The following is a 576,716-nucleotide window of genomic DNA, read 5'->3' on the forward strand; positions in this document are numbered from 1 at the left end:
TTACATGCCGAGGTGAAATGACATGGGAGTATTTGGTCGTGGCAAATACATGTACTTTTGTGGTTTGACTATGGTACACATATTCATGATTAAAAATCATTGTGAATGAATTGCAGTGGGCTATTATTTTAACTGTGGCAGGAAACATTTACTGGAATCAATTCAGTGATGGAGACAAATACTCAAGCTCCCATCTCTTTTGGTTTGCATTTCTGAGCGGTGCAGTTGATGTATTTGTGGAAGTGAAGAATGGCATTAGCTTTGAGTTGGATCTTTATAGTGTTGGGGAATGTGAAAGGGCTGCTTGGAAATGTGTGTGTGTTTTTTGTTGTCCCATTAGAAAATAAACTTTTTATTAAAAAGAAAAGGGTCCAAACTACATGGAGTCAGGTTTTACATTCTATCAGGTACTGTCTTTTAATGAAGTTCAAACTAGTTTAAAACATCGTAAACAACTGAGTTTATAACCTTAAATTATTCAATAAACCACAATAAACTTTATAAAATATGTATTAAATAGAATCTTTTATCATTATCAAAATGCAAATGGGGGTAATTTTACATGTCCCTAATGCCAGCAGGGAATATGTACCAGAAATTCGGGTGCATGTGATTTTCCGACAGTGCAGGCAGTGTGTGTGGGCACAAATTTCCCAATTTGCACTTGCAACGGATAAGGCCGGCTGGACTGGTAAAATTGCCCCAGTATAAAAAACGTAATACTTCCAAAACAAAATAATGTTCAGCACAGCTCCACAAGGGGGTCACTGCCTTGTGTGTGTGTGGACACAGCAGTAGCGGCATCTTTCTCGCTGTCACGTCACTCTGCCTTCACGCTCCTCCTTGCCTTCTGGACGATCAGAGTGAACCAGTAAACTTGAGGAGCCATCAGCATGGCGTTGCCCAAGGTGCAGTGGAGGGGGATGTGGAAGGGGACCCGGTGGGCCGGGATGCCATGCTGCTTGCCATAGGCCCAGTACATGTAGGGGAACACGAGGATGCGGCAGAAGAAGAATGTCACCAAAATGATGACACCGTTGACCTTGTACAGCAACGTGTTCTGCTTCCTGAACTGTTTACAAAGATAAAAACAAGATAGGTTATTATAGGTTTTTGTGCCTTGCAATAATAACACGTTGCATAATTTTTATTCCTTCTCTCATTGGTACTAACCTGGCTAAGTAATTTGGCAAGCGAGACAAATGGTGTGCTCAGCTCGGCCAAGAACAGACATCCCAGGAAGAAATCCCCGAGGCCCTTTCTGTAGTACTGCAAATGAAAACAAAAGTTCTGGTGTTAAAACCTGGTAAGCGGATCGGCATTGCAGTTTGTTGCACAAAAAGATTGTAACCTTCAGCGGAATTGGCTGGTGCAGTGGGTTAATAAGACTTTTGAGTTTCTGACTTGTGTTCGAGTCCGCCCGAAAATGGTGGAGCAAAGCGTCTTGACCCTTTATGGGCCTTGAGCAAAATCAACAAGTCAGCCAGCACTCTTGTCCCACCCAAACCATTAACTTCCACTAACTTGTCTTTTATTCTCCCGTGCTGACTGATCTTTTGTATTTATCCGTCTTTTATTTCAGATTTCCAGCATTGGCATTTTTTTTTCTATAAGTTAGTTCCAATGCAATTTCTAGAGAGTACAGGGTCTGCAGGAGAAACACGCCCACAATCCGATCGTCACTGGCCGTCTCGCTCAGGCCATGGCATTTGAGAAGTGGAAAGTTCGTGTTATAGGAGGATTGTGTGCTTTAAGGTTGGGTGTGAAGACACTTAGATATGAAAAAGTAAAGGCAGCTTTCTAGCTGGCTCGAGTGTATTCTATACTGGCACCGAGTACAGTAGTTGGAAAGTGCTCCATTTTGCAATGCCTTGGGCAGAATTTTGCCCTACGTGTGCGGGGCTTGGTGGGGCGGGCAGGAAGCTGACCGCCGCTCGGGCCCGGAGGCCAATTTCACGCTGGTGGACCAATGAAGGCTCGCCCAGCGTGAAACCGGAGCGGCAGTGCTGAGCGCTGCCTCTGCAGGGCAAGGAGGGTGAACTGGGCGAGCGTGACCATCGCGCGCAATGCACACGAGTACGCGCCACATAATCTCCCCTGAGGCAGAGAGCTGCCTCAGGGAGATGAGGGTATGTGAAAAAATATCATTAAAAAAATAAAAATGCAATGAAACACGTCCCACACGTCATTAATGAAAAAAATAACGTTTTTATTTGATTTTTATTTGCTTTTTGGAAACCTCATCCCGCCCGTGGAGGAGGTTTCAAAAAAAAGTGCAAAGGCCGCTTGGCCTTTTCGCCTGCCCCGCCCACCGTTAGGTTAGGCGGGCAGCGAAAAATTTATTTTAATTAACTTTTTAATGGACTTTTAATTGTTAGCGGGCGTGCTGCTGATTCTGGCACGCGCCCACTGACTGAAATATCTCGCCAGTGCGCGACGTCATCTGGTGTTAATTTGCGCTCGATCGAGTCGGGTGCCCGCCCGCCAAGCTAAAAACATGCCTTATATTTATATAGCGTCATTAACACAATGAAACATCCTAAGGCTCTTCTCAGGAGCGTTATAAAACAAGGGGCTGAATCCTACCTATGTCGGACGGGCTGGACGGGGGAGCAGGCGTGCAGCCGGTCGCCGCATGCGCGCGAAAGAGCGCAGCCATCCCCCTGAGGCACGGAGGCTGCCTCAGGGAGATTAAGTAGAAAATAAAAGTTTTTAAATAATAAAAGTAAAAAATTTATTTAAACACGTCCCCCTCATGTGACAGTGTCACATGAGCTGGGACCTGTTTGCGAAGTCAAGAAAATGTATTCGTTTATTTTACACAAGCTTCAGGAAACCTCATCCCGCCCGTGGATGAGATTTCCTGAAAAACGCGAAGGCCGCTTGGGCTCTTCGCCTGCCCCCCCACCCCCGCCAACCTTAAGGCTGGATGGGCAGCGTGGTTAACTACTTTAATTGCTTTTTCAATGGCCTTAATAGGCCCCGTTGACAGTTCGGTGGGCATGCAGCCACCTCTGCGTTCACCCAACGAACAAAATATCGAAATGACACGCGGTGAGGTCAGGACACACGCCTGATGTCATCGCGCCTCATTCTAAGGGCCAGCGTGTTGGGCCCGCCCCCGCATGCTGACAGCAATATTCTGCCCAAGGCATGACACCGAGCCACATAAGGTGATATTGGGTCAGATGACCAAAAGCTTGGTCAAGAAGGTAGGTTTCAATGAGGGTCTTAACGGAGGAAAGCGAGGTAGAGAGGCAGAGGGGTATAGGGTGGGTATTTCAGAGCCTGAAGGCTAGGCAGCTGAAGGTGCAGCCACCAATGGTGGAGCGATCAAAATTGGGGATGGACTAGAGGCCAGAATTAGAGGCGTGCAGATATCTCAGAGGACTGTGGGGCCGGAGGAGATCACAGAGATGGGTGGGCACAATGCCATGGAGGGGTTTGAAAAAAAGGATGAGAATTTTAAAATCAAGAAGTTGCTTGATTGGGAGCCAGTGTAGATCAGTGAGTACAGGGGTGTTAGGCAACAGGACTTTCCAGCACTTGTATTCTTTTAAAATCTATTACTGTATGCCCTTAAATCTATTTTAGTGCAATGCTTTCATGAATTTTGTAAGATTAATGTGTAATCAACCATGCAATATTTGGCTCAACCAATATATACGCACATCCAGAAGGCATATTATAAAACCCTCTTTTCTTGGTAAAACCAAGGCCACACAATGTAGCCTTGTGAAACACCACATGTCCAAATCTTAGTTGCAAAAGCTAATACCATAGTAAATACAACACAGGAGGAACTGAAGGTGACATCACACAACATGAGCTACCTCAGGGGAGACCAACGGCAATGTAAACTGGCAGTCTGTATTAGTGGTAACATGTAACCGAGTGATTACACGAGGTTTTACAGCTTTAGTTGTACTCTTTAAGTCCAATATAACATCGAAATGTACTCAAAATGCCATCATTCTCTGGTGGTGAGGTTCTGCCATGTTATGCTAGAGTCTGAATGTTTAATGTATTTGTATGGAATTCCTCTCTGCTATTTGAAGGGGGTGCTTTGAACGGGCGGTGCAAAACTTGGGGAGGTGGGGTGAAGGCCAAGGACAGAGGACTGCGACTTCCTGTCCAGAGTCTGTGACCTGTGTGGGAGAGAGGCAAACTGCTCTTGGCTCTCTGGCAATACTGTCTTGTAGTCATTGGCTATGATTTCGCTGAACGTGGGATGGTTTTCACTTGAATTCCGCACACACCAGAGTCATCCCATTCTATCACAGCTAAATTCAGCAACGAGGTGTGTGGGTGTGAACCTTCATCCCATTTCTACATCGCTGCTCTGTTTTGAAATTTTTTTTTTACTGTGTATGATTTTGGTAATCTTGAGTAATTTAGTGAAGATTTTCAGGGCACTGTAAACTTAAAAAATAGGGCAGGGGGAGCAGAGTTCCACATCTTTCAATGAGTCAAGTACCTCAGTGACTGAACAAATCTGAGGTATCCACCTCCAAATTTATACAGATAAAATGATTAACCTGCCTGTTCTAGTATTCCAGAGAACTGCCAAAGAAAACATACAAGGAAGCTTGTTCTCAAACCATGGTAATTACTTGATTATAACAAGAATGTTGGCTGGAGGAAGGCCAAAGAAGAAAGCTGATTTTGGATTAGGCAAGATCTGTTGTGACATAACAACCGCTCCAAAGTAATTCATTGGCCAGGATTTTTCAGTTGGCGCGCAGGGGTGGGCCCAACACGCTGGCACGTAAAATGGCGTGTGATAATGTCGGGCATGCGTCCCGATGTCATCGGGATGTTTTGTTCGGTGGGCGCTCGCCGGAATCAGCTGCATGCCCGCCAATAATTGAAAGGCCTATTAAGGCCATTAACTCGGTAACTAATTTCACGTTCGCACTGCCCGTCCAATCTTACGGTTGGCGGGCAGGCTAAAAGGCCAAGCGGCCTTTACGTTTTTTAGGAAACCTCATCCACGAGCGGGATGAGGTTTCCTAAAGCTTTCACAAATAAAAGGGTTTTCAGAAAATTGAAAACATGTCCCGTCTAAATTGACGCAGTCACACGAGGGGACACGTTTCAATAAATTTTTATTACATTTATTTATATTTTTCAAAAGCACTTCAATCTCCCTGAAGCAGCTCCGTGCCTCGGGGAGATTGAAGTGCTCTTTCGCGCGCATGCTGGCCCCGACTCTCCCTCCTTCCCCCGCCCTCACAGGTAGCGCTGAGCGGCTCCACGACCGTTCCCACCGAGCCCCCCCAACGTGGGAAAAATTCTGGCCATTGTGTGTGAGGTGCTTTGGGAGAGATTTAATAAGATGCCATTTAAATGTTTCTAGCGCCCAGTGGCTCAGTTGGTTGACCACACCGATTGGACACTGACTGGACTGACTGGAGTTGTACTCTCTAGGCCAGGGGCTCCCATGGCCCCAGGATGAGATTTTGGTGGGGGGTGGGGAGGGGGGAAGCGAGCTCCGAAGCAGCAGTGGTGGCCGTGGAGCTCAGACTGAGTTATGACAGCTGCGAGGCCCCTTCAAATGTTCGTGCTTTTTAATCTGTCGGTGAGCACGGTTTAATTGTATGTTCTCTGAGGCTTGATCGCTGCTAATAAACACAACCTGTAGAAAGGTGGTCCTTTGCTTTTTTCAGGGCAAACCTAGCAATTTTAAATACCTCCCTCCCCAACTCCCACTAACCCCAACCAGCTCAACAACTCTCAAACCACCACCTCCCTCCCCAACCGCCCCCCACCATCCCAATTTTCACTGGGGTCACACAAGATGTTTCACTGGGGTCACATTGGGGCTTATGCTCTGTCCTTAGTCTGTCAGCTGTGGCTTAGTTGGCGGCACTCTCCTCTCTGAATCACAAGATTCCGGGTTCAAGTCCCACTCAAGGGCTTGAGTGCAAAAATCAAGGCCGACACTCTGGTGCTGTACTGAGGGAGCGCTGCACTGTTGGCGGTACTGTCTTTTGGATGAGATGGCTTGCCTGCTCGGGTGGATGTAAAAGTTCCCATGGCACTATTTCCCAGAAGAGCAGGGGAGTTATCCCTGGTGTCGTGGCCAATATTTATCCCTCAGTCAACATGACAAAAAACAGATTATCTGCTGTTTGTGGAAGTTTTTCTGTGTGCAAACTGGCTCCCTACATACAACAGTGACTACACTTCAAAAAGCACTTGATTGGCTGTAAAGCACTTTGAGATGTCTGGTGGTAGTGAAAAGCGCTATATAAATGCAAGTCTTTCCTTCATTTGTGCTTACCCAGCCAATCTCAGCGAGGGTGGTTGTCGGGGCTTTGGATTTGGCCTCAGTTGTCACTGACCTAGGAATGGGGTTGGGGGAGAGGTCAGCCACTCCTGACTGCCGCTGGGTGAAAGCTCAAAGAGGATTGGGCTAAACTGTGATACCTGCCATGCTTAATCTGCCTGTTGACTGTATCTGGGTCAACTGATGAAATTAGGTGAGTTACTAGTGCAAAGGCTCAACTGGGGAAAGACCACAGTCTAAGGTCCTCCCACCACAACTTACCAAGGAGCTGGAACCAGTGTAAAACCCATCAGGCTGTATGCACCAGAGGATGTTTGACATGAAATGGAAATATATATTGCAAATGTAGCATGTAATTGTAAGTGCAGTGATGCACTTCAGAGGCACATACTATGCTGAAAGAAATTGAATTGTTTTGCACTTTAATGTGCTATTACAAATTTTATGAGAAAAGTATATTGAAAAAATATGGAGGGTGCCTGAGGAAATGGGTGCTGGCAAAGTACCATAAGTGTTAACAGGAGCAAAGAACTTTGCAAAGTGAAATAATGAAGCATAAATCTCTTGATGTCAACAAGAGCTGAGCTGGGAGGTATTTAACTGATCGACTGCATGGAGAGTGGGAGAGAAACTAAATGAAGAACTATTGTGTAACTATGGTAGTGTGTACTATGAATCCTCTTGCCAGCATTTCTGTTTAGGCAAGCTGGTGAACACAACATGTCACCCTCCTCACTCTCCACGCTCAAAATAATGTCCCAACCTTAACAAATTGCAAAACAACATTGCGCTTTCACAACGGGGATATTCATCTTGCATAACCCGGCTTTGTCAGTTTGTTTTTTAAAATGCGTGTGTTTGGCTGAGCGAAGAGATTTTCACAGGGAGAAGAAAGGCCTGGTTGGACTCGCTGATTAACTGGGCATCCGTTTTGCAGGCTGTATTTTCTATGTAAACGTCAGCTATGCCAGGTGGCGGTTTATGGCACAAGTTAAAATACTGACTCCATCTGCTTAGCTTAATTATTGTTTCCTTCGCTTCCGCCGACATCCTCCATTTTCCACTTCACCTTATTTCGAAATCATGTCTTCCTCTCCCACCCTGCCACTTTTTTTCACTGTGGGTGAGTTTGACTAACCTTTGCTCAAACATCGTGTCCCAGTGCTATCCCATATCCCCTCCCTTCCCAATGCATTGATGTCCTTTGTCTAGTACTCAAAAGTGAGGTAGGGTAAGTACGATGAACAAAAGTGAGACGCAGTGCTCTGACTGTGATCTTGCCAATGTTTTTTGCAGAGCATTAGTATTACCCACTTGGACTTGTGCTGAAATGTGATGACACTATCAACACCTGGTCCAAACCTCCTCTCTGCACCAGCTTATTTAACGGTGCATCTATTCGTTTATTGTGTACAAAATTTTTAACATGGATGATGTCGATTACCTTACATTTCACAGCATTAATACCACTTGTCATCCATCTAAATCTTCCTAAATGTTTTTCGACGTCTGCCACAAAACTTTATTCTCAATCATAAATCATCGGTTTACAATTCCTTCTTGAGATGGTAAATATGTTGGACAGGAGACAGGAATGATTCTAAATGATTTTTAGGTAGAACTCTGCAACCTCAGTTCAAATGAAGGGTCCCATCTCAATCCTAGTCCCTGTTTCTCTTTCAAATTCTGACTGGGCATTTCCAGTGATTTCTGGCTTCATCTCTTGACTTCCAGCACTCATTATATTTTTTTCCTTCCTAGGAATGATTCCGATTAGACAAAAGCTACTTTTTTTCTCATATCTAGTCAATCAGGAATGCATAACCCAACTTCTTCTCCAATCCAATTTGACTAAAAGTGTCCTGAGGAAAACCTGTTAATCATCAGTTACAGATACTGTCCAAAGAAGAGTCACATTGGATTCGAACCTTTAACTCTGTTTCTCTCTTCACAGGTGCCGCCAGACCTACTGAGTTTTCCAGCACTTTCTGTTTTTATTAAGGAATCATTATTGTCTTTTTCCCTTTGCGGTTTTGATGTGATGCATGTCTGAAAAGGTTAATCAAAGCACTGTATCATGGTTAAGTGGATGGAATCCACAAATTAAATGTCAGCAAGTCTGTGAAGCAACTTGCAAAGAGGAGACCCTGACTGCCCTGACACATTTATAATCCCAGACATACCAGCCTGAGAAAAATACTACACCTCTGTAGAAATCATCTAAATTTCAATGATACAAAAGGTAGCCAGTTTGGGTGGAGATTGAAGAACTGCTCCAGATCAAAGAAATTTTCAGTTTGCCGTGCAGAAGTGGCAAAATACCTAATCTGCCAGGAAATGACTAGGTTAAGTATGTATATTTATTTTAAAAAAACATACATGACTATAGTAATTATGGTTTTATTTAGTGGGTAATGTACCTTTAAAAATAATACTTGTTAGGCAAGATCACATGATCTGTAGTAACCAATAGGAGAGTAGTGCGGGCTACCTCAGCAGTCAGTGTAGAGATAGAGTTGGGGTTGAAAGCACACATGTAGTTGCCGCTGAGTATATTGTAAATAAACTTAACGTTTCCACCCCAAGAAGTGTCTGCAGGTCAACCCTATCATTAATAGTACAACTCGACTACCCTATAACAAACTGGCGGTGAGGATAAAACAGGGTTGAACAGAAGGAATCAAGTTAAAAAGAAATCGGCACTGTACCTCGCCCAGTGAATGTAGTAGCATTCTCTGTTAGAATTGAAGAAGTTATCCCCTCTCAAAATGCCACAATTTGGGAAAATTGATCCTTTTGAGCCAGCCACAGACGATTGGTCTCAATATATAGAATGCCTCACATTCTTTTTTCAAGTGAATGAGATTCCTGGGGAAGAGAAGAGGCGAGTGATCCTCTTGAGTACTTGTGGGAGCAAAACCTACAGTTTGATTTGAAGTTTGATGGCACCCAGTGCTCCAGATTTGAAACATTTCGATGAATTGATGGACCTCATGAAGGGTCATTTTCAACCAAAGCCCTCAGTCACGATGCAGAAGTTCAGGTTTAATTCATAAAATAAAGCCCCAGGTGAGACAATTGCATGCTACTTGGCAAATTTGAAGTAGCTAACGGAACATTGTGAGTTTGATACAACTCTGAACGACATGCTCAGAGATCGTTTAGTATGTGGTGTGAATGAGGACACTATTTAGAAAAGATTATTGTCCGAAGTGAACCTGGATTTCAAGAAAGCGCTAGAGATAGCACTGGCCATGGAGAGCGCAGTAAGAGATTCAAAAGCAAAAGAGGGTGTGCAAAATGGTGCTGTCCTCTACGTCGGGTGGGAAATCTCAGCCGAAAGAGGCGTGAAAAAGCAAGCCTGCCGAGAAGTGGGAAACAGCCCCCACTAGCCGAAGAATAAAGAAAAATAACTGAGCAGCGAAATCAAAGAATAACTTTAATAAAGGTGGAAACCATCAGTATTTTACCGATTGACAGTCTAAAAAAGTCGAATGCTACTATTGTCATAGAAATGGACATATAATGAGGCAGTGCAAGGAAAGATTCAAGCAGGCTTGTAAACAAAAGAAAAAGCCCAATGAAATCTACAATGTAGAAGAGCCGGAAACAACAAATTCAGACATTTACACGTCGTTTAATCCAAAAGTTGGAATGACAGAACCAATATTTATCACAGTGAAAGTAAATGGCAAACCTGTTAGAATGGAAGTGGACACAGGACCTTCCACATACAGTAATTGGGGAACATCCCTTCAGATATCTGAATGTCTGAACATCAATTAATTTTAGAAGAAACAGCCACCAAGCTAAAAACATATACAGGTGAAGACATTCAAGTAAAAGGCATAAGCAGAGAACTGTCCATTAGGGAAGCCAATCGGCAAAGCTACGAGTGTTAGTATTGAGAGGCAGAGGACCAAGCCTTCTGGGGCGAAATTGGCAAAGGGAGATCAACCTGATTGGCCACTGGGATTCCAAAAGGATGCTGGAAGCATTTCTGTTTTGAAAAAGGAGTGTGTAAGGACTCAACAACCTGAAGAAATGCAGACTCTCTTAAGCCAAAACCTGGAAGAACAGCAGAAGGAACTCGAAGAGACCCTGCTTGATGACAGAGTTCGAGACAAGGTGAGCAACCTTTGAGGGGAAAAAGAAAACCTGTTGAAAGACCTTCACACACTACAAGATTCCCTCAGGTCAAAGTTTGTACCTCTGGAAGAGTATAAAGAGAAACAGAAAGAATTCAGCATCTCTCTGAACAAACTGAAGAATGAGTTGGCAGAGAAGGCACAACAATGCCCAGTTTTCCAGGAGGCAGCAAACAAATACAAAAAAGAGATGGAAGAGCTGAAGAATCAGCTAAATGAAGCCAAAAAAGGCTTTGGAAACAAAAATCACAGAATTTTCCAAGAAGCAGACAGATAATGAAATATTGGGAGATTCAGCCACTGAGCTCAGATAAGTTGAGCTTGCATCTGGGAGAAGTCTGGCCAATAGTGAAGTCAAAAAGAAGGCTGAGATTAAAGTCTACGCTGGAGAGAAGATACAGAAATACTAATAGGGCCTTAACTCTGGCAGCATACGAATACACTTTCGTACATAGGCCTGGTAATCAAATCGCAAATGCCAATGTCCTTAGTCATTTGCCTTTACAAGAAAATGATGAGCACATCCCAGTTCCACAGGAACTTGTTCTCCTGTTAAATTTCTTAGAGTCCTCGCTGGTATGTGCTTGAAAGATCAGAGACTGGACAAGTTGGGACCCAGTCCTATCTCAAGTACGAGAACAAGTGTTACATGGTTGGTCACAGGAGCCCGTATCTGATGAAATGAAACCATACTTCAACAGAAGACATGAAATATCCAGCCAGGATGGTATCTTATTGTGGGGAGCACGAGTGATAGTTCCTGAAAAGGGAAGGGAGCCACTTTTAATTGAACTACACAGTGCCCATCCAGGAACTGCCCGAATGAAGACCATTGCACGCAGCTACCTATGGTGGCCTGGGATGGATGGCGAAATACAGAGTTTAGCAAAGCACTGTGTGCAATGTCAGTAACTGCAAAGGTTGCCAGTGACAGCTCTGTTACACCCATGGGAGTGGCCATATAAACCCTGGGTGCGGCCACACATTTACTACATTGGACCTTTCCTGGGGACAATGCTCATTGTCGATTCCCGTTCAAAATGGTTGGATATATATGAGGTGAAGTCACCAACGTCGGCTGCTACAATTGAAAAACTACGTCAGAGTTTTGCCATTCATGGACTACCAGAAGTAGTCGTTTCCGATAACGGCACGGTATTTATGAGCACTGAGTTTCAACGGTTTATCAGCCTCAACGGTATCACTCGTGTGAAAACTGCACCTTACCACCCTTCCTTAAACAGACTGGCCAAGAGGGCGGTTCAAACGTTCAAGGCAGGCATGAGAAAACTAACTGGTGATTCCTTAGCAACCAAGCTAGCATGCTTTCTTTTTCATTTACAGGACCACCCCTCACACAACAACAGGTGTCACACCTGCGGAGTTATTGTTGAAACGCCGTCTCAGGACGAGATTGAGCTTAATGATGCCGAATTTAGAGGGGAAAGTGGAAAGGAGTCAGGGAAGCCAGAAAACTAGACACGACTGGCATAGTCACGAGAGGAAATTTACCATGGGAGAGCCGGTATACGTGAAGAACTTTGGAGGAGGACCAAAGTGGTTACCGGGTGGAATAAGTGGAGTGACTGGACCCCTATCTTACCACGTGGAGGTGGAAGGCCGGATCATCCATAAACATGTGGACCATTTAAGGAAAAGAGAGACAATTCACCAAGATTTGATTCCACCAGTGATCATGACCAGGTCTGCGTTTCCTGTTGAGGATACTCAACCCAAGACTGACATGTCTGATGTTCCTGTAAGAGTTTAGGATACAGAACTGCAAGTGCCCACCGAAGCAGCTGATGATCAGGCAACTCCGGAAAAGGAGGTTCCTGACAAATAATCTGAAGTTGTAGAGCTGAGACGTTCCACATGTACCAGGAAACCACCTGAAAGACTGAACTTGTAAATTCCTTACCGAGTGTAAATATTATGTTGGCTTGAAAAATATGTACTTGTAAATACAATAAGTACAGCTGAGTTAAAGGGGGAGGAATGTAGTAATTATGGTTTTATTTAGTGTGCAATGTACCTTTAAGAATAATACTTGCTAGGCAAGATCACATGATCTGTAGTAACCAATAGGAGAGTAGGACAGGCTACCTCAGCAGTCAGTGTAGAGATAGAGTTGAAAGCATACGTGTAGTTGCTGCTGAGTATATTGTAAATAAACTTAATGTTTCCACCCAAGAAGTGTCTGCAGATCAACTCTATCATTAATAGTACAATTTGGTCACCCTACAACAGTGAGTATTCAAAATAGAGAATGAGTTGGAAGGCTTTGTATTGCAGGAGTTTTATCACCCCTTCAAACCCACCCCACCCTTCAGGCATGAGTGCCAGGAAATTACTGTACGCTAGAAAAAATGGCCTTTATCCAGGCCAGCCATGTGTTTGGTAAATTGTCAATGTTTTAAAGCTGCTCGTGTCTGCTTGCCCCTGTTGCATGTTGAAAATCAGTGGATAAATTCCCAGCTCATTCAGCCAAGTCTCCCGATGCTCAGTGCAAACTGCCAGCTGACTTCTACATACTGTAAAGGAAGGATTGGAGGCAAATCCTATCTGTGGGTCGCTGGTGACGATGGAGCTGGCCATTTCCTGCTCTTATTTCTACAGACCATCAAGATGGAAGCCTTGGTTTTCCAGTTCAGAGATTATTGGAAGGACCCCTATTTCCATAAATTTGCATATAAACTCATTATGATGCAGTTAAGTAAATGATGAGCATGGTTATTGTTTACTGTTTGAGGTAAGATCAGTTGGAGCCCCAGAATCAGTGCAGCAAAGTATATGTGCCTTTCAGTTGCTCAGCTGTAGCATATTTCCTTCAGAAGTCCTCTAAATGATTGGCTATAGTGAAGCACCTTGGGACGCTTTACTACACTTAAGGTGCTATCTAGATGCAAATTGTTGTTCTAGTGTCCCTAGACGCAGGACTAGGGAGAGAAATCTTCGACCCCAGTGCTTCCTTCAGTTTCTGGGCCCCTTATCCCACCCTCCCCATCACATCCTTCCAGTGCCCACTGCCCAGAATTGGGAACCATAGACACAGTGAGGTCGAAATATTTTATCCAGGTTTAGCTTTTCTATTCTTGTAAATTATTATAAACTTCCTGGCTTTTGTACCCAGTGCCTCGATTTATAAAGCCCTTTGAAAGCTTAGGTTTCGATACGATATGCTTTACAACCATGGCTTTGTCAGACAATTATACACAACTAAGTCATACATATTATGCAACCAGCTCCACTTCTTCCAACCTGGCCCTATGCAATATCCGGACAGCAACATCCAAAAGACCTGAACCACAAGCACTGCAAACAACAATCCCATGTACAAATGAAAATATCTTGAACCAATAATGACATAACCTATTGCCACACAACTCTTAGTTTCGCTTCCAAGTTTAAAACTGGCAAAACCTTTCAGTCAATTAGCACCAACCAATAACAATATTTCTATCCATACAAGTGGGCTTTGTTAACAAAAAAGTTACAGCTTGCATTGAGTGATAAATGTTTTTTTCATTTTAAATTGAAACTAACCACGCTTACAAGTGCCCAACATGGAGCGTATAGTAGGAGAGCAAAGTACTGCAGATGCTGGAAATCTGAAATATAAACTAAAAATGCTGGAAATACTCAGCAGGCCAGGCAGCATCTGGAGAGAGAAAGAGGGAGTCAACACTTCAGATCTACGATCTGCACTGGTTCTGAAGGGTCACTCCCTCTGTTTCTCTCTGCATAGACACTGCCAGGCAGGTCGACCATTTCCAACACTTCCCATTTCTATTGGAGCAAAAGTAACTCCTTTTCCCAGCCCTCGAAAAAGCAATCGGACTTCTTGTGAGTCTCTCATTCCCCCTTCAGCAAGAAACCAAGCAGCAGCTGCCTGGGATCTGGTTTGGCACAACATTAGAGATGAATTTCAAAAAAACGTTAAGGTATGAAGAAAACATAAAACAACAAAGTCAAAGCAATGAATTCATCATTTTAAAAATGAGTAATTAATAAAAAAAAATCATGAAAAAGTGCCAAGCAGCAGAGCTAACTAATAAAACCTTTTTGGTCTTTTTGTTAAAGAAGCAGAGCTAGGGAAGGACAGACTAGGCCCAAAGTCCTGGTCACCAGGGAAGGGACTGGGGTCGAGCTAAGGAGTCGGATTTAACTAACACCGACCTTGTATTCGCCTCTGGTGCCTCACACTCCTAGCTGGCCTCAGTGGAATTCATACGAAAGTGGGGGTTGGAAGCGGGTTGCTTTTTCAGCCTGGGTTTTCCTCCTCGCCAGGCCTGGTTTGTGGATAGGTTTGGGGGAGGGTGGATGGGTTGGAAAAGGGTGCGTGCGAATGTGTCCCCGAACCAAGCAGCCTCCGTGTGTTTGTGTGTGCTTGTGTCCGGTTCACTCCCAACTTCAGGGTGTTCTCTCTCTCACACGCACTCGCTCTCTCACACACGTTCTCTCTCTCTCTCTCTCTCACACACATTCATTCATTCTCTCACGCACTGACTCACTTTTTGCAGCATCAGTGAGAAACTTCCAAGTCTCTCTTCCGAACTCTGCTTCCTCCGTCTTTCACCATATCCTGGTGAACCTACAATGGCCCTTTTCCATTGCTTTGATATCCTTTCCATTTGAGGGTGCTCAAATGCTTCCCCCCACCCCCACCTCTCTCTTGCTCGCTTAAGCACTCCCTCTCTCTTGTGCTTTCCTTGGTTCAGTTCCTTGCAGCCCATTCTCCTGCTGGGGCAGCTGCTCGTGTCAAGGCCCCTGACTGCTTTTCTCTGACCCACATCATCTTCTGGTGCGGTGGGTAACGGTGACTTGGAGCCGATTTTGGATTGGAGAAGGCACCCATGGGGCAAAGAAATTTTTAAAGCCTTTGTTGCTGCCGACCGAGGGGGCTGAATATAAGAGGAGCCAGCTCACTCCCCCCTCACCCGGTCGTAACACCTGAAATATGACAGACACAACTTCATTGTTATATAATGAAATGGGCTGATGAAACCTCACCACCACAATAGGGAAGCAGATGAGTAACAGCACAAGATGATGCAGCACAATCAAAGCGTTTTTCTTCAGGAAGTCGGTCACAATGTTGACCGGCGCACTGTTCTGCCCACGGTCGCGTTTCACCTTTTCCTTGTACCAGTGATATAGGTACATGGCATAAATATCATAAACCATGTAAGGTGCCGCAAACACCACATAAGCTGTAGAAATCCAATGCCTAGGAGTAAAGAGCAAATAAACAATAAATAGTATTAAAAAGAATGTTGACTGAAGGAATCTAATTGTTACGCAAGATGGGCTCAATATTTACTGTATCGTCTATAATTCTCAGATTGAAATGAGGCTGAAGTTGAAGCTGTTTGTCCGTTATACACCTGTGAAACCAGTAGAATTGTAGAACGGTTACAGCACAGGAGGAGGCCATTCAGCCCATTGTGTCTGCGGCGGCTCTCTGCAAGAGCAACTCAGTTAGTCCCAATCCCCCACCCTTTCCCGACAGCCCTGAACATGTTCGCTTTTCCGGTGCTTATCCAATTCCCTTTTGAAAGCCATCAATGTATCTGCCTCCACTACACTCTCAGACAGTGCATTCCAGGTCTTAACCACTTGCTGGTTAAAACGTTTTTCCTTGTGCCATCTTTGCTTCTTTTGCCGTCCACTTTAAATCGGTGCCCTCTGGTTCTCAACTCTTGGGCCCATGGGAACAGTTTTTCCCTATCCACTCTGTCTAGATTGCTCATGGTTTTGAACACCTCTATCAAATCGCCTTTCAACCTTCTCTTTGCTAAGGAGACCAACTCCAGCTTCACCAATCTATCCACGTAACTGAAGTCCTTCATCCCTGGAACCATTCTCATGAATCTCTTCTGCATCCTCTCGAAAGCCTCCACATCTTTTCTAAAGCCCAGAGATGGACACAATACTGCAGCTGAGGACAAACCAGTGCTTTGTAAAGGTTCATCATAACACCCCTGCTTTTGTACTCTATTCCTCTATTTATAAAGGCCAGGAACCCATATGCCTTTTGATAGTGAGTATATCTATATAGAATATTTTTTTCACAATACCCTGGCTCACCATTCTGCTGTCAATTGCTTATTGTTAAAACAAGTAAAGCTTTTAGTTAAATCCATTCCAATAGCTTATTTAGCGATTGGGCAATTGCGTTAACACCAGGATAGTGAAGGTGTGTCATGGGGGTGTTTTACCACACCAGCCAGTCAGTGTTTTAAATACAGAGCTTTGTTCTTAGTTGCATGAAGAATATGAATACATATTTACAGGCACATGCATTGCTGCTCCTCTAATGGTTTGATATGTGAATGCTTAGACTATGACTAGATCATAGATTATTGTGGGATTTTCCAGTCCCACCCACCACGGGACCGGAAATTCCTACCTGAGCTAACAAGCTGGTCCGTCAAATTCTCCGTCCTATCTGCAACGATTCCCGTGGTAGGCAGGACTGGAAAATTCCACCCTATGGCTCTGAGTTGCGCTTAAGAGAAAGATTCCAGTTTCATTCCCCTAGTTGTGCTGAGCTAGTCATCTCAGTTCTGATACAGGTGTAGACAATGCAATTGACCTTAGGGACTCTGGTCTTGGAAGGTGAAAATAGTTATCAATTTTCGGAGTTTCTGCCTCTGATCATGTGTGTGTGTGGTGTGCGTGTGCATGCGTGTATATATGCATATCTGTGTGTGCATGCATGTGTCTGTGTGGGGAGACCAGCGCAGGCTCCGTTGCAATGCTGGTTTCATTCATAGTATAATAGTCACCATGAGGGCTGCTGGAATGTGTGGAATCTTCCTTAGGTATAATCAGTGTAGTAGAAAGGTCTGGTATATAAACGGTTAATGTGGGACTGAGCAGGGTTAATGTGGGACTGAGTACAGTGATGTAAGAAGGCACATGACCCACACCCAGGGTCGGTCTGGAGATGGACACAGTTGGGTTAAGACCTAGAATGGAGATAACTCCATACCTGTACCTTCCACTGTAAATAACGAGATGTGAAAGGGTTATAAAGCCTCCAGGCCACCTGAATCTATAACCTTAAGAACCTGAAGGGGGGAAGATGGGGTAGTGAGAATGTGGTTAACTTAATACTGTAACAGCAATAATGTTAGAATCACATTAAAGTTGTAACAATAAGGTTAATGCACAAGACTTTTAAAACAATGTAAGACTTGGAACTAAACTAAAGTAACTCTATATCCATGTGATAAAGACTTGTGAGGAGGTGTAGTAGAAGGGTCTGCTATATAAAGGGTTAGTGTGGGTCTGAGTACAATACTGCTCACACAGTGAAGTAAGAAGGCACATAACCCAGAGCCAGGGTCAGTCTGGAGATGGACACAGTTGGGTTAAGACCTAGAACGGAGACAGCTCCATACCTATACCCTCTATTGTAAGTATGTACACAGTTATGCGTTGTTAATAAAGACTTGCTGTTAACATGCTCCAGACTACGAAACCTACTTCAAGGAGCCTGAAGCAGGATTCTTCAATCAGTGTTTTCAAGAGGCATAAAGTCCCAGAGGTGGAGAAACAGAATCCATGCATTTCAAGATTACTGTCCTTACTTACATAGTCCATCTAATAGAGACCTTTAAAATTATGAAAGACTTTGAGAAAGTAGACTTAGTGTTTCCACTGGTGGAAAGGAGCTAGACTAGAGGTCATCAATAGAAGAGAGTCATGAAGAAATCAGATAGGGAGTTCAGAAGAAATTTCTTCACCCAGAGTGTGGTTAGAACGTGGAACTGGTTACCACAGGAAGTCCAGATGCATTTAAAGGAGAATCTAGATAGGCTATAAGGAAGAAAGCAGTACAGGTTTATGCTAATCGAGTTAGGGAAGAGCTTCAATGTAACATAAATGCCAGAATAGGCTGGTTGGGTCTATTTCTGCACTCTATACTTTATATAATAGACCATATCATGCTGTTGCGGCAGTTAAGCATGTCTAATGTTTAAGCTCACATAACAGCTGTACAAAATGCAACAAAAGCTTCCTACCTGTCTTTCATCACATGCTTGCAGGAGGAAGTGATGATGTAACCAACGAACACTGCCATCATGGCTTGCACGGAGGAAATGAATCTGGGATTTTAAAAAAAGGAGTAATGGAAATCATTATTTAACCCAAAGGAAATTGAAACGAAAGGTATCTTTGAATTCTTTTGAATTCTAACTATGGTCAGGCATAGCCATTTGTTTACTTACTTTGCAGCAGTCACTGCCACACTATTGTAGGCAAGACCCAAACAAAAAACTGCTTCTTGTCACCCAAGTCGTGAGATCTTTTCCCATTTTAGCTGGCACAGTTAGCATTTGCCTAAAGAACGGGTGATGGGGTGAGAGTGAAATAAAAGTATCCAAGGTGCATTATTACCTGGCTCAGCAAAGTTGCAAATTGGATGATAAAAGAATGTCTGTTGAGGTCCCAAACCACTTGACGTCCAACAGATTCAGCAGCTCCTGATGATTTGTTGGCTCTACTTTTGTAGCCTGTTGGACTGGTCCAGTCTTGATGTATGAATGTGGAACGTAGGACTTAGGAGCAGGAGTAGGCCATTCGGCCCTTCGAGTCTGCTCCGCCATTTGATAAGATCATGGCTGATCTGATTGCCCACTTCAGAGTTAGTTCACACCTTGACACCCAAATTAGACTCCACATTTTTTATGTTGGCATGGAAGCCAGATAGATAGCACAACCGTACCAAACTTGTCATCTAAATATGTCCTCAATGTTCATGCTCAAGATGGTGCTTCATTACAACTGGGCTTTTTAATTTAGTGGTGTATTTCTAATGGGGCACCATGATTTTTCACCCTGATTATTCTACTGAAGATACCTTCGCTGATGTTAATGGAGGCCTGGTAAATCCACAAGCGTTAAGGAAAATATCATTGCACCCCACAGGTTTGCAAGGGTGTTTCATATGAGTGAAGGAATAGCTCGCTGGTGGCAGAAAGACAACACTAATCTGTTTACTCTGTAGAAGAGGTCACTCCCTGGCACTGTAGATGAGCAGAAGTCAAGCATTATTTTATGTATTGCGAAATCTGAGCAAAAGTTTAATGCTTGTGTGCTTCTCACCAGCAAACATGAAAAGAACACAAATCAGGCAACAGTGATTTGTGAATCAAATCAGCATTGAGCTATAAGGCTCCCCCTTCCACAGATTACAGTTTAGCACACCAAGCCTCTGTAATGAGGAGTTGGATAGATCATTTCTCTTCTGTGCTGTTACGCAACATGACCTGAAGCGTGGCGCTCGTGCAAGATGGTGTTTGGGACTGTGATCGCAGAATGGCAATGCATATTACTTCAAGCAGTAAATCTCCAATTTCAGCCAAGAGGTTGTGGAAGGGTCACAACGACTGTTGACTTGTATGTCCTTAAGTCCCTCTTTGCTCCTGATTATGGTACAAGAGGCCTTTCTCTAGCCTGCTCCTGGTCAGTGAAGGGGAAGGTTTAAGGAGAAAAACAGCGGGAATAAAATTTTAAAGTATATATATTTTTCTTTACCCCCTTCCCTAAATTCATAAAGTCAAGCTCCAAAAATTCCTGTGTAATTGGAAATCCCACAGATGCACCCTGGAAAGACTAAGCTATTTTCTTTCCTTATCAGTGACAAACAGACTAACTTCTACCCAACCTCTGTGCTGACTGAGCCAAAGTGGGATCAGTGCATAAATAATAGCCTCTCTTCAGCTATAAAGAAACATGGGGCAGGTTCTTCCCCCCGTTGGGGGAGTTGTGCAGGAGTGGGCGGGTTCCCGATTGGGGGCGCACTGCCATTTTATGTGGGCGGGCCAATTAAGGCCCGCCCAGCATGACGTCCGCTCCCTGCGCAGGCGGGGGTGGGGGGGATATTCCCTGAGCATGCACATGGAGGAGCGCACAGATCTCCCTGAGGAAAAGTGCTGCCTCAGGGAGATCGGCTCAAATGCGAAAACCAGTTTAAAGAATAGAAAAATTTTTACTGCCCTGTCCCCTCATGTGACACTGTCACATGAGACATGTCCATAAATTTTATTTTAAAATATTCTGAAATTTTTAAATCCCTCATGAAACCTCATCCCGCCGGTGGATGAGGTTTCATGTTTTTTCAGAAGTCCGCCAGGGTCGGACGGGCAGGTCCATTGATTAGTTCAATTACTTAATTAATGGCCTTAAGTGGCCGTTGACAGGTCGGCGGGCGCGCAGTTGGGTCGGCTGCATGCCTGCCGACCTGAAAGTCTAAATGACGCGGGGTGACATCGGGACGCCCGCCTGAAGTCACCCCGCGTCATTTTATGCGTCGGCAAGCGGGCCCTGCGCTCTGCTCGTCGACCGGAAGATGCAGCCCACGATTTTAGAAAGTGAACACAATTGGACTGCTGAATAAACCGATAAAATGATGTTAAATCAGTAGACTGCGCTCACTCTTTTTTGAAGAATTGTGATAAACGTTTCCATGGGGTGGGATGAAGAGCATGAAAGACAGCATTGCGAGAGTTCTAGGGACACGGGAGCTGACTATGGTTGCCAACGGTGATTAAATGTATTCTTGGAGGTTTCATCACATGACTTTCCCCCACACTCCCACTACCCCTCCCCCCTCCCCCAACACTTCCTTGTGATGTACGGCCTTCCTACACCAATTGGAAAGCAAGAAGACTCATTCCCCAAATGGATGATGCCTGACTGTCAGCCAAGCAGCCTCTTTTTTCCCCATTTTCAATATCTTTATATCTGGTAAAGAGAAAAGTTCAAAGAAAATTTAAAAAATTTTTTAATGTCCTGCTGATGTTTATCCAGAGTTTGCACACACTAGTGTCCTGGAGATTGATCTTCAACTCCTGCAGACTCTAGGCCAATCCTGAAGGGCTGGCAACCCTAGAGTTGCCCCATTGGCCGTGTGCAGTGTGTAATGGAGGGAAATCGATTGTCGGTCAACATGGAAGAAGACTAATAACCTCTTTCTTCAAACAAAGACTGATAATCGCCAACATAAGTCAGACAGCAAATCTGTCCTCTTGCTCGAGACAAGTTCATTTAGATGATGTCATCAACATTTTCTCCCAAAGTATTTGATTTTGACTAGCTGGCCAACAGAAAGGTTTACAAATCTGACCCTTTACTGCTTTGCCCTTTCCATCTTTGCAGAACATTTCGGAATACGGTACAGCCCAACTTGGAGCTTGTGGCTTCTTCAGAGTAAGGAAACTTAAACAAGTACCACTTGCATTCTAGAAATAGATGCGCAGTGTCAATTTTACAGAGGATTCTACTAAGCCGTTTTTTAATAGTCATTCAAAAATGTTTCACCATGATGTCCCTGTTTCTATGAATAATACTCTTGATGCTGGAGTGAAACTTTGGGGCTATGCCCCCAACTTCTCACACCTGTTGCATCTTTTGCTGCTGCTGAATAACGGTAATGCGTCTGTCTCTGGGTGTATTGTACAGGTTGTCTTTCAAGGTAACGGCCTCAAGCCTGGTTACCCGAAACAGCCAAACTAGCACGAAAGATCAGAGGTTGCATCAAGCGTGAATCAGGTTTTCGCTGTTTTTAACGCGAGTTTAAAAAAAAAAATCCCACTGAAAGCGGGTGCCTGCAAAACTGGCCATACCCCCAGATCGAAATAACAAGCTCAGTGAGTTTTCGCCTGTTTGCTCTTCAAACTAAGCTCCTTTTTTTCCATTACTGACACTAATAGGCTCGTTTTAAAAATGGAACAAATATACGCATTTGGTAGTACTTGAGTATACACAAGTTCTGTACTACCAAACGCCTATTTGTATACCTGAGACAGGGGTACAGCAAAGACCAAATTCAGGATATCAACAACATAGTTCGATAAACTGTTGTTCCCCCGTTACTGTTAGTCATTTCTTGCGAGCTGTCCCGATGAGTGCGAGATGAAAAACTTTGATAGCATGTCTCTTTTTTCAGCCATTAAAACAATACACTAAGAAACTGACTAGTATACATGGATGAAACTGCTAAGCTCTTGTTACAAATGCTTAATTTTTGTGATAAATCCACTTTCAGCTGTATCAGTAGAACTGCACCTGGTTACCAGTGTAATAAAATATATCAAGGAATGCTTTTTTAATGCAGACGGGGTAAAAATTATTTTCTATTCTGCTGTCTGGCTCTGCCAATGATTACGCCAATGAGTCTGGGTGGAAACTTGCACCGGAGCTTCACTTCGGAAAACCAGCGCCATTTCGAGTGCCCAGATTGGCAATTGCGCCCAAAGTGGAAATTCTGCCTCACGGTTTCTACTTTTTGAACATATGATGCGCCACAACTTGGGCAACCAGTTGATAAAAACAAAAAACTGCGGATGCTGGAAATCCAAAACAAAAACAGAAATACCTGGAAAAACTCAGCAGGTCTGGCAGCATCGGCGGAGAAGAAAAGAGTTGACGTTTCGAGTCCTCATGACCCTTCAACAGAACTGTTCTTCTCCGCCGATGCTGCCAGACCTGCTGAGTTTTTCCAGGTAATTCTGTTTTTGTTTTGGGCAACCAGTTCCCTGATCCGTGAGTGTTGCTCTGTCATTGGCCAGTAGGAAACACGTGAACCCTACTGATGGTTCCCAGCTTTCTTGTGACGCCACTCAATGCCCGTCCAATCTGGCACAGTTGGAAATGAAAATTTAGTGTGTGGGACGACCCGCAGCAAAGCAAGTTGGATCAACAATGTTTCGGCACTGTGGATTAACATTGCATCCTTGGAATACTTACTCAGTCACAATACAAAGATGGGAAAACAGCACAGCATCGTATTTGAAGTTTCCCCTCAACTCCATTCAAGGCAAGAGGCAAAGGGAGAACATGGAATTCGAGCCTCCTGGCTCAAAGGTGTCATTCATTCCCCTCACCTTGCTGCCTGGAGGGAAGGAAGGATTCCAAAGAGGGACAGAAAATAACATACATATGTGGAAGATGATATTAAAAGAAAATGATATGATCACCATTTGTGGTGGAGCTCCAACCTTTGAATGGTGATGTTCTTCGTAAAAAAAAAAAATCCCACAGAACACCAGAAAGGTATCAACACATTCTATTCCTCACCCAAAGAGCGGTAAAAATGTGGAACTTGATACAGGGAATGGTTAAAGCAAATAGTATGGATGCATTTAAGGGTAAATTAAATAAACATCTGAGGGAGAAGGGAATAGATGGTTATGATGGTAGATTTAGATGGGAGGAAGCTCATAAGCACCAGCATGGACTGGTTGGGCCAAATAGCCTGTTTCTGTGCCAGATATCCTACGCATTGGTTAAAGACATAAATTTCTTGCAATTGTTTTCCAAAATGCTTTCTTTGTCAGACACATGAGGCAAGAATGACTCTGCTTAACATGATATTTTAGTATCTATTTCAAAACTAACATGCTGCAAAAAGCAATTGTCAGCCTCTTTTTAAAATATTTATTGGGGTATGCCTGAAATGACACCGTTTGTGATAGAATCACACACAGAATCAACCCGTCACAGCAAATATTCAAGCTCAACTATCAGCCCAGGGATTAGAATTTTTTTAAAAATTCATTCGTTCACAGGATGTAGGCATCGCTGGTAAGACCAGCATTTACCACCCATCCCCAGCCACCCTTGTTCAGAGGGCATTTAAGAGTCAACCACATTGCTGTGGGTCTGGAGTCACATGTAGGCCAGACCAGGTATGGACGGCAGATTTCCTTCCCTAAAGGACATTAGCAAACCAGATGGGTCTTTGCCACAATCAACAATGGTTTTGTGGTCATCATCAGACTTTTAATTCCAGATTTTTATTGAGCTGAAGTTTCACCATCTGCTGTGGTGGGATTCAAACCCAGGTCAGCAGATCATTACCCTGGGTCTCTGAAATATTAGTTCTGTGACAATACCACCATGCCACCGCCTCCAGATGTGTTGCCAAGCATTCTCCCTCCGTTTGTGACCTTGACCCCCATGGGACAGTGACTGGGGTGATTAGCTCATTGCGACCTCTGTCACTTTGGCCGATCTGAGAAAGGCAGGAAAACAAATCAAAGAACAAGTGAAGAAGGCACTCAGTAGAGCGCATACCTCTACCAAGCTGTGTTACCTCAACATTATTACAATTACGCAGCTCGACTTCCTTGAGGCTTTTCCCTGCCTGGTTGATGCTCTGTAACTACAAAGCTGAGAAGAAAAATCTTTCCAGCTCACTGAGGAGGCTCCAGCTCCAACAACCTGCTGTGAAAACTCTGCTCCCATTTTGACAGCTGTGACAAATTCCACCACAGCAGCTGAGACAATCCACTACATTCTAAAACAATTGACCCGTAGCATTTGAGAAGAAAAAGTCCCAATGTTAATAGATGCTTAAAAAAATTTCTGGATCTGAATCTGCATCTTCACCAAAAGCCAATTAGTTCTTCCTTGGGACATACCCTATCTGGGTACCAGGTTTTGTTGAAATCTGTTCATTAGCTTTTGAGATATATTGTTTACAAACAGACTAACAACCCTTCAGTGGTGAAGGTAAAATTAATTAAAATGTGCTTGGAGAAACTGGGATGCAGATCCTCAGGTTTAAAAGAAAGCATACAACTCTTTGAGGTGTGAAAAATTCAGAACTTGTTATCCAATTTTCTCCTCCCCATTCTGCAGGTAATGACTCTTGCTGGCGTGCGATTCTACCACTGTCACTATCTCACTGATTTCAATACTTAGAACTGGACATCTCGAAGTGGTCAGTCTCTGGTGGGCATGGAGGTGGGGCAGGAAAGTGGAGTTAAAGCCATAATTTTATTGAATGGTGGAGCATGCAGGCTCAAGGCCTACTCCTGCTCTTATTACCCGTTCAGCTACTATAATTTTGCTGCAAGTGCAACAGGGTTGCCATTGCTGCACCGAAACAAAATTTACACCGCATGGCACAACGTCCACTTCCGCTAAATTTGAGCCGCTCTGAGGAAATTTCCCCTCCTTGTCTCTCTCGTCCTTTAACAGTCTATGTTCATCTTCCACTCTCTGATTCTTAAAAGACAGTGGAACCAAACCCAACAGAGTTGCATGCACTTTTAGTACAGGGGCATTTCCAGTGGTCATAAAAACAGTGCCTTTGCTCATTGTCCTTTTAAACTCCAAAATTGATATATTTTTAATCTCAAGGATTTGCATTTCTGTATTCCCCCTGCTCCCACCCCCCTCCCTAACCCCCTCCTCTGCACATGCTTAGGACACTGCACCGTGCTTTATAGCCAATTTGAACAGTATAGGCAAATGTGTGAGCCAATTTGGACATAGCAAGGGCCCATGGGTAGCAACAAAATAGCTGACCAGTTCTACTGCTTTTAATGGTGTTGGTCGATGAACATAACATTGACCAGGGCACCAGGCAATCACTCTATAGTTGCTCAAATGGCGCCATAGATTTCTTACGCTCCTCTAAGCAGGGAGACGAGCCTCAGTTTAACATTTCATCCAAAAAAATAGCCTCTCTGACAATGCAGCACCCGCGCAGTCGGCCGAAATGTCAGCCTCGATTAGGAGCTCAGGTCACGGAGTGGGGCTGGAATCCATTTCCTTATGATACAACGACAAGGGGACGTGCACTGAGCCACTGGCAGCACTTAGCTCGTGGAAAACCCAAGCGGAAATTGCCTCTGCCCATGCTCACTCAGCAAACCAACATTATGATCGCCCCTCTGAAACCCGAGCAGCCATTCATTCTCCTCCTCTCATCTCCCATCCAATCCAGCTCCTTTGCTGTTGATGGAACTGCACTCTCCAACTCTTGACACTCTTGCCACTGCTCTTCCCAGCTCCAGTCTCCACCCTGCCTTCTCTATGTATGGTTCTGGGAGCTGATATTTTTATGTCTCAAGTTGGGAGGGAGCCAGGATTTGCTGAATAAGGTATATATGGGAAAAAGGCTACATGCCTGCAAAAATCATGGAGGAAACTCCAGCAAAAGAGGTTTAACTTTGCAACAGTGGAGGAAGGTCCCAACTGCAGGTTGGGAAAGGCTGGGACTGCAAGGAGCTGTCACCTGAGCCACGGTGTGAAGTGGGCGAATAAATCAATGAACAAGCAGACCAGACAGACAGACAGACAGACAAATGCAAAGTTTTACCTGACGCTGACGGCGACGGTGTCTCCGTCTGTTAAGGTCGGGAAGTTGGTCTGCAAGAACCTCCGGGTGAGGATGAATAATCCTGGGAAGAAGAGGCAGCCCAGCGCCAGGAGATAGCACATCGCGGACCCCAGAGGCTGGGCACCTCTCCCTCCCTCTCTGTGTGTGACTCTCAGCCCCACATAACCACACTCAACCTGACATTCAAATGAGATCCACCCCTCCTGCTGGCACCGCCGCCAGTTACGAAGCTCTTTCGCAAACTGAGACGTGGGAGAGAGAGAGAAAGAGAAAGAGAGGGGGAGAGAGAGAGGGAGGGAGAGAGGGGGAGAGAGAGAGGGAGGGAGAGAGGGGGAGAGAGAGAGAGAGGGAGAGAGAGAGAAAGAGGGAGGAAGAGAAAGAGAGGGGGAGAGAGAGAGAGAAAGAGAGAGGGAGGGAGAGAGAGAGGGAGAGAGAGAGAAAGAGGGAGGGAGAGAGGGGGAGGGAGAGAGGGGGAGAGAGAGAGAGGGAGAGAGAGAGAAAGAGGGAGGAAGAGAAAGAGGGAGAGAGAGAAAGAGAGAGAGGGAGGGAGAGAGAGAGGGAGAGAGAGAGAAAGAGGGAGGGAGAGAAAGAGAAAGAGGGGGAGAGAGAGAAAGAGGGAGAGAGAGAGAGAAAGAGAGAGAAAGAGGGAGGGAGAGGAAGGGAGGGAGAGAAAGAGGGAGGGAGAGGGAGGGAGAGAGAGAAAGAGGGAGAGAGAGAGGGAGGGAGAGAAAGAGGGAGGGAGGGAGAGAGAAAAGTTTGAGTTTAGACCTAATAATCAGGTCAAACCTGCGCCACCTAAGGGCACAGTGTATTTTTTTTAAAACCCAAGTCTGTAATAATAGCAATGCCACATAGCACAGCCTCAGGCTGCTAACCAGCTTATATTTCACCTCCCTTCTATTTTTACTTAGTTCTGTATGAAGAGTCATACAGACTCGAAACTTTAACTGTGTCTCTCCCTCTCTCTCCCCACAGATGCTGCCAGACCTGCTGAGTTTTTCCAGCTATTTTTGTTTTTGCTCAGGCTGCAAACATGCACTAACAGGCAGTGCTCAGGTTAATTTAATGCCGGAATGCGACTGACTCATTTAATGTTTCGTCTTTAATTCCAGGTCCCCATTCAAGAATTTCTGAATCCCATTCAATGGAATTATACTGGGAGAGTGGTCATCAAACCAGCTATTCCTCCTACATGACCTGTCTTCGTTCTTTGAACTGAAACTTCCCTCTTAACAACCCCCACCCCTTTCCAATTTGTCCTTCACTTTGCCCTAATATTTCATTTAGTTGTGTTTAGCTGCCTTGCCCTGGAAACACAACACCCACCCGGGAGTGTCTGCTCTTATATTCATGTACAATCAGTGCTCCTTAATAATGTTTATTCCAAGTGCTTAGATTTGAAAGTCAAACATGTTGCTTGGTGTAGGCACAGGGCACACTCCAGTTCACCAACCCCCCCACCGCCAATCACACACACACACAATTAAAGGGTCAATTGAATAAATAATAAAGATGATAAGGAATAAAAACCGAAAAGGCTGGAAATACTCAGCAGGTCAGACAGCATCAGTGATATGACATATGATTAGGATATGGATGATATATTGAATTACATTTTCACAATTTTTCCAATGGACTATAGATGAATGTCAGTTATAATAATTGGCTAATTAATCCATATCATGTATAGAGATTAGTAAAAACAAATAGTTATGGATAAGCTGAAAGCTCCTTGTCTAAATAAGGTATCTCATAGATAGGGGTCATGGAGAAACTAAACACTTTTCCTTGTCTGTCAGGGCATAAATACCAAAGCTGATGATTATTTCATGACCATATTCACACAATGTAGACAACCCTGTGCGATGTATGATCAGATGCTGCAAATGTTATGCTCAGTCCTGTACATACAGTACCTTAGTGTTGCAGGAAAATGTTACAATATCTGTTTAGCCAACTGTCACCCCACAGGTGCAAAATCTCCGTGGAGCAACCATCCTCACCAAGCACTGAAACATTTCGCAAAGCAAGGCTCACAAAAACTCAACAAACGTTTCCGTTTCTGAATCCCCCTTGATTCTCTTGATACATTAATGGTGCTTCCCCTCCACAGGAACAGCCATCCCAATCCCCTGTGCCTGTGCTGTTCCCATCTCCCGGCCTTTTTCCTTTACCTGCCATCGAATTACACACTGCACCTAATATACATGTCCGTAAACAATTCCCTTGTTCTATTCAAAACATGCCACCACCACAATGGAAATAGCCAACAGGGGAAGCCGTTGTTGGCACCTATAACACTGCACCCAGTGACCAGAAGAATTCTTAATCCCTGAGCGAGTACTTTCTCAATCTCCTTTTCGAAGATCACACAAAGAAGGAAGCTTTTGCATCTCAGTGCTCATGGGGAACTTTTAAAACAAAATTATTTTTATCAGCACTTCACGTGTTATTTTGAATATTAATTCCAAGGATATTCCTCTATTTCAAAACATCCGTGTAACCTGTGAGCTGGTGAATTAGGTAGGCTCTATCTCATAAAATTGTCAAAGGATTAAAGGAGGAAATGAGTCTTGCTTTGACTGTTATTTTTAAGAGGTTTTTTTTGGAGTCGTACCTGAAGCAAATGCAGTCCCTGGATTTTAAAACAACACAATCTTGGTAATGACAATTTAATTAACCTAATGTCTATATTGGAAAATGTCCTTAAAGAATGTGATTAATGGACATCTGAAGAGCACAGGTATGTAGGGCACAAGCTTTGAGAAATAACTATGACAACTTGCCGGAATTATTTTAAAAGGTAATTGGATTAGTGAAGAATGGTGATCCGATAGATACAGCTTACTCGCCTAATTGGATGGGCACTCAAGGGAAATGAACTTGCAGGGCTATGGGGATAGAACGGGGGAATGAGACTGACTGGATTGCTCTACAGAGAGCCAGCATGGACTCAATGGGCTGAAAGGCCTCTTTCCATGCCATAATGATTCTTTTTAACAAAGTTTTTCACATGAGGCTGGATTAAACTTTCAGCAAGCCATGTAAATGTATTGAGACAAAAGCAAAAATAGCTGGAAAAACTCAGCAGGCCTGACAACATCTGCGGAGAGGAATACCTGAGTTTTGCCAGCTATTTTTGTTTTTGTTTCAGATTTCCAGCATCCGCAGTATTTTGATTTTATCTAAATGAATTGAGAGTTGGTTTCAGCCACAGAAGAGGAAGGATGAGACAATGAAGAACAATGCTCTACCAAGGAACTATAGCCGGCAGTATTTCACCAGAAACAGTGGAAACTGGGATACTAGTTATTATATTTGTAAATGGTACGGAACAGGATGTGCATAATACAGAATAGACATGTGCTTTTACAGCCATAACTTCATAATTGCAGTTCTCTATTTTAACTTGCGGTCTACTCTGTCACAATAAATCAAGTGGATGATATTTAGTACCGAGGCAGGCATTGTATGGGGAGATATCTGATATTCACAATCCTTGTGCAGACGCCCCCTGTGTTAGCCATGGCTCAGCTGGTATCACTTTTGTCCCTGAGTCACTGGGTTCAAGTCCCACTCCAGTTCTTGAACACGAAAGTTAAAGCTGACATTCCAGTGCCAGTACTGAGGGAGGTGCTGTGTTTCAGATGAGATATTAAACCAAGGCCCTATCAGTATGCTTGGACGAATGCGAAAGATCCCGTGGTGTTATTTTGAAGTACAGCAGGAGAGTAATCCCTGGTGTCCTGGCCAATATTTATCCCTCAATGAACATCGCACAAAAAAAAATCCAGATTATCTGCTCATTATCGCATTGCTGTTTGCGTGAGCTTGCTTGGCTCCCGCATTTCCTACATTACAACTGTGACCACACTTCAAAAGTACTTCATTGGCTGTAATGCGTTTTGGGACATCTGGTGTTTGTGAAATATTGTTATGTAAATGCAAGTCTTTTTTTCATTAAATAGACTTGTAGTGTTGTGGTCAGATAAACTGCGATGTTAAGTGGTGATGCCATTTCTTGACTGAAAATTTCCACCGTCTAAATTAAATGTGGCTGCTGTAAGTCATGTAAGGTTTCATGTTTCCCCACGAAGCCAAACTCCGCTGTTGCCAACTGTGTCTGACTTCCCTCCAATGTATCTCCATCTTCACCTCTGTCACACGGTACATGAATCTGAAGGGCTGCTTTGTGCCTGGAACGGAGGCCATTATCACGACTGCTTCTCTCTTCTCGCCCTAGTCTGCTCACCCATTCTTGCATTCGCCCAATGCACTAGCTACAGGTCATCCATTGTATCACAGAGAGAGAGGAATGTACAAAATGGGGGAGGTTCAAAATGGAACAAGAATAACATTAAGCAAAGGGGGAGGTTCTTTTTCAGAGTGAGACATGGGAAGCGGAATTTTTGCAGGTTTGACATGTCAATGCTCAGTGTGTGGAAATGCACTGAAACAACAACAACTTGCACCTTTAAAGTAATAAAACTTTCTAAGGCACTTCACAAGAGCATTATAAAGCAGAATTTTACACTGAACCACGTAAGGCATTGATAGGGAAGGTGATCAACAGCTTGGTCAAAGAGGTAGGTTTTAAGGAGTGTTTTAAAGGTGGGTAGGGAGGCGGAGGGGTTTAGGGAGGAAATTCCAGAGTTTAGGACCCAGGAAAAGGAAAGCAAGGGCACCATTGGAGGATTTAAAATCGAGGATGCTGAAGTGTCCAGAATTAGGTGAGTGCGGAGATCTCGTAAGGTTATGGGGCAGGAGGACATGGGGAGGGGTGAGGCCATGGAGGAATTTGCAAACAAGAATGAGAATTTTAAAATTGAGGCATTGCTTGATTGGGAGTGAATGTAGGTTAGAAAACATAGGGTCATAGATGAATGGGACATGGTGCAAGGAATCTTCCTCTCTTTAATTTCAAGTTTTATTATTAAAGTAGCTTTGATTACTTTTGCAAATACTATGGTCACTTGAATATCTCTGTTTTTCTGAAGGAAAATCCTGATAGTTTGTCCGTTGATGAGTCAACTCCTCTTTTATTTATGCTTTAAAAAGAGAAACACTGAAACTATCAGATCAGATACGGAGGTGCTGGTTTCAATTTTCACACTTCTTTCCCCTGTTATTTCTCTTTCTGGGGTGAAATTGGTCTTCAGCAAGAGTGCAAAATAGATTATAATGAACTGGATGTAATGTTAAATTGTCTGCCTATTTGCTAGTGCCCCTTTTGGTGCTTTTGATGAAGACCAATTTGACCTACCACATCCCTCACCACCCCCCCATACCAAATCCAACCAGTGTGGTGAGCAGGTTCTAGAGCTGCTTCTAGGTTTCAGTCAATTTCAGTCAGCCATTGAGTCTCATAAAGAAATACCAGGACAAGGGACCAAAAGCTTGGTCAAAGAGGTAACTTTTGAAGAGTGACCTAAAGGAGGAGAGCCAGGAATAGGAGCAGCAAAATTTGGCGAGGTAATTCCAGGGTTTACAGCACAGGCAGCTTAAGGCATGGCCGCTAATGGTGGAGTGACCAAAATCGAGGATGTGCAGGAAGCCAGAATTGGAGGAGCACCAAGATTCTGGAGGGTTTTAAGGCTGGAAGAGGTTGACAAGACAGGGAGGGTCAAGGGCGAGACTGTACGTACCCTAGCTCTAGACAGCAGCCAGTGGAAACAGTCTCTCGGTATCTATCTTGTCAAGCCCCCTCAGAATCTTATATGTTTCAATGAGATCAACACTCATTCTTCCAAACTCCAGAGTGTATGAGTCCATTCCACTCAATTTAGGCCCGTCCTCATCTCCTGTTATAATACTGAGAATATTTTGTTTTGGCTTGTTTGCCACATCCTTCCTTCTCGGTTCCTCTTTGTCCCTCGATCTATTTGAAACATTTCAGCATCTTCTGTGTGCATTTCAATGATCATCTCCCCCTTTCTCCTTGTAGTGTTTTCTCTTTATTGCATTTTTAATTTGATTGTTAGTCAGGTTCAGGTTATGCAAGTTTTGGTTGCAGTTTCCTGATATACAAGAGTAGAGGGTGGTTAATTCTGAGGCTGAGCGAGTATATGTAAGAGGTGTAACTGAGGATGATGCTCAGATATACAAAGTTGTGGTGTGCCTGCCTATAATGCTCCCTGCGAACAGCAACAGTCACTGCAAGGCTCTCTAAGAACATTAGAACAAGTTATGTAACTGAGTTTAACGCTCGGATATCCCCATCCTCACAATGTTCAGAAACACTTCAGGAAGATGCTTGGCTTTTAGAGACTAGGAGAAGCTAAAAGTGAAAACATGCAAGCTGTTAATTGACTCATTTAAAATTAGAAACAGGAATTCTCACCATCAACATCCCATTGTTTAAAAATCAAAACGTTCCGATTTAACCTCTGACTTATTATCTTGCGTTGACTTCTGGATGTGCAGCAAAACCTGCTTTTGTTTTGAGTGCTGGTTTCATCATTGGGATAAAACTGGGAGGAGTTACTAAAGCTGGAGGCAATGAGGGAGTGGAAGAAACACCAATAACGCAGAGTGACTCAGCAATGCTGTCATTCCACTTACACAGGTTGTTTCATCTCTGGGGCACCATAACCTGCCAGTCAGGTTTTCCCTATGATACCTAAGATACCATCGAAGAATGTCAACATCTCATTTATTAAAAATTTGCAGCTTTGCCAATATTGTGTAAGTTTTAGAATGGTCTGCTTTCGGGGATAGCTGACTATGGGCGGAACCATCCGGTCCTTTGGCGGCGGGCGTGTTTGGTGGCGTGAGCAGACAATATGGCGAGAAAGCCAAGAACCGGTTTCACGACGGCGTGAAACGGGTTTGCAATCGCCCGCTCCGCCCCTCAATGGCAGGCCGCGTTTCCCACCGGCCAATATCAGGAGCTTAATTTTAATGCATTTGCATCTCATTATTGTGCCCTCAATGCCATAATCACCCCCAACGCCATCCCCAACGTCAAATTTACCGCCCACGTCGGGGTGACTTCAGAACGGCGTGATTCACCACTGCCTTTAAAAGGCGAGCGCCTGGCAAGCTGAACTTTGAGGGGGAACTCGGAGATGAGTAAATACAACCTTGCGCAGCGCATGTGAACATTGCCCAGAGGACATCAAGGAAGAGGCACCCACGCGTTAGCAGGGGGGTGGCGGGGGTGCACAGGCAAGTCGCTTTTCCCCGCCTGGCTTTTAGTGCAGTTGCAGGGGGCAAGTGCTCCAGAGCGGGTGAGACAGGAGTCGGGGGGATGGGGGCAAGGCAGCATAGACTGGAGGAAGTACTCAAGCACGTGCTGGGAGGGAGGTGGGGAGGGGGCAGGGGGTGGGGGGGAGGGGTATGGGGGCAGGGGGGAGGGGTAGGGGGTGGGGGGGAGGGGTGGGGGGAGGGGTAGGGGGTGGGGGGGAGGGGTGGGGGCGCAGTGGGGAGGGATAAGGGGGCGGGTGGGGGAGAGGTAGTGGGGGGTCACTGAGGGAAGTGGCCACACAATTGGAAAAAACGTGTAAAAAGTGAGCATCCTTCCCCATTCTTCTGCAGCTGAGACCATTCAGCTGCAGCTCCATTGACCTGTTTGGAGTCGGGCCTCTGAAGCTTATCTGCCCACTCAAGCAATGCAAAAGCATGAAAGTGCCACCAAAATGCTCCAGAACTTCTCACCCCTTGGGCGCAGACTGAAAATTAATGGTCGTTTTAGCAGCAGAGCAATTGGCCGACTGGGCAAGTTGTAGAATCCCCTTGTGAAAGGGCCATGGTGCAGTCACTGGTGGAGATGCTCACAGCCCCTTGTAATGTCTTTATTCAGGTTTGGACCAGTATCCCTCATGGTTCAAGCTAACAGCGCAGCCTTGCAGTGCAGGTTAGGAGAATGCCTGTGTCTGAGCTGAGAGCACAGCATGCAGTCCAGTGGGCAAAGCTGCCGCCAATTAGTCAAGTGGAGTGGGGCGGAGGTGGGTGGGGTTTCGGACAGCCAATGAGCACACTATACACTGGCCATCCAAGTGGTGGCCAGCACTGTCCTGCATGAAGGGACCTTCAGACCCAACCAAGGGAGGTTCTTAGGACACATATGTTAACTCACGCGTCTCTCTCTTTGATCCTGCAGGAGGAGAACATCAGGATCATGGAGCCTGGTGATTTAGCGATATGCCTCATAGCTTACAGGGAGCAGAGAAGAAAAGAAGAGGAAGAGTGCGGCGGAGGAGCCTGGCTTGGCAAAGGGAGGGGCATCTCCCTCAAGATGAAGGGGCGGCAGGGCCTGCTGCACACACAGCTGTAGATCCACAGAGAGTCATCGCTCGTAGGCAGCTCGCTAGACCCAGGGTCTATAGACGGCACTGGTCATTTCTTCAGATGACTGAGAACCAGTGTCACTGAAGACTGCTCATGTCCAGGGAACTGGTCGGTCACATATGACACCTGCAGCAGGATTTGGCACCACGGGGACATGGAGGGCATCCACTGCCAGTGACTGTGAAAGTGACTACGGTGCTCAATTTATACGCCAGTGGCTTCTTCCAGGGCTCCACGGGTGACCTGTGCAGGATTTCGCAAGCCCGACACCACACAAGTGTATCCAAGTTGTTCCAAACGCCATCTTCGCGAAGGCACAGAATTTTATGCATTTTGCCTGGAATCAGGCAGGCTAGGGAGCAAGAGCGCTGGGATTTGCACAGATCTCAGGTTTTCCACAGGTGCAGTGTGTCATCAGCTACACTCACATGGCGCTTAGATCTCCTTGACAACAAGCAGTCAACTACATCAACCACGAGGGCTTCCACTCGCCGAATGTTCAGCTGGTCTGCGACCACCACAAATGCATCCTCCAGGTCTACGATTCCCAGGGAGTGTCCACAACTCCTACATCCACGACTCCTGCAGGTCTCAGAACCCTGGCATTTCCCAGGGTCCTCTGTGCAGAATTGGCTCCTTGGGGACAAGAGCTACCCACAGAGGATGTGGCTGATGATGCTCGTGCGGTGGCCTCAGACTGCAGCACAGTGTCCATATGACGAGGCTCAAGCCGTGACCCAGACTTTGGTAGAGCAAACGATTGGCATATTGGGAATGAGGTTCCGGTGCCTCGGCAGGTCTGGTGGAGCACTGTGATACAGTCTTCGGAAGGTGTTGCGCATCACCGTATCTTGCTGTGTGCTACACAATCTGGCTGCTACGGGGTGGGGGAGGTGATCTGGCTGAGGAGGAAATGGAGGAGCTGCATGTCTCCTCTGATGAAGAGGACATTGAAGGGGATAACGGTGATGAGGTCCTCGAAGGCGAGGATGCCGGCGATGAGGCCATCGCACTGGCCAGATGAGGCAGGCTCGCTCGGGAGGCCCTCATAGCTGCAAGATTCGTGGAGGCTGATGACGAGATGCAGTGGGGACAGTCCATCGATCTTCACATAGCCTCTGTGAATGTCTGTCCCCTGTCTGGCTGAGGGCAGCTCGCTTGCACTCTGTGATCAGGGTCATATCATGGAGATACTGCCATGAAACTTTAAATGCACCTGATACTTTGTCAGCCTTCAGCACTTGTCCCCTTCAGGAGCACAGTGTCATCTGGCACAGATGCTGAAGAGATAGGGAGCAACCCCACCTCAAAAGTGCTGAGAGCACACAGAGAGAATGAAGGAACTCTGTGGTGCCTGCCCAGGACATTCTGACAGCAATGACAAACACCATCGAGGTGCAGGCGTCACTAATGTGTGCAGTGAGTTTGAGACCAGACCATTATTTTGGTCTGAAGGTTACATACTGCACAGGGAAGAGGCCTTTATCTTGTGCAGGGACCAAGGTTTCACATCTGAGTGACACAAACACTGCTCATCATAATAAGGAGCCATAGACAATGAGACATTCTTGGTAGTTAGTTTATTTACAATAGTGAACATTATGTACAAGTGATTAGCACCCGTGCCCAGGCTGTGCAACTACATCTTCTTAACCTCCCTAACCCTGCCGCTACATCTTGGTGCCCCCCCGACATCCACAGTGGAGGTGGAGGCAGCCTGCTGACTGCTACGCCCTGTTGTCTGTGATGACTTTGGCAGGCGTCCTCTGGAGGGCTGAGACCTGGTGGGCTCCGGCCTACTTTGGGTGTCCTGCTGTGGGCCATGTGCATCCTCCTTGGCCTGTGGAACTGGAGCTACGGGGGGTCACAGGAAGAGGGGATTTGGATTGGCCGGACATTCTCAGAGTCACCTGGGTGGATGGTCCCGGGGTGTCGAGCTGCTGGTCCTCCTCCCTATGGGTGCCTGAGGGTCCCTGGTTGACTCCTTGAGGAGAAGGGGAAGCTGGAGTGAGATCAAGCTGCCCCACATCCCTCTCGCATTGACACAGTTGGAGGCCAACCTTGACATCAGCAATGGAGTTCAGGCCGCGCAGCAGTGCAGGACCAATGACCTTGTCCAAGGTCTTTCTGGTGGACACCATCCTGCCAGTGTTGACCTCGGTGCATCTGCATGCCAGCGCTACCACCTCGGACTGAAGGCAGCCGGACTCCTCCATCACCCCTTGCAATCTGAGGAATGCACCAGACTTCCCTTCCCGATGTTCCCGTGATTGACTTTGTAGCTCCACCAACTGATTGAGGACTGAGTCCAGAGGCTCATCATTTGGCTCGGACTCAGCAGATTCCTTGCCTCCAGCAGTCCCCTGAGTGTCGGCAACCAAGGATGTCCCTGCCTCCACCTGCTGAACAGATTGTGTGCAGTTCTCACCAGATTGTGATCCCGAGGCTGCTCTAAATCTAAACCCCACCAAGGTGTGTGCCGCTGTGCTGGCGGAGAGTGGGTCAGTGCCGCGACTGGTCTTCAATCGTGCTGCCCTCAGGCTCCTTATCCGAGAAGCTCTTGGCGCTGGGGTCGGGGTCAAGGTTGCCTGAGGGAGACATGTCAGATGTGCCTAGGAGAGAAAGTGGAGATTACTAGTACTTGGCAGCCACATTAAACACAACAGTGGACTCAGAGTAGCATTGAGAGAGGAATGATGTGGTACAGGATCCTCACGTGGGTGTTCACCATCAACCTCACCACTGCTACAGGAGTGGTCCATGTCCTCTCTCCGGCCAGCACCAATGCGCAACACTGGAACGGAGTGAGGGCCTTGATGTCCGGCACTCAACCCCCAGTCTGGGACCAAATGTGCATGATCTTGTCCTGCATAAGGACAGATGGAGAGAGTGTGAGCAAGGTACATGCCAGGCCAAATGAGAAGGATGCCAGGCGTGCGTGTGTGCTGAGTGGAGCCATGGATGGGACAAAGAGGCGATCTCAAGAGGAGATAAGGCCAGATGGAGATGTGAGGGTGTGTGTGCGAGAGTGAGTGGTGATGTCCCTTGAGATGCCAATAAATGTGAGTGGGTGAGTTGAGATTGATGAGATGGTTGACTTACCCTGGCAGCACAGATGAGTCATTCATCCTATTTCTGTACTGGATGACTGACCTCTTGTGTGCAGTGCTGGCGCTGACCACCTCTGCCACCACCCCCCAAGCTGGAAGGGGTGAGACTGATGTGCCTCCTGCAGCCAGAGTGGGGGTAGAGGAGATCGTGACCGGCTTCCACGGTGTTCAGAAGGCGTCCCAGGGATGTGTCACTGAATCGGCGGGTTGGGGCGTGGGGGCTGCACTTTTCCTGATTTTTGGGGCCGCGTCTTCACCAGAGCAGTGCCGGGCTGCAAGCATTGAGAACCGTGCGCATGGCTGCTGTTTAAATATGGTGCGAGGAAGCGGCGAGGTAATGGCGTGGCGGGAAAATCGGAGGCCGCCCCCCCCCCCCCCAGCGATCTGGCGTGTTTCGCGTGATTGCATAATTAATGAGGCTGGAAGGGGACGATACACATTGCGAAAATCCACCAATGTGGCCGGCAGGTAAAACGTCTTTTTTCACGCCTGCTACTGCACCAAGTGCAATTCTGGGCCCATTCCGCCCTATGTCAGGGTAGGTGTGGAATACTCAACATGTTCTGTGGCTCCCAGACAGAACTGATTCATCCCTGTAGTTGATTCACCTGTAGGCAGTTCCCTACCAAGGGGAAAAAAAAAGCTTGTTTTGAGAGACTTCGTTTAGTATCAAGGTGGTAGCACTACCTGAGCAAATTAGCATTTGGTCACCTCATCCAGGTACCAGAAATTGTGACCATTACCCACAAAAACCTCGATTTTAAAATTCTTCTCTTCATGTTCATAGCCCTTCATAGCCCTCGCCCCTCGGTATCTCATTAACCTCTTCCAGCTTTACAACCCTCCAGAAACCCTGTGCTCCTCCAATTCTGGCTTCCCTCGATTTTAGTCACTCCACCATTAGCGGCCAGGCCTTCAGCTGCTGCTCTCTAAACCCTGGAATTACCTCACCAAATCTGGCTGCTCCTATCCCTGACTCTCTTCCTTTAAGTCACTCTTCAAAATTTACCTCTTTGACCAAGCTTTTGGTCACTTGTGTCTTTATGTGACTCACTGTTAAATTTTGTTTGATAGTGCTTCTATGAAGTGCCTTGGGATGCTTTACAATGTTAAAGGAGCTATAAAGTTGTTGCTGCCGTCTGCCTACATTTAACCCATGGCCTTTGCAATTGCCCCAGTGTGGATGGTGGGGTTCCCAGGGGAGGGTGTTGGGTCAGGAGGGTTTTTTTTGTATTTTCATGGGATGTGGGCGTCACTGGCAAGGCCAAAATTTGTTGCCCAACCCTAACTGACCTTGAACTGAGTGGCCCGTTTCAGAGGGCAGTTCGGAGTCAACCACGTTTCTGTGGGTCTGAAATGGTCACATGTAGGCCAGACTGAAGTATGGATGGCAGATTTCCTTCCCTAAAGGACATTAGTGAAACAGATGGGTTTTCACAACAATTGGCAATATCATCGTCAGGTCCCCCACCATCGATATCCTGGGAGGGTCACTGACGTTGACCAGAATCTGAACTGGGCCAGCCATAATGTGGCTAGAAGAGCAGGTCAGAGGCTGGGAATTCTGCAGCGAGTAACTGTTCTCCTGACTTCCCAAAACCTGTCCACCATCTACAAGGAACAAGTCAGGAGTGTAATGGAATAGTCTCCACTTGCCTGGATGAGCGCAGTTCCAACAATACTCAAGAAGCTCGACACAATCCAGGACAAAGCAGCCCACTTGATTGGCACCCCATCCACCCCCTTAAACATTCACTCCCTTCACCACTGGTGCATGGTGACAGCAGTGTGTACCATCTACAAAATGCACTGCAGCAATTCCTTCAATAGCACCTTCCAAACCCACAGCCACTACAAGGGCAAAAACAAGGGCAACAGATGCATTGGAACACCACCACCTGTAACTTCCCTTCTCAAGTCACATACCATTGTGACTTGGATCTATATTGCCATTCCTTCATCGTACCTGGGTCAAGTCACCAAAACTGACTCTTAACTTCCCTGTGAAATAACCTATCAAGGCAGCTCATGAGCAACTTCTCAAGGGCAATTAGGGATGGGCAGTAAAATGTCTGCCTGGCCACCCATCCTGTGAATGAATAAATAATAAAAAAAATACATTTTGAACAACCATTAACTTTCTATCATTAACATTTAGTTTCATTGACTGATACATGATTTTAACTCAGTGTCTCCTCACTTCCCCCACCACCTCCATCACTGATGACAGCAGGTAGATATTACCCTCTAGCTCCCACGCCCAAAGATAACCACAGCAAATAGAGGTTGATGCTAAAGTCTTTTCGCCATCAGTTTCCAGTTGTTTCCAGTTGAAACAAAGAAAGGTTACAGCTTTTCAAAAATGTTTGTGGTGAGAAAAGTTTGTGCCGTTGTTAATTAAAACAAGCATTAAGCACACACGCTTGTACGTCCTGGTGAATTGTTGTACTGCCTAATGCACGTTAATGGCATACAGCAAAGCCTCTGGACTTCTGGTGACTCAGCGATACTGGAATGAAGTAACTTTTCTTTCAAATGATTAAAAACAAGTCGGTGACAGGGCCAAGTCCAGAATGTGGGTGAGCAGCAAGACTGAAAGGAGAAAAAAAGATGAGGGCCTGAATTTTTAGAATGGTGGGGTCCCGTTTCCCGGCATCCAAAGAGTCAGCAGGGGGTCACATCCCCACCGACTCCGACTCTGACCACCCCGCAGCCAATTGACGCCCCAACGAGTGTCAGTTGGCTGCAGGCGGGAATTCTGCCCCTCACTCGGGAGGGCATCCCACCTTAGAGAGCAGCTGGCCAATCTGCAGTGGACAGAAAAGGGAGTTGGAAGACGTTGGAGATGAAGTCCGGGAACCAGAGGACCGGGTAAGTTCAGGGTCCCAGGGCGGGGAGGGAAGGGAAGGCCGGGTGGGGTGGGGGAGACGACACAAGGGGAGCAATCAGTGTCTCGGAGGAGAGGCCGGGGGGGAGGGAGATTTGGAGCCACCAGACCTTAAGGCGGGAGGGCTCCCGATTACAGAAAGGGGCTTCTGATGGAAACTAACCCCCACCCCCCCAACTTTCCTGCCCAGGATGTAATTTTGATGTGTTTCGGGCTTTTCCACAGAGGTTCAATCTTCCCACCAGCCTAAAAATTGAGGCTGGGTGGGAAACGGCCATTAACAGGCCACTTTTACGAGCCTCAGTTGGAACAAGGGTGGGCTTTCCATCTGAGGCCTTGCCCACCCTGGCGTAAAATCGCTGTGTGGTCAGAGTGCGTGGGAACCCTGAGGGAATACCGTCCCTGCAATTTCATGCTCCCACCCCCACCTGAAAACTCACCGGTGGGGGGAGTGCAAAATTCTGGGTAAGGTAACTCAAGGGGCAATGGTGAAATGTCCTTTAAAGGCCTCAAAATATGCTCCAGTTATGAAACATCTACAAGAATAATTTTGAAATCTGAACGTCAATTGTTTCGAAGTGAGCTAGAAAGAACATTGAGATCTTGCTTTTAATTTCAGCCCTTCCTAGTGGTGAGAAGAATTCAGAAGAAAAACAATTGGTTTCCCAGCTGGTGCGAAATAATGACTAAACCATCCTGGGTTAGCTGGTAGACGGCTGTAACACTACCAAACATCACTTGCTTTGCCAAAGACAATTCTGATCCACCAAATAATTCATTTTGTAATTGGATCCACACACTTGGAAAATCCAACCTCAGGAAGCTGTTTTCATGAATAAAGCACACTTATTTCCTAAAGGTTACTCCAGTTCACAGAATTACATCGAACAGTATAGAACAAAAACAGGCCATTCGGCCCATTGGGTCTGCGCTGCATTTTATGCTTCACGCGAGCCACTGTGCCATCTCACTTGATCGCATTCTATCAACATGTCCTTGTATTCCTTTTTCCCTCAGTTTTTGACCTGCCTGTGACTTTGCATCTATTCGGAAATGGCTAAGCATTAAATGATGCTTCTCCCTCTGCTGTGGCCTGTTCCTTTGATATGTAGGTCAGGATTTTCGGTTGGGACCGCAAACTCCCGCCCAAGGTCAACGGACCTTGGGCTGGTCCGTCAAATTTTCTGTCGCACCCGTGGCAATTCCCGCCGTGGGCAGAACCGGAAAATCCCGGCCTTAGTATTCCAATTGAAAATGGTGCTGCATTGACAGAGGTCAAAAATGATTGACAACTGGTCTGGACTGGAGGAATTTTAGTTATGAGGAAAGATTGGATAAGTTAGGTTTAGTTAAAATTATGAGGGGTCTAGAAAGAGTGGATAGGGAGGCCCTATTCCCCTTGGTTGAGGGGTCCATGATCAGGCGGCATAGATTTAGGGGAAGAGGTAGGGGGTTTAGGTGGGGGACATGAGGAGAAATTTTTTCACCCAGAGGGTAGTGGGGATCTGGAACTCACTGTCCAACAGGTTGTAGTGCCAGAAATTCTCATAACATTTAAAAAGTACTTGAAATGCCGTACGGACCAGGAGCTGGAAAAGTGGGATTAGGCCAAATGGCCACTTGTTGGTGGGCGGATATGATGGGCTGAATGGCCTCTCCCATGGGGTAAATTTCTATGATTCTGTACTGTAACTGAAACCAAATTGATCAAGTGACGAGATCTGCAGTGTTACCAACTGATTTGGAACGTGGTAAATTCCCTTTCTGGAAAATGTGATAAGAAAATGCATTCAGCAAATTAAAAATGTCTGCCTGACCCCCTTGTGGAAGTTATTGGTGGAAACCAAAGATGACATAAACACCAAAAAAAATTGGCAAAAGGATGTAAATGAACCATTTTAAGTATCACACAAAATATGTAATTGGCAGAGGGAAGAATTGGCAGCTGCGGAGATTCTGAAATAGTGACTACAGAAATTGCTGCAGACTTCAATGACCTGAGCTCCCAACCAGGGAGGATGACATGGAGCAGAGGCTTGGGAGGGGGTTGAGGGAGCAGGGATTTATGGAAATCTGGTATTAAAAATATCCACGTCCTGTGTTACAAGCATAAAAGGGGGGTGTTTGTTATTTTAAACCGTTCCAATTTGGGTCAAATACAGTTTCCTTTCTACTGTAGTTGAATGCCATCACCCTGTCCCTGACCTCAAATTCATAAAGCCTCCTCTTGGCATCAAAATACTTATTACATTTCTGTTTTGAAACACCCAACTTTCGTGCCACAAATTGATTCACCTGAGCTGTTTGTTTCATCACCTGTCCCAGCCACTTAGAACTGCACTGGTTGCCTTGTGACAGGACCAGTTGCTGTCAGCGTTTAGTGACCTGGAGCTCTCACAGCATCACAGAATTTTAATGGCACAGAAGGAGGCCATTCGGCCCATCGTGTCTGCACCGGTTCTCCAAATGAGCATTATGACCTGGTGCCATTGCCCTGCCTTTTCTCTGTAACCCTGCATGTTGTTTCTCTTCAAATAATCATCTAATGCCCCCTTGAATGTCTCGATTGAACCTGCCTCCACCACACTTCCAGGCAGTGCATTCCAGACCCGAACCTCTCTTGTGAAAAAGTTTTTTCTCTCGTCACTTTTGCTTCTTTTGCAAATCACTTTAAATCTGTGCCCTCTCGTTCTTGATCCTTTTACAAGAGGGAACAGCTTCTCCCTATCTAATCTGTCCAGCCCCCTCATGATTTTGAACATCTCTATCAGACCTCCTCTTAGCCTTCTTCTCTCCAAGGAGAACAGTCCCAACCTCTCCAATCTATCTTCGGAATTGAAGTTTCTCATCCCTAGATCCATTCTTGTAGACCTCTTCTGCATTCTCTCCAAATTGTTCATATCCTTCCTATAATGTGGTGTCTAGAACTGTATACAATACTCCAGCTGAGGTCTAATGAATGTCTTATATAAATTCAGCATAACCTCCTTGCTCTTGTACTCTATGCCCCTATTAATAAAGCCCAAGATACTATATGCTTTATTATCTCTCCACCTGTCCTGCCACCTTCAATGATTTATGCACATATACACTCAGATCTTTCTGCTCCTGTACCCCCTTCAAAATTTTACCCCTTATTTTATGTTGTCTGTCCATGTTCTTCCTACCAAAATGCATCACCTCACACTTCTCCGCATTGAACGTCATCTGCCACCTATCTGCCCACTCCACCAACTTGTCTATGTCCTTTTGAAGTTCTACACTGTCCTCCTCGCAGTTTACAACACTCCCAAGCTTCGTATCATCCACAAACATTGAAATTGATTTCCCCTTTAGAAATGCACACTGGCTCTTCCTTATCAACCGATATTTTTCCATGTGACTACTAATTCTATCCCGAATAATTGTTTCTAGAATCTTGCTCACCACTGAAGTTAAACTGGACTGGTCTATAATTGCTGGGCTTATCCTTACAATCTTTTTTGAACAAGGTTGTAATGTTTGCACTTCTCTGGTCCTCTGGCACCTCCCTTGAATTTAGGGAAGACTGAAAAGTTATGGCCAGTGCCCCTGCAATTTCTATGCTCACTTCCTTCAATATGCTTGGATGTATCTCGTCCGTTCCTGGTGCCTTGTCAGCATTAAGTACGGACAGTCTATTCAACACTTCCTCCTTATTAATTTTGGATGCTTATAGTGACAGAGTTTCCTCATCTGTCACCATGGCCTGGGTAGCATCTACTTCCTTGGTAAAGACAGATGCAAAGTATTCATTTACTACCTCAGCCATGGCACCTTCATCCATGTATAAAGTCCCTAATCGGCCCTACTCCTCCTTTTACCACCCTTTTACTATTTATATGCCTACAGAAGACTTTGGGATTCCCCTTTATGTTGGCTGCCAGTCTTTTCTCATAATCCCTCTTTGCTTCTCTAATACGCTTTTTCACCTCCCCTCTGAACCTTCTGTATTCCTCTTGGTTCTCAATTGTATTTTCTACCTGGCACCTGTTATAAGCACACTTTTTTTCTTTATCTTCATTTCTATCTCCTTTATCATTCAGGGAGCTCTGGATTTGTTTGCTCTACCTTTGTCTTGAATATACTTTGACTGTGCCCGAACCAATTCTTTTTTGAAGGTAGCCCATTGTTCAGCTACAGTTTTTCCCGCCAATCTTGCATTCCAGTCTTTCTTGCCCAGCTCCATTCTCGCCGCATCGAAGTCGGCTCTTGTCCACTTAATTATCCTTCCTCTGGGTTGCCTATCGTCCTTTTCTATCATCATCCTAAAATGTACAATACAACGATCACTGTCTCTTAAATGTTCCCCCACTGACACTTGATCTACTTGGCCCACCTCATTTCCAAGAACCAGGTCCAACAGTGTGTCTTTTCTTGTCGGATTGGACACATACTGCTGTAGAAAATTTTTCTGAACACAATCTAGGATTTTTTTACCCCCTCCACCCTTTGCACTATCTCAGTCTACATTCAGGTAATTGAAGTCCCCCATTATAACTATTCTATAATGCTTGCATCTCTCTGCAGATTTGTTCTTTTACGTTCTTCTCACTAGTTGGCGACCTATAGACTACACTGAGCAATGTAATTGCACCCTTTTTGTTCCGTAGTTCTAGCCAAATTGATTCTGTCCTTGAACCCTCTGGGACATCCTCTTTCTCCAGTACTGCAATGCTCTCCTTAACCAATACCCCTCCTCTCCTCTTTTCCTTCCTTTCCTATCTTTTCTGAACACTTTGTACCCGGGAATATTTGACACCCAGTTCTGCCCTTTCTTGAGCCAGGTCTCTGTTATCGCCATAACATCATATTTCCGCATGGCAATCTGCGCCCGTAACTCCCCAATCTTATTTACTATACTCCGTGCATTCACATAGATGCATAGTAACCCTGATTTAGAATTTGTTACTTTCTCCCTCACTCCGACTTCACCTATTAACTTATTATTCTCTATAATAGTGCTGGCTGTCCCTCCCAGTATTTTGTGCACCCTGGTATTCCTCGCTAATATTTTCTCTTGGTTCCCACATCCCTGCCGAGTTAGTTTAAAGCCCTCCCAACAGCGCTAGCAAAACGCCCCTCAAGGAACTCAGTCCCAGCTCTATTCAGGTGCAACCTATCTGACTTGTACAGGTGCCATCTCCCCAAGGGCCAGTCCCAGTGTCCCAGGAATCTAAAGCCCTCCCTCCTGCACCATCTTTCCAGCCATGCATTCATATGCCTTATCCCCCTATTTCTGTACTGCCTAGCACGTGGCACTGGGAGTAATCCAGGGATTACTACATTTGAGGTCCTGCTTGCTAATCTTCTACCTAGCTCCCTAAATTCTGATTGCAGAACACACCTACCTAAGTCACTGGTACCAATGTGGACCACAACCTCTGGCTGATCGCCCTCCCCAGAAGAATGTACTGCAGCTGCCCTGTGCCATCCTGACCCTTGAACCAGGGAGGCAACATAACATTCTCATGAGTCTTCCAGACATTGAATGATAAGGAGAGACTCCTGTAGTTCTGTGCGTAGTTGATTGTATAGCCGTGAGACACAATGGTAACATGTTAGCCCATTGAGTGGGGTGATCTGTATATAACTTTTTGAACATTGTTTTTAAAGTTCTAATTTCTCTTTTTATTACTCCAGGAGACAATGGGTGGTGACTGATGTGAAATTTGAACGTTGTTCCCAATAATTTTTTCATTTGAGTGAAAATTGGTTTTGAAACTATCAACAACTTGAGTTCAATCAAATAAAGGTGATAAATCACTTTACTTTTTCATGATGTATTTGAGATTTCAGCTGTGAAGATCTACAAAGGGAACAGTTTCATCTTATAAGATAATTTGTCACAAGATAATTTGTCACAGTTTCATAAACCATCCAATAACAGGCTTGATTCCATTCCCTAATGGATTGACAAATATAATCAGAAAGTAGGGTTCCTTTGTGCCGATGAAGTGTTGTGTTACAGTTTAAATGATCAGCAGATTAAAATGTGTACATTTTCACTTGAGCATGTTTAATTGTTGGCACTAGTACAGCACAATTTAATTGATGTATTTGTGTTGGCTAGTGGGTAGAAGGTGTCAATGTAGTTACTGAGTTATTAATCTACAGTATCATTTCGGCTCTGCTTTGAATGTGTGAACATGCAAAATTGACAGGGCACTCTACTCTACGATAGCAGGTGCATTGTGACTAAAGTTCCTTCTTCTGCCCCACCCCACCCCCAGCCCCTGGTAGGGGAGGCAAAACCAGTTTAGGAGAGCACGTGGACCAATTGTTAACCATAAAGACCTGTTCTATTCAGCGCAGCTATAGCTCAGTTGGTAGCAACTGAATCACAAGATTCTGGGCCCAAGCCCCACTCCAGGCCTTGAGGGCCAAAATCGAGGCTGATACTCCAGTGCAGTACTGAAGGAGTGCTGCACTGACTGAGGCACCGGGAGATGAGACATTAAACCAAGGCCCCATCCATCTGTTTGTGTAGATGTAAAAGGACCCATGGGACTATTCTGAAGAAGAGCAGGGGTTTTATCCCCCGTGCCCTGGCCAATATTTATCCCTCAATCAACAGGACAAAAAAAAACAAATTATCTGGTCATTATCACATTGATGTTTTTGGGAGCTTGCTGTACACAAATTGGCTCCCGCATTTCCTACATTACAACAGTGACTTTTAACACTTTAAAAGTATGTCACTGCTTGTAAAGCACTTTGAGATGCCCGGTGGTCATGGAAGACATGATATAAATATAGTTACCTTCATTTTTTTCATCTCTGCCTCTGTCACAGGTTCAGCTCCATCTCAAAGGCATTCAGAGAGTCAGCACCCACAGCACCAGCCAGCTATTCCTGAGGCTCACTACTCCCCAGGGAAAGAAAAAAAACAAACTGCCTAACATCCAGTCTATTCCTGCTCTTATATAGTGTAAACTCATATCTCCTGGTCTCCCCAATCTGTTACACTTGAATAATCTAGCAATAAGCTTGTTAAATATTTTACAGATCTCTATCAGGTCACCTCTACGCCTGTGCTGCTTTAAAACAGATAGACTGAAATGTTTGAGCCTAGCGATTGATTAGCTGTTCTTTCAGCTAGGAATCATTCTTGACCCTGATCTGTCAGCTGATCGCAGCATGGGCAGTGACCTCTGCTCAAGTGTGCTTGCAGGGACATTGATTGAGAATGGGAACTGACTTATCCGCAAAGGTCTTCTATAACCAAATGGGTGTCTGATAGCCATTGTTAGTCAAGCTTACACATGAATAATGGCTACTTGCTGCCATTTAACAGCCAACGTCAGTAATTTCTTTTGAAAGTGCCACCCGTAAATCAAAACATCAAGGGTTTATATTGTAGGCACAGCCAGGGCCAGGATTGGAAGCAGACAGGCACTAAATATACCCCTGCCAGCCTGCATGCCGCTTCCTCAGCTTCATCCCGCCCCCAGGCCAACTTCCTGGAGGTGAGATGGGGAGGCTGTCAGGGTTACCTACCAATCTGGATTATTAAGGGACACTTAAGGCTCATTGAAGCTTTCTGGAGGTGGCATGGGCCAGCTTAACTGCCTGGAAGGTGGCCTAGAAGCCCTCTCTGCCTGCTTGGGTGCAGCAAGAGCCACAGGCCTGTAGACGTCTTCCAGCCTTAAGAGCCCACTGCTGTCTGTGTGGGAAATGGCGGCGTGGTGGTAATGTTGCTGGACTAATAATCCAGAGGCACAGGGTAATGCTGTGGGGACGTGGATTCAAATCCCCCAATGGTAGTTGGTGGAGTTTAAGTTCAATTAATAATTAATTGAAAGCTAGTCTCAGTAATGGTGACCATGAAGTGATCAGATTGTTGTAAAAACCTATCTGGTTCACTAATGCTCTTTAGGGAAGGAAATCTGCCATTCTTACCTGGTCTGGCCTACATGTGGCACCTGATCCACAGCAAAGTGGTTGACTCTTAACTACCCTCCGAACAAGCCACTCAGTTCAAGGGCATTTAGGGATGGACAACAAATGCTGCTCTGCTACTGATACTCACTTATCATTGCAAGATAAATTTTAAAAAGAGACAGTGAGCTCACACTCTGGCTATTTATTGGTGGCTCTGGGAAAAATCACATTGAGTGTCTGTTTCCCACACAGTGTGAGATTCAGAAACATACAGGGAAAATCCTGCCCCAAGATTTGCCCCATTAACCTCTTCTCCAAATAGTTTCGCCATAAATGGCACCTGTTGAGAAACCATTACAAATTACTGAACTAGATTTTTAGAGTTAAGCCTGAAATCTAACAAGATGTTTCAAATTTATTGTTAGGAAATAGAGATAGTTTAAGTAAGTTATATTGGTATTTGTGGTGTTAGGAATGAATTTCAGCTTTAATGTTTAAGTGCGATTTGTATTTCTGTATCTGCATGTTACGAAAGATCAAATAGAGTTTTAATTTCACTTTAGAAAGGTTGCTTGCATTTCTAATGAGTTTTATGACCCCTAAAGAGAAAGTAAACATACAAGGATAGAAGGATTGGACTGTTGCCTAGCAACAGGGGCACTGAGAGGCAGGTCCCCTCCACAGACACACACACAGAAGAAGGGAAACAGCAGTTTGTTTTGGAAGCTGCTTGAGTTCAGTTGGTTTGATGGCAGCTGTGAAGCAGAAGCAACCTAAAAGGCGATGGATAGCAAATCCCAAGTTAAGAAAGACCCCCCAAACCCAGGGGAGTGGAAAAAGAGAAAGTCCAAAGATGACCTTCTAGTCAAAGGAAGGAGAGGAACCTGGAAAACGTCCTGTTAAGTGAAGTTAAGAGTGAGGGGTGGAGAGAAAGGCTCCAAGCTTCGGATTTAAAGAGAAAAAAGCTGCAGAAAGCAGATTTAAAGCGAGAACAGCTTGCAAGAGGCAAGAAGGTCCAAAGAGACAACTGCAAGTCTATGGGCATGTGAAGCAGTGGTGTACTATTGATGGCTGAGTCAGATAGTGTGTGTAAGACAGCTTGCATGCATGTGGTGGTCCATGGAAGAGGATCATCAGAAGGAGAGTTTGAAATCCTGGACATGAACCCTTGCAGAAGGCACCTGAGAGAAAGCATCAGTTTGGGAGAAGATTCTAAGGCGAGGTCTTGCAGAGTGGAGATTGGAAACCCTCATGTGAAGGATGAAATTCAGTGAGATTGGTTGATTCACGGACAAGCATCTGGGGGAAGTTGAGGAGAGATCCATAGCATCTGGTTGAGGTGGCATCTGTCACTTGAGGTCAGAGTGTGGTGTGTCTGACCACAGGGTGCCATAGCTTTACATGGACTGCATACTTACAGTGTGTATTAGAGTATAAGATAGCTTTTGTAACTTGTGTCATCCTTACAAATCTGTATACATCTGTAAAGGTATAATTGTGGGTGAAGGAGTATTTTAATATAGTTCATCTTTTCTTGTTGAATAAACGTTATATTCTTTTGGTAAAAGCTCATCAGCTGACCCCTGTGCCTCTGTTCAGTAACTACTCTTCACGTATCTAAACAAATGAATAAAAGTTAGGATCTATCAAGCTGGGTTCCACTCTGGGATCAGGCTTGTCCAGGGGTAACCTCAGCTGGGATCATAACAAAGTGGGGGCTCTTGTGGGATTTTACGCGGACAGCGGGTGATTGGATGGGGAATAATAATTGGTCTGGGTCTGGCAATACTTGACATTGGTGGGGCTTGTGAATCCTTTTAACAAGTACATGGAGGTAAAGAGGTACTGGACATAGGAATTGGAGTTGTTGTGAGGTATATTATAACAGGTTGGAATTCAAAATGGTGTTGGAGGTTGCTAAGATTTTTTTACAGGTGGAAAATGTAACTCTGACTGGTTTACAGAAATTAACCAAGCTGATGGAATTGGCGGATAAGTTGGAGTTAGAATTCCCGAACGGGCGAGGAAAGCAGACATAGTTGAATAATAGCACAGCATTTAAAACTGGAAGGGATAACAGAGAGACCACGTTTTCCAGGGAGTGAGTCACAGCTGGAGGTCATGAGACCTCAGTTACAAATGAAGAAGCTTGAACCTGAACAAGCAAAGGAACTGAGAAAACTTGAATTGGGCATTTCAAAGGGAGCAAGCAGGAAGGCTGGAGAAAGAAAGGAAGCTGGAACTGGAATTTCAGGCAAGAGAGAAGGATAAATAAAGAGAGGCAAGGGAAAGAGAGAAAGAATGAAAAAGGGAATACCAGCTTGGAAGGCTAGAAGTTAAAAAAGAGATCTCAGATTCTGAGGAAAGTTCTGATGAGGAAAAAACCTTCAACCTAAAACCTAGTGGTGAGATGTTTAAGTTTGTGCAAGCTCTCCCAAAGTTTGAGGAAAGAGTTGTCGAAGCATTCTTTATTTTATTCGAAAAAAGGTAGCAAGCAAATGAAGTGGCAAAAAGCTGCAGAAAGCAGATTTAAAGCGAGAACAGCTTACAATAGGCAAGAAGGTCCAAAGAGACAACTGAAAGTCTGTAACTCATTGCTATGGGCATGTGAAGCAGTGGTGCACTGTTGATAGCTGAGTGAGAGAGACAGAGTGTGTGGAAGACAGCTTGAATGCATGTGGTGGCCCAGGAAAAGGAACATCAGAAGGAGAGTTTGAAACCCTGGAGGTGAACCCTTGCAGAAGATGTCTGAGAGAAAGTGTCAGTTTGGGAGAAGATGCCAAGGCGAGGCCTTGGAGAGTGGAGATTGGAAACCCTCGTGTGAAGGACGGAATTCAGTGAGACTGGTTGGTTCATGGTGTGACAAGTGTGTTGCGGGGGGGCGGGGGGTGGGGTGGCGTGGGGGAGTTTAGGAGAGATCCATAGCATCTGGTTGAGGTGGCATCTGTCACTTGGGGTTAAGGTGTGGTGTGTCTGGCCACAGGGTGCCATAGATTTACATGGACTGTGTACTTACTGTGTGCATTAGAGTATAAGGTAGCTTTTATAACATGTGTCATCCTTACAAATCTCAATACATCTGTAAAGGTATAGCTGAAGGAGTATTTTAATATAGTTCATCCTTTCTTGTTAAATAAATGTTTTATTCTTTTGTTAAAAGTTTATCAGCTGACCCCTGTGACTCTATTCAGTAGCTACTCTTCATGTATCTAAACAAATGAATAAAAGTTAGGATCTATCAAGCTGGGTTCCAGGGGTAACCCCTGGGGTCCAGGGGTAAACCTCAGCTGGGATCATAACAATTGTCATTATTATTATTTCAATTGAAGAGGATAGGTGTGCATGTAAACAAATATAATTTAAATAGATGCAAACGCATACTCTTGTTATGATCTCTGTGGAGACTGATAAACTTTAAAGAGTAATTCGAACTTCCAATAGCTGAAAGAACAACAAGTCAAGATTTCATGTTTTTAAACTTTTATTGTATCAATGACTAAAAAACACCTGACGAAACACTATTTTCTTTTGTAGGCAATTTATACTTAAACTATAGGAATAATGGTTCCTTTTTTACTTATCTCACATTGTATTCTCCACAGAATTACAGTTTTTATCGTAAACAGTTCACAGTTGCTCCCAGCTACAAATGGATTGCTTCCTTTTTACTTTCCCAGGTAACCTCTTATGTTGGAGCCATCTTCCACTGTGAGGTTGCACTGTAGACTTCTTCCTCTAGTGTCAAACTAGGTAAATCTTCCAGTCGCCTTTAACTCCTCACGAACTCGGTCTTCATTCTGAGCACGAGCTCCCACCCGCGTTCAGCATGGTGAACAATAGTTTTCCCTGATTAGGGTGCCGGCCTGGCGAGTTCCTTTTCTTGTTCTCTACTTCTCAGTTAGCTACAGAGCACACATGACAAAACTATGACTGTGATATTCTTGGGTTTAAAAGGGAAGCCTGTAACCTGATTTTAAAATGGCTTCCTCTACCCTCTTCCCCATGGCAATGGGAATCACATTAGCTTTGTATCTAAGTAGAAATGTTAATTAGCTATCCTTGATACCAACAACCTTTCATCTTAAAAGTAAAAGAATAGTTTACAGCACAACTGTTTACAACTTAATATAGATACCACACTTCTGGGACTTCAGGAGATGCAGGGTTTACTCATTGTAGACTTAGAAACTGCTGTCATTGTCCCCAAGGCTAAGTACCTTGCACGTCCCTCTCAGGAAAACAACCTGAGTCTTCCTCAGATCTACCGTCAGGCAGACTTCATCACAGGTCACATGGCCCCTTTCATTTAAAGCTACAGTCTCAAAATATAGTATTCTTTTCAACCAAAGATACAATCCTAAAGCATAATAATCTTATAAACGTTACATTTGGAACACTTATCACAGACAGTATGTACCTGCTCTCTTATTGGCCATAATCAATATGATTTGTATGGAAATTTTCTTACCTTTGGAGTGTGTATTCCAATTAATAATTCAGCAGCAGGTTTTTGTGAGTTTAATACGATGACGGTTATTTATTTTCACACACACTTACCCAGAATAAATACAATGTCACATACTCGGTCACACGCACATACACACACACACACACAAACATTGAATACACATAAAGATAGCGCTCTTTATCAGGTTATGGTTAATTCAGTAATGAAAGCAGAAAAACGCAGCAGGTCTGGCAGCATCTGTGGAGACAGAAACAGAGTTAATGGCTTGAATTTTGTGTTCTGAGGTCAGGAGTGTGCTAGACCAGAACACTTGTAAAACCGCACGAAAAGACATCAGGCGTGCATCCTGTCAAGATGATATAATAATGTCTATAATGTTATTGGACATTATTTTAAAATAGAGTTTAGTGGTGTCTGTGTCTATGTGTGTGTATGTGTGTGTGTGTCTCTTCATTGGATTAAAGCCAGCTGGTCTAGAGGCTTTTATGTATAGAAGAGAAGTAGGTTTGAAATGGTAATTGAGTAAACATGGGGGCAATTAGCATCTTTCCTTCAAACAAACTAGTGTAGCTTGGATTCAAAGAAAGGGAATGAAATATTACACCTAACCAGGTGAAGCTCAGGAGCTGTGTTTGTTTATTTTCCCCAAGGATTACTAATTAAGTAGGTATTATGAAAGGGTCTTATTATTAGAAGAGGTAAAGTTCAAAAGAGATAGTAATACAATGAAAATTTGCATTCAAAGAGTAAAATATGCATAAAGGAAGAGGAGGCTGTTGGTAAAAAGGAGAGGGATTCTAAGATCTAAAGCCTCCAGCCTTTAAGCCTCAAGCCGCTGTCTGCAACGACGCAGAGCTGAAAGAAACTCATTTTGAATGCGACTGTCCAGAGTGAATTTTGCCAACGGTCTGTTTAAATCTATTTGTTTTACTGTTGCCTTAATGGAGGTGTAACTAGGAGTCAGATTAATTAGGGGATTTTTGTAGTTATTACAGTAGTAATTTTGTAGATGTATGTATGTGCTTACAATCTTTTTTGAATGAATAAATGTTTAATTTAGTTTTACAAAAAAACTCTTGAGACTCAGTGGTCTTATTACAATTGAATTCAAAGCTTGCATCTTGAAACATAAAAATTGCAAAATGGGCTATAATAGTTGTTTCAAGTTTCCCTCTAGGATTTGAACAATTCAGCATTTACCATCAACTGTGTCATAATAGTCCCGATGGCATCACACACACGTGCAGTATTGAGGTTGGTAGGCACGTGTGGGAGTCGGAGCAGCACCTGCTGACAATTAAAGGGCCAGTTAAGGGCATTAAGAAGTCTATTGACCGTGATTTTATGCTGCCCGTGCGATTTTTAGCTCGTCGCACGGGCAAAACAGGTGGGCGGAATTCACATTTTTTATCATTTCCTCATCACAGATGGGATAAAAGGCCCCTGAAGCAGCAGCACTTTCTCTGTCATTGCCAGTCCTTTGCTATGTGAGCACAGCGTTGTCCCAGAGTTTCTTGGCATCTCGTTTGATTGTCAAGCCTGCATTTCAGCATCTCAGGTCTTCATCTTCCCCGAAAAGTTCCTCTGAGTATTGCAGCTCAGTGCCCCTTCATTTTCAAGGCACTGGTCCTCTGCATCCCATCTAATGGGGATAGTGTGTTCTGCTGGTGGAACCTCCTCTGAAGAGGAAGAGAGGGGCAGGAGGGAGAGGAGGCCAGGTGAGCATGGGCAGTATCCCAGGGACAGACCTTTAAGAGGAGAGGCACGGGCTCAGTTGGTGCAGGGCCCACAGGAAGGCCAAGGCGGGAGGGCATGCCAAAGACACCACTATCACAGTGTCTAGAGTGTTCAGGCAGCGCTCCAACTACCTCCAGATGTCCGAGGTCCAGTGCCGCAGGAGGCTCCGCCTCTCCAGGGGCACAGTAACAGCAATATGTCACATGATAGGTCTGGAAATCACCTCCAAGAATGTGGGCGGACACCCCATGCTCGTGGCTTTGAAGGTCACAGTGGCCCTCAACTTCTCTGCCTGTGGTTCTTTTCAGGGCTCAGTGGGGGCTCTGCGCGGCGTTTCCCAATCACCTATGTACGGTTGTCTCAAGCTCGTGACTGATGCTATCTTTAGACACGTCTGCACGTTCATCCATTTCCGGACAGATGAGGTGAGCCAGACGGAGACAGCACGAGGCTTCACTGTGATGTCTGGGCCCCCGTCCAGGGGGTAATCAATTGCACTCATGTGGTCATCAAGGTGCCAGCAGGTGAGCCGGGAGCTTTCAACAACAGAAAGAGGTTCCACTCAATGAATGTTCAGATCGTCTGTGACCACAGGACACAGATTCTCTGAGTTTGTGCCCGTTGCCCTGGGAGCTCACACGATGTTTACATCTTGCGGCACTCACAGGTACCAAGGCTGCTCGTGGCTCCTGCACAAGTGGATGGATGGCTCCTCATTGACAAGGGCTATTCCTTGAAGAAGCGACTGATGGCCCCACTCTGTCACCCAAGACCTGATGCCGAGGAGAGATACAACAGGAGCCATGTCCCCCACAAGGGCGGTGATGGAAAGAGCCATCGGGCTGCTGAAGATGTGCTTCAGATGCCTGGACCGATCATGGGGAGCATTGCAGTATCCTCCAGAGTGTGTCTCCCTCAAAGTCTTCACATGCTGCTCCCTGCACAACCTGGCCCTGGCAATGGGGAACCCACTCAAGGCTGAGGAAAGCGAGGCAGCTCCACAGGCCATGGACGATGTTTCAAGTGATGGATCAGAGGAAGAGCCTGGGGAGCGGCAGGGTGAGGGCCTCGAGGCAGAGGACAGGAACCCTCATGGAGGCAGGGACACCAGGGATGCTTTGATCAGCGAACCTTCTGCTAGGCATCCAAGACATCGATGCCTTGTCAAGCCACTGGCACTGTCTCCTTTGCTAACAATCGATAAATGTGAACCCAGCCCAGTGTGTCAGCACCAGACAACGCCAGACTTTTACAAACCTGTGCTGTATCCGCACCTATTCAAACCATCCAGCCAACTCAGCCCATTTAAGTCAAATAAATGTTTATGGTACTTCACATGAACAAACAAAGTGTCCATCCCTAACACAAAGATCAAAATAATTAACACAAAAACTGTAGCTCGTGACACGCCCCTGCATTGCTCAAGGTGCCTTCAACTTGCATCTTGTGGCAGCACCACCCCACCCCCTAACCCCCCATCCCCTAACCCCCCACCCCCTACCCCCACCACCCCCCACACTGACAGTGGCTGTGGAGGCAGCCTGCTGACGCAGCTGTCCTGGTGGCCCTGGTGACCTTGGCAGTCGTCCTCTGGCTGCCAGAGCCTGGGGTGCATTCAGCCCCGTGGTTGGGCACTCCTCAAGTCATCACAGCATCATCAGATGCAGCAGCCACTGGAGGAGAGACGGAAGAGCTGGTGCCCTCGTCCAGAGCCCCCTGAGAGAAGCCCATAGAAACGACAGGCAGCTCGTCTGCTCACCATTGATGGATGGGGACCTGGCAGGGAGACTAGGTGCCTCATCCACCTCTCACACTGGCAGCGACCCCTGTGCGAGGGCTTACAGGTGCGAGAGCAGCCCCAGGAACACCTGAATCTGCTCCTGAAGCTGCCTCGCCATGAGAGTCGCCACTCTGTCAATGGAGGAGGCTGTGCGCTCGGTCTTAAGGGTCAACACAGAACTCATGCTGCACATGGACACCTCCATGACGGAGACCATGGCACGCAGACCCTCATGGATCCCCGCCAGTTCTCCCTGTGCATCCCACTGGACATCCAGCGTCTGCCCCTTGATGGACGACTCCAGAGGGTCGTCATCTGCCTCGGATACCGCATGGTTCTGGTCTCCAGGTGTGCTCCCACTGTTGGCTCCCTGGGACCTTTCTGCCTCTGCCAGTTCCTCATGCCAGTTCGATGTGCCCTCACCGCTGTGCATTACCCGTGGAGCTGAATATCTAATGCTCAGACATGTGAGTATCTGCGCTGGTGCCTGGTTCAGAGAGACAGTGTGATGCTGGTGCGGGTGAGCTGTTTTCCTTGGAGCTCAATGGGGGGTCCTTGGGGTCGCTAGCGGCTCCTGCGGATGGTGTATCTGAGGGAGGAAGGCAAAACATCAGTACATTCAATCATCAAAGTCACTCTGCACGCTGGGCGGGCTGAGGAGACAGTGGGGACTTGCTGCATGGTGCCATCTGCATTGGAGCTTCAATGGGCTCTCTGGCTACGACAGTTCAGTTTCTGATGAGAGGAGCCCGATATGTTTCCAGTACCCACTCCACACACATCTGTCACCTGCACTCTTATCTTCACCCGAGACCCTGCCTCACTGCGACTAGAGGAGCGAGATGGCCGGTGACATTCCAGCTCCATCGCTTTCGTGCTTTCGTGAGGATGCACAGATTTGGCTCCTCCATCCATTCTGCGGTGCTCCGCGGCGTTATAACTGCTCTTCTCCTGACAGCGAAAAATAGCCTCATTATTGCCCCGTCTCCCTGAAGGTCCTTTCCTGGTTCCCACCTGTCCCCCCCACCCAGGCATTAGACAGGCTGTGTCACTGTGGCACATCTCACCCTGCAATGCACTGAGGCCAGTCGTGCTGACATCCCAGTCTTGGCAGGGCAGGTTTCAGTGCCAGTCGATCTACGCACCCTTAGACCCCTGAATGTTCCGAGAAACGGGCACATGACTAAAGTTCTCCGCACAGGTCCAAGCCATTTCTGCACTTACCCTTGCTGACTGCAGCAGATCATTGAACCTTTTGCTGCACTGAATCCACATGTGGCGCATCACGTCGTGCCCTCTGACCTGGGCGGTGACCTCTGTCCAAGCCTTCTTGGTCAGGTGGGGGGGCGACCTTCTCTTGCTGTCCCTGGACATTAAGATATGCCGCCTGGCACTGACCTCCTCGACCAGCTCTCCCAGGCACTCATCTGAGAAACGGGGAGCAGAGTGTCCGCCCAACTTGCCCTCCCACCTTCCATGACCACCAGGTGCTGAGGCCATGACTGCACACCAGGACAGTGGACAGCTCCCTCAGCCTCTCCCACGACTGCTGGCAGCCTTCAGGGAGAGGCCGCTTCCCTTTTTCAACACACCCTGGATCCTCATTGGACCCTGCGCCCAATGTGTCCGTGCCCCCACGCACGGAAAACGCACCCACGGTTGTGTTTCATGCTGGGGGGGGGCGTGGCCTTAATTGGCCACCCAGCGTAAGGCCGCGTACACAGCGCGAATTCGGCCGGGAGCAGGTTTTACATCCACTTCCGGCCGCTCCGACCTCAGGTGTCCACCCCGAGGGTAGAATTCAGGTCAATGTTTCGAGTCCAATATGACTCTTCTTCGGAACTGATGCCTGTAATCCTGGGGTGCATTCGAATGAGGAAGGACGGAATTTCATTTGGAATCACGCGGGGGAGGTCGGAGCCACAGACGGTCACTGAGGAAGGAGATGCAGCTGTGAGGGTGAAGGTAAGCAACCTGGGTGGAATCGTCCCACATATGCACCAAGTGCGATGGCGGGCATGAAAAGACATTTTACCCGCCAGCCGCAATGGCGGGTTTTCACATCGTATTGTCCCATTCCCGGCACATCCCACGGTCATTAATAACGCATTCCCAGGAAATGCGCCAGATCGCTGGCGAGGCGGTCTCCAACTCCTCCATCTCGCCGTCACCTCAGGCCTTCAGTAATCCGAGTGCCATACTTAAAGTGTGCCCCTGGCACAGGGCTAGCTCTCTCTCTCTAAGGGATCTGCTGCAAAGTCATGGCTGCCAAAGGGAGGAAACATGCTGGCCCCAAATTTAGCGACGCCTCCCTCGGGCACCTACTGGACACAGTGGAGGCCCACCATGAAGTTCTCTACCCTTGCTCTGGGCAAAGACCAGCAAGCAAGGTCACCAATCCAGCATGGGAGGCTGTGGTAGCGGTGATCAGTGTCAATGCCCTGCAAAAGTGCCGAAAGAAGATGAATGATCTCCTCTGTTATGCCAGGGTAAGTCACTCTCCTCATCACTCTCAACTCACACACTCACAACCCCATCACACATCCACAGGGATCTCACTCACTGTCACTTCAAGGGACATCACCATTCACTCTCTCACACACACCTTTATCTGGCCTGCAGATTGTGTCCTCATCCCATCCATGGCACCACTCACCACCCGCACATGCCAGGCATCCTTCCCGCCCAGCCTGGCAGGCGTCCTGCTCACACTCTCTCCATCTGTCTTCATGCAAGACAAGCTGGCACACAACGAGAGGGAGAGGTCGCAGACTGGTGGAGGAATGTCCGACATCAAGGTCCTCATAGACTTTGAAAATAGAGTCATCCAGCTGGCTGGCAACAATCTGGACTGTTCCTGTGCTGATGGTGAGGTCGGCGGTGTTCAACCAAGTGAGGATCCAGCATTGCAACATCCATCAGACAACCATGCTGTGAATCACTTCCCCTGTTCCACAGTCCCCTACCACGCACTAATAATGTCTCCTTGCTTTCACAGGCACATATAGATGCAGCAAGTAATTAAGAAAGCAAATGGAATTTTGGCCCAGGGGTTGGAGTTTAAAAATAGGGAAGTCTTGTTACAACTGTACAGGGTATTGGTGAGGCTGCATCTGGAGTACTGTGTACAGTTTTGGTCCCCGTATTTGAGAAAGGATATAATGACATTGGAGGCAGTTCAAAAGAGGTTCACTAGGTTGAATCCTGGGATTAAGGGGTTGACTTATCAAGAACGGCTAAACAGGTTAGGCCTTTATTCATTAGAGTTCAAAAGAATGAGGAGCAATCTTATTGAAATGTACAAGATTCTGAGGGGGCTTGACAGGGTAGATGTTGAGAAGATGTTTCCACTAGTGGGGGAATCTCAAACTAGGGGACATAGTTACAGAATAAGGGGACACTCATTTAAAACTGAGATGCGAATTAATTTCTTCTCTCAGAGGGGCGAGAATGTCTGGAATTCTCTACCCCAGAGAGTTGTGGAGGCTAGATCACTGAAAGTATTTAAAGAGGAGGTAGATAGATTTTTGAAATGTTGGGGAGCTGAGGGCTATGAGGAGAGATGATGAAATTGAAATTGAGGCCTTAGGCAGATCAGCCATGATCTTATTGAATGCCGGGACAAGCTTGAGGGGCCGAATGGCCTGCACCTGTCCCTATTTCTTATGTTCTTATCTAGGAAGCAGCCAGGCGGGTCCATGAGCCATGTCCTCAACTCAAGCCCCAAAGACACCTCGGAAGAAGATTTTGAAGACCCATCACAGCGCTCACCCACACCCTCCACCAGCTCAGAGACACACATCTCGGTGGGACCTAGTTCCAGAGTAGCCTCGGGGTCACAATCTGGCGAGCACATCGCACTGGTCCACAGTAGGCAGAGGCAGGGACTTCTCAGGTTTCTGGCACTCGGAGGACTGCAGGAGGCCAGAAATCTGCTGAGTCCGAGTCAGATGAGGAGCCTCTGGACTTGGTCATACCTCAGTTGCTGGAGCTGCAAAGGCAAGCTCAGGAACATCAAGAAGGAATGTCCGTCGCACCCCTCAGATTGCAAGGCATGATGGAGGAGTCCATCTGCCTTCTGAGGTGATAGCACAGGCATGCCAATGCATCGAGGTCAACACTGGTAGAATGGCAGCTGCCATGGAGACCTTGGTCCAGGACATTGGTCCCGCACTGCTGCATGGTCTGAAATTCATCGCTGACGCCATAGTTGACCTCCAACAGTGTCAATGCGAGAGGGATGCAGGGCAGCTCGATCTCACTCCAGCTTCCCCTTCTCTTCATGGAGTCAGACAGTGGCCCTCGGGCACCCATAGGGAGGAGGATCAGTAGGTGCACACCCTGGGGCCAACCACCCAGGTGACTCCGGGAGTGCTCAACCCATCCGAATCTCCTCTTCCAGTGACCACAGCAGCTCCAGCTCCACAGGCTGAGGAGGGTGCTATTGCCAGACAGCAGGACCCCGAAAGCAGACCGGGGCCCTCCAGGTCTCGCCTGTCCACAGCACGCCTACCAAGGTCATCACTGACAAGACGTAGCAGTCAGCAGGCTGCCTCCACCTCTGCTTTGGATGTCTGGTAGCACCAAGACGTAGCGGCAGGGTTAAGAAGGTTAAAAAGATGTAAACTCTGTTGGAGTCAACCAATTAAACTAAATTAACAAAATGAGGGAAAAAATAAACACAGCCCCTAAATTAGGGAACTGCAAAACCAAAGACAAAAAGATGTAGTTGCACAGCCTGGCCATGGGTGTTAATCACTTGTACATAATGTTCACTATTGTAAGTAAACTCCTAAGCAAGTCTCATTGCCTATGGATCCTTGTTATGATGAGCAGTCCCTGAAGCTAGTTTTGATCATATGACCATTGAGTTAACACTTCTCAAGCCCACCAAGTCTAATTTGGATGGGGGAGGCCATTGTGATAAAATGGGAAGATTGAGTTTCGATCTTCCGTTTTCTCCAGTATGAAACATGGAGACGGACAGTCTGCAACTCCATAGTCCTTAGATGTTGGCCCATCCTTAAGCAATGAGATGTGTGAATTCCACAAATGGCTATGAGGTACACTCATCTATGTCCATATTTAATCAGGTATTCGCCGGAGACTTGATACTGTCTGTAGTCCAAATGCCAAAAGTCACATGATTTATGGCAGCCATCTTAACAGCTTGTCCAATTTTTAAAAGCATTGACTGAAGGTTCATAATGCGTGACACACTGTACAAATGCAATCATTTTACATTTAGTAAAGGGATGAACCATAGCTTGTACTGAATGATGTTTTAAATTCTAAAGAGAAAGAAAGGCAGATTTGCATGTCTATCATGCTTTTCATGACCACCAGACACCTCAAAGCCAATTAAGTACTTTTGATGTATATTCACTGTTGTAATATAGGAAATGCGGCAGCCAATATGAGCACAGCAAACTCCCCAAAACAGCAATGGGCTAATGACCGGATAATCTGTTTTGTTTTTGTGATGTTTATTAAGGGGTAAATATTGGCCAGGACACCAGGGATAACCCCTCTGCTCTTCTTCAAAGTAGCACCATAGGACCTTTCACGCCCACCTGAGCAGGCAGATGGAGCCTCCACTTAGCTTTTCATCCGAAAGACAGCACCTCCAACACCACAGCACTCCCTCAGTACTCCACTGGAGTGTCAGCCTTGATTTTTGTGCTTCAAACCCTGGAGTGGGGCTTGAAGCAAAAGTGCTATCGGCTGAGCCACAACAGACACTGATAAATATTTGCCTATTAGGGTAGAATCTGATTATCGTGCAAAACTCTGGTCATGCACCCTGTGCAGCCACCCAGTTACAGCTTGTGCTGACCCTTAATGAAAGGGTAGTAAATGACTGTCTCATAGATTGCTGGAACTGGCATCAGGCAGCAGACGTCAACGTCCAAGGTGCAGTGGTTGTGATATGGCAGAAGGCAAATGACCTCTGGTACAATGGGCCTACTGCACAGGTGGTGCCAACAGGCTTCCACCTCCTTGCACAGTAACTGATCCTATGGTACAGGATGCTGACTCATGCATTTGAAATACTCTTATTCCTTTTGTGTCTAGTCTCCTTTTGTCCTGATAAACACTGACTCTGTAACAGTGAACACTGAAATAGTGACATTAACCCAACTGCACCTGAAAAACAAATTGTCAAGAGGTATTCATGGTGTTCCAGACAGAATTCCAAATAAATATTTACTTATTGTCTGTATGTCATTACTAATTACATACACAGAAATTATTTTTGAAACATTTGAAATGGCAACTATATGCGGTTATTAAAATATACCCAACAGTGTTTATAGCATGTTATTAAACAGCTCCAATCAGATGTTTAATTATCTTTCAAAGCTATCTTTTCCCCAAAACATTCTATTGCAATAATAATCTTTATTTCCTTTTCCATTTCACTGCCCTAATGTCAGATAGCTCGGTTTCTGGATTTTTCTCTCCCCACCCCTCCAAAAATGAGTTTTCAACGTGTTTAACAAGGACTTGATAGCCCTTAAGTGTTTTTCCTTAAAGGTATTTTAATTTGGGAACCGGTGCAGAATGGGAGATAACATGGAAGAAAAGTCCATTACCGCTTCCTACTGGTCTTGTTCAACTCTTCACTCGCATCTACCTTTTTGTGATGCATGGGATACAAAGCACAAAAATAGGTCATTCTGCCCAACCAGTTCCTGTCAGTGTTTTTGCTCCACTCAAGCCTCATCCCAGTACAGAAACTGGCTATTTGTCCCAAGTGGTCTTCATTGGAGTACATACTCTACATAAGCCTCCTCCCACTCTATTTAGGTCATAGGATTACACAGGATACGTGGCACAGAAACAGGCCATTCAGCCCAACAGATTCATGCCGGCATTTATGCTCCACTCGAGACTTCTCCCATCTTTCCTCATCTGGATCTACCATTGTAACTATCTATTCCCTTCTCCCTCAAATGCTTGTCTAGTTCCCCCTTAAATGCATCTATACTATTGGCTTCAATCACTCCCTTGATAGCGAGTTCCATATTCTCACCATTGTTTGACTAACAAAGTGTTCTCTGAATTCCCTATTGGATTTCTTGGTGACCATCTTACATCGATGGCCTCTAGTTGGGTTCTTCCCCACAAGAGGAAACGTTTTCACTATATCCACTCTATCAAAACCTTTCCGAATTTTTAAGACCTCTATGAAGCCACCTCTCAGCCTTCCCTTTTCAAGTTAAATGGGACCCAGTATGTCAAATCCTTTCCTGACACCTTTGCATTTCTGATGTCATCCTTGCGAATCTTCTCTGCACCGTCTCCTGCGTTAAAGGTAGCACACACGGAAAAAAAAAATCCTCTTTATTTATTATTGTCCTGCAATAATAGCTTTGGTTCCTCATCAAATTGAAAAAAAAAACCCTTTCTCCTTTACAGCTTAGGTCAGATTTGAGCCAAGGTCAAAAGTACCTCAATCACCCAACCCTGAAGGGCAGTTGCGGTCTCAATGTCCTATTCACGATGACAAACCACAATCCTCTGACCTTTCCCCCACTTCATTCATACCACAAAGTGTGAAGAGTTTGTGGAGCTATTTTGCCACCGAGATTGAGAATATCCACTTGAGCGCTTTGACCTCTCTGTCCCATTCAGGCCTCCTGAATGGTCCTCCTTTTGCACAAACACTTGCCAGGATCAGCCCCTCCTCAAAAATTCCCGTTTCCATTCCCCACCCCCCCCAACCTTCTCTCTAACCGCCACCCTGTCTCTATCCCTCATTTCCCCTCGCAGGTCCTCGAGTGATTCGTTGACACCCATTTCCAACTCTCCCTTCTTGTTTGAATAGCTTTAGTCCCAATTTCCAGCCTGTTCCCAACCTCTTGACTTTTTGGGAAAATGTGTTAGGGTAGAAAGGGCGAATTTAAAATTTTAAAGGTGAATTAATTTCAATTTGGTTTTGTTAGCACAAAGAGAAGTGGCTCTTTGCTAAGATAACATTTTGATTAACACCTGAAAACTACAGGGCAGACTTTGTGTGTGCCTGTAAGCACATATAGGCAGAATCTTATTATTCTGGGGAAGAAAATCAGATGGAGCTGCAAAGTAACATTGGTTTTGTGGCCTTGTGTCATACCACACTGTTAGTATTCTCAAACTGGTTTCTATTATTTAACATTGCTCCAAACATTGCAGTTCCTGAAGTACACAACAGGAAATATCAAGGACCAAATAAGTGCCAGGGATTAAGATGACTCCTGTTGTACAATTCCGCCACCTGCTGGTGTGTTGTATCTCATGCATGTTTCCTTGCGTAGGTTTGAGTAAGTGTGATGATAACGGTTACACATTTGAAATGTTAGCCTGTGTTTTTTGCTCTTTACAGGTTCTGGCCGATCTGCAGTGTATTTCCAGTATTTTCTCTTTTTATTTCAGACTTTCCAGCATTTAGGTTTTTATTTAGGACAAATCCAACCCGGCCAATTACTGCCCCATCAGACTACTCTCAATCATCAGTAAAGTGATGGAAGGGGTCATCAACAGTGCTATCAAGTGGCACTTGCTTAGCAATAACCTTCTCACTGATGCCCAGTTTGGGTTCCGCCAAGGCCACTCAGCTCCTGACCTCGTTACAGCCTTGGTTCAAACATGGCAAAACAGCTGAACTCTCAAGGTGAGGTGAGAGTGACTGTCCTTGACATCAAAGCAGCGTTTGACTGAGTGTAGCATCAAGGAGCCCGAGCAAAACTGTAGTCAATGGGAATCAGGGGGAAAACTCTCCGCTGGTTGGAGTCATACCTAGCACAAAGGAAGATGGTTGTGGTTGTTGGAGGTCACTCATCTCAGCTCCAGGATATAAATGCAGGAGTTCCTCAGGGCAGCGTCCTAAGCCCAACCATCTTCAGCTGCTTCATCAATGATCTTCCTTCCATCATAAGGTCAGAAGTGGGGATCTTCGCTGATGATTGCACAATGTTCAGCACCATTCGCGACTCCTCAGATACTGAAGTAGTCCATGTCCAAATGCAGCAAAACCTGAATAATTTCCAAGCTTGGGCTGCCAAGTGGCAATTAACATTCGTGCCACACAAATGCCAGGCAATGACCATCTCCAACAAGAGAGAATTCAACCATTGCCCCTTGATGTTCAATGGCATTACCATCACTGAATCCCCCACTATCAACATCCTGGGGGTTACCATTGACCAGAAACTGAACTGGACTAGCCATATAAATACTGTGGCTACAAGAGCAGGCCAAAGGCTAGGAATCACGCGATGAGTAACTCATGTCCTGACTCCCCAAAGCCTATCCACCATCTACAAGGCACAAGTCAGGAGTGTGATGGAATACTCTCCACTTGCCTGGATGAGTGCAGCTCCCACAACACTCAAGAAGCTTGACACCGTCCAGGACAAAACAGCCGCTTGATTGGCGCCACATCCACAAACATTAACTCCCTCCACCACCGAGGCACAGTGGCAGCAGTGTGTACCATCTACAAGATGCACTTCAGGGATTCACCAAGGCTCCTTTGCAAGCACCTTCCAATCCCACAACCATTACCATCTAGAAGGACAAGGGCAGCAGATACATGGGAACACCACCACCTGGAAGTTCCCCTCCAAGTCACTCACCATCCTGACTTGGAACTATATTGCCGTTCCTTCACTGTTGTTGGGTCAAAAGCCTAAAACTCCCTCCATAATAGCACTGTGGGTGTACCTACACCACATGGACTGCAGCTGTTCAAGAAGGCAGCTCACCACCACCTTCCCAAGGGAAACCAGGGATGGGCAATAAATGCTGGCCAGGCCAGCGAAGCCCACATCCCGTGAATTAATAAAAAAATGAAGTGTCAGCTGTGGCTCAGTTGGTTGCATCTTTGCCTTGGAATTAAAAGATTGTGGGTTCAAGTTCCGCCTCAGAGGCTTGAGCATAAAAATCTAGACTGATATGCCAGTGCAGTACTGAGGGAGTATGGCACTGTTGGAGGTCCCTTAAGTGAGATGTTAAATTGTGGCCCCTGTCTGCTCTCTCAAGCAGATACAAAAGATCCCATGGTGTTATTTTGAAGAAGAGCAGGGGAACTATTCCAGGTGCCCTGGCCAACATTTATCCCTCAATCAACATGATTAAAATGGATCATCTGGTCACTATCACAATGCTGCTTGTGGGAGACTGCTGTGTGCAAATTGGCTGCCATGTCCTATATTACAACAACTACAGTTTAGAAGTGCTTCATTGGTTATAAAGCATTTTGGGATGTCCTGAGGTCATGAAAGGTTCTACTCACATGCAAGTCCATTTTTATTTTTTTTAAAGAGTCAACAATATGTGGATAAAGTGGCAGCAAAATCCCCGGAATTATTCAGGAATCTAGTAACAGGAGTAGTCCATTCACCCCCTTGATCCTGTTCTAAAATTCAATTAGATCGTGGTTGATCTGCATTTTAACCCCATCTACCCGCCTTGGTTCTGTAACCCTTAATACCCTCACCGAACAGTTCTGACATTTTCGATGGATTTAGCCTCAACAGCTTTCAAAGGGTGGGGGTGGGCAGGGATGGTGGGAGGAGGATAGTGTTCCAGATTCCTAAATCCTTTGCTTGAAGAATTGGAAACAATTTAGGATATGATTTAGGCCGCGATGGAGTGAATGTAAGGTTTGACTGGATAAATGAACCAAGGCGGGTCAAATGCACTTTCTCATCTGTAATTAGCTAGCGATCTGCTGATGTGCGTTTTCAGCCTTGTTCGGTTCCTCTTTTGGCTTTTCCCATGTTACGTGGGGTCGTAATGCTGATTGGTCGTCATTTTTTTGGGCTTGGCAGGTGGGTTTTTTTTTACATCGGATGCCCTTCCTGCCGCTAACCCTCCCCATGTATCCAGACTGGACACAGGCACCGATAAACTCAGGATCAAAGCAAAATACTGCGGATGCTGGAAATCTGAAACAAAAACAAAAATAGCTGGAAAAACTCAGCAGGTCTGACAGCATCGGCGGAGAGGGATACAAGTCAACGTTTCGAGTCTGATAAACTCAGGCTTGCCTGCACTTGCCTGCTGTGCACTTTCAGCATTGCCTCTACATTGAGATTTACAGGTTTTTTCTATCTCCACAATATAAATATTAACATGTTAGATTACAAGTGGAGTAAAAATGTATTTATGAATATAATGTTTTAATATATAGTCACTTGTAACAACTGCTGCTAATAAAAGCTTATTCATATCCATTTTCTAAACTTGGGAAACCACACCTTTCTTAATGGCCAAAACCATTTGTTGCAACATTTAATATTACTTTGGTTAAACATAAGTTGGATTTCAAAAAAAAAAGTTCTATTAGGGATAACACGAACAATTATTAACGAACTATTATCCATGGCACAAACTTTTTAAGGCAAGTTTGGAAACCCCATTGAAGTGGGAGCAAAAGCAGCTTGGCCCCGGATCACGTGACGACAGAGGCCGGCTTCAGTCGCCGCCCGCTCCCTCCCGTGTCACGTGCCGCCCCGGGGCCCGTGTCCTCCCGCATCCCAGCGTGCATCTCGCGGGCGATGGCCGCCGCCATGGAGGAGGAAGAGCTGGAGTTTGTGGATGAGTTGGAGGGTGTGTTGTACCTGAGCCCGGAGGTGCAGCTGGCGATAGACCAGGTATAGAGCAGGCGATGGAGACGGGCTGAAGCTTTTATTTATCCTGGAGACCATGAATTCCGGGGGGGTGGGGGGGGGGGGAGAGGTCATAGGTTATGTTTATTGACAGCCCAGTGACAGCTGCCTGTCGGCGCCCTGCAGTCTCCCTGGCAACTCTCACCCACCCACCCCCCCTGCTCGGCCACAGTGGCTCTCAAGTCATTTGTCCCATTCTGCTGGACTGCTTTAATTTGACATAATTACCCACACTTGCTGAACTGGGACAGATGCAGTTGTCCCCAGTGGAGGTGGGTTCGGAGTGGCACAAACTGTGAACCCGTTGATTTAAAAAGGCAGTTATTTTATTCAGCTGTCGGTGTGTGTGTGTGTAACTCCCAAACTGAAGCCTGCAGGTATCCGGCCCAGGGAGTGATTCCTTGCTCGACGAATCTGTGACAAAATGAGACCAGCCCAACAGCGAGGAGGTAGATATTTTGGGTACTTGCATCATAATAGGACGCCTTAAAGCTTCAAATTTTTAAAAAATATATAAATTCTTCTGTGGGACAGAATCGGGCAAAATTGGTACTTGTGATGAGGCAGTCTTAATTACCCAAAGATGCTGAGCGATGCTGGATTGCAGTTCCAAGGGTGTGAGCCTTACTTTAGCATCTTGTCGAAATGGCATAAGGTTGGACTTTTTGGCAGCATGTTTTCTGTTGGAGGATCACATAGCTGAGCATGACCCTTACCTATGCATAGATTTCCTGGTGATATTTTTTCTTCTCCCAAAACAAGGAATGTGAATCAATTGCCATACCCTTTTTGTAGCTGAGACCAGCAAGCACACTGGAGACTAGGAATTCAGCCTGGACTGTAGTTTCACCGACCAGGCTGGAAGGAATTTTTAAATTGTGCTCACAAAGCGAGAAAGGTGATTGTCGTTATTGAGGGCCAATCACCTCAGCCCCAGGACGTCACTGCAGGAGTTCCTCAGGGCAGTGTCCTAGGTCCAACCATCTTCACCTGTTTCATCAATGATCTCCCCTCGATCATAAGGTCAGAAATGGGGATGGTTGCTGATGATTTCAAGTGTTTAGTAGACTCCTCAGATACTGAAGCAGCTCATGCCTACATGCAGCAAGGCCTGAGCAACGTTCAGGCTTGAGCTAATAAGTGGCAAGTAACATTTGTAGCATACAAGTGCCAGGCAAAGACTACCTCCAACAAGAAAGAAGCTAACCACCTCCCCTTGACATTCAACAGCATTACCTTTGCTGAATCCCCTACCATCAACATCCTGGGTGTTACCATTGAGCAGAAACTTTGCAGAACCAGCCATATAAAGGCTGTGGCTACAAGAGCGAGGTACAGGCTGGAAATTCTGCAGCAAGTAACTTGCCTTCTGACTCCCCAAAACCTTTCCACCATCTACAAGGCATAAGTTAGGAGTGTGATGAAATACTCTTCACTTGCTTGGGTGGTTGTAGCTTCAATATGCTTAAGAAGCTCGATACTGTTAAGCACAAAGCAGCACACCTGATTGGCATCTGCTACTTTAAACATTCACTCCCTTCAGGACCAGTGTACTGTGTCTGCAGCATTAACCCCCAGTAAGGTGCAACGCAGCAGCTCACCAAGGCTTCTTTGACAGCACCTTTCAAACCTACCACCTTTACTGCCTAGATGGGCAAGGGCAGCAGGCACATAGAAACACCGGAACTTGCAGTCTCCTCTCCTAAGTCACACGTATTGGAAATACAACACTGTTCCTTCATTGTTGGTGGGTCAAAGCCCTGAACCTCTCTGCCTAACTGCACTGTGGGTGTATTAACGCCATAAAGACTGCAGCAATTCGAGAAGATGGCTCACCACCACCACATCGAGCAATTAGGATTGACAATAAATGCTGTCCTTATCAGCGATGCCCACATCCCATGAATGAATAAATTAAAATAACAAAGTGGCACAATTTCCCAACATGCTGGAAAATTTTTATAATTAATTTGATTCCAGCATTTACCAGACTTGTGTGCAAATTGATTTCCCTTCCTGTTCTTACCAAACATCTACCTAAAGCAATTCCACACTTGGAGTAATATTAACACAAAAAAGCAGAATATTATTATTCCAAAAATGAAAACTTAAAAATGAGTTCACTGGACAATATTGCTGATAAATATCATCTGAAATTTGTACAAAAGGTCGCCATTGTTGATTGGCTTCACTGCAGTCACAAATCGTTCAAAGGGGAATTTCTTTATTTTAAATATTTTCAGAATTCTCCCAATTACAGGCAGGTTCAGTAAATTACTTGTGGATAATGACAAGTTATATGTGAAAGGTGGAATTTGAGGAGCTGGATAAAATCAAAGGAAAGTAAGATGAATAGGATTGTGTTTAATATTGATATATGGAAAGTATTGGATGTTGGTGGGAAAAGCACTGAAAATGATTAATAAATTATTTGGCTTTCATTGGTTTAATTAAGTAGACAAGAGGAAGATTCAGCTGTGCTGTTGGCAGTGTCCTCATATTAAAAAGTGACTCTGATCAAATAAGATTTTGGGATGGGTATGTGGCTCTAGCAGGAAAGGAGATAGCCTCAGCACTTGGCTGAGACCACATCGGGATCATTGTGCCCAGTTTATTGGAAAAGATTCCAAACAAGGCATCAGGATGGTTCTGAATCTTGAATCATGGAGCTGTATTGAGATAACAAAGGACTTTGTCCCAGAAGCCATTGTCTTTAGGGGGAAACCCACTTGCAAGGGCTGAGGAGCAGAATTAGTTTTTAAAATCAAGAAGTCAACAGGTAGAATCTGGAGAATCTGTTTGTCAGGCACAATGTTTCTTTCCAGGTTTAATAATTTTTGTGGGATTGGACAGTGTTGGTTTTTAACCTTTAGAGATCTTGGATCATACCCAATACAGCTTGAAGGACTTTTCTTTCTCGGTAAAAGGTCCAATAGGATGGCCAACATCCATCCTATTCCTGCAATGTGTGAATCAATAGTTGAAACCTTTCCATGGTTTATTTGGAAAGAAGCTGCAGACAATTGATGTGGGAATTGGCGACCCTCAGCTGATGAAGTCAGAGCTGCTCTTCTCAAATTGGGATTAACTGGCATTGTGAAGGATACTTCATCCACCCCCAGCAGGAGTTGAAACCTTCAGGAGAGGAAGAGAGAAGTGGCAAAATAAAAACAAGAACTTGCATATAAACTGAGAAGCATAAGAGATTTAAATGATTTTCCCCAGCTTCACATATGAAAAGTTGCTAGAAGTAAATCAGAACTGCAAAAAATTCTTTCCTCAAGGTTGTGCAGAGTCAGATGGGGGCCTTAATGTTGTTGAATGATAATTATTAAATGAAGAACTTGACCAGTCATTTTCACTGAATCACACAGGTGTTCCCCAGCCAGGACCCCTTGGACAGGGCTGATTTCAATGCGGTGGAATACATCAACACGCTGTTCCCAACAGAACAGGTAAGCGAGCTGAAGGGATAGCTGGATTTTTTTCAATGATGTGTGGTTTTTCCATATGATCTGCCAGATAGTGACTCTGTTGTTCTGGTCACCTGAAGGCTCAGGACTGTCTATTTGAACCAACAGAAGGTACTCGATGAAAAGACAGTTGTCTGGGATTAGGCAGGAAAGCAGAGTGTATTCCTTTGCATGGCATCTCTCTTTTATATTATTCTATTGAAAAAGTTCGTTCTTTGCATTTATTCTGTGTTGAGAGCCCCTCAGTGAGTCTCCTGGAGAGTACAAAAAATTTAATTTGTTATTCACTCATTGCTGGTTGCGTGGCATTGTTGTCTACAAAATGGCTGTTGAATTTGTCTGTATAACAGTGACTGGGCTCAGAGTAATTCATTTTACATAAGTGCTTTCGAACATTCCTGAGAGGAGATTTAATGAGTTACAGCAAGTCTGCAGCCCAAAACATAAGAACATAAGAAATAGAAACAGCAGTAGACCATTCAGCCCCTCGAGCCTGCTCTGCCATTCAATAAGATTATGGCTGTAAGTGCTAAAGTGCTATGTGAATGCCATTTATTTGTACTGAATTTTGAACTACAGACAGCTCTGGGTTCAGTGTAGCTGATGAGGAAAGATGCTGTCATAAAGCTTTCTGCCACTTATATTGGCTTATTGTCAGTTTGAGACAGGATATCTACAGTCATCAAAAAGCTGCAAATAAGGGGATTAAAGCCAAGCTTTTTCTCAAGGGAAGGAGAGTTGATTTAAAGAGAAGCAAAATCTAGAGGGAGTCCTTCTCACTCAAAACACTCTTGTTTCATATATATCTATAAAGTATATTCAGTAAGCTAATCCTTGATCTTCTGGCAAATCATTGCTGGTGTATACTTGATCCTTGGGTTGCTTCGGTAACATCACTTTAAAGGGAGGTGTCATAGAGCAGCTGCATTTAAAACAATGGGTACCACAACTTTAGATTGTATTTGGCTGATAGCATACTTTCCTGGAATCAATTGTTTCTGGTTTGGGCCTGTGCAGTCAGGGACCTCAGTGCAGTCAGTGGAGCCTCTCTGCAATTCCCCCCACTCCCCTCCATTAGTTATGCCTGGAGTAGACAAACAGCAAGGCAGCCCAACCTAAGAGGTTTCCATTGGAGGTGAAGCGCCAAGATGAATTTTTTCACATGTACTAAATGTAAGAGTATTGATCCCTTTTGAGTGACTGGGTACAGAGCAGGTTTGGAAATGAACTTGGGAGCAGGCCTTCTACCCTCCCATTAGATAGGGAATATACAAGGCATGTAGGGAAACTATCTAGAATGAGATAAGTGAAGGAAAGAAATCTTCCCAAAAAAAATCCCATTATTGGAATATTTCAGACTGTGCTTTAAAAATAAATAGGACTAAAGGAATCGACCAAATGCTTCAAAAAGATCCTCCTTTATCGGGTTTTCCGAGTCTTTGGCACCAGTTCAGCCTTGCACAAATTAATCATCCTCAGGATGACAGTCGGAAAGTGTGCCAGCTTCTTACAACAATTTCCCAGTGCTTTGGGTGATTTGTTAAACATGGTGCTGACATGTACACAAATGCTGCATTTGACAGAAATAATTCAAATATATCTGATTTACTGGCTGTTCTGATTGAAGCTGTGTTTTCTATGTGGTACCACTGGATACAGTAGCATAGTAGTTACGTTACTGGGCTAATAATCCAGAGCTCAAATCCCACCATGACAGTGAGGAAATTTAAGTTCAGTTAAGTGTGGAATTCAGTAAGTCTGGAAGAAAAAGCTAGTATCACTAGTGGTGACCATGAAACTACAAGATTGTTGTAAAAACTCAACTAGTTTACTAATGTCCTTTTGGGGAAGGCAACCTGCTGTCCTTACTTGGTCTGGTGTATATGTGCCTCTAGACCCACGGCAATGTGGTTGACTTAGTTGTTCTCTAAAATGGCCTAGCAAGCTATGCAGTTGTATCAAAACCACTATGATGGACTACAGTGATTCAAGATACCTTCTCAAGGGCATTTAGTGGTGGACAAATAAATTCTAGCCCACGTCCTGCGAATTAATAAAAAAACTAGTGCAGGATATATCAAGTGCCAATGCCTAATCTAACACTGAAGTGAAGGGAGTCTCACTAATTTTCACTTTAGGTTGTCAGGTTGGACACTGATTTTGGATTCATGCTGTTTTTAGAGTATAACTGCAGTGTTGTTGTGACACAGAATAACTTTGTACTGCAGTGTGACTGCCTCCTAGTTACTTAAGCAGAGAGCTCAACAGGTATACAATCTGATCAGTTCTGTTTCCTTATTATTGTGTCTGCTCCATGCCAGGGCCAATTCTCTTAGGAGAGACTGTTCAATGTACAGGTTTTTGTTCTAGGAGAAGTAACCGACCTTTCTGACTTTTGACATAGTGGACCACCCATTCTCCCCCAATACCACTCCATTGTCATCCAGTGGTGTGGTGCTGCACTCGCCTTGCTCCATTCTTATTTATCTATTGTAGTTATTGTATCACTTGCAGTGGCTTCACTTCCTGCTCTTGCACTGTTATCTTCGGTGTCCCCCAAGGATCTGTCCCTGGCCGCCTCCTGTTTTCCATCTACGTGCTGCACCTTGGTGACATCATCCGAAAGCACAGCATTATTTTTCACATGTATGCTGATAACACCCAGCTCAACCTCACCACCTCTCTTGATTCCTCCACTGTTGCTGAATTTTCGAAATGTTTATCTGACATCCAGGAGAAATTGAACAAATATTTCCTCCAACTAAACATTGGGAGGACCAAAACCACAAAATCCATTTCCTAGTGACAACTCCATCCCTGTTTCTGGCAACTGTCTGAGACTAAACCAGTCTGTTTGCAGCCTTGCTTTCATATTTGACTCTGAGATGAGCTTCTGACCACATATTGGTGCCATCACTAAGACCGCCTATTGCCACTTCCATAACATTGCCCGACACTGTCCCTGTCTCAACTCATCTGCTGTTGAAGCCCTCATTCATGCCTTTGTCACCTCTAGACTTGGCTACTCTAATGCATTCCCAGCAGGCCTGCCACATCCTACCCTCCATAAACTTGAGGTCATCCAAACCTCTGGTGCCTGTATCCTTACGCACACCAAGTATTGTTCATCTATTGCCCCTGTGCTCACTGACCTACATTGGCTTATCGATTTAAAAATTCCCATCCTTATTTTCAAATCCCTCCATGGCCTCTTCCCTCCCTATCTGTAACCTTCTCTAACCCCATTACCCCTTGAGTTATCATCACTCATCTAATTCTGGCCTCTTGTGCATCCCTGATTTTAAATGGCCTTGCCTTCTGTTGCCTTGGCCTTAAGTTCTGGAATTCCTCTCCCTACACCTCACTGCCTCTCTACCTCGCTTTCCTTCTCCTTTAAGACACTCCTTAAAACCTACCTCTTGGCCCAAGTTTTTGGCCTTCTGCCCTAATATCACCTTATGTGTCACTATTTGCTTATAACGCTTCTGTGAAGCACCTTGGGACATTTTATTATGTTAAAGGTGATATATAAATAACAGATTGTTATTAATCTTGTCTATATTGGGATGCCAGTTGTGTGACTATAAGTTAATAGTTTAATTGCATTAAAAGTCTTCTGTTGGCCATTCTTCTAAACAAATTGCTCAATATATATTATCTGGAATAACCTCGATGTTTATGGATAATAGAACTGTAAATTAAGGTTGTGAAGAATTCATGTTTGCTTGAAGGATTAACTGTGCATATTTTGTGTTCCACTAGGAGTCACTGCTTTACTGAATTTAAAGCTGCTCTTTACTCAGTTTAGCTTATCACAAACTGTTCTCATTCTGGCTTTTCTTTCTCTCCTAAGTCTTTAGCTAACATTGATGAAGTTGTAAACAAGATTAGACTAAAGATAAGGTGAGTGAAATAAACTGTTAACTCTCTTTACTGTCTGTAAGGATTCCACAGAGTCCCATTTGACAGTGTCTCATTTAAATGTACATACGAGTGAAGATTGTCCTTGTGCACCACCCATCCATTTGAGTATCTCCTTTGCTGTTCATTTTCTTAGTTACGCCCCCATGAAGCGCCTTAGGACATTTTTCTACATTAAAAATGTTGTATTATGAGTGCAAATTGTTAGGTAACTAGCTATAATAGGTTATGTATGCATAACACTACCTTCATAATGCATGTAACTGTGAGGCAGCAATCTTGAGAGGAGATAGTTGTGTAGTGGTAATGTCACTGGACTAGAAATCCATAGGGCCAGGCTAATATTAATGGGCATTGGATTCAAATCCTACCACGGCAGCTGGTGGAATTAGAATTCAATTAATAAATCTGGAGTTACAAACCTAGTCTCAGGAATAGTGACCATGAAATTATCATGATTGTCATTATGACATGATTGTCATAAAAACCGATTGGTTTATTATTGCCCTTTAGGGAAGGAAGTCTTCCATCCTCACCCAGTGTGATCTAGATGTGACTCCAGATGTGGTTGCCTCTTAACTGCCCTCTGAAATGGCCTAGCAAGCCACTCAGTTCAAGGGCAATTAGGGACGGGCAACAAATGCTGACCCTGCCAGCCACACCCGCATTCCATGAAAGAAATAAAAAAAAGGGAGTGAGATTAATTAAGTAGTTCTTTCAAAGAGCTGACACAGGTGCAATAGGCTGAATGGCCTCCTGTGTTATAAAATGCTATGATTAACTATACCTTCCAACTTAATATCATTTGATATTAATGATAAAATGAGACATGCCAAAGCTTTTCATCTTGCACTCATCAAGACAATTCACAAGAATACCAATTGCAAAGGGAACAGCAATTTATACTGCATGGTATTCTTGAGGATCTGTCCTGATGAGTGCATAACGAAAAGCTTCAAAGGCACGTCTCTTTTTTCAGCAATTCTCAAGTTCTGCACTATCATTTGATATCTTGGGTACGTTTCTCTATGTTCCCAATTCCTGGTCATTTACAGATGAGGTGGACAATTGGGGCCCAGCACTGATTCTTGGGGCCACCATTTGCAGCTTCCCACCAGTGCAAGCACTTCTGTTTATCCTGACTCTCTGCCCATACTTCCCAATCAATTTCCTATCCAGGTGAATAGGTTGCTTCTAATTCTGTGTCATAATTTTAATTAACAATTTCTTTTGCAGGACCCTCATGAAATAGCTTCTGAAAATCTATGTATATGGCATTCATTTGTTTTCCTTTGTTGAGAACCTCTGCAATCTGTGGAAGAGCTTTTGTTAGGCTTGTTAGTCATGAGTTACCAAAACTATGCTAGCTCTTTTACCAACATTTACTTAGTTTGCCCTTTTCTGCTGTTCAATATCAGCAGCTCCATTTACATAGCAACAGTAGCGCAGTAAAATACCCAGGGCATAAAAAAATGGACATAGAACCAAAAAATGGGATTTTATGAGGGAAGACTAAAAGCTTGGCGGAAGAACTGAGTTTTAAAGAAGGCATCAAAGGAGAGGGAGGTAGTGAGACAGGAAAACTTAGGGAAAAAATTCCAGCTGGAACTTAACTTCTAGCACGTGTAAGTGAGCCACACTGCTGGAGCAGCTAAAGCTATGGCCGATGATAAGACGAAGAGAGGGAGTAATACACAAAAACATGGGGTTGGGAATGATGATTTTGGGTTGGGAGTGTGTGGGTTTGAAGCCATGTAAAGATAAAGGCAAGAATTTTAAATCCTGGGGCACCAGGAACCAATGCAGAGCAAATGGATGAACAAGAGACTTAGTGTGGGATAGATGAGAATAGCCCATGCCAGCCTACAGCAGTACCAGGAAAACATCCAGTTTTGGGAATAAGCACAGGTAATGATTATGGCATTAAATACCAAAAGGAGAAATCCCTGCCATCTTTCCTTGTCATTCAGTGCACAACCATTCCTGAGTTTCTTATCTTCAATGTCTTGGAGACTACTGTTGACTAGAAGTAAACCTGGACTAACTATGTCAGCACCGTGGCTAAAAGAAAATGGCAAAGGCTGAGTGTGCTAACTGCTTCACTTCCTGACCATTTAAATGGAGTTGGAATATTCACCACTTGATGACTGTAGCCACAATAACATGCAAGAAGCTTGACACCAAGTAATTTGGTGGCCCTATCATTGGACTCAATATCCATCCCCTCTACCACCGTTGCACTGTGGCTGCACTATGTACAATTTACAGGGTGCACTGCAGCAACTTATCAAAGTTACTTCAACAGCATTTTCTCATCCACTTTTACAAAAGAGAAGGACAAACAAGGCAATATTGTTGGAATATCATCACCCAAAAGTTCCTCTTCAAGTCACAAACCATCCTGATTTGGACATATATTGTCATTCCTTCAGTGTTCCTTGGCCAGTATCCTGGAATATCCTACTTTACACCATTGTGGCATCATAAGAACTGCATCAACTCCAATCCATTTGTTTATCTATTACAATTTTTTCTGATCATGCAACACCCCTTTACTGTTTGCTGTCCTTCCTTCACTTTTAAAATTCTCATCCTTGTTTTCACGTCCCTCCATAACCTCCCCATCTCTGTAATCTCTCCACCCTGTAAACTTAGTTATCTGTGCTCCTGCAATTCTGACCTCTTGAACATCCCAGATTTTATTTGTTTCACCTTTGATGGCTGTGCCTTCAGCCGCAGAAGCCTTAATCTCTGGAACTCCTTCCCTAAACCTCCCTGCCTCTCTACCATTTTTCCCCCTTTAAGACACTCCTTAAAACTTTGTTCTTTGACCAAGCATTGGGTTATCTGCCCTAATATCACATTACGTGGCTCAGCATTGAATTAAGCCCTTTGGGATGTTTTGCTATCTTAAAGGCACTCTATAAATGCAAGATATTTATTATATGCAAGACTTTTGTTTCATCTTCCTCCGTAAACTCCAATGTAACCAAAACTTTTCTGGTTATTGTTTTTGACTCTAGCTAATCTTTCTGCATTTTTTCTATTAATTGACGGCATTAATTTACACGAGTAAATCGAAATTTGGATGGGAAATGATTAGTGCTTGAATGAAGTGCTGCAGGAGCAGCCCAGTAGGGTGCATCACTTGCACACTAATCTTTTGGTATGCTTTTGTTGCCACAGATGGCTGCAATGTTCACAGTGCATGTTGTGCAGGGAATTGTAAATGTGCTCAAACAGCTAGTGATATGTGTGTGTGTCGTACATTAATTTTGCAGCTCTTGTGATTACCCTGCAGCAATTTGCAATTGTGCAAATAGTTGTTTCGGGATCTTGCTGTGCACAAAGCAGCCTACAACTTTTAAAAAATTCTCTCATGGGATATGGATGTTGTTGGCAAAGCCAGCAATTGTTGCCCATCCCTAAGTGCCCTTGAATTGAGTGGCTTGCTTGGCTGTTTCAGAATGGTTAAGAGTCAACCACATTGCTATGGATCTGGAGTCAACATGTAAGGATGGCAGATTTACTTCCCCAAAGAGGCATTAGTGAACCATATCGATTTTTACAACACTCGATGATAGTTTCACAGTCACCGTTATTGAGACAAGCTTTTACAGATTTTTATTCTTCATTGAATTGGCAAGGCTGCCGTGGGATTTGAATCCATATCTCCAGAACATTAGCCTGGGCCTCTGGATTACTAGTCCGGGTGACATTACCACTACGTCACTGCCTTCCCTTATGAGGCTTACTTTTAAGTACTTTGTGTGGAACTGTTTAAGATATTTGAGGGTCTTCATAAGGTACTAAATTAATGCAGGTATTTCTTTTACAAAAATGTCCTGGTTGTCGCACAAAAGATACAATATCTACAGGCGAAGTATTCCATTACCATATTAACACATAAGAATGTAGGAACAGGAGAGGCAATTTAGCCCCATGAGCCTGTTCCACCATTTCAAGAGTTTATGGCTGACCAGTGAACTAACTCCATAACCTTTGTCCAGATTCCTAAACCTTTTGATAACAAAAATCTATCAGCCTCAGATTTAAAATTAATAATTGATCTAGCATCAGTTGTTGTTTGCGGAAGGGAAGCTCCAAACTCCTGACACACTTTGTGTGTAGAAGTGTTTCCTAACTTCACTCTTGAAAGGCCTGGTTCTGCTTTTTATACTATGCTTCCTCATAGACTCCCCAACCAGCAGAAGTAAGTATATAGAGTAGGGTAAAGTGTATAGTTCCCCTTTAATATTTTGAAAACTTTGATCAACTCACCCTTCTAAATTCCAGAGAATGCAACCGTAGTTTGTGTGACCTCTCTTTGTAACTTAACCCAGAGAGTCCAGGTATCTTTCTGGTGAATCTATGCTGCACTTCTTCCAAGGCCAATATATTCTTCCTAAGATTTATTGCCCAGAACTGCTCATAATACTCCAGGGTTGGTCTAACCAGAGCTTTGCAGAGTTGTAGCACAACTTCCAACCACTTGTATCTCAGTCCTCCTAGATACAAAGACCAACATTTCAATAAATTTATTATTTCCTGTACCTGTCCATGACATTTTTATGATCTATGCATCTGGACCCCATGTCTGTTTGGATCTCCATTGGTTTTAGCTTTTTACCATTTCGAAAGCAATCTATTCTATCCTATTAGGCACAAAATGGACAACCTCACAATTGCCGACATTAACATGCATTTGTCACTAATTTGAGCATTCACTTAATCTATTAATATTTCTTTGGAATGTTATGCTTGCAGTCACACTGCTTACAATGACCTCTATCTTTGTGATATCTGCCAACTTGGATTTGTGACTTTCTATTGCATCATCTAAGTTAATAAATATGGTGACTAGCTGAGACCCCAACACAGATCCTTGTGGGACACCACTAGTCACATCCTACCTATTAGAATACCTGCTTATTATCTCTACTTTCTGTTTCCTGTTCCTCAGTAAATTTCCTAACTAGGTCATTAATTTGCCATCAATTCCATGAACTTCAGATTTAGCTAATAGCCTCTTATGAGGAACTTTATCAAATGCTATCTGGAAATCTGTATAAATAACATCCATAGACATTCCCTGTCCACCATTTTAGTCATCTTCAAAAAATTCAGTCAGATTTGTCAGGCAAGACCTACCCATTAGAAATTGACGCTGGCATTCTGTGATCAGCTGAAAATTTTTACACCATCCACACACACTATCGTAAAAAATAGACTCTAGTAATTTTGCGACAAATTCTCCACCCCCCCAGCCCCCCCTTTCTTAAATAATGGAGTGACGTGTGATTTTCCAATCGAAAGGACCAATTCCTGAATTGAGGGAAATTTGGAAGATTACAGTCAGGTCATCTCCAATGTTTTCACCTATTTCCTTTAAAAGTCTTGGATGGAAACGGAAGTCGCCACTCTTTTGTTCCATTATTGTCTTCATTACTGTTGTTTTTACACTCAAAGCCAAGCCTAGTTATTAAACTGCAATTAATATGACCCTTTTGAAAGACAAGTTTCAGAATAATGTAAGGATATATAATAGATTTTTGACAGTCTGCATTCCAAGATTCTGCTTTTTTATTATTTAGCATCATTTTCCCAGATCATTCAATGGTGTGTCAGTCTCCCTTTGTTTGTTCAGTGTGTTTAGTGGTCTTTTCTAGAACTGGGAACAGTTGTATGATGCTGTCAGATTAGGGCAAAAAAGTACTTTACTTTCAGTAACAAAGAAATGATAGTCAAAATCTGAGCTTTACTATGATTTCTGTTGAAAGAAGAAAAATCTATTTTTATTGCTTGAAAATCATTAAGAAATTCAACAAGGAGTTTGTGCAATTATGATTGTAATTTTTCACCTGAATTGCACATTTGCATGTAATGTACATTTAATCATATCTGTAGAAGCGTTTTCTGTATAAAGTTTACTTGCTTATAACACACTTTTAAAAAAAAAAATAAGCTTTTTCAGTGTGAAATGTTGCCTAGTACATCTGAAAATCAACTCAAGATTTGTTTTCACAACTGATGCATCAAACCCATTTGGCGCATGTTGCGTGTTGAAAATTTTGGCAGTCAAATAAATAGCTGAAAAAAATCCGATTCAGCCACAACTTAAAGCCATCACAAGAATATTAACTTGGTGGTGAAATGGTGGACATGTTTGTGTCTCCTTGATTAGGCATTGTGGCCAGGTCAAAGTTACTCTTTCAAGAATAACAAATAGTTTGTGGAATATACAGTGTCTTGGTTACTTGGGATGACAAAAGAAGATTTGCAAGGCGTAGACTTCAGATAATGAATTAGTGCATTTTGGAATTCTGTTTGTGCTCAGGTCCTGCAGACATTTATCTATCAGTCAGCGTTGCTTGTGTTGGCATTGCCTCAGCACTCGGAGGTGCTGACAGATTTACTTTCCATTTTACAAAGGATCTGTGCCTGCCTTTTGAAAGCATTAGCTACATACTTTCTTGTGTTTGACAGCTCCAAACGGAGGCACTTTTCTATTCTGTGTCTAGGCTCCTAACACAGGGAAGTATTTTGACAGTTTTCCATCAGAAGACTTTTTGACAAAGAGCATAATTTTTTTTGTGTGTAAGAGAGATGCAGCGACTCTGGTATTTACAACGTGGGCGTCCACAACAGCAAAAATACACACATTACATTTAAAAAGAAATGCCTGGCTGGAAGTGAAGCATTTGTATTGGGTTCTTACCATCCCCTCCCATTCACCTGACCATACTTAAATACTTAAAAAGAAGTGTTTTAGGCAAAATGCAGCTCTCCTGGTAATTGCATTTGTTGATCATGTATCTGAAGAGCACCTTCCTGACTCTAATTTTCCAAAAGAAATCATTCTATAAGACCGTAAGATGTAGGAGCAGAAGTAGGCCATTCGGCCCATCAAGTCTGCTCTGCCTTTCAATGAGATCATGGCTAATCTGATAATCCTCAACTCCACTTTCCTGCATTTTCCCCATAATCCTGATTCTCTTACTGTTTAAAAATCTGTCTATTTCAGCCTTGAATATACTTAACGACCCAGCCTCTACAGCCTTCCACAGATTCACTACCCTCTGAGAGAAGAAATTCCTCCTCATCTGTCTTAAATGGGCGACCCCTTACTCTGAGATTATGCTCTCTGGTCCTAGACTCTCCCACAAAGGGAAACAACCTCTCAGCACCTATCCTGTCAAGCCCCCAAGAATCTTATATGTTTCAATAAGGTCACCTCTCATTCTTCTAAACTCCAATGAGTACAGGCCTAAACTACTCAACCTCTCCTCATAAGAAAATCCTGACACATCTGGGATCAACCTAGTGAACCTTCTTTGGACTGCCTCCAATGCCTGTATATCTTTCCTTAGTTAAGGGGACCAAATCTGTTCACAGTATTCTAGGGTGTGGTCTAACTAGTGCCTAGTATAGTTTTAGCACGACTTCAGTATTTTTATACTCCATTCCATTTGAAATAAAGGCCAACATTCCATTTTCCTTCCCTATTACCTGCAGAACGTGTATGCAAGCTTTTTATGAGGACCCCCAAATCCCTCTGCTGCAGCTTTCTTCAGTCTTTCTCCATTTAAGTAATATTCAGCTCCTCTGTTCTTCCTGCCAAAGTGCATAACCTCACATTTTCCCACATTATATACCATCTGCCAAGTTTTTGCCCACTCACTTAACCTCTCTATATCCCTTTGTAGACTCTGTCATCCTCCCCACTTGCCTTCCCACTTATTTTTGTGTCATCTGTAAACTTGGCGATAGTACATTCACTTTCCTCATCCAAGTCTTTAATATGTATTGTAAATAATTGAGGCCCTAGCACTGATCCCTGTGGTATTCCACTAGTTACATGTTGCCATACTAAAAATGACCCCCTTATCCCAACTTTCTGTCTTCTATTAGTTAGCCAATCCTCTATTCATGCTAATATACTATCCCCAACACCATGGGCTCTTATCTTATTAAGTAGCCTTATGTGTGGTACCTTATCGAACGCCTTTTGGAAATCCAAATATATTACATCTACTGGTCCCCCTTTATCTATCCTGCTTGTTACCTCCTCAAAGAATTCTAATAAATTTGTCAGGTGTGAGTTCCTCTTCATGCAGCCATGCTGACTCTGCTTGATTATGTGATGTATTTATAAATGCCCTGCTATTACATCCTTTGTAACAGACTCTTAACATTTTCCCAATGACAGACGTTAAGCTAACTGGCCTATAGTTAGCTGTTTTCCGTCTCCCTTCTTTTTTGAATAAGGGTGTTACATTTACAGTTTTCCAATCCTCTGGGACTTTTCCAGAATCCAAGGATTCTTGGAAGACTTCTACCAGTGCATCCACTATCTCTGCAGCTACTTCCTTTAATATCCTTGGATGCAACCCATCAGGTCCAGGGGACTTATCGGCCTTCAGCCCCATTAGTTTCCCCAGTACTTTTTCTCTTGTGATATTAATTGTAGTTATTTCCTCCCCCCACTTCTGCCCCTTGATTATGTAGTATTTTTGGAATGCTATAAATGTCTTCTACCGTGAAGACTGATGCAAAGTATTTATTCAACTCCTCTGCCATTTCCTGGTTCCCCATTATTATTTCCCCAGCCTCATTCTGTAAGGAACCGTTGTTCACTTTGGCCTCTCTCTTCCTTTTTATATATGTAAAGAAGCTCTTACTGTATGTTTTATATTACTTGCTAGTTTACCCTCAAAGTTTATTTTCTCTCTCTTTATATTTTTTTGGTCATCTTTTGTTGGTTTTTAAAACTTTCCTAATCCCCTGGTTTACCACTCATCTTTGCCACATTGTATGTTTTTTCTTTCAATTTGATACTATCCTTAACTTCCTTGGTTAACCATTGTTGGTTTATCCCCTTCCTACAATCCTTCCTCCTTACTGGGATATATCTTTGTTGTGAGTCATGAACTATTTTCTTAAACGTCTGCCATTGTTCATCAGCCATCTTTTCTGCTAAACTCCTTTCCCAGTCACTCCAACCAACCCTGCCCTCATTCCTTTGTAATTACCCTTATTTAAGTTTAGCACAGTTGTTTCCGACCTAAGTTTCTCATTCTCAAACTGAATGCTAAATTCTACCATATTATGGTCACTGTTTCCTGGGGGATCTTTTACTCTGAGATCATTTATTAAACCAGATCCAAAGTAGCCTGATCCCTGGTTGGATCCACCACATATTGTTCTAGGAAACTGTCGCGAATACACTCTATGGATTCTTGCTCATGGCTATCTCTGCCAATTTGATTTTCCCAATCTACATGACGATTAAAGTCACCCATGATTAATCTACTGCCTTTTTGACATGCCCTCATTATCTCCTGATTTATTCTCTGTCCTACAGTATAGCTACTGTTAGGGGGCTTGTAGACCACTTCCAATGGTGTCTTCTTACCCTTGCTATTTCTTACCTCCACCCATATGGATTCTACATCTTCCAATCCAAGATAATTTCTTGCTGTCATACTTATTCCCTCTCGTACTAACAAAGCTACCCCACCACCCTTTCCTTCATGTCTGTCCTTTTGAAAAGTCACATACCCCTGAATATTTAGTTCTCAGCTTTGATCTCCTTGTAACCATGTCTCCATAATGGCTACATGATCATATCCATTTACCTCTATTTATGCCGTTAATTCATTTATTTTGTTCTGAATACTATATGCATTGCAGTTTAGAGCCATTAATATTGCCTTTTTACCATTATTTTCCACCTTTGACCCTATTTACTGCTTTTTTAAAATGTTTGTGCACTCTGTCCCTTCCTGTCACACTCTGGGTATCATTACCTAAATAGCTTCCCTGTAATGCTGCCATATCCTTTTGCTTTGTAAGCCTGCATATCCTCTCTCCAGAATCCTACCCCCACCCCTTTATTTAGTTTAAAGCTCTCTCTACAGCCCTAGTTATTCAATTCATCAGGACACTGGTCCCAGCATGGTTCAAGTGAAGTCCATCCCACCGGAACAGCTCTCTTCTATCCCAGTACTGGTGCCAATGCCCCATGAATTGAAACCCATTCCTCCCACACCAATCTCTGAGCCACGCATTTAACTGCTTGACTTATTTACCCTCTACCAGTTTGCCCATGGCTCAGGTAGTAATCCCAAGATTATTACCTTGGAGGTTCTGCTTTTTAAGTTAGCTCCTAACTGTTCAAATTCTTTCAGCAGAGCTTCCTTTCTAGTCCCATCAGTGTCATTGGTACCAGTGTGGATGATGACAACTGGATCTCTCCCCCTTCACTCCAAGTTCCTTTCCAGCTTGAGGAGATGTCCTTAACCCTGGCACCAGGCTGGCTACACAGGATTCACAATCACAGCTGCAGAGAACGGTATCTATCCCTTTAATTCTACTGCCCCCTACCACTACTACATTCCTATTTCCCCACCCACTTGAATGGCTCCCTCTACCAAGGTGCCATGGTCAGTTCACTCATCCTCCCTGCAGTGCCCGCTCTCGACCACACAGTTTGCAAGAACCTCGTAACTGTTGGAAAATTGCAGGGGCCGAGGCTCCTTGAATGCCTCACCTGCAGCCACACCCTCCTGTCCCTGATCACTGCCCAGATTTGAATTACCTAATCTGAGGGATATGGCTGCCTCCTGGGGCAAAGTGTCCAGGTAACTTTCCCCCTCCCTAATGTGGCACAATGTCTGCAGCCTGGACTCCAGCTCCTCAACTTAGATCCAAAGTTTCTTGAGCTGCAAACACTTAACACAGCTGTGTTCGCTCTGGATCACCGTGGTACCCAGCAGCTCCCACATGCTGCATTAGCAACATATCACCCGTCCTGACATCAGGACTCTTTACACTTGAAGAAGCCCATGCTTTTTGCACTTTATTGTAATTAATTTTTTTTTACACCAGTATCGACCTTATACTTAACAAGCTATTTTTGAGAAAAAAAACTACTAAAGACCTAAACACAAACTAAAGACCTTACTTTTACTTTAAAGACTAGAAATACTCATCAATCCTACTCACCAGTCAGCTGCTTTCCCTGCACTCACATCACATTGTGGCTCATGATGTCACTGCAGGTAGGACCCTCGACCCGCGCCTTTTATCCTCTCCTGCGCACCTTTCGCTCAGAATATACCACCTTGAGCCCAACAACTGCACGCATTCAGTTCCAGGTTAAACTAGGTTAAACTTCTATGCATCTGAAACTCCATTGTCTAGCTACTGACCCCATCCCTCTCCCTGACAACAGTCTCCTCTACATGGGGAAGACTAAACGCAGACTGGGTGACCGCTTTGCAGAACACCTTCACTCAGTCCGCAAGCATGACCCAGACCTCCTTGTCGCTTGCCTTTACAATGCACCATCCTGCTCTCATGCCCACATGTCTGTCCTTGGCCTGCTGCAATGTTCCACTGAAGCCCAATGCAAGCTAGAGGAACAGCACCTCATCTTCCGACAAGGCACTTTACAGCCTTCCGGACCTAACATTGATTTCAATAACTTCAGACCATGAACTCTCTCCTGCATCTCTACTCCCTTTTTAATCCAATTTTAAAAAATTTTAATTATAATTTTTATTCTGATTCCTTTTCATTTTTATTGTTTATTTTTATTTATTTGTTCATTTTTTTATCCTTTTCTCCCCAATTCCCCCCCACCCCCCTCACCCCAACAGGGCCATCTTTCACTTGTTTCTATGTTGTGCTTTCACAGAGAGCTCATCCTTGTTCTGCTAGTAACACATTCTGCCACTATTAGCACCTTCTTTAGTTCGTACCACCACCATTAACAGTCCCTTTGTCTTGTGCCCATGACATCTAGGTCAATCTCTCCTTAGCTCCCACCTATCCCTGACCTTCTACCTTGCTTCACCTGCTCCACTCCCTCTTAAACAGTATAAAACCCATCACATTCCTACTTTTCTTTAGCTCTGAAGAATCATATGGACTCAAAATGTTAGCCCTGTTTTTCTGTCCACAGATGCTGCTAGACCTGCTGAGTTTTTCCAGCATTTTTTGTTTTTTATTACCTGAGGTTAAGTCAGTCTGTTTGCAGCCTTGATGTCACATTTGACGCTGAGGTGAGCTTCTGACCTCATAGCTGCACCATTATTAAGACTGCCTACTTTCACCTCCATAACTTTGCCCCAGTCTCAGCTCATCTGCTGCTGAAACGCATATTCATGCCTTTGTTACCTCTAGACTTGACTGTTTCAGTGCGCTGTTGGCTGGTCTCCCACATTCTACCCCGTGTAAACTAGGAGACGTTATCCAAAACTCTGCTGTCTATGTCTTAACTCGTACTAAGTCCAGTTTTCTTATCACCCCTTGGCACCTGGTCAAGCAGTATCTTGATTTTAAAATTCTCATCCTTATTTTCAATCCCTCCATGGCGTTGCTCCTCTCTTTCTCTGAAATCTTCTCCAGCCCCATAACCAACCGAGATATCTGTGCTCCTCTAATTTTGCCCTCTTGAACATCCCTGATTTGCTCCACCATCGTTGGCTGCACCTTCAATTGCATAGGGATTAAACTCTGGAATACCCTCCCTGCACCTTTCCACCTCTCTACCTCACTTTCCTCTTATAAGATACGCCTTTAAACCTACCTCTTTGATTAAGCTTTGGTTATTTGACCTAATATATCATTATGTGACTTGTTGTCATATCTTGTTTGATAATGTTCCTGTAAAGTGCCTTGGGACCTAAACACTCACGTCTAAGTCATTAATATATATCAAGAAAAGCAGTGGTTCCTAATTGGATCCTTGGGGAATCCTACAGTATACTTCCTCCACTCCAAAAAAACAACCATTCATCGATTCTCTCTGCTTCTTTTCACTCAGCGAGTGTCATATCCATGTTGCCACTGTCCCTTTTATTCCACGGGCTTCAACTTTGCTGACAAGCATATTATGTGGCACTTTATCATGTCAGGTCTCAGTGGATGGCAAATGCTGAGCTGCTCAAATCCCAGAGGAAAACTTGAAACAGCTGCCACAGTTGTTTTTGCAATGTGTATTTTTATTTCGAGATGCGTGCCTTGAATTCAGTAGTAATAAGACCACTGAGTCTTAGAGGTTTTTTTTTTACAAAACTAAAACATTTACTAATAGAAGAAAGGATTTTAAGCACATACATAGGTCTACAAATTACTACTATGATAACTCTTAGCTCCCCTAATTAATAATCTAGCTCCCAGTTATACCTCTGTTAAAGCAACAGTAAAACAACATAGATTTCAACAGACCCAGGCAAAGCACACAATACCCTGGACAGTGATATTTAAAATGAATTCTCTTAGCTTCGGTCCCTGGAGACAACAGCTTGGTACATAGAGGCTGGAGGCTTTTCACACTTGTTGGACCTGAGACACAAGGTGGAAGGCATTCTCTCTCACTCTCTCTCGCTTTCACTGTCTCACACTCTCACTCTCTCTGCAAAAGTTCACCTCCTGCTCCCCCTCTAAGCGATAAAGATGTTGTGGTCCTGAAATGTCAATAAAATGGATTGCAAGGCCGACCGTCCGTGACTGCTGCCCACCAACCCTTGCCACTTCTCCAGTCCAAAACGAACACATTCCACATAGCCCAAGCTTGCAACGTTTTTAGATGGATTACAGACTTTCAATTCTTAAAGGCATGACTTCTGTCTACACAAAGCCTGTTTTATCTTGTTGTATTTGAGGAAGTGTTTATCCTTGTGCATTTTTGCTCATGAAGGATTATTTATTGGATTTCTCTTTTTGGTCACAGTGCATAGTGTTAAAATTAAATATTGCTAGCTAATTCATCAAAATGCAGTGAATACACATTATGGTCTGATAAATGATAGGCTTTGTTAATTCACAATTAGATTCTCCCCTTGGAATAGAAAAGATGATTAAGAACGTCTGTTGAATGCAGATTTATTAGTGCTATCGTGTCCTGCAGCATCCCTGATAGCTGGATAAATATGGATGTCCTGAAATTATACAATTTGAGCTTCAAAGTGTGTTAGTGATTGCTGTATGTACAAGAGATAAGCTTGGAACTTGGAAGCCCATGAATAGCTGATTGCCTAAATGTAGTTACGAGAAATACAATTTTTGTTCCAAGATATTTCAAAAGAATTCACAGTCATCCTTTGAGTTGCATGGCAACCAGATTGTCTGGAGCTGTTGGTGATACAAGGCTAATCAGGCTCTGTAATAGCACATATCCATGTAAGGAGTAAGGAACAATGCTTCTAGAGTAGTTTAAATTCTAGGTCATAGTTTGATTGTGTTTATTCTGGCACATGCTGAAGTTATGGAGATCTTGTGGCAGCACGTCCAGTATCTACTAAATCCAGATTACAGTGACAAGGTTGGCTGCTTCTCACTACGTTCACCAAGGTAATAGTCAATGATGATGAACCCTTGGAAAATATTTAAAGTGAAATCCTAAAAATATTATGACCTGAGGCCCAAAATTTGATGAGTATATTTTGCTGAGACAACTATCCATGGAATATTTTCTATGGTGGTTTTATGTTCTTGGGTTTCTTAGAGCAGCATGTTTTAGCACCAACCAGAGAGCAGGCTATACTAGGTCTGGTAATTGTTTTTTTCATTCATTCACGGGGTCTGGGCTTTGTTGGCTGGGCTAGTATTTATTGCCTATCCCTGGTTGCCCTTGAGAAGGTGGTGGTGAGCTGCCGCCTTGAACTGCTGCAGTCCATATGGTGTAGGTACACCCACAGTGCCGTTAGGAAGGGAGTTCCAGGATTTTGACCCAGTGACAGTGAAGGTGTATATATCTTCAAGTCAAGATGGTGAGTGGCTTGGAGGGGAACTTCCAGATGGTGGTGTTCCCATCCATCTGCTGCCCTTGTCCTTCTAGATGGTAGTGGTCATGGGTTTGGAAGGTGCTGTCTAAGGAGCCTTGGTGAATTCCTGCACTGCATATTGTAGATGGTACACACTACTGCTACTGTGCATTGGTGGTAGAGGGAGTGAATGTTTGTGGATGTAGTGCCAATCAAGCGGGCTGGATGGGAAAATGTGCAATAAGACAGGATTAATTAATGACCTCCTATTGAAGGCACCCCTAGGTAGCAGTGATCATAATGCGATTGAATTTCACATTCAGTTTGAGGGAGTGAGAAGTGGATTTAAGACTAGTGTTTTACACTTAAATAAAGGCAATTACAAGGGCATGAAGACAGAGCTGGCTAAAGTGAACTGGGAAATTAGGTTAAGGGATAGGTCAGTAGAGATGTAGTGGTAGACATTTAAGGAGATATTACAGAACATTCAGCAAAGATACATTCCAGTTGGAAAGAAAGACTCTAGGAGAAGGACACAGCATCCGTGGCTAACTAAAGAAGTTAAAGGTAGTATCTAATTGAAAGAAAAAGTATATAATTCCGCAAAGATGAACAGCAGATCAGAAGATTTGACAGAATATAAAAAACAGAAAAGAATAACTAAAAGATGAATAAGGAGGGAGAAATTGGAGTACGAGAGAAAGCTAGCTAGAAATATAAAATCAGATAGTAAGAGCTTCTATGGTATTTAAAAAAGATGAGTAAGTAAAGTGAGTGTTGGTCCTTTCAGAGAGTGAGAATGGGGAATTAATAATGGAAAATAAGGAAATGGATGAACTAAACAGATATTTTGCATCTGTCTTCACTGTAGAGGATGCAAATAACACCCTAGAAATAATTGTGAATCAGGAGGTGAAAGGGGGGGAGGAACTTAACATAATTACAATCACCAGGGAAAGGGTACTGAGAAAATTATTAGAACTAAAAGCTGACAAGTCCCCAGGTCCTGATGGACCTCATCCTAGGGTCTTGAAAGAAGTGGCTGCTGAGATAGTAGATGCATTGGTTTTAATTTTTCATAATTCCCTAGATTCTGGAAAGGTCCCATCAGATTGGAAAATAGTGAATGTGACTCCTCTATTCAAGAAAGGAAGAAGACAGAAAGCAGGAAACTAGAGGCCTGTTAGCTTAACATTTGGCGTAGGGAAATTGCTGGAATCTATTATTAAAGAGGCTATAGCAGGGCACTTAGAAAATCTCAATACAGTCAAGCAGAGTCAGTATAGTTTTGTAAAATGGAAACCATGTTTGACGAATTTATTGGAGCTCTTTGAGGCAGGAACAAGAATCTTGGATAAAGGAGAACCTGTGGATGTGCTGCACTTGGATTTCCAGAAGGCATTTGACAAGGTGCCACATCAAAGGATACTACACAAAATAAGAGCTCATGGTTCAGGGGTAACATTTAAGCACAGAGAGAGGATTGGTTAGCTAACAGAAAGCAGAGAGTGGGGATTATTTGGGTTATTTTCAGGTTGGCAAAATGTGACGAATGGATTGTGTTATGACATGGCAGGTGATGTGTGCCAGGCAGACCAAATCCACAAAGGAAATTTGGCCACGCTATCACAACGGTTTTGCAATTTGTAGTTATTACAAGAAGATTTGTGCATTGAATTTAGATAGCACCTTTAGAAATTTTAAAAACTAAATTAAAATATTTTATAACAAAAGATTTCAAGCACATACATAAGATTACAGTTACTTAATACTATAACAAATCCCAAAGTTCCTAATTAAACTAACTCCCAACTACACACCCCCTTGAAGGGGTCCAAATAGATTTTAAATTTAAATAATCAAGCCAGCAAGTTTACCACAGCACCCACTCACAGTGGAATTCCAAAGGTTTTCCTCCATCTTTGGCTACTGGACATGGCAGACTTCTGCAAAACTGGCTGGAGGCTTCCCCAAAGCTGTTTTACACGGCCCTTTTGGACCTTACATGGCCCCGCAACATAACCTTCCATCTTACTTATATATATGTTTTTCTCTCTCTAACCTGTAAATTCTATTGTTCTGTATGTCTTTGGACATTTACTTTCCCATAATATAAAAATCCTTCATGTTGCAAATATGGTCAGCACCTTTGGGAAAAATAAACATACTGCTTGACCTTGCTTATCTTGTTAGTTATAAACATCCTATCATCCTTTTGAAATCTAAACAACTCCTTCACATGTCTAAAAATGCAAATTTCCTTCACACCCTACATGTTAAGCCCTCATCCATGTCTACTATTTGGCATTTCAGATGCCTTTTCCCCTAACTACTTTTGATAATTTCAAGCTTCCAGTCAATCTGACTTTAATTCAATTAAATCACACAGTCAGAACCATCTCAACTCACACCCATAAACCTACTTTACAATAAACCACAGCAATGTAATGAAAAAATATGTTAGTTTCATGACAGTTGCCACAGGGATCAGTGCAGGGGCCTCAACTATTTACAATTTATATCAATGACTTAAATGAATGTATGGTTGCTAAATTTGCTGATGACACAAAAGATAGGTAGGAAAGTAAGATGTGAAGAGGACATAAGGAGTCTGCAAAGGGACATGGAAAAGTTAAGTGAGTGGGCAAAAATTTGGCAAATGGAGTATAATGTGGGGATATGTGAACTTGTCCACTTTGGCAGGAAGAATAAAAAAGCAGCATATTATTTAGATGGGGAGAGATTGCAGAACTCCGAGGTACAGAGGGATCTGCATGTCCTGGTACACGAATCAGGAAAAGTTAGCATGCAGGTACAGCAAGAGATTAGGAAGGCAAATGGAATGTTGTTGTTATTGCAAGTAGAATGGGATATAAAAGGACGGATGTTTTGCTATAGTTGTACAGGGCTTTGGTGAGACACATCTAGAGCACTATGTACAGTTTTAGTCTCCTTATTTAAGAAAGGATGTAAATGTGTTGGAAGCAGTTCAGAGAAGGCTCACTCGACTGATGGATGCGGGGATTATCTTATGAGAAAAGATTGGATGGGCTGGGCCTATATACACTGGAGTTTAGAAGAATGAGAGGTGATCTTATTGAAACATATAAGATCCTGAGGGGACTTGACAGGGTGGATGCTGAAAAGTTGTTTCCCCTTGTGGGACAGACTAGAACTGGGGGGCACATCTTAAAAAAAGGGGTCTCCCATTTAAGACAGAGATGAGAATTTTTTTCTGAGGGTCAGAAATATTTGGAGCTCTCTTTCCCATAGAGTGGTCAATGAATCTTTTTAAGGCAGAGGTAGATAGATTCTTGAGTAACAAGGGAGTCAAAAGTTATTGGGTGTAGTTGGAATGTGGAGTTGAGGCCACAATCAGATCAGCCATGGTCTTATCGAATTGCAAAGCAGGCTCGAGTTGCTGAATGGCTACTCCTGCTTCTAATTCATATGTTTGAGTTTTCATGCTCTCCCTGGATTTCAGTGCCTTTGATTTGCATTTACAGGACTCTACAATCAGAGCGTCCTTAGTGCTCCTTTTTAGCTGGTGAAATGTCTGATGTGTCGAAAATAATTCCAGTGATTCTCTTTGACAATTAGTGTACTGGCAATGTTGTTGCACTAAAATTATTCTTCTATCCCTCACTGAAAATGCTGATCTTTGGTATATATGAGGAAAAAGAAAATCACAGCCAACGCATACAGATCTCTAGATTGTTGATGGATTTTGCATGTGCTGTTATCTTATGTTATTTTTGTATTATTGTAACTTCCCTTGAATGAAATATGTGTCTCTCCTGTCTCTTCACATGAACTAAACCATCAGTCAGTACCATTTGATTCTGCACACCTGTGGTTGAAACTGAGCTTGTATTAATATGCAAACATTTTGGAGGCTGATAAAGGTCTGAGCTATGATTTACACTTGTGACCCTTATTGACCTGTTGGATATTAATTACTTTTTAGAAAATATTCCAATCACAATTTTTCCCATAACTTATGCAACTTGTATCTTTTTCTGACTTTACCATTCTACAAGGTTAGACGAAAGAATATTTTCCTGCATGAAGGAACTCTAATTCCTCCCCAGGCCACATGTATGTTAAGAGCTTAACCTGCTCTGACCCTCTAACAGTGTTGCTGCAAGATGCATAACTGTGTACTTAGGAGTGGCAGATCCTACACTTTAATTCTCTCCTGTACAGCTGAGATCAGCAGTCAGCTGAGTGAGGATATTGCAACTATTCACTGAGTTTTCAAGCACCCCCACCATAATATATACATGTGATTAACGTTAGGAGTACAATATTTTTGTGTTTCCACTTCAAGGAAGTACCAAACTAGGGGTATAAAGATTAAACAGTTACTAATAAATCCAGTAAGCAATTCAGGAGACACTTCTTCGCCCAGAACGTGGTTCAAATGTAGAGCTTGCTTCCATATGGACTGGTTGAGGTGATTAGCATAGATGCATTTATGGGGGTGCTTAGTAGATCGAGAGTAGACCGATGGGGCAGTAATTAGTCAGGTTGGATTTGTACTGCATTCTGTGTACAGGACATACCTGGGCAATTTTCCACATTGCTGCATAGAGCCAGTGTTGTAGCTGTACTGGAACAGCTTGGCTAAGGGTGCGGCAAGTTCTGGAGCACAAGTCTTCAGTACTATTGCTGAAATATTGCTAGGGCCCATAGCTTTTGCACTATCCAGAGCCTTCAGCCTTTTCTTGATGTCACATGGAGTGAGTCGAATTGGCTGGAGACTGGCATCTTGATATCTGATAAGCCATCACAACATGGGGGAGTTGTGCTACTTTGAGGTGGTGGAAGTGGGGGAAGAAGAAAGGATAGTGAATAGAAGAACCCCTTAAATAATAAAAAGTCTAAATAAAGTGGAAAGCAGAGATACAGATGCAGATAACTTAGATCTTTAAATGTGGCAATCTAGGTAGAAACTCTTTCGAGTTATCAACAGTCACAGATTGCAACTCTTTCGAGTACAATCACAGTTCTTGGTTTCTGGGAGTGGGACATGAACCCACAACCCTCTGATTCAAAGGCGAGGGTGCTATGAACTAAGCCACAGCTGACACCTCCCATTATCAACAGTCACAGATTGCAACTCGTTCGAGTACAATCACAGTTCTTGGTTTCTGGGAGTGGTACATGAACCCACAACCCTCTGATTCAAAGGCGAGGGTGCTATGAACTGAGCCACAGCTGACACCTCCGCAATCTAGGTAGAATATTCACTGTATGTTGCAAACACTCAATTGATGTCGAATTTGTAAAAAAAAAGACTGATTTGGCCAAGTTGGATGAATACAGTCCTGGGCACCCCCATTAAATGTAAGATATTTCAGAAATTAAAATGCAGTGAAGTTTCAGTAGAATGATGCAGAGATTGAGAGAGCAAAATTGGGAGTTTTTTTAAACCTCCATCGGAATAAATAAGGTTGCAGGAGAATTTAATAGAAGAAGGGTTGTGGGAGGGTGAATAGTGAAAAATTATTTTCACAAGTGAGTGAATCAGTAACAAGGAGACAAACCCGGGATTATAATTAGACGGATGAAGGGTGTTTGTTTACATGGAGGTTATTAGAATGTGAAAGGCTTTACTGTAATTAGTTATTGAGGCAGAATCTATTTTAGCTTTTAAAAGGACTTTGGATAACCACTTGAAAAGAGAGAATATAAAAAGAAGTGGGGGCAGAATAAGGAGAATGGGTTTGAATAGATCACTTTTGGGCTGAAATGTTGGCACTAGCACGATGGGTCAGGTGACATCATTCTATGCTGTGATTCATAGGACTTTAGGTGTGATCTCCCTTACTATGTCGTGCTACTGAAAACTGTAGTGATGGTACTTGTGTAATTTGAATTGATAAAATTAGCACTTTTACAGTGGGAGTTTCTGTACGGTTGAAATTAATTGGATATTATCGGAGTGTTATTTAATTTATCAATATTGTAATTGGGGCTTCTTCCTGCCCCCTAACTTCCTCCGCCCACGCCGCTCATGCACCACATGTAGAATTCCAAAATATCCTATGAAAGAAGCTGATACTTGGATATCTCAACAACAAGAAACCTCTCTAATCAGAGGAACAGGGCCAAAAGGGATGTGAGTCAAAGGAAGTGGATACTGGTTTCTGTAAATGATACAAAAGATTCAAAGTTTCAGAAATTGCCTTCAGCGTCACTGTTATCATTGTCAAATGAGGCTTCCCCAAAGACTCATCCAATAGCCAGCTGTTTTTGGTTTCCATTTAGTCCAGTATACATTTTTAAAGTTAATTTTAGTTGTCAATTGCTTTCCTTTTGCTGTGAAACCACTTTTTGGATAAATCCTCAATTTTTTGCTCTTGGAATTTTACCTTTATTTCATGAACTTGGATTAACTTTGTATCTTTAAAAATTTGTTCTGAGGTACCTGTCTATATATTCAAGTGAAAACAGCAGAGTATTGAACTGTAATCATAACTAATTTGTTTGAATTGTGAGGAATTTAAGCTCAAGACACATGAGTTAAAAACAAAGCCCTATAGGATTGTTGCTTTTTGCTATCAAGCCACCATAAATTCTATTGCTTTATCTTCTAGCTTCACAAGGGAGGATGTAGCCTTTTCACCGGTATCCTGTTTCCACCTACACACTCAGTTGACTGTACAGTATTGCGTTCCACTGCTGCAGAATATCTTTAGGATACAAGTGCTTCCTTCTTTCAATAGTTTTCTAACATAAATCATTTAGAAATAGCACCAAACTGGACATATAAATGTTATGTTTTGGGGGTGTGTGTTACTATGCAGTTTTTTGACCTCTTGCCCCAATCCATTTCATGCTGGTGGGATACAAGTCTCTTTCTGCTGGCTGCATGGATCTTACACTGTAAAGAGATTGGCCCATTTCAGCCAAGATCCCAACAGGTAAAATACGTGTTCCATTACCCACAATTCAGCACCAGTTGGTAGTCTTACTCAGTGAGGCTACAAGATGGCTGGAATGGGAAACAGAAATGCTGCAACATAGGGCAGCTATTCTGAAATTGAGGGCTAAAAATATTAATGAAGTAGAAGGAAGGGCAATTTAAATGTGGTGCTGCATCTCACCTCTAATTAATGGCAACACTGGATGTTAAAGTAAGAAAGGATTCCATTCCCTTGCACTGCTATCACCCAAAATTCCCTCATGTGTGTGTATATAATACTTTAACTCTGTTTTGGAGAGTGCCTTCTCATAAGCTCCTTCCTTATGATAAGCAATCTTAATTGAGTTGAAATAAAAAATTAAATAGTTTTTGCTCTGCAGTATTTAACCGCTGCAGATGAGATATTTACAGTTCTTTCAGTGTGAATGACATTGAATGGGGCTCACCCTTAAACAAAATAACTTGCATTTACATTGTGCCTTTCATGACCTCAATATGTCCCAGAATGCTTTGCAGCCAGTCAGTGTTGAGTTAAGGCTGTTATCAAAGAATCCTTGAACCTGTCATAGTTGAATTTTTGTACGTAATTATAGACACACTGCTTTCTTGTAGGTTACAATCAGTTAAGAGTCAACCTAGATTTGTGAATGAAGTGGTCACTTTCTCTTGTCCTGTTTTGCTTTTGAAAGTTATTTTTCTAACCTCATGCCTCCCTTTTATGCTTCCTTAAGTGATTTTAGCTGAACCATCCTGTACATTATGAATTTGAATTTGCTTAAAGTTATTAATCTCTCTCCATAAACTGAACCATATTTTTTATTAGCGATATAAAACCAGCAGTCTGAGATTCCAAAACTCAAGGTGAACGGAAAATGGAAATTTTTAAATGCCATTGAAGCGGATTGTAACTAACAAAAATGGCACCACTTGATGGTAGATATCTGAAGGGTGATCCACGTCTGTATCCAGTTGCATTGATTAGGTTTATTATCAAAAATGCAAATGATTATTCTTAATTATCTATTCTGAAACTGCCATTTTTCAGGATTTTTTATGCAAGCTTGCAGTACTTTGCCAGCAAATTGCATTGTACACAGTAAGTGTAGAATCTTTTGGGTGTGTTGCATTATGTGAAATCACTTGCCTGCATTGTGTAGATGTTTTTACATCTTGTATTTTACTTTGACAGGCGTTTGGATGATGACATTCGAACCGTAGTGAGAGGACAGACCAATGTGGGACAGGATGGCCGACAGGTATAAAACCATGTTTCTCGATTGGTGCTTTTTTATAGTCTTTGTAATGCTTGAAATTCCCTATTTTGTCATGCGTAAGTCAATAGCTAAAAAAACTGACTTGATGTAAGGTAGAATCAGTTGTTGCTTATGGATAGTTTGGTTATTTATTTGTCTTGTTTGTGTCATACTGGATTCAACCATGAGCAACCTTTTTGGAGGTTTTTTGAAAAAGACTTGGTAATGGACGGTAGTTCCTCAGGTCACACACAGGAACAGAACGCAAGCAGTGTCTTGCTGGAACACAGCAGAGGTGATGATGATGAGAAGGTAACAAAAAAGGCAGAGAAGGTGCACCTTAAGAGGTCGTGAAGACATTTTTAGAAGGAAGCTGGATGAATGCATCAGAGGGGCCCAAACATAATCAAAGTGTAACTGAAACATCTCTTGGAAGGGTCATGGGTGAGTCCTCCTGAGGTAGTTGGCACAAATTCTTGAGTTCTGAACCAGAATTTATCTATTTGTATTTGTTTGTTGGCTCCTCTATTACTTGCTATCTCTCCACCATTTCTTCTATCTCTTCTGTCTCTTACATGTCCTCCTTCTTCACTTGTTTCTCTTGTCCTTCTCTTTTATCATGCTTTCTCTCAATTATCGCTTTCTCTCATTTCCTTGTCATTCATCCTTCCTCTTTCTTCACCTTGTCCACCTTTTTTTTTCATTTTTCACATCTCGGTGGGATGGCAAACACTTAGGATGGATTTGGAAGCGCTCAAACGGAACATGCAATTTTGTAGGCAGGACCAGGAATCATTTGCACACTCCAGGCAGGTAGGTTAACGCATAGGCCAGGGAGTCAGGCAAGCTGGCACGGAGGCTTTGTTCAGACAAGCAAGTGAGCAAACCAATCAACAAGTATTAGTGTGGCTGAGTAAGCTAGCAGGCTGACAACCACTCAAGTTAAGTGAGTAAGTAAATAAGTGGTCTAACAGGCACTTGAGGTGTGCAAGTGGGAGACTTTCACAATGCATCTTGCACAATCCAGAGTGCTTCGCAGGCAACTTCCATCCACCTACATCTGTTTGCAATTCCAACCCTGACCAGATCTAATTTGTTCCCGCTCAAGCTCTCTTGACCTGTGGTTTTCACATTGGTTGGTAGAACTCACCCCTTCCACTGTTCTCGGTAAGTAAACAGGTGGACCAAGAAGAATTTGTGAACCACTCTGGTGTGTTGGGGTGCGAGTGGTTCCGGGGGAATCAGGATTGGGCCACTGAAGGAACCAAGGGAAATGGGTCGGATGGAACTGCTGTAGCGTGCGTGGGTTCAGTCATTGGAACTAAACAGAATTGGTGGATGGAGCCAAAAGAGCTAATGTGAACAGCAGCCTATTGGTATAAATCAAGGCATTGGAGCTGAAATGATTAGTAATGTCCAACTGGTAATTGAGCATAATATAAACAGAGTTAATTGGAATTTTATGTCCCTGTTGCGGTGTGGGAGGGGGATAAAATGCGGTGAGCCGTTTAAAACTCCATTGGCTTAGGCATGGACGGAGGATCCCGCTGGCAAGAGGGGCTGTAAAATTCCGCCCCATGTTTTAAGTCCTATATAACTCTCCACATGCACTGAATTGAGTATCTTGCTCCTGACAAAAGAGGAGGCCTCTTCAAGGGGTAACACAGAAGAAGAGTAAGCGTTTTATTCAAATATTTGCTTAAAGGCTAATTTTTACCTGGAGATAAATTGAAGATGCAGGTCACACCAACTTTACAACATTTTTAAAGTAGTCGCTCCTACTATTTGCCAGTTCAGGATCAATCGCTTATAAAAAAAAGAAATGAACAATTTGCTTGTACAGTTTTCTGCTGTTAATGTGATTGATACAAGCTGGTTGAATCCAATGGGTTTTTATTGGCTCACATAAAGGCAGTTGGATAATGGCTAAATCTCTATTTCAGCTAGGCAGTCACTTGTAGCCCACAGTCACGAGGCACGTTTGAAAGAAATGACACTGAGTATGTACTAGATGCAAGGCTTTTTAAAGATACTGATCAGCAAGGTCTCCTTCTAGAAGTTGCTTTCTGAGGCTGAAGAACCCTTGTCATCCGTAGAACATTAGCGATTAGCCTTCTCTGTCTTGTTGGATACACCACCTAAGTGATTTTAAGGCTGTAATTTAATCAAAGTGTTCTAATCTCTTCCAAACCTTTGAGACCAGTGCAGATCCCCCATCCATATGGAGATGCTCATATTCTATAAGAATGCCAGTGCAAAAAACAGATACAGAAAGGTTTTCCCATTTGGGGACCTGTTATTAAAACAGGGAGCTTCCGGTAGTTTGAAATTCTTTGTGCAAATGTGCAAGCTTGCATTTGTGAAAATGAAATACAGAACTCTGCAGGCTCTTTTCCCCTTGCTGGTCTGGTTCCAGGACAGCGGTACTAGCACTGTCTCCTGACAGTGCGCTCTGTTTTTTCTCCACCTGATGCAAGACACCATTCGGGAACACTGAGCTCCCTTTGCACATGCAGGCAATCTCATACTGTATTTATTAGAGAACGCTCTTTCAACCTAAGCGTTTTGATTGGCCTGCTTTGATACCACATACGCCATAATGGTGGTGCATTTAACTGGAGCCCTGTGTTTAGTGGAACTGGTGAATTTGGCAGGACCTTGAGATCCCTCCTGTGTTGCTGCCAAAAGGAGGCTATTTGGATTATTTATTTCCCTTGATTGTAGCTGGCAGTGGGAGAACCATGCCTTTGCCTCACCAGTAGCCAGAACCTAAATGAGAGAAAGAACGCGAGATTAAGTGATAGAGAGCAGGTTATAAATATTTATGGCCTATTTATTTATTTATATGAATAAAATATATAATGCAAGTAACAACGTGCCAAGAAAAGTGTGGAAATAGTTTAATTGTTTCCATGTTTTGTGTGCTTTCGAAGAACAATGTATAATATTGTAACATGTGATATAATACCACTGCTATCTGTGCTGAATTAGTTGATGTTAGCGACAGCAATATGATGGCCTAGATGTACCCAAGCTAAAAGGAGGAAAATTCGTCTGGGATCCCAGTCCTGATTTTATAGTATCGTGTTCTGCTCTTACTGTTGAATAACCCAGCATATGACTGCAGGAGAAGCCAGAGGAATAGTGTGAAATAGTTCTTTAAAAGCTTATGTTCTACAATTGTTGCTGCTTCATAATACAATGCACGCATGCATGTTTCGCAAAATGCTTCAGTGCTGTATCTGGATATTTGGCTTCATATTGGGTTTTATTGGGCACTTGCCTTTTCAGCTGATGTCTGTGGGTATAAGGAATCCTTATATATGTAAAAAGGCGAAACTTGTAGATGACAATCTTAAAGAGACTTATCCAATGCTAACCTTATTGCTGAGGATTCCAGGTAAGGCGTAAAAGGCCTGCTAATTTTCTTAGTGCTTGTCACTCATGATGCTGTTCTACTACTGTTGATGCTTTGGTTTGAGGAATGAAACTCCTGGCAGTTGAGGGCGTGAGAGAAGAATTTGATTTTGCATATATGGCTGTGAAACTTTGATTTGAAGGAGCTCGTATGAATGGTAAATTGTGTGCTGAATGGACTATGTTATGAAATTTGCTTAGACGTGTGCATACAGACGAGTACCATAGAACCAAAGAAAGGTTACGTGTAGAAAGAGGCTATTCAGCCCATTGTGTCTGTGCTGGCCAAAAAAGAGAAAAAGAAACCAGCTGCTCATTTTAATCCCACTTTCCAGCACCTGGTCCAGCTTTGCAGGTTACAGCATCAGATGCAGATCCAGATATCTTTTAAATGAGTTGAGTGTTTCAGCCTCAACCACCAACTTAGGCAGTGAATTCCAGAAGCCCACCACCTTCTGGGTGAAAAAGCTTTTTCTCATGTCCCCTCTAATCCTTCTACCAATCACCTTAAATCTATGCCTCCTGGAATTGGCCCCTAAGCTGGGGGAAACCAGTCTTTCCTGTCTACCCTATCTAGGCCCCTCATAATTTTGTACACCTCAATTAGGTCACCCCTTAACCACCTCTGTTCTAAGGAAAAGAACCCTAGCCAATCCAATCCCTCCTCACAGCTGCAATTTTCAAGCCCTGGCAACATTCTTGTAAATCTCCAGAGCAATTATTCCTTCCTGAAATCTGGTGACCAGAACTGTACATAAAATTCCAGCTGTGGCCAAACCAGCATTTTATACAGTTACATCATTACATCCCTGCTTTTGTATTCAATACCTCACCCAATAAAGGAAAGCATTCTATATGCTTCCTTGACCACCTTGTCCACTTGTCTTGCCACCTTCAAAGGCCTGTGGACGTGCACTCCAAGGTCTCTCATTTCCTCAACCCCTCTCAACTTCCTGTTTATTGAGTATTCCCTTGTTTTGTTTGTCCTCCCCAAATTCATTATCTCAAACTTTTCCGGTTTGAATTCCATTTGCCACTTCTCTGTCCACTCAACCAAATCATTGGTATTTTTCTGGAGTTGACAACTATGCTCTTCACTATCAACTACATGGTCAATTTTTGTGTCATCTGCAAATTTCCCAATCATGCCTCCCACATTTAAGTCTAAATCATTAATATATCCAACAAACAACAAAAGCCCCAACACTGAGCCCTGTGGAACACCAGTGGAAACCTTTCTCCATTCGCAAATACACCCATCGACCATTACCCTTTGTTTCTCGTCACTGAGCCAATTTTAGATCCAACTTGCCACCTTCCCCTGTATCCCACGAGATCTCACCTTCCTGACCAGTCTGCCATGTGGTACCTTGTCAAATGGTTTACTGAAATCCATGTAGACAACATCCACTGCACTTCCTCAGAAAATTCTATTAAGTTAGTAAGACATGATCTTCCTCTCACAAAACCATGTCAGGTCAACGTTGGAAGTGCAATTTGGAATTAGCCTCAAAAATCAAGTTTAAGTGTAACAGTATAATTTGGGTCTAAGGAGCTTTTGCATAATGGATGTCAATGGTCTCACATAGCATTGAACAGTATAAATGGCATCCTGTCCTTCTGATCCTTTAAAGTGCTTATTAATTAGTTGCTAGATGGAGGAAGGTGAAAATTTGTCATTGGGATAAGGGAATAAGATTATCGTGGTCATTTTTAATTTCTGAAGCTGTTCTTTAATTGCTTGATCATGTAGCACTGACTGTCATGGAGGATTCTGTAGCCTGGAGTGCCATGATTTAAAGGACCACAAAAGGATTGCATCAGTTTGTAACTGGAGATGCACAACGATGAAATGATCATGTGGGACTTGAAAGAAGTTCTCTCCCACAAACCTGTATCACATTAATTCATGTGTCAGCAGCTATCACATCTATCAAAGAACAAACTTTCCCAATGGCTGATGCAGTGGCCCTCGTACAACTCCGCAAGCTCCCTGAGAGGGCATTAGTGATCTTGCCTTATTCAAATTTAAATAAAATAACAGGCAGAAGCTGCAGCGCTTCTGTGGATGGGTGTGGTTGTAGTCAGTACAAAGCTGATTGAGACTTCTTTCTGAGCCTGATAACTGTACCATCTCTGGAAGTAGTGTAAATCCCGCAGGAAATGGGACCAAGAAAAAACAAACGAGAAGCGGATCAGTTTACTGGACTGTCTTCACACGTGTTACTGCTTCCAGATGTGGGTTTCACTCAGAACAGAGCTTCCATTGTTGAATTAACTGTGAGGTGACAACGTTCTATTTGGTTTTGGAGTGATGAATAAATGGTTCTTCTACAAGTCTTGATGTCAGGAACAGATATTTTTTTTGCTCCCACTGGTATTTGCGCGAGTTTCATGTTCTCATCCATAATAATTCACAAAAAGTCACCCTAACATTATAAAAGCTAAAGTTCAATTTGCACTGATGGCAAAACTATATTTTCGTTGCTTTTTTAAAAAAAAAACAAATGCCATTACATCTAAATTGACTTTGATTAGCCTACATTTATTATTCACTCCTTGATGCCTTTGATTGTTATAATAGTTGAGTGGGATGGTTGGTTGCCTCAAGAGGGCATTAAGAATCAATCACGCAGGCAGGTTCCCTTTCTGAAAGGATATAGTAAACCAGTTTGATTGCTGCAACAATTCATGGTTATCTTCTTGCTGGTCCTAGTCCACAATTAACAATTCAGTTTTGCAACTTGCCATGAACCTACCAATCTCTGCGATCCTAGCCTATTTTGATAACCAGTACACCACTGTACTTGTTATTTACATGAGCACATGGATGCTGTTTTCTCTTGGTTTGCATTGTTAACCAAGTTTTTGTTGTTTGTATTTAGAAAACTGTGTTATTCCCTTCCCATTTTATATTTTTGACCAGGCTTTTGATCATCTGACCCCTGACCAGGCTTATGATCATCTGTCTTAATATCTCATTTGGTGGCCCAGTGCCAGATTTTGTTTGATAACACTCGTGTGAAGCTTGGGATGTTTTACTATGTTAAAGGTTCTATGTAAATGCAAGTTGGTTGAAGCTTCAGCCACTTTATTCTTTCATGGGACATGGGCGTCGCCAGCTAAGCCAGTATTTTTATTGCCCATCTCTAATTGCCCTTGGGAAGGTGGTGGTGAACTGCCTTTTTGAATGCCTGCTGTCTATATGGTGTAGGTACACCCACAATGCTGTTAAGGAGGGTGTTCCAAGATTTTGACCCAGCCACAGTGAAGGAGCAGCGATATAGTCCCAAGTCAGGATGGTGTGTGGCTTGGAGAGGAACTTGTAGGCGGTGGTGTTCCCATACATCTGTTGCCCTTGTCCTTCTAGGTGGTAGAGGTCGCGGGTTTGGAACATGCTGTCGAAGGAAAAGTATCAAATTGAAAGAAAAGACTTACAATGCTGCAAAGATTAGTGGTAGGCCAGATGATTGAGAAAATTTTCAGAAACCAACAATGGACAAAAAAATAGAGGAAGAAATCAGAGTATGGGGGAAAACTAGCAAGAAATATAAAAGCACACATTAAAAGCTTCAATTATATAAAGGGGAAAAGAGTAGCTTCAGAGAGTGTTGGTGTCTTAGATGAGACCGAGGAATTAATCATGGGAAACAAGGAAATGGCAGAGACTTTGAATAAGTATTTTATATCTGTCTTCATAGTGGAAGACACACAAAGCATCCCAAGAATAATAGAAAAGCAGGGTGCAAAAGAGAGAGAGAAACTTGAAACAATCATGGTCACTAGAGAAAAAGTCCTAGGAAAACTGATGCGAGTAAAAGCTGAATGATGGCCTGCATCCAAGGGACCTTGAAGTAGCTGCAGAGATGAAGGATGCATTGGTTGTAATCTTCCAAATTCCTTACTTTCTGGAAAGGTCCCAGCTGATTGGAAAAGCACAAATTTAACTTTTCAAGAAAGTAGGGACAGAAAGCAGGAAACTACAGGCTAGTTAGTCGACCATCTCTCATTTGAAAAATGGTGGAATCCATTATTAAGGAGATAGTGGGAGGACATTTAGAAAACCATAATACAATCCGACAGAGCCAACATGACTTTGTGAAAGGGAAATCATGTTTGACAAGTTTATTAGAGTTCTTTGAGGAAAAAAGGGGTGGATAAAGGGGTACCAGTAGATGTAGTGTATTTGAATTTCCGAAAAGCATTTGATAAGGTGCCACATAAAAGATTACTGCACAAGATAAGAGCTCATGGTATTGGGGGTGATATATTAGCATGGTTAAGAGCATTGGTGAACAAACAGGAAACGGAGAGTTGGGATAACTGGATCATTTTCAGGTTGACTGAAAATGCTCTCAGTACCTTTGTCCTCCTCACTAATCTCCACATCTCCAGGTGGGCCTTCAAGTGGGCTAGGTGGGGCTGGCAACTGGAGCACAGCAGTAGTCTATTCCAGCAACCTCTGTGCCACCAGTGCATATGTCCTGTAAGGGAGTGCAGCCCCTCATGTATTCCTTGGATGTCAGTGCTCATGTTCTGAGCAGACTGTTCCTGGCCACTGATTGAACCTTGTGCCCTTTGCAGGCAGTTACGCTGCTCTTGCATCCACTCCGAGTGCTGCTGCATGTGTCTCTCCATGAGATTGGCTGTTCTTTCATGTTGGATCTCATGCACATGAGCCCCCGAGATAAGGTGGAGCTCATCACCGCCATGGACTCCTCCACTCTCAGTTTCTGTGTGTGCTTGCATTGCTTCAGGGAACTCTGCCAGATGTCCATACATCTGCTGCTGATGGTCCAAATACATTGCTCCAAAAGGTGACTCCTGAGGCCCTACCTCCTTGCCCACTGGAATATCATCATGACTTTTCTCCCTCCTCCAAGGGGGAACTGTCCACAAATATCCCTGACTCAGACACCTCCTCCTGCACTCTGGTTTTGTGCCCTTCACCTGCTGCCACTGACCCTATATGCACACAACAACCCTCTGATGTGCTAGTATCTGTGATGGCACAGATTGGGCTAGTCAGAAGTGTTGCTGCTTCCTCAGACAACTCTTTCTCATCCTGATGTCTGAGCGGTGAGGTGGCCCAGGGGGAGCAGTGTGAGCAAGTGGCGCTGGGCCCTTTGTGAGACACAAAAGTATGTAATGAGATGTAGCCCATCACATTGTGAGAGCACGCTGTGATACACATCATCGCCTTCAGCCCTAATCGTGCTACCCTTTTCATGCAACCCAATATTAGCACTCCTTCTGATGCCAACTTCACCTTCTGCTCAGTTAACTAACATTACCAACATGTTCTAAAACGTCTCTAGCACCTGCTACGGGTTATTCTCCATCCCCGACAACCAGCTGGACAGACACCCTGGCTACCTCCATGGCTGTCTCCTGCATGTTCCTTATCACCCATAGCCTCGCAGCCCCACCCTCAGCCTGGGACATCTTCCTGGCATTATGGGCCCTTTTATCCTGCAGATAAAAAAGAGTAGTGTTAGCTGAATATATAGTGCTGCCAGAGACATATGTCTTGAATGTGGCAGTGCATCACAGTGGACATTCACATCTCCACTGAGTGCACCTGCAGGAGTGGCTTGGACATGCCTCTCTTATAGCAGGCAGGCTGTATGTGCCAGGTCTTCCACCCTAAGTACAACATTCAGATGTGAACCATCAGTTAGACCTCTCTGTGCTTGTGCCGAACAACTCACATTGTCAGAGTGCAGCAGGTCATGGAACCGCTTCCTAAATTGAACCCATGACCTTCCATGGTCCCCTGCGCTCAGTGGAGGCCATGCCCTCTTGGTTGCTGTGGATGGGTTCTGGCAACCAATGGGCAGAATATGGAGTACTGTATCTGGACCTCCTCCACCAGGACCTGGAGGTTCTGGTCGCTGAAGCATGGCACGGCCCTTTCTGCTCCTTTCCTACTTTCCCTTTTGTGAAACATTCTGGCATGAGAAATGGACAAAGAAAAGGCACGTAAGGCTTCCAGATTCGAATGGGGTCTCTCACATGTCTGCTTACATACACCATCCACATTCTTTATCTCATCAGTGCCTAATGTTGAGAGGATAGAGTGGGAAGGTGGGGGGGTGGGATGTGGTGGGGTGGCGGCAATGGGCCTGGATGAATGCGGCCTTTTGTTCCTGTCGCTTCCAGATGGCATGCAGTGCTCCCGAGCACTAACTGGCCTGCTGGCCCGCTCCTTCTGGGTCACACTGTTGTGCCATGACAGTGTGCAGCTATGAGGGTCCTGGTCAAGGCTCAATTGCATGACCGCACCCTGAAAGATGGGTAGAAAGAGGGTATGTGGAAGGGCAAAGAATTGTGGCAAATGTGGTGCCAATCTTCTGAGGCATTGTACTAACCTGAGTCAGTACAGAATATTGTGAGCAGTTGACAGTGCCAAGATGCTGCCAACTCTATAATTGTGTCTTGTGAAGCTTTACCAGCCTTAACTTGGTAGAGTGTGCTCCTTCATTATGATGTGAATAGGCAGCAACAGTGACTATATTTTCCTAAGGTAAGCCAATGATGGGTCATCTCTTCCAGTGTCAGCAACTAGTTGGGCAACCATTACGATTAGGACTGACTGTTGACTGACATCCCCTCAAAATGACAGCAGCACCTCCATCCACTTCCTACCTCACAGCAGGAACTCCTTACCAGCCCACCTTTTAAACCCCGACTGAGTTGCGTAACCTATGCTGGGCCCGCCTTCGCATCTCCACAACTCCTAGGATTTGTGGGCTCCCTCCATCACCCCCAACCCCGGAGTGAAAATCGGACCATTTGGGAAAGATTCTCCCAACTTGTGTTTGTGGAGTTTGGAATTTTCCTTAATCTGCACACCCGACTCGGGAGTGAAATTACGGCACAAAGAGTCTGCAGAGGTTCTACAGCTAGGTTAAATGAGTAAGCAAAAATTTGGCTGATGGAGTATAATGTGGAAAAATGTGATATTGTCCACTTTGGCTGGAAAAATGGAAACAGAATAGAAAAGCAGAATATTATTTAAATGGAGAGAAACTGCAGGATGCTGTGGTACAGAGTGATCTTAGTGCCCTTGTACGTGAATCACAAAAAGTTAGCATGCAGGTGCAGCAAGTAATTAGGAAGGCAAATTAAATATTGGCGTTTATTGCAAGGGAGATGGAGTATAAAAGTAGGGAAGTCTTGCTAGAGTATTGGTGAGACCTACAAATTTGGTCTCTTTACTTAAGGATGGATAGACTTGCATTGGAAACAGTTCAGAGAAGGTTCGCTAGGCTGATTTCTGGGATGAAGGAGTTGTTTTGTGAGAAAAGGTTGAGCAAATTGGGCCTATACTCATTGGAACATTAGAAGCATGAAAAGTGAGTTTATTAAAACATATAAGATTTTGAGGGGGCTTGACAAGGTAGATGCTAAGAGGATGTTGCCCCTCGTGGGAATCTAGAACTAGGAGGCACCGTTTAAAAATAAGGTGTCCACCATTTAAGACGGAGATGAAGAGGAATTTCTTCTCCTAGAGGGTTGTTATAAAGAACAGTAGAGGCTGGGCAATTTGAATATATTCAAGGCTGAGTTAGAGTTTTGATCTACAAGGGAGTCAAGGGGGTCAGGCAGGAAAGTGGAGTCAAGGCCACAATCAGATCAACCATAACCTTTTGAATGGTGGAGCAGGCTCGATGGTCTGATTGCCATACTCCTGCTACTATTTCTTCTGATCTTACTCAAAACCACCCTCTGTTTCATCATGCTTTTGTTCAACTTAACCTTTCTTTCTCCTCCCTGTAAAGCATGCAGAGGTGCTTCTCGGTACGTGAGGATCTCTTTTGTTTTACGGGATGTGGGCGTTGCTGGCTAAGCCAGCATTTATTGCCTATCCCTAATTGCCCTTGGGCAGCTCACCGCCCCCCTTCTCGAGGGCAATTAGGGCTGGGCAATAAATGCTGGCCTCGCCAGCGATGCCCACATCCTGTAAATAAATTTTAAAAAATGTTTGGGGTTATTTTACACACCAAGGAAGACCGAAAGGTTTCTCAAACTAACATATATGAATGATTCTGCCATGAACAGTATATGCCCAATAAAGAGAAAGCATTTTTTGAAAAAAATCAACAGCGGTAGAGGCTCTCACCAGGTAGGACTGGTATTTTTAATGTGATGGAACTCCAGTCGACTGTTGCTACATCACTGCAGTACTATTCAAGAAAGGAAGGAGAGAGAAAACAGGGAACTACAGGTCAGTTAGCCTGACACCAGTGGTCAGGAATCTATTATTAAAGAAGTCTAAACAATGCACTTAGAAAATCATAGTATGGTCAAACACAAGCAACAAGGTTTTACAAAGGCAAATTATGTTGCCCAAATTTATTGGCGTTTCTTGAGGACGTAAGTAATAGGGTAGATGAAGGGGTGGCAGTAGATGTAATATACCTGGATATTTACGAGGCTTTTTGATAAGAAAAGTTAAGCAAAAGGTTAATATGCAAGTTCATGGAGTTGGGAGTAATCTATTAGTATGGATGAAGGATTGATTAAAGGACACAGGAAGCAGAGAGTAGGGATAAATGGGGCATTCTCAAGTTGGCAGGCTGTAACTCGTGGAGTGCGGCAAGGATCAATACTGGGGCCTCAGCTATTTACAATCTATATTAATGACTTTGACAAAGAGACAGAGAGTATTGTATCTAAGCTCGCTGATGAGACAAAGCTAGGTTTGAAGAGGACACAAAGAAAGAGATATAGACAGGGAGGTGAGTGGACAACAAGTTTAACCAGCAAGTTAACCAGGAGTCCAAATGAAGGGAAAAATTGGCTGCATTGTAGAATTGATTACCAAGTTGACAAAAGATGCATATTCTGTGGCACCTCTGATGACCCAGTGAGGAATGTGATGTGATATTAAACTAGGAAAGTCCTGAGTTCAATCCATGCTCTTTGCTGAGTTAGTTGGGAGGCAGCACAGTTGTACTTGGTAAGTCTGGGGTAGAGAAGAGGTAATAATGAGAAACAATTTCCACTCCTTACCACTGTTCAGTGACCCTCACTGGGTCATAGGATAAGAATAGGATGTCTCAGCTTTATGATAGCCCCTCTCCACAGTTAGACAGTCTGCTGATACTGCCTGCCTAGGCTTGTATATCAAGAGTAGTCACTTGAGCAAGTGACTGAATGATGGCTGACACCCATTTGCCTGCATGTTCAGGAGAAATGACGTCACGATCTATATATTATTGCAGAGATGTTCTTTGTCTAAGTGCTGTCAGTTTTCTCTGGAAGGATAAAATATAGCTCACTCCCCAAAGGAAAATCCTGGTCTTTCGGAATGTAGCCGGAATACCGATTTATTTTCAGTCAGATATCTAATTCCACTACTTATGAATGAGTTAAATTCAAGAACTACCATCCCGTTCTGAGGATGTGTGCTTGTTAAATGAATGATGTCTGTCTTTGTGACTACCCTAATATTATAAAAAGCCTTTCTTGTTGTTAAGATAATAAAGTGCCATTTGGTGGAATGTGAAAACTCCTATTGACATACAACATTGTGGCCAAGTGTGATGACTGAGGAGAAGAACGTTAATGACACAATGTAATGTCACTTGCGCTGTGGAGTGGCACCAAAGCATCCCTGAGTGTAGAAATGTTATGTAGAAAATGAGCTTTGTGTAAATGCAAGGCAAAACTAATAGTAGTTGCTATGGATGTGTGGGGGGAATTATTGGAACCACTTTCTAGAAGTAAAGATGGCCATGAAAATCTAAAGGAAGTTCTAAGAATTTAAAAGATCATTGTGATAGATTGAAGCAGGGCTTGTGTGCAGCAACTCTAAACTTATAATTTCTGTATATAAAGAGCATTTCGATTCTCTCTCAATGGTGGCCATTGTAGCTTAAGGGTCACAGAAGTTTTTTTGTGAAAACAATGCCAAGGAGTGTTATTGTAACCTGGAAAGCATTATGTTTTCTTCTGGATATGCATGGATTGTAGACAGTAAAGAAATAATCGTTTCTTTTTCCAAAACACTGCTCTTTTTTTAAAAAAAGAGAAAGCTATGAGGTTTTTCAGTCATCTGAAGATCAGATTTTAAACAGCCTGCTGAGTTGTAATTTGATCTTAAAATATTTATCTCATTGACTTCAGCAGCAATCTTTGAAAAAATGTGTGTTCCTATGGTAGAGGTTCAATGAACTGATTAAAAAAAAACCTGGATCAACCTGATTACTGCCAGTCTCTGTGGGGAGGGGCAGTGTTAATTTTGATGGTAACTTTGACATCAAGAGACACACACACACACACACACACACACCATGATTCTGTCTGTACCTACATATGAGCACTGGCCAAAATATAGCTTGTCGGCACAATCGCAAAATGTATGGTTTGCCTGGTGTGCCCAGGTTATAAGATGACCAGTTGCACCGCACAAAGCTAAATATGGGAGAACGGCATAGTTAATTCTCCCACAATCTGGGCTGTCATATAAAAGCAACCTTGAGGACACAAATACAAAAATTGACCAATGTCAAACATAATGAGATTAGAGGGAATTTCTCATTCTTTCCCTCTGCCTCTCCCAAATTGTTCTAAATAAGGCAAGTAATATTGTATTGAAAAATAGCTTGCAAAGTAAACTACATAAATTCATAGTAATAAACAGAATGGAGGATAAGTAAAGATGAAGGTATATGAACAAGCAGAGAAATACAATGGTTCCTGAGCTGCTGGGACCACAGAAATATTATACCAAATGTGGTATCTGGGTGTGTTGAATGCATAATATAGGATGTAAGATAAGATAGTTGTCCTTGTGTTATAATTAACTGTTTTTGGAGAAGATGGGTGAAACTTCGCTCAGATTTAAATTTGGTAAGGTTCATGAGGGAAGATTTATATGGACTGTTGAAGGAATGGTCTTGAGCTAAAAATGGTCATAACTTGTCACTTGATTTCCTATGTTTGATGCAACACACCTTTATTGCTGGTGATTTCTTTGTTTCTTTCTGATGCCCTACAGTTGAATGGAGTATATAAATGAGGGGTAATATTCTACAAGGAAATATCCACAGCACTGGCATTCTGCTACAGTAGGCTGACAGGAAATAACTGGAGCCTTTATAGTTTCACAAAGGAGTGAGCTGAGGCTGTGAGGAGCCAGTGGCTTCATCAGGCAACAGCTTCATTGGCAGTGCAAAGAGGCAGACTGAAGAGTGGGAATAGAACTGAAGTGGAACCAATCTTGGTTTCATTCCAGCAAATAATGAGCAGGAGATTGGAAGGATCACAAACTGGAGCAATTCAACACATAGCTGGCAGCAATTGTATTTTGGCAGTTAAAACATGTGCAGATCAGATCTGCATTGAGCTGTTCACTGTAATGATGTCCATCAGCAACAGAAATGACACGATTCATTGTCAGCGTGAGGCTCAAATTGTGATTAAAACAAGATATAAAATATTATATGTTTAACCTGCAGATTTGCAAATGCATGGTTGTTGGAAAAGTTAAAATTCATAATTGCTTCAAAATTCCTCCATATTTCAATGCAAAATCACCTAAGGTCCATTTTTTTTTTTGCTGTCAAAATTTCCAACCACAAGAAGTTTAGGCTGAATGTTTTCTTTTTTTTAAAAGACTCCCTCTCACCTGTTGTGGCTGCTGCACGTTTTGTTTTCAGATGATTTTGCTAAAGTCATATTACTTGCTTTTCATTTAAGATATCGTAGAGGCCAGATTAAATTATATTTTTATTTAATTTAATTGAAGCAATATTTTTTTGACTGAAAGTGTGAGAGAAGCATTCCGGGAATGCATGTTTTGAACCAAAAATTCTAAACTGAGTGCGTTGCAACCGTGACCTATTAGTGACACGTCTTTTGAAGTTGGATTCGGAAACCATCAAGAGTAATGTCCACCTTTTCAGTTTGGTCTATTGTAGATTATGTTTTTGCTGTGAATAAGAACCAGATGGTGGTGGTTGACATATCGAGTGTTTGTCACTAATACCATTACTTTTGGAATGGATATGTGGAAATTATAGGTTAAAGGTGAAGAGGAGTTCAACTGTTGCCCCAGAAACTCTTGAACCAGACATTTCATCTCTTGTGAGGACAAATTAACATTGAAGTGATTATTAGGAAATTAAAATGCGACATTTGAAACTTTTGTGTATTTTTAAACCCTTTAAAGCAAATCAACTATTTTGGTGTAGAGGGCTGGTAAATCCTTCTTGTATTAGTTCTGTCAAGAGAAGGGTGTGTTAGTCACCATGTGCAGCATGTCTCAGTCAATCTGTGATAAATTAGTCTGAGTTGCTGCAAGAGAGTATAGCTACAAATCCCTGCATACAGAAGAGCATTGTGGCAAATCCCTGTGGGAAATGCAAATCATTGTAGAGTTCAATGGGGCCAATCTTCCCAGGGAAATCCAATAGACTGGTGAGCAGGGATAATCCTCCCTTGAAGTCGATATCTCCATCCTCAAGCTTTCTGGGCCGAGGTGACCATGTACTCCAGCGTTCATCAAACGCATACAATGCCTCTATTGGTGAAGTTGCAAAACTGTAAGTTAGAAATCTTAAAATGAATGGTATGCTCTGCCTTCTTGATGTCAGCTATTGTAGGGTGTTGGTTACAGTTTGGTAGGTCTGTAGAAGTCTTCATAGTCATACATAGATTAACTGTAAGTCTTTATTGACTCATAACTACTTACAAATATATAGTCAAGGGTACAAGCTAGGAGCTTGTACTCCATACTTGCTGGTACACATGTCTCTGTCCAACACTAGACTGACCCTGGGTGCAGGTCATGTGCTCTCTTAAGTCATTGTGTGTGCGTATTGTATTCAGTCCCACATTAGCCCTATATGTGCCAGACCCTTATGCTATATCTCCCCCCAAGTGTTTATCCAATGTATTTAAAGTGATTATAGTTTACCTTTTGTCTTATATTGTTACTACTGTCATACATTTACATTGTCATTACTACATTATCACTACTCCATCTTCCCCCTTCAAGCCCTTGAATTCAAAGGTTCAGGTGGTCTGGAGGCCTTGTAACCCTTCCATATCTTGTTCGCACTACTATCGGAGAAGTGGTCAGCTTTGTCGCTGCTGGTTCTTCCTGTAGGTTTGGAGATTGTTCTGGCATCTGGGTATGTTTTCATCCTTTTCTTCCATTCTTTTGGTCGGTTCAACTGTTGTGCTGATCGGTGGTTGCTACCCAAACTCGTTTCTTGCAGGGTAGATGAACATTGTGCTCGTCTCCTTGTCGTTTCTTTCACTTCTTCGGTTGTCACGTGGGTTGTGGCAATGTCGTCTGTGGCGGAGTATGAGCATTCCTGTGACTAGAATGAGGTTTAGTGGTACCCTCACCTCTGCATTTCACTGTCGGCAATAGATGGCTGCTACCAGGTTCCAGCACCTTTTGTGGATTTGGCAAGCTGGCTGGGATTTGCAGCGTTTGTTCAGTGGTTGCAGTGTTGACCCGTTGAACCATCATCTGAGCCAGAGGTTGAGGCGTATTGGACTGCTGGTCGCTCTCTTTTACATCCTTCACTGGATGGTCTGACCATTGAAGATTTTCCGGCAGCTGTAACGAGGATGGACAAACCTGCTCCACAAAGAGAGAAGGCTGTTCAGAGCTGAAGCCCCAGTTATGTTACTTTTTTTTTTGTTTGAGTATGTGGGAACTTGCAGCTCTGTATGATTAATGACAGTGGTTGTCTAGACATTTACTATTTTGAGGAGATCCAGGGCTACGCAGGAATCTCTGCTCAAGAGAGAGAAAAGCGGGTTATTGATGATGAACATCAGCTCAAAGATTTGTTTCCCACCATACCTTAGTGGTTCCAGAATCTTGCCTATAACTGGAAGTTGGATTCCTTTGGGCCCGCAAAGTGGTGTATCTGTTATTCAAAGCCAGTGGTCTTTTAGTCATGGTTCTTTGTCCAACAGGGCTGTTACGCAGGCTTCAGTGTCTAATTTAACATTTGTTAAATGGCCATTGACTGAAATGTCCACATTCCAAAATGAGAAATCAAGACCTTTGGCTTCACCCGAGAAGCATGGCTGTATTTCTTCCAGGCTTGCAGTCTTGACTCAGTGGATAATCTTTGGGCTTTCTGTGCATTTCAGAGTTTTTGCCTTGCACAGTTTGCTGTAGTGTCCAATCCTGTTGCACTGAAAGCATTGGGCTGAAATTGCAGGACATTGATCTCGCCCATTGGGGGTGCTTTGTTCCGCAGCGTTGGCATTGTTGCTTTGCTGGTTGGTTCAGGTATTGCTTTTCTTGGCCTGGAGTGTCCCTGTGTCTGTTGTTGCTTAGCTAGCTGTATTATGGATTGGCCTCTGCACCACAGTTTATTTTCTCCCCTTAAAATTGTTCTCTGCTGCTCACAGACTTCTGACTGCCTAACTATCTGGATTGCCTTTTTCAGGGTTAGCGCTTCCTTTGCTTACATGAGATCAGAGAGTGCATCATCTGCTATTCCTACCACTGATATGTATTTGCAACCTTCTGCCATCCTGTACAGATCATTGATGAATGAATTGATGGGCTCTCCAGGTGTTGGACTCACTTGTTAAATTTAGCTCATTCGAGTATTTTTTGCTTCTTAGATTAAAATAATCATTGAAAGATTTTAGTACTACTTCAAATTTAGTAGATGATTCATTGATTCCCTGTCTTATGATAATATCATCCACAATCAGGCCTACGAGTAAAGCAGTGTGTTAACCTGCTCTGCTTCTGACTTTTTGTCTGAACCTGAAGTGATGCTGTATCTTAGGAAACTTTTCCTCCGAAGTCCCCAATTGTGTGACTGATCTGGGCCTTGGATTAGTTTGAATTGATTTGGAAGTGTGGAATTCTTATCCATGGCTACATTTTTAAGTGTAGGTTCTGCTTTAAGAGCTTTCTGAATTTCAAAATGGTGTCCCCGTTCGCCTGGAGACAGAGGGATTTCCCAAGCTTGCTGGTTTTGGCAGGCTCTGCAAGTTCCACAAGCTGCCACCATGTTGTAGGATATTGGTTACAGTTTGGTAGCTTTGAAGAAGTCTTTGTAGTCATACATAGATTAACTGTAAGTCTTTATTGACTCTTAGAACTATTTACAAATATACAGTAAAGGGTAAAAGCTGGGAGCTGTCTCCATGCTTGCTGGTACGCATGGCTCTGCCCAACGCTAGACTGACCCTGGCTGCAGGTCATCACTGTGTAGGCAGTACTGTATTCAGTCCCACATTAACCCTATATGTGGCAGATCCTTATACTACATCAACAAATATATGACTGACAAACTTCAGTAAGAAAAAGAAAGGCTTTCATTTATGTAGTGCCTTTCACAAACTCAGTATGTCTAGAAGTGCTTTACAACCAACAGAGTACTTTTGAGGTGTAGTTATTGTGGGAAACACGGAAGCCAAATTGGCAATCAAGTTCCCACAAACAGCATGATGTTAATGATTCCATAAGCTGTTTTAGTGGCGGATGAATAATAAGTGACAAAATAGGTGATAGTTATTCGCTGATTCTTTCCTCAGGGCAATGCCTTGATCAATCAGAATCAAGCTGTCTGGTTTAAATTTGAAACAATGATTGGCAGTTAACTGTCAGTCATCATCAACTGTGCATTCTCCATGGCAACACCTCTACTAATCAGTCCACTTGTCAACCATTCAGTTTTCTCTTCTCATACAGTATAATTTGTTGTTCCCTTTACATTTGCTATTCTTGTGAATTGCCCTGGTGAGTGCAAATGAAAAGCTTGACCAAAAAAATGTATTTTTTCAGCAATACTTAGTGGTGTTGGTTGAAGGTTAAATAATAGTCAGGGCCCCTGAGAGAACTCTCTTTGAAAGAGTGCTGTGGGATTTTGCATGTGCATCTGAGTGGGTAGACGGGCCCTAGTTTTAGCATTTCATCCAAAGAACGCCTTTAATATGTTGGATGTCAGCCTTGATTTGATGTTCAAGTCTCTAAAATGGCACTTGAACTCTCAACCCTTGTGATTCAAAGGCAAGAGTGCACTCCAATGAGCCATAGCTGACACTTCATAGCCAAGCTTCACTTGTCACTATCCTATGTCTGCATACTTGCGCTTATAGTTATACCTAGTGGATAGTGATCGTGAAACAGGATTTTTGCACTCATCCCGTACCTATGCCCAGTTCCTGGGAGCAATTGTACTGTAATGCCAGCTGACCTCAGCTAACTGGGCATGTACTGACATTTTAACATGAGACTTCTTGTATCGTATGGCACAGTTCTGCATTGGGCAGTAAATTTACAAATCAAACAATCAGGTAATATAATTAAAGGTTTGATATATTGTGATCTTGGCCAAATGATTGAATTAAGTATTCAACATGAGGAATATCCAGTGTCCTGAAGCATGTACAAGAGCATGTCTGTAGTGTTTTGTCCAAAGACCACCTACTGCCTGTAACCCTAGCATTTAGTTTGAGCTTTCTCATGAAAGACAGATGCTAATTTTAAATGTTGTATACAAGGATTAAAACTTCATGAAACCTTTCAGTTGTAAGGTTGTGATAAACCACCTAACTGGAAAACAATATGTTTTTAAAGTATCTAATTTGGAAATAAGAAAACTGCTGAGTTAAATTACCAGTTTGCACAATAGTATAACAGGAGTAAAATAATGGCAAGCTACTTAAATAAAGTTAATGCTGACAAGATGGATGCAACTCTTTCAACACATCTCTTAACACCCTGTTACTTGTCGCTAGTGATTCTTGTAAACGCCAGAGCCCCACAGAAGCGTCTGGTTAACATGGAGCATTTTTAGAAACAGTGTAATTAAATTGACCATTGTTGAAATATTCTCTAATTTTTAAAATGCTTCATTCTAAAATGCAGTTGCTATGTGAAAGTATTAATCTGCCCAAGTGTTGTATTACCACAGTGCCTGGTGTTTTGCTCAGGGGTACTTAAGGAAAATTTGAGGAGAATAGCTGTAGTTGTATCTGCTGACTGACAAAGGTGTCCAACGTAGGGAGACCACAGAGGACGAGGGAGGGTGAAAAAGTACTCCTTTTATACAAGACATTTATAATACAGTGGTGTGAATATTTTGTGGTACGAAAATGTAGTCCATCTGAATTATTTGTAATGCACTAGAATTTTGATTACAAATTGAAATTAGAAAATATAATTTGGATTTCCAGTCTCTGAGCTTTCTACATAAATCTTAATTTTGAAAAATGAAGATAGCCAATTTTCTCCAACATCCTCCCCATCAAGAAGAGAATTGTACTGATTTTTGCAGGGTAACCTGGTATGACTGCAGGAAACTCCATTCTCCTTGTGATTGATGTAAAGGTCCTGTTCACATCAGGCCTGGAAGTTACAAGATCTACCTACAGGATAGATGTCATTGTGATCACATCATACCAACTTACTGATGGCTCTTATTGCCTGTAAAAGCCAGGACACCGAGTAGTAAAGCAAGTTAAAACACTGATTTCATTGCTGGCAGTAGAATTTAATTCAGCTAAATTGACAGGGTGAAAGTCTCCTTTTTCTGCAAGATGCATCATGATATGACTTTAGTTGAGCTTAATGGGTACATGTGCACAGCCCAAAACTGCTAATAATTCTGCACAGTTTGGCAACAGATTAACAGTCTCATTCAGAGAAACCGCAGATGACTAGAAATATAAGTGGCGCAGTATGATATCCTTTTCTGAATTTAGGTTTCGGCTATGTGATGGAATTATGGAGCACTTTACCCTGCATCCGACATATGCTATACCTCAACATGAATGTATGTTGGGCACACGTGGTACGTAATATCCGCCTTGAGCACAAAAAAAAATCACAAAGATATATTAAAAATAGCACTGAACAGTTCAGAGCAGAGATTGGTCCGACTGGTTCATCGTTGGGTACCACGGTTGTAGAAGTGGCTTCCTACAGTCAGAAGTCAATGGTGCATCTTAACGTCGGAAAATCAGTATTGGTTTGCATCTAAATCTAAGGAACCCTGGAATCAAAGTTCACTGAGTCTCCGCAGTACATACAGTTTTTACTTATCAAGAAGCTGTGTGCCTTCTTCATAAATTTCACAATTAACTAAAGCCAAATGTGTTCTGGTAGCTTGTTGTATCTGAACTTCAAAAAACTTGATCTGTGTAGTTTTTTTAAAAAGTAAAGGTTTGTATTTCTTCCTATTATCTCGAAGAACAAATATACAAATTTGACTTTATTTTCAACTAAGGTACAAGTAGCCAATGCAAACGAAATTGTGATGTGTCTTCTGAATCTGATACTCTTGACGGCTGCACGTTGGCTTTTATTTTCAGTGCAGGTTCCAATTCATAAATTAGGATAACAGGGAGTGGGTCTGTTTTTGTAGTACAAGGTTACTGAAATTTCCTTTGATTTATATTTCTTTGAAATCTCACGCAGTTTGTGAGGAGGCTGCCTGTTGGAGTCAATTATGTTAGCTTCATTGATTTTTTTCTTTTTGGAAAGAGGGAGGAGCAGCAGAGGAAGGGATGGAAAGAGAGAAGTAGGGCTGAGTGGCTTTCAGGTCAGTTGCTTCAAGGCTGGCAACTTGCTCTTTGCTCACTGGTGACACCTTATCCCTTACCAAAGCCTTGCTGCCTGGCTACACTTTATACTTCCTGCCCATCTAAATCATCACAGTGACAGTGTAGGAAATGGCAAGAGCAGTAAAGCGGAGACATTTGTTGGGGAGTGGGGTTGAAATCGGATTTTGGTTGGAAGAAATGTTCCATATTTAGACTTGCAAAAAAAAAAATTCTTTGTCTCTAGCTATCATTCTTTTCCTGGAAAATGTGGTGTTTATAATGGCTGGCTCTTTGAAGTGCCCAGCCATTTAAAATTGGAAGTAGATTCCAAACAACATAGTGAAGAGTATGTGGCATGCAGGAACGCAAGAAATTTAATGCTTTTGGAAACCAGAAGGTCAAGAGGTTTGTACCGAGGGATCTAATATTACAGGGAGTAAGAGCAAATATATCTCGTCTTGTGAATAATTCCAGAAAAAAAAAATGGTTGTCTGCGTGTTTCTTAATACCCAGATGCACATTAAGAACAGAAGGGATTGCTTTATTTTTGTGCTGCAGTCAGAAGTGGGAGCGTGATAGTCAGACATTCTTAGGTGTTGGTTATGGCTTGTGGCTGTCTCGCTCCTTTACCTTGAGAATGTGGAAAAATCCCACTCAGTGGAATGCATTTCCTGTGCACACTGAGCAAGGCTGGGTCACTGGCTCTGTAGTGTTCACTAAGTATTTTTCCACACAGTGGAAGGAGCATTCCTTCCCCAACTGCAATTAAAGATCAAGGTTGTTATTTTTTGACCATCTTGGTGTCAAAGAAGTTTTTTTCCTTAAACTTAGTTTTTTTGACGTGTGAAAGTTTGTGCAGATAACTTTTGAGTTAAAGCAACATACTGTAAGTGCGTTATTGAAAAAAAAATGCATTATTTGTTTTAATGGGGCAAGGTGTAAGATGGGCAACCAATCCACCCTGTCAGTTTCTCTCCAGGTGGGTTAGGTAAAAATGACCCTTCCTGAGACTACAGCGGATGCAGTTCTCAGTAGGTAGAAGTACACTTTTAAAAAAAAACTTTCCCCAATGGCTCAAAAAGCTCCTCAAATGAATAAGCTAGTCATGCATATCAAGATGTCCCCTGGTTTGACTTGCAATCTGTGCCAAGTTAGCTCTGCAGCAGGATGGTGCTGGAGATGTTAGACCTGAATGTCCCTGGGTTAAGGAGGGGAAAACTGGTTAATGTTCCTCCTCCTCCTCGCGGTTAGCCAACAATCCCTTCTGGATAGGTGCCCGTCAAACAAGTGTAGGATTTTGGGTTTAGCCATGATCCCCCCCCCCGCCTATTCATGAATGAAGAGCCTGCTAATGCTTACTGTTGGGATTCCCAGATGAACTGCAAGATGCCCAGCACCAGTCGAACCGCTCTCCTGCAATGAATGGACTCCTTTAGAAAGGAAGGGAAAAAAATCGGTGAGGAGAAAAATAATAAGCAGGAAATAGTCAGATATATTGGCAGTTTGTGTGTCGTGTCCCATTTTAGCAAAACACCTGGAGTTCCTTGAACATAAGCTGTTCTTCAGTGACGAGGAAATGATCAACAATCACAAGATCAGAACAGCTACATTTTCTTATGAGAGATTAAATAGTTGTGCAGTACAATAAATAAAGTGCACCATATATAATACGTTTTAATGAATACTATTAAGGTAACAGAGCTGCTTCATGGAGAGGAGGAGAGAGGGCGGTCGTAACACTGGAGATCGTGTATAGTACCTTGGATCTACAGCAGTCTAACCTATTGGAATATTTAAAGTTTGCTTTTAAAATGTTTTAAAATAAATAATAAGGAATGCAGTTAGTCACATCTAAGTTCCCAATTAGCAACAATGTGGTTAGTAGCTCATTGACCACCATTGTCCTAGGTTGTATTTGGTGGTGGGCGTAAGGAGTAATTTGTTGACAGTCAAAGGCTGCTATTGTAGTTGGCAGGTTGCTTCTTTTCAAACCAAAAGCTACACACATCATGTATCATGTGATTAATGTGGTTAACTTTTAAAATCTTTAAATATAAGAGTAACTAAAATTGATAGAAATGTAATTGTTTTATATTGGAGGTATACCAACACACTGTAGCAGTCCACAAGTAAATGTCCAGTTTTAAGTGATTTGAAGTGAGGGAGCGGATCCAAGATATTGAGGGGCTGAGTTATCAGTACAAGTGTTAGCAGAATTTGTCCAGTGGAATCAGAGGGCTGAGGAGGAGAGTTGACCATAAGCCTGCAGAGGTTCAACCTTGGTAACAGCTGTAAGACAGTAAGGAATGGACAGGATTGAAAGCTGGAGCTTGAAGATCCAGCCCAGCTCAATGCGGTGAATGGAGGTATCGGAGTTCTGAAGGCCAAGGGGAGCAGAGGCAGTAACCATGGGAAGCAAGTGTGTCCCATCAAAGCAAAGAGCATTCGGCAGCATCCAGAGCAGGATTGGAGCTAGGCCAGGACAGAGTGGAAAGTCTCATGTGGAGGAACAGAAACAAAGCCTGGCTGAGTCAGAAGGTCATGGACTCAGCGTGTTATCTCATCTGGCACTTCAGTGTGTTCCTAAGATGATGCAGCACTATAGATGGGGCTACGTTTTAGATGAAACATTAAGCCTAGGCCCTGTTTGCCTACTCAGGTAAATGTAAGTAGGTGTGGGAGAGCAGCTTGAGGAAAGTAACCATGATTGTTTCAGCAAAAATGGGAAATCTACTCCAATGGAATTGTTTGTTATTAGTTGGGCTTGCTTTCCTCTGATAGCCTAGAGTGATTATACTGATTGTCTAATTGACCAAGATGACAGTTCCCCTCTCCATGTCATGGTGTGGGTTTCCATGATACTGAAATATGGTGTTTTCACTAGTGTTACACTCTAACAGGATAATCAACAAACAGAAACTGAGGAAGTAGAGCGCATATAACAATCAAATAAACACACGTGCGCTTTGCTTTCTCTCTCCACATTAACAGGCAAATGTACAAAAAGGTCCTCAATTGTTCCTGTGTAGAAACAGAGCATGGGAATGTGTGTATTGAGATAAAAGTCCAACAATGGTGTCCATCACTCATTTTATAATTTAATAGTCAGGAATGCAGTTAGTCACATCTAAGTTCCCAATTAGCAACATGCGGTTGCTCACTGACCACCATTGTCCTAGGTTGTAATTGGTGGTGGGTGTAAGGAGTGATTTGTTGACAATCAAAGGCTGCTATTGTAGTTGGCAGGTTGCTTCTTTTCAAACCAAAAGCTACACACATCATGTAGCATGTGATTAATGTGGTTAACTTTTAAAATCTTTAAGTATAAGAGTAACTAAAATTGATAGAAATGTAATTGCATAAACTATAGCATATAACAACGTAACCTTTTTTCCTGTCATAACTATGCATCTTGTATTCTGTTTAGTTGGTTGCTTTGATGTGGATTCTTGTTAAGTACTCCTTCGCACTGCTGTCCTTACTCAGCATTCTTTCTGCACCTGTGGAGGCTGCTAACTCGCTCCGGGGGATGAGCAGTTTTTTGTCTGTGCCTCTGCAATGTGTGTCTCGTTTCTTGTTGCTGTGGGCTGGGTCTGTGAGAATTGGTTCAGTTTTCAAGCTTCTTTTCTCATTTATTTGCTGATCAGTCCACGCCATTTTTCCAGATTTCAAACATGCCTGCAGGATTTTAGATCACTTTTCCTGTAATGTCGCTTGCTAGCTATCCTTGCTTTTCTAATCCAAATTTATCACTTTCACCGGCACAAACTTAACTGCTGCCTGGGATCAAAACCTTCATTTGTCCACCTGGCAACAGGCAAAAACCTCTTGGTACAAATTGACACATTTTTGCATGGCTGTGGCACAGTGTATGTTATTCAACTTGCTATGTAACACAGAGGCAATGATGAAGACTGCTGCACATAAAATCTGTTGGCACTTAAGAATGCAAGGATTCCTTTGGCTGTGAAATTGCGCGCATTGTTTTTGGATTCCAACCAAGGTTACCCTATGATGGTGGTCCGAATATAACTGGAAATGGTTGTGGGGGGAATTAGAGATTCATGGTTGAATACTGCATCTATCTATTTATAATATATTACATTTCTTACATCTGCATCCACTTTCTGTGTACAACACTTATTTCCTCTTGTCACGTTTGTCTCACTTTTTGGTGTCAACTTCCTCCGTTATAAATTTCGATGCATACCTTTTTAATAAAACTATGTAAACTTTTCGTGCTGGAATTCTGCCCCCAACCCCAACCCCCACCACCCACCCACCTACCCCCAGCTCCAAACTTGATAGAGTTGTCATACCTGAGTTTTGCATCTCCAAGCTCCCCAGCTTGTACTGCAGAGGAAGTTCTATGTTCTGGTCAACTCTGGCCACTTCCCAAATGGCTATAACTTTTGCTATTTAATGATAAATTATATCAAGTTGAAATATTACGTAAAAGTAAGGACATAATGGTTGGTTTTAAAATGTAGACTGGATTATGTCAATGTGCCTTGGTCCAATTAAACCACAGCCTCTGACTCTGCTTGACCTGAAGATTGCATTTGGTTTTGACTTCCTGTGTGCAACACTATGGAAGGTGAACTAGACATATTAAAAAGAAATTGTCCCCATGTGCCTTTTGAGAGATTTGATTGCCCTTTGTTGGCCAATCACTGTATTAGTGTTGGTCTTTTCTGATATTTCAGTAATAACAGTTGAGTTCTTAGTTTCTCCTGTTTGCTCTCAACAGTTTGACTTTTGTGATTCAGACTATTCTCATATTTGGTTCTTACTTCCTCTATATTTTCGCTGACCCTGGTACATAGGGAAATTTGAGTGTGGCCAATGAACAGAAAACCTTCTTTAGTTGCAGATTCTAGTTTTATCCCGTGCTTTCAATTGATTCTCCTCTTTCCCTTAAGATGAAGCTAGAATAACACTATATTAGACTTTGACTTTTGCTTTAACCACTATATACATTTTTTGAGTAATAAAAGATTAGGAGAACGTTAACATTAACAGTACGTATCGTAATATAGTAGTAAGCTTAGCTGGTTGATATCTAGCAAAATTAGCAAATAGTTTGCCACTCAGTGCTAAAGTATGATATAGGCACTTTCCTTACATAATGTACAGAAGTTATCTGGTCTAACTATTTTTCTTCAAAGGCTACGACCATCCTCCAATTTGAATGAGCCAGCCTACAAAATACTTCTAGAAAATAACAGAAAAACAAAGTTATATAACCATTGAATGCCAAAAGAAGCTGTCAATCAAACCTAATTTGAACCAACCCCAAAAAGTGCTTCATTTCTGTCACCATAATCACATGATAATTCTTGAATCATGTGAAAGGTTAACAGGCATTCTGACCTGCTGTCGGTTTAGACTTGCAAAATATACCATTTATTCTCCAATGCTTAATTAAAAAAAAAATAACTTAGCCCATTCAGTGACCTAGGTGACCTTGGCTACACCTACCAGATCTTACTGCTGCTTTGGATAATGAAGTTGTTCCAGCTCCCAAGGTGTCCCTTTTTGAGCGGTGTCATCTTTGGAAGACATTAGGAAGAATATCCAAGGTGGTATTGGTGTAGTTAGATGATGTGGACCAGTTGGCCTATTCCTGCCCTCTACGTTCTAAGTAACTCTATAGATGAATTTGCAAAGTCTAATTGATGCATACATTGAATGAATGTCTATTTATCATCTGGCCATGTGAAGGTGCAGTTAATGTAGTTTCTTTTATCTGGCTGGGATTCAAAAGGGCAGATCTTCAACTAGCCCCTGACAAAAGCTAAAATAAGTATATTATTTTTTTCATGAACTGCTTTGTTAGAAATATGCCATTTTGAAAGTTCATTTTTGAAATATTTGGGATCATACATGTTCTTTTGAAATATCATTATCCAAAGTAGCAGGTGTCACAATATAGGCTTTTTACATGAAATCTTGTTTTGGTCCATAAACATCAAAACTTTGAATGGATGCCTCACTAATCACTATCAACACAGTGAGACTTTGTTTACATTTAGTTTCTTATCAGCAAGTTAACTTAATCCTGCATGAAAGTTTTGTGAATATGGATTCAGATCACAAGCTTGCCATTTTCTCTGGAATCCTTCAATAAACAACACATGTCTAATACTAGTGATTTAGCATTCGAGACACAACAGCACTACTTGTTGTTTGAGTGACAGCCATCTGGGTTTGAGGCCTTGTGAATGTGCTGAATTCCACAGCCAGCTGGCCTTAGCTGTTGACATTCCTGGTCACTGTTCAAAATGTGCATTTTGGGTATACTTGAGATCCTATAATAATTAACTTTCTGTTTCATAGGAAGGGAGTTAATTTTGTCAATATGTTTCCATGGACAAGTCCATTCAGCCACGAAGAGTGGAATATAATGTTGTGCCCTTAAAATATTTAGTAATATATAGTAACTGGATCCTCTCATAAAGTTTGTGTGTTTTTGTTTGGGGGGGGGTGGTAAGTACCTTTTTTAGAAGTTTTAAAACTCCTCCCCACTGACTATGGTAGTGGATATGTTTTGTGTTTTTGCAGTAAAGAGTAGCATTGTAAGATATTTCTGATTCATTTTGAATTGGGTTCCATGAATAAGCAACAGAAAAAAGGAAGAGAATTTTTTTCCAAACCTGGAAGCCACTGGAAGTCTGAATTCTGAAGTAGCGGCTGCCCGTGTTTAGACTGGAGAGGAACAGCATCCGTTTTTCACCGATCACCGTTTCAGCTTCGGTTATTTTGAAAAGGACTCTGCTCAGTGATCTTTCTGGACTCAGACACTATCGGAAGCCGGACTGTCAGTAATTAGACCACTGCAGCTAAATGTAAATAACATCAAATAAAAATTATTTCAGCTAATTAATAACAGAAATTTGAAACCGAGCCAAGGGATTTTTTTTTTTATTTGCTGCAGATTCGGTTTCAGCCAAGCAAGAGGATATTGGAAATTCAGGCAATTGCTTTTAACCCCTTGGGTGCTGAATTTCATTACCAAAACTATATTTTGAAATTGTTTTGGTTTGTACTAATGTGCCAAACTTAACAGAAACATTTCAATTCTGTTTTTCTTTCAATTCAGAAACCTACAGATATACGCCTATTTACATACATATTTATTGTGTTTGTGTCGAGTATTTGCCCAAGTCAGAGGGTCCCTGCCAGCCAGGTTTACCTCACAAACTCCACTTGAGCAGTGTTCTTGGAGACCTTACCAGTCTGGTAGGATTTGTCTGTAGAGCCCAGTCATGTAGGGTCTCAAGTGAGCATACCAGTCATTACAATTGTCATTGCATGTGTGTTTTCATCCATTGGATGCTGATCTAGCAGAACTGAACAAGGTAAATAGCTGTGGATTTTCTCCTGTAAATTCTCCACTAGCAGTTGCCTGAGTGCAAGACAAGTAGCTGTTATAGTTTCTCAGTATGGTGACCATGCCTCTTGAATTTTCTCAAAGCGTCTTCCCAATAGGATTTCCAATATTAGTGGTGCTCTGGTGGACTGGTAGTAAGCAGAGGCACTTTACTTTGTGAAGGGAAGGTTGAAGTCCTCCCTGGGTGCTTGCTTTCCTTATACGTTTCCCTGCAAGGAATCGCCTTACTTTGCTTGGCACATGTCCACTGTGATTGGATTGAGATTACATGTTTCCATTTCTTCTCTTCGCTCCTTCTGCTGCAGTTCCTAGATTAAGCAGCCTGAAACCACAAAGCTTTGTTTTTTAAGAAACAGTTTTGGTTACCAAATTGAAGCCCTAATTTCATAGTCACTGCCGGAACTTTGAAAGCTTGAACATCCATATCTACCACTAGCAGTGTTAGAGGCAAGCACCATAGCCTTTTCTGAACAAGAAAATTATTTGGTTATTTGTAACTTGGTAACATTGAGAATTTGTTTAGCAAGGAATATTGCCAGTATTGTATGCTTAAGTGCACCAATTCTCCATTCTGAGACATAATTCCAACAAGTACTTTCTTCGTATCTATAAAACACCATTATCAGATCAACTTTGTACAGGATAAGAAGGAAAAATATTGTTCAGAGATTTTTTGAAGCACTGTTTTTGTAGTAGAAAACCTGCTTTATTGTACAATACATAATATTATGATGCCTTTCAATTTTAAGTAAGTTTTGCCTTGCAAAAAATTACCTTTTGCATCACTGACTCTATTGTAATAGTCACTTGAGTTACTGTAAACTATAGTCTCTGATCTATCTGTTTGAAATGTCATTCTCTTTGTAGTCAATACCTTTTTTAAAGTTTATCATGGACAGTTGAGTTTCAAACACCACATTATTAGCAGACATCAACTTTGATAGGTACGGGTTGAAGCTGCAATATATAACGTATGAACACATAAATTAGGGGTAGGCCTCTCGGCCCCTTGAGCCTGCTCTGCCATTCAATAAGATCATGGCTGATCTGGTTGTAACCTCAACTCCACATTCCTGCCTACCCCCGATAACCTTTCACCCCCTTGCTTACCAAGAATTTATCTCCCTCAGCTTTAAAAATATTCAAAGATTCTTCTCACACCACCTTTTGAGGAAGGGAGCTCCAAAGACTGCAAAGATTGAGGATCCCTGAAGTGCTTTCTTCAAAACGTGATGGTCCATGAAATTTTAAGGAAGTGAACAACTACGTTCCCTGTTAACAACGCTCAGTCTTTACTGGATGAGGATAATGCAGGATGCTGATTGGTTAGAATGTACTACTGGGTGCACAATTGCCAGGAACAGATAGTTGGTTCTAATAATTTTGAAAAAGGAAACTTTCATTATTTGGTCTTGAATTTGGAACAATAACACCAGTGGATTCTTGATGCGGACTCAACATCTCAAATGTTTAGATCTTTTGCTATTTTCTATTATTATTTTACTGACCAAGCTCTGTTTAAGTGCATGATGAATGATTGTTAAAGCAGAGTTGGAGGAAATGCCATTGGCTCTTTTCACTTCTGGCTTGCCCCCATCTCTGTTCAATAACTGTGTCCTCAACTTTTACCATTCTTCTTGTACAGGCTTTGGAAGAAGCACAAAAAGCCATTCAGCAGCTATTTGCCAAGATTAAAGACATTAAGGACAAAGCAGAGAAATCAGAACAGATGGTATGTCTGGTGCCGAAGAGATTGTTTTGTTGTTTTAAGAATGAAATGCTCCATTAGTAGAACTAGAGTCGAATGTGAGAAACATATTTTAAGAACAGGGGAATTCAAAAAGAAGGTAATGGTGTATTTTTAAGATGGCCATCAGAAAAATCGGTTTGGAGAGGGCTTTTTTTTAAGGTGTGGAAAGAAGTCACAAGGCAAAGAGGCTTGGGAAGGGAGTTCCCGAAGATGGGGTCAAGATGGCAGAATTTGAGGAATGCCACAAGAGGGAATGCGCAGCAGCCCAAAGTCAGAGCACCATAAGATGTGAGGCGGAGGAGGTTGCAAACGTAGTAGGTGGGTTTGGGTGGCACATAAAGCAGTGGAAGGACTTGTATATGAGGTTAAAGATTTAGAATTTGGCACAATTGGAGCCAGTATAGGCCAGCATGACCAGAGCTGATGAGTAAGTGAGAAATAGTGCGGGGCAGGATTTAGGCAGAAGGGCTTTGGACATATTAGACTTGGTATACTGAAGAGTTCAGGAGGATGGTGAGAAGAGTATTGAAGAAACTGAGCTTTTGATGTAAAGATAGCTCTTGAAAAGAGTACTTAATACAGCTTATTTTAAATATATAAATGAATATCGCACCACCAATCTGCATTTGTATTTTTGTTATGAACTTTGTAATGTTAAGAATTTTGATTGCAATTGATAATGTTGCACAGCCTTAATGTGATTTGGCCCATATTGGCTCAAAATAAATGGTGCACTTTTAGAAAACAGTTTGGCTGGAGATGACCTTTTGAAACTCTCTTCTTTAGGTCAAGGAAATCACACGTGATATTAAACAACTTGATCATGCAAAACGCCACCTCACTACCTCCATCACCACACTCAATCACCTGCATATGCTCGCAGGCGGCGTCGACTCATTGGAGTAAGTAGTCATCAAAAGCAGAGCTGTGTTATGGTTTGGGGTGCAGAGGTGTTTTAAGTGTGCTGTCATGTCAGCAGGTATAAGACAAATAATTGATTCTGAAAATGGGACTGATTTACTCAGGTTGTCATCTTGGAAACAGATAAAACGCAGTTAACTAATACTGGTTGTAAATCAGCTTAAGAAAATAGGGGGAAAATTGAGCTAATGGAAACTAGATTCCATTTTACTTCAGTAAACAAGACTATAGCATGTGAAGCCATTGCCTGTGTGAGGAAGTTGTGTGGGTCTTCTACATATGTATATGTGTAATAATTAATGATTTTTTCAAATATTCCTAGAGAGTATATCATAAAGAATGTAGAATACATTTTCTGCCCCCTCCCCTTTCCCAAAGATGTTGATTCCTGTTAGGTTATTGTTCCATTGGATTTTGCAGTCCTCCTCTACATGATTCATGTAGAAGCTGAAGGGTGGTAAGATGTTCAGCCTTATAGGTCCAATAGTGAAGCCCAACTCTATCCCAGGGGACATCCATATGTTGCACTTTTTCTCAGCCAGAGTTCTGGATTATCATGTCCTTTTCTTGCTAAGGGCACTGAGGCCAATTTGCAGTTCCCCAAATTTTTCCCTGGCTACAGTCATGTGGAATCATGTGGTTTGTATAGTCTAGTACTACATCGGGCATTGCCTTCACTTAGTAGAGCGATGGATGGAGCAGAATGTAACTCCTTAATGGGCAGCTTTACCTTGACAGGGCTTTATATGAATATCTGCATGATCACTGTACTCCAAGTGTTAATATTGCCATTTTGCACCTTAAATAGGAACACTTTGCTCAAATTATACTAGAGCACAAATATTTAGAGGTATATAAATTCTTAATTGAATAACATCATAGATGCTTGTTAGTAAGCTTCTTCATAATGGGTTACAAGATAGGGAATAGATAATTAAATAAAAGTCTTGTATTTATATAGCACTCTTCACAGCCATTGGGTGCCTCAAAGTGTTTTACAACCAATGAAGTACTTTTTTGAAGTATAGTAATTGTCGTTAATGTAGGAAACGCGGCAGCTAATTTGCGCTCAGCAAACTCCCACAAACAGTTGTTATAACCACCGCCAATATTAATTGTTACACAAACCAAATCCCAGAGGGAAACTTGGCTTATGGACCTTACCCTTTTTTTTGTATTCTGAAAATGAGAAGACGTACTGATCTCGGCAGTAAGAAGTCCAGTAACACTTTTGGGATTTAAAAAATTAAACGTAAAAGTTTTATTAACAAGAATAAAAGAAATCTTAAGCACACAAGATTACGGTTACATAGTTAAAATTAGTCTTACAACACATTCCCAAAAAGACCCTCTACTTGGTCAGATCCACAAGTAAACACCTTCCAGGCAAGATTCCCTTATAGATGTTTAACTATAAAAAAAATCCAATAATATTACCCAAGGCAAACTGCTGTAGCTTTAATAAAGGCATACCACATGACCTGTAACTCTTCCACTCTGTTGTGGGAAACCAAACTTCAGAATAAAACTGCTTTTTGCAGCCCAAGACTTTTCTGGCTTGACTGGATGGTTGATTCAAACTACATCCTCTCCCAGCCACAGCTCCAGCTATAGCTCCAGCTGTTGCATCTCACAGTTCCTGCTCAACAGCCCAACACTAAAATACCTTTTCTTCCCTTTCATCTCAGGTTCCATTGTTCTCACACCTCTTTGAAACTCAAACCCTTCCAGATATAAGATCTTTCATGTCTCTATCTTGTCTTTGCTTTCAGGTCAATAAAATATAATATCCCCACTACTGTATACCTATGGAACTCCTGCAAGGTGCAAACATGTTCCTTGGTACCTCTGACTTCCTTTGATATTCAAACAAGCTCTCAACTTATCTAAAAATGCAAATGTTAGATCTAACCTTTTACTTGTTCATCAGATCTAACATCTCTATCCTTTTCATGTTTTGCGCCCCCCCCCAACCTCCCGACAACCTGTCTCCTATTAATCTCTGCCCAGATTAATTAAATCTCTATCTCACACACACATACACAGACACATATATACACACACACACACACACACTCCCCAAAAATATAAGGAAAAATCAATTTCTTATCCAATAATGTGATAATGACCAGATAAACCTTTTTGTGTTGTTGATTGAGGGATAAATATTGACCAGGACACCGGGGATAATTCCCCTGCTCTTTGTAATCGTGCCAAGGGATATTTTACATCCACCCAAGCAGGCAAATGGGGCCATGGTTTAATATCTCATCCGAAAGGCAGCAGCTTTGACAGTGCAATATTCCCTCAGTACTGCATTCAGTGCAGTACTCCCTAAGTACTGCATTAGAGTGTCGACCTTGATTTTTGTGCTTGAGCCCTGGGGTGGGACTTGAAATCAGAATCTTGTAATTCAGTGCACTACCAATTGAGCCACGACTGGCATGTTGAATTAGCTTTAAGCAATGCTGCACTTTGTTGAAATAACTGCATAATGAAATAATTGCATAATGCAAATCTATTAATCCATTGTTCTTTTGGAAATGCAGCATGATTTGTGTAAGGAAAACATTTTGTTAGAAGCAAAGGAACTGAAGTAGGCCCTTTAGACCCTCGAGCCTGTTCCGCTATTCAGTGAGATTCTGGTTGATCTTTGACGTAACTTCATAAACCTGCCTTTGTCCCATATCCCTTAATACATTTGGTTAACAAAAATCTGTTTTAAAATTAACAATTTATCTAGCATCTAGGATACTTTCATTTTTGTTATAGCAAAATATCCTGACAACAGACTAAAAAGAAACCAGTATATATATATTGTGGTGCATGGGTGCATTGCGATATTGTGAAATCCTAATCACTAACACTGTATTCTCAGATTGTTATGATAGAATATCATTGGAATCTAATGTTTGGGTCACATTTATGGTATTCATAAATTGGGAAGAAAGTAGAGTTATTGGCTTTGAATGTATATTTTATTTCTGCAGGGCTATGACTCGCCGCAGACAGTATGGAGAAGTGGCTAACCTCATGCAAGGAGTCGTGAACGTGTTGGAACATTTTCAAAAGTATATGGGTATTCCACAGATCCGCCAGCTCTCTGAAAGGTAAAGCATCAAAGTTTCTGTTCAACTTGCGGTCACTTCTAAATTGGTTTCCTTGTAGAAGCAACGCAGATCTGGATCTGTTTAAAAAGATGAGCAACCTTTTTTTGTCCGAATTCACATGCAATCTTTTTGGTTTTTATGCACGTGCAATTTGTCTAACCCCTGTTGGTGTATTTCTGTTAAGATGGTTCGTTGAAATTGGCAACATCTTTGTATCCCCTTACTCCTGTTCCAAATGGGAGTGAGCAAACTTACCTCAACACCTCACCTCTCAACTGTTTGCGGGTTGGTTTCGAGGGATAGTTGTCATTCAGCCTTGCTTGTCTATGTAGCTTTGCATGGAATTGACAGAACTCTTGCAGATACATGGTACAAGCTCAATAATAGAGAAGACAATGGCCTAGCTCTTCATGCCCTTGTTCTGTTGATGAATGGAGAAAGCACTGCAAATTTCAGAAGATGAGTGGAATGACTTTTAAAATATTTATTCTTGGAATATGAGTGTCACTAGCAAGGCCAGCATTTACTACCAATCCCTAGTTGCCCTTGAGCAGCTGGTGGTGTTGAACTGTCTTCTTGAACTACTACAGTCCAAGTGGTGAAGGGGCTGCCACAGTGCTGTTAGGTAAAGAGTTCCAGGATTTTGACGCATCAGCAATGAAGGAACTGCGATATATGTCCGAGATGAGTTGGTGTGGAACTTGAATGATGATATTCCTATTCACCTGTTTCCCTTGTCATTCTAGGTGGTAGAGGTCATTGGTTTGGGAAATGCTGTTGGAGAAAACTAGGCAAGTTGCTGCAGTGCATCCTGAGGACAGCATGCACTGCAGCCTTGGTATGTTTTAAGTTAGTGGATAGGGGTGCTGATCAAGTGGACTGCATAGTCCTGCATAGTATTGAGCTTTCTGAATGAAGTTCATGGAAAATGCTGAGAGGTAAAAACAAGGCACAGAATAATGAAAAAGTAAAAGTTGGCAGTGAGGACGTAGTAGTCACCGACTTTACCTACCTGGGCAGTAATGTGAACAGCCAACTGAATAATAGCAAAGACATTTGACACAGAATTGGAATGGCCTAGCAAGCAATGACTACATTAACTAATATTTGAAAAGATAAATCTGTCAGGGAAATTATTATTCTTAAGCTTCTTAAAGCATCGCTGTTTCTTATTGCCACTTGTGGTGCAGAATGTTGGACCAGGAAGGAGATAGACAGCGAAAAGATCAGTTCTTTTGAACTTTAGTGTTTCCGAAGGGTGCTCACAGTGAAATAGACCGATAGATGTACAAACGAGTGGACTCTAGAACAGATGAGAGTTGACAACACAGACAGATTGTTATCAGTGGTGGACAGACGGAAGGTAAAATACTTTGTGTATGTGGCATAAAGCAATGGTATGGAAAAGGTGATGCTGGAATGAATGGTAAAGAGACAATGTAGTGTAGGCAGGCAGAAGACCAGATGGAGTGATAACATCATGGAACCAAGAGGCTTGAGTTTCACAAGGACTCTGAGAGCGATTCAAGATTGATGCAGCTGGAGGAGGAGGGTGCATGTTGCTACAGCAATGCTGCCTCGAGTTAACTGCACCACCCCACATGTAAAATGATTGTTCCATGTATGTCCCACAATGATAGAATTTAATTGATGATTTTGGTTTTCAAAGTGTCACCAGTTCAACTCCCCCTTACAACCCAGGAGCTATCCAGGATATTCTTTCTTGAATTAATTTGGCCTAGATGCACTTTTACTTGAGTCTAATGTTGCATGTATGCAGTTTAACATGGTAGCTAATCATCAGTTTAGCAGTTTTAAAATAGGTTTCAAACCATGGTCCCGTGAATGTCTTTTGAGTCCACAATCCAACAAGTTCGTAGCATCAGGCATAATAGGCAAAGGAGGCAGGACAAGAATTAGGAGCAGGAGTAGGCCATTCGGCCCCTTGAGCCTGCTCCACCATTTGGTAAGATCATGGCTGAACTGATTGTGCCTCAACTCCACTTTCCTGTGTGCCACTCCGATAACCTTTGACTTCCTTTTCAATCAAAATTCTATCTAACTCAACCTTGAATATATTCAGACTCCATTCCTCTCTGGGGAAGAGAATTCCACAGACTAACGACCCTCTGAGGGGAAAAAAACATTTTCCTCATCTTACTTTTAAATAGGAGACCCCTAATTTTTAAACTGTGTTCCTTAGTTCTAGACATCCCCACAAGGGGAAACATCCTCTCAGCGTCCACCCTGTTAAGTGCCCTTAGGATCTTTATATGTTTTAATAAGATTACCTCTCATTCTTCTAAACTTTCGCAGCTATAGGCCCAGCCTGCTCAACCTTCCTCTGTGAATGGTGGGAGTAAGATACTTCTACATGGGGAAGGAGAGTAAACCTGGACAACTCGTTTGTAGTTTCCAGTGACTGGATGCACAACAGTGTTGAGAGGCCAGGCAACAAGTTGCCTCCCACTCTCTTGGCAAAGAAATGCTGCAAGGAATTTAAAAGCAGAAAAGAAAAGGCTATTGATGATGATTAACCTAGGATGAGTTTGAAACCTACTCCCTTGTCTAGTTCCAAGATAAATAATATAAAATCTTTGGTTTTACGTATATTTGTTGTCACAAAAAAGGATCTGAAATAATACTCATGAATCTTTTGAAATTTGTTCTATTTTTGTGCTATCAGTACATGGCTTCCCACATGCTGTTTGAATTCTGATATTTTCCCCATCTGGCTCAGATGCTTCAATATGTGCCTAGTGATAACAGCGAACCTTAAACGCCAGGGCTGTTGTAGAAGATAAGGATTTTTTTTCCCTTTAATGTTAGGTTCAGAATAGAGTGATGTTCGTTTTGAACATTTACTGGAAGAAGAATGAAAGGAGATTAATATATTTAGCACTTTATCACATCTCTCAGGAAGTTTCTTCACGTACAGTGAATTATTGTAAAGTGCAGCCCAGGTTGTTTTGTAGGCAAGCATGACAGTCGTCTTGTGCACAGCAATGTCCTACAACGGCAGTGAGATGTTTTCTTTGCCTGTGCCTGTTGAGGGGGACAAATGTTGGCTGAAGAGATCATTAGAACTAGCTGCCTTTCTTCAAATGGAATCTTTAATGTCCACCTGAGTGGACAGATGGGGCTTTGGTTTCACATCTATTTCAGAGGATAGCCCCTCCAGTGATGCAGCACTGTATGTATGTTCATATGTTCCATACTCGTACACTGAAATATCAACTTAGATTATGTGCTTAAATTCTGGTGGAGCCCCTAACCTACTGACTTAAAGCTGAGAGTGCTATTAACTGAGCCAAGCTAATAGAGGTTAAGGCAAATTACCTATTTGAAGACAACCTGTTCAGATGGAGATTAAATTTTTAATTTATTGAAAGTATTCTGTATATCATGTTGGCATACTACTTTGAAATTGAGATGTTGAATTTTTTTTATTGTATTGACTAAAGAGCAAGGGAGTAAAACACACATGATCAACCCTCAAATATTACAAGAGGCCTTGGGGACCTAATTGAGAGAGAAAAGGTGACAAAAAAAATAAAATAAATGATCAGAATATGGAGTCAAACATATTTAAGTGTGGATAATGAGGACCAGCACTTGACACTCCAGCACATTAATAAAGCAATGCAGCATTGTTGAAAGTGCTGTCTTTCAGATGAGACACTAAATCAAGGCCCTGTCTGCCTGTTGAGGTGGATGTTTAAAAGTCCCTTAACACTGTTGAAGAATAACATCGGGTTCTATGAGCGTGCTGGTCAACATTTTGTCCTCAGCCAACAACACTAACCTTCATCACTTCATTGCTGTTTACTGTGTGCAAGGCTGCCACAATATTTATCAATATTAACAGTTACTGCAAAATGTGTAGTGGTTTGAGATGTTTCTCTCAGACGTGATAAAGTGCTATATATAAATGTACTTACTCCATTGCTTTGTGACTTGAAAATGTTTTAACAACTTCACTACTTCACTAGTCCCAGATGCCAGTGCCCAACTGCCATTGGTAAATGGTTCACTTTTGCTCCTGCTCCACCTTTTTCCAGGTTCTTGGCAATTCTCTGGTAATGTAGTTCTCCCTCTCCTGTCTCTCCCCATGTGTGTTGCCTCATCTGCTGTTCAAGAAGATTCTTTAATTATTTTATGGATCTGGATATTGTCAAGGTTTGAGCTTCAAAGGAATCCTCTGTAATAGTCATGTAAAAACTCACAACAAGAGTGAGGCAATGGCACTTTACAGAGATCAAGGGCTGGAATGTTTGTTTTGGTAACCACTGCAATGGTGATGGGGTGTCATTTCTCTTTTTTTTTAAAAAAGTCACTTGGATTTCAATTTTACCACAGATATGTTAAATATTTTTGAACTTCTTACTGTAGATCTTTGTCTGAACAGCTGACCTTTTCAGTAGACCTCTGTTTCTGCAGTTATGTTGGTCAAATGTTTCACCTTTCATACAGCTATAATGTTTAACTCTGCGCAGGTAAACGGATTGCCTCCATGTGATAAATACACTTGGGTTGTAAAACTCTTCATGTAGAATGTATTTTGGATTTCATGATTCCTTCTGCACAGAGGAAATACTCCACTTGTTCCTCACTAGCCCTTTATTCGTGCTCCCCACTTCCTCAAACTCGCCCCTTCTTCACTTTCTTGCTCTTTTCCCTCCTGGTACCACCTCCTGCTGTACTTTGTCCTCTGTTTTCTAATATATCTAGAACTTGGGATGACTCTGGCTCTGTCCTGGATTCACTCAGTGAATTTTACAGACTGCCCATGTTTGTGGATCTAACCCACTGCACGACTTAAGCTGGCATCGTTTTTACTGTCTTAATTTCGATGCATGAAAATGCGGAGTACTGTGTTTTGAAAATGCCAGTATGAGCAGGGTGTAAATCTTGTTTTTCGTTTTCAAATCTCTCCATGGCCTCACCTCGCCTTAGCGATTGCCCTTGTGCCTTGCGTCTCCTTACAGACCCTCACTCAAAGTTTGGACTTCTTACTGCCACTGCTTCACTGTTGGTGGCTGCTTGTTCAGCCCATACACTTTGCTGTCTGGAATTCACTGCTGGGTTTTTGCCTGCCCTATGGACAAAAAACCTTCTCAAAACAGTAGTTTCTGTTCTCCACTCCATTTTTTCACCTTTCCCCATATGTATTGCCCACCCTGTGCTGCTTCAGTTTGTTGTAAAGTGCTGTGTGTTGTTGCAGTAAATGAAGCGCCGCTCTGCAGTGAGGCTTAATTGGGAACCCGGAGAACTATTTCAAACTGGGTAACTCGGTAGCTAGGTGCAGGGAGGAACCCAGTTTGATTTGTTCTGTTCTTAAACAGCCAGATTATCCTTGACGTTGTCAGAGCTTGTCTAATGTTTCTCGCCAGTTGACTAATTCTGGATCCCATCGTCTGTTTTCACAACACAGCCACCTTAAGACGCTTTTCTCTGTCTGTTGCCAGTCTCCTGTTAAAGGGCTTATGAAAAAGAGATGCTTGTTTTCTATTCACCCACCTTCTATTCTTGGAACTCATGAGAAGAGAATGCCAGTGCTGCTGAGAATACCACAGGTCTGCTGTCTGTGGGGCTTTATGACTGTAATTTTACAATTCAGGCTTTTCTCCCTGCCTGCCACCCCAGTACAAAAAAGTTGAAAGAATTTGAGCTGACCCCCTGTCAGTCCCTTTCCCACTGCAAACTACCACGTCCATTGATGTGGTTTAGTGCAGACAATTCTCAGATGTGGCTGGCAGATTTGAGTGTTGGAGAGGGCGGAAAGCAAACATCTGTGCTACAATGTCGATGTTTGCAAACCTTAACTCTTAGAGTGCTGGCAAATTCACCAGAACTCAACTTTTCCTTGGTCTTGCACTTAGGGCACAGAAGGAAGCCATTCAGCCCATTGAGTCTGTGCTGGCCTTTAACACCTGGTATAAACATTTCAAGTACACTGTCAGGGATTTGTTGCACTTTTTATTAAAAAAGTAAAACATAATTTGTATTAGGAAAACTACAGCATTTTAATCTGGCATGCTTTGGTTAAGAAAGATACGGAGCACAGAATTTCCTGGTTAAAGCAGCACAAGAACTGCTTGGATCCACATATAGTGCATTCGACATCTTCAGAATGTTTCCAATTTCTTTACTAGCCAATGCATTCATTGTATTATTTTATGGATGTAGGAAAATGTGGCAGCCAATGGGTCCACAGTAATGTCGCACAAACAGCAAATGTGATAAATCACCAGATAACTTGAAAGCTCAAAGGTAGACAGAGAAGTGGAGGGATTTAGTGCAACAGCTCTGAAGAATGGGGCTGAGGGAGCTGAAAACTGCACCATCAGTGGGATAAATGGAGGAGGGATTTGTATAAAAGTTGCAGTGTGCGTGTTAAGGGGGAACTTGAAGGCAAAATAAGAATTTTAAATTCAACATGTTGAGGGATATGAAACTAACGTTAAGTGACCACAGGAGAATTGGGTGAGTGACACACTATAGAGACAAGTTAGATAAAAGCAACATACTGTGGATGCTGGAAATAAAAACAGAAAATGCTGGAAAAACTCAGCAGGTCTGACAGGATCTGTGGAGAGAGAAACAGAGTTAACGTTTCGAGTCCATATGGCTCTTCAGAGTTGAGGAGAAGTAGAAATGTGATGAAATTTATACTGTTTAAGGGGGTGGAGCGGGTGAAGCTGGATAGAAGGTCAGCGATAGGTGGGGGTTAAGGAGAGATTGACAAAGGAATCATGGATGCAAGATAAAGGGAGTGTTAATGGTAGTGGTAAGGGCTAAAGAAGATGCTGATGGAGGCATAAAGGTAAAAAAGCAGAATGTGTGAATAGCAGAACAAGGTCAGCACTCCGTGAAAGAACAACATGGAACAAGTTACAGATGGCCCGTTTAGGGGTAGGATGGGGGTTGAGGAGAAAAGGGTGGAAAAATGGAATAAAAATGGGAATAAAACAATGAATAAATGAATAAAAATAAGTAAGTAAAAAATAAAAATAGATTAGAAGAGGGATTATAAAAAGCGGTGAAGACAGAGGAGAGAGTTCATGGTCTGAAGTTGTTGAACAAGTTTATAGGGAGCAGCACAAGTGGAGAAGTCAATTCTTTTTATTACTTCTCATGCCATGGGTATTGCTGGCAAGGTGAACATTTCTTTGCCATTGCTTAGTTGCTTTGAGAAGGAGATGATGGGCCTGTCTTGAACTTTGAAGGTTGTTTAATACAAACCGAGTGGCTTGCAGTTCAAATGCGGCGGCGAGAGTTTGAAAGAGGCATGAGATGGAGAGATCCGACGAGAGTTCAAAAGCAGCACGAAAAGGGAGAGATCCAGCAAGAGTTCAAAAGCAGCGTGAGAGGGAGAGACCCAGCAAGAGTTCAAAAGCAGCGTGAGAGGGAGAGATCCAGCAAGAGTTCAAAAGCAGCGTGAGAGGGAGAGACCCAGCAAGAGTTCAAAAACAGCGTGGGAGGGAGAGACCCAGCAAGAGTTCAAAAGCAGCGTGAGAGGGAGAGACCCAGTGAGAGCTCAGAAGCAGCGCTAGGAGAGACCCGGTTAGGCCAGCCTGTGGACTGACCGTGTACTGAAAAAAAAATCGAAGTGGGAAATCACAGGGAAAAAGGTAATTGATTGATATAAGTTAATTAAGAAAAATGATTAATTAAGTAATACATAATAAAGGTGGCAGGGCAGGTGATGTGCTGCAACTGCAGAACGTAGGAGCTTCTGGACACCAGTGTGTTCCAGGGTAAACACATCTGCAGTAAGTATGCTGCTGGAGGAACTTTGACTCGGAGTCATTGAGCTGGAGGCCGAGCTGTGGACACTGCAATGCATCGGGTGGAGGGAAAGTTACCTGCACATTTTATTCCAGGAGGCAATCACATCCCTTAGGATAGAGTCTTCTGATTTGGTCAATGGTCAGGGGCAGGGGGGTGGGACTGTGAGTGAGGCAGATATGTGGGACTGTGAGTGAGGCAGATATGTGGATCGAGAAGGTAGAATTGGAGGAGTCTCAGCCCTTGCAGTTGTGTAGCAGGTTCGAGGTGCTTGCAGCCTGTATGGATGAAAGCGGGGCCTGCAGGATGGATGAGCGAACTGACCACGGCACTGTGGTACAGGAATCCATTCAAGTGAGGTGAGTTAATAGGAATGTTGTGGTAGTAGATGACAGTATAGCCAGGGGGATAAAACACAGTTCTGTGTAGCCAGGACTGAGAATCCAGAAGGCTGTGCTGCCTGCCTGGTGCCAGGATTTGGGACATCTACTCAGGGCTGGAGAAGAACTTGCAGTGGGAGAGGGAGGATGCAGTGGGAAGGAAGGAACCAGTGGTCATTGTCCACATTGGTACCAATGACAGGTAGTACTAGAAGAGAGGTTCTGCTTAGAATAGTGTCAGCAGCTAGGGGCTAAATTAAAAAGCAGAACCTCAAAGGTAATAATCTCTGGATTATTACCTGAGCCGCAAGCAAATTGGCATAGGGTAGATAACAAAACCTGAATTGAGAGTGCAAATAGAAATAAATATGTATGATCTGGTAGCCATTACAGAGACCTGGCTGCAAAGTGACAATAGCTGGGACCTGAATATTTAAAGGTACATGACATTTGGAAAGACAGGAAGCTAAGAAAAGGTGGAGGGATGGCTCTGTTAATTAAGGGCAGAATTTTACCCTCGGATGGCGGGTGGGCCCCACCGGCTCGGCTCAAACAACCGACCCCCGCGACCAAAATGGGGCCCACCGCCATTTTGAGTGGGCGGGCCAATTAAGGCCTGCCCGACAGGAAGCACTATGCGCTTCCTGTGCAGGGGGTGGAGGGAATCCCCAACTGTCAAAGTGCGCTCTTTCATGCGTGTGCGCGAATTAGCGCACTGCTCCCTGAGACAAAGTCCTGTCTGAGGGAGATTAGTGACAGGTAAGAAAAGTCAAAAAATAGAAAAATTAAAAAATTATTAACATGTCCCCCTCATGTGACAATGTCACACGAGATGGGACATGTTAATAAAAGTGACAAACTTTATTAGACTTTTTAAAAACGGACATGAAACCTCATCCTACCAGTGGATGAGGTTTCATGTTTTATCAGAAGCCCGCTGGGGCTCCTGGCCTGTCTGCCAGCCTTAAGGTTGGAAACTCTTTCGAGTTATCAACAGTCACAGATTGCAACCCTTTCGAGTACAATCACAGTTCTTGGTTTCTGGGAGTGGGACATGAACCCACAACCCTCTGATTCAAAGGCGAGGGTGCTATGGACTGAGCCACAGCTGACACCTCACGCCAGCCTTAAGGTTGGACAGGAAGGTCTTTAATTATCTTAATTAGCCTGTCAATGGCCTTAATTGGCCATTGATAGGTCGGTGGGCGGACAGCTGATTTCGCTGTCTGCCTGCCTTCTTAAAAATTTAAAGGGACCGGGATGACGTCGGGGGTTCCTCCCGACATCATCCTGCGTCATTTTCCCCTCGGCGAGCGGGCCCCGTCCCCAAATCGCCGACGGGAAAATTCAGGCCTAAGGATGGCATTAGCACATTAGAGAAGGATGACCTTAATTCTCAAGATCAAGATGTAGAATCAATTTGGGTAGAGCTAGGAAAAAATAAAGGTAGGAAGTCAGTTGTGGGAGCAGTTTATAGGTCACCTAACAGTAACAACACTGTAGATTGGGGTATACAGGAAGAAATAACAGGGGCTGGTGACAAAGGTATGGTGATAATCATGGATGATTTTAATCTACAAATAGATTATATGAATCAGATTGGAAGGATAGCCAGGCCGATGAGTTCATAGTGTCTTCTGGAGGGTTTCTTAGCACAACACATTCTAGAGCCAACCAGAGAGCAGGCTTTTCCACGTCTGTTAATATGTAACAAGACAGGATTAATTTGTGACCTCAAAGTAAAGGATCGCCTAAGTAGCAATGATCATAACATGATTGAATTTTGCATTCAGTTTGCGGGAGGGAAGAGTGGGTCCAAGATTGGTGTTTTAAACTTAAATATGAGTTATTATGAGGGTATGAAGACAGCTGGCTAAAGTGAACTGGGAAATTGGGTTAAGAGTTGCAATGGCAGACATTTAAGGAGATATTTCATGACACTCCGTAAAGATACATTCCAGTGAGAAAGAAAGACTCTAGGTGAAGGACATACCGGTCGCGGTTAACTAAGGAAGCTAAAGATGGTATCAAGTTGAAAGAAAAAGCATGGGAAGATGAGTGGCAGGTCAGAAGATTGGGCAGAATATGAAAAACAGCGAAGAATGGCTAAAAGAATACTAAGGAAGGAGAAATTAGAGTACGAGAGAAAGCTAGCTAGAAATATAAAAACAGATAGTAAGAGTTTCCACAGGTATTTAGAAAGGAAAAACCCAAGTAAAATGAGTGTTGGTCCTCTAGAGAGTGAGTTGGGTAAATTAATAATAGAAGATAAGGAAATAGTGGATGAATTCAACAGATATTTTGCATTTGTCTTCACTGTAGAGGATACAAATAACATCATAGAAATAATTATGGATCAGGAAGTGAAAGGGAGGGAGGAACTTTAAACAATTACAATCACCAGGGAAAGGGCACTACGAAAATTATTAGAACTAAAAGCTGCCAAGTCCCCAGGTCCGGATGAACTTCATTTTAGGGTTTTAAAGGAACTGGCTGCTGAGATAGTAGATGCATTGGTTTTAATTTTCCAAAGTTTCCTACATTCTGGAAATGTCCCATCAGATTGGAAAATAGTGAATGTAACTCCTCTATTCAAGAAAGGAAGGAGACAGAAAGCAGGAAACTACAGACCAGTTAGCTTAACAACAGTAATAGGGAAAATGATGGAATCTTATTATTAAGGAGGTGAAAGCAGGGATTTAAACGCTCTCAATACAATCAGGCAGAGTCAACATGGTTTTGTGAAAGGAAAATCATGTTTGACTAAATTATTAGAGTTCTTTTGAGGAAGTAATTAGCAATGTGGATAAAGGGGAACCTGTGGATGTGCTGTACGTGCTTGGGTTTCTTGAAGTCATTTGACAAGGTACCACATCAAAGGCTACTTCACAAAGTAAGAGCTCATAGTGTAGGCGGTAACATGTTGGCATGGATAGAGGATTGACTAGCTAACAAGAAACAGAGTAGGCATAACATTTTCAGGTTGGCAAGATGTTGCCACAGTGATCAGTGCTGGGGCCTCAACTACTTACAATCTATATCAATGTTTAGGATGAAGGGGTTGAAGTATAATTGCTAAATTTGCTGTTGACACAAAGATAGGTAGGGAAGTAAGTTGTGAAGAGGACCTAATGGGTCTGCAAAGGGACATAGATTAAGTGAGCAGGCAAAAATTTGCCAGATGGAGAATAATGTGGGAAAATGTGAACTTGTCCACTTTGGCAGGGAGAATAGAAAAGCAGCATATTATTTAATGGAGAGAGATTAAAGGACTCTGAGGTACGGTGGGATCTGGATATCCTGGTACATGATTCACAAAAAATTAATACGCGGATGCAGCAAGTGATCAGGAAGGCAAATGGAATGTTGTTATTTATTGCAATGGGAATGGAATATAAAAGTAGGGATGTTTTGCTACAGTTGTACAGGGCATTGGTGTGTACTATGTACAGTTTTGGTCTCCTTATTTAAGAAAGGACATAATTGCGTTAGAAGCAGTTCAGAGAAGGTTCACTGGACTGATCCCTAGGATAAGGAAAGGTTGGACCGTTTGGGTCTATATCCATTGGAGTTTGGAAGAATGAGAGGTGATCTTATTGGAACATATAAGACCCTAAGGAGACTTGACAGAGTGGATACTGAAAGGATGTTTCCTCTCGTGTTAGAGACCAGAACTTGGGAACATGGTTTAAAAATAAGTAGTTTAAGACTGAGATGAGGAGAAATTTTTTCTCTGATGGCCGTGAGTCTGTGGCGCTCTCTTCTCCAGAGTTTGGTAGAGGCTAGGTCATTGAGTTTTTTTGAATCAGAGGTAGATAGATTCTTGACTAACGAGGGAATCAAAGGGTATCAGAGGTAGCCAGGTTAGTGGCATTGAGGCCTTAATCAGATCAGCCATGATCTTATTGAATGGCAGAGCAAGCTCGAGGGGCCGAATGGTCTCCATATGTATGTCCATATGCTCGTACTTCAAATGGCAACTCAGAATCAACCACGCTGGTGTGGGACTGAAATCACATTTAGGTCACACTGGGTAAGAACAGCAGGGTTCTTTCTCTAAAGCACCGTGGTGCCCCAGCTGGGTTTTTACATCAATCCAATAGATTCATGGGCGCTTTTACTGATGTCAACTTTTTCTTAACAGATTTTAAAAACTGAATTCCAATTCTCAAACTGCTGTGGTTGGAATTTAATTTGTGTTCTCTAAGTTATTGATTAGTCCAGGCCTTTGTCCACTAAGATATCCACTAAGCTACTGACCCCACAAGTGATAAAAGCATAACAAGATAAAAATAGAGACCGTAGATCAGACATTATTGTAATAACTCGTTTTTCTGGTAAGAGAGGAAACATTGAATATTATAAAACACAGGACATTATTAGGAATAATGCTTGGGAATGACTAAAGGGTATAATTTCATGATAAACTAAAATAGTGCATTATAAGTGTTTTGTGAATCTTCTCTCAGCAATAATCATTGAACTACAGTATACGAGTTAAAGCAATTAGATTTTGTGTCCTTGATGCGACAGATCATATACACAGAACTCCACTTTAGCCACAGGCAATATTCCTCAAGGAAGTCATTTTTCTCCTATTACTTATCATCATCAATTATTTTAAAAGTGTGTTGCTTTGTTTTACCCATTGAGATCAATGCCATGCCATGCTGTAAATAGTGAGGCTTGTTGGTGCGGCCTGGTATGTGCATATCATTGTGGATATCAATGTTGTGGGTTTGAAAATGCATTGGAATGAAACTGAATAGAAACCATTCTTTTTACAGGGTTGTTACGATCCCCATAGAGACTGATAACTTCTTAGAAAGAAATCCCCACAACTCTAATGGAAAGAAAACAGCTGGACAAGATTTCACTTTTTAGAATTTTTACTGTAACAAACGAACTAAAGTCAACATAATTTAAGTATTAATTAACAGGTGAAGGATATTTCAAATAAAAAGGTAAATTTCATTTTACGTAATCGATGCAGCAAAGATTAGTTGGCTCAGTTGACTAGATAGCTGGAATGTGAGCAGAATAATGCTAACAGCATGGGTTCAATCCTTGTACCAGCTGTAGTAGTTCATGGAAGTCTACCTCGTGGCTAAATGCTAATTACCTTGTCACAAAGATATGCCTCGTGGTTACAAGCACTCACATTACTTCTGGCACAGATGTGGGACGCTGTGCAATCTGTCTTTCCAATGTGGCCTCCGCGATGTAGGGTCTCTGACTTCCCACTCAATCAATTCGACCTTTGGGTTGCATTATCAGCAGCCATATTCCATCTGACATGCTCGGATTCAATGAACACTGACAAAGATGCACAGATCCTTCCTCGTTCAGGTCACAGATGTCTTGATGACGCAGAACTCCCAGAGACTACCTTCTCTGATCCGTTTAAATGATCCGGTGGGCTCTGGCAACACTAAAACAACAGCAATGGGTCTGCCCCAATCCGCAATCCCATGCTCTTCCTGTCTTCAGCTCTCTGCTCTTTCCAATGGAATAACACACACACTAACACAGTCTCTGCTGTATTCTCAGAGACCTGCTTCAACACCAGGATTTGTTTGAAGCCTGCCAAACAGAAAGCTGTTGAGAACCTTGTTTCCTTTTACACAAATTCTCTGTGTTCTGAAATGCCAAACAAAAAACACTGGCTGACCCAAAAGCACTGTAATTGGCTTTCTATTTACCCTTGCTTCTTAACTGCTCATCCTCATGGCAACCTCAAGTCACATGGGCATTTCTTGGAACCTCATGATGTCATTATCTGGAAACCAATTAACCCTCTTTCAGAACACTCTCCAGTCAAGTTTGGTTGTAAAGAGACATCACACAAAAGAAAATGCAAGCTTTTCCTATCACATGGGCCATCCAAAAGATCATTGAACCTTTATTCCTATTCAGGTATACTTTTTCAGGAACAAATGAAATGACTATTACTTCCAGAACCAAGACCCCACACTGAGCACTTACAATTACGTGTTTAAACACCAAGGCCTTAAATTTTTGTATGGCAGGGTCTCCCTTCCTGCTATCCAAAGAGTTGGTGGGGAACACATCCCTGCTGACTTCGAGTGCCCCACGGCTATTTCACGCTCGAATGAGTGTTTAGTGGTTGCAGGCGGGACTTCCGCCTCTCACTTGGGAGGAAACCCACCTTAGGGAGCTGCCAGCCAATCAACAAGAGCTGCAGTGGACTGAAAAGGAAGTGCACAAACATGCCTGAGCCTAAGTGCTGGAGCCAGAGGACAAGGTAAGTTTAAGGGGCCCCTGGGTGGGGAGGGTAGGGAAGGCCTGCGGGGCACAATGGGGGCAATTGGGGTGTCAGTGGGAAAGGCTGGGGGGAGGTGGGAATGTCCAGCAGCCACTGGATCTTAAGGGTGGGGGGGGCTTCTGATGGCTTCTCCCCCTTCCTGCCTGAGATCAGGCCCATTCTTTTTAGGGCTTCCCCCACACAGGTAAATCCTCCTGCCAGCCTCAAAATTGAGGTTGGGTGGGAAAAGGCCCTTAAATGGCCAGTAATTGGCCACATAAGGGCCTTCACTGGAGCAAGGGCAGGCTTCCTGCCCACGGCCTTGCCCGCCCCAGTGTAAAATCGCTACATGGTCAGAGCAGGCGGGAACTCGGAGGGAATCCTTTTCCTTCAGTTTCACGTTCCCTCTGCCTGAAAACCTGTTGGCAGGGGAATGTGAAATTCTGACCCATAAACTGAAGCTAATGTGCTTCATGTAGATAATTTGAGACCACTGCTGATGCCAATGTTAAATTAACTTCTCAGGGCTGCACAGGAGTGGCTCAGGATGTTTTTCACTGGTTCTGCCTGTGGAGTAGAACCTGAATTCTTCTGTGACCTGACAGCCTGATGTTTTATAAATACAAACTCTATATGGAGCATTGCGCATCATCAGAATGTCCCAAAGTGCTTCACAGGCAGTGAATTATTTTTTTGAAGTCCTGATACTGTTCTTACATGAACTTTACAGCTTCTTTCTGCTAACCTGCACTTTCTGTAATTTATTCTTGTGTGATGACCACTGGCAACCGGCATGGTGGTCAGTTGACCCATTCCTTGTTTTCTGCCAATGTTGTTTTACAACTGTATCTTGGGGTGGGGTGTCTTCACCCTGTAAATTTTTTTAACTTCCTTGTTCTCACATGGCAACTCCCTCATGTACCAATCGGCACCTTTCAAAATGGTCCCAATCAAAATTGGCTTGATGACCCAGTGACATTTCAAATAGCACAGAGCACTGATGGACTGGTGCTGAACAGCAGGGCTGCTTAGATGGCACCTTTTAAGATGTACGGAACTTTTTTTTATTCATTCATGGGATGTGAGCATCATTATTGCCCATCTCTAATTGCCTTCAAGAAGATGACGCTGAGAACCCTCCTTGAACAGCTGCAGCCCATGTGGTTTAGGTATACCCGCTGTGCTGTTAGAGAGGGAGTTCCAGGATTTAGACTCTTGACAATGAAGGAGCACATATAAAATAGCAGGGAAATCATTTCCAAACTTTTAAAAATGAGTAAATTATTTAGCTGTTTCAGGCAGTGTTGTTACCCTAATAATTAACACGTTACAAATTGAAGCTTTTATGAATGGGGCTCAAAATAGATTCAAGAAACTTCTTATTTATAAGTTTCTTGAATCTACTATGAGCCCCATTCATAAAAGCTTCAATGGCAGAGGCAAAGCAAAATTACCAAATGAATTAGACACCACACTAGAACTAAAACAGTGCACAGCTCAGTTTCTTAAGTACAGGTGGGGATGGTAGATGTCTTTTTATGAAGAGAACAATGCTTTTCTCTTTTTTTTTAATGAGGGCCATTTTACATTCCTAAATCAAAAGTATGTCGCTGTATTCTTGCTTGGCATGCCATGTTGTTGTTACAGTCCTAAGCCTGTGTTAGGTGGAACATTCTGTACTTATTCAGGTTTGGACCCCTATCTACATTCCATGGTTAATGAGGTTTCATGTGGTGTCTAACCCATCCTGTGCTGTTCGAGAGAAACCTTCAGTGCCTTCCAAAATGCATGTGTAAAATTGGCCATGCTGCTATGTAACCTCAAGTTCTCCCATTATAATTCTGATTATAGATTGTCTGCAGGGCCAAATGTATGTGGCATTTTTCTCAGCCTGTATGTCAAAAATCAGTTTTATTTGCTGCTGTCATACACCTTGGCCTGAATTTGTAGCTCGGCGGGTGGGCACGATCGGCCGGGAAACGGACCGCCGACCGCAAACGGCCCCCCGATCGTGATTTCACACTGGTTGACCAATTAACGGCCAGCCAGCGTGAAGCGTGTGCTGAAAAGCTCAGCACTGCCAGGTTGTGGGCAGGAGGAGGGTGGGCGATGACATCAGCGTGGGCGAGCGCTGAGCGAAAGCTCCCTGAAGGCAAGAGAGCTGCCTCAGGGAGCTGCAGATTCAAAAGTGTTCCAATGAAGTTTCAGAAAGCAGGAAAAAAAAAATGTCTAAGCATCACAATCAAGCACCTGAAAATATAGATGATAAAAATGCTGCCCACAGAGTTTTATTTTTATTTTATTTCATTATGGAAGCCTCTTGAATGAGGTTTCATGACAAACGTAAAGGCCGACTGGCCGATTTGCCTGTCCGCCAACCACAAGATTGGACGGATGACGAAATATAGCAGACAATTGCGCCGATAATGGGCTTAATTACCCTGTTAATTGTCGGTGGGTACGCTTCTGACTTTTGCGCGTACCCGCCAAGTGAAATATCGAGCAAGTGCGCGATGACGTCGGGACACTCGCCCGACATCATCTCGTGTGATTTCACACCCAATTTGGTCGGGCACACGCCCGCCCGATCAACGTAAAATTCAGCCCCTAGATTAACTTTTGAAGGAGCAGATGAAAGAAAGGGCTTACTTTAACTTTACAAGACCTCATGATGTTCCAAAGCATCTTGCAACTAGTGAAGTACTTTTCAAGTGTAGCCAAAAGTGCAGTGTAGGAGAAAGAGCAACCAATTTGTGCACACAAGGTCCCACAAACAGTAATAATGTGGTTATGAACGGTTACAATGTTTTAGTGATGTCTGTTGAGGAATAAGCATTGTCAGAACACTGTGGAGAACTCCTCTGCTCTTTAAATAGTGAGAAGGGATCTTTCATGCCCACCTAAGAGGGCAGACCTTGGTTTAATGTCTCAATGGAAAGATGGCACTTCCAACAGCGCAGCCCTCCCTCAAGTAATGCACTGGACTGTTAGCCTAGATTTTGTACTCAGGTCTCTGGAGTAGGAGTAAAGCCCACAACCATCTCACTCAAAGGTAAGAGTGCTATCAAATGCATCACAGCTAGCACCATAAGCAGAGTAACCTTCGTTAAAAAGTTTTATATGTGTTACTCAGCTTTCATATCCTCAGGACACCTCAGAAATGCTTAACACCAAGGAGTTACTTTTGTGGATAAGTGTAACATCCAAGTTTGCGCACGGCCAAGTACTAGTAAGAAGCAAATGAATTAATAGCCAGCAGTAACTTGTTTTTGTTGCTGGTGTTATCTCTGTCAATCAGTTTGAATATCAGTTTGTGAGTGCAGAACTTACTTTAATATCCGTTTATTTTCACAGCTGGAGCATATAAGTTCAGGAAATTCTGATTTTGTTTTGTCAGGGTACGAGCTGCTCAGACCGAGCTGGGACAACAGATCCTGGCGGATTTTGAAGAGGCCTTCCCATCCCAGGGAACAAAGGTGAGAATGTCCTGCTAAAGTTTAGTTTTCCCATCCTACCCACATTGATTTTATAACCTCTTGAATGCCTATGCTCATTTTCTGTCTTCTGACTTTAGCGTGACTTTCTGTGCACTTGTGCTGCCAAATAATTTGATTGATTGTCCAAGCAGAGGGAATGAGTTGTTGATCTGGTCCCAGACCCTTGTCCAATGTAAACAGACAAAGAAAAAATTGTGCACAAAACAAAACCAAAAAGGTTGGGAAACTTACCCAGCCCGTTCAGACAAAGATCCTTGGTCAGCTCTGAAAAGCCTGCACCCAAAATGCTAATCTCTGTTTCCTATTTTGAAATGCTGACCAACCTACAATATATTTCCAGTATTCCTCATCTCATAATTACCAGTTATTGTGGACTTAATCATGAAGGCAGCATTGAGTTTCAAAATCAAAATGTGTCCTGGCCATCACGTGAGAAACTTAGAAACGTAGAATATAGGAGCAGGAGCAAGTCATTTGGCCCTTTGAGCCTGCTCCGCCATTCAATATGGTCATGGCTAATCCTCTATCTCAACGCCGTACTCCAGTGCTCTCCTTATACCCCTTGATGGGGTATGCAACTTTCATGTTGCTGCTTCACTCATCCAGCTTTCTAATCGCATTTCCCATTCTTAGCTCTGCCATTATGTGGAGCCATGAAGTTGGAAGCCTGATTATTTCGCTACATAAAAAGAAGGAAGAATGAAAAGCAAGTCATCTGAGGATACTTATAAGCACCTTCAATGATCAGCCTAAAAATGTTGTGGGTATGGGGAATTGTTGGTGTATCTGAGATGCAGAACGGTGCTTTTGGGAGTAAAGGCTGGAGACAAAGACCTTTAACATAAAATGAAGAGGAATTGAGTTATTTCTTTCTTTTTTGCATTGAAATAGTATTGCAGTCAAAGTTAAATGACCTACAACTGCAAGTTTGCTTTTAATAATTGATATGCTTTGGTACTATCCTTATTTGATGATTAATTGAGCTTGACCGTTGAACTTAAGTTTTTCAATGTAACCTCAATTTGGCAAGATAGATGTCATAAAATAGATTTTTCTGGTTGAGGTTTATGAATCTGTCGCACGTTGAACACTTTTAGAACTAAAAACATGTCATATTGAGCTACAGCCACGTTAACTCATACTCTCAAAACTGCAAAAAGTTTGTTCAACCAATTTTTAATGACAAGTATTGAATTTTATGATTCAACAACACATGAAAGAGAGAAGGTTCAGTTTCTAAAATGGAGAAGATATCACATAATCATTGGGTTATGACAACCCTTTTCAGAGACCTGCTATGTAAAACCTTTTAAAAATATATGTTGCATTGGCTGGATACCTAATTGTTAGTCGATTTTCCTTTTCATCTTTGCAGAGACCAGCGGGACCCAGTAACGTACTGCGCGATGCCTGCCTTGTTGCCAATGTGTTGGATCCAAAAATTAAACAGGAAATCATTAAAAAGTTTACAAAGCAACATCTTTCAGAGTACCTTGTTCTGTTCCAAGAAAACCAAGATGTAAGCACGAAGCTGAATGAATACTTTAACTTACAGTAATTATTAGAAGGCCCAGGAGGCAGTCTTTGTTCTGCAATTGGCATTTGGGACTGCTGAAATGTTTTACAAAAATGAAATTTGGGGTCTTGCTGGATGAACTCAAATCTGCATTTCAGAGAATTCACACTTTGGAAAGTTAGCTTTAAAATTCCTGCCCCCTGTGGAGTCACCTGATTTCAAACAGATGGTCATTGGCTTCGATTCCTAGGCCAGGGAAGAAAACACATCGGCCATGGCTCCAGCTCCTGATTGCTGTCCAGTAACTCCTGTTGGAAGGATCGGGCTCAGATGTGGTGGTCTCCATGATCTGAATGTTCTGCTTGAATTCGGTGTAAAGAATAGCCAGTAGGTTGTGTTTCTAACGAAGGCCTGAGATCTCAGTGCTTCCAGGAGAGTAGGGGAGAAAATTAAATCGTTATCCTAGAAATACGAGAATATATAAATTGTTATTGTAATAGCTGGTTTAATAGAAAAGCAAATTTAAGGGTAGAGCTTACATGACCTTGCTAGTTTAACAGGAAAGAGCTTATTATGAATTTGTGAACCACTTGACAACGCTGCATTCCTCACTCTGGACTCATGCAGATCGATCGATTCATGACTGTGTTGGGTCAGAGGCCATGAAGTAGACTAAACAGTAATCCGATAGTCTGTTACTCCCCACTTTAATGGCCGTGCCCCTCGTGCCTTTTAGTGTAGTTAACCTGTTGTTGCAGCTCCGGCATTGAGATGTCAGTTAAAGTGAGGCACAGGCAAATTGGTCTGATACTCAGTCATATCTATTTTAAGCCTCTTTCATGTTGTGCTTAGGTGTTGCACCAGAGTCACCAGCTCCCAAGATGTGTGCCTTAACGTAGTGATCAGCCCCCCCAAAGTAAACTTGCTGTATTTGCTAAGGCTGGACGACAAGAATACTTAAGTGAATGTAACAAGTTTACTTTGGGACTGTAAGCGATTTGCAAATTGAGTGCTGACAAACAGCTGTCAAGGGTATTCATTTAGATCACAAAAGGAAAACTGCACTGTGTTCTCATTATTTTAATGCTTTGGCTAGGTGGCATGGCTGGATAAGATAGATCGACGCTATGCATGGATTAAACGGCAACTGGTAGATTACGAAGAGAAATATGGCCGGATGTTCCCACAGGAATGGTGCATGAGTGAACGGATCACTGTGGAGTTTTGCCACGTCACCAGGTATAAAGCGCGCATATGATGATGTTTGACAAACCTGTTAGGTTTTTTTAAGGATGTAACTAGTAGAATAGATAAGTGGGGATCCAATATATGTGGTGTATTTGGATATTCAGAAGGCTTTCGATAAGATCCCACATAGGTTACTAAGCAAAATTAGAGTGCATGGGATTGGCAGTAATAGACTGGCATGGATTGAGAATTGGTTAACAGACAGAAAAAGTGTAGGAATAAATAAGTCATTCTCAGGTTGGCAGGCTGTGACTAGTGGGGCATTGCAAGGATCAGTGCTTGGGCCCCAGCTATTCACAATCTATATCAGTGATTTGGATGTAATGGCCAAATGTAATGTTTCCAAATTTGCTGTTGACACAAAACTAGGTGGAAATGTGAGTTCTGAGGAGGATGTAAAGAGGCTTCACAGGGATTTAGACAGGCTAAATGAGTGGACAAGAACGTGGCAGGCGGAATATAATGTGGAAAGATGTGAAGTTATCCACTTTGGTAGGAAAAACAGAAATGCAGAGTATTTCTTAAATGGGGAGAGATTGGGAAGTGTTGATGCCCGAAGGGACCTGGGTTCTTTCTTAAATCATAAATGACTGAAAGCTAGCATGTAGGTGCAGCAACCAATTAGAAAGGCAAATAGTATGTTGGTTTTATTGCAAGACGATTTGAGTAGAGGAGTAAAGAAGTCTTTCTGCAATTGTATAGAGCCCTGGCGAGACCACACCTGCACAGTTTTGGTCTCCTTACCCAAGGAAGGATATACATGTTATAAAGGGAGTGTGACAAAAGTTCACTAGACTGATCCTTGGGATGGTAGGATTGTCCTATGAGATCGAGGATTTCTTACCACTAAGTAAGTGTAAGAGATCTAGGGTTTAGAAGAATGAGAGGTAATCTCGTTAAAGCATACAAAATTCTTACAGGGCTCAACAGGATAGATGCAAGAAGGATGTTTCCCTGGCTGGGTGGGCGGAGGTCTAGAACCAGGGGACACAGTCCTGAATGGCTCATCTCTCATTCTGAGACTGAGATAAGGAGTAATTTCTTCACTTGGAGGGTAGTGAATTTTTGGAATTGTCTACCCTGTGGAGGCTCAGTCATTGAGTATATTCAAGACAGAGATCAATAGACTTCTAGTTATTAAAGATATCAAGGGATATGGGGATAGTGTGGGAAAATGGTGTTGAGGTAGAAGATCAGCTATGATCTAGTTGAATGGCGGAGCAGGCTCGAGGAACTCAATGGCCTACTCCTCCTGTTTCTTATATTTATTATTCACCTTTTTCTTTTATTTTTGTCATTACTATGAGTCCCTCTTGTCTTCTCAAAAGCAATTAAGGGGCATGATTTCCATAATTCACTGGTTTCATTAGTCTGTCATCCCTTATTTTAAAAACATTCTTTAACAGTTTTCTCTCAACTGTAGGATGTTTATGGCCTTCCTCTCTTCAGCTGGTAGGGTCAAATAGTCTGGGTAGCTTGTGAGCACTGGTGAGACCACACCGTGATTAGATCACAGGAACTGGGCTTGAAAAGTGTGAATTCAATGTTTTCAATCTTTCCTCCGGCACCTGACCCAAACTGGAGCAAAAAGCCATTACTGTGTTTTCCCTAGTGATCTAGCTGAGGACTGATAAAGCGTCGTCACTGAGGCTGGCCACACTCAAGTGGCGACTGAAACTATGAACCTCCCTCAGGAGCTCTCTGAATGGGAGGTGCTCAGTAGAACTGGAGGGACGTTCTGAATTCTGCTTCAACTTGTCAAGTTACTTCCTCTCTTCATTCCTTGAATGTCTTTTTTATTTTGAAAATGTGAGAATGGGGATCCTGACTAAGGACAATATTTTTTCCCCCCCCGCCCCCCGTTTTAGGATCGAGCTGGCTAAAATAATGCGAACAAGAGCCAAGGAAATTGAAGTGAAGCTACTGCTGTTTGCAATTCAAAGAACAACAAATTTTGAGGGGCTCTTAGCCAAGCGGTTCTCAGGCAGCACACTGATGGATGGCATAGTGGTAAGAAATTATCGGAAAATAAATGTGTCCATGTTGACATCTCCTTTGTCCTATTTCATTCTTGGATCACTTGGTTAGTACCATCGCTAACTCTCTAGGCACAATTAAGACCCCCAAGATATGGGGGGGGGTCTCATCTATCCACCCCTTTATGCCTCACTTAGCTCACTCATTTGAGTTTTGTTTCAACTTCCTTCCTGACCTCCATCCTCCTCCCCCAGCCCCACACCTTTAGTTTGTCAGTTCCTCATCTAGTCTGTTCCCCCCTTGGTCCTGCCACGAAATATCTTGTTTCCCTCAGTCTTCTCTCCCTTCTACTGCTAAAACTACAGGTTTTCGAAATTCAAGCCTGGCTAACCACCAATCCAATGAATGATTTGTTTGGCCTGCATGTTATTTAATAATATGAGAAAGAGAGAGAGAGAACTTTCTACTTCATAATGCCTTGTCGTAATGGGGATGTGATATCTAATAAGAAATGCAAGCATGGGACACTGGTAGCCCAAGTAGACACAGCTTTAGGCAATCGGATAAGAACCTATTATACAAATTCATTGTGCAAGTAACTATTTAGAGAAAGACCTGAGACTTTCCCCAGTCAACCTTTTACCCCCAACACGGGGCATAATCCCAAAGTAAAGTCATTTCGTGGGGGAGGGTGGACCTTGGGTTCTAAAACCACCATTTATGCATCGTCAGTATGTTAACACATTTGCTTCTCTGTGCTCATTGCCCTAATGCATTAGACATTAGAATTGGTGTCTCTGCTTATCTGCAGAAAAAAAACCTGCCTCACTTGGTAAATGGAATAGTCCCTACAGCAAAGGGAGCTACAACTGATAATGCAGTGGCTGCACAGTATAAATACAGCATTGTGTGTTAATTTTTCTGCAGCAAAACACCTTTGTTGGTCTCCAGAAAGTGCATTACAGCAATTGAACGTTCCAAAATGACCAATTTGAAGTGTTTTTTTTAAAAAACAGCTTTGGATTGTTGGCTGAGTTGCCAAGAAAAATGTCTATGGTCTTCTTCAAAATCTCAATGTTAGTGTCTGGTTTAAGTTTATTTATGCTCAAGAAACTTCCATTACATTTTCGGCAGACAGTGTTAGTCAGATGCTAATGGTCCTTGACAGCCAGACCTCTGAACTCTTTCCGCATTCTTTGTGACTAATTACTTTCCTCGTGCCCACATGCCTGTCAGCAGTGACTGGCCTTTTGCAGCCCCTCAGGCCGGTGTCTGGGAATTTGCTGAGAGTTGGCTAAGAAAAAATGAGCCTAACCTGTTGGTGGGTTGAGTTAAGATGCTACACTCAGCATGCCATTATCCTTTGAGTTGGTGTCTGCAGGTGTTTTGGGCTCTCCCTACATAATACAGGGAGCGAACACGTGAGTAACAACCAAATGGCAGATTTACAGACTCTCATTTTTCATCAGTCTGCAGTGTTTCACTTTTTTATGCTAATAGATTAGGCTGCTTTTATTGTAGAACACAATTGCCATTTGCAGGTCCCTTTAATGTAAAAGCCCCTTAAGTCAGTTCTGATGAAAGTTTATTGATCTGAACTGTTAACTCTTGTTCCCCCCTCCACAGGTGCTGCCCAACCTGCTCAGTGTTTTCAGAATTTTCTATTTTGTTCTTTACCTGTAATTGTTTTCCTTTTTTTGACTTGCAGTTGTATTTTCGTTAGTTTTACTATTTTTTCAGCTCTTCTACTGAAGGTCACCTTACATAATCTGGCCCATAGCATTCTCCTTATCCAAATTAACACTGCTGTGCTCTGTCTTTGCATGTAATTTGTGCAGTTGCAGAGTGTCTCCCTTCACCAACTCCCTAAGATGTAACTCATTTTTTTAATGTTTGCTTCTTTACCTGGCAGCTAACCAAGAACGAACCATATACATAATAGGGTTGATTTAAGAGTATTATCACCAATAGACACAGACTACACATTTGCAAGATTATGAATGCACTGATATTCACAAGGTGGGCGCATGAGTTATATCTTCCATCTGGGGCAAGCTCCACACAGGACTGCAAGGTGAAAACCACTTGACTGACCTGAGATAAAAACAAAAAACTGCGGATGCTGGAAATCTGAAACAAAAACAAAAATATCTGGAAAAACTCAGCAGGTCTGACAGCATCTGCGGAGAGGAACACATGTAACATTTCGAGTCTGTAAGACTCTTCACCACTCGAAACGTTAACTGTATTCCTCTCTGCAGATGCTGTCAGACCTGCTGAGTTTTTCCAGGTATTTTTGTTTTTGTTACTGACGTGAGACTCCATCCTTCCCACTATTAGGCAAAATAACTAATGTTTATCCTTGCTTGCTGTTGATAGTATTTGAACTCTCCTCCTCATTGAAAGATATTGCACTCTTTTGGGGGAGTGGGGCAGATCCAGAGGTGAAAGAATATAAATTAACCAGAGCAAATATGTTTTTAAAAGAGAAGTAAAGAAGGGTGTGATGTTGTAGTTGTTCTCAGTTGGATCGTTATTCTCTAGTGTCCACTTTCACATCCCATTTTTTTTAGACTGAGAAGAAACTGTGTTAGTAAATACAAGAGATTACCCGCTACAACAATGCTTCTGTTTTCTTACTAGAAATGATAGGGTTCTACAATGAAACCTGTGCTGACCCATTATCAGAAGGTCGTAGGTTCAAGCCCCACCATAGGGCTGTACTTGGCCTGGCACTTGGGTTTAACATTGAGCAAGTGCCTTTATTTTCAAGAGATGCAAAACCACAATCTCATGTGCCTGTTCCAGTGCTTCAGAGGAATACTGTTCAAAGAAGCTCAGGAAGCTCTCCTGTTCTCCTGGTCAAAATTCCTCCCTCAACGCCGGCAAAAAAAACCCCACCATTAATTGTTTTGATGTTTGTGGGATCTTGCTGTGTGCAAAATGGCTGCTGTGTTTTCCCACATAGCAAAAGTCACTGCATTCTGGATAAATGTGATAAAGGCATACGAAAATGCAAACCTTTCCTTCAGAATCTTGGAACTGATGTTTTGTTATAGTGTTGTCTGCTTCTAAGCCTTGTCCGCCCCTTTCCAACTCCGCTGAATGTTTTTACAGACGCATAGCGAGAGGAAGACCCCAAATTAATTTCCAGGCTTACACTGATCATCAGAAACATGAAACACAATTGCTTTCTAAAACTGTTTGATGCACACAATCTAACGAATGGCTGTATGTTAATTTCTGGTACAGTGCTGTTGGGTGTCAGTGATTAATGACAATTCTCAACACTTATTGTTACACACACTGAGGAATCAGTATGTAGGTGCAGCAGAAATTCACCTTAACCTTCTGTATAAGCAAACATAAAGACTTGCATTTATATAGAACCTTTCATGACCTCAGTACACCCCAAAGTTCTTTACAGCCAGTGAAGTACTTTTGAAGTACATTGTTGTAATATTGGAAAAGAGGAAGAAGGTTCTCTATTATTAAAATCAGTTGTTAAACATTGCTCTAAGTCTCCACTTCTGCTGCTTTCCTCTTCCCCATTTCCGAAACTCTAAAAGTAAGGTGTGGATTTTTCCCGTCAGCCTGCTCCTGGCCAAACTGCTAACAGGATCACGGCTCTGTCAACAAGATAGTAACTTCACCAATTTTTATTTTCCAAGATCAGATGTACTGCTAATGGGATTGGGTCGTTCAAAATGGGGATGAAGAGAGGCTTGCCTGGTGATCTGGTCACAAATGGGTGCAGCTAGCTTCTTTAAGTTTGAGATTCAAGACTGGAACATTGTTCGATCAAGGACTTGAGGGAGGAAGGTTGCAGTTGTACTGTTCGCAACAATCTTGAGCCTGGTTTGTGTTTTCATTGTTGGCTAGATGCTGGCTGAGATTAGTAGAGCCACAGAGACTTCTTGAATTTTTCACCATTTCTAAAGCTAGTTTTAGGCTCCAAAGTATGATTTACTGGAGGTTGTCATGATGCACACACGTTGTATGCATGCACACATGATACCATAAGCAAGGATTTATTAAAAAACCTGGATTCTTTGACCTCGTAGAGCATTGATGCAAAAAACATTGAGCTCTGATATTGAGTTTTTATTCAGTGCCTTGCACTGCGTGTGAAATGGAAGACTGGTTTGATATGCTTAACCACTTCGACTTAATGTACTGTGCCATCAAGTTATTGCCACTTTGGTATCAATGCAAAACAAGAACTGTAAAAGTAATTGTGATTTCAGTCTCCTGATCCATGGCAACTCTGTTTTCAGGATCAATTATTGCATTTGTAAAAATGAGGAATAGGTTAATAGGCGCATTAATTACATCTTTAACATAAGTTGTAGATATTCCACAATTTCCTCTAGTGATAGAATGCAAATAAACCAATATTTTTTTTGCCCAAACATATTAGTTGGCTATCCGGTTTAATAGCAGCAAATTAGAGTGCCTGAATGCTGACTTCATTGTATGATTCGTCATATGGGTAAATCTAACACTACTGTTCTTTGAGTGTACAGTGCTGTATGTGTGGAATTACTGAACCACTTGGAATGTTTGTGGCAGGGTTAACACAGTACTCTCAATGTATTTTGATGAGGATGCATTGTACCATAATTAAAACTAAAAAGAATGCTTTTATTGAGGTATATGTCAAACTAGCATGAAAACTGGTGCATTTTTTTCATGAGTTTTCTTGTGCTGGCCAGACAGTTAAATTATCCTCAAGTTATACAAAAAATGTGACCTGCATACTGGGTTTTACTTTAATATTTCATTCATTGATAATCCTTTGATTAATGTTGTGTAGCCCAGCATCTATTCATTATTGCTCCCAGGTATGTAGTTGACCTGTTTTTTACCATAAGAATTACTTTTTTGGACAAAGTCATCTGCTGTTTCATGCTTGGAGTGTGAAACCTACACATTTGACCATGTTTTACTGTGTCATGGATTAAGCAAGTAATGTATAGCAGTTCCAATGGTATTGTATTGCATCTATAATGACTTGTTTTTCAGCACTAGTCTAAATTTGGGTTTGAGCATAATGCATGTTGCCAGTGAGTAATAGTTCTGTTTTGCAGGACTGCATTTATTTTATTGGTTTAATGAAACATCTATGTGATGGTCCATGACAATAATAATGCTTTTAATACGGATGCAACTCATTTGCAATATTAACAAAATAATGACCAATTAACTGCCAAAGCAACTTTTAAAAAATGTCCTTTGAAAATTGGAAGTTTTCTCAGCCTGACTTTCAAGCTATCAGAATTAAGTACTGCAGGGGGACGAGAAAGGATCATAAAAGTATATGAACCATCACTGGTAGTTTCTGCCTGATGCAAGCATCCCTTAGATTGCCAGCTGTAAGCTACATAACTTAGTAATGACTTGTTTCCAGGCCAGTATATGAATTTCAGGATATCCTACATAATTACAGTTAACTAGTATTGTTGGATAACCCACCCAAATGCAGCATTTGTATAAATGCCTTTCTCTGTACAGCTTCAAACTCTGAATGTGTATAGACTTTAAAATGATTGCTGATATTTCTTTCATTACTGCAATTCCCTTTTCATTTTTGTTACACTATAGTTCAGAGCAATGTCCAATACTCGTTACAATGATGTGATGCACACTTATTTGCTCGTGTGTGCTACTGCATTGGCAGTGTACAGCAAGTGAATTATTGCTTTGTCATGTCAACCCATGTTTAGTACAAAACACCCGTATCATATTAAAAGGCTTGCTTTAAGTGTTCATGCAGTCTCCTTAAATTCATTGCATTGGATAAAGGGTATGATTATCCATGCACCATTGCTCACTTTTTAAATTCAGAAACTTACAGGCAAAAGATCAAAGCGCATAGTGTAGGGTATCACTGAATCTGAAAAGTGTGTCAGAGATGAAGCAAAGATTAAGAGACACTTAAGTTTGAGTTTTAAATAATAGTTAATTGTAGGAAGAAAGGAAAACTGAGAGGGACGATAGATAAGACTGAGGGGTGACCTGATTGAGGCCTTTAAGATTATGAAATGGTTTGATAGGGTAGACGTAGAGAAGATGTTTCTACTTGCAGGCAAGACCAGAATTAAAGGCCATAGACATAAGATAGTCACTAATCCAAGAGGGAATTCAGGACAAAATCCTTTACCCAAAGAGTAATTAGAATGTGGATCTTGCTACCACAAGTAGTAGTTGAGGCGACTAGCATAGATGCATTTAAGAGAAAGTTAGAAAAGCACATGAGGGAGAAAGGAATAGAAGGATATATTTCTGCAGTTAGATTAAGAAGGGTGTGAGGACACTCTTGTGCAGCACAAACACTGACATAGAACTGTTGGGCTTAAATGAGCTATTCCTGTGCAGTAAACACTACATAATGAGTTTCACATTTTTAAGCTCCTGGGAATTGGTGATTTAGAATAATAGGAGATGTGACATGCCTTAATTTTGATCACAATGAGACTTTACTGTATTGTGTGCATAAAAGATGAATGCTAGTGAGAAAGATTCATTAACCTTTTAGCTGAAAGGTGTTTTGTACTAAACTGTGACTGCGTCCTTCTTACCCCTAGATAACCAGCTTAATTAGTACAACCTTTTCTCCCTGTAATACAGCATGTCTAATTAACAGTTACTTTCAGTATTAAATATGAATAACTTTGCCTGCCTGTTTGTGCTGAGGTTAGTTTGGTTTTAATAGCTAAATAGCCACAGCTTTGACTGTGGAGATTAAGGTTGCTAAAAATATTTTGGCTATGTTCCTATTTTGGAAGAGACATCTCCTTTGTTTAATTTTAATTATAAATAGTGAGGGCAAATTACCCTAACTGTATTTTCATTTAAGCGTCTTGCATTTTGGAATTCTTAATAATGCAAAATATTTATTCTTCCACTGTGCAATTTAAGGTAGCAAAAGTTTTAGTATAGAATGGTGTGTTAAAACCAGGGGAAAGACATTTTGAGGAAGTTGATTAGTTTTGGGTGCTTTTATGTAGAATTTGGTATGTTGTAGATGGGTGGTTGAAGTAATATTCCTAAAAGATCCTTGACTTCAACAGTGTCATAATAGTTTTAATACACCAGTCCTCACTTTCTGCAGAATTAAAAAATAAGTCACAATGTCCCCTTTCTTTGTCATATATATGGCCATTCAAATCAGGCATTTCCATTGAGGGCCTCCAGGTTGGGAGAATCTTATTCAGTGATATCCCAGGGTCATTGGCTATTGCAGTGAAGGCTGGCATTCTTGCCAACAGAATGATAGCATTTTATAATATTCAGTGCCGATCAGGATTTTAGTTCAAATATCTGGAGAGTAAGTTCTGTTCTACAAACTTACTCTTTACAGGTGAACAGCATTATTAGAATGTAATTGTGAATTTACTTCAGATTCATGCGTTCTGCAGTCTTTCTTGCTGCCATAGAAGATGATTTTTGTTCATTCAAGTAGGCAAGTGTTGACATTGAGCTTTATGTATCTGCTTTATCAACGAACTGCAAGCTGTCCAAAACTGAACGAACTTGCAGGTCAAGTGAAAGGAAAAATAACTTGCATTTGCATAGCACCTTCCACAGCCTCATGCCATCCCAGAGCCAATGAAGTGGAACAGCCTTTGTTTGAATGAATTAAAGAAATGAAGGATCTAGGAAGGCTGTTGCAGTCCACCTACAGTAGAGGAGAGCAAGAAGTAGGACTTTTGTTTTGTTCTACATTCCTACCGAGTTTATACAGTGGCTGTTAGTTAAACTTAGATTTTTATTAGTTGCCTCTTTTTTTATTCGTTCATGGGCATCGCTGGGTAGGCCAGCATTTATTGCCCACCCCTAATTGCCCTTGTTCAGAGGGCTTTAAAGAGTCAACTGGCTCTGGAGTCATATGTAGACCAGATCAGGTAAGGACAGCAGATTTCCTTCCCTAAAGGACATTAGTGAACCAGATGGGTTTTTATGACAATCGGTTTCATCAATTCCAGATTTTTTTTAATATTGGATTCAGATTTCACCATCACCATCTGCTGTAGTGGGATTTCAACCCGGGTCCCCAGAGCATTAACCTTTGGAATACTAGTCCAGTGACAATACCACTATGCCATATATATAATATATAAGTTTGAAATATACTTTGTTCCCCCCCCCCCCCCCCCCCCAAAAAAGTATTTTACGTGATGGTGAGATTTTGTACAATAACTGTGCGCTCTCCATTCCCTGTTGACAGAAAAAGCCTGAAGCACCGCCACCATCTACAAACCCATTCCTGGAAGATGAAACTGGAGTAGAGTGTGACACCGAGAAAGAAGGAGACCTGGAGAAGGTAAGGAGAGAGGCATGAACAAAAAGCCTGGTTGTGCTATTTAATTTGGATTATCTGCTGCTGTTGATGATTTTCGCTGATGAGAATCGCTCAGCCTTGTGATATATTAGATAGAGCGATAATGTGCAATGCTTTCTACTTTCAAGTTTGCCTAATATTTCACAAGAAAAGTGCACTGCAGAGTCCCAAAAGGGAATCGCTCATTCTCCGATTTTAGATTTCTGTTTCCTGATTTGCTTGTGATGGGGCTGGGGGATGGACCCTTCAGCCCAAGGTCAGATATGTGTAGCTGTTTCTTCTTTGTGCACTAATGCAACATTATTGAAGTCAGGGAATCATGTTTAATTAACACAAGATCATATTCAAATTACATTCATACTGAGACCAATAGCAGGAACAGACATCAGACCTGTATACTATTTCTGCACTTATTAAAAAGGTAATCCCAAGTTGCTTTTCTGGATAAAGTTGCTGTTCTTCAGAATGAAAGTTCCCTGTTCTTATGTCTTTTAAAGGGGCACTCTCATTCCCCTGTTGGCTCAGCAGATTTATTCAGTGAGTATCTGATACTTACAGACTGCAAAAGACCTTGGCCGACTGGGCATATGCTGAGTGAACTGATTTAGCTGTGGCAGCAGTAGAGTTATTATAATTGGGCTGGGCTAGTGAGTGGAAAAATTACTATTGAGCAATTTCTGCTGCATGTGTGCGTTTGTTGGAAAGGGACAGGATCTAACTCGTTCATGACAATCCTTGTGATTGAATGGTCGGCACCAGTCACTATCTATGCTTTCACATGAATAATAGCACTTTGATGAGGCACTTGAGTGTGTCTGTGGAACTGTACCCTGGCATTATGTTTCAAGAGACTGTGGGGGAGCAAGAATTAGTAAGGAAAACAAAAGTTACTTTCTTGACAGTCCATTTTTCCGTTTGAGGAGGAAAAGAGCTTTAAATTATTTACATATTTAAATAGCTTCATGATAAATGCCTTGGATCCAAGGTTATGTTCTGATCATAAGAATCTCTATATTTTAAATAAGAATTAATAGCTGGGTCTGGAATTGTAATAATTTAAGATAACTTCTGTGATTACTTTCTGGGAACTAGCTCTGCTGCTTTTGTGAAGGAGAGGGTTTGTGTGTGCGCATGTGCGAGAGTGAGAGAATGATCTGGATGTAAGGCTGCAAACAGGGAGTGGTGGCCAAATTTTCAGGCAATGCCAAAATAGGAATATTGCAAATAATCCAAAACACCAAAAGAAGCTACAAGGGGATAGTGATAAGATGGAGTGGGAGAGGAGGGAGAAATGAAACTTATGAAAAATAGTAAATGTGAGAGAGTCACGTTTAGCCCCGCCGTTTTAATGGGGGAAAGCAGATGATGTGGAAGAGCAGAGGACTGTTGTGTTCAGAGTCGCACAGAATCATTAAAAGGAATGGATGAAGCCATTTAAACAAAAGCTAACAGAATACTAGATTTTGTGACAAGAGATTTGCAAGATATAATGGTGGACAGAAGGCATAAATCTGTACCTGTCAGTTGTCTGTTGACTATCTCTTCCATGATGGGATGAAGGTTTGTGGGCATGGTCTTTTTGGGGTCGTTGCCACCAAGTTGACAGGCTTGGTGATAGGAAATTTGAACCGATGTTGATTCTTTGAGGCAGATTTGTTAATTTGATCTGTGAGCCTGCCAGGTCCACTGCTAATGATTGACCAGCCAGTTCAGCTCATTAATGGTGGCTGTTCTAGGTAATGGTAATTTTATGATCAAGTCAGAAAGCAATCATGTAGGGAATACAGATTAATGTCAGTTTTCTTAACCCCAATTCTTTCAGTTGCTGAGTAATCTTTCTGCTTGTCGGAACATAGGAGTAGGCCATTTGGCCCCTTGAGCCTGCTCTGCCATTTAACCAGATATTGGCTGACCATCTACCTCAACACCATCTTCCTGCACTATCCCCATATCCCTTGATGTTATTGGTATCTAGAAACCTATCAACCCCTGCTTTGAACATACTCAATGACAGACCCTCCACAGCCTTCTGGGGTAGAGAATTCCACAGATTCACCACCCTCTGACTGAAGAAGTTCCTCCTCATCTCTGTCTTAAAAAGCCTACCTCTTATGCTGAGACTGTGTCCCCTGGTTCTAAGACCCTCCCCGGCCCCAAACCAGGGGAAACATCCTTCCTGCATCCACCCTGTTGAACCCTGTAAGAATTATGTATACTTCAATGAGATCACCTCTCATTCTTCTAAACTGTGGACAATACAGGCCCAGTCTCCTCAGTCTTTCCTCATGGGACACTCCCGCCATCCCAAGGATTAGACTGATGAACTTTCGTTCCACTCCCTCTATGGCCAGTATATCCTTCCTTAGGTAAGGAGATCAAAACTGCACACAATACTCCAGGTGTGGTCTCAACAAGGCTCTATGCAACTACAGCAAGACTTCCTTACTGTTATACTTAAATCCCCTTGTAATAAAGGCTAACATAACATTTACCTTACTAATTGTTTGCTGCGCCTGCATGCTAGCTTTCAGAGACTTATGAACAAGGACACTAAGGTCCCTTTGAACATCAACACTTCCCAATCTCTCCCCATTTAAGAGATACTCTGCATTTCTGTTTTTTCTACCAAAGTGGATAACTTCACATTTTTCCACATTATATTCTATCTGCCATGTTCTTGCCCATGTATTTAGTCTGTCTAAATCTCCTTGAAGCCTCTTTGCATCCTCCTCATAACTCACATTCCCATCAAGTTTGGTATCATCAGCAAACTTGGAAACATTACATTTGGTCCCGGCATCCAAATTGATATAGATTGTGAATAGCTGGGGCCCAAGCACTGATCCTTGCAGTGCCCCACCAGTCACAGCCTGCCAACCTGAGAATGATCCATTTACCCCTACTCTCTGTTTTCTGTCTGTTAACCAATTCTCAATCCAATTTATTGCCCCCAATCCCATGACATTAACCAGCTAATCTCACTTTAGAGAAGCCATTAATTTGATTTTTATATATTTAAATGTTGTGCTTTGGTGGTTTTATAGAATTCATTTTTTAAAGGCTGGTTATTTTCCAATATGACATTTGTTGAACAAGGGAATTTCAAATTACTGTCCAGTAGGAAATCATGATTAGGAGGCCTGAGGTTAAAACTGTGTGAAAAACATTGGGCTGTTGCAGCCCTCTTGACAATGTACTCTCTACACATAAAAATGACCCTGTCTAACAATCATTGTATTAAAAAGCTTAGTATTGCCACAATCCAAAGAAATTTTACAACAATAAGCAGGAACACAATTAGTCTTTTTAGTGAATGCTGTAAGGAAATGAATGATTCAAAACATTTTATATTGAGCTTTATCATTGACATTAAAATTGTCCAGTCTCTTTTGCACGTCTATGCTGAGAAGATGAGTGATTTTTTTTAAGTGTTGAATTCATTAAGTATCCTATTGTGAGTAGTGCTGTTGTATTAGCAGATATTGGGGGTACATTGACCACTGATGCATGTAAACTCCCAAAAATTCCTTAGATTCTTTTTGAGGGAAGTAATGCCTCCACACTTTGATTTTGATGGTGGGATTCTGGAAAAATACTTGCATGAGAATAACACACACTCCTTTTTACTGTATCTCCTGTAAAGATAATTGAAAGAGGCCCATATTTTCCGCACCTCCGACCCATGCTCAGGGGATTCGTGACAAGTCAAGTCCTGGGCACTAAGACAGGCGCAGAGTTCAACTCCATTGTGCAGCTGCAGAAGCAACACTAGTGACATCTTGTCAACTTTAAAAACTCCTATTAATTGCTTTATAAAATTCCCCAAGTTCACTGATGCAAAGAACAAAGATGAAAAATGATTTGGCTGCTTTTGTAGAATTTGAACATTGGCCACTTTGCTACTATTTTCTCAAAGTCCTTTGGATAAATGAAATCTATGTAAAGGAAGGTGCTGGAATTTGGAACTTTGATTTATTTGCTGACTCTGCTTAGTTAATTAAATCGGAACAGCAGGATTGCTTTCCCAGGCTGAGTAAGCTAGATTCAAAACCACCAAAAATGCTGTGAAGAATTAGCACTTTTTTTTCCCTCTTGAGTGGAAAAAAATCTGGCTTTTGTTAATGTTAGTTTAACAAAGTTGCACTGTATAAAAATAATTTCATGAAAATTCAGCTATATGAGTAATATTCTTAGCCAACTTGAATTATTTTTGAACATCTGTTCAAAACCATGACATGTACACTGTTTACAAAAATAAACCGTGCCTTCACTGTGCCTCCTGAAGATGCTGCTCACACTGGACATTAACTCTATAGATCCAATGCCCAAGTGACCATTCCTCAGTTGACTGTGATGGCCTCCATGTAAAAATAGTGTACCAAGTCCCAAGTCAGGAGAGTGTGAGAGAGGGACCTGTTTTTACCTGTCAGAGCCGAAGAGTGACGTCAAAGGAAAACAGCAGTTAACTATAAGTTGCTGTTAGGATTGGAAGGAGGTGAGCTTTAGGCTGGAGAGGAGAGGCCAGTGAGAACGGTATAAAAGGGCGTGAAAAAAGGAGGCTGAGACCGGAGTGTACCCTCAGGACGTTCAGGCGGTGGAGTTCGAAGTGACGTCATGATTCAAAAAGTGACGCGATGCAGGGGAGGCAGCTGATTGGTAAGTAGGGTCAGGTGAGTACTTCTACTTCTATTTTTCTCACTAATTAAACTGCTGCAGTCCATTAGCTTAAACAAAATGTGAGGACTTTGGGCTGTAGTGGGAGTGGAATAAGGCCCCTAGCATAGCTAGTATTCTTTAAGGAGAGTAACTAACGAGTTTAATCTAAAGGGAAGACATTGCAGCAGAGCTCGCACCCATGATATGCTCCTTCAGTGCTATTTGGGAAGTCATGGATACTTCCAGTGTCCCTGGTGACCATGTGTGCAGGAAGTGTGTTCAGCTGCAGCTACTGGCTAACCGCATTTTGGAGCTGGAGCTGCGGGTGGATTCACTGTGCAGCATCTGCGATGCTGAGATTGTCATGGACAGCACATTCAGTGAGGTTGTCATACCGCAGGTAAGGACTGAACAGGCAGAAAGGGGATGGGTGACCACCAGGCAGAGTAGAGGAAGGCAGGTAGTGCAGGAGTCTCCTGTGGCCGTCCCCCTCTCTAACAGATATACCATTTTAGATACTGTTGGAGGAGACAACTTCTCAGGGGAAAGCAACAAGAGCCAAGTCCATGGCACCATGGGTGGCTCTGCTGCACAAGAGGGGAGGAAGAAGACTGGCAGGGCTATAGTGATAGGGGATTCAATAGTGAGGGGAACACACAGGTGTTTCTGCGGCCGCAAAAGAGACTCCAGGATGGTATGTTGTCTCCCTGGTGGCAGGGTCAAGGATGTCTCGGAGACGCTGCAAGGAGTTCTGAAGGGGGAGGGTGAACAGCCAGTGGCCGTGGTACATATTGATACTCACAACATAGGCAAAAAAAAGGGATGAGGTCCTATAAGCTGAATATGGGAAGTTAGGACGTAAATTAAAAAGTAGGATCTCAAAGGTAGTAGTCTCAGGATTACTTAAGGGGGGGTGGGGGGATGTTTGCTAGTGGTGTCCGGGAGGGTTTAAACTAGAATGGCAGGGGGATGGGAACCTGAGCAGGGAGACAGAGGAGGGGGAAACAAGGATAGAAACGAAAGACAGGAAAGTAAAAAGCAAAAATGGAAGGCAGAAAAAACAAGGGTGAAAAACAAATGGGGTCATAGGGCAAAATAAAATTAAGATGACTGATGAGGGTAAAAAGACAAGTCTAAAGGCATTGTATAATGCGTGGAGTATTCACAGTAAGGTAGATGAATAAACAGTGCAAATAGATATAAACAGTTTTGATATAGTTGCAGTTACGGAGACATGGCTGCAGAGTGACCAAGGATTGAAACTGAACATCCAGGGGTATTCAATATTTAGGAAGGGCAGACAAATAGGGAAAGGAGGTGGGGTAGCACTGTTAGTAGAGGAGGAAATCAATGCAGCAGTGAGGAAGGATATTGGCTTGGAAAATCATGATGTGGAATCTGTTTGGGTGGAGATAAGAAACACCAAGGGGCAGAAAATGTTTGTGGGGGTTGTCTATAGGTTGTCAAACAGTAATTGAGATGTAAGGGAAGGCATTAAACAGGAAATTAGAGACGCATGCAATAAGGGTACAGCTGTAATCATGGGTGACTTTAATCTACATATAGATTGGAAAACCAAACTAGCAATAATATTGTGGAGGAGGATTTCCTGGAGTGTGTACGTGATGGTTCTTTTTAGACCAATACGTTGAGGAGCCAACTAGAGAGCAGGCTATCCTAGACTGGGTATTGTGCAATGAGAAAAGATTAATTAACAAACTTGTCTTCCCTTGGGGAAGAGCGACCGTAAAATGGTAGAATTGCTCATTAAGATGGAAAGTGAAGAAGTTGAATCTGAAACTAGGGCCCTGAATCTAAATAAAGGGAACTACAAGGGTATGAGGCGCGAGTTGGCAATGATGGATTGGAGAACCTTACTATAAGGGCTGACGGTGGATAGGTAATGGATAATATTTAAGGAACATATACATGAATTACTACAATTATTCATTCCTGTCTGGCACAAAAATAAAGGTGGCTCAACCATGGATTACAAAAGAAATTAGGGATAGTATTAGATCCAAAGAGGAGACATATAAAACTGCCAGAAAAAGCAGCAAGCCTGAGGATTGGGAGCAATTTAGAATTCAGCAGAAGTCGACAAAAAAATTGATCAAGAAGGGGAAAATGGAGTATGAGAGTAAACTTGCAGGAAACATAAAAACTGACTGTAAAAACTTCTATAAATATGCGAAGAGAAAAAGATTAGCAAAGACAAATGTAGGTCCCTTACAGTCACAAACAGGGGAATTATAATGGGGAACAAAGAAATGGCAGAAGAATTAAACACACATTTTGGTTCTGTCTTCACAAAAGAGGACACAAATTATTTCTCAGAAATGTAAGGGAACCAAGGGCCTAGTGAGAGGGAGGAATTGAAAAAAAAATCAGTATTAGTAAAAAAAATGGTGCTAGAGAAATTAATGGGGTTAAAAGCTGAAAAATCCCCAGGGCCTGATGAGTACTAGAGGAAGTGGCCCTGGAAATATTGGGTGCATTGGTGGTCATCTTCCAAAATTCTATAGACACTGGAGCAGCTCCTCCAGATTGGAGGGTGGCAAATGTAGCCCCACTATTTAAAAAAAGGAGAGAGAGAAAAAAACTGAGAATTACAGACCAGTTAGCCTAACATCAGTAGTGGGGAAAATGCTAGAGTCTTATAAAAAAACGTGGTAACAGAACATTTGGAAACCATAAATGGGATTAGACAAAGTCAGCTTGGGTTTATGAAAGGGAAATCATGCTTAACTAATCTACTGGAGTTTTTTGAGGATGTAACTAGTAGAATAGATAAAGGAGAACCAGTGGATGCAGTGTATTTGGATTTCAAGAAGGCTTTTGATAGGGTCCCACTTAAGAGGCTAGTGGGCAAAATTAAAGCACATGGTATTGGGGGTAATATACTGGCATGGATTGAGAATTGGTTGATCAGAAACAGAGGGCAGAATTTTCTGCCTACCGGGCGGGCCTGACCCAATCTCCAGTGGGCGGGGAGCCAATCCCCGCCGGAGAAGCGGGCCCCGCCGCCATTTTAAGTGGGTGGGCCAATTAAGGCCCGCCCAGCGTGACACCCGGCGGGAATTGCTATGTGCTTCCTGTGTGGGCAGGAGGGGGAATTCCCCAAATGTGAGAGTGTGCTCTTTTGCGCATGCGCATGAAAGAGTGCACATCTCCCTGAGGCTAAGTGCTGTCTCAGGGAGATCGCTGAAAGTTGTACAAAGTTTAAAAATAGAAAAATAAAAAAAAACCTTAACATGTCCCCCTCATGTGACAATGTCACACGAGATGGGACATGTTAATAAATTTCACTAAAACTTTATTAAACTTTTTAAACCCCACATGAAACCTCATCCCCGCCGGTGGATGAGGTTTAATTTTTTCTCTATTTGCTGCCGGGGCTCCTGGCCTGCCCGCCAGCCTTAAGGTTGGACGGGCAGGTCCTTTAATTGTTTTAATTATCCTGTCAATGGCCTCAATTAACCATTGACAGGTCGGCGGGCGCGCAGCTGATTTTGCTGTGCCCCCAACTTCCTGAAAATTTAAATGGGGCGGGATGATGTCGGGGGTTCCCCCCGACGTCATCCTGCGTCATTTTACGTGTCGGCGAGCGGGCCCCGCCCCCTGCTCACTGGCAAAATTCAGCCCTAAGTGTGGGAATAAGTGAGTCTTTTTCCATCTGGCAGGCGGTGACTAATGGGTGTACTGCAGGGATCAGTGCTTGGGCCCCAGCTACTCACAATATATATCATTGACTTGGATGAGGAAACCAAATGCAATGTTTCCAAGTTTGCTGATGACACAAAACTGGGCGGGGTTGTGAGGAGGATGCAAGGAGGCTTCAGGGTGATTTAGATAAGTTGTGTGTGTGGGCAGACACATGGCAGATGCAGTATAATGTGGATAAATGTGAAGTTATACGCTTCGGTGTGAAAAACAGAAAGGCAGAGTATCATTTAAATGGTGATATATTGGGAAATGTGGATGTACAAAGAGATCTGGGTGTCCTTGTACACCAGTCAATGAAAGTTAAACAGGCAGGTGCAGCAAGCATTTAGGAAGGCAAATGGTATGTTGGCCTTCATTGCAAGGGGATTTGAGTTCAGAGGTAGGGATGCCTTACTGTAGTTATACAAAATAAAAGCAAAACACTGTGGATGCAGGAAATCTGAGACAAAAACAGAAAATGCTGGAAAAACTCAGCAAGTCTCTCAGCATCTGTGGAGAGAAAAAAAAGAGTTAACGTTTCAAATCCATATGAAGAAGAGTCAAAAGGACTCGAAATGTTAACCCTTTTTTTTCTCTCCACAGATGCTGTTAGACCTGCTGAGTTTTTCCAGCATTTTCTATTTTTGTTGCAGTTATACAAGGCCTTGGTGAGACCACACCTGGAGTATTGCGTGCAATTTTGGTCTCCCTACCTAAGATAGGATATATTTGCCATAGAGGGGGTGCAGCGAAGGTTTACTAGGCTGATACCAGGGATGGCAGGACTGTCGTATGAGGAGAGACTGGTTCAACTGGGCCTGTATTCACTAGAGTTTGGAAGATTGAGAGGGGATCTGATTGAAATGTATAAAATTCTAACAGGGCTAGACAGACTGGATGCAGGGAGGATGTTTCCCCTGGTTAGGGGGTTCTGGAACCTGGAGCCACAGTCTCAGGATATGGGGCAGGCCATTTAGGACTGAGATGAGGAAGAATTTCTTCACTCAGAGGGTGGCCAACCTGTGGAATTCTGTACCACAGAAGGCTGTGGAAGCCTTCTGAGTAAAGAAATTGATAACTTTTTGGATATTAGGGGCATCAAGGGGTATGGAGAGAGAGCAGGAATATGATAGAGGATCAGCCATGATCATATTGAATGGCAGAGCAGGCTCAAAGGGCCGAATGGCCTACTCCTGCTCCTAGTTTCTGTGTTTCTATCCTTACCTGATATCTGCAGGCACATTTTCCAGCAGAGATTGTGGCTAGTTTCCCTCTCCATAGCCCAGCGTGCTGAGGCCAATTGAGATTTTTCAACTCAGTGCCAATCAAAGATTGAACTTTTAACTTTCTTGCTTTGTACACATATCTGTGTAATGCATCAGTCGACAAAGTCTAGGGTGCCGAGTTGCACATTTCTATATCTGCCAAACTAGTGTTGGGATGGTGGAAAGGGACCAAAATCAAAGCAGATGCACCAGAATTTGCTGTTGAAATAATTTTCATGTTAATGATGCTTGCTGTTATCTAAAGGTAAATGGTATAGCAACTTCAGGGGAGGAGTGCAGGTAAATGTGAATATCCAAAAGCTGCTGTCTTGAGTTGCGCCACTTCCCCATTAGGTTCGTGAAAATAGCATCTTGCCCTTAGTCTCCCCGTTTTATTGTAATTGCCCATTAAAATTGCAATGGTAAGTCAGGTCTTGTAATTACAAGTGTTAAGTACCCCTTCAACACTATGACCAGTATTGATGACTGCTAATCAACCTTTCTGCCACCGAAAATTAACTATTACATGTCAGGAGTTTAATTACTTCAAGTTCTGAATTGATCAGGGGAGATTTTAAAAATGTCAGATTTTTAAAAACATCTTTCTTTTTCCCCACCCCAGAGGGAAAAAATGCTAATTCTTATCATTTTTGGTGACTTTTAATCTAGTTTAATTAGCCTAGGAGAGCAGTCCTGTTCTTTGTTTTCCTTTTTGTCACTTTGTCCTCTCTTAATCCAATCTTTCTATCCCCCACTTTTTCCATTTCTGTACCTGATTTGACACTGGATTTGCTCGCTTTGATTCATCCTCCTCCTCCTCAGGCCTTCCTGTATTTATTTCCCAATGCTTAAATCTGGTTGGTTAAGGAGACATCCTGTTGGTTGCCCCGTTCACTCAGGTCCCAGATTCCTGATTCCATCACTGCGCCATTGACAACTCTCATACTTTCAGCAACTTTGTGGGCAATGTTTCCTTGAGCTATAGTGTCCAGAGGTAAGTTTAACTAATATAAGATGATTAGCTGCCCCGCTACAGCAAGTTCCAGCCTTATCGTCTCTCATCCTAGTCCTGGTGCTGTTTTCTGCCTAAATAAAAGTTAACAATTTTTTTTTTGTTTTTTTGGTTGCTATTATGATGCTAGCCTCAATACAGGTCTGTGAGGAGGCCAGTTGTTGTTGGCCATACATGGAACAGGCATGCAGAAGTATATGAAGCCTGTTTCTTCTTCCATTCAGGACTAGAGCTGGATTTCTGACAAAAAGTTGCACCTGGAATCATAGTAATGAAGATGCCAAAGCGTTTGTCAGATATTGCTCAGCTTTTGGATCTTGGAGTCAGGAACTTTTAACAAAGGATACATTAAATGCCTGTGCTTGGATGAAAAGGTTTAAGCATCTATCCAAAAACTGCACATATAAATGATCCTTAAAGAAATGTAATGCGTAGCATGGTTTTTTACTTTAACGAGGATAAATTCAGCACAAGCAGTCTGGTCAGTATTAAGGGATGAGAGAGGGTCATTTTAGCAATGGTATTAGATATTGATGACAATGACAATCTTTTCTTTTTTGGGGCTTTCAAATAAGCTGTCGCTGCTGAGGAGTGGGATATTCTATTGAACTTAGCTGATGCAGAGTAATTAGAGAATTAAGGTTTTACATGACCACTTAGCAGTGAATAAAATTCCCCCAGTTCTGTACCCAAGAATTTTGAGCAACTCCTGCCTCCTGACCAAAATATAAAGTCAACCTGTTCCCAGCCTCCCTAGTGCTCCTCCATAATTGGCTACTTGTAATGTGTGTTTTTGCCTTGTCCTTGGTAAGGAAGCAAGCACTTCACATCTGCTCCGTGGCTTCCCTGGATGACATAACTAACATCGGAACTCGCCATGCAGTGAACAGCAGGGAAGCACCTCTGTCCTACTGTTCTGTGGCTCCGTGCCACCAGACCTCCCCACAGTGTCCAGTTCTGCTCCCTGTATTAAAAAAAATACAGTGATTTCCAAAATTGCAATATGTACCTAACTTTTATGTTACCATGGAGAACCAGCAAAGTGTGGTTTTGTATTAATTACTTTTTTGTTAGTAAAATACTGAAAGCCACTTGGAATTTAGTTTAACAAAGTACGAGGTGCCACCAATGGAATGTTTCCATGCAATTTCTCAAGTGAAAGGGGTCTAACAGACCTTTTTTGTGACCTTGTTCAGCCTTCATGCTTGGAAGGAAACTGCAGTCTTTACTTCACTCAGCTGAATATTTTCCTCTTGTGGCTGAATTTCAACATAGGCACAACTTCAAAGCTGCCTGCTGTTTATTTATAGTCTAGGTTTTCTTGTTAGCTTCAGTGGTTTCAGATCACATGCTAGGGGGGATCAGGCGAAAATGGATAAACATCTCTTCGAGGGTTCTCAGCTTTCAAAATATGAGTAAACTTGATCAAGGTTCCACTTTAATTTTATTTTGTGTTGAAAACTTTACTTAAGCATAGTGTGCATACTCACTGTTCTTCAAATTGTTAGTAGCTTTCCTTAAGGCGTTATTTTAAGGATCTCATACTTTGAAGGTGAATATGTGGCTTTTTGAACAATGATGTTCCACAATCTGTTCTAAGTGTGAAATCAGTCCAGGTTGTGGCACGGTGGAGAGAATCGAGCCTCTGGATTTTAAAGTCTCGTCATAGATTAAACTTTGCTGCAAAGTTGATGGCAGCTTGGGTCAGTTGTTGGATTCTTAACTCTGAAGGTTGTTGCCTGACATCAGGACCTAGGTACATATTTCAGTACTATGTGTATGCTGCATTGTCAGAGGTATTATACTTCAGATGAGATATGAATCTGAAGTCCTATGTATCTATTCAAATGGACATTAAAATCTCATGACACCATTCGGAGTAGAGCAAGGAGTACTATTGATGTTTTGGCCAATATTCCTCCTTCAGCTAACGCCATCAGTAAACAGATAACTTTGTCATTCATTTGATTTACTAAGTAACCATCGTCACAGCACTCCTGTAGTTGTAAAACACTTTCACAGTGTGATAAATTGCTATATAAATGCAATTTTTGACAGCCTTGCCCTGTTGCCACCATAAATGCAAAGCAGATTGCTGGTAGTAACTACTTTGTCTTTGACTTCTGGTGGGCTAAGCTACTGAGGCACTGATCCCCTTATTCAAGAGCCAATTAGATGTTATAATGGGGGTGAGGGGAACCAGCCGTTTCGGCAGTTGATGAACATGATGGGCCAAATGGCCTCCATCATGTGGACCTAGCTTTGTGATTAGCAGGATTATGCACATAATTATCATTTTTCTTTCTTTAGCTATTCATGATCATCTGACCATTTTGTGTGTAAAATTTGCTATTTAAATGTCTACCACATGTCCCAGTTCCATTCAATGAAAAATGCAAGAAGAATAAGTTTAGCTGTACATACAAGTCTCAGTTAGACTGGACTTTGTTGAATTGGAGATTCTTTGTTGGAAACCAGAGTTAATGAGGCATTGCATATTATTTGAACTTTGTTTTTTTCTTGTCTCCCTGCCAGCAGCATGAGCTTGGAAAATTGTCCCTTTTACGCCTACCTCCAACACGCCTCTCCTGTGCATCAACACAGTACAGTATAACATTTCTGACTTGTATATCAGCTATTTTTGTAAATTACTGTAGTGAGTTGTCAAGTTCTGGCTGCATTGTGGAGTTTAATGATGCGGTCTAATGCCCTTTGAGGCAGCCAAGAAAGATTTTCCCTTAAAACTCAGAGCTGTCAGAGAGAGGGTGTATCCTAAAGCCATCAGTCTGAAGTAGATCCTGAAAGAGAGAGATTACATTTTTGAGGTTTGATTTTAAAATTATGATACTTGGCAAGCAGTCTTTAAAAAAGCAAAACTGCAACTCTGAAGCAAATATTGGAGAAAACTTGACATGGGAACCATTTGCCACCATTAGCTGAGAAGATTGGGGAAATATGTGCTGTACATTACTCCCTGATTGCCTTTAGTACTATTGGGTAGGGGAGAATGACTATTGTGTTTAAAGTTCCAAAAGTACACCTGGAAACAGTGGAGTGCATCAGAATATTAGCATGTGGCACAGAAACTGTACTGGACCAGCCATATAGATACTATGGCTACAAAGCAGGTCAGAGGCTTGGAATTCTGCAGCAAACAAGCTATCTCCTGATTCCCCAAAGGCTGTCCATCATCTACAAGGCATGAATCAGGAATGTGATGGAATACTCGCCACTTGCTTGGATGAGTGCAGCTTCAACAACACTTAAGAAGCTCAACGCCCATCCAAAGCATCCTTAATCGGGCACCCCCCCCCATCACTGGCACTCAGTGGCAGGGGTGCATGCCATCTACAAGATGCACCTTAGCAATTCACCAAAGCTCCTTTGACAGCAGCTTCCAAACCTGTAATCTTTACTATCCAGAAGAACTTGTGCAGCAGGTGCATGGAAACACCACCACCATCCTGACTTGGAACCACATTGTAGCTCTTTCACTGTCACTAGGCCAAAATCGTGCAACTACTTCCCTAAAAGCACTGTAAGGTGTACTTATCCCACCTAGACTGCAGTGGTTCAAGAAGCTGGCTCACCTTTGCCTTCTCAAGGGCAATTAGGGATGGGCAATAAATGCTGGCCCAGCCAGGGACATTCTCATCCCATGAATGAATAGAAAAAAAATAGATGAGTAGATGTAGTAAAATCTTTTCAAAGGTTGGTGTAGGTTTTTGTCACACTTGGTTGACATTTTAACAAGATGAGTGGTACCTCTCTGGGTAACTATGTGCATTAGAACCTTTAACATAGCAGTCCATGGGAAGAAATGGAGTCTTTGACAGATGAACAATGATTGACAGAAATTATTAACTGCCCAGGTTGGAAATGAACCAAAAAATTCATCACTTAGCTGTTGTACACAAATTGCTCCCCTTGACTACTACACCATAGCTTCTCAAAAAGATGTAGAAAGTGGAGGAAAACTGTGCCTTTGCCAGCAGCTGAATTGGTTCCAAAAAAAGAAAACTGATTCTTAATTTATTTTTATTTCATCACTGGTTCTTGTTTTGCCAGCAGATGGTCATGTCAATGAGGACTCAACATAAAAAGTTACTTGCAGAGTCCTTGTGCTACCCCATGCCCTCTGTATGGACTGATATTCATTAACTATGTGATACTAAAGCAGTGTATATTAATATATATGCATCTTTTCGAAGAGGCTGCAGTTACATGAACATATGGAAATGATGGGCAGGAAAAGACCAGTTGACCCATAAAGTGTGCCTACACTCATGATGGCTGGAGCGTCATGAAGAACCACTCTCTACCCCATTGCAGCCATGTAATCTCCTGGGAAAGGGAAACATTATTTATTTAAATAATTTCATGTATTAAATTTATCCTTCTCCTTGGTGAGATGATGATTTAAGAATATTTATGGTCTTTTCCTTCTCCATTCATTTGGTCTCCCCACTATCCTTGCTTCCTGAGCTTCAATACCCAAGTGGTACCACCATCTTGCTTCTCATTCCCTTTTATAATCATTAGCATTTTAACTTATGAGAGTCGCAGATTTTGCTTTTCAGAAGTCAGCTGATAAACAAGTATAGTGATTGTTATGATTTCAAGGGAGACCATTAACTTTAAAAAATAAATTTGAATTCCAGTTAGTAACTAAAAGAATTACGTCACAAGGTTTTCATGTTTTAAACAAAAACTTTTATGATAAAGAATTAAAGAAAGCAAGTGCTACTAACAACACTGTTTCGTAAACACTTACTCTTTAAGCTTGAAAATCTCATCAGTACACTCCTCATTCTATTGTTGTTACCAGATGAAGGTGTGTCACAGCTCTTAAGAATTCACTTTGATTTTCCTCTGTATTCCTGCTATTCTCTGAGGTATGAGATTTCTTGGGGTCCTTCCACAAGTATTCGGCCAGGAGATCCTCAAACTTTCTTTAAGCACTTGACGATTGTGGACATCCCAACTCAAGCATGGACTTCATGGCCTCCTTGCTTAGTGGTCTATAGCTCCTGGCAGCTTTCTCTGTCTGCCAGTTTCCAAGCCGTTCCAGCTCCAGATGTAACACTGCTTATGTCTATGAAAAATCTTGCCTTACTCTCTCAATTAAATTTAATGTAATTTTCTGCATTTGTCCTTCACAATATTTACAATCTTGCCTTTCAGATGTTTGGGGCAGTCAGTCTACACAATCTTTCTTTTTCATTGTCTGCTTACCTTGAATATATTTATTAAAAATAATGTTTTCTTCCTTCTTTTCTCCTCTACCTACTTGGGCATATGGGGGATCTGTGCTTGAGCATTTGGCAGTGCTATTCTCTAATCATATTACTAGAATGTGCATTTGTAAGTTTTGTGATAACATGTTTTCCTGTAGCTAAATGGCTGGCCTCTACTTTGTGACCTATAGATGAGGTTATGGACTTGGCAAGTTGGCATGCAGGCAACTGCAGAAATATATGTTCCACGTCATGGAATGATGATGGGAGTTCACAATGGGTACATCTTACACTCAACTGTACTCAAAATGAAGAAATAATAAGTCACAGTTGGTATTGTTGGAACTAGTAAGAACAGGGCTCTTAACTAGAGTCAATTTAAAAAAGAAACAAACTGATGAAATGGGTTATTAAAACAAAATGTTTACTCAGTTGTGGCAGTTGATGTGCTAAATACTTAAACTATTTTGGAGGCAAACACCATGTTACTTTTTCAGATCAACTACTGCTAATTGTTGCCAGACTTGTCTTTCACTAGTTTCGTTGTGTGCCAGTGGCATTATCCATCTATTTTGAGTGTGGATACAGATTAATCTATTGTGTCGTATTGTCCCTTCCACACAGTGGAGCCTGTGCTCCAGGTTTGTTTTGGTGAAAAGAATTCTTTATTTTGGATGGGATTACGTATATTAAGAAAATCTGGACAAATGCTTACAAGCCTGCCAGCGTTTCCCCCTCTGTCAATCCAAAGGAGCTTACTTTGCAAAGTATTTGCTGGATAAATCAGAGGAGCACCAGAGTTGCATTTGGAAAAGTAAACTTTCACACGTGTAGATCTTTGCCTTACATTTCATTTTAATGTGCATTAGTGGATGTTCTGGTACATAGACAAGCAAAGCTTAGTTTTTAAATGGGGAAGTGATTTTCAGTGGTTTTCAACAGTAATGAATGTTTTGTGATTCTTTGGCTTATTTACAAAAAAACGCATTTCATATAAGAGTAAGTTGATACAGTGAAGATCAAAATCATACTCACTACTGCTTGAAACAGTTCCATAATTTTGTTATTTTAAGATGTGACTTCTACAATGCCTTCCACTGTAGCCTCCTTGGCCCCATCCTATCCAAACTCCAAATCATCCAAAACTCTTCTGTCCTAATCCAAATTCCACTCACTAACTCCCACTATTGTCATGTCCTCCAACACGCTGAATCCAATATCCCTGTCTTGTTCAACAAATCTCTTCACTGACTCTTTCACAGCAGGTTTCCTCTAGTCCAAGGTCCCAGTACTTGTCATGGGGGTCTGTAACTCCTGTGTATCTTCCGTCTTTCACCTCTTCTGCATGAAATCTTCAGTTACCTTGGCTCATCTCTGTGTAACATGCTTCGTTAAGCCTCTTTGCCTCATTATTTTCCTTTCCAGCTTCTAAAATTTCCCTCAAAATCTATATTTTTAACTCTGCATTCACACAACTCTTCATAACTCCAATTACTACTCGGTACCTATTCACGTTTATATCAAATTCTTTGGGACATTTTAATTATGCTAAAAGTACTTTAAGAAAAACATAAGTTGTTACTCAAGAGATTTCACTACAGTACTGATACTGGTTCTCCAGTGTACATGCAGTAACTTGTATGTAGGCGGAGCATATTTTCCTTCCTTGCTAACTGCAGGGCATAAAGCCAAAGGTAACATTCAAGGGTGTTGCAATCTTTATTTTACAAATAAATATGTGTTTTGTACATTAAGAATTGCAAACCAAGGATATGGAGTGAACAGCATACCGTCAATAAGCACTTATAGTTTTGATTTTTCTATTGAGAAGGGTGTGCAATTTGACAGATGGTCCTAACCAGTGCACTTCAGATGGGTCTTCCTATCATCTAGATATAAAACCGCCATATTCTGGAACATAATTTCTCATAAAAGATTTAAAGGGCTATACAAGATGAAACCTTGTTTGAGCAGGTAGATACCAGATTTCTGGAAATGGTGCACTTTGGGGTGGGGGGAAGCAAGGAAAGGACATATAGATTAAATGGTAAAACTTTTAAAATAGTAGTGGATCAGAGAGCCTTGGAGGCTCAGATACTCAAATCTTTACAAGTGGGAGAACATATTGATAAAGTTTTTTTTTAATTAAATTGAGGAACTCATTATTTATGTACCTGATGTTGGTATTTTTTAAAATGCGGTAATACTAAACCCATACAAATCATAGTTAGAATATTGTGACCAGTTTTGGGTCCTTACTTTAGGAAGGCCATGGAGAATGTATAAAAGAAGTACACAAAGATGATGCCAGGGATACAAATCTTTAATTGTGAGAAGACATTGGAAAAAGTGAGGCTTTTTTCATTAGAACAAAGAAGGTTGAGAATGGATATGATCCAAGATGTTCAAAATTGGTGAAGTAAATCAGAAAATGTTCCTGCAAGTTGGTCAGTCAGTAACTGGAGGCCATGCATTTTTGATCACCAGGTGAATAAAGGGAGAGATTAAGAAAATAATTTTTACTCAGAGGATTGATATGAATGGAATGCTCTGCCAGAACAGTAGTTGAAGCTGTATGGATAATAGCTTTTAAAAGATAAATGGATAATTTTGGGGGAAAAAATGAATAAAGGACAGGGTAATGGATTTAATATAGCTCTTTTGAGTTAATATAGATGCAATGGGCTGAATGACATTTTACTGTGCTGTCAAATTTAATATTCTTTGAAACTAGGTTTGGGAGAGTTCATGTGATTTTCATGGCTATCCTGAGGATGGGTAGTCTTAAAAGGGCAGTATGCTTTTCCCCCATTTGGACAAACCCTTATTAGATAATGGACCGAAATTGGAGGATAATGTCAAAGTAGGTCATGTGGGGGAGGATTTCCCTGTTAGTGACATTATAAATAAAGTGGAAAATTTCCTATGGGCAATATTGCAAAAGACCAGATTTGCTATTTTGCTAGAAATAGCAGAGGAAATTTCCCATTATCTTTGTTGTTGTTGGCATAAAGTGAGCAGAGATTATTTATTTCCACCCACACCCCCACCGACCCCGCCATGTTCTCTGAGATATTCTATTGTACTGTGCTATTTATGAAGCAGCCCCTCATATTGATTATGTCGAAACCATTCTTAATTATAGCTTCTTTGCACAGATTTTGCATTCCAATTCTTGCACAAATGGCAGCATCTGTTTTTTTGCAAGTGGCTGCATAGTTTCTGCTGTGGAATTGTGCCAGGCATTGGCCCAGCTGCTTTTAGATTGAAGACCAGATAGTTTGCCCAAGGCCTAAATCATATTCTCATATGCAGTCACATACAGGCCAAGACTGCAGTTTTTATTGGACCAATTATTTTGCCTTCAGGACTGTTGTTATTTTTATTTAGTTAGAAACAGATGCTTTCAGTTGACTATTTCTATCTGCTGCCAATTTTAAAAGAACACCTGCTTTCTCTTATTAAAGAAATGCTATTTCTCGAATTAACCCCATCTCCTACAGCAAGGCCAGAAATGGCCATGCCACAATTCCCCAACGTGGCAACAGGTGGCTTCAGCAGTTGCAGATACCCTTATTTCCACACATAGGTTCTATTTCCTATCGTTTCAAAGTGTATAATAATAAACTTTGATACAGCTGTTTAAAGTCAGACACTTGGGAAGTTTTTTTTTATTGACTTGGTGATGGCGGTAACTTAAGTGGGCAAAATGAGGCACGACTGGAACCAAGCAGGTAAGCACTTGGATTCTAAAATTAGCTGGTTAATGATGTTGGCACAATAGTTTTTGGGTATTTATAGTTTTAATTTCTTGTCTCTTCCGAACAGTTTTCTCTCCCTTCTTTGGTGTTGGCTTTTACTCAGGTAGAGTTCCAAAAATGTGCTCTAGTATCTCCTCCTTTCTTCACATACCTTCTCATAATAAAAAATACAAATTTCAAGTCATTGTGATAGCTTGGCCAAGTTTCCTTTGGGAGTTGGTCAGCCCAGCAAATACCACCTGCCATATCATAACAATGAATGTTGAAACATTGCATTTTGTTTAGCCATTCTTCACCTTATTACCTTCGCTTTATATGTATTCTATATAACCCCACATCTTACAAGACTGTATATCATCTGACTTACTACGGGCTTTGACACATTACCTACAATATATCAAAAGTGGTACAGAAGTGCACTATTCCTGATTTAGCATCATATTTTCCCATGTCATGTTCTGGCATTAGACTTCTTGTTGGCTGACATTTTAAAAAAAAAATAAAACTCAAAACTTTATGCAAGCTCAAAAATCTACCAAATCCGAAATGCATCCAATCAGACTCATTCGAAAATTCAAAACCATTTTCACCAACAATTTCCCAGCGATTTAAATTTCTAATGGCCCAAATAAGCTTCATAAATACAAAAAAAAGTATTTCACAACTAAATTTACTTGCTAAAACATTTTGAGCCTTTGAGCAACTTCTTCAATGTTTTACTTGTAGGCGTCAAACTTTCTCCAAAGCCTAGGCTTGAGGTTAATATCTTAACTTTCATATAATACTCTTGTTAGTTACAGGGAAATGTGCAGTTTAAGCATGTACAGATTTTCCCAATAAAATCCTGTTATGGGACTTATGATAAAAGAACCAACTTTATGGTTATACCTCCGAGTATAAAAGGATTTGAGTTTTCCTAATTTATCCAGTATTTTAATTTGGAGATACAATTTTGCAAGTTATGGACTGTTATAATTTAGCTCAGACACAGCTAACCAAAGAGAAATAGATATTGTGTTTTCTCATCCTAACTTGATTTTGTTTTCATTTCCAAACGAAAAGGAAATTAATTGAACTTTGAAAGGAAAAGGCAAATGTTATGAAATTCATAAGTAGCTCTCTGTGAATAAAAAGGTAACACTAATTAATTGCTACTGTGTCAGAGGCAGATGATGGTGTCTCTCGTCATCCTAAATTGAGATTTTTAACCATGAAATTGCCCCTTTTGCTCCTGTTTTTCACTCAGAAAATGGGCGCAGTGATAACTAATTTCTACCAATTTACTCCGATTTCCCTGTGCAATACTAATGGAAAACAAGTGATAAAAAGGCATATTACATCCCCAGTGGTTCAGCTTGTTAATGCACTGAGTAACTTGGCAATATAGACGAGCAAGTCATGAAGTTCAGTTGCTAGTCTACACTGAGTTAACTGCTAACAACATGGTCAGCAGTAGAGATGCTACTATTGACTTCAATGCCTCTGGGATAAGGAGCAGAAAATTGGCTACCACTTCTGATCTGCATACATCAAACCTTATTGGAAATGAGCAAATGCGAGTGAGGACAGGTTAGGGTTTGACTATGCAGTCAACTGAATAGCCTGAATGATAATTCTCAGTCCAGCTCGTTCACAGATGATATACAGTCTTGTAAGGCATGGGATTATACAGAATACATATAAAGTGAAGGTAATAAGGTGAAGAATGGCTAAACAAAATGCAATGTTTCAACATCCATTGTTATGATATGGCAGGTGGTATTTGCCAGGCTGACCAACTTCCAAAATAAACTTGGCCAAGCTATCACAATGATTTGCAATTTGTATTTTTATTATGAGAAGGTATGTGTACTGAAGTCAGAAGTAAAGATTTTAAATATTAAATTAAAACATTTATTAACCAAAAAAACTTAAACACACAAAAGTATATTTACATGGTTAAATTTAGTCTTATAACATTTCCCAAAAGATTTCTACTTAGCTAGACCGACAAACAAACAACCTTTTTAAGGCAATAGTCCCTATAGATTCTTAACCTATAAAACATCCAGTAATATTACTGCAAGACACCCACCGTTGCTATAAGGGAGGTATTTCACAAGCTTCTCTCTCCCTCTCACTTGACAATGGAAATCCAAGGCTTGTAACAAAACCTTGCTTTCTGGACCAACCGATCACTTCCCTGGAGTGGCTAAAGGCTACTTCTTTCACAGGTCTGTCTTCCTGATCACACGGCCACACACACCTCATACAACTTTCAATCTTTCCTTAAATATTTTTCTTCCATTTCATCTTTACCTTTCTCAAGAATCTAAAAATCTTTCATATTGTCTCTATGGCCACTACTTTCAGGAAAATAAACTTAATAACTTTGCTTAATTTATTTATGATCTTCGCAAGTTGTAAAACTACCTGTTTTTCTCTCTTTGAAAATCAATAGCTAAAAACTCATTCCTCATTTATCTCCTAATGCAAATCCCTATTCATGTTGTATCTACAGGTATTCCCTTTTAGCTCTCACATTTCCACTTCAAAATGCCTGCTTTAGACCTAACCATTTGATGATTTAAACCTTGTAGTCTGACTGCCTTCAGTCTAATTAAATTAGTCTCACACACACACACAACATACATGCAGCCCCTGCAAGCATGCTTCACAGTATCCCACAATAATATTGGAAAAAATGATATTTTCTTTATATCATAAATGCACAGTTTGCAAGGGCATCACGCTTAAAATGCTAATTCAGGCTGGGGAAATTACACAGCAATCACATGTTGCCGATCGATGGGAACATTATGGCCAGTTTTCTGCCGGGCTTGTGCTGAAGGGGATCTTGTAGAAATATACTTCGTCAGTGGCACTACCGTGTTCATTTATATTATGTAAATGAAAACATAGGAATAAACTTGTCATTTTCTCCTGTGTCACCCAGCAGCAAAGACTGATAGTGTGGTGATTTGGTGTGATTGGCAATCCTACACTACTGGATTTTGAAGGGTCACATTATTGGTCTGGTACGAGTAGTTATCCTATCGGTATCATTCTGAGCTTTATTAGAGTTTTTGTTTATTCATTCATGGGATATCGGTATTGCTGGCTATGCTGGCATTTATTGCCCATCCCTAATTGCCCTTCAGAAGGTGGTAGTGAGCTGCCTTCTTGAACCGCTGCAGTGCATGTGGTGTTGGTACACCCACAGTGCTGTTAGGGAGGAAGTTCTAGGATTTTGACCCAGCAACAGTGAAGGAACAATGATATATTTCCAAATCAGGATGGTGAGTGGCTTGGAGGGGGACTTGCAGCTGGTGGTGTTCTCATGTGTCTGCTGTCCTTGTCCTTCTAGATGGTAGCAATCATGGGTTCAGAAGGTGTTGTCGAAGGAGCCTTGGTGAGTTACTGCAGTGAATCTTGTCGATGTTACACACTGCTGCCACCTATGCATTGATGGTGGAGTAACTGAATGTTTTTTGTGGATGGAGTGCTAATCAAGCACTGGATGGTGTCCTGGATGGTTTTCAAGCTTCTTGTGATTTTGGAGCTGCAGTCATCGAGGCAAGTAGGGAGTATTCCATCACACTCCTAACCTGTGCCTTGTAGATGGTGGGCAGGTTTTGGGGAGTCAGGACTATAGCTAGTCCAGTTCAGTTTCTGGTCATTGGTAATACCCAGGATTCAGCGATGGTAATGCCATTGAATGTTAAGGGGCGATGGTTAGATTCTCACTTGTTGGAGATGGTCATTGCCTGGCACTTGTGTGGCACAAATGTCACTTGTCAATTGTCCAGGCCTTTGGACATGGATTACTTCAGTATCTGAGTGGTACTGAACATTGTGCAATCATCAGCAAACATCCCCACTTCTGACCTTATGGTCATTGATGAAGCAGCTGAAGATGTTTGGGCCTAGGACACTAAAAGTCAACCACGTTGCTTGTGGGTCTGGAAACCAAAACATGAAGGCTAGACCAGGTAAGGATGGCAGATTTCCTTCCTAAAGGAACATTTTACAACAATCAACATGGTTTCATAGTCATCATTAGATTTTTAATTCCAGGTATTTTTTTATTGAATTCAGATTCTACCATCTGCTGTGGTGGGATTCGAGTCCGGATGCCCCCTCGGTATCTGGAATACTAGTCTAGTGACAATACCACTACGCCACCACTTCCCCAGTTCGTTACACCAGTTTTAATGTGTCTTCATAAACTCACAGGAGAAAAAGAAAGCCAGTGGGATTTGAGCTGGGTATCTGGATTACTAGTCTAGTGACAATACCAATACGCCACTGCTTCCCCCAGCTCATTACACCAGTTTTAATGTGTCTTCATAAACTAGCAGATAGGAGAAAAAGAAAGTCACCACTCATGCCCTTAACTACCTTGACCACTACGTCAGTCTGAATGAGGAAATGATGTGAAGAAAAATTATTTTAAAAGGGTGCATAAGGTGTTCTATAATTTTCTAACTCTTCCCGTGCCATTGTCAAGATAGAGACAGGGTTGGTGGTCAGCATGGACATTGTGTGGTTTCACTTGGCCATGAGAAAGAGAGAATGTTTGGGTAAGCAGCAGCAATGTTTGTCCTTACTTCCTCCCTTCTCAAGGTCCTGACTTCTCTCGGACTTGGTTCCAAGTAACCAGGCCTGTGTGGCCGCTGTTCCCGCGGGTGAACCCAGACAATTGGCGGAATATTTTACTAAAGGGAGAAAATTTGCGAGAGAAGCAGCCTCCTGCCCTCATGTAATGTCCTTTTCAGCAAACTTTGTGGAAGGCAGCAGAATTTGGAATGGAATGGCGTTTGCTTTTTTGGTTCCCTTCCCTAGTCTTCAGATGCTTAGGCACAGTCACAGTGCTCCAAGTTGTGATCAGCTGACCTAATCAATAAAGAAGTATTGACCCAATTTCTTTCTTGATCCATTTTGTTTTTAGAGGAATCCATTCAATCAAAATAATTCCTAAAGGGTTAGAACAGGCTGCAGAATGAGCAATGGAGATTTCTTGGTCTGAGTACAGTACCAGATGGTGCATTTCGCCATTGAGCTTTATGGGAACCAAAAGCAGCCATCTTTTTTTTTTGAAGCATGATAGATTCAAATTCACATTTCTGAGTTTGGCTGGGTTTCAGAGCTCAGGCTGGATGAAATTTGAGGCCATTTGGGAACTTGGTCACTCGCATGGCTTTTGTTAGAAAATAGATGTCTAATCCAAATTTATAACTAAATACGTTTTCCTTTTGGAAGTAAATAAGGGTATTAAAGGTAGACATTGACTTGCAGCTTGTGTCCTTGTAGTTATGCAGTAAACATCCCACTCAAGTCGTTTATGCACAGGTCAGTGTTTGACTCTCATGAGGCAGTTTGCCTTTTGCTCTCTAAACTGTCAAATGCACCAGAAAGGATACACTTGCAGGAAAGTAATATTAATATAAACCAGCATGCAGTGCTTAGAAGAAAGCCAGCAGAATAGTCCATACTGAAAATACTTTTGGACATTTACCATAAACCTGAGCTTTACAGCTGTGTCAAGACACGCAGTATTTAGTGCAAATGATTCCTTTTGAAGTCATTCTGACTTTCTTACCTCATCAGTCAAAACTAAATAGCTACAACTGACTGAGTGACTTCAATGGCAGGCTGGGAGAATCATATTACAATCATTGCAGCATAACTGAAGAGACACACAATTAAACTACCAGGGAGAGCTGCCCTGGTGTCCTGTGCATTACCCCCCACCATCAGCATTTGCCATCAGCTGCCTATTCCCCACACTCTGGAATTCCCTTCCTAAACCTCTCTGCTTCCCATCCTTTAAGACCCTCCTTAAAATTCAGTTATTCGACTAAGCTTTCAGGCACTCCATCTGACCTCTTGTTTCACTCACTTTTTTTCTTATACCTCTTTGGGATATTTTTCTGAGTTACAGGTGCTGTGCAAATGAAAGCTGTTGCTGTTGGAATGTGCCCATGGTGACAATTTCCAATTTGAACATGAAAACGTGAACCTCTGAATGCAATTCTAGTTCAGATGTGTTGTTTGAAGTTGAAGATCAGTATCTTGATCATTTGTTGAGCTGCTGATAATTTTATACCATGATGCCCCAGAGGTCTGTTTTCAGAATGAGAAATAATTTTTGAAGTGCTTACTGTTATTGCATAATTTTCTATGGTGAGAATAGTGTGCAACATTTTATGTTAAGTGGGTCACAATTGATCATACTTAACAAGGGCTTCTATAGTAGTGTGATTTGGTGATCTTGAAAGAGCATGTTGAGAAAAAATTTCCTGGGCATGCATCTTGTTAAAGTAGGCATTATCTGTGACTATACTAAATGTCACCACATAATTTAAAGAAAATTTATGTATATTGTTGCTCTGTGGGGATCTGTAAACCTCCATTGAAGGAACCTGGAATGGAAAAATGCTGTGGGGTGTTGTTAGATGTGCAGGAGAAGGGGTTGTCTTTCTGTCTGTGTAACAGAGTTGGATGCTTTTCCGAGTAGGTTTATGGAGACCAATTAAGCTTCACTTTTCCAGGTTTTTTTTTTAAGTGCAAAGTGCATGTTAATTTGTTTTCCTTTACCTCTCTGCACCTTCTCCCAACCCCCCACTAATCAGCCTCTGAGAAAAGCAGTGAGTTTCTCTCTGCTGAGTCTCCACTGAAGGTAATCCCTCTGGCTGAAATCACCAAGGTTTTGTCTTGGGTTGGAGGTTTGTAGAACTTTGTACAGTTCATAGACATACCCTGAAATTGAGGATGAAATTTAGCAGATACCAGAGAGGAAATTGACAGTTGGAATTCTACAAACGGTACTGTTTACCAGTAGAGCTACTGCCTCCTGTAAATGCCAACAGGAAAAACAACAAGCTGAATATACTTTGCTGTCCGTTCCTGCGACTGGAAATTGCATCCAAAAGTGTACTTGTTGCAGTGTCTTTTTGAACACTATGGTATTTCCTTTCTGCTTGTTAGAAACTCGCAGCATTACAAGATATTTCTCTTGACTCTCATCCGTCCAGTCTTCACTGAAGTATCTTGCATCAGATCAAAGGGCCTGAAAATAAGTCTGTTGCCAAACATGCAGATAGAATTATTCAGTTGGGTTCATTACTTATTATCAAAATAGGATCATGTTCCGTTCCTCTAAGAATGCAGGATGCAGGGGTGCCTGATGTCGTGCCAGATACAACATTGCAATAGTAGTGACTTTTTAACCAGTTGCACTTTAGTGCATGAGTAGCAGCAAAAATTGATTTTGTTTTGAATATGCATCCTAACATAAAAAGCCTGTCAGGTTTTCCCAACCCCCAATTTGTTGTTTTTCTTTAGGCAAGAAATGCTTATTACCTGGGAAAATGGTTCTTGAAACTATTGCATAATGGATTTTGAAGAGTTAGAGACTAATGGTACATTCATATCACAGGTTTAATGCCTGGGTTTAGCCTCATATGGATGCTAAACTTAATGTGGTGTAAATAGAATGTGGAGGCTCAGACTGTCTGCAGCAAAGTGGAGTGAGACACCTCCACGCATTCCCCATATCTCTTCAGCCCCTTTTCTTTCATCCACCTGTCCAATCTAATCATAAATTTTGACACAGTTACTGCCTCAACCACTAACTCTCTCAACTCTGCGCCTAAAGAAGTTTCTCCTCTCCTCTTTCTTAAATCTCTTATGTTTAATCTTGTACCTACGATCCCTCATTCTGACCCCTCAGCTACTGGAAGCTGTCTACCATGTCTATTGCTATCACATCACCACATAATCTAAAACAAAAACAAAAATACCTGAAAAAACTCAGCAGGTCTGACAGCATCTGCGGAGAGGAACGCAGTTAACGTTTCGAGTCCGTATGACTCTTCAACAGAACTAAGGAAAAATAGAAAAGAGGTGAAATATCAGCTGGTTTAAGGAGGGGTGGGACAGGTAGAGCTGGATAGAGGGCCAGTGATAGGTGGAGATAATCAAAAGATGTCATAGACAAAAGGATAATCTATATTCTTCTAATGAACAAAGCTAAAGGACACAAATTTAAGGTGATTGACAAAAGAACTGGAGGTGATATGTGGACTTCTTTTAATGCAGCAAGTTGTTATGATCTGGAATGCACTGCCTGGTGGAAGTAGATTCAGTAGTAACTATCAAATGGAATTGAATAAATACTTGAAAACTCTTTCGAGTTATCAACAGTCACAGATTGCAACTCTTTCGAGTACAATCACAGATCTTGGTTTCCAGGAGTGGGACATGAACCCACAACCCTCTGATTCAAAGGCGAGGGTGCTGTGAACTGAGCCACAGCTGAACAATTTTTAGGTCTATGGAGAAAGATCAGGGGGCTGTAACTAATTGGATAGCTATTTCAAAGAGCCGGCACAGTCATGATGGACCAAATGGCGGCCACCTGTGGTATATCATTCTGTGATTCTATATAGGTATCACAGGTTGAGCTAACCCTAACAGGGCTGAAGTTTTTTTCAATCTCTACACATGAACTTTCCAGTAGGGATCAGTAAATTATAAGCAGAAACCCTGACTCCAGGGAACTGAGGCCTGTTGTTGGGCCCCATACCACTCCAGCTGAGGACCACAAACTATGCCTGGAGCTGTCTAATCCATATTGATCAGCTGCTGAAAGTCTACTAATTGAAACATCGGAGATGCTTTTCTCATTACTAAACTTCTATACTTCTAGTTTTAATTGCATGTAGTTGTGATCAGAAACACCAGTTTATTTTAAAATGCAAGCTCTGTGTAACGTTTAAGCTCTATAATGTTTCCTTGTTCACATTTATCCTCAAGCTTATGTAAATTCAAAATAACACTTGAATTCTGGCAAGTTCCACCTCTCTAAATTACTATTTGCAAGCTGTGTCGTGTCTCGTTCCTATTTACTATTTAATTTTTATTTGCATTCCATGATCGTAGCCCCAAGTATTTCTTGTTTGTTGTCTTGTTTGTGACTGGAGTGTTTATCTTTTCAGCCAAAGAAGCCCAAAGCCCCAGACAACCCTTTCCACGGCATTATCTCCAAATGTTTTGAACCACATCTCTATGTTTATATTGAATCACAGGATAGGTGAGTTGAAGACTTCAGCAATCAGTACTTATCTAATTCAGTCATGGGTGTTATGAACTACTGAAGGATAATTGGGGTCAAAGCTATTGCTCCTTTTTTTAAATTAATTCATAGAATTTGGGCATCGCTGACGAGGCCAGCATTTATTGCTCATCCCTAATTGCTCTTGAACTGAGTGACTTGCTAGGCCATTTCAGTGGGTATTTAAGAGTCAACCACACTGCTGTGGGTCTGGAGTCACGTATAGGCCAGACCAGGCAAGGACAGCAGATTTTTCTGACAATTGACAATAATTTCATAGTCATCGTTTAGATTTGAACCCGGGTCCCCGGAGCATTCCCCTGGCTTACCAGTCCAGGGTAATGCTCCAGTGACAATACCACTACGCCACTGCCTCCTCCCCTAATCTAAGTTCAAGGTGAGCATCATCTATATTAACTAGACTATCTGTTAATGGGAGAACATTGAGAACCACAAACATACTTTTTGTTTAGTTGCCAAAGGAGTGGTGCTAACTTTCAGATCTTCAAAGGCTGCAACATCTTCCTTTGATTCATTTGAATGCTCCAAGTCAATTCAGATATACTTCAGGAACTGATTATCCTAAATGGGATCAAATGTGAAACTTTAGCTTGACTGGAACTTTCTTCCCTTTTTCTTAAGTGTTCTGGGAATCAGCTAGAAAGGAAATCACATTGAACCTCAATTAACTTGGTATTGGTCACTTTGTTTAACCTGATCTCTCAGTAAAAATACATTCTGCAGCCTACCCGGTATTTTTTGTCTCTATGTCTTGAATTATTGCCTCTGCTTACGTTGATATAAACTTGTCTCACTTTTAAATTGAATGGCAGAATCATCCTTGATGGTCTTAGATACTGCCTTCAATCTTTCTTGTAGCTTCTTATGTGGCTCAGTATTAAATTTTGTCTGATAGTGCTCCTGTGAAGCATCGTGTCACTTTTTACTGTACGGTACATTAAAGGTGCCATATCAATGCAAGTTGTTTTAAATTGCTATAAGTCAGGAAGAAGCTAAATTGATTGACAGTATAGCAGGCTCCTAGTTCCAAGTAGGTAAATCTCTCGGGTATTCCACCTTCAATGTTTATTAATTTTAGCCATGGAAAATAAACGTTCATGTTCCACAAGAATGGAATAATAACTCAACAGGATTATAGATGCATAATTGTTGCTAATGAGTGGGAGAAAGGGAAATATTTTTAACAGGATAAGGTTGTTAAAAGTACAGCTGTTGAAAAACAATTGTCTATAAATCCTACTTTTCACAGTGCAATATATAAGAAAAAAATTTAAAATATAAGTAGAAAGTGCTGGAAGTATTCAGATATGGCAGCATCTGTGGAGGCAGAAATAGAGTTAAAGTTTTGAGTAGAATATGACTATCATTAAACGGAATATCATTAAATGATTCTTCAGTTCTGAAGAAGCGTCATATTTGACTTGAAACGTTAACTCTTGTTTCTCTCTCCACAGATGCTACCAGACCTGCTTAGTATTTCCAGCACTCTATTTTTATCTCAGATTTCCAGGTCCGCAGTATTTCACTTTTATTTTAGCAAAGATATTAAACTGGATTCACCTGTGATGTTGATCCATCTTCTATAAAGCTATAATTCTACAGAGTTCAAAGGGTCATTGCTTTAAATGCTGAACTTTTTACTTTGCACATGAATGGTTTTGCTCTTTCATGTAGGTTTCCACTAAATTGTTGCCATGATGAGGTTTAATTTTAGATTGGTTCATTCCTCCCCATATGAAATAACATTAAATATTCACAAAAACAGAAGTTACTGTTTAACTGCCGTTGCCTGTGGCAAAGAGCTTAAAATGCTCAATTATGTTATAATTCATTTTCCCATAAATGTTCTTGTAAAGGTGACTTTGCAAGTGCTGACCAGAGAAACCTGTGAAACATTTTTTTTTAAGGAAGGCCAAAGTTAAATTGTGCAGATCAAACGCGAGGCAGTTAAGCGAGTTCAGAAACATGGAGTTCCATCACTAATCATATATGCTGGCTTTATTTTTAAAAAACGCTTCTAGTAAAATCAGATCTGGCAGAAATGCATAATGTGGGTTTTCCTGGAACTAAGCATACCTAGAAAAGTTGCTCGAGAAGCCAGGAGTCCCCCTTAACTTGTTTTGATTAACTATTGGAGTAGTGGACTCTTTCTGGTTGGTCCAGTATAAGGTGGGATGATCCCTTTCATGAGAAACAAATGACTGCAAGGCTGTAACATTTTAATTCTCCATCTTAACATTTTACATCAGTATTCTGATTTTATTCTTAATGTACTGAATGGCACCAGTAATTAAGATGTTGCATTCATGCTCAACTTCAGACCTAGTTTTTGTTAAGGTTTTAGAAATCTAAAATATAGCCTGTAATTATGTGTAGTTGTAGGATTGCACTCATTTTTTCAGCATCCTATTTGGCAGAGCTGCAGTGGTAATTCCTTTAGTATATTATCCAAAACTCTGTTACCCATATCTTAACTTGCTCCAAGTCCTATTCACCCGTTGCTCCTATGCCTGCTGACCTTTGTTGGCTTCTGGTACAACAGCTCCTCCAATTTAAAATTCTCATCTTTGCTTTCCAGCCTGTCCATTTCTCTGTAACTTCTCCCAACCTTTACAACCCTCTTGAGATCTCTGTGTTCCTCAAATTCCAGCCTTTTGCACATCCCTGATTTTTATTGCTGTACCATTGGTGGCTGAGCCTAGGCCCAAGGATCTGGAATTCCTTCCTTAAACCTGTCCGCCTCGCTACCTCTCTCTCTTCCTTGACAATACTCCTTAGAACCTATCCATTAGGCCAAGCTTTTTGTCACCTGTCCTAATGTCTCCTTATGTGGCTCGGTGTCAACCTTTGTTTGATAATGCCTCTGTGAATATTTTACTACATTAAAGTTTCTGTAGAAATGCAAGTTATTGGTGTTGTAGCTGTAAGCTTCAAGATTCACATGAAGTGCAACACTGAGCACCCAAGGATATTGGTTTATAATGGAGACGGAAAAAGATAGGAATGAAAATGTGTACTGATGTATGACATTGAGATGCAGAAGGAGAGATGGTGTGATTTTACACCCAGAGAGAGAGAGAGAGGAGAATGCTTAAAAAATATTCACACGGGCTTACCCAGCTTCCTTACTCAATCTGTTTTAAAATAAATACAGATAAAACACACACCAAGTTGTGCAGCCAATACATGGTTGCAACATGGCAGGAACTTCACTCAGTGTCATTATGTGCAGCCTCATAATAGTAGCCTTTGAAGGCAGACCTGGGTTTCTGTTGGGTCAGTCTGACTCCCATTTCAGGGTGAACTCTTGTCAAAAGGATATTACTGGCAAGTGAATGCATGTTTTTGTGGTGAACAAGTCATTTACTTTTAGTGAATGATTGTTTCTAAATTGTGATGCAATTCATTAAGGTCATTAGTTGGTGATATAATGTAAGGAGCTGCTTGTTTCAGTGTCGAAATTTTACTAAGCTGGATAAGGATGCAGGCTGGAAATGGGAAATTATATATAATTACATTGATAAATTAGAAACTTGAATTACTAACTTAGAATTTTTTATAATTATGACCTGGGCATTTTTCTCCCCTCCCAGAGCCTGTTTTTCCAGACTAACACATAGTGAAAGCTCTATTAGCCATGCTCTAATTACCCAGTGTCACAACTATACGCTAGAATTTTCACAGCCATTGAAACTGCATAATGTTTCCTTTGTTAGTATTGTACTTATTTCCATACCCATACTGTACATGTCAGACCAAATTTTGCAGACCCCCAATTATCAGTCAATTCCCATGATGAGATTGAGTGGGGGAGGGGAGTTGTTGGGGTGGTGATGGTGGATGAGGGGAGGATCCATTTTGACATTTAGAACTACTGTACTTTCAAGGCAGAAAAAGTCAACTAATTGACACTGCAGCAGCCACGTCAAACTGCAGCATATGATTTATATGTTTCTTGTAGATGCGATCATGTTGTGTAAGGTACACAACAATTTGCCACAAAAGTTGCATGCATTTGCCAAAACTATCTCTCTAGTGAGTACTTAGGAGTCACACTGACCTAGAACAAAATTGCTGAGTCCTCCCTCATTTATTTTATTGTCCATTGCCTTTATCCATTTTTCCTCTTTATTTTCCTCCACTTGATTGTACCATTATCATTGAAACATATATAATTAAATCAAAGAATAATACAGCAGAGGCAGAGACCATTTGGCCCATTGCGCCTGTGCCAGCCCTTTGGTAGAGCCATCCAATTAATCCCACCCCCTGCCCTTTCCCTACAGCCCTGTGCTTTCTTTTCACTTCAAGTATTTTCCAATTCCCTTCTGAAAGTTACAGATGAATCTGCTTCCACCATCGTTTCAGGGAGCGTATTCCAATGACCTCTCTGTGTAGAAAAAAAGTTTCTTCATTCTGCCTGATTATTTTGCCAGTATCTTAAGTGTGTGTCCTCTGGTTACCAGCCTTCCTGCCGCTGTAAACAGTTTCGCTTTATTTGCAGTTTGAGTTCTGAGTTGGGTCGGCTACCTGGGTGAAATCGATCGGAAGCAACTCCATGCTTTTTCTGATCAAAGATAAGATGGAATGTCATTAAATATTGTTCAATCAGCAAAGTAACTTCAGAAATAGTAAATACTGCGCTTTAAATAATAAACAATTACGACCGTCTTCACAAAATCCATGAGTATTATGAGCTGGACGCTCAGCATCACCTCCCCCTTCATTAAGCTAGGTGAAGCAGGAAACTACAGGTCCACACTACGTTGATACTGCCTGTCTGTACAGAAAGAGGGTGAAGAGCTTTTTGTACAAAATGGGAAAGAGGTTGCCTGAGTCACAGCGGGACTGCACGTTGCCATTACTAATGTTTCTGGATTTTATAGGGTATAACCTGAATTTCAGTAAGTAACTATCCGGTTTATTTCAAAAATCACAAGGGGCAGGATTTTTAGATCAGTGAGCCCAAGAGCGGCCAAGGAACAGACCCCTGACCGTGATTTCACACTGGCTGGCCAATTAACAACCAGCCAACGTGAAAGGCACGCTGAACGGCTCAGCGTGGGCGGGGGCAGGAGTGGGAGGAGGGCGAGAGCTGAAGTCAGCACGGGCACAGGGGAGCATGGAACGAAAGCTCCCTGAAGGCAGAGAGCTGCCTCAGGGAGCTGAAAAATTTGAATGCAAAAAATAAAGATTTTAAAGACTGGGAAAAATGCCCACGCATCAGAATCAGTCACCGGAACATATATACGTGATGAAAATTCTATCCGTACATTTTTATTTTTAAAAAAATTTAATAACGGAAACATCATCCTGACTGTGGATGAGGTTTCCTGAAAAATGCAAAGGCCACCTGGCTGATTCGCTCACCCGCCAACCGTAACATTGGATGGGCAACAAAAAATCTTAGTTAATTACTACTTTAATGGCCTTAATAGGCCTCTTAATTGTCAGTGGGTACACTTCTGACTCATGTGCGCTGAAGACAGTTGAGTCTTGGATGCTAATCTGAGGAAATCCTGCAGCGGTGTCCCGGGCCTGAGATGATTGACCTCCAACAGCCACAACCATCTTCCATTGTGCTAGGTATGACTCCAACCAGTCGATATATTTTCCCCTGATTCCCACTGACTTCAGTTTTTCTAGGGCTGCTTGATGCCACACTTGGTCAAATGCTGCCTTGATGTCAAGGGCAGTCACTCTTACTTCACCTCTTGAGTTCGGCTCTTTTGACCAAGGCTGTAATGAGGTCAGGAGCTAAGTGGCCCTGGAGGAACCCGAACTTAGCATCAGTGAGCAGGTTATTGCTGAGTAAGTGCCACTTGATAGCACTATCGATAACACCTTTGATCACTTTGCGGATGATCGAGAGTAGACTGATGGGGCAGTAATTGGATGGGTTGGATTTGTCCTGCTTTTTATGTACAGGGCGTACCTGGGCAATTTTCCACATAGCCAGGTAGATGCCAATGTTGTTGCTGTACTGGAGCAGTTTGGCTAGGGGCGTGGCTAGTTCTGGAGCACAAGTCTTCAGTACTGCCAGAATGTTGTGAGGGCCTATAGCCTTTTCAGTATCCAGTATCTTCAGCTGTTCCTTGATATCATGTGGAATGAATCTCAGTCATCACTGCGGTTTGCAGTAATCCCAGCCTGTAAGGATTGCATGTAAACCTGCTCTTTCCCGAATGCCTCAGGGCAAAGCAAAATTGCAGAGGTAGCCTCAACAAGCCTTGGTCCCATGTTTGAGGGTCTTGGATTTTGCTTTTGTGCCTACACCAATATGACAGATGATGCACATTCCGTCATAATGAACGTGTATTTCCTGGAGACTTAGACCTGTTCAACACCTCAAGGGACACACGTTGCCATTCAATTTCTATACTTGTTTATTTTGCCAACACTCCTCGAACCTTTACTACTTTACTTTATAGTTTGTATTTTTAATGTTTATTGTTCCATTTGTGCATTTGCAAATAACAATAGATAGATTTTATTACTGTTCTGACTTCAGAGTGAAAGTGTAAATATTACGTATGGGTGAAGACTTGGAGAAAGTGAGTGGTTTCCAGCACTTGGGATCAGTGGTGGCAGAAGATGGAAGTAAAGAAATTGAAACTAAGCAATGGATTAGGTCTGGTTGGAGTAATTGGAAGAAGTGCAGTGGAGTGTTATGTAAGAAAAGATAGAAAAGTATTGCTGAAACTGAAAGAGGAATCTACAAGACAGTTGAGAGACCGGCCTTGTTATATAGTGCAGAAACATGGGCAACATCAAGAAGAGAGGAACAATGACTGGATACCAATGAGATGTGGATGCTGAGATGAATGTGTAGAGTAATGAGAGAGGACAAAATCAGGAACCAGCACATCAGGGGTCAGTAAAGATTGTGGGAGCGTCGAAGAAAATAGCCAAGAAGAGATTGAAATGGGTGGTCATCTGTTGAGGAGGGAGAGAGGAAATGTGGTGATGCGAATAATGGAGATGGGATTGCCAGGAAGAGGAAGGCCTCAGATCAGATGGAAAGATGCGATGGCAAGACATTTAATCGTAGTAGGATTGGAAGAGAAATAGGTGACTGACAGGAGGAGAAGAACAAGGGCGATCAACCAGCATTGTAGCCACCCCAAGTAAAATGTGAAAAGTTGAATGAGGAAGAATAAATAGATTTAAAAACATTGCCAAAACATCTTTTCGGTTCTTTATGAAAATTGCTTTCTTTAAATTATTGATGCAGCTACACAGAAATATGTCAAACTATATGATGTGTCTTAGTTGGTATAATCTCTGTATAAACCAGAAAAGGTTTATTTTAGTACAAAACTTCTATTACAGTTCTCCATAATTTATGTGGTACATTTTACATAAACCTAAGAGGATAGACTTCTGGATATTTATCTTTTCCTCATTCTTTCCTATTCTTTTGGATCTTAAATCAGTTTCATTGTTTCCTATATTCCTTGAACCTCAAGTGTACAGACAATGGACCTACTCCAAATCATGCCGCCTTCTTTATCACTGCAGTTTTTTTTATTCGAGCATTTTTAATCTTCAGTTTCTTGAGAAAAATTTGCAGTGACTCTGTGAGCTCTTCCCAAATTACAAAAATGACTGCACTCCAGAGTAATTAATTGCATAAAGCATTTTGAGACATTGCAATATAAGGCATTATATAAAGGAAACTTTTTTTTTTAGCTTTCTCTCTTTTCTTTTTCTTTGTTTCTTCCTTCAGCTTTCACAGAATCTGATACATAACAGCCGTTCCCTCGTGACTCGGGGCTTTCTACTTTTTGTACATCAATCAACGTATTTATCCATTATCTAACATCCTGAGAAGCTGCACCTTTCCAGTGCTGTAAAATAATCCCCATTGCCAAGATTAAACCCAAATGTAACTGATGGGCCCCTGGAGGGATAGTCTGAGTATGACCAATTTAGCACTAATTGCTAATGTGTGTTTAAGAATATTTCCCAGAAATAACTGGTACTTGGGTTCAGAAAATTTCTGTGGTTGGACAACATATGGGCACTATTAACCTCCTTGTTGGCACGATGCCAGTGTTTCCGATTGTAGTAACCTTACTCTTAAAAGCTGTGCTGCAGATACATACATTAAATTAGACTAAGCTTGGTTCTGCGTAAATCCTTTGTAATGTTCTGATTAGCTTTTTCTCTGAATTTGTCTACCTACTTATTCTTTGTAGTAAACTTTGGATCTTTGCTTACACCATGGAGACTTGCACATGCTCTTCTTCCTTTGCACTAGCCTGTTTGGTGTTTTGTAAAAGAGCGCCTTAAAGGAGCACTGATCAATTTTGAAGGCATATCAAGGAGCAAATTTTACCCACATGTATTTGCCTAAAAAAGTACACTTATTTTTAAAAAATGTTTTCCCTTAGTAATTTCTTCCCCTCCCCATTCTTCTTGAAGGTGTTGACTCTCTGCTGGGTACAGTTCCACGGGCACCAGGAGCCTTCCTGCGTCTTGCTGAAGCCACGAGAGCCTAGCTAGAATCAGCAGCCTTTTTAATCATTAGGGAAAGCTCAGTTGGGACTGACCCTGACCTCACATGTTGTCTAAAAAGGTTCACTTCAGGCAGAGGTTCCTGGATAGTGATAAGCATCATAAATTCTGGCTAATTTTCTGCTCCCATTTGTGTCCCTACCATTTCCCTGACTAAGATCAACCAATTCTGCGCAGAGCAGGGATTAAAATCTGGAAGCACCTGGTCTGTAAGCTTCAGCTAGTCATTGGATGACCTTGCAATGTTTGGGGGTAGGGGGTGGGGAGCTGGTAAAAGGATGTAATAGCCCATCATGCCTATGACTAGATACTGCATTTAATTTTCAGTCAACATCTCATTCTCCCTCCTGATCCCTGAAGGAAGTAATAATAGAGATTTGCTTTGATAAATTGCCTTTCATGACTTCATGGTATCCCAAAGTACCTTACAGCCAATTAAGTACTTTGAAGTGTAGACATTGTTGTAATGTAGGAAATGCAGCAAACAATTTGAGCATAGCAAGTTGTCACAAACAGCAATGTGTTAATGACCAGACAGTCTGTTTTTGATTAACTGAGAGATAAATATTTACCTGAACTCTCTTGTTCTTCTTCGGAATAGTGCTTTAGCATCTTTTACACCACTTAAGAGGGCAGACAGGGCTTCGGATAGATACCTCATCTAACAAAGGCACATCTGACAGCACAATCCTCCCTCAGTAATAAACTGGAGTGTTTGCCTGGATGTTGTGCTCAGGTCTCTGGAATGAGACGTGAGAGGGAGCTGCACTGACACTAGGGTTGACAGCCAAGGTTAATTGATGAAAAGTGCCTAAGTCAGAAAGCTGGTGAGCTGCTTGAGAGGCATCTACCATGTAGTGAGCTTTAAAAACGATACGTTACATCTACAGACTTGTACACCTCGGGCCAGGTAAGGTGGGCTGCTATGTTGCCCATAGCCTTATCCTGAAGTTCCTTTAATCCTGATCAAATTTAGAAGATCTGTATGTCAGGTACATCATTTCCAGCATAATACTACTATAAATCCAGTTTATGAAATCCTGATTTATAATGTTTTGCCACATTCATCGGCACCACTTTAGTATTCTGCATTTGGAATGTCTTCCTTGCTCTTTTTTTCCATGCTTGCATCTGTGTGAAAGGCAGGAGAAGTCCACCTGAAGGGCACTAGCATACTTGATTTGAAAGAAGCACACTTGAGCAGGAAGGTAGACACCCTCCTCAGTCTGATTCCCTTCTGTGCACCCTGCTGAAATGAAACAAAAATAAATTACATTTATGAGGCAAATGCATACACTGATCAAGCTGGGTGTTCCAGCCCTTGCATTTACATTGAAACCACTGGTCCTTGCCGCTGGTGTGTTAGTTTGGTCAGGTAGATGTAATGCAGATAGAAGATGATGACCAAGCTAACTTGGTATAAGACTTTTTAAAAAAAAAAATTGCTGGAAACACACAGCAGATCGGTCAGTAACGTGAGAGGACAAGTTAACATTTTGGGTGCATGCTCGTTTCTCAGAACTAAAACATGAACAAGTATTTTAGTAAGGTTGAAAAATTAGAGAGGAAAGGTGAAGGGAAACAACGGCCACTTCACTAATTCAGTGTTCCAGCATTTGTAGTTGATTTTGTACTTGGGGAAATTTGACTGTATTTATTTCACTTTCCAGTGTTCTCACCTTTATCATCTGCTGCAGAGCTGCAGATGGACAGCATTGATTGAGTGAGGGAGGTGCCATTGCTTTCTGAAAGAGCCTGGCAAGTTCCAAGCTGTACCACAAGTGATTTAAAAGAGCAAGTTTCGAAACACTTGGTCTTTAAATCGCTGGAGAGTCAAAAATGAAAACAGAGGGGCTTTAATTTTCATTCTAATGTGTTCGGTAATTGAAAATAGGCTCTGTGACTCGAGTGAACATACTACATATAAAATAACCGATGAGTGTGTAATGTGAGATAAAATGAAGAGCTGAGATTTTTTGGGGGAGGTAGGGGGAGGAGGGACAGTTTAGTTTCATACTTCTGAAATACTTTGCTTGAGCTAGCTGTGAATCTTGAAGTGCACAGAAAATAGCACATCCCTACAGTTGAATCAGATGATTTGAGATTTGATAGCATCAGGTTTTATAAAACTGCTTGTTACAGCGGCATAGTCTAACCGGTACGTTTTCCCATATGCTAATTTCTCTACTGCTACATCACGTATGTAACCAGGAAAATTTTCATGCGCTAATTGTATCTTCGGTCCATATTTCAAACTTTTTCAATTTTCTCCCCTTTTTTCTCGCCAGGAACCTCAGTGAACTGATTGACAGGTTTGTGGCGGATTTCAAAGCCCAGGGTCCTCCGAAGCCAAACACCGATGAAGGGGGTGCTGTGCTCCCTAGCTGTGCTGACCTGTTTGTCTACTACAAGAAATGCATGGTGCAGTGCTCCCAACTCAGCACTGGAGAGCCAATGATTGCTCTAACAACCATATTCCAGAAATATCTGCGAGAATACGCGTGGAAAATCCTCTCCGGAAACCTGCCTAAGTGAGTACGAAATGACCTTTAAATAGCCAGGCAGAGGATTTCCTCTGTAATCAACAGCAAATGATTACTTGATTTCAAATCTGCAGTAATAACATCCCAAATCAGTGTAATCCCCTTCAATTAGCTACGTTCCTAATTGAGAAGCCCCACATGTGGCTTACATAGCTCCATTGTCCAGGGCAAGCTAAGTCCAGTTAAATAAAGAATACTGGAAACTTGAGAGCTGAAAGATGTCATTAGAATGAGGGGTTCAGATAAAACCAAGTGGGCCATTTTATAGCTCTTAACCCCATACGAGATTATGCTTCAACTTAAAGTTCACTCACTTACATTTTGTTTTCTTTCATGAAGTTATTTTTATTTGTACGATGTACTGAGAAGATTCTTGAACTTTAGGTCTATTTTGTGCAGAGGGGACACCACAGGGCAGATTTTCCTCTTACTGCAGTAGGCACAGCATGGGGAGACTCAGTAAATTGGATGCAAACAGAAAGAACAACTGGTCCTAATTGGAGTGGACTGCAATCATTTTCACCATATATGGTATTGTACAGATTCAGATCACCAGGTTGTGTGCAGATTTTTGGCAAGCTTTCTATTCAACACTGTTCTTGGAAACCAGAAGTTTTATTGAACCTGAAAGTCCTAATAATGGTGAATAGGCACATTTATTTTGAAGTTATGCACTATTTTCCTATATGGCAAATGGAAAATCCTTCCTCCACCTTTGTACTCAGTGAAATTGGAATATGATTGGACATCAATGTTTAAAATGTGATAGATTCAGTGGGTGCCATGCAGTGATGGGATAGCGACAATATCCCACATGGTGAGCTTTGAAGCTGAACTGTGGTTACTTTTGGAGAACACTGTTTCAAGGCCAGGGCACTTCTCCCCATATGGAGGGAGCAAACACTAAGGATCAGTTGGTCCTGGCAACAAATCAAGCATGTCTAGTATCAGTTCTGTTGAAGGGTCATGAGGACTCGAAACGTCAACTCTTTTCTTCTCCGCCGATGCTGCCAGACCTGCTGAGTTTTTCCAGGTAATTCTGTTTTTGTCTAGTAACTGGTTGAGTGACAGCCTGAGGACAATGGCGGGTGGGGGTAAGTTTTCGTCTTGTTTTCTCTACAAAGGAAGGCTTGTGCTGAAAGGAAACTACAGGAGAAGAGAAGGGGAAGAAAATATATAGAACATTCAGATTGAAAGACATGAATTGACAAGAATTATTACACACCTGTGATTTCACAGGTGGATTGTTGAGGCCTTTCTAACTTTTGGCATGTATGAATGAAAAGCTGAAATTCTCACACCCTGTGTCTCAGTTTGCAATAATGACTGCAGTTAAGACTTTGCAGCAGCCATGTTGATAACTGCATAATTTGAGGAGAACTACCTCAAATGGACCACACAGTGAAGATGTGGACACCAAGAATGGCCTCTTGGATCAACCACTGTGTCTGAATATCTTGGTGGTGAGATGCATCAACAAACGTAACCTTGTTGAGGGGGGGCATGCTGAATCTGTGCCAGGCCTGTTACATTTCTGTCCCCTGAAACATTTGAGGGGTAATATAACGCTGTCCTGCTGGCTGCATGCACGCCAATGGCAAACATGGGTAAAAGTGTTTGGGGTTAGAACATCGCAAATCAATGCTTACTGCTATGAGGCCTGAATCAGCAGAGTGCCTCACAAAATTACTGGGCAACATGTTGTGTTTTGGGTGGGCGGGGGTGTGGAGGGAATTGCAAATATATAAACAGCAATAACAGTCTTGAGTATCCTAATTCAGTCATCTCTTCAATAAACATGAATTTCTGATGGAAATCTATTTTAATTGCTGCTGAAGGCCCTCATACCATGGGAGAAAAATGGCTTAGGTGCAATAACACCTTACCATTAGATAGCACCTTAAAACAAAAGGGAAACCCGAGGAGCTTTGTGAGGAAAATTGGACACTGAGCAGATGGTGGGGTAAGAGTTAGGGGTGGCAATGAAAACTGTGGTCAAAGGGGTGGGTTTTGAGGGTTCCTTTGACACTGGGGAGAGATGTGACATGCTGTAGGGCATTAGCAAGCCAATTCCAGAGTACAGAGCCATGATGATTGAAGGTTCTGTCATTCAGAAGCAGAGGACTGTGTATCTCAGGTCTGAATTTGAAGTACAAAGGGTGTAAGCTGGAACACAGGTCTAGATGAGCTTGCAGAATTCGGGTGAACGCTGTGGAGTGTTTTGTAAACCAGGGTGAGAGTTTCAAAGTCAAAACTTTGGGGCACGAGGCTGGTGAGAATGCAGGTGACGAGTGAGTGGGACTTACTCCTGGATAAAATTTAGGTGGCAGGAATTTGGATGAAATAAAAACAGAATATTCTCAAAAGCTCAGCAGACTTGACAACATCTGGAGAGAGAAATAATCTTTCAGGTTGATAATCTTTGATCAGTTTTGGGTGAGTTGGATTCTGAAGGCTAAAACAAGAAACTTTGGAGAAGCCTGGCATGGGGGTGGTGAAGATTGGGGGAGGGTTTCAGATTGAAGAGAACGGAAGTAGAAATGTAGTTGGGAATTTATAACATCTCTTTTGTTTTGCTACTTTGTTTTCTTGTCATTTGGCATTTTCTTTCTCTTTCAGAACTACAAGCAGCAGTGGCGGCCTGACCATTTCCAGCCTACTAAAGGAGAAGGAAGGCTCCGAGGTAGCAAAGTTCACAGTGGAGGAGCTCTGCCTCATTTGTAGCATTCTCAGCACAGCGGAGTACTGCTTGGCAACAACACAACAGGTGAGCATCCTTTTCTGTACCAGAGGATTGGAGGCAGGTGTTGTGTTAGCAGAAAATAGATAAGCTACTTTGCTTGCAGAATAACTCCCACAGTGCTGCCTGTAATCTTAAGTGCAAAACAAAAAGCTTGCTGTAGTTGAAGAATATTTTGGTAAATAGTTTCTCTCACTGAAGGAGTATTTTGTGACAGAATTTGTGAAGTGGCAGATAGAATTGTATGAAGTAGTGCTGCTGGCACAGAGCTTCATGTGACAGGATTACATTTTGGAGCTTTGCGTGTGACCATCATGATTAACCTTAATGGCAGAAACTACATTCTTCTCTTGTTAATTCAAAATTACATAACGATAATACCAGATAATATATAACATTTTTTCAGTGTGAGAAAATAACTTTAACAAAATTAGACTGCTGTGTTGAGCATGCTGACTTTTTAATGTGCAGTCCCAAACAAGCAGAGAGTACTTATCCTAAAGTCTACCCAAGGGGTTTCTCTATAGCGATTCCGTACACAAAGGTCTGAAGCAGTAACTGTTCCCAGTGTAAGAAGCTACAAACAAATAGTTTAGTTATGCCTGCTAGAACAAAAGCTCATTAATAATGTTAGTGAGTGGCTTTGCATATTATGTTTGTACCAGTTCTTGGTGCATGACTGGCTCCGAGTGATAGTCAAATGATTCTATTTTGTACAGAGGTATGTGATAACTTTGAGATGATTTGATTTGACTTGGGCGTAGCTAGAATACATCTAATATATTTTGGAAGAAGAGTTGCATATGGCCTGTGGCATGGCCCTGTTGCCATGCTCAAACATTAAGTAGGGCTGTTGCCTCAAGGCATACACTTGGGAACTTTCATTGTACACTTAAAATGTTGCAGTTAATGGAAAGTACACAGAAGGAAAGCACCGAGTAGAATAGTTTGTGTGCGTGAGAGAGAAGTGAGCCATCACCAATTCTAATTTACCAGTCATATATTGAACCAAAGGGAGTATCATCTACCAGTAGACTGGCATGCCCAGTATTAGAAGTATTTACAATTTGATTTCAAACCAGTAGTTCATTTAGATACGTCTAGTTTTATAAAGCTGCAATGCATTGTTGTAGACTGTCAGCAGGTGGTGTGAGAGGGAAAGAGACAGCAGAGGAGAATAAATTACAGTCTGAGGACTTTAATTGACTTTGGTGGTTTAAACTTTAGCCATGCCTCCAATCTACATGTGTTAGATAAGTCTGAACCATAATCCTCCAGCTGCATTTGTGCTTTTTTTAAAAAAACCCTTATCCGCTATGAATTTGGTGCTCATCAAAGTAAAGGACGTTGTTGCTCGGAACACTTTCCATTTCAGACACCCAATGCTCAGCATCAGCAGAACCAGGTCCAGTGCAGAACAATTCAATGAAAGATAAAACTCACTCAACCCCAACAACGTATCTTACAGCGTTGTCAGAGGGGTACCCCAACATTTGCATGCCAGGCATCCTGTAGCTTCTCTGAGTGAAACTGGCATTTAGTCTAGAACTATAGCCATTGTTTTATTCTGCTGTATGTTAATTACCGCACATCTCAGCTGCAAAGGCATTGACTGCTTTTTAGATAAAAACAAAAAGCTAAAAGCTACTGCGGATGCTGGAAATCCAAAACAAAAACAGAATTACCTGGAAAAACTCAGCAGGTCTGGCAGCATCGGCGGAGAAGAAATCAGTTAACGTTTCGAGCCTTCATGGCCCTTCGGCAGAACTGAAGCATAGTTAGGAGAAGGGAGAAATATAAACTGGTTTAAGGTGGGTGGGGCGGGGGGGGTGGTGGGGAGAGAGACATTGAGGGTGTGGTGATTGTGGAGATGAGCAGATAATCAAAAGATGTCACAGACAAAAGGGTCAAAGAGGTGTTGAAGGGGGTGATATTTGTCTAAGAAAAGTGCTACTAAAACCTTGTTAGTCTTTCCACCCCACCCCCACTAGAGCTGTACCTTGAGTATCCTGTCTTCCATTCTTAATTAGCACTTTTCTTAGACAAATATCACCACCTTCAACACCTCTTTGACCCTTTTGTCTGTGACATCTTTTGATTATCTGCTCATCTCCACAATACCACACCCTCAATGTCTCTCCCCCCCCCCCCCGCCCACCTTAAACCAGTTTATACTGCTTTTTAGGGTCGGGTAGCGTAGATAATTTTCTGGTGCTTTGCTTAAGGGGCCATTTATAATGGTAATGCTGGCAAGCCATTTTAATTGTGAGGGAGGATCGCAATCAAATCAGCTCCTATGTTCAGCTGATTTTACACATGGGGCTGCATTTAACGTTCCCCTGCCTGAGGGTTTAATGGTGGCAGGGGGATGGGTGGGGCAATGGTTCACCTCTCTCTCACACACACACATACTATTCTACTCAGTGCTTTCCTTCTGTGTACTTTGCATTAACTGCAACATTTTAAGTGTACAATGAAGTCCAAGTTCCCAAGTGTCCTATGCTCAGCTGATTTTACACATGGGACTGCATTTAACGTTCCCCTGCCTGAGGGTTTAAATGTGGGGTGGGAGGGCAAGTAATATCCAGTGGGCACCGTGTTCGCTGTCTATCTGCCCTGCCCTTTCCACGATTTTACCAGCAGTGGGGTAGGAGATGGGGACAGGGGGTACATGTGGTGACCTAAACATCTGTGGGCCAGTTGAGACCTTTAAGTGGCCAAGCAACACCCACCAGGGATTTAACCAGCATCAGGAGATGCTCATGCTGTGTCCAGTCTGGCAGCTTTCAATGCGTGGGCTGGTGGCGGACAGGGGACCCCTGGGCCCATCGGAGGGCCACCCCCAGGTGTACCCCACCCACCCACCAGGTTACCCTCCCTGCCTAGCCTTTCTACCCTGGCACCCTGCCAGCCTGGCCTTGGTGGGACCCCCAGACTTGCCTCTGGTCCTGGCTCCAGTACAGGCCTTGCTGCAATACCAGCAGTGGTCACGGCTCTCGGTGGCACCACTGGTACAGGGGAGCTGATGGCCTCTGGTCCATAGCTCTCTGAGGCAGGAGTCCTTTTGCCAACAGACAGAAGTCCTGCCTCAAGCCAATTAATGGTCAATCAGGACAGTTGTCCTGGAGCGGGGCATCCCCAGCCAGGGCGCCAGGGCAGCGACCAAAGACCCCCCGATAATCCAGTCCGTGAGCTTTGATGGATAGTAATCGGGAATTCCAGTTGACTTTCCACAGGGGAGATTGAAGGAAATTGCAGCATCCCCTGCAGCTAACACAGTTTAATATATCTCTTTGAGCTCAGTTAATTGAACTGGGATTGGGAACCTTCCTGATCTGTGTGACTCAGGTACTCACTAGTAAACTAGCTCAGTCATCACAGGAGACTCTGGGACTGCTTTTCTGCCTTGGGTTGTACCACTAGGAGCTGGATGGAGACCAGCAAAACGCTTCCAGCTTTACAGTGGTCTGTGGCCTAGGTATTTCATGTAAAAATCCAGATTTCATAAATGCTCCTGTAGTTTTCTGGTTGCGTTGTGGTGTATGCCATCAGCAAACATTAAAACATATGAAAATGTGATCGAGGCCTCCATGTTTTCTGGTGTTCCATGTCACTGCCCCAATGGCTCGTTCTCAACACTGCTTTTCTAACTGTGAAGTTGAGCATCTCACCTTATTTTAAAAACTGTTACAATTTCTCTTCCTTAGCCAATGGATGCTTTAATTCCTGTTAATTAATTTATGGGATGATGCTGGTGCCAGATCTCATGAAAAGTACCCACCTTGTGTAGAAATTATCCAGGCTAGAGCTTTCACAGATGTTTTAATGCCATCAGTCAGTCTTTTTCATTTGACAGTGTCGTCTACTCTTAGTTCAAACTTGCTGAAATGAAATGATTTGATAACTTATTTGAAAGCAAAAATTGGTTTTGAATGATCGGGAATAGACTGCATTTCCTTTCCCTTGTGTTGCTGGGAAACCTTCCCTGAACCCACTGCACCCTACAGTTTTTGTCCCTGTTGAGTTGGCAGTCTTGATTTCCAATGAATTTTGAAGTTGTCACTGAGGACTGGCTGTCTTCGAGCAGTGAAAACAAACACTGCTTCAGCTTTGTATGCTTTTTCAGCTCCTTGATTCCTGGCAAGGGAGGAGTATGGTATGTGTACACATGCACACACAAATCAAGGGCCTCAGTCTCAAAATAAACCCATTTTCAATGCATTACCATGAATCCTACACAAAAGGGAAATTGCAAGCAATTATGACAGGCTGTGTGATTTTTGAGCTTGCATCCGCTGTTTGTTTTGATTTAACATGTTCATTAAACTGTGGCAAGATATTGGTTGTGCTCTTGGCAGCTCTGATTTCCCGCTGGATAACGAGTTTTATGTATGTCCCTTAAGCAGCCTCCTCATCACCAATACTAGTTTTAAAATTGCACCATCAAAAATAATTATGATCAACTTTACCATTTTTGGGCAGGAATTCAGCTATTTTTATTATAAAATAAAAATGATACATTAAAGAGGGCGTCTCAAATACATTATGCACTGTAAAATAAGCCAGACTATCTGACTACAACATAACCTACTCCAGACAGAGGGAGAGAGCGTGCCTGCTTGCTCGATTTCTCTCTCCCACACACGCGCGTGCGCTCTCTCTCTCTCCCTCTCTCTCTCTCTTCCCCTCCCCTCCCCCTCTCTCATGCATGCATGTGAGTGCTCACTCGTTCTCCCTCTCGCTCGCCCGCCCGCCCTCCCTCCCCTCGCGCATGTGGAGGGGTGGGAGGGAGGGCGAGTGCGTGCACGGGGGGAAGGAGGGACGGCGCGGGGGCGAGGGCACGCGAGGGAGGGAGAGAGCACGAGAGAGAGTGAGAGCGCGCATCTGGCTCACTCCTATGCTGAGGATTTTCACCCGCCCTCATCCCCATGCACCAACAGATATTCGCACAGTGGGTAAGTGAGTGAGCACCCTGAGACTCACCCAGTGTGTGAATGGGTGTGAATATCTGTTGGTGTGTGAGGATGAGGGCGAGTGAGAATCCTGAGCATAGGAGTGAGCTGGATACCCACACATGCACCTTCTCACACTCTTAAAAGTCATCTTCATGAATTACTCTTTTTAAAAATGTTATGAGTTTATTACTTTGACATTGCTTTACTTTTGCTCAGCAAGTTGTTTCTTTTCATACTCAACTTTTTTTTGAAGTTCATGTATCTTTCTGAAATTTGCTCATGGGTCCCTTGAATGCGAATAAAATAGAAATGTGGCCTCCCTACGCAAAAATATTGGACAGGACTGGCTTAATGTCTCCTCTATAGAATGGCACTACTGAAAATGCAGCCTTTCTTCAGTAACACGCTGTCATGCCAGCCTACCTTACATCAATACTTGGCTTTTAAATCAAATATTCCAAGTGTGTACAACTCTGTCCCACAAAAAACGGTAGATGTCTAGCTCAATCAATAATTTTAAATCTGAGCTTGATCAATTTTTTGCTCGCCAATGGTGTAAAAGGACACACAGCCAAGGCAAGTGGACTGAGTTAAGGCAGAGATCAGCCATGATCTCATTTATTGGCAGTGAACAGGCTCGAGGGGCCGAATGGTCTACTATTGTTCCTATGTTCCAAGGAAGTAAATTGACTGGTGAATGGTTAAAAATTATTGTAACTGTAGAAGGTTTTTTTTCTGTAATAATCATGTTCAAACAAATAAAAGTACTTTCTCAAGATTTCAAATCACGATTTGGTGATTGGGTTAATCTGCCATATGGATTTTTCAAGCATTTCAGGAAATAGCCCATCTTATGTTATAAGATATAATCTTGATAATTTAGTCAGTATGTCCTGTTCCAACTTAATGCCTGTGTTCTGTTAAAGCATTACAAGCTACATCTTAATTCAGCCGTAAATTGTTATCCATAAGTAGAAATTTTGCTGTGTGTGTGTGGGAGTACAATTGTTTAATGAATCTGTTCCACAAATGGGGAATAATCGAGTGCAGTCCACAATACACATATCAACTATCTGCAGTGAAAAGAATCCTTTCACATGATAATAACCAGCTTCGTCATAACAGCAAAGCAACTTAACTACATGCAGTGTTTAATCGTTGCAGTGTACTTTAACAGATTTTGTTTTGTAAATATGTATCCATTTAAAATAGATTTGTTTCAAATACAAACATGTGGATTTTGTTTCACTATACCGTACATTAGATTGGTAGCTGCATTGGAGTTTGGGAAACATATGTAAATTTTCTTTGTCCCACTCAAGCTTTGAATGCATACATTGGCTTGTCTTTTGCAGCTGAGCAGTCTATCTAAGATTTCATAAAGTTATGGATAGGATGGAGGATTCAGTGAAAAGATAGCAAGAAAATGTTAAATCACAGATTTTGAGCTTCGTCTAGTTAACATTGAATTGCACAGAAGCAAATGCAACTATAGCTACTGTAAATCTTCAATGCGTTGACTTAGCCATTTACTGTATAATTTGTTTGGCAGATGTAGCAGTGTTTACTGCCTTCCAAGATCAGGGTAGATTATGTGAGGACATGTGATATGAATGGTAGCTGAAACACACGGTCTGTCTTCAGTTCCTAGGCACGCTACAAATTATGTAGATATTGAGCAGGTAAAGACATACTGGATCATAGGAATTGAGGGCTCAGTGATGGGAGTCTCTTAGATACTGAAGAGAGAGAATAAAATATGTAGAATAGAAACAAAAAACTTGCAGTGATGTTGTCGCTTGTAACTTGGAGGCTTTGTTTTCCATTATTTGTTCTCTAAGTTGAGTTATTGCCTGTATGTTATTGACATTTCTAATTTCTCCAAAAGCTTGAAGAGAAACTCAAAGAGAAGGTGGATGTAAGTCTAGTGGAAAGGATTAATCTGATGTCAGAAATGGACACCTTCAGCACGTGAGTACAAGCAATGATTGACTAATTTACTATTTCCACTTCACCAATTTAAAAATAAATACTTCACAATTGCATAAGTACCCTGATGATAAGTTGCTAGCTGATCATGGAATTATAGAAATTTAAGGTAGAGAAGGAGGCTATCATGTCTCTGCCAATCAAGAAAGCTATCCAGCCTAATCCCGCTTTGCACCTCCTAAGACTCTAGCGCTGTAGGTTATGGCAGTTCAAAATGCATGTCCAAGTGTTTTTTTTAAATGTAATGAAGGTTTCTAGCTCTAGAACCCTTTCAGGCATTGAGCTCCAGACTCTACCACCCATTGGTGAAAAAAAAGCTTATCTTCAACTCTCCAAGCTTCTACAAGTAGATAAAAATGAAATGAGTAGCTAAAGTGAGCATTGGTTCCTTAGCGGGTAAGACTGGGGAATTAATAATGGGAAACAAGAAAATGGCAGAGACTTTGAACAAGTATTTTGTATCTGTTTTCATAGCAGAGGACAGAAAATGCATCCCAAGAATAGTAGAAAAGCAGAGGGCAAAAGGGAGGGAGGAACTTAAAACATCCATGATCACTAGAGAAACAGTCCTAGGAAAACTAATGAGATTAAAGGTTGACAAGTCCCCTGGACCTGATGGCTTGCAATCTAGGGTCATAAACGAAGTGGCTGCAGAGAAAGTGGATGGCATTGGTTGTAATCTTCCAAAATTCCCTAGATTCTTGAAAGGTCCCAGCTGATTGGAAAGCTGAAAATGTAACACCTCTGTTCAGGAAAGGAGGGAGACAGAAAGCAGGAAACTATAGGTTTAATATCTATCATTGGGAAAATGCTGGAATCCATTATTAAGGAGGTAGTATCAGGGCTTTTAGAAAATCATATTGCAATCAGGCAGATTCAACATAGCTTTGAGAAAGGGAAATCATGTTTGACAAATTTATTAAAGTTCTTTGAGTATATAACAAGCCAAATAGATTAAGGGGTACCAATAGATGTCATGTATTTGGATTTCCAAAAGACATTTAGTTAGGTGCCACGTAAAAGGTTACTGCACAAGATAAGAGCTCATTGTGTTGTTAACATATTAGCATGGATATAGGATTGGCTAACTATCGGGAAAAAGAGAGTCAAGATAAATGGACCGTCTTTGGATTGGCAAACTGTATCTAGTAGATTTGCTTCAGGGATCAGTGGGATCAGGGCCTCAACTATTTAAGATCTATATGAATGACTTGGACGAAGGGACCAACTGCATTGTAGCCAAATTTGATGATGAAACAAAGATAGGGCAGAGAAGTGCAAGTTCTGAGGAGGATGCTGAGGGCGGTAGTGAGAAGTGACTGAAGCATTCTGGGAGAAGTCACCGCAGACACCGCGACTCAGGGGATCGAGGAGAAAGGACTCGTGCACTCAACAAGAGGAAGAGCATCCAACAGAGGGCGGTAGTGAGAAGTGACGGAAACATTCTGGGAGAAGTCACTGCAGATACCGCGACTCAGAAGGGGATCGAGGCAAAGGACTCTTGCACTCAACAGGAGGAAGAGCATCCAACAGAGGGCAGTAATGAGAAGTGACTGAAGCATTCTGGGAGAAGTCACCGCAGACACCACGACTCAGAAGGGGATCGAGGAGGACCCACTGTCAAAGAACGGAACAGCCCCAAACATTACATTGCTGTAGTGTTTCCATCCCTCCCTTCTCCTCAAACCAAAAAAAAAGAGGGAGAGGCAGTACCTTCAGGAATGCAACAGACCTGCGAGGGACACTCTTCTAAAAGTGGATTTTATTTTTAAAAAAGCAGCTGATTGGTGAGTAAATCCTGGTGAGTTTTTTTCAATCTATTAAAGTTATTCATTGCTTAATACTGAGGTAGGAGCTAAAAAAAAGTATAGAGTAGCACTGTACAAGTATAATTAGTCAAGAAACAAGGTTCCTAGCTGACATAAATAAGGCCCCGAGCTAGCGTATTTTTTAAGGGAGTAACTAGCTTAATTGAGAGGGATGTCATGGCAGGAGAACTCAGACCTGTGATATGCTCCTCCTGCAGGATGTGGAAATGAGGGATGCTTCCAGCGCCCCTGTTGACCATGTGTGCGGGAAGGTGTGTCCAAATGCAGCTTCTAGCTAACCGGATTTCGGAGCTGGAGCTGCGGGTGGACTCATTGTGGAGCATCCGCAATGCTGAGCATGTCGTTGATAGCACGTTTAGCGAGGTGGTCATACCGCAGGTGAAGATTACACAGGCAGAAAGGGAATGGGTGACCATCAGGAACAGTAAAAGACTCAAGAAGGTAGTGCAGGAGTCCCCTGTGGTCATCCCCCTCTCTAACAGATATACCGCTTTGGATACTGTTGGGGGGGGATGGCTTCTCAGGGGAAAGCAGCAACAGCCAAGTTCACGGCACCATGGGTAGCTCTGCTGCTCAGAGGGGTGGGAGGAAAACAAGTGGCAGGGCTATAGCGATAAGGGATTCAATAGTTAGGGGCATAGACAGACGCTTCTGTGGCCGCAAACGTGAATCAAGGATGGTATGTTGTCTCCCTGGTGCCAGGGTCCGGGATGTTACGGAGCGGCTGCAGGACATCCTGGGGAGGGAAGGTAAGCAGCCAGTGGTCGTGGTACACATCGGTACCAACGACATAGGTAAACTAAGGGATGAGGACCTGCAAGCTCAGTACAGGGAGCTAGGAGATAAATTAAAATGCAGGACCTCAAATGTAGTATTATGCAGGATTACTCCCAGTTCCATGTGCTAGCAAGAGCAGGAATAAGAGGATAGACCAAATGAACATGTGGCTGGAGAGATGGTGTAGCCGGGAGGGATTCAGATTCTTGAGGCACTGGGACTGATTCTGGGGAAGGTGGGACCTGTACAAACCGGACGGGCTGCACCCAGGCAGAGCTGGGACCAGTGTCCTTGCGGAGGCTTTTGCTAGTTCTGTTGGGGAGTATTTAAACTAGTGTGGCAGGGGAATGGGATCCCAGGAGTAGGATCAGATAGGTCAAATTCAGATCAGAAAAATGGAGGTAGAACATTAACTAGGGACGTTGTGATAGACATGGAGTTACAGAAGAAGCAAAGTTTAAAAAGTGTCCAGCAAGGGAAATTGACGGGTTTAAACTGTTTATACTTCAATGTAAGGAGTGTTACAAACAAGGTCGATGAGTTAAGGGCACAGGTAGACACATGGCAGCAGGATGTCATTGCTATAACGGAGACCTGGCTAAAGGAGGGACAAAACTGGCAGCTAAATATCCCTGGTTATAGAGTCTTCAGACATGATAGAGTAGGAGATAAAAAAGGAGGGGGATTAGCACTAATGGTTAAAGAATCAATTCTAGTTGTGAGAAGGGATGATATACTAAATGGGTCAACAAATGAGGCTTTATGGACTGAGCTTAGAATTAAAAAAGGGGCAGTCACACTACTGGGAGTATACTACAGACCCCTAAATAGTGAAAGGGAGATAGAAGAACAAATATGTAGGCAAATTTCTGCTTGTAAGAACAAGAGGGCAATAATAGTAGGAGACTTCAGCTATCCTAATATCAACAGGGATTCAAACAATATAAGGTGCGCTGAGGGAGAAAAATTAATGCAGTGTGTCCAGGAAAATTTTTTCAACCAATTAGTGACAAACCCAATCAGAGGAGATGCAATTCTAGACCTAGTCTTGGGAAATGAAGAAGGGCAAGTGGGTGAAGTGATAGTTGGCGACCATATCAGGGACAGTGATCACAATTCACTTAGATTTAGCATTACCATGGAAAAGGACAGAGATAAGGCAGGAGTAAAAGTCTTGAACTGGGGGAAGGCAAATTTTGCAGAAATGAGAAGCGACTCGGCTGAGGTGGACTGGACAGCACTGCTGGAGGATAAAGCAGTGGAAAACCAGTGGGAAGCACTAAAAAGCGAGATCCTAATTGTACAAAGTAGACATGTCCCCTACAAAAATAAGAGTGGTACTGCCAAATCTAGACCTCCCTGGTTGTCTAGAAGAATATAGGGGAAGATCAAACAGAAAAAGAAAGCGTATGATTGGCACAAAGAATACTGTAGATAGCCTAGACGAATATAGGAAGTGCAAGGACGAAGTAAAAAAGGAAATAAGGAAATCAAAGAGAGGGCATGAAAAAAGATTAGCAAGTAAAGTTAAAGATAACCCAAAGATGTTTTACCAATACATAAATGCTAAAAGGTTAGTTAAGGAAAAAGTGGGACCTATCAGAGATGAAGATGGAAACTTGTGTGTAGATGCAGAGGCTGTGGGAAGGGTTTGGAATGAATATTTTGTCTGTGTGTTTACAAAGGAAAGGGAGGATGTAGATATAGTAGTCCAGGAGGAACACTGCGAGATATTGGACGGGATAGTCATAAAGAGAGAGGAAGTACTTAAAGGGCTGAAAACCTTGAAAGTGGATAAGTCACCAGGGTCAGATGGATTGTTTCTGAGGCTGCTAAAGGAAGTCAAGGAGGAGATAGCAGATGCTCTGAGGATGATTTTCCAATCTTCACTAGATACAGGGGAGGTACCAGAGGACTGGAGAAATGCAAACGTTGTTCCATTGTTTAAAAAGGGATCAAAGGAAATGTCAAACAATTATAGGTCAGTTAGTCTTACATCGGTGGTGAGCAAATTAGTAGAATCAATCCTGAGAGATAGGATTAACTGTCATGTGGAAAGGCATGGACTAGCCAGGGATGGTCAGCATGGGTTTGTTAAAGGAAGGTCTTGCCTCACAAATTTGATTGAATTCTTTGAGGAAGTGACAAGAAGGGTTGTTGAAGGTCGTGCAGTGGATGTTGTGTACATGGATTTTAGCAAGGCATTTGTCAAGGTCCCACATGGCAGATTGGTCAGGAAAGTAAAAACCCATGGGATTCAGGGTAATGTGGCAAACTGGATAGGTTGGCTTTGTAACAGGAAACAAAGGGTAATGGCCGATGGATGCCCTTGCGAATGGAAAGTTGTCTCAAGTGGTGTTCCACAGGGCTTGGTGTTGGGACCCTTGCTGTTTGTGTTATATATTAATGATTTGGACGTGAACATCCCCCACGATTGGGAAATTTGCAGATGACACAAAGAATGGCCGAGTAGTGGATAGTGTAGAGGATAGCCATAATCTCCAAAATGATATAGATGGGTTGGTGGAGTGGGTGGTAAAGTGGCAGATGGATTTTAACATAGAGAAGTGTGAGGTCATACATTTAGGGAGGTCAAACAGTTACAGTGATTACACAATAAATGGGAATATACTAAGAGGGGTAGATGAAGTGAGAGATCTTGGCATACAAGTACACAGGCCCCTGAAGGCTGCAGTTCAAGTAGACAAGGTTGTAAAGAAGGCATATGGAATGCTCTCTTTCATTGGCAGAGGTATAGAATATAAAAGTAAGGATATAATGTTGGAATTGCATAAAACACTGGTGAGGCCACAACTGGAGTATTGTGTGCCGTTCTGGTCACCACATTACAGGAAGGATGTAACTTTTCTATGGTTTCTATGGATACAAAGTCTTCAAAGGGGCACAGGTTAAATGGGCATTTAGCAGATGGAATATAATGTGGGAAAATGTGAGGTTGTCCACTTTGGCAGGAAGAATAGAAAAGCAGAATATTATTTAAATGGAGAGAGACGACACAATTCTGCACTACAAAGGGATCTGGGTGTCCTTGTACATGAATCACAAAAAATCAGTATGCAGGTACAGCAATTAATTAGGAAAGCAAATGGAATGCTAGCCTTTATTGCAAAGGAGATGGATTATAAAAGCAGGGAAGATTTGCTACAACTGTACAGGGCATTGGTGAGACTACACCTAGAGAATTGTGTACTGTTTTTGGTCTCCTTACTTAAGGAAGGATATGTTTGCATTGGAAGCAGTTCAGAGAAGGTTCACTAGGTTGATTCCTGGGATGAAAGGGTTGTCTTATGAGTAAAGGTTGAGCAGGTTGGGCCTATACTCATTGGAATTTAGAAGAATGAGTTGAAACATAGAAAATTCTGAGGGGGCTTGACAGGGTGGATGTTGAGAGGATGTTTCCCCTCATGAGGAAATCTAGAACTAGGGACCACGGTTTAAAAATAAGGGATCTCCTGTTCAAGAGATAGACAAGGAGGAATTCCTTCTCTGAGAATCGTTAGTCTTTGAAATTCTCTTCTACATAGTGCAGTGGAGGCTGTGTCATTGAATATGATTTTTGATCAATGTGACAGTCAAGGGTAATAGGGGGCAGGCAGGAAATTGGAGCTAAGGCCACAATCAGATCATCCATGATCTTATTGAATTGCGGAGCAGGCTCGATGAGCTGAATGGCCTACTCCTGCTCCCATTTCTCGTGATCCTATAATAACTCCCCTCTAATCCTTCTAACGATTACTTAAAATTGATACCTTCTGGTTATCGATCTTTTTACAAGAGAAATAGGTCCTTTCTATCCACTTAATCTAGACTGCTTTATAATTTTATGTGTCAATTAAATCTCGCCTCAGCCTCCTCTGTTTCAAAACCAGCCTATCCACTCTTACCTCATAGCAATATTTTCCAGTTTATTAACATCCTCATAAATCTCCTCTGCACCCCTTGTAATGCGATCACATCCTTCCTGTAATATGACCGGAATTGTATACGATACTCTAGCTGTGGCCTAACTACTGTTTAATACAGTTCTCGCTGCTTCTTCTCTTATAATCTATGCTTTGGCTGATCCCATATGCCTTCTTAACCAGCTGACCTACCTTCAGGGACCTGTGGACATATGCTTCAAGGTCCTTGTGCTCCAGTACAGCTGTCAGTATTCCACCGTCCATTGTGTATTCTTTTCCCTTATTTGCAATACCACCCCCCTTCCCCCGCAAAATGCATCATCTCACAATTCTGGATTTGCCCACCTGACCGATTTCCTGCAGTCTACAGCTTACTTCCTCCCAATGAACCACACAGCCATAAGGCATTGCTTCGCTGAGCTGTTCATCTTAAAGAAGTACCACCTTTTCTGTAAAATTGGAAAGCTTGCTTACTTGTTTATGATGCACTTGATATTGTGATTCAGTTCACATTAACAAATATTACTGCATAATGAAGTGCCATTGTGTCACTTAGTGACGTCATCACATCAGAAATGGATGTGGGACTGTTTTGGCTCTTCCTTTTCCCTGGTGGAAAGATGGAGGCCCCTCTAAAGAAAACAATTCATTTTTCAGTAGGCTTTTCTTCTGGTTGCCCTTCTGGAGCGATCTAATTCTTTGTGATGAAGCCATAGCCTATTTCAGTCAGGATGGAGAGTCCATGGATTACAATAAGATGGTGCAAAGCCACAAGTATTTCCTGCGCCGTTCTATCAGTTGGTCTGTTGTGAATGTCCATGTGCCAAAATATTTCAATCATTTGGAGTTTATGAGGTATAGTTAATTTTGCTCACTGCTGCTCTTTGGGGAGTAAATCATATGGCGCCGATCTAATGGAGCCTTCAGCTTTGCCAAATAGTTTTGGTCACAAATGTCTTCTTTTAACACAGGGCTGGTACACAGTTGTTATATTTAAAGACACAAAAATCTTATGCTTGATTTGATTAGCCAAGAATGGACTACACATAATTACATATACAGACAAAATACAGTAGCGTGCATAGAATCCTGCAATGCAAATGACTGATTTAGAACCAGCTTAAGCTGCTTCAGCCTTAAAATAAATCTCTAGCTGGTTGTTTATCAAGTTTCGCTAATACGTTACTCCATAAATTTAGTGCCTAGCTATAAATAATAAACCATTTAATTTTCATGCCTCCACAATGAATATACGGAACTTGTTTACGAAGTGTTAGTAAAATCCTTGCCTGTCTAGACCAAGATGGGTTGTGGCTTTTAAGTGCCATCTTTGGTTCATGCTTCAGTGCTGCCAGCCGAATATAAATTGTTGTTGTACTCTTTCAATTATCAATCTAGGTACCGTACATCACAGTGTATAAGTCAATCTGGGAAGCTTCAAAAAACCCTTCAAAAAACAGCTAAAAAAACTTAAGTACTGAGTATAAAGTATGAATTGCCAGTGTTGGTGTGGGTGGTCACCATTTATGTAAAAAAAAACTAGTAATTCAAATTAAATCAATGTGTCATATGTTTTATTTAATGAAATAATTCCATGAGGATAATTTGAACTTGAATCATTTTAAACGTTTTAAAAACCATCAAATTCATCATCTTCGGCATCTGATGCAAAAGTTAATCAGATTCACCCGGAGTCACTTTGGCTATGGCATCATCATAAGAATCCCACACTGGATCAGATGTGACACTTCCAGTTTCATAATTATCCCACTACAATAAATCATCTTCCTCTCCATCCATTGAATTGGATATTCTGCATTTTGTGAACAGTCTGATGACAATTTTTGCATTAATAGCTTCCCACAATTTCATGATGACAACACACAAAATATCAAGCAGGAAAGCGCGCATATTTCCACTCTTTAAGGTTATTTCTCAGTCAACCCTCTATCTATTCCATTGAGCATGAACATGACCTTAAACTCCTGTGCATCTTTACGGGCCGTAGCACCTGCTTGATCCCATGCACCAACTTCATAAGGCGAGTGTAACCCTAAACATGTTGTTCTGAGCTGAAAAATCGAGGCCGACTCCCAATGTGATTATAGCCTTAAATATTTATTTGTTATCTGGAAAATGTAGCGTTGACTTTTGTGCCAAAGATAGGTCTAAACATGCATTTTGGAGGAAATGGAGTTGTTGTCTTATACGCCTGTTCGACTTATGCAAAGTGACCTATGGTATGTGGAGCAAATCAAAACCATACTTGTCTACTATGGAACTCAGTAAACATCCCTAGATATTATTGCAATGAGTCATACAGCACAGGAAAAGGCCACAGTCCATCGTGCCTGTGTTGGTTCTTTGAAAGAGCAAAATCTTCTCCCTGCCTCCAAAAAAAATTCCAACATTTTGTCTTAAGTGTCCCCAGGTAAATAAAATGTAGACCCTCACTGATGCACCTTGATTTAAGTATATTTATCTCTATCTTAATTTTACTAAATTGTCTCTTCCCATCAATCCTCCTGCAGCTATTTTACCTGATCACCTGTCTGCATTCACATGACCTTACCTGACTGGACGATAAGTCGTTGTCTTCTGCGTTTAACTCTGCACTTTTCCTCCAATAGGTGTCACTTTAGTGATAGCGACCACAACATGGTACAGTTTAAGTTTGTTATGGACAAAGAAATAGACAAGTTGCAAAAAAATGTTTTGGATTGGGGGAGAGTGGATTTTAGTAAAATAAGGCAGGATCTGGCCAAGATAGACTGGGAACAGCTACTTGTGGGGAAATCGACAGAGGAGCAGTGGGGGACGTTCAGAAAGGAAATGGGGAGGGTACAGGCTCAGCATGTTCCCTCTAGGGTGATAGGAAGGAGTAACAAGCCCAGAGAACCATGGATGACCAGAGATATTCAGGTTACGATGAGAAGGAAAAGAGAGGCTTTAAGCAGGTACAAGGGAAGCAAATCAGCGGAGGCATTAGTGGAGTACAGAAAGTGTAGGGTGGAGCTTAAGAAAGCAATTAGGAGAGCAAAGAGGGGATATGAGAAAGCTCTAGCTGGTAAAAGTAGGGAAAATCCCAAGATATTCTATAAGTATATCAATGGGAAGAGGATAACCAGGAAAAGAGTAGGGCCCAAGGGGGCAATCTATGGGTGGAGCCAGAGGACATCACTAGAGTGTTGAATGAATACTTCACGTCCGTCTTCACCCAAGAGAATGAGGATGAAGGTATCGAACTCGGGGAGAGAGACTGCGAGGTTCTTAAGCAAATTGATATAGGGAGTGACAAAGTATTGAAGGTGCTGGCAGGCTTAAAAGTGGGCAAATCTCCAGGTCCGGATGATTTGTGTCCCAGACTGCTGAGGGAGGCAAGGGAGGAGATCGCAGGGGCTCTGACCCAAATTTTTAATTCCTCTCTGGTCACAGGGGAGGTGCCAGAGGACTGGAGAACAGCTAATGTGGTTCCGCTATTTAAGAAGGGTTGTAGAGATAAGCCAGGGAACTACAGGCCAGTGAGTCTCATGTCAGTGGTAGGGAAACTATTGGAGAAAATTCTGAAGGAGAGAATCTATCTCCACTTGGAGAGGCGAGGTTTGATCAGGGATAGTCAGCATGGCTTTGACAGAGGGAGGTCATGCCTAACCAATTTGATTGAATTTTTTGAGGAGGTGACCAGGTGTGTAGATGAGGGTAGTGCAGTTGATGTAGTTTATATGGATTTCAGCAAAGCCTTTGTAAAGGTCCCACATGGGAGACATATAAAGAAGGCAAATGCACATGGGATACATGGTAATTTGATAAGGTGGATTCAAAATTGGCTTAGTTGTAGGAGACAGAGGGTGATGACAGAAGGATGCTTTAGTGACTGGAAGCCAGTGTCCAGTGGCATACCACAGGGATCTATGCTCGGTCCCCTATTATTTGTCATTTATATAAACAACATAGATGACTGCGTGGGGGGTAGGATTAGTAAGTTTGCGGATGACACAAAGATTGTCCGGGTGGTTAATAGTGAGGTTGAGTGTCTTGGGCTACAGGAAGATTAAGCCGGGGTGGTCAAATGGGCAGATAAGTGGCAGATGGAATTTAACCCTAAAAAGTGAGAGGTGATACACTTTGGAAGGAGTAATTTGACAAGGAAGTATTCAATGAATGGCATGGCACTAGGAAGTTTTGAGGAACAAAGGGACCTTGGCGTGTGTGTCCATAGATCTCTGAAGGCGCAGGGGCATGTTAGTGGGGTGGTGAAAAAGGCATATGGGACACTTGCCTTTATCAATCAAGGCATAGATTACAAAAGTAGGGGGGGTCATGTTGGAGTTGTATAGAACCTTGGTGAGGCCACAGCTGGAGTACTGTGTGCAGTTCTGGTCGCCACATTATAGGAAGGATGTGATTGCACTGGAGGGGGTGCAGGGGGATTCACCAGGATGTTGCCTGGGATGAAACATTTAAGTTATGAAGAGAGGTTGGATAGACTTGGGTTGTTTTCTTTGGAGCAGTGAAGACTGAGGGGTGACCTGATCGAGGTGTACAAGATTGAGGGGCATGGACAGGGTGGATAGGGAGCAGCTGTTTCCCTTAGTTGAAGGGTCAGTCACAAGGGGACATAAGTTCAAGGTGAGGGGCAGGAGGTTTAGGAGGGATGTGAGGAAAAACTTTTTTACCCAGAGGGTGGTGACGGTCTGGAATGCGTTGCCTGGGAGGGTGGTGGAGGCAGGTTGCCTCACATCCTTTAAAAAGTACCTGGATGAGCACTTGACACATCATAATATTCAAGGCTATGGGCCAAGTGTTGGTAAATGAGATTAGGTAGGTAGGTCAGGTGTCGGTGCAGACTCGATGGGCCCAAGTGCCTCTTCTGCACTGAGAGATTCTGTGATTCTGTGATTTGCTGATAGTGACAGCAATATTGTTTCTGTCAGCAAAGGCAGTTTGACATAGTCCACGCTTTAAAGCATTGGGAAACTCTACAGAAGATTTTGAATCTGTTTTGGAGTAATTTCGATTTTCTGAAGTATATTGTCCTCTAATTTGATGGTGTTACATGGCATAATAAAATCATGTTTTCAAAGGATTTTCTGCTCATCTTGTAAGAATATCCTGTTGACACTGTAAATTATGTGTCCACTTCTTAATTAACACTGTGTTCAACCACCTTTTATTGCATTACACTGTGATAACTGCTCTGCATATGTATGTAATTTTATCAGTGATTCATCTATAAATTAATCCTGATTTGATTACCATAAAATTTCTCCTACCTTCAAATTGAGCTAGTAAAGCAGTCCCAGCGGAACAGTTTTAATGCATTGAAGTACTGCTCCATTGGCCAAGCAGTAGGTAGCTTGGGAAGCTTCAGAATTGCACAACATTTCATCAAACTAGATTAGAGAATTAACTGCCACAAAGTTGTGAATGAAAGGAATCCTGACATGGAACAAGGATGCATAATCTTAAAATTTAAACTAGGCCAGTTAGGTGTGAAATCACAAAACATTTTTTCACGCCAAGGGTGCTGGAAATTTGGAACTCTTCCCCTCCACTCCCCTGCCCCTCCAAAAACCCAAAAGTCTGAAGATACAAGGTCAATTGAAAGTTTCGAACTGAGCTTGATTTATTTTTGTTAGGTAAGGGAATCAAGGGATGTGAAGAAGAGATGACTAAATGGAATTGAGGCACAGATTAGCCATGATATATTGAATGGCAGAACATGCCCAAGGAACTTCATTTAAAATATGTTTTTTCCCATTCTGTACTTAAAATGTGGTGCGAGGGCGAAAAGCCAGCAAGTTAGGAGATTAACAACTCTTTCTATGCTGTTAAATGCCTCCCAAGACCACCTACCACACCTTTGTCTGAAGATGCCAAGATACCATAGACATTTTTGTTCCCAAATTCAAGATAGTCTGCAATGCTGCTGCCCTCATTCCCCCCCAATACTGCAGCTTCCCCATCTGCTGTCCAACCAACTGCACTGTCCAATACAATGAGCGCTATACAATGAGCTATACACCGTCTCAATCTATTAATGGGAACTGTGCTTCCATCGAGTCCAGCAGCTGCAAGTTGTAAAATGACATTTTGAAATACTGACACTTTGAAATTCGCAATCTGTAATATTTAGAAACCTGAAGCTGAAATGTTTATCCTTAAAGCTGTGTATAAATGCACAACTAAATTGTGCTTTTGGAACTTCAAAGAAAAATTATATTAATAAGCACACTATCTATATTAATAATGATTGGTTTAATTTCTACAGAATGTTCCATTTAAGGGAGATCGGTTTATTTTATGTATTATTACATTGTGCTTAATGAGTTTCTCCTGTCTTGTGTTGCAGTGTGATTTCTAATAGTATCCAGTTGTTAGTTCAGGACTTGGATGCAGCCTGCGATCCTGCACTGACTGCCATGAGTAAAGTAGGTGCAAAATCTTGACACTGTAGTTCTCATCACAGATCTATTGGATGTTGTTAACATTGAAAAGCCAATGTGGGGTGATTCTCTGATCTGGTGCTTTGAGCACGGAGCTACACTAACAGTGAATGGACCTTGGACATTTGGTCTGAAATTTTCCTAGGTGCCTTCCTTCAGGGAGCACCAAATCAAGGAATCAGCCCATTGTTTTCTTGTGGCAGTGTTAATGAATTGTATTCCTATGACAGCACATGTTTCCCTAATAATCTTGGAAACTTGACCAAGTTGATAGCACCCTCTCCCCTCTGGGTAGGAGCTCATATAGACTGACTTTCCAAAAAGTGCAGCATTTTGTTTTCCAAAGGAGTTGTTTTTTTTAAGTGAGATAGTAAACAAGTCATATCAACCTGCTCTGATAGTTCAGATGGACGATGAAGATGCCCTGGCAATATTCAAAGTAGAGAGGGAGTTCACCCAAATGTTCTAACCACCATACTTGCCTCTCAATCTAAAGGATTAATTAATGATTCATCCCATTGCTATTTGTGGGATATTGTTGGCACAATATGGCTGTAACTGTACTTTGAAAAATAATGTGTTTACAAAGCACTTTAACACACTCTGATGTGCTAAGTCATTATATAAATGCAAGTGTCATTTTAATGTCCTACAGGTGAAATAATGATTCTGACTAAATTATTGAGGCAAATATTTCCACTAGATGATCTAGTTATAATGCTTTTGGTTAATAATTTTTTTTAAAATGTAGAAATTTATATAGTGCATTCCTTCTAGATGCCATGGCAAAATGTGGAACATGTTGGTGATCAGAGTCCATATGTCACATCCATAATCCTCCATATCAAACAGAATGTGCCCATCATCCGAGATAACCTTGCCTCCACTCGCAAGTACTTCACACAGTTCTGCATCAAATTTGTCAAGTAAGTATTGTGTCCCCTTGCTATGAATGTTCACAACTTCACCTTCAATGCAAGGTGTTTCTTCAGAGGCAATCTTGTGGTAAGGATAAACAGAGCTACTATTATGTGGTGAATAAATCAAGCTACTTTTTTATTGCATGGGATTCAGGGGTTTTTACAGGGCTTTTGGGAGCCTGTGTTCTGAGAGTCTGTCCAGTCTTCCCATGAAAATCGATGCCTTTGATACAGAATGTCTCCTGAATAACTGGTGTGGGAAAGGAAGTTTACTTGTAATATATTTGTACAAGATGAAAATGAGAAGAGGAACAGATTTACTTATTGTGTGTTTTACATAACACATGTTCAGAATCTTAATCTTTTACCAAAATAATGCAATTTCAGCATTTTTTAATTAACTGTAACAAAACCCAACATTTGCCAGTGCTTAATACCATAACTTTCCGGTGGTTGTGGCTTAGTTGTTAGGAAATTCTAGCCGCATACTTTGGAGGACGTCATTAATCGTAAACAGTTTGGGATAATCCTGTCTGTTTAAGTGATTCAAATAACTAATCCCATATTATTTCTACTGTTGTGTCAAACTCAATTATGATAATTCAGTGCAAAAACTGATATATGGCAGGGTGAAGTAATTATACTCGCTGTTCGATCCAGTTCATTTGGTTAAGTGTTGCAGAGGGATGGATTGCGCCAATGGCGTTCAAACTGAATACCTTGTGTTTGTTTTAGCTTAACATCTTACTCAGCAAAATGAGCCAAGGAGAAAACAAAGAGGTTTTTTGGAAGAGTTCACATTATATTAATGCAAATTCTCCTGCTTCTGCAGTGAATGTTTTCTCAATAAGAACCACCAAAAAACGTGTTCATTGGCCATTCATCTCATTGCTATGTGCCATGTGCAGTGTTTCCTTGTGTAACAGTGACTCACTGTATGTAAAGCACTTTAGGTTTCAATGCGCAATATAAATGCATGTTCATTTAATTCTGATTGACGTGATGTGAGAAGAGAACAAGGTTTTACTTCAAGGAGAGTGGTTTAATTCTACTAGTCAGATTGACAGCTGAGTTCTTCTAGGATACTTGAGTGTGTAGATTTGTGTGTCTCAATTTGGATTGCTTAAATTTAAAGGAATCTTTTGGAAAGATATATAAATTAGGTAAGTTTTTTTTTAATCGAATAGACCTCAGATAAAAATTAAAAAGCCCTGTTGAAGAATTACAGTGGATTCAAAAAGAAATAATCTGATTGTGAATTTTGAAGCTGTCAGCAATTGATCGGCCCAGCCAGAACTGGATTCCCTGGGGAACTGTTAAGAACAAGAAAGAACTATTGAAGCAACTGCCCAGTAGCTACTGTTTGAATCATTTTATGGCTGTCTACCAGTCCAGTTTAAACTGCTTGCTTTATAACAGCAAGTACTTGTTACGCTAAGCATCTCCTGTGTATACAGTGCGCTCTGTTAAGAGTGAAACTGATTTTAAACCAGATGTGTGGTTGGAAATGTGGAAATATTTTTCATATTTCCATACTTGGGAGATCACCATTATTCAGCTGGATCAATTCCTACTGTTTTCTCAGTTTTGGCTGCATTCAGTGATGTTCAAAGTTCTGTGAATATAATCTTACCTGGTAGCAAATGGCAATTGCAACAGGCCTGTTGGAAACCTATATGTCCCTATCCCATGTGTGTTCTCTGTAAATATCATGATGTGTGTATTGCTTCTGTTTACATATCCATCTTGGCTTACCTACTCCAGTGAATCACTCAATTTTGCATTAATGGTCAATGTTGTATTATTTTACTTGTTTTTGTTGGTTTTATTTGCAGATATCCCTGCAGTTTGGAAGCTCAAATCTGTTTATTGCTATTTGCAAAAATATTATACCTTGATTTTCTGCTGTCCTGATTTCAATCAGAATTTCCTTGGCATGAAACTTTGAAATTATATACTGTTGCTTTATTTGTATTATAGCTGTCTTCAGTTATGTATCAAGCTTGCCAGACCATGATTTAGGGCAGTGTTTCCCAAACTACTTTCCAATGTGACCCCATTTTAACACCTGTAAATTAACGTGACCCCAGAAGCCAGAAAAAAAAGTAGCAAATAAAGCAATACAGTAATTTTCAGTATATAATTATTAAAGTTTACATATCAACATACAATACATCATATAAATATGAACATCTGTATTTTAAAGTACTTTAATACCATTATTTAATGTACTCATGTAGGTTTTTGCCAAGCTCTGCATATTCCCAGTAACAGTCTTCCCAACCACCCCCCCTTGCCCATTCACTTGTCCTGCAGATCCACTTCCCAAACCTCTACCTCCCATTCACTCACTCATTCAGCAACGTCTCTTCCTAATCCCCCTCCTCCCATACACACACTCACCAGCCACCCTTCCCAACCATGCTCCTCTCCCCTTTTGATCTGGTTGTCTGTGCCTGCGAAGCCAAGTTGTCATCCTGGGGTAAGGAGTCTGTACAACAGGCAGACAGGACCAGAATTACAGTAAAGTTTGAAGCCACCATTCATCTTTCCGGCTTAGCCATGTGACTTCTGCTTTTTCCCGTACTCTGTCAGTCGCTGAGTTACACTTGCTGGCCTCTACCTGAACCAAGTTGGTACACAAACATCGGGGGCCCATTCAAATACCTCACTAAAAGTAATTTCTGATGTTCAAAGATGCTTTGGACTCACGGTCCATCCCTTGCTGTTTGGCAGCATCAATCCTGGATGAGTGCAGCTCCAACAACAGTCAAGAAGCTTGACATCATCCAAGACAAAGCAGCCCATTTGATTGGCACCCCTTCCACAAACATTCCTTCCCTCCACCACTGACGCACAGTGGCAGCAGTGTGTACCACCTACAAGTTACATTGCAGGAACTCACCAAGGCTCCTTAGGCAACACCTTCCAAACTCACAACTGCTACCATCTAGGACAAGGGCAGCAGATATGGGAACACCACCACCTGGAAGTTCCCCTCCAAGCCACTTACCATCCTGACTTGGAAATGTATCCGTTCCTTCACAGTCACTGGGTCAAAATCCTGGAACTCCCTCCGTAACAGCATCGTGGATGTACCTATACCACATGGACTGCAGCAGTTCAAGAAGGCAGCTCACCACCACCTTTTCCAGGGCAATTAGAGATGGGCAATAAATGCTGGCTTAGTCAGCGACACCCACATCTGATGAGTTAATTTTTAAAAAATTCCAGAGAATCCAGAGCTACCCAGCCAGAGTCTCCAGGATGGGCAGTCTCCTCTCCATAGTCACCATTGCTGCCTCAGAGGAGGGGGAGCTCGTGACCCCAAATGCGATCTCTGCAACCCTACTGGGGATCGTGACCCACAATTTGGGAACTCCAGATTTAAGAACTCTTGATCATTAGCCAATTTCAGTTATCAACAGGCCAGTTACCTATAATGTTGGATAGTATATGCAATAATTTCCCTTCACCAGACAGGAAAATCCTCAAGTTAACAAATGAAGCTTGTGTAATTGTTTTGCAATTCCATCATGATCATTCCACATAACTGTTTGAATATGGGCACTGGGTTTGGTTGGGATATTCCCATTCAGAACACCATTGCATCCATAAGTGACGTAGAATGTGAGAATGCAGGAGGTCTCATGCAGCCTGACTTCAATGCTGAGCTGACTGCTGCTAAAGCTTTATTGCAACGTATTGTCAGTGGGTGGTACTGCCAAACTATTCTAGTCTTTAACAGGTAAATACTGTTCAACTTGATAAACAAAGCTTCTTCGAATATAACAAAAACAGATAAAGGCTAGAAACCTCCAGATTAGATAGGTCTGGTGAGTGAATACACAGATATTTCAGGCTATGGACCCTTGGTCAGGTCTCTCACTTTACCTCTCTAGTTCATGTTTGTACCCACCAGCTCCACCCAACTCATGTTTACCCTGCCTCACCTACTGCGTGCTGTAATTCATGCTGTTGGCCCCTTCCCTAACCCCAGCCCTCGCACTCTGACTCACCCATGTGTCCAGTCTCACGTTTCCACTTTTGGGCTCGCCTTGTCCTTGTCCTCACCTTCTGCCTTACCTGCCTCCACATTCAACGGATCATCCTCTGGCATTTTCACCATCTCCATTGTGATGCCACCACCGAACACATCTTCCCCTCCCATTTTTGGCTTTCCGAAAGGGCTGTACCCTTTGCGAGACCCTATTCCACTCCTCAGTCGCCCCCAACTCCCCCATCCCTTCCCACAGCACCTTCCTATGCAAGTGCAGGAGATGCAACACCTGCCCTTTCCTCCTCCCCTCCCACTGTCCAGGACCCCCAAACATGATTTACTTGTATTTTCAATTTAGTATACTGAATTGACTACTCATGATGCAGTCCCCTCTACACTAAAAAGATCAAATGCAGGTAGGGTGACTGCTTTACAAAATGCCTCCATTCATTCTGCAAGTGTGACACTGAGCTTCTGGTAGCTTTTGATTCTCCTCCCACTTTGAATCCACTTCTACACTGTTCCAGTGAAGCTCAACATAAGCTCAGGGAACAGGACTTCATCTTTAAATTAGGCACTTTATTGCCTTCTGGATTCAACATTGAATTTAACAGTTTAAGAATATAATCTCCGCCCCAAATTTTTAGATGATTCTGCATTCCCATTTGCACCTCCTCTAACACCAAACTTTTGTTTCTTTACTTGTCTCATTAACATCTCCTTTTGCCTTAACACCATAATCTCTTCTGCTCTCAATGCTATCACAGACCTTCTCTTTTTTGTTCTTCTACTCCACCCCACCTTTCCCTGCCCGTGTATTCACTTGCATAAAACCTGTTACATCATAATCACTCTGAAACATTAACTCCGTTTTTCTCTCTCTACATATGCTGTGTGTTTCCAGAACTTTCTGGTTTTCTTTCAGATTTCCAGCATCTGCAGTATTTTGCATTTCAAATAAATCAAAAATTTCTGTTCACAGCATAACACAAGAACACAAAAAATAGGATCAGAAGTAGACCATATGGTCTGTTGAGCCTGCTTCGCCATTCAATGCAATCATAGCTGATCTTGGGCTTCAACTCCATTTTCCTTCCTGCTACCCATATCTCTTAATTCCCTGAGAGACCAACAATCTGTCTATCTATCCTAGCTTTAAATGTATTCAACGATGCAGAATCCACAACCCTCTGGGGTAAAGAAATTCTAAGGATTCACAACCCTTTGAGCGATGTAATTTCTCCCCATCTCAGTCTAAAATGATTGGCCCTCATCCTGCATAAACTGCAGAACTTAAGACTATCCTGATAGGAACATAGGGCCTATGTTTCGTGTTTAGTGATTGCAGTGCTTTGTCAGAGTCTTTACTGAATTGACTGTAAGATGGCAGCTTAGAGTTTTCCTCATGGCAGACGTCACATGACTACAGCAAGCCAGATAGGACATGTTAGTACTGTTGCATTTCAAAACCCAAACACCCCCTTTTCATAACGAACAAAAGATCCAAACAGTCCCTTTTTCCTAACAAACAGAAGACAGATTTGCATGCATGATCATGTGTAACTGTGATTTACTCAAATTACCCACTATACACCCACTGTTCTCGTGCATTAACAACTGTTTGTTCTAATAGTCAGCCTCTGCACTTGCATTGCATACATAGTTTATAGATCATGCAGGTCTCTTAATGGTACGCGTGCACGTTGTCATTGGCTGTTTGTCTGGCTGATGTTCCTTGTCTGGAAAATATTGTTCCCATGGCACGTGTTGCCTTGGTACCTGTTGTTCCATTTCCGTTGTTGGGGACAATTGGACCTGTGGGAGTGATGGTCATTTTGTATTTGTACAGCTGGTGAGATCCCATCTTCCTGACCGGCCAGCTGCAGCGAAGGAACAACTTCGCTAGTCATTTGTATATGCTTGCATTCACCTTGTTCACCTCCACCGCATACGATTGACGTGACAATTTCTGTATGCGTGTCCCAAGTTTCCATGTGGGCTGACTCCTGTTGAGAGCGTTAAAGGCTTGTACCCTGACTGTCTCCCAATGCTCAGCTCTGGCAATGGTTTTTCAGTCTTGTCAAAATACTCTTTGGCTTTCTGTCGTTTCCCTTTGATTTTTTTCACTTGCACATGCTACCACTTCTGGTTTCAGTAGCTTTTTTGCTTTTGTAAGAATAGTTTGTGTGTAGCATGACATTAGTCTTTGGACTGGACTACTTTCTATGCCTTCAGCTGGTGTGTTTCTCTGCTCGAGGATTGCCTTGTATACACCTGTGCTAGATTTGCTCAATTTCTTGATGATTCCTTTGGCGATTTTTATTGCCACCTCAGCCTTTCCATTCGACTGGGAATAGTGTGGAGATGATGTTTAGTGTTGAATTTCCCAATCGTTCATCAATTGGCTGAATTCTTTGCTCATGAACTGAGAGCCATTGTCACTCATCACAATGTCTGGAATATCGTAACGACTAAAGTGTGCTTTCAGGCATTCTACTATTTTTACTGGATCTAATTCCCAATAGTCAGAATAGTAGTCGACAGTGATAAGATAATCACTTCCTGCTAGAGTGAAGAGGTCTACTCCCAGCTTCATCAATGGTCTGTCTGAGATGTCATGCATCATCAGTGGTTCTCTAGCTTGTTTAACTTGGTATGTGTTACACACACTGCACTAACCTATGTGGTCTTTAATTTCATTGCTCGTGTTTGGCCAGTAGAGCACTTTTCTTGCCTTTCTCAGGCTCAATTCAATTCCTTGATGGCTTGCATGGGTGCGCTTCAGCATCTCTCATCTCCTTAGGGACGATGACTCCATTTCTTTTGTTCAAGGTGTCATCTTGGGCTGTTAATTCATCTCGGTATGCCCAATCTGTTTATGTGACCACAGGTGTGTCGTTGGTGCTCTCAGGCCATCCTTCCATCACTAATTCTCGTAGTGCCTGGAGAGTTGCATTGTGTTGAGTATATCGCTTGATTTGAGCAAGATGCTTGTCTGTCAGGTTCAATGTCTCTGCTGGGTTGATGACTTCCAGATCATGTTGAGCAGCTGCTTCACCTTGAATCAGGAAGATTTCATGTTCTGGTTTAGCATCCTCAGCTTTCTTCATGGGGAGTGCTGCTCTCAACAGCATGTCTGCGATGTACATCTGTTTCCCTTGCTTGTATGTCATGTCCAGATGATATCTCTGTAACCGAATTAACATTCTTTGCAGACGCTTTGGAGCAGATAGTAGCAGTTTAAGAAAAATGCTTTGAAGTGGCTTGTGGTCGGACTCCACTGTTAGTTTGTCTCTCCCAAGCAATTGATGAAAATGCTCACAAGTCTAAGCAGTCTTGGTGAGTTCTTGCAGTGCATTTTGTAGATGGTACACACATCTGCCACTGTGCGACGGTGGTGGAGGGAATGAATGTTTGTGGATAGGGTGCCGATCACTCTCTCCAGTGGCCATCAGTATTGGCTTGTTTGCTTCTTTCTAGCCAAACGTGTGCAAAATTATTTGCTTCTTGCAGTTAAAACACTGCTTTCCCCACGCTGGGCAATCCTTCTTTTCCTCTCTATGATTTCTTCTACAGTATTTGCATTCTGCCGTTTGTCTGCAATTGTTCTGCTCTTTTGGCCTGTTATGTGTCTCAACATGATGCATCTCCTGGTCTGCTCTGCCTTGCATGTGCTCTAACTGATGTTTTACAAGTTACACATTTCTACACATGCCTGTTGCTTCCCTGAGCATAAGTTTCTCCTCTTTCAATAGACTTGGTCTCACTGAGGGGTCTCGTAGGCCTAAGACTATTCGATCTTTAATCAGATCATCTTTCAGCTGCCCGAATTCACATGATTCTGCAAGCTGTGTTACTGCAGACTTATACTGTTCAATGGGCTCGTTTGCACCTTGAGCTCTAGTGTTGAATACATAGCATTCATAAGTAGTATTCACTCGGGGTTCAAAATGTGTGTTCAAGGCTTTCAAAGTCTCTGCCGTCTGTTTCCTTTGTTTGTCGGTTAGACTTAGGGTGGAATATAATTTGTAGCAATCCCTCCCCAGCAGTGTTAGAAGTGTGGCTACTCTTACTGCCTCCAGCTTGTTAATTGAACCTGTTGCCAACTCTTAGTTTTGCCACTACAAGTGGAAAAACTGCCAGTTCTGTCATATTTCACCTTTCATTTCTGCCAGAGCTGGGAGTGGAGAGTATACAGCCATGTTAACTCACCAATATTAACTAGTATCCTTTGGTTTGTTTTTTCTTTTCCTTGCCCTTTCTCAGTAGCTATTAGCATATTTGAACATTTCTGTGTGCCTTTCTGGGCTGTGTCTACTCTGCAGCATTTCCAGGATTTCAAAACTCTTATTTTATCTCCACTTCCTGACGTGTTTCGTGTTCAATGATTGCAGTGCTTTCTCAGTGAGAGTTTTTATTGAACTGACTGTAAGATGGCAGCTTACAGAGCTTCCGTCATGGCAGAGGTCACATGACCACATTAAGCCAGATAGGACATGTAGTACTAATATAATAGATAACAAAAACAGAAAATGCTGAAAAAACACAACAGGCCTGACAGCATCCGTGGAGAGAGAAACAGAGTTAACGTTTCAAGCCATACAGACTTGAAACATTAACTCTGTTTCTCTCTCCACAGATGCTTTTCGACCTGCTGAGTTTTTCCAGCATTTTCTGCTTTTATTTCAGATTTCCAGCATCCGCAGTATTTTCCTTTTATCTTAAGACATGTAGTACTGTTGTATTTCAAAACCCAAACACCCCCCTTTTCGTAACTGCAGGACTTCAGATTCTCTCGAGTAGGAACATAGAACCTAGGAGCAGGAATAGGCTATTTGACCCTTTAAGCCTGTTCCACCATTCAATAAGATCATGGCTGATCTGGTTGTGGCCTCAACTCCACTTTCCTGACTTCCCACCATAACTCTTGACTCCCTTATCTATCTAACTCAGCCTTGGGTAAATTTAAAGACCCAGCCTCCACTACTTTCTGGGGAAGAGAAATCCACAGACTAGCGACCCTCTATTTCAGCTGATTATTGCTGTCAGCTCCTGACAATGGGGACAGTTTCATGTGTGCCTCCTTTATAGTGGACTGACTGTCCAACTACAGAGAAAATCATTGCCATGCCTAATCCAGGTGCAGCTGTTTTTCAATATGTAGAATAAACTTCCAGATAGAGTTTTGGAAGCATAAATCCTGGAATCATTTTTTAAAATTGTTATGAGGTGGCAGATGATTTGTGCCAGGCCAATTAAATCCACAAGGGATACTTGACCATGCTATCACAACAGTTTTGCAATTTGTATTTATTACAAGTAGATGTGTGCACTGATTCAGAAGCAATGAGTCCACTAAGGCCTTTAGAGATTTTAAAAAGTAATTTCAAATATTTATTAACAAAAAACATTTCAAGCACATACATAAGACTACAATTACTTCATACTATGACAAATCCTAAAGTCCCAATTAACCTGACTCCCAACTAAGCATACCCCTTAAGGCAACAATCCAAAATAGATTTTAAATGTAAAAAATAACAAGCCAGCAACCAACACAGTTCACACTTGACAGTGGAACTCCAAAAGCTTGCCTCCAACTTTAGTTACTGGACACAACAGACTTATGCTCAAATGGCTGGAGGTTGGGGTTCAGAGGGATTATGAACTCTTTAGATGGATTAACTATGCTGGTCGAATGGCCTTCCTACCAATTACCTTCTATGTTCCTCAGGAGCAGGAACTCCACTTGGAGCAATTGAGGCCAATTTTAACACCCCTAATGCTGTCCCAGCTGAGATAAGCTAACTCAGCATAGACTGGGAATCAAACCTGGGACCTCTCGTGGGACAGAAACTTAATCTCTGAGTCAACGGGAAGTCATAAGTTTCTATCTTCATTTAAAAGATAACATTTTAATGTAAACACTGCTCCTCATTAGTCACTTCTTTCCATTTTGTGTTCACCAGCCAGTACCATAATGTGAACAATTTATGTAAAAGTTTGAGCATAGTCTTCAGTTCAGAACTGTTTAAAAATAGCGTGCACCAGATGGAACTGATAAGGTGTCAGACCATTTAAGTATGGCATTGTTCTTCAACAAACTTAGTTGCTGGGCTGCCAAGTTTTTGAAGATAAGTTTCTCAAATAATAACCTGCATTATGTTCTTTTCAAAGCAGTTTCACATATTGGAATGTGGCTTGGCATGCTTGTTCCACAGGCAGGTGGTTCAGACTTGTCCCAGAAACTTTGTGGTTCTGCTCAGGCATGTGGCAGTTATTGTACTTCAGTCTCACAGCTGACATAAGCTGAAATTGTAGCTTTTGATTTTCTTTTTGTTTTTCCCCTTAATTCCCCTACCTTAATCTTTTGCAACTGCGAGTTTCCTTTAGCTTGAAATGAGTGTAAGTGGGTCACTAACAGATGGCAGTGGGTTATTGTGCCATATCAGTATGTATTGACTTTTTGAGCAGCTTGTACTGGTCAGACCTTTCAAATTGGAGGCACCATTATTAAAACTTTTTTTTTTCCATCCAGTTTGTAGACAAGACCTTAACGACACATTTTGTTGTTTTCAGTGACAGGATAAGCTCCATACCAGGAGTTTGAACTTGGTTTAGGTTGACTCTTCCGCACAGTATTAAGTGAGTGATGTATTGTCAAAGATTCTATTTATTTTTGAGACACTAAACGGAGATCTGTTTGGGTGGTTTCAGTGAAGCAAATCAATCCAGTATTCAAAGGAGTTTGGGTTTGTCTAGCCAGCATTCTTCCTACACTTCAGCACCACTATGTAACCTGTAAATCAGGTTAGTTGCCTAATCACTGTTTGTGGGATCTTACTGCCTCCAAAATGGCTGCCACGTTTGCTTGTATGACAGCAGTGATTCGATGCTAAAGTAAATCATGAAATGGGAAACTCTTTCAGAATTTCCTGAGAGTTATAACAAATCACCATAGAAATGCAAGTATTTCTTTTCACGGTGCTACAAGTCATCACTAAAAAGCAAACATGCTATCTCACCTACAGGCCTATTTTTAAAGCATGCAAGTTTAAGCAAAAATAAATTTGGAGAGAATGAGAACAATTTTGGTCATTTTCAAGGTCCATGTTGATAGCTGGTTTTGTTTGTTTTAGACTCCCCATTGGGGTATGTCGTCTGCTTGGAAGGTGGCAAGTTTTTAAAATTGGAAGCTTTTACTATGTTACCAGGATAACCGGATCAGTTTTGTGCTTAGAGAGATGATGGCAGGATGCAATTCATAATCTCCATCATCACATTTTTTGTGAAGGATTACAGTGGTGCAGATAGGTGGCCAGCTCAGTAATGTTATTGAGGTTTCAGTTAATTCCTGTTCAGCCACCATGCTGAAACCAGATTGCCTCTGTGAATTGTCTTTAGGAAAACCTGAGCAGTTTGATGGCCTTATAGCGTTGAGGCCATGTTTCACATCTCAATAATTGCTCAATTGTCTCAAGACACAGGCCAGAGCTCCAACAAGCCATTGTAATAGGAAAGAGGAAAATGAGTGAAACTCAATCCATTTTGTCCCATAGAAATGTTATGCACAGTAAAACCAAAATTACAAGATGCTGTCTGCCTCATGGGTTTGCCTAGCAGGCAACAAGAGATTTGGATAGAAATATCACCATTGAAGTCATACTTGTGAGTTCTGCTGCAACAAAATGTCAAATTTTAAATAAGCCAAGTGCAAACTGTAGGAGTTTAGGATCTCTTAGGAGTTTATATTTGTATTCTTTTTCTGAAGATCTGGACTTGCCAGTTAAGATCTGAACTAAATATCAGTCAACTGGAGAAAGTGATTATTTAATGTGTCATTGTCTTAACTGATGTAAACGTTCATATGAGGATCTTCAGGTATCCTAACAAGGCATTACTCCAGCTTTAAACTTTTTTTTTAACACACCACTTTGAACTCTGTCTTCACAGACTAACTATAAAGTATCTGCCTGTGTAGAAACATTTATTGTTGTTTACTCTGTAGCTTTAATAGAAAAAAAGTAGGTGTTACTTATTTCCTTCCTTGATTACATTTATATTTGATTACATTTTGTAGGAAAGTGGAAATAAGGAGGATTGTTCACATCCACTTTCCTGTATCAGTAACCTGTAGATTTTAATCAGTCTTGTTGATCACTTTGGAGTTTTTAGTTCATTATTTGTGATTCCTCCACCATCCATTCACTATTTCCCCATTTCTCCACCCGACTCCTTACCACCCCCACCCTTCCATATTCAGTTAATTTTTCTGTTTGGTTTTAAGCTCTGCTTTCCTTCTGTGAATATTGTTGCTGGGTGAAGGCTGTGTGCAGTATGGAGTCCTGATTCTAAAAGCTTATTGGACCCCCTGTTACAGCTGCTATGAAATGATTAATGGACTGCATTCCTGCATTCTGATAGTCTATTAATTTTCATTGTAGAACCAATTGTGCCCATGACCAAGTTCCACTGTCATTTAATTTGAAGTGCAAAATTGCAACAATAAAAAATCCACAAAGTGGGGGAATATATATTCCATTGTGTGGAGATTAACACATTAAGAACTGAATCTTTTTCAAGTCCAACCAAGTGAACTAGAACGATAAAGTAAAAGAAACTTGACCTGCCAATAATTGTTCCCTAATGAGGACAACCTGTGTAGTTACAGAATATTCAGCATCCAGAGGCAAGATGAGAAGACATTTATTAACGCAGTGAAATATGATGATCAGGAATGCACTGCCTGAAAAGAAAGCACATTTAATAATAACTTTCAAAAGGCAATTGGAAAAATTTGCAAGGCTACGGTGAAAGAGCAAGGAATAATTGGAGCACTTTCAAAGGACCAGCACAGGCACAATGGGATGAATAGCCCCTTTCTCTGCTGTATCATTGTATAATTCCATTGGTAACATCAACATCAGGTGGAAAATCCATATAGTTTTATGATAAGGACTTGGAATCCTATTTGTTTCCAAATGATCTAGAGGCCATTCAGGACCAATAGCACATGGAGGGATCATGGAGGGTCTATGAATGTGCTAATGTTGTATTACATTAACTAGAGACATGAAATGTTCGCAGTTCAATCAGAGGCTTTTTACAGATTTACCTTGTTTGTGAGGCAGAGTTGGTCTTCACATTTTCAGCAATAGCTTTGTGTTCATACTATGACACTCAGAGGAAATAGTCTTCATGTCAAGAGGAAAACCATATGAATTTAATTCGGTTCACATATTTGAATGAAACTAGTTTTTTAAAAAAAACCTTCCCTGCAACTCAAAGGCAGTGATTATTTATTACTTGGTTAAATTACTCTGATTTTCACAATTTATTATTAACTTGGCCAAGCAGCTTACTTAAATACCTCATTTTTTCATTTTGTTTTGTGCACCCTACTGTTAGTTTTAGCATGAATTCGCTTTCTTTTAATTGGCTGTGGCAGGTTTAATCTAATTTTAAAAATCTGAAGTTTGTGCTTTCTCGTGACCCCTGCAATTCCTTGAATATCTAACCGTTATTTGGCTCATTAACTTTCATTCATATATTCTCTGTCTGTTCTATTATTTATAAAGAGTACTTATCAGTAATTAGTCTACAGAGTTTACATTTTATAACAATGAGGCTTATCTTGCTTGGGAAAGCACTTCATACTCTGGGTTGGGTGTGGGGGATGGCGGTAGGGGTTGAGGGGAAGAATTTGCATTCATTCATTTACTATGGGAGGACATCAAGTTGATGTTCCCATAATAAAGTTGCTACACTGCACACTCCCCCCAAAATACAGTTGGTGCTTGTAGAGTATTTGAGAAAAGAAATGGGCACTCATCCATCAAGTCTGTGCCATTGATTTTCTCCACATAAGCTACCAAGTCAAATCTCACTTCCTGCTTACTTCCCAAATACCTGAGTGTATGGCACTTCCCTAGACTTTCTAATCCTCTGTTTTGTGTTGAACTGAGCTGTAAGGGGTGGCACATACAGTGCTACTTCGCATCAGTGTAGAGCGGATTTGGATGTGCATTACTCCCAGAGTACTTAAGGAAGTGGCGCTAGAAATAGTGGATGCATTGGTGGTCATCTTCCGAGATTCTATAGACTCTGGAACAGTTCCTACAGATTGGAGGGTAGCTAATGTAACCCCACTATTTAAAAAGGGAGGTAGAGAGAAAACAGGGAATTATAGACCAGTCAGCCTGACATCGGTAGTGGGGAAAATTCTAGAGTCCATTATAAAAGATTTAATAGCTGAGCACGTGGAAAACAATAGCAGAATTGGACAAAGTCAGCATGGATTTAGGAAAGGGAAATCATGCAGAGCGGATTTGGATGTGCATTACTCCCAGAGTAATCTACTGGAACTTTTTGAGGATGTAACTAGTAGAGTTGATTAGGGGGAGCCAGTGGATGTGATTTATTTGGACTTTCAGAAGGCTTCCGACAAAGTCCCACATAAGAGATTAGCGTGTAAAATTAAAGCGCATGAGATTGGGGGTAGTGTATTGAGATGGATAGAAAACTGGTTGGCAGACAGGAAACAAAGAGTAAGAATCAACGGGTCTTTTTGCGAATGGCAGGCAGTGACTAGTGGGGTACCGCAGGGATCGGTGCTGGGACCTCAGTTATTCACACTATATATTGATTTAGATGAGGGAATTAAATGTAATGTCTCCAAATTTGCAGATGACACAGCTGGGTGGAAGGGTGAGCTGTGAGGAGGATGCAGAGATGCTTCACTATGATTTGGACAAGCTGAGTGAGTGGGCAAATGCATAGCAGATGCAGTATAATGTGGATAAATGTGAGGTTATCCACTTTGGTAGCAAAAACAGGAAGGCAGATTATTATCTAAATGGCTATAAATTGAGAGAGGGGAATGTGCAACAAGACCTGGGTGTCCTTGTACACTAGTCACTGAAGGTAAGCATGCAGGTGCAGCAGGCGGATAAGAAGGCAAATGGTATGTTGGCCTTCATAACCAGAGGATTCAAGTACAGGAACAGAGATGTCTTGCTGCAATTGTACAGGACCTTGGTGAGACCACACCTGGAATGTTGTGTGCAGTTTTGGCCTCCTTATCTGAGGAAGGATGTTCTTGCTATAGAGGGAGTGCAGCGAAGGTTTACCAGACTGATTCCTGGGATGGCGGGACTGACATATGAGGAGAGATTGAGTCAATTGGATTATATTCGCTGGAGTTCAGAAGAATGAGGGGGGATCTCATAGAAACCTATAAAATTCTAACAGGACTAGACAGGGTAGATGCAGGAAGGATGTTCCCGATGGTGGGGGAGTCCAGAGCCAGGGGTCACAGTCTGAGGATATGGGATAGACCATTTAGGACTGAGATGAGGAGAAATTTCTTCACCCAGAGAGTGGTGATCCTGTGAAATTCATTACCACAGAAAGTAGTTGAGGCCAAAACATTGTGTTTTCAAGAAGGAGTTAGATATAGCTCTTGGGGCGAAAGGGATCAAAGGATATGGGGACAAAGCGGGAGCAGGCTACTGAGTTGGATGATCAGCCATGATCATAATGAATGGCGGAGCAGGCTCAAAGGGCCGAATGGCCTACTCCTGCTCCTAGTTTCTATGTTTCTATTTGTGCAAAAGTGGCAAATCAATTAGATGACTAATGAACAAGCTTTATTCCTGAAGTTGAAACCCTTTCCAGGAAGCCATCTCATGCTGATCTGATATCCCATCAATGTGCAGTTGTTTTTACATTCTTTTTAAAGAAATTGGTAAATTCAGTAGCTTAAAGAATTTAAAGAAAACAGGCATTTGTGTTTTATTGCACAAAAGTAATTTTAATTACCAGATAATTTGAATTAAAAGGAAAGAACTGTGTACAATTATGTGTCTGTGGAGGTAGCAGTTAAATGAGAAGATGGGTCCAAAAAGTGAGTAGGTAGACTGGCTTCAACTTTACTTACTTGATGGCAGCAGTGTAAGGCCTGGTCCATTGCCATGGTCACACCTCAGTCCCATGTATTCTGCACACAGCCAGCTTGCGGCTGGCGGGGGGGATACCCAGTGGCTTCTTCGTGGAGCCAACTTGGGGTGGGTGGGGTGCAGGCAGGTAGTGAGTATCTGACAGTGGGCTTGGAGCAGTTTTCATGCTCCTCTTGGCCCCACAAAAGTCTCCACCATCAGTATGTGAAAATTTCATTTTGGGTCTATAATTGGCCTAGAAACGTGAATTAAATATTTAAGTAGCTTCTGCCAGTTTCAAGCAGGAGTGCTAGCTGCCATTTCGAGGCCTATCTTAAAATCACATTAGGCGGTACTTGCACAGCTAATTGTTGTGCATTTTTCTTTTACCAATTTTCAATGGTCAGCTGTCCTATTTTCTGTCCTGGGCTGGAAGCACTGAGAGATGTGCACGGCTGCTCTTTAAATATGCATCTGGCGTGAGGAAGCAGCGAGGTAATGGTGTGGCGGGTGAATCGGAGGCTGCCCACCAGTGAAATGGCGTGTTTCCCAGGAATGCATGATTAATGAGGCGGGATTGGGACAAAATGGCACGAAAACCTGCCATTGCAGCCAGCGGGTAAAACATCCTTTTCCCTGCCCGCTCCCATATTTAGTGCAAATCTGGGATAATTCCGCCCATTGTTTAAAAAACTTTTATATTTGAACTAAATCCATTGATTCTCTCCAGTTGTGTATGTCTCTTATTGTTGTGCTGATAACAATATTAGAAGGCCATTGATGGAACTCGCAGTCCATCTGCCTCTCTACTAGTCACCAGAGGCCCAAGTCCAGTGTGAATCAATACGGGATAACATGCCAGGGGGAAGACTTACATTCAAAAAAAAATGTTTCCCCAGAACATAGTTCTAAAAAAAAACATCCTGACATTAATAAAGCCATGAAACTATTTTAGGTTATGTCTAAAACGCGAAGATTTAAGCAATATAAAAGGCTAAAGTTTCAGAAAAGAAAATACAGGTCCAGACATCAAAATATTTTCTCTCAGTCTCTGTGGAATTCACTTCTGGCTATGAAATCCACTGAGCGAATGACAGACTATGTGTAACACCTTAATTCTGAAATCTGACCAGTTCATCACAGAGTAAGGCCTTTGAGGTCAGGATCAGATTCTGGGCCCACATCAAATGCTGGATCTAGTGATTATATTGTGCTTGGGATATAGCTAAGCTAATACCGTGCAGGTTTTTTTTTTATAGTGATAGCCTTGGTGAATTCCCTCTGTGCAAACAAGCCAGCCACAAAGAAGTGTCACTTAAAAAATGGAGTTGCCTCCAGGTCTGTAGAGGTCTATAGATCTTTTAAAAAAAAAAGTTACAAAGCCTCTTTTGTGGCCTTACTTTTAAATGTTCCTTACCCCTTCATGGCCCGCACAAGTTATGAAGACTAAGTTTTGGCTGAGCAGAAAGGGAGCGAACTCCTATTATCTCCACTGCATTAATTGTAACCCATTCTATGCTTTTCAGCAGGATTAGCATTAATCCACACTGGAACAGATGCCACTCTTTTTTTTTCTTTATGACTGCAGGACACCAGATATCCACTTATGTTGCTCTCACACAATAGGAGTGCAGTTGGGATAGATGCAAATTCCCCCTCTGTTACCTGTATTGCCTGATCATTCAGCTCAGAAGGAGGCCATTTGGCCCATCATGCTTGTGCTGGTTTTTGAAACTGTTATCTAATTAGTCCCATCACCCTGCTCTTTCCCAGTAGCCTTGCAATTTTCTCCCCTACAAGGTATGTTACCTGCCCGGTGCCAGGGTGAGGGGCCCATGTCTGACCGGCTTGAAATGATACTGGAGAGGGAGGGGGAGGATCCAGTTGTTGTGGTCCACGTCGGGACAAATAACATAGGTAAGACTAGGAAAGAGGACCTGTTTGGGGATTATCAGGAACTAGGAACTAAATTAAAGAACAGGTCCTCAAGGGTTATAATCTCCGGATTACTACCCGAGCCACGTGCAAATTGGCATCGGGATGCGAGAATAAGGGAAGTAAACACGTGGCTAAAGGAGTGTTGCGGGAAAGAGGGGTTCCATTTCGTGGGGCACTGGCATCAGTATTGGAACAGGAGGGATCTGTACCATTGGGACGGTCTCCACCTGAACCGATCTGGGACCAATGTTCTAGCGAAAAGGGTAAATAGGGTGGTCAACAGGACTTTAAACTAGAAAGTGGGGGGGAAGGGAAAGGTAAAACTCCAAGAAGTATGACCAATGGGAAACAAAGCAGCAGGTTAGCATGTTGAGGGGTGGATTCAACTTTATGGAAAATTATGAAAAAACTGAAAAGAAAGGAGAGGCTATTAAAGTCTCCAGAACACAAAATAGGACAGAGTGTTTGGAAAGGGCTAGGAATCTAACTTCAAGCACATCAGATAAAGGGACGACAATGAGAAAGGGGACGGGAAATGCAGGACTGAAGGTGTTGTATCTGAATGCATGCAGTATACGAAATAAGACTTTGCATCAGTCTTCATGGTGGAAGACGCGAGTAACATCCCCAAAGTTCAAGAGAGTCGGGGGGCAGAGGTGAGTATGGTGGCCATTACCAAGGAGAAGGTGCTAGGAAAACTGAAAGGTCTGAAGGTGGATAAATCACCTGGACCAGATGGATTACACCCCAGAGTTCTGAAGGAGATAGCTGAAGAGATAGTGGAGGCGTTAGTGGTGATCTTTCAGGAATCACTTGAGTCAGGGAGGATCCCAGAGGACTGGAAAATCATTAATGTAACCCCCCTGTTTAAGAAGGGAGTGAGGCAAAAGACGGGAAATTACAGGCCGATTAGCCTGACCTCGGTCGTTGGTAAGATTTTAGAGTCCATTATTAAGGATGAGATTTCAGAATACTTGGAAGTGCATGGTAAAATAGGGCAAAGTCAGAATGGTTTCATCAAGGGGAGGTCATGCCTAACAAATCTGTTAGAATTCTTTGAGGAGGTAACGAGTAGGTTAGACAAAGGAGAGCCAATGGATGTTATCTACTTGGACTTCCAGAAGGCCTTTGACAAGGTGCCGTACAGGAGGCTGCTCAGTAAGATAAGAGCCCATGGTGTTAGAGGCAAGGTACTAGCATGGATAGAAGATTGGCTGTCTGGCAGGAGGCAGAGAGTGGGGATAAGGGGGTCTTTCTCAGGATGGCGGCCGGTGACTAGTGAACTTCTGCAGGGGTCAGTGTTGGGACCACAACTTTTCACTTTATACATTAATGATCTAGATGAAGGAACTGAGGGCATCCTGGCTAAGTTTGCAGATGATACAAAGATAGGTGGAGGGACAGGTAGCATTGAGGAGGCGGGGAGACTGCAGAAGGATTTGGACAGGTTAGGAGAATGGGCAAAGAAATGGCAGATGGAATACAACGTGGGGAAGTGTGAGGTCATGCACTTTGGTAGGAAGAATAGAGGCATAGACTATTTTCTAAATAGGGAGAGAATTCAGAAACCTGGAGTGCAAAGGGACTTGGGAGTCCTAGTCCAGGATTATCTTAAGGTTAACTTGCAGGTTGAGTTGGTAGTTAGGAAGGCAAATGCAATGTTAGCATTTATTTCGAGACGACTAGAATATAAAAGCAGAGATGTGCTGCTGAGGCTTTATAAGGCTCTGGTCAGACCACATTTAGAATATTGTGAGTAATTTTGGGCCCCGTATCTCAGGAAGGATGTGCTGGCCCTGGAGAGGGTCCAGAGGAGGTTCACGAGAACGATCCCAGGAATGAAAGGCTTAACATATGAGGAACGTTTGAGGACTCTGGGTCTATACGCGATGGAGTTTAGAAGGATGAGGGGGAACCTGATTGAAACTTACAGAATACTGAAAGGCTTGGATAGAGTGGACGTGGGGAAGATGTTTCCATTAGTAGGAGAGACTAGGACCCAAGGGCACAGCCTCAGAGTAAAGGGAAGACCTTTTAGAACAGAGATGAGGAGAAACTTCTTTAGCCAGAGAGTGGTGAATCTATGGAATTCATTGCCACAGAAGGCCGTGGAGACCAGGTCATTGAGTGTATTTAAGACGGAGATAGATAGGTTCTTGATTGGTAAGGGGATCAAAGGTTACGGGGAGAAGGTGGGAGAATGAGGTTGAGAAATTTATCAGCCATGATTGAATGGCGGAGCAGACTCGATGGGCCGAATGGCCTAATTTCTGCTCCTATGTCTTATGGTCTTACAAGTATTTACCCAAGTTCCTTCTGAAAGTTACTACTGAAAGTGCTTCCGCCTCCCTTTCAGGCAGTGCATTCCAAACTGTCATAATTTGCTGCATTAAAAAAAATCCTCATTTAACTTCTAGCTCTTTTGCCAATTACCTTAACTTGTGCGGCTGAAATTCAGGGAACTGATAACATCATAAACAAATGTGCTTTCAGATCAAGGCCGCTGGTTTCAGTAATGTGAACGTATCAGCACTGGGTCTCATGCATTTGCCCTCTGAGTCTCAACATTACACAAAGGACACCAATGCGTTCACAGAGGCCAGTGTAAAAGGAGAATGATAACTGCTTGGAAGTGACTCTCCTAAAATTGAACCCCAGAAACGCAAAAGTAAAATCAGCTTCAGTGTTTTAATAGCAAACACCCCCATCCCAGTCATTCCAATTGACGATACTTTTGTTTCCTAAATCCAATTTGGCTCCTCAAGTGACATTTAAAACTACTACCTGAAACAAATTTCCTCCTGACACTGCATGCACACAAAGTTAGAAACTGGCAAGCGTCTGGGGGCATTGAATGCAGACTTAGTTGAAGCATTCAAGAAAGAAATGGATGGACTCCTCATTGAATAGGAGGAAAGGGGCTTGGTGTCAACAACATGGAGGCAAAATGGTGAACATTGCGTCGTTTGATGTTGGATAATTTTGAAGTAACTTAGCTTTCATTTTTCTGCGTATGTGGTTGAATTTCCATTGCAAGATAACTGGTGGAATGTTTTCATTAAAGCTGTAGCAAAGATAAGTGTTAATTTGTATGTTCGTATGTTATAACATTTCAGAAGGCAGATAGATAGTCTAGATAGTTCTTTTATTCCATTTTTCATTTAAAAATACAACAAATGCTACTTTAAACCTTCAATGACGCTCTGAATGTCCTTATTGCCCCTTAGCCAAATAATTATTTATTCTGGAGCTCTGTACTGTCATAACATTGCAGTTCCCTTATGACACAATATATAATTTCACTTAGTTTTGACTGTGGCTCGGCTGAAAGGGTATTCTTAGCTTTCAGCAAATGGCTTACAGTCATTGAATTGGGTGTGACTGCATTTGGGAGGGGGTGGTAAAGGGATGCAAGCCTGAAGGGGAGCTTCTGATAAAGTGTTCCACGAAATGGAGATTGGGTGTGGTGTTAATTATATTTTTTCCACGATTAATTTTTTTGATTTTAAAACAAAAAATCCAGGCTTTTCTGCTAAAGATGTGGATTCAATCCTGATGTCGTTGGGGTGATCTGCCACTGACTCCAGTCATGCTCTGACATCTCACCCAAATTTTTAAAAATTCATTCATGGGATATAGGCATCACTGGCTAGGCCGACATTTATTGCCCATCCCAAATTGCCTTTGAGAAGGTGGCGGTGAGCTGCCGCCTTGACCTGCTGCAGTCCCTGAGGTGTAGGTACACCCACCGTGCTGTTAGGGAGGGAATTCCAGGATTTTGACCATTTTTTTATGTTTGAACTTGGACAGTCATCGAAATATAGAAAATTTCCAGAGCAAAAGGAGGCCATTTGACACATTGTGTCTGTAAAAGGGCTATCCAGCCTTAACCCCATTTTCCAGCTCTTGTTCAGTAGTCTTGAAGGTTACGGCACTTCAAGTGCATTTCCGAGTAATTTTTAAATGTGATGAGGGCTTTTGCCTCTACCGGTTTTCAGACAGAGTTCCAGACCCTGACCACCTTCTGGGTGAAAAGAATCCTCCTAAACTCCCAACTAATCCACTGCCAATTACTTTAAATCTATGCTTTCTGGTTACTGATCTCTCTGTTAAGGGAAATAAGTTCTTCCTATCCACTTTATCTAGGTCCCTCATTTCTATACACTTCAATTAAATCTTCCTTCATCCTCCCCTGTTCCAAAGAAAACAACCCTAGCTTATCCAATCTTAAAATTCTCCAGTCCTGGCAACATCCTCATAAATCTCCTCCCATACCCTCTCTTGTGCGATCACATCCTTCCTCTAATGTGGATCCTTCTTGCAATGTGATCAGAACTGGGTACACTACTCCAGCTGTGGTCTAACCAGAGCTTTTTTATTCATTCATGGGATGTGGGTGTCGCTGGATAGGCCAGCATTTATTGCTCATCCCTTATTGCCCCTTGAGAAGGTGGTGATGAGTTGCCACCTTGAACCGCTGTAGTCCCTGTGGTGTAGGTACACCCACAATGCTGTTAGGGAGGGAGTTCCAAGATTTTGACCCAGTGACAGTGAAGGAATGGTGATATATTTCCAAGTCAGGGTGGTGTGTGGCTTGGAGGGGAACTTCAGGTATTGGTATTCCCATATGTCTGCTGCCCTTGTCCTTCTAGATGCTAGTGGCCGTAGGTTTGGAAGGTGCTGCCTAAGGAGTCTTGATGTGTTCCTGCATTGCATTTTGTGTATGGTACACACTGCTGCCGCTGTGCGTCGGTGGTGGAGGGAGTGAATGTTTGTGAATGGGGTGCCAGTCAAGCAACTTCTTTGTCCTGGATGGTGTCCAGCTTCTGAGTATTGTTGGAGCTGCACTCATCCAGGCAAGTGGGGAGTATTCCATCACACCATTGACTTGTGCCTTGTATGTGGTGGACAGGCTTTGGGGAGTTAGGAGGTGAGTTACGCACCGCAGGATTCCTAGTATCTGACCTGCCCTTGTAGCCACAGTATTTATATGGCTATTCCAGTTCAGTTTCTGGTCAATGGTAACCCCCAGGATGTTGATAGTGGGGGATTTAGCGATGGTAATGCCATTGAATGTCAAGGCGCAAGGGTTAGGTATTGGAAATGGTCATTGCCCAGCACTTGTGTGGTGCGAATGTTACTTGCCACTTGTCAGCCCAAGCCTGGATATTGTCCAGGTGTTCAGGCATTTGGACATGGACTGCTTCAGTATCTGAGGAGTCACGAATGGTGCTGAACATTGCGCAATCATCAGTGAACATCTCCACTTTTGACCTTCTGATGGAAGGAAGGTCATTGATGAAGCAGCTGAAGATGGTTGGACACTACCCTGAGGAACCCCTGCAGTGATGTCCTGGAGCTGAGATGATTGACCTCCAACAGCCACAACCATCTTCCTTTGTGCTAGGTATGACTCCAACCAGTGGAGAGTTTTCCCCCTGATTCCCATTGACTCCAGTTTTGGTAGGGCACCTTGATGCCACACTCAGTCAAAAGCTGCTTTGATGTCAAGGGCAGTCACTCGTTATACAGTCAGTGCTGCCAAGCTGTTCAACTGTAAGAGGGCATTCCAGTTGAGCACAGTTCTTTCATCATCTGATGCTTATACTCCCTTTCTAGTAAGATTCATTGGGTAGCAGGCAAGTGGAAACCCAAGTTGATTTTTCCCCTCCCCATCCTAGTGTCATTGCATCAAAATTCAGCTGTTGATCCAGCTGACATACTTAGCTTTGCACACAAACCTGGATGCATATGGTTTAATATGAGTCCCCTGGTGAGGGCTTTATCTACTAGTTCATCACAGGAGCTTTGAAGTTGAAGTTTCAGCAGTCTGACACGCAGGAGTACTGTAAAAGAGTTTAAGATTTGAATTCCATCTGCATTTTCTCTAAATTCCCTTATTTCTGGTTGCACGAATATTGTGCGCCATGCATTCACTGGGTACGTTGAGACTCATGCAGCAGAGTGAATGGCATAGCTGAAATAACAGGTGGTTTGCACGCAGTTCTATGCAGCCACTATGCGTGTGGCCTGCAATTAAACGACCTAGTTGATACAAGCAGGAAGCAAAAAGGAAAATGAGACTGGTCAAGCCCATCCTCATTTGTAACTCTGGATCACAAGTCAGCGTGTTCAAACAGGGCTGGTCTTCAGAAAATGCTTATCTTTCACACATAACCTGAAAGACCGGATGAGAAATTATTATTATTAATAAATGGTCATTGTTACATTGCTGTTTGTAGGACCTTGCTGTGTACAATCTGGCTGCCACATTTCCTAAATTGCAACATTTCAAAAAGTACAACGCGGCTGTAATGCACTTTGGGACGTCCTGAGATTATGAAAGGCTCTATATAAATGCAAGTCTTTTCTTTCAATTGCATTGAGCTGCAGTTAGAAAAGAGATAGTGACTGTCTGCTCCTGAGTGTAAAAGGAATGTACTATAAGGAAAGATTGGAAAGAAGGCGGTTAAGGGGAAGATAGCATTGAAGTATATTAATTTGTGTAGATAAGGTATATCCAGACTATTACTTCGCATTAGAGCCCTATTTTCTTGGTTTAACAGCCGTGTTGCGAATAGCCTGCCCACCATCTACAAGGCACAAGTCAGGAGTGTGATGGAACACTCTCCACTTGCCTGGATGAGTGCAGCTCCAACAACACTCAAGAAGCTTGACACCATCCAGGACAAAGCAGCCTGCTTGATTGGCACCCCATTCACAAACATTCACTCCCTACACTACTGATGCATAGTGGCAGCAGTGTGTACCCTCTACAAGATACACTACAGAAACTCACCAAGGCTCCTTAGGCAGCAGCTTCCAAGCCCATGACCACAACCATCTAGAAGGACAAGGGCAGCAGATACATGGGAACACCACCACCTGAAAGCTCCCCTCCAAGCCACTCACCATCCTGACTTGAAAATATATCACCATTCCTTCACTGTCGCTGGGTCAAAATCTTGGAACTCCCTCCCTAACAGCACTGTGGGTGTACCTACACCACATGGATTGCAGCAATTCAAGAAGGCAGCTCGCCACCATCTTCTCAAAGGCCATTGGGGCTGGGCCTAGCTAGCGACACCTACATCCCGTAAATGAATAAAAACAGAGGGAAATCTAGCCTTTTGGGATCCTAGGGATTGGGCAGCGACTTTGACCATGAATAGCAAATTTTCTAAGTCCTTGGCAGTCATGAGTGCATATTAGAAAATTGTGGGTGAAGTGCCCTTAATTTCCTGAGATACACTTGAAGCAGGTGGTTTGCCTTGAGATGAGCAAGTATTTAGCAAGGCTATCCTGGCTTGTCGTCTTGGAGCAGCATGAGGGAAGTTGCAAAACAACAACAAAAACAACTGTTATTACTATATCACCTTTAATATAATAAAACCTCCCAAGGCGCCTCACAGGAGCATTATAGAACAAAGTATGACACTGAGCCACATAGGGAGAAATTAGGTCAGCTGGCAAAGGTTCAGTCAACAAGGTCGCTTTTAAGGAGTGTCTTAATGGAGGAAAGTGAGGAGGAGAGGTGTCGGGAGAACATTCCAGAGCTTAGGGCCCAGGCAGCTGAAGGCACAACCACCAGCAGAGAAGCATTTAAAATTGGGGATGCACAAGAGGCCAGAATCAGATGAGCGCAGGTATTTTGTAGAGTTATGGGGCTGGAGGAGACTCTAGAGATATGAAGAGTGGAGGCCAAGCAGGAATTTGAAAACAAGGATGAGAGTTATATTATCAAGACATTGCTTGGTCAGGACCCAATGTAGGTCAGCCAACACAGGAGTGATAAGGTGAACAGGACTTGGTGTGAGTTAAGATACTGGCAGCAGAGTTTTGGATGACCTGAAGTTTATAGAGCATAGGAACCTTCTAATACTATGTGTTGTTGCTCAAAGCAGGATTTAAAAAAAAAAAAAATTTCAACAGCATTGTCATTCCTCACTACGATGAGCACATAATCAAGGAAGCAGTTATATTTTGAAATGTAATATTATGTAATGTGGTCGCTTTAAACTACCTTGGTACAGAGTTCAGAAAATACTTGCATTGTGTTTATACTCGAGTGAAGAGAGGCTTTCCCAGTAACACACACACAGATGCCTATCTGCACTCCAGAATCATAATGAGTTGTGATAGTCCCAGATTTTATTAGCACTTAATATGCCATTAGCCACATATTAAAAACAGGTGTATACCTGGTAGACGAAGCGCAACAAAACTACGTGCGCCAGTCCTTTAAAAGCAGTCTCGGGACCCGCATATTGTTTTTGCTGTTTCTGATATAATCTTGAGCAAAATTTCCAACCAGTAATCCATCCCCCCTCCCAACCTCAACAGGGTTTGCAGCGAGTGACAGGAGGAAGTCAGCAAATTGAATGTCAGTAATGTGAGAAAGCTGCATGTACTTGAACTAGGACTGGAAAATTCCACTGCTTAACTAGCCTGGGGTGAGCTGTCTACTGACTTTAGCGAGCTGAAATAACAAAGCAGTTTGCCAGCTTGTAACATTGAATTTGTGCCACTTTCAGGTTCTATCTCTGGTCATTAGGCTTCTAATCTTCAATTTTCTGATGTTGCTCTTGTCTGTCCGCTGAGTTCTTTGTAGCAGCGTTATTTTTCCTAAAAGTCCTTTTTCGGCTTTGTGTCCTGAGGTCAAAGTATAAATAACTGTCTTTGGATGCTTTAGAAGTTTAAGATAGGGGAATTTGAGAAAAAAGATACAAGGCCAAAGAGTCAGTAACTTGAAACCTTCCTCCTCTGCTGGCCCTGTGATTTTGCTTGGGGTTAGCTCCATGCTTTGAATCACGAGTCTTTGAGCTTTTGACTTTGTGGGTCACGTAGCTGAATATCATTTGAGGCTCGTTGGTTATTTATGAAGACAAAATCATTATAAATCATATATCCTGAAATGCAGATATCACCTCATCTTGATGTTTTTAGGATTGAACAAAGCAGTCCTTTTCAAAGTTCAGGCTTTGAGGTGGCATTCCACAGTGGGTTGGGGTGCCAGCTGTCCTAACATGGGAACTTTGGTAGTTTATTTCATCCTTGATGCCCCTGAGGAATTCTAAATTACTGCCCCATTAACTCTGGCCTGGGTCTTTTAAGACATTCCTTAAATCCTACCTCCTTCACCAGTCTTAATGTCTCCTACCGCTCAGCATCAGTTTTTGTCTGGTTGCTCTCCTGTGAAACACCTTGGGATATTTTATTACGTTAAAGGCACTATGCAAATGCAAGTTGTTGTTGGAAGGAGCTGGCCCTCGGCCTGCGTTGGTAGTGGCCAGCCAATCAAATTAGGTGGAAGAGTACATTACCATCTTTCCACCTTATTTGCATTGGCTGGGGCTCCCAGAAAATTGACCCTGTGGCTTACCTCCAAACCAAGGATGACCAGAGGATTCATGAGGGTCCAAAAATCTGAAGGTAGGCCTCCTGCTTTATTTTTTGCCTCTTGCCAAGATTATGCAGTCCAATCACAGCCTTCTCGCTGCCGACCTCCATTGGCAACGAGAAGGTCTTGAACAGCATGAACAGCCTTACAGTTATAGGCCCAGGGTAGGAAAGTCCAGTGATTCTGGGCTGTACAGGAGGAGTACACTTCAGATTCCCACACTCTTATGTATCACTTGGGTGGGACTCAGGAAAATCAGCCCTGGAATGTCAACAGAGAATTTTACTAAAGGGGCATCACACCCAAGCTTGACCCTGTCTCTGACATTCACGTTAAATCTGGGCAAGTCTTTGGCTAATGAGCAGCTGTGGGAGTTCTGTCTGGAATTATTTTCTGCTCCTAAGGCCAATTGTAATGTTTCAATTGTTGCACTGACAGAACTGTATAGTTTTTCCAAGGTCTACAGTTTTTTTTAATGTTGGAACTGGGATTTCTCTATTATTTAGCACCTCTCACTTTTACTTTCAAAGCTTTCTCTTTATACAATTTTTTTTTAAATAGTTGACATTTGATCACCCTATGTGACATATTCAGTTTTCTAATTGGAAGCCTTGGGGCCAATTTTCCCTTCAGGAAACTGGTATTGACTGGGAGAAAAGAGCCTAAAATTGGGGTCAGTGGCCTGACTGCTCTGTTACCCCCGATGATTGGCCCACTGTACTTTTTATAGGGACCTACTGCTGTACGGCTGTAGCACCTCCCCAAACAAGTGAAAGGGCTCTCTCCTGTACAATTTTAAGGGACTTTCAGGTGGACATTGTGACCGCATGCCCTGCCTCTATATGCCAGCATTCTGATCAAGAAGCAATGGAAAATTTCAAAAACTGATTTTGTATTTTTTTCTGGAACTGGAACGAGCATAGGCTTCCCACCTCCCTGTCACCCACCCCCTCCTCCGAGGACTACTGCTGCTGCTGAATCCCAGCCAAGTGACATTCCATGAGGTCACTGAGCTGCATCATTTGCTGTCCACCGCAAACCTGCAAAATTCAACTTGAGATGGGCGCCTGAAAACCATGGCTGCCTTTTCACCATCAAAACAGGTAGGGTAGGGTGGTGCAATGTGCCAGTGAAGTTGACCTTTTTTTTGGCTCAAGTGTACTCATAAGGTCTGGCAAAGTGCCTGTATGTCAAAACAAAACACTGATTGCATCAGATATCCTTTTTCAAAATACATATATATATTTTTTAAAAATCAAATCACTTAACAGACACTGTCTGTTAAGTGACCTGTGTTTAAACGTCTCAGGGTCTGTATCTCCTACAATGCCTTAGGACCCAGTCCAGGCTCCATTGCAAAATGGAAACTAAGGTAACTATGTGAAGGACTAAGGAATAGAAGGATACATTGGTGGGGTTTGATGAGGATGGGTGAGAGGAGGCTCAGGGAAGAGCATGTGCTTTGCGTTTCCTTTCTGGTGTCATTGCTTTGACTTGAAGAAACTAGAATTTAGATTCTGTATAAACTGATGACATGATTCCATCCTCCAAAAGGATCAATTGGGCGCAGACACAAGAAAATCATTTGCCTTAAATTCATACTAGGCAGTATATGTCCACAAAGCTGGTCCTTTCATTCTCTGGCTGTTTCATCATTTGATTAGCTTCCAACTCTGAGCCTGCCGTGTGTTGTGCAGCATTTGCAGTGATTTAATTTAAAATAAATGCACACAAAGGTGATGAGCAGAGGGGGTGAGTTGTGCTGTTCACCAGTGTGATGGCTTGCCACTTGGTTTAGTTGAACTGAGTATTAAGGACTCAGTGACTGGCAGCTCCCTCTACTGCAGACGTAACTGGAAGCGCTGTTTGCATTGACAGTGACCCTCAGAGTCCAGTGCAACAACTAATAATCACAGCCTCTATTTAATTCTTTGGTCTCTTGTTTCCTCCATCACTTTTTTCTGAGCAGGGGTTGAAGGTAAAGGAATGTTCATTTTGTGCAAGTTTGCAGCCTGACTGAACCCCACCTCCACCCACTCAAAAATTCCATGGGGAATACAATTTTTCCTTTCTGTTTGCATTTTCTTTAACTCGTGAATAAGGCCATTCACTGTGAGGAACAATCAAATCCACAAAGACTTTCATTGCCAGAAAGCACCATGATGATCAGCCAATTCTAAGTACAAATTTCAGAGACCCTAAACAACATGGTATGGTAATTATGGTTTTATTTAGTGTGTAATGTAGCTTTAAGAATAATACTTGTTAAGGAAGATCACATGATCTGTAGTAACCAGTATTAGTGTGGGCTACCTCAGCAGCCAGTGCAGAGATGGAGTTGGAGTTGAAAGTACACGTGAAGTTGCTGCTGAGTATATTACTCATGGACTCATAGACATTTACAGCACAGAAGGAGGCCATTCAGCCCATCGTGTCCATGCCAGTCAACAAAGATCTGACTACAATAATCCCATTTTCCATCGCTTGGCCCATAGCCCTGGAGGCTATGGCAACACAAGTGAATATCTAAATACTTCTTAAATGTTACGAGAGTTTCTGAGTCAACCACCCTTTCAGGCAGTGAGTTCCAGGCTCCCACCACCCTCTAGGTGAAAAAGTTTCTCCTCAATTCCCCTCTTACCTTAAATCTATGCCCCCTGGTTATTGACCCCTCTACTAATGAAAAAAATGCCTTCCTATCCACCCTCTCTATGCTCCTCATAGTCTTATACACCTCTGTCAGATCCCCTCTCAACCTTCGCTGCTCCAAGGAAAACAACCCCTGCCTATCCAATCTTTCATCATAGCTCAGACCCTCCAGCCCAGGCAGCATCCTTGTTAATCTCCTCTGCACCCTCTCCAGTGCAATCACATCCTTCCTATAATGTGGTGACCAGAACTGCACACAGTACTCCAATTGTGGCCTAACCAGCGTTTTATACAGTTCCAGCATAGCCTCCCCACTCTTTTATTCTATGCCTGGGCTAATAAAAGCAAGTATCCCATATGCCTTCTTAACCAGCCCTGCTACCTTCAGGGATTTGTGGATATGCACACCAAGATCCCTCTGATCTTCAGTACTTTCCAGGGTCCTACCATTCATAGTGTAATCCCTTGCCTTGTTAGCCCTCCCTAAGTGCATTACCTCACACTTTTCTGGGTTGAATTCCATTTGCCACTGCTCTGCCCACCTGACCAGTCCATTGATTTCCTCCTGCAGTTTACAGCTATCCTCTTCACTATTTACCACCCTACCAATTTTCGTGTGAACTACTTGATCATACCCCCTGCATTTAAGTCCAAATCATTTATGTACACCACAAACAGCAAGGGCCCCAGCACCAAGCCCTGTGGAATCCTACTGGAAACAGACTGCCAGTCACAAAAACATCTCTCTACCATCACCCTCTGCTCCCTGCTTCTCAGCCAATTTTGGATCCTACGTGCCACTTTGCCTTGGATCCCATGGGCCCTTACTTTCTTGCCATGATGGACCTTATGAAAAGCCTTGCTAAAGTCCATGTAGACCACATCAAATGCATTACCCTCATCAACATTCCTGGTTACCTCCTCAAAGAATTCGATCAAGTTTGGCAAACATGACTTCCCTTAACAAACCCATGCTGACTATCCCTGATTAATCTGTGTCTCTCCAAGTGCAGATATACTCTGTCCCTCAGAATTCTTTCGAGTAACTTCCCCAGCACCGAGGTTAGACTGACTGGTCAGTAATTTTTTGGTCTATCCCTTCCTCCCTTTTTTAATAATGGGACAATGTTAGCAGTCCTCCACTCCCCTGGCACCTCAACTGTGGCTGGAGAGGATTTGAAAATTACTACCAGGGCCCCTGATATCTCTTCCCTTGCCTCCCTCAACAGCCTGGAATACATTTCATCCAGGCCTGTGGATTTATCCCACTTTTAAGGCTGTTAAACCTACTAGTGCCTCCTCTCTTTCTATGTTAATTCCCTCTAATATTTCACAGTCCTGCACCCTGAAGTCTATACCTGCGTAGTCCTTTTTGCATTGTGAAGACCAAAGCAAAGTATTCATTGAAGACTGTACCCACGTCTTCCGGGTCTACACACATATTACCTCTATGGTCCCTAATTGGCCCTACTCTTTTCCTACTTGTTCTCTTGCTCTTTATATATTTAAAAAACCATTTTGAGGTTTCCTTTATTCTACCCACCTATGCTTTCTCATGCAATCTCTTAGCTTTCCTAATTTCCTTTTTAAGTTTCTCCCTGCACTTTTATACTCCTCTAGGGACTTTGTCATATTGTGCCCTCAGTATCTGCCATAAGCTTCTCTTTTTTCCTTAATCCTAACTTTTATGTCCCTTGACATTATTGTAAATAAACTTAATGTTTCCACCCAAGAAGTGTCTGCAGATCAACTCTATCACTAATAGTACAACTCGGCCACCCTACAACAAACTGGCGACGAGGATAAAACAGGTCCAGTACTGTCCCTTGCCCAGCAATTGTGAGTGTTTATGATATTTAAAAACAAAGGAAAATACACTAACCAGGTATGCTGTCACTAAGTTAAAGAAAAAACGGTCCCCGATCCAAATAGCTAAGAAATCTCCCGGAGCCCTCCCGACATTTAAAAAATACCAAAGTTGCAAGACCACTGAGTGAGAATCCACCAGATGGGTGAACAAAACATTTGAAAAAAGAAAAAACCCTGCAGAATCGCCCAGAAAAGGGAGAAGAAATTGCTGGTGTGTTTTTTTCCGAATAGGTTGGTCACAGGAACCCGTATCTGACAAAATGAAACCATACTTCAACAGAAGACATGAAATAACCAGCCTGGATATTGTCTTATTGTGGGAGCACGAGTGATAGTTCCTCCAAAGGGAAGGGAGCCACTTTTAATTGAACTACACAGTGCCCATCCAGTAACTGCCCGAATGAAGACCATAGCACGCAGCTACCTGTGGTGGCCAGTGATAGATGGCGAAACACAGTGTTTAGTAAAGCACTATGTTCAATGTCAGCAACTGCAAAAGTTGCCAGTGACAGCTCCGTTACACCCATGGGACTGGCCAGGTAGACCCTGGGTGCAGCTACACATTGACTACATTGGACCTTTCCTGGGGACAACATTTATACTCATTGTCAATGCCCATTCAAAATGGTTGGACATATGTGAGGTGAAGTCACCGATGTTGGCCACTGCAATTGAGAAACTATGTCAGAGTTTTGCCATTCATGGACTACCAGAAGTAGTCGTTTCCGATAACGGCACGGTATTTACGAATGCTGAGTTTCAACAGTTTATCAGCCTCAACGGTATCAATCATGTGAAAACTGCACTGTACCACCCTTCCTCAAATGAACTGGCTGAAAGGGCGGTTCAAATGTTCAAGGCAGGCATGAAAAAGCTAAATGGTGATTTCTTGGCAACCAAGCTAGCACGCTTTCTTTTTCATTTACAGGACTAGCCCTCACACAACAACAGGTATCACACCTGCGGAGTTATTGTTGAAACGCTGTCTCAGGATGAGATTGAGCTTAATAACGCCAAATTTAGAGGGGAAAGTGGAAAGGAGTCAGGGAAGTCAGAAAACTAGACATGACTGGCATAGTCGCGAGAGGAAATTTACCATGGGAGAGCCGGTATACGTGAAAAATTTGGGGGAAGAACCAAAGTGGTTAACGAGTGAAATAAGTGCAGTGACTGGCCCCTACCTTACCATGTGGAGGTGGAAGGCTGGATCATCCATAAACATGTGGACCATTTAAGGAAGAGAGCGACAAATCACCAAGATTTGGTTCCACCAGTGACCATGACCGAGTCTGCGTTTCCTGTTGAGGATACTCAACCCAAGACTGACATGTCTGATGTTCCTGTAAGAGTTGAGGAACAGAACTGCAAGTGCCCACCTGATGTTCAGGCAACTCCGGAAAAGGAGATTCCCGACACACAATCTGAAGTTGTGGAGCTGCAATATTCCACACGTACCAGGAAACCACCTGAAGTCCCCAGTGCATCTAATTCTCATTAACATTAAAAAGGAATACGCAGCTTTAATATCTTACTAAACTTCAGAATGCTTCTGTTGTTAACAGGAGCAAATCATCTGATGCACCATGAGCAATGCCACAGGAGTCCCTATAGCTACATAATGAAATCATGAGATGCATGAAGCTTATGTTTTTAATCACTTGTTTTGACATGTGATCTTACACATGTGTGCTGCTAAAGTGATAATGGGGTTAAAGATGTGTTACCACTGAGTAATGTGTGGCAGAAATAGACCAGTCTTATGTCTGTAATCTCCTACTTACAGTATTTACAAATCCCATTGACCTTGAGGTCCTGTGCTGCTAGTATATTATGGCCTGCATAGCCCATAACTGAAAAGAAAGATACAGCGAAACCTGTCCCTCCGGGAACATTTGATTAAATGACCACCTGTCCCATGCAGTTAGTTTGCCTTAGGCCCATTTGCTTTCTAGTTAATTAATGTTTTGAGGATTACATTAGTAAAACAGTGTTATTTTTGGGACATTTAATGCAATATTGCCTTACTTTAAACTTGCTTCAGAATTTTTTTGTAGAACAGTGGAGCTTAATGGATCTTTCTAGAAAACCTGCAGAATTTGATTCTAACTGCACAGAGACTGGAAGATTTTTCATCCCCGAACTCTGCTCTCTTCAAGCTTTTATTTTTCTTTTCCCCAATATCTCATTCATACAGAAACCGATCTTTTTCTCGATATGAGGAATTCACGATTTGCTTCTGCATGTCATCTGCACTGATAGCTTTTTGCACTGCTCTTCTCTGGGTGATATATGTTAAACGAGGGAATAATTTTATTCTTAACAGTGATGATCCATCAAACTGTGTGCCAACAAAGCGCTCTGTCTAAAGTCATTAGTGTCCCCATAAACTTTTTCTAGGTTTTTCCTTACTCTCAAACTTGGTCAGATTAATTAGACATGGTTTTGTTACTGTTGTCTGTTCCTCTTAAGCCACCTAATGTACTGTAGATTTCGGCATATAAGTTGACCTTTGAAGCCTTAAAATCTGTCCAAAACGGGGGACAACTTATGTGCCGAGTTTAAAAGTGAGCCACAGGCGTAGGTGTGGGTGATCACCATTTTGAAATGCCATCTGTATCCACGCAAAGAATGAGTGTGCCTTTAGCTCCCTGCGCACCTTCGCATCACAGCCCATATTGTCTACTTGATCCTTTCGGCCAGTTATAAGGTACTGGTATGCAAATCATGCATTTGTGGGGTGTAAAAATTGAGGCCGACTACTATTTCAAGTATAGAATGTCATGGCTGACAAGGGGAGTTGACCCATACGCCATGGATCTGCAAAAACAGGATTTTTAGGGCCTGGTAAAATAAGGTTGTCTCATACTCCATGAGTTACGATCGTTAAAAGTGAATTTAAAACAATGTGAAGAAATGATCACCCTTTTTACTTTAATATTTGAATATGGTGGAATAGATTGCAGTTTTTTCAACTGGATCTTGTACTGAAGGAAAAAAAAAGCTGCTATCTTCCTGCTCCTCCAGCAGTTACTCCATGCTGATCCCTTGTCTCATAAATTTTGCAAATCTGACTCCTGTTTTTTCTATTCCGAAGTTATGCTCAACCTTAGAGAAAACTGACTTTTTTTGGCTTACTTTGCTCCTCCAATTTTATTATTGCTTATTTTGCTTCATTGTTCCTCTATATCAGCAGTTAAGCATGTTTGAAACGGCCTTAGTTGACTCAAGGAGTGGTCCCATCATAGCGTTCATTTTGGATGTTAACAATTACGTTCTGGGTCTAAAGCTGTGGTTTATTAGTGTCCCTGTAAAGTCATCTGATTTAGTAACTGCCAGAAGAGTAAATGCTAGTCCAAGTGAACAATTATTGGTAATATACAATTTAAATGACCCTCCTGGAAAGGGATGGATCTGCTTTAATAAAAACAGAAAATGCTTCACTGCCGCTGGGTGAAAATCCTGGAATTCCCTTCCTAACAGCACTGTGGGTGTACCTACACCACATGGACTGCAGTGGTTCAAGAAGGCAGCTCACCACCACCTTCTCAAGGGCAACAAGGGATTGGCAATAAATGCTGGCCCAGCCAGCGAAGCCCACATCCCATGAATGAATTTTTAAATAATCTCAATAGGCCTGGCAGCATTTGTGGATCTAGAAACAGAGTTGATGTGTTAGGTCTGTGACCTTTCCCATGTGTCTGCTTTGTGTTTTTGCTTTAGCTTGATTGTGATATTCTGGTTATCTCCCATTTTTATGTAATTCACCTTCTTCGTCTTTGCTTCAACCTAACTGTTTCTGTTTCTCACACTATCTTTTAAGACCTTTTTGTATAAGATTATCTAATGTTGAATTGCAGGTGTTTCTGAATCCCTTGATTATAATCTGTGGGGTACCAGAAAGCTCTTCAACTGTGCAGTTTGGTATATTTACTTAAATGTCACTATTTATGATTTTTTTTGGGACATTCTTTGATAGTTTCTCCTTTCCATTTTTCTACAGCTCCCAGTATTATTTATGACTTGCTGGCCAGTAGGATATGCAGCTGGTAAACCTGCTCCTGTGTCCATTTACTGTTGTCACTTTCAGGCATCTGCTTTAACATTTCAAGAACTGAAGTATTGGTGCAATAAATCTGATGTAGTGTTCCTTGGTCCCATTACTTCAATCTGTTACTGCACCCCAAAGATTCTTATTTTGGAGATTATCTTGTACCCTAATCATATAGCTGTGTAACTGGGCATGGGAGATGCATAATGATAGATGTGGGGTAGCACTTGACCAAATTCTGCCAGTGCAGTTGAGATTGGAACTCGCCACGTGGGGATGTTTGGTCTGGACCTGCATCTTTGCTACTCCATTGCAACATGGTGCAGTCCTATAAAACAAATTTGCTCTTTTTCAAAACTGAGGCAGATATTTTATTTCTGTTCAACCTTTCTGCTTCAGAATGTAATGTTTTGTGCTTTTTTTAAAATTACACAGCTCCTTCATTCCAAAGTTTATCAACCATCTCTTCAAGTGCAAGCCAATCAGTATGGTGGGGGCAGAGCAGGTAAGAACTTTAGTGTCTCCATGGATTAATGTTCTTAGTAAAATAACTTGTATAATTATTTGCATCATGTAACCATGTTAGTTCCAACAGATTTAAACATTTATTTTGCATTTTGATCAGTAGCTCAGAGTGCTGGACTCCCAACTGGATCTTGAGTTTGCTTCTTTCAGTCGAATGAGTTTCCTTTGTTCCTGGCTGATCAGATAGATTGGACTGGGGTAGCAGAGTTCAGGAACTTGCTGTACACCACGTAGTTGTATATATTAGGAACTGGGGTTAAGGCTGGAATTTTTAAAATTTCAAATAGATCTTTTTGCCTGGCAAGAAGAGTATGCTTGCATCTCATCAGTCTTGTTGTCGATGCAAATCCAGGCCCTACAGGTGAAAGGATGTTTTTCTAACTCATTCAACATAAGTGACAATATTACACAGTGTGTCCGTTATGTCTTCTAGTTCCCAGAAGTTAGAAATAATCACAGTTCAGACTCACAACGTTAGAGCTTCATCGAGTGTATTTCTTGCATCTCTCCATTTGGGTTAAGACTGATACATTGTTATACGGCGCATGACTGCAGTGCAACAGAAGCACCCCAGGATATATATTTACATAAAAATTAGTTCCCATTTCTTTACAAATAATACAATAGTGTCAGAAAGATAGGCAATGTGTGAAATTCAAACGTCATATTGTTAGTAGGCATAATTCTTTGGAGACAAAAACAGAATTACCTGGAAAAACTCAGCAGGTCTGGCAGCATCGGCGGAGAAGAAATCAGTTAACGTTTCGAGCCTTCATGGCCCTTCGGCAGAACTGCAGCATAGTTTCAACAAGGGAGAAATATAAATTGGTTTAAGGTGGGTGGGGGGGGGGGAAGAAGAGACACATTGAGGGTGTGGTGTGAGCAGATAATCAAAAGATGTCACAGACAAAAGGGTCAAAGAGGTGTTGAAGGTGGTGGTCTTTGTCTGAGAAAAGTGCTAATTAAGAATGGAAAACAGGATATTCAAAGTACAGCTCTAGTGGGGGTGGGGTGGAAAGACTAAAGGTTTTAGTTTTAGATTTAAAAATAATGGAAATAGGTGGGGAAAGAAGAATCTATATAAATTATTGAAAAAAAAAGCGGGTGGGGGGGGAAAAGAAACGGGGTGGGGATGGGGGGAGGGGGAGTTTAAGATCTAAAGTTGTTGAATTCAATATTCAGCCCAGAGGGCTGTAAAGTGCCTAGTCGGAAGATGAGGTGCTGTTCCTCCAGTTTGCGTTGGGCTTCACTGGAACAATGCAGCAAGCCAAGGACAGACATGTTGGCAAGAGAACAGGGTGGAGTGTTAAAATGGCAAGCGACAGGGAGGTTTGGGTCTTTCTTGCGGACAGACCGCAGGTGTTCCGCAAAACGGTCGCCCGGTTTGCGTTTGGTCTCTCCAATGTAGAGGAGACCGCATTGGGAGCAACGAATGCAGTAGACTAAGTTAGGGGAAATGCAAGTGAAATGCTGCTTCACTTGAAAGGAGTGTTTGGGCCCTTGGACGGTGAGGAGAGAGGAAGTGAAGGGGCAGGTGTTGCATCTTCTGCGTGGGCATGGGGAGGTGCCATAAGTGGGGGTTGAGGAGTAGGGGGTGATGGAGGAGTGGACCAGAGTGTCCCGGAGGGAACGATCCCTACGGAATGCCGTCAAGGCGGGTGAAGGGAAGATGTGTTTGGTGGTGGCATCATGCTGGAGTTGGCGGAAATGGCGGAGGATGATCCTTTGAATGCGGAGGCTGGTGGGGTGATAAGTGAGGACAAGGGGGACCCTATCATGTTTCTGGGAAGGAGGAGAAGGCGTGAGGGAGGATGCGCGGGATATGGGCCGGACACGGTTGAGGGCCCTGTCAACGACCGTGGATGGAAAAGCTCGGTTAAGGAAGAAGGAGGACATGTCAGAGGAGCTGTTTTTGAAGGTAGCGTCATCAGAACAGATGCGACGGAGGCGAAGGAACTGAGAGAATGGGATGGAGTCTTTACAGGAAGCGGGGTGTGAGGAGCTGTAGTCAAGGTAGCTGTGGGAGTCGGTAGGCTTGTAATGGATATTGGTGGACAGTCTATCATCAGAAATTGAGACAGAGAGGTCAAGGAAGGGAAGAGAAGTGTCAGAGATGGACCATGTGAAGATGATGGAGGGGTGGAGATTGGAAGCAAAATTAATAAATTTTTCCAGGTCCCGACGAGAGCATGAAGCAGCACCGAAGTAATCATCGATGTACCGGAGAAAGAGTTGTGGGAGGGGGCCGGAGTAGGACTGGAACAAGGAATGTTCCACATACCCCATAAAGAGACAGGCATAGCTGGGGCCCATGCGGGTACCCATAGCCACGCCTTTTATTTGGAGGAAGTGAGAGGAGTTAAAGGAGAAATTGTTCAGTGTGAGAACAAGTTCAGCCAGACGGAGGAGAGTAGTGGTGGATGGGGATTGTTGGGGCCTCTGTTCAAGGAAGAAGCTAAGGGCCCTCAGACCATCCTGGTGGGGGATGGAGGTGTAGAGGGATTGGACATCCATGGTGAAGAGGAAGCGGTTGGGGCCAGGGAACTGGAAATTGGTGATGTGACGTAAGGTGTCAGAGGAATCACGGATGTAGGTGGGAAGGGACTGGACAAGGGGAGAGAGAAGGGAGTCAAGATAATGAGAAATGAGTTCCGTGGGGCAGGAACAGGCTGACACGATCGGTCTGCCAGGACAGTTCTGTTTGTGGATTTTGGGTAGGAGGTAGAAGCGGGCCGTCCGAGGTTGGGCGACTATCAAGTTGGAAGCTGTGGGAGGAAGATCTCCAGAGGAGATGAGGTCAGTGACAGTCCTGGAAACAATGGCTTGATGTTCTGTGGTGGGGTCATGGTCCAGGGAGAGGTAGGAGGAAACGTCTGCGAGTTGACGCTCAGCCTCCGCGAGGTAGAGGTCAATGCGCCAGACAACAACAGTACCACCCTTGTCAGCGGGTTTGATGACAATGTTGGGGTTGGACCTGAGAGAACGGAGTGCAGTGAGTTCAGAGAGAGACAGATTAGAATGGGTGAGAGGAGCAGAGAAATTGAGACGGCTAATGTCACGCCGACAGTTCTCAATGAAAAGATCAAGAGAAGGTAAGAATCCAGAGGGAGGGGTCCAAGTGGAGGGAGAATATTGGAGGTGGGTAAAAGCTGGATTTCCAGCATCCGCAGTAGCTTTTAGCTTTTTGTTTTTATCTTTGTGTTTGATTGACTGCCACCTTTCTTCAAAAAATGCCCTCTTTGAAGAAGTTTGGTTCTGTCCTCCGACAGGATTTCCGACTGTCTCTTCTGCCCTGCTCACCTTCATTGCTTTCCATTTCTCTCCTGGTGTTTGACAAGGTGTTTACTAAAACCCGCTTTCACAGCCATATCTCCTTTCTCAGTGACTGTCTCCGTCTCCGACTCACCCCACGTGGATTTCAACTGAAATTCCATCCCTCTTGTTTCGAACCCACCCAGGATTACAGGTATCTCCGGGACATAAAACGTTTCTCGGACTGCTGTTCCCGTCGCATTCTGAGATCCACACTCAGTGCCATGCGCCGCCATATGAACACACTCGACCTCTCCCTCCAGCAGCACCGCCGCACCCTTTTTCAAAGCTGCGCGTGCCCCCAGTTTCATTTTATTCTTCGCCTCATCCGTCGCCTCAACAAGAAACTTTTTCTCTTTCTCTCAAGTGCTAAGGAACGCAAGCTCCAACAACTCATCGACTCCAACACCCATCTGGGACCCTCCACCCCTGCTTGTCCCTCCGTCCTCACCCCATCTTCCAATCCCAGCCCCAGCCGCGTATTCACTATACCCCCTGACCTTCCCCTCTCCGATGCTGAACGTTCAGTGCTCAGCAAAGGACTTGGTTTCATACCCTTACGCCCTCATCTCAATGAATTTCGGGCTCGGCATGATGCTGAACTCTTCTTCCGCCGTCTTCGTCTCCGTGCTCACTTCTTTGGGCAGGAGTCCTCTCCCCGTTCAACGGATCCTTTTACCCACCTCCAATATTCTCCCTCCACTTGGACCCCTCCCTCTGGATTCTTACCTTCTCTTGATCTTTTCATTGAGAACTGTCGGCGTGACATTAGCCGTCTCAATTTCTCTGCTCCTCTCACCCATTCTAATCTGTCTCTCTCTGAACTCACTGCACTCCGTTCTCTCAGGTCCAACCCCAACATTGTCATCAAACCCGCTGACAAGGGTGGTACTGTTGTTGTCTGGCGCATTGACCTCTACCTCGCGGAGGCTGAGCGTCAACTCGCAGACGTTTCCTCCTACCTCTCCCTGGACCATGACCCCACCACAGAACATCAAGCCATTGTTTCCAGGACTGTCACTGACCTCATCTCCTCTGGAGATCTTCCTCCCACAGCTTCCAACTTGATAGTCGCCCAACCTCGGACGGCCCGCTTCTACCTCCTACCCAAAATCCACAAACAGAACTGTCCTGGCAGACCGATCGTGTCAGCCTGTTCCTGCCCCACGGAACTCATTTCTCATTATCTTGACTCCCTTCTCTCTCCCCTTGTCCAGTCCCTTCCCACCTACATCCGTGATTCCTCTGACACCTTACGTCACATCACCAATTTCCAGTTCCCTGGCCCCAACCGCTTCCTCTTCACCATGGATGTCCAATCCCTCTACACCTCCATCCCCCACCAGGATGGTCTGAGGGCCCTTAGCTTCTTCCTTGAACAGAGGCCCCAACAATCCCCATCCACCACTACTCTCCTCCGTCTGGCTGAACTTGTTCTCACACTGAACAATTTCTCCTTTAACTCCTCTCACTTCCTCCAAATAAAAGGCGTGGCTATGGGTACCCGCATGGGCCCCAGCTATGCCTGTCTCTTTATGGGGTATGTGGAACATTCCTTGTTCCAGTCCTACTCCGGCCCCCTCCCACAACTCTTTCTCCGGTACATCGATGATTACTTCGGTGCTGCTTCATGCTCTCGTCGGGACCTGGAAAAATTTATTAATTTTGCTTCCAATCTCCACCCCTCCATCATCTTCACATGGTCCATCTCTGACACTTCTCTTCCCTTCCTTGACCTCTCTGTCTCAATTTCTGATGATAGACTGTCCACCAATATCCATTACAAGCCTACCGACTCCCACAGCTACCTTGACTACAGCTCCTCACACCCCGCTTCCTGTAAAGACTCCATCCCATTCTCTCAGTTCCTTCGCCTCCGTCGCATCTGTTCTGATGACGCTACCTTCAAAAACAGCTCCTCTGACATGTCCTCCTTCTTCCTTAACCGAGCTTTTCCATCCACGGTCGTTGACAGGGCCCTCAACCGTGTCCGGCCCATATCCCGCGCATCCTCCCTCACGCCTTCTCCTCCTTCCCAGAAACATGATAGGGTCCCCCTTGTCCTCACTTATCACCCCACCAGCCTCCGCATTCAAAGGATCATCCTCCGCCATTTCCGCCAACTCCAGCATGATGCCACCACCAAACACATCTTCCCTTCACCCGCCTTGACGGCATTCCGTAGGGATCGTTCCCTCCGGGACACTCTGGTCCACTCCTCCATCACCCCCTACTCCTCAACCCCCACTTATGGCACCTCCCCATGCCCACGCAGAAGATGCAACACCTGCCCCTTCACTTCCTCTCTCCTCACCGTCCAAGGGCCCAAACACTCCTTTCAAGTGAAGCAGCATTTCACTTGCATTTCCCCTAACTTAGTCTACTGCATTCGTTGCTCCCAATGCGGTCTCCTCTACATTGGAGAGACCAAACGCAAACCGGGCGACCGTTTTGCGGAACACCTGCGGTCTGTCCGCAAGAAAGACCCAAACCTCCCTGTCGCTTGCCATTTTAACACTCCACCCTGTTCTCTTGCCAACATGTCTGTCCTTGGCTTGCTGCATTGTTCCAGTGAAGCCCAACGCAAACTGGAGGAACAGCACCTCATCTTCCGACTAGGCACTTTACAGCCCTCTGGGCTGAATATTGAATTCAACAACTTTAGATCTTAAACTCCCCCTCCCCCCATCCCCACCCCGTTTCTTTTCCCCCCCCCACCCGCTTTTTTTTCAATAATTTATATAGATTCTTCTTTCCCCACCTATTTCCATTATTTTTAAATCTAAAACTAAAACCTTTAGTCTTTCCACCCCACCCCCACTAGAGCTGTACTTTGAATATCCTGTTTTCCATTCTTAATTAGCACTTTTCTCAGACAAAGACCACCACCTTCAACACCTCTTTGACCCTTTTGTCTGTGACATCTTTTGATTATCTGCTCACACCACACCCTCAATGTGTCTCTTCTTCACCCCCCCCCCCCCCCCCCCACCCACCCACCTTAAACCAATTTATATTTCTCCCTTGTTGAAACTATGCTGCAGTTCTGCCGAAGGGCCATGAAGGCTCGAAACGTTAACTGATTTCTTCTCCGCCGATGCTGCCAGACTTGCTGAGTTTTTCCAGGTAATTCTGTTTTTGTTTTGGATTTCCAGCATCCGCAGTAGCTTTTAGCTTTTTGTTTTTATAATTCTTTCGAGCTTGGGTAAAATGTGAATGTTGATACTGATACTTGATACCAAAAGCAGGCAAGCACTGACTGCTTTTTCATAGTACAGAAATTACTACAAAGGGTTGAATTTTTGCTCCAGAGTTGGGTGTGTAGAGTTGGGAAAATTCCACAAATCCACCTCGGTAGCAACTTCCCCAGATGATTGGATTCTCCGGAAACAGTGCGTGACGAGCTGTTTAAAAGGCCCACCTCGGTGCTCTGGCACTTGGTCCCAGTTGTAATAAAAACAAAAAACAGGCCTCTAGCCCTCATCACTCACATTCCCTCACCCACACACTCCCCATTTCCCATCTTTGTCAGTTCATGCCACTCTATGCCCACACCCACTCTCCATGACCCTTCATGCCCTCCATGCCAACCCATGCCTCTGCTCACCCCTACGGCCCTTTGTTTTATTCCATGGGGTATGGGCTTTGCTGGCCGGGCCAGCATTTATTTTCCATCCCTAGTTGCCCTTGAGAAGGTGGTGGTGAGCTGCCTTCTTGAACTGCTGCAGTCCCTGGGGTGTAGGTACACCCACAGTGCTGTTAGGGAGGGAGTTCCAGGATTTTGACCCAGTGACAGCAAAGGAACAGCAATAGATTTCCAAGTGAAGATGTGGAGTGACTTGGAGGGGAACTTCCAGGTGATGGTGTTCCCATCTATCTGCAGCACTTGTCCTTCTAGATGGTAGTGGTCTTGGGTTTGGAAGTTGCTGTCTAAGGAGCCTTGGTGAATTCTTGCAGTGCATCTTGAAAATAGTACACATTGCTGCTATTGTGCTTTGGCGGTGGAGGGAGTGAATGCTTGTGGATGTGGTGCCAATCAACCGGGCTGCTTTTTCAAGCTTTTTGAGTGTTGTGGGAGCTGCACTCATCCAGGCAAGTGGGAAGTATTCTTTCACACTCCAGACTTGTGCCTTGCAGATAGTGGACAGGCTGTGGGGAGTCAGGGGGTGAGTTACTCGTCATAGGATTCCTAGCCTATGACCTGCTCTTGTAGCCACAGTATTAATATGGCTAGTCTAGTTCTGTTTCTGGTCAATGGTAACCCCCAGGACGTTGATAGTGGGGGATTCAGTAAAAGTAATGCCATTTAACGGCAAGGAGCGATGGTTAGATTTCCTCTTGTTGCAGATGGTCATTGCCTGGCATTTGTGTGGCATGCATGTTACTTGCCACTTGTCAGCCTAAACCTGGATATTGTCCGGCTCTTGCTGCATTTGGACATGGACTGCTTCAGTATCTGAGGAGTCGCGAATGGTGCTGAACATAGTGTAATCATCAGTGAACATCCCCACTTCTGACCTTAAGATGGAAGGAAGGTCATTGATGAAGCAGCTGAAGATGGTTGGGCTGAGGACACTACCCTGAGGAACTCCTGCAGTAATGTCCCAGAGCTGAGATGACTGACCGCCAACAACCACAACCATCTTCCTTTGTGCTAGGTATGACTCCAACCAGTGGAGAGTTTCCCCTCTGATTCCCATCGACTGCAGTTTTGCTCGGGCTCCTTGATGCCACACTTGGTCAAATGCGGCCTTGATGTCAAGGGCAGTCACTCTCGCCTCACCTCGGGAGTTCAGCTCTTTTGTCCATGTTTGAACCAAAGCTGTAATGAGGTCAGGAGCTGGGTTGCCCTAGTGGAACCCAAACCGAGTGTCAATGAACAGGTTATTGCTAAGCAAGTGCCACTTAATAACACTGTTGATGACCCCTTCCATTACTTTACTGATCGAGAGTAGACTGATGGGTCAGTAATTGGCTGGGTTGGATTTGTCCTGCTTGTTTTTGTACAGGACATAACCTGGGCAATTTTCCACATGGCCAGGTAGATGCCAGTGTTATAGCTGTACTGGAACAGCTTGGCCAGGGGCGTGGCAAGTTCCGGAGCACAGGTCTTCAGTTCTATTGCTGGAATATTGTCAGGGCCCATAGCCTTTGTTCTATACAGTGCCTTCAACCATTTCCTGGTATCATGTGGAGTGAATTGAATTGGCTGAAGACTGGCATCTGTGATGCTGGGGACCTCCAAAGGAGGCCAAGGTGGATCATCCACTCGGCATTTCTGGCTGAAGATTGTAGCAAATGCTTCAGCCTTATCTTTTGCACTGATGTGCTGGGCTCCCCATCGTTGAGGATGGGGATATTTGTGGAGCCTCCTCCCCCAGTGAATTGTTTAATTGTCCGACTGCACGACTGGACGTGGCAGGACTGCAGAGCTTAGATCAGCTCAGTTGATTGTGGGATCACTCAGCTCTGGCTTTCACTTGCTGCTTATGCTGTTTGGCACGCAAGTAGTCCTGTGTTATAGCTTCACCAGGTTGACACCTCATTTTTAGGTATGCCTGGTGCTTCTCCTGGCATGCCCTCTTGCACTCTTCATTGAACCAGGGTTGATCCCCTGGCTTGATGGTAACGGTAGAGTGGGGGATATGCTGGGCCATGAGTTTAAGATTGTGTTCAGGTACAATTCTGATGCTGCTGATGGCCCACAGTGCCTCATGGATGTCCACTCTTGAGTTGCTAGATCTGTTTGAAATCTATTCCATTTAGCACGGTGGTAGTGCCACACAACAAGATGGGAGGCATCCTCAGTGTAAAGACTGGATTTCGCCTCCACAACGACTGTGCAGTGGTCACTCCTGCCGATACTGTCATAGACAGATGCATCTGTGGCAGGCAGGTTGGTGAGGATGAGGTCAAGTATATTTTTCCTCTTGGTTCTCTCAGCACCTGCCACTGACCCGGTTTAGCAGCTATGTCCTTTAGGACTCGGCCAGCTCGGTCAGTAGTGGTCTTGGTACTCTTTTAGCTCCTATGCCAACTTAGTCCCAACTCATACTAACCTTTCCCCCACCCACCACCCTTTTCCTACACCCTCCGTGCCAGCTTAACCCAGTATCCATCATGGGCAGACCTCAGCAGCCATGATGAAATGAAATAAAATTAAGTTCTAAGTATCTATTACAGACTCAACTATAGTCTAAAAAAAAACACTCATTGATAAAATCCCTTCAATGCATTTTAATCCTTTCAAGTACATAATCCCTTATAATAACAAATACAAGTACTTAATCCCTGATTTAAAAAAAAATAAACATTTGTATTCAGAGCCCCACATCAAGGACAGCTAATCTCTTTGTGACCACTTGGAGCTGTCAATAAAACTCTGAATTTGTAGCCCCACCCCTCCTCCCCTACAATGTGATAAAGATAGGCTGTAGAAGCAGTCAAGCAAAAATAATACTATAATGATAGCACTCAGTTCTTATGTCAGCAACACTTTTTGAAATTGCAAGCACCATTTTTTCTCAACTGTAGGTTTTGTTTTCCCAAAATTTAAAGGGCAAGGGATTTAAATGACTTGACAACTTGCCAGTTCCACAGAATTTTCATTCCTACCTTTAACAATCCCAAAGGGGTACCTGAGCTCTCCCAAATAGTACCTTACATCTTCTAAAGAGTGCCTTACGTCTCCAAAAGGTTACCCTACCTTTCCAAAATGGTACTTGACCTCTCCAAATAACTCCAGCAGGTTTAGACCTTTTCCCCAAATATGTAAAGCCCACAAGTTGTGTTTTAGAAACTAGGGTGACAAAAAGTGTTTCTGTTTGAAGGTGGCTGCACTTTTAAACATGCAACTGCATCTGTGAAGCACAAATGTGTGAAATACGGCCCACCCTGTTCTCCACCCCCCCCACCCCGGCTCTGGTGAAAATGGTGGGTGCCAAGTTCGGGGTGGGACTTCCGGATTCCAGGCTCCGGCGCCATTTCGGCTGAGGCACGGAGCCCTTCCAGCTTTGGGAAAATTCAGGCCGGTATGCAAACTTGAAAAGGTGACTGTACAGGTGATCGGCATCAGTAGTTTTTATTATGCAACTATTCAGGTCCATGTTATGTAGAAATGCAGCATGTAACCATTCCTTCTCATGGATTTGAGAGCGGGAGATGGGAACAGTCATACCATTGTTTCCTTTGCTGTGGACTCAGGGTAGATCACTGTAGCTGGCTTTTTTCTTGCAACTGCACTTTGTAACATTCCACCAAATTTGAGCTCATGAAGACAATAACTATTGGTTTGATTTTTGGCCATAAGTGCAGCCATTCTCTGGCAGAGCCACCTGTTTTCCTGTACTTAATTGTGAGACTTGGGTTCAAATTCAGCCGACAGAAGGAGATGAAAGCCTTTGGTCACAGATGGATATCAAAGGATGCAAGTCAGATGAATTTTAGCCATCTTGTTGAAGTCCACTGATTTAGTCAATTATAGGAGAATATAGTCCTGGGCTCCAGGACATCTTATTCATTTTTAAGATATTTTAGCTGTTTAAGGCTCCACATATACCAGTTGCAGTATAGCAGACATGATTTGTCTGGGCAACCAGGCACTTCCACATCAATCAGTTTGCACTATATTCTTTTTTTATTCATTTGAATTTTTCCATTTTATGTGCTTCCCCCTAATTTGCAAAACTCTTACCCAGTAATCTTAGTATCGTCATTTATTCAGAGATAAATTGGACAATAAACTGATAAAACAAAATGGCTGAACATTTTTGAGATCTACCTACAGACTATGGATGCAGCTGTTTAGTCTATCACAGCACTACATATCTGTAGGTCTCTCTGTTTGCTTGTAACAGCAACATTCTTTGTGTGAACTGTGTGGTAGAGGGATTGGCTTTCAACAGCTCAGCTGTTGACTATGGCTACAGCTGTTTATGGACAGCTCCTAGTGTTTTTATAGTGGAGAATTCTGACTACGTCGTTACAATCCTGTCGATTTAATTTCATGAGACACTGATACCTAAGGCATGATTTCACGCAGGTGTAAGTTTTAAGTTGAAATTTGCAATCCCTCAAGAAATGGAAAGTTTGATTTTCTCCTATTTTAAATGGATTTTAATTTAAAAAAAATAATGCCAATGGACTCGTGTATCTCAATTCAGACTTAAGCTTTTCAAAACCTAATTCTGCTGAGCTCAATAGTAGATGGTTTTATATGACAGGATTTTTTAAAGGCGTGTTGTCACAAACACCACTGATCGCTCACTTATGGCACAGCCATACATCAGAAGGGCTCAGCTTCAATCCCAGATCAATATCAAGTTAACTGATCTCAATTATGTTAACCATGGGGCTGCTACAGTTGTTCTCAGCACCCCTAGTCTAAGGAGGAGAACATGCATCAGGGTTCCCATTCTTGATAGCCAGGAACTCGTGCTGGATAATGAGGGAAAGATTGAGCTTGATTGCCATGCCCTGCAGAAGACTCAATGTCTAAGTCAGCCATTAGGAAAGGCCACTTGGATAAGGTGCTAGTGGTGGAACTAGTATTCAGCTAAGGAGGAAAAGCATTGGAGAGAACAGGTCACCTGTTTCCAATAAATCTTTAGAAAAATGTATTAAATATGTAATTTTATGGCTGAGATGTCAAATAAATGCCTTAAAAAACCTAAAGTGTAAAGGTATTAACTTACACTTTCTGCTGTGCTGAGGTCTTTCTTCAGATAAAATATATTGGAGTTACCACTACTTGTGGACTATTAGTCAATCTGAGGTTTTAATCGAATAGCAGAATAACATTCGTTCTTACTGGACTGTAAATATGGATAGGATGGAGCTTCCAGCAAATTTGCTAGTCCATCATTTTTGGCCAATGAAAGCCCAAGTTAGTGAAAGTTACTCCCACCTCCAAAAAAGGATAGTGGGAGCCAGGATGAAGATTATTTTCTTGTTTGAAGAAAAGGTTTAAATGAATAAGTTAGATCAGGAGTGGCAAATCACTTTCCCACTGGCCACATGCTGTGGCTGAAGTTTGTTGTGATTGTGAGAGATGTAGCATATCTATAATGTGTTCAGGTATGGCAAATAGCACAGCTTTCCTCCTGGACTGGCCCGACTGGCAGAATATATCGCATAAAATAAGTAATTCTAGTCCTACTGTGCCACCAATTCCAGCCGGGACCTGTTGTGCACACACATGCACCTCTTAACAGCAAGCTAGTCTGGAGTCTAGGAATGGTGTAAATGGAGCAACATTGAAGTAACACTACATTGATTGGTCTTCAAATAGTGCCATGAGCAGGGGAAGAAGAATCATTCTGTCAGTCCTTGTCACCTGAGCTATAATCTATAGATCAGGTTTTTAAAAGTTAAAATTTACTTCAAATTCTCCAGCTCGCAAAACAATAAGACAGAATTCTTCACCAATGCGCTCCTAATAATACTGGTCTTTGGGTCAGCATGTAAGAATGTAGTAGAAAGTTCATACTTGAGGTTGAATGCTTCCCAGAGCCTTTGGATGTTTGCCTCTATATAATGGCTGCAGTATAAGAAAATAGGAAGAACGGCTGAATTGGCAAAAAGCTGCCAAATAAATATCTCTGCCTAGGTAATCAACCATTCCTCCTCCACCCTAACCCCTGAGACAAAGGACATCAAAAGAAATCTTTAACAATTAAATAAAGCTATCAATCACAGTTGGGTTCAAAGATATAAGGCTAGTTTCCCACAACCTGTTCCTAGCCATCCTGCAACTTTGATCTCAAACCTGTTTCCTTTAGGTAATTTCTAGCAGACGTTTGGAGAATTACCAGGTGAATACCTACGCTGTAAAGCAAGCAAACATAGCAACAAGTTAACATTTGCCAGATTCTATAGATGGATTACTCGGCAGAGAATTTATGAGGACGTTTTTGTGAAGCATTAACCCTAACAGTATTGTAATTAAAATTTATGAAAATAAAATCATATAAATCACAGCACCAACTATCTATTCAAACTCCATTTCATTGTGTATTCAAATTAGAGACCAGGGGGATCAGCAAATTCCCAGATCACTCCTTTTCTGAGTATGTCCAAATTATTCACATAAATTGAAAACAAGAGAGTTTCCTAGGGTATTAAAGGCATGTAGACGGAAGTGGACTGTTGCAGTTCAGCCAACCATTATGCACCCGACTCAATGTGACTTCAAAAGAAAGAAGGTTAGGGCAGGGTGTATAATCTGCTGCTGCCCAATTTCAGTCACCATTGAAAGTGAAAATCTAGCCTTTGTCTAACCACCAAAGATATTGGCCCAGTTGGTCGTGTTCTTGCCTCTGAGTCAGATGGTTGTGGGTTCAGGTCCCAATCCAGAGACTTTGAGCACTGATTCTAGGCTGACATTCCTAGTGCGGGACTGAGGGTGTGCTGCACTGTTGGGGGTGCATTGAGATTAAGTTGAGGGATTTCATTGAGAGATTAAATTCAGAGTCCATCTGCCCCCTCAGATGGATGTAGAAGAGCAGGGGAGTTCTTCCTGGTGTCATGGCCAACATTTATCCCTCAACCAACACCTTAAAGCAGGTTATCTGGTTGTTATCACATTGCTGTATGTGGCAGCTTGCTGGGTGCAAATTTTGCTGCTACGTTTCCTACATTACAACAGAACCTACACTTCAAAAATACTTTGTTGTAAGGTGTTTTGAGCAGTCTTGACATTGTGCAAGGTGCTATATAATTGCAAGGTTTTTGTTTGCTTTATATTAGTTGCTTTGGCTATAGGAATAAACAAATCATCTTAATGAATGCACAGCTTTAAGACCGAGAAGCATTTTGTTAAAGTTGAGATCATTTTAATTTTGGAATGTCCGGAAAAAGGAAAGTACATTCTAGCTTTATCTCTTCTAAAATATAGCGCAGTGTTTCAGCCAACTGTATAAAAAGCCAACAATTTGAAATAAAATGCTTGTGACATGTATTTTCTTCTTGTAGCAGAGTGTGAAGTGTGTAGAACGTGAAATGGGTGTTTTTTTTAATAACAGGGCAGAGAGGGACATGCAAACAATGTTATAAGTAATTTCAAACAAAGTTGGTCAACTTTTCTTACTGTTTTTGGGAGAAAAAAACCTAGCCAAGGGATTTCATGATGAGTGGTGTGGGATTGGGGGCAGCCAGAGAGACTTCTCAGGAGAGGGGCAGAGCAGGGATATGGCCAGCCAAATTCTCTGGGAGGAGAGCAGTAGCAATCAAACAAGAGTCCTTTGAAGAAGCAAAGAGGGAGACAAGACAAGGCAAAGCTGACATTTTGGCAAGGTTCTGAGGTAAGGCAAGTCTCTTGTTAACTCCATTTAGGATAGCCCTTCACTACCAAGAAAGTGGTTTCTCTTTAAGCCCCTGATGCAAGTGTTTCATTGAAACAGTGCGATCAATGACAATAGTTGAAGGAAGCAGTGTTCGCCATTTGGTATAGATCAACTGGTTTCAACAAGATTAGCCCTTTAATATGAAGAGAAAGAAAAATTAAAGTACAAATCAGGTCAGTATAACGTTACCGGGGGGTTGAAGAGTGGCTTGAGGGATTAGAGCTTAGAGTCAGTCAGCACAATATTTCAATATGTCATCCCTGCCACTGCCCATGGCCATGGCCATTCCATTAATGGCAAGCACCACCTCTACCATGGGGATAATGAAATGCATCCATGCCTGTCTCCCATTGGTTAACTTCTGCTGCTCTCAGTTGTCTGCCACCTTGCTCTGCAAGAGAGAGGGAAGCATGTCAGTGAGTGTGGTACAATCTGCTTGGATGATGGGGTGTGCAAGGTCCGCAATGTGGGTGTGAGACTTGCAGCAGTGTAAGGTATGTGAGGATTAGATGAAGCTATGAATGTTAGGTGTGAACCATGATCGATAGAGGTTATTGGTAGATGAGTGATATAGGTGTGGTGCATTGAGCAATGTGTGGGAGTAATGGTGCAGTTGGTGGGATATGACATTTGAAAATGCATTCACTGACCTTGACCACTCCTGTGAGGTCATTGAACTTTTTTGTGGCAGTGCATTCAGGTTCCTAGAAGTTGACCCCTGGCAGTGGCTACCATGGTTATCTGGTACCACTGCTTTCTGAGAGTATGTCTGGAGCACCTCCTGACCCATTGTAGATTCCTTTCCAAACAGCACTCTGGGTGTTTCTACATCACATGGACTGCAGCAGTTCAAGAAGGCAGCACATCACCACCACCTCAGGGCAGTTAGCGATGAGCAATAAATGCTGGCCTAGCCAGCGATGCCCACGTCCCATAAACAAATTTTAAAAAAGGAAAAGTCCTGGCAATTGAAGGAGGCACCAGAAGGCTGGTGACTTTGTGCTGTGGGCCGCTGGGGCAAAGGTAAGGCTTTGGAGCAGTAATATTCTGCTCAGCACAGCTGAAGTTGTGCTTGTGAGTTGGTGCTGGAGTGCAGACTTGGGAATCCAGTGGAACAGAGTCTCAGGAGAAGAGATTGAAACCCGTCTTTGAGGCTGTCTGAGTTGGAGTGACTTTTTGGAGAGAATGGCAAGGCGAGATCTTTGAAAATGAAGACTGGAATCCCTTGTGAGAGTAACAGTGTTTCAATGAAATTGGTGAACTCTCAGCGTTTACTGATGTCTGCGGGGGGCGTTATTGAGAAATCCGTGGAATCTTGGTCACATCTGCCATTTATTGTGCAGTGTGGTGTGTCCAACTAGCATTTGTCTGTTAATTCACATGTACCTCATATTAACCTTGAATGTTAGAGTATAAGATAAATGTTGTAAATTGCTTTATTCTTCTGACCTTGTGTAGTAAAGTTTATTTTTGTTTGTTCAAAACCTGTAGAATCTTGTGGCTTCAATCTCTTAGCAAGTGTCTTGAATCTCAAACTTTGTCTACTTTAAACAAAAGTTATTGGTTCCCAACTGGATAGTACCAAATATTTGGGGGTCTGGACCAGGATGTGCCATTCTTCTACCTTTCCAGCTCAGAATCAGGTGCAGAAGGACTTCCAGCACCTGCTCCAGCCACAATGCATGCCCCCTTTAAGAGGTGCAGGCTAGCTTTATCTGGTGCTCACTTCTCTCAATTTTGGGTCTCTTTCTGAGGCATGCAGCCAACAGCATGGTTATCTCTGGCTGCAATCTGTTAATTCACAGGTAGCATGCAGTTGACGTGCTGCCTGCATCAGAAACATTGACGTGGGTTAATGTCGCATTGGGATCCCTCCTTTTCTGGTTTTAGTGTTACTATTATTGAATTTTGCCACCAGTAACTTCTGTTGGATCTATACACTTGTGTTTAAAATGACCTACGTTTAAAACAGGCTGAGGGGTAACAGGTCCAGCAGCAATAGTCCCAAAGGAATCATAATTGATCTTAGTGGATACTACCACTCAGGCTTATTGATACCACAAGTAGGGCACATCTGCAGCGATTAACTCCTAACTTCACGTTGTAAGGTAAATGACCCATTTAACACTGTGAGGATCAATGCCCTTAAATGGGATGCACTTTAAACTAGTACGCATTTAAGCAAAATATTTTATATTGATTTAATGGCAAAAAATTAGGATTTGAAAAGAATCTACACATAACTAGACTGTGCTATAAACTACTGGAATTCAGTTATGTCTCAGCAAATTGTTTACAAAAGATTACTGTCAGTTGGTACAGGAAAGGTATTCTGAACCATATTTCGTGCATTTACTTCGATTTAGAATGTCATAACCACAGAAATAGAGTTTTTGCATGCTGAACCTGTGAAATGTCAAGTACACTTAGCAAGCCTGAGGCAAATATTGTCTGGCAGACGAACTATCTGTTGGTGTCACATTTATTTGGTGTCAACTTCTTGGCCAGCTAATACCAGTTGACCTGAACAGGAATGCACCAGCTCCACAATTTTTCATCCTCATGACCAGTCTCAGTAGACTGAACAGTGCTTACCAGCATTCCTTTTGCTGTTGACACAAGTCTGTGAATTTTGCTTTTCCCTCTTCTTCCCTGGGCCATGCTTAATTTACTGCCCAGATGGATGCTGAGGTCTGCACCAATTATGTTAAACCTTGTATTAAAAAAAAGTTTAAAAAGCAGACTGCCACCCAATCTGAATTAGTTTGCTTTCCCAGGGCATTGCATAAAGGTTGTTTATCACCGACCTACACCACGTTCTGACAGTGAAGGTCACCCTAGGCTTAAGGGAGATTACCATCTAATGTTTTGTCTCTGGTTGAGACATTTCTGTTTACAGCATATTAAAATATTGATTTCCCAGTACAGTTTCTAGAAAGAGTGACATGGCAATGTGAAATAATAGAATGTTGCTGTTGTTACAGGGTCTGCCATTTTTAATAATTGAACACAAGTTAGTCTGGGAGAAATTTGGCCATTTGAACTTATCGTTATGCAATCAAATGGTCAGAGCCAAGAAGCTAGCTCCCCAATTGAATCATAGATAAATATAAACGAGATTTGTGTTGCTAGGTTAAGCTATTAGAGTGCGGATTACAATGTCCACATGAACAAAGTGATGTCACTTTAAGCACAAAATAGATGTTTATTTTGTGATGACATGTGGACACAACAGCTCCCCCTATTGACTCAACAGCCTACTGCAGATAAGACTCATCTGGAATCAGAGTCCTCTTTCATCTAATCTAAGGGGTTCTTTGGTGTCTGTGCAACTGAAGTGTGTCATGTTGCAGATTATTTTAACCTTGTGTAACTCTTTGGTGGATCAAGATTTAAAGTGCTGTGACATTTGGGACATTCTAAACAGAAAGACTTGCATTTATATAGTGCCTTTCATGACCAGCAACGTCTCAGATTGCTCTTCAGCCAGTTTTTAGCCAAAATAAATAATAGGATCTTAATGTATTGAGAGCTTCAACAAAGTTTGATGATTCTGGGACCTTGTCTTTAAGCCAAGCCAAGAAACACAGAAACCTGCACTATTTTTTTATTAGAGTAAAGAGAATTGTGAAGTGAAATGATCCAGCTCTTTACATTATTCATGTCGACCGATATTTTAATCAGGTTACTTATCTGCAATGAAGCTGTAGAATTAGAGGATCTGGGACTAAAAAGTGACAAACTTCAAATGAGACTGAAACTCAATTTTAAAAATTGCATAAAATGTTACCCATCAAAAACAGTCAATATGACTCTGATTAATTATAGGAACATAGGACTTAGGAGTAGGCCATTCGGCCCTTCAAGTCTGCTCCACCATTCAATAAGATCATGGCTAATCTGGGTGAGGTCTCAACTCCATAAACTCCATTTAAACATGAGTCCAAATAACTTATTTGAAGAATGCTTGGAAAGTTATGTGGATAAATATGCACAGTCATGACAGAATTCTGGTTGTAAGACGATGGTTTGGTTGCTACTGGGAGTTATTTGTGGAATGAAACTGGTGAGATTTGAATACTTTTTTGCATGGTTAGATTAACATCCTCATGTTCCTCTTGATCATAAGTATTATGGAGAAATTTGACAAATCTTCATTTTCTCAAAAGTTTCCTTCTAGTTCATTATCTCCTTTTAGAAGTGGATTGCCTTGAATAAAATCCATCATAGGGAAAAATAGTGCAGAGTCTGTGACAAAAACAGATTTGATGGGTCAGATGGCCTTTACCCATTCCAGACCTTTCTACAGTCTGTAAGAACTTCACTGTGGAATAAGAGTTGGGGTGGAATCGTCCCAGATTTGCACAAAGTGCACTGCTGGCTGCAATGTATTGTCCCATTCTCAGTGAGTCCCGCCTCATTAATAATGCATTCTGGGAAAACACTCCGGATCGCTGGCAGGGCAGCCTCTGATTCGTTCGCCACACCATCAGTTAGGCCTTTAGTCATCTGGGTGTCATATTTAAATGGCGTCCCTGCATAGAGCAAGCACCCTGTTAAGCATCAGGAGCTGCTGCAAAGTTATGAGGGAGCCAGAGGGAGGAAACTTGCTGCCCCCAAATTTTGCAATGCCTCCCTCAGGCACCTACTGGATGCAGTGGAGGCCTGCCGTGAAGTCCTGTGCCCCTACTCTGGGCAAAAACCAGCAAGCAAGGCCACCAGTCCTGCATGGGAGCTGGTGGTCAGAAGAAAGCCACCTTTTGCTCAAAGAGGATGATCTCCTACACCAGGGTAAGTCACTCTTCTCATCACTCTCAACTCTTGCACTCATAAACTTATTACACATTCACAGCGCCCTCAATGCCAGCTTAAGGGACATCACCATTCACTCTCTCACACTCACCATCATCTGCCTTGTGGATCGTGTCCTCCTCCCGTCCCTGGCACCACTCACCACCCACACATACCAGCCATCCTTCTCATCTGGCCTGGCAGATGCCTTGCTTACAGTCTCTCCATCTGTATTCATGCAGGAAAGTTGGCACACAACAAAAGGGAGAGGTCGCAGACTGGTGGAGGAATGCCTGAAATCAAGGTCCTCATGGACTTTTGAAAATAGTTATCCAGCTGGCTGGCAAGGATCTGGATCATTCCTAAGCTGACAGTGGGGCCAACGGTGCTCAACCAAGTGAGGATCCAGCAGTGCAACATCCGTCATCCATCAGACACCCATGCTGTGAGTGAGTTCCCCTGTTCCACAGTCCCCTGCCATGCACCTATCATCTCTCGTTGCTTTCGTAGGCACATCTGGGAAGCAGCCGAGGGGGCCCATGACCCAGGTCCTCAACTCAAGCCCCTGAAGATACCTCGAAAGAAGAATTTGATGAAACCCTCATTGAAGACCCGTCACAGCGCTCACCCACACCCTCCACCAGCGCAGAGACACACATCTTGGTGGGACCTAGTTCTAGAGTAGCCTTGGGGTCACAATCTGGTGAACACATTGCACTGTCTGATCCACAACAGGCGGCAGCAGGGACTTCCCAGGTTTCCAACACTCAGAGGACTGCTGGAGGCCAGAAATCTGCTGAGTCTGAGTCATGAGGAGCCTCTGGACTCAGTCATACCTCAGGAGCTACAAAGGCAAGCTCGGGAACATCAGGAAGGGATGTCTGCTGCACTTCTCAGATTGCAAGGCACGATGGAGGAGTTCATCCGCCTTCAGTCTTAGGTAATACTATGGCGGCCGCCATAAAGACCTTGGTCCAGAACATCAGTCCTATACTTCTGCGCAGGATGAACTCCATCGCTGACGCCATAGTTGGCCTCCAACAGTGTCAATGCGAAGGGTGTGGGGCAGCTCGATCTCACTCCAGCATCCCCTTCTCTCCTCCAGGCCACCCAGACAAGGCGGGAGATGCAGTTTCACCAGGATGGCAGCAAGAGGTCCTCCTGTCTGACCACGGCAGCTCATCATCTGCATGGGCCTAAACAATGCCTGGTCTCCAGCAGTCCTCCAAGTGCCAGAGACCTCGGCTATCACTTCCTACGCCAGCTGTAGACCCGTGTCAGTGATATGTTCGCCAGATTGTGACCCCAAGCCTACTCTAGAACGTGGACCCACCAAGGTGACTGTATCTGCGCTGGTGGAGGGTGCAGGTGAACACCGTGATGTTGCATCCTCTGGGGCAGTGCTATCTCTTCTTCAGTACAGGCACGGTCCTGCACCTCCCTGGTTATCTTGGCAGCCTGCTCTTCGAAAGGGGTCAGGACTAGAATGTCTGGAATTCCGCCTCTGGCCTGGGCTGTTCCAGCTTGTTGTGGGCGTTCATCTTCTGCAGAAAGACAAAAGGACTGATAGCTGCTGTTGCCCTGATGTGAGATGTGGGTGGATGTCACGAGTACTCAAGGGGAGTTAATTCTGTTATGAGTGGCAAGGAACACTGTAGATGCAGTTTCAGGGCTGAGAGAGTAAAGCTCTTCAGTATCGTCTTAACAGTAGAAAACCAAAGGCTGCCCTACATGTCTGGGGAAAGCTGTGGGGGGCAGGTTAATGTCCTTCCTTATTGATTTGTCAGTTTGAGATAACATGCAGGTGAAGGCTGCAAATAAGGAGGCAACAGGCAAGCTAGCCTTGACTTGAAAAAGGGATTTGAGTGTAGGATTTAAGATGTGTGTGTGCAGTTGACTGAAGCCTTTGTCAGACCTTGTTTGGCCTGCTCATCTCTTTATCAAGGGTGGCAGTAGACCTCGCATAAAGGGCTTGCAACCAAAGTGCATTTGACATCATTGAAGTCTTAGTCCATGAGGTGAGAGAGAGTAGAATGGGCCTGTGTGCTGGACTGTACCGAGGACTGTGTGGCTATCCATGTGAAGCATCAGCAGCTCTAACAGAGCTCTGCAGGGTCCATTCAGGAAAGACCTTTACCTTGGCTGGGGTGTCCACAATGATGGATCACTGTCTCGCACTAATGCTAAGGCCATCTAGGACTGAGACTTGCAGGAGTCTCTGCGATTGGAGAGTCCAGAGTGGTTGCAACTCAGCAAGCCATTGGGCAGGTGAGGCACTCTGTGAGTGGACTCCAAAGTAACTTCAAAGCTTCTTGGCATGATAAAGTTGTGAAGGGCTATGGGTTTACTATGAGCAAGTGGCGATCTGGGGGGGGCAGGAACAGGATCTCCCCTGATCAATTTGCATGGAGGAGCGATCTCAAGGGGCCAAACGGTGTTCTCATGCTGCTCCTCCCTGTGGACCAATGTCTCTGGTTCTGCCTGAAAGAGCTCTCTGCAAGGTGTGAGGGTGTCATGAGTGCATCACTGCTGAGGTTAGATTTGATATTGCTTCCAAGTTGCCTTGCACGTGGAGTTTGCGAGGGAATGGGAAAAGGCTCAATTCTACTTACAGGTGCCTGAGGTCGGGGGAGAACAAATTGCTATGCAGGTTCAAATACGCACATTTAGCAGCAGGGCTCTACAATAGCGCAGTTTGGTGCATGCAAAGGATCAAACTGACAGCAGGGTTGACAGTAACCAGTGCAATTTAATTCAGCTATCATAAATCAAGGTACACGAAAGGAGCTGGGGTCTTCCAGCCAGCAGAGGATAGAAAACCAAAAAGTTGAGGAAATGTGTTGGCAGCTTACTTTGCCCGGAACCTGGTAGCCCTGGTCTGCTTTACCCTCTTCACCATCCTCAGCCAAGACAATGCCTCTTTTGTAGTGCTGGGTTGTGCAGGGTGCAGCAGACAAAAATGACCTGGGATACATTCTGTGGCGAGTTTTGGAGAGCCCTGCCTGAATAGTCCAAACATCTGAACCTCACCTTTAGGAGGCCTAATGTCTGCTCAGTCATGGACCTGGTGGAGGCATGTGCGGCATTGTAGCTCTTCTCAGCAGCACACTGCGGACTGCAAACTGGCATCATCAGCCAGGTCTTCTGGGAGTATTTCTTGTCCCCAGGGAGCCAGCCCTCAATCGCCAAGGTACTTCAGAAACCTGTGGTACCTGGGAATGGATCAGAATATAGGCATTGTGAGAACCCCCTGGGAACTGAGCACAAACATGCAGGATTTGCCTTCTGTGATCACATGAGCTGCATGTTCAAAGAGTGGAAACCTTTTCAATTGATGAATGTGACTGGCTGTTGCCAGGGAGCTGTCAAGGCCACAAGTGTGCAGTCAAAGCACCTTGCACTTGCGGGAAACCTGAGATTGCTGCAAATCCTATCACTCTTAGAGCCTGGCTTTCGGAATCCAGGTAGAATTGGACAAATTAGTGCACTGTCCTGAATAGGGCATCTATCACCTCCCATATGCATTTCTTTGTCACTGTCTGGGAGATGCTGCACAGGTCCCCAGTGGAGCCCTGGAAGGAACCACTGGCAAAGAAGCTGAAGGCGGCAGTGACTTTCAATGCTACCGATGTGGGATTCCCTCCAAGTCCTTCCAGCTGCAGGTTGTCATGGTGAAGCTGACAGATGAGTGCAACCACATTCCAGGATACTCTAAGGCGCCTCCGGCATTGCCTTTTACTCATCTGTAGATAGCTGCACTGCCTGCGTTACATCCATTGACTGGCCAATATTCGCTGTTGCAGTCAACCCTATTTGCCAAAATCTTGACCTTCTTGAGGCCTCACTGCCTCTTTCTGTCAGGCCGTGTGACAACCTCTGATGGGCCCTCCATCTCCAAATCCAGATGCCTGCATCATATAGGCCTCAGTGGATTGGTGAACAAATTGAAGTAATAAATGTAGTGAGCATATTCTTTACAGGTTGACCTCCATCTCAGAGCTACTAAGCAGAGTGCTAAGCCCTGTGCCTGGCTTCCGCTAAACATGGCATCCCCACCCCACTCCTTCCAGATGAAGGACATCCTGGAGGATCAGAGATGGGTGTCCTCCCATTTATACATGACTGTGCATGGAGACATTGCTCTTTAACCAAGGTGATGAGGGCCATATGTGGGAACCCTCCTTCTGACAGTTCATCCACTACCTTTAGGACTCTGTAGAGAGATCATTGCCTTGGCAGCATAGAAAGACTAAAAACATGAGCCCTTGTCTTCCATGTTCATTCACCCATGAGAATGGAGGTTTGGAGCTGTGCTCCTTGGAGGTATCCACCTCCCTTTATTGCTGCCCCTGACAGCAGCAGATCAACATCCTGGGGGTTACCATTGACCAAAAACTGAACTGGACTAGCCATATAAATACTGTGGCTACAAAAGTAGGTCAGAGGCTAGGAATCCTGCAGTGAGTAACTCACGTCCTGACTCCCCAAAGCCTGTCCACCATTCACAAGGCACAAGTCAGGAGTGTGATGGAATATTCTCCACTTCCCTGGATGAGTGCAGCTCCCACAACACTCAAGAAACTTGACACCATCCAGGACAAAGCAGCCCACTTGATTGGCACCCCATCCAAAAACATTCACTCCCTCCACCACTGACGCACAGTAGCAGCAATATGTACCATCTACAAGATGCACTGCAGCAACTCACCAAGCCTCCTTAGACAGCACCTTCCAAACCCACAACTACTACCATCTAGAAGGACAAGGGCAGCAGATAGATGGGAACACCACCACCTGGAACTTCCCCTCCAAGTCACTCACCATCCTCACTTGGAAATATATCGCCGTTCCTTCACTGTCGCTGGATCAAAATCCTGGAACTCCCTCCCTAACAGCACTGTGGGTGTACCTACAGCACATGGACAGCAGTGGTTCAAGAAGGCAGCTCACCACCACCTTCTCAAGGGGACTAGGGATGGGCAATAAATGCTGGCCTAGCCAGCAACACCACACCCTATGAACAAATATTTTTTAAAAAAGGCAAATTGCACAGAATGAACGGCAGCTCCAGACATTGCTGGAATCTCGATGTTTTGAGACGAATGAGTCAGGGAGAAAACCTGCTGCTGTGTGGGCTTCACCATAGAGAGGTGAACAGAACTCGGCATGGTTGTCATCCAGTTGCCTCATGATTATTAGGGTGTCCCTTTAGTCGGCCAATTGTGCTAACCTTGAACTCTACCCACCCGCCCGAATAGACCTTCCTCCCACTTCAAGGTATCAAAGTTTTACATCGATTGCATTGTTGAGAATCGAAAAATGGTGCGTGTTACCTTTTGAGACTCACTCCACAACATTCTACCCTCCCTGTCACCCACTAACTTATCACCCTTGACCCACCCAATATAAACATTCCTCTCCCCTCTGTCACCTTTGAACTCTCCCCCCCCCACTCCACCTTTACCCTTGCACCTATTACCATCCACCTCCACATGTCTTCTCTCCCATCTGAGCCAGTATCCCTTAGCGTCCCCATGCCCACCCTGACCCCTCCCATTGTCTTAGTCACCTGGTTCACCTGCTCCCATGACACCCCATCACCCTGCCCCAATGAAACCTTCAGCTACTTGAATACCCTGGACCTGCCACCCTACTGCATCCCATTTCCTCCCCCGTCTCACCTTGACTGTTCCCTCTGCTGCCAGGTACCCTCAGTTCAGTTCCAAGACCCGGCCGTCCAGGGAACCACATCCTTGCCTGAAAAGCCCCCTCCCCTACCCACTACAGGACCCCCAGACCCAACAGGCAAGGCCCTTCCCTCCATCCTGCATCCCTGCACGTTCACATTCCCTCCCTACCTCCCTCCCTGCCCTGGATAGCCTCCCACCCTTTCCCCCTTAACCAACCTCCCCTGTTTAGCCTCCGCTCCACCCTTCCACCCTATCCCCCTTCCCCCCTTAGCCTGCTTCCCCTGTTTAGCCTCCGCTCCACCCTTCTCTCCCCTCCTCCCCCTCCTTCACCTGCTTCCCATGTTCAATCCCTACTCTACCCTTCCACCCTACCCTCCCCTTCACCCTTCCACCCTAGGTCTGGCTCCCATGTCCAGCGTTTACGCAGCTTGTCCTGCTGGCACCCAGTATGAGTCAAGTTGCGAGCGGTCTCCAAGAAGACCAAAGCAGTGTCTACTCACCTCAAAGTTATGGAAGAAGTCAAGTTCGCCAGGTGCATGCCACTTGTATACAATCGTAAAAATTAACTTTTTAGTTTCTGACTGGCTGGGAACTTAATTTGGAGGGGGATCTTAATTCTGGCAAAGTTGCCCTTTTACTGAGCATGCATGACATACCAATGCATGCAAAAGCGCTTCCCGACTTTGTTCATCGGGAAGCTCAACCCGCCTTTCAATTCCCAGAACAGAATTCCTAAAGTTCATCCTGACACCAGGAAACTGATGTTTGGCCTCTTGCCAAAATAAGTTCCCCCACCCGCCAAGCTTCCCACTGCTGATGGGACCGGAATATTGCGTCCTTAGTGTAGAAATGGCTTTGACATTTGAGACACGCAGACAGCCTGTCACCTATTATGCTCAAGTTACACATTTAGGCATAAAGGAGTTGCAACAGTGGCCAGCAGGACTACTTGAGCAACTCTACCTGTAAACACTCATGCTGTCCGTGTACAGTCCACTAAGTGGATCCACAATAAGTGTTGCTTGATGTTGCAATTAAAAAGACACCAAGCTGAGCAGTTAGTGCCCAACATTAAAGACAAAACTCTATCCCACTAAGTAGGAAGACGGTGGCGGAGTGGTAATGTCGCTGGACTAGAGATCCAGGAATGCTGTGGGGGCGTGGGTTCAAATCCCGCCACAGCAGCTGATGGAATTTGAATTCAGTTAATAAATCTGGAATATAAAGCTATCTGGTCTGGCTTAAACGTGACTCCAGACCCACAGCAATGTGATTGACTCTTAACTGCCCTCGGCAATGGCCTAGCAAGCCACTCAGTTCAAGGGCTCGATTAGGGATGTGCAACAAATGCTGGCCTAGCCAGTGACGCCCACAACCCATGAAGGAAGAAAAAAAAAAATTACCTGGGCAAAATGTGGGAAGGAAGATTAGGCAGGGTGATTTCAACACCTGGTATTAGAACCTTCCTGATGTTCCTTCCATTCCAGCCTGATTAGAGGTCTATAAAATCATGAAGGAGTTAGATAGGGTGGAGTAGCGATGATGTTTCCACTTATGAGGAATTCCAAACTAGAACCATAAATATATGGTAGTCACCTATAAATCTTACGAAGAATTTACCCAGCGAGTGGTTAGAACGCAGAACTTGCTACCACAAGGAATAATTGAAACGATAGATGCCTCTAAGGGAAAGCTAGATAAGTACATGAGGGAGGAATAAATAGAAGGATGTGCTGATAGACATTAGAGAAAGTAGTGTGGGAGGAAGATTGTGTGGAGTATAAACATCAGCAAAAACCAGTCAAGCCAAATGACCTGTTCCTGTGCTGTGTACGTTCTATGTAAACCCAATAGAAAGGCAGTCCAGTGGGTTCCATATGGGGCATGTGATTCAGCCCACCAGATTTTCCTTTAAACATTATCTAGGCGAATCACTGAATGAGGTTATATATATATGAAAATCTCTCTCTCTCTCCCCCACCCCCCCCGCCCCTGCCCTACTGTAAGCTTATTGTGATTTAATTTGGCTTTGATGTGTACGCACAAAAAAAGCTTAAACATTGCCTTTCATGTTAACAGACCAAAGGAGCTTTCATTGACAATTGATACTATTGGCTTTAGTCCAGCCAAGTAGATCCAAGTTCACAATACAAACTGGTTCTGTTTTGCCAGTCTACTCTCTTGAGATATCTAGATTAGCGTTGTAATTAATGAATAGTTGCCTTATGCAGAGAACTAGAGGGTGCTCTTGGTTATTCAGGAATGAGGCTACGAGCTCAATGTATTAATGGGGGTGAGAACTTTCAATCTGTGCATTGTCTATCGTAAAATACTTGTAGAAATGCTTTTCAGTTTTGTACAAAGAGATTGAATTAATGAGATGTGCAGAATGATAGAATGCTTATTCACTCCTGGTATTCTCAATTACTTCCCTACCTCCCTGCGCCCCCCCGCCCCCCCCCCCCAAAAAAAATTCTTGTTTCTTTCCTTGTTTCATTTTAAATTGATACCACAGATTAAGGATTTTCACATTGCAACAAACGACTCAGTGGAATAAGCCACAAATGTAAATACATCATTTACGGTGTTCATATTTATTTCACAGCTTCTGCTAGACACTCATTCTCTGAAAACTGTTCTGCTTGATCTTCCTTCCATTGGTTCTCAAGTTATACGCAAAGCTCCAGCGAGCTACACAAAAATTGTCGTCAAAGGCATGACTCGCGCGGAGATGATTCTGAAGGTAAGGAAACTCTACTCTGTGTACCAGTGAGCTGCAGCAAACTTCTCATGAGGGAAGCCTCAAATGTTAGATTTTTTGGCTAATATCTCTCAGCCTAAAATACTGGATTTCTGGAAGTAATTTTCAGTTATCTCATCAGGTAACACCGCAGTGATCAGAGCAGCCATTTGAATGTGGAAGTGAGATTACATTGGAAAATCATTCCCATTTACTCTGTCCTGTTATGTGTAGTGTGCAATCTTTGTTGATATGTGGCATATGCTTACTGAATTATTAACGCTTGGGATATATTTTGTGCAAGACTTGCCAAGTAATACTCTACAGCTGATTATCAGGAAAGAATACATGTTTTCAATTGTATAGACTGCAGCAATGTAGCAACAATTGTTGCCTTCAGCACACTGTTCTGGCAATTTCATAATTTGCAGAGCTTGGACCATTCCCAGAGATAGGTATTTCGCTTTTATCCCCAGAGATAGGGCTGTTCTCTTCATCGACTTGGTCTGCTCCAATAATGGATCAGCAGTGCCAACTGAAGCGTTCTAGGCCTTCCTTCATGTTAGAGCATTGGTTCAGAAATGGGTTTTAAAGTAAAATTTTGTTCAGGTTTTTAGCTGGCCAAAGGTATCTGTACTGTGTTATGATCCCAGCTGGTGCTACTACTGGAGAAACAGGTCCCAAGGTGGAACCCAGCTTGATGGAGCCTAACTTTTATTTTTTGTTTAGAAATGTGGAGGTCAGCTACCCCACAGAGTCCTAGGAGTCAGCTGATAACCTTTTAACAAATTAATAAAACATACATTAAACAAGAAAAGATGAACTCTATTACAATACTCCTTCATCCACAACCATACCTTTTACAGATATATACAGATTTCGTAAGGATAACACAAGTTACAAAAGCTATCTTATACTCTAATGTTCACAGTAGGTACACAGTCCATGTAAACTAACAGGTGACCTGTGGTCAGACACACCACACTCTGAAACCAAGTGACAGATGCCACCCCAGACAGATGCTATGAATCTCTCATGAACTCCCCCCAGACGCTTGTCACACCGTGAGCCAACCAGTCTCACTGAAAACTTTGTCTTTCACACGAGGGTTTCCCATCTCCACTCTCGAAGAACCTGTTTTGGAATCTTCTAAACAACACTTTCTCTCAGATGCCTTCCACAAGGGTCCACCTCCAGGGTTTCGAACTCTACTTTCGGTTCTTCTCTCCTGGATCGTCACGTGCATTCAAGCTTCCTTCCACGCACTCTCTCTCAGACTCAGCCATGCCAACAGAACAGAACATGCCCATAATAAAGAGTTACAGACCATTGGCTGTCTCTTTGGATCTCCTGGCTTCTCGCAAGCCTATTTGGTTTTAACTCTGCGTCCTGCAGCTTTCTCCCTTTAAGCTTGGAGCCTTTCTCTGCTTCTCACTCTTAACTTCACTTAACAGGACATTTTCCAGGTTCCTGTCCTTGCCCTTTGACTTAACTGCCCTCTTGGGACCTTTCCTGTTCCACTCCCTAGTTTTGGGGACTTTCTTCTTTGGTTTTTGGAATCTGCTCCTTTGCAGTTCCCTCTCCCATCCAGCCTGTCTGGAATCCTGGCTTCAACTGAACTAAAATTGCCTTTCTGGTTTTCTCTGTCTCTGTGGGTCCCTCTCTCTGGGGCCCCTTTGGCTAGGCAACAGCACAGTTTTTTTTCTACCTTGTGTTTGTTTTTACTTCTCGTCAAGAGTTGTAAAATCGCATTACAAATGCAGGTGCACAAGCCTTAGACCTGCTATCATCACTCAACTAGATCTCAGGTTTCACCTTTTTAACCCACAAATAGAAAAATATAAATTAAACTTAAATTTAAAGATATACCTTATTCCTTACACACACACAAATACACATATAACTTACTTAACTATCTCTAGTTCCTAACAACTGTCAGCTCTAAGTTTTGGCATACCTCGAATCCTTGGCAAAGCCTGAGTGCTAGGCATTCCGCTGTAGCAATGGAGAGCAACCTTTTGTAACCTGATGGCTCCCAAACAGATCTCCCTGGTGAAAGCTGTTGTTGTTGATAAACAGAAAACAAAATTAATTGAGCTCATGTTCTGACAGAAGTGACAAATTAACGGCCATACAGTCAGCTTGAGGCTTTGGATGTGCTTATGACTTATGCAAATGAAAAGCTGGTTAAAGTTTTTGTAATCTTCCTTTGAATGTGAATTAGAATGTTGGTGGAGGAAGATGTGTGAAGTTTGAGAAAATCCTGTACCATTTATACTGATTGTGAAATGTTGATTTATGACAAATTAAATCAAGGAATACTTTTCTCCCCTTTTCCCACCCTGATGTTTTTTCCATGCCTACACAATCTTTCCTAGGTAAGGGGAAGAATTGGAGACTTGCCTCTATTCCCCCTGCCTCCCCAGCAGCCCTGCTCCAGTCCCCCTTGATGACAGACTGGTAAAAGGTGGCTAGATGACTTGTTTTCCTTCCCTTTGTATGGGGACTTGCCATTCATTATCCTTCAGGTTACAACAGAGCTTGAGAGCTTTCTTGTGTGGAGCATAACTGAGAGCTTCACCATATTATTCCCAAACGTAAGTTTACCAAAATAACATACCAAGGAAAATTCAGGCACCACTCTGTGGCAATCCAGCGTTCTGTGTTATAATACTGACAGTGTAAAGAGGCTCACGAAAGATTAAAGAGGCTTTTTAAAGTTGTCGCCTTCTTAAAGTTTGAGTTTAGTAGGCGATGAACGGCACTAGAAAATCCAAAAAGTTTGCAACTTAAGGTACACGTAGATAGGAAATTTCTGTCTTCAACCACCTGTTTGTTTCTCTAATAAAACACTGCAAAATTGAATACGAGAGTTTCTCATCAAGAAAATAAAATTCAAGTGGAGTAAACAAAAAATCCATTTCACACCACTGCTCAGAAGGATTTATTTTGTGACACAAAGTGTTACAAATAGCTTTTATAATTGAAAACAATAGATGATCTACTTTACCAAATATCAGCCATTTCCAAAGACTATTAGATCCACGACCTTTAATAGGGTACTGCCAGTTATATTAATGCAATTACAAATAAAGAAAACAAAGGAAGGCAAAAGCTTGAAACAAAGAAAGCATGTTTGAAATGCACAGCAGGTCAATCAGTGTCTATAAAAGGGAAAGGCAGGTCACCATTTCTGGTACAATTCTTTTGTCCAATTCCTTCATAGCACCACTGATTTGCCTCTTCATGATATAATTATTTTATTCTGTTAACACTGTCCAAGCAGTTTATGGTGCAATGAAATGCTGCACCTTCGTCTGTGGTTTTATTTGTCGTTCAGTAAAGCAATCTTGCTCCCAGACACTAGGGCACTTTGGTTAATGCAGCTTTTTGTTCAATCTTGCACTGTACCTGTTCAATTAATCATCCCATTGTTTTGTCCTAGCTGTTCCTTAGGCCCTAACTACTGTCTCAGATCCTCAGTAAATCTTTCAGTCAAGCTAACTCAAAATATTTGTTTGGTAAAACCCCATAGGATGTTTTCTAGGTCTATATCTTACCAGGATGTTCTTCCCTACTACCACCATCATATCTTGGTACTTTCTCTATATGCTACTGGAACTCCTCTCACATCCATGATCAATCTCCCGGTGTAATTCAGCCCACCTAATACACACACACTCTAACAAGACACTTTATCACTTGTTTAGTTTGAGATGCAAGGGAGTGAGACATCCATGTGCCGACTCCCTACATTTACACTGGTGAACCCTTATTCCAAGGTAGCATTGTAAACCTACGTTTTTGATGGCCTGCAATTCTGCTGTTAGAATAAGGGATTCACTTTTTGCAATGTAAACCCAAGTTACATGGATATTGCTTTTCTGTGATCTGAACTAAACAAGTGACAACTATTAAAGTGCCTTAACACTGCCCTTCAGGCGGCCTTTTCAGGTAGATCAGACCAGATCATTAAAAATTTGTTGCAAAACTTAAACTCAAACATAACTTTTTAATTAATATACAGGAAGATGTGTATTTTAATGTATTGATATCAGTAATCCTTATGCATCTATTATTGTATCTGATCTAACAATCTATCCTCACCAATGCAGTAGTTTTGGATTTTTGTGCTAGATATTCCTGTGGGCTCAGTGTCACTATTTGGTCATACAAACAGATCTTGCATCTGCTTTTATTTTATCATTTATTTTATCATTTTGCTTTTATCTTGCATCTGTCTGTCTGTCTGAACCAGGGTTTGCCTCTGTCATTATGCTATCTACATAAATGCAATAAGCCTGAGGGGTTGAATATAAAGAAGCTTTATCAAAGTACTGCACCATGCTGGAATGCATAATGTAACACACATTCTCTTCACCTTCAGCAACCAGAAGAATGTACTGTACATTCAACTCCAGCTCAGACGATAAACAGTTGGACAGATTTGTTGAATGTTGAAACAGATAAAGAACAATATTATAGCAATTACAAACTTTTACTGACCTTAATATCAAAAAGGGAAACATTTCTCATGCTCTAAATTTCAATGTTAAACGTGATAATTTACTACTAATGTAGTTATCAGCTCTCACTCAGTCATCTCACCACCCCATACTTCCAGTCATTTCTGACTGACTGCTGTCTTCATGCAATACCACCTAAGATATAGTTTCCAAATTTGTTTGAAGGTCTTCCCAAATAAAAACATTAAACTGTGAAATAAATCTGAATCTATATTCACAGAGATACATTCCATTAAGCCCAGGTTATTTCAGCAATCACCTTATCTGAACTATGTGCTCATTCAGCTCCCTTGCACTTCAGGACTCTAAGTCCTGCCGGGCAGCTCTGAAGATGCCATTCATTGTTCAGACAATATTCAAAAATGGTCACATTAAACATTACTTTTAATATTATATGGTTGTTTTGTTTGGAATAAAGGAGTACTAAATAAATTCTATTCCACCACAGAATCAAAAACCACATAATGAAATTGTGTGTTTACCATTGTTAAGTGTCGTATCCTGAATCCTTGTATGTCCACTGAGGTTAAAATGGTTCCTCTTACTGCTCACTTCCATTTCCTCAGCACGTAGATCCTTTGTAGCATACATTTATATATAGAAAGGTTTCTGCAGTGTGTATAAAGATGAAGACATGGATATCCTGCTACACATCAACTGCACTTCCTGACTAAAGAGTCACTAAATGCAAACATACTAAATTCTCTGGCGCCATTCACCAGCTGGAAGTCAAATGAACGAATTTAGAAAAAATTACTTTTTGTACTCTTCAACACACACTGATAAGATGTTTCTTAATGTTCAAACTTGATGTTATTGACACTTATCTAATTCACCAAATGTCACCCTTAAGGTTGAAATGCAATGAGTTTTGTCATATTCAATTATAACTCAATAGAGGATACAAAAAACATCATAGTAATAGCTGCAAATCGGGAGGTGAAAGGTAGAGGGGAACTTGGTGAAATTGAAATCACTAGGGAAATGGTACTGAGCAAATTGATGGAGCTGTGGGCTGGTAAGTCTCCAGGTCCTGATGTACTACATCCTAGGGTCTTCGCTGGTGTTAATTTTCTAAAATTTGCTAGATTCTGAAAAGGTTCCATCAGACTGGAAAGCAGCAAATATAACCCCTTTATTCAAGATGGGAGGGAAGCAGAAAACAGGAAACTATAGGCTAATTATCGGTCGTGGGGAAGTTGTTAGAATCAATCATTAAGGAGATTATAGCTGGGCACTTAAAAGAGTTCAAGGCAATCAGGAAGAGTTGGCATGGTTTTGAAAGGAAAATCATGTTCAACCAATTTATTGGAGTTTTTTGAAGGAGTAACGTGCGCGATGGATAAACGGGAGCCTGTAGACATATTGTACTTGGATTTCCAGAAGGCATTTGATAAGGTGGCACATCAAGGGCTGTTATGGAAAATAAAAGCTCATGATGTAGGAGGTAGCATATTAGCCTGGATAGAAGATTGGCTGGCTGGCAGAAAACAGAGAGTATGCATAAATAGGTCTTTTTCGGATTGGCAGGATGTGACGAGTGGAGTCTCATAGGGGTCTCTGCTACGGCCTCAACTTTTTACAATTTACATCAATGACTTCGATGAGGGGAGTGAAGACATGGTAGCTAAATTTGCGGATGACATAAAGATAGGTAGGAAAGTATGTTGTGAAGAGGACACGAGGTTGCAGACGGATTATAGATAGGTTGAGTGAGTGGGCAAAGATCTGGCAAATGGAGTTTAATGTGGGAAAATGTGAAGTTGTTCATTTTGGCAGGAAGGACACAAAAGCAGAGTATTACTTAAATGCAGAACAGCTGCATAATTCTGAGGTGCAGAGGGATCTAGGTGTTCTAGTATATGAGTCACAAGAAGTTAGTATGCAGGTACAGCAAGTAATTAAGAAGGTTAATGGAATGCTATCCTTTATTAGGAGAGATTGAACATAAAAGTAAGGATGTTATGCTTCAGTCATACAGGGCATTAGAGAGACTGCACCTCATATACTGTGTGCAGTTTTGGTGGTCTTATTTAAGGATGGATGTAAATGCATTGGAGGCGGTTCAGAGGAGGTTTACTCGATTGATACCTGGAATGAATGGGTTGTCTTATGAGGAAAGGTTGGACAGACTGGGCTTGTTTCCACTGGAGTTTAGAAGAGTGAGGGGTGATTTGATTGAAGTACACAAGATCCTGAACGGCCTTGACAAGGTGGACTTGGAAAGGATGTTTCCTCTTGTAGATGAGTCCAGAACTAGGTGCACTGTTTTAAAATTGGGGGTCGCCCTTTTAGGACAGAGATGAGGAGAATTTTTTTCTCTCAGAGGGTTGTGCGACTTTGGAACTCTCTGCCTCAGAAGGTGGTGGAGGCGGAGGTAGATAGATTATTGTTAGGCAAGAGAATCAAAGGTTATCGGGGGTAGATGGGAATGTGGAAATTGAAACACAAGAAGATCAGCCATGATCTAATTGAATGACGGAGCAGGCTCAAGGAGCCGAATGGTCTACTCCTGTTCCTACTTCTTATGTTCTTATGTACAGATAATTATTGAACCGGAAGTTGCAAAAGGAAACCTTTGCAGGCCTACCTGGTACAGAATAAAATTTTGAAAGAGAAAAAAATCAGGAAGACCCGAAAAGAATGAATATTATGAAATAATTCTAAACTGAGTTGAAAGATTTACTGATGCAAAGAAACACAGACCTCACCCACTGTCCTTAGAATTTTACAGCAATGAAGATGGTCATTTGGCCCATTGCATCTATGTTAAATCTCTAAAAGTGCTATCAATTTAGTCCCATTGCCCTATGTAGCATCCTAGAAAACTCCTTTTGAATATCCATATCCATAATACCTACTCTGTCTTTGTACTCTGCTTTCTTCCCAACACACTTGAATAATTTTTTTAGACATGACTTGCCTTTTACAAATCTGAGCAATCAGACTCTTAATGAACCCATGCCATTGTAAGTAAATATCAATATTATCCAATGTCAGCCATGGCTCACTTGGTAGGACTCTTGCCTCTCAGTCACAAGGATCAGTTTCAAATCCCACTTCAGGTTTGAATACAGAAATCAACATTGACACTGTAGTGCATACTGAGGGAGTGATGCACTGCTGAAAGTGCCGTCTTTTGGATGAGACATTAAACTAAGGCTCCATCTGCCTGCTCGGGTGGATGTAAGAGATCCCAAGGCAATATTTCAAAGAAGAGCAGGGGAGTCATCCCTCGTGTGCTGCCCAATATTTATTCCTCAATAAACATCACTAAAACAGATTATCTGGTCATTATCACATTGCTATATATGGGAGTTTGCTGTGTGCAAATTGGCTACCACGTTTCCTACATAACAGTAATGACTGCACTTCAAAAGTACCTTATTAACTATGAAACACTTTGGATCATCCGGTGATTGTGGAAGTTGCTATATAAATGAATATCTTTTTTTCTCTTTTTAATCCATTATTACATACAGCCTTTGGCATAGCTTTTCTCTTTCATAGAATCATGCAAATTTCAGTGGAGAAGGAGATCTTGTTAGCCATCATGTCTGTGCCAGTGGTATCTAATGCAACCCCATTTTCTTGCTTTGCTTCCCCATATCCTATCATGTTTTTTTCCTTTTGAAGGGTTTATCTATATTTCCTCTTAAATATTTGACTTGGTTTTGAAAGGGTCATGTAGCCATAGTCTATTAACCTTTTACATGGAAACATTTCTCACTTAAACTTGACCTCAATGCTCTCAAAGAGCAAACTTGCATTTATATAGCGCTTTTATGGTAGTAAAATGCTCAAGATGTTTCACGGGGAGTATTATCATCTTAGGGGGATGTCCCTGGTTCCACCTTCAGCTAGTAGCACCATTAGCAGATTGACAAGTAATCCAGCTCATTTGCTGTTGGCAGAACCTTTCTGTGTGCAGTTGGCTGCCAGGTTTGTCCTCTTGACAATAGTGACTCTGTTTCAAAAAATTACTTGTTGGTCATGAAGTGCTAAAGATGTGTTCAGGCAGTGTCAATGAAAGTTTTTTCTCAACGCAACATAATCACTGCTAATCGCTGGAAAGCCCAGCGCCAAATAGTGTAAGCTTTGTAGTAATATCAGCTTTAAGCTAAACTGTTGCAGAGTTCTCTGCAGTAACCATTTCAAAACATGTTTGTATCTCCTTTGTGGGCATTGGCTCGAAGTGCAGATGGAATGCTATAAGTATAAACTGGAATGCAAACACTCTGACCTGCAGATGTACATCAAAGGAGTGGCTGAGAAAATAAAATGAAAGGTCAAGACTTTTCTTTTTTTTGGAGGGTAGCCAGCATCCTGTTCAGCATCACAGTGATGAGAAACTGATCAGAATTCTTTAACCGTCTGTATTCACCTGGCCGTGAGGGTCCATTAGATAAGTATTTTTAGTACCATAAAGACATTTCATTTCTGGAGTTAGCGTGCTATATAAAATCTGTGTGACCTGTGTGCTCCAGTATGAATGTTACAAAATGCATTTATATCATGGCTCAGCAAGTTACTGAAACATTTCTGACAATAAGATATTCTTGGATTGATGTGACTGACTGTTACATATAGGCAAAGGCAATGACTATTTTGAGTACAACATGATCTCACAACTAGCAGTTAGATGAGTAGTTAATCAGTTTTGTTCTGGTGATGGTTGAAGGAGGAGTCCAGTATTGGCCTGGACACTAGGAGGAAGATTAGCCAGAAGCACTCAAAATAGTCCCATTGGATCTTCAATGTTCAACTGAGCAGGTAGCGACATGCCCTCAGTTTATGTCTTCAGATCCTCACACGATGCCCTGACCATTGCTGAGCTGTAAGAGTTGGGGAAGCAGTGAGCAGAAACTGAGTTGCCATTGCATATGGAGGGGAAAAAAATTGGCGGACAGCTTGCCCAGAATTTCCTTGAACACCATCCAGCAACTGGCTCACAAGCTACTTTGGCAGAATCTGGAAGGAGGGAGGTTGCCCACCCTTTGGCTCAGGAATTGGTGGCTGGAGAGAGACCAAAAAAGGAAAAGTACAAAATGTGCTGTAAAATCATAAGGAAAAATAAATGGAAATTCTTAGAATTTCAAAAATGTTGAAGTTGAGCTCTTGAGAATAAATGGCATTTAGTTATTCAAGTTATTTTCTTACTGGCTTCACCTTTGTTGAAATTCTGAGGGAATAAATAGCAAACTGCAGCTGCTGCTGGTTCTTCAGCCAAATTCTATTTGGTATAACTATACCACATCTTAAGAATCTGCAAAGGGAAAATTCAGATTTTGTACATTTTGAAGAAATTATTTCCATATGAATTGCACAGAACAATCCAACTATCACTCCCTTTTCCCATTTTTTACTGTAAATAACTAATTTTCAGCTGGTAGATCCTTTCCAAAGCGCACAGTAGTATTACTATGGCATAAAAATATCAGATTTTAATGCTTAAAAGTGAAGATAATCGTCTTTCTTGGGGTATTCAACTTACAATTGCTTCCTATGGCAATCAGCTTGTCATCCTCCAAATACTCTTTTGATAAATTTAATACTATAAATGTGAAAAAAATGGGGATATAAAGAAGTTTAACCTTTTGCAGATAAACAGGATTGAACCTACCTGTCGGGGTCTCTTAATGCAATGTCATTGGAATAATGAGACCTTGGGGATACTTTTCTATGTTGTTTAAAGTAGTGTTTAATGTGTAAAATTTAGTGCAAGAGTCACAACTTAACACTAGTTTGTAAAGGGAAAAGAAAGTGTAGGAAATGACCATTATCTTTTTTACATGTTTCCTCATGGGTCCCTCACTGACTCAATGATCCCCCAGTTTAGGCTGAGCTAGCTAAATTCATCTAGAATGACAGTAGTGCACTGGCCTCAGCGAGGAAAGGGAAAATTGGTCAGAGTTTCTGCTAGATCTCGCTGGAGGAGTTCCTCGGGATCGTATCCTAGGCCCAACTATCCTCAGCTGCTTCATCAATTACCTTCCCTCCATCATAAAGTCAAAAGTGGGGATGTTCACTGATGATTGTACAATGTTCAGCACCATTCACAATTCCTCCAGAAGCAGTCTGCGCCCACTTGCAGCAAAACCTGGACAACATTCAGGTTGGGCTCATTAGTGACAAGTATTATAACATATAGAAATATATCACCGTTCCTTCATTGTCGTTGGGTCAAAATTTGGAACTTCCTACCTAACAGGACTGTGGGAATACCTTCACTACATGGACTGTAGTGGTTTAAGAAAGCAGCTCACCACCACCTTCTGGAGGGTGATTAGAGATGAACAATAAATAAATGCTGGTCTTGCCAGTGTTACACACCCTTTGAATTAAAAAAAAGTTATCATTGCACAGTGGTTCCTGTGGAAAATTCCTAATGAGGTCAAGAATGAGCTAAACTGTGATACCACGCAAGGTGAAATAGGCTACAAATGCTTACTGTTACAGGTACACTTTAAGAATGGCCAGTTTAATGAGGGTCTTGGCACCTCTTGAACTGTGACTCAGCAAAGAGATGCCAGGAGTGGCTCCTGAGATGTAGCCATTTATTGATAATGATGACGATGACAACTATTATGGAGAAATGAATGACATTTTGTTGTTTGGTAGTACAGAACTTGTTCTTTGCAGATAGAAGGAACATGTACACATTGCACCTGTTTCAGCTAAACAAAATAAGTGATAGCCATTCGCTGACTCATTCCTCAGGGCAATGTCTTGACCAATCGGGATCAAGCTGCCTGGTTTAAATTTCAAACTATCTCCATGGCAATGCTTCTTGCCAACCAATCAGCACTCTTCTCATACAGTATAAATTGTTGTTTTTCCCCTTATATTAGTATTCTTGCGAAGTGTCCTGATGAGTAAAAGATGAAAATCTTTGACATGTCTTTTTTTAGGAATGACATTTTGTTGCAACTTGCTAAAACCAAGCTGACAATCAATTGTCTCTGCAGCAATTATTTTATATTTTTATTTTTTATTTTTTAAAAGACATTAATTCTAGTTTCCTACGCCTTTGATAGCCTATCTCTCTACAAATGTAACATTCTATCAGTGATTTTTTACCAGGGTACCAAGAATAGCAGTTGCAGACATGGCTTTTACATCACTGTGATTAATATATTGACATTTTGTTTAATGCTAAGGTGCATTAGGCATCAAAATGACTAAGCCAGTTCATATTTCATGCGTAGTAAACGAGTGGCCCTCTACAAGCTGCGAAACAGTTGATAATGATTACATTAATAAGGGTATAACCAGAGCTAATTTTTGGTGCTGCTTTTCTATGGGGTCTTAGCTGGCAGGTGTTGACACCTTTACCACTTACAGAAGCCTCTCGCTTGGCAATACCTTCCACCACTTGCCTGCCCAAATCACCACCGTGGTGATGTGGCTCTTATTGCAAAATCTCACTTTGGTCTGGTCCTCTACTGCTCTGACTCCTTTTCCTTCTTCCAGTACCTCAGCTCATTCCACTTCTCACACCTCCTTTAAAATCGTTGTCCTCTACCAACAACCAAGTTCACCCCAAGTTTCTCACGACTGTACCCGCCACTCTGACCTCCCTCAGTCTCTGCCCCAAGGGACTTCTCATCCTTGGTGATTTGATTCACCATTTCAACTCACCTTGTCCTCTATTCTCTGAGTTCTCTACCGTCCTGTCCTGCCTTAACCTCTACCTTCACATTAATTTTCTTCCCAAATTCACAGCAACTCCGTCACCTGAGATCTCTGGTTCCTCCAATTCTGGTCTTTTAGGCATCACTGATTTTTAAAAGTTCCACCATTGGCAGGTGTGCCTTTAGCTGCCTGGACCTGAAGGCTTGGAATTCCCTCCTTGAACTTCTCCACCTCTGTCCTCCTTTAAGACACTCCTTAGCTTTTAGCCACTATCTTAATACCTCATTTTGTGGCTCTGGGTAAAACCTTTGTTTGATAATCACGCCTGTGAAGAGCCTTGGGATGTTCTACAATTTCAAAAGTGCTGCATATATAAATAAATGCAAGCTGTCGTTCTTGCTGTAAAAATTGGGAGGGATACAAGGTTGCTGACTCACTGTCACCCATTTTGCACTGTCAGACATAGTCAACATCTATCCAAGTGCTTTCAGGTGACGATGGAAGGAGAAGAAAAATGTATTAGAATATAAATGGGTAGCCAGCATTAGAAAGCTGAACTTGGAATGTGTACTATCTGGCTGGTGCAGTTGGAAATAAGATTTCCTTATGTTGAGCCTGTTTCAGCTGCTGAAGAATTTGAACCGCAGTGTGTGGAGATGAAAATGATGATCGAAGTGAATGATAATGTCTTCAATGTTAAGAGAGCTGGAGAATATCGGTGTTGAATGACCTGACCTTTGACGTGTTCTGCTGCAAGCAGCTGTGTTTTGCATGTTAACAAGGTCTCGCAGCCCACCACTGCAGATTGAAGTGAACAATTGTCTCAGATTGCAGCAAATCCATTGCAAATAATACTTATTGCCCTCAAACTGAAGAAATAAGTCCTTATATATGAATAAATAACCGCTGGTGTTTTCTTTTTACCACAAAGCTATTGCAGATATCCAGCCAGGAAAAAGATCAGGGGCTGGTTTTGCTAGTGGTGGCTGTGGATATTTCCCCTGTTGTTTATATTGGCAGACTTTCACCCTGACCTTTTTTTACACAGTGTACACAACAGGGACATGCAATAAAATAAATCAACACTGCACTTGACAGTATTCCAGGTCTGCGTCTTTAGCTTTGCCTTTGATCTCTGCATCAACCAACCGCCGTAGGAAAACCGACTAATTGTCTGCACTGAAGGTCACTGCAGTGGGATAAAAACTTATCAGCAGCCCTTCCTTCTCTGCGTCCAAATGTCCACAAAGAGAGGACAAGATGTAGAGAGAAAAGTACCTCTCAGTCCCCTTGTTGGTAAATTGAGTATGTAACTCGGCTAAACCTACCAAAAGAGTCCCAGCTTTTGATTCTCTGATCTGTATTGCATTAGATGATTGGAGTCAGCAGAATGGAATGGATGGTTCAAATGGTCTAGATTGGGAAAGGGAAAATATTGCCCCCGCTGTTGGAAAATGTGCTTGTGTGGCAACAGGGTGAGAACAGGAACCAGCTTGACTGAGTCCCCGCAGTTGAATACTTAGGAACATAGGAGTAGGCTATTTAGCCTCTTGAGCCTCTTGCACTATTCAGTGAGATCATGGCTGATCTGCGATCTAACTCCTTATATCCACCTTTTCCCATACCCCTTAATATGTTTGTTGAACTAAGATCTATCAATCTCAGATTTAAATTGATCTAGCATCAATTGTTATTTTCAGAAGAAGGTTCCAAACGTCTAAGATTCTTTGCGTGTAGAAATGTTTCCTAAGTGTGCCTGAGGAGTCACAAATGGTGCTGAACATTGTGCAATCAGCAGCGAACATCCCTATTTCTGACCTTATGATGGAAGGAAGGTCATTGATGAAGCAACTGAAGATGGTTGGGCCTAGGACACTACCCTGAGGAACTCCTGCAGTGATGTCCTGGAGCTGAGATGACTGACCACCAACAACCACAATCATCTTCCTTTGTGCTAGGTGTAACTCCAACCAGTGAAGAGGTTTCCCCCTGATTCCCATTGAATCCAGTTTTGCTAGGGTTCCTTGATGCCACACTCGGTCAAATGCGGCCTTGATATCAAGTGCAGTAACTCTCACCTCACCTCGGGAGTTCAGCTCTTTTGTCCATGTTTGAACAAAATCTGTAATGAGATCATGAGCTGAATGGCCCTGGTGGAACCCAAACTGGACTTCAGTGAGCAGGTTATTGATAAGCAAGTGCCACTTGATAGCACTTTTGATGACCTCTTCCATCACTTTACTGGTGATCAAGAATAGACTGATGAGGCGGTAATTGACCAGGTCGGATTTGTCCTGGTTTTTGTGTACAGGACATATCTGGGCAATTTTCCACATAGTTGGATAGATGCCAGTGTACTGGAACAGCTTTCAAAAGCTCCAGACCAGCTGTCTTCAATGCAATTACATGCCCCACACACAAACGTACACACAGAAAAACTATTACAAACCCCACGATTAAACTAGCATTACAATAATTCACAATATTATGAAAATTATTATATTTTCATGACACTTTCACAAAATCATGTTGACTCTGCCTGATGACCTTGAGCTTATCCAAGTGCCCTGCTACAACTTCTTTAAGAATAGCTTCTAACATTTCCCCTACAACAGATGTTAAGCTAACTGGCCTGTAGTTTCCAGCTTTCTGTCTCCCTCCCATTTTGAGTAATGGGGGAGAATTTTCTCCGCATCGGGGGGGCTGAGCGGGTGTGGGTGGGCGCGCAGCCAATCGCCACCCCACAATCGGCTGCGCGCCGCCATTTTATGTGGGTGGGCCAATTAAGGCCCGTCCAGCATGACACGCACCCGGAAGTGCTGAGTGCTCCCTGTGCCGGGCCGAGGGGTGGGGGGGGGGAGAGTAGGCTGAGTCGGGGCCTACGCTCTTTCACACATGCGCTCGAAAGAGTGCAGAAATCTCCCTGAGGCACAGAGCTGCCTCGGAGTTTAATTGCATTTTGAAAAATTTGAATAAAGAGAAAAAAATTTCAAACATATCCCCTCATGTGACAGTGTCACGTGAGCTGGGACATGTCAATGAATTTTAATTTAAAAATTTATTTGAATTATATATCCTTCATGAAACCTCATCCCGCCCGTGGATGAGGTTCCATGATAAATGCGAAGGCCGCCTAGGCTCTTCGCCTGCCCCCCCGCCAACCTTAAGGTTGGACAGGCAGCTCCTTTAATTATTTTAATTAGTTTTTAAATGGCCTGAATAGACCTTTGACAGTTCATCGGGCTCGCAGCCGACTCTGGTGCGCGCCCGCCGAACTGAGGATTTGAATGACGCGAGGTGACGTCGGGACGCACAACCGACATCACCGTGCGTCATTTTACGCGTCGGCGTTGAGCGGGGCCCAACCCTGCACGCCGACCCGAAGGTTCTGGCCATGGAGTTACATTTACTATCTTCCAATCTAATGGGATCTTCCCTGAATCTAGGGAGTTTCGGAAAATTAAAACCAATGCATCAACTATCTCACTAGACAGTTCTTTTAAGACCCTAGGATGAAGTCCATCAGGACCTGGGCACTTGCCAGCCCGCAACTCCAACAATTTACACAGTACCACTTCCCTGGTGATTGTAATTTTCCTGACTTCCTTCCCACTTCCATTTCCTGGTTTATAGCTGCTTCTGGGGTGTTACTTGTATCCTCTATAGTGCAAATTGATGCAAAACACCTGTTCAATTCATCTGCCATCTCCTTGTTCTCCAATATCAACTCTCCAGACTCACTTTCTATCGGATCAATGCTCACTTTGTTAACTTCTCTTTTTTACATATAAAAACTCTCACTATCTTTTTATAATTCTGGCTAGCTTTCTCTCACTCTAATTTTTCCCTCTTTATTAGCCTTTTAGTTATTCTTTGCTGTTCCTTATATTCTGTCCAATCTTCTGACCTGCCACCTGTCTTTGCACAATTATCTGCTTTTTCTTTAAGTTTGATACTATCTTTAACCCTGCTAGTTAACCACAGATGGTATGCCCATCCCTTGAACCTTTTCTTACTCGTAGGAATGTATCTATTCTGTGCATTCTGAAATATCCCCTTAAATATTAGCCACTGCATCTCTATTGACCTATCCCTTAACCTAATTTGCCAATTCACTTTAGCCAGCTCAGCTTTCATGCCCTCATAATTGCCCTTATTTAAGTTTAAAAACTTAATTTCAGACCCATTCCTCTCTCCCTCAAACTGAATGTAAAACTCAATCATATAATGGCCGCTGCTACCTAGGGGCGCCTTCACTATGAGATCATTAATTACTCCCATCTCATTGCTCGAAACCAGGTCTAGTATAGCCTGCTCTCTAGTTGGCTCCAGAACATGCTGTTCTAAGAACCATCCGAAAACATTCAACGTACTCATCATCTAGACTATCTTTGCCCATCTGATTTTTCCAGTCTATATGTAAATTAAAATCTCCCATGATTATCGCCGTGCCTTTCTGACAAGTTTCCATTATTTCTTCCTTTATGCTCAACCCTACCGTGTGGTTACTGTTAGGGGGCCTTACACAATTCTCACAAGTGACTTCTTGCCATTACCATTTCTCATCTCTGCCCAAACCCTTTCCACATTCTGGTTTCCTGAACTTAGGTCATCCCTCCCTATTGTGCTAATACCATCATTAACTAACAGAGGTACCCCTCCAGCTTTTCCTCGCTTCCTGTCCTTCCTAAATATCCTGTACCCTTCAATATTCAGGTCCCAATCCATGTCCTCCTTCAGTCATGTCTCCATAATGGCTATCAAATCATGATTATTTATTTCTAAGTGCGCTGTCAGTTCATCTGTTTTGTTTTGAATGCTACATGCATTCAAATGCAGAGCTTTTAGTTTTATCCTTTTAATATATTCATAACCTCTAGTTCCATCCGTTGATTTACCATTAGATTTGCACTCTCTATCCCTTCCTGTCACTGTCTGTTTCTCATTTCCCGTAATAATACCTTTTTCTTTTGTCTTGTCTCTGCTCTTTGATTTACCACATCTTCCCAAATTTGATCCCTTGCCCCCACTATTCAGTTTAAAACCCTCTCTACTTCCCTAATTTTGCGGCTCACAAGAACACTGGCCCCAGCACGATTCAGGTGCAGACCATCCCAACGGTACAGATCCCACTTTCCCCAGTACTGGTGCCAGTGTCCCACGAACCGGAACCCACTTCTCCCACACCAGTCTTTCAGCTGCACATTCAACTCCCTCATCTGATTTGTCCTATGTGGCTCAGGTAATAATCCAGACATTATAACCTTTGAGGTTCTGCTTCTTAATTTGGTGCCTAGGTCCTCATACTCACTATGCAGAACCTCCTTCTTTGCCCTGCCTATGTTGTTGGTACCTACATGGACCACGACGACTGGGTCCCCCACCTCCCACTGCAAGTTCCCCTCTAGACCCAAGCAGATCTCCCACACCTGGCACCGGGCAGGCAACACAGCCATCTGGACTCTAGCTCTTTGCTGCAGAGAACGGTGTCAATCCCTCTGATTATACTATCCCCTACTGCTGCCACATTCCTTTTTGCTCCCCCCACTTGAATGGCTTCCTGTACCACGATGCCATGGCCAGTTAGCTAATCTACCCTGCAGCCCCCACTCTCATCCAGACAAGCTGAAAAAACCTCAGACCTGTTGGACATTTGTAAAGGCTGAGGCTCCTGCCCTCTGGGTCCTCTTACCTGCCTCACTCTCAGTCATACTCTCCTGTCCCTGACCACTGGCAAAATCAGAAGACCCTGTTTTAAGAGGTGTGACTGCCTCCTGGTACAAAGAATCCAGGTAACTTTTCCCCCTTCCTAATGCGTTTCAGTGTCTGTAGTTCAGCCTCCAGGTCATAAACTCTGAGCTGAAGCTGCTCAAACTTCAAACGCTTACTGCAAATGTGTTTACCCTGGATCAAACTGGCATCCAGCAGCTCCCACATGCTGCAGCTGTGACACATCACCTGTCCTGACACCCTTAATGTGTTCTAATTAACTACATAATTATTTTATTCAATTATACATTTTACTTTTGTTTTTATATATTTTATTAACCTTACCACCAGTTGCTAGACTATTTTGAACCTTAGGAATAGAATAAACCCTAATCACTTACCAGATACTCACCAAATAATTAGCTTCTTCTCCTGTAGCAGAGTACAACCACTTCCTGAGGCTGAGAAAGTTAGAAAGCAGAAAGCAAAAGAACACCTCTTTCCCTTCCTTCCCTAGCTCCCTTAATTACTGAACTCCCAGCACTCTACTCTAAGTCGCACTTCTTGCAGTAAACCGTACTTAAATTCCACTTCCCCCCTATGCACCGACTTCCCATTTTGAACCAAATTCCCAAATATACTCACTCCATCTCTGTCTCACTCAGGCCGAAGTCTCCCCTCACTAATCGTGCGCCTCTTACTGAAGTAGGGAAAACAGTATTTGTGTCTTTTTGGAAAAACAGAATAAGTAACAGTAAAAGAGCCCTTTATTGTTCATACTGGCAGTTGGCCATAGATGTTGCTAAGTTAATTTATCAGTGGTTCGGGGCGGGGGTAGGAGACGAGGGTCCCTTGTATGTTCCAGATGCTCCTGTGAAAACCTATGTCTTTCTTGTGTGTAGGTTTTATGTGAATCGGCACACCAACCATATGGTTTAAATTATTTTTACATTTTTCCTAAAACCAGTCTTTGTAGTTCAAAGTTCTAAAACTACTAATTCAATTATAAAGTAGTATTATTATTCTATTGTCAAGCGAAGTACTCCATAAGGGACTGAACAGGCCAATTCCAAATATGACATCAGTGAAACAATCCACTAAAAGAGAAGCAACATCAATTTGCCAATTTATTCCTCTTTTGGCAATGATAGCCTTAATAAAGTAATCATCTGCTAGCCATTAATCATTTAGTTACAGCTGACATTTTATTTATATTTACATGTGGTTTGCTGCCTTCCCCACACCCTGCCCCATTATATCTTCCACCTGCCGCTTCCGCATCCGATTTTTTTCCCTGATAGAGATAGGCATTTATCGCTGCAAGACTGTACATCAAGATTTAATATTGGACTATCAAAATATGAGACCGTTGCTCCTGTTTGTAGACTTTTCTACAGATATGCAAGCAGTGTTGGTTCTTATCATACCAGATGTAACTATACAGATACAAATCAATCCTTAAAAAAAGAAAGACGGCCTGTTATTAAGTTGGAGTTTGAATTTAATAAACACTTTCCAATCTGTAATTCGCCTCTGATTGACTTCACCCTGGCAATAGCAGTTAGATTTTATTGTGTTAAAGATTTACATAAGCAACAGAATGAAGACCCTGGGTGGAACTTTATGGCCTGGTCACGGTGGGGTGGGGCCATAAAATGTGGCAAACCGCTCAAAAGCCCATTGACTTTGGCGGGACCAGAAAATCCCGCCGGCGTAAAATTCCACCCCTTGTGTGTTTCGTGGTGTAATGCTCTTGCCCGTATATACAACCTACTGTGAGCAAAGTCAGGGGAAGTCTACCAGCAAATCTAAAACTCTTGTGTCTGATATTTGTTATAGTGCAGGCATCACGTTTTGTTGCAGATATAAAAAGGTTATTTTGCAAAGAAACAAGGTTAGCCAATGTTAGTTTCTTCAAGATTTTTTGTTAGACAAGGGTATTAAGGGTTTCAGAACCAAGGCGGGTAAATGGAGTTAAGATACAGATCAACCGTGAACTAATTGAAAGGTGCAGCAGCTTGAGGGATTGAATGGCCTCCTCCTGTTCCTATGGCCTGGAGAATGAAATTAGAAACAGCTCCACCTGCCTCTCCAATTGACCCCAGGAGTTTGAAAGCTATTAGCATTGCCTGGATTTGCCTACATACTCCAATACTCCACAGTACTGGAGCCATAACCTTAAAGAGTACAGGCCCAATTGAACACAACTTTCTCTTATTAGCAAACTATCATGTTTCTGACTACAGCCTAACCACAAGGGAAGACCCGCGACCTCTACCACCTAGAAGAACAAGGGCATCAGGTGCACAGGAACACTGCCACCTGCAAGTGTCCCTCCGAGTCATAGCCATCCTGACTTGAAAATATATTGCCATTCGTTTATTGTTGTTGGCCCAAAATCTTGGAACACTTGTCTCTTTCTCACACTTTCTCTTTGCCATCACTGAAGCATTAATACTCGTGCTGTTTTTTAAAATGCAATAAGTGGAAACTTTTTTAATTTCAGGGATATTTTTTCACCTGGATGAACTGAAAACAACAGCTGAGAATTGTTTTTAGGATCCCCATTACCTCTTCAGATGGAGCACTTTACTTTGAATCTTGGAACACTAACAGCACCATAGATGTACCTACACCACAAGTTCTGCTGTGACCCAAGTAAACGGCTCACCAGCACCTTCTCAAGACCATTTGGGGATGGGTCATAAATACTGGCCTTGCCAGTGACTTGCACATCCTGTGAATGAATTTTTAAAAATCTATCATATCAATTAAAGATTTTTGTGAAAGCTGCACTGAGGACCGTCATTGCCCTCACTTTAAGAATTAGTAATCTTTTAATCATTTCTCTTTGCCATCACTGAAGCATTAATACTCATGCTGTTTTTTAAAATGCAATGAGTGGAAACTTTTTTAATTTCGGGGATATTTGTTCGCCTGGATGAACTGAAAACAACAGCTGAGAATTGTTTTTAGGATCCCCATTACCTCTTCAGATGGAGCACTTTACTTTGAACAGATAGGAGGTTTATGAACATATGAATTAGAAGCAGGAGTAGGCCAGTGAGATTTGAGCTAAAAAAAGGTCTCAGCTACAAAATAACTTGCATCATTCCACATTGGCTGGTGCTGCAGTACATTAGATTGCTGATGGAAAGCACTGAGCATTGATCCTCCACAGGGGAGGGGGGAGGGGGCAGGGGAGGGGGGAGGGGGGTGGAGGAGATGTGTCTCAGGGCATTCTTATGCTACTTGTGCTAGAAGCTTGGGAGAAGGTTTGCTACACTGTCCACTGCAGTTAGAGCAAGGCCTTAGGAAGACCAAGGCCAGAATATTACGCTCATCGGGCAGGCGCGCATCTGACCCAAACGAGCGTAAAATGATGAGCAATGACATTGGGCAAGCGTCCCAATGTCATCACATGATATTTCAGTCACCAGGTGCGCACAGGAGTTGGCAGCGCGCCCGCCGACAATTATAAGGGCTGTTAAGGCCATTTTTGCTGCCCATCCAACCTTATGGATGGTGGGGCAGGTGAAAAGGCCAAGCGGCTTTTGCACTTTTTAGGAAATCTCATCTACGGGCAGGATGAGGTCTCCAGCAGCGATTTAAAAATAAAATTAAAAATTTTAACATTCCATTAAGAACATGTCCCTGCTGATGTGACAGAGTCACATGAGGAGACATGTTTTGTATCATTTTATAATTCTTTATTTTTCATTTCTTTATATCTTCAGCTCCATGAGGCAGCTCTGTGCCTCAGGGAGCTTTTCCAGCGCGCGCAAAGTTGCGTATTTGCCTTCCTCCCCCCACCCCAACACAGGCAGCACCGAGGGCAGCTGTGCACTTTTCATGCTGGGCGGGCCTTAATTGGCCTGCCCAGCGTGACATTGCAGTCGGGCCCCGATTGTGGGCAGCGGTCGGCTTCCCGACACCCGCCTAACGAGGGCAAAATTCTGTCCCCAGTTAATCTGGCTGGAAGTAGTGTCGCACTTCAACTAACCATGAAGTGAATGGTGGACCTGTTTGATACTTTGATACATTATGAATTGTGGCTGCCACCTTTGTGCAAGGCAGTGTAGGCACTATTTCTAGGTGTACAATGCAACGGTGTTAAATAGATGTGACAAATATTTGAAATCTTTGTAAAAGAAATAAATTTATATATGAAATAAAATGTTAAAAGTTGTTGGAATTAAATAGAAATAGAAAATGCTGGGAATACAAAACAGGTCTGTCCGTATCTGAAAAGAGAAAATTCAGGTTCATGTTTTTCTGTTCAGATACAGGTGAACCCACAGTACATTTCCTGTACTCTAGACTGGTAATTAGCCTGCCAGTGTTTTACAATAGCACTGTCTCACTCGAGGCCCTCTGGGTGAGACTTTGTGACTACTGCCCTTAAGAACTTGAAAGGTTTTTCAGATGGTTACGCTGTAGGAATGTATGTAATATTAAAATAGGATAAAGATCAGACTGGATGATAGGTTGTCTTCACTGTTAATTCTTAACCAACCCACTATGTAAATCACTGTATGACAAGTTCCTGTACTTCCACGGTTTTAGGGGACAACTGGCAAAATCAATATTGCCCCATGGTAGCATATCGTGGAGCAGTGGGGAAGTGCATCAAGAAGATGAGATCCACTCACTATGGTCACCCCCAGACTAAAGGAGAGAGGCCAACAATGATGAAAGGGAGGAAATGGCACCGGGCTGGTGGTTGGGAGGGGCTGTGAGGAACGTGGTGTAAGTTGAAGAATTAAGGGAACAGGCAGAATTGCTACATCATAAACTTCAGGTGAAGCATTTAACCAAGGCCCTGTCCACCTGTTCCTTTAGTACATGTGGCTGTTAAATATCACGTGGTACTATTCAAAGATGAACAGAGAGTTTTCTCCTGGTGCCTGGACCACCATTCTTCTTTCAACAAAAAGATTAATTTGGCATTGATTCCATTTTGGTTTGTGGGATCTTGCTATGTATAAAATGATCACCACATTGGGCATGATGAGGCAAAATATAAATGGGATTATGTTAATGACATGAATGAAACATTGTATGTGAAGTGCTTTATGAGATGTGAAAAGATCTTGTGTAAACACAAGTCTTTTTTTGACAATTCAGCTGGTCAAAATGATGAACAGCCAAACTTTCCCTAAGCATGTTCTAACTATTTAATTTTTCTCAATCCCATAGGTGGTAATGGCACCTCATGAAGCGTCTGTGGTGTTTGTAGATAATTACATCAAACTCCTGGCTGATTGTAGTACAGACACGTTCCAGAAAGTTCTTGACATGAAGGTGAGGTCTTCAGAAGTATATCTGATAAATTAGGGTATTTATAATCTCAGTATTGTTTCCACTTCAACTTTGAGCAGAGGAACATAAGAAATAGGAGCAGGAGTAGGCTGTTCGGTCCTTCAAGCCTGCTTCGCCATTCAACTAGATCATGGCTGATCATCTACGCCAACTCCATTTTCCCATACTATCCCCATATCCCTTGATACCTTTAATATCCAGAAATATATCAATCTGTTTTGAACACACTCAATGACTAAGCCTTCACAGAATTCCAAAGACTCACTACCCTCTGAGTGAAGAAATTCCTCCTCACCTCAGTCCTAAATGGCCTACCTCTTATTCTGAGAGTGTGTCCCCTGGTCCTAGACCCCCCCCCCCCTCCCCCAGCCATGGGAAACATCCTTCCTGTATCTACCCTGTCAAGCCCTGTAAGTCTTTTGTATGCTTCAATTAGATCACCTCTCATTCTTCGAAACTCCAGAGAATACAGGCACAGTCTCCTCATAGGACAATCCCACCATCCCAGGAATCAGTCTGGTGAACCTTTGTTCCACTCCCTCTATGGCAAGTATATCTTTCCTTAGGTAAGGAAACCAAAACTGTGCACAATGCTCCAGGTGTGGTTTCACCGAGACTATACATATTTATGCAGTGAGCAGGAACATAATGTCAGACCCAACACCTGGCATTGTTGAGATGAACAGAAAAAAACATGAATGCTGGAAATTCATAGCAGGTCTGACCGCATCTGAAAGAGTGAATTTGATTGGTGTTTGGGAATGGTTCCTTTTAGCTGAAACCACTCATCCAAACTTATTTTTCTGTTTTGAATGCTGGGCAATCACAGCATTCTCTGTTTTTAATTTAAGTGTAGTATAGGAGGTTTCTGGGCTAGCGGATCAGGTCCATCAAACTAGGTTTGGTAGTAAGTGGCTGCGGTACTGGATTAGCAAGCAAAAGGTTGAGACTTCAAGTCTCTCGGCAAGTTGTGAAATTGGAGGCCATCCAAAAGCATGAGATATTCCTTGAATTAGCCATGGATACCCACAAGCTGTGACACAACAGCAGAACACAACAAATCAATGCAAGAGCAATTGGGGACAGTCTCGAATGCGTCATGATTAAAGGGGTGTATAGAACTGTCACAGGAGCTCAGAGGATAGTCAACCAGTGGCGCTGAGGATTCTGTAGTTTTACTGCACCCCATCATAGCTTCTCAGAAGCTGGCATCCTCTTTGTGCTGCTCTTCAGCCAGCTACTGCAATGTCCTTCCTTTCAGCACAGCCTCCCCCCCGCCACTGCCAGCATGCCCAAGATTGCAAACTCATCAAGAGGAGAATCACCAATGAGAGTTCACATTCTATCATTCAGTCGCAGTTTATTGGACCTTAATTACACTGTCCTTTAATTACATCCCCTTAAGTCTGCCATCATCAAATAAAATCAATTCGAGTGGAATTTTAAGAACTTATTTTTGAAACCCTAAAATCAGAGGCAGCTGAAAGTTAAACAGACTTTTAATTAGGGAACTGCACCAAATTGTAGCTCTGTGGGTGAGTTGCTATGATTTTACAGGTGCAGTCACTGAGACAGTGATAACCAGCAGCCTTAAACAAGGCGTGGAATAATTATATAGAATATACAGCATACAAGCAGGCCATTCAGCCCCACAGGTCTACACCAGTGTTTATGTTCCACATGTGTCTCCCTCCCCTCTTCATCCAACCCTATCAGCACAACCTTCTATTCCTTTCTCTATCTAGCTTCCCTCTAGATGCATCCATGCTATTTCCCTCGGCTACTAGGATATGACTTTCTTCAGAGTGAATTCAAGTGCCAATGAAAAATGTGTACCTGTAAATTATAAGTAATTATTTTGGTACAAATCTCCCTTTTCTATATTGCAGGGTCTGAAACGGAGTGAACAGAGCAGCATGCTGGAACTTTTCCGACAGAGGCTACCTAACCCCCCTTCAGGTGGAGAGAACAGCTTAACAACATCGCTATCTGCCCCGTCCCCTGAACAGGAATCTTCCAGGATCCGTAAACTGGAGAAACTCATTAAAAAGAGACTGTAAACGAAGCACAAAAGTGGCATAGATCAGCTTTTGTGAAATAACTGCTTTATCCAGTTGCCAAATTGGCAAAGGACCTTTCTTTTCCTCTCCCCTCCTCTTTCTGCATCCTCTCATTGTCCTCTTCTCTGTCAGACGAGCAGCAGCCATGCTGTTTGTTTTGTTTCTGTTCCTGAAGATGTGAGTTCACTACCACAACTGCAGTAATCTTTCCAGCTGAGGAAACCTCCAGCAGATCAGAACCTAGAGACAGCTCCAGAGCTTATTGTCTGATTCTTATTCTATTATTCTGATTTGGAGTCAGAAATCTGAGCTGCCTGTACAGTTTCACGTTCTGACATTGCATAGGAGACTCAAAATTTACCTGGGTATATTTAAAACGACTATTAGCGAGTTATAGTGTCACTGGCATTTCGCACAAAAGATATTTTTGTGTTCCTTGTGGGTCTAATGCAGTCAAGGAAGTACAGTCGTCCAAGAGTTCGAGGCAGCAGACCCTCCAAACATAAAGGGGAACACTTCTTAGCAATGGACTGATTGCCCAGCAGTTGACTGGAATTGTAAAGACAGTGCCCAAAATCTTAGGACCTAACACAATACTCTTCTGTTAGAATTGGAAAGATCCCATAATGGTTACAGACTTGACCAGATGGAAATTGTAAAGAAACACTTAATGCTGATCACTGAGGTTATGAAACACAATTTGTTCAACTGATCAATGGTGCAATTTCATTTTTTCAAAGGAAAGATTATACAGTTAACATGTTGAGTGTTGAAGTTCTGCCACATCCTGGAATGCATTTTCTGGAATGCACTCCAGAAACCTTCAGAACGTTACTAGGACTTTGAGTACAGTAACCATTTGTTAAGGGCAAGAACACAAACGTTTTCCAATGCCCTCACTCTCTGTGTGGCGCCAAAGACCTTACAATAGAGGACTTAGTGTGTCTGCAAAGTAATTAATGTATATTTGTAACTCTTTATGTGACAAGGCACCATTAAAGAAGTATAAAATATGCTGAAGGCTTATGAAATCCTAATACTCTTTAAATGAACGAAATTGAAATATGGCAGTACAGTAACTCAAACAGTTGAAGGCTTGATTCACAAGTGAAGTGTCATGAGTTTGTGTGCTAACTCTCTCTGATTTGACTGAGTGTTAACAGTCTTTGTTAATACGGTTAATGAAATCCCTTAGAGATGTGATCTTGGGAGAAGGGTTAAGACACAGTTTGATTAATCTAATTCGCATATCAGCATTAAAGTTGGCTGTTGCATAAAGGACTGAAGGGCATCGGAAGTGAGAGCATTTTTATTTCACCTCTGTATCTTGGGTTTGATCTTGAATAATGCTTGGACAAAAGCCCTCACTGCTGGAAAAGTGAGAAGCGATATAAACTTGGGCAAACTCCAACTAGTTCCTCCAAGGCAGGACCTCACAACCTAAACTGCCTGACAGCATTAGACAATTCAAAAAAATGGGAAGATGAAATTGTCACTGGTATAGAATAGATGCTCTTTTGAGGTAGGATTAAGATACATCGGAGGGGAATAGTGGGAACTGTACCTTGTATAAAACCTGTACTTGTTCTGGTCTGAGGGCAATTGTTGCTGATGCTGGCTTCAAATAGTGGGGATACTTTAAATTTCCATGAGTAGTTCATTTTTGTCACTTTTGAGAGCAGAAGCTGTCAAATATACCATTCCCCTATCACCACAACACAAACCTTGATGGGCAGGACTTTTAGTTATGAGGAGATAAAGACCATTGTTGAAACAGCTAGGTTGCATTTTCTGGCTTTGGTGTAAACATTCTACTCTGGCCCTCATAGAATTACCATTGTAATCTGTATCATTGTAAACCATTGTAAACCTGCATCAGCATGTTCAGGCTATACTTATTCAAACTTGCTTCATTCAAATTATCTGATAATTCAATGTGTTTGCAGTACATTCCATACTTAATTCAAATTGGATAATTCACATTATCTAACGCAAAGATGACTTTGAATTATTGAGTAGACTGTAATTTCCTTGTGATTACATGTGCAAAACTGCTTGCTACTAATGTTGAGCAATCATTTTCAATTCATGCAACAGACTTGAAAGACATTGGGGCTATACATTATATCAAAAACAAAATGCTGATACTCCTCATTTTAAGTCCATAAAAAAGTTAATTACCAGTAGCTTAACACACGAGGGCAAATATGCCCAGTGGTTGTCAATATTGTTTCATTTTTACATGCTATTCTTTTTTCTCTCTCTGCTGAAGGCATTAATGCTGGCTGGGGTAGTTTCACAGACACATGCAGCCCATCAGCATCTTACTGATCTGCAACCTTTCATGTACAAGTCCGAGACAGTGAATGTTGGCAGGTTGTTCTGCCACAGGGACCAATACAGCTAAGCTCATTCCTCTCCTTATTTTATCTTCGCTTGACATCCAGAAAATATGTACTTGCCAACAACAGAGGTAACTGGGTAGCAATCAGGAATGGAAACCCTCCGAGATTGTTTTATTTCTGTTCCCCTTTCCTCACCCTAACCCAGATCTGGTAGCCAGTTGTAGTTGCCCAACTGTGATCTGTTGAGGTGCATTAATTCACCAGGAATTGAACCTGGATCAAGAATTCTAAATCTGTACTGCATAATTCTGCATCCATTAGGGTATCGGAGAAAAACCTTGAAACTGTATGTTAATAATCCAGTTTGTAATAAAAACGTTACCAACATTAGAAACTGGAATTAAGTAAATTCAGTGACTGCATTTGTACTTCATTGGTTGTAGAGTGCTTTGGGATGTCATAAAAGATATAAATGCAAATTCTTCCTTAATGGGTCTATTAGTGAACACCTGTTTCTTGAATGTAGCTTTCAATCGTTCGCCTTTGATGCTCAAGTAAAGTGAGGTGTTTTTGTTATTTTGCTGTATAAGAATAAGAAACTTGTCTCTTTAGCTTAAAGAAACACAATAAAAGTTAAGCAGGTGACCATATCGTATTTGTAAGAAACCTGTCACCATCCAGTATAGCCAAAATGAAGGGACATCCATAACCAATACCCAGAAAGTCTGAAATGTGGCTATAGGATTGAAAGTCAGAGCCTAAGCTTTGTTTTCACAACCTTGTTGAAAGCAAGATATTTTGGCATTGAAGGTTACGGTCACAACCCCAAAGAGAGCTAAAATGAAGGCACTTGGCTACATCAATACTATACGTGGCTATCATTGGAGAGAGAATGTGCATCTTCTTTTGTGTTCCAGTGTGAAAGAAAAGCTTTATAAGACAACACAATTTTACTTGGAATTGCCTTTTTTTTAATTTTCCTTGGTTTGTATAGTACAGAGTTTATTTAAATCTGGGTTCTTCCACAGAACTTTAATCTGCTTGTTTTCAAGATGTAAATTTTCTCAATTATTTCTTACTGTCCAGTTTCTTCACAACTTTTGATGTGGGGTGTACAGGTCAGAGTTACAGAACAGCCACCAGTTTAAACCTTGGATGATGCTGTAATGAGCCTGTTGTGTACTTTTGGTAGATAAATGCACTATTGGAGCTGTTGGCACATTATTGCTTCATGCAGGCCTGTAAGTATATATTTATCGCATTTGTCAGTGTTTTATTTGTCTCTGTGATATTTCGGGTTGTGCTCGTTAGCTGATTATAACCAATTTTAATGTTAACATAAACAACCAACCAGAAATATAAATAATTGATTTAATTAAACAATTCATTGAAGCAACCAATAGGGGTGGAAAAGGGTAATTACACACTGTTGATATCAGTGTCCAAAACCTATTATTGAGAGCACTGCCACAGCCACTAAACACTATCGCCTTGAAATTGTGCCATGTGATACTTGCATGTAAAACACTTGACCCCTCTGCAATATATTCCCTTATTTGCTACTATAATGGTAGTCTTACCTGTTCACTTTAATTGTTAAAGCCACTTAAAATTGCATGCAAAGGAATGTCATATGAATGAGTTAAGCATATGTACACTGTTACGGCACAATGTAATTTCAAGGCTGTTGGTTTTGGGCCTATAAATTAATTGTTCTGGGGCCTTAGGCGAGAATATAGTCAAACAATTCCACATGACTAAAGCCACATTGAATTATTTGTTAATCATTTGAATATTCTTTTGCAACCAACCCTTGGCACAGCCCGAATTGTGCTTAATTGGTTGAGTAATTCTAAAATAAAGAATGGTTACAGTATGTTACGTCCATCCATGCCCAGCACACAGCTTGATGACTTTGCAAAGTTGTCCTGATCTTTTGAGGGTTAGGGCTTATGATTTGAATGTAAAATAAATACTCCTGATTGCTAGTAATACACTGAGCATTCCACACCCAAAAAAAGGACACATGTTTGATCCTATGTCTTGATTGTGTTTATTGATCTGAACCAGTGCAGCACTTGGGTGCTACAAGTGCCCATTCCTCGATGGAGGAACAGATCATCAAAATCAACCAGAGCGCATACTCCTGATCACTATATATTTTCCTGTACTGAAAGGAGTGTGTTTGTGCGTGGATGCCCAAATCAGGACAGGATGTCCTCTGGTCAAGGATTCTTCCCGTTTTCCCTACCCACTTGCATGACTGGCCATTTGGGTGAGGTGCCAGAGAGGTGCTGTCACCTATTGAGCAGTATCTCAGCAAGGATCTGCACCTTTGCAAGAAAGGGGAATTTTAAAAAATCTGATGCGTCTTTTATGAAGGGTTAAACTTTATATACAAAAGGTGGAAGTAACAAATGGGTGAAGATGTGATGTATTTATTTTCATTTAATGACCTGGACTGTAGTGTTACATTATCATTCTTAAGGATAAATGTAAAACTGTCTGAGACTAAAGCTTCTGTAATAGTGTGTCTTGTAAATGGACATTGTCTTGGCCAGCTTGTTAATACATTTTCAATAAAAAGACTTGACCAGTATTTCAATATTCCCTCAGTGCTTTGTTGTAACATATGCTGTGTATTTATATTGAATGTTTAACTGTTGTGCAAAGCTGGACAGAGAGTCAAACACCAGTTTTCTCTTTGAGGTGAAACTCTAGTCCCCAGCCTGAATTATGACTAAACACTGCTGCTAGTGAGTTAGAATACTAGTTACTGCTTGTTGTCAAGTCCAAAACTGGATGGAGGCAAAGGCCACTGGGAATGTGGTGTGAGATCTGAAGGCTCATTTACTGTACGTCTGAAGCCTTGCTGGTTGGAAGCAACTACTAGGAATTCAGATTCCTGCTCTCCACAGGTCTGCACCAGTTAAAATTAATGGATAGAAATTTTAGGGTGGGGGGTGCGGTCAGAGAGGCAAGTGCCATCATTCCCAATCTGTAGCATTCCCTGGCTTGTGTTTGAAGATCTTCATGACTTTGTCAATTAAAACCTCTGACTTACAAGGTACAAGAGTGGGGGAAAAATGCACCTCAGTTTGAAAAACCAGGTTTTGTCTAATGTTTAGTTTAGAAATATCCAGACTGATCACTAGAAAACCAGACCATCCAATTCACAACTGGACAGATGATGACGCTAGTTTGAATAGCATTTACCTGTACAACAGGAGTTTAAATGGAGCCTTGGAAAATAGACTAAACATGGTCTGGTTCTCCAGTTGATATGCACATTAAAACATTAAGTAGTAGCATCCATTTACATTTAAGGTTTAGTAATCATGAGATTGCCAGCTCCAAATTTCTCTCCACATCACACACTATATTGGCTTGCATATACTTAACACCATTTGTTGCCAAGAAACAGCACTGGATACAGCAAAAGCTATGGGTCCCAACGACATCCAGCTGTAGTGCTGAAGACCCATGCTTCTAAGGCAAACTATTCCAGTACAGTTACAAGACTGGCATCTACCTGACACAGTGGAGAATTGCTCAGGTATGTGCTGTTCATAAAAACTAGGTCAAATCCAGTCCGACTAAGTACTATCCCATCAGTATACACTCAATCATCAGTAAAGTGATGGAAGGTGTCATTAACAGTGCTATCAAGTGGCATTTACTCACCACTAACCTGCTCACCGTTGCTCAGTTTGGGTTTTGCCAGGACCAGCTGGCTCTAAACTTGAACAAAAGAGCTGAATTTCAGAGGTGAGGTGAGATTGATTGCTCTTCATATCAAGGCACCATTTGACTGAGTGTAGCATCAAGGAAATAAGTAAGAAGATTCTCCACTGGCTGGAATCTTATCTAGCACAAAAGAAGGTGGTTATTGGACGCTAATCATCTCAGCCTCAAGGCATCACTGCAGGTGCAGCTAGTGTTTTAGACTAACCATCTTCAGCTGTTTGAACAATGACCTTCCCTCCAACATAACATCAGAATTGGGGATGTTTGCTGATCACAGTGTTCAGTTCCATTTGCAACTCTTCAGATACTGCACGCAGTAAGATCTGGACAATATTCAGGCTTGGGCAAGTAACATCCACACCTCACAAGTGCCAGGCAGTGACCAAGAGAGAGGCTAACCACCTCCTCTGGACATTATCATTGCTGAATTCCCCCCGCCCTTAACATTCTGGGGGTTACCATTGACCAGACCAGAAACTTAACCAGACCATCCACATAAACACTGTGGTCACAAGGACAGGTCTGAGGCTAGGAATTCTATGGCAAGTAACTCACCGCCTGACTTTTCAAAACCTTCCCACCAGACCACAAGTGTGATGGAATATTCTCCATTTGCATGAATGAGTGTGGCTCCAAAAACATTCAAAAAAGCTCAACACCATCCTGGGCAAAGCAACCCTATTGATTGGCACCCCATCCACCCACCTTAAACATTCACTCCCTATGCCACTGGCACTCAGTGGTAGCAGTGTGCACCTTCTATGAGATGCACTGCAGGAATTCACCAAGCCTCCTTAGACAGCACCTTCCAAACCCATGATCACTGCCACCTAGAAAAATAAGGGCACCAAGTACATGAGAACGCAGTCGCCTGCAAGTTCTTTCCAAGTCTCTCACCACCCTGACTTGGAAATGTATCCTCATTCCTTCATCACTGAGTAAAAATCCTGGATTTTATTGGCTGTAAAGCTTTGGGATATCCTGAGATTATTAAAGGTGCAAAATAGATGCAAGTCTTATCTAACCGGGAGACGCTTGATATGATAATTCAGCGTGACGTAAAGTGAAAAAAATCTTAGCACTGTTATACTTTGCCATGAAAACCACAGAAATTTTTGGGAGAGTTGTTTTTTCCTGATTAGCTTGTAGCCTAATCTTGTTAATCTTATGGCTAGTTCAGACAGTGCGTGTGTTCGTCACAAACATCTACAACCGGTGGATTGGGAAGCCTACAAAGACCAACAGAGGACAACTAAAAAAGAAATAAGGAGGGAGAAGGTTAAATATGAGGGTAAACTAGCCAGTAATATAAAAGAAGATTGCAAGAGTTTTTTTAGTTTTATAAAAGGGGTAAGAGAGAGGCAGAAGTGGACATTGGACCACTGGAAAATGACGCTGGAGAAGTAGTAGTGGGGAACAAAGAAATGGCGGAGTAACTGAATAGGTACTTTGCGTCAGTCTTCACGAGTAACATCCCCAAAGTTCAAGAGAGTCGGGGGGGCAGAGGTGAGTATAGTGGCCATTACCAAGGAGAAGGTGCTAGGAAAACTGAAAGGTCTGAAGGTGGATAAATCACCTGGACCAGATGGATTACACCCCAGAGTTCTGAAGGAGATACCTGAAGAGATAGTGGAGGCATTAGTGGTGATCTTTCAGGAATCACGAGTCAGGGAGGGTTCCAGAGGACTGGAAAATCGCTAATGTAACCATCCCTGTTTAAGAAGGGAGTGAGGCAAAAGACGGGAAATTACAGGCCGATTAGCCTGACCTTGGTCGTTGGTAAGATTTTAGAGTCCATTATTAAGGATGAGATTTCAGAACACTTGGAAGTGCATGATAAAATAGGGCAAAGTCAGCATGTTTCATCAAGGGGAGGTCATGCCTGACAAATCTGCTAGAATTCTTTGAGGAGGTAACGAGTAGGTTAGACAAAGGAGAGCCAATGGATGTTATCTACTTGGACTTCCAGAAGGCCTTTGACAAGGTGCCGCACAGGAGGCTGCTCAGTAAGATAAGAGCCCATGGTGTTAGAGGCAAGGTACTAGCATGGATAGAAGATTGGCTGTCTGGCAGGAGGCAGAGAGTGGGGATAAGGGGGTCTTTCTCAGGATGGCGGCCGGTGACTAGTGGAGTTCCGCAGGGGTCAGTGTTGGGACCACAACTTTTCACTTTATACATTAATGATCTAGATGAAGGAACTGAGGGCATCCTGGCTAAGTTTGCAGATGATACAAAGATAGGTGGAGGGACAGGTAGTATTAAGGAGGCGGGGAGGCTGCAGAAGGATTTGGACAGGTTAGGAGAATGGGCAAAGAAGTGGCAGATGGAATACGTGGGGAAGTGTGAGGTCATGCACTTTGGTAGGAAGAATAGAGGCATAGACTATTTTCTAAATGGGGAGAGAATTCAGAAATCTGGAGTGCAAAGGGACTTGGGAGACCTAGTCCAGGATTCTCTTAAGGTTAACTTGCAGGTTGAGTCGGTAGTTAGGAAGGCAAATGCAGCGTTGGCATTTATTTCGAGAGGACTAGAATATAAAAGCAGGGATGTGCTGCTGATGCTTTATAAGGCTCTGGTCAGACCACATTTAGAATATTGTGAGCAATTTTGGGCCCCGTATCTCAGGAAGGATGTTCTGGCCCTGGAGGGGGTCCAGAGGAGGTTCACGAGAACGATCCCAGGAATGAAAGGCTTAACATATGAGGAACGTTTGAGGACTCTGGGTCTATACTCGATGCAGTTTAGAAGGATGAGCGGGGATCTGATTGAAACTTACAGAATACTGAAAGGCCTGGATAGAGTGGACGTGGGGAAGATGTTTCCATTAGTAGGAGAGACTAGGACCCAAGGGCACAGCCTCAGAGTAAAGGGAAGACCTTTTAGAACAGAGATGAGGAGAAACTTCTTTAGCCAGAGAGTGGTGAATCTATGGAATTCATTGCCACAGAAGGCCGTGGAGGCCAGGTCATTGAGTGTATTTAAGACCAAGATAGATAGGTTCTTGATTGGTAAGGGGATCAAAGGTTACGGGGAGAAGGCGGGAGAATGGGGTTGAGAAACTTATCAGCCATGATTGAATGGCGGAGCAGACTCGATGAGCCGAATGGCCTCATTTCTGCTCCTATGTCTTATGGTTAACACAGCCATCCAGATTTCAGAGGGGGAGAAAAATAAGGGCCTGAATCTTACGTTTGTCAGGCACATGTAATCGGCGGGCCCGGAAGCGGATGCGAAATGTGCTTCCGCCCGCAATTGGCCCCCCGAACGCAATTTCACACTGGCTGGCCAACTAACAGGCAGCTGGCATGAAACATGCGCTGAGAAAGCCTCAGCATTGCCCGGGGGGGGGGGGGGTGGCAAGAGGGCAGGCGCCAACAAAAGTGAGGGTGCAGGTGGGCGCTTCCAGCGAGCTCCCTGAAGGCAGACAGCTGCTGCGGAGCTGCCTCAGGGAGCTGCAGATCTGGACAGATTAAATAGCAAAAAGAAAATGCACCAAACTCTGTCAATGCAGCACATTAATAAGCACCTGGCAGCAGAATTCAAAAAACATCAGTCCCCAGACATTGTTTATCATTATATTTCACCCCGGACTTTTCATACTGCCCTGGATGGAGGTTTCTGCGAAAATGTAAAGGCCGATTGGCCTGTCCGCCAACCGTAAGAGTGGATGGGTTGCGTAAGATCGATTTCAATTGCTTCCTTAATGGGCGTAATTGTCGGTGGGTGCGCTTCCAACTGCTGTGCACTCCTGTCGGGCGAAATATCACGCGAGTGTGCAATGACATCGGGGCGCGCACACGATGTCTTCTCATGCAATGTTGGGTTGGGCATGCGCCCACACAACCAGCGTAATAAATCTGCCCATGGTTTTCCAAAGGAAAACAGCCAGAAACCACATGAATGCCTGTGAACTGGGAAAGGAATTATTCTTTTTAATTTGGGTCTGGCAGAATACATTCACCTTAGAGCTACATTTAACACAGCAGTTAAAGGCAATTTCTGGATTAAGGCTCAGCATAAGAATATGGTCTAGATTTTAAAATGGATTAACATGAGACGCTCCAAATGAATTAGTGGTGTTGCAAAGTGAAATATAAAATTTAAATTTTATGAGCACCTTTTTTGTTTTCCTACCAGTAAATTTTTTATGAAGCACACTGGGGCATTTAATTAGGTTAAAGATGTCATGTCAATACAATTTGCTGTTGTTGAATCCAGGCCAGTGATGGGCACTGAAGATCTTATATCTTTTCGGCCTTGTTTGTGCCTGGTTGAATCTGGAATAACTCTCTTAATGGGATCTCTGTAAATTGAGTTTTGCTGGGCTATATTTTTTTTCCTGGGGCTGTGGGTGGGTTTGTGACTGCAACCTAACTAGGCTGCCTGAAGTCCTCAGTTATCTGATGAGTGTTTTTCTCCAGTGCTACCTAGTTTGGTGAAATGCTGCCCAGTTATTATTATTAATCTTCAGTACTGTCACTGGGTGCAGCGTAAAGTAGAATGTTCCAGGGCTTACCCACCCTCATCGTAGGAAACTACAAAAATACTTCCACTAATGTGAGGAGCTTTGGGTATTGGGATGTGTTACATTAGTGAGCAGCTGGGCACCACTGTTAGTCTGTACTTCATCCCAAATGAGCCATTAGGATCACTCAGCTATTCTGTGGAAGATTTAGCATTAACACAGCTCCCTTTCCTTTCATTCTCTTCACCACCAACCCCCCCTTCACTCCCCCCCACCCCCACCAACCCCCTCCAAAATGGTATGGAAATTCCATCATACTAGTGTGATTCCTATATTGGGGTAGTAAAACAGAAATTTTATCTGACTCCGGAGTGTGCTTTTCCTGCCATGTCTCCAGGCAACAAAGAAGATCTTAATGGCCTTTCAAAAAGTGCTGGCATTACTGGAGCTGTCAGGCTCACTCTTATAGAGCGAGCCTGGCACTGATGTATACAACATTAAACAACTGCAAAGAGTCATATTTCTGGCAACCTACTTTTGATAAACAGGGCCCCAATGGCACTAAAACTACTCCAACTTTGCTACAGTTTAATATTGTTGACCACTCCTCTGACAACACCCAGATCCTAAGCTGATGACTGAAGGGAGTTCTGGTGCAGCAGGAGATGTGTTGTCCTGGAATGTGCACCAGGGGAACAGAAGTTGCAACTGGCTTGGGTTACAGCCGAGTGGGAACATCAAACGTTTCATTTCACCGGTTGTCGTCTATTACCGCGATAGTCTTTTTTTTTTGCATTCGCATTTTTGTCAATAAGGATAAGAAGTTATAAAGTTCTTGAGGTGTTGACTAATACCAAGATGTGGGTAAACTGGAAAGATTACAGAATCAAATGGACAATTTCAATCAAAATCTGTCCAACCGCACTCATTGGAGGTTAAATCCCCTTCTCCCCTCCCACCCCACCCAGAGTTCAGATAAACAAAAACCTAACAACTACCTAGTTGAAGTGTTGTCGGTCCTCTGACATGGAGGAATCCTCCAGTAGGATTCCACTGAGATACAGACCAGCTCAGCTCAGTCGCTGGGTCAAAATCCTGGAACTCCCTCCCTAACACCACTGTGGATGTACCTACACCACATGGACTGCAGCGGCTCAAAGGAGACAGCTCATCACCATCTTCTTAAGGGCAACGAGGGATGGGCTAGCCAGCGACACCCACATCCCATCAATGAATTAAAAAAATCTGACCCCAATGCAATCATGCATGCCTCATATCCTGCTTATGCTCTGAGCCCCTTTCCCACAGTTGATGTTTTGCCTTCTGTTAATTATACAAAGTGCTAAACACGCTCCTTGCTTTACAGGGTGGGGTTCAGCTTCTTTAAGAACTGCTTGAAGACAAGGGGTGGAATTTGTCTGGACCCGTTGGTGGCGGGTGTCATGGCAGGCGGGGTGGGTGGGGGAAGAATTCGGTGTGAGGGGCAGAAATTGGTTTCAGGCCGGTGTGAAATCACAGCGGGATCATCCGATGGTGTCCGCCATGGCGGATCGCGAATCTCACCGGAGGCCGGCGTGAACACGATTTGCATCCCACTAATGGGGTGCAAAGTAAGGCCCAACTGGAATTGTACCCCCACACCCAAGTCACCATTACGCCAGCGGGAAAACACACCGGTCCAGAATATGTGTGGACAAGTGCAGAAGGTGGGGCTTACTGCTAGGGCCTTGCTCAGATCAGAGACATCTGAGGAGCAGAAGATGCTGGAGCCCTACAGCTACCAGACCCTGGAGGAACACGTGCATCACATGCTGGGTGGATCCTCATGCAGATAGCTCTACCACGAAGCAGCTCTCAAAAGGTGGGAGATCTCTGCTGATGCTTCAGGCCTGCTTCAGGGCATCATGGTCTTGGCCATGGGCTGCTACAGATGATCGGCGAAGGATGGAGGGGAGGAAGGCATAGTGGTGGAGGGGTGAGGTTGGGAGGGAGGGAATGAAGGTGTCGGGGGTGGATGAGGTTGGGAGGGGGGTGATGAAGGTGTCCAGGGGAATGAGGGAGTACGGGGGTGGGGAAGGTGTAATCAGGGAGAATGCTGCAAGTGGGGAGGTAGGTGTAAGGAAGGGAGATCAGAGAGGGGAGGGTATCTGGGGGAGGAGGGAGTTCAGAGAGAGGAAGGTGCCCAGGGGAGGAGGGAGTAAGGGGGTGGTGGGGGGTGTCCAGGTGAATGTGGAATGTAGGAGTCTGTGGAGTCAATGACTACCTCTTGGGGAGAGAACTGAGGGTGAGCGTGATAGGAGGGAATGGTGAGTGTGAGGGGGGGTGTTAGAGGAACCTGGTAGGGCGGGAGGTTGAGGGTGCATCAGTAACAGTAGATGGGGTGGCGAGGGTGGTTGGTGGGGACACGGGGCAGACACAGATCCTGGGGGGTGGGAAGGAGGTGATCAGGGAGGTCAATGTGGATGGGGGTGGGGTTCTCCAGGAGGTAAGGAACGTGCACGTTCACCTGGACAGCCTGGAATGACAAGGGTTCTGGTTGGTAGGTGACGGTGGGAAGGCAGAAGGTGATGCCAGGGGGTCCACAGTGATGGGGGAAAGGACGGGGGAGCTAATCAAGAACTTTACCACAACCATGTTTGTCAAATCAAAAGTGAGCAGAGCCTCTTGTTGGACGGGCACGGGTGCTGTGTGGGAGTGTGACCAGTGAGCGGGCGGAGATGCAGGTCCCGCTCAGATGGACACCTGAAAGAGAACCCCAGCAGGCAGCATTGAAAATGCTTGGGACATTGGGATGAGTGGGATGGCTGAAGGCTCCGTGTGTGTGAGAGAGGCTTGCACGAGGCTCCGAAAGGCCCTGCCACACACACACTCCTCCCTCCAGAATCACTCGTGGTCCGTCTGTGTGCAGCTGAACTGCTAGTGGGAGGGGGGGATGCAGGGGGAGGACTCACAAAGCCTGTCAATGAAGCTGAAAGACAACATTACACATTACTCAGTGAAAGTGAATAAATTTTCAGATTATAAAGTGACAAAATGTTGCCCGTGCAACCACGTGATCTGAATTTCTTCACTTCTCCAGGCCGACCAATCCATTTAAGTTATGAAGAGAGGTTGGATAGACTTGGGTTGTTTTCGTTGGAGCAGAGAAGACTGAGGAGTGACCTGATCGAGGTGTACAAGATTATGATGGGCATGGACAGGGTGGATAGGGAGTAACTGTTCCCCTTAGTTGAAGGGTCAGTCACAAGGGGACATAAGTTCAAGGTGAGGGGCAGGAGGTTTAGGGAGGATGTGAGGAAAAGCTTTTTTACCCAGAGGGTGGTGACGGTCTGGAATGCACTGCCTGGGAGGGTGGTGGAGGCGGGTTGCCTCACATCCTTTAAAAAAGTACCTGGATGAGCACTTGGCACATCATAACATTCAAGGCTATGGGCCAAGTGTTGGTAAATGGGATTAGGTAGGTAGGTCAGGTGTTTCTCATGTGTTGGTGCAGACTCAATGGGCCAAAGGGCCTCTTCTGCACTGTGATTCTGTGATTCTGTGATTCTGTGATCCTCCTAAGTGCTGCCCTGACATCCACAGCAGGGGTGGGGACAGCCTGTGCAATGATTGGCTCTGTTGCCTCTGATGACTTCAGCATGGGTCCTCTGGGGAGCCAAGGCCTGCTGGGGCCCGGTTGCTTTGGCTGTCCTCCTGTGGGCTGGCTGCACCCTTTGTGCTGACAGAGGGCAAGGCTGAGGAGGCCATAAGCAAAGGGGACTCGGAGGGAGTGGACAGCCTCTGAGATTCCTGAGTGGGTGACCCAGGGGTGTCAAGCTGCTGCTCCTCCTCCATTCGGGTGCCTGAGGGTCCCTTGAGGGGTGGGCGCACCTGGAGGGATGTTGAGGTGCCCCATTTCCCCCTCAAATTGCCGCTACAGGAACTGACCCATGGGTCCCACAGTGGAGTGCAGGTCAGTGCGCATCTCCGTGTTCTGCTGGATCAGGATCTCCATGGCATCTGCCATCCTTCCCATGGAGAACTCCATACGTGCACATGTGGGCACCACTTCATCAGAGAGCAGGCGGACGCACTCCTCCAATCGCGTACCACTCTGTTGAAGGCTCCCAACAGCTCTGCATGATGTTCCCCCACCTTCTGCTGACTCTCCACGATGAGTTGGAAGGCCGAATCCAGAGGCTCGTCATCTGACTCAGACCTCACAGATGCCTCTTCCCCAGCAGAGTGCCGTGGAGCTCAGCCGAACCTGCCTCCTGCTGCTGTGGACGTGTGTCCATGCGGTGACCACCAGATTGTGAACCCAAGCCTGCACTAGATCTAGGTCCCACCGAGGTGTGTATCAATGCACTGGTGGAAGGTGTGGGTGAGCGCTGTGATGGGTCTTCAACAGTGCAGCCCTCAGGGTCCTCATCCCAGGTGCTCTCGGTGCTGGGGTTGGGGTCAAGGTTGCCTGAGGGCGACATGTCAGATGTATTTAGGACAGGAAGTAGAAATTATAGTGCTTAGCAGCCACATTGAACAAAGAATAGTGGATTCAGAGTAGCATTGAGAGAGGGATGGTGTGGTGCAGGATCCTCATGTGGGAACTTGGCGCCGACCTCACCGTTGCCGCAGGAACAGACCACGCCCTCTCCGGCCAGTTCCAACGCAGAACTCTCAAACAGAGTGAGGACCTTAATGTCTGGCACTCCACCCCCAGTCTTGGACCTCTCCCGTTGATTGTGAGCGATCTTGTCCTGCATAAAGACAGATGGACAGAGTGTGAGCAAGGTGCATGCCAGGCCAAATGAGAAGGATGCCAGGCGTGCGTGTGTGCTGAGTGGAGCCATGGATCCATGAGCAGGCTGTCTCCAGAGGAGATGAGGCCAGATGGAGATGTGAGAGTGTGTGTGTGAGAGAGTGAATGGTGATGTCCCTTGAGCTGGCAGTGAGTGAGCTGCCAGTGAATGTGTGATGGGCATGTGAGTGGGTGAGTTGAGATTGATAAGATGGTTGACTTACCCTGGTGCCACGAGTGAGATCATTTATCTGTTGCATTGGCCCTGACCGCCTCTACCACCACCTCCGAAGCCGGAGTGGTGAGACTGATGGGCCTCCTGCGGCCAGAGGGGGGAGTAGAGGACATCACGGTGGGCCTCCATAGCACCCAGAAGGCATCCTAGTGATGCGTCACTGAATTGGGCGGATGCAATCTTCTTGGCTTTTGGGGCCACATCTTCACTGGAGCAGTCCTGGGCTGCGAGCATTGAGGAGTGTGCGCGCGGCTGCAGTTTAAATATGGCATCCACCGTCTGAAGCGGCGAGGTAATGGCATGGTGGGCAAATCAGAGGCCGCCCGCCAGCGATCTGGCATGTTTCCCGTGAATGCGTTATTAAATGAGTGCCGGGAAGGGGATGATATGTCACAAAAGACCCGCCATTGCGGCCAGTGGGTAAAACGTCTTTTTTCACGCCCGCCACTGCACTTAGTGCAAATCTGGGATGATTCCACCCAAGGACTTCCAAGGCAAAGTCTTTTGAAAAGCCGACTGGAGGACAGAAGTGAGCGTGCGGCATTCGTGTTAGCTTCTGCCCTTGATTTGAGTGTTGAGCTGGCGGCATCGACACTTTGGGTTTTAACTTCACGATCTGGTGGTAAATCAGAGCCCAATCTCAAATCGTTATATTTTCCCCTGCCCAGAACTCAGCTCCTATTTGTCAAACTAAACGCAAATGTTAGTTATTCCCCGAACAGCACTGGTGACAAACCGGGCAAAGTATGTGGTCTGCAGCACCCATTTCCTTCGGCTGACAGAGAATCGCTGGAGAAAGATTTGCACAGAAAAAATAAATAAATCCCTATAACAGCCTGTGAGGAGAAGGCTGAGAAAACACTAGATAAATTTCCGTGTACAATAATGAGGTGTTCTGGCCTGTCAGGCGAGCGCCACGCTAATTGCCTGGCTTCCCAGATGAAACCAATTATCATTCTGTTCTCCCAGATGGAGAAACATGATTGTTGCTGCCCTCCTTTGGTGCCTGCTCCCATCCCCTTTAATTTAAGAGTAATTTGGTTTGGGTTGTGCAGCAGCAAATAGCTATCTCTTTCTCAAATGTTTCCCTGCAGAGCAGCCCTTTATTACCGTAGGCAATTATAAATCAAAAAGGAAAATCTCGCACAAATATTTCTTAAAATGCTGGTGTGGTAATTTAAAAAAAAATTGAGATTTGTGGTCTATTGTGCACAGACTACTGTCTTGACTGAAGGTGAATTCAAACAGCAAAATGAGCTGTAGCATCCCTGAGCTGCATTTTCAGTCTGTTTCCAGTCCCTTGCCAAACTGCCTTCTTCCCCCTGGGGATAATGTTTGAGTCCACGCCTACCTCATTTCCACCACTGCAGCAAAACATGCCTTCATACTACCTTAGGGACTGATTTCTCACATGCTTATTTCTCTGGCCTCCATACTTCACAGTCTTCAGCTAGTCCAGGGTCGGCGTGGGTGGTGGGGGGGTGGGGGATGGCGGGGGAAGGTGAGACCTCTCACACGAGGTGCCACACTCTAATTCCATCCCATCCTGATCAAGCTCCTGTGGTTCTCTGTGTCCTAGCAATGAACAATTTAAAGAATTCTCATCCTCAAACCGCTTCACGTCTTTGCCCTTCCCTTTCGGGAACACCCTCACCAACCCTCCAGCCCGGCCCATGCCCGTGATGGTGTGCATTAGTGGGTTACTGAGCCATGGTGAGCGCCGCAGCTTGGTTGATGCTGTTCCCACCAAATGTGCCAGATGTCCATGTACCTCACCTTCAAGCCACTGGCCACTGGAGGGTACTCAGGAATGAGAACCCTGGCTGATTATTTTTTTTCCCTTTCCCTAGCCTACGAAAATTGTGAGAAATCTTGGCATTCCAGCTACTTTACAGCCAGTTCTGTAACTGTCTAATCTCTTGACTGAGCAGTTAGACATGACACGAGGCAATCAAAAGATGTGAGGGAAAGTGAAATTCTTTTGATAAGAGGTGGTGGATACTATCATTCTCAGACAATTGGAATCCTTCTTTTGCCATGATGAACAAAGCTTTCATTTATCTAGCACCCCTAACGTCGTGAAATGTCCGAAGGTGCTTAATTGTAATCAGAATCTAATAGTGAACAATTTAGTCAAACCGGATAAAGGATACCTACAACTCGAGTGTTGCTGAGAAAAGAGATATGCTGGTGAAGCTTTTTGTCTTGCACTCATCAGGACAATTTGAAAGAATACCAATTGTAAAGAGAACAACAATTTATACTGCATGAGAAGAGAGTACTGATTGGTTGGCAAATGGACGTGCCACAATTGTCTGAATCTGCATTGATTGAACTTATGAACTCAGCAACACCATGTATCCCCAACGTGTTGCCATGGGATCCCCTTTAACCCCCAGCTCTCACAAACATTTTTGTCAGTTTCTACGAGAAAGATGTCTTTGATGGAATGACGTCTAACCTCCTACACCTTTCATATTTTCGATGTGTAGGTGATACGTTTGCTATATTTGAATCCACAGCTGCGTGTAAGAATTTCCTTACACACCTTCATGGGCACCACCCTCAGCTCAAATTTACCTTTGAAATGGAGCAGTCAAATGAGCTCCCTTTCCTCGATGTGCTAGTTGAGAAATCTGCCAGTGGGTTCTCTACTACTGTCTAGCACAAGCCTACCTTCACTGGTCATTATACGCGTTGGGATTCCTACACTTCCATGCGCTATGAGATTGGCCTTATTGGCAACCTCATAAATAGAACCCAAGCCATTTGCTCACCGTGCAACTTGATGCTTGAAGTAGGGCACATCAAAGCCATTCTGCGGGTTAATGGTTACCCTGATCATGTCATTGCTCACTGTATATAGCACAAACTCATGGGTGGGCCTAAAGCCGCAACTTTTGGCCCTGAAAAGTGCCCAGTCTACCTCAGATTGCCCTGGAAGGGTAAGGTGTGTCAAAACTTTGAGTAACAAGCAAAGCTAGCTGTTTCACACTGCTGCTATGCTGCCATCAAGACCAAAACTACATTCTGCCTATCACAAAAATGAATAATGTGGTATGTGAGTTTCAGTGCTGGTGTGATGCTAGGTATGTAGACCATATGTCCCAACGATTGGTGGATCGTACCAAACAGCATGTCCCTTCGGCTGTTCATAACAGGCAAAGTACTGACCGTACCTAACCAGCCTGTGCTTGCAAAGCTTAAAACATTATGCCCAACATTGGATGAGATTCTGTGATTGGACAGCACTTGCTAAACAATCCTGATTGTGCTAAGAATTACACTGACAATCAATTTAAGATGATCAGTCGTGCTCGCAGTGTGGCTTAGTTACATGTGCTAGAAGCTTCATACACGTACACACAGGGTCCTGTCCTTTGCAGACAGGAGGAGCATATCCATGTATTGCATCTTTTTCAAGTAAACAAAAGCTTAGGGGACAGCCGTTCCCTAGTTCATTCCCCAGGGCAATGCCTTGGCCAATCAGAGTCAACCTGCCTGGCTTGAATTTAAACAAAAGCTTGGCAGTGAACTGTTCCCTGGTGCATTCTCCATGCCAATGCCTCTACTAACCAGAGTCCACTTGTCAACCAATCAGCACTCTCTTCTCATGCAGTATAAATTGTTGTTGCCTTTACATTTGGTATTCTTGCGAATCTGTCCTGATGCGGACAAAACAAAAAGCTTCAACAGCACGTCTCGTTTTTCAGCAATATTCAAGTTCTGTTCTACCAAATGACTATTTGGATACCTACAACAGTTGTAAAAATATTTTAAATCAGTAAATCAGTCACAGCAAACACACAGATCTGGTGCAGTGACGAAGAGCCTGAAATCTCACAGATAAAACCACTTCAGATTGTGTGCAAAGAACGCCTATGTCTTTGTGTCTGGAAAGTGGCCAGGTTATGTGGAAGAAGGAAACATGGGAAGTCTTCAGTGGCCCGACATAGACACGTGGAGATTTTACAGTGTGTTTGTAAGATCCTCTGTGTAAAATGAGATTTGTGTTATGTTTGTTTAAATCGTTTGAAGCGACTGCCGATGGAATCAGCAGCCAAATGATGCCAGTGGTAGGGATGTGAGCGAGAGCAACATAGATTAAAGCCTTGCGTTCCACACACAGTGGCCTGAATTTTCAGGTCAGCGGGCGGGCGCGATCGGCTGGGAAACGGGCTGCTGCCTGCGATCGGCCCGCGACTGCAATTTCACCCTGTTTGCCAGTTAAGGCCCGCCCAGCGTGTGATGCAGCTTAGCAATGGTCGGGCCGGGCAGGGGGCTGCCGGTGAAGAAGCAGACAGTCTGCGTTACAGAGACGGTGCCTGTGGCCTCGGCAGTAGCTGGCGACGCCAGGTGGGAGGGCAGGTTGGGTGGGCACTCCCCCACCCCCCCCCACCCCACCCCCCCTGCTTTTCGGATGAATGCCTCACTGTGCTCCTGGAGGATGTGGCTGCCAGCAGGGACACCCTTGTACCACAGGAAGGAAGGAGGAGGCCACCACACCTGACGAAGAAAGCCTGGGAGGAGGAGGCAGCACAGGTCAGCAACCATGACGCGGTGTGACACACATTGGGTGCAGCGCCGCAAGAGGTAAAATGGCCTGCTGCGCTCAGGAAGGGTGCAGTTGGCATGGATCAGTGCGCAGAAGTGTTAAGCGCTGGCCGTCCCCCCCCCCCCCCCCACCCCCGCCGTGGAGCTCAGGTGTGTTAGAGTCTGTGCCAACTATCAATCACACCTGAGCTGGCCAAGGGGGTGAGCCCTGGCTACTTGGACTGAGTGCCTTGTGGCTCGAGGGCCATGACTTGGATGTGCCCTGCGAGGTGCTCCTCAGCTGGGGTTGGCCAGGCTGCAATGGCGCTGCAGGTAGAGAGTGGACTAATCAATGCCCCTCTGTCCTTTCAGGAGAAGACGAGCCATGATCAATTAGAGAGATGACGGACAGGCGGAGACCACCCAACATGCTGCTGACGAGTAGGACACCTTTGAGCTTGAGAGCAGGCACGCTTCCCGTACAACCGGTCTTGGAGAGACTGGGGTGTCAGATGAAGGTAAGAGTGCAGTGCACAGAGGTGAGAGCTTCGGTTTGTACAACCATTCTAGTGTAATCCCTTCACTGAATGGGGCCTCGAACCTGGAATCCCCATTGATCATTGAAAGATGATGGCACCATGATGCAGATCTCCATTGTCTCACCAGGGTGCCAAGCATGCACAGTGATACCCCTGATGCCAGAGAGGTGCCGAGCTTTATCTGCACCTATGTCACACCAGTACTCTGAATCAGACACCAGCACAGATACCAGCACCTCGGTGGGCGTTAGATCATCGGCTACATTGTCAGTGCACGTTAGCGAGGGCACTTCACACTCACTTAAAGTGCAGGCGGAGGCAGAGAGTGCCCAGGGCGCTGGCAGTTGGAGGACTGCTGGAGACCAGGACGATGCTGAGGCGAAGGCAGATAATGAGCCTCTGGAGTCGTCCATTAGGCAGCAGATGCTGGATGTCCAGCGCGATGTGTGGGAGGATCTGGCGGAGATCCATGAGGGTCTACAAGCCATGGTCTCTATTATGGAGGAGTCCATGTGGAGCATGGACATTGCGTTGACCCTCATGGCCGAGTGCACTTCCTCCTCCATTGAGACAGTGGTGACTGTCATGGAGAGGCAGCTCCAGGGACAGAATGAGGGGGATGCCAGCTCTGGCACTGGCCGCTCCTTCCCAGGCAGGGCCAGCACAGGCTCCACTAGCCAGAGGACAACTGCCAAGGTCATCAAGGCCAACAAGACAGCAGAGTCAGCAGGCTGTCTCCAATGCCACTGCCAGCGACGGGGGGGACCATGACATAGCACTCGCAAATGTAAGTTTAAGACACCATGCGCACAAAACGGACTGGTCACAGGTGATCCTCTGTTCAGTTATGTTTGGTTTATATGTCTATTGGTATTGACATCAACACCAGTAACGGTCATGTCAATGTGATTTCAATGTGACAATAACATTTAATTTGCTTTTGTTCTGATGGCCTGAGTATGCTTCATCTTTTATTTTTGGTGCAGGGTACGCTAGTAATTAATGCTGGACGTGAGTGGCTCTAAACTTTATTGCACAGGCACTGAGTGGGCTTTGGGTTCAAATGAAAGGGTCACTTCAGACATCCGGGATGGAGGCGGCAGCCCTGGCGTGGGGTGGGAGCAGTTCTTTGGCAGCCTAGCTGAAGGAGCGTTGGACCAAGGCATCCCTGGTGTAACAACCTCCCTGGGAGATACAGAGGTCTGCCTCCACACCCTCAGCGTTCTCCTCACTGGGCTCCTCTTCGGACTCACTACTGGACTCATCCTCTGTGGCCTGTGGAGCTGTGTCAAGATCCTCTTCCTCCAGTGGGTCCCCCCCCTTGCCAGTGCCAGATTGTGGACAGCGCAGCATGCAACCATTATCAGTGACACCCGCTCTGGGGGGTATTGTAGAGCACTCCCTGAACTATCCAGGCTTCAGAAGCGCACCATTAGAAGATCTATGGTCTTCTCTATCACTGCCCTTGTAGAAGCATGACTTCTATTATACCACTGCTCTGCCTCTGTTCTTGGGTGGCAGAGAGGCGTAATGAGCCACCTTTTCAATGGATAGCCCTTGTCACCCAGCAGCCATCCATCCAGTCAGGCTGGAGCACTGAAGAGCCTCGGCACCTGGGTGTGTCTCAGGATATAAGCGTCATGGGAGCTGCCTGGGTAGCTTGCACAGACTTGCAGAATATGCATCCTGTGGTCACACACTATCTGCATGTTCATGGAGTGGAATCCCTTTCTGCTGACTCACTGGTGCCTTGATGGCCACATATGTGCAGTCAATGGCACCCTGGACATGGGGGAACCCAGCAATCACTGCAAAGCCTCTGGCTCGCTCAGCCTGGCTGGCTTCATCTGTATGGTAAAGAATAAAGGTCAGTACCCACCTGAACAGATCTTCTGTCACCAGCTTGACGCAGCTGTTGACAGCTGATTGGGAGACTCCGCACAGATCCACCACTGACCCCTGGAAAGAGCTGGATGCATAGAAGTTGAGGGCCACTGTGACCTTCAGAACTACTGACATGGAGTGTCCACCCACACAGTTGGAGGTGATCTCAGGCCCGATCATCTGACAAATGGAGGTCACAGTCTCCCTAGAGCGGCGGAGCCTCCTTCAGCATTGCACTTCAGACATATTGAGGTAGCTGCGTTGCCGCCTGTAAACCCTGGCAGCAGGATAGTGGTGTCTTCTGCAGCCCCTTCCACCTTGGACCACCTGCTGGCCCTGGGCCCCTTGTGCCTGCGCCTCTCCTCCCACAGGTCCCTCCCCTGGAAGCTGCACAAGGACACCTGGCCTCCACTGCCTTCTACCCCTCTCTTCCTCCTCCTCAGAGGAGGTGCCTCCAGCAGAGACCACAATCCCCATTACCAGGGTAACGGAAGTCTGTCTGATACCTGGAAGGGTCCACATGCTCTGAATCCTCCAGGGGTGTTGGAGATACCAATGAGTCCTGAAATGAAGCCTGGAAATGCTAAGAATGAAGCTCCGAACAGAGATGAAGGTGCCTAGTACCAACAAGCAACCAGCAGTGAACTATCTCCAAAACTCCTCATTACTCACACTGGCAATGCTGCTGACCCTTTTTAATCCCATCCTTGGATGAGGTTTGGCAAAACGTCGGCTGCCCTTCTGCCCGTGCGACGAGCATGAAATCGCATGGACAACGTGAAATCTTGGTCAATTGCCTTTTTAATGGCCTTAACAGGCCTCATAATTGATGGTGAGCGCAGCTCCGATACCTGCGTGTGCCCGCTGACCGAACTATCGCACGGGCGGGGGATGACGTCAGGATGCTTGCCCGACGCCATCTCATGCGGTTTCACGTCCGGTCAGGTCGGTCGCGCACCTGCCCAATCAGCGTAAAATTCTGCCCAGTGAGTTCAAAATACAGCTGCACCAGTTCTTGACTGGGACTGAGATCGCAGCATATAGACGGTAAGTGTCTTTATCGATAATGCTTGGTCTGTGTGACCTCCTGGACCGACGTTGATTGCATGAGGGGGTCAGAAAGGAGTTTTCCAAACTATTTTGACCCTGTTTTTGTTTTCCCTCTCGCAGGAGATTACATGGTTTGGGGGAAGTTTTGGAGTTGGGGTGGCGGGGTGGGGGGTGGTGGTGAGGTTGTAGGTGGTGAGAGGAAGTGTTTAGACATGATGTTGTGGTTACCATGGTGTAGGGCAGCCTTGATGAACCAGGCAGTCTTTTTTCCTGCCTGTCAATTTCTTATTTTTTAAATTAATTTCCTAATCGCATTCGGTGGGTTGGTGGGGGGGGGGGATAAATGGTGAAGTGCTTCCAGCATACAATGTGAATGTCGGAAAATCAGGGGCATGATTTCAATTCACTCACCACTGTCAGACACCTCCAGTAAACTGGCTCTCGAATGGTACTGACACAAGTCAAAAGAAGGTCAAATCCCCACTCCTCTCAAATGCTGGCTTGGTTCAGTGGTAGCACTCTTATCTCTGAGTCAGAAGGGCGTGGACTTGAGCTCCATTTCAGGATTAACATAGGTTAGGCTGAAATTTAAGTGCAGCACTGATGGAATGCCACATTGCCAGAGATGTTTTATTTGGAAGGTATACTAAACAAAAACCCTGTCTGCCTGTTGTGCCGAATGTGGGAACAGCTCCACAGTTCAATCTGAAGGGGGCCAGGGCCGTTGTCTTTGTGTTCTGGCCCCCATTTACCTCTCACCCCAAACAGATGAACTGGTCATTTATCTCAATTGATGTTTGTGAAATCTTACTGTGCATAAATTGGTTTTCGCGTTTGCTTATGTGACACTTGTGACTGCAGGTCAAAAGTAATCTATTACTTGGGACGCTTTGAAGGTGTGCGGTGCTGTCTAAATACAAGCCCTTTCTTAGGAAAGGAATGAAGTGTGGCGGAAACAGTTGTATAGGAAGGAGGGGGGAATATTTGCATTTCTGAAGAGGCTTTGAATATATGGGCCTGTTCGAGTATAGTTCTAGTTGATTTTGAAACTAAAATAAAATGCATTAGAGGTGGCTAACAATTCAAATTTCAATAGCCAGTGAAAGAAGTTGTGCACTGACAAGAAGGGACAAGTTTGTCTTTTTAGCAATTGGACCCTGATGTCCTCCAGTGACTGAGAGTCCACATTAAGAGGGACCACAAAGCCAGTATGATACTTTACTGTTTTAAATTTTAAATACTGAGGTAAATTCAATCAAAAAAGAAAAATTGTCAGCTTGCTTGGCAGCACCTACTTGAGATTGGGAGTGCTGGCAGACCGACACTCTGATTTTTAAGAACAATTACATTGTAAATAGGTAGACTGAGGACAATATTAACGAAGGACACCAATAATGATTGTGGAAAGATGGGCCTATATTCCTTGAAGTTTAGAAATATGAGAGATGATCTCATTGAAACATACAAGATTCTGAAGGGTCTTGTCATGGTTGACCCTGAGAGATTGTTTCCACTGGGGGTGCAGAGGAGATTCACCAGGATGTTGCCTGGGATGAAACACTTAAGTTATGAAGAGAGATTGGATAGATTTGGGTTGTTTTCATTGGAGCAGAGAAGACTGAAGGGCGACCTGATCGAGGTGTACAAGATTATGAGGGGCATGGATAGGGTGGATAGGGAACAGCTGTTCCCCTTAGTTGAAGGCTCAGTCACAAGGGGACATAAGTTCAAGGTGAGGGATAGGAGGTTTAGGGGGGGATGTGAGGAAAAACTTTTTTACCCAGAGGGTGGTGACGGTGTGGAATGCACTGCCTGGGAGGGTGGTGGAGGGTTGCCTCACATCTTTTAAAAAGTACCTGGATGAGCACTTGGCACGTCATAACATTCAAGGCTATGGGCCAAGTGCTGGTAAATGGGATTAGGTAGGTAAGTCAGGTGTTTCTCACATGTCGGTGCAGACTAGATGGGCCGAAGGGCCTCTTCTGCACCGTGAGGTTCTGTGATTCCGGCTGGGAGGGTCTAGAAAACAGGGTCTGAGGATAAAGGGCTGATCATTTAGGACTGAGAGGAGGAGGGATATCTTCACTCGACTCATTGTGAATCTTTGGAATTCTCTACCCAGAAGATTGTAGCTGCTCCATTGTTGAACATTTAAGACTGAGAGAGGCTGATTTTTGGTCCACCTCAGGGAACTGAGGGATATGGGGAGCGGGTGGGAAAGTGGAGTTGAAGTCGATCAGCCATGATCGTATTGAATGTGGAGCCAGCTCAAGGGGCCACACGGTTTGTTCCTGTTCCTAATTCTTATGTTTCCACAAAAAGAAAACTGTAGTAAAAGGTGTCAACATTTAAGCTAATTTTAAAGCAAATATATTTTTTAAAAAGTGAAATCAAAGAAGGTTTTGTGTGCAATGTTGCTCCCCCAACCCGCCACACACACCGCCTCATTTATAAATATTCCATCCTGGCCCCACACTAGCCCCTTTAGACATGTTAAACATTTTTTTAGGATTTATTTACGGCACAGTGAATCTAGACATGTTAAATGGAATTGAAAGGTACAGTGGTTTGAAACACTGATATTTTAACCTGGATTCAATCCAACATTACTCGAAGGGTTGAAAATCCTTTCTCAGGAGTGCAATGGGTTTGAGGCTTATAAACTGCACAAACGAACATATAATTCAGCATAGAATTCATCGCATCAGTCAGAGAAGCCAGAGTGCACGGAATGGTAATGTCACATTGGTGTGGTTTGGGGCTGCTCAGCATCCACGTGTGGCTCATTTTGGGGGCAAAACTAGTAGACACAAATAGATACACATGGATGTATCGATCTTGACCTGAAAGTGCTTGGTGCAAAAATCTTGAGGAAATACGCCTGAAATCCAAATCCCGCCCTTTAATAGGCTCAAAATTCGACCCTCACCCCGCACCCCACCCCCAATAAAATGAAGAATATGCTGTTTGTGTACACATTCGTAACACATATCACATCCTCCTCCCGTTGGCAAGAGCTGTTCCCCCCCACCCAAACACACACACACCCCCCGCCGAGATGATAAATATTCCAGCCTGACCCCTTTAAAAATAATGTTCCAATTTCTTGCATCTGCTGCAAGCAAATTGTAAAATATGCGAGGGGGCGTCCAACCACACAGTGGGTCAATTGATACGACTATAGTAAGTTTGTTGTGGGTTGTCCCAAGTTCAAACTTTTTTTTTTCCCCTTTCCCCACATGATCGTTGGTACAACCAATCTGGAGCTTTTGCAGGCGTTTCCCCCCCCCCTCCACCCTCAGCCTCTTACTAATCAGGAGCTTCACAGAAACAATGAAATCCTTGAACGAGGAGCAGCCTTGACTCTGCAACTACACAAACCCACCTCAAGTATTAACACACCAGCGTTCAGGTCTGCCTTGTGTGTGTGCGGGGAGGGAGTTGACGGCGCAGCAGATTAGCAGCTCATAGTCTGAAGCAAGGTTTGAATCTGCAGGACAACGAGGTTATTTTGTAAAACAAAAAAGTTTTTTTTTAAAAAAAAAAGTTGCAAGCCACTGGATTTTTTATTATTTTACAATATAAATTTTGCGCTTTTTTTTAAATTAAAAAAAAAAGATATACAAAACACAAGAGCTCGTTCGGGCTAGACTCTCGGAAAGCAGCGATGGTGGGCAGTCTGAACCTGCAGGAGGTCACTGGTCCTCTGGTCGAGCCCAAGCGGCTGGGCGAGCGGGTCCTGGACAGTCCCGACTCCGGACTTCCCCCCAGCCCCAGTCCCACACCCAGCGTCTGGCTGCCGTCCCCGGGGGGAGCTGAGAACCGGCTGCTGGAACAGGAGGACACCGTCTTCCCACCTAGAGGGGGACACGCTCCGCAAACGGTGGGTACAAGCAGTGAGCTGGACATTGTAGTATTTAGAGAGAGAGAGAGATGAGCTGATTCGGTCGTACTGTGCAGGTAAAATATTAATGTGCATTGATTTTAAATGTCGATTAACTCAAACTAGAAACATTAATGCAACTCAGTGACTTATTAGATGAATTGGACCAATTTCAAACTAAATCTGTATATGAGTATATCTTTAGGGAAAATTATATAACCTATTTAAAGCTGTAAGCAAATGAACTTATCGTCGATTCTCTAACATTAACAGAAAAAGTTGAGGATTTTTAACATTTTGCGAAAGCTTTTTTTTCCCCCAGATTGGGAAGTGTTTAACCTCTGAAATCCCCCTTTCCCAGCCTTTAGAACCATAGAGATTATCTACAGAATAACCATAGACACAGAGAGTGGTTGATGCTCATTGTGACTCAGTTAGCTGACGAGTTTGTGTTTTGGGAGAATTGCAACAGCCAAGTTTCGATCGTGCCTTCAAAGCCTAGTGTTTCTCATTGCGGTTTATCTGCGGGTCGATAACGTGCCTTTTTCATGGGGTTTGATGGGTTTTTTTTTGACTTGCAAGTTTCCGACTGCATTTGGTTGAAAGCTTGTGAGGCTGCTCCGCATAAAACCTCTGGGAGAACCGGCTCTAGCCTTTTGAAAGGTGATCACGGTAGTTTTGGTATAAAATATACACTTTAATTTTTGTGTGTATATTAAAGAACCTGGTGGATAGCGCCTGGACTGGCAGAAATTTTAAGTGTGCTGCTGGGTGGGGTGAGTGCGGTAAGTTTCTCTTCGCCTGCAGCACACGTGTCACTTCTGCCACCGATACTAACGCATTGGATCTCAGCCAGAACATTAACAATCACGTTAATTAAGCATGAATGATCACTCTAGATTGTTGTTGTTAAATGACAAATGTTGAACGCCAGGCTAATGACTGAATGTATTGGACAAAAAGTTGCACCTTGTCGCTACTGTCTCTGCATTTCTTTCAGTCATGAATCTCAGTAGTTTGCTTTAACCTCGTGTTCCCTCCCTTTAATTGCTGCAAAACATTCTTCTTCCTGCATTTCTGCACCAGTCTGTTAAAACTCACAGGCTGTCTCTTCATTACAGGGTTCTGTGTCTGAAGGTTGATGGTTTGAGGGTCTCCCATTACACTTTGACCAATAAGCTGAACCAACCTTGGGTTCTGTCAGTCTTGATCCCAGTGGGTGTAAGGCTACATTATGAAGCTACCTATAATTCAGCTTTCAGTTGGCAATCTTCCCCAGAGATTGTAAGAATGGCTCATGTGGGTAATGCCACATTGGTGTTGTAGAGTGCTTTCTTTTAATTGAGGCAGGGATTATGAGAGGTTGAGGGAAATTTTATTGTCTTGATGCAGGCTGGCCCTGATCTGGGAGCTGACTACCCAAAATGGTGTCTCCTTCCCTCAACATTGACATTCCTTAATCTAATGTGTATAAAAATTCATCCTGGTTTATGGGGACCCCGGTGAAGCAGTGATGAACAAATGCATTGTCCATTTGTTCTCATGAACTTTAAATCCAGCTCTGACAGGTGGCCAGAAATTCTGTCTGCCAGTCCTGAGGGGACCCTCTGTGAAAATATTTGCCCACTCTAAACCCATTTCCAGGTGGATCTGGACCTGGCAGCACAGGCCCCCTTTAATGTGGTTTCTTACCAAGTGGAGAGTGGAGGAATTCACACACGAGCAGCTACAGTGATCCTCTGAAGTTGCAGCAGCAGAAGAGAACACTTTTGATGTGTATCTGGCAGTGTTATTGTACCTGACTGGAAGTTTGCAATGGAGTAATTGTTCCAATCCCAGGTAGTGACACCCTTCACCATCAGTGCTTTTTTTTCCCTTCCTGACATGCTGTTACTTCATCCAAGATATCTGATAATGGGAATCTCAGTGAGACTTTCAGAAAATACCCATCTCTCTATCATTGAACATGAGCATTTTTCCCACTCTTTTTACCAAGGCTGACAAGGGAGCCTTGGCTGACCTCATGGGAATATATTGTGGTTTCATGCAGAGGGTTCCTTGGATACAAGACACACTCTCTTTTTCTCTCTGTCTCTTCCCACCATCCCCCCTGCCCCTTACCGTTTTGAGATCCCTTTCAGTCAAATAGTGGGCTGTTGATGTCTACAAAGGCTCCTTTTAGCATGCATACTTCCTAACAAAGTTTCCTACTGGCACCTATGTCTGGATCTGAATGTATGCTTTTGTAAACTGAATTTTTATAAAATCTATGGTGAGCTCAATAATAAACCAATAACCTTTCTCCTTCCGCTTCCCCGCCCCCCAACCACCTCCCAACACTGTCATCCTCCCTCCTGAAAGGGTTAATTATTGCTTTATGGTCCATGGTTGTCAGCAGTTTCCCAAATACCTGGTTCAGGTGGCCCTTTGTGTGAGGCTGAATGGTGAGCATCTGTGGTTAACTGAACCATTAAGGGCATCATAGCCAAACTCAATCCACTGTCCAAAAGGAATCTCTGGATGGTGATGGTAAGTAAGAAACCTGGATGTTTTTATTTCTTCTCTTCCCCACTTCTGCCTCGGCTCAGGGATATGGGCAAATTACAACAACCCTACTGCTGTCCTTGCTGAGTATCTGACTTACTGGAAATTAAACCCTTCACTTCTGGTCAATTTAACTTGTCATGGTCTTGGTTTTTACAACACAGAGATAATTTAGCCCATCCAGTCCATGCAGAAACTTGATGTCTATATCAAGGCCAGATATGATTCCAATACCGGCCTCTTCCAGAACCCTGATTTTTAATTGCTCCATCATTTGTGGCCAGACCATCAGCTATCTAGGCCCTAGATGAGGAATTTCCTCCCTAAATGTCTCCACTGCACCTCCATCTTAAGATGCTCCTTTAAAACCTACCTCCTGACCTAGCTGTCCTAATATCTCCTGTACCCTTATGTCAGTCTTAGTTTGATGACACTCCTGTGGAGCACCTTGGGACATTATACTACATTAAAGGCACAATGTGGGCTATTTCTGCAGTACTTTTAACTTATGTACCCTCCTCGTATACAAAATAACAATGCACAATGCTTTGCAGTCTACTGATAAATCAGGTACTCTCGCCATACAGTAGCTTTTACAGTGGGGTTTTCATTGGGTACATGCAGTCTCCAATTCCTGGTTTGATAGTTCACCAGTTTTTCCCGAAGCTGAGAGTACGCTTCCTTAGATTTAGAACAGAAATAAAAGAAATTGAAATGATAACTTTCACAATTGAATGTAGGTTGTCAGACAGAAAACAGAGTGGGGATCTGCAGTATTTTATTGGGTTATCTCCAGAGCAAAGCAAATGGAAGAATGTACTGTTTGTTCAATTGCAAACAAATGCTGTGACTCCCATCTATAGTGGCTTATTTATTTGGAGCTGAATATTGACAGTGGCAGTGACCAAAATTTAAAATGACTGCCAGTACATTGCTATTAAAATATAGCTTTATGACTAAACGGGAGGTTCAATCTCCATTTTAGTCATATCCTTCCAGAGCTCTACCAATGTCCTCTTTGTTTAGCTGTTGGGAAGTATGAGTTTGGATATTTACTGATGGTTGACCTATTTGATCCAAATTGGCTTCAAATCTCTCTCTGATGAGGCCTGGATAGAGAAGTCGATTCAGAATCTGTTCAGCCAGTGTCTACGAAGCACTGAGAGGGGACTGGCTGACTGTGCGGCACCTGATGTCCCTTGTGATCGTGATCCTAGTGTTGGGTATCACTTGGACGCCACAAGTCATCAGCAGGACGCTGGGTTGCAGCCCAGTCTATTTTTAAATTTAATTTTCTCTTTTTCCTTTTTAGGGCAAAATCTTCCCCTCCCTCCCCAGCCTTCCAAATAAACCTGGGCTCTCTGGCACATGTAGCATCCCATGTTGTTGTTTAATTTGTGTGAAAACAAAAATGGGGGACATTGAGGGGCGGGGGGCGGGGGGGGATGGAGATAAGATCAAAAAGACAAATTCAGTGGCCTGAGAATGATCAATAACCAAAGGGGAGGAGAGACTGCCGCCTTTGTGAAGACCCATCCACCTAATGTTACTTAACATACTGCAATTTAAACGATGGTAATTTGTCAAGGACCCTGTGGTGTTGCTGCAGTCATGTCATGTACAATTAAGACTTGTTTCAACCCACTTTTGTTCTGTTTCTGCTGATGCCACACCAGCCCATCTCCATTCAGCATTCCATGTGCCCTTTTGAATTTTGCTGAACTGGATCTCCTGTTTCTCACAGAGTCATGGTTGTTAATCTCTGAGGAACAGTCTCCTTTTCTGCCCATTGAAATCAAGCTCTGTGTATCTTATTATTTTTTTTAATCCTCCCACAGAGTCTTGAAAGTGTTGGTTTTGAACTTGCTTAATACATTGCTTTCAAAGATTATGATGCAGAAAGGTGCGGGAACACTCCCTGAGTAATAGAATGCAAACACCCGGGTATTTAAAGAGGACGGGATGTTTTGCTATTTCTTTGCAAGAGAAACTTCAGCCTTGATCTATTCATGGCATTGTGGTTAAATGTATTTAACCTTCAACTGCTTGGCCCTATTTTATTTCAATGTTCAATCTTGTCTGGGTAATTGTGATCACATTGAGGTGATAAAAGTTGAGATTATAATGTTAAAATAAAAATCAAAGGGGATGATTTTAAAAGAAAAAACAAATTGCATTTTTAGAACACCTGTCATAACTTTAAAACTGAAGTTTCTTTATAGAGTTGTAGAGTCATTACATCACAGGAAGGAGGCCATTTGGCTCCTTGGATCCATGCTGGCTCTCTGTAGAGTCAAGTCAGTGACTTACATTTGAAGACAGTAGAAAACATGACAGCCAACTTGTGGTCCCACAAACAACAATGTAATAAATGACCAGATTTTTTTTTCATGATGTTGATTGAACTCTCCTGCTCTTCTATGCCACAGGAGCTTTTGCATCCACCTGAGGGGTTAACATCTCACCCGTAAGATGGCACCTCTGACAATGCAGCATTCCACTGGAATGTCAGTCTTGATTTGTGTGCTCAAATCTCTGGAGTGGGACTTGAACCCATAAGCTTCTGACTTAAATGCGAGCGTGTCACCAAATAAGCCACAGTTGACACCCAGTTAGATATTTGAACAATATATTTTTGAGGTCAGTTTTATGATATGAGTCTGTTCTTGTAGATGGGGAAAGAATTGAATGTTGGCTTTCTCCAGTTTCAGTAATTGACACATGGGGATAAGAAATGCTTACAAAAATTACATTTAATCAGATTTAATAAGTCAATAGTTACTGTACAAGCAACTTTTTTTTGGTTTGGGTTTTTAATGATTGAGGTAACTTTGCTGAGTCAATTTACCATCGTGCTGTCATAGTATTGATGTCGAAACACGTCACTTAGCTGCAAACAACTTTGCTGGGGAGGGGCATTGGTATCGTTACAGTCTGTACTAGTCTATTGAGAACAATGAAGCAACTTGGAATACAGCAAATCTTTGTATCTAAAATTTCTAATATTCCATTTTTATGGAGCTCACTTGACCAGTAAAGTAAACCTATTAACTTGAGTGAGAAAATGACCAGTTTTTTTGGTGCCACCACTGCCCCCACCCTCCACCAAATCCTTTTTAAACAAAATGACCAGGACTGTGGAAAGTTATGTTTGTTTGTCTTTTCAGTTTTTCTTGTGGGTCAGCCTGGTAGTACACTAGCCTGAGTCATAAGCTTGAAAGTTCGAGCTCCACTCCAGGCTTCAGCCCACGATTCAGTCGAATGCCCTGTTGCAGTGCTGTGAGAGAGAGCTTTTTTTTTTTGCCTTTTGGATCAGGCGTTAGTTAAGCAGAGGCCTTGTCTGCCCCCTTGGATGGATGTGAAAGATCCCACAGCACCCTTCGAAGAAGAGCAAGGAGCTCACCTGATTTCCTGGCCAACATTCCTCCCTCGACCATCACCGTTAAAGATGGTCATCGTTTTGCTGTTTGTGGGAGCTTGCTGTGTGTAATTTGCCTTGTGTTATGCTTCCATAACTTGTGTTTCACAAATAATGAGATACTTTTGAAGAGCAGTCACTGATATTTGGTTGGAGCCCTGTTCTTTGGCACAGTGCACTGAGGTGTTTTTCAAGTTGGTCAGCAGGACATAGTTATTTCTTACCTTATTTTCCTCTTCTTTCAAGAAAGATGCAATAATTAAAATATACTGCCATCAGCCAATAGGAGGTGCCAGGTATTTATTTATCATGACCCTTGTCTCAGTAAAGCACTGTGGGATGTTTTTCTACATTAAAGGTATGAGTGCAAGTTCTGGTTGTAAAACACTTCTCCTTAATAATGATGGCCAGCTTCGAACTTCCAGAGCTCACCAGATTGGCTCAGGTGGGTGGCAGCTGCAAGCTCTCAAGTGAATCTATTAGAAGACAAAACCTCACCTGGAGTGTTTTCTAATTTAAGTGAATGTAGGGATTTTTTTTTTTGGTGTGTCACTTTTCACACTGATGGCAACTCTGACTGAGAAGGTGGGACGGTTCACTGGATGCGAGACCATGGAAGCCAGGCATTGAGGATAAAAACAGCCTCCAGTTTATTTTCCCCTACCCCTGATAAGATGGGAGGGAAATCTAACTTGTCTTCTAGGAAGTCAGTGTGACTGACAGTAATTCAGAACAGGAGTTGCAGGTCTGAGGATGCTGCCCTGGCATAGTATCAGTTAATTGTTGCTTCTTTTTGAGTTGGGGCTGGAGTGTTGTACTTGCACTCGTTTTCTCTCAGCATATTTTTTTAAAAAAGCCCTTCTGAAGGTGAATGTCTCAAATATTATGTGGCCTCCCAGGGGAGGGACCATAGGAGGAAACAAACGCAATGGGTGTTGCAATAAAGGTTTAAAAAGAATTCCAGCTGAAATATTTGCCTACAGCTAGGTGACTGTCCTGCAAATATCTATGCATCGTTGAGACAAAATGGAGCAGGTACAGTTTTATACACTGCCTGCATGAGCAGTGAGTTGTATTTGTTGTTGGACAACGTTCTGAGTGGTTGGAGAGAGTTGCTTCTGTGAAGTGAGTGTTGCGCTTGTTCACAGCTCTGGCACTGACTGAAAACCAGGTCGCAGCTGCTTAATCGCAGAAACCGTGCCTGGTTTTGAAAAGCACAAAAATGTTGAAATGGCCTTGTGCATACCTTCTGATAACTCGTACCTTGGCCTCTCCTGAACTGGAAATTAGCAAGCCAGGATTGAGGACCCTGCAACTTGGAAATGGGAGGATTGGGGGAAGACCCAAGACAGAGGAATTGAAACCTTGGCATTTCTGAAGCTGCGAGTAAATGTGGGCCACCTCATACCTTTAGTCAGTGGTTTTAACTAGGAATGGGTTTTTGTGTAAAGATTGAGCTGACTGCTAATGAGTGTTCTCTGTTTTTGTATGTTTTATTCACTCTGATATGATATTTGGAATAGTACTTTAAACAGGAAATTATTTTGTTTTGGAGGCTGCTGTGGAGTTTAATTATTCACAGGGCAAATTCAAATGTAGCTTCTATTTCTGATTAAATTTGCATCCACAGAAATTGGATTCATTTGTTATGTGGTTCCTTTATCAAAATAGCACTCTGGGATTGGCTGCACAACAAACACTCTCTTCTTTTGATTTTACTCCAGCTACTGAGAATTTACATGTTGGGCCGGAGGTTGGGCGTGTGTTTTGAAAAAGGGCGACATGCCAAGCTTATTTTACAAATGGTTATAGGATATGTGCGTGTTGGTTCTGTCATGGAGTTAGCTGATCTGGAACTGATTTCTGTCTGCTTTTGATTCATGTTCTGTCTCGTTCGAACTGAAAAGGTCTTTATGTGCAATCTTAATGCTGCGTTCTGACCAGCTCCTGGAGTGAGAATTGTGACCTGTGTTGTCTTGAGGTGGATTGCCTGCTGCAAAGGGTCAATGAGTGCAGTGGAGCTGGAGGAACTTTGAGGGAGGGGGTGCTAAGTGTTGTCTGGTTGCTGGGGAGCCTGACAACTGAATCTGATTCTGTCTGCACCGAACACCCATAGCCTTGCGATTCTTAAGAGGTGACTGGAAAGCAGTTGGCAATAGGATACCTGACCAATGCTCTCTTCTTTTTTCATTCCAATATACAAGAGATGTTGCGGTTAATTGAAGCAGTAGCTGAGACCAGCTAAATTAGTTCAAACTGGCGATTGAGATTTTTATGTGATCCTATTGCTATGGATTCATTTTAGCCTTCATTCTTAACAAAATGTGTTCAGATTATGTTTGGCTTAGTGATCTGACTAAATAGAAAAAAGTATTCTGAGTGCTAATTCATTTTGTTGAAAAAATGTAAGCTGTGGACTTTTTCTCTTCATGTTTCTCTTGTACAACACATTATGCTCCAAATTTCAGTTTGTGGTTTGCTGCACTATTACTTCACAGAAGCAAGATGCGTCAATTCAGATACTATCGTTATCGCAATGAGGGGAAACGTTTGTCAAGAGAGAGTCCACAAAAAGCTACTGAGATGCTGACGTCAGCCGGATTAAATGCATGGGTGCTAAAATTGGCCTTTGCAACTTAGGGTTAGAAAAGTGGGGAGGGCAGTGGGGTGTTTCTTGCCCTTAATTGCAGGGAGTTACTTGTGCTGAAAAATGTCCATGTGGTTCATTTAGTGAGGTTAAAAAGCTGCTAGAACCGTGTCTAGGAATACCCATGAAGAGTGGCTGTGTCTAGGTAGCAGAAAAGCTGCTGGCAACCACAGGATGGTTTCTTTCCCTCAGCCCTCCCCCAATAGCAGAATCTGTCCCTTCTGGAGAGGAAGTGTGTTTAAAAACTGAAAGGGGAAACATGCAAAATGATGAGGGGTGGCGCGGAGGATGGTTGGGCTTTAAGTTGTATGTAAATTGTGGATTTCTCTGCAGAGAATTCCTTATGGCAACATCGCTCCTTTTGGGAGATGTTTTAAAGACTTGAAGTTGGGGATAATGAGTTACCTATCATGTTTTCCTAGTCTAAAGGAACAGTCTGCTCAGAGTTGAACTGTTTGAAGCAATACAGATTTTGCTGCTCTGGCAGTGCTTCCCTTTCTGCTCCCTTCCCCCACAGGCTACTGTTGCCAATATTTGCTGCTTATCCCCTCCCACCACAGCCTCCTTTGAGATGTTGTCTCATTCCAAAGTAGAGTTACATGAGTGTTCTTATCTAAGTAGCCCTTACTGAGCCTCTAAGTCCACCTGAGGGGTGGGTTTTCAGAGTGACCTTGCTGAACCCAATCAGTCCTCGCTCAACATTTCCCACATGTGGATTTCCACAAGTGTAGGGTCAGGGGTGGGGAGGAATCTATGAACAGCAATCAGAGTGGAAATCTTGCCTGTTCCTTCACCCACCCTAAACTGGGGGTACTGATGCTATTTGTTACTCTTGCCACTGCCCAGGTAAAGGTCACTAGCTCTGTACAGACAGTGAATTAAATTTGGGAGCATTCTGGTTTGTGCACCTAAGCTACTCTGTAAACCCGCTGAGGTTGACCTTTTTTCTTGGTTAAAGCCTCCTTTTCTTCAGTTTGATCTGTTTTTTGGGAATGGTTTCATTTTTAAAAGGATTGGTGTAGCCCAGCCACTGAGCCTGGATACATCTCTCCAGGTCATATGTACATCAATCAGGTCAGGTTGATTGGGTGAGGTACACAGCTTAATATTAATAAGAATTGGGAAATTTAAGGCGGAATTTCTTTAATTTTTTTCCCTCACCATTTGAGGAATATGGTTTGAAGTGGGTGATTGAAATGGTAAAACCTGTGGAAAAACCCTCCTTTGGGGCTGGCCTACTGCAGGGTGTTGGCATAAGAGGCCACACGTGTGTGCACACAGGGTTTCAAATGTCTGAGAATCTGGTCAAACAGTCTTTGGTTCTGACAAGGATGATTTGTTGATGCAATGAAACTATGGTATTCAGCTTTGAGTGCATTTTTGTTTTGTAATATTTATAAAAAGATGTCAAAAGTGTAAAGCAGCTGACACCTTTTAGGAGGAAGGCAAAGGAGATGGTTGAAGAGCCTAGTTGCATAATGTACATCTGTTAACTTGTCATGTTGGGGGTCAATGTTTATCTTAAATGTTGGGAATTCTGGCTTGTTTAAAGTAGCATAAAACCTGGATAATATTCCATCTAACCCAGGCAAAGCATTCCACAAAGTTGTGGGAGAGAGGATGGATAGCTGATTTGAGAGAAAAGTCACTAAGTAATAACTCTAATCTTTACAGAAGTGTGTATGTATATTTTGACTCGCTGAATTGTCTTGCCCAATTTTGTTCCTGTTTTTTAAACTATTTGCTGTTGAACTTAGTGCAAAACCTTATTTTACAGTCATGGTTAATGGGTTGTTTTTCTGTGGTGTCAGTAACTGAAAGCAGTTAATAACATCAACCGACAAAGGAAATATGAACAGGATCTCTTGACGACAGGTTTTCTTGTGCAATTGGTCAGGCAGTAACAAGATTTTTACATATTATATATTTATATATACAGTAAACTTTGTTATCCAGCACTCTACCAACCAGAATTCTCTACTAACTGGAATTTCTGATGTTTCTCTAATATGATACATAACTTTGCTTCTGGTTGGTAAAGTGATCTGGAACCTGTACCTGTGTACTGTATTATTTTATACATTAATTTGTTTTAATGTACTGTTAGAGTAGAAGTGAAAAGAATACTGTTTTTTACTTCCCAAGTACTTGCATATTAGTTCATGCTACAAGTATTGCGCTGTATTCTATTGGTAAATGGAGCTCTCCATTAACCAGCATTTTTGATTAACTGGCACCACGCATTCCCCATACATGTCCGATAATAAAGATTTTACTGTACATAGTTCCTAATATGTTTTTGTACTTGGTGTATTTTATTACTGCTTATCGAAAATAAATACCATCAAAATCTTGAAGGATCTTTGGGAAATTGTCTTCTAACAGCCACCCAAAAAACACTGGGAAATATGTTATGGGTCTGGGATTCTGTTTCTTGGGAAGATGTGTGTTTATCAGGATGTAACTGGTGAGACTACAGTAGAGTGAGGAGCTGGAATGTTACCACAAAGTGGGAGGTACAGTGATAGGGGGTGAAGTACTTGTTTCGGCCTGTGTCACCCGCGCATTCTTGGGGAGCAGAGGGTTTCCGTAGTTAATTCTCAGTCAGGATTGTTGACTGCCATCTCTTTAGTTTCTCTTGATCTCCAAAAGTTATCCTTTAAATGTACAGTTAAGTGCAATGTAGAATCTGTAATTCGGTTTAAACATTTTGACTTTTTATTCCCTTTTTTGAAAGAGGGATCTGCTTCCATTGCATGTACCAAGACCAAGGCAACAGTCCTCCCTCATCCAATACTACCAAAACCAGATTAGCTGGCTGCTTATCTCTTCTGTTTCTGGGATACTGCTAATACTGAACGACTGCCTACATAAGTCATTGTACTCCAAAAAGTGATTTTTTTTTTGAGTAGTTTGAGACATTTGGCCTTGATAAGGCACCATGTAAGGTTACCATAAAACATGATGACTTTGTGCGTGAGGTCACTTGAGTATTTGGAGAAGTACAAACTGTTTCTCATGCTCTGTATTACCTTTCCAAACTCCTGTGCCACTACACACCACATTTTCCAACTGATACTATTCTTGAAGGGAAAGAGAGGTTTATTAGGATATTTATAGGACAAACAATACAAATTATGAAATGATGCTGTACACAGATGGTATAGTACACAGGCACTTACTGTATTGTGCCATGGAGCCATACAATATGGGAGCATCTTCCTGATTCTGACTCTCGCTAAGACAATTGCTTGACCATAGGTCACCTATTGGTTAGCATGGACTGTGTATTTACCGTGAGCATTGGAGTATAAGATAGCTTTTGTAACTTGTTATCCTCACAAATCTGTAAAGGTATGGGTGAAGGAGTATTGTAATATAGTTTATCTTTGCTTGTTTAATAAATATTTTATTCTTTTGTTAAAAGTTAATCATCTGATTCCTGAGGCTCTGTTCAGTAGCCACTCACCATGTTTATAAACAAAAGATAAAAGTTGGGATTTAACAAGCTGGGTTCCACCCTGGGATCTGACTTGTCCAGAAGTAATATCAGCTGGGATCATAACATGACATTAACCACACAGCCTTACACACACATTTCTGTTTAAGGGGGAGATGTACAATTTTCTGGCATCTTTGGCTTTCAATCACTCCCTGTCTGTGCCATCTTCCTCATCCCATTCGCAGCATTGAATGGTTGTAAGGAAGTCTTTACACATGCAGTATGTTAATGTGATGGAGAACTGCACCATTGGTGCTGTTACATTTTGATATGATATTCTAACCACCCTGACAAAGTGAATAGTAACAGAAACTGCAAGCAGTTGTGACAGCTTTTGTTGCAGTTATCTGTTTACTTTATATTCAAAAGTACTTGTGTAAATGAACTTTTTTGATTCTAGTTGGTGGATACCAGGTGGATGCCTCCTCTTGTGGGAGGGACTAGAACTAGGGGACACGGTTTAAGGGTGAGAGGTCTCAGTTTTAAGATGGAAATGAGGATTTGTTTCTCTGTGGGTCATTAGTCTGTGGAATTTACTTCCTTAGGAAGAAGTGGAGGCTGGGTCGTACAATATTTTTAAGGCTGAGTTTGAACAAGAGAGTCGAGGGTTATGGGGGTAGACAGGAAGGTGGAGTTGAGACCACAGCAAGATTAGCTATGATCTTATCAAATGGCTGAACAGGGTCGAATGGCCTACTCCTAAGTCCTATGTTCCTAGTTTTTTCTGTTTTTCTTCTCTCCCTTCCTCCTTTTCCTCTGCACTGCCCTGGCCACCAAACCAAATGAAAGGCTTGAACTCATGCTGGAAGTACTTAAATGGATGTTGTTTACCCAGGTAGTCACTTTTCAAGTTGGCACTGGATTAATGTATGATGGCAGGCTACTGGATGGCATCACATGAGCCCCATTCTCTGATATACGTTATGCATATGTTCTGTTTTTCTCTAACTTGGATCATTTAACGGGTTTCACAGAGAGGGATCAAGAGCAGAAACTTTGGCTGACAATCATGTCTGGTGGTCCAAAGGATGGTGAGATCAAACCCCATTTCTTGTTTGAAGGGGGGTGGTGTGGGTGGGAAGATTTCCCCTGCCTCCAGTTGTTTAATTACTGACATTTGGAAACAGTCAGCAGCAAAGTGGCTTCCATGGGTCCCTGTGGAGCTGGTTTGACAGCTCTGCAGCTAGTTAAATACTGGAGCTTAGTAATTAAGTGGAATTCGAGGATAGTTGTGTTTTTTCTTGTCTTGAGAAACTGCTTTCGAATTAAAGATAATTGTGTATTGTCAGTCAGTGAATGCAGAGGAGATGGCTGGAAAGTTACATAGACTGGCAATTGTCTAGTGCATTCTCTTCACAGCTAAGACAGTCTTTACAAGATAACCTGCGTTGTGTAATTGGTTACGGTTGAATATAATATAATGTTTCTACAGCCTGTGAAAATTAGAATGGTTAAAAATGAGTTTCTGGCGTTAATGCTCAATCTCCTTCAAAACAAGAAAATGGCAGGCATGGAAAGTGGAACAAGGAGAGGCTGTTTGGCACATCAGACCTGCTGTTTTGATCAGCATAATCTGCCTATTGTAAACTTGATACACTTATTTAATTACCTTTCAGTTATTCCCAAGCTCTTGGAAATTTTGGGTTGAATACTTAGTACAAAAATAGAAGGGAAAGGGTGTTTATTCAGTAAACACGGGAAACTGAAAACTCCATAAATGCACATTACTACTTTTATGGATGTCTCAAAAGGCAAGACTGTCTATACCCAGAAAAAGCCTGCTACCCCAAACAGATTCAAGCCCTTGCCCAACAGTTTTCCTGTTCTTCCCAAGCTTCACTTGCCCTCCATATACCTTTGGTGTTTGAAAACTTTGTCTCCAGCTTGTAAACATTTTACACTGCATTACTGGTGGAAAAAGTCTACTCCCTGACTTGTGGGTTTAAATCATTCAGTCATGGCTCTGTTGGTTGCACACTCACTTCCTGTGTCAGATGGTTGTGGGTTCAAGTCCCATTCCAGTGACTTGAGCACCAAAATCAAGGCTGACACTCCAGTTTAGTACTGAGGGGATGCTGCACTGTTGGAAGTGCTGTCTTTTGGATAAGATGTTAAAATCGAGGCCGAATCTGCCCTCTGGTGATAAAAGATCCCATGGCACTATTTCCAAGTCGAGCAGAGGAGTTCTCCCCAGTTTGCTGACCAGTATTTATCCCTCCATCAACGGCGCAAAAACAGATTATCTGGTCATTATTACAGTTTGCTGTGTGCAAATTGGCCTACATTACAACAGTGACTACATTTCAAAAATGCTTAACCGGCTGTAAAGGGTTTTGGAAGGTCCTCAGATTGTGAGGTGATGATGCGATTGGGGGGTGGTGGCATAGTGGTATTATCACTGGACTAGTAATCCAGAGAACCAGGATAATGCTCTGCGGCCCCGGATTCGAATCCCACCACGGCAGATGGTGAAATTTGAGTTCAATAAAAATCTGAAATTAAAAATCTGACTACAAAACCATTGGCCGATTGCTGTCAAAACCCATCTGGTTCACTGGAAATCTGGCCTACATGGGACTCCAGACAGGAATGTGGTTGACTCTTAAATGCCCTCTGAACGAGGGCAATTAGGGTGCTCATGCTGGCCTAGCATATAAGGAATATAAGTCTTTTTTTTTCCCTTCTGTCACTTTGGGAGGAACACTTTTTCACCTGGTGAGCTCCTCGTCCAGCAGAACAGAACCCGGCCAGGTACATTTACAGCCCTGTGCTGTCTCTGGGGCCCGTGTTAAGGGCAATCTAAACAAGATGAAGCGTAACAAGCCCTGGACCATACTTAGTGAGATCCCAGTATATTAGTGCTAGTACTGTTCATCTGGTGCTTGACCCCTCTTTCTCATTAAGAACACATAGTATGACGTTAACTCCCAATAAAGCTAACCGTGGTTGAAATAGGTTTTGTCTGCTTAATATCCAAAGAATTTAAAGGGGAATGAAAGGAGTTCATTGTCCAGATTTAGCCATGTTGGACACTCTTGGGCTAATGTTTCTGCAAAATTTATCTGTATCCCAAGACAGGTTTTATTCAACTGTCAGTCAATACTTAAATTTCTGTTTGTAAAACCTGGCCAACTACTTGTCACTGTCCTGATGGAAGGCTGTTGACCTGAAACTTTAACTCTGTTTCCCTCCACAGCTACCACCTGACCTGCTGAGTGCTGGAAAACTGAAAATCGAACATTGGTATTTTGTTCCCTAACTTTTTGCTGATGCGGTTTACATGGTCACAGCAGCATTTGGTCACCCCTGGCTATTGCTATCTCACTTTCTGTCCTGAGACTTTTAAATTATCCTACTATTATTGGGATTCTGTTCCATGTCAGAATATCTTATTGGTGCAGGACAGTAGGATATTGTAAGCATTTAAAACGCAGTTGACTGCTATGTTGGTTCAGCTGTGGGACTATAGAGCTGAGCTTTGTTGACTGGACCTTACTCCTCTTTGCTATTAATCGGTAATGTGTTGTCCATTTAGAAGACTGGTCATGTTGACTGGTCGCACTGTTCCTCTTCCTTGATAAAGGCAAGATTCACAAGTATGCTTCTATTCTCAACACTGAAACAGCTAATTATGTTTTGATGTGTCTTGTGACCTGGCTGGAAAAGAATACTATTTGCTTCTGCAGTGAGGTGCTTGATCAAAAAGGCAGCTCTTCCACTGATTTACGGCACTACCTTGTACTTTAAATCAGGAATTGAGGTTCAGTGAACTTGAGATCCACCCCCCCTCTCTTGAATTGGAGTTTGCTGCTTTTCAGATACATTAAAGTAATTAGTTTGACTGAAACCAGCTCTTAGGATTGCCTCTGGAGCTGTGGGTCAGGAGACTGCATTGTCCACATTTAACTCTTACTAGATCTTTGTTCTTTTTTTCTGTTGCAGGACAATCTGATTACTTCCCCTTTCCTAATCACAGGATTTGGGCCAAGACTGCATCCGTTATCATTTGGAGAAGGAGTTGAAGTGGACCCTTTGCCACCAAAGGAGATTAGGTAAATCATGCAAGGCCTCTGCTGGAGCTGCAGGGTGTTTTTTTTAGTCTTTCTCAGTGTTGAAATGGGAGAGGTTTTGTAATTAAGGAATAAATTGTTTACCCCTCACCTCGCTGCTTTATAAAAAAGTCCATGTTAGGGTATTATGGGTTGATAAACCAAATAGGCCTGGTAACTTAACTCAAACAAATTGTGTATCCCATTTCTGCACTATACCCAACATTACAAATTCTGGTGTCTCACTCCCAAAAGTAAATCCTGCGTCCCTTACAACCAGGACTTCATCGCTTGGTATCTTGTAATAAAATGTCATGCTGTACCTGTTACAGGGCTAAATGTAACTCTCCTAAATAGAATTTATTCTGGCTCTGGTTTGCTCTATTTTAAAAGGAGTAATGATTCTCGTGTTATGTTTCCCTTATCTGGTATTATGCAACTGACTCTTAGATCATGTGATCCCTCTTTTGTTCCTTAATTGGTCAGTCAGCCAGCAGCTTGACCTCTAACCCTCTCCTTCTCTGGGGGTTGGCCAGATAGGGCTGATAAATTGGCTGCTGCATCCTCCCCAAGTGTGAGCTCCCTTTAGACTAATCACTCCTGAACATGTGGATGGGGCATTCCAATATTTAATGGGATTATTTACTGGGACGTTTTTAATTCTCGTTGTCCTTCAATGGATAGGTGCTTTTTCTGAATCCTAATCTTTTTTAGCACCATTGTTCAGGGAACAAGTGTTAACTGGAAAGTCAAATTCTGATATAAATCATACCAAGATCTTTCTGTGACAAAATGGTCAGAAACCCCAAACATGACACTTGCGAAAAATGTGGTTGATTCTTAACAGCCCTCCCTGTAAGTGGCCTTGCAAGTTGTTATAAGCTGCCACAAATGGATTTTTATCTGTTTATTCACCCAATTTTAGATAGTCTTGCCATTTGTGAGCCAGTGCATTGAAATATTTTCCCATTAAAAGATCCTTGGACAACTTGTGTCATAAATGGTAGGGAATGGATTTGGTTGCCCAGTGCTCGAGCTCCCAGGCAGGAACAGCCTAGCCACTTCCTCTGGGCTATAGTCCAGTTTGAGAGTCTTATGTCTTGACACACCATCTTGTAAAGGAATGAGCATTTTTGAATAAAAAGCCCCTTGTTCTGTGTGCTCCCAGGTACACCTCCTCTGTGAAATATGATTCAGACCGGCACTACGTCAACAACGTGTTCCTGCAACACACCCTGGGCGTCGACTCTTGCAGCCAGACGGTCATCTGCGTTCCCAACTGCACATGGCGGAATTACAAGACGGAGTTGAAGTTTGAGCCGCAACACAAACCGCGACGATTCCGCAGCACTATCATTGTGTACCCGAAGTACGCAAAGACAGTCTATACAACAACTGTGGATTACAACTGCAGAAAAGCAGCACGGAAATATTTGTCCAGTGTGGAACTTGAAGCCACAGATTACAATAGCAGTGAAATGGCGCTCCCAGATGGCCAGTGACTTAAAATATCAAATACTGCCTGCTTTTTTTTTTCTTTCAAAGAGGATTTTGTTTTGAATCCAGTCATTCTTTAGACTGTCCAAAATTGCTTCTAAACCGTGGTGGCTTTTGAACTTCTTACTGCATTTCTTTTGCTCCTTGCAACATAGTCTACGTCGTGTTTCTCTTTTAATCACACAATAAAGTTTAGGAATTTCCTTAGTGATTTTATTGCCATTAACATGTATAAGGCAGGAATAGATTAAGGAAGCAAAACACAAGAAACCAGTTGTGATTTTAATTGTTTTAACATGCACGGACTGGAGATGAGTGCCAAGGCGCAAGATATCAGTCTGTCACCCATCCACTGGGAGCCCGAGTTTCAGTCCATGTTGGAATGGATGGACGCATTATTCCTGAAGCTTGGGTACTGTGTCGGGAAGGACACGAGGAGTAAGTTGCCAATCTTGGCTGCGCCTGGCCGTGACCAGCCTACACTGAGACTGGGGATGGGTGCAGCTGAATGCCTTGTTTTCAGTTTGGGTATGGGTCTGGGGTGGCAGGGCAAAAGGCTCAAAACATGACTGAGGAAATCCTACTGCATGCATCAATTTTTTTTCTAATACATGGAAATATTTCCTGTGCATTTAATACATGTGTAAATAATGGTGAAACTGCTGTGTTTGAAACACAGTAATTCATTTGAAGTACAGTTAGCAGTGGGGAGTTAGAAATAGGTAAACCTGAGGTTTTAGTATCCTTCATGATGAACCGAACAATCGCAGTTAGTTTTGATGTGGGGTTTCGTAACATTTTCCCTACCTTGCGTCATACTTGAGTAAGAGCAAGAATGTGATGTACGCATATAGCATGACCTACTTGCAGAAATATTACTGTAGGCCTCAGCTCTGAATGAAGAATAATTCCATTAAAGCCCTACTGAAATAGTGTAGTGGGGCTTAATTTTCAAATGTGCTACTTGCCTGGTAGTAGGTAACATTACCCCACATTTGCTTATGTTGAAAACAATTCCATTTTACCCTTACTGCAAGTTTTCCTTAGGAAAACACCATCAGTTTTCACTAAAGCCAGTTCTTTACAGGTGTGAAAACTGCATGTGTTGTATGGCACAAGGAGCTATTCACCTGACATAACTGAGAGGACTAATCAGATGGGTGCAGATGAGGAAGGCCAGCACTCCCCTTCTATCCCCATCAAGGCATCCGGCTGTTCCTTGAATGAGTCTTGCCTGCACCGTTCGTGGATTGATCACTGTTTTGTGAACAACTCCCTGACCTAGTTTACCTTTCCCACTATCAAGCACTGTTCTCATGTCCTCGTTTTGTGGTTCATTCTCATTGTGTATAAAAATGAATCAAATGATGCTCAATTTTGTAGAGTAAACCATCTGTTACAACGTACTGTGAAACCGTGCAGTTTTAAAAGAAAACAGGAATTAATTTGGGTGATTGGTCAGAAGTTGCTCTTGGTGAGGATGTAATCAATTATTACTGATTTTTAACATGGAATCTACAAATCTGATGACATTAGCAGCTCTGGAATGAGTGTGGCAAATTGTGCAAGATTGTGCATGAGGGCTTGTTTTGGATCTGATGGTGGGTAGGATGGACTGCTCCTTTAAGATGCATTGAGGGAAAAGCAAGTTAAAATGACCTCAAGCTGTACCAGCTACAGTTGCATGATACAATATTTGCCACATTTCACAGCCAGCTTCTTTGAGGGTTGCAGCAGGGAAGGAGGGTTGACAGGGACGATTCAGCCACTTTAAAACTCTTCAAGCACTTGTAATATTTGGAAGGATACCAGTGAGATTGCTTCCTAATTTTTTCTCTTGTTTTGAGGGGTTAAAAAGACCAAAGGAGGAAGATTTCTCTTACTTACGCACTTGTTTAGAATGTGGTTCAACAAATATTTGCACAAATACCCCAGCTCAGCCCAAGCAGTTTTGAAAGAAATACTGTAGAGGTCTTGCATCCATTTTTATATGTAGCTGGCTCAATAAATTTGGAATATTTTAATTTTTTTGAATCTAGTTGTGTGATTATTAAGGTTACTCCATTTAGAAGATTGCCTGAAGCCATTGATTTTGGGCCTTCATGCTTTAAAAAAAGCAACTTTTTCAGGATTCTGGATGTAGTTGAACTTGATATTGCTTCAAGCTGGCATTGAAAAAGGGAATTTAACCCAGCTGAACAACATGTGTTAAGATGCACAGAGTGTAACCAACTGCAAGCGTTTCAAGTTTGCACGCACACTTGACAAATCTGGTGTTGCATTCTGAATACCTGACACCTGACTAGGCTTTGCAGCAATGATTTAAGTGGGTGGGGGAAGACAAGCATCTTCATGAAATGTGACACTTGTCCTGAAATAGTTCAGATAATCTGTGAAACAGATTGGCTCTGCTGATGTATGCTTGGTAATTGAAATTGACTGACTACATTGCTCGCTCCAGTCTTAAAAGGGCATGGCTATTTGACTCTGAATACAGTAGTGTCTCTTCCACATTCAAAATTGGGAACGGATATTGTTTTATGGATAAACCAATATTTTAGCATTAAAACTGGGAAAAAGTTTGAATTGGATTTTGGAGTAGTGGAAGTCCACACTATCTCTAGACCAGCATGACAAGGAAGTTCCCCAAGGTTTGTACTCAAACCCCAGTGTAAATTGGTACGTGTACATGGGCTACAAATGTTTTGTCACATCCTCTTATCAATGGAAGCCAAATTATTCTGGAGTTCCTCAAAGCTAGTATATATAATGGAATAGATATAAGTGAACTCCATTGTATAAAGAAATGCCTCTAAATTCCATTCAAAAATGTTTCTTGACTACTGAATCTACTTTTTAGAATCGAGTAATTGTTTGGGATTTTATGCTAAATGTATAGGTCATAATATGTTGGGTAATGGAAATACCATTTCACAATCTGTACCTAATGACTGTCAAACATTTTCCAATCCATTGTAGCAAGAGTGGTTGCAGGGTGAAAACCCACCAATATGTCTCAACTCTTTTATTAGGAGAACACTCCCTAATGCACATCAGTGTGCAATTTCCTTTGCCCAACTCCACCATCTATAGGCCTCTGAGTAAGATTTTCAAATTAGAGCAGTGTTATATTTGGCAGTTTTATGTCATAAAACTGTCTGGACTTTGATCTCCCTGCTGCAAAGGGTCCAAAGTGAACTTTCCTTTCAGTCAGTCTAGTAGATTCTGGCTCAGGCCCACATAGGAGAGGACATGATGGCAACCTTGCAGCACTGTTCATTTCAAGTTGTATCTATAAAATTGCTTATTTGTGTTGCAGCAGATTTTGATGGAGGTGTAAAGGGTGATGATGGGTTTGGATCAGGTAGAAAAGCTTTTCCCATTAGCTGATGGTACAAGGGTGAGAGGACACAGATTTAGGTTTTGGGCAAAAGATGCAGGGGGGAATGTGAGGGAGAACTTTTTTTTATATGGTTGAGTGTTAATGATTTTGAATTTTTGAGGGTAGTGGAAACGGAGGTAATCGATGATTTCCAAAGGAAATCGGGTGGGCATTTGAGGGAAATAAACTTGCACAGCTACGTGGTGAGATAGTTGGACTGACTGGACTGCTCCAGAGAGCAGGCATGGACTCTGGGCCGAATGGCCTTCTGCTCTGTCTTGACTTTGACCGCTTTGCTGGGAAGTGGGATGGGGTGGGCTGCTGTACAAAGTGGCCGGCCATATTCCATACTGTTCTATGGTAAAAGGTACACTTTTGCATGAAGGATATACAGGTCCAGCATCAGGCTTCCTTTCCTTCAGATGTAGCACTGTGTCTGTGAACTGATCTATAGTAGCCCAAATCCAGCTGAGAATTGGCCTAATCTTGCTGCAATGTGTAGGCCAAAGTAGAAGGGGAACATAGTGAGTAAATTTGATAGCACTGTAAATGCAATAATCACATCTATTTGGAACTGCTCCAAGAATCATGCCAATCCTTTTTTCCAGTTTATTCCAATATGATGCACTTTATGGGTGGAGATTTGAAAGTGTGCTACACATCCTGTCTATAAACATTAAATGAACAGTTATAGAAAGGCTTCATTGTGTTATGGTTTGGATTAAAGTGCAAATACCATGAAAGCCATGTGCCAGGAATAGCATTCCAGAGCATGAGGAATTTAAAAAAAAAAGGTTGAGTGGCTTGGTAAGACTTTATGCATTTTTTATTCCATTTTTACTTAATCCTAAATGTTAAGTAATTGACTATATATCTAAAATACTACAGTCCTGTTCTCCCTAGATTGTTTAGAGCTATTAATTGGAAGATGAGGTTTTCCTGCAGTGTTACCCCTCAAACTCATTATTGCTATAGTAATTTGTTCAGTAATCTGTCACCCCTTTACCCTTGTATATCAAAACATTCTTTGGCCTGACACAGATTTTAATGAATGAAAGCTTTTTAAAAAGATTTTGTATTGTTTGAAGGAGAGCTTTGTGATTTGAAAAGGGTGTAAATTATGAATAAAAACAAAATGGCTTACATGAAGATGTTGCATTTTGATGTATTAATGTGCTGGAATTTTATATTAACATCTAACTGCCATCCATTTTGGTGTACTTCTACTGAAATAGGTGTCTGTTGGTAAAGCTTACTGCCAATAAACTGCCACAGCATGGTTAGTGTAGGCTTGAATCTGCAATACTGTACAGACTTTTCCAGATCTTGGCTGTGGCAATAGAAGTTCTCAAGAGTTTAATGATACCTGCAAAGAGATTAAGCTAAGAAAATTAGCTTGAGACCACTCTTGTACCTCCTAGGAGCCAACAAATGCTGTTGGACCAAAGTGGGGTTGAGAAAATGAGTGACTAAAATAGGGGAAAAGGATACTAATGAGGAGTTGAACATGTGTTACCATCAGTTGGGTATAGTTCCATCTTTTTTATTAGCAATGCCACTGAACCCCTCTTTTGAGCTGGCCCTATTACATCATTTCAACCATTTTCATTCTGCCACATGACCTTAGATGCTCTTGCAGTGAAACAGGATTGCTCTTTTAGTGCCTCATTGAAACCCAGTGAAATTACAGCACACTGCAAAACCTTCCATTCAGCCAGGCTAACTTAGTGCATTGACTTTAGCAGGAAGGAATAGAACCAAGTGGAGCTTTAGAAAAAAATTACTTTAATGATTTAACATTCAGTCCAATAAATTCTGTATACAATAAAAAGCAGTGAAGATAAGAATTCCTGAGGAACATTTCATAAACTTACAATTATAAAGCAATGAAATCAATATGTAGTTTGCTTTTGTAAACAAGTCTAGATGATGTATGTTTGAACTAAATTGCATACAGTAAGGGGCTAAATTTTTCATTTGAAATCTAAGGAATAATTTTTGTGCGATCCTTGTATTCTTGTGAAAGATGGCCTTTTCAATTATTTGTAATAGATTTCTATGGAAATTGAAGATATCAAAGGTTCTGCAAAGTTCTTTTTGAAGGGGGGAGGATCTTTTAAGAGTTTTGTGGTCTGAGTTGGAGTCCTGGTACTGGCCAGTAACTCCACTTAAAACAAGACATGATAATCTTTCTCTGGTTGTTTGCTGGCCTATGGAGTCTTGTTATTGATCTCCACACAGATTTGGGACAACATTCATGTTCACTATCTACAAATTTAGAGGTGTTGAATTCTGCATGTGTGCTGTGTTTTATGATTTAAAGGGCCCACAAAACTGATGAACATATGAACAATGACAGTTACAGACCATTTGATCTATTCCACACAATTGTGATACCTTGTGTATCACAATATATACAATCCTTACCGCACTTAAAACCACGTAACACCCTGGGAGAGGCAAAAGGCCAGATTAAACCCAGGTCATTTTTTTGGTGAAGCAGGGGTACCAGCAAAATTTCTGGCCAACCTAACTAGGCAATCGAAACTAGTCCAGGAGATCACTCTGGCCCTGAAATATCTAACTTTTGGTGATAGGTGATCTCTGCTTCAATCAGAAACACTTCCAGCTCACTTGAAGTAATTCAGCCAATTAACCTATTCCACAGTTCACTATTATCTGGGAAAAGCACCACCTGATATCTAACCTTGATATAGCCTCATACAACCCCCAAGCCTCCTTAACCTACTTATTTGGAACAAAATGTCAATTGGAACACTATCTGTTTCCTTCATTTTATAAACCTCAACCTGATTACCCACTAATAGTGCACTTCTGTAAAGGGCAAAGTCCTAACTTTTAATCTGTCTTGACAATTTAAATGCTTTATACTGTGTATGAGGCTATTGGCACTTTTTCTAAAGCCTCAGTGTCACTCAAGAACAATTAAAATTGGTTAAATTGCAGTTGAAAATATCTATATGCATATGTAATCTACAGTAGTACATTGGAGCTCCCAATACTTTCAGTTGAGGTAATCCATCCCTTTACTCATTGTGTTTTTTCACCCAGAGCGTGGTTGGAATCTGGAACACATTACCTGAGGGGGTCGTAGAGGCAGGAACCCTCACAACATTTAAGTATTTAGATGAGCACTTGAAACGCCATAGCACACAGTGCTATGGGCCAAGTGTTGGAAAACGGGATTAGAATAGATAGGTGGTTGATGGCACTAACACAATTCATATTTTCTCATCAAAGTTAAGTTTTGAGTGAAAATATCTTAAAACATAAATGTAAGCATGTTATACTTGGTTCAATAGGCCACCTTTCCCCCTTTTTTCCAATTCTGTATGTCAACTCTATGCACAATCCATGTCCAATTGTAAGGTAACCTGGTTCTGGGCTTCTACCAATGTCCCTTTTAGGGCTGGTTGTTAGTGTGTGTGCAAAAGAACTGTAAGGGAGTTGATCAGAAGCAAGCAAAATGAAATAACCACCAGCTGCATGAAGAACAGTTACAGATCTCTCTGTCCAATCTGAATCGAGGTGGTTTCTGACCAGCCTGACTTACTCTGAGCTTATATTGAGCCTTTACTTGCTGGCCTGCCCAATCCTCCAATGACAATTTAACATTTGCCTATATCACACATTTGATGTGGAAAAATGTTGAAAGGTGATTGATGCATGAGACATAGAAGGAAATGTTAGGACAAGTGACTAAAAATTAGGTCAAAGTAGTAAGTTTTAAACAATGTCTTAAAGGAGGGAAAGGCATGGTGATAGGATTACCGGAGCTTAGGGCCTAGACGACTGAAAGCACAGTGGCCAATGGTGTGGCAAAGGGAATTGCACAGAAGGCCAGGGTTAGAGGAATGCAGAGTTCTTGGCTGGTTGTAGGGCTGGAGGATGTTACAGAGAAAGGGAGGGGCAAATCCATTGAGGGATTTGAACATGAGAATTTTAATATTGAAGGGTCGCTGGACTGGCAGACAATGTAGGTCAGCAAGCACAGCAAAGGGTGATGGGTGGGCAGGATTTGGCACAGGTTCTAGCAACGGGGTTTTCGATCTAGAGTTTATGAAGGGTGGAAGACTGGCTGGGGTGAAAGGCATTGCAATAATTGAGTTTAGAAGTAATAAAATGAGGGTTTCAGTAGATGATTAGCTGAGGCAGGAGAGAGATAGGCAATCTTATAGAGGTGGAATTAGGTGGTCTTGGTTATGGAGGGGATATGGGGTCGGGAGCTCAGGCGAGAGTCAAATAGGATATGAGGTTGCATACAGTACCTATATCTATCTAAAAAGCCCTTCCAAGACAAATAATGCTCATTCACGTGTTCTTTGAAGGTGAGGATAACTGGTTCTGAGGAACATTCTTTGCTTTCTTTTGTTCCAAGGACATGACAACAGATGATTGGGTGGGCAGGGAAATGGGGTCAGTCATAATGGAAAATCCTTTACATTAGTTGCATGGTTCGCATAGCTTTGTTTCAAAATGTAGTCCATGGCATCCTTCTGAATCAATGGCATTGCCATGTGTACAGTGTACCACACAACTTGATAGTCCATACCAATTGAGCATTGCAACTACAGATTGAGTGCTTGATTATCTGCACCACATGGGCAAATGTAAAATCAAGAACTTTGGTGTATAGAATGGTTTAAAAAAAACTGCGGCTGACAGCATTCTCTTGTAAAAGTAATTTGAGAGATGTCTACATAAATAAAATTTGAATTTAAAATCATTTGTAGGTTTAAAATGTACACAGCAAAATTGATAGGCAATTTTCTGATTCTTTTAGCATATATTCATTTAATATCTTTTCAATGCTGATTTTTTTTTTTGATGAAACATTTTTACATTTGAAAGTGTCAGTTTTCTCTTAGTCTCAGAACACTGCTGCCCATTCTTGAGTATGATGGAAATATAAGAAGCATTTGGAATGTGGGAGTTTGACAAAGATAAGGCACAGGCTGAATCTAAAAAATTGGATGTACAATCAAGCAGGATCTTCAATGGGTTAAAAGATTTCTACTGAGAGCACAACATTATTTGATTCACCTAAACAAAATCATGCAATAATTTGTGGTCAATTCTACCATGGTAAAAAGAAAAGCTCTGTTTTCCAATCCATCTTTAACTCACCAGAAGACAAAATGGTGTTTTTGGAGCACGGAACATGCTCTGTGCATCAGTGCAACTTAACATAATTCTTCCTTTGCACCTTTGAATCCACATCACTAACAACTGATAAATCCACCAGCTAAAGTGTCTTAATGTGTATTAATAAAATTGGTTATAATTTCACATTAGAAATTGATCACGTGCCATCTGAAGGGGCAGCAAGGATGACCCAGTTCAGAGTATTGCCAGTGAGAGACCTGGAATGGCTACTCCGTATGGGAGCAGTCAGAGCTGCCTCGATGGTATGATATTTCACTCCCATGGAGCCACTACTTAGCTTCCGTTGGGCTGCTCTCCCTTTTAAAGAGAAGTTGCAGGAGCAGCCTGGTGTCTTATCAGTCACTGTACTTTATTCCGCCTTAAAATCAAATTATCGCCATTTTATACTGGCGTTCACCACCGAGCAAAATTTCACAGCAAGAAAGTGGACACTTTGGCTTCCTAGGTTATAAATTACATGTACAAAATATGTTCAAGCACTTTAACAAGTATGGTTTGGTTTGAATTTGCATGAGGAAAAAAGCCATTAGCGTGAGCAATTGTAGGTTTAAATGCCAACTGGTTTTACCTGATAATGATAACTGGAATATATAGCCATTTCAGATGTAAGGATCTCTGTTATTCTCCCCCCATAAAAGGAAACACAATCAGATTCAAACCCCTTATATTTTTCTTTGCTGAGCTCAAAATATCTTGTGATTACAGAATGTTGCAGTACCTAAATAGATTGCCTCAAATTATCAAAAAGTGCACTAATCAACCTTCTGAAACCAAAAACGAAGAGATTTGAAACACAATGGCCATAATGTGTCCTGGTTGATTCAAACGGGTTTTTTTTCTACCACATTTAAGAAACCTTATAGAAAGGGGAATTTAAACCACTTCCATATTTGTAGATTTATAACTGCAAGGAACATTGTGGGATTGGAGGGGTACGGACTGGGATTCTGGCTCAGGTAACTATGAAATTTGGACTTCAGGATCTTTGGCCCACAAAATAAGAGTTGGAATGATCCTTTGCAGCTAGCTGCTGCAATGTTTTACTGCTGATGACATATGGATTCTCCTTATGAGATTGAATATCAGAAAGCTCCTGTTGGCAAAATTGAATATCCTTGCGTGCGCTCTTCTGGGCAGCCAGGTACCTCAGCTGCCGATTTAGCTTGTAAAGTTTGATCCTCTCCTCTTCTGCCACAGGATCTTCAAGTACGCCATCCCACCGCAGAGTTGCATTTATTGAGGTAGCAAGCTGATCTACAGAGTAAAAGGAGCCACCGTCTGGACCCTGGCTTCTAGCGGCTTCATTGCTGATATTCGTAGGTTTGGGACTTTGTTTGGCATCCCCTTGACCAGCTGGTTTTTCAATGTTTGGAGATGCAGAATGTGAATGGCGTTTGCTGCTTTTCCCATGTTTATGAGCTAGAGAGACAGGAAATGTTAGGAGCTGGGTAACAATGACTGATTATAAAGAGACAGCAGGTTTGAAGAGTTTGGTCATTTTTTGCACAGGTCAGTAAAAGCAGGTTCCAGCAACTCGGGTTACTGTGATAAGGAACCCCTGCTGGTTTTAGGGTCCAGATTCATTATCATTAAAAGAATGAGGATTTTATTGCAATATCTCTCTCCCTTTATTTCACTCTGCATCAGGCAGGGGGAGACTGCACTCAGACATAACTGTGATATGGAGTATTATAACTGCTCAACATTTTGTACTTGTTAGCTTTTGCTCAGTGAATCTGTACATGGCTCTCATCTCACTAAGATCAGGAAATAGACGTGGGGACTCACTGGGTGAACCTGCATCTTACTATTTTGTTCAGCTACTTAACAGTGCATTTTTTAAGGTTAAATCATTGTGCTGTCATTTTAACTCTTTAACTGATTTCTCTCCAGATTATAAAATATCTGTTCCATATCCAGATGGGAAAATAAACAAGCAACCTTCCTGACGAATCTGCTAATGTCACTCTGCATTACTTGAAATAAAGTATAGAAAATGGTAATTCCACCCCTCCCTTACCAACAACTGATCATGCCCCCAATTTGCTCTACTAAAATCACAAATTTACTGCTATGAGAAAATTGAAGGGGTGACTGATATCATAAAATTCTACTGTGCAAGCCAGGAATTCCTAACATACTAGAACAGCTAACTTGTATAGATAATAATATGTGACTAAGGTTGGGAGCAAGTTCACAGTTAAAATTCAGTTTGTGGTTCAGCTGCCATTTACAAAACATTTCAGCCTGTGATTCTTTAAATGTCTGGCATTATTCCCAGGTATGTATTTATTAAATGAACAAGTAACATGGTAAGGGGAGCGACATAGCATTTACATCAGGATTAGGCAATACCATTCCAGGCATCAGAACTCTTATTCTTGCTCTGTTACAGTTTGTAGTCACAGGATGCCATCTATTGGAATCCATATAAACTGCAATTAAATAATCCCTATCATAAGAATTTGGCTGCATTCCTATTACAATAATACTTTGCCATCCGGGTGATGCTGCTTTCATTATTCAGTAACAAGAAGCGATTAAAATTTGGTTAAGGAGTTTGCACTGATCCAGAATGAATCCGAGCTCTGTGGGGCTTTTCACAGCAAAATTCCAGTTCAGATACAAAATGGTAAGTGGGAAACTTGTTCAAACAAATACAAATAAGTTTATATATATTCACTGTCGTTATCCTATTTCTCTCTGGAAAGCTTTACAGTACTCGGTAAGGTAAATTATCTTTAAATAAACAAACTGTTTTAATTATTCTTTTGCCCAGCACCTTGAAGAAGGATGCACAGTAGTAAATGGGCTTTACAGTTGTCCATTGATTTTGTCAAGAAAACAAATTGTAATATTTTCTTTGTAATAACCTTGGCATATTTTCTTATGCACTGGGAATCAGGTTGTAATTGGATTAAGAGCTAGTGCAACAGCAAGAGTCTAAAGTCAACAGTAAGAAGTTGTTTTGATATGTTAATGAACCAAGAGGAACTTCACTCAGAGTTTTACCTAAAGCAATAGCAGGAGTGTTTCTGAATTAAGTTGTTTTATTTCAAAGAGGATATATGCAGGTTGTAAGAAGTTGTAAGGAAATAAGGTAAAGATAGGGTAAGTTTGTTATTACAAGTCTAAGAGCTAAAGTAAAGAATAGTCTAATCAATTCTGGGAAGAAAGTGAAGACACTGGTTGAGATAATAGAGAGATCAAAGGGAAGGAATGCATTTAAGGGAATGCTGAAGCCTATGTGAGGGGGTAGATGCTGAGATCTCCCAGAAGACAGCAGGGTAGCTGGTCAGAACTCCCAGAAGACAGTGTGAATAAGGCCAGACTGAAAGAACCAGTTGCTGCCAGCCTCAGAGGACACCCCAAGGAAAAAGCACTGTGTGGTAAAAATTACTGGACTTCTACAGATTCTAAAATCTATTAGGATAGTTGCTGAACAGAAAAGGGGAAGGTTAGATCTGAGGGTAGTTAAGATTTGTGGAACTGTTTTAAAGTGCTGTTTACTGTGTGAAGCCATTCATGTGTTTAAGTGTAGTTGTGTTTTATTTGTTTTTATTTATTCTTTTAATAAATGTTTACTTTACTATGAAATCATCAAGTAGTTGGGGACATCATTTCCTGATTCAGAACCGCTCCTCATACTATTCAAATTGCAAAAAAAAACATTTTGGCAGCTGTTTCAAGTTTCCCTCTGGGATTTGAGCAGCTCGGCATTTACCATCTGCCTTGCCATAACTATTTGCAACATGAAATAGAATTCAAATAGGTTTATTGCTACAATGCCAGCAAAAGTAACTCAAGCTTTACTATGAAGTTGACTGGAGTCAGAAAAATCATACCATGCAGCTGTTAAAAACCACACCTCTGTGGTTACTAAAGATGTGAACGCTTTCAAGAAGGTACAGGAGGGATTTACTTGATTGTTTCCAGGGATGAGGGATTACAGTTATGTGGCTAGATTTAGAAGCTGGGGTTGTTCTCTTTAGAGTTGAGAAAGCAAAGAAAAGATTTGATAGAGGTGTTTAAAGTCATGAAGGGTTTAGGTCAGGCTATCAGGCTTGTCCAACCTTTTCGGGTGGGGGACCACATTTCAATATTTTTCTCACTCCAGGGGCCAATGATCAAATTTCGAATAGATAAGGTTTCATACAACATTAAACATGAATTTCAAAAATATCAATGACAAAGCAATAATTTTTTTAAAAAGGGTAATTAATGAAAATGCACATTAAAATGTGCCAAGCAGCAGAGTTCACCAATAAAACCTTTTTATTGCCTTTTCGCTTAAGAAGCAGAGCTACAGAGGGACAGACTAAGCCTTAGGGTTACCAGGGAAGGGATGGGGCTAAACCTTAGCTAAGGAGTTGGGTTTAACAAAAACTGACCTTGCATTCGCCTCTGGTGACACATATTCCATGCTGGCCTCAGAAGCAGGTTGCCTTTCAGTTTGGGTTTTCCTCCTCTCCTGACCTGCTTTCTGGATAGGTTTTTGGGGAGGAAGGACGAGGAAGGCATGGTGTGTGTTTCTGACTCACTCTAAGTCTCGGGGTTCTCACTCTCACACAAAATCACCCAGAGTCACCCACTCTCTCTCTCTCTCTCTCACACACACACACACACACACAGTCTCCCCCCTTTTCTCTAGCACATGCACATGCAATGAGAATCTCACACACACCCACACTCAGGCACACTCCCCACAAAGTTTGAAGACTACTTCAGGAGAAATCGATCAGGAGGTGGCCTTCTCCTCAACTGGCGAGCCTTGCCGACCTCCAGCTGCTCCCGGGCTTTTTGGGCCTCCACCTATTCCGGAGCTACCCGACCTCCACCAGTTCCCGGACCATCCCGACCTCCACCCGCTCCAAGGACTACCCGACCTCCACCCGCTCCTGGAGCTACCCGACATCCACCAGCTCCTGGGCTTTCCCGAACTCCAGCCACTCCTGGCCTTCCCAACATCCACCCGTTCCCAGGCTGATCCTTACCCGCTCCCGGAGCAATCAGACCTCCACCCGCTCCCAGGCATTCCCAAACTCCAGCCACTACCAAGCCGACCTCCACCCACTCATGGAGCTACCTGATCTCCACCCGCTCCCAGAGCAACCTGGCCTCCAGTTGCTTCTGGGCCTTTTTATCTTAGTTATTAACGGGATGTGGGCATCGCTGACTAGGCCAGCATTTATTGCCCATCCTTAATTGCCCTTGAGAAGGTGGTGGTGAGCTGCCTTCTTGAACTGCTGCAGTCCATCTGCTGTAGGGACACCCACAGTGCTGTTAGGGAGGGAGTTCCAGGATTTTGATCCAGCGACAGTGAAGGAATGGCAATATATTTCCAAGTCATGATGGTGAGTGACTTGGAGGGGGAACTTCCAGGTGGTGGTGTTCTCATCTATCTGCTGCCTTTGTCCTTCTAGATGGCAGTGGTCATGGGTTTGGAAGATACTGTCTAAGGGGCTTTGGCGAGTTTCTGCAGTGCATCTTGTAGATGGTACACACTGCTGTCATTGTGCATCGGTGGTGGAGGGAGTGAATGTTTAAGGTGGTGGATGGGGTGCCAATCAAGCAGGCTGGTTTGTCCTGGATGGTGTCAAGCTTCTTGAGTGTTGTGGGAGCTGCACTCATCCAGGCAAGTGGAGAGTATTCCATCACACTCCTGACTTGTGCCTTGTAGATGGTGGACAGGCTTTGGGGAGTCAGGAAGTGAGTTACTCACTGCAGGAGTCCCAGACTCTGACCTGCTCTTGTAGCCACAGAATTTATATGGCTAGTCCAGTTCAGTATCTGGTCAATGGTAACCCTCCAGGATGTTGATAACCTACCTGTCCTCCAACCGCTCCCAGGCCTACCTGAGCTTCAGCCGCTCCCGGGCCTACCTAACCTCCAGCCCCTCCTCGGCCTTCCGGACTTCCACCCACTCCGTGGACCTTTCCAACCTCCTCCGGCTTGCCAGACACTTGTTGCTTCCTGCTTGCCACCCTGCTTACCGCTCCACTCCCGAGCCCTTGCTTGCTCCCCTTGCACTCTGCTTTTCCTCGTGGCCTTCCCGCTCGTTCCACCATCTTGGCTCAGTGCTCCTTCAGCTGGTACCTGCGCAGGAGGCTGAGAGACAGTGTGCACTCTGAAAACAAAGGAGCAGCCAGCCACTCACCTTCACAGTACGCGTCCAATCAAAGACCGACTCTTTCCCAAATTTACTGCTGATAGGCTCGTCAGCAAATGCGGGAGAGAATCAGCCTCTGATTGGTGGAACAGATCCTTGCAGATCTTTAATTCAACTTACCCGTAATTTGAACAGTGAGTCTGCGGGCCTGATATAGAGACTTTGGGGCTGGGTTGTGGCCCGCGGGCCGGTGGTTGGACAAGCCTGGTTTAAATAGGGTAAACAAAGAGAAACTGTTTCTTATGGCTGAAGGGGCGATAACCAAAGGGCACAGATTTATGACAATTGACAAAAGCACCAGAGGTGACAAGAGGAAAAGCTTTTACGTAGAACGAGTGGTTAGGATTTGGAATGTACCACCTGATAAGGTGATGGAAACAGGTGGGGTATATGGGAGATATTTGTGAGGTCTAGTGCCCTTGATTCTCTGTCAAGCTGCACACCCACGTCAAAAGGGGTGTTGGCAGGGAATCAAGGGCACTAGGCCTCACAAACATCTCCCATATAACTAGCGTCCCAAACTCTCACTTATGACTTCAAATAGCTGGTTGTGCACGCCGGCATCTGTACCCCAGAATCTCGACACGGCAGTCATGCAAAACTAAGTGAGGGGCCCATCAGTTTCAGCTGGTGTGGTGTGGAAGCGTCACCCCTTCCAATGTGCACAAAGACTGGGAGAAAAAAATTACGTGGTCACAGAGAAAGGGCAAGGGAGTGGGTTTACATGGATTGCTCTTCAAAAGAGCTGGCGGAGGCTCAGTGAGCTGGAAGATCTCCTGCACTGTACTATTCCATGATTCTATGATACAGAGCTTCCACAAGTGGAAGAGTAAAGCTTGCGTCCTCTGTAGTTTCTGTTTAGGCTATTATAACATTACAAGGATAAATGGAAGTCGAGGGAAAATTGTCACTAATGAGATATAAAAGCAAAATCGGAAACAAAACCAAAACCACTGTGTTTGCACATTGAGGATCTATTAGTGCCTGATGGGTTGGGAGAAGAGTTGGTATTTTGGGTGAGTGCAGGCCTTTATCAGAACAGAGTGCTGATGTATAGGGAGGCTGTACCTTCCCTGATGACCTGTTCTACATCAGTTTCAGGCTGGGTGACCCAATGTTTAATTTTCAAGTTTTCTGTCTCTCCAACTGTCTCACTTTTTCTTTCGGCTTCCCTTTACTGAGCTATTCACCTGTCCTTTATATCTTTGATTTTGTTAATGCTTCTTTCCAGGCAAAATAACTTCCAACTGATCATTTCACTGGCAATTCTTCTCTGTGTGGTCTGTTTTTTTATATATATTTTCCCCCCTTCGCTCCCTTTCTGATACCAATAATAGATGTCTATATTCCCAAAGAAGTGTATGAGTCCAAAATGCTGTTTCCTTCACCACAGGTGCTGACAGACCAATCAGTTTTTGTTGGAGCTTTCTGTGGTTGCCTGTTTGAAAGGCAGTGTATACCTTGTAGTGTGTTGAGTATAATACCTTGTAGTGTGTTGAGTATAATTCACATGTTTTGATTTTCATAATTCAGATATAAATTTTTAATTCGCCCTACCCGAAACAGTCTCGTCTGAAGTTGATGGCGTACTTGAAGAATTTCTTATCTTAGAGGATTTCTTCTTCGCCTTATCTCTCTTTTTCTTAATTTTCTTCTTTGCCGCTGACTCAGCAGTCAGATTTGTGGTTGACTTTGCCTTATGTTTGCTGGCTGGTATTTTGTCCTCCATCCTTAGCTAACTACTGACCTTTTGCATCCAATTTTTAAATTTCCTCCCAACCCTTTCTTTCCAGTTTTACCAGCGAGTCTTTTGTTTAATTTTCCCGGTGTCATAAATGTCTTCTAAAAAGGTAGGGGTTTTCAAAAGGACACTTGGGTGCAGTAATACCCACAGCAAGTCACTGGTTCTCAAAGAAGTTGCAACAGGTTTTGAAGAAGAGTACTGGCGATTTTCAGCGCTTTTCTCCTCCAACTGTCCTGGATTTGGATCTCTGGTCTTTCCCCCAAATTTCTTTAAGATTATAGATATCAGGTTATATAATATATCCTTGACTTATCATTTGTTCTGGGCTTTGAAGCAATCGCTCTCACCTATAGCAGACGGACCAGCCTGTACCTCATGCTTATTCCGATTTCCTCCTGTTTAATCTATTTCTTCCTATTATTCTTTTACTAGCCTGAATTATATATATATATATATATATTCTCTCTCTCCCTCCCTCTGTTTTTAAACCACAGACTCTATCTCTCCAGCCCCCAGGCTGCTGTCCTCTGGTCGCCTTGCAGTCCCAGTAACGCGTTGCCATGGAGACGCCTCTTCTCCTCCCCCTCGCGGACTGTAACACATCCCCCTAACAACATAGTCCCTGAAAAAAAAAATAAAAAAAGGAAACGGAGCACTGATTCAAAAAGAAAAATCGTCAAGAACTCTTCGCGGATTTTCAGCTCACAACGTTCCACATACTTTGTCCGTGACTCTGTTCCTCTCCTCGGTTCCCCCCCCACCCCCCCACATTCAGCTTGGTTTGCGTATCGTTGCGCCGACTCTCAGCTCCTCCGGCTGCGGCTTCAAGATGCCCGGCCGGTTTTTCTGCTTCTCTTTCCAAATTCTGGGGCCATGACATCCATTGAGGGATGAAGTGGGAGGGGTGGGTGTGGTTGGGATAGAAGTAAGGAGGGACTATCGGCATTGGAATCTGCGAATGAATTTATGTGCGGCTGAACTTCCATCCGGAACTGACTTTCGGCGTGAGCTCAGGAGGCGCTGGAGGGGCGGCTGATAGGGGAGGGACAACCTCGGCCGGAAGTCGCTGGAGAGGCGGCTGAGGGGAGGGAACGGGCAAACTCGGCCGGAAGTCGCTGGAAGGGCGGCTGAGGGGAGGGAACGGACAACCTCGGCCGGAAGTCGCTGGAGGGGCGGTTGAGAGAGGGATGGGAGGGGAGGGGAGGGGGGAAGGACAACCTCGGCCGGAAGTCGCTGGGGGGGCGGACGGACAACCTCGACCGGAAGTCGCTGGGGGGCGGCTGAAGTGGGGGCGGCCGGCCGGCCCTGGGTCGGAACTTGAATGGGATGATGCAGCGGGAGCTCAGCGATGCGGAGCTGCTCGCACTGGACCTGGATTTGTTTTCCACCGACTGTGGTATGTTAACATGGTGGATGACGAACATGTAGGCCCACCCTGTCTGTCCAAGTGAACCTTAAAGGTCCCTTACCCTTTGGAAGCCGTGACTCAGTCAGAAGGCTCTGGGTTCAAGTCCCCCTCTAAGCACAAAAAGGTTAGGCTGTCACCCCAGGTGACAGTAAAATAAAACAGAGAACTCTGGAAAACTTCAACCGGTCTGGCAGCATCTGTGGAGAGAGAAACAGAGTAAACATTTCGAGTCTGATATGATTCTTCTTCAGATCTCCCAGTGTGGTACTGTAGGGGTGCTGCACTGTCAGTGGTGCCGTCTCTCAGATGAGATATTAAACCGCCTGCCCTTTCAGGTGGATGTTAAAGATCGCACGGCACTGTTTTGAAGAAGAGCGGGGGAATTATCCCTAGTGTCCCGGCCAATATTTATCCATCAATTGGCAGCATGCAGGTTGTTTGATCATTGTCACGTTACCGTTCATGAGAGCTTTCTGTATGCACATTAGCTGCTGCTGCTGTTCCTACGTTACTATAGTGACTACACTTCAAAAGTACTTCATTGGCTGTAAATTGCCTTAGGATGTCCTAAGGCCGTGAAAGGTGCTATATAGATGACAGTCTTTCTTTTAAGAGTAGGCAAGTTCTCAGTAACATGGTCAACTTTCTTTTCATAATTTAACTAACATCACCAAACTGGCCTTAAGTAAAAAATGCAGGAAATACATAGGTCTGGCAGCACCTGTGGAGAGAGAAACAGAGTTAACATTTCAGGCCTGGTTCAGTCCTGATGAAAGGTCACAGATCTCAAACGTTAAGTCTGTTTTTCCACCAATACTGCCAAACCGCCTGAGTATTTCCTACATTTTCCGTTTTTATTTCAATTTCCAGTATTTTGCTTTTGTTTCAGTTTAACTGGCTGTGTTCCCAGCATTTTCTATTTTTTTAATTTTAAGTGGCATGAAAACGCCATCACCTGCAAGTTCCGCTCCAAGCCACACACAATCCTGACTTGGATTTATATCATTGCCATTCCTTCACTGTTGCTGTTCCTAACAGCATTGTGGGTGTACCTGCACCGGATGGATTTCAGTGGTTCAACAATGCGGCTCACCACCACCTTCTCAAGGACAAGCAGGAATGGGCAACAAATGCTGGCCTTGCCAGTGATGACCACATGCCATGTTGGGATTTGTTGTGTCCAAATTATTTACCACATTTATCTATTAAATAGCAGTTGCTACAATTCAAAAAGTAATTCAGTCTGTTTTAGGAGATCTTGAGGATGTGTTGTTACTATATAAGTGCAGATCCTTTTAAACATCCATCTTTTGACTAAACTTTTGCTGCTCCTAAGCTGTCTTTATCATTCACTATTTGCTTCCTTCATGGAAATGGCTTGAGATTTCTTTTTTAAACATGAAAGATGTTACTTAAGTACTAATGTAACAAAAAATATATAATAATTTGTAATCCACAAGTCGTTAGTTTTTCCTGAATGTGTTGCTGAGTTTCCGGAATACTGGTTGTCCTCTAGCATGTTGGCACAGTAGCCTTTCTTTATGATTATCTATATTCAATGTGTCAACATCAGTTGGGCAGGGAATTGGAGCGTCTCAGTGGGTAGCTCTCCTATCTCTGAGCCAGTGGGGCCCGGGTTCAAGTCCTACTCCAGGACATGTCCACCATGGAGGACCCCATCACTGGTGCACTTAAGACAGAGTGTATCGGGGCTAGTCTTTCACCTGGATAAATTGGGAGGGTTAGCAGCAGGAAGGGAATCTGACTGTAAAACCACCCACCAACCAAAAAAAAAGTTGGTTGATATGAAGGGCGATCAACCCTTCATATCAACCATCATTATGGTGAGCTCATGTCACATGGTAAAAGCTGTAGGAGGAAAGGAAGGGCAGCATCAGTTGGGTGCTGCAATTTACATCAAAATCCATGGACGAGCGAGAAGGAAAAATAAGTAACTCAGTGTATACAGCCACAGGGGTCACTACTGTCCTCACCTGATGTCCACTCATTGGATTTTGATCAGGAGCAGGAACACTGGCTTCTTAGAGCAGGAAACCAATTTGGATTTGCCAGGCTGTATATGTTTACTTTAAAGAGTTTGGGTGTAATTAAGTTATTTATTTTTCAACTAATCTGTGACCTTTGAGAAAATAAATTAGTGGAATGACGAAGGTTCATTTGAAGGTGGTGAGGAGTATAAGTGTGGGAAGAAGATTAAATATAATTAATTTAAAGATACTTTCTTTCCACACCACCCCATCCTGTAAACTATTCTATATGTTTAAACCTGTACTCGTTAAATAGTATAAAATATCTTGATTGATGTGTGCAGTGCAATAGGATAGGAAAGTCCATGCAGTTATAACATATTTCTGCTTGATGTTTTCTGCATCAGCTCATCTGCTAAAACCCTCATTCATGCCTTTGTCACATACTCAACTATTCCAATGCACCCTTGCCAGGTCTCCCACATTCTACCTTCTATAAACTTGAGCTCATCCAAAACTTTGCTGCCTTCAGCAACTTGTGTCCCCTAACACCCCTGTGCTCACTGACCTACATTGGTCAAACAACGTCTTGATTTTAAAAATTCTCATCCTCGTTTTCAAATCCCTTCATCGCCTCGCCCCTATCTATATCTGTAATCTCATCAGCAGCAGAATTGTATTTGAACAAAATCTGTAACCTCATGGTCTGACATATCCCCCACTCTACCTTTATCGTCAAGCCAGGGGATCAACCCTGGCTCAATGAAGAGTGCAGGAGAGCATGCTAGGAGCAGCACCAGGCATACCTAAAAATGAGGTGTCAACCTGGTGAAGCTATAACACAGGACTACTTGCGTGCCAAACAGCATAAGCAGTAAGCGATAGACAGAGCTAAGCGATCCTATAACCAACGGATCAGATCTAAGCTCCGTAGTCCTGCTACATCCAGTCGTGAATGGTGGTGGACAATTAAACAAGTCTCTGGAGGAGGAGGCTCCACAAATATCCCTATCAATGATAAGGGAGCCCAGCACATCAGTGCAAAAGATAAGGCTGAAGCATTTGCTACAATCTTCAGCCAAAAGTGCTAAGTGGATGATCCACCTCGGACTCCTCAGGAGGTCCCCAGCATCACAGATGCCAGTCCTCAGCCAATTTGATTCACTCCATGTGATATCAGGAAATGGTTGAAGGCACTGGATAGTGCAAAGGCCATGGACCCTGACAATATTCAGGCAATAGTACTGAAGACTTGTGCTCCAGAACTTGCCGTGCCCCTAGCCAATCTGTTTCAGTACAGCTACAACACTGGCATCTACCTGGCTATGTGGAAAATTGCCCAGGTATGTCCTATACACAAAAAGCAGGACAAATCCAACCCGGCTAATTACCGCCCCATAAGTCTACTCACTGTCATTAGTAAGGTAATGGAAGGGGTCATCAACAATGCTATCAAGTGACACTTGCTTAGCAATAACCTGCTTGCTGACGCCCAGTTTGTGTTCTGCCAGGACCACTCAGCTCCTGACCTCATTACAGTCTTGGTTCATACATGGACAAAAGAGCTGAATTCTCGAGGTGAATTGAGAGTGACTGCCCTTGACATCAAGGCCACATTTGACTGAGTGTGGCATCAAGGGGCCCTAGCAAAACCGGAGTCAATGGGAATCAGGGAAAATTCTTCACTGGTTGGAATCATACCTAGCACAAAGGAAGATGGTTGTGGTTGTTGGAGGTCAGTCATCTCAGTTCCAGGTCATTACTGCGGAAGTTCCTCAGGGTTGTGTCCTAGGCCCAACCATCTTCAGCTGCTTCATCATTGACCTTCATTTCATCATAAGGTCAAAAGTGGGATGTTCACTGATGATTGAACAATGTTCAGCACCATTCGCGACTCCTCAGATACTGGAGCAGTCCATGTCCAAATGCAACAAGACCTGGACAATATCCAGGCTTGGGCTAACAAGCGGCAAGTAACATTCACACCACACAAGTGCCAGACAATGAGCACCTCCAACAAGAGAGAATTTAATCATTGCCCCATGACATTCAATGGCATTACCATCATTGAATCCCCCACTATCAACATCCTGGGGGTTCCATTGGCCAGAAACTGAACTAGACTAGCCATATAAATACTGTGGCTACGAGAGCAGGTCAGAGACTAGGAATCCTGCAACGAGTAACTCACCTCCTGCCTCCCCAAAGCCTGTCCACAATCTACAAGGCACAAGTCAGGAGTATGATGGAATACTCCCTATTTGCCTAGATGAGTGCAGCTCCCACAACACTCGAAAAGCTTAACATCATTCAGAACAAAGCAGCCCGTTTGATTGGCACCACACCCACAAACATTCACTCCCTCCACCACCAACGCACAGTGGCAGCAGTGTGTACCATCCACAAGATGCACTGCAGGAATTCACCAAGGCTCCTTAGACAACACCTTCCAAACACACAACCACTACCATCTAGAAGGACAAGGGCAGCAGATAGATAGGAACACCACCACCTGCAAATTCCCGTCCATGTCACTCACCACCTTGACTTGGAACTATATCATCATATCTGCACTGTCGCTGGGTCAAAATCCTGGAACTCTCTCCTTAACAGCACTGTGGGTGTACCTACACCGCATGGACTGCAGTGGTTCAAGAAGGCAGCTCACCACCACCTTCTCAAGGGCAACTAGGGATGGGCAATAAATGCTGGCCTAGCCAGCGAAGCCCACATCCCATGAATGAATAAAAAATAACCTGAAATCTCCTCCAGCCCCACAACCCTCTGAGATATTTGCGCTCCTCTAACTCTGGCCTCTTGTGCATCCCCAATTTTAATTGTTCTGTTGTTTAATTGGTGGCTTTGTCTTCAGTTGCATAGGCCCCAAGCTCTGGAGTTCCCTCCCTACATCTCTCTGTCTCTCAACCTTGCTTTCTTCCTTTAGGACACCTTTTAATACCTATCTCTTTGACCAAGCTCTTGGCCATCTCACCTAATATCTCCTTAGTGTCATATTTTGTGCTTTAATGCTTTGTGAAGCGCTTTGGGACATTTCATTACATTAAAGGTGCTTTATAAATGTAAGTTGTTGATGGTATTGACCTGTTGAACTGTATACAGTTATAAATTTTCTTGTTAAAAGTCTGGACTGACTTTTTTTTGATCATGTCTGAATAGGCTTAAAGAATATTGATGGTTTATCATTTGGTAAAACGTTTGGATTTTATATACACACAACTTGGATCTCGCTTAGCTTTTTTCCCCCCCTCTCATTAAACCCACAGTAAATCCTGTTTAGTCAACCTGATATCCATCTACATACATTTTTACTTGTTAATATTCCCACCCCCGCCATCCTAACATGATGTTTAACACTGCTGCAAGTGTGATTAGCTAATTCAAGATGCAGGCATTCCAGGGAGGCTTGCAGGATAGAAGAATACTTGTGCGATAGTTGCTGTAGCTTGATGCAGTCAGAGATGCCTAGAATTGGAAATGGCTGCACTTTGCAAGAAAAAAAGGAAGAATGGCATTTATATAGTGCCTCAGGGAGGTCTCAAAGCACTTCAGAGCCAATGAAGAACTCTCAAAATGTCACTGTTGTAATGTAGGGAAGCATGGAAACCAATCTGCACACAGCAAATCCCACAAACAGCAATGAGACGAATGATCTGGCCATCTGTTTTAGTGGTGTTGATTGGGAATAAATGGCCAAGTAGGAAGATATTTATACTGGAATAATTTTTGTGAAAAAATTGGCAGCGCAGGAGTTCATTTAAGGTTGTCAGATTATTGATAAACAGCATTACTCAATTGTCATTAAACTTTGTGCATAATGCTACCTGTATCAGGGTGTTGTACTCTTGAATGAGAGTGCAGTTGGCAGTTGGCTTTGAAGCACAACAAACCAAATGTCTTTATTTAGTTGTCTGTGTGAGATTATAACGTCAGAAATGCATTTCCTGAGACGTGATGCAGTTTGGGAGTTTGTTGTTTTGTAGACTGCTGGGAATTGTTAGTTTTCAACTTTACAACAACTGCAATTTTAAATTAATTTGAAAAGAGAATGTAGTGAGAGAGTGGTTCACAGAAATATATCTAATGATCTGTTGCCTAATTGCTGAATCCATAGAAAGGCCTGAACTGTGTGAAGGAGACGCTGGTCACACCTCAAACAGATCCACTGAATCTTGTTGTACTGGCCAAGGAACGGCCGAAGTTACTTGTAGGTAATTTTTAGTATTTAATACTATTAATGATATTATTGTGGCTAATCCTTGCAGTACACTGTAATAACAAAGTCTTGATTTGGAGGTCTGAACTAAAAACAGAAAGTTCTGGAGAAACTCAGCAGGTCTGGAAGCATCTGTGGAGAGAGAACCAGACCTAACGTTTAAAGTACAATATGACTTCGGGATTGAAGAGAGGTAGAAATGTGATGGATTTTACGCTTTTGAAAACAGATGGAGGGTTCAGGTGGAACAAAAAGGAAGGTCAGGGACATGTTAGAGGGCAGGGGAGCTTAAATTACAAATATGTTATGAAACAAAAGGCAAAAGGGAGTGGTAATGGTAGTAGTAAGAAACAAAGTGTTGCTTTCATCTTGGTTTGGAGGCATAGGTTAGACTGTACTTCTGTGGCTTTTATAGCTGAATATCTCACCATGCAATGTGTTTATCTTTAGGGCTGTTCCAGCAATTTTTTTTTAACGCATTCTTGATGATGGTGCCCCTACTAAACACTAACACTGACAATTGGAGTTCTTGTGAAATCCTTTTATGCTTTTGGGGTGAAATGACTATTTTGGAGAAAAACAGATCTGTTTCAGGTTTAACAATCCACAAATTAAAATCCATTCCCTGTAATTGCATGCTTCAAAGCCACAGGCCACCCTGGTTTTGACAGCATTAATTACAGGCATTTCCTGTTTTACCATTAAAAAGGAGAAATTGATACCGAGGTGTTTTTAGCTTAAATTTCTTCTGCCTCTGTCATTGAAAAGTAAATTGGGCAAACAACCTTTCTCTCCCAGTGCAAATGAGCAATCCTCCAATCAACAGAACGTGTCGGAGCAGGAGAGTGACCCACTGTGTGAGGGCAGCAGCACCAAAAGGAGAAAGTGGGATGCAAGGATCCCGCTGGAGCGGTTTGGTCGAAAGTACCTGAGTGTCACTGACCTGAGTCGACAGGCTTGGTGCGAGCAGCAAGTGGTTTATGGGATGGAACTACCACACATTCAGCAGCTACGAGATGAAGTTCCAGTTGTGAAAGCCGGTAGCTGTCTACACCTGGCAAGAGGTAACGTTTACACTGGAATGAAATGTTGCTTGTGGCCCAGCATCACAGTGAAGTAGCCAGAAACCACATGGTGCTAAGATGCAGATCTGTGCCAACGTTTCCACACGCTTGAAAAAAAGAAGACTGAGGGGTGACCTAATAGAGTTCTTTAAAATTCTGAAAGGTTTTGATAGAGTGGATACAGAGAGAATGTTTCCTCTTGTGGGGAAGAGCCTGACTGGACATCGATATGAGATAAGTCACCAAGAAATCCAATAGAGAATTTAGAAGAAACTTCTTTACCTAAAGTGTGGTGTAAATGCTTTTAAGGGGAGGCTAGACAAGCACATGAGGGAGAAGGGATTGGAGGATTGAGATGATTTAGATGAGGAAAAATGGGAGGAGCCTTAAGTGCAACATAAATGCCAGCATGGACCGGTTATGTTGTATATCCAATGTAATCCTATGCTGTGCTTTTTAGATCACAGTCCCTTTGGGAAACCAGTAAACAGGAAATAAGGTGCTTCCCAGAAGGAGAAAAAAAAACTAGTAAGGGCAAATGTCATTCATGCATAGCTCCTAAAAGCCAGTCCCACAGCACCCTGCTGTCATATTGTCTGTATTTTTCCACCCCTGCTCCCCCAGACAAGAGTTGGCTGGTGTCACTGGGATAATCAACAGAGATGTAAAATATCTTTAAAAATTGGAATGGGGGAGAGAAATAGTATTCCTGTACTTCCAAGTAAATAAAATGTCGACTTTCATGAGCACCATTAAATTGTTGGCAATTGACGTTCTTTTAAAATGAAGCTCCATAAATATGCTCTCCAGATATGCAAGTGTCACTTTTAATTTTCAGTTCTAAATTTGAACGATCTTGTGCTCTGCATCAACAGGTTTCTTAATCTTGTAAGCTTGTACCAATCAGTAGTACCACAAAGTACAAAGGCTATTGAAGCATTGACTGAACCTCATCGGGTCTACAGAAAAAAACAAGAATATTCCTAAATAATAGTTGTAGTCATATGTGCTCTCATGCCCTCCCCATGGTTTCCTAGGTGTGCAGTTCATACGTAGGCTAACTTTTCGTTTTGTGTTATTGGTTTTCTCTCCTCTCTGCTCTTCTTTTGAAGGCACTGATGTGCTGAGGGTCCAATACCTCATCCGTGACCATGTTTACTTCCAAGCCTAGGTAGTTAGTGTTGGCTTGTTCCTTTGTTGTCAACTGTGTCACAGCCAAACCTAATCCTATCCACATTTGCATATTTTCCAGTTTATTTTGCCAGTGATAATCTATGATTAGAGGAGAATTCAAAAGCTGGATCTCCTGCATCTGAATGAGTCACCATTTACCCACTTATTTTAATTTCTTTTAACTGATGCCTTGGAAGGCACAAGACTTCTGTTGAGGTTTAATTGAACCACTACTCCTGATAGTAGTTTAAGAATGAGCACTTACCGAATGAAGTGGGCAAGGATTGAAATCCCTGCCTTTAAAGTATATGCTTTTCAAACTCCTATGTCTATCCAGTTTGGTTCGCATGGGAACTTTAATTCTGTTGTGTATTGTATACACAGTGTTGAGGGGGATGTGTTGATAAAAGTGTATTTCTGCCTCTTGTTTTAGAGTTGGAGGTCCAGGACGTTGTCCCGATAAATGTAGAGAGCCGGGAAGATAACTGGGCTGTAAAGATGCTTAATCTTCTCTCAATGATCCAGTTCTTGCAAGCAGGTATGAAAAAGGCACTAGCTGGTAGTTACGTTAAAGGTAGGGGGATTTGTTTTTCATCATAAAATATTTTAATATGTTCGATATTTTTCTTCTTTTTGCCACAAAGCACCTCAGACTTCTTAAGCTAGGAAATTTGGTTTGTAGCATCTTCCACAGCATCACCCAGTTTGCCTGACTTGCTGGATGGAGAGTGATTTTTTTTTTAAAGCTGCTGCGTTTGCCTCTTCAGAATGTGGCAAGTTTCACATGGTGAGGTGAGCAACCTAGACATTCAGCTCCAAACAGTCTAAATCTAGCCGAATGGCAGTCAGATTTGAGGGATGGGCCAGATAGGACTCAAAATCTCTAACTGACTGCTTTAGTAGTGAATGTCATTGTGGCTGACCGTTCAGCTGTACAGTATATCTAAAGGAGTGACATGGTTCTGTGTTGTATAGGAGAACTTGTACGAGAGCTGCCGGTGTTTGGAGAGCTGGAGGGGATTTTTGTAGTGGGTGTTGTTGACGAACTGTGCTATAATTCCAAAGGTGAACTGGAATTACGTGAACTGAAAACTCGTGGTCAGCGAACATATCCCAGTGCAGCCCAAAAAAGGAGTCATCACTTACAAGTAAGTGGCTGGGGCAAGAATCATTTGGAATGAATAAGTTTTCACTGACTCACTTAAGCTGCTTTATTAAAATATTGACATCAAGCTTTTGCATAATGTTTCCTATCATACAAAAAATGACTGGTCATTCCCAAAGCTCATTGGACGAACATAGCCTGTTGCGTTTGTAAAGCGTATAGATCATTGATTACATTTTGTACCACTGCACAATAGGGTCATATGTACACAACACTAACTCTACAGTCTAACAATGTTTAAGGAGCCTTTGCACTTCAGTGTGGATTTGAAATTGATAATATGGAAGTATTTTCATGGACTTTTCTCTCAGGCTTACTTGGCAGCCCTCTAGCCTTTGGATCAGAAGGTTTTAGGTTCAAGCCTCTCATTAGGACTCAAATCCACAGACAAGGTCCAATACACAGTCTACTCTGTTAGTGGAGGTGCCATCAGCTGAGATGTCAAACTAAAGTGCTATCTATGAGGACCAGTAGTTCAGTTGGACATTAAAAATCTCGGGGCAAAGAAAAATATTTACTTTTATTGCTGTTTTTGGTTCCATTCTATATTCCTTGTTCTGTGTTCAGCCAATGGTTCTGAAACCTTATTGGTTGAAGGGCCCTTTTTCAAATGTATCGATAATTATGGTCTCCCATCTGAATTATAAAATGATTATGCAAGTTGTGCATGTGCAGCATTTCAAAATGCTTTTAAGAAAACAAGTATTTGCTTGCAGATATCAATGAGATGTGTCTGTCCACTTCAATATTTTAAAAAAAACCTCCTCTCCCTTGTACAAGGCTGAACTCATCTGATGCCTACCAGCAGCCTTGGTAACTGCAGGTCTACCTCGTGAACTTTGTGCCACTCAGTGCTCCTCCATGCACACGTACTCCTAGGTGAGACAGCCAGCCCCCTCTGCATCACACATGTGGTTTCCACACTCCACTCCAGTCTCCCGTCTCGCACCAAGCTCACTCTGGCTGCCACTCATTTGCTTGCTTGCAGATTTCCTGGAAAATCTCTAATAGACCCCAGCTTGAGAACCACAGTGTTAGATCAATCTCTGATGATTCCCAACTCCCTGTGCCTTTAAAAGTGTCTTCACTTATCTAAATAAGCATTCTCAAGATAGCAAACAAAAGAACTCTGTTAATTGTTTAACTATTAGAAAGTACCTTGTTGCTTCCACAAAATGATTCTTCAAAAGCAGCATCACCTCAGACCCCATTTTAGGTTTCTTAATAGTTTGATAAATTCTCATATCAGGCCATTCTGTAACAATAGTATAATATATACAGTAAATTTTATTATTTAAATCCTTGAAAGGAAAACAACAAAAAAATTTATTCCTTGAGGTATTGCTGTATAGATAACCTTTATGTACTTTCTTTCTTGTAACCTCTACCTGCAAAAGCTTGTTACTCTACTGTATCTTTCTATGCAGATTCCATTCAGTTTGATAAAACACCACTCGGGATTGATATTCATCGAGTGGCTGCTAGGACTTGTTGGATTCAAATGACTTGATACTTGGATTTGAAAATAATTGACTATTACATAACGGAATCATTTTGTACCGTGCCTGTATTTGAAATGTGGCTAGGTTTCTCTCTAAGCCTGTAACCATAGAAATCAATTGAAAAAACTCATAATATTTCTATCATTTGCTGGCTTTTAAGCATGTAAGTATTGTTACTGAATGTGACAGCTACCTGATTGAAATACTGCTTCATTTTTGTTACACTGATCAATATTCCTCCCTCAACCAGTTTTTCATTTATGTTTGTTGGACACTGCTGCTGCAGAATGGTTGCCATATTTCTCCACCTAACATTCTAGCATTCTTTAAAAGTGGAATCCTCAGATGTTTCAATGACAGTAAATGTCAGTATTTATTTCTAGGTGCTGTTGCATTCTGTTTAAGTCACATTCAGCAAATTAAGTGACAAAACGTCTTGGCGCATGATCTTACTACAGTGCAAATGGGAAGAAGTTATGGGTTGCTGTAATGTCAGTTTGTTTTTCATGCTTTATAGTCTAGGCACAATCTGTGCCGCAAAACTAGAGAACCAGTGATGACCTCTAGTGTGAAATGCATAGCAAACAGATGCTGGAGTGATCTTGTCTCTGTGTTACCATCATGAAGTAAAACTGAATCCCTTTTATCACCAGGTTAGTATATACAAACTTCTCTTTGAGGCTATGATCAAAGGCCAACTGAACAAGGACACCATCACTCACCACCTTCACCTACGGACGGAGCAGCCGTTGGGGTCAGAGATTCTGGTGCATGCTCAGAAGGTGGGATTTACCATAAACACATTTGGCGACCTTCTGGATTTAATGTTGCTAAATCTGACCTACGCGGACATCCCCAGCGTCGACACCATGAAGATAGAATACTGTTACCAGGCAGATGCCTCTGTGATCGGAACAGAAGTGGTGTCCTTTGAAGAGGAGTGGGTTAAAAGTGAGCTGAAACATTATAGCTCCTTCTGGAAGGGCCAGAGGGAGGCCACGGGTGTGGATATTGAGGAGGCGTGGAAATGTCGGTCTTGTGACTTTGCAGACATTTGTGAGTGGAGACAGAGTAAAGCTGAAGAAGCTACACAAAAGAATCGAGCAAATCAATGCAAATGACAATTGTAATCAACTTGTGGTTTTAACCAGGGACCATCAAATTCTTATGATGACTGGAAACATGCTGTAGCCAGCGTTCCATGCTAGAATATAAGCATAGCGATATCTGAGTGACTCTCCATAATGCCAGCGAACTTCAGTGTGACTTAACTACCCAGAAGACGAAACTTGACAAATATGGTATGAGAAACCTTGCTTGCTGCAGAGGGGATTTGCATTAATGCCTTTCTTTTGCCTCACTGTCCTGGAAAGCAGTTTCCAGCTGCACTGAATTAATGTATGATGAGATGCCTCATTTTACTGTTAACTGCTGTTCTTAACTTTTATGGCATTTTGGACCGATGTGACTGCCAGCAGACAAGGTTTGTCCTGAGCCAGTGTCTCCTGCAGCATCTGTTGAAATCTGGTCTTTTGTTTTGAAATGAAAACATTGCCCCTTGTATTTTTGTGAGAGTCTCCTTAACTTAATTAGTTGATGTGAAATAAAAAAATGCTTATGTTTGAACAACGCGTTTCATAACTACAGGACACGCAATGTGCTTTACAGCCAATGAAGTGACTGTTGTAAAGTGGGATATAGTTTTGTTGTGATGTATTTGTTATACTAACCAGTATAAGTGGTGATCCACCACAAAGCTTACCAAATTTCTCTTTTCAGAGCCCTTTGCTGTCTGTTTAACAGAACCATGCACTACAGCCTAAGCGGTCTTAATAATAGTGTCCAGGCTATCCCTTGATAATCAAGAAACCAAAATTATAAGCTGCAAGGAGGGGGTTTGGAGGAAAAGTAATACTTTTTTAACTTGCCATTCCACTTTTCAGTCCTTCATCCTCTCCACCTCCCTTCCCCTCCCTCTTTCAAAATAACTGACTCCTTGTAAGGGCTTGGTTCTAGATACCTCATCTAAGTAGCCATGATTCACATGTGAATTGTGATGTTGAAGCAGGGCATCATGTGTGCACTATCCAACATCTACATACTGGGGTCAACAGATAGCAGCCCTTTCCACCTTATCCGTATTTAATTGTAGCTTCCCTACTGCTCCTCTGGCTGAGGTCAATCAGTTAACTCAGCACACTCTGGGAATTGAATTTGGGATTTTCCTGATGTGCCTGGATAAATTCATTGAGCCATTCTGGAAAAGGCCAGATGCTTCAGGAGTACCCACTGGTGTCATTTAATCTCTCGATCAATGCTAGATCATCATGGAGCTCGACTCAGAAGATTTACATTGTATAATGGTAAGACAATCCTTTTTAAGCAGTGCTCTAACCACCATGTGTTGGGGTACCAGCATGTGGTGCCATACCATATCAATTTTCATGGTTGAGTTTCCGCTACCAGCCGCCTCAAAAGGGCGGAAAGGTTGAAAAAGAGTTGTCCCTGAGCTGCTGTTGTACATCTTCTTGATGTCTTGCATGACAGAAGACCAGCAAAGAAAGTTCTAGGAGTAGATCATCTGCAGGACATATTGCCAGTATTTAGAAATATGAATAGGATAAAACTGAGTTGGGGGAGGGGGTGGGGAACGACTCTTCTACTGAAACAAGGGTGATCTATCTTGAATGGAAGGTTGAGGCTTTGTAATTACACTGTGGAACATTAGCATCTGAATGCTTTATAATGTGTTCATGCAAAACTCATTTATTCAGTATTCCAAGGTAATAATACAACTGTTTATTTTAAATGGCAGGACAGGAATTTCCTAGGAAAATATTAAGCAGTATCCCATAGTGTCATTCAAGGATTGACCTACACTTATAAATAAACTAGATATTACAATTTTAAAAAAGTTTTTAAAATGCCTAAATTGTGTAAGGCTGATTCTTTGGTAAAATAAGAGTTTATGACCCTGGCTGTAAAGCTTTTAATGCACTACATACACACACTGCACTGATAATTTCCTTCATGGTATAATTCTCCAAACAATCTCTGCTAATATTGTAATGTTTTGTATCCATTCCTCCATGGTTTCTGTAGTTTGGAATATTTAATATATTAATAATAGTTACTATTAATCTGTAACTGTTTTTTATAATCAAAAAGAATAAATACTTTGTGCCCCTTGTACTTTACTTAAAAAATGGAATGTTATTTTCCTTGTCTATAGTGCTGATGTATTCACAAAGGACTTGTTTGTGAAGTTTCCATTGACTGACCTTACCTTGTATGTCGCACTTTTATCCCTTGATATAACTGCAGAATTCTGTGGTTTTAGCAGCATTAGCATGGACAATATGTTTGTTACATACATTATTTGTTTCACTTTATCTCCATGTACATTAATGTGACAGGCAAAGTTATGTATGCATTCTGTTTTTGTTTGAATAAATGATTGGAATAAAGAGAAACTTGTAGCATTTGTGAAATTCCATTGTCCACTATTTTACGGAGGAGTCGTCGACTCCTTTCAAATACACATATTGACGGCAGTAGAACTTCACACGATTGCCGTAATGCATGATATGGTGACATTGCACAACACAATCTCACCCTGTTTAATTCTAAGGTTAATTATTACACAAGTGGTGCCAATGGCATTGGCCATTGCATTGCAGGCAGCTGCCAAAGAGATGTGTCCAACTCACCACACCACTCAACAAAATGACTGGAATCCTGTGGATGCATATTACTGTATACTGAAATAAAAAGTATATCTTTGATAAATAGAGAATATAATATTGCCTAGCTGCTGTTTTGACAGATTTAACGTTACTGTATTGCCCCTGACTGGTCAAGCAACAACACTCAGAACCTACATCTAAAAAATCAAGAACCCACCCTCCAATCATAATATCATTTGGGCCCAGGAATAAACCACTTATTTTGGTGAATGAGGTGAATTTCCATCATAATGTGGTATATGAAACTTAAAAAAAAATATTTGAAAAAGAAATCGATTTGGACGGAAGTTCATTATTTTATTACTCATGTCATCAGAAATGGATTAATTCACAGGCCTGTGCCCAGGGGCCCCAGCCAAGCGTGGGGTAATGCAGAAATAATAGACAATCAATGGGTCAGAACATTGTAGTGTTTAAATAAGTGTCAGAAGATTAGAGGCATAGTTGGCAGATGTGTTACGATATAAATACCGACAGCATTATGTAAAGATTCTATAAGCCCCCTTTCTGCACACACATATATATATATATATATATATACAAAAAGCTACTGCGGATGCTGGAAATCCAAAACAAAAACAGAATATATTTCTCCCTTCTCCTAACTATGCTTCAGTTCTGCCGAAGGGCCATGAAGGCTCGAAACGTTAACTGATTTCTTCTCCGCCGATGCTGCCAGACCTGCTGAGTTTTTCCAGGTAATTCTGTTTTTGTTTTATATATATATATATATATATATTTCATGTTTGTGTTTTCTGTATGGGGGAAACTATGAAGGGGCCCCTAGGAATTTAGCCTGGTTTTACTGAAACTTGTTCTCCTTTTCCCCCTCCACTTCCCTCATTGTTTTCTTTCCCTCTCTGCGCCTGCCCTCCCTCCCTTCCTTCTTCCTGTTTTTAATTTCCCCCTTTACAAAAGCAAAATACTGCGACTGCTGGAAATCTGAAATAAGACAATAAAAAAAACAGAAAATGCTGGTCATCCTCAGCAGGTCAGATTACTGCCAGTTTTATATTTTTATTTTTGTCTGACACAACGTTAATCCCTTGATCGTCATTCCCTTGTGTCCTCCCCCACCCCCCCCCAGTTTCCACCACCTCCCATTCCTCAGCACCCCCCAATTCTCCCAGCTTCACTCCCTGCTCCATCCCAACCCCCTCCAAACCTTCTCTCCCTCGCCATCACGCTCTTTAGCTTCCCCACTCTCCCCACCCCGGAGCTCCTCATCTTGCCTCGAATCATCTCTCCCGGCTCCACCTTACCCTCTCTTCCATCATCAGGTTCACTTCCCACCAACGAAACTGATGCTCCTCCAAATTGCAAGTACCCAAAAAAAGCTTCCGCGTTGACTGGAAAGCGAAACTGTAGCGAAGCAGCAAGTGACCCAGCTGATACACACACACCAGAGGCACACTGAGAATCCGCAATGTTTTTTAAGATATTCCTTTCGCACTTTTCGATTCTTGCTGCCGGTAAGACGTTCGGACGCTCCCACCGACCTGATTTTGATTTGATTATTGTGTTTTGTGTTTGAAATCGGCCGCAGAAAGAGGTGTTTTGAAAATGAAACTAACATGTTCATGATGGCGCAAGCACAGGCTTAAAAATGGCAGTGTAACTAACACCTTTAAAATTCTCAGTGTACGGTGCTGAATATACAAACACTGCCAATAAGCAAGGGCAAGTCAAAAAAAAAAAGACCATTGGCTTACTGTGTCAATGACAGGAGAAACAAATGGCTTTAGCGACCCCTCCCCTTTCTACGGGCGAGCGAAGATTAGAAACGCACAAACATTGTAAATGGCACCTGTAAAAGGGCCAATGGGATAAGCATTCCTCGATTTGGTCATCTATTAAGGCCTTTGCACACGTCTGTGTGAAGATTCTCCCCGGCACCTTTAGATCAGTTTGGCTCTTTTGGGTTTGGGTTATTGCCTCTGAGGCACCAGATACTGACACCAGAGTGCAGTGCTGCAGGAGTGCTGTACTGTCACAGTACTTGTAAACCCCCATTAGAGCTTCAGCTGGATGTTAAAAATCCAATTGCACTTTTAAAGAGTGAGTTCTCCCTTATGTCCCAGCAAACATTTATCTCTTAACCAACGTCACCAAAGATAGATTATTTTGTCATTCACTTCAATGTGCTATATAAAGGCAGTTTCTTTTGTCTATTAAATTCATAAACACTTTAAGAGAATGCATTTACAATTTCATAAGAAATGCCCAATAGATGAAATCTTCAAGATGCTGGTCTATGTAGGGACCAGAGAATGCTTTGCCTGAATGTTGTGAACTACAATAAGGTGTTCCATTTTCAAAAGTGCCAGTGATATCTTTTGATAATCTCAGTTGAACAAGACCTGGATAGAGGTGTTGAGTTTGTATAATTGGATGTAGACCACTCAATGATAGATGCGGTGCTGCAGATCAAAATAAGTAGGCAATGGTCTGCAGTGTTTATTGCCTCTCTATAACATGTAGCAATTCAGTAATAATATTTAGTCCAATATAGAAATCAATTACACCAGGTTTGGAACATAGGAACAGAAGTAGGCTATTCGGCCCCTCAAGCCTGTTCCACATTTCAATGAAATTTTGGCTGATCCGTATCTTAACTCCATACACCCATTTTGGTTCCAAAGTCCAGTACTCCAGTGCAACACTGTGTGAGTGCAGCAACATTGCCTGGATTATGTGCTCAAGTTCCTGGGGCGGAAGGCTTGAAGGCAAGAGTGCTAGCAGCCAAACCAAAGCTGACGTTTGAGAGGTCAAAAAAAATGCACTTAAAAACAGAAACTATCATCATGCAAAGATAGCAAGTAATTTGGCGATCCAACTTCTGGATATTCATTGAGGTGCCTGTCTAATATGTGACAGTATGCATTTGGTGTTAAAAGCTTTCATTTAAACTCCTCTATTTATTTTTTAAGGAATCGTGTGGGCACAGAATAGGCACATGGTCCCAAACAGAAAGCTGGACTGCATGTTTGTGGAGGAGAAACAAAATGAAGATACTCAGATGCTTGGGCCAATAACCATCAAGAGGAAGGCTCTGCTGCTGTTTGGTGATATCAATACAAATGAGGAGGCCATTACTTTTAAAGTTCAAGGTATTGTGCATTGTTCATGAATCAGTTCTCTCTGGCGAGCACCTCCTATACTCAGGGTAATTGTTTGAAATGGTTTGGGAAATCCTTTTATTCCCCCACAATTACTTGTAATAGAGAGTCCTACTTTGTTTATCTTATTATACCAGCAGATCTCCCATGGCATTGCTCATGATGAGTCAGACAATCCACTGATTTCTAAGGACAGGAGCAATTTATGATGTAATATACAATAGGGGTAATTTGAGATTAACCCACCCATTGGAAAACTGATGGGATTGAGTGCAACACTGGTTTTATATCCAACCTGATTTTCTATCGAAGTCACTGGGGAATATTGGCTAGAGAGTAAAATTGGTGTTCCATATGATCCCATATCCCGCATGGCAAGATAGGTTAAAATTACCCTCAAAATGCATTATTCTTCAGCTAAATATAAATGTACAAATTCTACAAAACTGATTGAATCCAGAGTGCAAAGCTGAGCAAGGAAATTCACAGGCTTGATCCATGATCAGTTTGAGTCAACATCTTAAAGGAGGGTGTTATATTCCAGAAGACCAGTTACTGAAGGATGATGCTGGAGCCAACCTTATACTCAGCCTTGCATTTATTTACAGAGTGAAACATTTCAAGTGTATACCTCCTAACTCAAATACACCACAGTTTCAGTGAATGTCTCTTTATAAATGCTCAAGTGAAACCCCAGTGAACACCCCTCCACTTGCATTTTTAAAAATTTGCTCATGGGATGTGGGCATCTCTGGCTAGGCCAGCCCATTCCTAATTGCCCTTGTTCAGGGGGCATTTAAGAGTCAAACACACAGCTGTGGGTCTGTACATATCAGGTAAGGATAGCAGATTTCCTTCCCTAAAGTGAACCAGATGGTTTTTAATCATCAGACTTTTAATTCTAGATTCTACCACAGTGAGATTTGAATCCAGGCCCCCAGAGCATTATCCTGGGTCTCTGGAATACTAGTCCAGTGACAATACCACTATGCCACTACCTCTGCTATTAACAGAGGGATGGAGGGGAGACTACATACATGACCTTTTGATTGTGATCCAGTAGTGTGTTTATAAAATTGATGCTTGGGCACAACAGTAATGACTTGGGCACAAAGACGTATGTCAGACATGGGCTGAATGGCTTGTACTGTTGGAGCAAAAAAAAAAGAACAATCTTGTACTCCTCATTTTAGTTTGGTGCAAGTGGAGTTTAACACAGTGAAGCTATATATCTAATGAGACTAAACCAATAAAGTGTAATTGTCCATATATACCTGCATACTGTCACTCCATGCATTACACAGGCACCTCAATGAATACCAAGAAGCTGGATCGCCAGATTGCTGCCATCTTTGCATTGGTGATGATAGTTTTTGCTTTTAAGTGCATTTTTTTTTGATCTCTTAAATGTCAGTTGTGGTTTGGCTGCTGGCACTCTTGCCTCAAAGCCATCAGATTGTGGGTTCCAAACCTGCCCTAGAAACTTAATCACATAATCTGTAAATCATCTATGGCAGTTTAAACGAAGCTGGTAAAGTGACAGGATGTTTTGAATTGCTAACGGAGACCTAGATTCAAAGATCAGTTGGTTCTTGTCTAGTGAATGGCTGAGACACTGTGATTGTCGAGTAGCATGTAAAAGATATTAAACTAAGCAGATTAAAACGTGCTAACTTTCATAGGTAATGGCACTGCATTTAACTGAATGCTGCAGGAATCTGTTTATATCTTTTAAAATCGGAATATTATTACGCTTTGCCTGTTTGCCCAGGATCCTTTCTGGAAACAATGGGATAATGATAATCTGTTTTTGTGAGGAATAAATATGGGCCAGAACGCCAGGGAGAAACCTCCCGCTCTTCTTTGAAATAGTGCCATGGCAACTCTCCTATCCACCTGAGGTCAGATCGAGCCCCAGTTTAACATCTCAAATGGTAAAGAGTCATTGTTTGCTCTTGCCAGGGAAGGAAGTGATGGGGGTTTCTGAGGGTGGATATTCCAATGGCCCAACAGGCTTAAAAAGGCGACGTGGGTTGGTTTTACAGTCCATTTGTTCTTAGATGCGGTTGACTTTTAATTGGCATCTGAATTAGCCTAGCAAGCCACTCAGTTCATGGGAAATTAGGGATGGGCAACAAATGCTGGCTTTGTCAGCGACGCCCATGCCCCATGAATGAATTTAAAAAAAACATTCTGAGATTTGGTCAAATGATGGTGTCTCTTCAGTGTGAGGTTTACACTCTATTCATCAGATTCAAGCACAATTGACCGAGATTGAAAACTGCAGAATTCGTCAATCAGAGGTTATTGTCTACCCAAAGACCTTTCTCACAAGATGATAATTAACCCATTATGGAGTTTGCTCATTACATTTATTCTTAATATTAATACTCAGTATTTACCAAATTCTATTTCTGCTTCACTTTCCATTTAACTATAAACATGCTTAGTTGTTTCATTTAGCCTGCTATCACTTTTCTCCCAATTTGAATATTCTGCCAGTCTGCTTAAATTCTGCAAGAAAGACTAGTTCTTAATGCAAATGAAGGACAGATTATCACAGCTTCTGTTAGTTGTGTGTGTTAGCCATGGCTCAGTGGGTTGTACTCTTGCCTTGGAATTAGAAGGTTGTGGGTACAAGTCCCACTCTGGAGATTTGAGCATAAAGTTCAGATTTATGCTTCTGTTCAAGGGGCTGGAGGTGCAATCTTTTGGAAGAGATGTTAAACTGAGGCTCTACTTGCCTTCAGGTGGATGTAAGAGATGCCGTAGCACTGTTTTGAAGAAGACCTGGGGGTGGTGGGTGGTGGGGGGTGGGGAGTGGTGGGGGATGGTGGGTGGTGGGTGGGGGGTGGGTGGGTGGTGGGGGGTGGTGGGGGGGGCACAAAAGCAGATTATCATTATCCCACTGTGGGAGCTTGCTGTGCGTAAATTGGCTGCTGCATTTCCTACATTGCCTCAGTGACTACTTGCCAAATGTGTTTCATTGGCTGTAAAGTGCTTTGGGATATCCTGAGCATGTGAAAGGTGCTATATAAATGCAATTCTTTCAGGACCATAGAGGACAAGGTTTGGCAAAGAATTCATTGAGAGAAAAAAAAACAGATGCGCACAACATCTGAAGTTATAACATGCACACCTCTTTGCTCGAGGCTCGTGCGGACAGGGCTAGTCTGCACAGTAAGGGTGGCCTGTTTCAAAAAAAAATTGGATGTAGTTGCCAGTAATTAGTTTGAAGAAGTCTTTTGGGAGAGACAACGTTCATTGGTTCTTTAGCTCCCTAAGTCAGTCTTTTAAAATTAGCTGGTCAAATGGAATTGGTAATGTTGATACCATTGACTGAGAGAGAGATAGATTTTCAGTTTAAAAGGAGGCAATTCAGGTTTTAAGAGTAATATTTCAATATATGAATGCCCACGTCGTTTTTCTTTATATCACAAGGTACAATGGAAAGATTTGCAGAATCTTACACCTTAGGAGGATCAGAGAAATGTGCGTGTTTAGTATTGGAACCGTTCTTTTTGTGAGTGATTGGAATCATTTTCTATTAACTTGCTGTTTAATTATTATGTGAATTTTCCTCCTTCTTTACAGAGTCTTCATTGGATATTTTCCAGTATGTAAATGAGCAACCTGACAAATTGGGATGTGAAATTAGCAGGTACTCCACCCATGGCATTCATGTGCCCTGGCCACACCAGGGTAAGGAGACTATGGACATATGGTTCACAGTGACTATAAAACTTTTAAGTAGCAGGTTCACTGCAACCAGCTTCATGAGGAAGATAGAAGCACCCGATAGCCTGCAGGCTAAGAACAGTGAAGCAAAAACTGATGGTGAAGATTCAGCCATTGGCGATACAGACACCCTGTTAGTTCAAGGTAACGTTCAAATGCTGACCAGCCCAGTATAATTTTAGAGAGAGTGCTGCAAAAATGTACGCGTGTTATGGATAATATTTGCCTTCCACAAGAGTGTTAAAAATTCATCAATTCCAATGATAATGCAAGTGAACAAAAAAATCCATGCAACATAAAGATCATATGACTTGATTTCTGAAGTGACGCACTTATAAGGAAAATACAATTTCAAGTCGCTTTATCTGAGTTAGTAATAGTGATTAACTGTTGCGAAATACAAGATAATGACCTTTCCTTTTCACTTGTTAGTGACCTACATTGTTCACACCAGCACCCCATCGATCAGAACCAAACTGAAGCAAGACCTAGTTCTGGACTGTGGCTACAAAATTGATCACCGCACAGACTTTAACATTGAATGGCGATATCAGCACAAAGGGACCAAGAGGAAATTGTTTTCCTACAATGGGCGACACAAGCAGGTTGAACACGTGGAGAAAGGAGTTGAGGTGTTCATGGACCAGATCAAGAATGGAAATGCTTCCCTCCACATAAGAAATATTGGCATTAAAGATGAGGGATCCTATACTTGTTCTGTATATGTCCCTCCACTCTTTGGAACGCAGACCATTGAGGTGGAGATTATGGGTAAGATACTGAATCTGGTAAATTAATCAACATAGAAAATGAACGGGTCGGGAAATTGAATATATTTGGGTGACAGAATAGTGTAGAAATCAGCAGGAAATTGAAAGGGCCATTTTGCCCTTGTTACCTCCTGAAATAAGACAGGGCTTCTGCTTCAGAGGTAGTGGACTGGATTAATTATTTCAATCTACAACCAGCTGAATACATGCACTGACAAAATCTTCTTTAACATTCACCCTGATGGTCAGCAATCCACGTGATTAGAATCCAGCTCAACTGAGGACCAGGTTGTTGCTGTTTATTGTAGTGGGACTAAATGGCCTACTCCTGGTCTTGTGTTCCAGAGTATTTTACAACTCTATGTGAGATATTCCTCATGGGAGGTTGTTAACAGGATCCAAGCTGGTTGGTGAGGTGGAAACTAAGACACAGAGCTGTTCTTTATCAAGCGAGTTTATTGATTTTGTTCCGTCTCACTCTTCTCCTCCCCTATTTATACATGCTCAAAGTACTTAATTAAACAATGACCTCCACCAGTGTGTCCCAACAATATAATTAACATACCATTAACAGAGGTACAATGCCAAATCTGAGGGTAGGTGTTAAACTGAGGCCCTTAGGGGCCGGTTCTCCGTTCCCTGTGTTTTTTTTCTCATCCACATAAATTACTTGGAAGCCTAACATCAGATTTGCTGACCATATTAAAGTAAGAATAGTAAAGACAAAGGATTCAGCAAAATGTTCGCAGAAGAAATTGGCTTTGCAGCCTGCAAATTCAATTCAGAAAGAATTTGCATTTATATAGTTAATTTCATGTCTGCGAGACCTCCTACAGTTTCAGAGAAAATGCAATACCTTTGAATTATAGTCACTCTCGTAATGTGGCAGCCACTCACTGCACTAATAACCCAGAGGCCCAGGCTAATGCTCTGGGGACATGGGTTCAAATCCCACCACAACAGCTGGTGGAATTTAAATTCAATTAATAAATCCGGAATTGAAAGCTAGTCTCAGTAATGGTGACCATGACAACTGTTACCGATTGTTGTATAAGTCCATCTGGTTCACTAATGTCCTTTAGGGAAGGAAATCTGCCGTCCTTACCTGGCCTGGCCTACCTGTGCCTCCAGACCCACAGCAATGTGGTTGACTTCTAACTGCCCTCTGAAATGGCCTAGCAAGCCACTCAGTTCAATAGCAATTAGGGATGGACAACAAATTCTGGCCTTGCCAGCGACACCCACACCCCTGAAAGAATAAATAAAAATCAGCACACAGCATGATCCCACAAATACTAATGAAATAAATGACCATATAATCGGCATTTAATAGTGTTGTTTGAGGGATAGATGTTGACTCGACGCTAAGCTAGTCAGCCTGTTGTTCTGCTCTTATTCACATAGTGCCACTCCTTACTTCCGTCTCAGAAGGCAGACAGGGGCCTCTGGTTAATGTATCATCCGAAAGACCACACCCCTGACACTGCAGCACTCCCTCAATACCGCACTGAAACATAATCCTCAACTGCATATTCAAGTGCCTGAGGGGAGGGTTGAACTGATAAACTTTTGACTCAAAGGCAGATCACTGAGTGAAGGTTTACATTTAATGGAATTAAATTTAGCGATGATAAATTTGTTGGACATTGGCCAATAACGTGTCCATCACAGGGTAAGTTCTGTGATTCTGAAGCACTAGCTGGAAGCTACGCTTTAAGAGAGCACACCTTCCCACTGGGAATACAAGGTCAGTGAATTTACCCTCATAAGTAGGCAGTGAATGGAATGGAACAGGGGAGAGGGACTAATGGGATAGTTCATCCTATGAGCCAACACAAGTACGATGGGCCAAATGATTCTATGAATTAACAAAGGGTAAGTTAGAGAGATACATGAGAATAACTACAGACTCACTACATTCAATGTCTGGACAGTATGGTGATGCAGTTAAAAAAGCAAGTCGTGTATGCACCCAGAACAGTAGAGTGCAAGGAGCTGAATTTCATGGGGAGGTCTCCTAGGGTTAGGTCTAGAGTGGAACAGTAGGGAGTGGGGTGAGGTGGGCAAAACCTCAGATGCCATTTGCCATCTAGCCATCTTAGGCAATTATTTTACTTGTGCTTACATCACCGCTGCTGATCTGTACACACCAGCAGTGTATATGAATTGAACGCTATGAGGGGTGGAACAGTGATTTTGGATAATGAGCTGCTGGAAAGGCCCCTGTTTTCATGCTACACAAGGTTAAAGGCACCTTCAGATTCATTGTGTTTAGATCTCGGGGCAGAAGTGTTCATCCTCTGCCATTGGCATTGTTCAATTAGGCTCCTTTGTCCTGCACTTTTGTGGACCCATGTGGCTGTGGGTTTGGACTGTGCTTCTGCTGTAGGGGGCGAGTGAACCAATTTTAGCAATGCAAACTCAGAGAGATGACGTAGGAATGCTGCGTTCCCGTATTGCTAACTGAACAAATGCTGAGCCTTCACGAAAGAGTATTATAGTCTGAGTCCTGCCACTCTCAAACACATTCCTTGCAGATACATTAAACACGTGCTCTTTTCATCAGCTTCTTAAAGTGTGTATGTGTGTAACACATGAGTGTATGTGAAATTATCACTATCAAAAGAGCTGTGGAGAGGAAAAATTATTTAAAGGGATTATTTTTATTATTTTTAAAAAAAAAAATTTTAAATTGGTGGTTCCCTGATTGGTTACTCGTTGCTACAGGGTCATGTTCATATTGGAAGGTTATTATTCCAATTTACTTGCATTTAAAGGAATTAAAAGCTGCAAATCCTAAGTGTTAAAAAGCCGATAAAACTTGAACGTCTGTCCAGTTGTCGTAACTTATTGCGATAAAGTCATTCGATACTTTCTTTACAGAGTCGCCCATTGTCCTAATGAGCCCTAATTCACTTTCTGTTAAGGAAGGGGACGAAGAGAAGCTGACATGTGTGGCGGGGCGGTATTATCCACTTGATGTAACGGTGAAGTGGCTGCGGCAGCAGGCCGAGGGCCACATGCTGCCCGTCTACATGACCAACGTCGTCTTCTCGCCCCACAGGAGGAACATGGACGGCACCTACAACATGACCAGCTTCTTCAGGTTCACAGCCTCCCTCAGGGACAATGGTGTTACCTACGCGTGTCGCGTTGAGCATGCCAGCTTGGAGAAACCCATCAAACGTTCCATCCAAATAAACGTAGATGGTAAGCAATGAGGAGAATCCTATGATACTCTTTAATTAAAATTGTTACAAAGCGCCTCACAGAGTCGACATGCAATGATATTAGATGCTATGCATGTTCATAGAAACTAGGAGCAGGAGTAGGCCATTCGGCCCTTCGAGCCTTCTCCGCCAATCATTATGATCATGGCTGATCATCCAACTCAATAGCCTGCTCCCGCTTTCTCCCCATATCCTTTGATCCCTTTCACCCCAAGAGCTATATCTAATTCCTCCTTGAAAACATACAATGTTTTGGTCTTAACTACTTTCTGTGGTAATGAATTCCACATGGTAACGAATTCCACAGGCTCACCACTCTCTGGGTGAAGAAATTTCTCCTCATCTCAGTCCTAAATGGTCTACCCCATACCCTCAGACTGTGACCGCTAGTTCTGGACTCCCCCACCATCGAGAACATCCTTCCTGCATCTACCCTGTCTAGTCCTGTTAGAATTTTACAGGTTTCTATGAGATCCCCCCTCATTCTTCTGAACTCCAGCGAATATAATCCTAATCAACTCAATTTCTCCTCTTCTGTCAGTCCTGTCATCCCAGGAATCAGTCTGGTAAACCTTCGCTGCACTCCCTCTATAGCAAGTACATCCTTCCTCAGATAAGGAGACCAAAACTGCGCACAATATTCCAGGTGTAGTCTCACCAATACCCTGTACGATTGCAGCAAGACATCCCTGTTTCTGTACTCGAATCCTCTGGCTATTAAGGCCAACATACCATTTGCCTTCTTTACCGCCTGCTGCACCTGCATGCTTACCTTCAGCGACTGGTGTACAAGGACACCCAGGTCTTGTTGCACATTCCCCTCTCTCAATTTATAACCATTCAGATAATAATCTGCCTTCCTGTTTTTGCTACCAAAATAGATAACCTCACATTTACCCACATTATACTGCATCTGCCATGCATTTGGCCACTCACTCAGCTTGTCCAAATCACACTGAAGCATCTCTGCATCCTCCTCACAGCTCACCCTCCCACCCAGCTTTGTGTCATCTGCAAATTTGGAGATATTACATTTAATTCCCTCATCTAAATCATTAATATATATTGTGAATAACTGGGGTCCCAGCAGCAATCCCTGCGGTACCCCACTGGTCACTGCCTGCCATTCGGAAAAAGACCCGTTTATTCCTACTCTTTGTTTCCTGTCTGCCAACCAGTTTTCTATCTGTCACCATTCCCTCTCAGATTAATTTGAAGCAGTGCTAATTCAGTGAAAATGTCCATTAATTCACCTAATGTTGTAGCCATTTTGGAACCAATCTGTCTCCTTGGATTAAATTGATTAAGATTGTCCAGAGGTGCACTATTAGCAAATGTTTGCTGCCTGTCAAAGGCTCTTGTTTTCTCATTGTCTACTTCAGCCAACGAAAGAAGCTGAGCAAACTGTGAATTCTGCACAAGTTTGGCACATTTCACTCCAATCCCAATGGAATAGAGAAGGCCACGTTAGTTACTCTCCATAATTTCCAATATGGGAAATTTGCTAAGTTTTTGTAGTACTTTGGACCCTTTGCAAACACTGTGGAGAATGGAAAAAAATGATAATAAGAAAGCTTGGTGTAATGACTTTGTTACTATCAGGTGTACATTTTCTATATCATTCATGGTTCATTCCCCATTTTCATCAGCAACTACTCCTTTAGCTTGCATGGGTGTGGTATTAAGGGCTCAACATTCTCACATGCCAATTGTCGATGAAACTACAAGATTTTCCGGCAGGAAAAGATAGGTCAGTCTTTCTCCCTGCCCCCCCGCAATAGAGCACTCTGGCATTGCCAAGCAAGCTAAGCTGTTAAGAACTGCCCTTGATGAGAGCCAGTGTCAATCCGTGCCTGGTCCTGAGGTTATAACCTGTCAGTGGGGATCCATAACTCAAGCATTGCCATGTTGATTTTGTTCAAACTAATCTTAGTGTTGCCCTAAGTATTATGAAGGGAGATCTCGACATTCTCCGCCCTCCTTGGGTGTATGTTTAAAACAACAGGGCAAGTGCAACCTAGATACAGATTTTCAGCCCTATTCAGTGGTTAAACGGAGCTCTGAAATGGCATTCTGGCTCAGCAACAACCTTTCCCCACCGCCCCCTCGACTGGCCTGTCCCCTTTCCAATCTCCTGCTCTTCCCACAAGAGTTTCCTCCAAACCCTTGGGTCTGTTCCACTTCTGGTCACTCACTTTGTGTGAGAGCTTTCTCCCAGCCTCAGGCCTCTAAGTCTCCCATTCCTCTCCATGAGACCACCCAGCCTTTTCCGAGAAACAGAATGCTGACTTCCACTTGCACAAGTATTTAAATAATACAAATATCAATCTTTATGTTACGTGTCATTGTGATAGACAGGCTATCAGCCACTCAAGAGAGTGGAGGCTGATCGATTCTTGTCTCTCTGCTCGAGAGGCACTGTTTAAAACCTCGCACGGTAATCCAAGGGTGGGACTGGGGTTAAAGTGAAGGTGTTCAGGACATGGCGTCCTTGGAGTGAGTGAAGGTGTTGCTGTTGGGGGGATTCAGGGGTTGGGAAATCATCCCTGTCCACTTGTTGCGCCACAACCAGGTATCAAGAGGACAATAAATGATCCTTTGAATAGAAACAATGTGCAAGGGTATGGGGTAAAAGCAGAATGGCGCTAAGTCATGGTGCTCATTTGGAGAGCCGGTGCAGACATGATGGGCCAAATGGCCTCCTTGGGCGCTGTGTTTCTGTGATGTGGCAGGTTGATGAATACAGTTCAGTAAAGAAGAGATAAAGAAGAAAGAAAGAATTTGCATTTATATAGCACCTTTCACTGCCTCAGGCCATCTCAGAGCCAATGACGCACTTTTGAACTAGATTGCTGTTGTAATGTAGGAAAAAGGAAAGCAAATTTGTTTGCAGCAAAGCCCCACTAACAGCATTATGATAATAACCCGCAGATCTGATCTTGTGGTGTTGGTTGAGGGATAAATGTTGGGAAGACACCTGCTCTTCTTTGAATAGTGCAATGGGATCTATACATCCACCTGAGAAGGCAGGTCCTGCATCAGTTTGACATCTCATCTGTAGGAAGGCACCCTGGGTGGTTCAGCACTCCCTCAGTATTGCACTGAGTACCAGTCTGGATGGTGTGCTCATTTCTCTCAGAGCGAATCCACAATCTTCAGATTCAGAGGCAACAGAACCAAGGCTGACACCGGTTATAATTAAAAGAGCTGACAGGGAACACAGGGAGTTGGTTGCAGGGACAACATATATGAGCAGGAGTGGCCCATCCAATCTTCTCCACACTTCACTAAGATCATGGCTGATCTTTCCCACCCCATCCCCCACATCCCTGGATTCCCTGAGGAAAGCTGGCAAACGATGCAGAAAGAGTACAGGAGTAATGCAAGAAATACCATTAATGAATAGGTTTCAGCCACTGGTTTACATGCCACACAGGAAAAGACCAGGGGAATTGAAAAGTCAGAGCAATTTGTGGACGCTTGTCATTCTAGTGAAGAAATCATTGTCTATTTGTGATCTTCTGCAGCGCTGAAAGCATAAAGGTGTTGTGTCTACGTGTGAAAAGGCAGAGAAAGCTGGCTGAGATGACCTCAGGTCCTGGATAAAATAATAGGAACTCTTGTAGGGATTATGCTGGAGGGCTGCCTACACCTCTGAAGAGTCAGCTAGCATGGATTTAGAAGGGAAAGATCCTGCCGTTAATTTAAAACAAAAATCTTCACGGGATGTGGGCGTCGCTGGCTGGGCCAGCATTTATTGCCCATCCCTAATTGCCCGTGAGAAGGTGGTGGTGAGCTGCCTTCTTGAACCGTTGCAGTCCTTGTTGTGTAGGTACAACCACAGTGCTGTTAGGGAGGAGGTTCCAGGATTTTGACCCAATGACAGTGAAGGAATGATGATATAGTTCCAAGTCAAGGTGGTGTGCGACATGGCGGGGAATTTGCAGGTAGTGGTGTTCCCATGCACCTGCCGCCCTTGTCCTTCTAGGTGGTAGAGGTTGCAGGTTTGGAAGGTGCTGTTGAAAGAGCCCTTGGCGAGTTGCTGCAGTGCAACTTGTAGATGGTACACACTGCTACCACTGTGCAGAGGAAGTGAATGTTGAAGGTGGCTTATGGGGTGACAATCAAGGGTATGGTGTCGAGCTTCTTGAGTGTTTTTGGAGTTGCACTCATCCAGGCAAGTGGAGAGAATTCCATCACATCCTGACTTGTACCTTGTAGATGGTGGACAGGCTTTGAGGAATCAGGAGGCGAGTTACTCTCAGCAGAATTCCCAGCCTCTGACCCGCTCTTGTAGCCACGGTATTTATATGATTGGTCCAGTTCAGTTTCTGGTCAATGGTAACCCTCAGATGGTTGATAGTGGGCGATTCAGCGATGGTAATGCCATTGAATATCAAGGGGAGATAGCTGGAGAAGGTCATTGCCTGGCACTTGTGTGGCGCGAATGGATGGGCAATAAATGCTGGCCCAGCCAGCGAAGCCCACATCCCATAAATGAATAAAAAAAAACTTGCCACTATCAGCCCAAGCCCTGAATGTTGTCCAGGTCTTGCTGCATATGGACACGGACTGCTTCAGTACCTGACGAGTCACAGACAGTGCTGAACATTGTGTAATCTTCAGCGAGCATCCTCACTTCTGACCTTACAATAGAGAGAAGGTCAATGATGAAGCAGCTGGAGTTGGTTGGGCCAAGACACTACCCCGAGGAACTTCTGCAATGATGCCCTGAGACTGAGATGATTGACCGCCAATGACCACAACCATCTTCCTTTGTGTTAGGTATGACTCCAACCAGTGGAGAGTTTTCCCCTGATTCCCATTGACTTCAACTTTCCTAGGGCTGCTTGATGCCACACTTGGTCAAATGTTCCCTTGATGCCAAGGGCACTCACTCTCACCTCACCTCTTGAGTTCAGCTCTTTTGTCCACGCTTGGACCAAGACTGTAATGAAGTCAGGAGGTGTAATGAGGTCAGATTCTTTGAAGAAATTACAGTCAAAGCAGTGGAACTCCTTGTGATGCAGTTTAACTGGATTTTCAAACAGTTGTTGACAAATTCAAGCAGAAAGACCAATAACAAAGCTAAAACCATGAGAATTGTGGACAAAACCTGGAGATTGGACATAAATAAATAGTAGGAAATAAAGAGTGCAATGTATAATGTTAGAAGGGGTGGCGATCATGAGTGGAGTATCCCAGGCGTCTGTCCTTGGACCTTTGCTTTGTATCAACATAAATGTCCTTGAAAGCAGAAATCCACTGTAAGCTCCTTTGTTGATCATATAATTCTAAAATAGAGGAGAAAGGGCAAAGGATGCAGTTAATTATTTGAAGAGCTATTTAAACCATCTTTGCAACTGAGCAAATAAATTAAATTTAATGCTGCCAAATAAAGCATATAACGTATTAAGTGGAAAATGTTTTCTGGCTTTTGGTAATATCGGTTTGAAGGAAAATGTCGGCCAGGACTCTCTGCTCTTTAATTCTCTTTCCAATGTACACAGTGACATGTAATAGAAGCCTCAAAACACTGACTCTGATGAAATTTTTCTTTTAATTCCACAGCACGACCTCAGAAACTTATGTTTATCTTATTTTTAATGATGATTCTAATCATCTGCACTTGTGTGGTCGCCCTACTGATTCAATTGAAAAAAGGTAAGTTACAAATTCTTTGCTGTTAGTCACCATTGGCTGATACGGTCTCTTGACTTTCACAATAATCCCTTTACAATTGACCAATCTTTGTATGAACACTTTACAAGAACATTTTCATTTGGGAGCTCAAACCAGAGAGGAATTTTCATAAAATCACATAGAATATGCAGCACGGAAACAGGACATTCCGCCCAAAATGTCTTCGCTGGTGGCTCCTCCCATTTCATCTGCTTCATTCCAATTTTTCAGCATATCTTTCTATTACCTTTTCTCTCATGTACTCATCTAGTTTCCTTTATAAAGCACCTAAGCTATATTATGTCAGGTACATCAAGAGATATCTACAGCTCCCAACTGGATAGAGCAAATAGCCATGAGCAAAATCAATATAGATTTATAAATGTGCTTGACTTGCAACTTTGAACAAGATATCGGGAGGCATGCTATGAAGTTATGAGTTTTATAAGGGTTATAGATCTATTTTGGCAGCCGGGTCAAGATTTGCTTTCTAAGAAATTTGCTATTTCTTAACAAACGGTTTTGTTAGGGCAGGGTCTTCCGGTGAGTGGGGGCGGGGCCCGCTTGCTGACACAGGGTGATGTCGGGTGGAACTCCCAGCGTCATTTCTGTTTTCAGGTCGGCGGGGGCACAGCCAAGTCGGATGTGCGCCCGCCGACCTGTCAACGGCCTATTAAGGCCATTAGAAAACCAATTCAGCTCATTAATGGACCTGCCCGTCCAACCTTAAGGTTGGTAGGCAGGGCGGGAGCCCAGGCGGGCTTGTGAAAAAACATGAAAACTCATCCACTGGCGAGATGAGGTTTCATAAGGGTATTTAAATTTTAATGAAAGGTTTAAATAAAAATTATGGACATGTCCCAACTCAGGTGACCATGTCACATGAGGGGATATGGCAGGGAAAATTTTTAAGGCCCTTTATTAAAAGTTGAAAATGTCAGCACTTAGCCTCAGGGAGATCCGTGCACTATTTCGTGTGCATGCGTGAAAGAGCGCACTCCCGGCTGAGGGAATCCCCCCCTTGCCTGCACGTGGAGCGCATAGCGCTTCCTGGTGGACATTATGCTGGGCGGGCCTTAATTGGCCAACCCACGTAAAATGGCGGCGTGCCCCTGAGTGGGGTCGCCGATCGGGAACCCGCCTGCTCGTGCCCGCTCCTGCTCTCCCCCCCCCCCACCCCCCAATGGGGGGAATCTTTTGCCCGTAGGATCAGATTGATTTTTAGATGTTTAATTGGTAATGATGCAGATCATCTTTATGAATGAAACACCAAAAAAGAGTAGGGCTACAAAAATGAGATGTTTTGTGTGTTCGCAAAAACAGACCCATCAGAACATTGATTGATAAGTTTGAAAGAGCAATACCCAGTTTTATTGGAATGCTGTGTCAGTGATTGTCTTTTATTAAGAATCCACTGGTGGTTGCTGAAAATAACTTGGGTTGATTGATGAAGAAGAGGTTGTGGTGGATGCGTGAAAGGGGCTAATGGTGGTGTGATTATGTTAGAGTAACTTTGTCTGGTATTTTCCCTGTGGAATGACAGTAGAGGCTTCCTGAATGGTGTGACAAGGAGGTCATTTTGCTCTTGTTACAGAGTGGACTGGGGGACAGGAAACCCAGCAAGTTAAAATGCTAGTCTCATCAACAATAAGATTTACTGTAGTGAGCTATCTAAAGGCATTTCACAGTTAAAGATGGAAGGACAATGCGCAGGAGTTTGGAAAGCAGGGCCGGTGACTGAAGATGTAGGTGAAGAGATATGTTTCCCAGGGCTTTTTAAGGTGTGGAGAGATATAGCAAGATTGTGACGTTTAGGAAGAGGGTGGGGTGTGATGGTTGAAAGTCCTGTCACCGATTGTGGGATAGAGGGAGTTGGGGAGTATCGTGTTGGAAGAGTGCAGGATGTAAGATGGGCCATAGAGCTGGAGGAATTTGCAGAGGCAGAATGGGACAGATTCAGGGAGCATTTTGCAAACAAGGATTTTGAAATCAGTGGAGGTTGGCAAGGGGGCTTGGTACCACAAAGGACTGACGAGTCAAGCAAGGAGGGGACAAAGACATGGATGAGAATATGAGCACCATCAGAGGGGAGGCAGTGACAGAAGAAGACATTATCACAATGGTTGAAAGGCAGCCTTGCTGATAGATTTGATTTGTGATTTGACGCCCAGCCCTAGGTGCCTACATCAGCTGTCTAATAACGTCCAATTTATTCTCAAGCCTGAAACCTCGGTGGGAGTGCAGCGGTTAAACAAAAGATACGCAAAGTCAGATTTTTTAGTTTTTCCCCTTAAAACACCTTTCCATTTTTTGAGTGATGTCAGCACTGATATTCTATCTGTTCACTGCTTGATGTGGTTGTGAGTTTTTAATGACTTTCTACTCTTGTCTTTGCAGCCACAGAAAGAAACAAGGTAAGCACTATATAATTTGAATTTTATTAATGTCACAAAGTCTCACACAGAGAACCTATAAGAAAATGATAAAGGTAATTTTAGTCGGATATAATGTGGATAGATCACTGAATATATTGGTAGTGTAGCTGTATTTTTTTCCCTCTGCCAGACTGTGAGGAAATGTTGAGCGCCTGTACTCATTGCAGTTCAGAAGAATGAGAAGTGACCATATTGAAACCTAGAAGATTCTGAGGGGCCTTGACAGGGTAGATGCTGAGAGGATGTTTTCCCTCAAGGGGGAACCTAGAACTAGGAGGACATAGTTTCAAAATAAGGGCTGTCTCATTTAAGATGGAGACGAGGAAGAATTTCTTCTTTCAGAGGGTCGTTAGTGTTTGGAGTTCTCTTCCCCAGAAGGCAGTGGCTGGGCCATTGGATATGCTCAATGCTGGGTTGGACAGATATTTGTTTGACGAGGGAGTTAAGGGTTATGGGGGGAAGGCAGGAAAGTGGAGCTGAGGCCACAATCAAATCAGCCATGATCTTACTGAATAGCGGAGCAGGCCCAAGGGGCCGAATGGTCTACTCCGGCTCCCATTTCTTATGATTTTATGTTTTTATTTCATGCTGTTGCATGGTTCCACAAGCATTGGACAGCCTGAAATATTCAACTACTCATTCCATCCTAATTGGTTAATCTGAGCTGGGGCATCGAGATCATTCTATAGTTGACTCCAGTATCCTTAGACTAGCGAAGGCTAAAGGGTTCAACACTCCTAGGGACTTCACAGAGCAAGAAACAGTACCAAGGAGCAGTAGTGGAGTTGGGGCAGACCATTGGAACAGGAGTAGGCCATTCTGCCCCTCGAGTCTGTTCCGTCATTCAGTGAGATCATGGCTAACTGTATCCTAACTTCAGTTACCCACGTTGGCTCCATATCCTTCATGCCTTTGGCTGGCAAAAATCTATCACCTTAAGATTATTAATTGAGCTAGCATTTGCTTTTTTTTGTAGGAAAGAGCTTGCCACTTCTACCACCCTTTATGTGAAGAAATGTTTCCAAACTTCTCTTTTGAATGCCCCGGCTCTGATTGTAACGTTATGTTAGATGCCCCCACCAGTGAGGGGGCATCTATCTACCCTTTCTCTATCTCTATCTACCCTATCACTCCCTTTCAAAACCCTAAAACTCTCAATTAAATCACACCCTAACCTTCTATAGTCCAGGTCGATATAAGCTCTCCTCATAATTTAACCCTTGAAGGCTGGTATCATTCTGCTGGATCTGCACTGCAGTCCTTCATTCCAATATATTCTTCCTCGTGTGTGGTGCCTAGAACTTTGGATGTGGTCTCATCAAGGCTTTCTATAGCCCCCCTGGATGTAAAGGCTAACATTTCATTAGCCCACTTGATTATTTTTTCTACCTGACTACTACATTTTAGTAGCCTGTTCTACATGGACTCCTAAATCTTTTGGATTTCTATTGTTCCAGGCTTTTCACCATGTTAAAAAAACACTTGGTTCTAACCTTTCTAGCTCACAGCTTTGCACAATGGGTTTTGAGAAGGCTTTTAATGGCTAGAAAAAAAAGCATCAAAATGAAGAGGTTTATCGAGGGTATTCAGGGCGTATGAGCTAGTAGCTGATGGGAGGGGAAGAAGGAGGCCAGAATCAGAGGCCTAAAGGGACCATGGTGGGGTGTAGGAATGGAGTTGATTGTGGAGTGGGAGGCCTGCTGATTCCTTGGTGTCTGCAATTAGATGCAGTGCATTTGAGATCTATGCTCTGAGTCAGAAAACCAATGGGTGTTAGTGAAGATGGAGGTGATTGGCACAATAGACTTAATGCAGGCCAAAATGTAGGTGGTGAAACTCTGAGTGAGTTGTAGTGGCATATAGACGACCAGTGAGGAGTACTCTTGAGAATTTGAGTCTGGAGTGGTTAAGGGTTTCCACAGTGGCTAGGTTGAAGCAGGGGTAGAGACAGGAGTTGTTGTGATGGATGTAGGGGTTTCATTGACAGGTAATATGTGGCAGATAATATGTGGACTTTGATGTTCAGCTCAGATTGAATCAACAAATTAAACCAAGCAGTCAAAATGAATATGATTTAATAAAGGTTTTTTTTATTCCCTTATCTTTTAACTTTGCTTTTGTAAATAGCCCAACAGCCGTTAAAACCAACATAAGCTGTTATGTTATGGTATAGTATTTAATGTTCTTTCTTTTATCTCTTCAACAGAAGAAACCATACTGAACATTGGAAAAGAGGATTCAATGTAAGTACTGATAAGGAAGGAAAGTAAGAATTTGCATTTATATAGACCTTCAGCATGTCTTAGAGCATCTCGAAATGCTTCACAATCAATGAATTGCTTTGAAAGTGTAGTGACTGTAGGCAAATGTAGCAGGAGACTTATGTACAGCAAGATCCCACAAAGAGCAAATGAGATGAATGACTAATTAATATATTTTTAATGTTGTTGGTTGAGGAAAGAATGTTGAGCAAGACACTGGAGCAATTCAGTGCTCTTCTTCAAATGGATGTTTTACATCCACTTGAACCATTGGAAATGGAGGGGAGAGTCTCAAATTAATGACTCATCTGAAAGGCGACAGCAGCACTTCCTCAGTACTCTGTTGGATTGTCAGCGTACCAATCATGTTAAAGTCCCAGAATGAGGCTTAGCTTACAACCGTCTGTCTCAGGGGCAGGAGTGCCACTGACTGAACCAAGCTGCCATCAATGAATTTTCATTGATACTTGACTCGAAACCCACAGTCACTGATGAGTGACAGGACCTATGGCAGACCCGTGACTGGTCACTGGATAAGGTTTAGCTTAAGGCTCATCTGTCCCTGATGCAGGTGCCTGTATTTTCTGTATTAATCCAGCACAGGGGTTGATGTTGCCAACTAAGCCCATATCAGTCCACGTTGACAAGCCCATTCCTAGATTGTTCACTTCTTCTTCCATCCCCTACAGTTTACTGTAGAAGTCGAGAACTAGTAGGACAGTCAGCTCCTGATAATATTAAAAGTTAGTTGCCATCCTAATGGCAACCATTTCTCCTGACCAGAAATGTAATGGAGAACCAGCTGGTCTCCTGGCCACAAGTTATTATAAATTGGTTTTAATCCAGTCCCTGTTGTACACTAAACTTCTATTCCGTTTCCACTGCTATTGCTCTGTGAAGACTACTGCCCATTAATGTCATTGATCACACAAGGTTAATAGCAAGACCAGGCCCAGTGGACAGTTCTTCATTCAGTTTGCTTCAGTAATTTAGTCAAAGGCAGCAGTTTCTGTATTTCAGATGTACAATGAGCCCTGCAGTGTGTGTGTGTTAGAGAAATATAGTTTAACATCTCATCTGGAAGATGTCATCCCTTACAGTGCAGCACCCCTTCAGTACTGCACTGAGCGTCAACCTAGGTTACCTGTCTCTAGGGTGGAACCTTCTCACTCATTGGCAAAGACTGACAATTCCAGGTATTCCATTGGTCGTCAGGTCTCTGAATAGATGTAAAAATAACACAATAAAGGCTATTCATGCTTTGTCGCATGAGTTCAAGTGAGTCTTTATTGAATGTGACATTATTGACTGGACATAAATTGAACCAATGTGACTAATTCTCCTCCTTTTTCTTTTATCCTACAGAAGTGAACGGAACCAGTTGAAGGGACACTGCTTATTGCTTTGTTGGTCTCCCCCTAAAGATGTTAAACCCCGACTCCATTCATTAAAACCAAGACCTGACTGCAAAAGATACTGTTTCCCCATCCAGGGCTGGTTATGTTGATGGTCACCAGTGAGATTATTCACAATTTGGGACTGGAGGTCAAGTGTGATGCAGAGCTGGCTGGTTTTTGACTTCCCAGAGACTGTAGAGCTTTTCAGATGGTATGCTGCTGCCTACAGGTACTGTTGAGGCATCCCTTGTGCTCAGTGTGTCCCGATTGTCTTGAATGGCAGAGTGAAACTGGAGCTTTACAGCCTGGACCAACTTGTTACATTGATCATCTTCATTACTTTCCCTTCCATTCGAATTAAAAAACAACTCCCATCCTCTGAAGATCATGCCCCTTTCCAGAACAAGGGGACATAAGGGGCATGTTTATTGTGTGTTGTAATTGTATGCAGGTGGTGGGCATTAACCTGGCTCTTTTAAATAGGATCAGACTGAAACAGTGCTTGTTGGGTTAGGAGATGCGTGTTCGTAATGTGTTGCTTTATAAATAAAAGCTCATAAAATTTTCAAAGGTTAGGATCCAGATTTATCCTTCACTGCCTGGCTTTCTGGAATAAAATAGACCCCTAATTGCTAAAGTGTATGGGTTGCATGTGAGGCCCAGCTGGTCATTCAGAGGGTAGAGGGGTGGGATTCCTGTCTGTACCACACTGGTGTACTGGAGGGCAGTAAACTGGCACGCAACCTGGGCCCTGCCTGATTTTCCTTCCGTTCCTTTCATTGGAATGAGGGACCGCCCAACGGGATCTAATCCCAGTGCGTGATCCTCTTTGTCTGTTTTATTTTCTGTTCCACGCCCTCCTCGATGGGTGCTTTTCAGATAATTGATTGACTCAAGGGCCTCACAAAAATTTATCTGTTGTAGGCCGCTGCAGCCTGAACTTCCCCAGGCGCAGATGCCTCCCAACCTTCCTGGTGTTGAACAGGTGGAATTTTGTTGGAATTTTGGGTATTTGGTATTTTTTTGCAGCTGATTTGTCTTGCACATCACTGCTGTTATCTTACCCAGCGCTCCTGGTTACTGTTTGGATATCCTGTTAAAAAGGAGATAATTTGACAGCTGTGCTTTTGGATTAATTGTGGCCCTGCAACCAAATTTCTGTAGTCATCTGCATCAACCTGTGGTTGCCAGCCCACCAGGGTTGTCCTGGAACCTCCAGGAATTTATCTTCTGGGCACTGCTGCAAGCGAATCAAGAGAAAACCTACTGGAACGTTAAATGGAAAATTGTAGTTTTTTAAAAATCTCATTTTAACGTTTAAAAAATAATCGAGCTGGAGGGAAACGGAGACAGTTTGACCTTTCGGAGGTGGGAGGCTCATGTGATAAAACCTCCCGGAATATGCCCAAGCAGAATTGGCAACCCGCGTTCCGGGTGTGAGCTGCCCCCTGCAGCCCCATAGCCAACTCCCCGTCGAACACCATTGTCGGGAGCACCATCGCCACAAGAATTGCAGTGATTCCAGGAGATTCCACCATCTCCAACTCAGGGCAACTACATGTGCAGTAAATGTGACCTTTCCAGAGTCGCCCAGATTCCAAGAGCTAAAGTAAATACCAGGAAAATTTACGACCTCAATCCCTCAATGTTCGGTCACCTCTTCCTCTGATTGTTTTGGCTGCAGAGTTGCAACATTTTATTGGTTTTGTTAATCGGACCTGCTGAGTTTTGAAACTACCAGGGCTCTCAGGTCTCATTAGCTCTCATCTTTAGCCATTTTGACATCTTTCATGGGCTAAGTGTGTTGCTTATTTTTCCTTGCTCTGTGTTGAACTTTGCGCTAGTCTGCATTAAACTTCATTGCCCGTTGACCTGCCTATTTACACATGTTGTCTGCCCCATTTTGTAATTTCTAAGACTGTATTGGCTCCTCCCTAGTTTGGCATCATCTGCAAATCTGAGCACTTTGCACCAAGACTGTGAACCCAGGTTACTGATGACAGCCATTTTACTGTAAAGTGGTTCGACTTTGCATGTGTTTTCGGAGGCAGCATGTTTTCCGACAGGGAGTCTGGCTGAAATGCAGCAGGATACCACCAGGGGGTGAGCTTTACAAACACTCATTGCTTTGCCTATTCTTGTAGCAACGACAATATTTATGCAATGTTTTCTGCACCTTCTCACTGCTCTGCCGTCTCCAATGGTCGACTTTTCATCTTCTTAATTGAAGCCATTTACTTACATGTGTATATTGCTCATTATGACACAATTGTAGTTCTTTGCAAAGGGAATGAAATCTTGTTTTTTATTGACTTTGTAAGTGTCATAGGCTATGTGCAGTCTTTTTATTCTGTACTTACTGGTTTCATGGGAATAAATGCACTGGTTCTGTGACACCTCAGATTTAGCAATGGTAGAAGAATAAATACAATGTCAGAACATAAGAAATAGGAGCAGGCGTAGGTCATTTGGCCCCTCAAGTCTGCCCCACCATTCAATAAGATCATGGCTGATCTGTCCCAGGCCTCAATTCCTCTTCTGTGCCAGCTCTTCATAGCCCTCAACTCCCTGATATTTCAAAAATCTATCCACCTCCTCTTTAAATACTTTCAGTGATCTAGCCTCCACAACTCTCTTGGTAGAGAATTCCAAACATTCACTACCCTCTGAGAGAAGAAATTCCTTCACATCTCGGTTTTAAATGAGTGTCCCCTTATTCTGTAACTATGTCCCCCAGTTTGCGTTTCCCCCACTAGTGGAAACATCTACCCTGTCAAGCCCCCTCAGAATCTTGTGCCTTTCAATAAGACCACCCCTCATTCTTCTTCACATTTGCGAAAGCCATACAGGACTTGCATGTCATTAGCAATGCTATGTCCATGTGCTCATTTGACATTGCTAGCCTATTCATCAATGTTCCACTTAAGGAAGCCATAGATGTTTGTGCTGCAGCACTGTATCATGGCAATCTAGACCTGCCACCATCATGTGGATCAGTGGTCATTGAACTTATGAACTCGGCAACTCATGCAGTTGAGTTCAGTTTTGATGACACCATTTATGCTCAAATAGGTGTTGCCATGGGATCTCCTATAGGCCCAGCTCTCGCAAACATATTTGTTGGGGTTCCATAAGAAATGTGTCTTTTTGGAATGACACTTGACATATTTCTGATATGTGGATGATATGTTTGTGATATCTAAATCTGCATGTAATGCGTATAATAATTTCCTTACATGTCTTCCTGGGCTCCATCCTGCGCTCAAATTCACCTTTGAAATGGAGCAGTCAAATGAACTCCCTTTCCTTGACGTACTAGTTGAGAAATCTGCCAGGAGTTTCTCTACCACATGCCCACCTTCACTGGTCAATATACATGTTGGGGTTCTTACAGTTCCACACGCCATAGGATTGGTCTTATCGGCAATATTGTAAATAGGGCCTGAGCTATTTGCTCACCATGCAAGCTTGATGCTGAAATAGGGCACATCAAAGGCATCCTGCGGGATAATGCCTACCCTGGTCGAATCATTTCATGCTATATATCACACAAACTCATGAATGGGCTTAAGGCCGTCACTTTTGGCCCTGTTAAAGTGCCCAGTCTACCTCAGGTTACCCTGGAAGGGGAAGGTATCTCAAAAATTTGAGCAACTGGTGAAGCCAGTAGCAACATGAGTGGAATTCGCCACTTACAGGATGCTGCTGTTAAGCCAAAAAAATGTTCTGCCGATCACACAAATGAGTAATGTGGTATGAATTTCAGTGCTGGTGTGATGCAAGGTGTGTGGGCCGCATGTCCCAGAGACTGACGGGTCGTGTCAAACAGTGTCTCCCAGCCGCAGATCGCAACGGGCAGGGTACAGACAGGGTGCGAGCCCGTGCTCAACTCAAAACACAGTATCCATTAGATGTGATTCCACAATTGGACAACAGTTGCTAAATAATCCTCCGTGTGCTAAGAATTACCAATTTAAGATTGTCAGTCGGGCTCTCAGTGTGGCACATTTCACAGAATCACAGAATTTTAAAGGCACAGAAGGAGGCCATTCGGCCCATGGTGTCTGCACTGGGTTTCCAACTAAGCATTATGACCTAGTGCCATTGCCCTGCCTTTTCCCCATACCACTGCACATTGTTTCTATTCAAATAATCACCTCGTGCCCTCTTGAATTTTGCATCTACTGGAAACTACATATATTAATACACAGGGCCCTGCTCTTTGCAAACAGAAAGAACATGTACACATTTTGCCTATCTCAGCTAAACAAAATAAGTGAATTCGCTGACTTAATCCTTATGGCAATGCCTTGACCAATCAGGGTCAAGCTGCCTGGTTTAAATTTCGAACAATGCTTTGCAGTTAATTGTCAGTCACCATCACTGGTGCACTCTCCATGGCAATGCCTCTACCAATCAGAGTCTCTTCACATACAGTATAAATTGTTGTTTTCTCCTTATATTGGTGTTCTTGCAAGTGTCCTGATGAGTGCAAGATGAGAAGCTTTGACGTGTCTCTTTTTTCAGCAATACCCAACCACATTACTGTGGGTCAGGAGTCAGATGTGGGCCAGACCAGGTAAGGATGGCAGATTTCCTGCCCTAAAGAACATTAGTGAACCAGATGGGTTTTTACAACAATCAATGATAGTTCCATGGTCACCATTACTGACACTAGCTTTCAATTCTAGATTTATTAATTGCTGCCATGGTGGGATTTGAAATCTGTTCCCAGATCATTAGCCTGGGGTTTGTGGATTATTAGTCTTGTAACATTACCACTACCCCACCATCTTCCCTAACCTCCTGCACCCAGAGTAGTATAAAGAAATGGTTACAAATAACCCCAATTACCAAGAGCTGCTCTTATTTCTATTTTTTAATGTTCATATTTTGGTACTGAAGTTACTGTTGGGTGAATCTGTCCTGATGTTGAAATTGATTCAGCCCTGGATTAATACTGACCCAGCTCCGTCACGCTGTCAAAGTCCAGTAACTCACCACTGGTGAAGTCATCGAGATTCACTACTTAAAGCGTACAGACAAACAAACAGACGTTTGTAGTTAACTCTGATTCTTGGTAATAGTTTGACTCCTTAAAAAAAAAGGGATGACTGATGGAATCATTAATGTCCACTTTAATTTTCAACGCCCCCCCATTGTTCATGTCAGCCATGGCTCAGTTGGTAACACTTGTGACTCAAGGTTTCTGCTTCAAGTCCCGTTCCAGCACTTGAGCACAAAAATCAAGGCTGACACTTCAGTATAGTGCTGCACTGTACTTCCATCTTTTGGATGAGACCTTAAGCCGAAGTCCTGTCTGCTGTATCAGTTGGTTGTATTGGCACCATTTGGAAGAAGAGCAGGGAGTTAACCCTGGTGTCCTGGGCAATATTTATCCCTCAATCAACATCACAAAAACAAGGTTATGTGTGATTATCACATTGTTGTCATTATTATTATCACATCTGTCATTATCACATTACTGCTTTTGGGAGTTTCCTGTGAGCAAATTGGCTGCTGCATTGCCTACATTACAACAGCGACTGTACTTCAAAAGTACTTCATTGGCTATAAAGCACTTTGAGATTCTAGTGGTTGTTTGGGTTTTTAAGTGCGACAGTACTACCTGTCTTATCTGGCTTGCTGTAGCCATGTGACTTCTGCCATGCAGGAACCTCTGTAAGATGCCATCTTAAGATAAGTTCAATAAAGATCTCTCACTGAGACAAACTTTGAGAAAGCACTGGAGTCTTTGACCTTGAAACATGGTGTCAGGAAGTGGAGATAAAATATGGTTTTGAAATCCTGGAAATTCTGCAGGGAAGACACAGGTCAGTCAGAAAGGCACACAGAAATGTTCAAATCTGCTAAAAGCTGTTACAAGGAGACAATGAAAAGCAAATGCATATCAAAGGCAAGGCTGCAAAAAAACACTGGGTAAGTGAACATGGCAATAAACTTCCCCCTCCTAGCTCCTGTCGAAATGAAAGGCAATATGTGGCAGAACTGGCAGTTTTTCCACTTGCAATGGCAAAACTATGAGCTGGCAACAGATTTAATTAATAAGCTGGAACTGATAAGAGTAGCCACACTTCTAACACTGCTGTGGAGGGACTGCTACAAATTGTATACCAACCTAAATCTAACCGATGATAAGGAAAACAGACAGCAGAGATTTTGAAAGTCTTGAATGAACGCTTTGAAGCCTGAGTGAACATAACTTATGAACACTATGTATTCTACACTAGAGCTTAAAGGGAAAAAGAACCCATTGAACAATATGTAACTGCGATAACATGGCTTGCAGAATCATGTGAATTTGGACAGTTAAAAGATGATCAGATTAAAGATATAACACTCGTAGGCATATGAGACCCCTCAGTGAGAGAAAGTCTACTTAAAGAGAAGAAACTTACACTCAGGAAAGTAATAGACATGTGTAAAAATATGGAGTTTGTAAAATGTCAGTTAGAACTCATGTATGGGAGACCAGACCAGTAGATACATTAGGCTGAGAGACATAACAGGCCAAAAGAGCAGAGCAATCGCAGAGAAAGGGCAGATATGCAGATACAGCAGAGGACATCATACAGAGGAAAAGCAGGATTGCCCAGCGTGGGGAAAGAAGCGTTTTAACTGCAAGAAGCAGAATAATTTCGCACACAAGTGTTTGGTGAAGAAAAAGCAAAACAAGCCGATACAGATGGCTACTGGAGAGATATCAGCAGAAGAATCTGATGAAGAACTATTCACGATCCAACAGGTTGGTTCCACCAAGTCTATAGGTCAGGAATGGTTTGTGACTGTTACAATGGTGACCACAGAAGGAGAGTACCAAGTGAATAGGCAGTGTCAGATAAACACTGGTGTGTCATGCAACATGACCTTCACAGACCAGTGTGAAGTAGCTCAACATGGCAATCCAAAAACTGAAGCACTCGAAAGTGAGGTTGAGGCTATATGGTGGCATGATATTCATACCAAGAGGACAAATTAGTCTGAGGGCCTAATACAATGGCAAGAAGGAAGATCTATCCAGATCAGAGATGGGATCCAACAGCTACTCATCTCAGCTGGACCAAGTTTAAAGGTTGGGCTAGCAACCCTAAATATGCCGACAGAGATTCAACGTGGAGAAGCAGCTCGACATAATCTGGAAGTCGTCAACCCAGCAGAGGTGTTGAACCTGACAGACAAGCTCCTTGCTCAACTTAAGCGAATTACTCAACCTGATACAACTCTCCAGGCACTACACATGTTAGCGATGAAAGGATGGACTGAGAGCACCAAGGACATACCTGTGGATGAATTGAAAGCCCAAGATGGTACCTTGTACAAAGGATACAGAGTTATCATCCCTAAGGTGATGGGATGAGAGATGCTGAAGCGCACCCATGCGAGCCATCAAGGAATTGATTTGAGTCTGAGGAAGGCAAGAGAAGTGCTCTACTGGCCAAACATGAGTAAAGAAATTAAAGACCACATAGGTCAGTGTGGTGCTTGTAATGAGTACCAAGCTAAAAAGCTGGAGCCATTGATGATGCATGACATCCCAGAGAGACCATTGATGAAGCTGGGAGTAGACCTCTTCACTCTAGCAGGAAGTGATTATCTTATCACTGTCGACTACTATTCTGACTATTGGGAATTAGACCCGCTGACTTCAACAATGACAGGAGAAATAGTAGAATGCCTGAAAGCACACTTTAGTCGTTGCGACATTCCAGTCATTGTGATGAGTGACAATGGCCCTCAGTTCATGAGTGAAGAATTCAGCCAATTCATGAACGACTGGGAAATTCAACACTACACATCATCTCCACACTATCCCCAGTCGAATGGAAAGGCTGAGGCGGCAGTAAAAATCGCCAAAGGAATCATCAAGAAATTGAGCAAATCTAGCACAGGTGTAGACAAGGCAATCCTCGAGCAGAGAAACACACCAACTGAAGGCATGGAAAGTAGTTCAGTCCAAAGACTAATGTCACACAGCATGCAAACCATTCTTCCAATAGCAAAAAAGCTATTGAAAACTAAAGTGGTAACAGGCATGAGGGTAAAAATTCAAGGTGAAATGGCAGAAAGTCAAATTTCATTTTGATAAGAATGCCAGAGCTGAACATTGGAGAGCCAGTGAGGGTACAAACCTTCAACGCTCTCAACAGGAGTCAGCCCACATGGCAACTTGGGACATGCATAGAGAAATTGTCACCTCGATCGTATGCGGTGGAGGTGAACGAGGTGAATGCAAGCATATACGAACGACTAGCAAAGCTGTTCCTTTACTGCAGTTGGCCGGTCAGGAAGATGGGATCTCACCAGCTGTACAAGTACAGAACAACCATCACTCTCAGAGGCCCAAGAGTCTCCAAAAACGGAAATGGAATAACAAAGGGTACTGTGGCAACAACTGCCATGGGAACGACACTCTCCAGACAAGGAACATCACCTAGATGAGCAGTCAATGGCAATACATAAGTGTACCATTAAGAAACCTGCATGACTTAAAGACTATGTGTGCAATGCAAGTGAAGAGATTGACTAGTGGAACAAACACTTATCAATGCATGAGAACAGTGGGTATATAGTGGGTAACTTGGGTAACTCACAGTTACACATGATTGAACATGCAAATGTGTATTTTGTTCATTAGGGAAAAGGGAATGCTTGGATCTTTTGTTTGTTATGAAAAGGGAGATGTTTGGGTTTTGAAATGCAACAGTACTACATGTCCTATCTAGCTTGCTGTAGTCATGTGATCTGTGCCATGCGGGAAGCCCTGTAAGCTGCCATCTTAAAAATCAGTTCAATAAAGACTTCCCACTGAGACAGACACTGAGAAAGCACTGCAGTCTTTGAACTCAAAACAGGGGTCATGAAACATGTCATATAAATGCAAGTCCTTTCCTACTGAAGCTGCTGAACAAGTAGAGGTCCATCTGAGGCAAAGAAAATAAAATATATTGAAAAGAGAAATGAAAACTAGTTTCTCACGTTAATGGCTGTACTAGCTTTACCACACTATGCCCCCCTGCCGCCCTTGACCCCAGCAAGGGTTGCCTATAACTTATTGCTAGCTCAACTGAAAGAAATTTCCAAAAGTTAAAGGGACATAATCTTAGATTAGGTCCTCAAATAAGAAGTCCTCTTCCCCTGGAGTCTCCAATTTAGCAAAGTTATCTTAGGACAGAACATACATGGAGATATGTTGTAGCAGAATGAATTATTGTGGAATTTCCCAATATCAGCCCTTAGGGATCTCACTCAGATTCCTAGAGCTGTGTGATTAGATACGTAGGTTCTTGAGATAATATAGATTTGAGACTACAACCCCTTCTATGCTTCATTATTACATGTTTTTTTATTGAAGATAATTTTTATAGATTACAGTTTATACAAAAGGACTATAGAATAGCATAGATGTAAATAAAGCTAATCATAACTTGCCAATAAGGTTGTAAAATACGTACAATTTTGTCAGCAATTCTTGGATCATATATTGGTAGTGATAGAAAATTGTACTCACAAATCCAATATGGTTATATCAGATTTCGAAGTGTCTCTGTCTCTAGAAGATAGGGAGTCCAAGCTAAGCTAGGTCTCAACCTATGTCCAAAGATGGCTGAGAGATGGCTAACTGAATTTGTCCAACTAATTGTCAGTATTTTTAAAGAGAACTATTCAGCAGACTTTCAAAACACCTTTCATTGTTTATTGTTTTGGTGAGAGACATCACCTTGTCTGAGGAGTCATCTCGATTCATTAATGCCTCATTCATAAAGCTTCAAGCTCTAGACAGGCAGCTGGCTATTCTGGCTGCTTGCCAATTTTCACAGACTGAAGGACTTTATACATTTGGCAATAATTCAAGTTAGCAGCCATTTTCATGTCAAGCTTTTATATCAAGCCGCCATTTTATAGTGCTAACTTTGGATTAACACCTTAAAATTTTAAGTCCTCCGTCAGACGTGTGAGTTCTTTTGCACTCATGCTTGGTGAAACTGGTGGGACAGGTTTTTAATTGTCTGATTATAGCATAGATCCTGATGTGATCTTGTGAGTGATCGGTATCTTTATGTGTTGTGCTTGTATGATTGTGTTAACATTATTGTATGTAGGCTCGTCAACTCTCCCATCATTGTTCTGAAATTCTCCAGGAATTAACAATTAACTACCTGTTCTAACCCAACCTTGAGGAAGGGATGGCGTAGCAGTTTTGTCACTGGACGCATAATCCAGAGATCCAGTGTAAAGCTCTGGGGAACCTGGGTTCGAATCCAGTTGGTTGGATTTGAATTTAATAAAAATCTGGAAATAAAAGTCTAATGATGGCCATGAAACCATTGTTGTAAAAACCCAACTGGTTCACTAATGCCCACTTGGGAAGGAAATCTGCTGTCCTTACCCGGTCTGGCCTACATATGACTCCCGCCCCTCAGCAATGGGGTTGACTCTTAAAAGCCCTCTGAAGTGGCTGAGCAAGCCACTTAGTTGTATCAAGCCGCTACAAAGCCTCGAAAAAGGAATGAAACCGGACAGACCTAGGCATCGAAACGACAATGGCAAAGTCCTCCTTACTAACTTCTGGGGGCAAGTGTCAAAATTGGGAGCAACAACCTGACATGGTCATACTCACGGAATCATATCTTACAGATAATGTCCCAGACACCACCATCACCACCCCTGGGTATGACCTGCCCCACCGGCAGGACAGACCCAGCAGAGGTAGCGGCACAGTGGTATACAGTTGGGAGGGAGTTGCCCTGGGGGTCTTCAACATCGACTCCGGACCCCATGTAGTCTCATGGCATCAGGTCAAACATGGGCAAGGAAACATCCTGCTGGTTACCATGTACCGCCCTCCCTCAGCTGATGAATCAGTGCTCCTACATGTTGAACACCACTGAGGGGTGGCAAGGGCGCAGAATGTACACTGGGTGGGGGACTTCAATGTCCATCACCAAGGGTGGCTCGGTAGCATCACTACTGATCAAGCTGGCTGAGTCCTAAAGGACATAGCTGCTAGACTGGGTCTGCAGCAAGTGGTGAGGGAACCAACAAGAGGGAAAAACATACTTGACCTCATCCTCACCAACCTGCCTGCCACAGATGCATCTGTCCATGGCAGTATCGGTAGGAGTGACCACCACACAGTCATTGTGGAGACGAAGTCCCACCTTCACATTGAGGATAACCTCCATCGTGTTGTGTGGCACTACCACCGTGCTAAATAGGATAGATTTTGAACAGATCTATTAACTCAGACTGGGCAGGCATGAAGTGCTGTTGGCCATCAGCAGCAGCAGAATTGTACTCGAACACAATCTGTAACCTCATGGCCCAGCATATCTCCCACTGTACCATTACCATCAAGCCAGGGGATCAACCCTCGTTCAATGAAGAGTGCAGGAGGGCATGCCAGGAACAGCACCAGGCATACCTAAAAATGAGGTGTCAACCTGGTGAAGCTAAATCTCAGGATTACTTGTGTGCCAAACAGCATAAGCAGCAAGTGATAGACAGGGCTAAGCGATCCCACAACCAACGGATCAGATCTGAGCTCTTCAGTCCTGCCACATGAGGTCATGAATGGTGGTGGACAATTAAACAACTCACTGGAGGAGGAGGCTTCACAAATATCCCCATCCTCAAAGATGAGGGAGCCCAGCACATCAGTATAAAAGATAAGGCTGAATCATTTGCCACAATCTTCAGCCAGAAGATCCATCTTGGCCTCCTCTGGAGGACCCCAGCATCACAGTTGCCAGTCTTTAGCCAATTCAATTCACTCCATGTGATATCAAGAAATGGTTGAAGGCACTGGATAGTGCAAAAGCTATGGGCCCTGACAACATTCCAGCAATAGTACTGAAGACTTATGCTCCAGAACTTGCTGCGCCCCTAGCCAAGCTGTTCCAGTACAGCTACAACACTGGCACCTACCCGTCTATGTGGAAAATTGCCCAGGTATGTCCTGTACACAAAATTAGGACAAATCCAACCGGCCAATTACCGTCTCATTAGTCTACTCTCGATCATCAGTAAGGTAATGGAAGGGGTCATCAACAGAGCCACAAAGCAGCACTTGCTTAGCAATAATCTGCTTGCTGACGCCCAGTTTGGGTTCCACCAGGGTCACTCAGCTCCTGACCTCATTACAGCCTTGGTTCAAACATAGACAAAAGAGCTGAACTCCTGAAGTGAGATGAGAGTGACTACCCTTGACATCAAGGCCGCATTTGACCAAGTGTGTCATCAAGGAGTCCTAGCAAAACTGGAGTAATGGGAATCAGGGAGAAAACTCTCCGCTGCTTGGATTCATACCTAGCACAAAGGAAGATGGCTGTAGCTGTTGGAAGTCAATCATCTCAGTTCCAGGACATCGCTGCAGGAGTTCCTCAGGGTAGTGTCCTCGGACCTACCATCTTCAGCTGCTTCATCAATGACCTTCCTTCCATCATAAGGTCAGAAGTGGGGATGTTCGCTGGTGATTGCACAATGTTCAGCACCATTCAAGACTCCTCAGATACTGAAGCAGTCCATGTCCAAATGCAGCAAGACCTGGACAATATTCAGGCTTGGACTGACAAGTGGCAAGTAACATTTACGCCACACAAGTGCCAGGCAATGACCATCTCCAACAAGAGAGAATCTAACCATCGCCCCTTGATGTTCAACGGCAACACCATCAATGAATCTCCTTTGATCAATACCCTGCAGATTATCATTGACCAGAAACTGAACTGGACCAGTCATATAAATACTGTGGTTACAAGAGCAGGTCAGAGGCTGGGAATCCTGTGACGATGAACTCAGCTCCTAACTCCCCAAAGCCTGTCCACCATCTACAAGGCACAAGTCAGGAGTGTGATGGAATACTCCCCACATGCCTGGATAGTGCAGCTCCCACAACACTCAAGAAGCTTTACACCATCCAGGACAAAGCAGCCCACTGGATTGGCACCCCATCCACAAACATTCACTACCTCCACCACCAAGGCACAGTAGCAGCAGTGTGTACCATCTACAAGATGCACTGCAGGAATTCACCAAGGCTGCTTTGACAGCACCTTCCAAACCATTGACCGCTACCATCTAGAAGGACAAGGGCAGTAGATAGATGGGAACACCACCACCTGGAAGTTCCCCTCCAAGCCACTCACCATCCTGACTTGAAAATATATCATTGTTCCTTCACTGTTGCTGGGTCAAAATCCTGGAACTCCCTCACTAATAGCACTGTGGGTGTATCTACACCACGTGGACTGCAGTGGTTCAAGAAAGTAGCTCATCATCATCTTCTCAAGGGAAGCTAGGGATGGGCAATAAATGCTGGCCCAACCTGCGAAGCCCACATCCTGTGAATGAATTTTAAATAAGAGAAAAATCATAGGGGCTTTAATATAATTATGAGAGGTTTATTCAATTGTTTGGAACACTTTCATTTAAGTGAGAATAATACTTGCTAGGAAAGATCACATGATCTGTAGTAGCCAATAGGAGAGTAGCACAGGCTACCTCAGCAGTCACTGTAGAGATAGAGCTGGAGTTGAAAGCATACCTGGACTTGCTGCTGAGGATATTGTAAGTAAACTTAATGTTTCCACTTAAGAAGTGTCTGTGTGAAAGAGGACACAATCCAGAAAAGATTATTGTCTGAAGTAAATCTGAATTTCAAGAAGGCGCTAGAGATAGCGTTGGCCACGGAAAGCGCTGTAAGAGATTCACAAGCAATACAGGGTGTGCAAAATAGCGCCGTCCTCCACATTGGGTGGGAAATCTCAGTTGAAAGAGACGTGAAAAAGAAAGGCTCTGCCGAGAAGTGGGAAACCGAAGAACAAAAGAAAGTAACTTAGCAGTGAAATCGAAGAATAATTTTAATAGAGGTGGCAACAAGCAGTCTTTTAGTGATTGGCTGTTTAACAAAATTGAATGCTACTATTGACACAGAAATGAACATACAATATAGTGCAAGGAAAGATTCAAACAGGCTTGTAAACAAAAGAAGAAGCCCAATGAAATCTACAATGTAGAAGAGCCTGAAACAACAAATTCAGACATTTACTCATTGTTTAATCTGAAAGTTGGAAAGACAGAACCAATATTTGTCACAGTGAAAGTAAATGGCAAACCTGTTAGAATGGAAGTGGACACGGGAGCTTCCACTACAGTAATTGAGGAACATCCCTTCAGATATTTGAATAATGGTGAACATTAATTAAGTTTAGAAGAAACAGCTGCCAAACTAAAAACATATACAGGTGAAGACATTCAAGTGAAAGGCATAAGCAGAGTAACTGTCCATTAGGGAAGCCAATCAGCAAAGCAGAAGTGTTGGTATTGAAAGGCAGAGGACAAAGCCTTCTAGGGTGAAATTGGCTAAGGGAAATTAACCTTGATGGGCCACTGGGATTCCAAAAGGAAGCTGGAAGTGTTCCTGTTTTCAAAAAGGAGTGTGTAAAGACTCAACAACCTGAAGAAATGCAGGCTGTCTTAAGCCAAAACCTGGAAGAACAGCAGAAGAAACTCAAAGAGATACTGTTTGATGACAGAGTTCGCGACAAGGTGATCAACCTTCGCAGGGAAAAAGAAAACCTGGTGAAAGATCTTCACACACTACAAGATTCCCTCAGGCCAAAGTTTGTACCTCTGGAAAAGTATGAAGAGAAACAGAAACAATTTAGCACTTCTCTGACTAAACTGAAGAACGAGTTGGCAGAGAAGACACAACAATGCTCAATTTTCCAGAAGGCAGCAAACAAATACAAAAAAGAGGTGGTAGAGCTGAAGAATCAGCTAAATGAAGCCAAAGAGGCTGTGGAGGCAAAAGTCGCAGAGTTTTCTAAGAAGCAGATAGATACTGAAATTTTGGGAGACTCAGCCACTGAGCTCAGACAAGTTGAGCTTGCATCTGAGAGAAGTCTGGCCAATAGTGAAGTCAAAGAGAAGGCCGAGATTAAGGTCTGTGCTAGAGAGAAGAAGGCACGTGGAAAGAAGATACAGACATACTAATAGTGCTTTAACTCTGACAGCATACAAATACACTTTCATACATGGGCCTGGCATTCAGATCGCAAACGCCGATGCACTTAGTTGTTTGTTTTTACAAGAAAATGATGAGCATGTCCCAGTTCCACTGGAACTTGTTTTACTGTTAAATTTCTTAGCTTCCTTGCCGGTATGTGCTCTTCAGATCAGAGACTGGACAATCTCCAGGAATATGTCCAACTAGAGTTGGTAACCCATCTGTGAAGCACTGGCAGATGATATAATATGGTTTTCTACAGTAACCCAGGCCATAATCCTAATAGCCGTCAGATGGTTTTGCATGTGTTACAAAGTGTGATGTCTACAGTGTGGCACGCCTAAAAAACTGACAAATATAGAATGGGGTCTTTATTATAGCCTTTCTTGCCCTTATTTTATTGCTTGATCAGGGTCAAGTGGTTAAATAATTGAAAATGAAGGACCTCAGATGGTACACTAAAAAATCCGATTAAAAGAGCTACCAACTGACATGCGCCAGACTGGCCTCCTTCTGTGCAGAAATGTGAATGATACATGAGTTTAAAAAACACAGATGCTTGCAATCTGGCATAACAGAAAATGCTAGAATTACACAGCTCCCCATCAGCACCAGAAAAACAAAGACAGATTGACATTTTCAGACCAGCTTTGACAAAGGGTCATTGAATCCCACAGCGCAGAAGGAGGCCATTCAGCCCATTGTGTCTGTGCTGGCTTTTTGACAGAGCCATCCAATTAGTCCCACTCTCCTTCCACTCCCACCCCGCCCCCACTGACATTTATTCCCCTACAGACTTGTAAATTCCACCCGCTCAGGTGTATATATCCAGTTCCCTTTCGAAAGTTATGATTCAGTCTGCTTTCACCACCCTTTTAGACAATGCTGCACAAAAGGATTTCTCATCATTCCCTCCCTCCCTCCCAACCACCCCATTCCTTCACCAATTATGTTAAATCTATGTCCTCTGGATATTGACCCTCCTTCCAGTGGAAAAAGTTTCTCCTTAATCGCTCATTAAAAACCTCCCATAATTTTGAGCAGCTCCATTTAACCCTTTCCTGCCCCTAAGTAGGGCAATCCCAGCTCCTCCAGTCTCCACCCAAAACATGAATGTATCCTTCCTCTTTGCTGTCGTGTGTCTCCAAGTAAATACGTGGTGCAAAGCACTAAAATTACCTTAAAAACAAAAAGCTAAAAGCTACTGCGGATGCTGGAAATCCAAAACAAAAACAGAATTACCTGGAAAAACTCAGTAAGTCTGGCAGCATCGGCGGAGAAGAAATCAGTTAACGTTTCGAGCCTTCATGGCCCTTCGGCAGAACTGGAGCATAGATTAGAAGAAGGGAGAAATATAAATTGGTTTAAGGTGGGTGGTGGGGTGGAAAGGGGGGGAAGAGACACATTGAGGGTGTGGTGTGATGATTGTGGAGATGAGCAGATAATCAAAAGATGTCACAGACAAAAGGGTCAAAGAGGTGTTGAAGGAGGTGGTCTTTGTCTGAGAAAAGTGCTAATTAAGAATGGAAGACAGGATATTCAAAGTACAGCTCTAGTGGGGGTGGGGTGGAAAGACTAAAGGTTTTAGTTTTAGATTTAAAAATAATGGAAATAGGTGGGGAAAGAAGAATCTATATAAATTATTGAAAAAAAAAAAGCGGGGGGGAGGGGGGGAAAGAAACGGGGTGGAGATGGGGGGAGGGGGAGTTTAAGATCTAAAGTTGTTGAATTCAATATTCAGCCCAGAGGGCTGTAAAGTGTCTAGTCGGAAGATGAGGTGCTGTTCCTCCAGTTTGCGTTGGGCTTCACTGGAACAATGCAGCAAGCCAAGGACAGACATGTTGGCAAGAGAACAGGGTGGAGTGTTAAAATGGCAAGCGACAGGGAGGTTTGGGTCTTTCTTGCGGACAGACCGCAGGTGTTCCGCAAAACGGTCGCCCAGTTTGCGTTTGGTCTCTCCAATGTAGAGGAGACTAAAATTACCTTGATGGCTGATTTATTTTGACAGCACATTTGCATAAACTGTAGGTAAACGTCAAGAAACTGAAGCCGTATGGAATGAAGAAGTTGCTCACTTCACCAAACCTACTCCCTCCAGCAGAACGTGCTGTGAAGAAAGCACAGATAATTATCTCTATGAAAAAAAAAATTTGCCCTGATTCACCCACTCCTTTCGCTTTGCCAGAAGTTCAGTTAATCAATATAACACTGTGGCATTGTGGCTCATTGCTTTTGTAGGGAATCTCATAAATGATTAAAAATGACAACTTGCATTTTTATAGCACCTTTAACATTGTAAAACAGCCTAAATCACGTCACTGGGACACTATCAAGCAAAATTTACAGAGTGTCACATCAGGAGATATTAGAAACATGAGCTACAGACGCTGGAAATCTGAACAAATAAACAAAATGCTGGAAACACTCAGCAGGGTCAGGCAGTATCTGCGGAGAGAGAAACAGAATTAATGTTTCAGGTCTGTGACCTTTCATCAGAACTTTTATCATCAGGTGGTACTAAGGCAGCTGGCCAAAAGCTTATCCTACGAGATAGGCACATCTTAAAGGAGGGAAGAGAGTTCGAGAAGCGGATAGATTTTGGGAGCAAATTGCAGAATTTTAGCAACTTTTCTAGAAATTCTTTCATGGCCAGGCCAGCACTTATGGCCCACATCCCCTGTTCAGAGGGCGTTTAAGAGTCAACCACATTGCTGTGGGTCTGGAGTCACATGTAGGCCAGACTGGGTAAGGACAGTACATTTCCCTTCCCTAAAGGGCATTAGTGAACCAGATGGGTTTTTACAACAATCATTTCATGATTTGTCATTGTACATTTTTATTGAACTCAAATCCCACCATCTGCCGTGGCAGGAATTTGAACCCAGGTCCCCAGAGCATTACCCTGGGCTCTCTGGATTACTAGCCCAGTGACAATACCACTATGCCATCACTTCCCTGAAGGCACAGCCAATGGGAATGTGAAAGGGACCAGAATTGAAGGCACGCAGGGCAAAGTAATTCCTCGGGAAGGATTGATAGATACACTTAAGTGTTAGATTGTCTCAGTAAGCAGAACTTCCATCTGATTTGGAAGGTGAAAAGGTCAAGCTCCCTCCAGGTCCAACCCCCCACCACCACAATGGGCACACAAGCCTGTAGGCTGATAATTCAGTGAATTAGTTGGAGGAGTGCAACATCACCACAGATATTCGGACAAAGAGTTGTTTTCATCTCTTGGACAATAATCTGGTGGAGTGGATCGCTCCAGCCATTGGTGGGCCTGCCTAGTTTTTAATTCCATTGATGTGACAGGTGTGCAATGTGCTCCACCAGGTTCCCTCCCTGGCAGCAAAGGTGAACATTCAGCTTTTTAGGAGCAGGCATTTAACTGAGGCCCGATCCTTCTGTTCAGATGGATGAGGAAGGACATTATTCACAGAGAGGTCTCTCAGTCTCCTGGTCTACATTCCTCTCTGTACCTGTACCATAAAACAGCTGGCATCTCATTTCCTGCATTGGTCCATGACACTGGCCGCACTTAAAGAGCACTTTATTGAACGTTGAGCTCTGGGTTGGTGAAAGGTATTATATAAATGCAAATTCTTTGTCACATTTGGGCCCCTATCCTGTATAATCCTGTAATAATATAAATGATTTTATTTCAGATTTGCAGCATTTTACATATATATAGCAGATAAAATGATTCTGTCCTTATTAAAAAGGATATTGTATTGAGTTAGCAAATATCTGTCAACCTCTAATACCTCTATATTTTGAATGTTCTTGTACTTTCTACTCCTGTTAAATTGCTAACATTCAGTGTTGAGGGGCACTTAGTGAAACGTGGGTAACATTCCTCTGCTGCACCATTTCTTATTTCATTTTATTTTCTGCTGTGTGCACTTGACCATGATGCACTTTGCAGTTGAATAGACTGCTGACTAAACTCCAATGAGAACCTTTCCTTCTTGAGCCAGTTGGTGGAGGGCAACTGACACGGTTGAACTCATAAAACCAAAAATAAAACTGCTTTAAACAGGCGGTCTATGTCACACTTGGAAACTTGTGATCATTCATTACTGTTTTCATGGAGCTGGTTGTGCAAGGTTCCACAAACTGTACATTGGAGCATAAGGGGACAAGGAAAAACCCATTCAACACACTGGAGCTTGCCTGGTATTTTGCGTCATCTAATTGTGTTCCGAATGTGTCTAAAAGACTTTCTACTACCTGGCAGATTAGTCCACGCTTTTATCCTTCGTCTGGGGAGACAGTGGTGTAGTGGTATTGCCACTGGGCTGGTAATCTAGAGACCCAGGGTAATGGTCTGGGGACCCGGGTTTGAATCCCTTCATGGCAGATGGTGCAATTTGAATTCAATAAAAATAAGCCATTGTCGACTGTCATAAAAAAACCCCACCTGGTTCACTAATGCTTTTTAGGGAAGGAAATCTGCCATCCTTACCTGATCTGGCCTACATGCGACTCCAGACCCACAACAATGTGGTTGACTCTTAAATGCTCTCTGAACAAGGGCAATTAGGGATGGGCAATGAATGCTGGCCTAGCCAGTGATGCCCATATCCCATGAACAAATAAAAAAGTCTCTTGGGATCGAGGATGATTTGTGGTTCGATGGGTTCCGAGATGGGCGATAAGTCCAATGTGTGATCTGCAGACTCCGCCTCATGCAGGGCAGGTGGTGCTTGAAGGGTTGGGCAGATGAGGTGTTTGGAGGTTTGTGTGCTCTCTCTGACGCTTTCACTTTGCCTCCGCATGCTTCCGACGACGTGCATGTGCTTGGAGCCTTCCCGAATAAACCTTCTCCATTTTGGCTGGTCACAAGCCAGCTTGTCTCCCATAGATGTTTGATCTCTTCAGGGATGCTTTGAGGACATCCCTAAAGCGTTTCCGGTGTCCCCCTGGGGAGTCTCCCGCCACGACCATGTTCAGGGTACAGCAAAAACAAAAATTGCTGGAAAATCTCAGCAGGCCTGACAGCATCTGTGGAGAGGAAGGCAGAGTTAAGGTTTCGAGTCCATATGACTCTTCATCAGAGCTGGGAAGACCGAGTTAACGTTTCGAGTCCGAATGACTCTTCATCAGGCTCTTCTTCGGGGTTCGGATGAAGAGTCATACGGACTCGAAACGTTAACTCTGTCTTCCCAGCTCTGATGAAGAGTCATGTGGACTCGAAACGATAACTCTGCCTTCCTCTCCACAGATGCTGTCAGGCCTACTGAGTTTTTCCAGCAATTTTTGTTTTTGTTTCAGATTTCCAGCATCTGCAGTATTTTGCTTTTATTTCAGGTTAGAGCAATAGCTTTGGCAGTCTGATGTTAGGCATACGAATGACATGTCACATGTTTATCATCCCTTGTGTGAAGAAGTTTCTTCTGGCACCTGATCTGAATTGACCTTTCACAGACTGACCCCAGTATCCTGGTTGATTTTTTTTTAAAAGCCGTTCAAGGATTTATCTAACCTACATCACAGGTTTTCATCCTGGGCTCTCTAGCACTTTGGAGGCCCATGAGTGAACCCCAGAGTCTGAAGGTCACCAGATTGTTGACTTCCGTTAAACCGAGGCCACATCTGCCCTGTCAAAGACGAGCAGGGGAGTTCTCCCCGTGCCTTGGCCCATATTTATCTCTCAAGCAACAATGTTAAAACGTGCCTTCTGATCATTAGCACAATACTGTTTGTGGTAGTTTGTTTTGTGCAAATTGGCTGTCTCGATTCCTACATCCCAACAGCGATTACTAAAGTATCTAATTGGCTGTGAAGCACTTTGGGATGTCTAGAAGCAATAAAAGGCGCTACATAAAGGCCACTTCTGCACATTACTTCGGTTCCTGTTTAAGAAGAAGAAAGGGTAATTAAGGATAATTTTAACTTTTAATTTAGCGTTGGGCATAAAATCATGTGATCGCGAGTTGGTTACTCTTTTTTACGCCTCGTATAATTTTCCTTTCCATTTTGGACCTGCCGACCCTCATTATCCACAGCAGTAACACCGTTTTCCTTTGGGTAACTGGCATGGTCTCTCAGCAGTCAGAACTGTCATCCCGAGAATGTGTTGATATTTAACAGGGTGCTTCTCATACAGGCATGTTACTGATCTAAATACAATTGCACAAGCTCCCTGCCTAACCATGTTCCCTCTGGCCTGCAAGGCGATGCCCACGCAGGCTGAAGAGCTGGAGGAAAGAGCGCCGATTATGAGCCAAGGTTAGGCTCGGCTGAGTCTGGCCGGAATCTGGTATACTGATTAATTGGTGTTATTAATGAGTGTCAGATTGAATTGGTGGTGACCGAGCGGATTGTGGTGTGCTGTGGATTTCCATCCCCTGAGAGCAACTGGCAGGAGAAGTAATTGTTCAGACTCAGTTGTGGATTTTAGTGGAGACAGGCTCATTCCCCCTCACTCAGTGTCACACTGAATCAGTGTACACTTTGACGGAAACAGCCGACGTGCCTCGAGACCAGGTGACCAGCTTGGTAGAAAAGCTCGATGGAGCAGATAGCTTCTTTCTGCTGTATCTTTGCAGCTACCAGTCTCACATGTATTACACTGAACTATATAAAGTATAGAGAGGGGCCATTCGGCGCAACTAGTCTGTGCTGTGGCATCACTTCCACTGGCTTCCCATGACATCACTTCCGCCGACGATTTCCAGAATATGTCCAGCCACAGTCGGCAGCCCTAAGCTTACGAGCTTGTTAATGAACCTATCTCAAAAAGTAGATTGTTTATGACTCAAATCGTTTTGACACAAAATACATTTATTATTGTGTAGCGTCATACAGAAACACACCAACATGGAACAAAATATACATACAAAGAATTTCAGATCTTCCCAATTTTTACATCACAACCAAAGAAATTTGCCAAAGTAGCAATAAATTAATTGTACAGTATTTACATCTGTGGATAGATCAGGCAGCTTCACAAAAGCTCTGCCACATCTCAATAAGAGTTCTGCGTGTGTGCTCCTACACAGCAACTGCTCAGTTATGTTAACCTCATACAGGCCTCAACTCTAGGTCCCAGTCCCACTGATTCAAATTTCAAGTCTTCTGCATTCTGTGCTTGATCACGAACACACCTTAGCAGGATTGTAAGATGTTACCTATTGGGGCGTGTTTATGTTAATGTGTGAGAGTGAGACTGAAGAAACATCATGTTACAATAAACAAATTGCAGCCTTTGATGTTAAATGATTCCACTGACCACAATAAAAAACATGCTTTTAATGGCAATTGCACCTTTGAATGGAGTTAACATCATTAGGTGCTTCACAACACACTAAACAGTGGTCAAAGAGTTAGGACAATAGGCCAAGAAGATCTGAGGAGATTTTCAACGGTAGGGACTGAAAGGGAAATGTGGAAGAGTTTGGGGGGGTACATTTCAGAGAGAAGATCTGAGAAAGCTGAAGCTTTTGGCACCATGGTCAAGTGAAGGGAAGACAGCACACTATAGTGTGACAATATCAGACATGCTTGCACATGAGGGCTATGCAGTCAAACTTCACCTTCAGAACGCTGTCTGTCAAGGCCATCTTACTTGGACCTGCAACTTAGCTCAGTTCGTGGGGAGGGCGGACAAAAAGGCTGGCTGACGCTCTCCTTGACCCCCGGTGATAAAGTCACTCTAAGCGAGTGAAAGCCTGTGTCATTTTCACAACTCTGCAGTGCCAAGACGAATGAGTCACCTGATCAAGAAGAACATGGTTGTCACACTACAGTGTGTGTGCAGTCTCAAACTCATGACTACAGGGAAAGTACCCAAAGGGGCATTAACTAGGAGCCCACCGACTGTCCTTTCTCTATCCTTTAAACATCCCAAAGAAATAGCATTACCAATTAAACTGAATTTACGATTTTTCTAAAAAACAATACTAGGATTTATCCAGATTCATAATATTTGCATGTTCAAATAATACGCTTTATAAACTTGACAGCCATTTTGTTTAATTGCTACCCCCTGTGGTGAATTTGAGAAAATAAAGGTGGCAGAACTGACACAAGAAACAAAGAAATCTGGTTTTCGACTGTGTTAATACTTGCAACGATAAAATGGTTAAGTATTGCGTGTTTATTTTGCAGGTAGCTTTTCTTGGTTTCTATTTCTCTGTTTAATTATTCCCTTGCCAACAGGACTTGCCATGCCCTCAGCAACGCCGTAGGGTAGCTGGATTCATTTAAATGCAGCCAGAGGTGAACCTCCTTAGAGTTTCTTGCAGAAAGTGACAGCGTGTGAAGGGAGGGGGGGGGCTGGGGAGCTGGAATCTCAACTACCCCACCCCCTCACCACCACCAGTCACCTCCACCCCACCTCCCCCACCACCCCTCCCATTTACACCAACTAGGGTGAGAAGTTTTCCAAGATGTAAGAACCGAATTGGATTCTGCCACAAAAGGGTGGGGCGGCTGATTAAATAACAGAAATTCTGGAAAATTCCTTTCAGACTTTAGTGACCTCACTGATTGGCACACAGGACAATGCAGAAGACTTGATTTTGATTTTAGGACCAAACACAATAACCGCACAGGATGACTTTCATTAAACCAATGATCGGACAGTCTCTGGGGGAGAGGGGGTCACATCAGCTCCTAAATCCGTTGCCTCGAAAATCTTATGAGGCTCGTTCATGGTTTTCTTATAATGGGTCAACAAATTAGAACCATTAGTGGTGTCTACTGAACATGGTGTCAAAATACATATTTCAGCAATGAAGAAAGGCTAAAAAGATACAAAACATACATTGAAATGTTTGGAAAACTGAGTTTTACGAATGGGATCTTCTTCCCTTGCCTTTTCTCCTCAGCTGAGGCTTTTTTTTGATGAGGTTTACCTACTTTTGTGAGAAACTAGAGATAACTGGCCAAGCACATTTTATTTGTGACAGGTCTGTGATAGGGAGAGAGACAAGTGTAGAGTGAAAACGAGTGATAAAGAAAAAGTTGGAAGGAAGGAAACAAAGAAAATGCAATTCCACATGAATGAGAGAGAGAGAGAGAGAGAGAGAGAAAGGGTGGTATGTGGGGAGGAGAGAGAGAGAGAAAGTCAAAATAAATTGATGAGAAAGAAAGGAGCCAACATGAATAGAGATTTAGGGAGAAGACAGCACACGAGAATGCCAACAGGAATGGGTGAGTTAGCAAGAGGTCAGAAAATGGAAAGTCAAGAGTAGAAGTGTGACTCGGAATTAGCAAAAGAGGGAGAAAGAAAAGGAGAAAGGGTGAATGAAGAAAAGGGAATGTGGAGAGAAAAATAGGGAGAAAGAGGAGGGTGAATGGGGTGTGTGAGAGAATTGTTCTTCCTTTTGGTCTAGACTGCTTCAAATTCAGATCTGAGAAATCTTGTGTTAAGCAATCCTGAGGGGATTCAAATCCTAATCATGGCAGGACACCAAGGCAGCTCTTTATTGCTTTGAGCATTGGGCTTCTCATGTCTTTGGGACATGATGCAAATTTTGACTCAATGTTTTTTTTTTATATCGTCTGAATTAGCTGAGTGATACTCAGTCTAGGCAGTAGGCCAAGGCTGTGAATTGCTTTAATCCTAGCAATAAAGCCGCTTCAAAGCAGCCAAGTGAGAACCGTACACATTTGCCCATGGCTGAGACAAACACAAACACAGGAATCCCTAGCTGCACATGGCAATTATTGTCAAATTCTCATCTCCTGGCCCTCAGCTGCAGATGGCTTCTCACAGTCATCACTGAGCTGACCTGAAGCACTAAACGTGGCCTTTTTAAAAAGAGCACTGCCTTCATGAAAAGAATGTTTGAATTTCTCTCTCCCCCAATTAAGTAAAAGTGCAACATGGAGAAGCAAACTGCACCAATGTTCACCTGACCCAGCTTTTTATGGGTAGTGTCACTTTTATTTGGTGTCATGGAGGGATACCAGTCCCCAGCAAGCTGGAGAGTTTACCAAACATATAAGAGAGCATCAATTTAATGCCAAACTTCGAAGAGTTTTACAAAAAAAAAGGACTTTTGTTTTTCTTGCAAATTTCTAAAGCTGATTGAAGCAGCACCGGGAAAACTAAGAGAACTGTGGAGTGGCCGGCAGCTCTTCTGGGGCTGGAGGAGAGTGACTGCACCAAACTGTGACATGGATGCAATTTGTTGAATGAAGAATTGAGCTCTCTTTCTGTACATTTGCTCTCCATTTTGAAATGCTTGCCTTCAGGAAGGGGCACAGGACAGGGACAACGAGCGCAGTATTAAAAATTGCGGGGACGGGTGGTGGTGCTTTTGGGGAGTGGTGCTAATACACAGCAGCACCACAGGTGTTGGGGGTACAAGTACACGGTTGCCATGGGGGTGGCACTGGTATGCGTTGGTACCCTGGGGCACTTGGACATGGTGCTACAGAGGTGGGGTGGAAGGCAGCCCAGGGCACATTCACTTTCAGTTCCTAATCCTAGCAAGGGGTGGGAAGTCATTGCTACCACCCAGTGCCCAGATCTGGGTGGCAACCTGGGAACAGGCCATGTGCCAGGCCTTTGACTTCTAAAGCCACCAACCACATGGGCAGGGAAAAGGAGATGAAACGACAGAAAACTGGATATGGAGAAAAACTGAAAAACTCTCAAAAGGCATTTCAATCCAATTGCTCTGGGAATAAACTAAAATGGCTTGTTGAACATTTAGTCTTAGTGCAAACATTTTACTGTAATCCTCAAAGGGTATATTCATCTGGGACCAAAGAGGCAGATTTTTATTTTGCACATCTATCACGTTTAAATGTAACATCAGATATACAGACAATAAACCTAGCAGGGCACAATGAACATCTTTGTTAACTGGCAGTGTAAACATGGCGGATAACAGGTTACAACACATAGTTTAGGCTCTGGTACAATTACTGTGCGAAGCAACATTGGCAGGGATTCAGGTATGGCCGCATCACCATCTCAGGACAACTAGATAGTGGGGGGGAGAGAAATGTGTTTGAATATTGACATCCCTGGTGCCTCCTGGCTTTGCTGCCCTCTATCCTTTGGTGAGAGGCAGTTAGTTCACCTCAGAATTTTCCTGTTCCTGCTTTCAAGGTACAAAGTTACTCCTTCAATACCTGTCCCAGGTACTTCCATCGCAAGATGTGAGAGGAAGGGACCTTATGGCTTTTGAAACAAAACCTACACCGTACATGTGCCCAAAAACTTCAGAAGGCTGCAGCACCAGGCACGGAAGCAAAGGACCATGGAGATGTTGACGGCTACCCATACTATGTGCAGTGTTGCCTTATACTTACATTACTGATGTATTTAAACTGTTAAAGTAACACATCTCCGAGTGGGCCCCGAATAGTTTTGCTGCGAAGGTGGAGTAGGCTACCTGAACCCCTGTAACAGCAGATATAGGACAGGGCTTCCTGGTGATCTCCATCCTCCCTGGATAGAGGAAGGTGCGTCTTAGATGCAGAAAGGATGAGTGCGGCTCAAGGTGAACCGTGGCTGTAGCTACGTTTGCAGTGAATGCAAGATTCCACTAGCTGTTGGAGGGAATGAAGGGCATCTTTTACTGTTAGCTGGATTATTCCCTGAAATGGTGTTCACTGAAAAATAATACATCCTTGGTGAATTTCTTCCTTTACAGTGAGCATAGATGACAGAGTTCAAGATCAATAAAAATAATCTCTTTCAAAATAAACTAAAGCAGTTTAAAAGCCAGGGCCTCAACATTAGTCTGTATAACATCAACATAGCGATTCTTAATGCCTTTGTGGGAAATTGCTTTGTCTGCTGTTTTAAATAGTGATCTTGACCTTTAAATAGCTTAAAGTCTCCATTATAACTGCAGACAGTAGAATTAGATACCAGACTGTACCGTAACATACCACCCAATTCCAAGTCCAAATAAATTCTGGATACTAGCTGCTGGTAAACACCAGTCCCTGAGATAAAAGCAAAATCCCTGATGAATCGACCACCCCTTGAGACATGGGTTAGCGAGAAAAGTGCCATGTTATTCTTCAAAAATTCACTCTCCCCTCAATTTTCTCTCCTTAACTCCTGAAGGCGCTAACGTGTGCTGGGAATACAGCTGTGTTGGCGCCAGGCAAGCTTCGATACCCTCCCCATGTGGCTTTTATCTGCATCTGATTCCAGGCTGTATTATCAACAGGCTCCTTGGCCATTGGGATTGCAGCCCAGTCTGCTCCTGCCCACAACAAAACGTCCACATTTTTCTACAGGAGTCAGCCGATACCAGACTGATGTCCCGCCTTTCGTCCCCTTTTACTCTACTCCCCCACAACCACCAAACACCCCCTGCCCCACTCCACCCCCCAAATAGCCCCTGGGCTCTGAGACCACCCTGGTGATGGGCATCACTGCAGCCACAGCAGAGGTCAGCTAACAACAGGTTGAAATGGAACCTGGTTGGCCTGCATTGCTCAGCTGCACAAATGGATTCAGCAATTTGGAGATATTAGAGCAGCCTATTCCCTCCTTTTCAAAAGGTGAAATTGGTCCTGCTGGAGGTAAGAGGCACCAAGGGAAGAGGTCATCTCAGGAATGTCAGGTCAAGAGACTTAAAATAAAGGGGTGCCATAGTAAGAAATGCTAAAGTGCCGGATACCGTGACACAAAATGAGAACTAAATTAATTTCTGCACCTTTTGTTACCAGTGCAGCATCCAACCCTCTCAGGCTAGATGCAGAGCAAAGCTCCCTCCAGGCTGCCCCACCCAAATGCCTTAACCCTAGGCTCAGAAGTGTATATTTTTAAATTGTGACATTTCTATTCCTCACTTTCATTATGGGCTTCCCAAGTAAATTAGCCAATTTAGGGCTGATTTTCGGGCAGTTTTCATGTTGCTAACGGTCTTGACTCTGAGGGGAAGGGTCTTGTTGTAGTTTCTGTTATCACAACATGACCACGTGGTAACTTAAATTGCTGAGTTAGTGTGATACTGCCTAGGCTTCAGATATCAATTTCCTCGCTCTTTTCTCCCATTAAAACAGTAACGGTCGCTGCTAAGCAGGTGACAGCCTGAACAGAAGTGGACGTGTGTCAGGAACATAGGGACAAGAATCGGCCCATTCTGCCTCTTGAGCCGATTGTGCCAGCCAAGTGGTTTGCCTCATACTTGCTCACATTAAACTCCACCTGTCACATGTAGGTCAGATCTGGTAAGATGGCAGATTTCCTACCCTAAAGACATTTGAGTGAATCTTTATTTCACCCCCTCTAGAGCAACTTTATTTTTTTATAGTCGTTTGGTAGTACCGAACTTGAGTATTGCTGAAAAAGAGACATGTCCCAACGTTTCACCTTGCACTCATCAGGACACTCACAAGAATACCCATATAATGAATGATTCCTCAGGGTAATGCCTTGACCAATCAGGGTCAAGCTGCCTGGTTTAAAATTTTCAAACAATGCTTGGCAGTTAACTGTCAGTCACCATCAGTGGTGCATTCTCCATGACAACATCGCTTGCCAACCAATCAGCACTCGCTTCACATACAGTATAAGTTGTTGTTTTCCCCCTTATATTGGCATTCTTGCGAGTGTCTTGATGAGTGCAAGACAAAAAGCTTAGGCACGTCTCTTTTCTCAGCAACTTTATTTTTCTTTATTCTTTTGTGAGATGTGGACGTCACAGCCTTTGTTGTCCATCCCCAATTGCCCTTGAACTGTGTTGGCTTGCTTGACCATTTCAGAGGGCATTTAAGAGTCAACCACATTGCTGTGGGTCTGGAGTCACATGTAGGCTGGCAAGTTTTCCTCCCTTTCGTGAACCACATAAAACAAATGGAGGATAGTGATCACGGACACCATTACATGAATCTTTTCACATTCAAGATTCATTAATTGAATTTAAATCCCATCAGCTGCCACCGTGGGATTTGAACCCATGTCCCCAGAACATTAACCTGGCCTCTGGATTACTGGCCCTGCGATATTGCCACTATGCCGCCATCTCCTCCCTGTATCCTTCCTCGGGGAAGGAGACAAAAATTGTGCACAGTACCCCAGATGTGCTCCTACTCATAGTCCACAACTGTACATAATCACCAAAATACTATGATTGCAGCAAGATTTCCTTCAGCAAATATCCATTGTTCCTAATCTCAAGTCCTCTGTCTCCCAATCACTTTAATGTCACTGGACTAATAATCCAGACGCCAAGGCCGATACCTTGGGGGCACGCGTTCGAATCCCATACGACAGCTGGTGGAATTTGAATTCAATTAATAAATTCAACTGATTAATAAAAAATGTGGAATTGAAAGCTAGTCTCAGTAATGGTGACTCTGAAACTATCATCGATTGTTGTAAAAATCCACCTGGTTCACTATTGTCCTTTAGGGAAGGAAATCTGCCATCCTTACCTGGTCTGGCCAACATATATGGCTCCAGACCTGCAGCAATGTGGTTGACTCTTAACTGCCCTCTGAAGTGACCTAGCAAGCCACCCAGTTCAAGGGCAATTAGGGATGGGCAACAAACGCTCACCTTGCCAGTGACATCCACATCCCAATGAAAGAGAGAAAAAAAATCGCTACCCATGTCAATAAGGATAAGTTGATTGTTTTGAAAGAACACACATGTATACAAAAAATGGAGATTAAACAAATAAGAGGACTGACCTTACGAGTGCATGTTGTCAGGTGGGGCACTGACTTCTGCTAGTGACCCTGCTTAGAAAATTAGAATAAAATCAACTCAATTGCTGGTTGGGTTTTAAAGGATTACTAGCAATAGAATAGTGAACCACCTTTGAATTCAACAACTTTAGATCAGAACCACTGGTCCCAATTTCTCAGAGAGCAGATGCTGACAATGTTTCTGTTGTGACCATTTACACCTCCTCTGGACTCAGCTTTTGTTTCCTCAGTGCCCTCGACCACCCTGTTTTGCCATTGCACCGTCACCCCTTCTGCCATTTAATCATTCCTGCCCCCCACCTTATTGCAGCCAGGACGGGAGGGCAGGGTGCAGGCCTGTGACCGGAAACCAGTCCGCACCCTTATCCCGTGCTGGCAAAAATTGGGGGTGCTGGGAACGGCGCTGGGAATACTGGAATTGGGTGCTTTCTGCCGTTTCGAAATTGTCTGCGGGCTCTCCCCGAGTCAATGAAAATCCAGCCCCTAAATCACTGAGAAAAGGCAGGGTGGGTGGGGATTGCTGCTGAGTTATTGCAATCATGTCACAGGGCATCCTGAGAAAATATTTTCATTGAGGAGTTATTCCAACGTGATGGATCACCACAAAGCAAGGGATGGCACTGAGTGCCGCCATACTTACTGGGTTTGAACTGTAATGGAGCTTCTCAAATCTGAATTTCAAAGTCGGTCTTGGAGAGCTTTTACACTTTGCGGTGTCTGTGGAGAAAAATAAACATTTAAAAAAATAGATAGATAGACCGTGCAGTGCTCGGTGATGGGAGACCGAGACCCCAGCTTGTGACAATGGCAGTCGAACTTACCTCAGCTCTTTTTATTCCAATTGAGACACACGTGAAGGGGCCCAAAACTGGACGCACCCTCAAGGTTGGCGAGAGTAGGAGAGAAGTCAAGATAAATCAAGGTGTGGCGGTTAGCTCACTTGTCACTGCAGACCCTGATGAACACCGGGTTTACCTGCACCATAATCACATTATCTCTCGAGGTTTCACACAGCAAATTAGTTTTCTGCAAATGCAATGACTTTTGTTATTCAGGCAAGCAAGAGAGGGCCAAGTTGCACTAGCTTCCTGCAGCTAAGGTCCAGGACTCCGCCTTCAGAGTTGGCTGTTGTGCCTGTTTAAACTCTAGACACCAGAGACAGAATTTTACACCGGTGATATCTTACGGTCCCACCAAAATCAATGGACTTTTGAACGACGGGCCATATATTACAGCCCCATTCCCACTACGATGGGGCAGTAAAATTCCAGCCCAGGTGTATGGGTAGGGGAGGCAGGAGGGTTTTGGACATGCGTTCATCTTCGGCCTTTTTAAACTGCAACTGCTGAACAGGTAAACGTATCAGGGTGAAGTGTGCGGTGAATAGCTGATTGCATTCCATGGGTCCACACACATTCCTCCAGGACACTGCACTATTGTACTGCCTTGGGCGAATACATGAAGCAATAACCAGACTGGCTTATCTCTTGTGTACGCTGATTAATATCGGCTTTTCCAGTTGTCAGGTTCTGTTTTCATAGTCTGTGGTTTCATTAAATAAAATGAATCTGCAGCAACCTGATGGGTCAGACACTCTTGAGGTTCAGTGACATTCTTGCCTTGGGAAAACATATCTCTTATTCATTATCAGCATATGGGAGGCATCGGCAAAGGTAGCGTTTAATGGGTGGAGAGCTCTTCTGGGTTTGATACAGCTGAGTGGCTTGCTAGACCACTTCAGAGACACAACCATACTGGTATGGGACTGGAGTAACATATCAGCCAGACCAGGCAAAAACAGGTTTCCTTTCCTAAAGGGCATTAGTGAAACATTCACTTTTACTGATACCAGCTTTTACTTCTAGAGTTTTTAAATTGAATTCAAATCATCAAATGCCATGGTGAGGTTTGAATCCACGTTTTCTAGATTATTAGTCCAGGCCTTTGGATTTTGAGTCCAGTAACATAACCATTAAATTAAAATTGGTGAAAGCTCTCAATCTCTCTGTACACTCACCAGGAACTCAATAAGGCCCCCTAGACAGCACCTTCCAAACCCACAACTGCTGCCATCTAGTGGGACAAGGGCAGCAGACAGATGAGAACACCACCACCTGGAAGTTCCTCTCCAAGCCATTCACTACCCTCACTTGGAAATATATCGCTGTTCCTTCACTGTCACTGGGTCAAAATCTTGGAACTCCCTCCCTAGCAGCACTGTGGGTGTACCTACACCACATGGGCTGCAGTGGTTCAAGAAGGCAGCTCATCACCACCACCTTCTCAAAGGCAATTAGGGATGGGCAATAAATGCTGACCCAGCCAGCAACGCCAACATCCCATAAATGAATTTAAAAAAAACTCTGTCCCTGTAACAAGTTATTTAGACAGACTGGGTCCCACACCCAGGTATAGTGCTGGCAACTGTGAATGGGAAGTATGCAGCTGGAGAGTTGTGACTGGATATTTCAAAGCCAATCAGAAGTATAATTCCATTTCTATATGTTTTCTTGTGCACTCACAATGCTTCATATGAAGCAGCCACCAGTTACACAATTGGGGTAAGCCAACCTAGCATCTCAACATAAATTTTAAATCATCTTAAAGTTCAAGCCCATCCCACAGTTGGATTCTGCTCCCATAACTTGTTTTTTATTTGTTCATGGGACGTGGGCCTCACTGGCAAGGCCAGCACTTACTGCCCGTCCCTAATTGTCCTCGAGTAGGTGGTGGTGAGCCACTTTCTGAACTGCTGCAGTCCCTGTGGTGTAGGTACACCCACAGTGCTGTTAGACAGGAAGCTCCAGGATTTTGTGTCAGCAACGATGAAGGAACAGTAATATATTTCTATGCCAGGATGGTGTGTGACTTGGGGGGGAACTTGCAGGTAGTAGTGTTCCCACGCTCCTACTGCCCTTGTTCTTCTAGGTGGTGGAGGTTGTGGGTTTGGAAGGCACTGTTGAAGACACCTTGGTGAGTTGCTGTAGTGCATCTTGTAGATGGTGCATGCAACAGTCAGTGTGGCAATGGTTTAGGGAGTGAATGTTTAATGAGGTGGGTCATCCCTCTCACCCCTAGCCTCCAAACTCACATTCTATTGCAACCTTTTCTGAAACAGTCGATTGGTAGTACAGAACATGAATATTGCTGAAAGAGAAACATGCTGTCAAAGCTTTTCGTCTTGCACTCAACAAGACAAATGCAAGAATGCCAAGTTTCAAACAATCACAACAATTTATATTACAGGAGAAAAGGGATTCTGATTGGTTGGTAAGTTGACTCTATTTGGCTAAGGTGCTGCCATGGAAAAAGAAACAGGGAACTGTAGGCTCCCCAAGCTCCCTCATGTTGACAGAAATGACAATGTTCTCCTGAACCTCCCTTTCTCTTGATCTTTCTCTAACTCCTGACTTCAACATAATGAGCTTATGTGCCATCTCCTCCTCTACCTTCTTCATTCCCAGCACCCCCACTCAGTACGAGAGCTCTTTACCTCATTGAATCTTTCGCTTCCAACAATCTGCAGGCTTAGAAGCCAAGTAAGGCATCAGTTATTTCATAGAATTGTAGAATGGTACTGCTTAGAAGGAGACCAATCAGCCCATTGTGCCTGTGCTAGCTCTTTGAAAGAGCTATCCAAATAGTCCCGTGCCCCTGCCCTTTCACATAGCCCTGCGAATTTTCTCCCCTTCAAGTATTTATCCAGTTCCGCTTTTTGATAGCTATTAAATCTGCTTCCATCAATCTCCCAGGTCACAACAACACACTGTGTAAAAAAAAAAAAATCCTCATTTGCTCTTCTGGTTTAACCCTCAATGGCCCATACAATTGCTGGGGCAATTCAGCTAGGTTTTTGAATGAATAAACAGCTGGTCAGGCAAGAATCGATGAGTCTAGAGATACAGACCTGTGGGGCTCTTGCACAAGCTCGTTTGGCTTGAGCCGCTTTGGTTTTCATTGCAGTAAGCAGAAACATCTTGCCTGAAAGGGAATGCTGTAGGTGGCTGATTACCCTGTAAGGATAGAAAGAAAGTTCACCAATTAGGCAACTGATATAACAATGATCAATAATTAGCACCCTAAGCTACCATATATTTACATAATGGCCTGAATTTTGCTGTAATAATAATAATAATAATGAGGCTATCACCATTCACCATTATTACAGCGAAATTGAACAGTAATTTCTAGCATTCTCACATGCACAGTTAAACATGGCAACCCAAAGGTTGCTCTCAGAGATTCTCTGCTCTTCCGCAGGAGGCAGCGTTTGCAGTCCTCATCGATCATTGAGTGTGGCATCGAAATCACTGTAACAGTGTGAACTTGGGGTTATTGCCAACTAGCTCCACACTAAAAGGGCTGAAAAATCTAGGGCTGATATAATTAAGAGTAGGTGAGTCTTTAACACAGAGTAATAAATGATAATTATGGCTGAACAACTTCTCTGGCCCTCAAAATTTAACAGGAGGTCTCATTTCCTCAGAAGAAACTTAATGTTGCGGATTTTGAAAAAAATAAAAATTCGAATGAGTTTTTTGCACTTTTCTTTTTGTCTCTTTTATCCCTTTCCCTTAATCCCATCTGCATTTTCCAATCTTTATTTTGCTTCCTATATATGATTTAAATGCAATATGTATTTCCTGTTTCATACCTTGAGGCCAGGGTTTCCCCACAGGCTTTGGGACCAAATGGAGATCCCGAGTCCATACTTGCCGGGAGCCAGACTGGGGTAGCTCTTTTCCCAGATGATGCCTCCTAGTTGGTCACCTCTGAGCTCGCCGTTCAGTTAATGATGGCGGGGAGGTTCTGATGCTGCTGGCCCAATCACAGTGCTGGCTACTCTAGAGCCTCGACAACGCCTTTGAGAGTGGCGGGCGCTATGGAGGCAAGGGTTTGGGCCGTGGGTGAAATCTTTGCAGTGGGCAGCCGATTCTCATTCCTACCCACCCTAGGGAAACCTTCCTGGAGGCGTGAAGCCGTCCCAATGTGGCTCCCCTCTATTTCCCCGGCAACACCCATTCCCCCCCACCTCCGCCTCCACTCCCTCCATCTTGGGGTTGGGAAAATTCAGCCCTGAGTGAGGATACTTCAATCTGATTGATTGAAGAGCTTTACTGGTGTTTGCCCTGTTCACAGATGCCACAGATCCCCTGTAGACAGCGCCACATTGAACCCTGCATTAAGGGAAATCTCTGCTGACAAGCCCATGACAAGTCTGTTGGTGGTTGTAAGTGAGCCGAACAGTGAAAGTTGTTCCTTTGCTACGGAGAGGAAGATTTGGACCTATGTATTATATTTTTGTCTTTCTTTCTGAAGGTGGCAATGGGAGTTCCATGGGTGACAATGGCCCTCTCTCTGCCATCCACTACCTTCCTTCAATGGCCATTCTTCATGGCATTGGATGTTAGATGGCTATTTGATTGTATTTTGGTGGAAGGGGGCATCAAAGCTGATTCTTCCCTTGTTACCTCACCACACACACATGCATTTTCCATTAGGGTATCACTGGGTAGCAGTCCGGAGCAGGGAACTCTGCATAATGTTACATTTTGCTATCTTTATTGCAAAGCTTCTGAGGGCAATTGCACTGGACTGTTGCCTTCGTTAAGATCAGCCAACTCAACACAAGCCAGGGGTGGAATCTGGGACCGACCTGACCTCTTTGACTCATATTTAAAACCTTTTACTCCGGGTGGTCAGGTAAACATCTGGAGTGTGCAGACTCACTGAAGAAGAGTCAGATTGGACTCAAAACGTTAACCCTGTTTCTCTCTCCACAGATGCTGCCAGACCTGCTGAGTTTTCCCATCACTGTTTTTATTTCAGAACTCCAGCATCCGCAGTATTTTGCTTTTATTCTGGAGTATGTAGGTGAGCACAAAAACTGTGTGTGACAACATTGAGGCCTTCTTACACTGACAGTCTGTGACAGGTAGGTTAACCTCGCCCATTTTACTGTGTACCTGTTCCAGTAGCTCTCCCCAAGGCAGATCCTGCATATACTCACTGTGCTGGCCTCGTATTCCTCCAATACTTCATTCTCTCCAGCCGTGCTGCTGAAGCTACTCGTGCTTGACGATGAACGGGAGATGTTGCCCCTGCCATTCTCCTTGAGTTTGTTGAAGGTTCTGTTGAAGAGTAATGAGCGACAACATGAGAAGCTAGGATGATGCCATGTGGCGCTGCCTTCGTCACTTGGTAAGAGAGCAGCAGAGCACCATCAACAGTGGCTACAAATAGGGTTTGAGGGCGAGTTGATGATGGGGCTGACTCAGAGAGAGATGGTGTATTAGCACATGGCTGGAACACCAACAGATTAGAAGGACATGGGTCAACACTCAGTTCTGGTGCTTGGGCAAGGTATTAAGTGTAAGCAAGCTCAACAGGAAAAGTTCACGAGCAACTCTTGGCCACGTTTCCCACTGTGATACATGTCACTGAAGATACAGTTTCAAATAAAAAAAGCGTTACTGAAAAATGTCGAGAGAGGCACACACTTGCATTTCTCCTGGTGTTTAACGCCGTTGATGTTACCTGTCTTTGTTGGGGCCCATTTCAGGAGAGCTTGGGTTGGAGGACGTTTCCCATCTGATGTCCGATGAGATCTGACCACTCTCAGGGGTCCTCGTTAAACTCGACAGGCTTTCACTGCCACAGAAAAATTAAAGTCAACACGTCAGTACCACCTTTAGAGAATATGTTAACTATTCTCCTTTTGAATTTGTGCCTTAACATTATGCAAGGTCACATTGAGACACTTCAAATTCTCCTCAATAGCCTCGATTCCTGGTGCTGTGAAATCAGCCCCATTTATACCCCAAACAAATTGTGCGTTTCACAGCTGCCTGGCTTCAGCCAATACAGCACCAGTCAAGACTTTACTTTCAGTGTGAGCTAACCTATAGATGGATATGCTGGTAGGGTGAGAGGACACTAGCGTGGAACACAGGTATCATCACAGACCAGATGGACCAAATGGCCTGTTGAAAAATTCCATGTAATTCTCTGTAATCTCATTCTTACACTGGCCACATTATAACCACAACCAATGAGAATTGAACCTTACAAATGGAATCGAGGGGTTCTGTAGACCGTCAATGTTACGTTCTTTTTCTGTGATGTAAACATACCAATCATACACAAGGATTGGTGAAACAATAATGTGGGATCTTATTTGAGGATAAGACTTTATACAGAGAGTTACTAGGAGGCTAAGTATAGTATTGCCTGCTGCTTGCAGACTGCCTACAAGTCATGGGACTAGTACATCACATCCTGTCAATATGACATTGATTGACAGTAGTTTAAGATATGCCCCCTTAAAGGTATATGTTCTCATCTCACAACATCCCCTTTTTTCCTAACTAAAGGTTTACCTTTAAAAAATCAAACAACAACCAACATCTAGGAACCCTTTAAGTGTAAAGTAAGATAGCCATGACAAAGGGGGAAACGTCCAGTTGTGGGAAGGGACACTGGGGCAATCATTCCAGGCTGGAGCTCAGTAATATGATTTTTCTATATTTTCTGACCTTTTAAATGAGCCACACCTCTTTAACAGTGTCAAATGCATTATTCCTGGCATGTTGTGAGCCTTCTGCTAAACTTGTACATCAGTAACAACAACTTCCATTTATATAGCGCCTTCAAACTAATAAAACATCCCAAGGCGTTTCACAGGAAATTTGACACCAAGCCACAGGAGGAGATATTAAGACTGGAGACCAAAAGCGATTGGTTTTAAGATGTGCCTTAAAGGAGGAGAGGGGGGTAGAGAGGTGGAGAGTTTAGGGAGGGGGTTTCAGAGCTTGGGTCACAGATAGCTGGTGGAATGGCTGCTAATGATGAAGTGAAGGAAATCGGGATGTGCAAGAGCCAGAGTTGGAGGAGCGCGGTGATCTCGGAAGGTGGTTTGACTGGATGAGGTTAGAGGTAGGAATGGGCAAAACCACTGGATGGATTTGGAAACAAGGGTGATCATTTTAAAATCAAGGAATTGTCGGGACCAGTACAACAACAACAAAAAAAGCCTGCCAATATCTCTGAAACCCTGCATTACCCTTTGCTCTGGTCCTTCCGCTCATCTTGATTCAATAGCTGGCTGCCTTACTCAGTTATTTTCAGTCGGAATGCTTAAACATCCAATTTAATTAAGGTAGGTCAACAGCTTTGTTAAGCTGCTCATTTAACCATTTGAAAAAAAAATGTCAAGTCAATAATAAAAATCACTAAAAAAATAAAACCTTAATCTGAACTGAGTAGCTGCCTTTAAAGAGCCGGGACCATTGTTAAAGGGTTGAAAATCCTCCAGGATTGTCATGGAGTGTCCAGGAATAAAGAGGAAGCACATGGACACTGTTGCGAGCAGTCTGGGGGCACAAAAATTATGGGGGCATGATTTTTAAAAAAAAATTTTCACTGCTTATTAGTTATATAAAATTTTGGAGGTGGGAAGAGACAGCTGTTTGACTGGCTGAGGCAGTTGGAGGCGACTGGTCATTTGTGGGAACGCCCAGGAAAATGTGCAACTAGAGCTGGCAATTCTAGTTCCAAATCATCAGTATGGTTTGGGTTTATATACCCAGTGCTTCAATCACTGGGTCCTAGTCATAGCCATAAAGTCGTTATGGTCAAAAGGAGGCCATTTGGCCCATCCAGTCCTTGTTGACTCTCTGTGCAGCAATCCAGTCAGCCCCATTTCCCCTGCTCTATCCCCGTAACCTGTGAGTCTGCTTCCTTCAAAATGTGGCAACCAATTTCCTTGAGAAATCTGGACGAAGGGTCAAGATCCAAAGCACAAGACTAAGGTCCGGATTTTCTAGCCCCGTCCACCGCTGGGATCATCCGCTACCGCTGAAAGTCAATGGATTTTTGGCTGGGCTGCCGAATCTCCCACAGCGGGTCCCACCACAACAGGACCAGAAAGTCCCAGCCTGAGTGTTTATAATCCGTTTTAGCACTATCACTCAGATAGGGTTACCAACGCTGGTCGGCCTGACATCTGGAGGATTTCCAACTGCCCCGTCTAGCAAATCAGCCTTTCTTCGCCATCTAAATATTTTTATAACTGATGCATGATAGTGTCCAAAGGAAATGAAAAGCAGCACTCGATGTTTTTGTTCAGTCTCCTAGGACCTTTCTCCTGGGTTGCTTGCGGCAATGCCCAGGAGAATAATCGTCAATTTTAGAGACTCCAGGGCAATCCTACAGAGTTGGCAATCCTACACTCGGGAGGCCGTCTCTAGCACATCTCAAGCTTTATCTCAAAATGCCTGCCTTTGCAGAAATAGGTGAAATATGGGCCACAGAACTGGGACAACAGTGACTGGAACATAGAATATGGTGGGGTGAGTGTTAGGGCACCAATCATCTAAACTTTGGAGTCAAATGGCTGATGTCAGATAGGCCCTCTGTTGCCCAATTTTCCATTCTAACAACAGCACCTTCCAAACCCAGTACCTTTACCACCTAGAAGGACAAGGGAAGAGGGCGCATAGAAACATCACCACCTGCAAGTTCCCTTCCAAGTCACACACTATCCTGACTTGGAAATATATCACCGTTCCTTCACTGTTGCTGGGTCAAAATCCTGGAACTCCCTCCCTAACAGCACTGTGGGTGCACCTACACCACCTGGACTACAGTGGTTCAAGGAGGTGGCTCATCACCACCTTCTGAAGCGAATTAGGGATGGGCAATAAATGCTGGCCTAGTACTGCAGTTTTACCCAGTCTGGCCTACATGTGACTCTCAATCCATAGCAATATGGTTGACTCTTAACTGCCCCCTGAAATAGCCTAGCAAGCCACTCAGTTCAAGGGCAATTAAGGATGGACAACAAATGCTGGTCTTACCAGTGTGGCCCTCAACCCATGGAAAAATAAAGAAAAAAATATCAAGAGGGGAGATGAGGCAAAATGTTTTCGTTTCGAATTGTTAAATCTGAATGCTCTACTTGAAAGGGTGGTGGACGCTGATTCCCTCAATAACTTTAAAAGGAAGTTGGGTGAGTACTTGCCAATGAGGAGCTTACAGGGTTACTGTCAAAAAGCAGGGACGTGGGACTAAACATGACTGCTCTTTCAAAGAGTCAGTACAGGCACGATGGGCTGAATGGCCTTCTTCTGTGCTGTAAGCTTCAATAATTCTTTCATGTTAGGGTGGGGTGGGTTCGGGTTAGGATGCCAATCATTTAAACTTTTGGTGTTAAATGGCTGATGTCAGATAGACCCTTTGTTGCCCAATTTTCCTGTCTACCAACTTCAACTCGCCAAGGCTCCTTCGACTGGACCTTCCAAACCCATGACCTCTACCACCTAGAAGGACAAGGGCAGCAGATGCATAAGAATATCACCACCTGCAAGTTCCCCCACATGTATCACCAGCAACAAGGTTCGAAAGGGTACAAGTGAAGTCAAGGTAAAAATGAGACGGTGACAAAGTAACTGAAGAGAAACAAGAAGGTGCTCCAGAGGTCACACGCTTACCACCGTGGTCTGCCATCCAATTGACTGTCTGAGCTTGTATGGGGTCGAGGAAAGAGAGCTGATCTTCTTTTTACTGGGCTCTTCAGAAGCTTTGCTTGCTGCCAAAGTAAACAAGAAGTTTGTTATGCAAAGAGATTGCTACATCATTGCCAAAATAGGTGAAATATGGGCCACAGAACCAGAACAACAGCAATTGTGGTTCAGATGTCAGCAGAAGCCAGTGAATTTTCTCGATTCTAGTAGCCTCTCCTTTGCCCTGATGACAGTGACAGGGATTGTAGATCATCCATAATCACAGGTTAAACTGCCTGATGGATATGGTTGCATCTGTGCTTGGATAAAGCCATGAACCCAGACTAAGATTATTGTGCCAAAAGCTAACCTCAAACTCCTCATGAGATTGGACAATGGCCCAGCCTCGTGGATTGACAAGTTTGAAGCATTTTCATTAATGTCCCAACCATCAGTGCAAATAGGACTGATGTCCGGATCATGAGCTGCCTGGAAAAACTCAGCCCTCAGTGTCCAGTCCAAGATTGGGCAATGTCCTAGGGTAACTCTTGCAGGATATGGCCCTGTGTCGTTTCTAGTTACTAGTTATGTGAAATGGACACCGTACATCTCTGAACTCACCCTTCCTGTACCTGAGCTTCAACAGGCCGGACAGATACTTATAGGCTTCTTGTAGCTGTTGATGTTGACAGAACAGGTATTTTGCCGTGTTCCCTACACATTTGTGAACTTCACTAATTGAATACATTTGAGAGCTTGGCAGACTGTTTGGTGTGCAATTTTATTCTAAATCATTTTTAGTTCCAACATAATTTTGGCTAATGAAAATGAACTATAATTGTTGTGAATAGTTTATGAAATTCCCCATGGTGGAGGGGAACTGGCCCACCACTTATATGGAGATTTACATTCATCTTCTTAATCATAGGCTCCTGTAGTTTTTCTCCCCTATTTCTGTGAGGAAGTGACTGCCCTCTAAGGAGCAGATGCCCGCAATCGTCTGATTCTACCCACGGACCCGTCATCATTCACAGGGTTGTGGGGAAAGAGCAGGGGAGTAGGATTAATTGGGCAGCTCTTTCAAAGAGCCAGCACTGGCACGATGTGCTGAATGGCCTCCGCGTGTGCAGTACAATCCTATCTTGTAACGTCGCCATGAATGGGCCCTTCAGCAGGATGGGGCTGAGAGCCTCAGCTAACAGTTACTGAGTGGTACTTTGCTGCATGCCTAAGGGTGGAGTGACGTGTACTCACGTTAGGGGGGTGCTTGATGATTTCCATCACGCTGTGTGGGATCCCGCCACTCTGGCTGCCCGGCAACCCTCCGCTGTAGTGTTTCTTGTGGCTCGACACCATGGTCTCCATCGAGTGGCTGCGGACACGGATCGCCCTCTGTTTTGGAAAGAAAGATGCGGTTTGTGAAGTGCACGAAGGGTTCCTGTCTCTGATTCAAAAATCAATCGCTGATATAAATCTGCGTCGTTCACTTTGATTATTTGCACTTCTCAGCTCATTGTGATTTTCTACCTGGCTGGCTCACCATTGTTCAGCTTATTTCTATAGCACAGGCTGGAATTTCACAGCACCCCTGCATTTTCTATTCCAGAAAGCTAGTTGGTGAAGGATAGTGCTGGAGCCAATCTTTACTCTGTCTTACGTTTATTTATGGAGTGACACATTACAAGCACATTCCTCCTAGCTCAACTGCATAAAGAGTGTCTCTTTATACTCTTTTGAGTAGAACAGTAAAATAAGCAAATGAACTAATAAACAAATGGACTAATTAACAGCCCCAAGTGTTTCTCTATATATGCTCAAGTGAAACCCTAATTAATGTCCTGCACCTACATATAATTAAACACAATTGGCATTCAATTAGCACAGTACCTCTATTAGTAGGAGGTTATCGGCAGGGACTTGTATACAGCAGTTCAAGAGTCATCCAAGCCTATTGTTTTTTTTCACTGTTTTGCTGAATTTGGCATTCGTCAAGGTGAAAGATGTTGGTGCCCTTTTCATGTCAGGAAGTGTCAGCATTTCTAGGCCAGGTATAGAGTGTTATTTAATCATTCCTCCCTCCGTTCTATCACAGATTTTTCCTTCTCTCCTCCCACTTTACCCAGGCTCTGTGATGGCTTAAAAAGTCATTCATCTCTGACATCTTCCCATTCTGACAAAAGCTCACTGACCTGATGTCTCTCTCCAGAGATACTGCCAGGCTTGCTTTGTTGAGTGTTTCAGCATTTCTCGTTTTTATTTCATATTCGCAGCATCTTCAGTGTTTTGTTTTTGTTTAGGTAGTGGTTACCAGGTAATGGTAAGGTTGGTGGGGTACAAGGTATGGCGGCCCATAATCTGCCCCAGGATTGTGCCTTAGCAAAAAAACTCGCAGGGGTATCCCATACTGCACCAATGTGATATTTTTTCTACTCTGACTTTGAGCTCATCCAAAACTCCAATGTACATGCCCTAACTCGCACCAAGTCCAGCTCACCCATCATTCCTGTGCTTGTTGACTTACATTGACTCACGGTCTGGCAATGCCTTGATTTTAAAATTCTCATCCTTATTTGTAAACCCCTCCTTGACCGCATTCTATTCCATCTTTGAAGCCTGCTCCAGCTCCAGAACCCTCTTCCAATTCTGGCCTCTTGCGTATACCCAATTTCCATCACTCCACCATTGGCTACTGTGCTTTCAGGTGTCCGAGTTCTGGAATTCCTTCAGCCTCTCCATCTCACTTTCCTCCATGAACAGGCTCCTTTACAACCTCGATCTTGCCCTAAGCTTTCACCTCTCCTAATATCTCCTTCTATGTCTTGGTATCACACTTTGTTTGATAATGTTTTTGTAAAGTGCCTTGTGACGATTTACATGAAGGGCACGACAGGAATGCAAATTATTTTTGTTGCTGCTGCCACACGGAACATTTGAACAGGATTACCAATTTAATGCTGAATCACAGATGGCTAGCCAAAATCTATCTCACCTTTTAAAAAAACAACAAAAGACCAGCTAGTGCAGACTTAGCTCCCCACTACCCTCCTCCAGACGAGGATCTGTCAATGTCAGCGGAGCTGTGCCTACAGATCCATTTTTTCTAACTGGAAACCACGTTTATCCTCATCTATTTCTGCACCTTGGTAGCTGTGGACATTCACGGTCACCATGCACAAGCAAAGCATCAGAACCAAACTTAAAATTCTGCCCTGCGCTGGCTCTGTTTTAGAAGCTTCAGTCCTATTTGAGGTACACTTTACCAATGTCATCTTGTCCCATCCCATGAACCCACCCCCCACAATCACGAAACAAAAAAGCCCCTAAGCAGGATTTAGTTTCTACTCCCTGTTTAAAGTGGAAGATTAGTTGTTCAAAGATGATTGGGCCTGGAATGCGAAAAATGTTTCACCTTAAAAATTGTGAAGGCTTTTGTCAATGGGGCTTATATTTTATCCCAGGTTCACTCACTGCCAAAGCCAATGCCCTTTTGCATTGTTTTTGTTTTGTGATTAAAGCAGTCGAGGGTGAATAAGAATTCATTATGAGAAGTTTAGCTGCCTCTCCCAAATCATCCCGAACTTGATTTTTCTTACGCGTCGGCTGTGAAATGAAAGGTTGGGATTAAGCAGCTTTTCTTTTCAACATTGCTTCCGCTTCAAGGCCAAAGGCTGGAGGTGGCAACGTTCAAAGCATCAGAAAAACGCACATCCGTAGCATCTCCCCGCAGAATTTTGAGGTGCAGGCCCGAGTACTACTTGTGTACTACGAGAGATCCTTATTCCTCATTATTTTTCATCTGTCACTCATTTTTAAAAAAAATAAATAACAGAATCACAAATGAAATGACCAATTGTGTAAAAGGCGTTAAGCATTTCATCCTGAAATTTTAAAGAACATACATTTCACGTGTTCCGCATAACCAAAGTACTTCACATCTGTCATGAGGCTATCCCCTTTTCTTTTTGAAGATATAACTTTTCCACTTTCAACTGAGTGGAAATTTTGCAATTTGAAATGAGACACGGCAACCTACTTAAAAATGCAAGGCCACCTTCCAAGGTGAAGACGAAAAAGCAAACAAGACACCCTCAGGGGAGCGTGAAGAGAGGAACATTTCCTACAATTCAAAGACCTAGCGTCACTGTCTAAGGAAGAGACATTAAAATGCAAAGTGGTGAATATTGAATCAATGGATGCCACCGACAAAACCCCTTGGAAATACACAACGGGTGAAGTATAACAGGCCAGACTGCAGTCACTGAGGAGAGATTGCAAGTGACGCAGGTAATGTCAAGAAAGCTTTCAGCAGAGGAAAGGAGCTGAAAAGCTGTGCTCTCTCCCTCCCTCCCTCTCTTTTGGAAAAAGTGTGCATCACCCGGTTTGAGAAGTCAATTATCAGAAACCTACCAGCAAACTGAGGCCTCATAACTGCAAAATCTTCTACATCTGACCGCATCCAAGAAACCGGCTAGCCTAAATTAGCTGCAACATTTAAAACCGACACCTCAAGTAAAATTAAAGGACACTTAAATGTACATATTCTTTTAACTTCTTTTAAAAATTGGATTCTGACTTCCCTTATTTTTGATAGCTGTGTGTGAGACACATTGTGTTTTTATTACTTTTTTTCCCGTGGTTAATAAATTATCTCTTTAACTCAAGAAAACCTTTTGTTTGATGGCTCCTTATTGCTCACAGCTTAAATAGTTAAATACATTCTGATTTGAAAAATTAATCCTTGTGAAAAAAGAGCCTATGTTGTGACCAACTGAGGTGGTTGAGTAGAGGGGAGCCAGTTCACTCCTCCTCACCTGGTCAGAACACATCAAATGAATGCATTAGCGATGTAGGTAAACACAGCAGCTAATTTGCACCCAGCAAGATCCCACAAATAGCAATAAGATAAATAATCAGACAATATATACTCCCGGTGATGTTGTTGGCCAGGACATTGGGAGAGCTTCCCTGCTGTCCTTCAAATAGTGCTGTGGAATATTTTATATGCACCTGAGAGGGCAAATGGGGCCTTGGTTTAATGTCTCATCTGAAAGACAGCACCTCCAATAGTCTCGCACTGAACTGTCAATCCAGATTATATGTGCAAGTTTCTGGTGTAGCTCTTGAATCCACAGCCTTCTGACTCAAAGGTGGGTCTGTTGGTATTGAGCCAAGGCTGACCACTTTAAAATTTAAGCTATTCAGCACACTAAATAAAGACTACCAACAACTCATATAAAACTGACAAATTCTGGCGATTGCCAGCAATTCAAGAACCAAAAAGGGAAAGGGGGGTTTAATAGTGTGGATGGGACCGTCCATCAAAACCAACTAACAGGAAAGATCTTTCCTCAAAGGAGTTGCAGGTCTGAGAGTGTAACTTGCAGACTGTTGCAAGAGATTCTTTTTCTTTATATATATATTTGGGGTGTGCGTACGTGCGTATTTCCAAGCTGACATACAACTCCTATATGACACATACTTTGTGCATACACCCTCATCTCGTCCCTCTCCTGTAGCCTTCCAACAGATCTTTGCTCATCTAATTTTGACCCCTTGTGCATCCCTGATTTTAATCGCTCCACCATGGGTGGTCATACCTTCAGCTGCCTGGGGTACTAAACTCAGGAATTCACTCCCTAAACTTCTTGGCCTTTCTACCTCACTTTCCTCCTTTAAGACTCCCCTTAAAACCTACCTCTTTGACCAAGGTTTTGGTCATCTGGCCTAACATTGCCTTATGTGGCTCGGTGTCAAATTTTGCTTTATAATGCTCCTGTGAAGCGCCTTGGGACGTTTTATCATGTTAAAAGCACTATATAAATACAGGTTGTTGTTGTATGGTGCCTTTTAATGTGCCTCAAAAACACTGAGTGCTTCACATGCAATTGGTTGCTTTCAAGTAAAAGTGATTTGCTGTGCAGGGAGATATGTTTTGTGCACAGTGATACCCACAGCATCAACGAGATGATTGACTCACTTGGTGGCATTGGCTGAGGGAAGCTATTGGCCAGGATATCAAGAGAACCCCTTACTCTTCTTCCAATAGTGTTATGGGATTCTTCTACTTTAGACGATGTCTTGAAGCAGAGATTGAATCACTGCCTGTGGCTCACTGACAGCCATCTGGTGGTTTATATTATGGAAGGGATTGCACTTCTGATTTTCTATCAGATGACTGGTGGCAGCTTTCCAGCAGCAATGACTTTGAGCTTGCAGCGACATGCAAGCCTTCTGATGTCGGCTGCACAGGATCTCGGGTCACTTTTAGATGGTGAATCAATCCTTGCTCTCAATGTCATACATTATATGCACGTGTTGTTTTTATTGGGAAACCTTGGTGAGAAGAACACCAAGATTGATAAAGAGGACTTCCTGGGCTTTAAAAGGGCTGTATATATAGGAGGTAGATAGGATGTAGGGGTTTCCCATTTTGTCATCCTGGGGAAAGTGCAATTTAGAAACGGTCTTGACTTCAGTACAATAAGGATATCTAATCCATGTGGAGTGGTAGCTAGGGGCATTGTTTGGGGGGGCGGTGTGCATTAGGGAGAAAGAAGGGTATTGTGTCATAGGTTTGTAATTGGGAGTTTGGAGAGAGACAGTAGGGGTAAAGGGAACATAGTCTGATTGGGGTATGAAAAGCAGTGCTTAGATGGATCAGATTTTCACCATATACACTAATGAAGGAATAGAAAGTGGTATATCCAATTTGCAGATTAACTAAGTTAGGTGGCCCAGTAAATTGTGTTAGATGGAACCAGAAAGTTACAAAAGGGGCCTGGACAGATTTAAGTCCAAAGAGCTGACAAGAGTACATCTGAAGTTTAAGAATAAGAGGTCTCCCTTTTAAGATTGAGATTAGGAGAATTTTTACTCTGAGGGTTGTTAGTATGTGGAATTCTATTCCCCAGAGAGCAGTGGAGCCTCAGTCATTGAATTTATTCAAGGCTGAGTTGGATAGATTTTTGATAGACAAGGAAGTCAAGGGTTATGGGGGCAGACAGGACAGTGTAATTGAGACCACAACCAGATCAGCCATGATCTTATTGAATGGTGCAGAAGGCTCAAAGGGCCGAATGACCTACTCCTGCTCTTAAGTTCTATGTTCCTGATGTGCCAGATTTGGATGCAACCTGTTCAAATAGGCGGCTTTACCTTGAAAGACTCTAGGAATCCTCCATGGCTGCCATTTTCCATCTTCTCTTCATCAGAGCCCAGCCCCAACATGGCCTGAGTCTGGCTGTGGAGCTCATCATGCAGGTTGTCCAGCAGCGCTGCTCGTGTGCGATTCTGTGCAGTGAGATTGAAAACATGTGATACCTCAATGTGACATTCAAGAGTTTCCTAGACATCTTATTATACAGCGTATAAACTCTAGATTGGAGATAAACAAAAGATACTGCTTGTCCTGCCATACAGTGAAGTACATTTTATTGTTCCACTCTTTGACATTAATCAAAACAATACTGAAAATAATCTTCTTTGGCTGAAAGTGCGCACAGCTAATGTTAGACAGCAGTGTTGACCCGATTGTTGAAAGAATCACTCTACCTGTAGTCCTCGTGATTTAAATGTGCATTCTTACCTCCAGCTTTGCAAACTTCTCAGACTTGTAGCAAGCGGATTCTGCATTGATGAGCTTTGTGAGCAGAAACTCTCTGAATTCAGGGCCCTAGGCATAAAAAGTGCACCTTCAGGAGTTTGATTTGTGAAATATATTTAACAATTGATTGATGTTGTGCCCCGAGTCTCCATAGCTATACCTCAAAGTGATGGATGGGGGAGTTTAACCCTATGGGTGCCTTGCTAATGCATTCCCAATCTCAAAAAGTTGCCACATAGAGGCAACAAGAACGGTAAAGCTGCTCCGCCACAGTGGTTGGATGGAGGTAAGAGAAGTCTAAAGAGCTTCATGGATGCAACCCATGTTATTTGATTCTACGGCACAGTACATAAGTTCACACCAGTGCTGCAGAATCAGTAGCATAACATGTGATAACTACCATCACATATAGAGCGGTTAAGTGAGCGGGCAAAAAAAATTGGCAGATCGAGTATAATGTGGGAATATGTGAACTTGTCCACTTTGGCAGGGAAATGGAGAGAGATGGCAGTACTCGGTGGCACAGGAGAATCTGGGTGTCCCACATGCATCACAAGAAATTACCATGCAGGTACAGCAAGTGATTAGGAAGACGAATGGCATGTTGGTGGTTATTGCAAGGGGAATGGAATATAAAAGTAGGGAAATTTTACTGCAGTTATACAGGGCCTTAGTGAGACCAGATCTGGAGCACCGTGTACAGTTTGGTCTCCTTATTTGAAAAAAAGATATAATTGTGTTAGAAACAGTTCAGAAAGGCTGACTCAACTCATTCCTGCGATGAAGGGATTATTTTATGAAGAAAGGTTGAGCAGTTTGGGCCTAAGCCCACTGGAGTTTAGAAGAATGAGAGGTGATCTTATCGAAACATATAAGCTCCTGAAGGGACTTTATAGAGTGGATGCCAGGAAGATGTTTCCTCTTGTGGGGGACACTAGAACTAGAGGACACAGTTTAAAAATAAGAGGTCTCCCTTTCAAGATGGAGATAAGGAGAATTATTTTTTCTTGAGGATTATTAGTCTGTGGAATTCTCTTTCCCAGAGACTAGTGGAGTCTGGGTCATTGAATTTATTCAAGGCTGAGTTAGATAGATTTTTGACAGACAAGGGAGTCAAAGGTCATGGGGGCAAACAGGAAGATGGAGTTGAAACCACAATCAGATCATCCATGATCTTATTGAATGGCAGAGCTGGTTTGAAGGGTTGAGTGGCCTATTCCTGCTCCCATGTTCCTATGATTCATAGACTCAGGATAGGGGACAGCCATTTCAATGGAGAGAAATTTCTTCACTCAGAGGGCTGTGAAACATTTGGATTCTCTGCCCCAGAGAGCTGTGGATGTTCAGTCATTCCGTATATTCAAGACTAAGGTTGATGGATTTTGGACTCTAAGGAAATCAAGGGGTATGGGAATCGGGCTAGAAAGTGGAGTTGTGGCTGAAGGTCAACCATGATCTTATTGAATGGCGGAGCAGGCTCGAGGGGCCGTATGACCTACTCCTGCTCCTATTTCTTTCATTCTTATGCTACTATGAGTCCTCAAAGTGATAAATGTCTGCAATAATATTGCAAACAAAGCAATGGAGTGAAAACATTGGAGTGATTCAGAACACATTGAGCTGTTATGATGGAACAGTTGATGTGTTAGAGGGATAACTTTGATGGCTTTTTCTCATCCCTGATGTTATTTGCCAGATGTTGTCCGTCTGTTATAAGGATTTAGAAGCTGAATCTTTTGAAATTTGATTCTTGGGTTATTTAAATGTATTTTTTGTAACTCGATGATCTCCCATTGATATAATCCAGAGACATGTGATGGTAGTTATCACATATTCCCACATTATACTCGATCTGCCAATTTTTTTTGCCCGGTCACTTAACCGCTCTATATCTCTTTGTAGGCTCTTTACCTCCTCTTGACAATTTGCTTTCCTACTTATCCTGGCATCATTGGCAAATTTAGCTACCATACATTCAGTCCCTTCATCCAAGTCATTGATAAAGATTGTGAATAGCTGAGTCTCCTAGTTCTAGACTCTCCAGCCACGGGAAACAACCTCTCAACATCCTTTCTGTAAGAGATGCCTGTTGTATAGAAGATCCCACCCTGTAAATACAAAATAAGCTTTACTGGACATGAATTAGACCTGCTTACCTTTTTAAACACAGGTGGGCTTGGCAACTGTGGGCCAAAGAGACGAACACCCTCTCGAGCAGTGACTGAAACCTAACAAGGATGAGAGGATTATTATCAGAGAGCATCTTTTGAGTGAATCTAAGCCCACATTATTCAGGTGTATAGTGGGTGCCATTTATATGCACATCAGTTGAATGGCCTTCTTCTGTGCTTATGAGTTTGATTTATGAATGACTTGAATGGACAAGGTGTGTAAAAAGGGCTATCGGTTCGCTGAGTGTAATTCACGCCACTGATTAAAATCGGTTTCACCCCCACCTTTGTGTCATAAAGAAAAGATGGCAATGTGGCAAATAAGTCAGATGTCACTAGAATAGACAAGTTGGCATTAATACCCCCATTATTGTTTTGTGGCTGGTTCAGTTGGGGCAGAGGGCCATTCTTCCCCTTATTTCTTTGACCCAATATGTTACCTTATAAGTAGTTTTATCTGCACAGGAAGACTCCACCTGCACCACAATGTACGCGTGAAGGAAATTGGAAGCGATCATATCCGGAACAAAAGGTGTGTTTTCTTCTTGGAACACGATAGCCACAATGTCATTCCCGATATGTCGTTTTCTTTGCAGCTGGTGATGTAGAAACTCAAAGTTTAGCCAAAGTGAATTCTACCTCTTAAAATTAGGAAGAAATCACATTTCCAGTCACCAGGGAGAAGTTAAATGCTCAATTATAACACTCATCCATTCACAGAGTTTGATATTCGGATATATCTATTTGCTAACCCTTTGCTTTCTCCCCCTTTCTTGTAAAGGAGCTGACTCGCACTAGGAGGGGTATCATTCCAGGGGTATGAGGTGACCTCTGTTACTTCCCTCAACTGGACAATCATTGAGTAGGAGGGTGGGCAAGCTGGTCAAGAATGGTGAGCATCACAACTAAGGCAGATCCACATGGGCATCTACCAACAAGAATTGCGAGATACCATTCAGGACAGGAAGCCGGGGCCAATTTCTCCTTTCCTTAACTGAGACACACTGATGAGTACTCTGTCATCTCTACTAGTCAAGATCACGTAACTCAGTACAGACCTGGGATTTTCCCTGGCAGGTACTGACTGGTCACTGTGGGAAACTGTGATGCTGACAGTGGAATATTTCCATTTCTAGAATCCATCTCTTGTGAAAATCTATGTTTTGATCGTGTGTTATTAAAGCTCCCTTATGATGTTGGGTAACACATTGCTCGGACACCAAGAACTGATGACAGCTTATTCAGAATTACAAACCTAACTGTGAATGGAAGTAGAGGACTAGAGCGGGAGCTTTATCTACATAGAAGCAGTTGAATCATTTCCTACAGCCACAAATACCTTAGATCAAATGAAATTCAAAGTAAATGTTTTGTACGAGTTATGGTGTTATTAAAACTGAATACTTTTCCCAATACTCCGAGTAACAGCTGGGAGTTTACTCCTTGACCCTTCCTTTCTTTTGGAATTCAGAACTTGTTCTTCTACCAATATGTCTTTATGAAAAAAGTAAGATCAAGACCTTGCTAGTTACACAAGACATACTGGTCATAAAATTTCCTGCCAATTAACAACAGGTTACTTTTTGAAGGAACACAAGAACAGGAATATGGCATTCAGCCCGGGAGCCTGTTTTTGCAGTCAATTAGATTACGATTGATCTGTATCTCAACTCCATCTACCTCCTTTCATTATCGAGCTCCGTAACATGCAATAACACTTGACAAGCAAATGATAAACTTCCAGAAATCAGTATTTCCAAGATTTGTGATTCACAGTAGGGGTCATAATGTTCCATCCAAGTCAGAGTCTTGAGCTAACGCTGCCAAAGATGTCAGTTCTGAGTGTTTCAGTGCTACCTCAGGACTCCTGCTTGGACATGATCTGAAGGCAGCCTTGAGGAACTGTGAATATTGGCACTGCTGCCTGCATCAGCGATGTGCCTGAACAGTAGTCTTATTGCAGCAAGGATTCTCGCCTAGATTATTTACCTTCAGTGGTATTATATACTCTTAGGCCATAACATTTCACAGAAATAGAACAGAACCCGGCTATCTTGCGGCTGGTGAATGATGTTTATAAAGTGTTTAAGAACAAAAGAAACAGGAACAGGAGCAGCCTGCCTGACCATTCAATACGATCATCTTCGGTCTTAACTGCACTTTCATGCCTGATTCCCATGCCCCTTGATTTCCTAAGAGTGTAAAAATCTGTCTATCCCAACCTTGGAAATATGCAGTGATGGAGCATCCACAATTGGTACACATACCAAAGATTCAGAACCCTCCGAGTGAAGAAATGCAGACGGTTTATAATGCAACACACACCCACTGCACACGCACGCACACACACCTCTTCACCCATGATGGTAGAATGAGCGGGCAAGTGGCAAATGAAATTATAAAGCAGAGAAGTGTGAGATGATTCATTTTGGTAGGAAGAACGGGAGAGAGACAATATAAAATAAAAGGGTACAATTTTAAAGGAGGTACAGAAGCAGAGGGACCTGGGGATGTACTTGCACAAATCAACGATGGTGCCGGACAGGTTGAGCGAACAGTTAGTAATATATACATGATCCTGGGCTTTATCAATGAGTCAGCGTACAAAAGCAACCTGTTAAACCTGTTTAATCTTTATACAAGGACTCTTCTGATGAAGAGTCATATTAGACTTGAAATGTTAACTCTTTTCTCTCTCCACGGATGCCAGACCTGTTGAGCTTTTCCAGCATTTTCTGTTTTTATTAAACCTTTATGACACACTGGTATGGCCTCAGCTGGATTATTACATCCATTCTGGGCACCACACTTTAGGAAGGATGTGACGGTATTAGGCAGAACGTAGGAAAGATTCAAAGGAATGGTTCTAGGGATGTGGAACTTTCAGACAGGTAGATAGATTGGAGAAGCTGGGGCTGTTTTTATTGGGGAAGAGGAGATTCAGAGGAGATTTGATAGAGGTCAAAATCACAAGGGGCCTGGACAGCTGTAGATAGAGTGAAACTGCTCCTGTTGAAGGGAGGGTCGTGAATCAGAGGACACGGGTTTAGGGTAGCTAACAAAAGGAGCAAAGGCGACTTGAGGAAAACCTTTTTTTAATGCAGTGAGTGGTAAGGATCTGGAATGCACTGCCTGAGAGTGTGATGGAGGCAGGTTCAATCATGGCTTTGAAAAGGGAATTGGATCATTATCGGAAAAGGAAAAATTTGCAGGGCTACATGGAAAAGGCAGGAGAGTGGCACAGGGTGAATTGCTCTTGCAGAGAGCCAACACAGACACGACAGGCCGAATGGCCTCCTTCTGTGCTGTAACCATCCTATGATTCCATGATTCTATAACAGCTAGTAGAACTTTCCTCTTATCATCATTTCGCATCAGTGCAAAACAGAACGAAACCTCAATTTAAGGAGCTGACACCCTTGTACAGATGCTGGATTAAACTGTCTGCTGGGTCCTACAAAGGTGGGGACGGGGAGGGGGTGATCCAATGCAGTGTGCCTCCTGATCATCTGCCATAATTTTGGCAGAAAAGTGGTTGGAAATGGTGCGAACGCCATTTTAATGCTGTTTTTCCAGACATTTTGTGGCTCTTCTGCCAGTCATGTGAGACGATCAGGGGACATTCCCCATGGCCCCACCAGTCCCTACATCTACAGCTCTGGTCAGCTAATCTTAGGCAGGATATCACTGGCCCAAGGGCCAGTGAACAGGAAAGACTTTGGCAAAAATGTATGAGGTAAAACGAAAGAAGCTGTGATCATTTACTTTGCCATTATCAGTTCACTCTGGGGATGGAAAATCGAAACAGGTGAAAGATTCATTGCAACAGGTTTTAAATACCGGGAAACACAAAGGCAAAATTAAAAAAGTCAGGAGCAAGAATGGAAGTCAGACAGGACATCTCAAAGAATAATTATGTTTTGGTGATGTAAGAAAGGCTGACAGTATAAGAGATGCTAATGATGCTTTGCTGGAACAGAAAGAAATTGAGTAATACGGTGGAGGGCAGTCAGGTGACAGGTAGATCAATCTAGAAAGCGGACGTTCCTAAGAACTTGTATGTTCACTTTTACAAAGTAATGCATCGCCAAAGTCACTTTCATCTGTAAAATAATCCACGTTCCCCTAAAACTGGGAAAAGTAAGTGCGATTTGCGGGTAGGAATGTCAAAGTCCGAGCCCTGAAAATCCATGGCCTTTCATCACGGTTGTTATGTGAAAGCCATTGCCCGCAACTATTGCCCCTGCCAGAGTTCGTGGCGTCAGTGGGAGGGTACCTAATTTTCCTGGGGCTGATGGGTGCATGTACTACTATAGCCACATCTCTCTTGCCTGCGTGCGTGACACGAGCTGGATCAACCCATACGTGACCACCTTTTGGGGAGTCCGTGGGTGAGTGGTTGTCCAAACCTTTCCCAGACCCCATGAAGCACACTCCCCCCTCCCTCGCCCCCACTCTCCCCTTGCCCAGTTTTCCAGGAACCAGAACATTTCCCTGTACTTCACTCCTCCCCCCCACTCCCTCCCCGGAGCATCCTTCTAACCATTTTGGAGCAGAATATGCCTCATCTCACTTGGTTCTGGCTCCAGTCCCACGTTGGGTTCAGCTGAGCTGAGGAAGTGGCAATTCCTGCTGTACAAACTCCCTGGCCCCAGGGACCACCGGGGTGTCATTTGCCTTAGAAAGGGGCAAGTGGGGGGGTTCTGCCCCTTATAAAGGTCCCCAGGGAAATCTCAGGCCTGGCACAATTTGGTCCCTGTGATTTGTGCTGGGTTCCATCAGATTCTTGCTGGAGTTACAGCAGAATCTCAGTGGATATTCATGGTTCAAGTGCCTTTCCGTTCACTCACTATGTTAATTAAAGATCTAATGTTGCAAACGATACACATTTGTAACTCTCTACATAGAGTTTCTGTCCTCAGCGCCATGATGTAACGTGAAAGCATAGTTTCTCCCACTATAGTCTCCCATAACTCTGGCAGAACAATTGTGGTAACTCTGGAACACTGGTTTGCCGTTCTGCCTGGGTTTCCATACCTCATCCGATGTAATTTCGGCAGACGAGGGGAGAACCTCAGCAGGAATTCACCCCAGCCCTCACGCCCACCCCCAGCAAGGTCCAACTCCCGCTCAAACTGAACGAGATAAAGGATGGAATCGTCCCGGAATTGCACTAAGTGTGGTGGCAGGCATGAAAGATGATGTTTTACCCGCTGGCCGCAATGGCGGGTTTTCACACCGTATCGTCTACTTCCCGCCTCATTAATTATTTCAGCCACAGGAAACATGTAGTCTCGCTAGCGGGTAGCCTCTGAGGGAGGTCATGTGTTTCCTCACTCTGTGTGCCCTATATAAAATACAGCCGCACACACAGTTCTCAACGTTTGCCGCCCAGGACCGCTCCAGTGAAGACGAGTTCAGTAACCTGTCACTGGAATGCCTTTTGGAGGCTCGCTGTGATGTCCCCCACCCCAGCTCTGGCTGCAGGAGGTCCAGCAATCTCACCCCTCCAGCTTCGGAGGTGGTGGCAGTGATGGTCAGTGCCAACTCTGCACAGAAGATGTTGGCCATCCAGTGCAGAAAGAGGATTAATGATCTCATCCGTGCTGCCAGGGTAAGGCAACCATCTCATCACTCTAAACCCACACACTCACAAGCCCATCACACATTCGCTGGCATCTCACTCACTGCCAGCTCAAAGGACATCACCACTCGCTCTCTCTCACACACCCTCACATCTCCATCTGGCCTCATTTTCTCTGGAGACTACCTCCTCAGTTCTCACGATCTTGAGGCCACTTGCACAGGTCAACATGTGCCCCCACATACACCCTGGGATACCCTCCTTCCCCAGTACAGCCCTTGCCCTGCATCCTCTTCCCTTACTTGAAGCCACTTTTTCCCCTTCCCCGAGCAAGCCCTAGCCCTGCAGCCATTGAAAAGCCACCCCCACCTTACGGCTGGTCTGGTAGGTAGAGACCTGCCCGTGAGCCCCCCTAAACGTGGTGTGGTGCTGCCTGCGAAGCCTGGCGCTGATGACCACAAGCACTGCCCGAAGCAAGGTAGGCAAACAAACCTCAAAGTCCCGAGTGAAGTGCAGCTCACCAGGTGCACGTTGCTCACGTACAGTTGTGAAACATGTCGGTGTGCAATCACACCCACATGCCCGGATAATCCAGCGTGGGGGAGGGGTTGATCCTGGCGAGCAGGGCTTATAATGAGATGATAAAGTATTGAAATTAGGTTCCTGATGTGCGGCAGTGGGAAACGCGGCCCACCAGTAACAGGTGAGCAGACGATCGTAAACTGGTTTTACAACGACGTGAAGCCGATTTTTGCGATCTTCTGATATTTTCCGCTCCCGCCCGCTGCAATCAGGGGTGGATGATTCTGCCCAGAGAAACCATCAAGGGAGTCAGCCCATATTACTCTCATTCCCCTCCTTAGTAGTGGGATATAGAAACACTAATAAAGCAAGCAGTGCTTGTTCCATTGGCTTGGGATGCTTAAAAAAAAATTTAATCAATTCGTTTTTATTTGTGCCTAGAAGCAAAGAAGGCAAAGAGGTGATTGGCTCGAATGAAGACTGACCTTCAGCACATTTGGCCTCAACTTTCTAGAACACGAACCTTACTATCTCCCTAGTGTCCTGGCCTTAAAGACTGTTCCCGAACACATTTCAGGACAAAAGAAAAGACTTTTGTTTATATAGCACCTTTCGCAACCTCAAATCACATATCAATGACATAGTTTTGAAGTGTAGTCACTGTTGTAATAGAGGAAATGAGGCAGCCAATTTGCACACAGCAAGCTCCCACAAACAGCAATGTGATAATGACCTGTTAATCTGTTCTTAATGATATTTCTTGAGGCAATCAGGATGCTGGGGAGAATTCCCCTGTTCTTCCTTAAAAAAAAGAGGGGATTTTTACATCCATCCGAGAGGGAAGATGGATTTAATGTCCAAATTTAATAACCAAAAATGATGAAAGATTTTGATAGGGTGTAAGGAAAGACAATTTCCTCTGCTGAAGGACATACTGCTGAGGGTGTCATTAAAACTGTCACTAAAACAAGATACATGGTCGGCGAATCATTTTAAAAAAATACACAGCATAGATTAGAGCATGGGATGCTTTGCTGTGGGGAACCTTTATAAGGGAAGAATAGATGAACATCAGAAGCAGAGGAAGAGGCAGCACCATGAAGAACAAACAGGGGGAGTGGGATTCGTTTTGCAGAGAGATGGCACAGATAATGATGGGCAGAGTGGTCTCCTTTGGACTGTAAACGTGTATGGTTCTATTGACCTACCTGCTGAGAGTCTCCTTCCGTAAACGGCAGCTTTGTGGAAACGTGGAACATTATCTCTCTGTCTTTGAAGGTGGTGTAGATAGACTCTAACCCTGTTTGCCCGTGTGCAACATCAAGGCCTCCTCGGAAGCTATATTGGAAAAATATTTTATAGCCATATTACACTTTTCTTTGCATGAATGCTTTCAAAGTCAGGTACAACCTGTACGTGATTTATTAAACTTTACTTGCAAATGTTTGTAGATTGACGTGCATTACATTTAACATAGGAATTGGGAACTGTCTCCTCTTGTGGACTCTGGCCAAGAGTTTCCACTTTGGATGCAATTTGTGATCCGGAGGCAAATTGTGCTCAAAGTTGTGCTAGTTTTAAGAAGTATTTCTTTTTGCTCAAGTTTCTACTCATTTGCAAATCACTAACTGCAAAATATTCCATGAAGCAGTGCGATCTGACAGCATTGTAGAACATAATCAATGTGCAGTAAAAAAGATTCGATATACTTAAAAAGTGTCGATATACTTATAAAGTGGTGCTACAAAAAGAGTTAGTTCTTCCAAAAAGAGTTAAGACTGGTGCTGTTTTATTAATGCAGCTGAAGTTTAAGTTCCCACAAAAAGATAAGCATTTTTAAGACACTGTTCTTAAATAACTACAAAAGGCTTTTAAAAATAGTACAGAACCATTTGTTAGTTACATTAGCATACAACAACCAACTTCTCAGCAAATCGAAAAAACTATTTCAAAACCTGCCTGTTAGGGTCCTTGTACACAAACTAATCCAGCTTCATTTTAAGAGCCTTCTTGCTAGCCTGCAAACGAGCACAAGTAGCAGAAACTTGCCATGGGGTTAATTCGATCCGGGTGGGTGTCCAGTTTTGAGAGCGGGGCCAGCGTTTAGCACAAGGCTTTTTTTAGATTAGCATGGAAGATCGTGGAAACCTGATTTGTGCTGGATGTAGTCTGCGCTTGAAGCTCCTTGACCTTTTAACGCTAGGTTAGCCAATGTTGGTTAAGCTGCACTTAAATAACCAGAGCAACTTAAAGGAAACTTCAGCATATTTAATTTTTAAAATCATGAGGTAACCGCTGCATTGGTAAAATTAACTGAATCAGTAGCTGAGCCTTGGGAAAAGAGGTCTTTGGAATTCCCGACCGCAACGAAGAATGTGCAAAATTTTCGCTCACCCTTTGAATTCCTGGAGCACAATTGTGTCTCCGAGTAAGTTCAAGAATTCCTTAAAAACAAGGCTTTCTTCATTGTTCCCAAACAATTCCGCTTCCGTGGTCTGGAACGTAGAAATAAAGTACTTTAGTATTTAAAGACTAAACACAGTGAAGTGCTGGAACACAGGTTTATTTCAGTCACAACAAGCTGTGACTGCATTAAATGACCCCTTATCTGAGCAGCTATCACATGGTGTATTCTAGTAAGCCTGAAAACAGTGACAGGGGATCAGGCGTTCACCACATGAACCTTGCCACAAAGTTACAGCACAGGAAAAGGCTATTCGGCCCAACCGCTCCATGCTGGTGTTTATGCTCCAGACAAGCCTCTGCCCACCCTCCTTTATCTAACCCTATCCACATATCCTTCCGTTCCATTCTCCCACGTGCTACATTTACCTGGATGCTGTGCTCAAGTCTCTGGAGTATGATGTGAGCCCATAACCTTCTGTTCACACTCTCAAAGGTAGGAGTGTGAACAATTGAGCTATGGTCCTTATTAACTTATCATTGAGTTCTCACTAAATTGTGTCTGCTCTATCGGACCATCATACGCGCACTCTCAAACTTGCAGAAACCTTGTTGGCGAATGACTAATGGGAAATAATTCAATAAATATTCCACGGAAGACAAAAAACCCTTTATTTTCCTCTTCCCAGAAGGAAAAAAAGAGTTCGGACCGGTACTGTTATTTCCCAGTTTTTACTGTTTTTTTTGTTCTTGCAAAAGAATACTTTAATTAGTTTGCACTGCATCAGGAAGATCACGGCTGCAGCATTTAGAGGGAGTGCAGCGAAGGTTCACCAGACTGATTCCTGGGATGGCAAGATTGTTGTATGAGGGGAGATTGGGCCAACTAGGCCTGGATTCACTGGAGTTTAGAAGAACGAGAGGGGATCTCTTCGAAACGGGTAAAATTCTGACAGGAATGAACAGACTGGATGCAGGGATGATATTTCCTCTGGCTGGTGAGGGGTCTAGAACAAGGGGTCACAGACTCAGGATACGGGGTAGACCATTTAGGACTGAGATGAGGACTCTGATGAAGAGTCATACGGACTCGAAACGTTAACTGTGTTCCTCTCCGCAGATGCTGTCAGACCTGCTGAGTTTTTCCAGCTATTTTTCTTTTTGTTTCAGATTTCCAGCATCCGCAGTATTTTGCTTTTATTTTATACGAGGAGAAACATCTTCACTCAGAGGGTGGCGAACCTACGGAATTCCCTACCATAGAAAGCTGTGGAGACCAAGTCACTGAATATATTTAAGAAGAAAATAGATAGATTTCTGGACTCTAAAGGCGTCAAGGGGTATGGGGAGAGCGCGGGAGTACAGCGTTGAGATAGAGGATCAGCCATGATCACACTGAACAGCTCGAAGGGCCGAATGACCTACTCCTGCTCCTATTTCTGTGTTTCTTGTCAACGACTTTTGGGTGCTCTATAAAATGATCTCCATCTGTGCATACCCCAAAATTCCTCTGATATCTCTTTGGCCAGGATTTTACATTTGGTGTGTGGGGGTGGGCCCGACATTCTGGAATGTAAAATGACGCGTGATGGTGTCGGGCGTGTGTCCCGAGGTCACCGTGCAGTCTCGCGATGTTTCGTTCGGCAGGTGCGCGCCGGAGTTGGCTGTGCGCCCGCCGATAATTTAAAGGCCTATCACGGCCTTTAACAACCTCATTAACTTGAAATTTAGGCTGCCCGTCCAACCTGACGGCAGGCAAAAAGGCTAAGTGGCCTTTACATATTTTCGGAAACCTCATCCGCGAGCGGGATGAGGTTTTCCTAAAGCTTTTACAAGTTGAATAAAAACTTTTTTTTGAAAAATAAAAACGTGTCCCATCTCACAGTCATGAGGGAGAACGTTTCATTAAATTTTTAATGTTTTTAGTAATTTCTTTAAAAAGCACTTCAATCTCCCTGAGGCACGGAGATTGAAGTGCTCTCTCGTGCGCACACGCGAAAGAGTGTTGGACCCGACTCTCCCTCCTTCCCCTGCTCGCACAGGTAGTGCTCACCGCTCGCGACCCACGCTGGGTGGGCCTTCATTGGCCCGCCCGTGTGAAATCGAGGAGCCGAGCTAACCGTGGGTGGCTCCATGACCACCCCTGCCCGCTCCCGCCGAGCCCGCCCGACGTGGGAAAGATTCAGGCCTTAAGATTAAGCAGTGCAGATTCCTCGACTTTGGAACACATAACTCTACATGTATCCATTTCAGGTGACAAACCTGTACCTGCCAACAAATCCTTGGGCCCGCACATGTTTGGAGGTGGAAGCATGCACAAACTGATTGAAATTAACATTTAGATAATGTCTTTATAATTGTGTTAGCTAGAAGCTTCCTCATTTGTATGCACAGAAGACTGTAAAGACATCCATGAGTGATGTGGCTGTTATCTCAGGCCCTGTAACTACTCTGTCAACAAGCTCACATTAACATTACAGAACATTGCCTGGTATTAGCTCCAAGTTATGACCAGAGCATATCTAATAAATATAAAGTGAAGCTATTTTGATAAATGCTGATATGCTCCAAGATTGAATCTTACGTTTTTTTAGGATAGTCATTACTCACCTGTCTGATCTTCTGATAAATTACACCAAACTTGAAGTTGTTATTGATCTCGTGTTCATCATATGCGACTATTAACTGGGATGCCTTGGAGAAAATAAAACAAGCCAATGAAGGCACCTTGACAAGAACAACTTTACAAAATTATTCTGTCCCAGACTTTCCACTGACTTCTGAGTAAAGTTGGGAGTTTGACCATTATGGGGGCAACCAAGTTCTAGTAAGAACTCAATTTTAATTTGTTAGGATAGGCCTGGTCTGTAAAGGTTAGAAAAATATGCAGTTAATAAGGAAAGGTCTTGGGGGATGTTGTGGGTTGACACATCTCATTGTGGTTTTACCCCTGGGACTTGGTTTGAATCCAACCCAGACTGAAGGGATGAAAGTCTCTTTCTCTCTGTGACCACAAGACCCTGTTTGGTCGGAGTCAGGGCAGTCTCAATTGTTCCTAATTGGCACAAGTGCTCAGCACAAATCACTCTCTAATTCAACGTTCCTAGGCACAAATTGGAATTTTCTCACTCAGAGAAGGCACAGTGGCACCATCACAATGGTGTGGCATGGATTAATGGACATTGGTAGGGCAGATAGAGGAAGCTTCATTACTGTATTTTTAAGGCAGAGAGATACATTCTTGTTAGGCAAAGGTTATGAGAGTTAGATGGGAATGTGGAATTCGAAACACAAGCAGATCAGCCATGATCTTATTGAATGGCGGAGCAGGCTCGAGGGGCCGAATGGTCTACTCCTGTTCCTATTGCGTTTCTTATGTATTTTCAATCTGGTGCCTGTTTGAGATGGCAGCGCTTGATCAGAAAAATCGAACAGCAAATTCTCAGGCACTGTTGGATTTCGCAGTCTGCAAAGCCACAGAATAATTGAAACAAATACAACTTTAAAAACATTCCTCACAAAAAGGATGCGATGTTTATCAGATATGAATTCAGTTGTCTCATTGGCACTTTCCCCCATTTCGTCTAATTATACACAGCTCTCTGTTTATTTAGATTGAAGCATTGTTCTTAAATGAGGAATAACTGGGGTCACCGACCTCACCACAACTATCTAAGGTGTGTCATGATTGTCTGGCAGGATCTACAATTGGAGCAGGTTAGGTTGGATATAAATATCCAATTTATAATGAAGATATAAAAATAAGTACAGAATGGATGATTTTCTAGGGCGGTTATTAAAAGTTAATAAATATATTCAGATATCTGGTCAATGGTTGCTCTCTCACTGAGGGTGCAACCAGCCAGTTAGCCATCTGATGTCATGGATGCAGTAATGAAGCAAATGCTTTTGAAACTTTATGAATAATAAATTTCAATCTTAAAACATGCACTGTATAAAAATAAGTCAATCTCCTATGGACATTGCTCATAGAGACCGGAGACGCAAGTGAATGCCCAGAAAGTGCAATGTTAAAGTCACAAGTATAATATTTTAAATACATGAAAATCAGGATCTATTAACCATAATATATTCCGTCTACATCTGTTTCAAAATATTATGGTGGTGGGAATTATCAACTTCTCCATTATAAATTCCTATACCCGCAATTCAGCCGCAAACAGCTTCAGTAAACAAGTAAACATGTCACATCCCACCGGCAGAGGCCCTGCAGTACCACCACTGGTCGGATGGTGTAATTACATCATGAAGAAGTCACTGTATATAGACAGTTTCCTGGAAGAGGTGGACGGACAGAAGTATTTATAATGAAGATATAAAAATAAGTATGGAATGCATGACTTTAAAACATCAACTGAATTATGTTTGCACACCCTAATCTGATTATCTCCCACCCTCTAACCAAGTTTCATCCAAAGACTACATTTGGCCTTGACGCTTTATGTGCAATATTACATCCAGTATATATATGTGATGTAGAGGTTATTTTCTGCTTCTCCCACTGAAGAAGAAAACTCGGCAGACGATTTGAACATGGCCCAGCATAACTTTACTGAATACTTACCTTGGGATAAAGAACGGGAGAGAATTTCACATAGGTCAGGTCGTCACAGAGAAGCTGAGGGAAAGAGAGAGAGAAACAATGATCCATTAGAACATTTAAATGCTCTGCTGCTTTTCACAGGGAACGCACGACAAATGCCCTTTCCAACATGTCAGAATTTGTTTATCTTCCAGGGTCTCAGGTAAAATATTCAATGATAATGCAGTATAGGCCCATGCAGCCTGTCTGTGATGCACGTTAGTTTTTAAGGGCTATTAGATAACGGATTCCTAGATCTTTGCCGCAGTTTTTTTAGTTATAAGAGACACCATTCCACTGCGTTACACTGGCCCCAGTAAAGTTGATAGAAAATCTGTTCCCAGACTTCCACCCGTGTTGCTCTGAATCCATTAGGCCTCTGAGCAAGTCAGGCGATTAGCTAAACCCCTTTATTTCCCCCACTGCCTGCCAGGAGATCTGTGGCATCTGCAGTGCTTCCCCAAGATGTTATGCTAGATTTGGAACTCAGGTTAGGGAACACAGTGGTTGTAAACCCTTGTCCAATTTTGCTGTGGGACAACACATTGTTGCTCCAATCCATCTGACCATAACACCGACCAACTCAAGCACAATACTGAAACAGTGCGTGTCAGTTCGAGTCTCCAGCTTGAGGGTTGACGACTCTAAAGCTAGACAGAGAGCAGACAATGGTGTGGTTTAGGAACGAACTCTTTAAAAAAAAGACATGTATTAAAGCAAATTATTTAAACAATTGTGTGGCTTCACTATTCATCTCCTATGGACAGTACATTTACTTCACCGCAGTCTCGCTCTCGTACTTTCAAGATTTGTTAAAAACCTGCAGATTTAAATGTAGCATCTCTGGCTCTATGTTATTTCTTGATATTTATATTAGATTTTGTACTAATATTTATACCAGTTTCTGTACAGAGTCAAAATGATTGGCAAAAGAGCCAGAGGGAGAGATGAGAAATGATTTTACTCAGCGAGTTGTTGTGATCTGAAATGCATTGTCTGAAAGGGTGTTCGAAGCAGATTCAATAATAACTTTAGAAAAAAGAATTGGATAGATACTGGAAAAGGGAAATTAAATGCAAGGCTAGGAGGAATGAGTAGGAGAGTGGGACTAATTGCACAGGTGCGATGGGCTGAATGGCTTTCTTCTGTACTGTTAAGGTTTAAACTGTACTTGGAGGCTTATGTTAAAAATAAAAACAGACAACCTACTTTAAAAAAGCAGACTCTAGCCAAAAATCAAATGTCTAATGAATTGTGAACCAGGTTTGTGGGTGTCCCATTCAGGTGCTCATTTTGTTTTGCTAAATTGAACTAAACCTCAGAGAGTTGTCCATCAACTTCCCAGCAGTACAGTGAAGAATAAATTTAGGCTCCTCAACTGTTACCATTCTTACTCCGTACAGAACCTGTGCTGGACTAACGGAGAAAGTATGTTACATCGAATTGCAACAAATTTACTACACAGAAACAGGCCACTCAACACAACTGGCTGTCAGTGTTTATGCTCCACACAAGCCTCCATAACTTTTCACTTTATACATTAATGATCTAGATGAAGGAACTGAGGGCATCCTGGCTAAGTTTGCAGATGATACAAAGAAAGGTGGAGGGACAGGTAGTATTGAGGAGACGGGGAGGCTGCAGAAGGATTTGGACAGGTTAGGAGAATGGGCAAAGAAGTGGCAGATGGAATACAACGTGGGGAAGTGTGAGGTCATGCACTTTGGTAGGAAGAATAGAGGCATAGACTATTTCTTAAATGGGGAGAGAATTCAGAAATCTGGAGTGCAAAGGGACTTGGGAGTCCTAGTCCAGGATTCTCTTCAGATTAACTTGCAGGTTGACGCGGTAGTTAGGAAGGCAAATGCAATGTTGGCATTTATTTCGAAAGGGCTAGAATATAAAAGCAGGGATGTGCTGCTGAGGCTTTATAAGGCTCTGGTCAGACCACATTTAGAATATTGTGAGCAATTTTGGGCCCCGTATCTCAGGAAGGATGTGCTGGCCCTGGAGAGGGTCCAGAGGAGGTTCACGAGAATGATCCCAGGAATGAAAGGCTTAACATATGAGGAACGTTTGAGGACTCTGAGTCTATATTTGATGGAGTTTAGAAGGATGAGGGGGGATCTGATTGAAACTTACAGAATACTGAAAGGCCTGGATAGAGTGGACGTGGGGAAGATGATTCCATTAGTAGGAGAGACTAGGACCCGAGGGCACAGCCTCAGAGTAAAGGGAAGACCTTTTAGAACAGAGATGAGGAGAAACTTCTTTAGCCAGAGAGTGGTGAATCTATGGAATTCATTGCCAGGAGAAGGCTGTGGAGACCAGGTCATTGAGTGTATTTAAGACCGAGACAGATAGGTTCTTGATTGGTAAGGGGATCAAAGGTTACGGGGAGAAGGCGGGAGAATAGGGTTGAGAAACTTATCAGCCATGATTGAATGGCGGAGCAGACTCGATGGGCCGAATGGCCTAATTTTTGCTCCTATGTTTTATGGTCTCCCACTTTACATCATCTAACTTTCAGCATATCCTTATAGTCCTTTCTCCTTGATGTAGGTTAAACTTCTATCAAACACTGGTTCAGCATTAGCTCGAGTATTGTGTCCAGTTCTGGGCGCCACATTTTAGGAAAGATGTGAATGCATTAGGGAGAGTGCAGAAAAGATTCATGGCAATGGTTCCAGGGATGAGGAATTTCAGTTACATAGATAGATTGGAAAAGTTGGCACAGTTTTCCTTGGAAAAGAAAAGGTTGAGAGGAGATTTGATAGAGGTATTCGAAATCATGAGGGGTCTGGACAGAGTAGATAAGGGACAAACTGTCCGCATTGGCGGAAGGGTCGAGAATGGGAGGGCACAGATTTGAGGTAATTGGCAAAAGAAGCATGGAGATATGCAGAGAAACTTCTTCACCCAGCAAGTGGTTAAAATCTGGAATGCGCTGCCTGAGAGCACAGTGGAGGCAGGTTCAATCGAAGCATTCAAGAGGAAATTGAATTATTATCTGAAAGGGAAGAAGGCAGCGGAACGGCACTAGGTGCACTGCTCACTTGGAGAGCTGGCACAGACATGATGGGCTGAATGGCATCCTTCTGTGTTGTAACAATTCTATGATTCTCCTGTAGCACCGAATTAAATGCATCTCTGTTATGCAACTCAACTTCTGTGATTAATGTGCATTAACAAAAACACCAAAAAAAATTAATGTTAATTGCAGAAGGTAAGTACCATTAACTGACAACCCTAAAAGTAATGTAAAGTGTCTTGAAAGGGATGGGTTGCAAAGGAAGATTACAGAAGCTTAAGTTCTTCATTCTGGAAACATAGCAGTTAAGGGAAGACTCAGATATAAAATATGTTAGAGAGCTCTCTGTAGTATTGCTTATAGGTAGTTTAGTGTGGGAGGAACTTGCCTGTTCCGAACCCCTGATAGTGCTCAGTAGACCACTGATACTGAATGCCCTATTTGCTCTTTGATGAAAGGCTGGCTAACAAAACGCTATGGTGTGTGAACCTTGTTTTATTCAACCCATAGGAATTCACTATAGACTGACAACAGATGGAGCAATGGATTAGTCTGAGTGACGTGCAAGGGGCTATAAATAAGCATTGGAGAAAAAAAATAGGAATGATACAGTGTTAACCAGCTTACCTTTGCTATCAGTGGAATACTGGGAAGGCGCGGTACTCCAGCAAGAGGGAGTCGCTCATGGATCGTTTTGGATTTGGACCTATAGAAACAAAAATGCTTAAATAAAAGTTGTATGTAGTTAAAATTGAAGCATGCAACTTTTTCAAAATATGGTGAGTTAAGCGTCTAGAGACAGGATAGTCCGTTGTGTAGGGAACCAATGTGGGTTGAATGGCTCATGGCCAAATAATCTTGTGCAAGGGTCAGACCTGTTTCCCATCTGATACTTTTAACAAACGCACGCAGGCTTTGGGATGGTCGAATACGGACTTCAAGCCTGTCACATAACATTTCTGAGATACTCAGGTCCTGCCAAGGTCAGTGATCACCATTTTCACCACTTCAACTTTCTAAAGCTAAATTCTGGTAACTCAGGCAGGAAACTGGGCTCCATGTGGCACGTATAGAAGCTAACAGGGTGTCACACCTCACAACATCGCTTACCTTACTCCAAAATACCAAAGTACTTCCTCTGGCATGTTAAAAAAAACAGATTTTCTTGACAACTTAGTGCTTCCCATGCAACGACAGGTCTGTTGAAGTTGGCGAGCTGTGGAGTTGAATGATTGGGTTGTTGTGTGTATGTTGGAAGGGTCACAGACTCCAGTTCTTTTTAATTCAACCATGGGATGTGGGCATCGCTGGCTAGGCCAGCATTTATTGCCCATCCCTAACTGCCCTTGAGAACTGAGTGCCTTGCTAGGCCATTTCAAAGGGCATTTAAGAGTCAACCACATTTCTGTGGGTCTGGAGTCACATGTAGGCCAGACCAGGTAAGGATAGCAGGTTTCCTTCCCTAAAGGACATTAGTCAACCAAATGGGTTTTTATAACAATTGACAATGGTTTCATGGTCATCATCAGGCTTTTAACTCCGGGCTTTTATTGAATTAAAATTTCACCAGCTGCCATGGTGGGATTCGAACCTGGGTCCCCAGAGCATTACCCTGGGTCTCTAGTCCAGTGGCAATGTCACTACGATTACTAGTCCAGTGACAATACCACTATGCTTGAACTACTGTAGTAAGCCAGCAGTTCCATTCTTCTACAAAAGTGATGATGCCATCAATGTGTGACAGGTAAAATGGTGCAGGAAACTGGAACTACGAGTACAGGCAGTATATACTATACTCAAAGAGTACAATGTATTTTATGTAAGTAATTTTGATTCTATTGCACATTAAAATGTACACTTCCAAATTTCAAAACATCAAGAGAAAGGGGAAAGGAAGCTAGTCATTTCATGTTCGTTCCTTCTGCCCTGCTATTGCAAATCTGTAAGTAACCTCCAATCTACAAACCTCCACTTGCTACAATAATTAATCTTGAATTAACATCAGGAAGCCCTTTTTACAACAATTAGAATCTGTGGTCTTAAATGGAGAAGCTGCAAAAATACAGCTGCATACTAATATAGAACATGAGAAATAACTTGAATTTATCTAGTGTCTTTCATGACCACAGGGCGTTCCGAAGTGCATTCGGCCAATGAAGTACTTTTGAATTGCAGTCACTTTTGTAACGTAGGAATTTTTGGCAGCCAATTTGCACACACCAAACTCCCACAAACAGCAATGTGATCATGTCTTTTTCTGGTGATGTTGACTGAGGGATAAATATTGACCCAGGAAGCAGGAATAACTCAGCAGTTAAAAACAAAAAACTACTGCGGATGCTGAAAATCCAAAACAAAAACAGAATTACCTGGAAAAACTCAGCAGGTCTGGCAGCATCGGCAGGTCTGACAGCATCTGCGGAGAGGAATACAGTTAACGTTTCGAATCCGTATGACTCTTCATCGAGTCATACGGACTCGAAACGTTAACTGTATTCCTCTCCGCAGATGCTGTCAGACCTGCTGAGTTTTTCCAGCTATTTTTGTTTTTGTTTCAGATTTCCAGCATCTGCAGTATTTTGCTTTTATTTTTGCTTTAACCAGGAATAACTCCCTTCCCTTCTTCAAAATAGTGCCACGGGATCTTCTACGTCCAGCTGAGAGGGCAAACAGGGTCTCGGTTTAATATCTGTTCTAAAAGACGGCACCTCCAACAATGCAGCACTGGAGTATCAGTGCTGATTTTTGTGGTCAGTTCCTGGAATGGGACTTGAACCCACAACCTCCTGGTTCAGTAGCACACGTGCCACCAAGTGAGCCCCATGGCTGACACACTTAGTAGCACTGCCCCACGTATAGTCAATATAAAACTGTGCATCAGTTGGCTTGCTACGAGCAACAGCTCTGCTAGTGAACTAAGGGAGACTGCACCATGATCATGTAGCTTTTGCACATTATACAACAGAGCTCGCTTCAGTTACCTGAGTATGATCTTCAAATATTCTTGCCCATCAGTATCTTCATACTTGACTGAAACTACCAAATTTCCAAGAACACTGCATGAGGTATAAAAATTCAAATGTTCCTAAAGGAATGAAAAGCATTGTTCATATTGTGTCAGAGACATTCCAAGTTAATGAGATTTCCTCCTCACTCTGGTATTACAACAAAGAGTGCGCTTCGTTTTTAACCTCAAGATAAATATCTTTTGACTCACAGCCAAAGATGCTTTGTTGTGGAAAAGTCATCCACCTAAAGCAGGGGTTTCTGACAATCCCCAGGTAACTTGAGGTCACACAGTGATGTAGCAGGTTTGTGCAGTTCTCTCTGTGGGTGCCCACACGCCTGTAATTGAGCTAATTTATCTTTGCTAATCCACGTGGTCTGTAAATAATTTCTCCTCATTTCCTTCCTGGTTCTTTGACATGTTTTAGAATAAGCATTACTTGTAGATCTCATAAATGGTAAGGGAACAGACTCCAGGACTGGCTTGAAGTGCACACCATAGAGGTGTAAACTTGCACAAGTGCTAGAATGCAGCTGGTGCTGCGTGGCTTGGCTGATTTGATTGTTTTTATTTGTTCATGGGATGTGGGTTTCACTGGCTAGGCCAGCATTTTTTGCCCACCCCTAATTGCCCTTGTTCAGAGGGCAGTTAAGAGTCATTGCTGTGGGTCTGGAGTCACATGTAGGCCAGGCCAGGTATGGACAGCAGATTTCCTTCCCTAAAGGGCATTAGTGAACCAGATCAGTTTTTACAACAATCGACAATAGTGTCATGGTCATCATCAGACTTTTCATTCCAGACTTATATTGAATTTACATTTCACCATCTGCTGTGTTGGGATTCGAACCCATGTCCCCAGAGCATTACCCTGGGTTTCTGGAATACTGTGTCCAGTGACAACACCACTATGCCACCATCTCCCCCATATTCTGTAGCAACTTTTCAAAAATCTCCAATAAATTGGTTAAACATGATTTTCCTTTCACAAAACCATGCTGACTCTTCCAGATTGCCTTGAGCTCTTCTAAGTGCCCAGCTATAATCTCCTTAATGACCGATTCTAATAACTTCCCCACAACAGACATCAAGCTAACTGGCCTATAGTTTCCTGTTTTCTGCCTCCCTCCCTTCTTGAATAGAGGGGTTATATTTGCTACTTTCCAATCTGATGGAAACTTTCCAGAATCTAGCAAATTTTGGAAAATTAACACCAGTGTATTGACTACCTCATTAACTACCTCTTTTAAGACCCTAGGATGTAGTCCATCAGGACCCTGAGACTTGCCAGCCCGCAGCTCCATCAATTTGCTCAGTATCATTTCCCTAGTGATTTCAATTTCACCAAGTTCCTCTCTCCCGTTCACCTCCTGATTTGCAGCTATTACTGGAATGTTTTTTGTATCCTCTATAATGAACACAGAAGCAAAATATTTGTTCATTTCTTCCACCATTTCACTATTATCTACTATTAACTCCCCACTGTCACTCTCTAGAGGATCAACACTCTACTTACTCTTTTCCTTTTCAAATACTCTTGCTATCTATTTTTAAATTTCTAGCTAGCTTCCTCTCATACTCAAAGTTCTTTCTCCTGATTAGCCCTTTAGTTATTCCCTGCTGCTCTTTATATTCTGTCCAATCATCTGTCCTGCCACTCATCTTTGCGGAGTTGTATGCTTTTTCCTTAAGCTTGATGCTTTCCTTAACATCTCCAGTTAACCATGGATGGTGGGTCCACCCCTTAGAATTTTTCTTTATAGTAGGAATGTACTTATTCTAAATACTCTAAAATATCCCCTTAAATGTCTGTCACTGCTTCTCTATTGATCTGTCCTCTAGTCTAGTTTCCCAGTTCACTTCAGCTAGCCCAACTTTCATGCCCACATAATTGCTCTTATATAAGTTTAAGGTATTAGTCTTAGACCTATTCTTTTCCCTTTCAAACTGGATGTAAAATTCAATCGTATTGTGGTCGCTGCTACCTAGGGGTGCCTTTACCCTGAGGTAAGTAATTAATCCTGTCACATTACACAAAACCAAGTCTAGTATAACCTGTTGTTATATTGCTATTGGCCTTCAGCTCACTCTCATGGGGGCTGAACAGATATTTTGAATTGCAAGATCTGTGAGCAGAAGTTTTCACAAAAAAAACGACTGTAATTACAGAGAATAGACATCAGTCCACAGCTCAAGATATGGGCTGGGATTTTCCAGCCTGTCACAGGAGATTTGGCGGCCCAGCCAAAAAAGCTCATTGACTTTTGGCGGGGTCAGACGATTCTGGCGGTGGGCAGGGCCGGAAAATCCCGCTCATAGTTCGGAATAAGGTTGAGATATGTAATTGTGTAGCTTTACGGCAAACTTTACTGAGCTTGTGCCAATTGATGTGCTAGATTGCTGTCCCTGGCCAAAAGATGATCATTGTTGATGATATGTGCTAAAAATAGAACAATCGTTGATGAAGAGAAAACAAAAATTCCAAATCATGTCTTTATTAAACAACATATTGATGCCATTTACCATATTCCATTTGATTTCGCTTTTGCCTAAACTATTTCTTTGATATCTGCTCCAAGTAATGTATCTTATACATTTCCCAGTCCTGTGCTAGTTCCTCACCGCCAATTGTTTCAGGCATTTTGCCTGCAGAGCATCAGAAGAGTGAGGCTTGCCTGCAGGGGTGATGATGTGGGATCTTCTCAAATGACTTAAGTCATAACTTGGTATAGCAACATTAAGACTTAGAACAATCGGCCTTAAAATGATTTTGAGCACTTAATAAAACATGACCAGGACTGCTTGTTTGCAATTGATAATTTCGTTGTACACAGTGTGCATGTTGTTTGGCACTCCAATCACTTGCTGGGACACTGACCTTGTTGAGAAAGTGCTTCCTGTAGGCTCTGGCTGTGCTGTTGCATTCCAGTTTGTACCCGAAGGTGCTGGGACTCAGGTTCTCCACCACATCCTCTTCGCAGAAACTACTCTCAGATGACGTTGGCGTGATGACTGTCTCCATTCCTTCAATCCAATATCCTCCAAACTGGGGGAGGATAATAGACTGATATGGCCCTGCTTTTTCTATCACCTGGATAATACAATGAGTCCCATTTGTTAATCCACATGTAAATACCTGATATCTTGTTGTTAATGTTGAATCTGTGTTGCAATGGAATGCAAGCTTTAAATCGGTCATCAAGCACAGCTGTCCCAATTGGGGAAACTCTTTCGAGTTATCAACAGTCACAGATTGCAACTCTTTCGAGTACAATCACAGTTCTTGGTTTCCGGGAATGGGACATGACCCCACAACCCTCTGATTCAAAGGCGAGGGTGCTATGAACTGAGCCACAGCTGACACCCCGCCAATTGGGGAAGGATTGGGGAATCATTGTCAGAGTAGATAAACCAGTTCACTCTGAGTGTCTGGGAGGAACTGGAGAGTCTGTAATTTTGCTTTGCTGCCTTGGTAATAATCATGTTTTAAGGTACAGGCTAGTTTTGGACTCATTCTTTCTTAACATACAATTATTGGAATTAAGACTTGTCAATAAGTTATGGGGCCATAGATAGTTAAGCATTTTTCTTCACCCCTGAATAATTTTACACAAGGAAGCTTCAGGGACACATTATTTGACTTGGCTGCCTGGGCATTAATCTGGTGGAATGGACTTGCCGCCCATTGTAGAAACTATCTGATTTTTATTCTGTTGATGGAATGAAAACTGTTGAGTTCTACATCAGATGGGTGATCCACCTGATGAAAATTTAACCCTGCAATTTTTTTTGGATAAGGAAACCTTCTTTCCAGGTGAGTACATCTCAGGTTTCCTGTGCAGTGGGCAAATTTTCTAAACCGCCTGCGAAGGGCTGGCGGTATCTGTCTGGGAAGGGAACCTTTCTGCATCGCCTGAGGGAACTTCACTGAGGCCCTCGTGATTTTTCAGCCACAGAGATCATTCAAATGGATCTCATTTCTATATTGTACTGCGCAAAACCAGATGAGATAAATCTGGCTTTTAGTTGTTCAGTTTATAATAAAAAGCAAAACTGATGACTCGCTCAAAACTATCCTAAGTCTGCAGAAAGACATTATGACCCAAAAGACTTTAAAAACTGATGCCCACCAATGGAAAATATCCCAATTGAAACTTGTGTTAATTAATGCCAAGATCTAGATAGTAAGAGTGTCTTTGAATTAGATATTCCCACATACCCCCTTGTATCCCATTTTTCTAAAAGCAAACCTCTCTGGATATTGTGAAGTTCTTGGCACAGAAACAGTGATAAATTCATCCAGAGACATTTTGAATTAGAACTGCACAAGCTCTTAAACATGGAACCTTTTTTTGATTTATTATCTTCTTCCTAGCAGACTCCCTCTTTGGGTATGTGTGCATGGGGCCTGAAGTTGGCAAACCGCACAATGCAATTTTCAATATACCACAGAAATATCCTTCTAGAGTTGAGGTAGACTTACCTCATCAATACTGGGATAGGGGATGTAATCATCCTACGAAAGAAAAACACACACACACATATATATGAATTGGTGCAAGTTAAATGCAAAATTGCCCAATTAGATACATCATGTGGGTAAAGTCTCTCACTCTGACAGTACCTGTACCTGGTAGAAAGGATGCCAACATTCAGCCAGTGACTCAATATTCAAAGCCAAGATTTCTATGTATGTCCTGTGCCTAGCCCTTGTGTTAAAAAGAAATCTAGGAGCCATAAATATATGATAAATACAATAGGGAATCAGAAGAAACTTCTTTATTCAAAGAATGGTAAGAATGTGGAACAAGCTGCCTCAAGGAATAGTTGAGATAAGTATCATGGATGCATTTAAGTCACATGAATATATGAGGGCCAAAGAAGTGGAAGTATATGCTCATATGGTTAGATGAAAAGGAGTTGGATGAGGTTTCTATGGAGCATAAACACCAGCATAGACCAACTGGACAGACTGGCCTGTTTTTATACTTTAAACTCTATGTAATGGATGTCCCGCTTTGTATAAAGCACCAGCAGGTCACAATTGATCAATCTGAAATAAAAAATACACGAAATGGGTAATAATGCTGTTTTTCTGACCTGCAGATAATCACTCCCTGGGTGGAGCTAAAAAATAACTCCCAAGCTGGAGAACATAGGGACAGAAGGCAGCATTAAGCACCTCAAGCCTGTTCCGCCATTCACTGCGATTGTGGATGATATACACCTGCCTTTGCCCCACATCCCATAACCTATTGCTGCAGGAAACTGTCCTGAACACGTTCAAGAAGAGAAACTTCCAACAGCAGCAGTAATTATTCAGGAATTGAGCTCTGAGTGAGGATTGAATGTCGACCAGGGCAACTCCATACTTGGCTCTTGAATGATGCCATGGGATCTTTTACATTCACCTGACTAGGTAGGCGGATTGTTGGCTTAACATCTAGTCCAAAAGACGGCGCCTCTGACAATGCAGCATTTACTGCACTGAAGGGTCAGCCTAGATTACGTGCCCAAATCCTGGAACTGACCTCAATCCCAGATCTTTCTGACTCAGGCACTATAGTAAACAGTGAGTGGTGACTGAGGGACACCAACCTGAAGATGTTATTGAATAGGAGGCCTCAAATTGCGATTCAGACATAAACCCAAACATGACTCCGAATCAGCCAAATGTTCCATCATATTATCAGGCCGAAGGGCCCTTTTCTGTGCTGTCGACCTCTATAACTCTACGAGGCTCAGAATCATTCCAAATTGATGTCTCTGATGATGTCATGTTACAATTATGAGGTTTAAAAGATTGTTACCGGAATGTTTTGGGACTGGGGGGCGGGATTTTCCAGCCCTGACACCAGCAGGCACTGTCGCAGGCTGGATGGAAAAATTTAGAGAGCCACTAAAAGTCAACGGCTCTCCAAATTTTCACGTCCTGCCCATGATGATGCCTGTCAGTGCTGGGGGGCAGAAAATCCCGGCCTGTGTCTTTAATTTAAGGCAAAATGAAGAGGTTATGTGACCTGTTCTGAAGTCTGCCTGACAGCAAGCCTGGGCGGTTTGATTGTTAGAGATTGAAGGGGCCCAGATTATTTTACTGGGAAGAAGTTCCAAGGTGTTAAAACTTTGAGACAGTGGCAGCAGCCTGTGTGCTAACAGTGGATAGACTGGGCCTCCAAAGTTCCAGAAAAGTGTTGAGATGTCGGGATGTAAACAACTGTACTTTATACTGTCTACCTACTTCCAAGATAAAAGAGAATTGGGGTCTTAAGGGTAGCTAATCAACATCTCTATCTAGATACAATGCCATCTGATTCACATTGCCACGATGATGGGCTTTGCAATGGGAAGGGTACAGAGGAAGCCACTGTAATATTGGGTTACAGGTTTTCCTAAAATGTCACTGAATATCACAGACAGGTTAGTCTGCCAGGCTCTGGGGGAGAAAAAACAGCTAGAGGCCGAAATTTTTGTTTGGTTCACCAGGCACGAACTCAGCTCACACTTGGACTGGAGAGACCAAATTTGTGTGGAGTTAAAAAAACGAGGCTGGAAGAGTTGTCCAGCTTTAGCAAGAGGCAGAAATCTACAGGAAAGCTCACACCATGAAAGATAGTTCTAGCATTAAAATTTTCCAGGCTGGGAAAGAAAAAGATAGTAATAAACCCTCGGGAGCTAAGAATCGTTTTGGACTAAGTCTGGGAGAATTGAATATCTACTTAAAGGACAGTATAACCTATACCTGATGGTGGTTTTTTTTTGGTTCTGTTAAAAGTTCTGTTTTGTAGTTTATAGTATAAATTGCCCAGAAAAAATAGTTTTTAATTAATAGTGCTTTTAGTCTGTTTGTTACAGTGAATGTCTTAAAATGTGAAATCTTGTCATGTCATCCGTTTAGTTATTAACTGGAAGTTCGAATTTCTTTTTTTAAAAATTAGTAGTCTCTATGGTGATCATAACAACTATCAGCAGCCACTATCTGATCAGTGAATCACAACATTTGCAGCTCCTAAAGCCATTCAAGCCTCTTGACCAGTGCTGAGTACTTGTTGTAGATCGAACTATCTACTCCAATCACATTTTCCTGCAAGCAATCCCAGGCCTTCTTGAATGAGCTGTGCGCAATGTCTATGGTCCCTGGAATAGTAGAAATGCCAGAGTTTTCTACAGGGCTACAGTGTCTAACAATTGGGACTTCTGGAGTCAGACTAGTTTCATCGACCGGGATTTTCTGGTCCCGCCAATAGCTGACATCGTTGTGGATGGGACGGGAAAATTTGTCAATTGGCTTTTGGCCGCTCTCCAAATTTTCCCGTCCTGCCCACAACATTGCTCACCGCTGGCAGGACTAGGAAAATCCCACCCATTATATTTGCTTTAAAAGCTCATTCAACACTTATTTGTAACAAACCTTCAGCCTGTTGCTCTTGTCCTTCTGATCATCCAATTTTACAGTCTGCTGGGACAAAACGAAAGATGAGACATGTTTGTAAACAATAATAAAAAGGTACCTGGATCTGCAATTGAAGTGCTAAAACCTGCAAGGCTATGGACCAGGTGCTGGAAGGTGGGATTAGAATGGGCAACTAATTTGGTTTCAGCCAGCACAGGCACGATGGGCTGAACGGCCTATTTCTGTGCTGTAAACTTTTCTACGGTTCTAATAATGTTGAAACAAAACGTGTTTGTAAAGTAGATCAACAAATGCACATTCTATTCTGCATCTCATTGCCATGACAACTGCCATAAGGGAGAAAAAGAGTTAGCAGGACAGTAGTTTGGTTGTCCACTTCACAATTAAACCAGCATGCTCAGGTTTCCCCTGTTTCAGCGTCACTCCATCAGTCACTGCGAAGTTTGGAAAAACTGCTAGCCATGTATATTGTAGGATTAGTGTTGGTGTTTGTACAATGATCAGCTGCTAACGCCCTCTTTCAGTGAAGAGATACAAACACATGACTAGGAAAGGTCATTAGGTCCATCAATGCTCATCCTATCCAACCTTGTGCACCATCTTCCTCAACTGCTGGCAATGCCGATTCCGCAGAGAACAAAGAGAAACAGAAAAAGAGACTGAGGTCAAATACAAGGCAGTTCCTCCCTGTTTCTGTACTGATGTCCTTGTGCTATCTATATGTAACACAAATAAGGTGTGTGGATTCCGTTTGCTTGGGGATCTCTGATGTGGTTTATCTGTAGCTAAATCAGTACAAGCAGTAGAGCAATCTCTAGGCACATCCTGTTGTCTGAGGTACTACAGTGCAGAAAGAGGCTGTGGCTCCTGGTCACATGATGACATCCAGGAACCTAGCTCATCTGCATGTTGAGCTTCTTAAAGGGATATCATTCTTAAAGTGATATTACAACAATTTCCAGGAGCGTTCGGCTTGTCACGTCACAGGGCTCATGTTTTGTTAGAACAATAAAGGCTAACCAGGCTCGACTCTTTGCTCATCCACAGTGCCCCCCGGCACTACCTTCCCCTCAGATAGTGTCTGGGGCAGCTGGTGGTGGAAGAAAGATGCTAACTGAACCAAGGTGCATATTGAAGCCCAATGTCCATTCTGGTATGTGCAAAATATGTGTCAACCAATCCTACTTCAAATAGGCCTCACTTGGATCAGCATTGTCACAAGCTGTATTTAATGTTTTCATAGTAAGTCTTTATTGGAGGTCTTGAGGTGCAGTGGGTAGCATCCCTGCCTCTGAGCCAAAAGCTCTGGGTTTGAGTCCGACCACAGAACTTGTTAGCCAAGGAAAGTGCATTTATAATGTGGCCAAACAGGTTGAGTATCAACCTGCTAATCCTTCCAACACATGCCAATGGCAGGCAGTAAGAGCAGAAAAGATTCCTGGTCAGCCATGTGATTGGGAAAATGTTGAAGCCTCTATCATCACTATCCAGAGCTCCAGAAGACAACATACATGTAACAGTGTATTGTAATCTGAGGTGAAATACACCTTTAAGAGGTGAGCAGATTGACCACGTGACTGTATTACCCAATTGCTCTGTGACGCAGGCTACAATATTAATCAGTAGTTTTAGAATAGGGTCTGGTTGGAGAAGCACACATGTGTTAGTGCTCTGTTACTTGTGTTAATATACAGCAGGTGCTTCACCTTACATTGGTCTCTGCATCTGCAATATCTTGTTTACCCACTCATTCACCAGTAGATAGGTGTGCAACCGTGTTCGCTGAGCAAAGCGACCTGATAGAGAAGGGACATAACAACTGGCGACGAGGCAAAACACAACCTGTCGACGACACCAAAGAAAACTGCGAAAAGAAGTAAATCAGCCGTGCCTTGCAAGGCGATTGCGAGTGCAGCCTTCATCATAGTCGTTGAAGTTATCTCTCTCCAGTATGCCACAGTTTGGCCATACTGAACCATTTGATCAGACCACCGATGACTGCTCACATTATATTGAACCCTCGTGTTCTTCTTTTTGGCCAATGACATATCGGGGGAAGAGAAGAGGCGAGCGATCCTCTCATCGACATGTGAAAGTAAAGCATACGGCCTAATTCATAGTCTAACAGCACCCAACGCCCCCCGATTCTAAGAGCTTTGATGAGTTAGTAAATCTTGTGAAATGCCATTTTCAGCCAAAACCCTTGGTGACAACGCAGTGTTTTAAATTTAATTCAAGGTGTCGCACCCCTGGAGACACAGTCGCTTGCTATGTGGCAGCCTTAATACAACACACTGTTACATGTATGTTGTCGTCTGGAGCTCTGGATAGTGATGATAGAGGCTTCAACATTCTCCCAATCACCAGGAATCTCTTCTGCTGTTACTGCCTGCCATTGGTGTGTGTTGGAAGGATTAGCAGGTTGATACTCAACCTGTATTTGGATACAACTGAGAGGAACCTAACTCCATACACCTGCCTTTGCCCCACATCCCATAACATATTGTTGCAGAAAACTGTCCTGAACGCGTTCAAGAAGAGAAACTTCCAACAGCAACAGTAATTATTCAGAGATTGAGCTCTGAGTGAGGAATGTTCGCTGAGCAAAGCAACCTGACAGAGAAGGAACATAACACAGTGCATGTTGCTGCAGCAACTCAGACACCATCAGTGAACTTTAACACACCACCACCATTAAGAAATTAGGGGAAAAACCACAATGATGAGGGAGAATTTTTTGTATCTTGTCCACGTTCAAAGATATTGTTCTTGGGGCGTGGGTGCCCCTAGCAAGGCCACATTTATTGTCCATCCCTCGTTGCCCTGAAAAGGTGGTAGTGAACCTTTTCCTTGAATCACCACAATCTTCGTGATGATGTTGCTCTGACAGGCAGTTCTAGGATACCGGTCCAATGACAGTGAAGGAATGGCAATAAATGATCAAGTGAGGATGGTGTATGACTTGGAGGGAGTCTCAGAGGTGATGGTATTCCTCCCACACTGCAACCTTGGTAGAAACCACAGGAGTGGGAGGTACTATTGAATTACAATTATAACTTGCGTTATGAAGTACTGATTGTGCATCTGTGATTGGTGGTGTCTGTGATTAAGGCAAACTGAAGCGATGAATTATTATCACAACCAGTATGTTTTGCCATGCTCAAGTGTGTCGACTTAACTGTGATTGTTTCCTTTAGTGCCTCACAACCAACAAACTGAAAAATGACAACATTGCAATTGCGCTTTTCCTGCATCAGTGCTCAAGACAACATATTTCCTCTTGGCATGGGATGAAAGTACACAGCTACTGAACACACACTCTCACTCCCATTATAACAAGCTTCTGACCCCAGTCATTTGAGCACTTCTACAAGACATGCCACAAACCACAAACATGGCATGATTCACTTGGGTGACAAGCTGCAAACAGTCTTAAAGCAAAGGCTGAGGTGTGATCTAAAGGCTTGTAATGAGTGGTGTGTACAGCACAGAATCTGGTCAAATCTCATGAATAAAATCTGATCAATTAATGCTCTGTGGAGGGAGGCGGTGGCATAGTGGTAATGTCACTGGACCTGGTAATCCAGAGCTCTAGGCTAATGCTCTGGGGGCCTGGGTTCAAATCCCACAGCAGCTGGTGGAATTTAAATTCAATTAATAAATCTGGGATATAAAGCTAGTCTTAGTAACAGTGACCATGATAACTATCATTGATTATCATAAAGACCCATCTGGTACACTAATGCCCCTTTAGGGAAGGAAACCTGTTGACCGTACCCAGTCCAGTCTATGTGTGACTCCAGTCCCACAGCAATGTGGTTGGCTTTTAACTGCCCTCAAGGGCAATCAGGCTTTGCCAGGGTCACCCACACCCCATCAAAGAATTTTTTAAAAACTCACATGAGTTGCACAATGCCCTACCAAAAAACATTGTTGCATTTAGTCATGATTTTGTATAAAATATTGATTTTGTTTTAATTAATGATTAATTACAGTACAATGAACTCAAGACACATGGCCAGTGTCACTCCTATCTGGTGTTTTCTCAACATGAACAGGAAGCTCCAAGTCCTCAGGAGCTTCATATTTGTACTCCAGACATTTTTTTACACACAGCAAAGTGACAAATTCACCTGTGCTCCCTTTTGACTTTAGCATCACCACTTCTTCAGTGCTGAGTTACTGTTTGATTGCTCAAACTGCGAATCAATTGCTGGCTTCTGCCCAGCTCCTTATGGAGAGCAAGGGGCAGGTGATGGTCAGACTGAGGCAGAGAGCGACTGCTGTTAACAAAATCATTTAATAGGTGGACAACGAGAAAACCAAATGAACCGTGAGGCATTATAGATCCCCCATACTCCTGGGTTTGGTGGGGAGAGGAAATTCTGTCTGGAGAACTGTAAGTTGACAGGGGAAATTTAAGGATGGATAAATATTCTAGAATGCTGCCAACTGCCTTTGGGGATCAGGCAATATTACATCTGAACGTATTAAATGAAAGTAAATGAGAAGGTAGGTTAGAGGGTGATGATGGTATAGTGGTAATGTCACTGGGCTAGTAATCCAGAGGACCAGGTAATGTTATGAGGCCACTGGTTCAAATCCCACCATGGCAGCAGCTGGTGAATTTAAATTCAATTAATAAAACAAAATTAAATCTGGAATTAAAAGCTAGTCTCGGTAAAGGTGACCATGAAACTATCATCGATTGATGTAAAAACCCACCTGGCTCACTAATGTCCTTTAGGGAAGAAAATCTGCCATCCTTACCTGGTCTGGCCTACATGTGACTCTAGATTATCAGCAATACAGTTGACTCTTAACTGCCCTCTGAAATGGTCAAGCAAACCACTCAAGGGCAATTAGGGATGGGCAGCAAATGCTGGCCTTGACAGCCACGCCCACATTCCATGAGAAGAATAAATTAATAAAATAAATTATACATGGTCTGTTGAAGGAGCTTTATTGTGCATTAATATATAACATGTTTTCAAAATGTATTTTTATATATATATATAAAATAATATAATATATATTCATACATACAACAGGGTCCAAATTTTTGCTCCTGCACCCAATGTGCAGGGACGGGAGAATTCCCAATGCAAACCCAATATTTAAAAATGGCTGCCTGAAGTCAGATTCTTGGCGCGGGGGAGGGGTTGGGCTGGGTGGTGCCGGATTAGAAGTCGGGGTGGCCGGGAAGAACTGAAGAGGATACCGGGAACGGAGGCAAGCTGGGCGGAAGGCTTGCCTTGGGGCTCTGACACTGTATCCAAAAACGAAAAGAAGAATGAAACGTGAAACGTGCCTGCAGTCCTCACCCCTCACACCCACCCATGCCACATCCATGCCAACCCATGTCACATCATGCCCCCCCATCCACCCCCGGTGCCTCATGCCAAAGTATGCCCCTACCCAGCCCCCATGGCCCTTTATCACCCCCATGCCAACCTATGCCCTTCCACCCACCTCCCATGGCCCTTTTTAGCCTCTTTGCCAACCTATGCCACTCCACTCAACCCCCATGGGCTTTTATAGCTCCTACAACAACCTATGCCCTTCGACCCATACACAAGGCCCTTAATTGCCCCTGTGGCAACTCATGTCAACCCATGTGCCCCACACACCACCCTTTGTCCTTACACCTACCATGCCAACTCACTTATTATCCATCACAGACAGGACTCAAGACCCATGCAGAGATGAGGTAAAATAAAAGTTCTAGAAAATAAATTTCTCGTGTCTACTGCAGACTTAACTATACTGAAAAAATACTTTCATTCCTAAAAAATCTATTTACTGCATCGATATTCAATCAACCAAATAAAGCCTTATCACAACAAACTGTTAATTCAAGTGCACAATGCCTTGTAACAACAAACATTTTAATTCATAGCCCCCCATCAAAGAGTCTATAACCGCTTGTATCTCTCAATCAAACTGTGAAATGGAAGGCACCCTACTGCGAAAATGGATAGTTGTAAAATCAGTCATGCAGCACTAATCCAGTACTGGATGCCCTCAGGCTTATGTCAACAGACAGACTGAAATAGCAAGTAATCATTTTTTTTTAAACACTCCAGACATTTTTTTCATAGATTTAAAAGCAGGATTGTTAAATGCCTTGACACTTTTGGCAACTCCCGATGACAGCTGGTCTATTGACAGTTCCAATGACTGTGACAGTAATGAGCTTATGCACTTTTTACGCACATTTATGTCTACTTTTAACAGTTCCAAAGCATACTTGACCTACTCCACAGAGCACCTGACCTCTAGCAAAGGGCACCATACCTTCCCCCAAGGTGTCCAGGGACCAGCTCCTGGCTATCCAAACAAATCCGCCATGTTCAGACCCGGTCTTACCGGGTCTAATCTGCACATTTCGGGTTTCACACTCCTGGCTGACCAAAATCCCACTTCATTGGAGGCAGCTGATGATTTAAATGGCCAGCTGCCTCTGGAAACCACGCATGCGCCAAACGAGCCCTGCCTCCAATCCTGGCCCTGCAAAAATGGGAAGTGCCGTGTTCGGGGCAGGACTTCTGATTTTCAGGCATTTCCACTATTTTCCCCACAATCGAGGGCCTCTTCTCTCTGTCGTGGCAAAAATCTGGGCCACACGTGTAAACAATAGAGTGGAGTTTCCGCCTTGGGCTGAATCAATGATTCCGAACTCAAAATTGCATCCGTTTCGAAAGGTGCTTTATTTCCTTCGAGTTTCGGCTCAAGCTCATTTGCATATCAGATATAAAATCTGCCATGAACCAGTGTAATTGGGCAGTGTTTTAAAATGCAATTTTACAAATTATTCTGCTTTAAAAAATATCGCCAGATATATTTAAGACTTGGAAAGTTTGATTAATGCAGCTAAAAGTATGTTTATCAAAATAATGAACATTTTAAATTACAGCTTCAATCCACCATCTGTGAGAAATCCAAATTTAAATGACTGAAAATTGCTTCTAAAAGATATACAAAACTATTTTCCAGTTCGATTGGGGTGCAGTGATCAGCTCCTTAATGAATTAAAACAAAACATTCCGTGGCCTTGTGCCCAAACGTTGGAGCTTAATCTTTTGTAGCCACTTCAAAGTTCTGCAAACACATGCAATGGTGCAAACTGCGAATGGTGATTACTGCACAGAATGTGCACCTAAAATTCTTTGATCTTTTGTACCAACATAGCAGGATTTGCACCAAAAAAATAAGAGTAGGAACTCCAGGCCTTAATATATATAGAAAGATTATAGAATGCATGATATATATATATATATAAAAAAGTGATAAACGTATACAATATGTAAATATATATATATTTAATGGACGCCTTTTTTCCTGACCTTACCAATATGGTGGGTGGCGCACTTCTGGCACATGATCAATGTACAGCCCCACCCACCATATTGGATGCTTAGATGCCCCATTTTGTGCCTGGAAAACAGGCAAGCACCATTGATCATCGAGACCAATGAGCACAAAAATCATGGGCTGCCCTGCGATTTTCCAAGACAGGCTCCCTGTGAGCCCCCACTTCCTACTTGGACAGTCCAACTGCAGAATCACCCTGGATCTCATTTGATTAGGAAAAAACAAGTCATTGAACCCATTGTTTTCTAGATAAGAATGACCAAACCACACGTAGCTCAGGGCTTAGGTGATTTGGGTGTATTTGCTGTGTGTAGTTTGTGGGGTTTAATATGTTTTTATTATAAATGTTTCGCGGCTCAGACATTGTACTTCATTGATCCCCACTGTTACAAAGTTCTACTATTGAAATAAGAATGGTATAAAATGTCTTTTGTCAGCATTTTGTCACTGTGTGCTCTCTCCAGGGGGTTAATTGCTTAGGGGAGGTCATGATGTAGTGGTATTGTCGCTGGACTAATGATCTAGAGACCGAGGGTAATGCTCTGGGGAGCTGGGTTCAAGTCCGCCACAGCAGATGGCAGAATTTGAATTCAATAAAAAATATCTGGAATTAAAAGTCTAATAGTGATCATGAAACCATTGTCGATTGTTGTAAAAACCCATCTGGTTCACTAATGTCCTTTAGGGAAGGAAATCTGCCGTCCTTACCCGGTCTGGCCTACATGTGATTCCAGACCCACAGCAATGTGGTTGGCTCTTAAATGCCCTCTGAACAAGGGCAATTAGGGATGGGCAATAAATGCTGGCCTAGCCAGCGATGCCCACATCACATGAATGAATAATAATTTTAAAAATCAACTGATCACAGGTAAACGCTACAGGTAGGAGGAGCTGAGGCAGGTGTTAACTAACTGCTTGCTTTTACCAAACGTGGGACTGCTGGCTATGTGTTATTTGTAAATCTTGAGAGGAACGCTATCTTCTTGGAAATGTGTCTTTTTGGCAAACATCAGGTACAGTGACATAAATCTATCAACATAATGTATAAAAAATTATTGTGAATAGAAAGACAACACATTCCTCTTGTGGCTCCTTGATGAAACAGCAATAGTAACTCCTCAGGGGGTTTAGTGGCTAACTCTGTCAGTTGATGTGTCCTGACAGACTAGGGAGGTCTGGCCCCACTTCCACTCTTGGTGTGTGCTGTGTTCACTGATCTCAGCTGGGGAAGTCATTGGGAAGATCCCATTGACCTTCGGGCTAGAAAGGGGAAGAATAAAAATCAGTGAAAGATTACAGTTATTGCATGGTCTTCAGAAAAGCCCTGCTCAAGTGGTTATGTCTGTGCGTGGTGCCGTGTGTGTTTTTGTGCGTACGTACGTGTGTGTGCATGTATCTCTTTGTGCGTGTGTGTGCACATGTGTGTGTGCCTCGGTGTTTGTCTGTGTCTGCATGTGTCTCTGTGAGTGTGTCCATCTGTGTTTGTCCGTAAAGCTATGTATGCGTGTGTTTTTTCGGTAAGGGTATGATTTCGGTTTGACTGTGACTAGAACGCCAACGCTCACAGTCAAGACCACTTTCTTCAAGGTGTGGCCGTGACATTTGCTGGGACATTTCAGAGGCAAAGGAGGAAATTTTAAAAAACTGTCTGCAAGGCTCTTCAGATTATAGAGTTTGTCGAAAGAAGATTTAAGCTGGTAGAGGGAACGTGAGAAAGGATATATATGAGGGAGTAAAGTCTCGATCAAGCGTAAGCTTGACAAAAAACAAAGGGCTGAAATGATGTTACTGTGGAAGAAAGGGGTCATTTCAGGGCAAACTTTCTCCTCAGGTTCTTTGTAATGTGGCTTCTCTTGCTCTCGCACCTCTCCGACTCTTTACCTTGCTTTCCTCCTTGAAGACAATCCTCAAAACTGACTTCTCTGACACGTTTTTGCCATCTGACCAAATATCTCCTTATAGGATTCAGTGTAATCATTTGTTTTATAATGCTCCTGCAAAGCCCCTTGGATGTTATTTCGTTAGGTTAAAGGCGCTATATAAATGTAAGGGCAATATTTTCCCCATCGGGGGAGGTGCGGGAGCAGGTGCAGGCGGGCGGGCCTCCGATCGGCGCCCCCATCCAGGGGCGTGCCGCCATTTTACACGGGCGGGCCAATTAAGGTGCGCGAAAGAGCGCACAGATCTCCCTGAGGCAAAGTGCTGACTCAGGGAGATCGGCTCCGATTCAAAAGCTGACATCAAGGTAATTAAAAAATTTCCCTGCCATGTCCCCCCATGTGACACAGTCACATGAGTTGGGACATGTCCATAACTTTTATTTAAACATTTGATAAAAATTTAAAAACCCTCATGAAACCTCACCCCGCCCGTGGATGAGGTTTGATGCTTTTCCTGTCGCCCGCCTGGGCTCTTGGCCTGTCCGCCAACCTTAAGGTTGGACGGGCAGGTCCATTAATCAGGTTAATTAGTTTTTTAATGGCCTTAATAGGCCGTTGACAATTTGGTGGGTGTGTAGCCGAATTGAAAATCTAAATGACGCGGGGTGACGTCGGGACACACGCCCGACATTTCTCCGCGTCATTTTACGCATCAGCGAGCGGGCCCCACCCCCGCTCGCTGACCGGAAAAACCTGCCCTAAGTTGCTGTTGGTGTGTGAACCACCAGGATTAGCCCTTGTTGCACCTTCAGGTTCCAATTTGGAGTCTCACAGTTTAAGTTTACTTTTCATGCAACTTTAAGTGCGGCCCGTTACCATAATGACAGCGCCCGAGTACGGTGTTTACACAGAGCCACGTGTGCGTTTCACATGCCCCTCAATCAGCGTCGGCCTAGCTGATAAATCCAAATCTACTCCTTTACATTTTGTGTCACACACATCAGCCTTTTGGCATATTGATTGTCTAACTGAATGGTCTCCCCAAATCATTCCAGTCATCTCTTGCTGCATCCACTGCTCTCCGTGGTTAGGTATCCCAGTTCCCTCCATTTAAACGGTCCCCAGTACAAAGAATCACCTACCTGCATCTTTTCCAGCATGTCAAAGAACTCCGTGGACTGTTGAAGAAGAAGAAAAACACAGTTAATAGATACAGGCGTCAACATATTGCTATACAAATGAACTGTTGCTCCGATACATCAAGCTTTCTGAATAACTGCAACTGAGAGACATGGCCTACTCAAGGAACGTCTGAAGTCTGTAATAAATCAGATTCCTCGAATGCACCGAACAATGTAATATCCACTTTATATCATGGCTGCAGGCAGATCCCACTTCATGGGCAATGTTATGATCTAAATGGGCAGCAGTCCTGCCTTTGGAGGTGCAGATGTCCCCCAGGAGGTGGTTTTTGTTGCCAATGGTGTGGGCTGCGATTGTTTCCTAGCCGCACTGAATGTTCAGCTTCCCAGGTAGGCTGGGTTTTGAGCCTGCAAACCACCCATATAGGCCCAGTCCTATGGCCGCCCTCTTGGGCCCAATGCTCAGCTGTCTATTTGTACTCTGCCTACCCGTGTAGGTAAGTATTGTCACATACTGTGGATACTGGAAAACTGAAATACAAACAGAAAATGTTGGAAATACTCTGCAGAGTGAGAACCAGAGTTAACACTTCAGGTCAATAACCTTTTGTCAGGATTCGAAGATTTTAGAGATGCAACAGATTTCAAGCCTGTTCAGAGGCAGGGTAGGTGGGAGGAGGGAGGGGAAGAACGAACGGGATGGCCTGTGTTAGGCTGGAAGGCAGCAGATATTGGGGGCCTGGATTTTCACGAAATTAGGGTGAGTCAGAAGGCCCCTAAAAGTGGCAGGCGGCACACGATCCTGGGATTCCTGCCCCCATTCCCGTTTCCGACAATTTTCACCAGAGCGGGATAAGGGTCAGCGAAGGCTAACTCTGTGCTTGCATGATGCGTGGTCAGCCAGCCTTCCCACAGCATTCCCACCCTTGCTGCCTTCAATGTCGGGGTGGGTATTTAAACACCTCGCAATTCTGATGGAGTCAAATTCCATTAGTTCCATTAGTAGATGTGATTCATGGCTTCTCAGAGGACGTAATGCTTCACCTGTACAGAGCCTTGGTCAAGCCCCATCTGGAGTGCTGTTTGGTTTTGGACGACTGACCTCACAAAATATGTATTGGCCTTGGGGGGGGGGGTTTAGCTTAGATTCACTACAATTATACCAGGGCTTAAAAGGTTAAGTTATGAGGACAGGGTGCATAAACTTGGCTTGTGTAAATAAACACACAAGTGAAAAACCACATCAAAGAAAGGTGCCAATCAAATGAAGTTTGCACTCCCCTCTGCAAGCTGTGTCAACATTGACTGCCGAACTAAATGGATTAGTCGTGCTTGGAGCTCAGACAAGCATTCATGACAAGGGCATCTGTAAAAACAGATGCCTGCTTCTGTGGATACAGCTGTCAGATTGAAATTGAAACAATGAATGGCTGTGATTGAGTGGCAGCTTTATGAGAAGGTAAGAGGGGGAAATGTAATTCAATGGGAATGTTGAATGACTGATTTTTTATTTTTGGTTGCCAAATGGGACTCGGGATCCCCTGTGACTGGAGGCGGAGGCAGTTAGTATTGGTTCATAGGTTAGTATTCTGGGAATTGCTAGTCTGTAAGGAACTTCCTTTGACAATGGAAAAGATCAGAGTAATAAAAGGAAATTTATAATTGAAACTTTTGAGTAATTGTGTACAGGGATGATTTTGCAATGTAAATAGCAGCATCGGACCAGTGGCAGGCCTCAAGCCTGTTGTACCATTCAATCAGATCATGGTTGATCTTATAGTATAAGGGTATCTGGCATAGCAAGGGTTAATGTGGAACTGGGAAACAGTACTGCCCACAGTGTGATGTAAAGTGACACATGACCTAAGAGTCTGTTGTGGACTGGACAGAGACCCATGTAGAAGCAAGCACAGAGTTAGCCTTAGCTAAATCCCATATATATGTACATAGCTATGTCTTATCAATAAACAGTTAATGATCAACCATACAAGACTCAGAACCTCTTCATGAGACCTAGTGAGCATACAAGATACAATAGATCTGTACCTTAACTCCATTTACCTGCCTTTCTTTCACATCCCCTTTATATTTTTACCTCACAAAAATTGATGGACCTCAGTCTTAAACATTTTAATTGACTCAGCATCAGAACTCTTTTGGGGAGAATGTGTCAGATTTTCACGACTCATACAGAGAGATGTAGTTAATGTCTGTGTAATGATTCCCTTTAAGCTGGTATTCTAATTGTCAGAGTGCCCGTTAGCAACGTTTATAAGCAGAGAAGATATATCCAGGAATCTTCAGCTTCTCCCATTGAGCTCCACGCTGTGTAGAATAACACTTCCAAAGTGACATTTGCGTCACTTTTATCCGGGTTAGCCCCTTTGCTTTGAAGAAATTCTTCAAAGTGTTGGAGCCGTTGGTGTTGGGGAATCTGACCCACAGAGTTTGTAGTGGGGTCATCCGCTTTGAATCCAAGAAGGACAAATTGGAAAATGTTCCAAATGACAACCAAGAGCTGTGGAGGACCTTAAGGATTTAGGTCTCCAGGTACTCAAATCACTAAAAGCTAGTGCACGTACAAAAATTAATCAAAAAGCGAATAGGAACAGGATTAGGGCATTCGGCCGCTTGAACCTGTTCTGTTGTTCAATCAGATCATCAATGACCTGGCATCTTAACTTCATTTCCCTGCCTTGGCTCCATAACTCTTAATACCCTTGACTAACAAAAATCTATCAATCTCAATTTTGAAATTTTCAACTGAACCCCAGTTTTTAGGGAGGGAAGAGAGTTCCAGATTTCCACTCCCCTTTGTGTGAAGAAGTGCTTCCTGGTATCACCTCTAAACTGCCTGCAGCTCTAATTTTAACACTCTTCCCATTTATTGTTCCGGACTCTCCCACGAAAAGAAATAGTTTTCTCTCTATCTACCCTATCAAATCCTCTAATCACCTTAAATACCATAAATAACATGTTTGATTTTGTCTCAAAGGAATTGTGTTGGAATTGAAATGTGAGGAAGTTATGCTTCAGTTGTACAGAGCGTTGGTCAAACCCCATCTGGAGTTCAGCACTCTTCAGCACTGGACCTCAGGAAATATATATTGACCTTGGAGGGGTACCACATAGATTCACTACAATTGTACCAGGGCTTAAAAGGTTACACAGGCTGCATAAACTTGGCTTTTGTATTCCCTTGTGCTTAGAGGATTTTGTTTATTCTTTTATGGGATGTGAGCATCACTGGCCAGGCCAGCATTTGTTCCTCAACCTTAATTGCTCTTGAGAGGTGGTGGTGTGCCATCTTCTAACTGAGTGGCTTGGTAGGTCATTTGAGAGAGCAGTTAAGAGTTAACCACATTGCTGTAAGTCAGACCAGGCAAGGACAGTAGATTTCCTTCTCTGGAGGGCATTAGTAAATCAGATGGGTTTTTAACAACAATCCAATAGTTTCATAGTAATAATTACTAATTCATTATAATAGCAATTATAATAACAAAATAGTAATTATTAATTAATATAGTAAATATAATAATAGTAATTACTAATACTAGCTCTTTATTGCAGACTTATTAATTAATTGGTTTTTTAATTCCACCAGCTGCCTTGGTGGGTTTTGAACTCTCATGACTCCAGACAATTAAGCCCAGGCCTTGGGATCACTCATCCAGTAACATTACCGCTACACAACTGTCTTCCTGAAGGGTAAGCTAATTGACGTGTTTAAAAGGATAAAAGTTCAATAGGATAGCAACGGAGAAGCTATTTCCTCTGGTTGGGGAATCCAGACAAGGGAGTGCAGTATTATCATAAAAGCTGGGCCATTTAGGAGTGAAGTTAGGAAGCATTATTCATTAAAAACAAAGGCATTAACTACATGTCTCTGTGTGAATCGTGAGGATGATTGGTGGAGTTTGGCAATGGCCAATATTTTTATCCTACTTCTAACAATGTTTAATTGAACAAAGGCATGCATTCACTCAATAATCCCAACAAACACTCTCTGATCAGGTGTAACAAAGGCACATTCAGATTAAAATTCTCCCAGCAGCAAAAATTGCCTAAATGCCTCCCCTCAAGCTTCTCTTCTTAATGGTTTGTGCAACTGAGTAAAAGATGGTTGGCCAGGGCCAGGGCAGCTTAATTATGCAGGGAAATAATTTAATACGCAATGGAGAATATGCATGCACGTGGTGTGATAGGACACATAACAACACTCCGGCAAAGGCAAAATACCGCAGATGCTGGAAACCCGAAATAAGAGAAAAAAAAAATGCTAGAAGTACTCAGCAGGTTAGGCAGCATCTGTGGGACGAGGAACAGAATTAACGTTTCAGGTCAATGACATCAGAGCTGGGAAAAGTTAGAGATTAACAGCTTTTAAGCAAGTGCAGAGGCAGAAAAAAAGGAAGAATGGAGATGTAAATAAAAAAGTGAGGGGTAGAAAGCAGGAGAGATTAAGTAGGGAAAGGGATCCTCTTTCGAGTTATCAACAGTCACAGATTGCAACTCTTTTGAGTACAATCACAGTTCTTGGTTTCCGGGAGTGGGACATGAACCCACAACCCTCTGATTCAAAGGCGAGGGTGCTAATTTAAAAAAACAATTGGCAGGCCCAGTAACTGGTTACATCAGGATAACTATTACAAGTTAACTCTGCTTCTCTCCCCACAGATACTGCTAAGAACACTCAGTTGTTATTCAAAGTTTGATCTACTGGGATTAAGAAACGGTTTATTTGCAATTGAGGATACTTAATTTGCACTCAAATTGTATTTACTGCTCTGCTCTTTGACCTTATTTGCGCCTCTCCTCTATCAATTTAGCTTGTGTTGTAGGGTGCCTGAGTTATACTATTAATGATCAAGTTGATCTGCAGACATTTCTTGGGTGGAAAGTTTAAGTTTACTCAGCAACAACTACATCTGTGCTTTCAACTCCAACTCTGTCTCTACACAGACTGTTAAGGTAGCCCATGCTATTCTCCTATTGGTTACTACAGCTCATGTGATCTTGCCTAACAAATATTATTTTTAAAGGTACATTGCACACGAAATAAAACCATAACTACTACAGCTTGGGTAATACAATTCTCACCTCTGAGTCAGAAGGTTGTAGACTCAAGTGCTGCTCCAGGACTTGAGCATGTAAGCGATGCTGATAGGCTAGTGCAGCACTGAGGGAGTGTTAAACTAGCAATCTGTCCTAAGGGGCATTAAAGATCCCTGGTACTATTTCTATTTGAAGTTCTCCTGGACTAGGAATTTTCTCAGAGCTGTTGGAAGTTACAGCAGTGGAACAGGAGCAACTTTGAGGAAATTGCTGGTCCTGGGCCAGTTATCTTCTTTTAACCACATTGGCCATTATATTGTTGTTGAGTTCCAAATGGCTGCTGTGCTTCCCTCATTACAATATTGACTGCACTTCAGAGCAGCTCATTGTATGCAAAGTGTTTTCTGAGACATTTCATTTGAGTCACGTACATTTCTGAGTCACGTGACTATTCAAACACAAGTTCTTCTATCCTTACAATCAGATATCAGTCCCTCAGATTCAGGCATCCAGAGGCTTTAGTTATTCTCTTACCCACTACCAAGTATTTCCTGGCACACAGTTATTGGCATGCAAGAGTTCAGGACACCCATATTGAAAATGTTGGGTGATTCTATCGAAGTTTTACATCAAATCAAGTTTAGCGGAATAGGAAATATAATAATCAACGTTATAGGATGGACTGATTGAATAATTGTGCAACGTACAGTTTGATAAGTTCTTTCTTTAATGCTTTACATGGGGTTAGATTTCTGTCTTCATTGCCTGGTCTAATCTTCTAGAATGGATCAGCTGCCCTGTATATAACCCTTAATTTATAATTTACGTGCTTTTAATTTCAATGTTCACTGGCACCAACAGCTCCCAGTCGCATACCTGTCACTGGTGAACTTTCCCAGGGGTTGGGCTGGAAAACAGATTGTCTGCTTGCTTCACTGAGTTGGACAGCCAATTAACATTGTTAAGGCCCCAATTAAGAATGATTTTGCACCCTTCCCTGCCCCTGGTGTGAACAGAGGCTGGCAGCTTACTGAAGGCGGCCTCCCTGTGGCAGACTGATAGGATGGGGGCATCAGGGCCTGAGGCTCCAAACATCAATGACAGAGCCATGGACAGATAAGGCTGCACTCGCCAGCAGGGGTTTCCTTTCTGCTTCAAGGGGCCTGACCAGCTTCCACCTTCAGGATCTTTAATTTGAATGCACCCTTCTGAGAGCACCTCCATGCTGAGGTGCCCTCATGGTCCCTGAACTACCTCAGCAGCGCCTACCTCTCCCTGATGGGGCTACGGAGGCTCTAGAGCTGCCATCCCTCCGATTGGACCTGCCAGTTAGGAGGCTGCCTCCGGGAAGACTGTGGCATTGGTCTCACTGACGGCAAGTGCAGGCTCGGGACCCCCATGTAGTCCTGACATCGGGGTCCCACCGCTGGTGGAAATATTCTGCCCCATGTTCCTGATAAACAGGTCTCAACAAGCGCATGTTCCATTTTAGTGGGGTAAGCTGGCGGGGGGGCAGGGTGGGGGAGCGGGGGCAGTAAGAATAGCACGTGAATTCTAATGCTCATGAATTCCGTCACACTGTTTGTTAAAGTTTACTCCAGGAAACTTTATCCACAGAGGAAATTAGAGCCTCTTGGGAGTGTTGACACAACCCGTTCTAACTGGCGTTGGCTAGCCCTCCTCCTGCTCGCCTCTTGAAATAGACCGGTAACATTCTGGCTGCTGTATTTAAAAGCAGAACAACAGACGTGTGCTAACTGTTGCTGCTGGCACAGCATGGCATAGGGAATGGCTGCCAACAGGGATAATCATATACAGCGCTGCGCATTAGTGTCACTAAATTGCATTTTGTCCCGTCAGTGTTATTTGGCAGCAGCACAACAGGAATGAAATCTGGCCCCACCGCCTCGATGCCAAGTTCGAGGGATTTATTTGGGATAAAGCTGGCATCCAAAGCTGCCTCCGGCTCCTGTGCTGTCACTCTGGATGAGCTGTTGAAATGCCGAAGATTTGGAAAGCGCACGGACCGGGGGAGACAAAGCAATAAAACTCCAGATGTTCAGCAGAGTCCCTGCAAACTACAGGCAAGGGCCTGCCAATCCGGCCCTCAGCAGAGTCGACCGAGAGGCCTGTGGGCAACCCGGTGCCAACACGGCGGAGACAGCACTGCAAGCAGCTCCTTCGAAACGGCAAATCTCATTCGTGGCTTTCTTCACACATGGGCTAACAGCACAGCAACAATCCTAAAATGAGGGAAGAAGGGGGGCTGGGGGGGAACACCTTGCTCCAGGAGCAATTCATTATACAATTGCACTGCAGGTTGCACAGCAGGCAGGTTGTGGGCAACAGACCACCCACTAAAACATTTTTCATGTACTTACCACATTCTTTAGCATAGCGATCATTTTGGAGAAAGTTTCCCTCCAGCAGGGGACTAAGGCTTCACTTTCTTGTGTTGGTTTAAGATGGGATCGGGAGGGGTAAAGCGGCGGCCCCCCCACCCCACCCGGCTCAGGTGACACATCCAACCCTACTCCAGGTCAGTAACCATTTCCACCTTTTCCTTTGTGTCAGCTTCTTTCCCTGAGGATGACGGTGGGTCCTGGCTTCCACAGCCACTCTCCCGGAGAGTGGAACTGAACCTCTCGGAACAGGTTGGACAGGAAGTGCAGGCTCAAGCTGCACATCTGCATTCTTTACCTCGGCATTGGCCTCAATCCAAAAGCTGACACTCAGCCCACACAAAGGAACCGGGCTATTGGGTGGAGGCAGTTTGTGCATATGTCGTGGTATTAAATCTAATACTTATTCACATTGACAATCATAGCATAACCTATTTAATGGGCACGCCTGTGCGTGCGCTGAATGAGATGGTACATCACAGGTCGGGGATGTCAAGTGGACCTGCTTTGATTCCTCACTCCCCAGCTACAGTTCGAGTATTTCGCTGCCATCTATTTTATTTGTGTCGGGCTCTTAAATGGGTTCAACGTAAAGGGATTGCCTTTCTTGTTTGTCGAACCGATGATGACCATGTTCATCATCTGGGGTGCTGGGTAGGGTTCCGGTGGGTACGCAGGTGACTGCTAAGGCCAATCTGCGCCCGGAAGGTTCTGGGGCAAATAGGACAGGATATCGCAGACGATTGAGTTTTGGATGAGTTGCTGATTCGGGATTCCCTCTGCTTGTGTTTCCTCTCTGCCTTTAATAGGTGCTCGCTTCTGAAGGAGGCTGCACTGTTTTTTATTTGGTTGCATCGGGTGTAACGATCCCTGGGCGAGCTTCTCCCAGGACTCAAAAATCAATATCAATAGTCCTCAGCGAAGCCTTCAGAGTGTCCTTATGGTGCTTCCTGTGACTGCCCTGAGGATGCACCCCAGACTCAAGCTCTTAATAGAAGATTAGCTTCGGAAGTCTCAGCGAATCTCAAGCATTCCGGCTACATGGCCAGCCAAACTCGGTTGCGGCTGTCTCAATGTGGTATGGATGCTTGGCTTGCCAGCTTGGGTGGGCACCTCAGTGTCTGGTGTTTTGTCCTGCCAGCTGATTTTCAGAAACTTCCAAAGGCAGCTGAGGTGGTTGAGCTTACTGGCATGACGCTGGTGCACTGTCCAAGTCTCACATGCACAGAGCAGAGTGGGCAGGATTATTGCTCTGTAGACTTTTGGAACAGGCAGACTTAGTCCTCGTCGTTCCCAGACTGATATTCGAATGGTCAAAGGAGTTTTATTATGATAGGGCAATGGAGCCCTCCTTTACAAAGAATTAAACATAACTTACAACATAGTGACAGGCCACTCAGCCCAACTGGTTTATGTTGTTGTTAATGGCCCACATGCGCCTCATCCTATCCCTTTTCATCTAACCCCATCGGTATTTCCTTCTATTCCTTTCCAGCTGCCCATTAAATGTATCTATGCTATTTGCCTTGACTACTTCTCATGGGAGGGAGTTCTACTCACTGGTCCTCCAATCCAATCACACCTCTTCTCTCTCTCTCTCCCTAACTCTCTTTTGTTCTCTCCCACTCTGGGATATTTTCTCTTTGAGTACTGGAATTGTGTTGGCCGGTAGCACAAATAAACAGATGGCGCATCCTCGGCTGATTTTCCATCCATTCTGGAGCATTGAGGAAAGCGGGGCGGAATTTCCTGATCCCCCAGTCGGAATGTTTCAATACCAAGAGGTGAGAAACCTCCTATCATTCCTTCGATGCAGTAGGTGGCTGCACAGGTTTACCTGTCGTGCATGTCGAATGATGACAGACCCACCTGCAGCTGGGTTAATACCAGCTGTGGCGAGATGAGGCCTTTAAGTGGTCATTGATTGGTTACTTAAGGGCCTCAATTGGCAGCAGGGTCAACTGCTTGCTTTATATCTGCTACACAAAGACATGAATACTGCATGGTGCCTCTGGGAAGGTCAACCATGGGCTTTTGCACCCACAACTTAAATCCAGCAGAGGCAGGAAGGCAGCAGGGCTCAGGTATGCCACCATCCGGCCTAATCGAATGCCCTCCCTGCCTCCAAGCTCCCACCAGAGACGGCAGAAGATTCTGCCTTGTGATTCAGGTGTTCGCTATCGGCTAATTCTTTTTCTGATATTAGCTTTTAACCGAGCAGCTATTACTTAGGTCCATGTTTCCTTTGGCCAGAGGAACGCACGCCAGTAATATATCTTGGATCTGATGGCCAATGTTGCTTTCAAAGGAGAAAATGTAAACCTGTTGTGTAACAGCAGACACAGGCAGCAGGCTATATAAGTCTGTCACTCACGCGATGTATTCGACTTTGAGTTTCATCCTCTAATCTTTGCGATTTATCAACAAACAAACGCAAACACACTACAATTTGTAGGGGGCGGTGAAGAGAAATAGCACTTGGCATCTTGTTGGAAGCCAATCAATAACACTGTCATTTTTGGATTGTGATTTATTGATGGCTTTCAAGCCCTTTGCCATGGACTAAAATACTCACTTGTGCCTTACGTTCATTTAACCAGACAAAAGTGCACCCTGCTGATGAAATCGTCCGCAATTAAAGGGGGTGACTGGGGAAGAATCTTTAAGTGATTTGCAATGAAGGTGTTGAAATGTCTCGGTCAGGGTGACCTTTGTTACCTCCAATTTAATCTCTCGATTACACACACAGCGAACCACCAATTTTGTGTTCATCACACTTCTGTGAAAGGCTGTAATTGGAGAAATAGTTTGCCTTCCGTGGGAATAACTTGTGTGGCATCGCAGGACACCTCAATTTGGTAAGAGGAGACGTTGATTTAAAGAGCAAATGGATGATTAAATTTAAGTGTTTAATGCCCTTTGTGGCTTTTAAAGTGCACACTTGTACTTCAGAACATTCCACTTAAAAGCATTTCTTCTCTAAATTCTGTACTCATTAAGATCTGAAATGTCAGTGCTGGGGATTAGAATGCTGCATCATTTAGGTGCTATTTAATCTACTTTAGCCCCCATCTCCGAAAGGCTCGGCATATACTGAACAACATGGCATCTCCATCCCCATTATAGTTTTCTTGCTTGAGATTGTGTTATTTCATAGCTAACTGTGAGGGTGCTTTTCCACTGGCTCTTCCTGCCCACTCGACGCCTGGTTGGAAGTGTTTCATGTCTCCAGAACCTTCCATTCATCTTGCATCTATATCACGCTTTAACATGCTAAACCATTCTAAGGCGCTTCACAAAAGCATTATCAGACAACATCTGGCACTAAGCCACATAAGGAGGTATTAGGGCAGGTGACCAAAAGTTTGGTTAAAGAGTTAGGTTTTACGGAGGGTCTTATAGAAGGGAGAGGTAGAGAAACAGAGAGGCTTGGGGAGGAATTGCTAAAAAGCTTTCATACCATCAGTCTGGCAGGTCTTAACCAATTTGGATCTTGACTATCCACTCATTAAAAAGCAACTTTGATCCTGACTAATACAGGTAGTCAATTTAATAATGGACTGGGATTTGAACCCTGTGAAAACTCTTGCAACCTCTTCTGTCCGGCTTCATTAGTAAAACTTAAATTGTTTTCATATAAAGAGTTTGACCCACACAGAGAGCTCATATCATCTTGGCTGAAGGAGCCAAATGTGGGCCTGGCACTCCAGAAACTTCAGCGCAGCCTTCAGTCTGACACTCTGGTGCAGTACTGAGGGAGTGTTGCACTGTTGCAGGTGCTGTCTCTTTGGTGAGACGCTAAACCGACTACCTGTCTGCTCTCAGGTAATAGGTTCCGTGATAATATTTCAAAGAGCAAGGTTCTCTCCAGTGTCCTGACCAATATTCATCCCTCGATCAGCATCACTCAAAAGTGATTATCTGACCATTATTTTGTTGCTGTTAATGGGATTAGGTTGTGCACAAATTAGCTGCCACGTTTCCTACATTACAACAGTGACTACAATCCAAAAGTATTTCATTAACTGTAAAGCGCTTTGGGATGCCCCGAGGTTGTGAAAGGTCATTTATAAATGAAAGTTCACTCTTTCTTATAAGGGAGAGAAATAAATAGGAAGAGGACCAGACACGATACAAGAAAGCTAACATCAAATTAAGGGTGGCGGCACTGAAGTAGGTTTGATCCCTTGATTTGACCTGGGGATGTAAAAGATTATATTGTGTGATGCAAGAAGACAAGGGGGTGGGTTATTGAGAGCTCTCAATATCAGTAACAAGAAGCAGTTTGCATTTCAGTTTATGAGAGTAACATTTTCACATAATGTGTGGCAACCTAGTTTACAATGAAGACTGTTTATTATTCTTGCTCATCAAGCCCAGTCTGTACAAATTTTCCTCATAAGACAACCCACTCATTCCCGGTATCAGTCTAGTAAACCTCCTTTGAACCGCCTCCAATCCATTTACATCCTCCCTTAAATAAGAAGACCAAAACTGCACACAGTATTCAAGGTGCAGTCCCAACACCTAACACTATGGGTGTACCTACACCACGTGGACCGCAATGGTTGAAGAAGATGGCTCACCACCACCTTCTCAAGGCAATTAGGGATGCTGGCCTAGCCAGCGACGCCCACATCCCATGAAGGAATAAACAAACCTTTTAGGATGAACTTACATAATTTACATAGTGCCTTTCCCGATCAGAGGATGTCCCAAAATGTTTCATGGCCAACAAAGTACTCTTTGAAAAGTAATCATTGTCATAATGTAGGAAATGCAGGAGGGAATTAGTGCACAATAGGGTTCCACTAACAACTGAAATAAATAACCAGTCAATATGTTCTTAATGATGGCAGCTGATTGGCCCAGAACCTACTCTGACATGAATAATATCATGAGGTCTTTCACATCCACCTGAGAGAGCTGACGGAAACTCTGCCAAAAGACGGCACCTCCCACAGTGTCGCATTCCCTCGTTACTGCACTGCCACTATTATTACTATTCAAGTCTCTAGAGTGGGATTTGAACCCACTACCTACTGACTGAGAATTGATGGTGCTACCACTGAGCCAAGGCTGACTCCTAATAATATAAAATGATATAAAATGAGTTGTATATTTATCACTTAGGGAGAGTAGATGTGGAGAGTATACTATGGGCAGAATTTTGCCCTTGTCAGGCGGGCTTGGGGGGGCCGGAAGGCGATTTTATGCGAGCAGCAGCACTTGGCGCTGCCTGTGCGGGCGGGGGGAGGAGGGTGAGCGGGGCGAGTGCGAACTTTGCGCACGTGCGCGATAATCCCCCCTGAGGCACAGAGCTGCTGTTTTTAAAAAAAGACAAAGAAATGAAAAATGTTATAAAACCTGTCTCTTCATGTGAGTCTGCCAGATGAGCAGGGACATGTTATTAATTAAATTTTAACATTTTTTCTTTATTTTTTAATTGCTTTTGGAAACTTCATCCCGCCCGTGGACCCGCCAACCGTAAGGCAGTGAAAAATTGCTTTTAATGACCTTGTTAATGGCCTTAATAGGCCTTTTAATTGTTGGCATGTGCCCGCCGACCGAAATATCGCACAACTGCGCGTTGATGTTGGGACACTCGCCCGACGTCCCCGTGCGTCATTTTACGCTTGAGCAGGTCGGGCGCACGCCCACCCACCGAGGTGAAAAATTTTGCCCTATGGTAAAAGAATTAAAATCGGCAACGTGCAAGAGATTGAAATTAGAGGAACGCAGAGATCTCCAAGGCTTGTAGGGCGAAGGTTGCAGTGATAAGCAGATGTGAGGGAATGGAGAGATTTGAAAACAAGGATGAGCTTTAATTTGCATTAAAAGAAGGTACTCATGAAATTAGATGATTCGATGCCACCCAGTATCATACAGAAAATTAATTCTACCTTGCAGTGGCTGTCATTTTTTGGATATTGGTGAGGAGTCCAATTCATTGGATCGATGACGTCCAAAGTTGAGAAAAATAGTTTGTGAAAATCTTTCATTTGGTCTCCACTGGGAAGGAGTGGAAAGAGAGGGAAAAGGGCTGAATAGGAGAATGAAGCTGAGAAATAAGTTGGATGGGCCACCAGTTCTCCAAAATGCTCTATTATTGTGCAGCAGAGGTCTGCTTCCTGGCAATTCTGGGTAAGCCAACTGATAAACCATATTGCACCATTAGATGGTGGACTTGAGTCTCTGAACCCAGTGACTGGATGGTTAGTATTTTCTTTAGCTGGTCGGCCAGCAGGATTGTTTATCTTATAATTGTTTTGCGTTGGCTTTCATAGTCACTTTTATCAGTGGATCTAGTCAGATGAATTTAGACTTGATACTCAACATCCCAGCTTCTAAGGAGCAGTGCTGGAATGAATGAAAGAAGAGATGAGGAAAGGAAATGAAGGGAAGATTTTGTTAAAAAGCAGCGTGGGGAGTGAAGGGGAAATGAGTCTAATCGGACTGAATCCTGTGATGTTATTGCCCAAGGCTCTTTGCCTAAGATCACTTTAAGTGATACATAAGCATATCAAGTAATTGTTCATCAAGGGTGATGTTGATTTTCTATTTAAAACAAAACAACTTTAGTAATGAGCTTTGTTTGGGCAATTGATCTGCACTTTCCCTTGAAGTGACATTGTATTTATGTGTTGAAATTGGATAATGCTGTTATTGTAATCCCCACAAAAGGAAGCCTCTCAGTAATGTGTATATCGTTCAAACCCCACCACGGCATTCCTTTCAGCAGTGCGACATGATATCCTCTGCCTTGGCATGAGTCGTCACACACTCTCTCTATTTGTCTTTATGCAGGACAAGCTCGTACACAATAGGGAGAAGTCCCAGGCCGGAGGTGGAGTGGCCAAAATCAAGGCCCTCACTTCCTATGAGGAGCATGCCATCACGCTGGCTGGAGAGGACAGGGACAATGCCTGTGGTGATGGTGAGATCGGTGGCACACACCCAAGTGAGAACCCTGCACCAGCTCATCCCTCAGACGACACTGTGGGTGCACTGTCGTGTCTTTGAGTCACCTGCCGTGCACGAATTATCTCTACGTTCTTTCAAAGGCACCTCTGGAAAGCGCCCGACGGCATCAACCAGCCAGGTCCTCATCTCCAGCTCCGCGGACACCTCGAATGAAGATCCAGAGGAGAGCACCATGGAGGAACAATCACAGCGCCCACCCAAACCCTCCACTGGTGCAGAGACACACACTGCAGTGGGACCTATTTCTAGAGCAGGCTTGGGGTCACAAACTGGCGAACACAGCACAGAATCTGGTCCACAGCAGGTGGAGGCAGGGACATCCAAGATAGCTGCTACTCGGAGGACTGCTGGAGGCCAGGATTCTGCTGGGAGCGGGGCAACTCAATCCAACTCCAGCTGCCCCTTCTCCTCAAGGGAGTCAGCCAGGGGCCCTCGGGTGCCCATAGGGAGGGGCTACCAGCAGCTGGACACCCCGAGGCCATCCACCCAGGTGACTCCGGGAGTATCCAGCCAATCCCAATCCCCTCTTCCTGTGATTCCATCATCTCCAGTTTCACAGGCTGAGGAGGGTGCAGCTGTCCCACAACAGGAGACCCAAAGCAGGCCAGGGCCCTCTAAGGACACCTGCCAAAGACATCAAAGATAACAGGGTGCAGCAGTCAACAGGCTGTGGATGTTGGGAATGCAGCAAGACGTAGTGGTAAGGTTAGGAAAATAAAGAAATATTAGGAGCAAGACGGTGGCACAACCACGTGTATATTACTTTCACCAGTGTAAATAGAATTGCACCCATTTCACATCTCTTGTGCATGCCTCCTCTTTATGATGAGCTGTGTTGTTAATCAGATGTGACACCATGGTTCCCCTCCTCACTTATCGCAGAAGTCGCTATCATGGGCCCTCTGGTCGATGTTGTCTGCGACCATATCACCACAGTGTGTGCCCCCGATCTCAGATCATTTCCGACATCGGTGATGCCTCGTCCTTAATGTAAAGTGTGCTTGTGGGAGGAACCTTGTTCACATCTTTGCTGGGTCATGTCATGTTCATCCGTGGCTGTGTAAAATTGAGGTCGAGGCGTTCACCTGTCTCGTGTCCATTATTGAAAGGTGAAGGTGTAGTGTCCAAGTAAAGGTGTTTTATTGCACGGAGAAGGGACATCTATCCTGGAACTCCATGTACTCTGCCACCTGGCAGGGTTTTCAATATATGAGCCCTTACTCAGAGCTCATGTGCACTCCTGTCTGTCTTGCACATTGCCGACTCTCCGAGTGTACATCTACTAAGCTCACCAATAAGTGTGAGCATCTTCCCACCACAATGTGCCGGATCTCTGCCCCTCAAAGCCACATTATTGCCCTGACACTCAAACCTACAGTCTTGAGCCTTTCTCACCTTGTAGTTGTCTGTATTTTGGCCACAAGGGTCTCGTCACAATGCAGGGATGCAGTGCTGTGCCATATGTCCTGTGTAGCATCCCCTCGCCTACATTCTCGCTGAGGTCAGTGATGATAAATCGAAATGGTGATGTGTTGTGGTCAATGGAGCCTTTGAGCATACACTGGAAATGCATATGGCAGCTTCAGAAATGCTGAGGGAAGCAATGGGATAGGAGCGAGGAGGTAGTGACGCTGAAGTGTGCTCTTTATTATCAACGAAGCGTGACCTTGAGGACTCAATGGTGTCTTAGCATTTTAGAGTTCGCAAGGACCAGGCTGGCCATGAGGGCAGATTATCTGTGTTAAAGAGGAGGCATTTTAATGTCTGGCAGGCAAGTATGTGAACATTGTCATCCTCAGGTGCTCCACATCCATGGAAAGGTCAGGATGATGCAGGCCAGCATCCCTAACTGAGAGTGCCGGATGCCAATGTGATGGAGAAGAAAGCGATACAGAGGACTGAGTGATCTCAAAATACATTAAGACCTGCAGAATGTCCTCAGCTGCCTTGGCCCAAGTTTGACCTATCAGTAACACCACTGAGGTGACACAGAATGTGTTGTCTCATTGGTGGAGATGGATTTCCTTGAGGAGCTTTGTCAGACTGAAGACATACAGCTATGAAGCCACTGAGGATTGTAGAGCAGCTCCTGTCAGGACAATGGTCAGCCTAATGTGTAAGTACTCACTCTCAGATTGAACTGCATGGTTGAAATGAGAGAGATGCCAATGCTGGTGTTCATGTGGGCCCATGATGGAGAACACTTGCCCCAAGAGGGTACTCACTACAACTTGTTACCCTCCTCGTGGAATCTGGTGGCCATGAGGGCCTCACGTGTATGCCTGCCTCATCTGGCCCGTGTTATGGACTCTTCCCCTACAGCGTCAGCTCCTTGGACCTCATCGCCCTCATCCCTTTCAATGTCCCCCTCATCGGAGGAGACATGCAGCTCCTCCATGTCGGTATCTGACAAGTCCTCTCCGCTTTGTAGAGACAGGTTGTGCAGCGTGCAGCAAGCCATGATGATCCGTGAGATTTTCTGGGGAGAGTACTGGAGTGCACTACAAGATCTGTTGAGACATCGGAATTGCATCTTCAAGATGTCGATGGTATGCTCCAGCAATGTTCAAGTAGCGGAATGAGCATCGTTCTACCTTCTCTCAGCTGATTTTGTGTCCACCGCACAGGCATCATCAGTCATGTCCTGTCTGGTCCCTTGAAGATGTCTGGGATCTGTGATCTACTCCAGATGTACGAGTGGTGACAGCTTTCTGGGTATCTCACGCAAACCTGCATGATTTGTTCCTTGTGGTCAGAGACCAGCTGTACATTGAGCAAGTAGAAGCCTTTCCTGTTGATGTATTGGAGTGCCTGTTGCCAGGGAGCTTTTATGGCCACATGAGTGCAGTCGATGGCACCCTCGACACCCACCGGAAATCGCAGCAAAGCCCAGTGCTCTGGCATCATGGCTTGCTTGATCTCTTAAGAAGTCCACGTAATTGTGGGCCTTGGCAAAAAGGATGTCTGTGATCTCATGTATGCATTTGTGCATGGAAGCTTGAGAGATCCCACAGAAATCCCCAGTGGAGTCCTGGACAAAGCCATGCACGAAGAAGTTAAGAGCGGCGGTGACTTTTGGAGCCGCTGGCAATGAAAATGCTCCCAGGCCCCATGGCGGCAATTCCTGGAAAATGTGGAAGATGTGAGCCACCAGATTCTTGGACATGTGGAGGCATCAGCAACGCTGTTCTCGCTCATCTGCAGAAAAGACATACGTGCTCTGTACACCCTCGGTCTTGAGAACTGTCACTGCAAGACGTCACTGTGAGCCTCATGCTTTGCGTCCGGAGGGGGCCCTGCTGCCCTTGGCTTATGCGGTTGGAGCTCCTCCCTTTGGCAAGCCTGGCACAGCCATTGCAATCTTCTCTGCCCTCCCTCCTGCTGTATGTGATTAGAGAGGCAGCAATAAATCCAGCCTCCCTCTTCCTGAAGGTCTCCTCTGCAGCATCAATGAGAAAAAGACATGAGGCAGCATGAGCCTCTGAAAGCCCTATTTCTGCTGATGACTAGTGAGCGACTGTGGGTTCAAGGGCTTGGGTCTAGTGTTGACACTTATTTGCCACTGAAATCCTGGCCAGCGCAGGGTACGTTTCAAGGTGCTCTTCCCCGCTCCCCTTTACATGACCCATTGCTATGGGATTACTTTGGCCAGGTGCTGGGATCCTCATACACTGCACTCCTTGGAACACACAAGAAGCCTAAGGTTCATTGAGACTATTGAGGGGGTGCTGAGGCTTCTCATCTGTGAACCTGCCAGCGTCAACGCTCTGAGCTCCTGCTTTTAACATGCATCTGCAGCTTGTCCAATCGCCCAATTGCTCTTGACCTTGTTATCAGTCTGAGCAATTGGCACGCTTCGAGCAAGGGGTTAATACAAGGAGATCAATTAGTCCCACAATTTGGTATTAGTCTCACATGAATGCACATCATTGCTTCACTCTCCTGATTCCCTGCATTGTTATTGAAAGGTTCCTGACATGTCTCAGCTGTGCAGCTCTCCTCATTTGGGAATACACAGTTCAGTTGGTTGCCCCTTTAATCGGCCCTCCAGTGTAGCGCACCACTCCTCCAAACAGCCCTCAGAGCCATCACCAGCAGAGTTTTTCCTCAGTTTAATTCTGTGGTGCGCCATCGCTTCAGGTTGCAAGATGGTGGTGCTGAGGTCTTACTACCAGACCAACTTGGACCCTCCCTGTGTGACAGTGGAAATCTCTCCCATTATCCTGGAGGAGCTTAATATTCAGGGTTCCCTCCCTCCAATAACTCTCAAGCCTCTCCCTCCAACCCTTGATCCAATTGTGATTGTGGTGGATATCCCTGTGTAACTCCCTGAATCGTCTGAGGTGGATGTGCTCAAATCGTATGCCCCATTTGGACCTTACCTCTTCCCATCTTGAGGCCTATTGCACAGTGACATATAGAGGCTTCACCACCATGAGACCTTTAAATGCCCATAAACTACATTTTCCCCATCCATGGCCTGCAGAGGCCTACTCTGACTGTGAGTGTGCCACCTGCAGCCCAGTATTAAGCCAGAAACCCCCCGGACCGATGCGCCTGATGTAACGACCATGCCGCAGGGTATGATTGACACTGTCCTCCCTCTCCTTGGACTGGGGCAAGGACAATTTTTACAAGGTCTGCAATGTAAACTGAAGCGCTTCTTCACTCTGCCATCCTCCCCTTCCGGCCCCAACTTGCTTATGTCCCTGTCTAAGACACTCTTCCCTATTCTGGCCTGGAAGACACTTCCAACCTTCCTCCCCCACCCAAGTCATGTGTCTTAGTGCAACCTTCGCCACTCTTCCTCCCCCACCAGTCCAGCCCTTGCCCTGCGGCCCCTTCCCTTGCCTCTAGCCACTTTCCTCCTTTCCCCAGTCGAGCCCTTGCCCTGCAGCACATTACAAGCCACCTTGACCTGCCTTACCGCTGGTCTGGTAGGTAGGGCTTTGCCAGTGAAACCCCCCTGAAAGTGACCTGCCAAGCCTGGCATTGAGTCCAAGGTGTCACCCGCGTGAGACAAGGTAGGCGAACAAACCTCAAAGTCATGAGCGACGTGCAGATCGCCAGGTGCACGTTGCTTATAAACGGTTGTGAAACATGTTGGTCTAAATAGATGCCAACATGCCCTTTTGATTCAGTGTGGTGGGTGGGTGGGTGGGGGGGAGTGGGGTGATTCCAGCGAGAGTCATTATAATGAGTATGCATAATATTGAAAGGTATTAAAATGATTTTCCCAACATGACGCAGTGGGAAATGCATGGCATCATTGAAATCAGGAGAGGACAATCACAACCTGTTTTCCCGCCGATGTGAAAGGGATTGTTTTGCTTTCACGATATTTTCTGCTCCCACCCGCCACGTCGCCTGCTGTGGGCTGGAGCGGGAAATCCCGGCCTCTGTGTCAGAGTGTGTAAAGCTTGACACTAAGAGGCATGACCATACTTTACACATCAGAGGGATCAGCAAGACTTGCTACTGATTTTGGTTCAGTTGGCAAAAATAATAGTCTTGTTTGAAACCGTTGAACTCCAGCTAGTACAAACTGTTACAGGCAATGGCTGTTCACAATGCCGATTAATGCTGATTCAGGGACCTTGTCTATCCTACCTCACAAACCAACCCCAAAAATGTGCCCAGTTGAAGATTTAAGAGTTTGGACAGCCATTTTGGTTCAGCCACATATTTGAAGTTTAAAGAAAAGCAATCTTCAAGGTTTGAAACAAAGGTGTTATTAACAATTAAAAGCTGCTTGCTGGCGCAATGCCTTTGACTATCCCTCTGACTACCTGGTTACCAAATCATCCAGATTGAGGACATTAAACACAAGAACAGCAATAGGCCAACTAGATCCAATACATGTTGAAATAAAATCTCTTATGTATCAATATGCATCTGTGATTTCCCCTCTCTCCCTATCTCGGAGGCTGGAACGCTCCCACTGAGACACAGTTCATATTGATAATAACAGCTACAGGATTTGTCCTGCGTCAGGATTGATCCCCAGGAACAGAACCAACAACAGCTCTTTTCAAAACTCCAGGCCCACAAACAGGCTAAACCAGCAGGTGGGGGAGACAAACCAGGAAATTATAGACCTGTTAGTCTAACATCAGTTGAGGGGGCAAAATTGGAATCTGTGCAGTTCAAGAAATTTGAGCCAACTTGAATCTGTGAAGGGTTGGTCATGTCTAACAAGCCTAATTGATTTTTTTTTTAAAGAAGTAACTAAAGCAGTGGACAGGGGAAGATCAATGGGTGGGGTTTATATGGACTTCCACAAGGCATTGGATTAAATTCCTCATTATAGACAGTTGACGATCATGGAATTGAAGATAACTTATTAACCTGGTTAAGAAATTGGCTGGGCAGGTACTCTAATTGGTAGGATGTGGCGAGCGGTTTCTTAAAAGGATCTGTGATGACGGTCTTAATTAGTCACTACATTTATTAATGACTTAGAAAACACAATAGCAAGCTATACAGGTTTGGCAATGGCACAAAAATTGGTGGTATAGTAAGTAGTGTTGAAGGGAGCATAAAATGACAAAGAGACATTGATAGATTAAGTGAGTGGCAAAACTGTGGCAGATGGATTGCAGCTACGCGTGGTCATCTACTTTGGATTAGAAAAGGATAGATGTGAATATTATATAAATAGTGAATAGCTAGGGACAGTAGAGGTCCAAAGAGGTTTGGGAGTACACATGTACACAGATCACAAAAAATGAAGTAATCAGGCACAAAAATTAATTGAAACAGCTATTAGAATATCTTTTGGAATTAGAGGTCCAGAATATAAAGGGCAGAAATATTGCTACAACTATACAAAGCCATGGTTAGACTGCACTGAGTACTGTTTACAATTCTGGCCATTGCACCATAGAAAGGATATATTGGATGGAGGGAGTTAAGTGCAGCTTCGTCAGAATGTAACTAAGGCTCCAAGCGTCGGGTTACGAGGGAAAGATTACATGAACTGTACTCTTGTTGCCTGGAATACTCGAGGTTAAGATGTGACTTTATTGAGGTTTTTAGTATTTTGTAAGGAATTGATAGTTAGATTATGGAAAAACTATATCAGCTGATTGGTCAGTCTAAGACAAGGAGACATAACCTAAACATCAGGGCTATGCTGTTCTGGAGAGAAGTTAGGAAAGGTTTTAAATTCATTTACGGGATGTGGGCATCACTGGCTAGACCAGCATTTATTGCCCATCCCTAGTGACCCTTGAGAAAGTGGTGGTGAGCTGCCTTCTTGAGCTGCTGCAGTCCATGTGGTGTAGGTACACCCACAGTGCTGTTAGGGAGGGAGTTCCAGGATTTTGACCCAGCGACAGTGAAGGAACGGCGATATATTTCCAAGTCAGGATGGTGAGTGGCTTGGAGGGGAATTTCCAGGTGGTGGTGTTCCCCATGTGTCTGCTGCCCTTGTTTTTTTAGGCAGTAGTGGTTGTGGGTTTAGAAGGTGCTGCCTAAGCAGCCTTGGTGAGGTTCTGCAGCGCACCTTGTAGATGGTACACACTGCTACCACTGCTCGTCGGTGGTGGAGGGAGTGAATGTTTGTGGAAGGGGTGCCAATCAAGCAGGCTGCTTTGTCCTGGATGGTGTCAAGCTTCTTGAGTGTTGTTGGAGCTGCACTCATCCAGACAAAGGGTGGTGGGAGCGTGGAACTCGCTCCCACAAAAAGCAGTAGAAACTCGTTCAGTTTCAAATCTGAGTTTGATAGATTTTTGTTAGCCAAGGGCATTAAGGGATATGGAGCCAAGGCAGGTACATGGAGCTAGGGTACAAATCAGCCATTGTCTTATGGAATAGCAGAAAAGCCATGATTCACAAAGTGTTAGCTTGCAGGTAAAGCAGGTAATCAGGAAGGCAAATGGGAAACAAAAACAGAATTACCTGGAAAAACTCAGCAGGTCTGGCAGCATCGGTGGAGAAGAAAAGAGTCGACGTTTCGAGTCCTCACGACCCTTCAACAGAACGCAAATGGGATGTTGGCCTTTATTGCAAGGGGGATGGATTATAAAAGTAGGGAAGTCTTGCTACAATTGTACAGGGCATTGGGGTGACCAAATGTGGAGTAGTGTGTGCAGTTTTAGTCTCCTTAATTAGAGAAGGATATACTTGCACATTCAGAGAAGGTTCACTAGGTTGATTCCTGGGATGAAGGGGTTGTCTTAACATTGCGCCTATACTCATTGTAGTTTAGAAGAATGAGAGGTGATCTCATTGTAACCTATAACATTCTGAGGGGACTTGGGTCCAAAAGAAGAGTCATATTGGACTCGAAACATTAACTCTGTTTCTCTCTCCACAGATACTGCCAATCCCGTTGCGTTTTTACAGCACTTTCTGTTTTTATTTCAGGTTTCCAGCATCTGTCGTTTTTTGCTTTTAGTTTAGATGCTGAGAGGATGTTTCCCCCTTGTGGGTGATTCTAGAACTAGACGACGCAGTATAAAAATAAGGGGTCTCTCATTTAAGATGGAGATGAGGAGGAAATTCTTCTCTGAGAGGGTCGTTAGCCTTTGGAATTCTCTTCCCCAGTGAGCAGTGGAGGCTGAGTCATTGAATATATTCAAGGCTGAGTTAGACAGATTTTTGATCTACAAGAGAGTCAAGGGTTATGCGGGACAGGCAGGAAAGTGGAGTTAAGGCCACAATCAGATCAGCCATTGTATTATTGACTACCAGAGCAGGTTGAAGGGGTGTATGGTCTACTCCTGTTCCTATAGTTTAACTAGGGTTCACAGATGGGATTAACAGAGTTTAGGACTGTATGTGGCCCACCTGATCCTGGTTTGACATCTGTGCTCCAGAGTTCATCTTAAGAGGGACTTCAACATATTGGGAACAGCAATCTAACCTGCTGTAATGGGTGCACCTATGTTTACAGATAGATGTTGCTATAGTAATGTATTATAGTTGGCTGCTAAAACAAGTTCAGTTAATTACTCAATAAACTCAGTGCGATATATTTTGTTTGCCAGTTGATATTATATCACACCAATTCTGGAAAGTCATTTACATCATAAATCCCCTGAAGATAAATTAATAGTGTCCTGTGGATTTTCAATCCCAGTCAGTAATTAACATGCAGATAATGGTTTCCGGCCTCATTTGCACACGCAATAAGAGAGTCTCAGATCCTGGGGGACTCACAGCGTTTGGATTAATAATAATGATGGTGAGAACACTTTATACTTCAACAATTAAACAATTATTTAGTATTTAAGATAATTGGCAAAAAAGGCAAAAAAAAGTGGGAAATGAGTTTTTTTTAAACTCAACAAGCTGTTGTGATCTGGAAACGCATTGCCAAGGATGGTGGGAGCAATTTTGATAGCGATTTTCAAAAGGAAATTCAATATATACTTAAAAAGGAAATATTTTCAGGGCTATGGGAATAGAGTAAGGGAGCAGGACTAATTGGACAGCTTTTTTCAGAAAGCTGACACAGGCACAATGGGCCGAATGGCCTCCTTCAGTGATGTCTGATTCGATGGATTGGCTTTGATCAGGATCAACGTTTGACGAGCTGTTCGATGATGGGGAAGAACACTCTGCGGTGTGGAGGCTGCAGACCATTGTCCCATTCAATTGGAAATGATAATTAATGATTTGGATTCATTCCCAGTGAGCGAGGACTGCTTCTGCGTGGCACAGTGCCACATCATGTGGACCTGGGTTGGATTTTACCAGCCCTTTGGGGTCGGGCTGAGAGATGGAAAGGCTGGCAAGCTAGCTCAGGAAGGTGTCAGGCGGCATGCCCTTCATCTTGCCGCCACCATGCCATCTTCCCAGTGGTGGTAAGGTGGTAAGCCCATCTGCTTGGAGCATAATTGAGCCAATTAAATGGCCAATTAAGGGTCTCTGTTCGCCTCCGCTGGCATATTAACAATGTCAGTGGGACCCTCCGCAAAGTGGATAGACTTGGTGACCTCCCAGCTGGCTCTAGGAGGGTGAAGCCCTCTTTTTGCGCACTCTATGAGCCTGGGAGTACCCCTTGGTGGCAACGGTCAGCCCCACAGCAACGGTACTACATGCCCTCAGCAAACCCCTGCCATGATGGGGCATGCCTGACTGACCCTGGTGCCCCAGGCCCCACCTACCTGAGTTTGAGGGCACTAATCATCAATGCACCCTCATCCTTCGGGTGCCAGCCCCAGCAGCGGCCACTAATAGTGGTGGCACTGCTGAGCTGCCAGCCCTTTGATTGGGCTGCAGGCCTAATGTCAGCCAGTTAATTGACTGCCACTGACAAAGATGCGGCCTTGAGTCCTGTTGATTACCAGAGCGGATTCTCTCCCACCACCACCTCCACCCCCACCACTGCCAAACCCCCCCACCCCACCCCCTACTGCTTTTGGCCCAGGTGATAGGATTTAGGATAAAATCCAGCTCACTAACAGTAGCAATTTTGCCTATGGGTGCAAAGATTCACAGCCAGGATTTGAGATCATAATTGAGGCTGACACACTAAAACAGCACAGAACAAAGCTAGTACGGTTTCTTCCAAGCCATTGCGTGGGTGGATGCCACACAGTTTAGTCACTAAACTTTAGCAGGGGTGTTACAGAGAGTTCTCCTGGCATCCTGCATACTCCTCTCTCAAACAACACTACCTAAAAAAAACTTATGATTTTGTCATTGATCTTATTGTTTTTAAGGGATGTTACTGCTGCAGAATAGCTATTGCCTTTCTTTAATTAGCCCTCAGTGCAATCCAAAAAGTAATTCGCTCTGTGAGGCACTTTGAGATATTACCTGTTAATTAAAGTTAAGGACATTAATCCCTCTGATAAAACAACATAAGGGCAAGCTGTGGAGTGGCACTGGCATTGGCCTTGGAGTAGGTCTCCGGCCTGTTTTGGTTAGGGGAGCTGGATAAAGATTGACTTATTAAAGAAAAGAGGCAAAAGATTTGGTTAATAGTTAAGAGGACAGTTACAAATAATCCAAGTGTTTCAGGAGAGTTGAATTTGACAATTTCATTAAAGGCATTATTGCATTTTTCTGAGATTCATGCATAATTAATTAACTAGTAATGTTCACATAATGAGTAGTGCTTGAGGTACTTTATGTCTCATGAACTGGATGAATATAACTGAAGCTAAGGCAATCTGTTATGTGCAAGCTTTATGTGGTAATTGCCATTTTCACAGCACTGATATTGTCAAAGTATAGCACTATATCTTGCTGTTTGCAAAAAGGATCACCCGAGGTGTCAGATGAAGTAACGTACATCATCACAGAGCTGTCATACCATAATGACACTGTGTTTCTGATCTGGAGACAGTTTGCAATAATGGTAACAGCAGTCAAAAAAAAACTGTTAGGCACTGGCGGTGCAGGAGAATAGGCATTGGCTCTTCTCTTCTGTGGGCTGGGCACTAATCCAGTCCAGATAGATGGAACGAAAATCTCCTCTGTCTTGTTGCAAGAGCCCGGTGTAAAATGAATTCAGGCAGCCTCTATTCAGTTCCGACCCACGATGAGACCAATGATTGCTACAAAAGCAAAACAGTGCGAATCCTGAATAGAAACAGAAAATGCTGGAAACATTCAGCATGTCTGGCAACATCTGCGGAGAGAAAAAGTTAGCGTTTCAGGTCCATAACCTTTCACCTGACTGTTAACTCTATTTCTCTCTCCACCGATGCTATTTGGCCGGTATCACATTGTCTCAGGTGAAAGTTCACATTGTTAAGTACTTTTCCTAAGTAACCTTTTATATCAGTTCTATGATTCGAATTTACAAATCAACCATGTGCAGTCTCATTACTGTAATAGGATAGTATAAGCATTTATGGATATTCCTCAATTCCTGTGGACCTTTCATATAAGTTTGTAATTTAGAAACTTTCTCTTTACGATCAGTATCTGAAAATGCTTCGACTAAACAATCAGTTTCAAACATGCAGAGGATTGAGGATGGAACTTGTTAGCCAGGACTAAACTGATGAATGCTGAGTAGATAATGTTGCTTTGAACCTTAAAAGTCTTATTTAATCTGGGATTACGAAGTATAAAAGGAAAATGGGACAATGATATTTATTACGCAGGCAACGGAGAGTCCCCTCAGGTTATTTTACAAAAACATTCGGCGAGCTCTTGTCACATTCTAGACATCATACTTTGTAAAATACTAATTGTTTACGACAAAGCAATTTTCCAAATATATGTGGTGTCCTGCTATTTTTCATGACCTTTAGGTAACTCAGAGGGGTTACTGAAATAACAAGGGGCAGGACTTTAATGGTGTCAGGGCTTTCTGCCTTACTGTCAAAGGCGGCAAAGCAAAACTTGCCCTTGCACTGACGGGCTGGCCCTATGGCCACTGAATGCTCTGCCAAGTGTTAAATGGTTTTAGATGGGTCTTCTGCCCCCCAATCTGGGGTTGAGGTCCCGCCTCCAAGGTTTAGCTCTCTGGTCTCAGCAGCACCTCTGCGGGCAGTGGCCACTGCTGAGACTGCATTCAGTCCCAAAGGAGAGGAGCCAGGAGCCAGGTGGCAGGCGTTGTAAGGCTGGCCAAGTTGTACTATTAACGATAGGGTTGACCTGCAGACACTCCTTGGGTGGAGACATTAAGTTTATTTACAATATACTCAGCAGCAACTACACGTGTGCTTTCAACTCCAACTCTATCTCTACACTGACTGCTGAGGTAGCCTGCACTACTCTCCTATTGGTTACTATGGATCATGTGATCTTCCTTAACAAGCATTATTCTTAAAGGTACATTACACCCTAAATAAAACCATAATTACTACATTCCGTACACTCTGTGTAGAGATAAAGTTGGAGTTGAAAGCATACGCGTAGGTGGTGCTGAGTATATTGTAAATAAACTTAATGTCTCCACCCAAGAAATGTCTGCAGGTCAACCCTATCGTTAATAGTACAACTCAACCAGCCTTACAACACTTGCCATCTGGCTCCTGGCTCTTCTTCTTTGGAACTGAATATACATATTATATTTACAAGTACAAATTTTTCAAGACAACATAATATTTACACTGGATAAGGGATTTACAAGTTCAGTCTTTCAGGTGGTTTCCTGATACGTGTGGAGCGTCTCAGCTCCACAACGTCAGATGCTTTGTCAGGATCCTCCTTTTCCAGAGTTGCCTGAACATCAGGTGCTTCGGTGGGCACTTGCAGTTCTGTATCCTCAACTCTTACAGGAACATCAGACATGTCTGTCCTGGGTTGAGAATCGTCAACAGGAAACACAGAGCCGGTCATGATCACTGGTGGAACCAAATCCTGGGGCAGGAATTTCCTGTCGGCGAGCGGGGGTGGTGGGCCTAAAATGCCGCGGGATGGCGTCGGGCGGAACTCCCGAAGTCACCGCGCCCCATTTAAATTTTCAGGTAGGTGGGAGGGCAGCAAAATCAGCTGTGTGCCCACCAACCTGTCAATGGCCAATTGAGCGTGCCCACACTTCAACTTTGCTCCCGATGGGGGGAAAATTCTGCCCGTGGTGATTTGTCTCTCTCTTCCTTAAATTGTCCACATGCTTACGGATGATCAAGCCTTCCACCTCCATGTGGTAAGATAGGGGTCCAGTTACTGCACTTATTTCACCCGGTAACCACTTTGGCCCTTCTCCAAAGGTCTTCATGTATACCATCTCTCCCACATTAAATTTCTGCTTATGATTATGCCAGAAGTGTCTAGTTTTCTGGCTTCCCTGACTCCTTTCCACTTTCCCCTCTAAATTCGGCGTTATTAAGCTCAATCTTGTCCTGAGACAGGGTTTCAACAATAACTCCGCAGGTGTGACCACCTGTTGTTGTGTGAGGGGTAGTCCTGTAATGGAAAAGAAAACGTGCTAGCTTGGTTGCTAAGGAACCGCCGGTTAGCTTTCTCATGCCTGCCTTGAACGTTTGAACCGCCCTCTCGGCCAGTCTGTTTGAGGAAGGGTGATATGGTGCAGTTTTCACATGAGTGATACCGTTGAGGCTGATAGACCATTGAAACTCAACACTCGTAAATGCCGTGCCATTATCAGAAACGACTACTTCTGGTAGTCCGTGAATGGCTAAACTTTGACGTAGTTTCTCAGTTGTAGTGACTGACGTTGGTGACTTCATCTCATATATGTCCATCCATTTTGAATGGGCATCAGCAATGAGCAGAAACATTGTTCCCAGGAAAGGTCCAACGTAGTCAATGTGTAACCGCACCCAGGGTCTACCTGGAAACTCCCATGGATGTAATGGAGCTGTCACTGGCAACTTTTGCAGTTGCTGGCAATGTACAAAGTGCTTTACTAAACTCCCTATTTCGCCATCCATCCCAGGCCACCATAGCTGCGTACTATGGTCTTCATTCGGGAAATTCCTGGATGGGCACTGTGTAGTTCAATTAAAAGTGGCTCCCTTCCCTCTGGAGGAACTATCACTCACGCTCCCCACAATAAGATACCCTCCTGGCTGGTTATTTCATGTTTTCTGTTGAAGTTCGGTTTCATTTCATCAGATACGGGTTCCTGTGACCAACCATGTAGCACTTGTTCTCGTACTTGAGATAGGACTGGGTCCCAACTTGTCCAGTCTCTGATCTGAAGAGCACATACCAGCGAGGACTCTAAGAAATTTAACAGTAAAACAAGTTTCTGTGGAACTGGGACGTGCTCATCATTTTCTTGTAAAGGCAAACGACTAAGCGCATTGGCGTTTGTGATTTGATTGCCAGGCCTATGTACGAAAGTGTATTTGTATGATGCCAGGATTAAAGCCCTATTAGTATTTCTGTATCTTCTTTCCACATGCCTTCTTCTCTCTAGAGCAGACTTTAATCCCGGCTTTCTTTTTGACTTCACTACTGGCCAGACTTCTCTCAGATGCAAGCTCACCTTGTCTGAGCTCAGTGGCTGAGTCTCCCAAAATTTCAGTATCTGTCTGCTTCTTAGAAAATTCTGTGATTTTTGTTTCCAAAGCTTCTTTGGCTTCATTTAGCTGATTCTTCAGCTCTTCCATCTCTTTTTTGTATTTATTTGCTTCCTTCTGGAAAATTAAGCATTGTTGAGTCTTTTCTGCCAACTCGTTCTTCAGTTTAGTCAGAGAAGTGTTGAATTCTTTCTCTTTCGCTTCATACTTTTCCAGAGGTACAAACTTTGACCTGAGGGAATCTTGCAGCGTGTGAAGGTCTTTCAGCAGGTTGCCTTTTTCCCTGCGAAGGTTGCTCACTTTGTCTCCAACTCTGTCATCAAGTAGGGTCTCTTCGAGTTCCTTCTGCTGTTCTTCCAGGTTTTGGCTTAAGACAGTCAGTCTGCAAATCTTCAGGTTGTTGAGTCCTTACACACTCCTTTTTCAAAACAGGAATGCTTGCAACTTCCTTTTGGAATCCCAGTAGCCAATCAAGGTTAATTTCCCTCAGCCAATTTCACCCTAGAAGGCTTGGTCCTCTGCCTCTCAATACCAACACTGGTAGCTTTGCCGATTGGCTTCCATAGTGGACAGTTATGCTGTTTATGCTTTGCACTTGAATGTCTTCACCCGTATATGCTTTTAGTTTGGCAGTTGTTTCTTCCAAACTTAATTGATGTTCACCATTATTCAGATATCTGAAGGTATGTTCCCCAATTACTGTAGTGGAAGCTCCCGTGTCCACTTCCATTCTAACAGGTTTGCCATTTACTTTCACTGTGACAAATATTGGTTCTGTCTTTCCAACTTTCAGATTAAACAATGAGTAAATGTCTGAATTTGTTGTTTCAGGCTCTTCTATGTTGTAGATTTCATTGGGCTTCTTCTTTTGTTTACAAGCCATAGAAACCTTGAATCATTCCTTGCATTGCCTCATTAAATGTCCATTTCTATGACAATAGTAGCATTCAATTTTTTAAAATAGCCAATCCCTAAAAGACTGCTTGTTTGCACCTCTATTGAAATTATTCTCCAATTTTGCTGCTAAGTTACTTTTCTTTATTCTTCGGCTAGCAGGGGCTATGTCCCACTTCTCAGTAGAGTCTTGCATTTTCAGGCCCTTTTCGGCTGGGGTTTCCCACCCAATGTGGAGGACAGCGTCATTTTGCACATCCTATATTGCTTTTGAATCTCTTACTGCGCTCTCCATGGCCAGTGCTATCTCTAGCGCCTTCTTGAAATCCAAATTCACTTTGGACAATAACCTTTTCTGAATAGTGTCCTCATTCACACCACACACTAAACAATCTCTGAGCATGTCATTTAGAGTTGTACCGAACTCGCAATGTTCTGTTAGCTGCTTCAAATTTGCCACGTAGCATGCAATTAACTCACCTGGGGCACTATTTCGCGAATTAAGCCTGAGCCTCTGCATCGTGACTGAGGGCTTTGGTTGGAAAAGACCCCTCAGGAGGTCCACCAATGCATCGAAACTTTTTGAATCTGGGGCACTGGTGCCATCAAACTTCGAATCAAACCGTAGGTTTTGCTCCCACAAGTACTTAAGAGAATTGCTCGCCTCTTCTCTTCTCCCGTAATCTCGCTCGCTTGAAAAAAGAATGTGAGGCGTTCTAAGTATTGAGACCGATCATCTGTGGCTGATTCAAGAGGATCAATTCTCCCAAAGTGTGGCATTTTGAGAGGGGATGACTTCTTCAATTCTAATGGAGCTTGCAACTTACAATCACCGGGCGAGGTACAGTGTGGGATTTCTTTTCAACTTGATTTCTTCTGTTCAGTCCTATCCCACCCTCATCACCAGTTTGTTGTAAGGGTGGCCAAGTTGCTACTATTAATAGAGTTGATCCACAGACACTTCTTGGACAGAAACATTGAGTTTATTTACAATATACTCAGCAGCAATTACACGTGTGCTTTCAACTCCAACTCTACATCTACACAGACTCCTGAGGTAGCCTGCACTAATCTCCTATTGGTTACTACAGATCATGTAATCTTCTTTAACAAGTATTATTCTTAAAGGTACATTACACACTAAATAAAACCATCATTACTACAGCAGGTATGTAGTGGAGGGGGGGCTGTCAACAGATTGAAGGCCATGGGGGGCGGGGGGGTGGGGCAAAGGCATTTGGGGCCGGGAAGCACAGACCAGGGGAGAAGGGCACATCTGTGAGGTGGGGGAGGGGTTAGGCCTTGGGGAGAACTTGGACCTTTCCTCCAATGGGAAAAGAGGGTCTGTGAACGAGGCGTCCCCCATTTCTTCGCCCAAGGCCTAGCAGTCATGCTTCCCTGCCTGTTGGTCACCTCCTTCCACCAGCTGAGAAATTGTGGCTGGGCGTTCAGTCACCCTCAATGGCCACTTTAGGGGAGGTTTCACTTGCCGCCCGTTAAACCCCGACACTCATAGAGTTTTACATGACCCCCCCCCCCACCCCCACACCTTGCCTCCAAACCCGCCCACAGGGAACTGTAAAATTCTGCCCAAAGGAATCAGTATCCTCAGTCTTGTTAGGGAGGGAGTGTTCCAGGATTTTGACCCAGCCACAGTGAAGGAATTTTGATCATTTCCAAACAGAGGGTTATCCAAACAGTGGGCTGAAAAGAGATATGCTTCCAATGACATGTGGAGCAACATGATGAGAAATCCATTAGTTAGTACGCTTAGAAGCTCAGGGAGTAGAGTTTCCACTTTGAGTACTATTTGCTCGAAATGCAATTGCTGCTTAAAAGATCTCAATCTTGTGCGCTGGTTTCACCTTTTCAAGTGAATTACATTGAAAGAAAACAACATAGTCCAGCAGAGACCCCAGATCAGAGTAGTTTTCCTTTTGGAGGAGGGTCATTAAGCGGCTTGCCGCATCCACCAGGGGGAGACGAGCTGCAGCGGGGCCATAAAGTCCTGGCCACGTTCTTATGACGGAACGCCTACCTTGAAGAAGTATTGCTCTTCTCTCCGACAGGATTTCCACCTCTCTCTCTTGCCTTGTTCCCTCTATCCAGCTCTACTTGTCCCACCCACCCCCCCACTTAAACCAGCTTATATTTCACCTCTCTTCTATATTTCCTTAGTTCTGTTGAAGAGTCATCCGGACTCGAAACGTTAACTGTGCTCCTCTCCGCAGATGCTGTCAGACCTGCTGAGTTTTTCCAGGTATTTTTATTTTTGTTTTTCCTATGACGGGGTTTGATAGGGGCGATGTAGAGAAGAAATCCACAGGCCATAAACATAAGTAAATCCAATACGGAACTCACAAAAAACTCTTTATGCAGAGAGTGGCTAGAATGTGAAACTTTCTACCACAGGGAGTCATTGATGTGAATAGTATCAATGTATTAATGGTAGTTAGGTATATGAGTGAGAAAGGAATAGAAGTATATTTAGATATGTGAAACGTAGGAGAGTTGGAGAAGATTCATGTGGAGCATAAACACCACACAGACGAGTTGGCCTGAATGGTGTGTTTCTGCGTTGTGAATTTACTATAATTAATCTAAACTGTATACATTTAAGTGAGTTTTTACTGTCTCTGATTTAACCCTGCACAAATAGAATGAAAATATAAGTTGGCACACAATTTATTCTGATGAGAACTTGGATGAGCTACATACCCTTGTGGATGGGGGAGCTGTGTGAGGCGGTGATAAGTGTGGTTCCATCGTGCTCATGTCAGCCCCGTTAGCCATCTCTTGTTTCCTGTCAAAGAAAAGGGAAACTGTTGAGGGCAGGTGGAAACACAAAACATGAAAAGGCCATTTGGCCCATCCAGCTCTTTCCTTGCACAGACTGTATCCCCCAAAGGCAACTGACCTAAACTGTAGGATGTTCATCCATCCCAGCATGTCCATGTCACCAATCCCTGAACAAATGGTTCCCCCCTCCCCACTCCATCTCTCCCGTCACCTTCACCTTCAGCTCCAGGAGTACAGGAGCCTTGGTCTCCTGTGAAAGTGATACTTGCATTTAGATAGCTCCCTTCAAGACTTCAGGACTTGCAGCCAATAAAGTACAGTAAAACATTTGATGTCTGGCGTGCTCTGGGAATGGGTAGTGCCGGTTAATCAAAAATGCCGGTTAATGGGGAGTTCCATTCGGACACAATGAAAAGGCGCTGCTCTGTCTCTGAGGGCTTGAGGGAAAAGAGAAGCATCAGGGCATCACAGTAAAATCAACACAACTGAAGACCAACCACAACATTGGGGTTTTGGAAATCCGGCATTTGACTCTTCGTTTCCGACCTTCAGACCGGCTTTCAAAAAAAAACGGGCTGTCAGAAATTCGGGTTAATAGAGCATTCTGGTTGGTACAGTGCTGGATAACACAAAGTTCACTGTACTTTGTCTTGAAACATAGCAATCAATTTGCACACAGCCAGCTCCCACAATTAGTAATGTGATAATAATCTGTCCTTTCAGTCAGCTGTCTGAGGGATAAATATTGACCAGGACACCAGCGCTCCCCTCCTCTTCTTCAAAATCTACGTCCAATCAAGAGGGCAGCTAGACGCGGCCTCAGTTTAACATCAAAAAACAGCACCTCTGACGGTGCGGCGCTCCCTCAGTAGTGCACTGGAGTGTCAGCCTGAATCTTGTTCTTGAGTGGGACTTGAACCAACAACCCGCAGTCTCAGAGGTGTGAAAGCTGCCAACTAGCTGCTACATATTTGTGGTGTACAACAATATGACAAATACCGTTTATAGACTGCATTAAGACGTTTGCCAAACTTTGTGTAAAAAGCGGCTTGCTGTTGGCAAAAACAATTCAACGCTCCTAGCAACAAAGCTAATCATTCATGAAAGAATGACCCATTAACAAGCACATAAAATAGCTGGTTACTTGCTATTTGTTTCACACCTGGAAATCACACAGCTCATATGTTCTCATTCCAAGCAATTTGCCCAGCTGCCGTTGCGAAGAGACAGAGGAACAGAGGGTCTGTTTCTAAGGCAATCTCATTAGGGCCAATTTAAGGTTGGCTATTGATTATCTACTGGATTATTTGTCTGCTTGCTAACCACACTCATGCTCCATTCCATTAACAGCAGAGTTTAGAAAGAACTATCCTGGCCGGTGCAGCCATGGCAAACTCCTAATTTGCAGGCTGCCGGATAGGACCTGCCCTGCGCAGTTTAAGGCACGTCAGGAAAAGGACATGTTAATGTAGATCCAGTTCCGCGCTTAGCAAAATGGAGCAGGGCTAGTTTAAAGGGCGCTCCCATGTTTAGTTGTGGGTTCCCTCTCTGCCCCAGTGCTGAAGGGGAGGTCCGTACTGGCCAATGTAAAAGCTGCAAGTTGTGGACTGCCATTTATAATGAGAAAGTTATAGAGTCCACTACGTGGTGGCACCAAACACCATTTTCTGTTGCCAACAGGTAGCACCAAGCCTCTGGCAAGACATTTCCTCTTGCTGTGGCACTCCCGAACCTTTGTTTATGTAATGACCCTCCAGCTGATACAGGACACTGTCTCCTCCCCACCCCCCCAGTGGAAGAGCTGTATGTAACTGGGAAAACTGGACAGTGAGGGTTACATCGAGAGCACAGCACAGAAACAGGCCACTCGCCCCATCTAGGTGGTGCTGGTGCTTGTGCTCCACCTGAAGTCTCCTCCACCTCATCTGACCTGCAAACTTTTTTTGCAAGTGTTGTTTTGACCGTCAAGTTACTGCGATGCTGAGCGTCCAAAGCACTGCCGTAAAGCACACATTGTGCATCCTCATCACGGCTCCCAGCACAGGCGGGTAGAATTAATCTTTGCCAGTGATATGAAAAGGCCCACAGCGAACCAACAGCCAGCTTTACATGGCTAGTGCTGTCTTTCAGATGAGGTGAGATGCTAAACCAAGGCCCCCATCTCACCTGACAGGTGAACATAAAGTTCCCTAGATTCGGGGGAGGTCCCATTAGATTGGGAAATAGCAAATGTAACTCCTTTACTCAAAAAGGAGGGAGACAGAAAGCAGGAAACTACAGGCCAGTTAGCTTAACATCTGTCATTGGGAAAAGTTCTAAGTTATTATTAAAGATGTTATTAGCCAGGCATTTAGAAAACTTCAAGGCAATCAGGCAGAGTCAGCACATTTTTGTGAAAGGGAAATCATGTTTAACCAATTCATTGGAGGTCTTTGACGGAGTCACACTGTGGATAAAGGGGAACCGGTGGATGTACTGTACTTAGATTTCCAGAAGGCATTTGATAAAGTGCCACATCAAAGATTATTGCGGAAAACAAAAGCTCATAGTGTAGGGGGGTAACATATTGGCATGGGTAGAAGATTGGCTAGCTAACAGGAAGCAAAGGGTTGGCATAAATGGGTCTTTTTCTGGTTGTGGTATATTCCACAGGGATCAGTGCTAGGGCCTTAACTTTTTACATTTATATACATGACTTGGATGATGGAATGGTTGCTAAATTTGCTGATGATACAAAGATAGGCAGGAAAGTAAATTGAAGAGGACATAAGGAGGCTACAGAGGGACGTAGATAGGTTAAGTGAGTGGACAAAGATCTGGCAAATGGAGTACAATGTGGGAAAATGTGAAATTGATCATTTTGGCAGGAAGAATAAAAAAGAAGCATGTTATCTAAATGGTGACAGATTGCAGAGCTCTGAGATTCAGAGGGACCTGAGTCTCCGAGTGCATGAATCACAAAAGGCTATGCAGGTACAGTAAGTAATTAGGAAAACTAATAAAATGTTTTCATTTATTGTGAGGGGAATTGATTACAAAAGTAGGGAGGTTATGCTTCAATCGCACTGGACACTGTTGAGACCACATTTGGAGTATTGTGTAAATCCTGGTCTCCTTATTTAAGGAAGGATTTAATTGTGTTAGCAGTTCAAAGAAGGTTTACTTGACTAATACCAGGAAAGGGCGGGTTGTCTTATGAGGAAAGGTTAGACAGGTTAGGCTTGTATCCGCTGAAGTTTGGAAGAGTAAGAGGCCAATTGATTGAAACCTTTAGGATCCTAGGGGGGTCTTGACAGAGTGGATGTGGAAAGGATGTTTCCTTTTGTGGGAGAATCTAGAACTAGGGGTCACTGTTTATAAATAAGGGGTCGCTCATTTAAGACAGATGAGGAGAAATTTTTTCTTTCAGAGGGTCGTGAGTCTTTGGAACTCTCTTCCTCAAAAGGCGGTGGAAGTAGAGTCTTTGAATATTTTTAAGGCAGAGCTAGATAGATTCTTGATTAACAAGGGGGTGAAAGATTATCAGGGGTAGGCAGGAATGTGGGGTTGAGGTTACAATCAGATCAGCCATGACCTTATTGAATGGTGGAGCAGGCTCGAGGGGCCGAGTGGCCTACTCCTGCTCCTAATTCTTTTGTTTGTATAAAAGATCCCACAGCACTATTCTAAAGAAAAGTTCTTTCCACTGTCCGAGTCATTCTTTGTCCCTCAATCGCCATCACCGAGACAAATGATCCGGTCATTACCCCATTGCTGTTTGTGGGAGCTATACTTAAAAAGTACTTCATGATGCACTGATGTCATGAGAGGCACTATATAAATTCAAGTTGTTTGCTTCACTCTCGAGTCAGATTGGTCACAAACTCTAAAGAAGGGCAGCACTGGTATGAAATGGAAATGGTTAATATGCGGCCTGAGATCATGCAATAGGCAAGGATGAAAAAGGCCATTCAACACATCTTAGTTCCTCTTTCTTGAATGAGCATACAGTCGTTGATTCACATCCACCAGTCTAGCTTTTTCCATTCACTCCGATTGCTACTGTGGTCATGGACTCAACAGTCACCATAGGAATATAGGGACTGCTAGCCAAAAAAAAGATGAAGGTCCATCTGGTTTTCCTCCTACCATCCTGATAGATGCATAATACAACAATAATGGAATTTTTGGCTAATCATGGCATTCAATCTCTATCAATTAGTCTACACCAGACCCGGACATGATGCAAAGAAAATTCCCAGTGGTGAGGAGCTTTGGGAATCATAACTTATCGTACGTCAGATCACAGATGACTCATGTATTCTATCCCAAAATGTTATTTTCTGAAAGAAGTTTATCTAATTTCCATTTGAATGAATCAACACTAACTGCTTCCACTGTCTCCCCAGGGAGTCAGCAAATGTACTGGAAATGAAAAAAAAAAGAACTAAAAGAATTAATGAGACAAACGAGCGAGGAGTAAAGATGGGTTTTTAGCCTCTTCCCAGACTCCTTAAGCAAAAAAAAAAATCATCCATTTACTTACAGAATCCATCAGAAACCCCTCTGGCCATGCTCATTATTGGAGAGTGGAGATATTTCCCACAACCCGTGCCATATTGCCAGTCTAACAAGACGACAGTAAATAGCCCAAGACGTCAGGTCAGGGTTCAATGGTAAACAACCTGCAGCCTGCGGCCCCTCGATAAAAGATTCACCCTGGGGCTCCGAGCTACTCTGATCTGATATGCGTTAATGAAATCACTGAGGTGGGTGAAATGCCCTAGTTGTTTGAAGCGGTTAAATTTCAGCTCCCTGCTCAGGACTTATTATTTTTAAAGTGGTTAAAACAAGAAATGAATCGATTCACTGGGTGCTTTTTGGGTCCAATGGGTGGGGCATTGCCGCTACAGGGTCCGGCGCCAAAGGAGGGGCAATTTCCTGGGCTGCAGTCTGGGCACGTGACTAACGGGCCTTCGAGCTGAACTTTCCAGAAGGTGTCCAATTCAGAACCCGCTTCCGGGATCACCAGCCAATGAGGGGTGGGTTGGGGGAGGGGGCGAGGTGGGATGATGGGGTGGGGGCGGGGTGGGATGTTGGGGGGGAGGAGGAGGGGAAGGGTGATGGGTGGGGGCAGGATGGGATGATGAGGTGGGGGCGGGGTGGGATGATAGGGTGGGGGCGGGGCCGGATGATGGGGCGGGGGCAGGGTGGGATGATGGGATGGGGGCGGGGCCGGATGATGGGGTGGGGGCGGGGTGGGATGATAATGTGGGGCGGGGCGGGGTGATGGATGGGGCCGGAGTGGGGTGATGGGTGGGGCCGGGGCGGGGTGATGGGTGGGGCTGGGGCGGGATGATGGGGAGGGGTGGGATAATGGGGTGGGGGCGGGGCAGGGCAGGATGATGGGGTGGGGGCGGGGCGGGGTGATGGGTGGGGGCGGGGCAGGGTGATGGGTGGGGGCGGGGCAGGGTGATGGGTGGGGGCGGGGCAGGGTGATGGGTGGGGGCGGGGCAGGGTGGGTGGGGGCGGGGAAGGGTGATGGGTGGGGGCGGGGCGGGGTGATGGGTGGGGGCGGGGCGGGGTGATGGGTGGAGGCGGGCGGGATGATGGGGTGAGATGATGAGATGGGGACGGGGTGGGATGATGTGGTGGGGCGGGCTGGGGTGATGAGGTGGGGGCGGGGCGGGGTGATGGGTGGGGGCAGGGATGGGTGAGGGGGGGCGGGATGGGATGAGGGGGTGGGGTGATGGGTGGGGGCAGGGTGGGGTGGGATGAGGGGGCAGGGCGATGAGTGGGGGCAGGGTGGGGCGGGGCGATGGGTGGGGCGGGGTGGGTAATGGGTGGGGGCAGGGTGGGGCGGGATGAGGGGGCGGGGCAATGGGTGGGGCGGGGTGGGTGATGGGTGGGGGCGGGGCGAGATGATGGGATGGAGGCAGGACGGGATGATGGGGTGGGGGCGGGGCGGATTGAGGGGGCGGGGTTAGTGGTTGAGCGCGCAGGAATTTAAAGGAATTCACAGCAGCTGCGCAGAGACTTGGAGGACCGACTTGTTGAGAAAATGGAAGGGAGATGGCGAAGACCTTGTAGAGTTGTGGAAGCCTCCAGCAATTTCCTTACCAAGTCCACTATCATTAATATGAGCCTCAAAGACCTTCGCCTGCCTATTGTTGACTTCAGGCTTGCTTCTCTCCCCTTTTAAAGTATTTGGAGTGGATGTGAGTTGAAGGCCTCAATAGTTTGTATTGCATTAGAGGCCACAGACATTCATATGCCTGCAGAGTGCCAGCCTTCGTGATAACACTCTCACCTTGAGTCAGAAGGTTTTGGATTCAAGCCCCAGCCCAGGCCTTGATCCTACCTGCTACTTCAGTGCAGTACTGAGGGGGTACTGCATTGTAGGAGGAACCGCCTTTTGAATGAGGTGTGAAACTGAGTCCAAGTCTTCCTGTTCAGCTGTCTGAGCTACCCAGACGCTGTGTGTCCCACCACTGTTGGCAGGTGCAAAATTTCCCTCAATTGCCTTCCTGCTGCTTGTCGATGAGACTCCGAACCCGCCCTGGGAAAGATGGAAGGAGATGGGGATGACAGCCAGATGTCATCGTTGTCGATTTTCCCGGCCTCCCTTGCCTCCAAACCCACTTCCAGCGGCCAGGAGATGTCCACCCCCCTCCCAGTAACTTCAATGTAAAAAAAAAATGAACTTCAAGGCATCAGAAATAGACATATGGAAAATGCATATAAAGCTAGAAAGGGGAGATTAGGATGGGTGATCGACAGGGAACTTGTTAAGTTTAGAGTTTTTGGCAAAACTGCCCTAATAGCAAAATAACACAAAATGTTCTAAATATACAATACAGGTCATTCAGCAATTGGAAAGGGAGGCCACATGATAATGCTTTAGATGAAAGGTTAACACTCAAGCTTTCAACCTATCTTCCCTCTTCAGACATCAATTACCCTGCTCTGTTTTTCTGTTTCTATTTCAGATGTGCAGTTCTCTCTTTTTTTTTTATGTCTGCTCTGAAGGTTGCCTTTCATGAGCTAGTTTGATTCAGGTACTTTTAAAGGCAGCAATATAATACTAAATTGTTACATAACACTAAATGTTACAGAGGGAGAAACTTAAGTCCTTAAATCACTCTTCCTTACTGAGTCTTTACTAAAAATTCAAAGCACTGCATTGTGGAGGGATGCTATACAGACTGAAAGGCCCCAGCTCCAACTCCTGGTCTGTGGATTTGAACTCATCGCTCTTGGCCTTGAATGGAGTGTCATCCCGAATCTCCTGTTTCTGCTGAGTTCTGCTAGGAATCGCATGCACAGATATTTGCTAAGGACAGGATCAATGATGTTCTGGGTTGTGATGTACTCCACAGTTGAATAGCTGGTGCTAGGGCCAATACTTTCGATCTGCCAACTGGTTCTTCTTTGCCCATATCCCTCTTTAATGGGCAGAAAACCATGAATGGCAACAGCAGAGGCAGAAAGTCCCTGCCTAGCCCATGTTGTTACAAGGAGAATAGCTACACAGGTGAGGCATTGGGGGATGGTTGGCCAGGACACCAGGACAACCCCCCCCCCCCCCACCTGCTCAGCTTCAAATACTGGCACAAGCTCTCACCTGAACAGGAAGACTTGGACTCAGTTTCACACCTCATTCAAAAGGTGGTACCTCCTACAATGCAGTACCCCCTCAGTACTGCACTGCCTTATGTGATCGAAGCCTGGATTGGGGCTTGAATCCAAAACCTTCTGGCTCGAGGTGAGAGTGTTATCACGAAGGCTGGCACTCTCCAGGCATATGGGCAGCACAATGATCCTCTAGTCAAAGGCTAATGGATGTAAACTGTGGCCTCTAATGCAACACAAACCAGGGTCCATTTGTCAGGTTTTCAATCATCGGTCTTAAGAGAATCACATCCTCTTCAGACCCCTGACAGTGAGTAAATTGGGCCTGTGGGCACATCTTGGCATATATAATGTGCTCTGAATGTAATATTTTACTCTCACAGCTCCCAAATGCAGTGTTATTGCTAAAGGGAGTACTTATGGTGTCATCATCATTATCCAGTCTCCCAAATGCATCATGAAACTATTAGAGAAAATGAAATATTTCTGGGTACGGAAGTAAGCAATCCATTTGTTGAAAAATGAGACATAAACCATCCACTTGGAGAGTTGGTAACTAATGCTTTGTATTGAATTACATTCTGGGAAACTAAAACATTCTTCCATTGAAATATTTCTTGTCAGTATGATTTTATTTATCCTTCTCCTGGCCAAGAAGCTATAATGGTATCAATTAGTGTGCTTATATTGATCGTGCAAACAAGTCCCTCACTTATCAGCCCATCACATCTGGTCCAAAAGTACAGAGATAGCAAAAAGTTCAGGTCACAGGCTCTTTGTACAAAAACAGGATATGCTGGAAATTCTCAGACAGCATCTGTGGAGAGAGAAACACTTTCAGCTCTTTGTTGGTGAGTGCACTCTCTGTTTTGTTTTGGTGCCTGAACATCAGAGACAAGTAAAACAATAATAATTTCACATTATCATCTGTGTCCTGCTCAAAAATTGCCATTTCAAAGCCAGCAGGTCCAATTGAGCTGGTATGTAGAGGTGAGTGAAGAAGTGGGGTTGGGTTTTGACCAGCGAAGAAGTGGGCCTTGTTTTGCTTAGCTCAATGAAGATGTTTGGGATTGGGCTATTGACAAAACGGATCGTGGCTTGATTCGCATTGGTCAATGTGGTGGCTGTGGTTACGCTGAAGGAGTGAACAATGGGAGGTGGACATTGACTTGCGTTTCAGAATGGACAGCGAGTAAACTCAAATCATCACATTTTCATGAGCTAAAGAAACTATGGGGAGAATTTGAGCGGGCGTGGACTGGATTGCCGCCCGCGATTGGGTCCGCGCTGCCATTTTACGTGGATGGGCCAATTAAGGCCCGCCCAGTGTAGTTCCCGACTCCCGTGCATAACGGGTGTGGGCGGGCAGCAGCGGGCGAGCTCAGGCTGCCGGGTCCAATGGCGACCCGGTGGCCTGTTTGAATGAAGGCCAGACAGCCTGGGAAAGGCTGCTCACAACGGCTGGGAGAAGAGCACATCAGAGGGCAATGTGCCTGACGCAAGTCCGGAGGGTAGGCCATCGGGTCAGGCCAGGCCGGAGGTTAGGAGGGCTGGAACTTCGAAGTGTGTCAAAGTCAGGGTGCTGAAATGCTGGGAGGGGAGCTTCCAGTTGGTGGGGCACCAATCCATCTGCTGGTCTTTGTGCTCCATGTGCTTGTCCCTCCTTGCTTAGCAAAGTAACACCATGTAGTGCCACATGTGAAGGAGGCAGCATTTGGGCAATGGGGGTGGTGGGGGTCAGCCCTGCATTGTTTGGGTGAGTGTGTGGCAGCTGTGGGGTGATGAAGAACTGGAGTCCTGCAATGTCCCACCCAGGATGGGGTGGCAGGGATGCGATGGGAATTCAGGGGCAGGCTGGACTAATCCATGCTCCTCTCTTCTGTTCAGGAGAAGCCTGCGCACAATGCCTCTGAAGGAATGCGGACTGGCAGAGGCCAGGCCCAGTTGGCCATCCTAACAGCTTACGGGCAGCAGGCCACGGATCTGGAGAGGAGCCATGCCCCCAGGTCTACCGGTGGTGGTGAGGCTGGGGTGCCACGGGGAGGTATGTTTGGCGAGCACTCAGGTCAGCATGTGTGTCCCAGAAGCCATGGCACTGCTGAATGCTCAGTGATTGAAGTTAGCAACATGGGTTGACCATTGATTATGGAAGGATGAGCGCATAATGATCTGGGGGAGCAGCATGCAAACTGACATTGTCTGCGCAGTAACTAATCAAATGTCCTTTTTCTTCCTTTCAGCATCACCGGAGCAGGGCCGGGAGGAGAAGGCAGAGGGCCCACCTCTCACCCCTGAAGCCCCAGAGCAAATCCACTCACCAGCGTCACACCATCTCAGCCAGGCAGGCACCAGCGCAGATACTAGCACCTCGGTGGGAATTAGATATTCGGCTAGTGACCCGGGGCACGGCGGTGAGGGCACTTCACACTTGCTTGAGGTGCGGGCAGAGACAGAGAGTGCCCAGGGTGTCGCCAGTCGGAAGACGCTGGGGACCAGGTACATGCTCGGCCGGTGGCTGATAATGTGCCTCTGGAGACGCCCGTGAGGCAGCGAACGCTGGATGTGCAGCTGGGTATGTGAGAGGATCTGGTGCAGATACATGAGGCTATGCGTGGCATGGTGCCCATGCTGGAGGAGTCCACGCAGAGCATCATCGATGCAATGAGCCTTATGGCTGAGCGCCATGCTTCCTCCATGGAGAGGCTCCTCCAGGAGAACAATCAGGGCCTCCTGGGGTTGCGCTTGAACCTGCAAACCCTCACAGCAGCATTGACCTCAGCTGGTCAGTGCCCAGTGTGGGAGATGGTTTGGGCACCAAGTATCCCAGCTCGGTGTCCATCCATCTACAGTGAGCAGGGAGGTCCGAAGCGACCTCACGTCAGCGCAGCCTCTGCGGGCTGCTCTCAGGACGCTCCGGATGAGGGCAGCAGCTCCTCCGCCCCTCTGCCAGTGACCGTGGGATCCAATGAGGCTGCGGCGACTGGGGAGATGCCAGCTGTGGAACTGGCCGCTCCCTCCCAGGCGGGGCCAGCACAGGCTCCACGGGCCGGAGGACGTCCACCGAGGTCATCGAGGCCAACAGGACAGCAGAGTGAGCAGGCGTCTCAGATACCAGTGCCAGCGAGGGGACAGCACCTAGACGTAGCACCCGTAAGCGTAAATTTAAGGCACCTTAGGCAGACCACGGGTTTCTCACTGGTGCTTTTATGTTGGCCCATAGTACTTTGTGGAAGACTTGGTGTGATGTCCAACACTGTTTTTGTTTTGCTTTATGAAGTTACATTTGTTCACTCAATAAATTTTGACATGATGCCATGCCTCAGGGTGATTCCTTACTTCTGTAAGTGGACGGGAAGCCATGATGTTATGAGTGAGTTGTTTGACATTGAGCTTTATTGACAAGGGCCTTAGTTAAAATTAGAATCCAGGCTGATTTAGCACACAGGTGTTGAGTGTGGAGCCTGCAGCACTGGCATGTGTTGAAGGTCCATCTGTGGTGTGCTAGCTGAAGGTTCTTTAAATTAAAACCTCCTGGGTGACCCTGCCTCCATAGAGTATTCCCAGGTCAGCGTCTACTCCCTCAGCGTTCTCCTGTGCGTGCTCATCCTCGGACTCACTACTGGACTCATCATGTGCATCTGGAGCAACTGCGTCTATGTCTTCCTTGTCCACTGCGTCGCCCCTTTCCAGCGCCAGATTATGGAGAGCGCAGCATGCAACCACTATCAGCAACACACAATCTGGGGGGTACTGGAGTGCTCCCCCTGAATGGTCCAGGCATCGGAAGCGCATCTTGAATAGACTGACGGTTTTCTCCACCACAGCCCTTGTGCAGCCGTGGCTCCTATTGTACCGCTGCTCGGCCTCTGTTCTTGGATGGCGGAGTGGTGTCATTAGCCACCTTCTGAGGGGATAGCCCTTGTCACCCAACAGCCATCCATCCAGCCGGGCTGGAGCACTGAAGAGCCCTGGCAACTGGGAGTGTCTGAGGATGTAGGCGTCGTGGGAGCTGCCTGGGTACCTTGCACAGACTTGTAGAATCTGCATCCTGTGATCACACACTATCTGCACGTTCATGGAGTGGAAGCCCTTCCTGTTGACGAAGGCACCGGGCTCACCCGCTGGCGCCTTGATGGCCACATGTGTACAGTCTATAGCACCCTGGACACAGGGGAAGCCAGCAATGGCCGCGGAGCCTCTGGCTCACTCTGTCTGACTGGCCTCGTCCCAGAGGTAGTGGATGAAAGGCAATGCACACCTGAATAGGGCGTCTATCACCTGCTTGATACAAATGTGGACAGCTGATTGGGAGACTCCGCAGAGATCACCCACCAACCCCTGGAAAGAGCCAGAGATATAAAAGTTGAGGGCAGCTGTGACCTTTAGAGCCACAGGCATGGGGTGGCCACCCACACATTTTGTGGAGATCTCAGGGCCTATCATCTGACAGAAGGAGGTGACTGTCTCCCTTGAGAGATGGAGCCTCCTTTGGCACTGGACCTCAGACATATTGAGGTAGCTGCTTCGCCGCCTGTAAACCCTGGCAGCAGGATAGTGGCATCTTCTGCGGCTCCTTCCACCTTGCACTTACTGTTGGCCCTGTGCCCCTTGTGCCTGCGCCTCTCCTCCCAAAGGTGGCTCCCCTGGAGGCTGAATATGGACTCCTGCCTCCTCCCTCTTCCGGCCCTCCCTTCCTCCTCAGAGGAGGTGCCTCCAGGATAAGGGAAGGCTTCCTGAAAGCTGCAGGCCCCAGGAATTATCTTTAGTGTAGAGTCCTGACCGAGGCTTTTACTCCTGTCCTAGCAGCTGGGATGAGTTTTGAAGTCTTCCTGCTCACCCAGGCAAGTAAAAGTTACTTTCACACTTAAACACCTGAAAGATCACATTGGCGACCCCACTCACCCCTCTTATCCCGCCCGTGGTTGAGGTGTTATACAGATGCCTCCTACCCGCCTGCCTGTTGCGCCCGTGCGACGTCCTGAAGATCACACGCACTTGCCCGACGTCATCGCATGTCATTTTATGTGTGGGGCACACCATCAGGAAAATTCTGTCCTGTCTAACCTCAATTCTGCCTAACCTCAAATCATCAGATTTAATTTTCAGTGGTTCAGAGTTGTACTGCCTAGGTAATCCCGGTGTATTCCTGCCGCTTGCAATACTTTCAGATTTAGTTGGGCCTGGTTTATCAACAAGAAGCAAAACTGCTGAGTTTCTGCAGGAGAAGGCCTTAAGTTAGACAGCCGGCACTCCCAGTGGGAAACAAGCGGGAGCAGGATTAATATATTTAAATAAGTGATCTGTGGATGCCATTTTTGCATCAACCCGTGTTGCCATTGCTGTCTCTCACAAAGCTGCCCGCAAACAGATTGGGTGGCAGCTATTTGCACTGGTACTTAAAGGGATCATTAACTGCGAGTGTCGACAGCACGCCCGCTGACAGTTAAGAGGCCTAGTAAAACTCTTAAGCAGGAAGCAGGTTGCATTTACTCATTATTTTTGAGAGTCTGAAGGGTCATACGGACTCGCAACGTTAACTCCGTTTCTCTCTCCACAGGTGCTGCCAGATCTGCTGGGTTTTTCTGGCAACTTCTGTTTTTATTTCAGATTTCCAGCATCTGCAGTATCTCATTATTTTTGGACCTTGATCTTATGAGCCTTAAATGTTCCCTTAAATTCAACTTCTCGTTGGCTGGTGCGCTCACTGCAATTCCCTGCTGCTTCAATTTGCTGCTATTATGTTGACCCCATGCCTGCCCCACCCCGGTAACTCTCCTGTTAACCACCCCCTGCCACATATTTCCTCCCTTCCCTGTTTGGTGCTACTACAGGAACACTTTCAGCCCCCACTCTGCCACTATCCCCAAGTTGCACTTCAGCAGCGTGACGAGTGCTGGCCGCTCAGCTCCTGGATTCAAAACGAAGCCTGATTGTCAAAATGAATTGGATACTGCAGTCTGCATAATTATTCTGCTTGGCCGACCCACGCCAGAAGCGATAATGAAACCCAGTGACTCTGCATGATGTCCTTCCCCTCTCAGAAAGGACTAGTGGTTAATGCCGATAAGCACTGGTATGAGTTTGTGTGCAAAGTGTTGTCAAGATTCAGCTCCGTTGCTTTGTTCAGCTGGAGAAAAGCTGGCTGAAGACATCTCAGCCTTGCCTTGCCCACAGACGCGTGGATCAATGGTCCATGATGTCCACTAGATTGAAAGACTGGAGTGTATTTCATTTCTGAGGAAAACCAACTTGATTACATGAGGTGTGGGGGAGCGGGGGAATCAGATTATCGTTCTGACACCAGAATCATATTGCGCCAATGCAAAGGGAAAGCTCTTCTTGCTGACGAAAGGTACGCAGACAGCAGTATATGATGAAAAAAGAATCTGTATTTATACATTTATATGGCGCCTTCACATCTTCAGGAGGTCCCCAAAGCTCTTTACACCCAACCAATCAAGTACTTTACGATGTGTAGTTGGTGCAATTGAGGGACAATATAAACAATACAAATGCTAAGGTGCTGGGATGGAAAAAGCGTTGAAAATCTTGGGGCAGGGATACATCCCGCAGGCGGGCATGGTCCCCACCCAACTGGGAGTAAAATAATGCTCGATATTTCGGTCGACGGGCGTACGCGAGAGTCGGCAGCACGCCCGCTGACAGTTAAGAGGCCTAGTAAAGCTCTTAATCAAATAATTGAATGCTATTTTTCACTGCCCATCCAACCTCCTGGTTGGCAGGCGGGCGAATCAGCCAGGCAGCGTTTGGCCACGGGCGGGATGAGGTTTCCAGCAGTAATTTTTTTTAAAATTAAAAATTTTTACATATCACTTTTAATATGTCCCTGTTCATTTGACTGAATCACATGTGGGGGAACCTGTCCCTCTCATTTTTAAATTCTTTAGTTTTGTTTCCACAATTCTTCAGCTCCCTGAGGCAGCTCTGTGCCCAGAGGGAGCTTTCAGTGTGCGCTCCCCTGCACAGGCGCAGACGTTTGCGCTCGCACTCCTCATGCCCCCCACCCCAGCAGCACGCCTTTCACACTGGCTGGCCGTTAACTGGACAGCCGGCATGAAATTGCGGTCGGGGGGGGGGCCATTTGCGGGTGGCGGACACGCCCGCCGTGCCTGCCCGACAACTAGAAAATCCTGCCCTTGGAGTTAATAGAAAGGAGCATAGAGCACATTAAAGTAAAAAGGAGCAGCAAGGACTGAAAATTAGAAGAGAATAAAGGAATTATTAAAACATACACCCTTTATTAATATAGCAAAATGAATTTCATATTTTTGAATTTGACAGCTTTCAACCTAGTTTTATGTATGTCTCTCTCTTCTATAAAGTGTTTTATTTTCTGATTTTATTACACTTTGAGTTCACTTATTGATAAAATCCTGGGGATGGCGGGATTGTCCGATGAGGAGAGACGGAGGAGACTGGGTCTGCATTCTCTGGAGTTTAGAAGAATGCGAGGTGATCTAATTGAAGTGTACAAAATTCTTACAGGGCTCGACAGGGTAGATGCAGGAAGGAAGTTTACCCCGACTGGGGGTGTCTAGGACCAGGGGACACATTCTCAAAATAAGAGGTAGGCCACTTAGGACTGAGATGAGGAGGAACTTCTTCAGTCAGAGGGTGGTGAACCTTTGGAATTCTCTACCTGAGAAGGCTGTGGAGGCTCAGTCATTGAATATGTTCACAGCGGAGGTTTCTAGATACCAATGACATCATGGGGTATGGGGATAGTGCGGGCAGATGATGTTGAGATAGAAGATCAGCTATGATCTAGTTAAATGGCAGAGCAGACTTGAGGGGCTGAATGGCCTACTCCTGCTCCTGTTTCCCATGTTCCTAAAACTGTAAAAATTAGAACAGTGATCCCTTGGTCTGCAATCAGAGCTTTTATGAGTTGTGAATGGTTTTGGGATTGCCTCAGATGGTTGGAACCATTTGCTAGTTTTCTTTTTAAACAGCCTGCATGCAGTGCAGAGGTCCTGATGTGGAGAAGCTAGATTTTGGAGTGCCTGAATGCTTTGAAACAGTTCTCTGTAGTCAAAATGTCAGTCCAGTTTCATGTTGTGGGAATGATATTTATCAGTTGAGATGATGAGATTAAGGTTGGCAGATTCTGCAGAAGGCTTTAAGTACTGGACCTCATGAATTGAGTCCAGGGGACAACAATAATCTTCAGAAATGTCCAACTGCTGAAAGTATTTTAGGACACATTCCACATGGAATAAACACTGGGATCCAATGGAAGTTTTATTTTGGCAGAGACCCTCTTTGATTGAGAAATGGAGGTTGTCAGTGAGCGTGTGACAGTGAAGGAGGGACATGTCTAAAGGGGCACTGACTCTGGCATCTGTAAATAAACGATGAAGACTGGGTGTGTAAGGGTGTGTTATTCCTGGTACAGGACCTGAACCTACAACCTTTCTGCTCGGAGCCATCAACTGAGTCTTGTGGCATAACTGAGGAGATGACGGCATAGTGCTAATTCCACTGGATCATTAAACCAGAGAACCAGGCTATTGCTCTGGGGGCAAGGGTTCAAATCCACCATGCAGCTAGTGGAATTTAAATTCAATTACTAAAATCTGGGATTGAAAGCTAGTCTCAATAATGGTGATCATTAAACTATCATCGATTGTTGTATAAACCCACCTGGTTCACTAATTCCCTTTAGGGAAGGAAATCTTACTATCCTTACCTGGTCTGGCCTATATGTGACTCCAGACCCACAGCCATGTGGTTGACTATTAACTGCCCTCTGAAATGGCCTAGCAAGCCACTCAGATCAAGGGCAATTAGGGATGGGCAACAATTGGTGGTCTTGCCAGCAACACCCACATCCCATGATAGAAAACAAATACATTTTCTTCAACTTCAGAAAACATAAAATTCATTTCTTCCTGTTAACTCATCTATTTGCAATTTCTTATGTTAGATTTTGAAAGAAACAGCAAATTAAAGAGCATTTCATGTTCACGCAATTGTGAATAATGCCTTATAGCCATTTGGTAGTACAGAACTTGAGTACTGTGAAAAAAAAAAAATTTTTTGTCAAAACTTTTCATCTTGCACTCATCAAGACAATTCACAGGGAAATGCCAATGTCGGGGAGACAACAAATTTACACTCTATGAGCAGAGAGTGCTGATTGGTTGGCAAATGAACTCTGATTCGTAGAGGCTTTGCCATGGAAAATGCACCAGTTGATGGTGACTGACAGTTAACTGTCAAGCATTGTTTGAAATTTAAACCAGGGCAGCATGACTCTGATTAGTTAAGACATTGCCCTAGGGGATGAACCAGCGAATGGCTGTCACTTATTTTGTTTAGCTGAAACAGGCGCTGAAACTGAAAGAGTGCACTTGCCAACCAATCGGCACTCTCTTCTCATACAGTATAAATTTGTTGTTTCCCCTGACATTGGCATACTTTGCGAATTGCAATAATGTCTTAATATGATTGTAATCTGCTTACAGTTTGTATGTTTGGTAAGGCTGGCAGTTAAAGAAGAATGTCGTTAAACTGAGGTTAGCAGGTTAGTACATGGGCAAGGAGTCAAGTTACTCATTGTTTAAATGATTGAAACTGGCCGCATGTGTGAGGTACCTCACTCTGAAACTGGGAGCTTTCTCAGGAAGAACAATGGAAAGAGCATTTGATTGGCAACTCATGGCAGCTCAGTACAGAAACAGAGGACAGTCCTTTCAATCAGAATGACTGAGAGTTCATCACTTTCCCTGACAAAAGCTGCTCCTGTTCCAGGTTTTCATTTTGAAATATTGGGAGGCACAAACAAACTCAGCCAAGTTCTGTACAAGCAACTGAGAGAGGGTTAGAGTTGCTGGGAGGAAGTGGTATAGAGCCGTTGGGGAAGGTGGGATAGAGCTGGTGGGGGGAGGTGGGATGGAGCTGGTGGGGGGAGGTGGGATTGGAGCTGGTGGGGAGGAAGGTGGGATTGGAGCTGGTGGGGAGGAAGGTGGGATTGGAGCTGGTGGGGGGAGGTGTGATGGAGCTAGTGGGAGGTAGGTGGGATTGGAGCCGTTGGGGGAGGTGGGATGGAGCTGGTGGGGGGAGGTGGGATTGGAGCTGGTGGGGAGGAAGGTGGGATGGAGCTGGTGGGGAGGAAGGTGGGATGGAGCTGGTGGGGAGGAAGGTGGGATGGAGCTGGTGGGGAGGAAGGTGGGATGGAGCTGGTGGGGAGGAAGGTGGGATGGAGCTGGTGGGGAGGAAGGTGGGATGGAGCTGGTGGGGAGGAAGGTGGGATGGAGCTGGTGGGGGAGGTGCGATTGAGCTGGTGGGGAGGAAGGTGGGATGGAGCTGGTGGGGGAGGTGTGATGGAGCTGGTGGGGAGGAAAGTGGGATTGGAGCTGGTGGGGGAGGTGAGATGGAGCTGGTGGGGAGGAAGGTGGGATGGAGCTGGTGGGGGAGGTGTGATGGAGCTGGTGGGGGAGGTGTGATGGAGCTGGTGGGGAGGAAAGTGGGATGGAGCTGGTGGGGGAGGTGTGATGGAGCTGGTGAGGGGAGGTGTGATAGAGCAGGTGGGGAGGAAAGTGGGATGGAGCTGGTGGGGGAGGTCAGATGGAGAGGGTAAAAACAACTTGAAAGTGAAGATTTCGCTCCACATATCTCACAGCTTTTAGAATCGTCAAAATAACACCTCACCATGTGCACCTGTTGACAATTGTTGTTCACTAAATAAATAATTAAGACCTATATGGATTACAAAACTGCTATCTTCACTAGTGTCTCTATCATTCACACAGTGCACAACTTGATGCCAGCATGGTACCTATTGACCCATATTGTCCTTTGCTGGGGAGAAGCAGTTTGATCAAGTGATACCAACCTCAAACCCACGACTCACACAGGCTTCAGATGTTTAAACTGCATGAGCTAAGCAAGATTGGATTTCCAACTTCAAATCACTTCAGTGGATTGGACCTCCTCATTAACATAGAATGTTAACTGCGATTGGCCAGTTTAATCAGTTTTGAATTTATCCTTGTCTGTGCCCTGTCACGGATATATGCTAACATTCCCACTGAAGCATTCGTGTTACTGTAAGTTAATCAAGAGATAATTTAAATATTTTAATAAATTTAAATAATTACATAGGACAATCTGTGCACTAGTACCTATGACTGGGATACTAAGCTTTGGGACACTAGAGCTGAAGTGTGGGACCACCTCCGCAGGCTGATGGCATTCATATCCTAATATGACTAAGGATTGATGACTGTGACCTTATCACAACAACTTTATTGAGGTGTAATTTACAATCAAATCTCAGAAATTCTGTGACTTGTATACATCATAAATATTTATTGACTGTTCCAATTTATCCAAAGAGACTCTAAAGTACCGGGGGTTGTCCAGCCACCTGATAGACAAAGCTCCCCATCGGGGATAATGAGAGATGGCAACTTTTTTCCATATATCTACTTTACCATACTCAGTTCACTGGCACCTTCAGTCATGGAGGAGGGTGATTTTTTAGCAAACATTGTGTCACTTGCCCTTGGCAAGGGTTCACCAGTGCAGGAAGAGTTTAAACAAAAACTTACTTTACCCATATAACTACAGGAGGAACACTGCCAAGCCCCTGATATCCCTGGTAATTGCCTGGTATTCAACCGGGTCATATATTTAGCCTTATAGATGTCCTGGCTTATATCTATCCCCTCAACCAACATCCCAAAAAATAAAACACGATTATCTTTTTATTTATCACAATACTGTTTGCGGGAGCTTGCTGTGCGCAGATTGACTGCTGCGTTTCCTACATTACAGCAGGCACTGTACTTCTAAAGTACTTCATTGGCTTTAAAGCACTTCTGGTGTTGGGAGTGGTGCTATAGAAATGCAAACCTTCTTTTCCCTTTTTCACACAGCAGGGAGGTCCTAGACACAGCCTAAACTGAGTTATTGCCTGTTGATCACCAGTATGAATATCTGAGTAATGACACAAAGGAAAAGACTCTCTGGTCCACCCAGCCTATCCAACACAACTGCGAGGCCTTGTACATTGTGGTACATACACTGCCCGCTTCATCTGAAAACTCTATGGGCTCTGGAGAGAAACGATAAAACAGATAAAAACTAAGGCCAACTTGGGAAGGGGAAAAATCTGGGAAATCCCTTTCTGACCCTCTTAGGCAATGAAAACTAATCTAGGATTTTAGCGATTCCCCCCTTGGTGGGTGGTGGTGGTGGGGTCTGGCTGGTAGTTGTGACGGGAGAGAAGAAAACCCAGCCTGCTTTCCTCCTCCTTATTGCTACCCCTGCTGCCAAGTGCATGCGCAAGGACGCTGAGCCGTGGTGGGGTAGGGGGTGGTGGGGCAGGATTAGATTCCACAACTCCCACAATCAAACAGCATAGGCAATGGTTGCTCGCGTGAGGCATCGGAGGGTGCCAGGGAACTGTACCCGGCATCATGTCAATGCCTTAAGGAAAGAAGTGATCGCTGCGGGTTTACAAGAGGCAGCCCCCTTCATCTCCCCTTTGTAGTGTCCCGACCCACTCACCTGGGCCAGAATTCTAAGATGGTTGTGTGGGTGCGCGCCCGACCCGATAGCGTGTGAAATCGCCCGAGAATACGTCGGGCGTGCGTCCCGACGCCATCGTGCACTCCTGTGATGTTCTGCTCGGCGGGCGTGCACGGCAGTCAGAAGCGCCCCCTGTTGACAGTGAAGCGGGCAATTAAGCCCGTTAAGGAAGCAATTGAAATCGATTTCACCCGGCCCGTCCGCTCTTCCGATTGGTGGACGGGCCAATCGGTCAGGCGGCCATTACATTTTCACTGAAACCTCAATCCGGGGCAGGATGGAAATGTCCGAGGCGAAATACGAGCATACGGACAAGGAGCAGGAGGAGTGGCCATTCAGCCCCTCGAGCCTGCACCGCCATTTAATAAGATCATGGCTCACCTGATAGTAACCTGAAATCTGCATCCCACCTATCGCTGATAACCTACCATCCCCTTGCTTATCAAGAATCTATCCACCTCTGCTTTAATTAAAAATATTAAAAATATTCAAAGTGTAATACAAAAAGATACCTGGTGACTGAGGTTTTTGATGTCAGGTGATTGAATGTGCTGCATAGATACAGTTTGGTGCATTTTCTGTTTTGCTATTTAATCTGTCCAGATCTGCAGCTCCGCAGCAGCTGTCTGCCTTCCGGGAGCTCGCTAGAAGTTCCCGCCCGCACCCTCACTTTTGTCGGCGTCTAGCCTCTTCCCAACCCCCCCAGACCCCCACCTCGCCTGGCAGCGTTGAGGCTTTCTCAGCACGTGTTTCACACTGGCTGGCCATTAGTTGGCCAGTCAGCATGAAATTGTGTTCGTGGGGGGGGGGGGCCAATCACGGGTGGAAGCGCATTTCGCATCCGCTTCCATAAGACATAGGAGCAGAAATTAGGCCATTCGGCCCATCGAGTCCGCTCCGCCATTCAATCATGGCTGATAAATTTCTCAACCCCATTCTCCCGCCTTCTCCCCGTAACCTTTGATCCCCTTACCAATCAAGAACCTTGGGCCCGGCAATTGCATAAGCCCGACGCCCCATAAAATTCAGGCCTGGTAATCCCTGGGATTTGGTATTGCTATAGCAGCGACACTCCCGGGAGTGTGCGTTCCCATTATGATCTGTCGTAGATACAGAGCACTGTCCTCCTACTTGATAAACTTTCTTCCATGAGGGGAAACAGCAAAGAATCCATGTGTCCAACCAGCCCCAGTGCTAATGTTGTCACAGCTGCAGATGCTCCAGCAGGATTCGGATACAGGGCCTGAAATCAATTCTCTATCACAGCTGTCAGGTTAATCTTAGCAAATAACAAAAGAAAATCTACTCTTATGGCCTTATCTTAAATCAAACGGAGACAGCTAACTGTGCGTTACTGTGGAAACGAACACTTACTGACAGCCTGAGACTGGTCTAAATCGGCTGGCTTATCGTGGCAGCCATTTCTACCTGGGCGCTGGTCAGACGCCAAACAGCTGTTGTTTGTTTCGCCAGAGGTAGGATTCACTTCGTGGGCTGGGTTACACGCTGAGGGCAGGCTCCCCTCACCCCAGCGCAAATGTCGGGGGCGAGCCCGCCTCCGCTTAGCCGGCTCACCCCGCCCGAATTTTGCGGGCTGCGGCCCTTTAATTATTACGAGGTGGGACTTCCACCCATTGCCAGGAGGGAGTGCTGCCTGGTAGAGCTGCCGGCCAATCGGAGGCCGGCAGGAGCGGTGGCCATCGCGGGTACTGCAGGTAAGCCAAGGAGAGGTGGCATTCAGTGATGGATCCAGGCAGGTGGAGCCAGGCTGACAGGCCCTGGAGAAGGGGTGGGGTGGAGGGGGGCATGTTGGGCAGGGGGTGGGAGGGTGGACGTGGGTAGGCAAAATTGGGGGGAGGAGCCTCTGGTGGGCACTGGGGCCGGGCAAGATACACCCCCAACTTTAACTGACCAACAGCCGGCAGGGTTAAACTTGCTGGGCGGCACACTGAGCGCATGTCTCCCTCCGCCCGTTAAATCAGAGTGGCGGCGGGATGAGACTCTTAACTGAGCTGTAATTGCCCACTTAGGGCCTCAATTGGGTCATAGTGGGTGGGCGGCCCACCCAAGCTTCCCCTGCTGCTTGTAAAATTGCAGTGGGTTGGGGGGGCGGGCAGGTGGGCAGTGGGCAGGCTGCCAATGGCCACGGCATTCCTAATGTATGGGTCCCGCTGCCTGCCTTTCCGTCCGCGAGTGGCTCATGGGAGTGGGGGTGGGGGTGGGGGGGCAGAAAGCCACAAAGATAGGACATTTTGTGAAAGGAAATAAACCTAGAAGCAAATCCCAGCTTGGGCCTGGAGGCCGCAGGTGCCTTGACAATGAGCATTCAGATTAGAGTATACCCTCGGCAAACTGCAGTAACACCGCTGCCGGAGGATAATTGTGACACAGATTCTTTGGGTCAGAAATGAGCATGTTGTGCCCGCTTGCAAGTGTAAAACGGGGAATGTAAACTTACTCATTTATCAATGGCACAATTTCCCCATCTGCGCAGGCATTGGGCCCACCACTGGGGGAGACTTGGGGCCCTTTGTAAAGGGCCCAAACAGAAATCAGGTCCCTTAAATGCGCAAATTAGGAGACTAAAGCCCATTTGAGAACCCCCACCGAGAAATGAAGCGGTGAAGGTATCTGCTCTGCTCCAGATTCTTCAATGTGGCTGCAGGTAAATGATAATCAAACATTCCTGTGGAGTCAAGGGGAACAAGTGTGGCAGGAATCAAAATCACCCCTTTCCATCCCTGCCTTGTTGCTGCCTGCTCCAACCATCCCCACCCACAGGAGCGCCAGTCCCAGCGAGGCTGGCAGAGTGACACTGATTCGTTTATTCAGGCGAGCTGCCTGTGGAGGTCAGTTTGCTGACTAGGCCCGAGTACCAACTTCCATTGATTCTGGATGGGATGTGTGCTTCAAAACAGGACCAGATCAAAACCTACCTCTGTCTTTCTGTCAAATTAATATTAAGTGAAAGTGTGCACGACCCTCATCACCCCCAGCCCCATACAGCCACCTGCTCCAATGTGGAACTGAGCCATTTACATAATGAAGATCTCAGGTCTGATACCTTGGTCTTTAAACAGTAGAATTCGGGCAGCAGGCGGGGCTTAACTTGCAGCGAGGCCCTGAACTAAGCAGCAGAGAATTGGGACGGGATCCCACTGCTGATCACTGTCTAGGGCCAGGTTTTCAAAGTCCAACACCCAGATAAATTGTGGGACACAACTCCACGCGGGAGCTGCATTGCTCTAATAATGTGCTTTTTAAATGTAAATGGCCTAATTGGCCAGGAAGGTGAGCTCAGCGCATGATTAGAGGCACGAGCTGCCTGCCTGGCGGCAGCGGGGCAACCATGTTGGGGGCTGCTGCTGCCTTGCTGATTAGGCCAGGCAGCTCCTCAGAAGGCCATGGAGGTGAAAAGCGGCCTTGCATGGCAGGGTAAGGACCTGTGATCATACTGGAGACCCATAGATTTCTCTCAAAAACACCTCCAAAAAAATTTATTTGGGCCCTGCGGTGAACCTGACAGCTGTGCACTGATGTGCACAGGACTGTTTGGGCTTGCTGGAAAAAAAGTTTGAAAATGGCACTCAGGAATAGACAGGCCCCTTAAAAAGCTCGTAAGGAGTTCAAGGGTCCGCTAATTAGAGGCAAGGGTGTTTCCGGCTCCCCAACCCCCCCACACCGGCCCTTTGAAGATTCACAGCTTTTCTTGGAGGCCTCGGGATCTCAAGGTGACCTCCGGGACTGTGATTTTCAAAGCCTGCACACACCCGGTCCCGACCCCTCGGCCCTTTAAAAATCCAGGCCTGAGTGTGTATGCGAATGTCTGATGAGACCAGGCTTCGGTTATTAGCTTGTTACTAAACACGATTTAGGTTCGTGGTGAAGCAAGGTCACTTTGGCAAGGTACCAGATGCTTGCAGTCGTCATGGAACCATCTCCCAGTGAGGAAGAAATGGGAGGTGGGGGCGGGGGAGACAACTGTGGAGGTAGGAGAAAAACGGAGAATCTTTACGGATGGGCATAGTGTGCATCCCAGTTTTCTTAACTACTGTTGAACTGGAGGAGACTTGTCGTCCCAGTTTACAAACAGGACTTCTGACAAATTGAACCTTCGAAATGTGATATTAATGGAAGTGAGAAACATTGTCACCATTCTGGGAAGAGTCTGGAATCATCCCAATATGGTTCACCCAGTGATTTTACCTTGACGCGTCATCTGTGATGTTATGTGTAGGTGAAAGTGGTTGTCATTGCTATAATCTCACCATCAGCAGTTAGATTAATTTTTATGCTGATGCTGACTGAACGAGAATTATTGCCAGGTCACCTCAAGCCCGTCTATTAAACAGGGCACCATTAGTGTACTCCCTGAGTAGGTGCTTTAAGGTTTATGTAAACTAAAGGACACCCTTTCTACTGCAGAAGACTAGCCTGCATTGAGGTGATATATCTCAAATTACGTGCCCAATCAACTCCTGTAGTGGGTCTGGAACCCACAATCTGCTGCCTCAGATATGAGTGTTGCCAAGTGAGTCAAGGCTGAAATTTAAACAGGCATTAAGCTAATTTGGAAAACCAGAAGATTTACAGCACAGAAGGAGGCCATTCGGTCCGCTGTGTCTATGCCAGCTGAATAAGAGCTATCCAGTCTAATCCTGCTTTCCAGCTCTTGGTCAATGCCCTGTGGGTTACGGCACTTCAAGTTCATATCCAGAGTATTTTTTTAAATGTGATGAAGGTGTCTGCCTCTACCACCCTTTCAGACAGTGAGTTCCAGCCCCTCATCACTCTCTTGATCAAATAACTTCATTCCCCATCTAATCCTTCCGCCAATTATTTTAAATATGCCCTCTGCTTATTGGTCTCTCTGCTAAGGGAAATAGGTCCTCCCTGTCCATTCTATTCAGGCCCCTCAAAATTTTGTACGCCTCAATTAAATCTTCCCTCAGCCTCCACTGATTCAAAGAAAACAACCCCAGCCTGTCTGATCTTTCCTCATAGCTAAAATTCTCCATTCCCGGCAACATCCTCATAAATCTCTTCTGTACCCGCTCTAGTGCCATCGTGTGCTCCCTGTAATGCAGTGACCAGAACTGTACACAGTACTCCAGCTGTGGCTTAACCACTGTTTAACATGGTTCCAGCCTAACCTCCTTGCTTTTATATTCTATACCTTAGTTAATAAAGGAACATATCCCGGATGCCTTCTTAACCACCTCATCTGTGAGGCATCCAATTTAAGATCCCTCGGTTCCTGTTCTCAATATCTTACCTTTATTGGGTATTCCCATGTCGCATTTGCTCTCTGTAAATACATTACTGCACACTTCAATTTGCTGCTTCTCTGTCCACCTGACCAGTCAATTGATTACTCACTGTAGTCTACAGCTTTTTTCCTCACTATCAACCAAAAGACCAATTTTTGTACTATCTGCAAACTTCTTAATCGTGCCTCCTACATTTAAGTCTAAATCAATGGTATATAGCAGCATAAGCAAGGGAGCTAGTACTGGGTTCTGTGAAACCCCATTGGAAATAGCCTTCCAGTCACAAAAACACCTGTCGACCATTACCCTTTGCTTCCTGCCAACTTCTGATCCAACCTGCCCTTGAAAAACCCTTGCAAAGATCCTTATAGACTACACTGCATCAAAGCGCTACTCTCATCACCCCCATTGTTATCTCTTCAAAAAGTTCAATTAAGTTAGCCAGAGACGACCTTCCTTTAACAAATCCATGCTGACTGTCCTTGGATTAATCCGTGCCTTTCTAAATGATGATTTATACTGTCGCTCAGAATCTTTTCCAATAACTTGAAGTTAGGTGGACTGGCCTGTACCTACTCAGTCTATCCCTTCCTCCTGTTTTAAACAGGGTACAGCATTAGCAGCCTTCCAGTTCTCTTAAAAAAACGCTGGTTATTCGCCAAACAGGATTGACTAGTGAGAGCAACATTAAGTTATTCATTGTGAATGCCACAGGGATTCGTTCAGCCATGACAGGGCAAACATCTCCATAAATGAGGCTGACTAGATTGACAAAGTCACAAATGGAATTGTGTCTAGCTCCTGACAGGAAATATTTAACACCTGTCAATGAGACCAGTTCATAGTTTATTTCTCAACTCAGCTTTATATCCTTATTCGATTATAGTCCTGCTACCAACGGCTGCTCTGGCTACAGTGGAATTGAAATGTTAATGATGTTGACACTGCTGCCTCTCAACTACCTGAGGAGGTGGATTTGGCCTACTCCTCTGGAAGTAGAAGGCTGAACGTGGAGCCCACATAATTTCTGCATTGCTAACCTGCATGGGCTTCCCCATTGGGAAAGGTCCAATAAACAGAAGTCCCAGACCCACCCTGCTCATTGGCAACAGATTATGGACTGTTTTAGGGTGTTTTTCATACTTATCAAGTGGACCTTCGGGCCTCCAGCCTTCAGGCCTGCCAATTCCAGCAGCAACCAGGGGCCTCCGTGGCTGACGGTCATAAACATTGCCCCTCGGCCTTGTAGCCATGCTCTGTTTTCCTACCAGTCTTTCAGGGCCAGGCCCTGCTGGAGGTCGGCACACACTGCGGTATCCTGGGGCACTGATCCTAGGTTAGGAAATAAGTTAGGACTCTGGTGCTCCAGAGTCTAGATGGATGCAGAGGCACCGCTGAGGCAGAAGTGGGGGAGCGGCAAATGGGGGTGGGAGGGGGACGGAAAGTTGGCCACAAAGAGGGTACATTCATGGTTCGGCATGTAAAGCTACGCTATATATTTCTGCAAGATTGTGGATTAGATGGACCACCCTGTACATTCCGACGCACATTATGATATACCAAGGGGAGGCGGTAGTGTAGTGGTATTGTCACTGGACTGGTAATCCGGGGATCCAGGATAATGCTCTGGGGACCCGAGTTCGAATGGCAGATGGTGGAATTTGAATTTAATTTTAAAAAAATCTGGAGTTAAAAGAAACATCTAAAGATGACCATGAAACCATTGTTGATTGTCGTTAAAAACCCATCTGGTTCACTAATGTCCTTTAGGGAAGGAAATCTGCTGTCCTTACCTAGTCTGGCCTACATGTGAATCCAGATCCACAATAATGTGGTTGACTCTTAAAAATGCCCTCTGAACAAGGGCAATTAGGGATGGGCAATAAATGCTGGCCTAGCCCAGCGATGCCCAAATCCCATGAACGAATAAAAAAAAAACGACACAAGCTCTTAATTAGCACAAACCTTCTCCCTTTACAAACAGCACAGTTTCTGAGGCATGAGAAGGGAGGAGGTCCCAACACTGAGGTCAGTCATTCTGCTCCTTCTGGCCCACAAAGAAACCAATGATATCTTATGATAATGTGTTATATGTTCCTCAGCCAGGCCTCTTCTGGCCTGGACCCACATTCTGCTAATCTTCTCAGGCCTGACTTTAAATACATGTCAGCGCCCAAGTGACATAACTGGACTTCAATTTGTGAATATTTTCTCTGGATAACCTTTTCCATACCCTTAATTATATCATCTACCTCAAAAACCATCACCTTTCAGACTTGTCCTCTCTAGGCTCAATGTCCCAAATTTCTCCAGTTTGTCCTCATCACTCAGGTTACAGGCGCTGGGCAATCAGCCTTGTGATTGCTCACTGCTTTGCCTCCGAGCAATTAAATATCTTGCAAATTTCTTGGCTAACAACACTGGGCGTAATGTTCGAGGTGCAGTCTGACCAGAGAGTGCTAAGAAGTTTGTTCATTGCCCGAGTGCTTCTGGTACATTGAGAGCTGCCGGTCTCTGATTGATTTTGATTCTAGTTATTTTTAACTTTTCTCAGTTCTGATGAAAGGTCATCGACCTGAAACAGTAACTCGATTTCGCTCTCCATCGATGCTGCCAGGCCTGCTGAATACTTCCGGAATTTTCTTTTGTTTTATGTCAAAAAGGGCACTTGGAGTTATTTCTGTTTGGGAGGAGGTTGAATTGGGACAGGGGAAGAAAAGGGAAAAAGCAGAGCTACTGAGTGCTCAAGCAGAGCATGTTTTGGAAATGCATCTGCTGTTGGGAAATTGTGAGACACGGATCCATTTAATGCCATTTAAAATGTGGCAAAGTCCATGGAAATGCAAACGCAACATACACAAAATCTGTTTGTGTTTTTACTTAAATGGAACACTTTCCCCCCATTAACTTCAATGACGTTAACCTCCATAAATTTTTTTTTAAAAATGGTAAGCTGCTTATTTATTCTTATCCTGTGTCCCTTCCAGGAATCCAAAGTTCCCCTGTGCAATGAAAATCAGGAAAATGCTGGTTTACTGCCTGTGACTAACAACACGCTAATGAAGTTACAGGAACACTTACTCTCAAAGTGTGTCATTCCTGAGAACGGAGATTTTATTAATGACTTGTTAATCATGAAGAGAAATGGACACTTTATATTTTTCATCTCAGGGGAGGCGATGGAATAGGGGTGTTGTTACTGGACTAGTAATCCAGAGACCCAGGGTAATGCTCTGGGGACCCGGGTATGAGTTCCAGCAGATGGTGGAATTTGAATTCATAAAATGTCTTATGATGACCATGAAACCATTGTCGATTTAGTAGAAACACATCTGGCTCCAAACAAATCTGCCATCCTTACCAGGTCTGGCCTACATGTGACTGGTGTGGTTGACTCTCGAATGCCCTCTGAAATGGCTTAGCAAGCCTTTCAGTCGTATCAAACTGCTACAAAGTCTCAAAAATGGAATGACCTAGGCACTGGAAATGACAACGGCAAACTCAGCCCTGTCAACACTGCAAAGTCCTTCTTACTGATATCTGGAAGCTAGTGCCAAAATTGGGAGAGCTGTCTCATAGACTAGTCAAGCAACAGCCTGACATAGTCATCCTCACGGAATAATATCTTACAGATAATGTCCCAGACACCACCATCACCATCCCTGGGTATGTTCTGCTCCGCATGGGGTGGCGGCACAGTAGTAATAAGGAGAGAGTTGCCCTGAGAGTCCTCAAAATCGACTCCAGACCCCATGAAGTCTATGGCATCAGGCCAAACACGGGCAAGGAAACCTCCTGCTGATTACCACGTCCTTCCCTCCCTAGGCTGATGAATCAGTACTCCACTGTGTTGAACACCATTTGGAGGAAGCACTGAGGGTGACAAAGGTGCAGAATGTACTCTCGGTGAGGGACCACAATGTCCATAACCAAGAGTGGCTTGGTAGTACCACTACTGAGCGAGCTGGCCGAGTCCTAAAGGACATAGCTGCTAGGCTGGGTCTGCACCAGGTGGTGAGGGAAAAACATACTTGACCTCATCCTCACCAACCTGCCTGCCGCAGGTGCATCTGTCCATGGCAGTATCGGTAGGAGTGAACACTGCACAGCCCTTGCGCAGACGAAGACCTGCCTTCATATTGAGGATACCCTCCATCGTGTGGTGTGGCACTACTACTGTGCTAAATAGAATAGGTTTCAAACAAACCCAGCAGCTCAAGACTGGGCATCCATGAGGCACTGTGGGACACCAGCAGCAGCAGAATTGTACTCAAACACAATCTGTAACCTCATGGCCCGGCATATCCCCCACTCTACCATTACCATCAAGCCAGGGGATCAACCCTGGTTCAATGAAGAGAGCAGGAGGGCATGTCAGGAGCAGCACCATGCATACCTAAAAATGAGGTGTCAACCTGGTGAAGCTATAACACAGGACTATTTGCATGCCAAACAGCATAAGCAGCAAGTGATAGACAGAGCTAAGGGATCCCACAACCAATGGATCAGATCTAAGCTCTGCAGTCCTGCCACATCCAGTCGTGAATAGTGGTGGACAATTAAACAACTCACTGGAGCGGGAGGCTCAACAAATATCCCCATCCTCAATGATGGAGGAGCCCAGCACATCAGTGCAAAGGACAAGGCTGAAGCATTTGCTACGATCTTCAGCCAGAAGTGCTGAGTGGATGATCCATCTCTGCCTCCTCCAGGCAGTCCCCAGCATCACAGGTGCCAGTCTTCAGCCAATTCAAAACACTCCACGTGATATCAATAAATAGCTGATGACACTGGATAGTGCAAAGGCTACGGGCTCTGACAATATTCCGGCAATAGTACTGAAGACTTGTGCTCCGTAACTTGCTGTGCCTCTAGCCAAGCTGTTTCAGTTCAGCTACAACACTGGTATCTACCCGGCTATGTGGAAAATTGCCCAGGTATGTCTTGTACGCAAAAAGCAGGACAAATCCAACCCGGCTATTTACCACCCCATCAGTCTCGATCATCAGTAAAGTAATGAAAGGGGTCATCAACAGTGCTATAAAGCAGCACATGCTTAGCAATAACCTACTCACTGACACCCAGCTTGGGTTCCACAAGGGCCACTCAGCTCCTGACCTCATTACAGCCTTGGTTCAAACATGGACAAAAGAGCTGAACTCCTGAGGTGAGGTGTGAGTGACTGCCCTTGACATCAAGGCTGCATTTGACTGAATGTGGCATCAAGGTGCCCTAGCAAAACTGTAGTCAATGGGAATCAGGGAGAAAACTCTCCACTGGTTGGAGTCATATCTAGCACAAAGGAAGATGGTTGTGGTTGTCGGAGGTCAGTCATCTCAGTTCCAGGACATCACTGCAGGTGTCCCTCAGGGTAGTGTCCTCAGCCAAATTATCTTCAGCTGCTTCATCAATGACCTTCCTTCCATAAGGTCAGAAGTGGGGATGTTCACTGATGATTGCACAATGTTCAGCACCATTCGAGACTCCTCAGACACTGAAGCAGTCCATGTCCAAATGCAGCAAGACCTGGACAATATCCAGGATTGGGCTGACAACTGGCACACAAGTGCCAGGCAAAGACCATCTCCAACAAGAGAGAATCTAACCATCGCCCCTTGAGGTTCAATGGCATTGCCATCATTGAATCCTCCACTATCAACATCCTGGGGGTTACCATTGACCAGAAACTGAACTGGACCAGCCATATAAATACTGTGGCTACAAGACCAGGTCAGAGGCTAGGAATCCTGCAACGAGTAACCCACCTCCTGATTCCCCAAAGCCTATCCACCATTGACAAGACACAAGTCAGGAGTGTGATGGAATACTCCCCGCTTGCCTTGATGAGTGCAGCTCCCACAACACTCAAGAAGCTTGACACCATCCAGGACAAAGCAGCCCACTTGATTGGCACCTCATCCACAAACATTCACTCCCTCCACCACTGACGCACAGTAGCAGCAATGTGTACCATCTACAAGATGCACTGCAGGAACTCACCAAGGCTCTTAGACAGCACCTTCCAAACCCACGACCGCTTCCATCTAGAAGGACAAGGGCTGCAGATAGATGGGAACACCACCACCTGGAAGTTCCCCTCCAAGTCACTCACCATTCTGCCTTGGAAATATATCGCCGTTCCTTCACTGTCGCTGGGTCAAAATTCTGGAACTCCCTCCCTAACAGCACTGTGGGTGTACCTACATCACATAGACTGCAGCAGTTCAAGAAGGCAGCTCACCACAATCCTCTCAAGGGCAACTAGGGATGGACAATAAATGCTGGCCTGGCCATTCCCGTGAATGAATAAGAAAAAAATCATAGGAGGAAATTCAGGCTCTCAGATCTTCCCACAGAAAGAACTTTAACCCAGGCAGAAGAAACCAGGTAACTAAATTCCAGAAGTTATATGACATTCCTTCCCTCACTGTGTGAGAATTCGCCAGCCGGAAGAAGTGTTGGGGTAGGTGTGATGCATGGGGGTCGAAGTGAGCAACGGGTCTACATGCACATATTGAGCAGGGGCGAGTGGTGGGAGTGAAGTGAATGATGGGTTCACACAACGTGGGGCGTGGGGGGCTGGGGGTGGAGTTAGCGATGGGTTCACACAATGTCGGAAGGGAATGAAGTTAGTGATGGATTCACACACTCTGGAAAGGGGGTGAAGTTAGCAATGGCTTCAAATAATGAGGGGAGGCTGTGGGGCTGAATTGAGCGATGGGTTCACACAATGTGGGGAGGGAGTGGGGGTGAAGTGAGCGACGGGTTCACACAACATGGGGGGCGCGAGGGCGGGGGTGAAGCTAGTGATGTGTTCACACAATGTGGGGGCTAGAGGGGTGGGGAGAAAGTTAGCACTGGGCTCACACAATGTGCAGTGGGTGGGGTGGGGAGAAAGTCAGCACTGGGCTCACATGGCCCTTTTAACTCCCAGGCTTCAATTAAATTCTGGATTTTTTTGGAGGCTGCTGCCTGGGCCCAAAGGGGATGGGCCCCTGCACTGAGGTCAGCCATCCTGCTTTTTTTGGCCCACCAGGAAACCAATAATGAGATTTAAAAACCTCCCCAGCTGAGCCTCTTCCCGGCCCTGGGATCATCCTCCGCTAACTTTCCTGGTGCTTTCAGCCGCTCAGCCAGAGTTGTGTGACCCTGGCTTTAAAATCACATCAGGGTCTGAATGATATAATTGGACCCTGACTTGTCAATATTTATTCTGGACTAACGATGTCCATAGTCTTTAATTATACAGATACCTCTATAAGGTCACCTTTCAGATGTTTCCTTCCTAGGATGAAAATCTCAGATTTCTCCAGTCTGGCTTCATAACTCTGATCACTGGGGGATGCAGCCTTGCTGCATTGCTTCTAGTCCTTGTTCTTGGTTACCAGCACTGGACATAAGATTCGAGGCGCTGACTGTCCAAAGTGCTAAAAAATTTGCTTACTACACCCTTCGACCTGTGTTCTACTGGTTTTGGATATCTGGTCCAATATCCTACTGGCGTTGGTCATTGCTGCTCTTCATTGATTGATATAAGCAAAGCGTTTTCCTATTACACGCTGTCTAACCACAAGGACTATTAATGGCATGTTAACGGCAGTCAAATGAAAGCTCCTTAAAAGTTTAGCTCTTTGAAAAGAAAATTACTTAACAACTACAACACCAATTCTTGACAAGATCTTGCTGGCATACAAGATTCCCAACCTTTTCCCTAATTGGCTTTAAAGGGTGCACGGGTGTTGCTGACTGACTGAGCTGTGAAAGCAGCGTTAGATGAATTACACAGAAATTACACACAGAAACAGGCCATTTGGCCCAACTGGTCTGTATCAGTGTTTATGCTCCATATGAGCCTCCTCCCACCCTATTTCATCTAACCCTATCAGCATATCCTTCTATTTCTTTCTCCCTCATGTATCTAACTTCCCCTTAAATAGACCTAAGGTTAGTCACCTCAACCACTCACTGTGGTAGCGACTTCTACATTCTAACCACTCTCAGGGTAAAGAAGTTTCTCCTGGTTTCCTTACTGGATTTATTGGTGACTATCTTATATTTATGGACTCCCCTCAAGAGAAAACATCTTCACTTTGTCTACCCTATCAAATTGCGTTATAATTTTAAAGTCCTCTATTAGGCCACCTCTCAGCCTTCTCTTTTCTAGAGAAAAGAGCAATGAGCTCAGACGTCTCTGGACGAAGCTGTTGACCCATCAATTATCTTGGTTGGCTCAAGGCAAACAAGTAGAGTGAGGATTAGGCGTTGTAATTATGAAGATCATCAGATAATAGCACTAGAAGGTGGAGAACTTGGCAACCCTCTGAGAACTTTGAGGTTGCTGTGCTCTGGCAGAACTGAAAGGGAAGCTGGAGCATTAGAGAACTCGTGGAGTGAACTGCATAGGCACTGGGGGTCATTGGAAAGGGAGGTGACTGGTGGCTGGTGTCATTCAGGGGTAGGGACACTTAGAGAAAGGCCTGGTGATTGGAAGATTGAAGAGATTGGAGTTCTGGGAGAACCGAGGAAAGCACCTGAGTCAGGCACGAGGGGGTTGAGCACTTTGTGGGGATGGGTGTGTGGAGTAATACTGTGGAACCAGCTGCACTGTATAAGGGTGAACTAGGGTCAACAAGGACTAGGGATAGGTCCAGTGGAGCATGGATTGTAGGAGCAGTGAGGATGGACACTGGCTTAGTATTTCTGACTGTGTTCTTCCATTACTGAATGTATTCTAAGTTTCTCTTCTCACTGGATGAATGAATCCTTCCTGTTCTCTATTTAAATTCTCATCATGACACTGCACTGGTCCATTTGAGTGAATCACCTGAAGAGCTTTCCCGATGCTCTAAAAAAGATGAAACCCCTTCTTTTACACCATTTGTGAAGCCACATATTGATGTGCCTGAGTGGCATCTTCTTAACTATTCCAACATGATACAGGAAGCAATCCTGTTATTCATTATTATTATTGAGCTGCTTGCTATATAGCAAGCCTCAACAAAGAGTTAAAGGTGAAGGCAATGATGCAGGACAGAAGTTCAGGTTTTATATGTACCTTGCAAAAAGATAAAATAATGAGACTAAGGAGGCATCAGCTGCATGCAGCACTGAGATCGCTGTTTGCTAATCATTCAGGCATGATTACAGCATGACGCCCAAATCACTTGTCTTCCCATCCAAATCCCACCAATTTCACAGTTTCCTGGAGTTGTTAGACCTGCAAATTGAGATTTCTAATGGAGGCTCACACCTTTTTATTCCCAGGGACATCAGCAGTAAGACAAATGGTTTAAGAACAGAATGAGATTGATTTATTGACTGCAGCAGCAAATATTGCAATCAGTTCATTTCCAACTGTTTAAATATAAATTTAAGAGGCACTCTTCGCTCTTCCTCCTTTACTCCGCCATATCTCTGCTGTCTTCCTCCCTCTCTCCAGCAAGAAGGACTGGAGAAGTCTGGGCTGAGAGCTGTAGCTGGGCTATCCCAGGCCCAGTGGGACTTTACATGCAGCTTATCAGAACATTGCGGGTGTCTTGCAAATGATTTCCTGTCCAGTCATGGCAATAGATGGAATATCAAGGCCGCAACACGCATGTTTTTCCAATGCATTGCCTGCTGGACAAGGCCCTCACCAGCAGCCTGAAGCCTAAGTGTGCTGCCCAAGTTGACTGTCAGCTAATTGTGGAACACTTCAGAGAGGTGACGCAGGGCATTGGCACATAATTTAGAGGAGGTGGTGGGATAGTGGTATTGTCACTAAACTCATGTTACAGGGACCCAGGGTAATGCCCTGGGAACTTGGGTTCAAATCCCACCATGGCAGATGGTAAAATTTGAACTCAAATAAAAATCTGGAATTAAAAGTCTGATGATGACCACAAAACCATTGCTGATTGTCGTAAAAACCCATTTGGTTCACTAATGTCATTTAGGGAAGGAAATCTGCTGTCCTTACCTGGTCTGGCCTACATGTGACTCCAGACCCAGCAGCAATGTGATTAAATGCCCCCTGAGCAAGGGATGGGCAATAAACGCTGGCCTAGCCAACAATGCCCACAATCATGAATGAACAAAAAAAAAAACTGGGCACCCTGCCTTATTGGGGCTAGGATGGGCCCACAGGAAGGTGTGCAGCTCTAGTAGTCATGTAGCTCCAGTGCTACATCTTGAACGGGCCAGAAAGAACAAGGAACGAAACAAAACCATCAAGTGTAAGGACATGATGCATTTCCTGTCTGATGGTAAAAGGATTGGAGGTGGTGGATTTGGAGAGGATATTCGAAATGCATCATGACAACATCCAAGTCTCTTCTTAGAAGACATCAGGATACAATATACAATAAAAGGGCTGGGTTAGGTGCCTGGAGTTGTTTCTTCCCTCAAAGCATTGCCAACGTATGGGACAGCGATGTATATATGGGCACACGTCAGATCCTTAAGAAGGCACTACTCATGTGTCAGAGTGAGAAAGACATCACCACTTATCGCGGGTGTATGCCTAGACAAGTTCATCCAATAATGAGTCATGGGCAACCATAGACCTGTGGAGCTTACTAAATTGTCTCATGGAATCAGGGAAGAACTAGCCAGTTTTAGCATCTTTCTCGTTCTTTTGCTTTTATCACAGGAGGGCAGGCACAAGAGGTTGCAAAATGCAACAGTTAGTTATGAATATGAATAATTCAGGTGCCAGAATCCTGTTGATCTTCACAAACTATTTTGGTGAAGAATGCATTTATTTTCAGATTGCCATTTAACTGAGACCTATCAAGGAGCTAATACTCGTCATTGATAGCCTTTTCTCACCCTTCTTCTTGTATGCTCCTACGAACACAAAAGAGGAAAATACATTTTTGACTTTCCTGTTGCCACAGCAACTTCATCAAGCCTAACTAAACCTGTCTTGTCCCAGCAACTGATAAGGGACATGGCAAACAAAGAGAACTAAACAGTAGGTGACTATCCAATGGAAAACGAAACACAGCTATAAGAAATCTTTACAGATTCTCCTCTACGCTCAACCCTTTTGATGGATTTCAGGTAGCAGAATGCAGATAAAATTCCCAGGTCACTGTGCCTGTTTAAGTCAATAAGCCTTGCAATACCTTTTCTGTAGTTCATCAATAGAACCAAAATTAGCTGCTGCTTATGGGAATACTATTATTAAGATGCAGCCCTTAGTGAACTCATTGCCAGGCATCTTCATAACATTCATAATGAATTTTGAGAGGTAATTTTTCACCAGGGCACAAGCCTTTTATGTTTAGCCTCGGGCTAAAGCTCTCTATAATTATGTATACAGCGTAAACACAATGTGAGTGTACATACATACATTCACATGCCGAATCTGGAGTATCCATGGTTGTGGTATAACATGCACGGGCTCCCCAGGCCTTTCAATAGAATACTTTTGAATAAACCAACATATCCCTGGGTATAGGGTTTTCAGGCAGCACAGAGAGGGGACTAAAAAAGGTGGGGGTGTAGCATTATTGGTTAAAGAACCAATTACAGCTGTGAGGAGGGATGATATATTATCAAATAAGGCCATATGGGTCGAGCTCAGAAATAAAATGTGGGCTGCCACACTACTAGGAGTGTACTATAGACCCCCAAATAGTGAGAGGGAGATAGGAGAGCAAATATGTAGGCAAATTTCTGAGTGCGAAAACAATAGGGCAATAATAGTTGGGGACTTCAACTACCCTAACATCAACTGGGATACGAACAGTGTAATAGGCACAGAGGGCGCAAAATTCTTAACTGCATTCAAGAGAACTTTTTCAGCCAGCAGGCAACAAGCCCAATGAAAGGGGTCACAATTCTAGATTTAGTCTTGGGAAATGAAGCTGGGCAAGTGGATGGAGTAGCAGTGGTTGACCATTTTGGAGATAGTGACCAGAATACAGTTAGATTTAGCATAATTATGGAAAAGGATAAAGATAGAACAGGAGTAGAAGTTCTAAATGGGTGAAAGATAAACTTTACGAAGCTGAGAGGTGACCTGGTGAAAGTGGACTGGTTACAGCTACTTGCAGGGAGATCAGTGACAGACCAGTGAGAGGCATTATAAAGCGACATTCTATATGCACATTGTAGACATGTCTCCACAAAGAAAAAGGGTGATACTGTCAAATCTAGAGCCCCCTGGTTATCCAGAAGCATACAAGGTAAGATAAAGCAGAAAAAGAAAGCTTATGGCATTCACAAAATACTTAATACTGTAGAAAGCCTAAAAGAGTGTAGAAAGTATGGAGCGAAGTAAAATAGGCAATTAGGAAAGCAAAGAGAGGATATGAAAAAATATTGGCAGGTAAAATCAGAGAAAATCCAAAGATGTTTTACCAGTGCATTAAGAGCCAGAGAATAACTAAGGAAAGGGTAGGTCCTATTAGAGATAAACATGGTATCGTGGGTTGATGCTGAAGATGGGGGCAGGTTCTCAATGAATACTTTGTCTTCACAAAGGAGAGGGATGATGCAGATATTCTAATTAAAGAGGAGTGTGAAATATTAGATACAATTAGCATAGTGAGAGATGATGTACTGGAGGGACTGGCATCCTTGAAGGTGGATAAATCACCAGGACCAGTTGGATTGTATCCCAGGCTGTTGTAGGAAGCCAGGGAGGAAATAGCGGATGCTCTGAAGATCATTTTCCAATCCTTACTAGATACAGGTGAGGTACCAGAGAATTGGAGGTCTGTGAACGTTGTACCATGATTTAAAATGGGTGCGAGGGATAGGCCAAATAATTATAGGCCGGTCAGTCTGACTTCAGTGGTGGGAAAATTATTAGAATCAATAAACTGTCACTTAGAAAGGAACGGATTAATCAGGGATAGTCAGCACGGTTTTGTTGGGGGAAGGTTGTGTCTTACTAATTTAATTGAATTTTTTGAGGAAACAACAAGGATGATTGATGAGGGCAGCGTAGTGGATTTTGTCTACATGGATTTTAGTAAGGCATTTGTCAAGGTCCCACATGGCAGACTGGTCAAAAAAGTAAAAGCCTGTGGGATAT

General features: G+C 43.4%; 7 protein-coding genes across 15 annotated transcripts in view; 4 read left to right on the forward strand and 3 right to left on the reverse strand.

Moving 5' to 3' along the window:
- Positions 1-386: 386 nt before the first annotated feature.
- LOC144684370 (ceramide synthase-like) lies at positions 387-26,969 on the reverse strand. Its single transcript, XM_078548066.1, has 5 exons — positions 26,567-26,969; positions 18,474-18,557; positions 15,454-15,670; positions 1,174-1,269; positions 387-1,072 (listed from the first exon to the last, which is right to left on the reverse strand). Exons 1-5 carry the CDS (start codon positions 26,686-26,688, stop codon positions 821-823), a joined length of 771 nt encoding a protein of 256 aa, XP_078404192.1. The 5' UTR covers positions 26,689-26,969; the 3' UTR covers positions 387-820.
- Positions 26,970-68,278: 41,309 nt separating this feature from the next.
- Positions 68,279-318,828, forward strand: vps53 (VPS53 subunit of GARP complex). Its single transcript, XM_078548073.1, has 22 exons — positions 68,279-68,402; positions 71,792-71,872; positions 75,744-75,793; positions 98,706-98,772; positions 129,771-129,857; positions 130,662-130,777; positions 133,787-133,906; positions 151,740-151,818; positions 153,215-153,358; positions 154,452-154,594; positions 156,472-156,613; positions 164,811-164,906; positions 193,542-193,636; positions 204,487-204,729; positions 207,361-207,508; positions 214,325-214,407; positions 227,307-227,385; positions 228,178-228,326; positions 264,596-264,665; positions 292,426-292,563; positions 315,630-315,734; positions 317,642-318,828. The coding sequence occupies exons 1-22, from the start codon at positions 68,307-68,309 to the stop codon at positions 317,810-317,812; spliced, it is 2,502 nt and encodes an 833-aa protein (XP_078404199.1). The 5' UTR covers positions 68,279-68,306; the 3' UTR covers positions 317,813-318,828.
- A 25,888-nt stretch (positions 318,829-344,716) lies between these two features.
- Positions 344,717-367,378, forward strand: rflnb (refilin B). The gene is made up of 3 exons (XM_078548082.1): positions 344,717-345,270; positions 361,324-361,433; positions 362,599-367,378. The coding sequence occupies exons 1-3, from the start codon at positions 345,055-345,057 to the stop codon at positions 362,930-362,932; spliced, it is 660 nt and encodes a 219-aa protein (XP_078404208.1). The 5' UTR covers positions 344,717-345,054; the 3' UTR covers positions 362,933-367,378.
- Positions 367,379-371,096: 3,718 nt separating this feature from the next.
- Positions 371,097-379,847, reverse strand: LOC144684372 (uncharacterized). Of its 2 annotated transcripts, none has more exons than XM_078548070.1 (2): positions 379,223-379,847; positions 371,097-372,915 (listed from the first exon to the last, which is right to left on the reverse strand). In XM_078548070.1, exons 1-2 carry the CDS (start codon positions 379,392-379,394, stop codon positions 372,473-372,475), a joined length of 615 nt encoding a protein of 204 aa, XP_078404196.1. In that variant the 5' UTR covers positions 379,395-379,847; the 3' UTR covers positions 371,097-372,472. The 2 variants fall into 2 exon arrangements, 1 of the variants encoding a protein (XP_078404196.1); XR_013577492.1 differs by lacking the exon at positions 379,223-379,847 and adding an exon at positions 377,490-377,775 and having other exon boundaries at positions 372,779-372,915.
- An 861-nt stretch (positions 379,848-380,708) lies between these two features.
- On the forward strand, positions 380,709-395,425 carry exo5 (exonuclease 5). Of its 3 annotated transcripts, none has more exons than XM_078548067.1 (6): positions 380,709-380,805; positions 386,938-387,034; positions 387,838-388,103; positions 389,710-389,814; positions 390,252-390,424; positions 392,597-395,425. In XM_078548067.1, exons 1-6 carry the CDS (start codon positions 380,736-380,738, stop codon positions 393,062-393,064), a joined length of 1,179 nt encoding a protein of 392 aa, XP_078404193.1. In that variant the 5' UTR covers positions 380,709-380,735; the 3' UTR covers positions 393,065-395,425. The 3 variants fall into 3 exon arrangements, with proteins under 3 accessions (XP_078404193.1, XP_078404194.1, XP_078404195.1); XM_078548068.1 differs by having other exon boundaries at positions 390,342-390,424; XM_078548069.1 differs by lacking the exon at positions 389,710-389,814.
- Positions 395,426-397,053: 1,628 nt separating this feature from the next.
- On the forward strand, positions 397,054-416,925 carry LOC144684376 (tapasin-related protein-like). Of its 2 annotated transcripts, XM_078548080.1 has the most exons (8): positions 397,054-397,161; positions 398,620-398,799; positions 402,403-402,690; positions 402,979-403,317; positions 406,200-406,526; positions 412,118-412,210; positions 414,626-414,642; positions 416,870-416,901. In XM_078548080.1, the coding sequence occupies exons 1-8, from the start codon at positions 397,116-397,118 to the stop codon at positions 416,882-416,884; spliced, it is 1,305 nt and encodes a 434-aa protein (XP_078404206.1). In that variant the 5' UTR covers positions 397,054-397,115; the 3' UTR covers positions 416,885-416,901. The 2 variants fall into 2 exon arrangements, with proteins under 2 accessions (XP_078404206.1, XP_078404205.1); XM_078548079.1 differs by lacking the exon at positions 414,626-414,642 and having other exon boundaries at positions 416,870-416,925.
- Positions 416,926-440,117: 23,192 nt separating this feature from the next.
- LOC144684375 (rap1 GTPase-activating protein 2-like) overlaps positions 440,118-576,716 on the reverse strand; it is a 321,257-nt gene continuing 184,658 nt past the window's right edge. The window contains exons 3-25 of one of the 5 annotated variants that reach the window (XM_078548076.1): positions 538,170-538,254; positions 505,217-505,252; positions 494,818-494,862; positions 491,893-491,925; positions 490,288-490,500; positions 487,387-487,490; positions 485,033-485,111; positions 481,357-481,410; positions 479,382-479,465; positions 476,763-476,863; positions 475,577-475,706; positions 468,703-468,858; positions 468,248-468,319; positions 466,074-466,160; positions 465,644-465,778; positions 459,743-459,880; positions 458,477-458,574; positions 454,524-454,637; positions 453,997-454,117; positions 451,894-451,999; positions 448,627-448,703; positions 447,969-448,019; positions 440,118-444,926 (exon numbers count right to left, since the gene is read on the reverse strand). In XM_078548076.1, coding sequence (XP_078404202.1) covers positions 448,008-448,019; positions 448,627-448,703; positions 451,894-451,999; positions 453,997-454,117; positions 454,524-454,637; positions 458,477-458,574; positions 459,743-459,880; positions 465,644-465,778; positions 466,074-466,160; positions 468,248-468,319; positions 468,703-468,858; positions 475,577-475,706; positions 476,763-476,863; positions 479,382-479,465; positions 481,357-481,410; positions 485,033-485,111; positions 487,387-487,490; positions 490,288-490,500; positions 491,893-491,925; positions 494,818-494,862; positions 505,217-505,252; positions 538,170-538,254 — 2,080 coding nt within the window. In that variant the 3' untranslated portion in view covers positions 440,118-444,926; positions 447,969-448,007. Of the gene's footprint in view, positions 444,927-447,968; positions 448,020-448,626; positions 448,704-451,893; positions 452,000-453,996; positions 454,118-454,523; positions 454,638-458,476; positions 458,575-459,742; positions 459,881-465,643; positions 465,779-466,073; positions 466,161-468,247; positions 468,320-468,702; positions 468,859-475,576; positions 475,707-476,762; positions 476,864-479,381; positions 479,466-481,356; positions 481,411-485,032; positions 485,112-487,386; positions 487,491-490,287; positions 490,501-491,892; positions 491,926-494,817; positions 494,866-505,216; positions 505,253-538,169; positions 538,255-576,716 lie in introns of all 5 variants that reach the window. The other 4 variants (XM_078548078.1, XM_078548077.1, XM_078548075.1 and 1 more) reach the window with 4 other exon arrangements.

Source organism: Cetorhinus maximus, chromosome 9 (assembly GCF_964194155.1).
Source record: "Cetorhinus maximus chromosome 9, sCetMax3.hap1.1, whole genome shotgun sequence".
Taxonomy (NCBI): domain Eukaryota; kingdom Metazoa; phylum Chordata; class Chondrichthyes; order Lamniformes; family Cetorhinidae; genus Cetorhinus; species Cetorhinus maximus.

Coding starts and splice junctions, on each gene's coding strand:
- LOC144684370 (XM_078548066.1), bottom strand. CDS start 26,688: ATGTGCTATCTCCTGGCGCTGGGCTGCCTCTTCTTCCCAGGATTATTC. Junction 18,558..26,566: donor ACCGTCGCCGTCAGCGTCAG/GTAAAACTTTGC, acceptor TTAAAATCCCAG/ATTCATTTCCTCCGTGCAAG. Junction 1,073..1,173: donor TTGCCAAATTACTTAGCCAG/GTTAGTACCAAT, acceptor CTTTGTAAACAG/TTCAGGAAGCAGAACACGTT.
- vps53 (XM_078548073.1), top strand. CDS start 68,307: ATGGCCGCCGCCATGGAGGAGGAAGAGCTGGAGTTTGTGGATGAGTTG. Junction 98,773..129,770: donor TGGGACAGGATGGCCGACAG/GTATAAAACCAT, acceptor CTTCTTGTACAG/GCTTTGGAAGAAGCACAAAA. Junction 264,666..292,425: donor GTATGGTGGGGGCAGAGCAG/GTAAGAACTTTA, acceptor TTTATTTCACAG/CTTCTGCTAGACACTCATTC.
- rflnb (XM_078548082.1), top strand. CDS start 345,055: ATGGTGGGCAGTCTGAACCTGCAGGAGGTCACTGGTCCTCTGGTCGAG. Junction 345,271..361,323: donor GGGGACACGCTCCGCAAACG/GTGGGTACAAGC, acceptor TTTCTGTTGCAG/GACAATCTGATTACTTCCCC. Junction 361,434..362,598: donor TTGCCACCAAAGGAGATTAG/GTAAATCATGCA, acceptor GTGTGCTCCCAG/GTACACCTCCTCTGTGAAAT.
- LOC144684372 (XM_078548070.1), bottom strand. CDS start 379,394: ATGGAGGACAAAATACCAGCCAGCAAACATAAGGCAAAGTCAACCACA. Junction 372,916..379,222: donor TTCAGACGAGACTGTTTCGG/GTAGGGCGAATT, acceptor CTGTCTCTCTAG/CTCATAAACATGGGAAAAGC.
- exo5 (XM_078548067.1), top strand. CDS start 380,736: ATGATGCAGCGGGAGCTCAGCGATGCGGAGCTGCTCGCACTGGACCTG. Junction 387,035..387,837: donor ACGGCCGAAGTTACTTGTAG/GTAATTTTTAGT, acceptor TTTCTCTCCCAG/TGCAAATGAGCAATCCTCCA. Junction 389,815..390,251: donor GATCCAGTTCTTGCAAGCAG/GTATGAAAAAGG, acceptor TGTGTTGTATAG/GAGAACTTGTACGAGAGCTG.
- LOC144684376 (XM_078548079.1), top strand. CDS start 397,116: ATGTTTTTTAAGATATTCCTTTCGCACTTTTCGATTCTTGCTGCCG. Junction 403,318..406,199: donor CATTGAGGTGGAGATTATGG/GTAAGATACTGA, acceptor CTTTCTTTACAG/AGTCGCCCATTGTCCTAATG. Junction 412,211..416,869: donor ACTGATTCAATTGAAAAAAG/GTAAGTTACAAA, acceptor TCTCTTCAACAG/AAGAAACCATACTGAACATT.